Raw genomic sequence first — 576716 nt, forward strand, 5'->3', positions numbered from 1 at the left:
AACGGTCATATCTACCTTAAATGTGTCACAGCCTAGATTAGCACATACCTCGCCATTCCCACTGTCCCATCACATAAATGCACTATGTACACTGAGGTTGTGGTTCCATTGTTCAAATTGTGACAGCCTACTCACTCTTGTGTCCCTTAGATACCTACTGCTGTGGATGAATAGGAGGAGGAGACAAACCCCAGTGTACAGACCCCTTGTGGACTTGACTACACTGGAGGACAGGCACATAATACTGACCTATAGATTGGACAGGGCCACAATCACAGAGCTATGTGCCCAATTGGATCCTGACCTGATATCAGCTATCCGTAATCCCACTGGGATCCCCCCTCTTGTGCAAGTGCTATCAGTGCTCCATTTCCTGGCAACTGGTTCTTTCCAAATGACAGTGGGCTTGGCAGCAGGAATGTCACAGCCAATGTTCTCAATCGTTCTGGCAAGTGTTTTGTCTGCCATGGTGAAACACATGTGCAGCTACATAGCTTTCCCCCAGGTGGAAGATCTGGCCACTGTGAAGGCCGGATTTTATACAATGGGACATATACCCAATATTGCTGGGGCGATTTACTGGACACATATTGCGTTATCCCCCCCCCTGCCAGAATGAACAGGCGTTCCGGAATCGTAAGAGTTTCCACTCACTGAATGTGCAAATGGTGTGCCTGGTGGACCATTACATCTCCCACAGCAATGCTTGGATCAATATCCTGGGTCGGTGCATGATGCCTTTGTTCTGAGGAACAACAGCCTCCCAAATGTGATGGCCCAGCTACAGAGGCACAGGGTGTGGCTAATAGGTGAGCCATGGTCCCCACTTACTGTATGTTAGTGTATGCCTTCAGGTGTCATCCCCATAGTATTGTGTGAGGCTAAATGTTGTCTCTCAGTACTTGCAGGTGACTCTGGCTACCCAAACCTATTGTGGCTGCTGACCCCTGTGAGGAATGCCAGGACAGGGGGTGAGGAACGTTATAATGATGCACATGGGTGAACCAGAAGGATCATCAAGAGGACCTTCGGGCTCCTGAAGGCCAGGTTCAGGTGCCTCCATCTGACAGGAGGATCCCTGTGCTACTCACCCGGAAAGGTCTGCCAGATAGTAGTGGCATGCTGCATGTTGCACAACCTGGCCCTCAGATGGCATGTACCTTTTCTGCAGGAGGAGGAGACTGGAGATGCCCCTGTGGTAGCAGTGGACCCTGTGGACAGTGAGGATGAGGAGGCAGAGGATGAGGACAACCGAACATCAGTTCTACGTCAATACTTCCAATGACACAAAGGTGAGACAGTGCAACTGACCATTCCTTTGTTTGTGTTGATGTATTGTGTGTGGGTGTAGCATGATGGCATTAACTTCCATTGCATCTCAACTTACTGTCACCTATGGCTTCTCATTTTACAGATGTTGGTGAGATAACAGCTGTGTACTGATGTGATGACTACAGACGGCTATAATTTCTATGCTTTCGCAGTGTTCAGATCATTTGCACTAGATGTGACTGTTTCCATAAATGCACATTTTCAACACATAAAATGCTAGTAGTCAAGTTGTGTTCAAGGGTGTTTATTGTAGTGCTATGAAATTGAGGGGAAAGTGCAATGGAATGGGGTGATGATGGAGGAAAGTCCAGGGTATTGTTCCAGTCTGTTTGTAGCACAGGTCCAGTGTCCATGGGGCCATAGAAAGGGGAGCAAAGGCAGTTCAAAGTGGACAAGGTGACAATGGGGGACAAGGTGACAATCAGGAGAGTCTAATTTCCTGGCGATGGTCTTGGCAAGTGTCTCTGGCTTCTGTCTTGGTCGCAGGGAACGTTTTCGGGGTGGTTCACCTTCTGCAAGGGGAGGGGTGCTGGTGGCCTGTGGGTCCTGTGGCAGGGCCTCCTGCCCACTAGCTGCAGCGGACGTAGAGGGCTGGGCGATGGACAGCCTAGTGGTAGGGGCCCGCTGGTGTGTTGTTGCTTTCCTCATGATGTTGGCCATGTCTGCCAGCACCCCTGCTATGGAGATCAAAGTGGTGTTGATGGTCTGCAAGTCCTCCCTGATCCCCTGATACTGTTCCTCCTGCAGCCACCTGTTCTCCTGCACGTTGTCAAGGATCTGGCCCATCGTGTCCTGGGAATGTTGGTAGGCTTCCAGGATCTCGGTGAGTGCCTCCTGGAGAGTCGGTTCCCTGAGCCTGTCCTCCCTCTGGCGCTCAGAGTTCCTCCCAGTGTCCCTGTTACCCTGTGCCTCTGTCCCCTAAATGGTGTGCCCACTGCCACTGACCCCAGGTCCCTGATTGTCTTGGGGGTGAGGTGTGGACTGGGGTCCTTGTACAGGTTGGCACACTGCTGATTGACGTGTCCTGGGGACAGAGGTGTGCGTACGCTGGGTGGATGCTGTGGTGTTGGATACTGATGGGGGAGCTCTGTGGTGGAATGTGAGTGGGCTGGGGTGACCGACTGTCCAGTGGTCCCTGATGTGCCAGGTTGTTGGTCCAGATCCTGAAGTCCAGAGTTACTGTCATCACTGGGGGCATCTTCTGTTGGGGGACTGGATAGTCGTGGCACCTCCTCTTGGCTGGTATTGGGTGGTGCACCTGTGGGGATGTCAGTGAGGTATTATGCATCAAGTCTGTGACATATTGTACAACCCTGGCTTCCCTTCTATCGTTGCTGTTGCCCTGCCACCTTTGTTTGTGTATGGTGATATATTGTGGGATTGTTAGTTTCCCTATGCTGTGCGTGCTTTAGTGATGGGTGTCCATGCAGGGCTTGGAGGGCTGTCCATGCATTGGTATGGCATGCAGGATTTGGCAATGGGGTTAGTCAGATGTGTAGGTGCAGTGTGTGGGATGGAGGTGAGTGATGGGAGTGAGGGTGAGGGGGTGTGATGGCATGCAGGTATCGGAGGTGATAAGTAGTAAATGTTGACTCACCAGTGTCCAGTCCTCCAGCTACTCCAGCGAGTCCCTCAGTATGCAGTAATGCCAAGACTTGCTCCTCCCATGCTGTGAGCTGTGAGGGAGGAGGTGGGGGTCCACCACCAGTCCTTTGAATGGTGAGCTGGTGCCTTGCTGCCACGGAATGTACCTCCCCTTAGGTCGTTCCACCTCTTCCTGATGGCATCCCTTGTTCTTGGGTGCTGTCCCATGGTGTTCACCCTGTCCACGATTCTCCGCCATAGCTCCATCTTCCTGGAAATGGATATTTGCTGTACCTGTGCTCCAAACAGCTGTGGCTCTACCCTGACTATTTCCTCCACCTTGACCCTTAACTCCTCATCAGTGAAACGAGGGTGCCTTTGTGGGGACATGGGTGTTGTGTGGTGTGGTGGGGTGTGTGATGTGAGGTGCGTGAGGGATGTATGGGTGTATGTGGTGTATGTGTCTAGTTGTCTCTGTGCTGTTCGTGTCACTCTCCTGGCAGTAATTGTTGTTTGTAAAGGGTTGTGGGTAATGTGTGTGTGTGTTTTGTGGTGCTGTGGGTGGGTGTGGTGTGTGTATGAGTGTCAGGTGTGTGATTTCGGTTTTGGCCAATGTAGTGTTGTTTTGTATGTGGATGTCCATTCGGAGCGCTGTGGTATGTACCACCAATGGTTTATCGCAATTAAATGTCCTCCATGGTGATTCGCGGGTCATAATGTGGTGGGCGTTGTTTTGTTGGTGTAATGGTATGGGTGTTAGTACCGCCACTTTAGCACTGACTTTTGGTCTGGCGGATTTGTGTATGTGGCAGTATTCTGTTGGATTGGTGTGTGTGTGTCATAATATGGGAAATGAATATTCGCCACCGCGGCAGTATGTTGGTGGCCGTCCCCGTGGTGGTAAGCGGCATTTACCGCCAATGTCATAATAAGGGCCTATATGTCTTCTTAGAAGGATATATCTGTGCAAGATGAAGAGGTTGTATGTCGGAACGCCGCCTGCCGGAACAACGAGTGCCTGAACAACGAGGTTGGAACAACAACCTCGTTGGTACCACTAATGCCTTTACCACGAATGCCTTAACAACGATATTTAATTGTAAAGGCATTCCTGGTAAAGGCATTAGCAATAGGCATCCATTGTTCCTGCATGCGTCACCCAGACCCCCCACCCCCGCCCCAAAACCTAAAACCCCCCGCCCCCCCACCCCGCCCCAAAACTTAAAACCCCACACCCCCCAACCCCCACCCCTGCCCCAAAACCTAAAACCCCCCGACCTCCCACCCCGCATCAAAACCTAAAACCCCGTGACCCCCGCCCCAAAACCTAAAACTCCCCGACCCCCCACCCCAAAACCTAAAACGCCCCGGCCCCCCACCCCGCCCCAAAACCTAAAACCCCCGACCCCCCACTTACCTGAGTCATCGCCTCGTCGTCCACGTCGTACACCTCAGCCGACTCCCTTGTTTGTGCCTTAACCACACATGTTCGTTGTTCAGCACATGCGTGGTTAAGGCACAAAACAGCGAAGTTGTGGTTAAGGAAAGCGTTGTTACGCTTTCGTTAACCAGGACTTCATTGTTTAAGAGTCGGCGTAGAGGGCGTTTCCCGATGAAGATTTTATACCTCATGTAAAATTCACAAGTATAGAGTTCGCAATCCTAAATGGGTGACGTCTTTGAAAAAAAACAAGCGTGATGTCAGGGTTCACAATCCTTAATGAATCACTTCTGAAACAATATTTAAAGTCCAAGGTCTATATCGTTTACCACAGGTGTTGGTCTAGAATACTTCCTTGACTCCTGTTCAGTATTTAATTGCCTTCCAAGAAACAGAGATTGCAAGGATTACAAACTTCTGACAATAGATTTCCAGCTGCACCAACTATGTGTCACGATTGCCTAGCAACTACATTGTGGAACATGAGGAACTTACAATATAAGGGGCGGTGCCATAGCGACATGGCGGTCTTGCCATGGCGCAAAACAGTCCCCCACCCTCGCAGTATTTACAAACTGGCACAATGTCATCATTGCGCAGGTTTGTAAACCCTTGTGGCACAATATACCTGTGACAGGTATAATGTATGCAAGGGAGGTGTTACCAGAAGGGAGGCCCCAAAAAATGACACAGTGAAATCTACAAGATTCTACCGTCATTTTTTAAAGACTGCCCAGGGCAGGCATTAAACTTATGCTAGGCCCTTTTCAATGGGCCTCCCCGAGGTTTGTTCGACTAGCATATACATTTTTTATGCTAGTCCAGCAAAACTCCACAACTGTGTCAAACATTTTAGCGCAGTTGAGCTAACGAGTGCCATGGTGTGTTGTATTATAAATGCAGTGCTACCATCCTGTCGTTAGGGGGGCACAGGGAGATGCAAGGAAACTGGTGCATCGGAGCCGATGCACCACTTCCTTGTAAATGAGGCCTCAGGTATTCTAGTTGGCTGCCACCATTCGCAAGTGTTGTGAGAGTCCTCTGGCTCCATGGTACATGAAGTCCCACTTGTCTTTACTCATGTGTTTAACAATGCAAAGCTTCTTTCCAATCAGCATCCATACTCTGTGCACCCGGCCATCCACTTCTGCTTCTAAATATGCATATGTTCAAGAGGTTTGGATTCCCTGTGCTGGACCAGTATGCAAAGGTAAACTTGTCCTGTGCATCATGACAATATAAGATTGTGAGAAGTTGGAGACTAAGGACCTGATTTATTTGTTGGCGGAAAGGGTATTCTGTTGCAATAGTGACTGAGTGGCCTTTCTGCCAACCTGCAGGTCCGCTCGTCTCATTTAGTGTCGAGTGGACCTTCAGTGTATAGACTGTGGAGGCTACTCTGTCTCCACCACTTATACACACCACCTACAGAGCAATGGAGTAAGAGCTGTTAGAGGTTTTGCCATGTGTCTACCCATTGTATTATGATTGAGTGGACACATGGCCAGTTTTCACTATTCGTCACGACCATGATGAACGCTTTGGGATTTTCTTTGTGAAAATGAAAAAATTGTGATTTTGATACATGGCTCTGTCATGGTGACAGAGCTGTCTGTCAAACTTAAAATGCATTTCCAGGGACCTCAGTGATGACCATTGCTGGACATGCTAGGGATATCCATAGGGGCAGTGGGCATCTCTAAATATGGCAGGTAGAGTACCCTTCACCATTGCAGGAGTAAAGTATTTTGCCATGGAAACATTACTCCTTCCGCCAATAATTATATCAGGCCTTAGGTCTGAAGGTAAAACCTTCAGCCGCAACAACGTGCTTGGTGCATCCAACCTCCGCTTCATTTTGGTCGGACTGAAATTGTGCCTAGGTCCCAGTGTACTGCAAACTGTTTTTATTCCATATTGCTTCACTTTTCCTAGGCGCTTTTGGCCGTGAAACTTTAAAAATACATATCCTAAACTATTTTGATAATCTTTCATTCTTTACTTTAAAATTGTTGGTACTACTTGACCTTAGCACACAATTCTATGGGGATTGCTTGCTGCTAGTGCTATAGGTAGCAGAGGATGAGCAGGGATTCTTCCAAAATTGTGTTTTGACCTAACCAAAGTGGGTTTATTGATTCGTCATGGCACTCCCCTCCCCAAATTAGTAATCACATTTTTGACAAACTTCCTCCACTATTGCTAAGACAATAACAATTGGCATTCTTATTCTCCTAAACACTGCTTGTAAACAGAAACTTGGTTCAAATGCCAAACCTTATCACACTCAAATGTAACCAAATTAGAAAATAAGTCAGTGACTTTGACAAGATTCAACCAATTAAATGTTCCCGGATGGGAATTATTTAGGGCCATATGTACGAACACTTTTTCCCATAGACACAGAATGGGGAAAAACCTTTGCTACATCTGGCCCTTAGTCCTTTATCTCTCACAAATTGCCTTCACTCATTGGTTCCAAATGTACTTTTCCTTCCACACAAGTACAATTCATTTTATTTTTTATTCTTAACTTTTTTGTAAATGTTTGAGTATTATGTATCCTTATCCTTCACTAGCTTCTCTCTTAACTTCCAAGGGAAAGGTTCCAACAATGGAACATGCAAACTCAGCAGCTCAAAAATAAACTTGCCTGTCAAACATTTGGAAGTAGCTCTGTAGATCAAAAAAGAGCCTTGTAGGGCCTTCATCTGATTCAATCCACTTTTGAGAGTCAAATGTATTGATTATTTTATGGTCTTATTGAATATTACCATTTGCCTATTAGAGTGAGGATGGAATAATGTTGTCCTCTTATGACCACTACTACATGTCTTGAGATTCTCTTGAAAAGCCTTGGCAACAATTGTCTGATACTATTATCTCAAGTATGCACTTTGAAAACAAAATGTCAGCTAACACAATAGCAAAGTGAAATGACTAGGAAAAACTGATAATCACCTAATGGCATTGTTAGAAATGGGGTTTCAGGTTGGCTAGGATATGCACCTAAGCCAGGCAGAATCCACCACTCTAGTCAGGGTAAGTAAGTTGCACACCCAAGACAACCAGTGCTCACCCCCTGGTAGCTTGGCGCAGAGCAGTCAGGGTTATCTCCAGAGGTCATGTGGAAAGCATTTAGGCAACACACTCACACCAGTGATACAATGATTTTTTTGTATTGTAAATATAAGACCATAAGTGACATCAAACATGAATACTGTGTATATCATGTAAATACTGAGATGATACATGTTATCCTGACAATACAAGGCAAAACAACATATATCAGAAATATTATGTAGGAAAATATAATCCTTATAATGAGACTCAGTATCCTGATAAGGCAAGGGCCAGGATACTACACATTAGGCAATACTTTGCAGGCAGTAATAAAGTGGAGGGTGAACACTAGGCAGGCAGACCAGCACAATCAGACCTGTGATTCCAAGAGGCGACCTCTCCTTGTAGCTCCACAGTGTCCTTGCAGAATAGAGTCAGGGAGCAGCTGGGGGCAGGGCAACAACCAGAAAAGCAATTTAGTGAGTCTTTTATGCCACCCAGCAGGCAGCAGGGCAACAGCAGAAGACCAGTCAAGGTGAGTCCCTTGTGCAGCGCAGCAGTCCTTCTGAGAGAGATTCAGTCCCAATTCCAAAAGTGCTCTAAAAATCACAGGGTCAGAGCCCCTGTACTTATACTCCAAAATGTCTTTATTCAGGGGTTGGCCTCAAAGGGACCCTTTCAAGTGTAATACAACCCCTTTAAACCTCAGCCCTGGGTCCATACATCAGTAGAGGGTAAACCAGCCCATTCTGTGAGGCAGGGATACAGCCCACACAAAAGCCTCCCTCCCTCTCTCCCAGCCCAGTAAGACTATAAGTATACAAATCAGGGCCGTAGCCACAGGGGGCACCGACAAGGGCTGGATCCCTCTTTATTTCAGTGTGGTGCCCAAAAATGACAGCTTTCCATTTTTTTAACAGCAAGGTAGAGCTGCCTACTTTCAGACCTAATAAATCCTTGGCCTAACAGGCAGGCCTATTCCAGATCTTCTTGCACACAAGGTGTTTAATACTAGCAATTATATATTTGCAGTGGCATTCTATGGCAGTATTGTGGCAGTATTTCACTGTTAGGACATATAAAACGCACTAGTATATGCCCTACCTTAAACATACACTGCACCCTGCCACTGGAGCTACCTAGGGCCTACCTTAGGGGTGCCTGGCATGTAGTAAAAGAAAAGGTTTAGGCCTGGCAAGTGGGTACACTTGCCAAGTCGACTTGGCAGTTTAAAACTGCACACACAGACACTGCAGTGGCATGTCTGAGGCATGGGTACAGGGCTACTAATGTGGGTGGCACAACCAGTGCTGCAGGCACACTAGTAGCATTTGATTTACCGGCACCTCTAGTGCACTTTACTAGAGACTTACCAGTAAATCAAATATTCCAGTCATGGATAAACCAATCAACAGTACAATTTCAATAGGGAGCACTTGCACTTTAGCACTGATTAGCAGTGGTAAAGTGCGCAGAGACAATAAACCAGCAAAAGCAGAGTCCAGTACACCATAAAGCAAGGAGGTCAGAAGGCAAAAAGACAGGGGAGACATGCCAAAAAGCTGCCAGGTCAAACACCCCTATTAGCAAATCATATACTAAAAATCGTGGCCCGCATTTGCAGATCAGCAGTTTTTAACTTTTTAACTTTTTAACTTTTCAAGCTGTGCTGCACAGGTATTTTAGAAACTATTGGGGACTGTGTGCATTTAAGATTGCTGCAGGCAAGGTTTGTGACCCAACCGGCCTCCAAAAGTGAAAAAGAAAATAAGATCAAACTCTGACCTGCTACACCTACCTTTTGGGAACTGCACGGGTGACGAGTATGGAGAGGAAAAAGAAAGCTGCTGGTCGCCACCTCAAACACTATATAGGTGTTTTGGAAGTTAAAGAAGACCGAGTTTATTTAAACTTGTTGCATGCAGTGTTTGTGGATATATAAAGAAATTAACAACCTAGCCCACGAGACTCAACAGGCTCAACGGGCCCATAAGCAGCCAAAACACACCAGCCTGTACTGAGCTGTCACACCTCTTCGGGGATTTTACTTGCAGCGGGCAGGCGCAGAAAGGAACAAGCATTTGCAATGCACTAGGGTCTCGCATTTGTCGGAGTTACAACTGTTCAAAGTTGTAAACTCCCAACCGGATTTTCCCTGCATTAAAAGAAAAAAACAGCGCGATCGCACTGTACAGTTTACTGGCAAAAGTGCAATTAACGAAGCGCTCGACTTCTGCCCAGCGAGATCGCGCTCCGAAAACAGAGAAAAAGTAGTCCACAACCCCAGTAAGCCACGCATGTTTTCTGTACTTGGTCGCTGCGCTCGAGGAGGGCTAACCACGGAAAAGGCATGACGTATGCGTGCCTTCCACTAATAAAAAGAAGCAGATTCTAACAGGCAAGCCAACTTGCCAATGAAAGACACTGACGTGACGTTGACGGGGCTCCGAGCCCTTTTCTAATACCTTAAGCGTCTCGCTAGCAATACGTATGCGCTAGCGCATGCGACGCAGGCTCGACCCTAAAAAGAAAGCTGCCGCCTCAGTGTCTCAGGATAGCAACCAGATACACTGTGTGGTGACAGTGACGTGGTGCATTGCTGGCAAGCAAAAGCAAACAAGGTGCCCCACATCAGTGAGGTCAGATGGTAATGCATAGGATAACATGGTGTGACCAAGTAGGTTTTAGATGCAATCAACATGCTAAAGTCTTATGGGTTTATAACTACCACTTTAGACACAAGACCACTTTTTTACACATTGGCATGTGTAAAATAGTTCAGCTCCCCGTCAGTTCTTGAACTTTAAATTATATCTCCACAAAGCTGTATACACTAGGTGTCATTATTATCCAAAGTATAAAAATACTTATTTCACTCAGCCTGCAGTTAGCACATCCATCCATGCAGCAATTCCTTTAACATACTGCTGTCTTAACAACACACTCTTCTTTTTTCTCTTTCAATCCCGCCTTCAGTTTTGTTACTAATTTCTAGTATTAGTGTAATTCCTAATGCCGGAGGAAGGCCTGGGCCTTCCACCGGTTTGAACAAAAATAATAAGGAGACCTTGGGGAATATCCCCAAGATCACACAATTTGAACAATTTGGCAATACGGGATCAGACCACATAAACAAATTCCACTAACTGTATTGTTACTATTTTCTAGTATCAGTGTAATTCCTTTGAATGAAAATAATAAGGAAGCCTTGGGGAATAGCCCCAAGATCACACAATTTGAACAAGTTGGCAATACGGGATCAGATCACATAAACAAATTCCACTAAATTTGTATTAACCTCTTAAATGCGGGCGTCGGCCACTGGCCGACGCCCACACACCCTCCCTGGTGCGGGTCACGACCAGTGGCCGACACCAGGAAGGGCATTAATAAATCCTCGGGTGCGTCGCACCCGAGGATTTATTTTTTATTTTTTTTCCCCCCCCGGGAGACACGGAAGCTACCGTGTCTCCCCCCGCCCCCCACCCGCCCCTTTGTGACGTCAGCGCGCCGCGAGGCGCGCTGACGTTGCAAAGGTGTTTTCCCCATGAAAGCAGGAAGCAGCCTTGCGGCCGCTTCCTGCTTTCATGGGGAAAACGGCCTTTTTCACGTTCGGGAAGGCCTCGTAAGAAAGGGGAGAGTCTCCCCTTTCTTACGAGGCCTTCCTGAAAGTGTTTCCTGGCCCCCGATCGCAGCACAGCTGCGATCGGGGGCCAGGAAACACTTTCAGGAAGGCCTCGTAAGAAAGGGGAGACACTCCCCTTTCTTACGAGGCCTTCCTGAAAGTGTTTCCTGGCCCCCGGTCGCAGCTGTGCTGCGATCGGGGGCCAGGAAACACTTTCAGGTTTCCTGGCTCCCCCGATCGCAGCACAGCTGCGATCGGGGGGGTCAGGAAACATTTTGAAAAGGCCTCGTAAGAAAGGGGAGACTCTCCCCTTTCTTACGAGGCCTTCTGAAACTGTTTCTGGCCCCCGATCGCAGCTGTGCTGCGATCGGGGGCCAGAAACAGTTTCAGAAGGCCTCGTAAGAAAGGGGAGAGTCTCCCCTTTCTTATGAGGCCTTCTGAAACGGTTTCCTGGCCCCCGATCGCAGCACAGCTGCGATCGGGGGCCAGGAAACCCCACTAGACACCAGGGATTTCACTTTTGGGGGGCAGCCCCCCCCCGGAAAACGGGCCGCCCCCCCGGATAATTTTCCTAAAAAAATAAAAAGGTAGGTGCCCCCTGGGGAGGGGGGGGGGGGGCGATCGCGCCCCCCCCCCCCCCCCCCCCAGGGGATTTTTTTTTTTTTTCAAAAAAAAAAATGAAATGACAGGGGGTCGCCCGTGGGCAGGGTGACCCCCTGTGGGGGGCATTTTTTTTTTTAGATGTTGTAGGGTTTCCCTGGGGGGCATTTTGGCCCCCAAGGAAACCATACAACAACTAAAAAAAAATATATGTATATATCTATATATATATATCTATGTAGATAGATATATCTAGGTACATGGATATATCTATAGATATATCTATGTAGATATATATTTATATATATATATATAGGTAGATCTGTATCAAAGAGATTTATAAAGCGCGCTACTCACCTGTGAGGGTCTCAAGGCGCTGGGGGGGGGGACGGGGGGGAGGGAAAGGGGCTAGGAGGTTCACTGTTCAAAAAGCCAGGTTTTGAGGCCCTTCCTGAAAAGAAGTAGGTTTTGGGTCTTGCGAATGTGGGTTGTGAGTGCGTTCCATGTTTTGGGTGCAATGTAGGAGAAGGATCTGCCCCCGGTGGTGGTGTGTTTGATGCGGGGGTCAGAGGCGAGAGAGAGGTCAGCTGAACGGACGTTTCGTGTGGGGGTGTGGAAGGTGACTCTCGTTGAGGTAGGCAGGGCCTGTGTTGTGGAGTGATTTGTGTGTGAGGATGAGGATCTTGAAGGTGATCCTTTTGTCAATGGGGAGCCAGTGGAGGGATTTGAGGTGTGGAGAGATGTGTTCGTGTCGGTGGAGGTCGAGGATGAGTCGTGCTGCTGAGTTCTGGATGCGTGTAGTTTGCACTTGAGTTTTAGAGTGGTGCCGGTGTAGAGGGCGTTTCTGTAATCAAGCCTGCTGCTGATGAGTGCGTGAGTGACAGTTTTTCTGGTCTCTGTGGGGATCCATTTTAATGTTTTTCAGTATACGGAGTTTGTTGAAGCATGAGGAGGTAAGAGCGTTGATTTGTTGGGTCATAGAGAGGGAGGAGTCTAGGATGATGCTGAGGTTGCGTGCGTAGTTGGCGGGGGTGGGTGCAGGGCCTAGCGTGGTGGGCCACCATGGGGGGTCCCAGGTTTTTTTGGTGAGGGCCAAAGAGGATTATTTCGGTTTTGCTTGAGTTGAGTTTCAGGTGGTTGGCTGTCATATATACATCACTTTTGTCAATATGTGTGTGGTTTCCCTGGGGGGAAAAGGGTCCGACTTGTCTAGTGGCAGTTTTAGTGCCATAAAGAAGCGCAGAAGGTTTATATGCCTACTGCAAAGAGCACATCTGTATTTTATGTAAATAGCTGAGTACATTAGTAAAGTCTATGGAGAGATGAAGGGCACTTTTGCTGGGTGGTAATGAGGGAATCCGAGGAGGAGGGAGTGGGAGCACCAATAATGATTGTTGGACTGGGCGCAGGAGGTGCTAAAGACTGTGACGAATGGTATGTGACAAGGTGTTTTTTGAGTGTCTTGAAAGTACATGCTGATTGAGGGAAGAAGCGCAGGTAAGGTGGCCTCTACTGTTGCACGTATCTCACACACACCATCGATTTTGTGACTGTCTACGTAGGCTAGTGTTTTAGAGCAACAGTTTAGCCAATAGCAGAGATGGCATCTTGATGGATGACTGCTGCCTGCACTCGGGTTATAGAGGACCGCTCTGACATAGGATCAGAGACTGAGACATCAGATACTGAGACAGCATCTGAGGGATAGGACAATGGCGCAGACTCTGGGAGTGATTTTTCAGTCAGAGGAGTCCCATTCGAAAACTCCTCTTCCAGTACATTATGAGGGAGGTGATGAGGACAGTCCTGCTGTCCCTTCGCAAGCTGTTCGTGCAACTGGGTAATAGTGGGTTAGGCCAACCCAGAGAGCAGGTGAATGCGGCGGCAAGCAGAGAGAGAGTGCTCTCTTGGGAGCTCACCAATTTAGTTCAGCCCCAAATTCCACCACCCAAATCATATTGTGGAGACATCAAAATTGTCTATGGCAAAACAAACTGGTTTTGTAAGGCAGGCACCTGTGTTTTTGGTCCTGGATTCGGCGGCCATATAGAGAAACACACTAAACCCAAACATTTCTGGAAACTAGACATTCGGGGGAGTCCACAGAGGTGTGACTTGTGTGGATTCCCCAAAGTTTTCTTACCCAGAATACCCTGCAAAGCTGAAATGTTGAGAAAAAACTCTATTTTTCTCGCATTTCTGTCACACAAACTACAGGAATATGCTGGGATCCACAACATTCCTACCACCCAGTGACTCCTCACCTGTCCTGATAAAAACACTACCCCACTTGAGTGCCTACACCTAGTGCCTGTGTCAGGAATGGATCACCCCAGGGTCAACAGCTGCCTCACGTAAGGACCAACATTGACCGTTGTGTGATCTATTCCTGTCGCAGGCACCAGGCCTAACCACACAAGTGAGGTATCATATTTATCGGGAGACTTGGGGGAACGCTGGGTGGAAGGAAATTTGTGGCTCCCCTCAGATTCCAGAACTTTCTGTCACCGAAATGTGTGGAAAACGTGGTATTTTAGCCACATTTTGAGGTTTGCAAAGGATTCTGGGTAACAGAACCTGGTCCGAGCCCCACAAGTCACCTCATCTTGGATTCTCCTGGGTTTCTAGTTTACAAAAATGTGCTGGTTTGCTAGGTTTCCCCAGGTGCCGGCTGAGCTAGAGGCCAAAATCCACAGGTAGGCACTGTTTTCTATGAAAAAATGTGATGTGTCCACGTTCTGTTTTGGGGCATTTCCTGTCGCGGGCGCTAGGCCTACCCACACAAGTGAGGTATCATATTTATCGGGAGACTTAGGGGAACGCCGGGTGGAAGGAAATTTGTGGCTCCTCTCAGATTCCAGAACTTTCTGTCACCGAAATGTGAGGAAAACTTGTTTTTTTAGCCACTTTTTGAGGTTTGCAAAGGATTGTGGGTAACAGAACCTGGTCCGAGCCCCGCGAGTCACCCCTCCTTGTATTGCCCTAGGTCTCTAGTTTTCAGAAATGCACAGGTTTGGTAGGTTTCCCTAGGTGCCGGCTGAGCTAGAGGCCAAAATCTACAGGTAGGCACTTCTCAAAAAACACCTCTGTTTTCTTCCAAAAATTTTGATGTGTCCACGTTGCGCTTTGGGGCGTTTCCTGTCGCGGGCTCTAGGCCTACCCACACAAGTGAGGTATCATTTTTATCGGGAGACTTGGGGGAACGCCGGGTGGAAGGAAATTTGTGGCTCCTCTCAGATTCCAGAACTTTCTGTCACCGAAATCTGAGGAAAACTTGTTTTTTTAGCCACTTTTTGAGGTTTGCAAAGGATTCTGGGTAACAGAACCTGGTCCGAGCCCCGCGAGTCACCCCTCCTTGGATTGCCCTAGGTCTCTAGTTTTCAGAAATGCACAGGTTTGGTAGGTTTCCCTAGGTGCCGGCTGAGCTACAGGCCAAAATCTACAGGTAGGCACTTCTCAAAAAACACCTCTGTTTTCTTCCAAAAATTTTGATGTGTCCACGTTGCGCTTTGGGGCGTTTCCTGTCGCGGGCGCTAGGCCTACCCACACAAGTGAGGTATCATTTTTATCGGGAGACTTGGGGGAACGCCGGGTGGAAGGAAATTTGTGGCTCCTCTCAGATTCCAGAACTTTCTGTCACCGAAATCTGAGGAAAACTTGTTTTTTTAGCCACTTTTTGAAGTTTGCAAAGGATTCTGGGTAACAGAACCTGGTCCGAGCCCCGCGAGTCACCCCTCCTTGGATTGCCCTAGGTCTCTAGTTTTCAGAAATGCACAGGTTTGGTAGGTTTCCCTAGGTGCCGGCTGAGCTAGAAGCCAAAATCTACAGGTAGGCACTTCTCAAAAAACACCTCTGTTTTCTTCCAAAAATTTTGATGTGTCCACGTTGCGCTTTGGGGCGTTTCCTGTCGCGGGCGCTAGGCCTACCCACACAAGTGAGGTATCATTTTTATCAGGAGACTTGGGGGAACGCCGGGTGGAAGGAAATTTGTGGCTCCTCTCAGATTCCAGAACTTTCTGTCACCGAAATCTGAGGAAAACTTGTTTTTTTAGCCACTTTTTGAGGTTTGCAAAGGATTCTGGGTAACAGAACCTGGTCCGAGCCCCGCAAGTCACCCCTCCTTGGATTGCCCTAGGTCTCTAGTTTTCAGAAATGCACAGGTTTGGTAGGTTTCCCTAGGTGCCGGCTGAGCTAGAGGCCAAAATCTACAGGTAGGCACTTCTCAAAAAACACCTCTGTTTTCTTCCAAAAATTTTGATGTGTCCACGTTGCGCTTTGGGGCGTTTCCTGTCGCGGGCGCTAGGCCTACCCACACAAGTGAGGTATCATTTTTATCGGGAGACTTGGGGGAACGCCGGGTGGAAGGAAATTTGTGGCTCCTCTCAGATTCCAGAACTTTCTGTCACCGAAATCTGAGGAAAACTTGTTTTTTTAGCCACTTTTTGAGGTTTGCAAAGGATTCTGGGTAACAGAACCTGGTCCGAGCCCCGCGAGTCACCCCTCCTTGGATTGCCCTAGGTCTCTAGTTTTCAGAAATGCACAGGTTTGGTAGGTTTCCCTAGGTGCCGGCTGAGCTACAGGCCAAAATCTACAGGTAGGCACTTCTCAAAAAACACCTCTGTTTTCTTCCAAAAATTTTGATGTGTCCACGTTGCGCTTTGGGGCGTTTCCTGTCGCGGGCGCTAGGCCTACCCACACAAGTGAGGTATCATTTTTATCGGGAGACTTGGGGGAACGCCGGGTGGAAGGAAATTTGTGGCTCCTCTCAGATTCCAGAACTTTCTGTCACCGAAATGTGAGGAAAACTTGTTTTTTTAGCCACTTTTTGAGGTTTGCAAAGGATTCTGGGTAACAGAACCTGGTCCGAGCCCCGCAAGTCACCCCTCCTTGGATTCCCCTAGGTCTCTAGTTTTCAGAAATGCACAGGTTTGGTAGGTTTCCCTATGTGCCGGCTGAGCTAGAGGCCAAAATCTACAGGTAGGCACTTTGGAAAAAACAGCTGTGTTTTCTTTAAAAAAAATAGGATGTGTCCATGTTGTGTTTTGGGGCATTTCCTGTCGCGGGCACTAGGCCTACCCACACAAGTGAGGTATCATTTTTATCGGGAGACTTGGGGGAACACAGAATAGCAAAACAAGTGTTATTGCCCCTTATCTTTCTCTACATTTTTTCCTTCCAAATATAAGAGAGTGTGTAAAAAAGACGTCTATTTGAGAAATGCCCTGCAATTCACATGCTAGTATGGGCACCTCGGAATTCAGCGATGTGCAAATAACCACTGCTCCTCAAAACCTTATCTTGATCCCATTTTGGAAATGCAAAGGTTTTCTTGATACCTCTTTTTCACTCTTCATATTTCAGCAAATGAATTGCTGTATACCCAGTATAGAATGAAAACCAACTGCAGGGTGCAGCTTATTTATTGGCTCTGGGTACCTAGGGTTCTTGATGAACCTACAAGCCCTTTATATCCCCGCAACCAGAAGAGTCCAGCAGACAAAACGGTATATTGCTTTCAGAAATCTGACATCGCAGGAAAAAGTTACAGAGTAAAACATAAAGAAAAATGGCTGTTGTTTTCAGCTCAATTTCAATATTTTTTTATTTCAGCTGTTATTTTCTGTAGGAAAACCTTGTAGGATCTACACAAATGACCCCTTGCTGAATTCAGAATTTTGTCTAGTTTTCAGAAATGTTTAGCATTCCGGGATCCAGCATTGGTTTCACACCCATTCCTGTCACTAACTGGAAGGAGGCTGAAAGCACCAAATATAGTAGAAATGGGGTATGTCCCAGTAAAATGCCAAATTTGTGTTGAAAAATTCGGTTTTCTGATTCAAGTCTGCCCGTTCCTGAAAGGTGGGAAGATAGTGATTTCAGCACCAGAAACCCTTGGTTGATGGCATTTTCAGGGAAAAAACCACAAGCCTTCTTCGGCAGCCCTTTTTTCCCATTTTTTTGGAAAAAACAAAATTTTCACTGTATTTTGGCTATTTTCTTGGTCTCCTCCAGGGGAAACCACCAACTCTGGGTACCATTAGAATCCCTAGGATGTTGGAAAAAAAGGACGCAAATTTGGCGTGGTTAGCTTATGTGGACAAAAAGTTATGAAGCCCTAAGCGCGAACTACCCCAAATAGCCAAAAAAGGGCTCAGCACTGGGGGGGGAAAGGCCCAGCAGCTAAGAGGTTAATGAAAAAAAAATCATTGTTTACATCTCGTTGCGATTTGAACAACGAATGGAGCAAATCCTTTTTATGCCATAAATTGTGGAGAACATTTTTGCATCACAACAATGGTCCAACAAGATTGTGAATCCTTAACGAATGTACTATAATTAGGGCACTGTCGAATTCTCCGGATTATCACCCGCAACACGCTGACAGACCACGTGGTACAACGAAAAAAGAAGCCGTCTTGGCTTCATTGAAGCCTCGGCGCCTAAGTAAGTTACTGTAGTAGACAAAGTTGTCCGATCTATAATGTGGATGAACAAGAGAGATCACATGTATTTGTGAGACTCCAGCAGGCTCTCAGTCAGTATGCTCGATGGAAATGCATTTGCTGGTTAAGCAAAACCTCGTGGACCTAGGGTGCTCAAAATTCATGACTAGTGCATTTTAATGCGGTGATGCGGACACCACATAAAAATGTGTTAGTCTAACCCATGTTGCGTAATACGTGACAGGGCTGCTTTAAAAGTATACAATAATACTTATACCACCACTCTACTCAGGGACTTTTGTAAACTTGCCGTGTGTCAGCAGCACTCAAACGGCTGTTTTGACTATGGGAGCTGGCTGCCACAAGGTATCACTGTCTGGCAGCTCACTAAAAAGAATAGAGCTATTCACAACAAGGCAGGGAATTAGCCCTATTCCTGTTAGATTTCTTGTCATCTTGTTTGCGTGACAAAACCGCGGTGGTTGGGAATTCTATTTCAGGACCGGAGGCTTCGTATTATGCTTCTCTTTCTATGCTTTATTTTTACAGCACTCATAAACCACAGAGGGTAACCCAAAAACCCGACCGGGCTGGGTAGAAGATAACCATTACATACAACAAATTATTTATACATCATAAAACATGTATTTCTACAGCAGCCAATCAAAAGAGAGTATCAAAACAAAAACATATCCCAACATTCAAGGTATTACGTCATAACCATAGAGACTGTACATATATATAACCAAACGAGGATAATGAACTTCCTCTTTCTTTGCTGCTGCCGCAGCCAGTTAAGTGCTTTTCCTGTTTATATATTTCTTAGCGTAGTGATATTTACTTAGCGTATCTAGCAAGCGTTCGGCGTTCCTTGGCACCTGCGTTGTGGAGTGGGAGCGGGAGCCTTCTACGAGGCATTGCCCGTAGATCATATCGGTCCTTGGGGACCCGAGTACCGGCCGCACTTGACCCGCGCGCGATTGTTCCAGCTCATTTCTGCTCATTACCTTGCATTTCAAGGTTTTGGCGGTTTTCCAAGCGGAATGATCGCGCGCTAGAGGCATTCTGCCTCTCCTTGGTTCTCCTGTGCAGCGCTTCATCCCCTGAGCCGGATACTCGATATCCTGATATTCTTTCAGGACATTTGTGCTCCCTGACGCCCTGGGACCATCTGGTCGGCCCAGGGTTGAAATAATTAGCATAGGCTCTGCCTAGAGTGCTGCAGGCTGCTCTCTCCACGTTCTACATTTATATTGGTGCCTCATAGCCAGCTGGGGTTTCGCACTCCCCCTGATTGTAGTCTTTGACTACCCCTGATTACAGTTACCCATACTGTCTATTAATATGGCTCACTCATTTTCATATGAGGAGGAGGAATATTTTGGCGACGACTCCCCTTCTTTGGAAGAAAATTTGGTGGGTGTCCTAGACAATAGCGTTCAGCTATCTGTGAATAAGGCTCTGACTAAAGCCTTGGGACCCCTTACGCAGCACTTTGAGAGCTTTGCTCGCCAGAAGGGATGGTTTCCTCCCATTCCCCCTGCCGAAGATCCCCATAGGGATCTTCCCTCTACCTCCAAGGGCAAATCTAAACCTAAGAAATGGGCTCATTCAGAACTTTTTGATAAACTAACTGCCTCCATCCAAAACCAACATGGTTATAGCTCTGCCGAGCTACAGGAGGCTCAGGATTCAGACCAGTCTTCTGATCAATCCTCTTCAGATTCCTCTTCAGACTCAGAATCTGACTCTCCTCGGAGCGGGCTCCCAGGCCCTAGTAAGCGCAAGAGGTCTGACAAGGCTAAGAACCCTGCTCCCAAGACTCCTCAAGTTCTTAACTTCAATCCTGAAGACATTGTCCACCCTCGATCCTCCAGCTGGACCCCTCCCCCTGAGGTAGCGCTTTACATGCAAGAGCACATTAGAGCTAGCTTCGACAAGGAAGTAAGGGCAAGGCTACGAGCGGAATGCCCTAGACCGGATCTGGAGGGTAAGGTCACTGACACGCCGGACATTGACCCCACTATGGTTACCTTCATGAAAAAGTGGGCAAAGGACCCCAAGAAGGGTCTAGACTGAGCATGGAGATCATGTCAAGACAAACTTCTTGACCTCGCGGGCCCGCTAGCAAAGATTTTGGAACTAGCATACATTTCTAAAGAATCGAACACCCGAATTGACCCTGATATTCTTGTGGGTTGGGCCCAACGATCCATTTGCCTCCTGGGTAATGCTAATGTTGCGATCTCGACAGAAAGAAGACGCTCTATCTTGATGCGCATTGATCCCCAGCTCAATGAACTGGCATCCTCTGAAGCAGGTCAGGTAGCCCAAGGTCTCCTCTTCGGTGCTCCTTTCATTAAGGATTTATCTAAATTTGCAGCTACCTTTAATTCCATGGACAAGGCTCAGTTATCTCTAAAAAAGGTTTTCAGAGAGACTCTTTTTTGGAGGGCCGACGTATGGGGGGCCGCTCGTCAGGCCGCTCCTACTATCAAGGTGCGATTCCTTCACCGTGGCCGGGGATACTACAGAGACCAACAAGCGGATGCCACCTTCTACCCCTCACGCCCCGTGGAGGGATAACCCGCTTCCGCAAGAACTTCTATAAAGGACAGCAAGGCTCCTCCCAAGATACCTCCACTTCAGGTGAGACTCGTTCCTTTCTCAGAAGTAATTCTGGGTGGCAGGGTCCAAACATGTCTGTTGGAATGGAAGAAAATAACCAAGGACCCTTGGGTATTAGAGACCATCCAGGGTTTCAAACTGGAGTTTTATCATTCCCCTGTCCAACATTTTTTCCACCCCCTTCTCCATTTTTCCTGTCTCGACCAAGAGGTAATAAATTCAGAGATTCTTTCCCTTCTCAAAAAAGGAGCTATTTGCCTTTCAGATCCCCACCCAAGATGGTTCATCAGCCCCATCTTCCTGGTAGACAAGAAGGGCGGCGTCTCAAGACTGGTTCTAAATCCCAAGGACTTCAATACCTGGATAGTTTACAGGCATTTCAAAATGGAGAGAATCCACCTCCTAAGAGACATTCTACAAGAAGGAGATTGGATGGTTCGCTTGATTTAAAAGACGCATACCTAAGCATTCCTATTTTTCCTCCCCATCGACGTTTTCTTCAGTTTTTTTGGATGAACCAATGCTTCGAGTTTCAGGTTCTCCCCTTTGGCCTTTCATCCGCTCCTTGGTGCTTTACCAAGGTGATGAGACCAGTAGTGGAATCCCTGCGCGGCAGGGGAGTTCGCCTAATTGTCTATCTCGACGATCTGATAATTATGGCCCAGGATCCGACTGTCCTGCAAGACCACTTGTCTTGGACAATCAACCTTCTGCAGAATCTGGGTTTCCTAATCAACCAACCCAAATCTTGCCTCATTCCCTCCCAACAGATGGAGTTCTTGGGATTCCAAATAGACTCCGTGAAAACCCTTTTGATTCTTCCACCCCAGAAGATTTGCAATATAAAGAAAGAGTTGAGGCTTCTTCTATCCAAACAGAGTGTGTCCTTGAGGAGCTTAGCCCAGATTGTAGGTCTTTTATCCTCCTCGATTCAGGCCATTTTCCCGGGTCCCCTTCACTACAGGGCCCTGCAGCGTCTCAAGATTTCTCACCTTCAGAAGGGCCTTTCTTACTCAGACAAGGTTCCTCTGTCGGCGGAAGCTCAATCAGAGATATTGTGGTGGCTGAACCTCATGGAAGCCTGGAATGGCCGGGCAATATTCGGCTCCTTGCCGGATGTGATTCTGGAGTCGGACGCCAGCAGATGGGGCTTGGGAGCTCATTGCGGTTCTCTGACCACGGGAGGTCGTTGGTTGCAGGAGGAACTTCACCTCCACATCAACTGCCTGGAACTACTTGCCGGTTCCTTTGCGATACGAAGTCTGTCGCCCCTGAAGTCGGATTGTTGCATTCTTTTGAGAATGGACAACATATCTGCGGTCAGGTATGTGAACAAACTGGGTGGTACGAGATCTCAGATTCTTGCTCAGATTGCCAAAGAGTTTTGTCAATTCTGTCTTCAGCACTGCATCTCAGTGATTGCGGAACACCTTCCGGGAGTGAACAACACAGTGGCAGACTGGAACTCCAGATTCCTGCGGGACGGCAGCAACTGGAGGCTCCTCCCAGAGGTGTGTCTTCATCTCCACTAGATGTGGGGTCTGTTTTCCATCGACCTTTTTGCCTCGAGACTGAACCGTCATCTTCCGTTATTTTTCAGTTGGAGACCAGATCCGGAAGCAGCGGCCACGGATGCCTTCCTGCAGGACTGGTCTCCCCATCAGGGATATGCGTTACCCCCCTTCAGCATGATCCCTCGAGTCTTGTCCCAGGTTCGCCGACAGAGAGTGGTAATCTCCCTTGTGACTCCCCTTTGGAGAGCTCAGGCCTGGTTCCCTCTAGCTCTGGAGTTGTTGTGCGATTTTCCCCTTCTGATTCCTCTTCATTACAATCTGTTGCTGGACCCTCTCGGGAATCCTCACCCTCTGATTATGTTGGGCCAGTTACAGCTGGTAGCGTGGAAAATGTCCAGAGACAATGGCTTATGCCAGGCATTTTTGAACAAGCTTCAATCTTCTTCCATCAGGCATGGTCATCGGACACACATAAATGTTATGCCTCCGCCTGGAAGCGATGGGTTAATTGGTGTGCGGAACGGGATTCCGATCCCTTTAAGGCGGATGTCAATCTCGTAGTTAATTTTCTAGCTTCCCTGGCAGCTTCAGGTCTAGCTTACAGATCTGTTAATAATTATAGATCTTCTATTTCGGCTGGCCATGTTCCAGGATCAGGTAAACAGATTGGTGAACACTTTGTAGTTTGCAAATTGATGAGAGATATTCGTCTTACTAAACCTCCTCTCCCTCGTTACTCGTCTCTTTGGGATGTTAATATAGTTCTGTTGTTTGTTTCCTTTTGGCCTGACAATAGATTTTTGTCACGTAAACAACTTTCAGCCAAGCTTGCATTACTTCTGTGTCTAATTTCGTGTAAAAGAGTATCTGATATTAGAGCTCTGGATCTACCTGGAAGAATGTTCACTCCGTCTGAAGTCTTCTTTGCTATTTTCAGACGTACTAAGACCGGTAACTCCTCAGTTTCCTATCCTGCGTTTCCTCATAACCCCAAACTTTGTGTAGTTCCGTGCTTGAAAGCTTATGAGGCGTCTACAGAAAAGTTCAGGAGAGACCCTGGAGGCCAACTTTTGATTGCTCTTCAAAAGCCTTTCAACCCTGTCTCGTCAGCTACTTTAGCGAGATGGATTAGATGGATTCTGGTGGAAGCTGGTATTGACGTTTCCATCTTTGGAGCTCATTCTGTTCGCGGAGCTATGGCTTCGAAATCTTTTTCCTTGGGAGTTAGGTTAGAAGATAATATGAGAGCAGCGGACTGGTCTGCTGAGTCGACTTTTAAGACCTTATATTACAAGCCCATTGTAGATATAGCATCAGTGGTGGTAAGTCAGCTTTGAACTAGCATAATACGAAGCCTCCGGTCCTGAAATAGTATTTAAAAAAATTCTAGCTTACGCGTCAAGAATTTTCAGTTCTATTAAGGACACGGAGGCAAGGAATATCCCACCCGGATTACAGGAATAACTATAATTTAAGAGTTGAGTATTTTAATCTTTATATTTATACTCCTGTTCTTGCATTCCCTCCCATTGCATATGTTGACTATGATATTGATGGGTATGATATTTCCGTAGTCTAAGACTGGTTATGTTTCTTTTTCCGAGGTTTTGACCAAAAACAATGAGATGTTGGACACTGGCTGGATTCACGAGACGTTTTCTCCTGGATTCTTGTTTTTTTGTTAACAGCATGGTCTTTGGATTACCTTTGGGATCCTGCCTTTATTGACTTTTCCTATTGACTTTTGGTTCAGCATTCGCAAAGAAAGAGGAAGTTCATTATCCTCGTTTGGTTATATACATGTACAGTCTCTATGGTTATAAAGTAATACCTTGAATGTTGGGATATGTTTTTGTTTTGATACTCTCTTTTGATTGGCTGCTGTAGAAATAAAGCATAGAAAGAGAAGCATAATCCTCGCCTCCGTGTTCTTAATAGAATTGAAAAGTCTTAACAGGTAAGCTAGAAAAAAAATTATTTAACCCGCGACGTGCTGTAATTTGGCAGTGTGCTGCTGATGCTCCGCCTGACAAGGAGAAAGAAGCAAACTTCTTCATTCTCCGCGTTTATTCAATATGCTGCTTCGACGCCTCATCACGGGTAGTACGCGTTATATAAATACAATTAAAATTACATGAGGTACTACACTTATACAGGTGGCAGATGGCAGCTCGGCAGTTGCGCGGGCTGAGCTTTCATCTTTATTTTCATAGTGCAATGAAAGGAAATCGCATTACGTTGGTCACATGAAATGTTAATAACTCAACTTTGGAAAAAAACAATGTTGAGCAAAAGGGTCCGGAATTGAGGCACCGTCTCCTTTACCCTGTCCCATGCCCTCTTAATGACAGTTACGGTAGACCAATGAGACTGCAGCTTTTAGCCCAACCCATTCTCGGCACCCGGAAGTGTATTGAACAAGGCTGCCATAGTGTGAGTCTCAGTTGCTGGAAGCTTATGTTTTGCGTTCCACTAACAGCAGGTCGAGTCGCACAGGAAGGGCGTCAGAGCTCTTCCGGCGCCGCTACACTTGCTGTGTCAGTCTGTTGTAGAGTGGCCTCTTCTCATCTGCAGAGATGCCGCTGGAAAATCTGGAAGAAGAGGGGCTTCCTAAAAACCCAGACCTGCGTATTGCGCAGCTCAAGTTCTTGCTGACTCTGGACGAGCATCGCGGGGATGTGCGGGTTAAGGAAGAGCTGATGGAAGCTGTGAAGAGCAACAGTAAGTGTGTGAAAAGACTAGGTGCTGCCCCCCCCTTAGGGACCGGCCCGGGAGAGAGCCCAGCGCACTCCCCACGTTTACGTAGTGGCAATCACTGGAGCGGGGCCTACACGTCCACGTCCTTTATAAAATCAGAGGCTCTTAAGCACTTTTAGCTCAATGATGTGGGGTGTCCGATAACTATTTACGCCAGGTTTAAGGACACAAGTCCTGGGTAGTGGATGAGTTCCCGTGGTTAAAGCCTTTAGAGCCTCCGGTAAAAATTACTCTACAGACTTTTAGACTCAGTGAAGGCGTTTCACCAAGGTTCAGCTTTCAGCACAGTGGGCAGCAATATGTGCAGGCCGTTTGATGCGATATGCTGAGTCAGTAGGTCAAGTGGTAGAGAGAATATGTGTAATCTGCTCGACCATTCCATACATTGCTGTGCGCTGCCTTGATAAATAGTTTGATATGGGGTGGTTTTTATTTTTAGAGTTGGTTTTTATTTTTAGAGTTGGTTTGTGTTGTTTAAAAGCAAAACACGTACCAACGAGACAGTTCTGAATAAGAATGAGTATGGTCCAAATAAAAAAAATTACCCGTCCCCTCTTTTGTTTGGGGTAGAGGGCAGACGCGATCACTTGTACCCAAAATCAAACAGAAAGCCTGGTGGGAAAAAAACAGAGCAGAAACGAACCGTTTTATGAGCACTGTCTCCACTGTGTACCGAGTTTTTAGACGTCTATGAACAAGTCCATTCCAAATTAGCATCCTAACGTTATACAGAATGAAGATAAGTGTGCAACTGCCTTTGACGCCGAGATCATCATGTTACTTCCAGCTCATATCTTGCAAGCCTTCACACATAGCGCAGTGATTATTTAACTGCTTCAAGTAGCTTCATGCAAACTGTAAGTCATTGATTTAGATCCGTATTCCTTTATCAGTCTGTTGTTCTAAAATTGCAAAGAAGTGTACTTTTGGGAAGTAATAGTCTTGCTAGTACAGATAACTACAATCGCCGTGTTACGTTTTACATTCTGACTTTGTGTTTCTCTTGCCCAGTCAGCGTTAATATATATAATATTTAGAAGAGTGAATGATATGTGATTCCTACACCTTATAATCTTCATTCTTGTATGTAACATTTGCTGTACATTAATTTACATACTTGTGTAATTTATTGTGCCTCTGTGTGAGATGTAAAGCGCTCCGATACCATACACAGGGAAGAGTAGTGCTAAAAACAGTAGATACCAATGAAATCAATATTTGTGTAATAAATCATGCAGGCACATACCTTACTCATAAAGCACATCTCTTACTTAGAGAGTGAACAAAGTAAACCACTTTTCTCCAGTAGTTTCTCTTTAGTACTTGTGTACTGGTAACAATCTGTGTGCCTTTGTTTCCTTCCATTGCATTGATGTCTAGGTGTTAGGCCGCAGATGGCTTCTGCTCCGGGTGGTATGGGAACATAAGGAGGGGTAATGGCATTTTAAAAAAGGCCTTTGTTTTGGGCCAAGCTAAAATAAAAAAATCTGAACCCCCCTCACTGCCTGTACGTTGCTGTTATGAACGTAATGAAGACAGCATGCAGGTGATGCTGGTTATCTTAAGGTGTCTGAAAAATGACCCAGGACAAATTCAACATGTTTCCCTTTGTCGATTGGATCCCAGATCTGGCCCAGAAATAGCACCTGTAACTGGGCTTCTGCACATTCAGCCTACTTTCCAGCACTGCCATCAGGACATTCTTCTGTAAGAAATAATGAATGCAACAAATGAATATTATAGTGGTGGGTGGTAATATTGAGGTAAGGTGATGGTACATTGGTGGTCTTGATTGAGAAGTGAGGTGAAATCTTTGTAATTAGTAACTGGTTAGGATCTGGCATCGTGGCAGTGGAGAAGAACATTTCTTTAATCTCATGAAGGAAACAAACTGTCTCTAAGATTCCTGACTAATGGTGTGGGAGTGATGCAATCATGGGCACAGACAGTGTGGTTGAGCAAGGTTGTATTTTCAAGAAGCTGATCCTTACATAATGCCTCCCAATGAAGTATTGAGATTTTTGTGTCTGAAGGTTGGCTGTAAAGAAGGAAAGATGAAGGTTTATCTGTCATTTGCATGGCAGTGACCAAGAACACACACTAGGACTTGCTGTAAGAATAAGAAAGAGCATATAGGACATAATTGTTGAAAATCAACTGGTAAGTAGGAGGAATGAAAGAGTGATATGTACAAAGAAGTAGAGCAAGATCAATTGACGGAAGAGAAAGCAGAACTTTCCAATGTCATGCTTGCAGTGTCTGTGATAGGATGCAGACTGATGTGCTTGGAAGCGCCTGTCTTCATTTATTTTCCTGACGTTTCAATAGTGAGCTTGGTATCTCCAGTTCCTGTTGCTCTATTGTTAATTGGGAATGGCTGTCATATTCCTCCTTCTTAATGATGTGAGCTCTGGTGAAAACACAGTGAAGCACCAGTTTCAAATGATAGCTAGGACACCCTACACCACAATGTTTAGTGGATTATTAGAGAAAGTAGAGGGACATCAGGGGGACATTATATGTTGTGCCTTTTTAGGTCTTGTCTAGTCTGTAGCGCATGCTGACTTTTGTGTGATATATTATCAGTTTACATTGGGCTTAGAACCTGCCCATAGTTTACGATTGGCTGTCCTTCATTGTCACTCCCATTTGCTTGCTTCGGTTAGCTTGTGTAGATTTTGCTTCCTCTTCCTGCATTTGTCCCTGCCCAGGAGCAGGGATTCACTACTTGTTTCCTTCCACTTGTCACTTTTCAGGCACTAGTTTTTTCTTTCTCCTTAAGCACTCCACAAGAGTCCATATGTTTTCCAGCTGTCCTCCTCGTGTGTTCGTGTTCTCGTTTTTTCTCTCTCCTCTCCTCTTCCCCCCCGTGTTGCCCTTTGCATGGGTGCTTCTCCCCACTTTCCGCTGTGATGTGCTCGCCCTTGTGTGCTTCTAATTCCTGCATTTCCTTCTCACCAATGTGCCTCTCCCCAGGGCTTCACGTTGCACTTTCTTATCTATTTGCTTCTTGCTACACACTGAACTTTTCATTTGTTTCTCTCCCTTGCTCTTCTGTTGCTTCCCCGGCTCTTCTGTTGCTTCCCCACCCGTTGTCCATGGATTCCAACCTCCCTCTGTATTGCTTCCCCCACCAGCTCACACTACTTTTTTTTTTTTCTTTTTAATTTCCAATCCAACTTGGATCTGTAAACAAAAATGAAAAAAAATGCTTGCATTGTTTTGTAGTCCAGCACCTGCTTGGTGCGCATGTCTACAGATGCATTATATGCGTTATCTTTTTTGCCATTCTGCACAGACCGAGAGATGTTTTACAGCATGGCTAAAGCCATTGGCAAAGTAAAAAAAAAAGAGTCAGTATGTCCCAGAGGTGAGAACTATTGGCTTTGTAATGTTTGTTTTAGGGAGTCACATTTTGGCTTCCGGCCAGTGATTTCTTTCTTTTATTTTATGTAGCTGTGACTTGAGCAGGACAGCTTTCGTTATGTTCCAGTAATCATTATGCCTTATCTATATAAGAGAGAGGGGCTGGTGATTTACACTAAGTGGTTTCCCTCGAGCAGCATGTCCGACAGGGCGTCCCATAAAGTTTTCATAGTAAGAATGGAAGGGAGATCAGGAATGGTAAAATCGTGTCTGCCCTCATGGCGGGGGTGGAGCTGAGTGTTGTCTGTGCACAGTAGGGTTGAAGGCAATACGTTTATATGGCCTATGCTGGTCAACCTTATGTAGTTACAGAACATGGTGATAAATTGTACATTTTATAATATAAAGCTTTTGTAATGATGTTTTCGTTAAAACCAGGTCACCAGCTGTTTGGAGGGGGGGGGGGGTGGATTGTTTTAATGTTGAAACTTAACAACGTTGAATTTAGCTGTTTTTATTTGGGTGTTTTTTTTAAATTATTTATAACATACTTTTTATTGGAGTGATTACCTGCTTTATAACAAATGTTAGCAGAGCTTGTGGTGATTATATTTTGGATTCTGTTTTTAATGGAAAATAATCTTGTAGATAATAATGCATCTGCCGCATTTGGATGCATGTTTTAATGCCTTTTAATTAAATCAAACAATACATTTGAACTAGCTGCAGAGTAGACATTTCTTGTGTTTGCACATAGCTCACAGTGATTCCTGTGTGATGAGTTTTTGGGAGCTGTGGCGTTTACTCCGTTTTTTAAATTAAAAGGACGTGGCATGATGTGAGAGAGTGGGATGGAAAATTATTTAAGTTAAAGTACACGCCTTTGTAAATGTGTTTTTTCTGTGTGTGCTATGATTACTAGGATTATAGTAGTGTGTTTCTTTTCCTCCTCAGACATGGCACCATATTATGAGGGACTATGTAAACAGCTTGAGTGGCAAGTGGATACCGACCTGTTAAGTAAAATGAAGAAAGCTAATGAGGATGAGTTGAAACGGCTAGATGACGTATTGGAAGATGCAGAAAAGAATTTGGGTGAAAGTGAAATTCGTGATGCCATGATGGCAAAAGCTGAATATCTCTGTCGAATTGGGGACAAGGTGAGTTGACGTCATCCTCTTTTGTTGCCTGTAAAATATGTTTGGATGGATTTGTAGGAAACCTATTAACGCCAACACAAATATATATATATATATATATATATATATATATATATATATATATATATATATATATATATGTTCGGTGGCATGTGTAGCTGCAGATACACATGCTGTGCACATCCCGCCATCTGGTGTTGGGCTCGGAGTGTTACAAGTTGTTTTTCTTCGAAGAAGTCTTTTCGAGTCACGAGATCGAGGGACTCCTCCCATTTCGGCTCCATTGCGCATGGGCGTCGACTCCATGTTAGATTGTTTTTTTTCCGCCATCGGGTTCGGACGTGTTCCTTTTCGCTCCGTGTTTCGGGTCGGAAAGTTAGTTAGAATCTCGGAAAAATCGCCGGTATTGTTTGCGTTCGGTATCGGGTTAGTTATAACAGATCGACACCGACTTTTGAAGAGCTCCGGTGGCCCTTAGGGGTTTTTTCGATCCCCCCGTCGGGGCCTGGTCGGCCCGGCCACGTGTTTCTTCCAGGCTGATGGAACGGACCCCATTCCGCTTCTGCCCAAAATGTCATAACAAGTATCCATATACAGATCAGCATCTGGTCTGTAACTTGTGTCTGTCTCCAGAGCACAAGGAGGATACCTGTGAAGCCTGTCGAGCGTTTCGTTCGAGGAAGACATTAAAAGACCGAAGAGCAAGAAGACTGCAGATGGCGTCGGCGCCGACAGGACAAGGGCGTTTCGAAGAGGAAGAAGAAAGCTTCTCCATCCATGAATCGGACTCGGACGAGCTCGATCCCGAAGAAACGCTGAAAACCGTGAGTAAGACGTCGAAACATAAAACTCACGAGAAGACAACAAAAGCCCAGGGGACGCCACCGCCAACAGGCCATGGCTTAATCCGAAAAATAGGTGACCGATCATCGGCACCGAAAAAGGGCATGCATGTGGCAAAGTCATCCGACTCCTGTCGAGATACCGCCACACAGCTATCTCGGGCCCGAGACAGCGGCTCCGAACAGATTCGGCACCGAGACAGTGGCACCGAAATGGTTTGGCACCGAGACACCACAACGCCGAAAATAAAGAAGGTTGCCTCGGAGCCCAAAAAGGCGACCGAAAAGATTTAGATTCTGAAACATCCAGCCTCGGAACCGAAAACAGGTTCCTACATAGAGGAACAGGGATTGTCCTCCCAGATGCAAGGACATAAGTTCGGAGAGGAACTTCAATCTGTTGAGCCAGACTACACTCAAAGAAGGCTCCACATTCAAAAAGACACAGGGAAGATAAGCACTCTTCCCCCAATTAAGATGAAAAGAAGACTTGCCTTTCAAGAAAAGGACAAGCAGCCACAGGCAAAGGTGGCAAGACAAACAACTCCACCACCATCAATGCACACATCACCGGTAGCCACTCCACCACTGATGCAATCCCCGACTCATACTGCAATGAGTCAAGATGATCCTGATGCATGGGACCTTTATGATGCTCCTGTATCAGATAACAGCCCAGACTGTTACCCTACAAGGCCGTCGCCACCTGAAGACAGTACATCCTACACGCAGGTGGTCTCAAGGGCAGCTGCGTTTCATAACGTCACCTTGCATTCAGAACCAATTGAGGATGACTTTTTATTTAATACACTCTCCTCCACTCATAGCCAATACCAAAGCTTACCTATGCTCCCGGGAATGCTAAAACATTCAAAACAAATATTTCAGGATCCTGTTAAAGGCAGAGCCATAACTCCAAGGGTGGAAAAAAAGTACAAGCCACCACCAACAGACCCTGTTTATATTACGCAGCAATTAACACCAGATTCTGTGGTTGTTGGGGCAGCTCGCAAGAGAGCAAACTCTCATACCTCGGGAGATGCACCACCTCCAGACAAGGAGAGTCGCAAATTCGATGCTGCGGGTAAAAGAGTTGCAGCACAAGCACCAAACCAATGGCGTATTGCCAATTCACAAGCACTTTTGGCAAGATACGATAGAGCTCATTGGGACGAAATGCAGCATTTCATAGAACACTTACACAAAGAGTTCCAGAAAAGGGCACAACAAGTGGTAGAAGAAGGACAAAGTATCTCCAATAATCAGATACGGTCATCAATGGACACAGCAGATACAGCTGCAAGGACAGTAAATACTGCAATAACAATAAGGAGACACGCATGGTTGCGTACGTCAGGATTCAAGCCGGAAATACAACAAGCCGTGCTGAATATGCCCTTTAATGAACAGCAGTTGTTTGGGCCGGAAGTCGACACTGCTATTGAAAAACTCAAAAAAGATACTGATACCGCAAAAGCCATGGGCGCACTCTACTCCCCACAAAGCAGAGGCACATTTCGCAAGACACCATTTAGGGGAGGGTTTCGAGGTCAACCTACAGAGGCCACAACCTCACAAGCAAGGCCCACTTATCAAAGCCAATACCAGCGGGGAAGTTTTCGGGGGCAATATAGAGGGGCACAATTCCCAAAAAATAGAGGGAAGTTCCAAAGCCCCAAAATCCCTCAAAACAAACAGTGACTTCCAAGTCACACATCCCCAACACATAACACCTGTGGGGGAGAGACTTAGACTATTTTACAAACATTGGGAGGAGATAACAAAAGACACTTGGGTACTGGCAATTATCCAGCATGGTTATTGCATAGAATTTCTCAAATTCCCTCCAAACGTACCACCGAAAACACACAATATGTCAAAAGAACATATAAATCTTCTAGGACTAGAAGTTCAGGCATTACTACTAAAAGAAGCAATAGAATTAGTACCAGAACACCAGAAAGGAACAGGAGTTTACTCTCTGTACTTTCTCATACCCAAAAAAGACAAGACTCTGAGACCTATATTAGATCTCCGAACATTAAATACCTACATCAAATCAGATCACTTTCACATGGTGACATTACAAGACGTAATCCCACTACTCAAACAACAAGACTACATGACAACACTAGACCTAAAGGATGCATATTTCCATATACCGATACATCCTTCACACAGAAAGTACTTAAGGTTTGTATTCCAAGGGATACATTACCAATTCAAGGTGTTGCCATTCGGAATAACAACTGCGCCAAGAGTTTTTACAAAGTGCCTAGCAGTCGTAGCTGCACATATCAGAAGGCAGCAAATACATGTGTTCCCATACCTAGACGATTGGTTAATCAAAACCAACACGCTAAAAAAGTGTTCACAACACACAGAGTATGTCATAGAAACCCTCCACAAACTAGGTTTCACAATCAAATACACAAAGTCACACCTTCTGCCGTGTCAAACACAGCAATACTTAGGGGCGACAATCAACACAGCAAAAGGGATTGCCACTCCAAGTCCACAAAGAGTTCAGGCATTTCACAATGTAATACAGGCCATGTATCCAAATCAAAAAATACAAGTCAAAATGGTGATGAAACTCTTAGGCATGATGTCCTCATGCATAGCCATTGTCCCAAACGCAAGGTTGCACATGCGGCCCTTACAACAGTGCCTAGCATCACAGTGGTCACAGGCACAGGGTCAAATTCTAGATCTGGTGTTGGTAGACCGCCAAACATACACCTCGCTTCAATGGTGGAACAGTATAAATTTAAACCAAGGGCGGCCTTTCCAAGACCCAGTGCCACAATATGTAATAACAACAGATGCCTCCATGATAGGGTGGGGAGCACACCTCAATCAATACAGCATCCAGGGACAATGGGACACTCACCAAAAACAGTTTCACATAAATCACTTAGAACTATTGGCAGTATTTCTAGCGCTGAAAGCATTTCAACCCATAATAAGCTACAAACACATTCTTGTCAAAACAGACAACATGACAACGATGTATTACCTAAAAAAACAGGGAGGCACACACTCCACACAGTTGTGTCTCCTGGCACAGAAAATATGACATTGGGCGATTCACAACCACATTCGCCTAATAGCACAATTTATTCCAGGAATTCAGAACCAGCTAGCAGACAATCTTTCTCGGGATCACCAACAGATCCACGAATGGGAGATTCACCCCCAAATACTGAATACTTACTTCCAGAGTTGGGGAACACCACAAATAGATCTATTTGCAACAAAGGAAAACGCAAAATGCCAAAACTTCGCATCCAGGTACCCACAAGATCAGTCTCGGGGCAATGCGTTATGGATGAGTTGGACAGGGATATTTGCTTACGCTTTTCCCCCTCTCCCACTCCTTCCATATCTAGTATACAAGCTGAGTCAAAACAAACTCAAACTTATACTAATAGCACCAACATGGGCAAGGCAACCTTGGTACACAACACTACTAGACCTCTCAGTAGTGCCTCATGTCAAACTACCAAACATACCAGATCTGTTAACGCAACACAAACAACAGATCAGACACCCAAATCCAGCATCGCTGAATCTAGCAATCTGGCTCCTGAAGTCCTAGAGTTCGGATATTTAGACCTTACACAGGAATGTATGGAGGTCATAAAACAAGCTAGGACATTGCTATGCAAATAAGTGGAAAAGATTTGTTTATTACTGCTATAATAATCAAATTCAACCCTTACAAGCATCTGCCAAAGACATCGTAGGATACTTACTACATTTGCAAAAATCAAAGCTAGGTTTTTCTTCCATTAAAATACATCTTACAGCAATTTCAGCTTACCTGGAAATTACGCACTTAACTTCTCTATTTAGAATACCAGTCATAAATGCATTTATGAAAGGTCTAAAGAGAATTATTCCACCAAGAACACCACCAGTTCCTTCATGGAACCTCAACATTGTCTTAACACGACTCATGGGTCCACCTTTTGAGCCCATGCACTCTTGTGAAATGCAATACTTAACATGGAAAGTTGCATTTTAAATTGCCATCACATCTTTAAGAAGAGTAAGTGAGATTCAAGCATTTACCATACAAGAACCATTTATTCAGATACACAAGCATAAAGTAGTTCTACGAACAAATCCTAAATTTTTACCAAAAGTCATATCACCGTTCCACTTAAATCAAACAGTAGAATTACCAGTGTTCTTCCCACAGCCAGACTCCGTAGCTGAAAGAGCACTACATACATTAGACATCAAAAGAGCGTTAATGTACTATATTGACAGAACAAAACTAATTCGCAAAACAAAACAATTATTTATTGCTTTCCAAAAACCTCATAGAGGAAATCCAATTTCTAAGCAAGGCATTGCTAGATGGATAGTTAAGTGCATTCAAACCTGTTATCTTAAAGCAAAAACAGAACTGCCTATTACACCAAAGGCACACTCAACTAGAAAGAAAGGTGCTACCATGGCCTTTCTAGGAAATATTCCAATAACAGAAATATGTAGGGCAGCTACATGGTCTACGCCTCATACATTTACCAAACACTACTGTGTAGATGTGCTAACAACACAGCAAGCCACAGTAGGCCAAGCAGTACTACGAACATTGTTTCAGACAACTTCAACTCCTACAGGCTGAACCACCGCTTTTGGGGAGATAACTGCTTACTACTCTATGCACAGCATGTGTATCTGCAGCTACACATGCCACCGAACGGAAAATGTCACTTACCCAGTGTACATCTGTTCGTGGCATTAGTCGCTGCAGATTCACATGCGCCCACCCGCCTCCCCGGGAGCCTGTAGCCGTTTAGAAGTTGATCTTGAACATCTGTTAATTTGTAAATATATATATTACTTTAAACTACATTATGTACATACGTATTCACTCCATTGCATGGGCACTATTACTAGGATATACAACTCCTACCTCACCCTCTGTGGGGGAAAACAATCTAACAAGGAGTCGACGCCCATGCGCAATGGAGCCGAAATGGGAGGAGATCTCGTGACTCGAAAAGACTTCTTAGAAGAAAAACAACTTGTAACACTCCGAGCCCAACACCAGATGGCGGGATTTGCACAGCATGTGAATCTGTAGCGACTAATGCCACGAACAGATGTACACTGGGTAAGTGACATTTTCCATATATATATATATATATATATATATATATATATATATATATATATATATATAGAGAGAGAGAGATATCTTACCTACTTGCTGTCACCAGTGGGTAGTTATAGTTAGGATCTAGATTTCTTCGGAAAGCGTTTTTTGTTTTGCCAATAATTTTGGTGCCATTTGACGAATCTTAGTGGGGCATGGGCGGGATACATGTGGGGTATAGGTTGTGCAGACAACCCCCTGTTGTTTAAAAAAAAACATAGAAATTCACTGAGAGAACCAAAGCTTACAGGGACATTATAGTTAGGTTTTAAATTTACACACACAAAACCATAGAAATTCAGCTGCTAGAGTTATTTCAAGTAGCTATAAATTGTACCCTAAGGTAACTATAACTCGCGCCCTCGCCATGCACTGGTAATTACCCCACATATTATGTCAAACATGACATCTTCTGTTGCACCATTGATATTATCATTACAACATTTCCAATGAAATTATTGATGACAAGACTGTGCATGGCGGGGCGCAAGTAATTTTTACCTTAGGGCACGAGTTATAGTTATCTGAAATAACTCTAACATCTGATTTTCTATGGTTTTGTGCAAGTAAATTCAGAATCTAATGATAACACCCCTGTAACCTTTTTTTTCTCAGTGGAAAAAAAATATATATATATATTACAAAACTAGGGTCTGTAGGTATGCACTAAAGTGAGTCAGAATTGCAGCTGGACGAGGAATACGGGCAGTGCAGTTTATCCCGCATTGCTTTGAATGATTATGAGGAAGGCTGTGCTCGTTAGGCCTATAACATGTAGATAATGTATTCATGTGCTGCCTTTGTTCGTTTCTGCTTTAGTTAAATATCATGTCAACGTGTTTTAAACCCTCGGGTGCCAGGGACGAGCTGGTTACGTCCTCGGCCACAGTTGCTGTGTGCATTGGGCGTAACCAGCTTGTCCTGCACTCGGCCCAAGGGAGGGGTGCTATTGGTCCTTCTCCATTCCCTCCCCCCCCCCCGATACGTCTGATTACATAAGTGCGCACTCGTGCACTGACCTTATCACCTTCTGACCGGGGGAAAGGGCAGGTCGGAGAGGCATGAAAGGAAAGGTTTTTCCTTTCCTTTCATGTCTGCAGAAATGCCCACTAGACACCAGGGAGTTTATTTTTTTTAATGAAATGGAAATGAGGGGAGCTTCCCCTTGGGCAAGGGTCGCTCCCCAAGGGGGGCATTTTTTTAATAAGGCCATTTCTGCTCCCCTTGTGAGCAGATCAGCCTATTTCTATTAGGCCCATCTTCCCCCAAGGGCCCAAAACTGCTAGATGCCAGGGGTTGTTTAATTTTATATATATATATATATATATATATGTGTCCAAACCAAGCAGCTCCACTACAGAGCCAGAGGCACGCTTGGATTCCACTTCCTCACACCAGCATGACGAGTTTCGGCGAAGTGCCTTCTTCAGATGGTGGTAATTACAGGACACATGCCCACAAGTGTTTAAATACCTTTTTACTCCTCCTTCAATTCATTCATGATTACTAACAGACTTCATTTCCCATAATGCACCAAGCTGGAAATGCTACCACTCTGATTTTTCTTAATTGTTTTTACACAGTCCCAATCATATTTTCTCTCAGTGGATTGTAATACCAAGAACATTTTGGTTTTGGGCACTTAGCTGTACTGTAGTGGCAAGTGCATTCCCAGCCTCCATCTCTCTCTTACTCAAATTTCAAAACGTGCGTGTGTCCCTTTATCAGTAGTTCTAATAATCCATTTCACCTTGCCACATCTCACCCCTGAGACTCCTCACACAGCCTGGAAACGCCGATTATTGTAATCTGCGCCACTTCATGTAAGTCATGTCCTATCTCTGCAGCAGGCATGTGCTTGAGAAGGGGACAATGGCGGTTCAGGTAGCAAACAGATATATAAATATATATATATATATATATATATATATTTATATATCTGTTTGCTACCTGAATATATATAGGGAGTGACCCCTTAAATCTTTTTTTGAGGTTTGCTAAGGACTCTGGGTAACTGAACCTGGTGAGAGCACCACAAGTTACCCCATCCTGGGTCCCTCTAGTGTCTAGTTTGCAGAAATTTCCAGGTTTTCTAGGTTTTCCTAGGTGCCGGATGAGCTAGAAGCCAAATTCCACAGCTTAGCACTTTCCAAAAAACATGTCAGATTACAGTGGGAAAATGTGATGTGTCCACGTTGCGTTTCCTGTCGCGGGCACTAAGCCTACACACACAAGTGAGGTACCATTTTTATCGGGAGACTTGGGGGGAACACAGAATAGGAGAACAAGTGTTATTGCCCCTTGTCTTTCTTTACATTTTTTCCTTCCAAATGTAAGACAGTGTGTAAAAAACATGTCTATTTGAGAAATGCCCTGTAATTCACATGGTAGTATGGGGATCCTGGAATTCAGTGATGTGCAAATAACCACTGCTTCCCAACAACTTATGCCCATTTTGGAAATACAAAGGTTTCCTTGATACCTATTTTTTACTCTTTATATTTCATCAATTGAATTACTATATACCTGGTATACAATAAAACCCATTGCAAGATGCAGATCATTTATTGGCTCTGGGTACCTAGGGTTCTTGATGAACCTACACGCCCTATATATCCCTGCCGCCAAAAATCTGCCATAGCTGGCTCCTCCTCACTTCTTGAGTTCTGCAGGAAGCTGAAGACCTAGCTCTTCATATAAGCATCTTGGGGACTACATACCTGGCCAGGCTCCTGGCTATCTACTTGGGTGAATACTGCGCTATACAAAAGAACATGACACAATATTAATACACTATTCAGCACTGATTTTAACACTGAGAACGTTCAACTTTCTACTGCTTCTATATTTAACGAACTCTGGGGGTCATTTTGACCCCAGCAGTAAAACCCGCCTTCGCCGCAGCGACGGCAGCCAGAAGACTGTCACCGCGGCTACCAGCCGTCAGCCGGATTATAACCAAAGCCGGATTTCCGCCAGAAGGATGGCAGAAATCCGGATGTGGCCATGCCGGCGGATGGCGGTAACGTGGCACTGCTGCCAGCAGCAGCGCCACGCCAGTAGACCTCCGCAGACCGTATCATGACACATGATACTGCCTGTCGGTGTTCTGCTGGCGGTCAGTGCTGCTGGCAGCAGCGCCCCTTCCTGTCTCCTGCTGGAGGACCCCCTGATAACAGTAAGTCAGGTGCTCCGACAGGGGAGTGGGGTGTTGTAGGGGTGTGTGTGAATGTGTTTGTGGGTGTGTGTTGCGTGTTGTATGTGTGTGCATGTATGGATGTGTGAGTGCGTATATGTTGTGTTGTGTGAATGCATGTGTGCTTGTATGTATGTAAGTGTGTGCTGGATGTGTGTGTGAATGGATGTATGCATGCATGGATGAATGTGGGAATGAGTGTGTGTATGCGTGTGTTCGTGTGTGAATGAAGGTGCGTGTAGGAAGGGGGGTCTGGATGGGAATGGAGTTGGGGGGGTAACGTGGGGAGAGGGGGAGGGGCGGGGAAAACCCCTATCAGTGACAGGGAAGGAATTCCCTGTCACTGATAATGGCTACCACCATGATTTTCGTGACGGTAAGGATGCCACGAAAACCATGGCGGTAGGTGGGGTCGTAATCCGCAGGTGGGCAAGTGACAGCTGCCGGGCTAAAGAGTGAAGTCTCCAGCCTGGCGGTCATTACCGCCGTGGCAGTCGGTGTGGTACATTGGCGGTTTGGCCAAAGCCAAACCGCCAATGTCTTAATATGGAGAAAAGTACTGCCAGGCTGTTGGCAGTACTTTTCCCTATATGAATGCCGTCTGCCGGGGTCATAATGACCCCCTCATTCTGTTTCCTTTGCTTTCGTTTGCCTCCCAATGGTGGAAGCTTCTATTATTCAGCACCAGTTCCAGTACAGGGGGCCATATTTAGTAGCGATCCCTTTTTTATACGACTATCGCACAGTGTCCAGGATTGTTGGTGTTAAGAGATTTCCATTGTAACAAGACATTGCAATGCGATCAGATGCAGTTGGCAGAGGTGATCAAATCAAATCATTTACATTTATAAAGCGCGCTACTCACCCGTGCGGGTCTCAAGGCGCTAGGGGGAAGGGGGGGGTTACTGCTGCTCGAAAAGCCAGGTTTTGAGGAGTCTCCGGAACGCGGAGTGGTCCTGAGGCTGGTGGGGAGGGTGTTCCAGGTCTTGGCTGCCAGGAAGGAGAAGGACCTCCCACCCGCCGTGGAGCGGCGGATGCGAGGGACGGCAGCGAGCGCGAGGCCAGAGGAACGGAGGAGACGGGTGGGGGCGTAGAAGCTGAGGCGACGGTTGAGGTATTCCGGTCCCTTGTTGTGGAGGGCTTTGTGTGCGTGGGTGAGAAGTCTGAAGGTGATCCTTTTGCTGACTGGGAGCCAATGCAGGTGTGTAAGGAAATGCCTCCTTGGCATGGTTACCCCCTGACTTTTTGCCTTTGCTGATGCTATGTTTACAATTGAAAGTGTGCTGAGGCCTGCTAACCAGGCCCCAGCACCAGTGTTCTTTCCCTAACCTGTACTTTTGTATCCACAATTGGCAGACCCTGGCATCCAGATAAGTCCCTTGTAACTGGTACTGCTAGTACCAAGGGCCCTGATGCCAAGGAAGGTCTCTAAGGGCTGCAGCATGTCTTATGCCAGCTTGTGTGTGCTAGTGAGAACAAAACGAGTAAGTCGACATGGCACTCCCCTCAGGGTGCCATGCCATCCTCTCACTGCCTATGCAAGTATAGGTCAGTCACCCCTCTAGCAGGCCTTACAGCCCTAAGGCAGGGTGCACTATACCATAGGTGAGGGTACCAGTGCATGAGCATGGTACCCCTACAGTGTCTAAACAAAACCTTAGACATTGTAAGTGCAGGGTAGCCATAAGAGTATATGGTCTGGGAGTTTGTCAAACACGAACTCCACAGCACCATAATGGCTACACTGAAAACTGGGAAGTTTGGTATCAAACTTCTCAGCACAATAAATGCACACTGATGCCAGTGTACATTTTATTGCAAAATACACCCCAGAGGGCACCTTAGAGGTGCCCCCTGAAACTTAACTGACTATCTGTGTAGGCTGACTGGTTCCAGCAGCCTGCCACACTAGAGACATGTTGCTGGCCCCATGGGGAGAGTGCCTTTGTCACTCTGAGGCCAGTAACAAAGCCTGCACTGGGTGGAGATGCTAACACCTCCCCCAGGCAGGAGCTGTAACACCTGGCGGTGAGCCTCAAAGGCTCACCCCTTTGTCACAGCACCGCAGGACACTCCAGCTAGTGGAGTTGCCCGCCCCCTCCGGCCCCCACTTTTGGCGGCAAGGCCTGAGAAAATAATGAGAATAACAAGGAGGAGTCACTGGCCAGTCAGGACAGCCCCTAAGGTGTCCTGAGCTGAGGTGACTCTAACTTTTAGAAATCCTCCATCTTGCAGATGGAGGATTCCCCCAATAGGATTAGGGATGTGACCCCCTCCCCTTGGGAGGAGGCACAAAGAGGGTGTACTCACCCTCAGGGCTAGTAGCCATTGGCTACTAACCCCCCAGACCTAAACACGCCCTTAAATTTAGTATTTAAGGGCTACCCTGAACCCTAGAAAATTAGATTCCTGCAACAACAAGAAGAAGGACTGCCTAGCTGAAACCCCTGCAGAGGAAGACCAGAAGACAACAACTGCCTTGGCTCCAGAACCTCACCGGCCTGTCTCCTGCCTTCCAAAGAACTCTGCTCCAGCGACGCCTTCCAAAGGGACAAGCATCCTCTGAGGACTGCCCTGCTTCGACGACGACAAGAAACTCCCGAGGACAGCGGACCTGCTCCAAAAAGACTGCAACTTTATCCAAAGGAGCAGCTTTAAAGAACCCTGCAATCTCCCCGCAAGAAGCGTGAGACTTGCAACACTGCACCCGGCGACCCCGACTCGGCTGGTGGAGAACCAACACCTCAGGGAGGACCCCCGGACTACTCTACGACTGTGAGTACCAAAACCTGTCCCCCCTGAGCCCCCACAGCGCCGCCTGCAGAGGGAATCCCGAGGCTTCCCCTGACCGCGACTCTCTGAAACCTAAGTCCCGACGCCTGGAAAAGACCCTGCACCCGCAGCCCCCAGGACCTGAAGGACCGGACTTTCACTGCAGAAGTGACCCCCAGGAGTCCCTCTCCCTTGCCCAAGTGGAGGTTTCCCCGAGGAAGCCCCCCCTTGCCTGCCTGCAGCGCTGAAGAGATCCCTTGATCTCTCATTGACTTCCATTGCGAACCCGACGCTTGTTCTAACACTGCACCCGGCCGCCCCCGCGCCGCTGAGGGTGAAACTTCTGTGTGGGCTTGTGTCCCCCCCGGTGCCCTACAAAACCCCCCTGGTCTGCCCTCCGAAGACGCGGGTACTTACCTGCTGGCAGACTGGAACCGGGGCACCCCCTTCTCTCCATTGGAGCCTATGCGTTTTGGGCACCACTTTGAACTCTGCACCTGACCGGCCCTGAGCTGCTGGTGTGGTAACTTTGGGGTTGCTCTGAACCCCCAACGGTGGGCTACCTTGGACCAAGAACTGAACCCTGTAAGTGTCGTACTTACCTGGTAAAACTAACAAAAACTTACCTCCCCCAGGAACTGTGAAAATTGCACTAAGTGTCCACTTTTAAAATAGCTATTTGTGAATAACTTGAAAAGTATACATGCAATTGAAATGATTCAAAGTTCCTAATGTACTTACCTGCAATACCTTTCAAACAAGATATTACATGTTAAATTTGAACCTGTGGTTCTTAAAATAAACTAAGAAAAGATATTTTTCTATACAAAACCTATTGGCTGGATTTGTCTCTGAGTGTGTGTACCTCATTTATTGTCTATGTGTATGTACAACAAATGCTTAACACTACTCCTTGGATAAGCCTACTGCTCGACCACACTACCACAAAATAGAGCATTAGTATTATCTCTTTTTACCACTATTTTACCTCTAAGGGGAACCCTTGGACTCTGTACATGCTATTCCTTACTTTGAAATAGCACATACAGAGCCAACTTCCTACATTGGTGGATCAGCGGTGGGGTACAAGACTTTGCATTTGCTGGACTACTCAGCCAATACCTGATCACACGACAAATTCCAAAATTGTCATTAGAAATTGATTTTTGCAATTTGAAAAGTTTTCTAAATTCTTTAAAGTCCTGCTAGGGCCTTGTGTTAGTCCCTGTTAGCATTTCTTTTAGAGTTTAAAAGTTTGTAAAAGTTTGAATTAGATTCTAGAACCAGTTTTAGTTTCTTAAAAAGTATTCCAACTTCTAGAACCATAATGTCTAGTGCAGAGATGAATGTGGTGGAACTCGACACCACACCTTACCTCCATCTTAAGATGAGGGAGCTAAGGTCACTCTGTAAAATAAAGAAAATAGTAATGGGCCCCAGACCTTCCAAACTACAGCTCCAGGAGCTGTTGGCAGAGTTTGAAAAGGCCAACCCCTCTGAGGATGGCAACACAGAGGATGAAGATAGTGACTTGGAGGAAAATTCCCCCCTACCAGTCCTACTTAGGGAGAACAGGGCTTCTCAAGCCCTGACTCCACAAATAATAGTCAGAGATGCTGGCTCCCTCACAGGAGGGACCAACAACTCTGAAATCACTGAGGATAACTCCAGTGAAGAGGACATCCAGCTAGCCAGGATGGCCAAAAGATTGGCTTTGGAAAGACAGATCCTAGCCATAGAAAGGGAAAGGCAAGAGATGGGCCTAGGACCCATCAATGGTGGCAGCAACATAAATAGGGTCAGAGATTCTCCTGACATGTTGAAAATCCCTAAAGGGATTGTAACTAAATATGAAGATGGTGATGACATCACCAAATGGTTCACAGCTTTTGAGAGGGCTTGTGTAACCAGAAAAGTGAACAGATCTCACTGGGGTGCTCTCCTTTGGGAAATGTTCACAGGGAAGTGTAGGGATAGACTCCTCACACTCTCTGGAAAAGATGCAGAATCTTATGACCTCATGAAGGGTACCCTGATTGAGGGCTTTGGATTCTCCACTGAGGAGTATAGGATTAGATTCAGAGGGGCTCAAAAATCCTCGAGCCAGACCTGGGTTGACTTTGTAGACTACTCAGTAAAAACACTAGATGGTTGGATTCAAGGCAGTGGTGTAAGTAATTATGATGGGCTGTACAATTTATTTGTGAAAGAACACCTGTTAAGTAATTGTTTCAATGATAAACTGCATCAGCATCTGGTAGACCTAGGACCAATTTCTCCCCAAGAATTGGGAAAGAAGGCGGACCATTGGGTCAAGACAAGGGTGTCCAAAACTTCCACAGGGGGTGACCAAAAGAAAGGGGTCACAAAACCTCCCCAGGGGAAAGGTGGTGAGACAGCCAAAAATAAAAATAGTAAAGAGTCTTCTACAGGCCCCCAAAAACCTGCACAGGAGGGTGGGCCCAGAGCCTCTTCACAAAACAATCCTGGGTACAAGGGTAAAAACTTTGATCCCAAAAAGGCTTGGTGTCGAAACTGTAGTCAGTCTGGACACCAAACTGGAGACAAGGCCTGTCCCAAGAAAAGTTCCACTCCAAACTCCAATCCAGGTAACACTGGAATGGCTAGTCTCCAAGTGGGATCAACAGTGTGCCCAGAGCAAATCAGGGTCCACACTGAAGCTACTCTAGTCTCTGAGGGTGGGGTGGATTTAGCCACACTAGCTGCCTGGCCGCCTAACATGCAAAAATACAGGCAGCAGCTCTTTATTAATGGGACAAGTGTAGAGGGCCTGAGGGATACAGGTGCCAGTGTCACCATGGTGACAGAGAAACTGGTTTCCCCTGGCCAATACCTGACTGGAAAAACCTATACAGTCACCAACGCTGACAATCAGACTAAAGCACATCCCGTGGCAATGGTAACTTTAGAATGGGGAGGGGTCAATGGCCTGAAACAGGTGGTGGTCTCCTCAAACATCCCAGTAGACTGTCTGCTTGGAAATGACCTGGAGTCCTCAGCATGGGCTGAGGTAGAACTAAAAACCCATGCAGCCATGCTGGGTATCCCTGAACTGGTGTGTGTAAAAACAAGAGCACAGTGCAAGGCACAGGGTGAAAAAGTAGAGCTGGAGTCTGGAAGAAAGGCCCAGCCTACCAAGAGAAAAGGAAAGTCAGTTGGGAAACCAACTGCAACACAGTCCGAAAAAGAGAACCTCTCTTCTCAGGAAGAAGTTATGCCCTCTTAGGGAACTGAGCCTTTGGAGCTTGAACCTTATCAGGTTGCGCTCTTAGGCCCAGGGGGACCCTCAAGGGAGGAGCTGTGTAAGGGACAAGAAACCTGTCCCTCTCTTGAAGGCCTTAGGCAGCAAGCTGCTGAAGAGTCCAAGGGCAAGAAAAATGGAACACATAGGGTCTATTGGGAAGATGGACTCCTGTACACTGAGGCCAGAGACCCCAAACCTGGTGCCACTAGGAGAGTGGTAGTGCCTCAGTCGTTCAGAGAGTTTATTCTGACCTTAGCCCATGATATTCCCCTTGCTGGGCATTTGGGACAAACCAAGACGTGGGAGAGGTTAGTCAACCACTTCTACTGGCCCAATATGTCCCACAAGGTTAAGGAGTTTTGCCTCTCCTGCCCCACCTGTCAAGCCAGTGGTAAGACAGGTGGGCATCCAAAGGCCCCCCTCATTCCACTTCCAGTGGTGGGGGTCCCCTTTGAAAGAGTGGGTGTGGACACTAGAACCTCCCACAGCCTCAGGAACTATGTATATCCTAGTAGTAGTGGATCATGCTACTAGGTATCCTGAAGCTGACCCCCTTAGGTCGACTACTGCCCCTGCAGTAGCCAAGGCCCTCATTGGTATCTTTACCAGAGTGGGTTTCCCTAAGGAGGTGGTGTCTGACAGAGGTACCAACTTCATGTCAGCATACCTAAAACACATGTGGAATGAGTGTGGGGTGACTTACAAATTCACTACACCATACCATCCACAAACTAATGGCTTAGTTGAGAGATTCAACAAGACATTAAAAGGCATGATCATGGGGCTCCCAGAAAAGCTCAAAAGGAGATGGGATGTCCTCTTGCCATGTCTGCTTTTCGCTTACAGAGAGGTGCCACAGAAGGGAGTAGGATTCTCACCCTTTGAACTTCTGTTTGGTCACCCTATAAGGGGACCACTTGCTCTTGTTAAAGAAGGCTGGGAGAGACCTCTTCATGAGCCTAAACAGGACATAGTGGACTATGTACTTGGCCTTCGCTCTAGAATGGCAGAGTACATGGAAAAGGCAAGCAAAAACCTTGAGGCCAGCCAAAAGCTCCAGAAGTTTTGGTATGACCAAAAGGCTGCAATGGTTGAGTTCCAACCAGGGCAGAAAGTCTGGGTTCTGGAGCCTGTGGCTCCCAGGGCACTTCAGGACAAATGGAGTGGCCCTTACCCAGTGCTAGAAAGGAAGAGTCAGGTCACCTACCTGGTGGACCTGGGCACAAGCAGGAGCCCCAAGAGGGTGATCCATGTGAACCGCCTTAAGCTCTTCCATGACAGGGCTGATGTAAATCTGTTGATGGTAACAGATGAGGATCAGGAGGCAGAGAGTGAACCTCTCCCTGATCTTCTGTCATCAGACCCAAAAGATGGCTCAGTAGATGGAGTGATCTACTCAGACACCCTCTCTGGCCAACAGCAAGCTGATTGTAGGAGAGTCCTACAACAGTTTCCTGAACTCTTCTCCCTAACCCCTGGTCAGACACACCTGTGTACCCATGATGTGGACACAGGAGACAGCATGCCTGTCAAAAACAAAATTTTTAGACAGTCTGACCATGTTAAGGAAAGCATCAAGGTGGAAGTCCACAAGATGCTGGAATTGGGAGTAATTGAGCGCTCTGACAGCCCCTGGGCTAGCCCAGTGGTCTTAGTCCCCAAACCTCACACCAAAGATGGAAAGAAAGAGATGAGGTTTTGTGTGGACTACAGAGGGCTCAACTCTGTCACCAAGACAGACGCCCATCCAATTCCTAGAGCTGATGAGCTCATAGACAAATTAGGTGCTGCCAAATTCTTAAGTACCTTTGACTTGACAGCAGGGTACTGGCAAATAAAAATGGCACCTGGAGCAAAAGAGAAAACAGCATTCTCCACACCTGATGGGCATTATCAGTTTACTGTTATGCCCTTTGGTTTAAAGAATGCCCCTGCCACCTTCCAAAGGTTGGTGAATCAAGTCCTTGCTGGTTTGGAGTCCTTTAGCACAGCTTATCTTGATGATATTGCTGTCTTTAGCTCCACCTGGCAGGATCACCTGGTCCACCTGAAGAAGGTTTTGAAGGCTCTGCAATCTGCAGGCCTCTCTATCAAGGCATCCAAATGCCAGATAGGGCAGGGAACTGTGGTTTACTTGGGCCACCTTGTAGGTGGAGGCCAAGTTCAGCCACTCCAACCCAAGATCCAGACTATTCTGGACTGGGTAGCTCCAAAAACCCAGACTCAAGTCAGGGCATTCCTTGGCTTGACTGGGTATTACAGGAGGTTTGTGAAGGGATATGGATCCATTGTGACAGCCCTCACTGAACTCACCTCCAAGAAAATGCCCAAGAAAGTGAACTGGACTGTAGAATGCCAACAGGCCTTTGACACCCTGAAACAAGCAATGTGCTCAGCACCAGTTCTAAAAGCTCCAGATTATTCTAAGCAGTTCATTGTGCAGACAGATGCCTCTGAACATGGGATAGGGGCAGTTTTGTCCCAAACAAATGATGATGGCCTTGACCAGCCTGTTGCTTTCATTAGCAGGAGGTTACTCCCCAGGGAGCAGCGTTGGAGTGCCATTGAGAGGGAGGCCTTTGCTGTGGTTTGGTCCCTGAAGAAGCTGAGACCATACCTCTTTGGGACTCACTTCCTAGTTCAAACTGACCACAGACCTCTCAAATGGCTGATGCAAATGAAAGGTGAAAATCCAAAACTGTTGAGGTGGTCCATCTCCCTACAGGGAATGGACTTTATAGTGGAACACAGACCTGGGACTGCCCATGCCAATGCAGATGGCCTTTCCAGGTTCTTCCACTTAGAAAATGAAGACTCTCTTGGGAAAGGTTAGTCTCATCCTCTTTCGTTCGGGGGGGGGTTGTGTAAGGAAATGCCTCCTTGGCATGGTTGCCCCCTGACTTTTTGCCTTTGCTGATGCTATGTTTACAATTGAAAGTGTGCTGAGGCCTGCTAACCAGGCCCCAGCACCAGTGTTCTTTCCCTAACCTGTACTTTTGTATCCACAATTGGCAGACCCTGGCATCCAGATAAGTCCCTTGTAACTGGTACTGCTAGTACCAAGGGCCCTGATGCCAAGGAAGGTCTCTAAGGGCTGCAGCATGTCTTATGCCACCCTGGAGACCTCTCACTCAGCACAGACACACTGCTTGCCAGCTTGTGTGTGCTAGTGAGAACAAAACGAGTAAGTCGACATGGCACTCCCCTCAGGGTGCCATGCCAGCCTCTCACTGCCTATGCAAGTATAGGTCAGTCACCCCTCTAGCAGGCCTTACAGCCCTAAGGCAGGGTGCACTATACCATAGGTGAGGGTACCAGTGCATGAGCATGGTACCCCTACAGTGTCTAAACAAAACCTTAGACATTGTAAGTGCAGGGTAGCCATAAGAGTATATGGTCTGGGAGTTTGTCAAACACGAACTCCACAGCACCATAATGGCTACACTGAAAACTGGGAAGTTTGGTATCAAACTTCTCAGCACAATAAATGCACACTGATGCCAGTGTACATTTTATTGCAAAATACACCCCAGAGGGCACCTTAGAGGTGCCCCCTGAAACTTAACCGACTATCTGTGTAGGCTGACTGGTTCCAGCAGCCTTCCACACTAGAGACATGTTGCTGGCCCCATGGGGAGAGTGCCTTTGTCACTCTGAGGCCAGTAACAAAGCCTGCACTGGGTGGAGATGCTAACACCTCCCCCAGGCAGGAGCTGTAACACCTGGCGGTGAGCCTCAAAGGCTCACCCCTTTGTCACAGCACCGCAGGACACTCCAGCTAGTGGAGTTGCCCGCCCCCTCCGGCCCCCACTTTTGGCGGCAAGGCCGGAGAAAATAATGAGAATAACAAGGAGGAGTCACTGGCCAGTCAGGACAGCCCCTAAGGTGTCCTGAGCTGAGGTGACTCTAACTTTTAGAAATCCTCCATCTTGCAGATGGAGGATTCCCCCAATAGGATTAGGGATGTGACCCCCTCCCCTTGGGAGGAGGCACAAAGAGGGTGTACTCACCCTCAGGGCTAGTAGCCATTGGCTACTAACCCCCCAGACCTAAACACGGCCTTAAATTTAGTATTTAAGGGCTACCCTGAACCCTAGAAAATTAGATTCCTGCAACAACAAGAAGAAGGACTGCCTAGCTGAAACCCCTGCAGAGGAAGACCAGAAGACAACAACTGCCTTGGCTCCAGAACCTCACCGGCCTGTCTCCTGCCTTCCAAAGAACTCTGCTCCAGCGACGCCTTCCAAAGGGACAAGCATCCTCTGAGGACTGCCCTGCTTCGACGACGACAAGAAACTCCCGAGGACAGCGGACCTGCTCCAAAAAGACTGCAACTTTATCCAAAGGAGCAGCTTTAAAGAACCCTGCAATCTCCCCGCAAGAAGCGTGAGACTTGCAACACTGCACCCGGCGACCCCGACTCGGCTGGTGGAGAACCAACACCTCAGGGAGGACCCCCGGACTACTCTACGACTGTGAGTACCAAAACCTGTCCCCCCTGAGCCCCCACAGCGCCGCCTGCAGAGGGAATCCCGAGGCTTCCCCTGACCGCGACTCTCTGAAACCTAAGTCCCGACGCCTGGAAAAGACCCTGCACCCGCAGCCCCCAGGACCTGAAGGACCGGACTTTCACTGCAGAAGTGACCCCCAGGAGTCCCTCTCCCTTGCCCAAGTGGATGTTTCCCCGAGGAAGCCCCCCCTTGCCTGCCTGCAGCGCTGAAGAGATCCCTTGATCTCTCATTGACTTCCATTGCGAACCCGACGCTTGTTCTAACACTGCACCCGGCCGCCCCCGCGCCGCTGAGGGTGAAACTTCTGTGTGGGCTTGTGTCCCCCCCGGTGCCCTACAAAACCCCCCTGGTCTGCCCTCCGAAGACGCGGGTACTTACCTGCTGGCAGACTGGAACCGGGGCACCCCCTTCTCTCCATTGGAGCCTATGCGTTTTGGGCACCACTTTGAACTCTGCACCTGACCGGCCCTGAGCTGCTGGTGTGGTAACTTTGGGGTTGCTCTGAACCCCCAACGGTGGGCTACCTTGGACCAAGAACTGAACCCTGTAAGTGTCGTACTTACCTGGTAAAACTAACAAAAACTTACCTCCCCCATGAACTGTGAAAATTGCACTAAGTGTCCACTTTTAAAATAGCTATTTGTGAATAACTTGAAAAGTATACATGCAATTGAAATGATTCAAAGTTCCTAATGTACTTACCTGCAATACCTTTCAAACAAGATATTACATGTTAAATTTGAACCTGTGGTTCTTAAAATAAACTAAGAAAAGATATTTTTCTATACAAAACCTATTGGCTGGATTTGTCTCTGAGTGTGTGTACCTCATTTATTGCCTGTGTGTATGTACAACAAATGCTTAACACTACTCCTTGGATAAGCCTACTGCTCGACCACACTACCACAAAATAGAGCATTAGTATTATCTCTTTTTACCACTATTTTACCTCTAAGGGGAACCCTTGGACTCTGTACATGCTATTCCTTACTTTGAAATAGCACATACAGAGCCAACTTCCTACAAGGTGTCTCAGGTGTGCGGAGATGTGGCTGTTGCGGGGTACGTCGAGGATGAGGCGGGCCGAGGCGTTTTGAATACGTTGCAGGCGTTTTTGGAGTTTAGCGGTGGTCCCAGCATAGAGGGTGTTGCCGTAGTCCAGGCGGCTGGTGACGAGGGCGTGGGTCACGGTTTTTCTAGTGTCGGCGGGGATCCAGCGGAAGATCTTGCGGAGCATGCAGAGGGTGAGGAAGCAGGCGGAGGACACTGCGTTGACTTGCTTGGTTATGGTGAGAAGAGGGTCCAATATGAAGCCGAGGTTGCGGGCGTGGTCTGAGGGGGTCGGTGCGGTGCCGAGGGCCGTGGGCCACCAGGAGTCGTCCCAAGCGGACGGGGTGTTGCCGAGGATGAGGACTTCCGTTTTGTCAGAGTTCAGCTTTAGGCGGCTGAGCATCATCAAATCTGCGACGTCCTTCATGCCCTCTTGTAGGTTGGTCTTGGCGCTGGCGGGGTCCTTGGTGAGGGAGAGTATAAGTTGGGTGTCGTCGGCGTAGGAGTTGATGATGATGATGTGCTTGCGTACGATGTTGGCGAGGGGGCTCATGTAGACATTGAAGAGTGTTGGGCTGAGCGATGAGCCTTGAGGTACGCCGCAGATGATCTCTGTGGGGTCTGAGCGAAACGGTGGGAGGTAAACTCTTTGAGATCGGTTTGAGAGAAAGGAGGCAATCCAGTCCAGGGCCTGGCCTTGGATCCCGGTGGAGCGGAGGCGGGTTATTAGGGTGCGGTGACAGACGGTGTCGAAGGCAGCCGAGAGGTCGAGGAGGATGAGGGTGACTGTTTCACCGTTGTCCATCAGGGTTCTGATGTCATCTGTGACTGAGATGAGGGCGGTTTCAGTGCTGTGGTTGGTTCGGAATCCGGTTTGTGAAGGGTCGAGCAGGTTGTTGTCTTCCAGGAAGGTGGTAAGCTGTTTGTTGAGTGTCTTCTCTATTACCTTGGCAGGGAAGGGGAGGAGCGAGATGGGGCGGAAGTTTTTCAGATCGCTAGGGTCAGCCGTAGGTTTCTTTAGTAGGGCGTTGACTTCGGCGTGTTTCCAGCTTTCGGGGAAGGTAGCAGAAGAAAAAGAAGAGTTGATGACGGCCTGGAGGTGCGGGGCGATGATGTCGTCGGCTTTATTGAAGATGAAGTGAGGGCAGGGGTCCGATGGGGCGCCGGAGTGGATAGAGTTCATGGTGGTTTTGGTTTCTTCAGTATTGATGTGGGTCCAGTCGTTGAGGGTGATGGCCGGGGGTGTGGGTTCGGTGATGCTTGGTTGGGTCTGGTGTCCGAAGCTGTCGTGGAGGTCGCTGATCTTGCAATGGAAGAAGGTGGCGAGGGAGTTGCACAAGTCTTGTGAGGGCGTGACGGCGTTGGCGTTGGAAAACTCTTTGACGATGCTGAAAAGTTCTCTGCTGTTGTGGCTGTTTTTGTCCAGTCTGTCGGTGAAAAAGTTCCTTTTGGCTGCGCGGATCAGGTGGTGGTGTTCGCGGGTTGCGTTTTTGAGGGCGGTCATGTTGTCAGCGGTGTGGTCCTTGCGCCAGGCCTTCTCGAGGGCGCGACAAGTTTTCTTCGATTCTTTGAGGGTGTCAGAGAACCAGAGAGGTTTTTTGGTGGTGGCCTGTTGATGCGTGCGTCTGAGGGGAGCAAGGTTGTCTGCGCAGTTGGAGATCCAGTTCGAGAGGCTGAGGGCTGCGTCGTTGGGGTCGGTGGTGAGGGTAGGTTGGTTGACGGCGAGTGCGGAGAAGAGTTGCTTTTCGGGGATTTTGTTCCACTGTCGACGAGGGATGGGTTGAGTGCGGAGGTGGCGGGTCTCGCGTCGGAGTGTGAAATGTACACAGCTGTGGTCGGTCCAGTGTAGAGCGGAGGTGTGGCTGAAGAAGACGTGTTTGCTGGCGGAGAAGATAGGGTCAAGCGTGTGTCCGGCGATGTGGGTGGCGATGTTCACCAGTTGCTTGAGGCCGAGGTTGTCGGGCAGGGCGGTGGTGTTGGGGTCGTTGTTTTGTTCCAGATGGAAGTTGAGGTCGCCTAGGAGGATGTAGTCCGGTGAGGCGAGGGCGTGCGGGGAGACGAAGTCGGCGAGGGAGTCGCTGAAAGGGGCGCGCGGTCCGGGGGGGACGGTAGACGAGGGATCCTCTGAGGGTGGTCCTGGGGTCGGTGCGAATCTGGAAATGCAGGTGTTCAGCGGCGAGGGGGGTGTCTTCGGTGGAGGTGGTGACGCTGATGGAGTCTTTGAAGACGATGGCGATACCTCCTACTTGGTTGGTGCGGTCTTTTCTGGAAATCTTGTAGCCTTCGGGGATGGCAGTGGCGATGTCTGGGGCCGAAGAGGCGTTCATCCAGGTCTCCGTGATGAAGGCGACGTCCGGTGCTGTGGAGTCCAGGAGGTCCCAGAGTTTAACGGCGTGCTTGTGGACAGATCGAGCGTTGACAAGGATGCACTTGAGGTGGTTGATGGCGCGTGGGCTTGTGGTCGTGGTAGTTGCGTGGTGGAAGATGCGTTTGCAGGAGTTGCAGGCGAAGGGTCCATGGGTGCGTTTGGGGTGAGCTTGGAAGCAGGTATTGGAGCGCCCTGGGTTGAGGGCGTGGAGGGTGGTGGGGTCGTAGCGGAGCAGCGGGGTTTGGGAGAGCTGGGGACCAGGGGTTGTGGCGCTGGGCGCGGGCCAGGCGCAGACGGGTTGCCTCTGGCGCGCCCGCTGCGCGCAGTCGCGCAGCGGCCGCCATAGGAGTGGGGGAGGGGGTCAGCTGGGGCGAATGGGAGCTGGGGGACGGGGGCGTGCAGGAGGTCGCGGCGGGAAAGCGGGAGGGAGGGGGGGGGACAGGTAGAGTGAGAAGAGCTGGGGGAGGGGGGTTTAAGGGTGGAGGGGTGTGAGTGTTAGGAAGTTTAGGAGATTAGGGAGAGAGATAGGAGTAGGGTTGGGAAGATAGGGGAGGGGGGGTTGTAGAGGTGGGTGAGGGTGAGAGGTAGTGTGAGAGGATAGGAAGATAGGTAACAGAGGGGGTGGCGGGAAGGGGGGAGAGATAGAGAAATAGGTGGAGAGAGAGATAGGTAGATAGGAGGAGTGAGGGAGGCAGATAGCGAACGGGGTAGATAGGGGTGATAGAGAGGGGAAAGTGAGGGAGGGAGATGAGACAGGAGCAGGAGGGCAGGCGCGGGAAGAACAGAAGACGGAGGACGAAGAAAGCAGAAGAACAGAAGACAGAAGAACAGAAGATGAAGAAACGAAGACAGAGGACGAAGAAGCAGAAGACAGAAGATCACAGAAGAAGATACAGAAGACGAAGAACAGAAGGTGGAAGACCACAGAAGAAGATGAAGAAGAGAGGCGACAGGAGAGGCTGAGAAGCACACAGATGAAGAGAGAAGACGGGGAAAAGAAGAGTACAGAAGAAGAGTACAGAAGAGGAGCGAGGAGGAAGAACAGAGAGGAAGAAAAGAAGCAGGAGAGAGGGTGAGTAGCGCGGGGCAGGGCGAGGGCTGGGAGGTGGGGGGTACTTACTGCGAGGTAAGTCTCAGGAACCTGGAGGAGCTGCAGCGGCAGGGGGAGCGACCTACCCTTGGGTCAGGGGTCGCTACCACTGTCGCGCAGCGGCCGCCATAAGAGGGGGGAGGGGTCAGCTGGGGGCGAATGTGAGCTGGGGGCGAATGTGAGCTGGGGGGCGGGGGCGTGCAGGAGGTCGCGGCGGGAAAGCGGGAGGGAGGGGAGGTGATGTATCTCGTTTGGCAAGACGTGTCCTGCCCGACACAAACCCACACGTTTTCAGTTTTCAGGACTCTATTCAGTGCTCCAGAGTGTTCGGAAAATTAACTTCAGTGTGCGTCTGTGTAACAGTGGTTGGATGTCTTATGTAAATGTATGTATGTGAATTGAAACCGCTTTAAAACTACTTTACAGCACTCATCACTATAAATGAGAAGTGTGAAATCCGTGAAATTCTGTGAGCTGACACCAGCACTGATGCTAGCCATGTATACTTATGCGTAAAACCAGCCGAATCAGTAGCCAGTGGCTGAAAGGAGCAAATCTTTTGTTTCTAGTAAAATTATAATATGGTTACATAAAGGGCAGATACCTGAAGACGTGTGTTTCTTGGTTTGTACCGTGTAAAGCTAAAAAGAAACGATGAACATCAACTTTGTTCCTTTTCATTCATGTTTCATTTCCAGTCTCATTCCTCCCTTAATTTTCTCTTTGGTCAGTAATCAAATTACACCGTGAGAAATCGACTTGGTATCTCAGTGTGGTCAATCTTATGGACCCATTAGAACAACAAACATGTTTCACAGTGTTCTCCCCCCCCCCCCCCCCCCCCCCCCCCAAAAAAAGAAACGCACGTTTTGTCAACATTCCATCCTAACTGTTAAACCAAAACCCGATCAAAAGTTTCCAAACAATTTACCTGAAATGAAACTTTAGAGCCAAATTTCTGCCACTACATAATGGAGCAGGTTGGAACATAAACATGCCTTATGAGCAACTTCTTAATCAAGTGTTCTGGTTCAATGTGGAAATATGATTTATCTTTCACAACAAACATGCATTACACACATTTTCAATTTAAATCTGTGGGAAGTGGATTGCCGAATTCAACAATATTCTTGTTCAGTCACCAAAGACCGTATTAGAACTGGAGCTTTTTGAGCTGAAAAAAATCAGCTGTGTGGCTGCATGTTTAAAAAAAGAATCACGTTTTACATTAGTTACACATATGGCTTACGTAGCAGTTTGTGGTTGTACTCTATCATCTGTATTCCTTGTAACTCTGCATTCCTGTACAAATATTTTCCTGCATACGCATTTTGTACTATTTTAGCACTAACCCATCTTTGTTTTCAGGAAGGAGCATTGACTGCATTTCGCAAAACCTATGACAAAACTGTAGCTCTGGGACATCGTCTGGATATTGTTTTCTATCTTCTTCGAATTGGACTGTTTTACATGGATAATGATCTTATAACCAGAAACACAGAAAAGGCAAAAAGGTATATTATAGAACCATTGAATGCTCTTAAAATTCCTTGCTTTTTGGGGCATTTAAATGCATGCTTGGTTGGAGTATGATTGCAGACCTGAAAATTGTGGGTTACACAGAGACGCCCTGTAAAAAAAAAAATGAATTTCATTGTGATAGCTGCCTGTTTTAAACCATAATTAGAAATTGTCCTAAAGATGTTAAGAATGGAGATAACATTGGAGTGCGATTATTATGAGCTATCGGTCCGATCCTACTTAGTACATTCGTAAGAATTATTGCAAAGAAATTAGGAGGAATGAGATATAAACCAAGTCGCTCCTCTTGCAGAGTAAGCAGTAAAAATAAAAAGTGGATTTAGGATTTGGCAAATAGGTTTAACTGTGGTCCATTTTAATTGTATATATATTTTGAGACAGGTGAAGTCTTTCACAAGAGAGGGGATTTCAAGTTCTCATAAATGCCAGATCATCTGCAAGTCAGTTCACAGTGAGACAAGGGAGATGCTTGAAGATCATGGGGCAATGTTATGAAATATGTTGCGCTTGCTTCCGGGAAGCATCATAAACTTAAACATAAACTATGGTGACCTCTTTGCCCCGGTCATAACAATACTGATTTACGTTTCACAGATCCCAGGCCCGTTTTATTTAACTTGATTTTGAGTATATGCGTCTAGGATGCCTTCTGTTCCTTCGCCTGAAGTTTCATTGTCAAGAGGAGGGACGGTTTCTCTTCTAGACAATGTAAAACAATATTTGTGAGCTCTTGTCTAAGGTGGGGTGACAAAGAATTTTTTTTTTTTTTAATCCAAGTTCCTTTCCTGAAGTGTGAGTCTACTTCATTTTAGTGACAAACATTGGAATAACTGAAAGTACGAGCTCAGAAGCTTATTGAATGACTGGAAATGGATGGTTTACAACGGGCTTAACTAAATACATCTCCACAAAGGCATTTGGATTCTTTTTTCCCAATTGTTTTTATGCATTAGTGTGTGGAATCTATTCTTGCAGTACCTTTGTTTCTGTAAATATACACTTTCAGCCATTCTGAATCAAGTAGTCTATAAAAATTAAAATAAATGAATCTAAAAGTTTGGCAAACCTGGCCACATCACCTCATCTGATTTGGAGAAAAAAAACAGATACATTTCTTTCCAACCCAGAGGGGCTGCTCTGATTTCCTCTACCCTTCTGTAGCACAGCAGTACCTCCGCTATCCCTGCAGCTTAGCCTAAATACTTTCCTCTCTTTGCCTCTGGGAAGGCAATGTTTAACGTTCCTGTGCGTCTTTACTCTTGTTCCGTCTGGCGGTGCTGCATCTCCCTTCATGCCCCCGGTAGGTGGCTGACACTTTGTGGTTCTTCATGCCACCACCTTGTTGATATATATATATATTTGTTTAATTTTACCATGAAGTCTGGTTTTTTTTGTTACACCTATTATATACCTTTTTAAAGGGCATAATGTTTTTGACAAATTTCCACATAGGAGCTATGAGTTGCTGTCAGTTTTAAGGCCAATGCTCCTGTTTTCACACTATGAAGATTGCGATGCAAATATGTCTGCATATCCCATGAGACTGGCTCCTCTACATGCAGACATGGCAGTAAAATTGAATCCTGAGACCTAAGTTACATCTGCTTAAGAGCTTTACCAAGCCTCCGGAGGCAGTATAGTAATAATCGGTGCGTAGAGTTGTACTGACACCATCTGGATATTTGTCACTATGGAAAGTGTTCCCGCACCGAGTGATTGCAGATTCACAACAGCTCCATATGAAAAGCCTTTTGAATTTCCAATACTTCAGAGGAGGCTTCTTTTTAAATAAAACTCCTCAGAAAGACAAGTGTAAGGATAATGAATCCTGATATGCAGTGAGTTGTACCAACCCTGTCATGTACCTTGTGTGGCCTGACGGACTGTTGCGAGTCCTTGGGAACCCCTCTCGGCCCAGGCCTCGTAGAATAGACACAGTGACATGCACGGCAAGGGCATCGACTGCTTTGTTGCGCCGTATTGGTGTGCCTGGACCCTTCGCTCCATCGATGTCTGTACTGGATGTCACGGACGAGCGGATGTTCTCAGATGTGAGGCTACGCAGCTTTCTTAGCGATTCGAATTTGACTAAATTGGGAGACTGGTTTGTGGAGGGGTGGTTGGTCTCCCCGGAGGTTGCGCTTGGAGATGGACGTGACATTGCGCTGCATAGGTTGTATGTGTTGCGAGTAGGTGCGATGCTCCGCGCCCGTTTCCCTCACCTGCCCGAGACACCATTGGTATGCCATGCTCTGGAGATGCTATGCTGTGCGCAGTCCCCGCATAAGTTAATTACTAAGTTGTATAACTGTGTTCAGAGTCAGCATGGGGAAACCGTACTGTCTGTTAAGGATAGATGGGAGATAGATATTGGTGAGGACATCTCCAGGGAGGAGTGGAGGAAATGCTGTGCGCACATGAGAGCTTTGTTGCCTAACTATAGGCTGCGTCTTATCCATTTCAAATTCCTGGGTCTGCGCTCAGATGCATGCTGTGAGAGATGCTGCGCCCCTGATGCTGACTTTCTGCACCTTTCGTGGAACTGTCAGGACGTTCATACTTGGTTGGAGGTAATACATATGATTGAGGAGATGACTGGCTTGGACTTACCCTTTACCCCCAAATTAGCGCTCCTTGGATACGTTGAGGGGGTGCCGTCGGCTTATAGGAAACTGGTAGGCCTGCTGCTGCTACTGGCTAAGCGCAGGGTTGCGATGTGCTGAGGCTGCGGCCGTGCTCTCCGCTGATCGGACTGGCTGCGAGACGCCTCATTTTGCCAAGAACAATTAATGATATTTTGGGAGCTGACCCCTGAGGGTTCTCGGCCAAGGGATATATGGACTCCGTTGCGTTCCTTCCTGGAGTCCGATCTGAGAGACTGAGGATACAACTACATTTGGCTACGCCCACTGTCACTTTATTTGTTATAACTATTCCCTAGAGGCAAGGCAGATATGTATAAAAGAATGACTGCATCGCTTTTGTGCGTCTCCTCTCAGCCCGCTCTTTACCCCCCTTTCTTCCCGTTGGACGCTGATATGATTTTCTGCTCATGAACGCCTGTTTGACCTAGAATTGTCTCTGATTTTGTGCTAACTATTGATACCATACTACTGTTGATGATATTTCAACTTTTGATGTTTAGCTGGCATGTGGTTGATAACCCTTATGACATTTATTGGCTGTTTTGAGTTGTATATCGGTTATTAATGTACAGCACTGGACCACGGGATATACTGATCTTGTTCTCTTGTTCACTGAACACTCTGTGTTGTATGTTCATCTTTATAAAATGAATAAACAAATAAATATTTTTAAAAAACCCTGTCATTTTCCTTTGTCCTTAAGAGTGCCACACTATTTTTGTTTTGACTGCAAATTGTGTGGCTCTCTCATCCTGCGGACCCCGTTCAGGTTGCAAATTGTGCTTATTTAATTTACCCTTTTGGTGAGCCCTGAGAAGGAAGGCCCTAAATTGGTCTGACCACCTTGCAGTCTCAAGAGTAGCTCCCCTTGACACCCACTGCTCAAACCCTGGCTGGTGACAGCATACACCTGTCTTCCAATATACTTAATTCAGTAAATTTATAAAGTATAATGTTAACAAACGTTAGAAGCCGGGGCACCTCCGTACCCTTCAAGAACATTAAAAGGAATTTGTGATCTTGAAAGCTTTGTGAACATTGCCCTGCACCTGTTAGTGTACAAATGGCATTTTAAAGATGTAAGAAAGATGCCCGTTGCAGAGGCAACCCACATCCTCCATCTCCTGTTTTTCATTGTTTTGGACCCGTCTTGATTAAATGCACATAGTTTCTCAGTAGATATGAGAGTCCCACAGTTGCATTGAGCATAGTCAGTGGCAATTTGCTATGACATTCCCATTTCCCCTTCATTCATCAATATCATCTATATTGTTATAGTCTTTGTTACAGATGGTCTGTGCGGTAAGTAGTTTCTTAACAGCCCTATGACAGTGTTTCTGCAAATAGTTCTGGTTGCTCATTAAAATGTGTCAGTGCTTCTAGCCAGTTCTTGTAGATTGAGGCATGGCCCCTGCTCCAGCAATTGCTCCAAAGCAGGAGGCTTTTCTTTCCTTAGGGGAGCATGTTTAAATAGTACATAAGCTTTAGGTTAGGATAGGTCTACATCTATCATATCTGAGATAGTAGAGGTAATGGTCTCTCAATACTTTTGAATGGAGAGGCAGGACTAGGCAAGATGTAGGAAATCTGCGTCTTCTGCTGCGCAGTGGGCACATCTTTAGTCAGTACAGCATCCCTTGTCATTAAGCTGCGCAGAATGTAGTGTATGTAATGAAGAAATTAAAAATGAATAATGCACAATCTGCTATTGGGTGACATTGTCTGAATCTGTGGGCAGCAGAATTTTCAATATGCCCCGGTTAGCAGTTCATTCAAATCTATATTCCATGTATCCATTTATCCCTTGCTGTGGGTATAATTATTGGGGTTAGAAGTTGCAGCAAATTACATAATCTAGTGATAAAGAGCCTCGCTGATGTAGCTGTAAATGAACGGGTGAGGATCTGTAATGCTACTGGCATGCTTGAAAATTTAGGGATTGCAGTCTTGCTTGCTGCTCGTAGCCGAGACTATATAAAAGATCTAATGGCCCCATTATATCCTGTTGATTGACAAAGTAACTATTGGGAAAAATATCTCAAAAGGATCTCAGTCCACAGGTGTGTAGGGTACCCAGTACCTTTCTCTCGATAGTAAACAGCAGCTTTGGATGATGTATGAATGGCATATTTGGGAAATACAGCACAAGCATATCGGCTCTGCTGACCAGTTAGCACCATGCCTCCAAGGTTCATGTCACCACATCTACCTCCGCTGGGGCGTGGTGAATTTTGATACATCATGGCTTGCAGGAGCAGAGGGGCTGTTTTTGACTGCCAGATATGGGAGCTATGGTATCTTGTGGTACTAGTGGAATGTGTTATGCCTCCTCACACAAATAATACAACTCAAAATCTGGCGCTGCAAATCCTGCCCGCTCACATGGGAACCTCAGAACACCCCATTTTAACCCAGGGCTCTTACAAGTCTACGCTACAGAGCATAGCTTTATGGACTGTTTTGTTATTGAAAAAATATAAAAGCAAGGGCAAAAAAAAACTTTCCTAGGTTGTTTAGATTCTAGTTCTGGGAGGATGTGGCTTGTTGGTTCAGACTTGACTGTTCCCATTGGAGCAGGATCAAGACTGACTTGCAGATGACTAGGTCTAAACTGAGGTGGCATGATGGGTGAAAATCAGTGGATTGAGATGTGGCCGGAGCGATCACCAGTGGCTGAGATTAATTAAAACATCCCATCCATCACCTTGTTGTTGCATCTTTAAAGCTTAGGCAGCTCTCCAGTGTTTTCAACAGTGCTTCTACCTCCGAGTCTGTCTCATGTGAATCCATTTGCATTTCCTCGTTTGTCGCCGCCATCATCTCTCTATCCACCATCTTGGATCCTTTACAAGCTTCACATGTAAGCTTTATCTGCTTCTGTTTGCTTTCCCCATCCTTGTCGCATTATGCACACTTTTGTTTGTTAGCAGTTCTTCCAATAATGCACACAAGACCCGCTGAATCTTCCGTCCTGTTCAGTCTTCTTATTTTAGTCATGCACCACAGTCTCCCTTTCACTCATTCATGCTGTCCTGATTTCCTCACTGCTATCCCTTGTTATCTGTGTTGCATTCACCGTCCAGATTGAAGTGGCTTCCGAATTTCGGTTTTTCTGACACTGTATCAATAATGTCTCTCTAGTTAGGCCCCGCTTTCTTTCAGCATGAATTGACTAGCGGGGGCAGAAGCAGACCTTCCTACTCCCGAGTGAGCTTGATATTTAGTTAGATCCTGTGTCCTGGGGGCTCAGAGTGTTACACGTTGTGTTTGTTTTGTAGAATACTGGCGAGTCACGAGTTTGAGTGACTCCTCCTCTTGGTGATACTGCGCATGGGCATTGAGTCCTTTGTTAGATTTTTTTTTTTTTCTTTCCTCCGTCTGGTTCAGACATGTTTCCTCATCGGGTTCAGGCATGTTTCCTCTCGCTGTGGTGGATCTCGGTTCGGTATCTCCTGAACCAGTAGTTCCCAACCTTTTGACTCCTGAGGACCCCCAATGAATCATTACTGGAAGCCGGGGACCCCCAGCAATTTGTACAATTTAATTTTCAAACATTAAAACAGTAATTCGCAAAAAATATAACAAGTACACACCAAACAAATACTCAAATTACTAAAGATAAAATTCTTTTATATTGAAAAAATATGCAAAAATCGAAACATTTTACTGGAAAGGTTGACGCTGCATCTCGGCAACTACCTTTTCAATGTTTGGTTTTTATTTAGGAAAGGTGAATCCTCAGGTCAGATTCTACATTTCCGGAGCGATTTGTTTTTATTTTTTAGGTATGCAAGATCTGAGAAAGCTTTTTCACATAAACAAGTGAAGGGGAAAGGAAGTAAACCATAAGGGCCTCTCATCTCTCCCTAGCCTCTCTGTCACATGTATTTTATTTGTTTTATAGCGCCTCTCATACCACTGTAGGGTGTCGGGGCACTGTACAGGGGACTTACAGGGTGTAGGATTCACATGTCATCCAAACTGGTAGGCATTTTCTAAGAGTGCTTGGTCCCGAGAAGTACAAATTTAGGATTCAGAACACAGCACAGTGATTATCAATGACGTTGACAAGAAGAATGTATTTCTACACAAGCAAACCTTTTTTAGCAGCATAAGGAAAATGAAAGACTAGGAAAAAAAAAAACTTTCTAATTTGTGCCATGCTGTTTGCATGCAGCTCTTTAATGGCAGTTCACAGCTCATTGTGCTAGATTAAGATTATGAACTGCACCGTAACAAAAGAATCTCTGACAAAAGCAGTAACCCATGCACATAAAATACTGTTTTTTCCAATATACACGTTCTTTGCAGCAGGCATATTTACCACCTGTGCTATCTTTGAGTCAAAACTGCAACTAGACAAAGCTCCCATCTCTCTTCAGCAGATACATTAATCACTTGAGTTAGTTGACGTTTTAATTGTTGCTGTACAAGGAGCTTTGCAGTGGGTTTAAAACTGCTCAACAAATGAAGTAATAAAAATGAAAACACGCATGCAGATAAGTGCCTTTCTCCTAGCCCAGGCCTGAGGACCCCCTGGGAATGTGTCGCGGACCCCTTTGGGTCCGCGGACCACAGGTTGGGAACCACTGTCCTGAACTTTATTCCAACTTTCTATAAATGTAGCTTGGATTGCATTTTCGACACTTTATAGTCGATCCGATTTCGACCGTCTGGGTCGATTTCACACCCTTTCTAGGGCTTAGTTGGACACATTGTTGTCAGACGATGTTAGCCTGATGAAAGGAACTCCGTTTAGGTTCTGTCCTCGGAGTCACGCCAAATTTCCCTACACTAACCAGCTTTTGGTGTGTAATCTGTGTCTGTCTCCGGAACACAGAGAAGAGACCTGCGACGCTTGTAGATCGTTTCGATCAAAGAAGACTCTCCGGGACCGATATTGGCATTGATTGGAGATGGCATCCAAGTCGACAAAAGACACATCTGACATTTTGGAGAAGATCACGCGCAGGAAGAAGTAGGACAGCGCACATCCGTCTCCATTACAGATTCGGACTCCGATCCAGACTTATGTCAACAGTCAGTACATACCACCGGCACAGTATGTGAGTACATCAGTTTCATCAGACCAAACAAAGACAATTAAAAAGACTCCTGCATTGGTCATCGGTCCTCCACTGCCCCTCAGGCCATGGTCTGAGCCGAAAATACATGCGGATGACCAACCTTTGGGGTCGGCACCGAAACAAAAGACCAAATTGCATTCAGCATCGGCCAAACGGACTGCTATATCTGTTCCAGTATCAAGCCGAAAATTTAACATTTTCACCTCTGAGACGAAAAAAGTTACACTACTTTCAGAGCCAACATTTTCGGTCTGAGTCAAGCATTCTGTGTCGAAGCCCACGGAATACAAAACTGCCAGCAGTAAACATTCTGCAGCTACTGAAGAGTAATCTGCAATACAACCTATATTGGAGGTTATGGACGCTAAGCAGCGCAACCTTCACATACAAAAGGAAACTGGAAGGATCATAGCCTCTCCTCCGGTAACAACTAAAAGAAAGCTTACATTGGGCCTCCACCAAAAAAAGTCTTGAAAGAGAAGGAAAAAAGAAAAGGCTGCACAACAACCTCAGCCTTCACCACCACATTGTCCTCTCCTTCCTTCTACCCCACCACCCTCCTCACCTACACAGTTCTCTCCACAAACGTCATCAGCATCACATCATAGGGATGACCTAAGTGAGGTTCAAGAAGATGTAGTCCCATGAGATCTATATGATCCTGATCCCATTCTCCCTAGTGACTCAGATTTATATCCAGATAGGCCATCTTCCCCTGAAGATGCCACTGCTTACAGTCAAGTGATAGCAAGGGCTGCTGTGTATTACAACTTTCAATTGCATACAGATCGCATTGCAAAGGATTTTCTGTTTAATACTGTGACATCTACACACAAAGGAGTACCAGTGTCTCCCTATTCTTCCAGGCATGCTTAGACATGCTACAGACATTTTTAAGGAACCCGTCAAGGCAAGAATAATTACACCCAGGGTTGATTTAAAAAAAAAAAAAAAAAAAAAAGTACAAACCTGCACCCTCTGATCCAGTTTTTATTAGAAGACAATTACCACCTGACTCTATAGATGTAAGTGTGCAAGAAAACGGACCAATAGTCCGTCTACAGGAGATGCTCCTCCTCCAGACAAATAAAGTGAAAGATTAGACGCAGCAGGTAAACAGACTCATCACATCAATTATTAGGAACTGCTAGCAGTCTTTCTAGCACTCAAAGCATTCTTTACACAAATCTCACACCAGATAGTGTTAGTCTGTACAGACAATATGATAACAATGTATTATCTGAAAAAAACAGGGGGGTGGGGGGCACACTCCTCGCAATTGTCCTTTCTAGCTTAGACAATTTGGAAGTTGGGGATTCACAGTCGCATTCAATTACTGGCAGAATATCTCCCAGGAATGGACAATCAGTTAGCTGACCTATTAAGCAGGATGCACGAATGGGAAATTCATCCACAAGTACTTCACTAATACTTTGAATTGTGTGGAACACTAGAAATAGATGTCTTCACCACCGCAGAAAACACAGAATGCCAAAACATCATGTCCAGATACCCACACTCTCAGTTCAAGGGCAATGCTCCATGGATGAATTGGTCAGTGATATTTGCTTACGCTTTTCCGCCTCTCCCAGTCATGCCATTTCTAAAATGTAAATTGAAACAAACATCACTCACCATGATACTTGTAGCACCCACATGGACAGGTCAGACTTGGTACACACCACTTTTGGCTCTGTCGGTGGTTTCACATCACAAACTTCCAAACAGACCAGATCTTTTGACTCAAAAAAGAGGTAAAATCAGACATCTAACTCCCAAAGCACTCAATCTTGCGATATGGCTCCTGAAGTCATAGAGTTTGGTTACTTACAACTTCCTTCTGAATGTATGGACATTTTTAAAGAAGCACGCAAACCTACAACTAGACCCTGTTATGCTGCTAAATGGAAAGGTTTTGTATACTATTGTCGACCTAAAAATATTGATCCACTTAAACCCTCAGTACAAGACATTGTCTGTTATTTGCTACGTTTTCAAAAGGTAACTCTAGCATGCTTTTTTTTCATTTTTTATTAGACTTCATTTAGCAGCAATAGCTGCTTACCTCCAAAAGAGACAACATGTTTCTCTATTTAGAATTCTTTTATGGAATGCCCTAAACGAGTATTCCACCCAGAGTTCTTCAAGCTCCTCTATGGAACCTTGACATTGTGCTTACCAGACTTATTGGTCCACCACTTGAACCCCTGCACACCTGTGCTTTACAATTCCTTTCATGGAAGGTTGCTTTTTTAGTAGCTATAACTTCTTTAAAAAGAGTTAGTGAAATACAACTGTTCACTTTAGAGGAACCCTTCTTCCAAATACTTGAAGACAAAATAGTACTTAGTAATAGTACTTAGTACAAACTCGAATGTTCTACCTAAAGTAGTTTCACCATTCAATATTAATCAATTAGTGGAGTTTCCAGTCGTCTCTCCGCAGCCAGACTCAGTCACTGAAAGTGATCTTTATACAATAGGGGCCTGATTACAACTTTGGAGGAGGTGTTAATCCGTCCCTAAAGTGACGGATATACCACCAGCCGTATTACGAGTCCATTATATCCTACGGAACTCGTAATACGGCTGGTGGTATATCCGTCACATTTGGGACGGATTAACACCTCCTCCAAAGTTGTAATCAGGCCCTAGATGTTAAAAGAGCTCTTATGTATTACATTGACAGGACAAATAGTTTTAGGAAATCGAAACAACTATTCATAGCTTTTTCAATGCCTCACAACGGTAATCCAATTTCAAAGAATGGATCAGCTATATGGATAGTCAAAAGTATCTTAAAGCTAAAAGACAACTACCACTAACTCATAGAGCACACTCTACCAGGAAAAAAGGTGCCTCTATGGCCTTTTTAGGAAACATTCCAATAGCAGGTACCTGTAAAGCTGCTTCTTGTTCTACGCCACACACATTTACTAAACACTGCTGTGTAGATGTTCTAGCTCATTAACAAGCAAATGTTGTGCAAGCAGTCTTTAGGACATTATTTCAAGCTACTCCAACCCCTGTAGGCTAGCCACTGATTATTTGGAAGGGGACTGCTTTACAGTCTATGCAAAGCATGTGTATCTACAGCTACACATGCCATCGAACGGAAAATGTTACTTACCCAGTAGACATCTGTTTGTGGCATGTAGTGCTGTAGATTCACATGTGCCTCCCCGGAAGCCTGCAGCCGTTGTAGTACAATGTATTGTAAATATGTATATACATTGCATGGACATCTCTTTTATGTACTATCTACTTACACATATATACACTCTTTACTTCACCTGTCAATGCACAGTATCAATGAGAGGAGGAGTCACTCGAACTTGTAACTCAAAAATATTCCTAGAAGAAAAACAACTTGCAACACTCGAGCCCAACATTAGATGACAGACTAATGCAAAGCATGTGAATCTACAGCACTACATGCCACGAACAAATGTCTTTTGGATAAGTAACATTTTCCTTTCTTCAGCATCTAATGTGGTGTACAATCTGGTTTATGTAAAGCACTTGGAATTCTGATTTAAATTTAGATCTCACAGTTTGTATATTCTGAGAGATAAGATGTTAGTTTTGTTAAACATTTGTTAGTTTACAAATACAGAAGCACAATACAAATCTACCAATACTAATAACGTTTCATGTTGCAAATTGAAAAGAAAACTAAAATATGTTTGTCTTAACTTGCATTAATGGCATTTCTGAATTTAGTGTTTCACACTAAAATCCAATGTCCTACATTTTCTTTTTCTCTAGTCTCATAGAAGAAGGTGGAGACTGGGATAGGAGAAACCGGTTAAAAGTTTACCAAGGTCTTTATTGCGTAGCCATTCGAGATTTCAAGCAAGCAGCAGAGCTTTTTCTTGATACAGTTTCAACGTTTACCTCCTATGAACTAATGGATTATAAAACATTTGTCACCTACACTGTGTATGTCAGCATGATTGCTCTAGATAGACCTGACCTCAGAGAAAAGGTAACCACATTACATAATTAATTATTTGTGTAAAAACTAAGTTGAAAAACTGTTGCTTAATTATTCAGTTTGTCTCTTTAAGCCCTAACTAAATACCTCTTTTAGATGAATAGTGGATGGGCTTCAACTTGAGGACATAACATAAGATTTTTTTAACTATTTTTTTTTTTCCATCAGGTTATTAAAGGCGCAGAGATTCTAGAGGTGCTCCATAGTTTACCTACAGTGCGACAGTATCTATTTTCACTGTATGAGTGTCGATATTCTGTCTTCTTTCAGTCATTAGGTAAGTGTTCAATATTGCTTTATTTTTAATCACTACTCTATGCTCCTCCCATTCTATCTTCAGTGTACAAGGGGTGAAATGGAATGGAGGATTATTGTGTTGCACTGTACAGTAGAGAAAATTAATTCTGTAACTGCATTTTAGAGTCAAAGAACAGACCGACACCGCATTCAGACCAAGTTGTAATCTTCACTTTAGAAAAGGGGAAGGGATAAATGTATGCTTTAAATGACAATATTAATGAGAATTATATGATTTGAAGTGTTGGTAGTAAAAATACAAATGAAAGTGACACCAATCAAGCAGTCATGAGTGACATCTGAGAGTAACCCTATAAACATACTGATCTCAGCCCAGGTGATTTAAATAAAACAGCATTTCTCCACTGCAGATTTTAAATTGCAGCTTTTTTCTTACTAAGGTGAGAACATGCTGTCCCTGCCCAGCGAGGATTCCAGCGGGATTAAAATGCACAGGACATTAATGAATGATAATCATGCTATTGAAACCTTCTCAAGGGGACCAAACCTTTCTATATTCATTATGTCTCAAACTGTGCTAAAGCATGTTCAGGTCCTCCTTTTGGAACAGGTAGATTTTTTTTTTTTTAAACATGACCTGCTCTAATTTGCACCTTAGCCCAACAAGCCAAACTCTAATCCATCTTAAAGTGTGCAAATGTAGTTTAAGAGAGATTTTAACTGGAAGCCTGCCCTCGTGCACCAGTAAATCCTTCCTTAACTCCTTGTGGAAAGGTGGGTAACAGCACATGTAGAAGTTTGCCTCTATCAGTTATTGGAAACAAGGATTCACTTGAAATACATTTGTAAAGAATCAGATCTCAGTTGAAACTGTGACTACCTCAGTTTACCAAGAGCAAATAGGAAATCTGTGAGTGAAGGTAGAGCAGAGTGTGGTGTCATTAACAAAAACTGGGCATTCCGCCAGTTTGAATTTGAGCTTATTCATTTATAAAGCGCAAACAAATGTCTAACGCCGTCTCGGCGCTAGCTCAGAGTGCCCAGGCGAAGGTATAAAGACAACAACAAAGAGAAATAAAAAAACAGGACTAAGTAAAATAACCTAAAAAATAAGAACAGCTTTGTAGATATGAGAGATGGGCTGATAAGCCCAAAGGGGAAAGTACAACTAGGGATGCCTAAATAGCGATGTTTTAAGGAGTTTTCTAAAAGAAAACTGGTTGGACTGGCTTCTGAGGTGAACTGGGAGTGAATTCCAGAGGTATAGTTGCAAAAACTTCTACCTGCCCAGGAAGTTTTAAAAATGCTTGGAGTGGTTACTTTTTCGCAGTGGAAGATCTAAGGTTATGCAAGGGAACATGCCATGCGATCCTATTTTTCAGGGGGACTGGGACAGAGGGTTCTGTGCGTGATGCACAGAGATTTAAAAGCGATTCTTTTGTTGATGGGGGAGCCAATGGAGTTCTTCCCTAGCCTTTGAAACCAACTCATGTTTTTTCAGATTCTTTAGTAAACAGTTGCAGTTTTGAAAAACACTAACTCAGTTGTAGCTCCTGGCATGCTAGTTTCAAGTGTCCTTTGAGTACATTTGTATACCAGTCAGAGATGGTGAGTGGAAAAAAAATTAATTCAAGAACTTTTGTAAGAGCCACTTAATGTTAACATTTAGGGGCAGTCTTTAAAACCCGGCTGTTTTTCATACATACAGTAACATCTTGAAAGAGGGCAGATAAAATGTATTGTATACATATTGAATATGGAAGCAAATGTTGAGGTATGTGGCAGTAGAAATATTAGTCTCAAAACTTGGAGTGCCCTGGGGATTGCTTGAATCTCGATCTCCAAGGGGTTCTGTCTTTGTCTCTATTTTATTATTTAACGTGGGATCCTTTTCCTGTAGCTCTGTCAGTCTTCCTTCCCATGGCCTTGCTATTGTATTATCCCTCACATGGTTTCTGTCTCTCAAATGGTGGCTGTTTAAATGTATGTGGCCTTTGAGTCCCTCCTTGTACTAGCGTGGGTTGTCCCACTGGCTACCTGTATACAGTGGTAAAATAGTATATGTAGCACCTTGTGTAGATGTGAAGTAGCACTCGTCCCAAATAGTGGTGTAATGGTTAAACACTAAATATTGTTGGATTAAAACTGAGACAAATTACTATTATATTGAATGAAGTTTTCAAGATTTGCATCAGATAGCAAAACACATCACATTAAGTCCTCCGGATTCCTGGAACAATGGTACCCTCGTTTATACTTTCCTGGAATAATGATCTACATGGGGAAATATGAAAAAGTACGTTTGATCTTTCCATCTTCATATTCTCACCATGCCTACAGTGGTGACAGTTGGGTGGGAAATGTGAGGAGAAAGTACGGTTATTTAAACTGCAGTTTACTTTAAAATTCCCCACTTCCTCCTTTGTATGAAAGATTATAGAGGTTAGTGGTTGAGGGACAGAAGTATGTCCGTAAAAATGAATTGTGTTTTAAAAGGAAAGTGCCACTTACATGACGAACAGTGAGCACTAATTGTTTAATAGGGTTTTCCTAGGGAACATGTCAACTTAGTGTAGTAAGGTCACTGTTTTGGAAGGAAAATATAAAAGCCTAAAATAAAAACTGGACTAAATTGTCTCCTTATGGACTGGTAATAAGGTGGATAAGACTTCCATTGCTTTTGTTTATCCGTTCTCCAGACTAAATTATTAAAAACATTGTTAGCTCGGTATGTTAAGCAAGTCTCCTTTGTACAGCACATGAAAAGGAATGCTTTGAATCCACCAAATGCAGTATTTGCCATAATGGGGTGTTCGAGGAGCCCTCGGACAGTCACAAAAATATCTGCATATTAGGAAAACCTATGCATGTACTGAATATAAATGTTGTCACATTCACTTATGCAGAATCTGAAAGACCACACGAATATTATGTTAATTTGTGGTAGGCCATTCCAAGGGTAAATAAGCTTGAGAGTATATTACAGGCCTTGAGTGTATATACTACATTTTGGTGCACCAACACTAAAAGTCTACCAAATTGTTGTATACTGACTTGGTACACCAATTTGTGGTTTGCCCAAACCTTGTGTGCGAGTCCAACTTGACAGGCAATTTGCAAGTAAGAGCAGAATTATGCTTTATTGATGAATTAGAATTCACAACAGAAAAGGCTTAATTTATAAACGATTAAAAAAACTGACACACTGGTCTTGGCTCATCGTGTGGTTCTGCTTTTCATATTAATTGTCTGGCTTGCCAACTCTGGTCTTTGCTTCAGATTTATACTTTGTTTTGAACGGTGTCCAAATGTGTTCTGCTCTATTCAATTGATAATTTTTTTTCACATTTATAGTGTGCCATTTCATTGCAGTTAAAAACAGAAAGTACACAATGAGTTTTTACTTGCATAGATCACAAAATGGCCAAGGCTATTTTCCATGTCCACAAAGTGCATTTTAAGTATGACTATACCTTATTGCAGCTGTTCATGGAGGGAAATAATGGTTTTAGAATTTCCCAGTTGAAAACATCAGACTATCCATCCATATATGAAAGCCGTTACACTTGCAATTAAAACACACATGCATTTCCCTCCTGTGACCTTATTCCTTATCAAGACATCTGTAATAGAAATCGAGGGATTAATAGCAAGATGAAGCTTGATGGTTGTGGTTCCTAGCCTGTGTTCAGACAGCTGATCTATATACAGGAATAATTATGTTTTGCTAGGGAGTTTAGGTTGAGATAGATTACCTCCCCAAATCTTATATTACAGATTTATTAAGCTGACTCTTTCAATGCCTTTTTTTTCCAATCAAAGGAATTGCAGTGCTTTCATATGAATTTTGATATGCAGATCTTTTTTTTGTATTTTTACTTGCTTCAAAAGTGATCTAGCCTAATTTCTTACACTTACTTGTGCCTCTTTTCAACATATTTGGGAAATTGTATTATGCTCATAACAAGATGAGTGTAAATACTTTATCATATGCAGACATGCAGTGTTAGTCCAAGAGGTTCGATCTGACTCACTTCTAACCACCTGCACCATCATATTAAAAGCAAGACTTAGAATACGTTTCAGACTCTGCCTCTCAAATGATTCCCAACAGACTCTCTAGGTTCACAGATCAACAAATTTGGCACTGTATAAGGAAAGATAGAATATTTTATTTTTAAGACCTGCTAAAGTAGTTTCTATTCAGATGCCTGCTATTTTCATAATTCAATCTAACTAAAGCACTAGAAGAAATCCTGATTTGGACAGCTAGCTGGTTTAAATTGCTCACACAGCCGGTAGTGCTTGGTTTGGTTTAAGCATTTGTAGGTCTGTTGTTCCCAACAAGCTCTCAACCAAAATGAACAAATTTTCTTCAAAGAAAAACAGAATTTTTGCTTTACCCATATGTAAATTTAGATAGTTGACAGTGCAATATTATTTTAGGGCAGTGCAAAAAAATTGGGTTATTACGAGAGAGGGGATAGGTACCCATCTGTAAGGAAATGCCTCCTTGGCATGGTTGCCCCCTGACTTTTTGCCTTTGCTGATGCTATGTTTACAATTGAAAGTGTGCTGAGGCCTGCTAACCAGGCCCCAGCACCAGTGTTCTTTCCCTAAACCTGTACTTTTGTATCCACAATTGGCAGACCCTGGCATCCAGATAAGTCCCTTGTAACTGGTACTTCTAGTACCAAGGGCCCTGATGCCAAGGAAGGTCTCTGAGGGCTGCAGCATGTCTTATGCCACCCTGGAGACCTCTCACTCAGCACAGACACACTGCTTGCCAGCTTGTGTGTGCTAGTGAGGACAAAACGAGTAAGTCGACATGGCACTCCCCTCAGGGTGCCATGCCAGCCTCTCACTGCCTATGCAGTATAGGTAAGACACCCCTCTAGCATGCCTTACAGCCCTAAGGCAGGGTGCACTATACCATAGGTGAGGGTACCAGTGCATGAGCATGGTACCCCTACAGTGTCTAAACAAAACCTTAGACATTGTAAGTGCAGGGTAGCCATAAGAGTATATGGTCTGGGAGTCTGTCAAACACGAACTCCACAGCACCATAATGGCTACACTGAAAACTGGGAAGTTTGGTATCAAACTTCTCAGCACAATAAATGCACACTGATGCCAGTGTACATTTTATTGTAAAATACACCACAGAGGGCACCTTAGAGGTGCCCCCTGAAACTTAACCGACTATCTGTGTAGGCTGACTAGTTTTAGCAGCCTGCCACAAACCGAGACATGTTGCTGGCCCCATGGGGAGAGTGCCTTTGTCACTCTGAGGCCAGTAACAAAGCCTGCACTGGGTGGAGATGCTAACACCTCTCCCAGGCAGGAATTGTCACACCTGGCGGTGAGCCTCAAAGGCTCACCTCCGTTGTGCCAACCCAGCAGGACACTCCAGCTAGTGGAGTTGCCCGCCCCCTCCGGCCAGGCCCCACTTTTGGCGGCAAGGCCGGAGAAAATAATGAGAATAACAAGGAGGAGTCACTGGCCAGTCAGGACAGCCCCTAAGGTGTCCTGAGCTGAGGTGACTCTAACTTTTAGAAATCCTCCATCTTGCAGATGGAGGATTCCCCCAATAGGGTTAGGATTGTGACCCCCTCCCCTTGGGAGGAGGCACAAAGAGGGTGTACCCACCCTCAGGGCTAGTAGCCATTGGCTACTAACCCCCCAGACCTAAACACGCCCTTAAATTTAGTATTTAAGGGCTACCCTGAACCCTAGAAAATTAGATTCCTGCAACTACAAGAAGAAGGACTGCCTAGCTGAAAACCCCTGCAGCGGAAGACCAGAAGACGACAACTGCCTTGGCTCCAGAAACTCACCGGCCTGTCTCCTGCCTTCCAAAGATCCTGCTCCAGCGACGCCTTCCAAAGGGACCAGCGACCTCGACATCCTCTGAGGACTGCCCCTGCTTCGAAAAGACAAGAAACTCCCGAGGACAGCGGACCTGCTCCAAGAAAAGCTGCAACTTTGTTTCCAGCAGCTTTAAAGAACCCTGCAAGCTCCCCGCAAGAAGCGTGAGACTTGCAACACTGCACCCGGCGACCCCGACTCGGCTGGTGGAGAACCGACACCTCAGGAGGGACCCCAGGACTACTCTGATACTGTGAGTACCAAAACCTGTCCCCCCTGAGCCCCCACAGCGCCGCCTGCAGAGGGAATCCCGAGGCTTCCCCTGACCGCGACTCTTTGAACCTAAAGTCCCGACGCCTGGGAGAGACCCTGCACCCGCAGCCCCCAGGACCTGAAGGACCGGACTTTCACTGGAGAAGTGACCCCCAGGAGTCCCCCTCCCTTGCCCAAGTGGAGGTTTCCCCGAGGAATCCCCCCCTTGCCTGCCTGCAGCGCTGAAGAGATCCCGAGATCTCTCATTGACTAACATTGCGAACCCGACGCCTGTTCCTACACTGCACCCGGCCGCCCCCGCGCTGCTGAGGGTGAAATTTCTGTGTGGACTTGTGTCCCCCCCGGTGCCCTACAAAACCCCCCTGGTCTGCCCTCCGAAGACGCGGGTACTTACCTGCAAGCAGACCGGAACCGGGGCACCCCCTTCTCTCCATTCTAGCCTATGTGTTTTGGGCACCACTTTGAACTCTGCACCTGACCGGCCCTGAGCTGCTGGTGTGGTGACTTTGGGGTTGCTCTGAACCCCCAACGGTGGGCTACCTTGGACCAAGAACTAAGCCCTGTAAGTGTCTTACTTACCTGGTTAACCTAACCAATACTTACCTCCCCTAGGAACTGTGAAAATTGCACTAAGTGTCCACTTTTAAAACAGCTATTTGTGAATAACTCGAAAAGTATACATGCAATTTTGATGATTTGAAGTTCCTAAAGTACTTACCTGCAATACCTTTCGAATGAGATATTACATGTAGGATTTGAACCTGTGGTTCTTAAAATAAACTAAGAAAATATATTTTTCTATATAAAAACCTATTGGCTGGATTTGTCTCTGAGTGTGTGTACCTCATTTATTGTCTATGTGTATGTACAACAAATGCTTAACACTACTCCTTGGATAAGCCTACTGCTCGACCACACTACCACAAAATAGAGCATTAGTATTATCTATTTTTACCACTATTTTACCTCTAAGGGGAACCCTTGGACTCTGTGCATGCTATTCCTTACTTTGAAATAGCACATACAGAGCCAACTTCCTACACCATCTCAGATAATAATGCAGCCCTTGTCAGTGTGAACCACAAAAGTCACTAATCCTGAGTTCAGCCCCCTTGCAGCTTTGGCAGACAGATTTTGGGACAATGTTTAAAGCATATATGCAGACTGAAACAGTAATAAAGTCAACATACAAAACAATAGAAATCCCACAGTGAATTAGAATAAGGGAAACTGGCGGGGAGGAGGGGAGTGTGTGTGTGTGTGTGTGTAACTGGCAGGGAGGAAGGGAGTGTGTGTGTGTTTGTGTGTGTGTTAAAGTTGTATATACAAAGAACCAAGAACAAAAAATTGGCAATGCTAGTCAATGGTCACTTTTGAACATGACCTAAGGCTAATTTGACACCGACTGCGAAGGAGCGTAGTTTAGATTCACTAACCAGGTTCGCCCTGGTCAAAGATTTTTCCTTCTCACTTAATCATTTGAAGTCCCAATCAACCACAGGGGTAAACTTCTAAAGCCACTAGGAACTCGGGGGATGAAATTAAAGACTCACTGTGTGACAGGCAGAGACAACAGGAGAGTCACGTCCAGGTCCAGTTGCCATTACTTAGCTGGCCAGTTGCAGGAAAAAGCATCTTGTAGCCTTGGTAGGAAATCAGCCTAATGGTTCTTTAAAGTCCACTTCTTTGTTTTAAGTTCAAAATGGGGAGCAGGTCCAGCCTTTAAGGCTCTTCAAAGGTCTTGGAGATCATTTTCATTCCTCTTCTGATCTCTCCACAGGCCTAGGAGTGTTCTGAAGTGGATGCCCACAAATGCCAATTTTACAGCTGGCATGAGCTGGTGGGTGGCAAGGCCCCATAGGTATGCCCTAACCAATGGAGCAAAGATTCCTGGGGCTGACCATACCCACTTTGGGCATATTTAAAATGGTTCAAGTATTCTGCCACACTAAACTTGGGTTCTTTTGTACCCCCAACAAACTCTGAGGTAGAAGCCTGGTAGAACAAAGCTAAGCTTTCACCAACCAGACACATTGTTTTGACATTCTGTTTCCCTTCTCTGAAGTGCACTCCAGATGTTTTATAGAAACCCAGCCAAACTGTCAAACAGGTTTTTGCACTAATGCCAAAAGAGGGCCAATTTAATTGGAGCCTGTCTGGCTGGGAGACAAAAGAAGGAACTTGGACAAATCTCAGCTTAGCATTGCCTATGACTGGGAAGATCTCTTTGAAATGTGCCCCAAGTATAATGAAAATCTCGAGCAGTCATGTCAGCCAGATCTTGGATATTGACGTATTTCAGCAGGATTTTACATGAGGGGGCGGGGGTGGCAAAAGAAAGGTGCAGGTCTAGGTGTTAGCTGCAACTGCTTTTGACAGGGTAGATCTCTTAAAAATGAATCAAGTCCTTATACTTGTACCCAGTCCACAAGCCATCCTCTCAAGGGCACAACAGGCCAATCCCCTCTGCACCCACTGACTTTTTCCCTGGTCAGGCAGCAAGTTCACACGTCATTCACTCCTTTTGAAATGATAATTACTAGCTGGCAGAAGAGGGAGAGCAGAATGCAGATTTGGCTTCCAAGGACTTCAGGCAGGGCAAAGGTAACTTTCTAAAAGTAATCTTTCTAAAATATGTATTATAAATCCGACTTCACCAGTTAATTGTGCTTGTAATAAATATTTCAAAAAGCCCAAAAAATGAAATTCATAGCTGTTTAGTTGACTGAGATATCATTCATTAACTCCTTCGCTGCTAAGTCTTTTTTTGGCTATTTAGGGTAGTTTGCACTTAGGGCCCCATAATTTTTTGTCGTATAAGCTATCCACAACAAATGTGCGTCCTTTTTTTTTTTTTCCGACATCCTGGGTATTCTAAAGGTACCCAGAGTTTGTGGGTTCCCTTGACTGGGACTGAGAAATTAGCCAAGATATAGCTAAAATTTGGTTTTTTGGGGAAAATTGGGGAAAAGGTGCTGCAGAAGAAAGCATCTGTTTTTACCTTGCAAATGACACCAACAAGGGGTTGGTTGTGCTAAAATCACCATTTTCCAGCTTTCGGGAAGAGGCAGACTAGAATCAGTCTTGGCATTTTATTAAAACATACACAATTTTTCAGATTTTTTTGTGCTTTCAACTTCCTTCCAGTTAGTGATAGTAATGGGTGGATCCCAGAAAACTATACATTTTATAAAGTAGATAAGATTCTGAAATCAGCAACGGATCATTTGTGTAGATCCTTCAAGGTTTTGCTATAGAAAATAACAGTTGAAATAAATATTGTAATTGAGTTGATAAAAACAGCCATTTCGGTCTAAGTTTTCATCTGTAACTTTTTCCAGCTGTGGATTTTGGGCTCTAGCTCAGTCGGCACTTAGGGGAACCTAGCAAACCTGTCTGTTTTTAAAAACTAGATACCTAGGGGAATCCAGGATGGGGCTCTCATCAGGTTCTGTCACCCAGAATCCTTTGCAAACCTAAACATTTGGCTAAAATACACATATTCCTCACATTTCAGTGATGTAAAGTTCTGGAATCTGAGGGGAGCCACAAACCTCCTTCAACCCAGCATTACCCCAAGTCTCCTGATAAAAATGGTACCTCACTTACGTGGGTAGACCTGGTGCCTGCGATAAGAGATGCCCCAAAAAGCAACGGGGACACGTCACATGCCCAAAGCAGAGTTGGCCTAAAACGTATTAAAAAATGCGCTTATCAACTTGCTGTGATATCCCTTCAATCTCTAGGCATTTTTGGCCCTTCCCTGTCAGAGGCACTTGGTCCACCCACACAAGTGAGGTGTCGTTTTACTCTGAAGACTGAGGGGAACACTGAGTGGTAGGAAATGTGTGCAGGCATGGTAATTCCACACAAAAATGTGAGGAAAATGTTTGTTTTTTTTTGTATTTTTTTGTTAGCTAAATATAGAGGTTTGCTGAGGATTCTGGGTAATAAAACTTCGGCGGATCCGTGCAAGCCACGCATCCCTGGACTCACCCCCCCCCCCCCCCCCCCCCCCCCCCCACCCCTGGTGTCTGGTTTTCAAGAGGGGCTGGGTTTGGTAGGTTTTCCTAGATGTCTGTCGAGTCTGGGACCACAAATGCAGGTGCCCCCCCTTACCCCATCCCTTGCAAAACCAGGTCGTTTTTTGACAGATCATTTTGATGTCTCCACAATAGGTTTTGGGCTCTTCCCTGTCACGGGCACTTGGCCCACCCAAACAAGTGAGGTAGCATTTTTATTGGACGACCTGGAGGAAAGCTGGGTGGTTAGAAATTTGTGGTTTCTTTCTAATTCTAGAAGAATATGGCACAGTAATGCAAGGAGAATGTGTGACTTTAGTCACATTTGGAGGTTTGCGATAAGAAAACTTGTTAGGATCCAAGATAGACACAAAACCCTGTATACCCTGGGGTTTTTAGTTTAAGAAAATATCTACAATTGTAGATTTTCCCTAGAGACAATGTACACCTCAGCAGAAAAGGCTGCCCATCCATCTGTTCCTCAAGTACACACACATACTGGTTAGATTTGGCAGGAGGGGTGAGTAAAGGTTCAGAGCGTAAAAATTATTTAACAAGAGATTTCACAAAAATGAAATGCACTGTTAATAATTAAAAGGTTAAAAACTTGAGCCAGTGACTCACAGCTTGTGAGCTGTAAAAGCGCTGCAAGGCAACCTCTTTACAGGCCATTCACACATCTTTCATACGTGACACATGCAAAACCATTCACACCGCCAGCCATGGGCCCAGCACATTACAACACTCACATCAGCAGGCCGCGCCAGTCAAGGGTCCATCACTTTCATACACCCACATGACTGACACATCAATCACATGACTGGCAGTTGATGGAGTGTGTGCAGTGGCGTTTGGCTAGGTGTGTGTGTGTGTGTGTGTGTGTGTGTGTGTGTGTGTGTGTGTGTGTGTGTGTGTGTGTGTGTGTGTGTGTGTGTGTGTGTGTGTGTGTGTGTGTGTGTGTGTGTGTGTGTGTGTGTGTGTGTGTGTGTGTGGCCAGCAGCAAGTCACTACTCGCACAACACCAGCCAAGTGCAAGTCCACACACACTGGTGTGTGTGTGTGTGTGGCCAGCAGCAAGTCACTACTCGCACAACACCAGCCAAGTGCAAGTCCACACACACTGCTAGCTAAGCACCAGTCCACGCACTTCCATCAAATTTTTTAATACAAAAAGGAAAGCACAAAACTATAACTACAAACACAACAGCTCTAACTAAATATATCACACTAATGCCAACTGTGAAATCTGAACAAAAAATATTAAATGATACAGACCAGTCAGTTTACTTTTAAACTCACAGTTTTAACCAAAAACTTTGTTTCATGTGGTACAATTTAAAACATAGGGGCACACCTAGCTCAGGCTTACAAGGTCAATCGGGGCAGTGCATATGACTGTTCTTCCGGATACCTCTTTGGGTACAGACTCTACATTTTTTAGCGGGAACATTTATTTTTTGACCATTGGAGGAATGTAATCGCAAAGTGGCGATCTTTCAATCTAGCCACGTCCTCCACCACTGCTTCTGTAAGAACTCTTGTCTGTTTCACTACAAAAGGCTGCTATCACAGACTCCTGAAACTTAACAAATGTCATCTTTGACTCTGGAGAACAATCCCTGAAAACAACAAAAGCATTGAAGGTTGCTAAATGGAACAGATGAATAGCCAACTTCTTATACCAAACGTACGCCTTACAAACCGCAGTATAAGGTTCCAATCTATGATCTACTCTGTTTACAACACTAATGTGCTTATTGTAGTCTTAAATGCACACAGGTTTGCACACTTCGGCAACCTGTCCGAACGGTCACAAGTGAAGTACTTTCATCATGGATGGTAGTCAGCATGGTGACACCTCTCCTGTCAGAACATTTCACAGCTAGAAGTTCATCACTACGCAAGGCCCCTCTCAAGGTTTTTTTTTTTTGTTGTAAACAAACAAGCTCTTTTGGGTAACCTTTACCATTAGAGCATATTGTGCTACAAACAACGGCGTCCATTGTGAACAATTCCCTATCAGTGTAAAAGGTATCTAAGTATAAATGTGACCTTTGTTAAAAAGTCCTCTACCAGGTTCCTACACAATTTTCTCAGTAACTAGTTAGTGGACAAACTACCGGGGGGGTCAATACTGGAATCTCTACTGGTGTACGCCCTGCAATTATGGACCTACCCAGTACTACTCTCAGACAGCATATACATTTTAATTCCATAACATACCCTCTTGCTAGCAATGTACTGCCTAAAAATCAATCAGCCCTTGAACAGGACCAAAGACTCATCCACAGCTATTTCTTTTCCTGGAACATAGATCTCTGAAACTCTATCTACAAAGTGATGAAGGACATGCCAAACCTTAAAAAGATGGTCACAATCACGGTGATCTTGAGGCAACGCTACAGCATTATAAACAAAATGCAGCATCCGAAGAATAAGAAAATACCGATTACAACTCATGGTTGCAGGAAATATAGCCGTTGCCATCAAGGGACCAGTATACCAATATGAAGGCCCATCAAAAAAGTTAGACCCAAGAACCTCTTCCACTCATCCAGATTTGTCCACCAGGTAGCTCTAGAGTGGGGGTGAAGTCTGGCACTGTTGTCCCTCAAATACTGTTCAACATACAAATTAGTCTGCTCAACAGTTTTGCACAAAAAATATTGTCCATAAATAACTGAAAGAAATTTATAGGCAAAAAGTTTTCAGTATTCACTCTACACCCTGCGACACCAGTACAGGCAGGCAACACCAGCTGCACCATGTTTAGGGCATCCCATGGTTCAGTTCTTCAAAGGGCAGTCCAGAAGCCTCTTTCTGCACTATCGGCTTATCAGTGTCCTCAAAAACAGGTACTTCATCCGCATTGAGAGTGGCTTCATCATCAGATGATTTGTCTCGGACAGAAATTTGCTGTCAGAATCTTGCGCTGCTTCCTCTGTCTCAGATGCAGTCAGTCTCATAATCCTGGTCAGAGGAAGATTCATAAAGCATACCAACAACCTGCTGAGCGATAATCCTGTGGCTAGCCATGATCCTTACTAATCAAAAATAACTTGACAAGTCAACAACAACCAAAATTGTGTAAAATAAGGAATAAACAAAATGTGGCTTTATCACAAAGACCTATATAGTCAAAATGAGAGCACTCAGTTGCCAGAGACAGCAAGACTCACCCGCACCTACTCTGCACAGACACAGCAAGCACCAATGATATCCCACTAAAAAGGAAACAAAATAAAATTACACATAAGACAACACAGTTCACCTCGTGCATAAATCTGAGGAGAGTTTCACACAGAATAAAACATCAGTTAAATATGCTGCTATTTACATAAAAACTCATTAATGCATGGCAGCAATAGTCATTTGGGGTAAACAGTACAAAAAACGTTTTCTTACCAGACACATGCAACTATGCAAACTGCAGTTCTACCACTTCCAAAACCTCAATCAGGACCAACAGCAAAGGAATGAATAGCTTTGAACTAGAACAAAAAAGAGAAATATAACATTATGATCACAAATGCAAATACTGCGCCAGTCCACAAACACCAGACCACCAAACATTTAGAAACTTTCCCTGGTGTCTACTGGCTTTCTGCACCCCTTTGGCTGATCTGCACCCAAAGGGGGGACGGTAGCAGAAAAGGCTGAAAGTAATTCCCCCCCCAAACGGGGATCGATCCCTGTCCAAGGGTCTGCTTCCCAAACAAAACATATACTTTCAATAAAAAATCCCTGGTGCCTAGTAGTTTCTGTCGCCCTTTGGGGGCAGATGGGCCTCACACAAACAGGCCGATCTGCTCCCAAGGGGGGGCAGAAACAGCCAAAGGTAATTCCCCGCTCCCCCCCCCTCCCCACCCACAAAGGAGAGCGACCCTTGCCTAATGGTCAGCCTCCCCCAAAGCAAAACATACATTTTCAGTAAAAAAAAACAAAAAAACTGGTGTCTAGTGGTTTCTGCCCACCTTGGGGTCAGATGGGCCTCACGCAAACAAGCTGATCTGCCCCCAAGCAAGGCAGAAACGGCCAAAAGTAATGGCCCCCAAAGGAGAGCGACCCTTGCTTAAGGGGCCACCCCACAAATAAGCAAAAATAATGGCCATAAAAGAAATACCTTGTTTCTGCCCCCCCCCCCCCCCCTTGGGGACAGATCGGCAAATAAAATGGTCAATCTGCCCCCAATAGGGTCAGAAACGGCCAACATACATTTTCCCCAAAGGAGAGTGACCCTTCCCCAAGGGTCCATCTCCCAAACAAACTAAAATGATGGCCATAATAAAATATCCCTGTTGTATAGTGGTTTCTGCCCCCTTGGGGGCAGATCGATGAAAAAGAATGGCTAATCTGCCCCCAAGGGGGGCAGAAACGACCAACATGCCTGCTCCCCAAAGGGGAGCGACCCATCCCCAAGGGTTCGCTCCCCAACAGTGTCAATAAACAAAAAAAACCTCCCTGGTGTCTAGTGGGCATTCCTGCTGCACGATCGCTTTGTGCTCGTGCAGCAGGAATGCTCAAAGAAACAACATAGGAAAGGAAAACCCTCCCCCACCCCCCTAGCTAGCGCTTACCCTATGGATGGGTGCCTGGATGTAATGGTTACATCCTCGGCACAGGAGCACCGCAGCCGAGGACATAACCATCATATCCAAGGCACCCAAGGGGTTAAATATATATTGTATCCTAATGCTTTGCTATGGAACACCAGCCCTACTATAGTGAAAATAGCTTTTAGGGCTTTTTCACTGTAAGGACATGCATCGCATGAAACGTTTACATGCCCTACTTTTAAATACCATGCACCCTGTGCCTAATGGGCAATGATGCCTACTTCGGGATGACTTATTAATATGTAAAAAGAAGGTTTAAGCCTGTCAAAAGGGGGTATTTTGATAGGTCAAATTTGTAATTTTAAAACTGCATAGCCAGGCTACTTTGGTAGGTCCAGATACAGTGCTGCTGGAGTGTATGGCACAATGAGTGCTGCAGTCCATTGGTAACATTTACTTCACCGGCCCTGGGTACACTTACTACAATATACTAGAGGATTATGAGTAAATTAAATGTGCCAATCAGGTGTTAACCAATTTTACCACATTAAAAAGAGGAGCACAAGCACTGTACCACTGATTAGCAGGGGCAAATTGCACAAAGTTATGCCAGAAAAAATAGGGTCCAGCAGAAAGGTAAACAACTCTGGGATGAACCTGCAGAAAGGGCATATTTCCAACAGACACCCTCTTCTTATAACAGTTATATAAACTTTAAAGAAATGTCTAAAGGCCTACCGCAATTTCTTAGCTGACAACCAACCTGCTTGGTGTCAATTCGGACAAATTTTCCAGGGTATTAATTTTTACCAACTGGGTGAATGATGTTCCTCTCTACTCAATCAGCTGTCAGATTTGCTTAAAACAAACGGGATTATCAATGTTGCAAGAATATTTTGTATATTTACCACCTTAGGAACCTTTGCTAGTATCATATTTCAACGTTACATTATTCATTAACCCTGTTTGTTGGCCATTCAGGACAGTAACTACTATGCTGTGATTCCCTGGTTTTCTTCAAGTTGCATTCCTCCAAATAAGCGACTTTCACCAAGGTGACCTTATGGTATTCCACTTGTCTTCAATTTGCAACAATGTCTACAAGATAGCTGTGACTGTGTCTTCTGTTTATTGCTGGCTTTCCCTGAACATAGTGTTGGGCAGGGTCGGATTGGATTGTAGGGTAATTAGGCAGTGCCTGAAGGGCTGGTCTTACTGATAAGTGAATGGCCCTTTTATGTCTGATTGTGGGCCTGCTTTATGATCTGGTGGGATGGTTTTTACTGTGGTTTTTCTGATATTACCGCAAACTGTCTGCAGCAAGCTGAAATTCATGGAGTCTCCCATATCCAGCTAAACACCTTTACATCGTATTGTCTTTGCCAGTTCGAAGCTGTCCCAGCTAATTCACTAATGGGCCCACTTCTATTTTGGTATGCAGGATATTTCTTGTCCCAGTCCAGCTCTGTTGTTGGAGAGCTATAGTAGCAAAGATTTCCTCAGGATTGCTAACTCGAACAACCCAAGGGCCATAATGTTCATCAGTGGAACGTTTTCACAATAGGAATTAGTCTAATCCATTACATTTGATGCTTCTATTATGTTTGCTAAATAGCTAATTGAAGCCAACGTATGTTTCTGTTTTTATAATTTCAGCTATTGTTGAACAAGAAATGAAGAAGGATTGGTTATTTGCACCTCACTATCGCTATTATGTAAGAGAAATGAGAATTGAAGCATACAGCCAGCTTTTAGAATCTTACAGGTCACTGACACTTGGCTACATGGCGGAAGCATTTGGCGTTGGGGTGGAATTCATAGATCAGTAAGTTTATATTTATATATTGACTGTTCTAGTGCACTGAGTGTACCTGTTCTTCACCCATATTGTAGGTAGTACTATCTTCTAGTTTCATTACTTTCTTATTCTCTTGCACCTGTTTTCTAACTTCTCTGAACAGAGTCAGCAGGACTGCTCACTTCTTGGCCACAAATTCACTTTTGCTGTCTGTACTGGACTTAACTTTTTGTCTGAGTAGATCTAACAGTGGCGGCCCGTCCTTTAGGGCGGAGGGGCCACACCCCCCCACCCCCACCTTTTGCCCCTCATGAAGAGTGTCTGTCAGGCTGAACAAAGGCCAGCCTGACAGACACTCTTCATTTTCAGCTCAGACAGCCAGGAGTGAGCCATGCGCGATTTGCGCAGACTCCTGGCTGCCTGAGCTGAACTTTGCTGGGCTGAGGAGGTCACAGCTCCTATGGGCGTGACCTCCTTAGCTCAGCAAAGGTGCCTCGAGGCCCTCCCCTGGGTGACGAGGATAGCGTCACCCATTGACACTCATCCTGGGCGCTTCAGGTTTAAGCCCTAAAGCGCCCAGGGCGAGTGTCAATCAGTGACACTTCGTCACAGAGTGGGGTGGGGTCAGCAGTCTCACTGACCCCATCCCACTCTGTGACGAGGCTGGGACTGCTGCCTTCCCTCATTGGCTGACCTAAGGGCAGCCAATGAGGGAAGGCAGCAGTCCCAACCCTCCTGGGACCTGGAGGCTGAAGGTAAGTGTGTGTGTGTGTGTGTGTGTGATGTTTTAAACTGAATGTTTTGGTGCGCACGTGCATGTTTGAGTGTTGTTAATGGATGAGTGTGTGTGATGTGCGTGTTTGTGTGTGTGCTTCCCGCCGCCCCCCTCCCTCCTAAAGCTGCCGGCCGCCACTGAGATCTAAATAACTTGTTTGAGATAGGACTGTAATTTAGCCTTTTTGGTAGTACTTTGTTGCAGAATGTGATACTCTGCAAGTTAAAGTATACTAGAAACTGGAGGACTCCTACTTATTCCTTGTTTTACAATTAAGGAATGCCTTTACTTAACTTGCTACCAGAGTAGAGTGTCTTACACCATGAGATCTTCCCTTTCAAAGTGTGTAATACTCCTTGTTAATTTCTTTTTGAAAAATGCCACATCTACGATTTCAGTTCTTTTGCCATTTGTATTTTTCTGGGGCTATAGCTTAGCAAGTGTCCAGGTGATTTATTTCTATTAAAATCTGACTTGTCTTCCTTAAGGTTTTTGTGCACATCCTGTGCAGTGTGCACTATCAGACTCTTTCCATGGGTTTGTGGCTTGTTGTATGGGGGAGAATATTGTGTAAGAGCAAGACTGCAAAACTGTAACCATGTAAAACTTGCATGAAAGATAATACAGTCTATGTTTTAACTTCAATATGGGCCATATAAACCATTGCTTTGTGGAGTTGATTTTAGATGAGTGCTCTCTTCCTAATTACCTTGTGCACAGTACTAAAAGTAAAAAGTTGTGGCAAATGGTTTGCGAAATCATTCAGTTCATAATCCTAAGCAGTATCCTTTGAATATGGAATAATACCTTACCTGGACTATACTAGGGTTCCTCCAAAAAGAGACTGGTACGTCCAAAACCAGCTGCCAGATTAGTTGGAGGACTAGAATGTGGACTTCATTTCTCCCTAATCAACAGTTACTGTTAACCATTAGCACCACGCTACTCCCATATACTTAATGCAGCACCATTCCAGTGATCCACTGTCCAGCAGCCTCTTCTTTTTCATGATCCTGACCTTCACGTGTGCTCCTGTAGGCAAGCGCAGAAGCAAAACGATCCAGTCCAGGTGTTCTCAGAGGAGGAATTCTTCTGTCATTGTGGAAGATGCTGCAGCACCTTTTCATAGAAGAAATATTCATATTTGACCACAAAGACATGCCTGCAGGAGCCTACTGTAGGAAGTTGGCTCTGTATATACTATCTCAAAGTAAGAGATAGTGTGCACAGAGTCCAAGGGTTCCCCTTAGAGGTTGATAGTGGCAATAATAGATAATACTAATGCTCTATCTGTGGTAGTATGGTCGAGCAGTAGGCTTATCAGAGGGTAGTGTTAAGCATTTGTTGTACACACACAGACAATAAATGGGAACACACACTCAGACTTAACTCCAGGCCAATAGGTTTTTATATAGAAAAATATTATTTTCTTAATTTATTTTAGAACCACAAGATTTATAATTCAAGTAAATACATAAATTGTAAGGTATTTGGCATAGGTAAGTATGGAACTTTGAATTAAAACAGTAATGTACACAGTTTTGTCAAAAATGGCAATAAGCTATTTCAAAAGTGGTGTAGGAAGTTGGCTCTGTATGCACTATTTCAAAGTAAGGAATAGTATGCACAGAGTCCAAGGGTTCCCCTTAGAGGTAAGATAGTGGCAAAAAGAGATAATACTAATGCTCTATTTTGTGGTAGTGTGGTCGAGCAGTAGGCTTATCAAAGGAGTAGTGTTAAGCATTTGTTGTACATACACACAGGCAATAAATGAGGAACACACACTCCGAGACAATTCCAGCCAATAGGTTTTTGTATAGAAAAATATATTTCCTTAGTTTATTTTAAGAACCACAGGTTCAAATTCTACATGTAATATCTCATTTGAAAGGTATTGCAGGTAAGTACTTTAGGAACTTTGAATAATTACAGTAGCATATATACTTTTTACATAAAACCCATTTAGCTGTTTTAAAAGTGGACACTTAGTGCAATTTTCACAGTTCCTGGGGGAGGTAAAGTATTGTTAGGTTTTGCAGGTAAGTACACCACCTACGGGGTTAAGATTGGGGTCCAAGGTAGCCCACCGTTGGGGGTTCAGAGCAACCCCAAAGTCACCACACCAGCAGCTCAGGGCCGGTCAGGTGCAGAGTTTAAAGTGGTGCCCAAAATGCATAGGCTTCAATGGAGAGAAGGGGGTGCCCCGGTTCCGGTCTGCCAGCAGGTAAGTACCCGCGTCTTCGGAGGGCAGACCAGGGGGGTTTTGTAGGGCACCGGGGGGACACAAGTCCACACAAAAAGTACACCCTCCGCATCGCGGGGGTGGCCGGGTGCAGTGTGCAAACAAGTGTCCGGTTTCCAATGGGAGCAATGGGAGACCAAGGGGTCTCTTCAGCGGTGCAGGCAGGCAAGGGGGGGGGCTCCTCGGGGTAGCCACCACCTGGGCAGGGGAGAGGGCCTCCTGGGGGTCACTCCTGCACTGGAGTTCCGATCCTTCAGGTGCTGGGGGCTGCAGGTGCAGGGTCTTTTCCAGCCGTCGGGATTTTAGAGTCAGGCAGTCGTGGTCAGGGGGAGCCTCGGGATTCCCTCTGCAGGCGTCGCTGTGGGGGCTCAGGGGGGGACAACTTTGGTTACTCACGGTCTCGGAGTCGCCGGAGGGTCCTCCCTGAGGTGTTGGTTCCCCACCAGTCGATTCGGGGTCGCCGGGTGCAGTGTTGCAAGTCTCACGCGTCTTGCGGGGATTGCAGGGGTCTTTAAATCTGCTCCTCTGAAACAAAGTTGCAGTCTTTTTGGAACAGGGCCGCTGCCCTCGGGAGTTTCTTGTTCCTCTTGAAGCAGGGCAGTCCTCTGAGGATTCAGAGGTCGCTGGTCCTGGGGAAAGCGTCGCTGGAGCAGGTTTCTTTGGAAGGCAGGGGACAGGCCGGTAGGACTGGGGCCAAAGCAGTTGGTGTCTTCTTTCTTCTTCTGCAGGGGTTTTCAGCTCAGCAGTCCTCTTCTTGTAAGTTGCAGGAATCTGAGTTCCTAGGTTCTGGGGAGCCCCTAAATACTGAATTTAGGGGTGTGTTTAGGTCTGGGAGGGCAGTAGCCAATGGCTACTGTCCTTGAGGGTGGGTACACCCTCTTTGTGCCTCCTCCCTGAGGGGAGGGGGGCACATCCCTATTCCTATTGGGGGGAATCCTCCTTCTACAAGATGGAGGATTTCTAAAAGTCAGAGTCACCTCAGCTCAGGACACCTTAGGGGCTGTCCTAACTGGCCAGTGACTCCTCCTTGTTTTTCTCATTATCTCTCCTGGACTTGCCGCCAAAAGTGGGGGCTGGGTCCAGGGGGCGGGCATCTCCACTAGCTGGAGTGCCCTGGGGCATTGTAACACGAAGCTTGAGCCTTTGAAGCTCACTGCTAGGTGTTACAGTTCCTGCAGGGGGGAGGTGTGAAGCACCTCCACCCAGAGCAGGCTATGTTTCTGTCCTCAGAGAGCACAAAGGCTCTCACCGCATGGGGTCAGAAACTCGTCTCTCAGCAGAAGGCTGGCACAGACCAGTCAGTCCTACACTGAACAATTGGGTAAAATACAGGGGACATCTCTAAGATGCCCTGTGTGCATTTTTTAATAAATCCAACACTGGCATCAGTGTGGGTTTATTATTCTGAGAAGTTTGGTACCAAACGTCCCAGTATTCAGTGTAGCCATTATGGAGCTGTGGAGTTCGTTTTTGACAGACTCCCAGACCATATATTCTTATGGCTACCCTGCACTTACAATGTCTAAGGTTTTGCTTAGACACTGTAGGGGCATAGTGATCATGCACCTATGCCCTCACCTATGGTATAGTGCACCCTGCCTTAGGGCTGTAAGGCCTGCTAGAGGGGTGACTTAACTATGCCACAGGCAGTGTGAGGTTGGCATGGCACCCTGAGGGGAGTGCCATGCCGACTTTGTGTGTGCTGGTGGGAAGAAAAAGGCATTCTGCAATGGAAGTGTGCATGTGTTAGGTGAGGGTCCCTTAGAGTGGTACAACTCATGCTGTAGCCCTTAGGGACCTTCCCTGGTCACAGGGCCCTTGGTACCACTGGTACCTTTTACAAGGGACTTATCTGTGTACCGGGGTGTGCCAATTGTTGAAACACTGGTGCTGGGGCCTGGTTAGCAGGGTCCCAGCACACACTCAGTCAAGTCAGCCTCAATATCAGGCAAAAAGTGCGGGGCATCGCAACAAGGAGCCATTTTCCTACACCTACATACAGTTTTTTGTTTTTTTTTGTTCCTTACTGGTGCATATATATTCAGAAGCCCGCTTTATTACATACACCTTAAAGAAAGGAAAGGGCCTGAAAGTGGTGCATGTAGGAATCTCTCTCTACCCTGCAGAATTTGAACAATGCTCCTTTAGGAAGCTTCGCTGTCCCAGAATGACTAGCAGTGTCTGTTAGGGCATTTTAGTTTTCATTTTCTTGCAACGGTGGTACTTCAATACAGCTAACCTAATTTAAGCTTCCTTTCTACTACATAAAACTTTTGTGAAGCAAAATTGTGGCTTCCTTGACTGGCCTAGGACCTTTTTCTCGAAGGAGTAAGCTTGCTTTCCTTTTTTTTTTTTATTCAAACATTTTCTGAGTCAGCTGTCTAATCACCACTAAGGGATTCATTATGTGCAGCTTGAAATATCCGGGATTAACTGTAGCTGAGGATGGAGAAATAAGGTGGGCATTGGATCTTAAATTACTGTGTTTTCAGGTTATTCATCCCTCAGATTCTCAGGGTTCAATCCCTGTTAATTACGTACTGGATTTAACAGACTGCCCAGTATCGGTAATTCGAGGGTCTGAAAAATTACCCAACCTACTACCAAACCAGGCCACTCGTTATGAGGCTGTACATTCATCTTTGATAAGTGCCCTATCAGTAGTGCTATGAAGTCTTGAAAGTATCAACACAGTTGATTTGGTTTGCTTCTGGGCTTATCTACCGTGGATGGTAGTTACGTACTTAAAGAGATCCCACATAGGTTTGTCAGGAAATCCCCAGGAAGATATGCATATTAAATTGTAGTGCTTTAATAGGTCAATATCATAATTGCTTCATGCAGTCCACTTCAAGGAATGCAGAATAAATCGGAGAATCTTTGTTACATTTTTTACAGACCATTAGGACCTTTCCAAGATGCCAAGGCTCATTCATAAATGCAAGGAACCAGAAGATGGCCTTGAAGTCATGATGTGAGAGGCTGAAATTAGAAGTTGAGTGCTTCAGTAATATCTGTAAAGGTTAGGAGGCAGGCCGTACTTTGTTATTGTGACACTTCTGAACTCGAGATTAAATGGAAGTCCATTTGATGAGCATTTTTATATACCACTCTTGAATAACCACACCCAGTTATTCTATTTTGCATATAAAATGTTACAACTGAAGGGAAAGAACAGACGATTACTTTAACACAGGTGCTTTACATGCTGTTGTAGAATTAAGTTCACCGCCTTCACACCTTCACAAGAATGCTCTGGGTACAAAAATGTATGTCTTGATATATGTGGATGCTATAGTTAGTTGTGGCTCTGCAATCTTAAACTGAAAAACGTCTTAATTTAAGCCTTCTTAAAACCTTTGTCCCTGTTGGGGGTTATACAATACAATGCAATGTTTGTCTATTGCAAGAAGGAACCCATCACTTTCCTTTTTCCCCCATTAGACCTATTGTTTGTCATCTGTAACAAATGAAGTTCAGCAGCAAAAGCGTTTAAAAAATCACATTCTTGAATCAGCCCCCGTCGTCAGGCTTGGGGAGTATGCAAGTGAGCATTATAAACTTACCTGTGGGCAAACAGTGGTGTTTATTCAGTAGCACCTCATTGTAAACGGTTTACTATTCCTAGTGTGATGACTGAGATCAGCACCCCACTGCCCCCAGAGGCCGCTATAGTTCATATTTCAACTACACCATGTGTGAGTGAATATCTCTGCAGAGCTCTGGTGTTAATCTCTGCAGATAATATTATTTTGCCTGTTTCATTTACAATTACAATGACAAACATTACCCATCTGAATTTCGGTCTCCTATCACTGGGAGAGATTTCTTTTCGGGGACCTTTGGTACAGGGCATATTGACTACCATGGGTGACCTTAAACATCACTCAGATGATCCCATAAAGGAGTGCCTCCACTCTCTGCACCTTCGTATTACTGTGAATTGCAAGATCTGTCTAACCATCTTTGCTAAAACCTTCAGAGAGGAGTATAGTATTTGTGCTTGGGGAGGTTCTCTAAAGTTACAGCTGCAGTACTTCCCAGACTCAAAGAAACAAATGCAAAGTATTAGATAATGCACCACTCTCACCAATCATCCAGTGTCAAATTTGGTAATATTTGAAGCTGTCTAATGTAATGTGATTCTAGGAACTCTGCTTTTGCCTGTATTGGCCTGTGGATTTAAAACACCTTTGACACAAAGGAGTGTTTCATAGCCATCCTACGATGTTACGATAGACAAGTGTCATGATATTACACCTCATCAGAGAAGTCATAAAGGATAAGACCAGGGCCATACTCACTTAAATTAGCTGCAGTATTTGATACAGCCATGCATCCTGAACTTTGGTTTCAGGAACCTGGCAGGTAGAGTATGTTCGGTGGCATGTGTAGCTGCAGATACACATGTTGTGCATAGTCCGCCGTCTGGTGTTGGGTCGGAGTGTTACAAGTTGTTTTTGTTCGAAGAAGTCTTTTCGAGTCCCGAGACCGAGGGACTCCTCCTCCTTTGTTCCATTGCGCATGGGCGTCGACTCCATGTTAGATTGTTTTTTTTCCGCCATCGGGTTCGGACGTGTTCCTTTTCGCTCCGGGTTTCGGGACGGAAAGATAGTCTTAATTTCTCAGACATCCTTGGGTCGCTGTGAAGCAACATTCTCCAGGATAGAGTTGCATTATAGTTGTGCCATGGGCCAGAGAAGCATGTTCCAGCCACAACTTAAACAAAGTGTTAGAATGTATTGAATCGGACACCGACACAGCTTGGTCCTTTGACATTCTCCTTGTTTTTTGGCGAATCAGAGATTATAGACAACATTCATTGTGTAAATATTACCAAACACAAAAACTACTCCTACTGCGAGCATTAGCCACTGCAGTGCTCTTGACATAGTGGTAACAACTGAGATCCTCCTTCTCAATACTACCTTTTATCATTGTGGAGGTGCCCAACTAAGATCACTGGAGCCTGTTTAGAGAACCTGCCTCTCTCTTATGCGTATGACCTTCACCACCCCTGGGGGCTCAGTAGCTGCAAACATTTCTAGGAGTTGAAGAACATCACAAGAAATCATTAGTTAGAAAAACTCATACAAACCTACAGTGCTTTCAAATTTATCTTAAAACCCTCCACAAATACCACGAGTTTCGATACAACACAAGGACCTCTACATGCTTCAGCAAGAAATCCTACACATGGTATTGATGCGAGCAGTGTAGGAGTTTCCCATATCTCAAACCAGGATTTCTACTCCAGGTTCACCCTAACCATCAAGAAACTCAACCTGGTGACCCATTCTGGACCCCTAGCAGATTCACAAGCAAACATTATTTCTACCCAACCCACAGAAAGTTCTCTAGCTTTTGTGAGAGAAGGAAACTCATGACTTAACTGGCCCTGCAAGATGCATATTTCCAGACTTGCATTCAAACCATAAAAGGCAAATTTCTTTGTTTTTCCTTGGTTAGTCACCACTGTCAATTGAACTTTGTTCCTTTGAGCTCAAGACTGTATTGAGAATGTTCATAAAGTGTTTTTCCTGCGATGGCCCCCCAAAGGCAGGGCCATTAGATTTTTTTTCCCCTTCCTGGACAAGTGACTAATGAAAGGGAAATAGGAGCAATAGCCAAAGGCATCCATTATCCTTTATGTGTAGCTTTTCAACAAATTAAGACACAACGTTACAATGAGACAAATTCAATTCTCGATCCCAACATTCAGTTGCAAATCTAGTGAGCAATCCTAGACACATCTCAGGCTGACACTTTTCTATCCAGGGAATCTCTGTCAGCAGTTCCTTCCAAAATGGAAACACCTGTGTAGTCTGTATGGCAGTAGGTATCGGGTTCCTTGGACGATACAATTAAAACTGAGTTGCAAGTGAAGACTGTTCTGCTTGGCAGCAATTTGTACATGACATCACAATGGGTTTTCCTTGCCGAAAAGCAGCAGTCCAATTAATCATTTCTACCACCTCCTCAATGGAAGCAATCCAGATATGTCACCTCCCCGCACCCCCGACCGTTGCGTGGCTTTACAGTGTTAAAGTAAACCAACATCACATCTGTGAGCTACACCCACAAGCTTGGTAGTGCAAGATCTCTAATAAATCCCAGATGACCCAGAAACTATGCCTGAACGCAGCAGAGATTTGGCAGAACACTTACAAGGAGTACACAGTGAAATAATGGATGACCTTAGCAGGTCAGGGAAGACGGTGGACTACGCACTCTCCGACTGCAGAAAGTATTCCATCGTTGGACTTGTTAGCATGGCTCAACGATAAATGTTGATCCTTCGCCATTGGGTCTTTCAGCCAGAGCTTAGAGGGGAGGCATTTTTGAGCTGGTACAGAATGTTTATTTTTATTTTTCATTGTTACCTTTCAACCCCATGTTATAAGCATAAATTAAGAGGGCACAGTGCACATTGAGTCCACAAGTACTGTTAGACCTATATTGTACACCTTCCTATCATTAAGCTGGTTATATTTGAGATCACCTGGATCTTATGACTTTGCAGGAATATTAAATACTGCATCACAACAAGTTCTCTCATTTTGGCAGCTAGCTACAGTGTGCCTTGCACTTCCTCCCTTAGATATTCCTCCAAGAGTTTCCACACTTCCTCTTGCTGTATTGCGTGCTAAACCAGGGCAAACTACCAGACTACTTTACACCCACAAAACATATGATGGTCAAGGTGCCAGACTCCTGCCTCCCAATTATTTTAATGAAGGTCAATGGCTGATTTTGTCATATAATTTGCCTCCCAATTTAAATGCCATCGGTAAGTCATCCAGCTAGAGATTAATAAAACTGTGGCAAAGGAAAATGAGACTGACATCAGTCTTCTGCGATGTTTCTATATTTTTACATCTACACTGGAGAGCCATCCTACCAGTTTTACAGACTTCTGCAGTCTTATGACGGTGCTCTCAAACAGGCATGCTCCAGAGTCCTGAGTTTATCCGAGTCACGTCCTCTGTGGCTTCTGCAGTCCAGGCATTTCGGATAACCTCATGTTTTTTGAGTAAACATTCCTTATGTCGTTTTTCTTGCAATTTAAAAAGCATAAGTGAGGTTTATTGCAAATCCAGTTATCTCAAGAAACTGACATCAAGGCCCTGCTGTTCGCTTATATTCCTAATACTTTGAATTTCATATCCAGAGCTGTATGAAGAGAGAGATGTGGCAATCATTGATCTTCTGCAAGAGGTGTTTTTTAAACTTGGTCTAAGACAATTGCATTCAGTCTTCAGTCATACTGTATAATGTGCGTGGTAAAGCTGAAGACCTTTTTTTTTTTTTTTTTTTTTTCTTTTTTTTCTTTTTACATTTGGAGTATTTGTATGATTGCTGTTTATGATGATTTGTATAGCTTTGTAGTCAAATAAAACTTTATTTTACTTGGAATCTGACTCTGAAGCAGTGCTGGACTCATTTTGTTGATATGACAAGATTTTAACTTTTTTGTACGAACATTTCTCTTAATACAGCTTCTGTACCTGCATTTACTCTACACCTCCTAAATTCCATACCACCCATGTCATCCTTGATGGTCCACGTCCCTTTGCCTCAAGTTTGCAGTCAGACAGATTGGTCTAGCCAACTCTGCCCATGTGCATCCAATATGCCTGAGGTTCACCTCATCCTTCCTCCGGCCAGCTCAGTGCCTCATTAGAAGCTTTATGCAGTTGAGCACCAGAATCTTGCCTTATAGATTTTAGCTTCCAACATGCACAGGGGTGAAGGAAGGCAAGTGTGAGGGGGAAAAAAAACCTATACAAAAAAATTGGGACTTTTCACTCGGCCTGCATTTGAAAAGCCCATATGAAACTACAGAAACATATGTGAGATAAAGGGAGCGTTAGTCTAGCACCTATTCGAACATACTCCATTAAAATGACATGAGAATAAGACAAAATGAGCTGTTTTTTCCGATTGGCTTTATTGAAAGTTCAGAGAATAGTATAGACATGCCATGACATATTTGGGGGTGAAATAAAGTATTTATGCTAGAAAAACTCACTTATGTCCACTCATGTTGAATAAGTGGATGAAACACACTTCCTTAGTTACTGCACAGTTTGTACATTCCGGCATCTCCGCTGCAGTTGTTGATAAACAGTGAATGAATCAGACCAACATGGAAATTATTTTACAGGTAATTTCAGTAAAAAAAGAAAACTGTTTCATCTGTGCAGCAAACTGAATAATTAAATTTCTGGATTAATTATTTGTTTATGCTATTTTGAGTTACCTTCAAAGAATGAGTCATATAACGAAATTAAGTGAAATAGCGTATGAGATATGTAATTATAGCAAGATGTAGACCTAATTTCCAGTTACAGCCACATTTTAAAATCCATTCTTTCTCTTTTTTCCAAATCAGAGAGCTCTCAAGATTCATTGCAGCTGGAAGGTTACACTGTAAAATAGACAAAGTAAATGAGATCGTAGAAACTAACAGGTATTGCACTGTTGAAGTTCTTTCTCTTGTTTGTCAGTCACATTCTGCTATAGAATCTGTTTTGGGGCAAAGTTTCTCAGTATCTATGACAGATATATTCAAAAGTGTGGTCACGTCTGTTTGGATGTGTGCACAGAACAAGTGAAATGTCATTTTGTGACTAAGGAAGACAAAGCATGAATGTTTGCTACATTTAAAGTGACAATCAGCAATTTAGAAAACTTAAAAACAAAAAAATCTTTGTTTATCTTCTTTGGGCAGTGCAGAGACTGGTGACAATAGTTATTATGTATGGAACTTTTTGAGTTTGCATCAAGATATTCTGCAGTTTTTCCAGTGAACCATTTCTGTTAAGTCCTTTCAATCAGGAAGGTATTTACAGTGTGTTTTGGACATGTGTATTGATTTCCTTCCCATCTCTAGGTCCTTGCCAGCTAAACAGCATTGTTGTTGATTGTTTATAGTATGTTCATTGTCCCTTCTGCTGAAAACTGTGAACTTCGTGCTATTGTGTGAACATGGTTACTATTGATGCTGCTGTTTCTTTTAGTACATTTATTTTTAGTATTAGTACTTGTAACCTTTTTTTTTTTTTCCCCCTTGGCAGACCGGACAGTAAGAACTGGCAGTATCAGGAAACCATCAAAAAAGGCGATCTATTATTAAACAGAGTTCAGAAACTTTCCAGAGTAATTAACATGTAAAAATGTTTTATTTGAGTCCATTTTGAGAGTCATCTATTGATGTGCTATGTAGCTTGAATTGTAATTCAGATGATTTCATCAAGCAATGTGTTTTGGGATTTTACATACAGTTCGTGTAATTACTTCTAAACATAACAAAATAAATGTTTCCTTCCAGTTTTCAAAAGTAATATTTGTCAGTTTTTACCACAAATACCTTCTTCACATTAGTCATTTTTGGAAATAAACTTTTGAAATATGAATATGTTGTACAACAATTAAATTTCTTTAAAGAAAGACATTCAAAGGTAAATTCCAAAACTTTACATACTGTAGAAGCAAATCCAAGAACAGCAACCGTTAAAATGCCTTAAGAAAACCATAGATCCGTCACCATCCTATGACCTTCATTAATTAATATAGGCTCTGAATATCTCTGCTGACGGACCGAATCTCAGAAAACAGTCGCCAGAGAGGAAAACCTTGAAGGTGGCTTGTGAATAAACATATCTATTTCTTTTGCTTCCCTATTTACTTAACAAAGGACACAGGTCGGTCAGTTTTATACAATCACTTCAATCCCCAGACTACAAGGGTAATCGAACAAACCAATAGGAGGAAAGTTTTAAACCAGTCAAAGACCATACCTTTGAGCAAGACCGCAACCTCTGAGGCCCTTCTTGCCATCTTCACATGTAAATGCAGTGATGTGCCCACATAATTCTGTTACTCCTGTTGCTTTCTGAACAAGGTTTTGACCCTGCAGGTTCTGCCCTTTTAGGTCAGTTTTGACAGCGCAGATGTCATCTGACATTAAGTGATCAACCGAACAAGCACTCGTAAGAGAGAGGCTTGGGCTCCACCCCATGTGATTTCCTGGGATACAGCATTTGATTGGACAAAAGGTGTGCACTTCCACTGAAAAAGATTGCATGTATTGCACTTTATGCCTTATGAGAAAACGTATGCTCATTATAGCAGAACTGAATTGATTATGGTTACCAGCCAATGGATCAAGGTCATAATCGTAATCTATGTACTATAGAAATATGACAGTGAGCCTGATCTATTTATTATGAAAAGCCTATTTTAAAGCCAATAGGCATTTGTGTGTATTGTTCCTACACTATTGTAACGTCTTAAGAGAAGTATTTTGTTACATGGTGTTAGAAATAGGGTCTCTAGTTGCCAGACAGTTGACACCCTGTCCAAGTAGGGATCCTCACTCTAGTCAGGGTAAAGGAGATACACATTTCAGATAACTGCTGCTTACCTCCTTGGTAGCTTGGCACAAGCAGTCCGGCCAGTCTCAGAGGCAATGTGTAAAGTTTTTGCACAAACACATCCAGTAACACAGTAAAAACATCACAAACGGACAACACACCAGTTTAGACAAATAGCCAATATTTATCTAAATCAAACAAGACCAAAATGACAAAAATCCAACATATACAAGAAAATATATCAATTTTTAAAGTAAAAAGAGTCTTAATCCATAAGAATGAATGGATGTATTGTTGTAGCACAAAATACTTGGTATGCGTCAGCAATAAAGCTGGAGGGGTGAGTGTGCGTAGGTAAAGCAAGCAATGTGTTGATGCCTTACTCGCAAGTAAGGCTGTGCATCAATTCTTTCTCCGCCGGGTAGGCGATACATCGATTCTTTCATTGCAGGGAAGGGATGCGTCCATTTCCAGACAAGCAGCCTCGGGTCCGTGCAGTGATGTTGAAGTTTTTGACACCCAGCGTTCTAGCATGGAAAATGCGGATGCACAGCATAGATGAATCCGTACTGAGCTGACGATGTGTTGATTTCTGGAGCCACCAGGCAGGTGCTGTGTCAACATAATTTTTTTTCTGCCGCTTGGCTCCAGTGCGTGAATCTTTACTCCATTTCTGCCAGCTGCTCCTTCCGGGGGCCCAGGGACCGAATGTTGCACCACTTGGCAAGTAAGGGGTTCGCAGCAAACTCAGGTGCTGGCAGATGAAGTCTTTGATGTCCCTGAGACTTCTTAAGAGGAGGCAAGCTCTTGGAGAAACGTCACAAGCAAGATACACAGCAAAGTCCAATGTTTGTCTCTCTCAGCCAGAAGTAGCAACTGCAGGCCAACCCAGCAAATCACACACAGCAAAGGGGCAGTACTCCTCCTCACAGCTCTTTCACTCTTCTCCTTGGCAGAAGTTCCTCTTGATCCAGAAGTGTCCTAAATGTATGGGATTTGGGGTTCCCTACTTGTACTCATTTCTGCCTTTGAAGTAGGAAAACTTCAAAGGAAAATCTTTGTAGTGCACAGGACCCTGCCTCTTCCTTGCCCTGCCACAGCCACACACTAGGGGGTTGGAGACTGTATTGTGTTGGGACAGACATAGCCCTTTCAAATGCAGGTGACAGCTCCTCCCTCCCACTCTAGCCCAGGAAGACTCATCAAGGTATATAGGACTGACCGAGACGTGGATTCAGCAGAGAAACAGAATGGTTAAGCAAGAAAATGCACACTTTCTAAAAGTGTAATTTTCAAATAGACATTCCAAAAACCAACTTTACCAAAAGATGTAATTTTAAATTGGGAGTTCAGGGACCCCATATCCAAATCTCTAGCTGCTCCCAAAGGGGAACTGCACTTAAAAGATATTTAAAGGCAATCCAATATTTACCTATGGGAGAGATAGGCCTTGCAATAGTGAAAAAATGGATTTGGCAGTATTTCACTATCAGGACATGTAAAACACACCATTACATATCCTACCTTTTAAATACACTGCACCCTGTCCATCTGGCTACCTGTCCATCTGGCTACCTAGGGCCTACCCTAAGGGTGATAAAAGGGAGGGTTTGGGTCTGGCAAGTGGGTATTCTTGCCAGGTCGATTTGGCAGTGCAAAACTGCAGATACCACAGTGGCAGGTCTAAGGCATGTTTACAGGGCTACTCGTGGGTGGCACAGTCTGTGCTGCAGACCCACTAGTAGCATTTGATTTACAGGCCCTGGGCACCCCTAGTGCACTCAAATTTCCCACTCTGGTATAACCAATCATAATCACAATTTACACAGGGAGCACTTGCACTTTAGCACTGGTCAGCAGTGGTAAAGTGCCCAGAGTACCAAAAACCAGCAAAAGCGAAATCCAGCACACAGTCAAAAATACAGGAAGTAGAGGGAAAAAGGTGAAACCACGCCATGAATGCCAGGTCATGCATATGTACGCATTGATCGAGGAGCCTTGGTCTGTTCAAGTGTCATTCACATTCTCCTTCTGCCCATTACATAAGACAGTGGGTTAGCCTATTACAGCCACTGGCTCTTTTACTCTGTGAGTGATGGTATTTTTTCCTGATCACATGTGCGCATCCACCTTAAAGTAGGTGCACTTCAGTGCCAGAGTTTTTGGGTAGTCCCTTAGTTTTGCAGTTTCTGCTTGTCTTCATCTTTCTTTTTTTTGTGGTGTTTATTTATTTTAAAGAGCACCCAGCAGCTCTAACCTGAACTGTTACCGCCCATTTTATCTGCAGGGCACTACATCATATGTGAGTGCTACTTCTAAACTGGGCATCTAGTTGAAATGGTATTGTCCATAGGTTATCACTGTCTTTTTTTTTTTTTTCTTCTTCTTCTTCTTCAAGATGCCCTCTATATATGAAGGATTAATTCCTTAGTCTGGCATTGGTACAACAATGATACAATGTCACAAAAACATTCCATAAATCGCCCGCAGTGTGATGCTTGCTGAGTGGCCATTTTGGAAATGTATTGTGCAATGGCATTGTGTATATTGTTGTTTTATCATTACAAAGTGGCCAACATGTTGCGTCTGAATATGGCAGCCATGTTGGAACATTAAAATGACGATACACTGTAAAATACCATTGCAAAGCAGCCTCCTACTATGTTAATTCTATTTTTATTGCACATCTGAGTGCCATGCTTAGATGGCAACATGTTTTTTCTACTTTTATGCTTTTAATTTATGTTTGAGTTTTATTGTGGAAGGGCAAGAGCAGGAAGGGTCAGTTTGGTCCATTAATGGATGGATGAGTGCAAGGACTAGTGTATATCTGATCACATATTGCGTGCCTAAACTCATTGCTGACTGAAGAGACTGTTTCAGATCCAGACCTATTGACATTGCCAATGCTTGTTTATTCTTTAGGACTCAATTGTGTTTGAAGCTCCTTTTTAGTTTTAGGAGTTTTCTTTCAGAAAGGATTTTGTTGTTGACGTGGGAGTTTTGTTCATTTCTTTTCACTGATGATTTGCTTTTTTTTTAGGTTTTGCTGCAGACCTCTGTAGTTCTGTTTGATTTCGATGTGCCTCTTGTGGGAGTAAGTAGTCAAAGGAAAGGCATGTAGTCTGTCCACCCACCTTCAGTCATTATCCATAGTAGCACATTGATTGTGCATAACTCTCCTATCAAACTTTGAGGACCAGAGAGGAAATTCTTTGGAGGGCAAGGCAGGAGTCTGCTCAGAAGCACACTACATCCATACTTCAAATTGATAAACTTGCTTGTCAATCTCTTTGAACGAAAGTAAGAGTTCTATTCCCTTTTTCAGGTTTAGCCAGGCAGTGCTTCTTGGTACCAAGACAGTTATTCCAGTAGTCGTCTGAGTAAAGATTCTCAATGCTGAAGCCATCTCTTTCACTGTCCAGTGTCCGATTTTCCATTTGGGCGGGGTCATATTAACAATTACAAGGTTTTTTTTTCTCAAGCTCTCAACTTCTTTGACGGCAAGTCTAATAAAATGACAGACAAATACAGTGTTTTGAGCTCTGCAAACCTTGGCCAACTTTAACTTGTCAATGGTGGTTTTTAGCCCAAAATCTGTGAAACCAGGTTCTATCTCTTCAGAGCCTATTTAGAAGAAAAGTTGAATGTTAGAAGGTGTAGAAAGGAAGTTCTCTGGCTCAGCATCCTTTACGATCAGGGTGACAGATGCAATTATGACATAAGAGAGATCAGAAGGTAGGCAAGCATCTAAACATGCATTGCAACAAAGGTGTCATGAAATAGTGCGGACAAGTCTAAGAATTTTACAAAGGCTGAACATGACCCAGGGGTATCGGAGCACTGTATATGCATTCAACTATACAGATACGAGAGAAATCAATAATAAAATACAAAAAGGCAAACTAGTGATTGAAATCGAAGTGTCAGTTAGAGAAGAAAAGTGTTTAACAGTAGGGCTTTCACCTCTTTCTTAAGATTAGCCTTATCTCAGAGAGTAGAGCTTTCCAAATTTGTGGCGCTGCATCAGTAAATGGGCGGGTGTAGGTTTTCTTTCAGAATTTTGGGGGTTCAGTAACGGAGAGAAGGAGCTTTGAGATGTTCTACTGTCCCCAGACAGCTCTGGCTTCTGGGTGAGGTAGGCTGGTGTATTGTGGTCATGTGCTTAGTAGACTTTTGGCACATGTACCAAAAGCATGGATTCCTTCACCAGGTGTAGCTCAAGTTCAGTTATTTCTGAAAGGTGGAAGGCAAGGTTTTTCACTATGCTTTCAATTAAGAGGCATTGTTCACTAAAGAAATATAGCTGAGATTCTGTACACAAAGGTAATTAGAGTCTTATCTGCTAGGTACTTAGCCTCCTTTTAGGGGATGGGGTGAAATACGGTTTACGTACTCTTTGTTTCATCTCCGTAGTTGCTTTTCCTCGCTATCCTGTGTGTAGTAGCATCAAATTAAAAGATCAGGAGGGGCTAACCACATTCAATGCAGCACAATTTTGGAGGAAAAGGTCCCACCTTAAGCAGCTCTATCCTATTCAGCATGGTGACATTGTGCAGCAGAGCACAGAAATTTCAAGCATTGCAGTGGTTAAAAAAAAAAAAAAATCAGGCATGGGAGATGGACATCCTGGTTACCTGCTAAAATGTGTGGAAACATTGTATTCCCATGTCCACGTGTGGGAGAGTGGAATCCAGGAACAGCACAGCCAGTGTCGCCTTCTGAAAGGGACAGCACCAGGTATTTTCTGATTTAGAAGAAGCACAGAGTTCTGTGGCCCATTAACAAACAAACTTTATCAGCAAGCAACCCTGCAATATGGTGACTTCTCAGACAACACAACACCCTTTTTGGAATAATGTGATTTATCTGTCATCACTAGATCCAGAAACATATGTTTCTGTGTCCCCATCCATTGTAAATATTTGCCTTACCAAAGGTAAATAGTGGACCCCAACCCTTAGGTGTTTACTGTCTAACTGTTCGCACTCGTTTCAGGGTGTAGGGGGGGGGTTACCAAATGCATAATGCTGGTAGAGAATTCTTTACTAGGTCTATCCCTACCTGGACAGTTCACTAATAAAGGCATTGTTAAGGTTGGATGCCCTTGTGGCACACTGTTTGTGTTACGGGATATTAGAGGGCAATCAAGTTTTATGAAGATTCACAAAGAGTCTTTGTAGGACCTAATGTTTCTCAGTGCACACCTGCACAAAAAGTCCTGGATGCAGAGCTCTGAATACGTGCTTTGTTGTAAAACCAAAAAAATAATAATACAGAAGTCTGTTAGTCCACAAATGTAATGCTCAGAGATTTCATGGTGCCGCTGGTTCAGCGTGCATCATCATCAAACCTATTGTAGAGACTTAAAATTTCAGTTTTTCTTGAATCACCCCATCAACACTGGAGATAAGTGGATGGGGAGTGCAGTAACCGCGACACTGGTTGGGGCTACTTAGAAAGATGAGGAAACACCCTTCAATTCAGCTGTGGGTTTATACAATTTCCTAAAGGCAGAACGCGTTGAAGGCGTGCGTAGCAGAAATGGTTACTAGCTAAAACAAACACACTTGTCCTGAAGTAGAGGGCATCAGCTCACAGGTTCTGTTGAGAAAGCCTAAGAAATATCTATGTGGGTGGTCAAATATTCCACATCAATTTTGATTCCACTCCTGCCATACAGAAAGATAAAGTTGATGACTTCAGCAGGACAGGAACTGACTCAGTTCACATCTTCATGATTCAGTTCCCATTCAGCTATTTTAATAAGGGATTTGTTCCACAGGTAGACCTATTCATGCAAAAGAAAAAAACAAATATGGGTATTTCACCTCCAGGCAGCCAGTGCTAGGATCCTTGAGAACCACCTGCCCCAAGATTGCATTGATGCACTTGCCAACTCTAGAGCTGATTAAATCAACTTTAGTGTGGTTGAGTTATACAGCATTTCTCTCTAGACATCAAAATTGATATGATGTAAACAAAAAATGGAAGAGCACCCATATAGGACCAGCTACCTATTTGCAATAAGGAAGACGGGTTCTAAGACTGGATATTTAAGAGTGAGCTCATAAATATACAGAAATCCAAAGTATGATATTTAAACAGTTTTACCATTTATTTTCCAGAGCAACTCAGACCAACACGTGTTTCACGATTTACAAATATAAATGTCCCTTCATCAGGGCCAGAGACATAAAATATTTTTATTACATGAATATAACATATGGTATTAAGAAGCCACATTGACTAACATGACCCAAAAAACAAATTATTAGTGGAGCATAATAGAGCCTGTTTTGGCCTTGGCGGTGATGACAATGCCGGTCACGAGAGGCAAGATGGTGTCCATGTAGAAGGCTGTTGGCCACGATGCCGTGCAGACGCTATGTTGCAGCGGGCACGAACAGTGGAGACCGTGGTCGCGCTGAGCACTTCATTAGCTCGCTCCCACCCACCCCCCTGGGCGGGCGGGCGGGGATATGGCGATCCGGATCTCGATATGCCCTAAATCATCGGTGTGCAGGACGTGCATGGGGCAGCTCTGGAGCGGTGTTGCACAGTGATAATGTACAGTGCAAGGGATATGGCAGCCCCATGGATGCGCAGCTGTAAGGTTGCTAGACGGCAGAATATTAATGCAGACTGCGCTTTGTTATAAGGAGGCGCCCGAGGGGGCAAGGATTGGCTCTGTATGGGCATTGATTGGAATATTCAGAAGCACCCTTAACCTCGTATGGAGTGGAGCAAAGCGCTGGCACAAGATAATCAGAAGGATTGGTGGGCTCTTCGGAGCTTGGCCCTGGTTCTCGGAAGCGGAAATGGCACCAAAAAGTGCTTGGAATATTGGAGATAAAACAGAGGGAGCTTGTCAGATGCGTGTGGCAAAGGATGGCAGTGATGGACACTTGGCAGGTAAGCGGCCTACTGGTGGGCCGACTAAATTAAGTAGCAAAGCTGCTGGCGGGACTGTTAAAGATGTTAAGGATCTGCCTAGGCAGGTTCAGTCTGAGACCAAAGCTAAGGATAGATCACAGCCGGTTATCACTAATGTTTTGACTAATGGAGGGCATGAGAATGACATTGGGAATCCTATGCTCCTCTCGAAGGATACGCCAACATCTATGGGGGAGGATATAGAGAAAATTAAATATAAAGAGGAGCTTTTACGAGCAAAAAGTCGGCCCACTGAGAGTAACCTGGACACTGATACATCACAAGCCTGTTGGGGGTGTGTGGGGGAGAAGATGGACTTAAGTGCCTGAAGAGGCAGACTGAAGTTTCCACCAGGGCACCCACTAATGATAACCTTCAAGTGGAGAGTTATAAACAAGGTACTCAAGATGTCCATGACTGTCGATTAGCCCCCAGAATCCTGCATCAGAAAAGGGAAAGAATTCAATTTAGCAGCCGACGATGCAGTGAAAGATCTGGAATTTGAGACTAGAAAATTTGAAAGGGTTGGAAAGTTTATAGACTGGACTAAGGATGGAGGAGACAAATTCTATTCATTAACCCACGACTCAGAAGCTGTTAGTAGTGGTTATAATCTGAGTGAAGAAGAAGGGAGTATATCACTTGAGGCCGAGAGTTTATCTTCAGTGGCAGGCCCTACAGTGAAGCTACAGCAGCGTCACCGTAAGCACATAAGGCCGAGAACCGGTGGAGTAGATTCTCCAGGACGGAGTGCAGCGATGTTCAAATGGGATTACTCAGGAATTGGATTAACGAGTATGGAGAAAGAGTCTAGGGGCTCTAAGGATGTCTTGCCTCCCAATGCCGGTGTGGGCGAAGGCTGTCTGAGTGAATCAATCAATAATCTGGATAGCACAGATACTAAAATGCTGCAGTTGATAGATGGTACTGTAAGGGAACTGCAAACTGAGACACGGGCAGAGAGCCAGGATGACTACCAAGCAATTGCAGGCCACAGTGCAAAAAGTTGCTAAATCTTGCGCCGAAATTGAAGAAAAGTTAAATACAATGGGGAATAGAACCTCTGTAGTGGAGGTAGAAGTGGTGGTTTTGAAAGAACAGGTGGACACTCAAGGAGGACAATTAACTGATTTCATGTGGAAACTAGAAGATTACGAAAACTGGCAGAGAATAAATAATTTGCGATTTTTGGGCATAGAGGAAGGGTCGGAGGGAAATGATATCAGAGGATTTATGATTAAGCTCCTGCGGAATGCTTTTCCAGGGCTCACAAAATGGGATTGGAAGGCAGAAATTCAAAGAGTTCACAGATTCCCATTGGCTAGGAGAGCGTAATGCCGGCTCAAACACCCCAGAGCCATTTTGGTATTTTTCGGTAATTATTTGTTAAGGCAAGCTGTTTTTTAAAAAGCCCGCCCGGATGCTCCACGGTGTGCCGATATTACTTTCTTTACTCGACCGGATTATTGCCATGTTACTTTGGAGTGAAGATGGAGGTTGCGACAGCTGATTAAGCCTTTTCAGGACAAGGTAGGCTTTTTTGTTGGCTCCAACGCGGCCGAAGACTGTGATCAACGGGTAAATCAAAACTTTTACTTCTGAGATTCAAGCAAAAGAATACTTGATGAACTGAAAATACAGAACTCGCAGGAAACTGATCAGAGACTAAAAGAATCTTAAACTGCAATGAGGGTAGGGGTAAACATAGATGTTTGAAGCGCAGCTGTCCGGGTGTGGCTTCTGGCCGACAATAGGGGATGCCATCATTCAGACCAGCAGTGGTCTGAGTGCCCAAGTTGGTGGGGGGGTGGGGGCGGATCGGGTGTTTGTGGGCTGGTGAGAGGGGGTGGATTGGGGGGGAGTGGAATGGGGGTAGGGAAGGTAGGGTGTGAAGGGGGGAATGGAAGGAGAAATAAAGGAAAAGAAAAGGGAGACTGGAAACTCAAGGCTACATGGGTGAGAGGAGAAGAGTGCAAAGGTTAAAAAATTGAAAAGTAAGCTTAAAAAGAAGGTGAACGTACGACATCTGGTGTATAAGGATGGCAGGCAGAAATTGTAAAATGTGCATAAATGTTAACAAATGTGTATGCCTAAAGGTAATAGGGAGATTGAAGGGATAAATGGCTAGATTGCGAATTGCATCTATTAATGTATGCGGGTTAAATAATCCCCAAAAGAGGCAAAAAATTACTGAAGATTTGAAAACATTACGAGCGGACATATATTGCCTGCAGGAGATGCATATAGAATATGGTAACAGGTCGATTTTCGGCTCTTTAGGTATAAAAGTAGTAATTTGTACTGAACAGAATGTTAAGACCAAGGGGGTTGCGATATTAGATGGTAGTAGTAAATTTAAGGTTACAAGGCAGATCGCAGACAAAAATGGTAGATGGGCGACAGTAGAGTGTCAGCATAGTAAAGTATGCTTTACCCTTTGTTCCATCTATGGTGCTGTGGTGGATGACCCAGCTCTGTTGAATATTCTGTCAGTGGAATTAGCAGAGTGGCCTCCACTTATATTTTATGTGGAGCTTTGAACTTTAACGGCTCTTGGGATGGGTTAATAGATCTGCTAAATACCACCCCCAATAGGTATCATGGCCATAAACCACAAGTGTATAAAGCTCTCTCTAGCTTGCAAAATGAATTCGGGTTGGTGGATGCTTGGGTAAAACTTCGTGAACCTGATCCTGGTTATATGTATTACTCTGCCCTCCACGCGAAGCTGGCCGGATTAGACTACATCTTAACTTCCCCTGAATTATTAATAGGGGCAGGAATGGAAATATACCCACGGTTTATGGCAGATCATAACCCATTAATATTGGAAGTAAATATGTAAGGCTTTAAAAATAATAAGAGAAGGTGGACCTTTGAGAGAGGGCTCCTTAATGATCCAGAATATCATCATCATATGAATATTTGGATAAAGGAATTTCTGGAAATTATTAGGGGGACTGCTCCGGTGGAGATTGTTTGGGACACCTTAAAGGCAGGGATATGAGGGGAAACACTGAGTTTTAGCCTTAGAAGACAGACAGAGGTATACCCAAGCCCTGAAAGTCATTTAATCTTGGTCATTGAAGGGGGAGAGATATGAATACTGCTTTGGAGAAGATCGCTATAAATAAGGCAGGAATCAATAAGATCTCAGCAAAAAAAATGGTGGAAAAATACCTTGCAAAGCGCTCCGAAAGTTCTGAATATAGCGAGAAGACTGGCCGCCTATTGGCAGTACGGGCACGTTATAAGGTGGTTTGTTGGGCTATCAGGGAAATGAAAGATCAACAGGGACAGATTGTAGTAGACCCTGAAGGCATTAGGGAGGTCTTCCGCAGGTACTATGTCGAGCTTCATAAACCTGCTCCTCCCATAGAACAGCGAGCAATGCTTGGGTTCTTAAGTACTATAAAGCTCGGTAAGCTCTCGGAAAAGGAACAGGAGTTATTGGGGGATGAAATTAGTATGGGTGAAGTGGAAGAGGCAATTCAGGGACTCCCCACGGGAAAATCCATCGGTCCAGATGCAATCCCCTTCGAATTTTATAAATCTTTTAGAGCTCTACTGCTACCTGTGATGCTGGAATTGTTCATTCAGGTGCAAAAAGGCAGTAAAGCGCCTCCTTCCTGGGCCTCGGCTAATATATTAGGTTTTTTTTTTGAAGAAGGGGAAGGTGCTGCATAATCCAGCTTCAAATAGGCCAATTACATTGCGGATATAATTCCAGGCTGATGAAGTCAGGTGCGCTGGCGTGGATGGCATCTGGGCTGCGGGACGATGCGATGCATGGTGCCCACAGGTCATGGTGCAGGCAGCGGCTCGGTGACGGCGTCCAGCGGCATCGGTGAGACCAGGGCTGCGGTGTGAAGCGAGGTGGTGGGGTGACCACAGGTCATGGTGCAGGCGGCGGCATTGCTGAAGTGCTCTTGTCGGTAGGCCCAAGCCATCGGTGCGGGACGGGACAGTGCTTCGTGACCCTCACGAGCGGTGTCCACAGGCCACGGTGCAGGCAGGATGCCTGGTGACGACACTGGATTCGATGGTGCTGGTGTCGGTAGACCGGGGCTGCAGTGCAGGACAGGACGGTGCTTCTTGTACCTCACGAGCAGTGTCCACAGGCCACGGTGCAGGCAGCGGCGCCAGTGTCAGTACGAGCGGCGCCTTCGGGCATGCACAGGCTGCGGTGTGAGCAGGTGATGTTGGAGTGTGGGGCCCACATGTCGCGGTGTGAGTAACGGCTCTGTGAAGCCGTCCGATGACGGTGTCGGTGAGACCAGGGTCACGGTGCGAAGCAGGGCAATGCGACTCCGTGCGGCGTCGGCAGGTCATGGTGCAGTCCAGCGGCGTCGCAGTGGTTTCTCCTCTTGAGCAGCACAAAACACACAGTTCCCAGTGCTGCAGGTCAAGGAAACTGAAGTCTTTGGTGTCCCTGAGACTTCCAACAGGAGGCAAGCTCTACTCCAAGCCCTTGGAGAACTTTCTCAAGCAGGACACACAGCAAAGTTCATCCTTTCCACTCTTTTTAGGCACAAAGCAGCAACTGCAGGCCAGTCCAGCAAAGCAACACAGCAAAGGGACAGTACTCCTCCTTCAGCTCTTCTCCTGGGCAGAGGTTCCACTTGATTCCAGAAAGATTCTAAACGTCTGGGGTTTTGGGTGTTCTTCTTATATCCAGTTCTGCCTTTGAAGCTGGCAGACTTCAAAGCAAAGTCTCAAGTGTTTGCAAGATCCTTCCTTGTCCAGGCCAGGCCCCAGGCGCACACCAGGGGGTCGGAGACTGCATTGTGTGAGGGCAGACACAGTCCTTTCAGGTGTGAACGACCACTCCTCCCTTCTAGCTCAGATAGCTCATCAGGATATGCAGGCTACACCTCCACCCCCTTTTGTGTCACTGTCTAGAGAGGTGCAAAACAGCCCAACTGTCAAACTGACCCAGACAGACAATCCACATACATGCAGAGTCAGAGAATGGTATAAGCAAGAAAATGCCTACCTTCTAAAAGTGGCATTTTCAAACAGACAATTTAAAAACCAACTTCACTAAAAGATGTATTTTTAAATTGTGAGTTCAGAGATCCTAAACTCCTTATTTTTATCTGCTCTCAAAGGGAATTTGCGCTTTAAGGATATTTAAGGCAGCCCCCATATTAACCTATGAGAGAGATAGGCCTTACACAGTGAAAACCGAATTTGGCATTATTTCATTGTTAGGACATATAAAACACACAAGTATATGTCCTACCTTAAACATGAACTGCACCCTTCCCATGGGGCTTCCTATGGCCTACCTTAGGTGTGCTTTACATGTAGTAAAAGGGAAGGTTTAGGCCTGGCAAGTGGGTACAAGTTGAATTGGCAGTTTAAAACTGCACACACAGACACTGCAGTGGCAGGTCTGAGCCATGTTTACAGGGTTACTAATGTGGGTGGCACAACCAGTGCTGCAGGCCCACTAGTAGCATTTGATTTACAGGCCCTGGGCACCTCTAGTGCACTTTACTAGGGACTTACCTGTAAATCAAAAATGCCAATCTTGGATAAACCAATCAACAGTACACTTTACACAGAGAGCATATGCACTTTAGCACTGGCTAGCAGTGGTATAGTGCCCAGAGTCCTAAAGCCAACAAAAACAGGTCAGAAAAAATAGGAGGAAGGAGGCAAAAAGACTGGGGATGACCCTGCAAAAAGGGCCATTTCCAACAGGTTCGCTCACGGCAACGGCTTAGCGAAAGTAAAAGTAAGGCATAAAGCACTTTAGTTGTAATGAATAGTACAATTGGTTTTTGATCTTTCTTCCCCAATGTCTGTAATGAATTACCTTTCTTTTCCATACAAAAAAAGGGAATAGAGCCTGTACAAGAGGTATAAAGAAAACGTGATGTCATGTTGACCACATGCATATATGCAGCAACTCCGTGTAAACAAAAAGGATTGCAAAGTTGAAAATTTTAAAAACAAAAGGGTTTACTGTATGCATATAAATATATCTACATTGACAGTGCCCTTGTTTAACTCAAGCTTGTAGGTGCCACATTCAAAACTTTCATAAAAGAACTGATTCCTGTGTTTCAATCTTCATCTCCGTAGTAAACCATATTAATGATTGAACACGTCACTGTAATTCAAATTGGGTTGTGGGGGTTTCTAATAACGGATGAGTGGGAAAAATATATGATTTTTGCCCACAAGCTTATGTAATACAGATTTAAGTGCTACAGATATTGTTGGCAGACAATAATTAACCTTTCCTGACTGGGGCAGTCTGATCTCGCTACCTGAGCGTTATCCAACAACATGTTGTGAGAGTGCTCATGAAATGCATGAGCCCAGATGAGGGCTAGGATGTGCCTGTAAATACAATTTAAAGAAAAGGGTGTCATGGATGGGGAGGAAGCCTGATCCCTGATAAAATACAAAAGAGGTCACTACGTTTTGAGTCTTCAAGCTGGCCTCCATTGCTGTGACAGCCATTGGAGGCCCGTTGCAGCTATTTTGAGGGTAACAGGCATGACTTACACTGCGTCACACGTGATAACATTCCACCCCCCCCAGCCCCACCCCCAACCACTGAGGCGATAGTAGTCCACTATCAAGGTAAGAATGCATACTTATGCTTGATACTTCTATGCAAGCGATGGTGTGGATGCACATAATATTGTGTGTGCCTTTGTATATTTCTTCATTCCAGTTCATTACACGTGTATTCTTTTTCAGTATTTAACATATCCCGATTGATGCATGGAAATGCTGTGCTGTACTCCTTCTGCCGCAGTGTTATCCTTACATCATCCAATTGATGCTGTACTCCAAGAACCATGACAGAATCCTGGTAGTTTTCTTTGTCTAACATGTCTTACCTTTTTGTATATTTCCGGTACTCTGCCATAAACACTGATACATCCACAGAGAGTACTGCGCTCTTTATATATATATATATATATATATATATATATATATATATATATATAAAAAAAAAAAAATTGTGAATGAGTGGCAATACTGAGGAATGTCAGTCCTGAGGGGGGGGTCACAGACCTCCTTGTGGTCCATAAGGCTCATTGAAACATGTCGACTCTAGGAACTAGGGAGCGGAGACAACCTCTACAGTCTATAATATATTCTGTTTTTAACCCCTTCGCTGCCAGGCCTTTTCTCCTCCAGTGCCGAGCCTTTTTTTGGCTATTTGTGGCAGTTCGCTCTTAGGCCCTCCTAACGTTTTGTCCACATAAGCTACCCCCACCAAATTTGTGTCCTTTTTTTTCCAACATCCTGAGGATTCTAGAGGTACCCAGAGTTTGTGGGTTTGCCTGGAGGAGACCAGAAATTAGCCAAAATGTTAGCCAAAATACAGCTAAGATTTCGTTTTTTTCTTATGGGGGAAAAAAGGGCTGCAGAAGAAAGCTTGTGGTTTGTTCCCTGAAAATGGCATCAACAAAGGGCTTGTGCTGCTAAAATTACCATCTTCCCAGCTTTCAGGAACAGGCAGACTTGAATCAGAAAACCACCTTTTTCAACACAATTTTGCCATTTTACTGGGACATACCCCATTTTTACTATTTTCTTGTGCATTCAGCCTCCTTCCAGATAGTGACAGAAATGGGTGTGAAACCAATGCTGGATCCCGGACAGCTAAACGTTTCTGAAAAGTAGTCAAAATTCTGACTTCAGCAAGGGATCATTTGTGTAGCTCCTTCGAGGTCTTCTTACAGAAAGTAACAGCAATTTTTTTTTTAAAAAGTTAAAATTGAGGTTTAAAAAAAAAAAAAAAAAGCGAGCCATTTCTGTCCACGTTTTCTTCTATAACTTTCTCCATCTATGGTAGATTTTTTTTTTAAAGCAATATACCGTTACGTCTGCTGGACTCTTCTGGTTGTTGGGCTATATAGAGCTTGTAGGTTCATCAAGAACCCTAGGTACCCAGGGCCAAGAAAGGAGCTGCACCTTGCAATGGGTTTTCATTGTATACCGGGTATACATCAATTAATTTGGTGAAATATAAAGAGTGAAAAATAGGTATCAAGGAGACATTTGTATTTCCAAAATGGGCACAAAATAGGATGTTGAGAAGCTGTGGCTATTTGCACATCTCTGAATTCTGGGGTACCATACTGAATTACAGGGCATTTTTCAAATAGATGTTTTTTTTTTTTTACACATTGTCTTACATTTGGAAGAAAACAAATGTAGAGAAATACAAGGGGCAATAACACTTGTTCTTATGTTCTGTGCTCCCCAAAGTCTCCTAATAAAAATGGTACCTCACTTGTGTGGGTAGGTCTAGTGCCCGCAACAGGAAATTCCCCAAAACACAACATGGACACATCACATTTTCCCAAAGAAAACTGACCTGTTATTTGCCAAGTGCCTAGCTGTAGATTTTGGCTTCTAGTTCAGCCGGCACCTAGGGAAACCTAGCAAACCAATAGACTTTTGAAAACTAGACACGTAGGGGAATTCAGAATGGGATTACTTGTGTGGGGCTTGCACCAGGTTCTGTTACCCAGATTCCTTAGCAAACCTCAAAATTTGGCAAAAATAAAACACTTTTTCCTCACATTTCAGTGCTGCAAAGTTCTGGAATCTGAGGTGAGCCACAAACTTCCTTCTACCCAGCATTCCCCCACGTCTCCCAATAAAAATGGTACCTCACTTGTGTGGGTAGGCCTAGTGCCTGCGACAGGAAATGCCCCAAAACACTACGTGGACACATCAAAATTATCAATTACAAAACTACCTGTTTTTGCAGGGGGGCATCTGCGTTTTTGGTCCTGGGCTCAGCAGCCATCTAGAGAAACCTATCAAACCCAGAAATGTCTGAAAACTAGATACCCGGGGGGGTGGGGGGCTAGGGAGATGTGACTTGCGTGGATCCCCCAGTGTTTTCTTACCCATATTCCTCAGCAAACCTCAAAATTAGCTTAAAAAAATATATAATAATAATAATTTTCTCACCATTTCTGTATGGGATCACCGCACCGGCACAAATTTGGATTGCAGGCAGAGAAATGTACTGGACTGGTATGCGGTAGGATGTCCGCATACCTCATGATGATTCTACCTTGGTGGCATTTTAACCTATTAATGTCCTGCAGAATTATTTATAGTGTCCTACGTTTAAAGGGGCAATCTTCCTCAATGTACCCATAAATATGGGAAACCTAGAAAATCGTTTTTAAAAAAAAGTGCCAGCTGTAAGAGCATCAACTAATTAAGAACATAATTGTTAATCGCAAATGTCCAGGCTTTGACCTTCTGCATGCACTCCATCCCATTCGTGCAGAAGACAGAAATAATAGGATGTCACACTTTACCCAGGTTTCACAAACACATTGCACAAATACATGACTAATACTCATCCTCAGATGCTGAAAACTATGTGCACATGATCAGCTTTGTGCTTTTTCTATATGAATCATAGAAATAAAGACTAAGAAACATTGATGTGGCTGGACTCTGACCTCAAACCATGCCCAGTGAGTGGCCTTTACCCCATGTACCTACCTACTAGCATTTTCTCCACCTCTAAGTGTTACCTCTTGCAACAGAGCGGATCACCCCAAACACCCTTGCCTTATTTCCCCCTGTTAATACTTAATTAGACTGTATCCCACTGCACACATGCACCCACTGCTTTTATTTTTCATACTTTTCAATTGTAAAATCACTCTGAATTGGCTGTGGAGCAGAACATGGCGATATAGAAAACACCTGCAGTTTAACTTTAATTGAGCCAGTCTTTTCATGCTCCAAGTATACATGCAACAAATGTGGTTATCTCTCACATTGACACTGCTTGTAGGTTTCCCTAAATATGCCATGCTTCATGAACACTGAAGTATGTAAATCAGAATTTGTGTTGCATAGAAAAAACGAAAAAATTGAATCTTAGGTTCTGTTTGTTTATACAAAAACTTTCATGTTTTATTACATTAAGGATGTTCCCCATATATCGGGATGAAACTCACTGGAAGACAGGGTGCTCCCAGTTTTGACTGTTACCTTGATAAATCTGCCAGTTTACTTCCTTGCAGCAGGTAGCCTATTTTTAGGCCTTGGTGTTTCAAATGCAGGTAGGTAGATAACAGCGGATGCAATAAACGTCTCAAATTTAAAATAAATGTAGGGTGGATTGTAATGAGACGGGCTTGTAGTCATTCCTCTACCACTTGAGCTTTCCACATCCTTCCTCACTGCCCCCTCCTACAAATACATTTTGGGAAAATGCAGATACATTAAATCATACATTGTGGAGGAACCATGAAGTGGCTGAGAAATGCTGTAGCTGTGGAGGGACAGTAGGGCCTGAAGATGTGGTCCTTTATACCACTGGCCTCACCATTTCGTCAATTTGTGTGCCTTTGGGAAATCCCTTTTCAAATCCATTTCTCTGTTTCTGTTTTTGGCAAGATTTGGAAGTATTTAGAATCAGTCTATAAGCTCTTGATAAGTGAGTGGTTAAAAATAAAACTGGACTTAACACATGGCAGAATAGTGCTCAGTATCACGGTATACACACCAAAGCACAATATGAAGAAATCAAGTTACAGCCTATTGAGCAGTTAGGGCTGTATTTCCTTTTATAAGACATTGGAGTATTAGTTGGGAGTGGGGGGGCGGGAACCCACCTCAAATTATAATACTAAATACCAGCCGAAGGTCCAGGACCTGTGCGGTACCACTTGAGGGGTTAAGTTTCGTTCCAACAGAGGCCAGCAGAAAGATCCAGCTGGAAATGGTCAAATGCAGGGAGAGAGGCCTGTAAACGCTTGTTGTGTCCCTGTAGCTGAACCAGGTCAGCCAAATCCTCCTTGGAGTCTCTTCTGGGTTCATAGCAAGCAGATCCACTCTTTCTTCAGGATTCAGACAGGAAGACAGTCCTTCTGATCTTCACAGGTCCAGGACTGTGCTGTGGAGATTACTGGGATTGCTATAGGTATTCCCATTGTCATCCTGTGGGTGGAGGTGATTCCTGGCCTCTCCATAACCAATGATGTAAACATTCCCAAGGGTGAACCTAATCATAAGTTGTTATATTGTAGCCCAGTGTGCGCCCTGCCCTATGGGCATGTAGGGTCTACCTTATTGGTATCGCAAGTAGTGTAGTTTAATAGATTTATAAAGCGCATGGCTACCCGAAGGCCTCCCAGCGCTGAAAGAGGATGAAGGCATCACAGTGAGACTTTATGCTGGAAAGAGTAGTCTTCAATTTATCTCGAAAAGAGAGTTCAGAATTGTCCATTCGAAGTGACAGGGGGAGGGAATTCCATAGATTTGCTGCTTTGAATGTGAAGGACCTACCACCCCATCTTTTTTTTTTTTTTTTTTTAAGCCACAGCAGGTGTTAATTAAAGCAGTAGCTGAGGATCTAAGTGATCTGGGGGAGGGAGGGGGGCAGGTGTGGGGGTGTGATCATGCGCTTGATAAAAGAAGGTCCCCTATCATGAAGAGCTCAATGAACCATACACAAAGCTTTAAAATTAATCCTTTGCTGGATAGGAAGCCAACGGAGGGAGGCTAAGGCTGGTTTGGCCGATGCAGTACTAGGGATGGCCATGAGTAGCTGGGCTGCCGCATTCTGCACTATGTGCAGTCTCCTTAATACACAGATGGGAGAACTCAGGAACAGCACCTTCCCATAGTCTAGGCAGGATAATATGAGGGCTTGAATAATAAGTCTTTTGTCAAGAAAGGGGAGAGATTTGAACATTTTTCTAAGCATTCTTAGAATATTGAAGCAAGAAGCCACTATTGTTTTTTTTTTTTTTTGCATGCTGTTCCATTGATAGACGGGAGTCCAGCCATAATCCTAGGCTTTTTATGGTATCCCTTGGGGGAAGAAATTTTTTCAATTCTTCTGGAATTGAGATGGGAGATTTAAGTAGGGAAAAATTGCCAACCAACATTACTTCCGTTTTTTAATCATTTCGCTTGAGCTTACTATCTGACATCCAGTTAGCTATGTCTGTAAGGCAGGAGGATAGCGCTTCTTGATCAGAGTTTACATTGGTGCTAAAAGAATAGACCAGCTGGGTATCATCAGCATTAGATATCACAGAGACCATAGGGTTCCACAATGTTAGCCAAGGGAGACATATAGACGTTAAAAAGAGTGTGTCTTAGAGAGGAGCCCTGAGGAACCCCACAGCTAAAGGAATGGATATCAGGGGAGAAAAAAAAAAAAAAAAAAAAAAAAGACATCCAAAACCTGAAACGACCTACCTTCTAGGAAGGAAGAAAGCCAGTTAAAAATAGTACCTTCAAATCCCACTTGAGTAATTCTTTGAAGAAGGATTTTATGATCGACTGTGTCAAATCCTGCACTTAATTCTAAAAAAATTGCTGCATAGCCACCAGTATCTAGTCGTTTTCTTCTGTCACTGCCAAAAGGGCAGTTTCTGTACTATGTTGAGGTCTGAAACCCATCTGAGTGGGATGTAGGAGCTTATGTTCCTCTAAGAAGCCAGACATTTGTTTGTTAACATGCTTTTCTGCTTTTTTGGATGCTATAGGAAGAAGAAGAGCAATAGGTCTATAACTGCTTAGTAGAGATGCATCCAGCGTAGTTTTTTTTAGTAGAGGTTTAATAATAGCGTGTTTCCAGATTTGGGGTACACTCCCAACTATAAAAGAATCATTGAAAATATTAGTTAAAATCGTCTCTATCACATCCAAACCGTGAACTAAGACGGCTGGAGGAGCAGGATCCAAAGGAGATCCTGATTTTATTCTTAAATAATTTCCAAGTAGATCTCCTGTCATCAGTTGGATGACAGAGAGAGGGTCTGGAGTGATGGTGTTCAGTCTGAGATAACTTTTTAGGCTATTTAGATGAGTCATTAGAAAAGGTTGACTGGATCTCAGAAATGTTATTAAAATAAAAGCAAGCTAAATTATTGCTGTGTACTTTGGAAGCTTCAATAAGACTGGAGGCAACAGGTTCCTAAGCCACTTACTTAAATATATAGAGAAGATTGCCTTAGGAGAATTAGAGGATTGTTTTATTCTAGAAGCATAATAAGCTGCCTGAACAGATTTGATTTCCATATGATATAATATGACAGATTTTCTGTATTGCAATTTGGAAACATCATTGTAGGTTTTCCTCCATTTCAAGTCTTTTACCCTCTTTTTTTTAAAAGACGCAGTTGAGGGGAGAACCAAAGTGGCTTTTTGATTCTCCCATTTTTAACCATCATCTTGGTTGGTAAAATGGTATCTAGGGAACTAGAAATCCATTAATTAAATCTTTCTTCTGAACATGATTCTATTGGAAAAGTCCAGGTATATTTTAGGGTGTCTGACCAATCCCTACAGTTAAGTTTAGACTACTGCCACAAAGTCAGCTTTCTAAAAAGGGTGGTATGTTGATGTAGAGTATGTGAGTGTAATATTAAAGGGAATTTAGAAATTATCAGACTAGACCAAAGGAAGGGGGAGGGAGAGTTGTACAAATAGCGTTTGGAGGTTGCTTAAAATTCAATCAATGGTGTGACCTTTGGCATGAATGGGGGCAGTGATCAACTATCCAAGGTCTAACAATGCCATATCCATCAAAAGTGGTTTGCTAGCTGTATTGTGCATCTCATCCATATGAATGTTAAAATCACCCAGGATAAAAAAAGTTGGGGTGTTTGCCCGCCAAGCCTGCAACCAGTTCCGGAAGAGACTGTAGAAACCTCCCATATGTACCAGGGGGACGGTTTATTAGAATTCCAGAGAATCTACACGTAGCACTGATTGCTAAAGAGAAGAATAAACTCTCACTATCAGGTAAAGCAATAGGCTGGGAAGTACCATTGATAGAATTTTTATAACTGATTGCGGCGACTCCACCTTTAAGGAGAGGTCTATCCAGGCGATGTATTAGATAATCTTGGGGTAGAGCCAAAACCACATCTGGTAAGGATTCCTCAGAAAGCCAAGTTTAAGTTTAAAAAAAAAAAAAAAAAAAGAAGATTGTCTGGGGCACGCTCGCTCAGTAGTGAGTAGAGATCTAATTTGTGTGCGGAAAGAGAACGACAATTGACTAGAAGAAAATTGCCTGTTTGTCTTTCATGAGAGCGGGAGACAATTTAAGCTGAGAGAGCCATTCACTACAGTCACATCTTATAATAGGAGAATCAGGATGAACAGAGTGCTGACAAACTTTACTAAAATGATTGGAATGACTCCTAATGCCTAACAATTCCTTTGAGGAGTAAGTCAATTCACCTGAATTATTTAGGGTAGTTTCCAGCCCCTGGGCCTGTTCGGGCGCAGATGGGCTTGCCTTAGGCACGCCCGACTCATCAGCTTTTAAATGGGGAACTAATTAGGCAAGAAAGAGCAACTAAAACAACTAGAGCACCTCCCAAAATGGCATCTCCACAATGGCACCAAAAGGGGAATAAAAAGGGTGGTCCTAAAAGGCAGCAAGGAGGAGAGAGGCCACAAACTTAATGTCAGCTGAGTAATTTAAAAGAGATATGCCCATTGGATGCCACTGAACACGGGCATCCTGATAGGTAAAATGCGCTTTTTGAAATTTAAAACAACATAAAAGGCTTCACAATATAAAAATAGAGACTGATCGTGATAACCACTATTTAACTGTTTGCCAGTCCACAAGTATTAAAGCTAATAGGGCTCGCAATGTTGTGCAACATTCCCTAAAGAAACCAGCAATGGTCTCACGTTTGCTCAAGTTAGAGCTGTTAACATTGTAAATGCCTAACTAGACTTTTAAATTAAAAATGAAAAGTAAAACAGTTGACATAAGCAAGCCGATTCAAACCACTATGGACATCATAAGCGGGAAGGAGAAACAGAAAAAGAAGTTTGCTTGCGGCAGTTGTCCATGTAACAGGGTCGATGTCCAATGCAGTAACCAAACCGCCCCAAAGGAGGGACAAAGGTAAATCATTTAACAAAGAATCTTTGAAAGGCAAGCCCACAAACGAGTGATAGGCAGGTGGTGGGCATGGTTAAAAGTACAAAGAGAGATTATAACAGGTCAGAGCACTTGCGCACTCCACGTACAAAAAAAAAGATGCGATGACACTGGGGTACGATAAAAACATTTAAAGATGCAAACAAACAAAATATGGGAGGGAGCTTGAAGCCATGTGTTATGCCTTACTATTAAATGCTCATAACTAAAAATGCAGTATGTCAAGGAGTAGAGCAACCATTCCAACAAGCTGATATCAAGATCCTATAGCGCATGTGCCTATTGGCTTTTCCTTCTAGGTTGCATTATTTTCTGTCCACTGGCTTTCCTGCACGTACGCAGATGTTTGCTTCAAGCAGATTTCCAATACACCCTAGAAGTACAATGTTATAAATATAAAGTCAATGTATTGACAGTACAAGAAAAATATTTGTAGCCATCGTTGTTGGCCTACAGTATGACCTACTAGCCCCAGGGTCCAGCAAGAGCCAGAAAGCTGAATGAGGGCAGATTATTTATTTGTTATTCCGTTTGTCAAGAAACCCTTTGTTCTTGGCAGCCTGGAGCAGGCCTGTAAGTTTAGTCATAATTTTTCACAGATATTTCAGGCATGCGAGTAAAATATAACAGTTTACACATCCCATCATGAATGAACTCCAGGACATTACTTTGCCTGATCTTTCATAGCCACGAGGGTGTTTATTAGTATTATCTTGCCAAGGCCAGCCACGGAGTTACCCTCTGGGAGAGGCGGAGAGGGATAATGCCTTCCAGTTTTGAAGCACTCCATGTATCTGCGGCGCATGTGAGGCTGAAATAGTAACAATCATTTTGGGTGCAACAGACCTGCACTGATTAAGTTGAATCAATTTGTGCTTCCTCCCTAACAAGTACTGGAAGTGGTGTTTTGGCTGCACTGGCCATTTGGGATAGCTGCAAAGAAGAGTGATGCTAAAGCATACAAACGGTAAGCAATGGGCGGGCTCCAAGCCCTGTTTGTAAACAATGGCGTCTCGCAAGCACTAGGGCATACTCTCACAGACTCAACCTCAAAAAAAGAATGTTTAGGCCTGGCAAAAGGTTTGTCAGAACAGCAGTTCACATCAGGTGAGCTGAAACCAAAACGCACAACAAACTGCCTGTAAACTATTATCGTAATCAGTCCCAGAGATGATGATTATTCAGCCATAAATGATTTGTACAAAGTAAGTTGATTACTATTGCAGCTGGCTCTTTTTGCAGGGTCATCCCCAATCTTTTTGCCTCCTTCCTCCTAATTTGTCTGACCAGTTTTTGTTGACTTTAGGGCTCTGGGCATTTTACCAGTGCTAAAGTGCATATGCTTGCTCTCTGTGTAAATTGTATTGTTAATTGGTTTATTCCTTATTGGCATTTTTGATTTACTAATAAGTCCCTAGAAAAGTGCACTAGAGGTGCCTAGGGCCTGTAAATCACATGCTACTAGTGGGCCTGCAGCACTGGTGGTGCCACCCACATTACTAGCCTATAAACATGCTCAGACCTGCCACTGCAGTGTCTGTGTGCAGTTGTAAACTGCCAATTCGACCTGGCAAGTGTGCCCACTTGCCAGGCCAAAACCTTCCCTTTTGGTACATGTAAGGCACCCCTGAGGTAGGCCCTAGGTAGCCCCATGGGCGGTGTGCAGTGTATTTAAAAGGTAGGACATGTACTGGTGTGTTTTACATGTCCTAACAGTGAAATACTGCCAAATTTGGCTTTCACTGTTGCAAGGCCTATCTCCCTCATAGGTTAACATGGGGGCTGCCTTTAAATAACCTTAAAGTGCTGATTCTCTTTAAGGACAGATAGAAATATATAGAGTTTGGGGTCTCTGAACTCACAATTTAAAAATACATCTTTTAATGAAGTTGGTTTTTAAGTTGTGAGTTTGAAAATGCTACTTAGAAAAGTAGGCATTTTCTTGCTTAAACCATTCTGTGACTCTGCCTGTTTGTGGATTCCCCGTCTGGGTCAGTTTGACAGTTGGGCTGTTCACACCTCTTCTCTAGACAGTGACACAAAAGGGGGTGTGGGTGTAGCCTGCATATCCTGATGAGCCATCTGAGCTGGAGGGGAGGGAGGAGTGGTTGTTCACACCTGAAAGGACTGTGCCTGCCCTCACACAATGCAGTCTCTGACCCCATGGGGTGCATCTGGGGCCTGACCCGGACAAGAAAGGATCTTGCAAACACTTGAGACTTTGCTTTGAAGTTTGCCAACTTCAAAGGCAGAAAGGGGTATAAGAAGAAGACCCAGACTTTCAGAATCTTTCTGGAATAAAGAGGAACCTCTGCCAAGGAGAAGAGCTGAAGAGCTGGAGGAGTACTGTGCCTTTGCTGTGTTGCTTTGCTAGACTGGCATGCACAGTTGCTGCTTCTGCCTGAAAAGAGTGCAAAGGGTGCTTGAGAAAGTTCACTAAGGGCTTGGAGTAGAGCTTGCCTCCTGTTGGAAGTCTCAGGGACACCAAAGACTTCAGTTGTGTTTTGTGCTGCTCAAAAGGAGAAACCACTGCGCCGCCGCCGCTGGCCTGCACCGTGATCGGCCGCCGCCGCACAGTCGCATTGCCCTGCTTCGCACTGCGACCCTGGTCTCACCAGCACAGTCATTGGACAACTTCACCGAGCCGCTGCTTGCGCCGCGACCTGTGGGCCCGCACTCCGGCATTGCCTGCTCACACCGCAGCCTAGGCATCCCCGACACTGCCACTCTTGCGGACACCGGCACCAATGCCTGCACCGTGGCCTCTGGACACCGCTGGTGAGGTACACAAAGCACCATCCAGTTATACACCGCAGCCCAGGTCCACCAACGCCAGCATCATTAACTCCAGTGTCTTCTTCAGGCATCCTGCCTGCACCATGGCCTGTGGACACCGCTCGAGGGTCACAAAGCACCGTTCAGTCCTGCACCGCTGGATTTGGCCTACCGACGACAGTGCTTCAGCAATGCCGCCGCCGCTGCCTACACCGTGACCTGGTGACACCGCACGTCACACTGCCCCGCTGCACACCGCAGCCCTGGTCTCACGATGCCGCTGACGCCATCACCAAGCCACTGCCTGCACATGACCTGTGGGCACCACACATCGCATCGCACCGCAGCCAAGACGTCATCCACACCAGCGCTCCTAACTTCATCAGCCCAGAGTTTGATCCGCACGCGTGTGACTTCAAGGGTCAGACTACTCCCGCAACGACTCTGGAACAGACACCGCAACACAAGTGATACCACTCTCCGGAAGGATCACATCCCCCTGCAAATTGCAAAGGTACTGTTCTGCGGGTCTTCCTGACACCGTAGCTGGCCCGCAACGCCACAACTGGCCTCAACTGTTGGTTTTGTTGATCACGATGCTGTGATAGCCCCAGGTGGAGCTTTCGACTCCAAGGAACTGTATTTTTTTTTTAGTAAATCTTGCAAAATCCATATCTTTAACACTGTATGTTGGATTTGAATAGTTTTGGTCTTGTTTTGCACATATAAATATTGGCTATTTTTCTAAAACTGGTGTGGTGTCCTTTTGTAGTGTTTTTGTTTATTACAGTGTGTTATGTGCAAATGCTTTATACATGGCTTTGGAGATAAGCCTGACTGCTCATGGCAAGCTACCAAGGGGGTGAGCAGGGGTTATCTGAGCGAGTATCTCGCTAATCCTCACTAGAGTGACAGTCCCTGCTTGGACAGGGTGCAAACCGACTGTCAACTAGAGACCCCATTTCTAACAATTACTTACTTTACTTCCAATTGCAAATGTTACTTCACACTTCTTTGAGAAATATTGAACATATGATGAAAATGGCCAGGCAGTTGACTTAAAGGTAACTGTCACTTTGGTGTTAATCACAAACCAGGTTTACTTTACATGTAGGCAACAGATAAAGTAAGTGTTTTGACCTAGTACAGACTTGGGGCCTCATTACGAGTTTGGCTGTAACAGGACTGCCATGTTGGTAGTGACGGTCGCCAACAGGCTGGCAGAGAATACCGCCATAATATAACTATGGCAGAATTCACAACAGAATACAGCTAAAGTACTGCCGGCACCGCCACTACAGTATGGCCACCATGGACAAGAGTAGCCACCTGAGGCAGCCTGACAGATTAAAAGGTTGTACACAGCCAAGGTTTCTGCAGAGGTTGCACCACGATGGAAACCCAGTAGGAAACCAACTGCATATAAGAAGACATCCACCTTCAGAAAGCCATACTCATCCGGAGCCATCATGGAACCTGAACTACCCATCTTACCGCTGCTCCTACTCGCCCAGAGACACTAGAATCAACGGCAAAGACGACGACAGCAACTGTGAGTACACACACTTACCTGTCACTGTTGTAAATTGACAAAGTTCGTACACTCACAAAACATACCGAACGGGGCGAGGGCGACACATACACGTAACCCGACACGGACACTCACAGACAGCCACATTCACACACACATACAAAGAACACACACTACGACCATACCACACACACGCACCTGTCAAAACCACACATCTAAACCCAGAAACACAGCACTGGCAGTCACACACAACACACTACCACAAAACGTCACTACACCACCACAACCGCAACACCATAAATGCATTGGCACCCACCCACAATAGACACTATCCATTGACAAATCACACATACAACACAACGTACCACCAACAGGGAACAAGCACACACATTCACACAACCGTACACCGCAGCATTCAACATATCTAGCAAACACATATCACAACATATCTGGCATACCATTCACCAAATACGCACACAGTTAAAGTACACAAAGCCACACAATACTGCAGCAAACACACAACACATACACCACTCAACACCATGACAACAAAGTGTTCCCAACATACACATGGCCATCATACAACACCCCCATCACTGGGAGACAAATGCACTGCACACAACCTCACATGTGGCCCAGACAAAACAGGCAGCACAAGCACCACTTACATATAAATACTCACAAACAAACAATGTCAGCCATTAACAATAATGTCCTAGGAAAAGAAAGGCAGGACAAATATGTAACATCAAAACCAACAACTGGTTGGTGCAATTATCTATTAAAAGTGAGAATAAATATGAAAATGTCCACGGCCACAGGCCAGTCCAAATATAAATAGTGCAACATGCACTTGATGCACATCTGTTTCGCCCCGAACTGGACTCATGACTGCCAAGTAACCTCAATAGGTAGGGGCATCAAGGGGGCAGGTAAGCACCTCAGGGATTATCAGGGGTGGAGGTTTGGGCTTAGGCTTGGGAGGGGGGTCCTTTGGGATTGGGTTTGGGAGGAGGATTTTAGGTCTAGGCTTAGGGGAGGGTTGGGTTCTCTTGGGAGGGGTAGACTTATTGGCGGGGAGGGGCATGGGTACTTGCACAGGGAGGGGGGGGGGGGGGGCACAGAAGGCTTTGGAGGTAGAAGGGATGGACCTGAGGAGGGAAACAGTTGGGGGTCTCACAGCAGAGGGGAGCGAGGAGTAGGGAAAAGGTCAAAACATGAAAGTAACACTTTTTTAGACACAGGGACGGTCATCAGAAGGGAGTTTGGTAGTGGAGGGTAAGGGAGTGGTTGTCTGATGTGTCGGTGTGGTTGTCGTGGGTGCGTATGTGTGGGAGGTATGTTTGTGGGTGGTGGGTGTCTGTTGGGTGTGTGAGTGAGGGCATTCAGGTGTATGGGACTGAGGATGGGTGAAGGTCCTGGGGGATACCATGGTGGGTGACTGTTGGGGTGGTGAGTGCAGGTATGGTGGATGTGCTGCATGTAGGAGTGTCAGTGGTTGTGATCTCTGTGAGTGTGGTGACGGGTGGATATCTTAGGGTCTGTTGTGGTGCTGTCTGTGGGTAGGATTGGTGTGGTGGTTGGCTCTGTGAATGTTTGTGTAGTGTCTGCAGGTGTGTCAGGTGTGCTATCAGTGATGCTTGGGGTGTCAGGGCAGGTAGTGACTTGCTATGTGTGCAGGTGTATGTTGGTTGTGTGAATGCAGGTGGTGTGTTTTGTGGTGCTTGTGTTTGTCTGAGCTACCCTTCGATGTTAAGGTGGATGCATGTCTGTCTGTGTGATTTGGCTGGGTCAGGGAAGAGGGGTTTGGGTTTGAGAAGAGGAAGGTGGAGGGGGGCAGGAGACAAAGGCTGACTGACTGGTGTAAGTGTGGAGGTCAAAGCCTGAAAGGATCTCTGTAGGCCAGCCAGTGCACTGTGACTGCCCTCTAGGAACGCATTACTCTGTTGTGTCTGAGTTGCAAGTCCCGGGATGACATTTACGATAGTCGACTGACCCACAGAGATCGACCTCAGGTCAATAGACTCCCTACTGAGGGAAGCAGGGCTGGCAGAGGTGCCTGCGAAAGGAGACACCCACCATCTTGGGTGAGCGGGCATGGCCAACTGGGTGGGGAGCTACAGGGAGGGCGGTGGTAGTAAGGGGGGTGGCAGACTTGGATTGTGCTGTGGTGGTTCAGATAGGTCTACCACCACCAGGGAGTGTCCACTGGAGGTGGATTCGAAAGATGAAGATGTGGATCCTGTCTCCCCTGTGGCACTCCCCACCAGGCCACTGGGTCCCTCGATGTCAGCGGTCTCAGCACTCCGGGTCCCATGACCAGCAGCTTCCCTACTTGGCTGTGCCCAGTCTCCTTCACCTGCTGATGCACAGAAACAGAGAGAGGGTCATTACATTCTTAACATACATTACAATATACACACCAGTAACAACACATCTATGTCAAATAAAACCCCAGGTAGAAACCATTCAGAGCCTACATCATGTCACACCTAAATACTTCCAACATTCCCATATGACCAGTCTCATCCACAACATAAGAAAACCATCCGACATCTACATCACCATCCCATCAATTCAGCAGTAACTCCAAAGCATCATGCACAAGATGAATTGGCTACATCTAAAATCTCTCCCCATACAGACCATCACTGTCTATCATCAAATCATTTTAAGGAAATGCAGTTTACTGACAACACAATAGCATGCCACAAGGTCAAGACTGATTTGTATATGGCTGGGTCCAAACTGGGGTGACCTGGTGAGCAAAAGAACAATGGATTAAACCCAGATCTGTGGCAGGGGTGAGTGGTTGAAAAGTTTCAGCACTTTGTACTTCATCCTTTTTGGTTTGCATTGGACTCACATGCTCCTCTGGTGAACCACAGAGCTGTCCATACAGGGGTAGGAGCTTCTGTGGGCAAAGGCTGGGGCTGTATCACCTGTAGGACGTGGCATGATAGCTCCCGGAGGCAGTACACAGCAGCTCAGGTAGTGGAGGTCTTGCTGGCAGCAGTGTTAGGAGTCAAGCGTGTAATATTGCAAAGATGGCGGTCACGTCCGCCACGTACATGACTGTCAATGCTGGCGGACATCGCCATTGGCCTGAGTCCGCCAAAGGCAGCAATGTCTTCCAATTGCAATTTCCACCACTGTTGTGACTACCTACCACCATGCCGACTTTAGCCAGCAGACTTAGGTCACTTCCACATGTCCAGTACAGTAGATCAGGGGGCTGCCACTTTAGGCACATTTCATGTATGGAAGAGTTTTAAAATCTGTGTGATGAACCATACCCCATATTGTGCAGTATATCTGTAAGTATTGCCTTCATGTTTAGTTGTCTATTTGTGCATCTGTGCAGTAAATGCTGTGTAACTGGAGGAAATGTGGTGATAGCAATGTACACCTACTCTGAAGTCCTGTGTGCTTTGGAAATGTAGATAATGTGCAACAATATGTGTAAGACATGTCAAGTCGTTGGGACTTACAAATATATTCAATAACAGATGAATATCTGTGTAGTTCATTAGTTAGATGAGGGAATGTGCACCACAGAGCAGGTTATCGGATGCATAGCTATGTGCTGTACTGTAGATGTCAGACGTTGTAACCAACCTCGACAGATGTGTGTTGTTTAAATTTACATGTTGTGTGCATGCTGCATGTCACACACTATGTTTACATCTTTTCACATAGTTACCCTGCGATGAGGAGAGGAAGACAACTAGCAGTATATCTTCCACTAGGAGACCTGCACACCATGAAGGAGAGACATTGTATCCAGACATATCGGCTGAATCGTCATACTACCATTGTTCTTTTGGATCAGTTGGAGCCCTATCTGATGCCTGCCATTCACAATTCCTATAGCATACCTCCCATCGTTCAAGTCATGTGTGTGCTACACTTCCTGGACACTGGGTTCTTTCAGAATACAGTGGCCCTAATTGCAGGGATGACTCAGCCCATGTTAAGTCTGGTTTTAAAGGATGTACTGTGTGCATTGTTGAAACACCTGGACAGCTATATCAGTTTTCCCCAATGTGCAAATTGGCCTATGTGAAGGCAGAGTTTTATGCTATGGGACACATTCCACATGTGGTTGGAGCCATATATGGCACCCATGTAGCCTTGGAAGCCATGAGAAATGGACATGGCTGAAACCAGGTACTATTGGTCTTGATTATGTGGAGTGTAACAAACATTGTTAGACTCTCAGGACACTGGGGTGGTAATGTGTTTTCGGTCAAGTTCACTTGTAGGGTAAAGGAGGTTGTCAAATGGTGTCATGTGTCTGGATATGTCTGGCAAATGTGTAAATGTAGGACCATAGCCTCTCCCATCACAATGTTTTCTGTTGTATGTAAACTACCTTGAACCTAGCTGTCAGTGTTTTCCTACTTTGCAGATCAATATGCATGTCACTGTTGAGTGACATAGGTGAATGACAAGCCCACAGGTATGTGACAAATTTAAGTGAAAGGTTCCAGGTCCCGGGACATCAATACCCACCACTGTCTGTGCAATTGGATAAGAATATTTTGAAGCTATGGTAAGGGTGTGTGATAAGGCTTTACCAGGTGATACAAAGGACAATCTGTGTGCCGCCTGCCTTGTTGGTAGACTAACATGACAAGTTTCTGTACCCTGTGGTTTAGCATTGCGTGACACCTTAGCAAGCTTCCTGATGCTACTCTCAGTCATGCTCTATGTGCTGTTTGCATATCTACCAATGATTGTAAGTAGTTGTACTTTACAACTTTTTTTTAGGAATCTGTCCTGTTACTACTCTATTGCAATGACTCTCCTGCTGGAGTCCACATTTAAATGTCCATAACAATGGGTGTACAATACATAGGGACAATTCAGACTAGAGTTGGCATGCATAACTATCGTACATGGATGATTAACGACACATACACAGGACCTGTGTTTAAGTGTGATTTATTGTGGAATTAAAACAACATATGCGACTATTTACATAAAAACACACAAAAAATAGTAATGGGTTCAGTCATGGTGGCTGGAATTATCACAGGGAAAAAGCCAGGAGGGGTTCCATAGCGGTATGAGTACAGCGCCTTGAGACCCTAACGGGTGAGTAGTGCGCTATACAAGTGCTAATTTACATTTACATAGTAGCTGCTACACCATCAGCATATACAAGTACAGTGTCCCTGCACCATAGGGAAATGGAGATTGGTTACAGAATAGTCAACAGGGTGTATATGTGGCACACAACGGGTACAAGTCAGGAGAAGTTTATTTCCTGGCACTAGGTTTAGTGTTGGCATCTGCTCCTGCTGGATTTTTGGGAGGACGTCCACGTTTACGGGGGTGGGTGCAATCTGAGGCATATCCTTCTACTGGCAGGGCCTCCATTCCACTAGCAGCCAAAGATGTAGAAGGACCTGATGTTTCATTGCTAGACGACTGGGCCAGATGTGACCAAAATCTACTCAGTGTGGGATTCGTGTCTCTCAGCACACCTGCAATGGAAGCCAAGTGGGCATTTTGTGCCTGCCACTGCTGTATGACTTCCTGGTGGGTGTACCTCTGCAGCTTTTGGATTTCCCCATACATGGTGATAACTTGGCCCATCATGCCTTGGGAACTTTGGTAGGCTCCTAAGACTTGGGAGATGGTTTCCTGGTCAGTACTGTCTATTTTAGACCCCCATCCTCTGGCCCACAGCATCCCTCCCACACACCCTACCCCCACATGCCTGCGCCCCTGGCACAGTGTGCCCACTTCCAGTGGTGGCAGGTCCATCATTTTCAGGGGTGGCAAGGTGAGACTCAGGTACCTGTACTGTGGGGTACACAATGGATGAAACAGTCCTTGGGACACAGGTTTAGGGGTGGTTGCCGGTGATGTAGATGCAACAGGGCTGGGAGGAGTTGATGTGGGCAGGGTGAGGCTGACAGTTGACTGACCAGGTGTCCCAGATGGGCCAGGTTCATAATCAGTCTCCAGACATCCAAGGGTGTTGTCCTCACAGGGGCCTTCATGCAGAGGGGTAGTGACAGTCTCTAGTATCCTCTCCCTGGTGACAATGGAAAGGTTACCTATGGAAGGAGTGAAAGACAGAGTTCAGGTTAAATTGGGTTATCGTTGCAGTTGAGTGGGATGCAGACAGTGCCTTAACATGATCCCCAGCAATGGCTGACAGCTGCTTCACAAAATAACTTAGCACAACAATCAACTCTGTGACTTGAATTCCTTACTCCATGTATGGGGTTGTTAAGACTAGATAGGTCCTGTTTGTACTGCTGATGGCATCTAATATTGTCTGATTATTGACACGGCTGTACACCTCTGTTACCTAGTGAACTGTCAGGCATGATAGATGGCACAACTAAGACCTGTACAATGCACATTGGAGTCCTTGTAGGCACACAGTATGAGTAAGCCAGTTCCCCACTAGAACAATCAAGCTGTTTAACAGAAAATTAGTTTAGCATGCATGACATGTAATATTTGATGCAGTGTCCAGCTATTGAAAACATTGGGATATTGCATTCTGAGAGTTGTAGTGCTATCCTTTGCCAGTACTTCACATGCCATTTTCAAGGGCTGTGGGGCCAGATGAATTTAGTGGACATGTGGCATGCCAGAGAGGGTAATTAGGTGATTAGGACAGAGTTGTAGTGAGTGAGGTGTTAATTGGGGTGGGTTTAGGTAGTGAGGGAGCATGCAGGACTAGACAATTGGGTGACATGAATGTTGTGGGTACTTACCAGACTCCACTCCTCCAGGTATTCCTGTCAGGCACTCAGGATGCAGGATGTCTAAGACCTTCTCCTCCCAAGCTGGGAAAGTAGGGGGCCCATCGCCAGTCTTTAGTACCGCAAGCTGGTGCCTGAATACCATGGAATGGTCCTTCCTCATGAGGTCGTTCCACCTCTTCCTGATGTCCTCCCTTGTGCATGGAGGACTGCCTACAGAATTCACCCGGTCTACTATCCTTTGCCACAACTCCATCGTCCTAGCAACAGATGTTTGTTGGGCCTGTGCTCCGAACAGGTGTGGCTTTTCCCTGACAATTTCATCCCCCATGACCCTAAACTCATCTGTGAAATGTGGGTGTTTTTTTGGCAACATGGTAGTGGTTGTGAAGATGGTGTGTGTGTTCAAAGTGAAAGGGTGCAGAGTTTGGTAAATGGTGAGGTGTTGGTGATGTGAGTGGGTAACAGGTGTTGTGGATTGTGTATTTAGTAGGTTGTGCAGCGATGTGATGTGTGCATAGTGAAGTGTAAATGGGTGCCTATTCTTGCTCATTAGAACTCTCTGAGATGTTGGTTGTCTGGCTGTGTGTGGCATTTTGATTGCAAAGGATTGTGGGTTGTGTAGGGGTGTGTTATATAGTGCAGTGAGTAGGTGTGTCAGGGTGTGTGTATGTGTGGGATATTCTCACTATCCAAAGTGGTGGTGTGTTCAGTGTGACGTGAGTTGAGACAGCCGTGGTTCGCACCGCCAATGGTTTTTCGCCATGGAAGAATCGCTGATCATAATCTGATAGGAAGATTTTTGTTGTGCAGGAGGTGGGACCACCTCTTTTCCGTCCTCCAGTGTCCTGGTGGTTTCAGTTATGCGGCTGTTTTTTGGCAGATTTCAGAGTGTAACTCTAATACAGCGGTCGGATTACCGTGGGGGTCTCCCAAAAAGACTGCCAAACTTTTAATGAGGCCATTGGTGTCTTTTTCCTTGAGCGTGTGTTTCTTTCACCTGGGGAAGGTTTTCTTAGCCAATATTGTATGACTAACTGATGTTTTGAGCATGAGTAGTTTTTCATGTTCATGAGTTTTTTTTAGCAGTGCATGCTGATAGTCACAATATAAAGGCATAATGCAAGTTTACCGGTTTCCTAGTCACGTGGATGCTTGTCAACTTAGGTATAATTCTGAATGCACATTTAAACGCAGGAATGCGATGCACCTATACTGAGAGTTATGATGGGAATTGGGAATCACTTGTTTCGGGCAAACTTCCATGGAAGTGATCTCTATTGGGATTCGGCAATTAACACAGAAGTCAGTAGCACAGCATGATTCTTTTCTTATCATTCTGCACGACTATTTCCTATTGCTATCCTCTCAGACTTATTTGTTGGCCAGGATGTTTCACTTGGCTTAGTTTTTTACTTTTATAGTTGCCCCCGACAAAGGGCGAGTGCACCCGAAATGCACTGGACCAAATGTACATCATTAAGCAAGTTGCAAGCAGCATTTCAAAAAATAAAAATGACTATTAAAATGGACTGATTATCGCAATAGCCTACAGACAGTTTTTTGTCCGTTTTGGTTTCAGCTCACCTGATGTGAACTGTTGTCCTGACAATTCTTATTTATGGAATGGGCAGGGCTCACTCCAAATGTGTAACCAAAATTAACAAATATTGTGATCATTTGAATTCATTTGTAAATCATTGTTTATTAGAGTGCATCTTAACATTTTGTTTTTCAAAAGGTTTATTTTGCCAGGTCGAAATGACAGTTTTAAAATACATAACCGGGCTGCAGGCTTCAGGACCTGGTCCGTAGTGCTACTTAAGTGGGTGGCACGAGTGCTGCAGCCTATTAGTAGCATCCCATTTACAGGCCTTGCATTCATGAAGTACCATGTACCAGCGACCTATAAGTAAAATAAATGTGACAAATCGAAATATGTCAATTTTACCATGTTTACAAGGAGAACCCAAGCACATGACCAATGGTTAGCAGGAGTAGAATGTGCAGAGTCCTATGGCCAACAAAAAATGGGTTCAGTAAAAGAAGGTAAGAATCAGGGGGCATGCCACTTAAAAATGGTCACTTTCAACACCTACTTCGAGGAACTGTTTCAAAATGAAAAATTAATCTTCTCCCAATTCTTTTGTCCAACACTAGTCTGAAAATATGTGAGGTGTAGACAGATATAACAGTGAAGAGACGCAGGGTATTTAGAAATATGGGGCAGTGAAAAGATGCTAAGACTGTTGACAGGTATAACAGTGAATACACACAAGTGCTGTTGTGAAATGTGCAGGCCTGGTGTGGTGTCAGGGCTGTGGAGAAATGGGGCAGTAAAGACTTGGAGAGGATGCAGAGAGATGTGGCAGTGAAAGATACAGGCAGTGTGGAGAGGAAGTGTTGGAGATGCTGCGTTTGTAGAATGATGGTGAAGAGAGGCTGGGATACAGGCCTCAATATAAAATAAATTACATTACCATACTTCAAAATCTATCTGGGGTTTTGTGTAATAAGGCCTTGACAATTTTTAATGTTTGCATGCTTGACTTCAAGTCCTCACTACAATGTCACACCCACAGCTTTATTGCTTCCATTACAAGTTTACCAGAACACCCCACTTCACGAAAGACACACCAGTCGAGACCTTAGATTTCTTTTTACCAGCACTTGTAATCCAGTGTTATAGCAATTCAGGACTATAGCTATCACAATGCATTAAATAGTGAAATAAAGGCCCAAAACAAGAGCATTGTGTCTTTGGTGGGATGGAGTCACCATAATAATAAGAGCTTGTCCCTTTTGCTTGGTTAATTAAGAAAATGTACATATCAGGTTGTACAAGCCCCCTATTTTCATCTGTGACACCATGGTATTTTGCTCAGATTTAGAAAATAATAAACATATAGCCACCAACCAGTCCAATATGAAGAGGGCCACAAAAGCCAGATGTGGTATTTTCATTCTGGAATTTGTAACAAACATTGAAACCACATGTTCCAATGTGGAAAATGTTGTTAAACAGTCTGTGCGTGCGCACAAACATTTCAAGATTTCCTGTTGTAGGTGGCTGACCACCTTTATCTATGCTTGTAGTATCAGGGTCTGGTGAAATGACCCACACGAAACGCCAGATGATAAAATGAGTAGAAGTTTGTTCTTCAAGTCCTGAGAAAGGAACCCATGGTCACAGCTGCTGCTTAAGCGAGGAGCCAGGAGAAACTGACCCTCACTTAGCAACCAGTTCCAATATTAAAGTAATACACCACACCATTAATAATAATGACACAATATATCAAATACTACACATTATACACAACAATGCTTCAAAATCATAACTAAAGATACTACTGGTGGAAGGGGAAACAACATTTCACACAAATCAAACATACATGTGTTTTAATTAACTATATAGTTGAAATCTTGGCCACCAAAACCAATTTTGACGATTTTATTTAATTTAACACGAGTACTGGAAAAAAACTGCAAAGCTGAGTTCATTGCATTATTGGCTACCTACTTAACTATTATCTGATTCAAACTAGAAACTTTCATTTGTGATTTGGAAACCCTGCAGACAACCAGAGCTAATCACAAAGTAAGTTGCACTTGTGATTGATTTGCACATGTAAACGTACTTATTTGAGTAACTTTGCTACTTTTGGCTGCTCCCATAATCTGAGTGTAAAGTTACTTACACGCCTCCACCCCCTGAAAAAGCAAGAGGAGCCTAACTTACAAGTTTAAGTTATTACCAAAAAGACCACACATGGACAACCACTGATGGTGCAGCAGCCTGCCATAAAAATCAATGGAGTTAGGGACTTGAAACACAGAAGGAAAAACATATTAAAGAAAATCAATTTAAATGTTTACACGTGTAAATAAATATAATTTCATGATAATATAGAAATATAATAGTACATATTTTTAATTTAATTCTAAAATATGTGAATAACCTCTATCAGCATTTGAAAATTAATGTAACACCTTTTATTAAATAATTAAATTACCTTAAATTAATCCTGTCCATCACTTTTAATATTTATTATTGCATAACAATGTTTCACTTTAGGTGAGAACATTTAAATTTATTCTTGAGTTGAAAAACCTTTTAAAAAAAAAAAACCTTTTCCCTATACTTCACCATGCAGAGATCTCCATCCCCAAGATGAAGTATTGGGAGCTTTTCTGTATGCGTTAGCAAGTAGAGAAAAAACCTGATTACACTTCCCATCAGAAATGCTACCATGAATCCTGTACAGATTTGAAACTATCAAAGATTCCTTTTGTGAAAGATTCCTTTTGTGATAAAAATGTACACAAGGACCATTGATCTGCAGCATCATACTGAACTTGATCATATAAAAGGGCATCTCCTGTTTGCTTTTATGCTGAGGAGAGGCAAAGAGACCACGCTAACAGATACCCAAAGCAACATCTTGGATCAGAGGGAAACAATCATTCTTATTTAACCACCTGCGTCAAGGTGTTTCATACACTGTATCACTCAATCATATTAGAATGACTGGAGGTATAAGTCATAGTTCTAGGATCTTGGAGTCATTTGCATTTTCACTTTGCTCTGTGGGTTGGATGGTATTAGATGATGTTCAATTTAAATGGACTCCATTGATAGGTGGGCTTCCTAGCTGGTCCTGCTCCTCTTAATATAAATTATATTGAAAGTATTCCTTTTACAGCTATATGACATTAATTAGAAATCCTGGAATGGGATGAGAGGAAACGGATTGAAACATGTAGATGCCAAATCTAAGGTCCCTCTAAGAGAAATCCAGCATTTGAGTTTGATAAACATTCAGGAGAGTTGTACTGAAAACAGCAATACAACAAAATAGCTGCAAATTAGTATTCTTTTAAATCTACGGTTTACCACTAACAGGAAACATAGTGTGGTATGTTTTTACTATAAACAAATGATTTTATTACTTTTAGTTAGTTAATGGTCCTAAATATGTAGTCTGTTCATCTATATAAGCTGTTTTTGTGGTGGCTGCAGATCCAAATGTCCACATAACTCTTCAATCCATGGGACCTATAGACTGACCATAAAATATTGGTTTCAGTATTTCTCAGCTTGGAAGTGGATCTATAATAAAAAAAATATGTTTTCCTGCTTCCTTGACCTAACTTGAGCACCTAATGAGCATCTAAGCACATACTGGAGTTGATAAACAGTTACTTGTAGTCTTTGCCATGCTTCATAGGAATCAGTGAAGGTATAAATATTAAAATAATCCACCCCCCTACATGTAGGAGCATAGAAAACCATAACTCCACATGTAACGATAATGAAAAGGGTGATAAATCCAGCACTTACGAACTAGAGTTAACACCCCCCACTGCCCATTTAAGGCTGCGTTTTCCTAATTTTTAGGGCCGTTTCATAAAATAAATCCCCACAAAAAACGAATTTGCAGACCTAATATCAAATTGCTGTTTAAAAGATGACGAACAAGGCAGGCTAATAGGCTTTAACATTAAAAGATGAAGAAAAGGACCCTGACATTTTCAAGAATTTAAGTTCATCATTATCCCTAAAAGCTTTGCAAAGGATGTTACCTCTGAATCTATTTTTGAAGGATACGTTCAATTACAGGAAATAAGTCCTCCTTTTAACCGACTATGGAAAAGTAAAAAATTGGGATGTTGGATGGTTTTTTGTGACTTCAATTGAGATTTATATGCTGCAAAACCATGGTTACAAGTAGCCAAATCTTCTTTATAATAAGATCTACAGTCAAATGTAGAAATATTGGGCACACAAACTATAGGCTTGAGTGATTTTTATCAGTATGCTAAATTACTGAATTTTATTCATGCTGTAAGTATAAACTTGAAAGGCAATATTAAAAAAAGTGTAATACAAACTTCAAAAGCCAACACGTGTTTCATAACAATTTGACACTTCATCAGGGTTAAGTGCATTTAAAATTTCTAAATGATTTTGAATGCGAGTAGTGCACTGGAACCAAATAAATATAAAGAAGGTAAGGATTTAAATGAAGAATAACAAAGGGGTGAAGAGTTTATCTTTGGCTTTTGAAGTTTGTAGTGCAGTTTTTGAATATCGTCTCCAGTTCATCTTTTCTCAAATCTGTCCTTAAAGATATTTTATACAATAGAGTTTGAAAAAGGGCTCAAGGCTGTTCAAGTGGATCCACAGGTACAGGATATACCCTCCAATTTTGGGTTTACCGTTAACATATTGTAGTAAAAGACTCCCATATCTCTTCTAAAAGGGAGGACAAAAGATAAATTCAATTAAGAGCGCATCAATTATTGTTAAAAGAGGCTTATCCAAGGAGGATTCATATGGCAGCTTGACCTGCACAACAGTTGGTTTCTAGACAGTAATACCTTGTGAACATATGAACAGATTTTGAAGTGTCTACCGGACAAAAATCAGCTAAGGGAATATTTTTTTGCCAAACTGAAGTAGCTGTTTTACCCCTGTCATATGTATGTGGTCTGCCTGGTAAGACCTTATTAGCCAGTAAATAACAAGGGGTAATTTAGAAGACAATCCAGCAGTGATACAGTGATTATGTAGAAATAGCTTCATCTGTACATGGGACCATAACTAAAAAAAAAAAAAAACTAAAAAAAAAGCTGGTTCGAGAACCTGTGCTTTTGTTTCCTAGAAAGAAACTCACAACTCTACTAGAGAATTTAAAGCACATTAAGGTAGTGTTGTGGGGTCACAAAGAACACTGAAGAACACTGACAAGACTGAATAAAATGCGGAATTGTGATACCACACGAGGTAAAAACGTATGCTTCCTCATAACTACCCTATTAGAATTGAAGACTATGCAGGGTTTAACAGCTGAGAAGGACGGTAGCTCACAAACTGTGCATGTGGAGGTAATTGCTAGCAAATGTAGTTTTCTATCAAAGATGCTGCAATGAAGCCCAGCATATGTATTCAAGCAGATAATTTTGAGAGCACCAATTTAAGCTTCCATGAAGGAGAATTTCAGATTTAAAGGAAAATTTACTGCCAAAAAAAACTACTGGGATTTTGAAGAGCAATGCTTGGAGGGGACCCATTTTGTAGGCAATTATAGCTACAAGGTGGACTTTTACTGAAGTAAACAGAAGCTTAGACAAAGTGAGGTGTATTAAGCGGTGTATGTTAACACCTGTTAGACCTGACAGCCTTCGGGTGGTCACCCCTGACTTTTTGCCTGCCTCCTTCCACTTTTTGACACTGTTTTTGCTGGCTTTAGGACTGGCAACATTGGCTCATACCCAATTGGCATATTTGATCTACTTGTAAGTTACTAGTAAAGTGCACTACATGTGCCCAGGGCCCGTGGATTGAACGTTACTAGTGGGCCTGCAGCACTGGTTGTGCCACCCACATAAGTAGCCCCTTAACTATGTCTCAGGCTTGCTACTCCAAGGCCTGTGTGTGCAGTTTCACTGCCACTTCGACTTGGCATTTAAAAGTACTTGCCAAGCCTTAAACTCCCCTTTTTCTACATAGGTCACCTCTAAGGTAGGCCCTAGGTAACCCAGAGGGCAGGGTGCTGTGTAGGTAAAAGGCAGGACATAAGTGTGTGTTTTATATGACCTGGTAATGGAAAAACTCCTAAAGTCGTTTTCCACTGCTGTGAGGCCTGCTCCTTTCATAGACTAACATTTAGGGCTACCATCAAACTGTTTGAGTAGTAGATTGATTAGAAAGGAGTAAAAAGGTCATATTTAGTATGGTCGGAATGATAATACAAAATACTGCTGATTGGTGAGGTTGGATTTTATATTACTATTTTAGAAATGCTACTTTTAGAAAGTGAGCCTTTCTGGGCTGGTTGACAGCTCTCTTGTGCATTTCACCCAGACAACCACAAACACAGTCACACCTCAGTCACACCTGCACACATCTGCATACTGAATGGGTCTTCCTGGGCTGGAAAGGTGGAGGGCCTGGCACACTTCTAAGGACAGTGGCCTGCTCTCCCACAAAGGACTGCCAAAACCCCTGCTTATAAGAACTAAAGACTCAATATTACAAATGTGATATTTCAACTTGTGATTATCAAATCTTGATAATTTTGAACTTAATTTAATCAGATGAATATCTTATATTTTTCTAAACCTGTGTGGTGTCTTTTTGCGGTGTTCTCACTGGGTTATTGTATGGCTTATTGCACAAATACTTTACACATTGCCTTCTAAGTTAAGCCTGACTGCTCAGGGCCAAATTACCAGAGGGTGGGCACAGGATAATTTGGATTGTGTATGACTTACCCTGACTAGGACTGTGGTCCTTATTTGGACAAGGGTGTATAACTCTGCCAACTAGAGAACCCATTTCTAAAAACATCTTCCTAACATGAAATAAAATTGTGACCGTTCTTCTGACACCACAAGCAGAACAATTTCCAGCCAGCTCTGTGGAAGGTCGTTTAGCTTCCTGAAGGAAGACTGTACATAACTGGAGAAGATGTAGGTGCTCATGCAGTCTGATCTCAGGAGCCATGCTGCCAAATTCAAATTTCCACTCGGCTCTGGCGAAGGTCTTTAGCTTCATTCAGGATGTCTGTACACAACTGAAGATTTAAGTGGCCACACTGTCTAATCTTAGAAACAATGCCTTTAAATTCAAGGATGTCAGATTAGTTTGCAAGCCAGTCTCTTGTGTGCTGGCTTTCCTGATCTTGTGTTTAGTCTCAGAAAGTAAGGTGTGGGATGATGGAGAAATAGCAGATTAAGTTATGTAGCAGTGATCTTTTAGCAGAGGGCTGCTGATCTTCCTGAGCATCGTCATTTCATTTTGAGGGAACTTAGGTCTTAGACATTTTTCAGGTCCGAAGTGGGTTCTGATTCAGTTAAACCCCATAGAATTTGTTATTTCATACTTCCAATATCTGAACCTCCACTCTTAGTAGCACTGATTGTAAGCTTCTGCTAACATGGACTTGAGTGGCAACCACCAGTGCATGCCTGGTGCTGCCCAGCGGTTAAGATGCTCTGTGCTGGATACACATGAACACGTGCTCACGTGTGCAGGTTGAGTGTTTGGGACTACTAACTCGGCCTCATTTCCGAACATAAGTATCATGTGGCACAGGGCAACTTAAATGAACTATGACCTTTGTAACCGTTACCATTCAATTGGTCATCCAAAAAGGAACCGGCTCATTTCCTTTTGATTAGTGTGTGTGAATGTAGTGCTTTAGCACATTCATAGTCTGGACAAGCCTCTGCTGGAGTATAGGGACACTCTAGACTTATACTTCTAGGGACTCTATAGACTGTCTCTAGGGCCAGCAAAACTGCATACCCACTACCTCTGGGGGAGAGTAGTTAACACTTGCTGGGACCATAAACAAGAAGTTTACCCTGGAAACTATGTGGAGCACTTCTGACTGTAGATGCTCCGGGATGAGGTACCCCAGGATGCTGCAAGATGCACAGGTGCCCTGGGGTGGCCAAAAGGCCATGGGACCAGGCGATGGCAGGCAGACAGTGCTGCCTGCCTTATGAGCGGCAGAGTGCTTCTGCCGGAAGATCGCAGGCCAAGGAGGCTGAGGAAGCAGATCTCTGAGCTCTCCCATCAGACAGTTGTTTAAAACAAGCTCTAGAAAAATCTGCTAAAAATGTAGAGGGTTGGACATTCCAAAGACAATCCTAGTGGCTGGCGTCCCCAACAAGAGTAAGATGCAAAATAATCAACACCATTTGGCCCAACATGGCCCTCAATCTCTATTTGTGGCTCTTGATCGTTTAGTACCATGGTCAGTGGTTTATTAAGTCAATGTTGCAGCAGAAAGCAAAGGCTTTGAGTGCACACAAGTATGTCGTGTTCCACATCTACAACAAAATATTTCCCGGTGATGGCCAGTGCCTGGAGAAGCCCGAGGAGGAGACGAGGGGGCCTTGAGGCCCAGCTGGGCCCATCTCTGAACGTACACTCACAAGACTTGCACGCTCACCTGTTGCACTCAGCTCATCAGGCACACGGTCTTTAGACAAAATACTGCTAAAAAGTAGCATCCCAGGAGATGCAGGGGAACCACCACCATCTATTTTGGCTCTGGGGACTGCCAGGAGTGAAGCACGATCTCAAAAGCCCCCTTTAAATTATAAATTGAGTCACCCCAAATTTCCCAGGTCACAGGAAGACTGACTTTAGAATTCAGCTGGTTTTCAAGCCGTACCAGAGCTGGAACATTTGTCCAGAGGTTCTGGCTTAGGTGCTGTGGTTGCTTTGCAACCTTAGACATTGTAAAGACTGTCACTATAATTTTTAAATGGAGAAAATTGCACTTGTATGTCCATTTTTGTGTCAGTTTGAAGCACACAGTATTTCTTTATGTGAAGGAAAGGAGGTGCCATATGGAAAGTGTTTGAACATTGAATCACATTATGGTGAAAGTGGTTATATTCTACATTTGACACCCTCACGAAGCAGTAGGTCTGTGTATTAATGCCCCCTCGTGTTGTGCTAGGCACTTAGAACGGTATCATATTTTAGGGATTATGGCTTGTATGTTTGCATAAAGTTGGAGGTGCCTGCAGCACAGGGAGTCCAAGGTTCACTAAGAGCTGGTTGCAGGGTCCCTTCAAAAGCATCACAATATATATTTCCATCCTTTGTGTGTAGTACTCAGCAGTAGCATGTAATTAACCACTTTTCTTTCTTATAAGAAATAGCACTAATGGATAACAATTTATTTAGGTCTTTTTGTTGTGTTGCTGAGTTATGAGCTGCTAGCCCACAGTACCTCCGGAGTAAGCCTTGGACTGCACCACCTCGCTACTCAGTGTCAAATGTTAAAAAGGGTTAGTTGGGTTCAGCAGTATGGTGGCCCCAGTGAAACTTCTGAGTTTTTACAATTGGGGCCCAGTTCCTCCTGTCTGCCCTGGGTTCCTCTAACCAGAATCTTCACACCTCATCATTATTTGGTGGGGAAACCTTCACCCGAAAAAATGACATCTGCTCTGGAGATCAGAGATACAGGGAGGGAACTGCTATGAAACCAGACCGTGGAATCAACCTTCCCACTCTGCAATAGTACTAGAAATGTGTGACAAACTTTCCACATTTCCTTCTGACTTAAGAGGTGGTACTCGGCAGAGTACCTCAAAAACTCAGGTTGTATTGCGGACAATCTCCAAGAAGTGAGGGTGCATCACATGGAAGGTTTGCGAGAAGGTGCTGGAGAAGCTATGAAACTGCCCTAGTGTCAAATGCCTGAAAGACATGCTGAGAGGGATGTGGAGGATGGAATAATGCTCTTTGAGCAAGGAGACCAGTGCAGTGAGGATACACACAAGATCAGGGGTGTTTTGAAAATTGCACGAGTATGCTGCCGCAAACTAAGTATTTTGGTGCATTCTGCAGGATTTCTGATTTTGTAGGCATCTTCTGTGAATATCTACTTTAAGGCACTGCACTTTTGAATAAGATGGCTGTGGTTTAAGGAGTGGGTTGATGAAATGCTTGATTGCTTTGTATAGGACTTTTGGAAGTTTCTGTGATAACTGAGGTATAATAGCCATTTTGTGTGATGAAACAAAGGCCTTTGCAAGCATCCCAACTCAAGCTTTCTTGCTTGAGTATGGAGCCTTTGGTAACAGAAGTTGTGTGTTTTCCACAAACTGCCTCAATCAATGTTGCATGGATTGCTTAAATGGCTTTGATAGATTATGGATATCAAAGGTGTGAACTTAAATGGCAAAAAGATCTGTGTAAGGAAGAGTAAAGTTAGAGATGAACTTGAATACCAGATGGAGGAGAAAATGAGGTCAGGGGCCAATGTCTGTTGTGTGTAAATATTTTTACTATTGGAGGACTCAGGGATATGATGTTGAGCAATTCCTCCTTTTGAGGTCTTGGAAGGCCCAGTCCACCTCAGAAGATGAATTCTCCTTAACAAAATGATGAGAAAGATAATGACGACAAGAGCTGTAACTTATTTAAAAGAAGCACTGCTGATAAAGTGTTACTGGGGAGCCAAGGTGGTAATCAGGTGAAAGAAGACGGAGGGTTCCTGGCACAAGTCATCAGGAGGATTTGCGGATAAATGCAATGCGCCTAGTATTTGTGTATGATGGGTACATTTAATTTTACACCCTACTGGGGCTAGGGCATCTAGGATGAAGAGATTGGACTGATCCTTTTCTGTCAATAAGAGTGCATCCAGCTTGTGTGTGGGGATAAAATCTGCAACGTCACTGGTATGGTACATTGCAGGATAAACATAGATGGCATGGTTTGCTAATGTGTGAATAGCATTACCTGATGAGATGGTTGTTGGATACATGAACATGCTATGCAAGAATGGGGTCACTGTACACATGAACGTGATGACGAATGAGGGATCCGTTGTGAATCCGCACAGGACATTAAAATACTGGGGCTAAACATCACGGGATTCGATCCTTGGCCCATTACCAACAGACCAAGAGAATCCATTATCTCTTGAAGCAGTTCATCTAGGATGTCTAGATTATGGTTCATTGAAAGTTGAGAAGATTAAGAACTTCCATGATTGTGATTGGTGTGAACTATTATTTAAGAACTCGTTAAAGGATCTTAAGAGTACAAACAAGTATAGTAAAACAGTACGTTTTGTTACAAAATCTCATTAAGTCAGTAGCAGCTGTGATCCACAGCAAAGTTAAAGAGACATGTGCATGTAGCTGTACTTTCGAGGGGATAATACATAGGAAACCCTTTGCAGCATAATAAAAGGTGAGAGGTATCACTTGCGGTATTAAAAAAGCACATACAATTGTGTGTATTGATGAGTATTTCGCCAAAAGAGCTCACCAGCAAACTTTAATTCAGTATATTCTACTAGTGAAAAATCCAATACAAATATATATTTTTTATACAGAAAAAGACAGATGCAACACAAAAACAGCAAAGTAAATTGGTATATGTGAAATTATTTTAGAAGTCACAATACTCTCCCTCGCTTCATGCAGCAACCATACAGGGTTGTCAATATTTAAGAACTATGGTACTCATGTGCTTTTAATTTTCAGTCTAGTGGTTCCTGAGCTGTGCATCAAATGTCCATTACAACATCTGAGCAGGCCGGAAGTAAAATAAAAAAAATCCTGCCTGATTGAAGATGTTGATAGTGAAACACTTATTTTAATATGCAAACTTAATTTTTACCAGTGCTTTTATATATTTGATGTTGAGTGGTATTCCTAAAGTCAAGTGTATGACACTGTTTAACAGTCAAATATGTTCAGAAAATAAAACACAACTTTCTTATAAATAGTATAAATTATTTTATTTACAGAAACTTGTTACAAAAAACAAATAGACTATATATTTATCTTCTTTTAAATATCCAAAGTAATGTTCTATCCCATGACATTTGTTCATGAACTATACAGCAGCCAACACAAAGTCCAGCTGATCAGATGCTCTTGGTTAGGTTTACAAATTTTGCAACTATCTGTTAACTTAAAAGATTGCTTTTAGAATCCGGCTCAAAATGGAGCGAGTAATGTTCATTCCTACATTCACATTGACAATATGTAGTGCTTATTTATATTATCTTTAAAAGTAAAGATGACTTGCACACATGTATAAATTATTCATTTTTCTTAATGACATCTTTAATTATCGGTTTATGGTTTTCTTCAAAACCTGCTTTAACCTCCAAACAGGCCAGAATGTGAGAAAAAAGTGAAAATCCTTGGCAAGAGAACTCTTACAGGAAGACAACTGTGTTGCGAAGCTGCATTTTGAGTACGATATTTATCATTAAGTTTGCAAGAGGTACTTTTTGTTTTATATTTTTGGAATAAAAATAGTTTTAACATTCTTTATTCTTTTTGTATATACACTGTTGAGATTAGCTCTGAGACAATTTACCAAAATGCTGTCCAACAGCAAATGTTTCCAACCATAGGCATTTTCACTGGGGCAGCTTCAATGATAATTTTTGAAGCATAGTAATATTTTGCCAGTAAGAGTCATCGATTCCCCCTCAACCCCTTTTAAAATAAAATATGCCAGATATCCTAATCGGGTGGAAAAAGCAAGCTCCAAAAATACAACTGAACATTCAAGTCATTTTAGGAAAAGCTGTCTAAACAGTCCAGACAAGAAACTATTTATCAGGCACTTTCAGTTTTTCCATTAGTTTTAAAATCAACAACACACGCGCACACACACACACACATACACTAACAAGAGAGAAGCAGTGTATCGTTCAACTAAATATAGTCTTCTGAGAATCTGGCAACTGATATAAGCAATGCCACATAGACCATTTAGTCATTCATTTAGGATTCCACTTCCAAGACACTGAATAGGGAAACTTTCAAAACCAGAAGTATCCCCTTTAATCTGTAAAGGTAGGCATGTTATATTACTATTTGCTTGGCAGTGAACCACTTCAAATTATAAAGGTATTTACTCTATTAATAAATAAATAGCAGATGAGTTCAATTGTACCAAAACGGGATATAAGAAAAAAAGACCTGTGCAAAAATACATATTTAAATATGTACAATCATTTTTAACAAAATATGTATTCTGAAATAGGGATACTTCAATATTTTAATCAACAGAAGTATTTCCAAAATAAAGATATAAAAGTATGCTTTTTGCGCTTTCATCTTTGATCATAATCCAGCAAATTTTCAGGTTTAGAAAACTGCAGGATTTAAAGATTCTGGTCAAGACAGTATAAAACGTATCTTTCATTCTGCATTTAAATCAGTCCAGAAACCAGTAAGTAACATTTTTGCAAGGTAAGCAAGGTTGAAAAGTATTTGTGCTACTATACTTAAGCGTCCTTAATTATTTACAGTACTAAGCTTTCAAAGTAGCAGTTCAACCTAGCCCCATTCCACAAAAATATGTAACCACCACATTTTTACACCATCATTTTTTTTAAATAACATCTTGATTATTTTTCCCTGACATTTGCCCCTTACTCAATGCTTGATCAGTTAGATGATAGTTCAAAACTGGACCTGCAAAATATCCTTCAGAACATGGGAGGGAAAAGCATAATTAAAACCATGAGAAAACTTCACAGGCTTGGTTTTTCCAAAAGAAATTTCACAGTAGAAAGCGAACATAGCTAGGTAGCATGCACATTTCCAAGTGGCATTTCCCTTGGGCTAAAATAAACAACTACATTGAAAGGCATAGAAAGAGGAAGTTTGAGATCCTGTTAAAACAGTTTGAGCAAAGTATCAATAAACATGTTCACAAGCAGTGCAAAGTTGTACTCGTATCAAGCTTTGCTCTTCCTTTTCACATGGCTTAGAAATTATTGCGCTACAAAGCAATTTAAGTCCAGAACCAACAGAAATGTATATATATATACAAACTGTAACAAGGTACATGTTTTTTTTAATGCTAACAGCCCTCTGACTTCTCATTATAAGCATAACTTAATTTTCATAATTTCATATGTAATGGATACAGGATTTCAGATTGACATCACATCAACATAAAAACTTTAATTCCGGAAAGTCCTTTCGGCCTACGGTTTTTAAGTCGTAAAAATCAAATTGCACTTGTGATTGCAGGTGTTTTGTTGACTTTGTCAACATATATTCTCAGGAATGAAAAAGTCCTTTGGTTTACTCAGTAAACCTCAAATTTCACTGAAAGTTAAAGTGTTCATGCGTAATGATGTTTATGAGGAACAATTCAGTGTCATGGTATCTATAAGGGTGTTTTTTGAAACGTTACAAGGGTTTTCTTTAATTTGCCCTAAACTGAACTTAGATGAGCTTTCCATGTATCCTTATTCTGCTGTAAAAACGTTATGCACTCAAATATATATCTTTAGATTTTCTACAGAAACGTGCAGCAGCCTGAGGAAAGTGGTGTAGTCTTTTAGAGAGAAACATGGAGAATTCAAAATCTACTATTAAGCACCTCTCCGATACTGTTAAAGGGCATTTGCTCCTCATGTGTTATTTTCAATCAATCTCTTCCCACACACCAACCTGGTAGCCGGTCAAAGCAGGGAAATTCTACAACTGGAATCAACCCAACCATGGATTAGGGAAGCCGCTGACATAATTCACAGCAAGTAACTTGTTTAAGAATATTTATTACTGAAAAAGAAAAAAAACAGCTCTACTTGGCAAAATATGCTGTCTTTCAAACTTCAAGTACTATTATGCACTAGAATTCCAAAAATACATTTGGTTTGATGTAAAGCAGCATATAGGTTCCTCCACAAATATCCGCCTCCTGTATAACATCTGTCACGAGTCCCACCTGTAACCTTGTACTAGATTACACAAGCTAAGATCAGCAACCAAATTCACCTTCTATAACACACTATAAATGCACGGTTGAAAAACCTTTTTAATTTGTGTTTTGGTTCACCTGGAAGTTTCTTCTGAATGACCCATTATTACATGGTTCAAACGAGCTACTTTTATGCAATTGCTGCTTTAAATCAGTGCTACAGCATAATCGAAGTATAAATGTTCTTCCATCATGCTTCTCAAACTGTGTAGTTCTTCCATATTTTTTAATGATTCCAGCAGTTAAACTGCAGACATCTTTGTGCTTTCGCAAAAGATGTCACACTCCAAGATGCAATTCCCAGCGTCAAAATTGACATATTTACATTTTGAAGTAGAATGAGGTCACAAAAATACTGGGCTGGCAGGGGTTAAGTGGGTAGATTGGGAATAGACAGCCTCCACTGTGGCAAAATATGAGACCATCAACACTTTCAAAATGTAGATTATCTTTGTGCACCATCTGATGACAAAACATTTTTAATCTTCAGGTCTGTTTTTCTTCAGTGTATTGGTATGACACAATTGCAATGTAAGTTAATGAGAGCCTAATAAAATTCTAGAAGCAGATAAATCTCCTTTTACAATTTTCTATATTTTGTCTGATTTGAACTTATATATAATGAGATTCATTTCTAAGAAATGTGTGGTTTATGGGCACCTTTACCAATCAAATTCTAATTTTGGAGAGTTGTGTGGCTGTATATTGGATGGAGTAGAGAGAAATGCGGCCTTATAACCTATTTACTAAGTTGTCGTACCATCATGTTATGGTACCTTGACTTCATAATTTGTGCATAACTTGCAGTGACATGAAATCCATCATTCTACAAAGAACCAATTTTATTGATCTCTGCAAAGCAGCTGAAAAACAAAAATTAACTTGACAGCTTCTTAGCTTAGATAAAGCGCTGGGCAGAAATCAGAACAGTTCTTTCGGATTGTGCTATTTTATTCATCACTGCTACGCTGCAATGAAAATACTGAAGCCATATTGCCACTGTAGGGCTTGTTTCTTGTATTGCATCTACCTGCTTGATACAGACCAGCAGACGACAGTGCAAAACATTTACAGTGATCTATTTCTCCACATTGTTGCCCAGCCAGTCGAACATATGTGCAAGCTGTTTCAATCAAGCACATACAATCTCAACTTCAGAGCAAGCAGGTCAGTTCACCGTTAACACTGATCAGAGTAATTAGGAGTCTGAACTTCACCTTGCCCACTGCTACAGGCATGACTTTAGGAAATTCCTTAAGCCGACAGTCCAGCTGATTGCTACACCTGAGGACCATGAGAAGCTGAAAATACTCAAAGGCATCTTGGAGTCCAGGCTGCCTCTAAGAGGTTTTGATTGTAGTGAAAGCTGTCCAGTTTCTTTCCTCAATGTGGTAAAAACAGCTGTCAGGGGCGTGCTTTCGGCTTTAAAAAAAATAAATAATAATTAATTGAGGAAACAGTTCAACAACTTTATTCTCATTATTCATTGTACAAGACCTTAAAAGCAAAATATATTTACATAATTATGTTACGAAGTGTCGGTACACAGTAGCTAGTTCCCCATCCTCTGGTAACCTATGTAATGTACGGAATAAATAACTGTGTTTTTTTATCTTCAATATTTTGTGAACAAATGATAAGAACATGGCACAAGAACACAAGAATGGACTACTTCTGAGGCAATGAAATCTCCTTCAATCGAATCTCGCCCTGTATTTTAAATGCAGAAAGTCAGTGTAGATGATATACGTCTTATAATCTCTCTCTATAGCTCACAATACAAAACTAGACATGTATGTTAGAGACAGGCCACAAAGCCAATGTGCACTATGGGCATTATTTACATAAGCTCTAGGAAATTACTCCCATACTGAAGACTCAACCTTGGATAGACAGGAACCTTTTCATTATTATGTGCTAGACACAGCCCAGATAACCAAGGCTGCTCGTTTAACAGGTAATGCTTCCCAAATACCATGACCATCAGTTCGAAAGGTCTCAGAAAGGCACCCAGGAGTAATTTCTGGTCTTACACTGCACTGCCCCTACTAGCATTTAATAATTCCAATACTTTCACCAATCCAGGTGAATTAAAAGAGGGCCCCTTGAATGACACCTATCTGAGACAGCCAACCCTCTCAAGATCACAAATAGATGAGATCTGGGCTCTTTACGTGGTAGCATCTCTAACTTGATCTCTTTTCATCTCAACTTGTTGAATGCAACTGTAAGAAGTAAAAACAAACTGCAAGAAGCTTCCCCCAAAAAGAAAGTGCCGGGAACTGTACAGAACATTTTTTAATTTTAGAATTTTATGTACATTCTGATCAGTACTTTTAGCACACCTTTGTTAGGCTTTAAAGCTAGACAAAGAGGTACTGCAATAGCGACTGGATCTAATACGAACTGGAAAGCCTGCAAGGGCTTCACATTAAGAGGAAAACAAAATTGAAAACCGGTTAAAGGGGATGTGACGGTAAGAGGGCCTATAAGCTGTAGCACAGATTCTGAGTCAATGTGTCAATATGCAACTGTACATTAAAGATGTAATTGAAATTGTGAACATTCTTTTAATTTTTGTCAATAAAATTGGTCAATATGTTACTGATTTTTGCAAATGAATAGTGCAACTGTTACATAATTCAAAGTACCCACTGCGCCTAACCCTGCAAAGCTCACCTCCTTGACCATTCCCCTTGGCCACTGGCTCAATTTAAAAGGTTGCTACAGCAGACCGAGGAATGCAGAGGTACTGTCTCTTACCCTGAAGATCATGGATGTCTAATAACCTTGGGGCAAAACTAATCCAGCATTGAAATTCCACTGGAACCCTATGATACATTAGTTTCTCCTCCCTTTTGTAGTGCCACTTGCCAGAAGGGCAAACACTTTAGATGACGTCTGATTGCTTAGATACTGAGGCTGATCAAGAGATATACAATATGACCTTCCATTAGGCGATGATTAGAGCTTATTTCATTCCCCCGGTCTAAAGAGCATTTGGGTTCAGTTTGTGTGACAAATTGAGAGCAATCAAATTTGCTGTGGTGGATATTCTGTTCAAGTTATCATTTCCCTCAAGGTTTAATAGTGGACTTGATTTATCCTACACTACGATCTCCTCTGCACAGGGAATGGCGGCTCCCAACCAAGATTCCTAGAGCCACTTTTGCTGGAATGGGAGTGCGGGTTGAAGAGGAGGGAAGTTTGAACAAACTCTCCGGGGAAGAGAGCATCTTACCAATGGATTTTTTAGGATTTACAGATATAATTACTAAATATGTTTAAAAAAAAAAAAAAAAAAAACCTTGGTGGATAACAGTTATCAAACTAAAATAGCACTTGCTACTGATGAGTGTTAATCTTACATATTTGCTTAGGCAAATTACCATCCTTTCAATAAATTCAGTACTGCAAAATCCAAGGCAATCAAGATTAACATTTCTTTTTTCAGATTCGCACCAATTATATTCGCCTGTTTGAGAATAGCGTTGAAGCATCTTACTGAAGAAACATAATATTACACATTTTGATACTTCTTCAGCCTGTAATTACATATTGAAAAGGAGGTTTTGCTGCTACTACTACAGGAGCAAACAAAAATATACAGTTTGCAGTGGTGCCTAGAACCAAACAGGTCAATACAATTGAGCGCAAGTTAAATTAAAAAACGCTTACAGTACTGTGCATATTTCCTAGCAGGAAAAAGGTTAAGAATGATTAGCACAGAATGATGTGAATCTTCATCAAACTGGGTGACCCACTACATGTCCACTAATATACCGTCAGTGTGTTTTTTTTTGTTTTGTTACACAACCACTGCTTTTCAAAGTCATCCACACAGGATAACTTTTCCCCAAATGTGATAGTTAACGCTTCTCATGACTATTTCCCCATGTTCAGTTCCCTCTTTATATTACAATTAGATGTCTCCCATAAGGCCACGTAAGTTATTATTTATTTATTTTTAAACATTTAACAGCACTCTCAAATGTTTATTGATTTTAGAATGCCATATCTGAAGTAGAAGGTCAAAACAGGAAAAAGTGTATTAGACAGTTCACTTACTACAATAACAAGCGAAGTGGCAAACGTTTGTCCATGACCAGAGGTATGCGTGTGATCAGTCTGTGTCCTTTTACTTTACCCTATAGGAAACATTCTTGTTGGAAATTGCACCATTTGAACCCTCTGTTGCAAAGACTTTGTTTCTTTAAAACAAGCTTGCCATATACCTTTATCCAAAACCACAGAGCAGTATTTTTTTTATTTTTTTTTAATGAACTGCTGACACTGGACGACGTGCACTTCTACGTGCAACCAAGGCTAATATATTTCACTTTATTTTTGCATTCTCATAGAGGCCACCTAGCTACATTACTACATGCTATCAAGTGCACTGTACAGTTAAACAACTAAATATAATGCATTTAGCAGCCAACCTTTAATAAGTTGCTATATTGTGAAAATCTGGGAGTAGGAGCTTAACAGCTGTCTCCGGGTTCATAATATAGTATTCCAGGATCAAATAGGGTTACCCTACAGCTAGCTGCCTGGTGGCCACAAGAAGTTATGTGTGAGAGTGATTGTGTAAAGGATATTATTGTGGCTGTTATTAACGTCTATTTTCATCCTGGAAATACCATGCCACAACTGATATAAGTAGGAAAAAATGAAGTATAATTCTTGATATCAATTCCTTTCAATTTTGTAAAATACGGAGGTGATTTTAGTGACATGACAACAGGGCATAGTTGAAGTCAATGAGCAAGTGTGGTCATTTTTGATTGAAGAGACAGACATGGGTCTAGGTACTCTTCCTGAGGAATTAGTTCAGTCTTTTTGTTAAATGGTCTCATTAAGGAAAAACAGCTGTAGACCAAACTAAGGACAAAACTGTTATTAGCTCAAATATTAATTACACTTTTGTTAGGGATGAAAGCTCGGCTAGAATGCAACTACTTTCCCCAAAACACTGACTTCGGTAGTTCTGTATGAGAATCTTTGGGGGTTACTGGCCTAGGGTTTCTTTAATGGATAACGTTTGATGACTTAATCAAGGAGGACTTGGAATTATGCCTTTGAATAGTGGGCATACTCAATCCTAGAGAATACAGCCTGAAATTCAAAGAGCTCTTGGATTCATTATTATAGAAACATCTTCTCAGAAGCTAAGGAAGGGTGATGGTAAGTGCTAGATGTGTGGTGCCCTCTCATAGGTAATGGGGAATCTCTGATGTCAATAATTACAAGAAAAAAAGTAGTGAAGATTGTTAAAGTGGTTTATTATATCATCATCCAAAGGGGCTGCATTAGTCACTCAAATGACCACTCTTATGACCCCCGGTAAGAAGTGGTTGGCCATGTGGTCCTCTTTTATGCAAGGGATTTGCTAAACTTGCTTTACATCACTTTGTAAACGAGAGGATGTGTCTGGAGGAGTACATTTCAGATGGAAAGAATGCAATAAAGAAACAAAATCCTTAACTTTTTGTGGTATTCTGGATCTACTCATTGCATTCAATAACATGAACTGTGGCCCTTTGTGGGCATCAAGTGAAAATATGGGGTACAACGTAAATGCAGCTAAAATTGGTCCAGTCATTTTACTTTGACAACTGGGCTATGGTTAGTCTGGACAACTGTAGTCTCTTCTGAAAAAGGAGCTACACCTCTGGTGCTTCATTTATTATTACAGACCTGTCAAGGAAATAGGAATGCCTACAAATTCAACCGAAGTGGGGGATGAGGGAGGGAGGGCTAGTGGAAATCATGGCTTTAAGCTGCACTGATCATACGATCTTATCAGAACATACTTCAAATTATCCCTTGCGTGCTCCTGTTACCTATCACATTACTGCAGAACAAGAAATATTATGATAAATCAAAGGGCAATGCTTTGATTCTAAAAAGTCTTGTAATCTCAGTAAGCAGAGTTTTCAAATGGTTTCAGAGCACATATATTTAGATATCTGCATGCAATTGAGAATTACGAGGAAGCTAAAACACTGTCCACAAACATGATGGCCTCAGCGTTCTTAAGTCATATCACGATTTAGCTATGGCACCATTAATCAAGGTTCATCTCCATACATGCAAACCTTTATACACCATACGCTATTTTCACACATTATTGGGAGACTTTTAATGTAACTGGTGAATAGGTTTGCAAAGTGATAGCATTAATTACAGAATGTGGGTTAAAAGTTTTTGAGTTCAAAAATCCCTCAAATCAATCTAATACGTTTGCCAATCACATGAATTTGTGCACTGCCACATCCTACTGGTTTAATCTTATGAATCATGTTAGCTAGAGATTAAATGCACTTTCATTTTAATCTATTTTCTGGTTGGGTGAAGCCAAGAGGGCATGACAAAAGGTAAAATGAATATGCTGCTTTTAGTTTTTCAAAAACATCAAATGGAATCCGTAGTTCTTATTTCATTAGAGTGTTCTGCAATTACCTTTTGTTGCCCAGCGCTGGATTTCAGAAATACAAACTTGTAGGGAGCTTGGACTTTATTAATTAATTTTACAAACTTATTAACTAATTTCCAAAGCAAACAACACTGACAAATTTGAATAATTGTATTTACATTTATAATTATTGATGTAATGGTATAAAATATGCATGGTTTATAGACTTTTGATAAAACGAGACCAAACACTATTTGGAATTGGAGACATTCCAGCATCCATCCATTCCAAGAGGAAGAGGCTTTCCACTTGTATATAGGGGAACTGAACAAATAATCACCCTTCAATGCACTACATGTTCCTATTACTGAACATGTGTAAAGGGAAGAGGTCATCAAGGGAGGTGCAAATTGTTCCTGGGCCATGAGCGAGGCAAAGAAATATACCAAGGACTCAGGCCGTCGGGACAGTCATGATCTGCACTATACAGCAGGGGAAGAGTTCCTTGTACAATATTACAAATCCTCGCCAAGAAGTACACATGGCATATCAAGTCTGAACCCAAATGTGCATGTTAATTATGAAGGGGGAGGTGTGTGTTATTTGAGGGGAGAGACGAGCAGGAGGAATGTAGAGGCATTTCTAGCCCATCATCATGGTTAAATTAAAACAGAAGAATTGAAGTTAGTGTGTGCTTAAAGAAAAATATTTGCAGCATCTTAAATCCCTCTGATTCATCTTGCAAGGAGGAATACAATCATGTGTCAACTCTACAGCAGGGAATTTCATTGAAATAGCAGAATATGAAGCCTGATTCTGGCCAAATCTTTCGACTGATCTTTGGTATTCAGCTTAGCTGGCCTTGACTTAAATGCGTGTGGAGATGGTGGAATTGGCAATGCACGTCAACTTGATTTTTTAAAATAGTTATTGAAGGCATGCTCAGTTTAGATCAAACTACAAGGTCAAGATGTACATTTGTTAAACAAAAAGATAGCATGAGATGCAAAGACCAACTTTGTTACAGAAGCACACTTAGGTAACCTAGAAAGGCACAAAGTGTCCTATGCCAGGAAAAGCTAGTGGAAGCAGGATTTTGCAACCTAGAATCTTAGATTTCTGAAGGGGGCTAAAGGCAAACAACCTCCAACTAACCTGGTGCACTGCACGTCTCAGAGTCAGACAAGGCAGACAATAAATAACCTGACTACAAATTCCCACCTCAAGGTTCCCTGCATGTCCCAAACATTTTAAACCTCCTCGACAGCAATCTGTGCCCTATAAAAATAGAGAGGTATTACTCAGAAATGTTTCATGGAAGCTTAAAATGTCCACCAATTTGCTTGGACAGCAATGATATTTCAGAATACGATATCATGATAGGTTTTAGCGGTGGCTAAGCAACAGTATGGGGCTCAGAAAAACAAGTGAGAAAATCCCTGTAAGGAAAATAGACAATTCTAAAGTGTCATGGCGCCTTGCTCCTGATATTGGGTCCCACATACCGTTGCCAAAGCAACAGATGTTGAAATTGTTTGAAGTCTCTCCTTGCACACTGAGTTTGGTTTCAAAGCGCTTCCAGATGCAAGGGCAAATGGTGCAAGAGGAATAAGTGTACAGGTGACCGAGAAGTGTGTGTGTACTGTAAGATAGCAGATTCAAGTGACAACAAAAGTTGGGAAAATGCAACACACAAATTTACAATAAAAAGCACTTATTTTAACGGCCCACTAAGAAATATATTTCTGGCTCAGTTCCTCCATCGGGCCTGATGAGGAGACAAGACCAAAATAACACTGCCATTAGTGCTCAAGAGGATCCATTTTGTTCATCACTCCTCTTGCATTTAGTTTTGACACATTATTTGCAAGTGTTTGTTTTCCAGTTGTTCTCAATAGAGCCATTGCAGAGTCCCAAGACACTATGACCCACTGGACGAGGTTGTCAAAGCTATCTTTACGATGGGAAAGTTTACCAGGATCAGCCTTTCAAAAGTTAGCAAATGAATTACTATTTTACACTGAGATAAGAATATTTAGCAAGTGCTAAACCACTTAAACCAAGTACCCGTGGTTTAAGTATTTATGGAGGTTTGATGGCTTCTACAAGCAATAGGAATAAGACCAAGAGAATAAAAAAATCAGCAATTGCAAAAGGAAGCCAGGATTTTACTCAGTGCAGGCACGCCCTTTCATTTGCCATGGTAAAAAATCCAAAACACACATTAGAAATAGAAAATGATGCAGGTGTTTTGTGCCAAGTAGGGATCTGATATATTCAATACAAAATTTCTTTGAAGAAAACGTGGAGGGAACCCTATTTTTCAGGACGGCATTTTGTTAGACATAACTGAAAGGGCTTTTCTGCTGAAGGCCATTAAATCAGTTGTGCTAATGCAGATGTCTTAATTAGAAATTATTAATGAATGGTTATGTATTTTGAATAATGACATGTAGAAAAAAGGATAACGTAGAAAAATAATGTGCACGTTTGAATTTGTGACCTCGGAGATTTGCCACCAGTGTTCACGAAATGTACTAAAATATTATTAAAGCACCTGAAATATTGGCAATGCATTAGATTAATGTAGTATGTCATACTAAAGGATATGAATTATGTTTTTGCTTATTAATTGTAGGCCTTAACTTAGCGAGTGTCTTTGCCTAGTTTTGCCAGGCCTCATGCAGAAGCTGTATTTCTTAGCATTTAATGAAAAATGCTGACAGAGTGAACTGACTTTGAAATGCTCGTTGTTTTAATAAAATGATTTGCAGAGGCTTTCTATGAGAATCGACGGACAGGAGATGATGTCTCTAGCAATGTATCTAATAGTGTGTAATGTGCATGAGATTTATTTTCCCAGGACGCGAACAATGAAGACACTAACTGGAGACGAAGAAGCAAAAATTTTGATAACTGATGAGCTGGATGATGAGAACATCGTAAAGTGAACCAATCAACGACATGTGAACTGTGAAATACTTGAATTCATAGATTTGGTAAAGGGTAGAGTAATAATGTACGATTAATTGAGCAATTAGAAATTGAGGGATGGTTTGGGGAAATTTGATATAACAATGTGACAGAGGGAAAGGTCTTCAGATCTAATGCCGTTATGAACTGCGATATAGAGAAGAAGAGATTCGAGATTCTGTCTTTGGGCTCATACTCTCTGACTGAGATGTTTTTCTGATCAACTGATTACCTGAGGACGAAGACTGATTCTGCTTGCTGACCCATACTGTGGATAGGTAGATATGACAATGACTGAATTGCATTTTCATGCGTTTTCTTTCTAGGTACAAACTGCACTGACTTAATACTTTTCTTTAGGTAGATGTTTTCCAAAACTGTGTTCTAAATTGTTTTGCATGAAGCCCCACATGCTGATGCTAATTGGAGTTAGTTGAGGTTACATAACATGAAGACTGACAAATTACAGGGACAAAGGGTTGAAGGACTATCTTGCTGAACTTGATGGATGACAAAATGTTACTTAATTGGGCTCTCTTAATGTCTTGTGTTGAGACCTTAGAATGTCTTTTGATTCAAGCTTTGATTAGATCAAGTCTTCTGCGACTTGATTAACAAGCGTTAGAAACTGTTTGATTAAAGTTGAAGATTACAATTGATGACTTAGTATTGTTAACGAATAGGGAATAAACGTACTAAACTTATAATAAAGGTGTGGTTATTCATGACTGAAAAGTCATGGTGTGTGAAAATTACTGACTCCGTTGATTGTTGAATTGACTAATGGTTATTGACCATTGATTTCTGATTCTGCGTCAAACTATGGTAAGAACACCCTATACGAATCAAAAGGTTCATCGACCTATACGCGTCCCCTTGTAAGTTTACTTATTAAGGACCGAAGCGCCAACAGTTGCATCATACCTGCTTCTATTAGAAAGCACAGCTAATCTGTAAGAAGATATTTTTTCAATAGGAGGCTCCTGTTATCTACTAGTGTTCCCATATGTTCCTTTTCTTACTGCCCATTATCAGGATAACCAAATCACGTACATAATGCAGGCATATTCAACTTGTCAATGCATCCGTTACCACAAATTCCTAGGTTAGTCCACTTTTGACACAGTAGTAAACTTTGTGTTCCATTATGTAGGCTTAGATACACCTAAAGGTACACTTCTAAAACTTGGCATTTCATTTTGCTATAAGAACCGCTTCAACAATTTCAACATTGTCTCTAAAATACTTTAAAAATATCAGATCCAAATAGAAAACATGTCACTGGCAGTGTGCCTGTGCGCAAAATATTAATTAACTTTGAGCTTAATAACTTCAATGTGCATACTCTATTTCACAAACAGAGCAGGCCCTGCACACATCCGCAAGGTGCTCTTAACTTGGGAAATATCAACTTATAGGTGGAAGCAGACATGTCAGCTTTTGTGGGGTGATCGTGCGTGCAATCTTGGCAACAGAGAACTATAGTTTTGTAATAACCAAGAGAGTGCACGTGCTATGTCAGTAGACATGTTGCAGAAAAGAGAGAAATGTACTAAACACATGAAACAACGACAAACCATGTACAGCCACAGTCTGAAAATAAATGTATCATTCTAGGATTTGGGTTCACTGTGTTTAAAGAAACTTGTGATTCAAATTTTTATACTGATACCAGTGCACATATATGTTCAGACTCTGCTCAGTTAAGTAGAAAACCGGTAATAAAGCACAACACATGCAACTTGATCAGCACCTACCTGATGAAGAAGAGAATTATTCGTCAGTCCTTGCGTCCCTGGGATTGCACTCGCATGTTTTGAGTGGACATTGTTCACAGATGGCAATTTGGCAACCTTATTTGATTTGCTGCTGCTGTTGGAGCTAGGTGAACATTTGTGCTTCTTTCCGATATATTTGTCTAGGGAAGTATGGGATAAACTGCTGTGAGAATTTACAGACTGTTCACTGGACTGATGAACAAAGGGTCCTAACGAAAGAGTGGAATCACTGCTGTTCATCACCACACTCATCCTCTTTATCGATTCAGCAGCGCTTCCTGTAGTAAGCCCCCTCCCTGATTGGTCATGTCTGAGACTAGCAGCATTCGCTTTATTAGTCAAGCAATTGACACCAACACTGTTTGCACTGCTGTGGGACAGAGATGCCATTGAAGAGTGATTGGAGGACCCAGAGTTCATCACACAGTTTTTCCTAAAAGACTCAACGGAATGAGAAGACTGTGCTAGCAGAGGCGAACTGCTTTTACGCTTCTTTCCTGAGCCACCACTGCTACTGGTACAGTTTATGCTACTAGCAGAAGTATCCTTAGGTTTTAAAGATTTGTTGGGTTTTAATTTTTGAGGTTTGCTGGATACTGGTGAAGGTACTGAGGAAAGCACTGAAGGCATAGATGGGGATGAAGACACTTGTCTTGATTGCATACTACAAACAGGACCCACTGTACTTGAAGTAGGATGGGTATTGAGAGAAGTTCCGTAGGACAGTACTTTACTTTCAACAGATGTGCACGGAGGAGTAACTGTCATGGGTGAAGACGCAACTGTGGAGAGTGAAGCAAATCCTGATGCTCTGACACTGTGTTGCAACAAAGGCATTGCATTTGTGCTGCTCCGATGAGGAACATGTGTAGACATAGAGTTATTAGATGCTGGAGGAATTTTCCTGTGGGGAGGGAAAATAAATAGTAGTAAAAAAAAAAGTATTAAGAAAGTTTAACCTCAACTCTTTAAAGAACACAAATTACGTTGGGTAGATCAACAGTGAAGGTTGACTGTAACACCCCCAATTACGTCAGATGATATTCATTAACTATGTGGTAATAAACATCAATGCTTAAATTCCACTTTAAGAAAGAGGTCTCCCCATTCTCCATTGATATCTGCTCTAAATTTTAATACCATTAACAGCCCACCTCACCCTTTTGCATCCTGAAAATATAGCCAAAGATTATTTTAACCTGAATCCAAAGGATGACTACGCCATGGCAACAGGGAAAGGAAGATAACTGCTATGTAATTGATTCCCTTTACATTATTAACAATATGCAAATCTATCTTCATATGGATATCCCAAAACAAATCTAGTGTACTAGACTTACCCCTTGCCACATATGTCTATTCTCAAATTGTGGCAAATACTCACTAAAAACTATGAATTTGGATGCGGTTACAAAATTGATCCTAAATAAAGTTCATGGGTGAACAGGTCTACTGTGTACTGCAGTTTTAAATAAGATGAAAAACCATGAATGATTTTAGCTCTATCAAACAGAAAACATTTGTCTCAGAACTTTCTATTAACATGTCTATGCTTATGAAATGCATAAGGGTTGGAAGACATGGTTGGCCTTGCTAATTCGATTCATTAGGGCAGTTTGGGAAAATGAGAGGGAGGGAGCAACCTTTCTATCAGTGATCATCACACAAGGCACCTCACGGTTAATTTGCTTGATTTGAGATGGTTCAATCAGAGAATCCAGGAAAAACGCCCTCCTGAGTTGCGAGGAAATCCAAGAGTGCTTTAAGGCTCAGAACAAAAAACAAGGCGCTGACCCTGCCACTGTCACAGCATCAAGCTGCCACCTTCCCTTCCCATCTGCAGTGTCTACCAATGCTTGTACCACTAATGCCCCAGGACAGAATGCTGAAACTGCTAACCCACAGACTGCCTCCAGGAGAAAGCACACCAAGATAACCAGCATGCTATTATGGAAAGCACCTTCAAGTCTAAAAAACTGCTCACACATTACAGACAATTAGGTATGTTAATATTTACACAAAACTGCAGTGGGTGGCAAGGAGAGGACCAAATGATGAAGGGGTAGAGACATGGGAAAGGTAAAAGTGCCAGATTTCTCACCATCTTACCAAGAGATATAAGAATACAGACGTTGTTAATAGACAGCACAAGGAAATATAGGAGAAACGAACACTGAACTGAGAGTGGAGGTGGCTGGAAGGGGAACTAGGGGCCTTTAAATATTCATCTGACAAAATAGGAGAAAAATTGCATTCGAGGAAAATACTGTTGCAAAGCAACAACACAGTTGAAGTCTCCCTCCCACCATTTCGCCCCAAGACCAGAAGAAACAAATCTGCAAAGCACTCTACTGAATGGACTTGAAGGCAGAGTGAGAAATTTAAATTGGCTCCTCTGCACAGTTTAAGTATTTCCCAATAGCACTTATTTAATTCTTAATTGTGTCAATTTGAATCTAGTGTAGATGGTAAAACATCTCAAAGACAGAAAGTTACATTTTCTGACCCAATAGTAGTACCTGAAAACTGTACCCGTTATTAAAGTCCCTCGATCTGAGTTTTAGGCTAGAACTGCAGAAGAGGGCCTATAATGAGCAAGATAGACTTGAATGATCGGAGTAGCCTGAGGCAGAAGGGCATTAAAGCTATTAGACAATTTCACTTAATAAAGTTTCAAATTTCTAAAGCAGGGAGAAACAATAAAATAAACACTAGAATGTTATAAAAGATGGTCTGTACCGAATATCATTGGCACTCTATTGTCTTCAAAAGAACACAGACATTTTAATGTCCTAATTATGTTTGTATGCTTTGTCACAGATTGTATGACTATGAGACTGGCCAAAAAGATATTTAGGTCACAGAATGCTAGTCTGTGAAAGAAACAGTTAAGTATACCAAATGAATAGAAGCATGATGATTCTCTACACTCCCTTGTTTGTTTGAAAATCAATTTTCAGGAGGGTCAAGGATCTTGTTACTTGCTGGATCAGCATATAAAAGTGACAGAAATTATAACACCAAGAGCTGAACAAAAAAAGCAGGCATCCAGCAAGTTTCAGAAAAAGCACTGGAAATCTAGAAGCACGATAACTGTATATATCTAAGTAAAAGAAAGCGCAACTATCTGGCCTGAAAATCTTTTTTACCATAAATGCTATGGCAAGATTCCAGTCTGATTTTATTCCAACATTTACATCAATGGATCAATGTACCTCACATAAATTCACTGACTTGTCAACGCAGGGGGCACGGTTTCATATGTCCATAAAGCAAGTGATAATTTGGAGGCTCTGATCTGCAAACACTGTTTGAGGCTTCATCCCCACTTTAATTGACTTGAAAATAACGTCCATCTAATTCTAACTGTAAGAGCGCTCACATGTTAGTTTGGATTTTATATATATACTTTTAGTTATCAAACTCTGCCTGCCTCAGTTTATGAGGAAAATAATTCAGTTTGGAAATACTTACACTGAACACTAGGTTGTATTATGTGACAGAGTCCATTTTGAGGACTTTTACCTTAGATTACAAAATCTTATTTACAGGTCACAAAAAGAATCAAGGTTTCTCTTAACCAAGGTATCCGACATACGGTCTTGTTTGACTACTAAGTGATGCTTAAGATGTAGATAAGCAGCTGTACAATGACAACTCAATTTATATGTGGCACAACTAAGATTCTGGTGCCAGTATTAGGCTTTGGCACAGATAGGTTTATGTAGCAAAGAACATGGCATAGTGTATTTATATAATCCTTTCTCAACTATTTTAATGCAAGATGTTTCAGCAAGCAATGACACTATCGTTTCATAAGCTTCAGAACATGAATCTCATGAAAGAGGCAAAACTTAGCACATTTGTGAACATTGTCAGCAGTTCAGTTTTACAATTTCGATTAAATTATGGCTATTATGTATGTTAAGTTGCAAACATAATGCAAGATAGTGCAGAGTGCACATTATAGCCACTTATTTTATGCAGATGCAGCTATGTTGAACGTTTATGTACAGATCTTGAAATCTTCATAGTAGGAAAATACTTTCTTTGAGTGCTACATTAATCCGTTTAAATTTATTTTTAAATGAAACTCTACTACATCTACCAGACAAAAAAATAAAGGAAAATAATGAACATCCACATACTCAATCATGAATATCTTGTGTTTAACACTGGCCTTGTAAATAAGACAGTCATGTCTACTGAAGTAGTTTATACGAGTTGTCTTCTTTCCCAAGGTGTGACTGGGAACCACACAACTGAAGTGATGTATAAAAACATCTGCGTAACTACTTTTTAAATACTAGGAATTCAATCTTGATGTATCTATGTCCTCATCTTTAAACTAGTATAGATCAGATCCAAGCACATGGAAATCAGGTGTGACCTGCCGTAAAAAGACAGTCTTGCTTGTGTTGCTAAAAAATGCCCCCAATGCTTGCGCATCTCATACAATCCCAGAAACATTTAGGCTAAATCAGCTCTAATCAGAGAGGTGGAGGGTCTCGGCAGACCATCCTTGGGAACCAGTTAGATGTCGATATTACTGAGTATTGCATTTAGCAGAATGAAGACCACTTGAAGCAGAGTAGAGCTACAATAATATTTACTTTGTGTCCTCTGCTGGGGCTTTTCTCGAAGCTGACCAGGTAAAAGGGTTAGGTGCACCTGGCTGCATAAACAAAGCTCAGCTGACTATAAGGAAAAGTTAAGTCAAACTATTTTTTTTATTTTGTTGCTGCAGTATTAATTACAAGTAAATAAGAATTCGTCATGATTCAAGTATTGATGTGAACGTGTAAAAAAGTATGATATATGGTAACAAAGAAATTACATATAACCTTTTTTTGGTATTTTCTTTTCATGACTATCTACATTAATTCCTGAGAATCTGACTTTTAAATTAATAAAACGCCAATGCGTTTCATTCTAGCCAATTATGTATTGCAACAAGTACGATCTTTAGTAACAGAATATAATTACTAAAAGACCACGTGCCTCCCTGACGCTCATTTTTTCCAGTTGTTTACACTTTTTTTCACGATTGCTGATGAACTTTAGCAAAAAGAAATATACTCTATATACTGGTGAATGTGGTTTTAAACCAAGTTTATTTCTTAATAAAAACTTGCACTGGGTATTAAATCTGAAATCCTGCTCTCTACAACAATATGTAGTGCTGACAAAGATGCAAGGTCTGTTTAGATTGAAAGCCTTCAGACTGAAGCTGTTACTTTAAAAATCAGTTTCGCAGGAACGAATTAGATATTCATGAAAAGGTAATAAAAGCCATTTTTAATACAGGGAGTGCAGAATTATTAGGCAAGTTGTATTTTTGAGGATTAATATTATTATTGAACAACCACCATGTTCTCAATGAACCCAAAAAACTCATTAATATCAAAGCTGAATATTTTTGGAAGTAGTTTTTAGTTTGTTTTTAGTTTTAGCTATGTTAGGGGGACATCTGTGTGTGCAGGTGACTATTACTGTGCATAATTATTAGGCAACTTAACAAAAAACAAATATATACCCATTTCAATTATTTATTATTACCAGTGAAACCAATATAACATCTCAACATTCACAAATATACATTTCTGACATTCAAAAACAAAACAAAAACAAATCAGTGACCAATATAGCCACCTTTCTTTGCAAGGACACTCAAAAGCCTGCCATCCATGGATTCTGTCAGTGTTTTGATCTGTTCACCATCAACATTGCGTGCAGCAGCAACCACAGCCTCCCAGACACTGTTCAGAGAGGTGTACTGTTTTCCCTCCTTGTAAATCTCACATTTGATGATGGACCACAGGTTCTCAATGGGGTTCAGATCAGGTGAACAAGGAGGCCATGTCATTAGATTTCCTTCTTTTATACCCTTTCTTGCCAGCCACGCTGTGGAGTACTTGGACGCGTGTGATGGAGCATTGCCCTGCATGAAAATCATGTTTTTCTTGAAGGATGCAGGCTTCTTCCTGTACCACTGCTTGAAGAAGGTGTCTTCCAGGAACTGGCAGTAGGACTGGGAGTTGAGCTTGACTCCATCCTCAACCCGAAAAGGCCCCACAAGCTCATCTTTGATGATACCAGCCCAAACCAGTACTCCACCTCCACCTTGCTGGCGTCTGAGTCGGACTGGAGCTCTCTGCCCTTTACCAATCCAGCCACGGGCCCATCCATCTGGCCCATCAAGACTCACTCTCATTTCATCAGTCCATAAAACCTTAGAAAAATCAGTCTTGAGATATTTCTTGGCCCAGTCTTGACGTTTCAGCTTGTGTGTCTTGTTCAGTGGTGGTCGTCTTTCAGCCTTTCTTACCTTGGCCATGTCTCTGAGTATTGCACACCTTGTGCTTTTGGGCACTCCAGTGATGTTGCAGCTCTGAAATATGGCCAAACTGGTGGCAAGTGGCATCGTGGCAGCTGCACGCTTGACTTTTCTCAGTTCATGGGCAGTTATTTTGCGCCTTGGTTTTTCCACACGCTTCTTGCGACCCTGTTGACTATTTTGAATGAAACGCTTGATTGTTCGATGATCACGCTTCAGAAGCTTTGCAATTTTAAGAGTGCTGCATCCCTCTGCAAGATATCTCACTATTTTTGACTTTTCTGAGCCTGTCAAGTCCTTCTTTTGACCCATTTTGCCAAAGGAAAGGAAGTTGCCTAATAATTAAGCACACCTGATATAGGGTGTTGATGTCATTAGACCACACCACTTCTCATTACAGAGATGCACATCACCTAATATGCTTAATTGGTAGTAGGCTTTCGAGCCTATACAGCTTGGAGTAAGACAACATGCATAAAGAGGATGATGTGGTCAAAATACTCATTTGCCTAATAATTCTGCACTCCCTGTATATACTTGAGTAGCTCATCTTTTTTTTTTAAACATACAAGAAGTGCTACAATACCTCCTAAAATTATATGGGCTTCTCAAATTCAGGTAGTAAGGACAAAACTCGATGAGTATAGAAACGTCTCAGAATTATTGTAAAAATATCTTGTGCACTGTTGCATAATCGTTGTAGAAATAACTTGTGTGCCACCTCAAAATAAATGTGAGAAGTAGGTATTGGGCAGTTCCACCCGTGTCAAGGCTATGCACAAACATAAATCATTTATCCCAAATTCACTAAACTACTAGTAAGAGAACATGTCAACAATACCTCCCACAGAAGATGGGTAATTGATTAAAGGAAAGGAAGGTATTTTTACATTCATAAAATCTGGGAGCTCTCAAAGGTACTTGATGAGCAATGTCGATTAGATTGCAGCACCAATTTCTTTTTAAAGTTAATTTTATTTTCGATAAATGAATTTCGAGGAACACTGGTAGCCATGAATTAGGTCGTAGGTTATGTGCCATCAATTCATTCAAACAGGTATGATGACTTGTACACAAGTAGTCATTGAAAGTTTGAACTAACCCCATTTTAACTGCAAATTTTTTTTAAAAAATGTATGCTGCTGAGACCAAAAAAAAAAAAAAAAAAACTCATACCATAAAAAACGATATTTTAAACAAGTCACCCTATTTTAACTATTGATGGCTGCATAATACGAATAAGGATATTGCATTTACTTTTGATGAATTTTTCTTTTTTTAATAGCAAATCTGCAATGGTTTTTATTAACTCTGTATGAATAAAATCTTGACATGCAAGTATCAAAGGACATGAAACGTGTTATGTAAAAAAAAAAAAAGAATATGCAATATATTTTAATTCTCTATATTAAGCAAACAAATCTAATTTAGAAGAGGTGGTTGCATTTTGCAATAATTGTGGTACATTTACATATGTACACCAAGGGTGCTATTGCTGGTTATGAATTCCCACGCTATCCAAGATCAACAAACATTTTCTGGAGAAAACCACTGCCTGCAAAGCCATTTTTAGCACCATTATGGGTTAATATATTTAGTAGTACACTGTAATGTTTTTTTTAACATTTCAGTAAAATAATTTACTTACAAGCACTTTTAACTCACTTCACAAATTAAGTGTATTTTATTAATATAGATGCTATCCTAGACCTTAAGTTTGCTTTTGCAGCTAGAAGAGACTCCGATTAAAACGCTTCCTAACCTCAGGAGGCTACCTTACTTACAAAGATTTGACATTACATTTCAGGCTGTACTAAGAATAGCAGGTTCTAACACAGTTAGAATAACACGCTTGATGATCTTTAGAGCCAGGAACGTCTTACCATTTACAGGGTCCCGAGGAGGAAAAACTGATATGAGTTAATAACAGTTGTGGCTTAAAACCACAAATTGAAAACAGCCTGCACCCAAGTTCATCCCTTTCCTATCTGATGGGTCAATTAGTACAATAGAAAAATAAAGAAAGTTGCGCCCTTCACTCCACAGCTAGAAAGGAAAATGTTACTTACCCAGTAAGCAGCTGTTTGTGGCATTGTAGAGCTATAGATCCACATGCTTTGCATACTCCTGCCATCTAGTGTTGGGTCTGGATGTGCGCAAGTTGTTTTTCTTCGAAGATGTCTTTCGAGTCACAAGGCAGAGTGATTGCTCTTCTAATGAGCTCCAGACAATAAACATGTTGGATAATGTCCAACACCCACTGGTCTTATGTAATTGATTACAATGTGAGCAGAAAATCCTCCAATCATTCCCTGGCTGGTGTTAAAGGTTCGGGAGGGAAGGGAAGAGGGGGTGGGGGGTTGAGAGGGGAGGGGGGGAGGTCATTGTTTTGCAGTGGTTGTAGCACCATGTGGGAAAGCGCCTTTGCTTCTACCCTTGGCACTGTTGCCCCAATAGGAGCCTCTATAGTAGCCTCGGGGAGGGGAGTGGTGACATGGGGTAGAGGCTTCTGAAGATGTGAGTTTGGAGCCCACTTGGTAGGCGGTGCGGCAAAAGGAGCCACGAGGACTAGGTGTCTTAAGAGCACCCATAGATTTTGCAGTCTCCGTATCCTTTTTCATTTTTTCTAGGACTAAATCAATCTGGGGACAAAACAGAAGTTACTTGTCGAGAGGGATGTTTAATAGGCTTTTTTTTAATTCTGATTTAAAGGCACATATACGGAGCAAAATATGGCGCCACGGTGTTATGCTAATATTGATCCCCCTTAGGAGCAGTATCTGATATGCACAATGGATGGAGGTGTTTGAAATCATTGTGACCTCTGAGACAAGATGTTGCCCTCTCTTCTTGTGCTCCTCAGGGAGTTATTGGAGGAGTTCCTCCATTGTGTCCCAATGGGCACAGTCATATCGTTCCAGCAACCCCACAGAATTAGCAATTCGCCAATGACTGCTGGTCTGCGCTGCAGAAGGTGGAGCATCACTGGCACCCTGGGCATTAGCCCTCTTACAAACATAGGTAACAATTAGTGTTTTGGGCGGAATTTGTCACCTGATGTAAATAGGGTCAGATGGAGAGGGCTTGTAACTTATCGACCCTATGAGTGATGATCCTTGCTCATGCAGGTTCTTTGAAAATATCCTCTGTTTGCCATAGCATACCTTTAAGCATAGGGAGATATTGGTTTGCCCTATGTGTTGTAGCGAGTTTAAAAAAAGAAACCCTTTTCCAGAGGCTCTTTATGTAGTTGGACATCATGGTATGTTGCAGCCCTGCCAATAAGCTCCCGATAAGATGTGGAGTCATCAGGAGGAGGTCTAGCAGAGTATAAATCAGGATCAGTGTCCGCTTGAGGGTCAATGTCGTATGCCGTCCAAGGATCAGGAGACTGAGGTGTGGTACCATATGTCTCATCCAGTCCCAATGCCCAACTATAAATGAGTGAGGGGACTCCTGAGATGCAATATTTAAGGGACCATCCTGAGAGTGTGGTGGAGAGGGTAAAGGTGGTTAAGGGAGGGATGCAGTGGTGGAGAAGGTGGTAAAGGGCTGGTGGCTTTGTCCAACTTCCTCTTTTTTGATAGCACCAGCAATTCAATGGCTTCACTAAAGGGAAGATGGTGCTTGTATGATGGTGGACTAGTGTCCAAACATTTGGTCAGGGTGTACCCCGTTAGAGGCTGTATGTGGATTTGCCTCTGGAGGGCACAGAGCTTCTCCTGCAGTTTATGGAGAATCTGTTTCCACTTGAGTGCCAGGTTTCGATCTTGGAGCTGTTTTTTAAGGCTTCAGAGCCGAGATGGATATGTGTTTTGGTGCTGAAGTGGTCGTTGCCAACGATGGAGCTGGTCAGCTCGACGCAGAAGGGTGCATCAGTGTCGAAGTTGTCAGCTTCAAAGGTTTTGGACCTGAGGGTGGGGCGTATGAATCAATATTTCACTGCATACTATGGCTTCCATCTAACTAACAAAGGCGGCCCTACTTACAGAAACCTGGGCTGTGACTATTTTCTGAGGACACTGGTCAATCATAATACATTAGTTTTTTTGTGTAATAAATTAATGTACTTTTGTAATTATTCATATAGATTCCTTGTTTGTTTTGGGGCTCTCTCACAATTAAAATGCACTCTGCCCTAATGTACGATGATGTGACAAGTGTCAGTTCTAGCACTGATTACTGATATGTATTAATGTGGCTGTTTTTCCCCCTCCATGGCTCTTATTAGGTATAATATCAATATGAGTGTTTGGGTATCATTGTTAACCAATCATGTCACTATGTGAACCCGCTGCAGAGGTCTCTGGCAATTCTTGCTACTCTTCCTCAACATTGTGGTGACCGAAGATGTCTGGAGTCTCTCCGTTGCATTTCCTTTCGATGTGCCTTGTGGTCTCGGAGAAGGCCTCGCAATCCTTCTCCCTTCCAGAGACCAACAAAAGTTGCAGACCTGATGGAGATCGGTCCGGGGATATTTGGCGCAGCAGTTTGGGAAGATACAAAACCATACAAAGATACAAAAAGGCTTCCATTCTATCAGAAGGGCATTCTCTGATGAAGTCTGATGAAAGGCTGATGTGGCAACTATAATAATACTGAGAGAGCAGCCAAATAGCTTTTAACAGTGTCCAGTCAAGTGCTTGCCTGGCGACAGATAAAGCAAACAACAAAACAGCCAACAGTTTGGCTTGTAATAGGTTCATCTGGCAGATGCTGCAAAAACTACAAACCTGTGCCATTGCCTGGTGTACACCACCTTTGTGGAAGGGTGCCTAGCTGCCAAGATAACATCAATAACCTTGGGAGGGAGCCCAAATGGAATCAACTGCTGCTGTTCAATTTACATGCTTAGAGGTGCAGATTGTGCAAGCTCAGGTTAAGACTACAACCTGCTGGACAGAAGATCCTCTCGAAGCGGCAGCTTGAGGGGAAGACAGATGTTCATTTCCAGGAGTTCCAGATGCCACACTCTTTTGGTCAAACCTGGAGCCAGTAAGATGACTTGGGCCCGTTCATTCCTGATCTTTTTCAGAACAAGCCTGCGCAACGCACACCTCCATGTGAGAACGGCATATAGGAACACCTAGCTCTCTCTAGGTAAATATGCTTCTGATAGACAGCTGCCTTGGAAGCTCCAGTGCCCAAAGAAGTTGCGTTCTCCACAGTGGAGAAAATGAGCCAGGGATCTCCCTACTTTAGGAGGGTGCCCTGTACCATTTTCAGGTTTAACTGCCATTCGTGATCTGCTAAGCATCTATGCCCAAGTTAGTCTGCCCTGGCGTTTAGCGATCCTGCCAGGTGGTCCACAACTAGAGAAATTACATCACAATTCAGCCACTTCAAGAGGCCCATAGCTTCTACGTACAGAACCCAAGACCCCACTGCGCCTCGCTTGTTGCTGTACCACATGGCAGCAGTAGTGCAGTTTGTGAGAACTTGAATCAGCCTACCTTTGATGGTTTGTAGGAAGGCCTTCAATGCCAAGTGGATCAACCCCGGGGAGAGGTGCAGATCAGACTGATCCTCTGATCTACACCTCTCCCCGTGACCTCCCCAACCCAGCAGTGACTTATCCGTCATCAATTTTAGCTCTGGGTGGGGGAAATGAAAGGGGTCTGACACTGTCCCTATTGCATTAGAGCAGCGACCACAGCAGATATTTTTTTTTAAGTATCCTTTGAAACCTGGATGGAATCAGACTGTTTTTTCTAGTGTAGTGTCCACTGGCACTTCAGGTCCCACTGAAGATCCCACATGTGCCATCTGGCATTCTTGACCAGTATAATGCAGGAGGCCAACAGCCTCAGGACCCATAGTGTTATCCTCACTGATGTCCAGGACAGAGGTTGAAACATCTGAATTATAGCCTGAATTGCGTAAAGACAGAAAACTGCAATATCCAGGATGGCTCCCATGAACAGGAACGTCTGCAAAGGAGGCAGGTGAAACACCAACACATTGATAGTGAACCCTAATGAGGTCATTAGGGTTGCAGTCGCCTTGGAGTGGTATATGACTTCCTGGGGTAAGCTCGCCTTTAACAGCCAGTCGTCAAGGTTGGGGAAAACTGGAACAGCCAACCTCTGTAGATGACCTGCGACCATCAACATCACCTTTGTGAACACCCGAGGGGCATTGGTGAGGTCAAAGGGAAGAAGTGCAAACTGACACTGCTCTTAACCCACTGTGATTCACAAATACCACCTGTAGGCCTGCAAGATGTTGATATGGAAATAAGCTACCATTCAGTCTCCAGGAATCAGTGCAGACAGAATATAGGCTAGCATGATCCTTTCTTTCGGATTTGTCCTTTTCACAGGAATGAGTTGAGGGTGGACATCTAAATCAGGACAGAGCCCTCTATTCTTCTTCAGCATAAGAAAGTAGAGGGAATAACATCCAGATCCTGCTTCTGAGGCCGGAGCCCTCTCTACGGCCCCTATAACCAATGAGACCGGTCCATCCTACTGTAGGCTCCTTTGTCGCCTGCCATGAAATAGGAGGGAATAGCCCCATCAGGCAATTTGGAGGACCCATCTGACGTATGTAATGGCTTGCCACCCTTGGAGAAATGGGGGATCCTGCCTTCTACAAGGTGTCTGTGTGCCAGAAAATACACACTAAAGGGGTTTTAAATTTGAAGTTGCTGGAAGGGCAGGAGTGAGTGAGCTGTGTTTTGTCCCTGGTGTCCTGAGGGTTGTCTCTGGGAACCACTGCCTCACCTATAAAAGGGCTGAAAAGTCTGCTGTGCCAGTGGTGTTGATTGTATACCAATTCCCTGGCTTATAACCCAAAGGAGCTAAATTGTTGGAAAAACTGTCTGGTGGGCGTGGAGACACCCAAAGAGCAAGATGGGACTCAACTCTCTTAAAGTGCTTGAGAGACAAGTCTGCATTCTCATCAAAGAGGCATGAGCAATCAAATGGCATATCCATTAAGGATTCTTGGACATGCCCTAAGAAGCCCCTAAATATCATCCAGGCGTGGTGTTGAAGCACTGCACATGCTAATTGACCAACCGAAGAAACTAGTTGTGCCCAGGCCAGACCGGGTAACAAATCCTTCCAGAGCTGGTGGGCCTGAATGGTTTGGGATGATAACGCCCCTGGGTAAAATCTGACAACCATGTCTCCTAATGCATGGGTGCAGCTGCCAAGGAGACTGTTGGTATTTACTTAACACTGGTCAAGGCTGGCAGAAGAAAACATGCACTTACCAAAGGTTTCTATACTTTTGGATTTGTGGTCAGATTTAGTCGGAGGAAAGGCTTTGGGGATGACCTTAGTGGTGGACTTCTAAACCACAAAGCTCTATGGTGTTGGATGATACTTCAGGGTCACCTGGAGAGGGTCTTTTGCAACAAGAGACCCGCCTGTTGACCGTAGGACCGGAACACAGTTTTGCCCAAGTGGCCAAGACTGTTTCTTGCAGAAGAGCTTAGGTAGAAGCCTGGCCTGAGGGATCTCTGTTAGAACATTGGTTTAAAGCTACAAAGTGGGAAGTTGCTAAGCAAAGACAGCTGCCGCCACTCTAATCACAACAGCAAGAGATGTGCTCATCTCAGTGGCAGGAATAAGTGGAGAGACAAATTTAGTGTCCACTGGCATCCTGAAATCACTCATACCACTTGTCTTCATCATATTATGGAACAGACTTGTCCCGATCATAACAGTAATTCTGGCTTTGACGGCAGTCTGAGGCAAAAAGTTGATGGAGTGTATGTGTGCAGCCTTGCGATAAAGGTAGCGTGTTGGAATCAGAGCGATTGCCAAAGGGCTGTGCTCTGGTGGGTTTTGAGCACAGCCTCAGTTAAGGTCAAGACTAGTTCAGCTCAGAGTTGGAGACCACTAATCGGTGTGGCTCCTCAAAGGAACATGTGCAGTGTGTGGTTCCGGTACTAACATTGGCATCAAAGCCTCTGTGGTACCTAAGGTGGGTCTGAGATGCACAGAGGGTGAGCCTCAGCTTGCAATTCAGACTGGACGCCTCTATGGATCTTAGGGGCCCAAAGGCGCCAGAGAAAGCCAGAAGCGTGCCTAATTAATCAGCACTGCCTCCGGAGTTATGAAGCAAGAACACGACGAACGCTGAAGCCCTTGTTGTAGGGAATACGTAGAATACTCAAAATGCCCAGCAGGAGTAAAGCAGTTCTTAAGTCTGGCATTGAAGGATTGATCAATGAAAGAGTTATTGATGTGCATCACCAGTCATGACCAAAGGAGGAGTACACATTGTGGAAATGCATTTTCTATCCACTTTAGATCAGTTTTAGGGAATGCCCTTTCAATCTAAACAAACAATATTTCATTGGTATTATTCATGATGTAGCTCCTAACTCTCTTACTACTCTTCTACTTATCAATGATTGTCCTACTCCTGATAGTCCTAATCCACTGGTGTAAACAAGTCATAAGAGTGCAGATTCTACGATTAAAGACTCAAGAGATGCCCAAATGTAGTGGAGTGGATTGTCTATTATTTTAGGCACTTGTTATTTGATAAAGCATTGTTACTGCTAGAGAAAATACTACTGTATGAGACTTACCATGCATTTACCTTTAACTTGCTTTTAGTTTCTTTAACAGGGTGTCATTTAAGCATGGATCATTTTCTTTTGTGTTAGGCTTTGTATTTTAACCATTTTATACTAAGCAGAATATGAACTGTATTTATGCTGGCATAGTTTTGAAAAAACATCAATTCCTGACTGAATACTACTACCCAGGAGTTTATGTTTACATCTATTTGAAGGCTTCTCAGAATTTGGCCATGAAGGGCGCAGTATGATTAACACCACACAAAAAGAAAAACAAAAACACTATAGTCAGAGAGCCTCTGCCGTTAATCTCTTTCCTTTTTTGTAATTTTGGGTGTAGTCAAAGAAAGCCTTTTGCTGGATAGAGCAGAGGCCTGGCCCAAGATGGGAATAGAGCATGGCTCTCAGTAAAGCAGCAGCAAAGTTTTGTAATCAGTACTGAAACACAGAAAGGACTCTGAAGGAGCATCTCTACTGGTGCCAAAAAGTACTGCAATCCTTGTGAACGGGTTTGCTTAGAATAAGCAGACACCTCTGTTTTTTTTGACAGTTTAGACCTCCGTGCTGAGTGCTGACAAAGGTGTTTTACAACAAAAAGGAATATTCTGTTAAACTTTTAAAGAGTGTGCCATGAAGCAAGTGTATTTGTCTTACTGGTACCTATATGCTTTGCGGACTAATGTAAAGGCATCCCTACAATATGGTGGTCTCTGGTGTTTGAGGTATGAGTCTTGGTCTCTGAGGAATTTTGTCAATTAATGATCTTTTGAAGAAAACATAAAAAAACAGTGTGTTCTAAAGCTCGCAGGATTAAATTGACTGGCTTTATACCTAAACATGAGACGTATAGACATATTAAAAGGTGGTACACTGCAAGGGCTGAAAAAGGAGAGCAGCGATATAGTTCCCATACACAGCAGCTTATTGAAAGCCTATTAGACAAAATTGCAGTGAATATAGAAATAATTAAGCATTCTGTTGGCTAGTATTTGAATGGTGCCTGAGAAAATATGAATAGAATTACAGGGCCAGAATGCAGAAATATACATGTAAAAATTTATAGATAGTGCCAAGTTCAAGTGCTTTACTACTTTAGAAAGTCAGTGCAGCACAACCATGTGATACTGCCAGTATGATTTCAAACAAGCAGTGATTTTATTTTACCAATCCCTTGAATGCCATTTTGTTTCTCAAAAATTAAAAATTCATCATTTGGATTTCAAAAGATACGGTTTATAAATTAGGGAAGAAAAACAAGGAGCAAAGAAGAAAATTGAAGGAAAAATCAAATTCAGAAAAGCTTAAAGAGTTCTAGAGACAAGATGCTATGAATACGTTAGATTTGCCAGGTTTACCCTTCTAAAGTACTTTAAAACATTTCCAAGTAATTTGATAAATGTTAGAAATTTGATAAACAGTTCTGGTATATCTACAAGGATTTAACTAAGCCATATTTATACTTACTTCCACATCTGTGAATTCAGATGTTTATCCACCATGAAATTAAGTGCACATCGGATATGGTCCCACCGCTTATCATACACGAAACAACCTCTTCCAATCTGTCGACTCCCAAATGAGCAAACCTATAAAGAAAATGAAAAAACTAATACTTGCTAAAGTGATTTTTATGTTTGTTCCTCAATTCGTGCAAGACTGTAATTTCTCTGAAATTAAACACTTACTTGTAAACATCGTAGAAAGGGAAAATGTTACTTATCAAGTAAGTATCTCTATGTGGCATGCAGTGCTATAACTTCATATGCTTAGAATAATCCTAGCATTCAGTATTGGTCTAGGATGTGTGCAAACAGTTGGTAATGCGCATCATCATCTGCTCCACTGCTAGATTGCTTTCCCGCAAGGTGGGTGAGGATGGAATGTGGAGCACAGCGTAATAGAGAAAGATGTCCATGGTAAAAAAAACTTGTGATGAAGAATAAGAATATCTGTAACAAGCACAAGTATCTGAGGAGGAGGGTGGGCGTACGCGAATCATGCCACAAACAGATGCTTAGTGGCTTAGTAACATTTTCCGTTCGAGGCATCGGTGGTTGTAGATGCACAAGCTTAGCATAGAGACTGTACAGCAGTCCTTCCCTGAAAGCGGTGGCTAACCTGTGGGTGTTAGTTGTTTGAAATTGTGTATGCACAACTGTTTGGCCCACATTGGCTTGTTGACGAGCCAGCACATCTACAGTCATGCTTTGTATATGTATGTGGTATAGACCACGTAGCTGCTTTACACGTCAGCTATAGGTATATTACCCAGAAATGCCATTGATTTTTTTTTTTTTTTATAATTATTTTTACAAGTGGAATGAGTTTTAGGAGGGGTAGGTAGAGTTCTTTGTGCTTAAGAATAGCACACATGTATACATTTAACAATCCAACGTGCAATACCAGTGTTAGAAATGGCTCTGCCTTTGTTTTGGTTTTGAGAAAGCGACAGCTGTTGCGTCTTCCTAAATGTCTTGGTTCTGTCGTTCTGTACATAGGGGCTTGTTTAACATCTAAAGTATGTAAAAGTTTTTCTGCAACAGAATCAGGATGGGGGGGGGAGGCAGGGGGAGGAGAGAATCTGGTAACTCAAAAGATTAAGGTGGAACTGAGACCCCACCTTTGGCAGAAACTTAGGTTCGGTCATTAGTACCACCCTATCTCTATGTAATTGGAAGAAGGGCTCTTCCAAATTAATAACTGAAGCTCACTGACACGTCTTAGTGAAGTAACTAACAGTAATCAAAAAAGAAATCTTCCAGATTAAGAACTGGAGGGGGCAGGAGTGTAAGAGCTGAAAAGAAGGGTCCATTAGTCTTGTTGTACAAGTTACTTACCTTCGGTAACAATATATCTGGTAGAGACATATTCTAGTTGCAGATTCCTTAACTTGGAATTCCCCCAGGCGTCAGTCTGGATCTGGAGATTTTTCTTCGAGCAGTACCTCTGCGCACCGACAGGTGGCGTCGGTCGAATCCGTGGGCATCGTGTTCGCCGTAATGACGCCGCAGTCGTATATAGGTGCCACCTCTGCACGCTGAAGTGTGAGGCCTTTAAGAAATCCCCAATGGGAGATTTAAATAAAGAAGGCTGATCAGGTAACCTCAAGAAAGCAGAGATAGCAGAAAGATATTCCTTAAGGGTGCAGCCCTGCACGGGCAAGGGAAAGAATAAAGAGAAGGACCTGAGAAAGAGGAGCAGAGAGTAGACAGATTTGTCGATGCACCATGCCACAAATTTCTTCCGACAGGCGTATACGGTTTTGGTTGAGGGACGCCTGGCTGCCAAGATAACGTTACAGACTTCGGGTGGCAGGTCAAAAGATGTCAACTGTCGCCGCTTAATCTCCACACAAGAAGGCGGAGGGTGGACAGGTTCAGATGGATGACCCTCCCCTGCTGCTGCAACAGAAGATCCTCCCGAAGAGGCAGTCTGATCAGAGGAAATATGGCCATGCTCAACAGCTCGGGATACCAGACTCTTCATGCCCAGTCCGGAGCCACCAGAATTACTTAGACCCAGTCTTGCCCGATTTTCTTCAGAACTCTGGACAGAAGTGGGATGGGCGGAAAGGCATAGAGGAGGCCTGAATTCCACTTGTGATGAAAAGCGTCACCGAGTGAGTGCCGCCTTGGAAACTCCTACACGCAAAACAGCTCACATTGCACGTTCTCTACGGATGCAAACATGTCTGACCAGGGTTCTCCCCACAGAAGGAAGAGACCTTGCGCCACCTCCGGATGGAGATGCCATTTGTGATTGACCACGCATCGTCGGCTGAGTTAGTCGTCCCTGGCATTAAAGGAGCCCGCTAGGTGTTGAACCACCAGGGATATGCCCTGTTGTTCCAGCCAAGTCCAGAGGCGAAGAGCCTCTTGCCAAAGGGTCCACGACCCCACTCCGCCTTGTTTGATGCAGTACCACATGGCTGTGGTGTTGTCTGTGAACAGCTGCACTGTTTTCCCTTTGAGAGAGGAAAGGAATACCTTTAATGCTAGTCGAATCGCTCGGAGCTCCAGAAGATCGATATGGAGTCCAGTTTCCGCCGGAGACCAGAGGCCTCTGATCTCTGCCTCTCCCATGTGGCCGCCCCATCCTAGAAGTGACCCATCTGTCACTACTGTAGGATCTGGTTGGGGAAAGGAGAGGGATCTGCCTTTGACCCAATACGGATTGTTAACCACCACTGCGGGTCTCTCGCAGTTCCTTCTGCGATCTGGACCTTGTCAGAGAGATTCCCCTGATACTGCGCCCACTGGAACTTCAGGTCCCACTGAAAAGCCTGCATATGCCATCTGGCCTTTTGAACTACCATGTTGCATAAGGCCATGAGGCCCAGCAGCCTCAGAGTCATTCTCACCGAAATCCAGAATAGAGGCTGAAACATCGCTATCATAGAACGAATATCCTAGACTCGGGAGGATACGCCCGAAACTGCCCTGTATCCAGAACAGCTCCGATAAAAGGGAGCGTCTGAGAAGGAGTTAGGTGTGACTTCAGCACATTGATAGTGAACGACAGCAAATGCAAAAGGTTCGTCGCAGTCTGGAGGTGGGAGACAACTGTCTGGGGCGAGATCGCCTTCAACAGCCAATCATCGAGGTAGGGGAAGACTGGGACCCCTAACCTGTGCAGATGAGCTGCCACCACTACCATCACTTTCGTGAACACCCGAAGCACTGGTAAGGCCAAAAGGGAGCACAGTAAACTGAAAGTGCTTGTGACCTACCATGAATTGTAGGTAACGTCTTTGGGCCAGCAAGACAGGAAGGTGGAAGTATGTGTCTTGCAAGTCCAACGCAAACATCCAGTCTCCAGGATCCAAGGCAGATAGAACCTGAGCCAATGTCAACATTTTGTACCTCTTCTTGAGGAAGAGCTTGAGGGACCGAAGATCTAATATAGGATAAAGACCCTTGTCCTTTTTCGGCACCAGAAAGTAGCAGGAATAGCAACCACGACCTACTTCTGGCAACAGAACCCTCTCTATAGCTCCTTTGGCCAAAAGGGCTCAGACTTCCTCGCGGAGAAGCGCCATGTGATCCTCAGATATGTGATTGTATGAAGGTGGCATGGCTGGAGGTGGTGTCCTGAAGGGGAGGGAGTAGCCCCTTTGGAGAATCTGGAGAACCCACCTGTCCGAGGTAATGGATTGCCACTGGGGAAGGTGATGGCGAATCTTGCCACCAACTAGTTTCTGGTGTACCCACGGACTAGGAAGGTTTGGAGGCTGAGGAGAGGGTGTGGGTGGACTGGGCGACCCACTGGCTCCCTGATCCCGTGGGCATGGGACCCCATATCCGCGCAGGGGCGGTACAGCATGCGCAGGTCGATGGCCAGGGGGGAAAAGAACGCTGTTGGGTGCCCCTTCCATAGCCACAAAGGGGCGAACGGCAGACTTCTGGGGTCTAGGAGCAGGTGCAAGGACAAGGGACCGTGCTATGTCTCAGGAATCCTTGAAGTGCTCGAGCTCTGAGTCTACCTGGTCTCCAAAGAGATGTGTGCCATCAAAGGGCATGTCCATCAGAGATTGCTGGACATCCCCTGAGAAGCCAGATGTTCTCAGCCAGGCGTGGCGTCTCAATGCCACTGGCGATGCAACCGATCTGCTGAGAGAGGCGGTCGTATCCAGTCCACAACAAATCATGAACTTTTCTGCAACCCTCCCATCTGTCACGGTTTGGGAAAGGGCAGTCCGGGCCTCCCCCGGAACTCTAGGGAGCACTAGCTCGATCGTATCCCAGAGAGTATGGGAACAGTGGCCCAAAAGGTATGCGGTGTTCCCAGACCGCATCACTAGACTGTTGGAAGAAAACAACTTCTTCCCCAAGTTATCCAGTCTTTTCGATTCCCTATCCGTGGGTGCAGCAGGGAATGCGCCTGATGAAGATGAAGCCTTGATGGCAAGGCTCTCAGGTGTGGGGTGTTTGATGAGGAATTTTGGGTCTGATGGCGCAGGCCGATGGCGGCGGGCAATCGTCCTATTCACAGGAGCCCTTGTGCTGGATCTGGAGTAAGTACCCAAAAGGACATCCGTCAGTGCCTCAAGGGGAATAAGGGGTTCTGATGTGGAAGGCCCCGGCTTAAGCAAGTCAGTTAGGATATTATGCCTAACCTCCATAGAAGGTAACTGTAAGGAAATGCCTCCTTGGCATGGTTGCCCCCTGACTTTTTGCCTTTGCTGATGCTATGTTTACAATTGAAAGTGTGCTGAGGCCTGCTAACCAGGCCCCAGCACCAGTGTTCTTTCCCTAACCTGTACTTTTGTATCCACAATTGGCAGACCCTGGCATCCAGATAAGTCCCTTGTAACTGGTACTTCTAGTACCAAGGGCCCTGATGCCAAGGAAGGTCTCTAAGGGCTGCAGCATGTCTTATGCCACCCTGGAGACCTCTCACTCAGCACAGACACACTGCTTGCCAGCTTGTGTGTGCTAGTGAGGACAAAACGAGTAAGTCGACATGGCACTCCCCTCAGGGTGCCATGCCAGCCTCTCACTGCCTATGCAGTATAGGTAAGACACCCCTCTAGCAGGCCTTACAGCCCTAAGGCAGGGTGCACTATACCATAGGTGAGGGTACCAGTGCATGAGCACTGTACCCCTACAGTGTCTAAGCAAAACCTTAGACATTGTAAGTGCAGGGTAGCCATAAGAGTATATGGTCTGGGAGTCTGTCAAACACGAACTCCACAGCACCATAATGGCTACACTGAAAACTGGGAAGTTTGGTATCAAACTTCTCAGCACAATAAATGCACACTGATGCCAGTGTACATTTTATTGCAAAATACACCCCAGAGGGCACCTTAGAGGTGCCCCCTGAAACTTAACCGACTGTCTGTGTAGGCTGACTAGTTCCAGCAGCCTGCCACACTAGAGACATGTTGCTGGCCCCATGGGGAGAGTGCCTTTGTCACTCTGAGGCCAGTAACAAAGCCTGCACTGGGTGGAGATGCTAACACCTCCCCCAGGCAGGAGCTGTGACACCTGGCGGTGAGCCTCAAAGGCTCACCCCTTTGTCACAGCCCAGCAGGGCACTCCAGCTTAGTGGAGTTGCCCGCCCCCTCCGGCCACGGCCCCCACTTTTGGCGGCAAGGCTGGAGGGAACAAAGAAAGCAACAAGGAGGAGTCACTGGCCAGTCAGGACAGCCCCTAAGGTGTCCTGAGCTGAGGTGACTCTAACTTTTAGAAATCCTCCATCTTGCAGATGGAGGATTCCCCCAATAGGATTAGGGATGTGACCCCCTCCCCTTGGGAGGAGGCACAAAGAGGGTGTACCCACCCTCAGGGCTAGTAGCCATTGGCTACTAACCCCCCAGACCTAAACACGCCCTTAAATTTAGTATTTAAGGGCTACCCTGAACCCTAGAAAATTAGATTCCTGCAACAACAAGAAGAAGGACTGCCCAGCTGAAAACCCCTGCAGAGGAAGACCAGAAGACAACAACTGCCTTGGCTCCAGAAACTCACCGGCCTGTCTCCTGCCTTCCAAAGAACTCTGCTCCAGCGACGCCTTCCAAGGGACCAGCGACCTCTGACTCCTCTGAGGACTGCCCTGCTTCGAAAAAGACAAGAAACTCCCGAGGACAGCGGACCTGCTCCAAAAAGACTGCAACTTTGTTTCAAGGAGCAGCTTTAAAGACCCTGCAATCTCCCCGCAAGAAGCGTGAGACTTGCAACACTGCACCCGGCGACCCCGACTCGGCTGGTGGAGAACCAACACCTCAGGGAGGACCCCCGGACTACTCTACGACTGTGAGTACCAAAACCTGTCCCCCCTGAGCCCCCACAGCGCCGCCTGCAGAGGGAATCCCGAGGCTTCCCCTGACCGCGACTCTCTGAAACCTAAGTCCCGACGCCTGGAAAAGACCCTGCACCCGCAGCCCCCAGGACCTGAAGGACCGGACTTTCACTGGAGAAGTGACCCCCAGGAGTCCCTCTCCCTTGCCCAAGAGGAGGTTTCCCCGAGGAAGCCCCCTCTTGCCTGCCTGCAGCGCTGAAGAGATCCGTTGATCTCTCATAGACTAACATTGCAAACCCGACGCTTGTTTCTACACTGCACCCGGCCGCCCCCGCGCTGCTGAGGGTGAAATTTCTGTGTGGGCTTGTGTCCCCCCCGGTGCCCTACAAAACCCCCCTGGTCTGCCCTCCGAAGACGCGGGTACTTACCTGCAAGCAGACCGGAACCGGGGCACCCCCTTCTCTCCATTCTAGCATATGCGTTTTGGGCACCACTTTGAACTCTGCACCTGACCGGCCCTGAGCTGCTGGTGTGGTGACTTTGGGGTTGCTCTGAACCCCCAACGGTGGGCTACCTTGGACCAAGAACTGAACCCTGTAAGTGCCTTACTTACCTGGTAAAACTAACAAAAACTTACCTCCCCCAGGAACTGTGAAAATTGCACTAAGTGTCCACTTTTAAAGTAGCTATTTGTGAATAACTTGAAAAGTATACATGCAATTGAAATGATTCAAAGTTCCTAATGTACTTACCTGCAATACCTTTCAAACAAGATATTACATGTTAAATTTGAACCTGTGGTTCTTAAAATAAACTAAGAAAATATATTTTTCTATAACAAAACCTATTGGCTGGATTTGTCTCTGAGTGTGTGTACCTCATTTATTGTCTATGTGTATGTACAACAAATGCTTAACACTACTCCTTGGATAAGCCTACTGCTCGACCACACTACCACAAAATAGAGCATTAGTATTATCTCTTTTTACCACTATTTTACCTCTAAGGGGAACCCTTGGACTCTGTGCATGCTATTCCTTACTTTGAAATAGCACATACAGAGCCAACTTCCTACATTGGTGGATCAGCGGTGGGGTACAAGACTTTGCATTTGCTGGACTACTCAGCCAATACCTGATCACACGACAAATTCCAAAATTGTCATTAGAAATTGATTTTTGCAATTTGAAAAGTTTTCTAAATTCTTTAAAGACCTGCTAGGGCCTTGTGTTAGATCCTGTTTAGCATTTCTTTTAGAGTTTAAACGTTTGTAAAAGTTTGAATTAGAACCTAGAACTAGTTGTAGATTCTTAAAAAGTATTCCAACTTTTAGAAGCAAAATGTCTAGCACAGATGTGACTGTGGTGGAACTCGACACCACACCTTACCTCCATCTACAGATGAGAGAGCTAAGGTCACTCTGTAAACTAAAGAAAATAACAATAGGCCCCAAACCTACCAAAATACAGCTCCAGGAGCTTTTGGCAGAGTTTGAAAAGGCCAACCCCTCTGAGGGTGGCAACTCAGAGGATGAAGATAGTGACTTGGAGGGAAATTCCCCCCCTCCAGTCCTACTTAGGGAGAGCAGGGCTACTCAAGCCCTGACTCCACAAATAATAGTCAGAGATGCTGGTTCCCTCACAGGAGGGACCAACAACTCTGAAATCACTGAGGATAACCCCAGTGAAGAGGACATCCAGTTAGCCAGGATGGCCAAAAGATTGGCTTTGGAAAGACAGATCCTAGCCATAGAGAGGGAAAGACAAGAGATGGGCCTAGGACCCATCAATGGTGGCAGCAACATAAATAGGGTCAGAGATTCTCCTGACATGTTGAAAATCCCTAAAGGGATTGTAACTAAATATGAAGATGGTGATGACATCACCAAATGGTTCACAGCTTTTGAGAGGGCTTGTGTAACCAGAAAAGTGAACAGATCTCACTGGGGTGCTCTCCTTTGGGAAATGTTCACATGAAAGTGTAGGGATAGACTCCTCACACTCTCTGGAAAAGATGCAGAATCTTATGACCTCATGAAGGGTACCCTGATTGAGGGCTTTGGATTCTCCACTGAGGAGTATAGGATTAGATTCAGGGGGGCTCAAAAATCCTCGAGCCAGACCTGGGTTGACTTTGTAGACTACTCAGTAAAAACACTAGATGGTTGGATTCAAGGCAGTGGTGTAAGTAATTATGATGGGCTGTACAATTTATTTGTGAAAGAACACCTGTTAAGTAATTGTTTCAATGATAAACTGCATCAGCATCTGGTAGACCTAGGACCAATTTCTCCCCAAGAATTGGGAAAGAAGGCGGACCATTGGGTCAAGACTAGGGTGTTCAAAACTTCCACAGGGGGTGACCAAAAGAAAGGGGTCACAAAACCTCCCCAGGGGAAAGGTGGTGAGACAGCCAAAAATATAAATAGTAAAGAGTCTTCTACAGGCCCCCAAAAACCTGCACAGGAGGGTGGGCCCAGAGCCTCTTCACAAAACAATCCTGGGTACAAGGGTAAAAACTTTGATCCCAAAAAGGCCTGGTGTCGAAACTGTAGTCAGTCTGGACACCAAACTGGAGACAAGGCCTGTCCCAAGAAAAGTTCCACTCCAAACTCCAATCCAGGTAACACTGGAATGGCTAGTCTCCAAGTGGGATCAACAGTGTGCCCAGAGCAAATCAGGGTCCACACTGAAGCTACTCTAGTCTCTGAGGGTGGGGTGGATTTAGCCACACTAGCTGCCTGGCCTCCTAACATGCAAAAGTACAGGCAGCAGCTCTTTATTAATGGGACAAGTGTAGAGGGCCTGAGGGATACAGGTGCCAGTGTCACCATGGTGACAGAGAAACTGGTTTCCCCTGGCCAATACCTGACTGGAAAAACTTATACAGTCACCAATGCTGACAATCAAACTAAAGCACATCCCATGGCAATGGTAACTTTAGAATGGGGAGGGGTCAATGGCCTGAAACAGGTGGTGGTCTCCTCAAACATCCCAGTAGACTGTCTACTTGGAAATGACCTGGAGTCCTCAGCATGGGCTGAGGTAGAACTAAAAACCCATGCAGCCATGCTGGGTATCCCTGAACTGGTGTGTGTAAAAACAAGAGCACAATGCAAGGCACAGGGTGAAAAAGTAGAGTTGGAGTCTGGAAAAATGGCCCAGCCTACCAAGAGAAAAGGAAAGTCAGTTGGGAAACCAACTGCAACACAGTCAGAAAAAGAGAACCTCTCTTCTCAGGAAGAAGTTCTGCCCTCTGAGGGAACTGAGCCTTTGGAGCTTGAACCTTATCAGGTTGAGCTCTTAGGCCCAGGGGGACCCTCAAGGGATGAGCTGTGTAAGGGACAAGAAACCTGTCCCTCTCTTGAAGGCCTTAGGCAGCAAGCTGCTGAAGAGTCCAAGGGCAAGAAAAATGGAACACATAGGGTCTATTGGGAAGATGGACTCCTGTACACTGAGGCCAGAGACCGCAAACCTGGTACCACTAGGAGAGTGGTAGTGCCTCAGTCGTTCAGAGAGTTTATTCTGACCTTAGCCCATGATATTCCCCTTGCTGGGCATTTGGGACAAACCAAGACGTGGGAGAGGTTAGTCAACCACTTCTACTGGCCCAATATGTCCCAGAAGGTTAAGAAGTTTTGCCTCTCCTGCCCCACCTGTCAATCCAGTGGTAAGACAGGTGGGCACCCAAAGGCCCCCCTCATTCCACTTCCAGTGGTGGGGGTCCCCTTTGAAAGAGTGGGTGTGGACATAGTTGGTCCACTGGAACCTCCCACAGCCTCAGGAAATATGTACATCCTAGTAGTAGTGGATCATGCTACCAGGTATCCTGAAGCTATTCCCCTTAGGTCGACTACTGCCCCTGCAGTAGCCAAGGCCCTCATTGGTATCTTTACCAGAGTGGGTTTCCCTAAGGAGGTGGTGTCTGACAGAGGTACCAACTTCATGTCAGCATACCTAAAACACATGTGGAATGAGTGTGGAGTGACTTACAAATTCACTACACCATACCATCCACAAACTAATGGCTTAGTTGAGAGATTCAACAAGACATTAAAAGGCATGATCATGGGGCTCCCAGAAAAACTCAAAAGGAGATGGGATGTTGTAGGAAGTTGGCTCTGTATGTGCTATTTCAAAGTAAGGAATAGCATGCACAGAGTCCAAGGGTTCCCCTTAGAGGTAAAATAGTGGTAAAAATAGATAATACTAATGCTCTATTTTGTGGTAGTGTGGTCGAGCAGTAGGCTTATCCAAGGAGTAGTGTTAAGCATTTGTTGTACATACACATAGACAATAAATGAGGTACACACACTCAGAGACAAATCCAGCCAATAGGTTTTTATATAGAAAAATATCTTTTCTTAGTTTATTTTAAGAACCACAGGTTCAAATTCTACATGTAATATCTCATTCGAAAGGTATTGCAGGTAAGTACTTTAGGAACTTCAAATCATCAAAATTGCATGTATACTTTTCAAGTTATTGACAAATAGCTGTTTTAAAAGTGGACACTTAGTGCAATTTTCACAGTTCCTAGGGGAGGTAAGTTTTGATTAGTTTTACCAGGTAAGTAAGACACTTACAGGGTTCAGTTCTTGGTCCAAGGTAGCCCACCGTTGGGGGTTCAGAGCAACCCCAAAGTCACCACACCAGCAGCTCAGGGCCGGTCAGGTGCAGAGTTCAAAGTGGTGCCCAAAACACATAGGCTAGAATGGAGAGAAGGGGGTGCCCCGGTTCCGGTCTGCTTGCAGGTAAGTACCCGCGTCTTCGGAGGGCAGACCAGGGGGGTTTTGTAGGGCACCGGGGGGGACACAAGCCCACACAGAAATTTCACCCTCAGCAGCGCGGGGGCGGCCGGGTGCAGTGTAGAAACAAGCGTCGGGTTTGTAATGGAAGTCAATGGGAGATCTAGGGATCTCTTCAGCGCTGCAGGCAGGCAAGGGGGGGGTTCCTCGGGGAAACCTCCACTTGGTCAAGGGAGAGGGACTCCTGGGGGTCACTCCTCCAGTGAAAGTCCGGTCCTTCAGGTCCTGGGGGCTGCGGGTGCAGGGTCTCTCCCAGGCGTCGGGACTTTGGATTCAAAGAGTCGCGGTCAGGGGAAGCCTCGGGATTCCCTCTGCAGGCGGCGCTGTGGGGGCTCAGGGGGGACAGGTTTTTGTACTCACAGTCTTAGAGTAGTCCTGGGGTCCCTCCTGAGGTGTTGGATCGCCACCAGCCGAGTCGGGGTCGCCGGGTGCAGTGTTGCAAGTCTCACGCTTCTTGCGGGGAGCTTGCAGGGTTCTTTAAAGCTGCTGGAAACAAAGTTGCAGCTTTTCTTGGAGCAGGTCCGCTGTCCTCGGGAGTTTCTTGTCTTTTCGAAGCAGGGGCAGTCCTCAGAGGATGTCGAGGTCGCTGGTCCCTTTGGAAGGCGTCGCTGGAGCAGGATCTTTGGAAGGCAGGAGACAGGCTGGTGAGTTTCTGGAGCCAAGGCAGTTGTCGTCTTCTGGTCTTCCTCTGCAGGGGTTTTCAGCTAGGCAGTCCTTCTTCTTGTAGTTGCAGGAATCTGATTTTCTAGGGTTCAGGGTAGCCCTTAAATACTAAATTTAAGGGCGTGTTTAGGTCTGGGGGGTTAGTAGCCAATGGCTACTAGCCCTGAGGGTGGGTACACCCTCTTTGTGCCTCCTCCCAAGGGGAGGGGGTCACAATCCTAACCCTATTGGGGGAATCCTCCATCTGCAAGATGGAGGATTTCTAAAAGTTAGAGTCACTTCAGCTCAGGACACCTTAGGGGCTGTCCTGACTGGCCAGTGACTCCTCCTTGTTGCTTTCTTTGTTCCCTCCAGCCTTGCCGCCAAAAGTGGGGGCTGTGGCCGGAGGGGGCGGGCAACTCCACTAAGCTGGAGTGCCCTGCTGGGCTGTGACAAAGGGGTGAGCCTTTGAGGCTCACCGCCAGGTGTTACAGCTCCTGCCTGGGGGAGGTGTTAGCATCTCCACCCAGTGCAGGCTTTGTTACTGGCCTCAGAGTGACAAAGGCACTCTCCCCATGGGGCCAGCAACATGTCTCTAGTGTGGCAGGCTGCTGGAACCAGTCAGCCTACACAGATAGTCGGTTAAGTTTCAGGGGGCACCTCTAAGGTGCCCTCTGTGGTGTATTTTACAATAAAATGTACACTGGCATCAGTGTGCATTTATTGTGCTGAGAAGTTTGATACCAAACTTCCCAGTTTTCAGTGTAGCCATTATGGTGCTGTGGAGTTCGTGTTTGACAGACTCCCAGACCATATACTCTTATGGCTACCCTGCACTTACAATGTCTAAGGTTTTGTTTAGACACTGTAGGGGTACCATGCTCATGCACTGGTACCCTCACCTATGGTATAGTGCACCCTGCCTTAGGGCTGTAAGGCCTGCTAGAGGGGTGGCTTACCTATACTGCATAGGCAGTGAGAGGCTGGCATGGCACCCTGAGGGGAGTGCCATGTCGACTTACTCGTTTTGTCCTCACTAGCACACACAAGCTGGCAAGCAGTGTGTCTGTGCTGAGTGAGAGGTCTCCAGGGTGGCATAAGACATGCTGCAGCCCTTAGAGACCTTCCTTGGCATCAGGGCCCTTGGTACTAGAAGTACCAGTTACAAGGGACTTATCTGGATGCCAGGGTCTGCCAATTGTGGATACAAAAGTACAGGTTAGGGAAAGAACACTGGTGCTGGGGCCTGGTTAGCAGGCCTCAGCACACTTTCAATTGTAAACATAGCATCAGCAAAGGCAAAAAGTCAGGGGGCAACCATGCCAAGGAGGCATTTCCTTACACAACCCCCCCCCAAACGAAAGAGGATGAGACTAACCTTTCCCAAGAGAGTCTTCATTTTCTAAGTGGAAGAACCTGGAAAGGCCATCTGCATTGGCATGGGCAGTCCCAGGTCTGTGTTCCACTATAAAGTCCATTCCCTGTAGGGAGATGGACCACCTCAACAGTTTAGGATTTTCACCTTTCATTTGCATCAGCCATTTGAGAGGTCTGTGGTCAGTTTGAACTAGGAAGTGAGTCCCAAAGAGGTATGGTCTCAGCTTCTTCAGGGACCAAACCACAGCAAAGGCCTCCCTCTCAATGGCACTCCAACGCTGCTCCCTGGGGAGTAACCTCCTGCTAATGAAAGCAACAGGCTGGTCAAGGCCATCATCATTTGTTTGGGACAAAACTGCCCCTATCCCATGTTCAGAGGCATCAGTCTGCACAATGAACTGCTTAGAATAATCTGGAGCTTTGAGAACTGGTGCTGAGCACATTGCCTGTTTCAGGGTGTCAAAGGCCTGTTGGCATTCCACAGTCCAGTTTACTTTCTTGGGCATTTTCTTGGAGGTGAGTTCAGTGAGGGCTGTCACAATGGATCCATATCCCTTCACAAACCTCCTGTAATACCCAGTCAAGCCAAGGAATGCCCTGACTTGAGTCTGGGTTTTTGGAGCTACCCAGTCCAGAATGGTCTGGATCTTGGGTTGGAGTGGCTGAACTTGGCCTCCACCTACAAGGTGGCCCAAGTAAACCACAGTTCCCTGCCCTATCTGGCATTTGGATGCCTTGATAGAGAGGCCTGCAGATTGCAGAGCCTTCAAAACCTTCTTCAGGTGGACCAGGTGATCCTGCCAGGTGGAGCTAAAGACAGCAATATCATCAAGATAAGCTGTGCTAAAGGACTCCAAGCCAGCAAGGACTTGATTCACCAACCTTTGGAAGGTGGCAGGGGCATTCTTTAAACCAAAGGGCATAACAGTAAACTGATAATGCCCATCAGGTGTGGAGAATGCTGTTTTCTCTTTTGCTCCAGGTGCCATTTTTATTTGCCAGTACCCTGCTGTCAAGTCAAAGGTACTTAAGAATTTGGCAGCACCTAATTTGTCTATGAGCTCATCAGCTCTTGGAATTGGATGAGCATCTGTCTTGGTGACAGAATTGAGCCCTCTGTAGTCCACACAAAACCTCATCTCTTTCTTTCCATCTTTGGTGTGAGGTTTGGGGACTAAGACCACTGGGCTAGCCCAGGGGCTGTCAGAGCGCTCAATTACTCCCAATTCCAGCATCTTGTGGACTTCCACCTTGATGCTTTCCTTAACATGGTCAGATTGTCTAAAGATTTTGTTCTTGACAGGCATGCTGTCTCCTGTGTCCACATCATGGGTACACAGGTGTGTCTGACCAGGGGTTAAGGAGAAGAGTTCAGGAAACTGTTGTAGGACTCTCCTACAATCAGCTTGCTGTTGGCCAGAGAGGGTGTCTGAGTAGATCACTCCATCTACTGTGCCATCTTTTGGGTCTGATGACAGAAGATCAGGGAGAGGTTCACTCTCTGCCTCCTGATCCTCATCTGTTACCATCAACAGATTGACATCAGCCCTGTCGTGGAAGAGCTTAAGGCGGTTTACATGGATCACCCTCTTGGGGCTCCTGCTTGTGCCCAGGTCCACCAAGTAGGTGACCTGACTCTTCCTTTCTAGTACTGGGTAAGGGCCACTCCATTTGTCCTGGAGTGCCCTGGGAGCCACAGGCTCCAGAACCCAGACTTTCTGCCCTGGTTGGAACTCAACCAGTGCAGCCTTTTGGTCATACCAAAACTTCTGGAGCTGTTGGCTGGCCTCAAGGTTTTTGGTTGCCTTTTCCATGTACTCTGCCATTCTAGAGCGAAGGCCAAGTACATAGTCCACTATGTCCTGTTTAGGCTCATGGAGAGGTCTCTCCCAGCCTTCTTTAACAAGGGCAAGTGGTCCCCTTACAGGATGACCAAACAGAAGTTCAAAGGGTGAGAACCCTACTCCCTTCTGTGGTACCTCCCTGTAAGCGAAAAGCAGACATGGCAGGAGGACATCCCATCTCCTTTTGAGTTTTTCTGGGAGCCCCATGATCATGCCCTTTAATGTCTTGTTGAATCTCTCAACTAAGCCATTAGTTTGTGGATGGTAAGGGGTAGTGAATTTATAAGTCACTCCACACTCATTCCACATGTGCTTTAGGTATGCTGACATGAAGTTGGTACCTCTGTCAGACACCACCTCCTTAGGGAAACCCACTCTGGTAAAGATACCAATGAGGGCCTTGGCTACTGCAGGGGCAGTAGTCGACCTAAGGGGAATAGCTTCAGGATATCTGGTAGCATGATCCACTACTACCAGGATATACATATTTCCTGAGGCTGTGGGAGGTTCCAGTGGACCAACTATGTCCACACCCACTCTTTCAAAGGGCACCCCCACCACTGGAAGTGGAATGAGGGGGGCCTTTGGATGCCCACCTGTCTTACCACTGGCTTGACAGGTGGGGCAGGAGAGGCAAAACTCCTTAACCATGTTGGACATATTGGGCCAGTAGAAGTGGTTGACTAACCTCTCCCACGTCTTGGTTTGTCCCAAATGTCCAGCAAGGGGAATGTCATGGGCCAATGTTAGGATGAACTCTCTGAACAGCTGAGGCACTACCACTCTCCTAGTGGCACCAGGTTTGGGGTCTCTGGCCTCAGTGTACAGGAGCCCATCTTCCCAATAGACCCTATGTGTTCCATTTTTCTTGCCTTTGGACTCTTCAGCAGCTTGCTGCCTAAGGCCTTCAAGAGAGGGACAGGTTTCTTGTCCCTTACACAGCTCTTCCCTTGAGGGTCCCCCTGGGCCTAAGAGCTCAACCTGATAAGGTTCAAGCTCCAAAGGCTCAGTTCCCTCAGAGGGCAGAACTTCTTCCTGAGAAGAGAGGTTCCCTTTCTTTTGCTGTGTTGCAGTTGGTTTCCCAACTGACTTTCCTGTTCTCTTGGTAGGCTGGGCCATTTTTCCAGACTCCAGCTCTACTTTTTCACCCTGTGCCTTGCATTGTGCTCTTGTTTTCACACACACCAGTTCAGGGATACCCAGCATTGCTGCATGGGTTTTTAGCTCTACCTCAGCCCATGCTGAGGACTCCAGGTCATTTCCAAGCAGACAGTCCACTGGGATATTTGAGGAGACCACCACCTGTTTCAGGCCATTGACCCCTCCCCATTCTAAAGTAACCATTGCCATGGGATGTACTTTTCTCTGATTGTCAGCGTTGGTGACTGTGTAAGTTTTTCCAGTCAGGTATTGGCCAGGGGAAACCAGTTTCTCTGTCACCATGGTGACACTGGCACCTGTATCCCTCAGGCCCTCTATTCTAGTCCCATTAATTAAGAGTTGCTGTCTGTATTTTTGCATGTTAGGCGGCCAGACAGCTAGTGTGGCTAAATCCACCCCACCCTCAGAAACTAGAGTAGCTTCAGTGTGGACCCTGATTTGCTCTGGGCACACTGTTGATCCCACTTGGAGACTAGCCATACCAGTGTTACCTGGATGGGAGTTTGGAGTGGAACCTTTCTTGGGACAGGCCTTGTCTCCAGTTTGGTGTCCATGCTGTTTACAGCTATGACACCAGGCCTTTTTGGGATCAAAGTTTTTACCCTTGTACCCATTGTTTTGTGAAGAGGCTCTGGGCCCACCCTCCTGTGCAGGTTTTTGGGGGCCTGTAGAAGACTCTTTACTATTTTTAGTTTTGGTTGTCTCATCACCCTTCTGCTGGGGAGTCTTTGTGACCCCTTTCTTTTGGTCACCCCCTGTTGAAGTCTTGGACACCCTTGTCTTGACCCAATGGTCCGCCTTCTTTCCCAATTCTTGGGGAGAAATTGGTCCTAGGTCTACCAGATGCTGATGCAGTTTATCATTGAAACAATTACTTAACAGGTGTTCTTTCACAAATAAATTGTACAGCCCATCATAATTACTTACACCACTGCCTTGAATCCAACCATCTAGTGTTTTCACTGAGTAGTCAACAAAGTCAACCCAGGTCTGGCTCGAGGATTTTTGAGCCCCCCTGAACCTAATCCTGTACTCCTCAGTGGAGAATCCAAAGCCCTCAATCAGGGTACCCTTCATGAGGTCATAAGATTCTGCATCTTGTCCAGAGAGTGTGAGGAGTCTATCCCTACACTTTCCTGTGAACATTTCCCAAAGGAGAGCACCCCAGTGAGATCTGTTCACTTTTCTGGTTACACAAGCCCTCTCAAAAGCTGTGAACCATTTGGTGATGTCATCACCATCTTCATATTTAGTTACAATCCCTTTGGGGATTTTCAACATGTCAGGAGAATCTCTGACCCTATTTATGTTGCTGCCACCATTGATGGGTCCTAGGCCCATCTCTTGTCTTTCCCTCTCTATGGCTAGGATCTGTCTTTCCAAAGCCAATATTTTGGCCATCCTGGCTAACTGGATGTCCTCTTCACTGGAGTTATCCTCAGTGATTTCAGAGTTGTTGGTCCCTCCTGTGAGGGAACCAGCATCTCTGACTATTATTTGTGGAGTCAGGGCTTGAGAAGCCCTGCTCTCCCTAAGTAGGACTGGAGGGGGGGAATTTCCCTCCAAGTCACTATCTTCATCCTCTGAGTTGCCATCCTCAGAGGGGTTGGCCTTTTCAAACTCTGCCAAAAGCTCCTGGAGCTGTACTTTGGTAGGTTTGGGGCCCATTGCTATTTTCTTTAGTTTACAGAGTGACCTTAGCTCTCTCATCTGTAGATGGAGGTAAGGTGTGGTGTCGAGTTCCACCACAGTCACATCTGTGCTAGACATTTTGCTTCTAAAAGTTGGAATACTTTTTAAGAATCTAAAACTGGTTCTAGAATCTAATTCAAACTTTTACAAACTTTTATACTCTAAAAGAAATGCTAAACAGGATCTAACACAAGGCCCTAGCAGGTCTTTTAAGAATTTAGAAAACTTTTCAAATTGCAAAAATCAATTTCTAATGACAATTTTGGAATTTGTCGTGTGATCAGGTATTGGCTGAGTAGTCCAGCAAATGCAAAGTCTTGTACCCCACCGCTGATCCACCAATGTAGGAAGTTGGCTCTGTATGTGCTATTTCAAAGTAAGGAATAGCATGCACAGAGTCCAAGGGTTCCCCTTAGAGGTAAAATAGTAGTAAAAATAGATAATACTAATGCTCTATTTTGTGGTAGTGTGGTCGAGCAGTAGGCTTATCCAAGGAGTAGTGTTAAGCATTTGTTGTACATACACATAGACAATAAATGAGGTACACACACTCAGAGACAAATCCAGCCAATAGGTTTTTATATAGAAAAATATCTTTTCTTAGTTTATTTTAAGAACCACAGGTTCAAATTCTACATGTAATATCTCATTCGAAAGGTATTGCAGGTAAGTACTTTAGGAACTTCAAATCATCAAAATTGCATGTATACTTTTCAAGTTATTGACAAATAGCTGTTTTAAAAGTGGACACAGTGCAATTTTCACAGTTCCTAGGGGAGGTAAGTTTTGATTAGTTTTACCAGGTAAGTAAGACACTTACAGGGTTCAGTTCTTGGTCCAAGGTAGCCCACCGTTGGGGGTTCAGAGCAACCCCAAAGTCACCACACCAGCAGCTCAGGGCCGGTCAGGTGCAGAGTTCAAAGTGGTGCCCAAAACACATAGGCTAGAATGGAGAGAAGGGGGTGCCCCGGTTCCGGTCTGCTTGCAGGTAAGTACCCGCGTCTTCGGAGGGCAGACCAGGGGGGTTTTGTAGGGCACCGGGGGGGACACAAGCCCACACAGAAATTTCACCCTCAGCAGCGCAGGGGCGGCCGGGTGCAGTGTAGAAACAAGCGTCGGGTTTGTAATGGAAGTCAATGGGAGATCTAGGGATCTCTTCAGCGCTGCAGGCAGGCAAGGGGGGGGTTCCTCGGGGAAACCTCCACTTGGTCAAGGGAGAGGGACTCCTGGGGGTCACTCCTCCAGTGAAAGTCCGGTCCTTCAGGTCCTGGGGGCTGCGGGTGCAGGGTCTCTCCCAGGCGTCGGGACTTTGGATTCAAAGAGTCGCGGTCAGGGGAAGCCTCGGGATTCCCTCTGCAGGCGGCGCTGTGGGGGCTCAGGGGGGACAGGTTTTTGTACTCACAGTCTTAGAGTAGTCCTGGGGTCCCTCCTGAGGTGTTGGATCGCCACCAGCCGAGTCGGGGTCGCCGGGTGCAGTGTTGCAAGTCTCACGCTTCTTGCGGGGAGCTTGCAGGGTTCTTTAAAGCTGCTGGAAACAAAGTTGCAGCTTTTCTTGGAGCAGGTCCGCTGTCCTCGGGAGTTTCTTGTCTTTTCGAAGCAGGGGCAGTCCTCAGAGGATGTCGAGGTCGCTGGTCCCTTTGGAAGGCGTCGCTGGAGCAGGATCTTTGGAAGGCAGGAGACAGGCTGGTGAGTTTCTGGAGCCAAGGCAGTTGTCGTCTTCTGGTCTTCCTCTGCAGGGGTTTTCAGCTAGGCAGTCCTTCTTCTTGTAGTTGCAGGAATCTGATTTTCTAGGGTTCAGGGTAGCCCTTAAATACTAAATTTAAGGGCGTGTTTAGGTCTGGGGGGTTAGTAGCCAATGGCTACTAGCCCTGAGGGTGGGTACACCCTCTTTGTGCCTCCTCCCAAGGGGAGGGGGTCACAATCCTAACCCTATTGGGGGAATCCTCCATCTGCAAGATGGAGGATTTCTAAAAGTTAGAGTCACTTCAGCTCAGGACATCTTAGGGGCTGTCCTGACTGGCCAGTGACTCCTCCTTGTTGCTTTCTTTGTTCCCTCCAGCCTTGCCGCCAAAAGTGGGGGCTGTGGCCGGAGGGGGGCGGGCAACTCCACTAAGCTGGAGTGCCCTGCTGGGCTGTGACAAAGGGGTGAGCCTTTGAGGCTCACCGCCAGGTGTTACAGCTCCTGCCTGGGGGAGGTGTTAGCATCTCCACCCAGTGCAGGCTTTGTTACTGGCCTCAGAGTGACAAAGGCACTCTCCCCATGGGGCCAGCAACATGTCTCTAGTGTGGCAGGCTGCTGGAACCAGTCAGCCTACACAGATAGTCGGTTAAGTTTCAGGGGGCACCTCTAAGGTGCCCTCTGTGGTGTATTTTACAATAAAATGTACACTGGCATCAGTGTGCATTTATTGTGCTGAGAAGTTTGATACCAAACTTCCCAGTTTTCAGTGTAGCCATTATGGTGCTGTGGAGTTCGTGTTTGACAGACTCCCAGACCATATACTCTTATGGCTACCCTGCACTTACAATGTCTAAGGTTTTGTTTAGACACTGTAGGGGTACCATGCTCATGCACTGGTACCCTCACCTATGGTATAGTGCACCCTGCCTTAGGGCTGTAAGGCCTGCTAGAGGGGTGGCTTACCTATACTGCATAGGCAGTGAGAGGCTGGCATGGCACCCTGAGGGGAGTGCCATGTCGACTTACTCGTTTTGTCCTCACTAGCACACACAAGCTGGCAAGCAGTGTGTCTGTGCTGAGTGAGAGGTCTCCAGGGTGGCATAAGACATGCTGCAGCCCTTAGAGACCTTCCTTGGCATCAGGGCCCTTGGTACTAGAAGTACCAGTTACAAGGGACTTATCTGGATGCCAGGGTCTGCCAATTGTGGATACAAAAGTACAGGTTAGGGAAAGAACACTGGTGCTGGGGCCTGGTTAGCAGGCCTCAGCACACTTTCAATTGTAAACATAGCATCAGCAAAGGCAAAAAGTCAGGGGGCAACCATGCCAAGGAGGCATTTCCTTACAGATGTCCTCTTGCCATGTCTGCTTTTTGCTTACAGAGAGGTGCCACAGAAGGGAGTAGGATTCTCACCCTTTGAACTTCTGTTTGGTCACCCTGTAAGGGGACCACTTGCTCTTGTTAAAGAAGGCTGGGAGAGACCTCTTCATGAGCCTAAACAAGACATAGTGGACTATGTACTTGGCCTTCGCTCTAGAATGGCAGAGTACATGGAAAAGGCAACCAAAAACCTTGAGGCCAGCCAACAGCTCCAGAAGTTTTGGTATGACCAAAAGGCTGCACTGGTTGAGTTCCAACCAGGGCAGAAAGTCTGGGTTCTGGAGCCTGTGGCTCCCAGGGCACTCCAGGACAAATGGAGTGGCCCTTACCCAGTGCTAGAAAGGAAGAGTCAGGTCACCTACCTGGTGGACCTGGGCACAAGCAGGAGCCCCAAGAGGGTGATCCATGTGAACCGCCTTAAGCTCTTCCATGACAGGGCTGATGTGAATCTGTTGATGGTAACAGATGAGGATCAGGAGGCAGAGAGTGAACCTCTCCCTGATCTTCTGTCATCAGACCCAAAAGATGGCTCAGTAGATGGAGTGATCTACTCAGACACCCTCTCTGGCCAACAGCAAGCTGATTGTAGGAGAGTCCTACAACAGTTTCCTGAACTCTTCTCCTTAACCCCTGGTCAGACACACCTGTGTACCCATGATGTGGACACAGGAGACAGCATGCCTGTCAAGAACAAAATTTTTAGACAGTCTGACCATGTTAAGGAAAGCATCAAGGTGGAAGTCCACAAGATGCTGGAATTGGGAGTAATTGAGCGCTCTGACAGCCCCTGGGCTAGCCCAGTGGTCTTAGTCCCCAAACCTCACACCAAAGATGGAAAGAAAGAGATGAGGTTTTGTGTGGACTACAGAGGGCTCAATTCTGTCACCAAGACAGATGCTCATCCAATCCCTAGAGCTGATGAGCTCATAGATAAATTAGGTGCTGCCAAATTCTTAAGTACCTTTGACTTGACAGCAGGGTACTGGCAAATAAAAATGGCACCTGGAGCAAAAGAGAAAACAGCATTCTCCACACCTGATGGGCATTATCAGTTTACTGTTATGCCCTTTGGTTTAAAGAATGCCCCTGCCACCTTCCAAAGGTTGGTGAATCAAGTCCTTGCTGGTTTGGAGTCCTTTAGCACAGCTTATCTTGATGATATTGCTGTCTTTAGCTCCACCTGGCAGGATCACCTGGTCCACCTGAAGAAGGTTTTGAAGGCCCTGCAATCTGCAGGCCTCTCTATCAAGGCATCCAAATGCCAGATAGGGCAGGGAACTGTGGTTTACTTGGGCCACCTTGTAGGTGGAGGCCAAGTTCAGCCACTCCAACCCAAGATCCAGACTATTCTGGACTGGGTAGCTCCAAAAACCCAGACTCAAGTCAAGGCATTCCTTGGCTTGACTGGGTATTACAGGAGGTTTGTGAAGGGATATGGATCCATTGTGACAGCCCTCACTGAACTCACCTCCAAGAAAATGCCCAAGAAAGTGAACTGTTCTGTGGAATGCCAACAGGCCTTTGACACCCTGAAACAAACAATGTGCTCAGCACCAGTTCTAAAAGCTCCAGATTATTCTAAGCAGTTCATTGTGCAGACAGATGCCTCTGAACATGGGATAGGGGCAGTTTTGTCCCAAACAAATGATGATGGCCTTGACCAGCCTGTTGCTTTCATTAGCAGGAGGTTACTCCCCAGGGAGCAGCGTTGGAGTGCCATTGAGAGGGAGGCCTTTGCTGTGGTTTGGTCCCTGAAGAAGCTGAGACCATACCTCTTTGGGACTCACTTCCTAGTTCAAACTGACCACAGACCTCTCAAATGGCTGATGCAAATGAAAGGTGAAAATCCTAAACTGTTGAGGTGGTCCATCTCCCTACAGGGAATGGACTTTATAGTGGAACACAGACCTGGGACTGCCCATGCCAATGCAGATGGCCTTTCCAGGTTCTTCCACTTAGAAAATGAAGACTCTCTTGGGAAAGGTTAGTCTCATCCTCTTTCGTTTGGGGGGGGGGTTGTGTAAGGAAATGCCTCCTTGGCATGGTTGCCCCCTGACTTTTTGCCTTTGCTGATGCTATGTTTACAATTGAAAGTGTGCTGAGGCCTGCTAACCAGGCCCCAGCACCAGTGTTCTTTCCCTAACCTGTACTTTTGTATCCACAATTGGCAGACCCTGGCATCCAGATAAGTCCCTTGTAACTGGTACTTCTAGTACCAAGGGCCCTGATGCCAAGGAAGGTCTCTAAGGGCTGCAGCATGTCTTATGCCACCCTGGAGACCTCTCACTCAGCACAGACACACTGCTTGCCAGCTTGTGTGTGCTAGTGAGGACAAAACGAGTAAGTCGACATGGCACTCCCCTCAGGGTGCCATGCCAGCCTCTCACTGCCTATGCAGTATAGGTAAGACACCCCTCTAGCAGGCCTTACAGCCCTAAGGCAGGGTGCACTATACCATAGGTGAGGGTACCAGTGCATGAGCACTGTACCCCTACAGTGTCTAAGCAAAACCTTAGACATTGTAAGTGCAGGGTAGCCATAAGAGTATATGGTCTGGGAGTCTGTCAAACACGAACTCCACAGCACCATAATGGCTACACTGAAAACTGGGAAGTTTGGTATCAAACTTCTCAGCACAATAAATGCACACTGATGCCAGTGTACATTTTATTGCAAAATACACCCCAGAGGGCACCTTAGAGGTGCCCCCTGAAACTTAACCGACTGTCTGTGTAGGCTGACTAGTTCCAGCAGCCTGCCACACTAGAGACATGTTGCTGGCCCCATGGGGAGAGTGCCTTTGTCACTCTGAGGCCAGTAACAAAGCCTGCACTGGGTGGAGATGCTAACACCTCCCCCAGGCAGGAGCTGTGACACCTGGCGGTGAGCCTCAAAGGCTCACCCCTTTGTCACAGCCCAGCAGGGCACTCCAGCTTAGTGGAGTTGCCCGCCCCCTCCGGCCACGGCCCCCACTTTTGGCGGCAAGGCTGGAGGGAACAAAGAAAGCAACAAGGAGGAGTCACTGGCCAGTCAGGACAGCCCCTAAGGTGTCGTGAGCTGAGGTGACTAACTTTTAGAAATCCTCCATCTTGCAGATGGAGGATTCCCCCAATAGGATTAGGGATGTGACCCACTCCCCTTGGGAGGAGGCACAAAGAGGGTGTACCCACCCTCAGGGCTAGTAGCCATTGGCTACTAACCCCCCAGACCTAAACACGCCCTTAAATTTAGTATTTAAGGGCTACCCTGAACCCTAGAAAATTAGATTCCTGCAACAACAAGAAGAAGGACTGCCCAGCTGAAAACCCCTGCAGAGGAAGACCAGAAGACAACAACTGCCTTGGCTCCAGAAACTCACCGGCCTGTCTCCTGCCTTCCAAAGAACTCTGCTCCAGCGACGCCTTCCAAGGGACCAGCGACCTCTGACTCCTCTGAGGACTGCCTTGCTTCGAAAAAGACAAGAAACTCCCGAGGACAGCGGACCTGCTCCAAAAAGACTGCAACTTTGTTTCAAGGAGCAGCTTTAAAGACCCTGCAATCTCCCTGCAAGAAGCGTGAGACTTGCAACACTGCACCCGGCGACCCCGACTCGGCTGGTGGAGAACCAACACCTCAGGGAGGACCCCCGGACTACTCTACGACTGTGAGTACCAAAACCTGTCCCCCCTGAGCCCCCACAGCGCCGCCTGCAGAGGGAATCCCGAGGCTTCCCCTGACCGCGACTCTCTGAAACCTAAGTCCCGACGCCTGGAAAAGACCCTGCACCCGCAGCCCCCAGGACCTGAAGGACCGGACTTTCACTGGAGAAGTGACCCCCAGGAGTCCCTCTCCCTTGCCCAAGAGGAGGTTTCCCCGAGGAAGCCCCCCCTTGCCTGCCTGCAGCGCTGAAGAGATCCGTTGATCTCTCATAGACTAACATTGCAAACCCGACGCTTGTTTCTACACTGCACCCGGCCGCCCCCGCGCTGCTGAGGGTGAAATTTCTGTGTGGGCTTGTGTCCCCCCCGGTGCCCTACAAAACCCCCCTGGTCTGCCCTCCGAAGACGCGGGTACTTACCTGCAAGCAGACCGGAACCGGGGCACCCCCTTCTCTCCATTCTAGCCTATGCGTTTTGGGCACCACTTTGAACTCTGCACCTGACCGCCCTGAGCTGCTGGTGTGGTGACTTTGGGGTTGCTCTGAACCCCCAACGGTGGGCTACCTTGGACCAAGAACTGAACCCTGTAAGTGCCTTACTTACCTGGTAAAACTAACAAAAACTTACCTCCCCCAGGAACTGTGAAAATTGCACTAAGTGTCCACTTTTAAAGTAGCTATTTGTGAATAACTTGAAAAGTATACATGCAATTGAAATGATTCAAAGTTCCTAATGTACTTACCTGCAATACCTTTCAAACAAGATATTACATGTTAAATTTGAACCTGTGGTTCTTGAAATAAACTAAGAAAAGATATTTTTCTATAACAAAACCTATTGGCTGGATTTGTCTCTGAGTGTGTGTACCTCATTTATTGTCTATGTGTATGTACAACAAATGCTTAACACTACTCCTTGGATAAGCCTACTGCTCGACCACACTACCACAAAATAGAGCATTAGTATTATCTCTTTTTACCACTATTTTACCTCTAAGGGGAACCCTTGGACTCTGTGCATGCTATTCCTTACTTTGAAATAGCACATACAGAGCCAACTTCCTACAGTAACTCATGGTCCAAGACCTCAGCTGCCCTTCGCACCACCATGGAGTATGAGGCGCCCTCCTCTGTAGCCACAGTAGGAGGGGAGCATACCAGTGTCGGGATGTGTCTAGACCACTGGCATCACCCAAATCCTGCACCCAGTCAATTTGGGGGTCAAGCTGGTATTCTAAAGGGTCCAGCATCCCCTTCAAACTCTCCCCATACCCATAAGCATAAGGGTCTGGATCAACCCTGGGCCCAGGAGAGCCCACAGAGAATGGAATCTGCATTGAGCAACGTTGTTCCAACTTCGGGTCGTCGGTTAGGAGAATGGGATTGACATCGATTGTGAGCCCAACCGACGTCAGGAGTGTTGACGTCTGACCAGACGCCTGGGGAGGTCGTTGTGGCACGACCGGTGTTGGACCGATCCAAGATTGGATCAGGAGGAGCCCTCTGGAGCCGATGACTTGAACCCGTGGGGGCCCCCCACCAACTCACCTCTGCCCAAGGGTGCAGAAAGTGGGTCAGTCTGCCCAAAAATGAGGCGCATTGCCTCATAAAAGTCTTTGAGCTGGATAGGGGTGGCTCCAGCTCCCGGGAAGTCGGGGAAGCATGGAGCGGACACAGTTGAAGGCTCCGAGGATGGAGGCCTGGAGTATCGACGCTCTTCCCGCGCCGCATCATCTGAGCGACGGGGTGAAGCCTTCGACTTCTTTTTCTTACGACCTGAACGTCCGGATGACTTCGAGGACGAAGAGTGGTGGTGACTCCGCTGCCGGTCTCGAGAGCTTCCTCTTGAACAAGGCCGTGAGCGCTGCTGAGTCGAGTGTCGGGCGGCCATTAGCTTTAGGGACCGCTCCCTCAAAGCTTTCATGGCCGAACACTCGGAGTACGACTTCAGGTCGTGATCGCACTCCAGGCACCAAAGACACACGAGGTGGATCTGTGCGTAGGCTGGTGCCTATATACGACTGCGACATCATCACAGCTAACACGACGCCAATGACGCCCGTGGAGTTGAACGACGCCACCTGATGGAGCGCAGAGGTACTGCTCAAAGAAAAATCTGCAGATCTAGACCGACGCCTGGGGCAATTCAAAGGTAAGGAATCTGCAACTAGAAGTCTCTATCAGATAGTACAATATTACGGTTACATGTTGAGCAGGTGGTACCTATGGTGGAATTACCATTTTCCAATCCTTCTACAAAGGCTTTGATGGCTAGAATTCTGAAAATAGAAGTGTGTTGTCTGTTTTGGAGATATGCATCTTTTGTTGCTAGATGCAGTCTTACAGACTAAAGGCTAGTCCTGATATATAAATGAATAAAAATCAATATCTTGAGGCTTCGTGGATAAAGGGTCAATGTTTTTGGAGTTGCAATAGTAAACTCATCTTTTCCATTTAGCAGAACAGGAGGCACATGTATTGAGTCTGTGTGCTTCTGTACGAATGCCCATACATAGCTTTGGTATATTTAAATGGACAAACTGAAAGGCTTTAGGAACCAGATCGTAAGGTTGAGGAACCTGGGGTCTGGGTGCCTGATCCCTTCATGAGACTGGATAAAAAGGATTTGCCTGTTCAGCTGTACCTCATGGGGAAGTACTGAGAGTTCTAGGAGTGTGGGGAACCACGGTTAACGTTTTCTGATGTTGGAGCAGGGTAAGAGATGTCTCCCAGAGTTTGTGAACCACAATTAAAGCAGTGTGAGAGGTGGAAAAGCGTAAGCAGATATCTCTGACCAACGTATCCATAGTGTGCATAGTGCGTAGCCCCTGGACAGTGGGTGTGAGAACCTGGAGGGGAAGTTTGGGCATTTGGCATTTTCTGCTGGCTGTGGCAAAAAGGTCGATTTCAGGGTGACCCAAACACCGTTAAGTATGGTAGGAGGACTTGTGCGTGGAGTTCCCACTCGTGGACTTGTTGACGCCTCCTGCGGAGGAAGTCAGCAAAGTTGTTGTCTGCTCCCAGAGAGATACTCCACTAACAGGTGGATGTTGTACCAGAGAGTCCACCTCTAAATGGATTGGGCTAGATGAGGTAGCTGAGGGGATCTGATGACCCCTTGATTTTGGAGATAATACATGGCAGTCATGTTGTCAATTTCCATAAGGGCTACTTTGCCAATCAGATGAGAAGGGAAGGCTTTGAGCGCTAGGTAACCAGCTATCAACTCCAGGTAATTGATATGGAGATGTCTCTGGCTGGGTTTCCGTTGACCATGAGCAATCAGATCTTGTGAATGCGCTCTCAACTCGAGACTGAGGAGTTCATTCGGGTTCTCTACCGTACCGGGTCTAGGAAAGGTCATCTTTTTAGGAGATAGTTGGTGTTCCACTGCAGTGTGTGGCAAGTTTGCCAGCTGACTAACACTAGATTTTCCCATTGACCCTCCGACTGAGTCCATTGTTGCGCTAAGCACTTTTGCAACTGGCACATGTTGAGTATGGCATGAGGGACTATGGCTCTGCATGAAGCCATCATACCAAGGAGACGCATGACTGTCCTCACTTACCTGCTGGAGAGGTTGGATGTGGGATGAGCGTCCAGAAGGCTTGAATCAGTGCAGCACTGGGCTAAGCTATCCCTCATTGTGAGTCTAGTACTGCTCCCAGATATGGTTGTATTTGAAGGGCTTGAAGGTTGTCTGCACTGATGGTGAAGCCTAATTGATGAAGTAGGTTTATTGTGACCCAATTGTGTTGGAAGCACTTTTGATGAGCCAATCCTCTAAGAATGGGACAATGTGCATATTTTGCCTGTGCAGGTGAGCAGTTGCCACTTCAAGACATTTGGTGACAACCCAAGGGTGGTTGTGACCCTGAAAGGGAGCATTTGGGTTTAGAAATGCTGGTTGCTTATTACGAACATGAGGAATCAGTGATGCACCGGGTGAATAGGAATGTGGAAATAGGAGTCCTTAAAGTCTAGTGTGGCCATGAAGTCACCTTGCTCTAGTAACACAATGACATCTTTTAGAGTGACCATTCAAAAATGCTCTGAGAGAATGCAGTTGTTTAGAGATCTGAGGTCAAGATTGGTCTTAAGGACCCACCCTTTTTGGGATTAAAGAAGTAAAGTGAAAATACTATGCCTTACTGGTGAATTGGTAGTGGATATATGGTCCCTTTTTGAAGGGTGCTTAAACTTCCTCCTTGAGTAACAGGTGATGTTCTGAACAGAGTGTGTGTCAGCAAGGTGGAATGTTTGGTGGTGTGGAAGTAAGCAGCAGTATCCCATGCCCACTGGTCGAGGTGATGTTACGTCAGGCAGGAAAGAACCCTTGTAGTCTACCCCCAACAGGTGTTGAGTGGTCGGGAGGGATGGATGGATGGATGGCTCGTCAGCATCTGGGGTGGGGGCAGAGGGTTTGGTGAAACCACCCTTACCTCTACCCTTGGAAATATTGCCCCTATAAATACCCCCATAGTATCCCCTAGGCGAGGTGGTTTGTACCTGGGGACGTTGGTAGGATGTAGAGGTGGATTCTGTTCCTCCATCATAATGGAAGCGGTGAAAGGAGCCGTGTTGTGATGATGTTTTTAATGATCCCGATGCTTTGACCGTCTCATTATCTTTCTTGATTTTCTTAAGTAGTGTACACTTGATGGCCAAAGAGGTGTTCCTCATCAAAAGTAAATGTGAATATGTTTTGCTGCACTTTGGGTTTGAAGCTTGAGATCCTAAGCCAGGCGTGTCGTCTTAGGAGCACAATGGAGTTAATACCTCTTGCTGCTGTGTTGGCTGCATCGGGGGTGCACCGAATGGAGATGTTTGCAATTACTATGCTCTCAGAGGTGATCATCTCATCCCAGTGAGCTCTGTCATGTCAAAAGAGAAGGCCAAAGGAATTGCCAATTCTCTAGTGGTTGACAGACTGCGCAGCCACCCTTTTTTTTTTTAGCTGTGACAACCACTGGAGTCAGGAGGAAGTGGTCCTTTAATGTATGTAGGGTTGGTTGGGGAGGGCTTATATTTCTTATCGACCCTTGGAGTAATGACACAGGCCTTAGCTGGGACTTTAAAGAAGTCAGGTATGTGTCTAAGCATAACTTTAAGCATCTGCAGAAATTGAGACATGTGATGAGGGTTTTGAATTTAAAAAAAAATAAAAAAAAATCCTCTAGTAGCTCTGTGTGGAGCTGAACCTTATGATATGCAGCTATCCTACCTATGATATTGTGGTAGGTGGTGGTGTCATCTTGGGGAGAAGGTTTTGCTGGGTAGAGATTGGGGCCCATATCTGTAGGTGGATCTATATCAAAAGTGTCCCACGGGTGCCAGAATGGAACAGTGGTCTCAGTCTGCCCCCTTCCACCTCAAAAGAATGAACAGGGCCCTTTGGGAATATGGTCCTCGTGAAGTTTAAGGTGGTGCAACAGGTGGAGATGGGCTGGGGTGAACCGGGCTAGTAGTCTTGTCGGCCTTATTCCTGTGCTTTGGTGCTATAGGTATGTCCGAAGCATACTCAAATGTTAATTTTCTTTTAATTGATCGTACATCAGTATACGGTGATCTTCAAGGATATGCCCAGTGTCTTGGTTTATGACCAGGTGTTGTTGTATGGAGTCTATTTCGACCTGCATCCACTGGAGCACAGGCTCCGCAATCTCGGATCCAACCGTGTATTTAGCAAAGGAGTAAGATTTCGGCTCCAATGCAGCTTTTGATGCTTAGGCTTTCAATGCCGAGGTTCTTGGGTCCGTTGTCGTTGATCTCAGCGCAGAGGTGGAGTGATGTTTCGTGCTGACACTCTTAATTCTGACATTTGGCTTGACCCCAATGGTGTGGAAGTCAGTTTGAGAGTATGGGTCTTCTGCTGTTTTTTCAGCACGGAGCCAGAGGGGGTTGTTTCTGATACAGTTTCTCAGTGCCAACCATGGCCCGAGGGCAGTAGTGGCCCAAGTAAAGACTCTGATCAGTCCAGACCCTTTGAAATGGCTTGCTGGTGAGGGGGCACCATACTTACAGCCTGTCTTGATGTGAGGTCCTTCATCTCCAGCTTGGAGCCGAAGTTGTGTTCAGGTGAAAAGGTACCCTTGTCTGCTGCAGACACCTGGGCGTCGGTCTTCTGATCAGAAGAGGTCTGGTGTGGCCTCTGCGCTGCGGAGGGACATCTTGACTCATCGTGCACGTCGATCACGCTGTCGCGTCTTGGACCAGGAAGGACTTGCAGGTCTCGCAGGTGTCATCCAGATGGTCTGGTGAAAGGCACAAGTTAAACACATGGGATAAGTCAGTGTGTGGAAACTTGGTGTGACAGCGAGGGCAGAAATGGACGGACATCTGTTCCATCACCAGAGAGACATGGTGCGGAAGGTATATCGAAGTAGAAGAACTGCCCCAATGTGCGAAGGCCCAAAGAGGCTGCAGTCAAGCAGATTCTCCCAGAGGAGACTGACGTTGACTAATGACTGAAGAAGGATTAATTAATAACTGTAATCACCCACCCCCTAGGAAACAACGATGTTGAGACGGAGAGCACAAGTCTGAACCTCACGGCAGAAGACAACACTAACAATGGAGCCAATGACCATGTGCATTACCAGCAAGAGGAGGAGTCACCATACATTGTGACTTGAAAGACATTTTTGAAGAAAAACAACTTCCACACCTCCAACCCAAACACTAGGTGGTAGGATTATGGTGAGCATGTGCATCTACAGTCACACATGCCCCGAACATCAATTTTCCCTGCACTCAAAACAGGCCTTGCACAACCACAATTTTAAATGCTGAGATTTAATAGTAGGTGCTTGGTATTTGCCTCTAAGTGTTGGCACAAATCCAAAGCCATGTAATCAAAATGTTTTGTATTGTAATAGCAGCACATGCATGATGAGACCTTGGCTATTTTGAATCACCAAGCTTGAGGTTAATACCCATAGAAATTAATTGTTTCCACTTATTTGTAAAATAATTCACACAAATAAGTTCTGTCTATTATTGGATCAGTAAACAATGGGAGATGCTTGTTCCTTCTAACCACTGGAGTGAGTGTTGCTCCAGGGGATTAGACCTGCCAGGAGGGACACTTGATTTTAGATATCGTGGGCACTCTCTTTAACCAGATTCCGTTTGGGTCAATAAAGTATCACTCAGTAAAAAAAAATACAGACCCGGTAGCTAGTGCTGTAAAGGCTCATTGATCACTTCCCCCATATGAATTTTTTTGTTTTTGGTTCACAGCATGCTCGCCAACTGTAATAAAATGGAACTAAATTAATAACCATCTTTACTGAGAGGCGTTCAGTTTTGAGACGCAGAGAAAACAGTTTATCGACCAGGTTTTAATCACTACCTCCAGTTTTTACAGTTGCCTTTTCTTCGAGGGCAGAAACTTTTGAAAGGAAAATTTCTACAATGTTCTCATTATGCATGTCAGCAGCTGCATTCCTTGATATAGTCTGCAATCCAATACAATGTGCCTGCGCTCACTCTTCCTGCCATGCTACTGGCAGGAAGAGTGAGCGCTTTTGGGCACTTGCCTTCCAGTTTGTCGAAATTAAACTGTGACCCCACAGGTGGGACAAATTTAACTTAGCCTGCTCTTTTAAGCTGCACTACCAACACCCCTTCCCCCCCTGTATAAAACGTATCTTGACAATTCCACTCACATCCATATGCATGCTGCCAACGTTGGTTGAACAATTATTTCACATTTCCCACAATTACCTCTGTTGAAATAGTGATGCAAGTTATCCATCTCCAAATACCAAGGCTGGCATGTTCTTTTACCTCATGGGTTAACGTTTGTGAATTTTGGACATTAATAACTAAACAATGTGTTTAATATTTGATCTAATGCTCCAGCAGTTGTTAATTTTCAAATCCCAATCTACGTAGGATTGTGAGATTATTGGGTCACACCACATCAATAAATGATAAACCAAACTACATTGGACAAATTAGATGCCTTTGAGTGCTGCCAGCAGGTTGGATAATGGAATTATAAATGCCAAACATTGTCCAACTGCACCTAGGACCAGGCTGAGCTTTGCAACAGGTTAATCAAATACAAAAGCCTAGGGAATATGCCTAGATAGAACAACTTGCACCACAACAGGTCTTGATCAGCTGTATTAACAATGCAGTGTGCAGAAGTCGAGTAAACATTCTCCCTACTTTACAACAGCTACTCATGTGCCAAATACAAGAGGGAAAAAATACGCTGCTACGTGCCCATCTTTCAATGAAATATTTTTTCAAGGGATTAAACTTCACACCAGACACACCTCTAAACAGGAGAGCATCAGAAGCAAAGATCTTAGCTCTTTCTCTCCTGCTAAAAAAAATAAACAAAATTGATGAGAAGAGAGCCATACAATGAAGTAGGGGTAGGCCCACTACGAACTATAAACACTGCTTAAAACCACCACAAGTGCATTGCTACATTAAGGCTCCAGACCAGAGGGAACAAGGTTGACGGAAACCTCTAGAGGCTTGGCAAAAAAACCAAAAGAAATCTACCAGGAGGGAAAGGCTAAATAGTCTACTCTGGGAAAATGCATTTGAAGTCATTCCACAATTTCATGTCTAAAAAACAAAAATATAAGAAAGGCTGGAACATCATTTTCTGTGAATGTCTCAACAGAGGGAGAAAAGAGCACAAAGGGATCTGCCAGTGTTATGTATTCAGAGATCAGTAGTTGCTCCTGTCTGATTTAAAATGACAGGCAGGATCTATGCTCCTCCAGGTAGTCTTTAACTAATTTCTAATTTTGAGTCCCTTTAAACTTGCACTCAAGTTATTAAGAGAAACAAAAAAAACGAAATGTTAACTTTTCATGGGCACTGTTAGTTTGTATTTGGAGAAATATATTTCTCTCTGCTAAGAAGTTTTTCAAGATTGTGTACTGCTATACTGTAGTGTTTAAGAATCTAGAGAAGATTCAATGTTGTAGAAAAAGGACAAATCACTACTCCCAGGACTTCAGACTGTTGGCCTCAGTTGAGGACAACCCTAAATTCAGTGAAGTTGAAATAAAATGATGTGAAATTCCTCTCCAGCTGCCCAAACCAAACTTTCTCCACCCTGGGCAATGTAGAGAGAGCTTGGGTTTTATTGGGCAAGGAGGGTGAATAGGCATCTATCAATGAGGGAAGTGCCCTTCCTGAAAAATTACTCAAAGTGGAAAACTATGGTTTCTAACATTGTCATTGTTCATAGTTTTTGCCCAGCTTAACCTCATGCCCCAGAAAGACACAAAAAGCAATGATTCTTAAGAAAAAGGTCCATTTAGAGTTAGTTGGGGATCTTAGACGCCCATCCATTAAACATCAACAAACCTCCGTTGCACTTTGAGTGCAGAGCAAGTCTAGTGCCAGTCAATGTGCATGAGGCTATCAGAGCCTCCACATCAAACTAGTGATGCAAGACAAACTATGGCAATGATGCACAGTCCTTCCCTGAGCATGTACTTGCACAGACTCCATGAAATGTTTGCATTCAGGACCAGATCAAAATCTTCCAGCAGCACCTCAAGGTGTTGAGCCCAAGCACCCTTCTATTTTATGCACTTTGAGTTGACCTCAGAGCCAGCGTGGCATATAAGTCAGGATCCCAGACCAAGTTACTACTTGTTTCCCCAGAACAAGTTCCATGTTATGCAAGGAAAGAAAGTCAGCAGTGATTATAGCAGCTTGAATCTGCTTCAGAGCGTGATGTCCCCTACCATGCTTAAATATGAACTTGGAACCAGTGTTCTTTGTGAAATACAGCCTGCTCACATTATGGGAAAATTATCAGTTTGCTATAGCTAACTAATTTATTGTGTTTTTTGGCGAAGCCACATTACTGGCCCACTGAAATTGGTATGCTACCTTACATATACCCAAGCCAGTCAGTAAAGTCTAGGAATAGCAGTTGACCAACAGCTTTTCTTGAAACCAAAAATTACAGCTGTAGTCTGAAATGTTGGTTTAATCTATAAACAATCAGGAAATTTCAACCTTTTCTTTCTTTTGAGGTCTTGAACACCATTAAGGCAACAGTTATTGTGCTTGGCTAGAATCCGCAAATGGCACCTACTTTGTCTCTTGACATAAGATGTTGCAAGATTACAATTGCTCCAGCCTGAAGTGGATAGGCTGGTGTTTAAGGTCCCTCGTAACACACAATGTAACCCTTCTGAAACAACTTCACTGTTTACTAGTGAAACAGTGTATTCAATTTAACAACTGCTACTTAGTCTTTACAGTGCTACATGGAATGGCACACCCCAATGAAAGAATCACACTTCTCTTCAGCAAATAATCCAGTGCGTTGAGATTTTGCAAGTCAAGGTTTGGAGAATGCAGGTTTTTGATGTTAGCAACTACTGAATGAAACTTCCTTTCATTAGCCATGTCAACCCTTAATGAACTAAAAGCTTCAGGAATGCTTTAAAACCTTTAGGAAAGTGTTTGAGTTGCACTTCTAACACACCAACTAGTTTTTCCAACCAATTCTCAGTGATACTGTGGAGCCATGGTATCTTTGTGTGAACATGTGCTTTAGAAGAATGGCTTTGCAGAGCATATTAGAACAATCATAAAAAGCCTATTCTAATACACTGTACACAGTTACTAATATTAACTTGTGCAGAAGTCCTTTCATGCGCAATAACTTTTTGTGCCAAAGTCTCTGCATTAACAACTTAAGCGCAGCCCAGTATATTTTGTGAACCCACACTGTAGTCTTCATCAGAGAACCCAGATACAGTTTATGGAATCTGCCAACAGGACTTCCATGCCAAATCAATAATGCAACTTGGAGGCAAGTGCCTCTTTTTGACATGGTTACATCGCACTTTTTGCCTGGTTACGATTGTGATTTACACTGAAAGTGCACTGAACCTGCTAACCAGGTTCCCAGTGCCAGATCTCTTTCCCAAAACTGTACAATTGTTTCCCCAAATGGAAAATCTGTTAGCACCCTCTGTAAGTCCCTAGTAAATGGTACACCTGGTACCTAGGGCCTGAGGCTCACTAAGGGCTGCAGCACAAATTGTGCCTCCCTAAGAAACCCTCACCAAGCACACGACAGGCTGCCACTGGAGGCTGCATGTCTTGGTGCAGACTATCACACAGCCTGTGTACCATGTCCCCTAACACTGCATGCAATATATGCAAATCACCCCTACACTAGGCCTTACAGTCCAAAGGCAGGGTGCATTTAAGGATAAATCTGCAAGAGCCGATATGCCCGTTATGTCTTTGTCTATTCCCAGACACAGTAAGTGGCCGGGGAAGCCTTTTTAAATCTATGTGGTGGACACTGGTCAATATGTGTTCCCCAGCTACATGATGGCTTCACTGAAGATAGGAATGTTTGGTATCAAACATCTAGTGTTGATAAGCCCACAGTGATTCTAGTGATGGCTTTATCAATAAATGCACCATGAGGGCATCTTAGAAGTGCCCCCTGAAAACGGTTTCTGCCAGCCTGCCACCTGAGATACAGTTCAGGCCCTCTAGGACAGAGCCTCCTGCTCTCAGGAGGCCCAGAACAAAAGCCTGCCTGGGAAGAGGGTGCAAATCCCCCTCCCACAGGATGACCTGCTGATTTGCCTTCTAAGACAGCAAGCCTGAAAGGGCTGCCCTCTTTGAAATGGAAATCTGGCTCTCCTCACAGGAGAGAAGAGAAGAGGTGGGCACCTCCCATCCAGAGCCCACTTGGCACCTGAACAAGTGAAAAATTAGCTAGTCAGGTCACCTCCAGGCTAGTACCACCCCCAAGGTGGGCTACTACCAGGTGGATACGAACTTTCAGACATAGCCATCTTTGTGATGACATACCTAGGAATTCTGGGACAGGGTTCTGCCCACTTCCCATAGGAAGTGTGTTATAGGGGGTGTAGTAACCCCAAAGGTCAGTAGGCTGTTGGCTACCAACCTACACACCCCTAAATTCAGTATTTAGGGGAGCCCCTGGCACCAGAGAAGCAGGCCCTGATGACCTACGAAGACCAACAACACTGAAGAGCCGAAAAAGCAGAAGAGGAGAAAAGAAGCAGCTGTCGTGGTACCAACCTCACCGGCCTGTCTGCATCTCTTGACGAAATCTGTACCAAAGTATAGACTCATCCTGCAGCTGTGACTTCAGAAACCCGGGAGGACTCGCTGCCTTCAAAAAAAGACTCCAGACCTCCTGTGAACAGCAGACCTGTTCTCTAGCAGTCCAAAGACGGGACTCTGAAGCCTCCGGATCCTCCAAAGCTCAACACGGATTCACCACTGCACCTGCCGCCTCAGACCAGAGTTGAAGTGGACCACCAGTGCCAACTAGGTTCCTCAGCCCTCCAGAATCAGAGTCCATTGTGGTTTCACCCATCCTGAACTCCCGGGCGACGCCTGCAGCCTCTGTATGCAGATTCCCTCCACTGCAACTGCTTTGCAAAAGAAGACCTGGCACCTAAGGGCACCTCTGCACCCATCACCCCTGAGCCACGGATAAGACGACCAAAGTGCCCGAGTATCGTGAGGCTTGAGCCCTGCTGTTGGTTCAGCTGACTGGCCTCTTGGCCAGAGCCTGCAGCCTCTTTTCGCAGTGACCGATAGCCATTGAAAAGTATTGGGCACCAGATGCTGTTTTACACCCTGCACCCAGCCGCCCCTTGCCGCTGGTAGTGTACTGCTGGTGCTGCTTTGGACCATGCCCACTACTCACCTTAACTCCTGGAGATTGGTCTTGTAAGTCACTGTACTCTACCCGTTGTTGCAGCACTCAGACATTCCACTGAGTGCCCACTTTTTAAAGTGAAAAGAAATCCTATTTAAAAACTTACTTACCTGAACAATTTTTTTCTAATGCCTAAACTTATATAAATATACTTGCTATTTTTATAAATTGGTGTGGATCTCCCTTTTGAGTCGTGTCTCATTTATTGGCTATTGTGTGTATTTGTGGATGTCTTGCACTCCTCCGTGTTAAGCCTAAGGCTTCTTGACCACACTTCCTCCAAATAGAGACTTTGTGATTGCATAGAAAGCCCCTATCCACTCAATGGAGAACCCACTGGACCCTTTACACAGTATTGACGTACCACAAAGGTCCAGCTTCCTACAATGGTGCTCCAGCGGTTGGGATACAAGGCTTTACATCTACTGTACCACTTGTTTGATAAGTGATTCCACAGAGGAATCCAAAAACTGTCTCTTGTTAAATATTTGTTTACAAATTTCGAATTTTTCCAAATTGTTTTAAAATAGCCATAGGGCCTTGGTTAAGTCCCTTTGCAAAACTGTTTAGAAAGATAGGCCTTTTAGAAAAGTACTAGCAATTTTTGTAAGTCTTTTGAAAAGTTCCCAACTACTGTAAACACAATGTCCAAACACAGCCTTCCCAGGAACTCAACCTGGCACTCTAGCAGCACCTTAAGGCACCCCAACTTAAGGAGCTCTGTAAAGCATGGAAACTTGCCATGGGTACTAAACCCACAAAAGCTTATCGGGCGCTGCTGATGACAGAAAATGACAAGGCCTTGGCAAGGCTCTCTCTTTTGGGAACTGTTCTCTGGTAAATGCAGGGATAGACTCCCGACATTGAATGAGGTAGTTGCCGAGTCTTAGGACCTTATGAAGGACACCCTGATTGAGGGCTTTTGACTCACCACTGAAAAATGTAGGATCAGGGAGACTTGAAAAACCCAGAGTCAGAACCTGGGTAGATTTTCTGTAATTGTGTACAAGAGAAGTTACACCAGTACCTCTTAGATCTAGGTCCACTTTCTCCTCAGTTGGGGAAGAAGGCAAACCACTGGGTCAAAACAAGGGTGATCAAAAACTACCACAGGGGAGGGAAATGGCCATAAGAAAGAGGCCAAAAAGCCCTCCCAAGGGAAAGATGGTGATCAAGCAAAGGGTAAAAACAAAGTCTTCTAAAGGCCCCAAAATCTTCTCAGGAGGGTAGGCCCGTGACTCTTCCCAATCCAAGAGTGTGTACAAAGATAAAAACTGGGATTCCAAAAAGGCTTGGTGTCATGACTGCAAAGCTCTTGGACACCTAACTGGAGACCCTACAGGTCCCCACAAACATAATGCCTCTGGTGCCATCTGCAGTAAATGCAAAGGTATGTCTCGAAACAGGATTCCAATTGGATCCTGACTATGTCAGTGAGTCCACTAAGGCAACTCTAGTTTCAGAGGGTGGATTGGATGTAGCTGCCCTGGCTGTCTGGCCCAGTAATCTGAAGAGATATAGACAACAACCACAAATTAATGGGATTAGAGTTGAAGCCCTGAGAAACGCTGGTGCCATTGTCACCATGATGACTGAGCAACTGGTGTACTTAGATCACTACTTGACTGGTGAGACATGCACAGTCCTCAACGCTGATAATCAGGCTAAGGTACATCCCATGGCGATGGTGAACTTAGAATGAGGGGTTACTGGCCAGAAGAAGGTGGTGGTGGTATCGCCTGCAATCCCTGTACAGTGTCTGCTAGGCAATGATCCGCAGTTCTCAGCATGGGCTGATGTCAAACTAAAGACCCATGCAGCTATGCTGGGTATACATGAATGGGTCTGTGTGAAAATGAGAGCACAGTGCAAAGCCAAGGGTGAGAATGTAGAGTTGGAGTCTGGAATAATGGCCCAACCTACCAAGAGAAATGGCAAGAAGTCTGGGAAACTAGCTCCTAAACAGATACCAGATCAGGACCCCTTTCCTCAGGCAGAAGACCTGTCAGGCCCAGAGGGAACAGAGCCCCAGCAACTTGGGCCTTACATGACAACTTGTGCCTAGAGGGAAGACCTGATGTTTTTGGGCAGTGCGTTGAAGATACTAATGCAGAGTACAACCCAGCAGGAGATAGTCCTCTTTGACACTGCCTGACCTTTTATAAATTTTATTGTTTTTTTTTTTTTACACCCACATACACTACAAAGAGTAGGTCATCCACCCGGAACTTTTTACGGCCAAGGTAGAACATCAACGCTGACATTGCGCCTTCTAAGCAAATAGATCTGATCCCCCTGACAAAGGGCCCAAGACCCCACCCGCCCTGCTTGTTGCAGTACTGCATGGCAGTGGTGTTGTCTGTGAACACCAATACTATCGTTCCCTTGATAGAGGGAAGAAAGGTTTCTATGCCAGCCCGATCGCATGGAGCTCCAGCATGTCGATGGGAAAGCCTGCTTCCGCCAGAGACCAGATTCCTCTAATCTCCACCTCTCCCATATGGCCGCCCCATCCCAGGAGTGATGCATCTGTCACTACTGTCAGATCTGGTTGGGGAAGGGAGGGGGATATGCCTCAGGCCCAATCGCAGTTCGTTCACCACCACTGCAGATCTTTCGCAGTTCCCTCCGAAATCTGGACCATATCTGAAAGATTCTCCTGTTGCTGCGCCCATCAGTATCGTAGCCTGAATATCCTAGACTCGCCACTCGGGAGAATAAACCCAAAACTGCGCTGTGTCCAGAAAAGCTCGGATGAAAGGGAGCATCTTAGAGAGAGTCAGAGGTGTGACTTAGGCACATTTACAGTGAACACCGGGAATACATAAGGTCCACCGTAATCGAAGGTGGGAGACAACAGCCTGGGGCGAGCTCTCCTTCAACAGCCAGTCGTCGAGATAAGGGAAGACAGATACTTCTGATCTCCCCAGATGAGCTGCAACCACTGCCATGACCTTGGTGAACACCCAAAGGGCACTGGTAAGGCCAAATGAGTGCACAGTGAACTGAAAGTGCTCGTGACCTACTGTGACCTGCAAGTAATGTCTGTGGGCAGGCAGGACAGGGATGTGAAAATAAGCGTCACACAAGTCCAATGTTACCATCCAGTCTCCTGAGTCCAGGGCAGACAAAACCTTTGCCAATGTGAGCATTCTGAGCTCTTTCTTGAGGAAGAGATTTAGGGCTCGTAGGTCTAAAATAGGGTGAAGACCCTTGTCTTTTTTTGGGGACCGGAAATTAGCTGGAATAACAACCACAGCCTACTGCAGGCAACAGAACCCTCTCTATGGCTCCAATGGCCAAAAGACTTGCAACCTCCTTGAGGCGAAGGGATAAATGATCCTCCATCATCCAGTCTTAAGGTGGTTGCATGGATAGAGGGGTAGTCTCGAAGCGGAGGTAGCCCCTTCAGTCTGCAAATCTAATCTGTCTGAAGAAATAGATTGCCAGTGGAGCAGGTGATGAATAATCCTGCTGACAACTGGGTGCCCTTGGTGGGGGAAAGGCAGACTAAGACTGTTTAGAGGCTGTTGGGGGTGGATGCTTGGGAGTGTCTGACAGCAGACTGCAGGCCACCTGACCCACGAGGTTGGTGGGTGCCCACGCCCTCAGCCATTCAGAGGCTGGGCAGCATGTGAGGCACAGTGGCTGAACAGGAATTGCAGTGGTTGGTAGCCCCTTCCGTAGCCGCAAAAGGCAGGGATGAGGGGTCACCACAACGTTTACGGATCTGGCCACAGCTTAAGAATCCTTGAAGTGCTCAAGAGTCGAACCTGCCTCGTCTCCAAAGAGACAGGTGCCAACGAAGGGCATGTTCATCAGGGAAGCTTGGACACCACCCAAAAGCCAAGCATTCTCAGACAACTGTGGCGCCTGAGGGCCAGTGTTGTAGAAACCACTTAATCTATCAAGTTGGCCATGTCCAGTCCCGTCAGCAACGGATTATGAAATTCGCTGGGTCTCTGTCAGCAACCGCCTGAGAGAGTACAGCCCAGGCCTCCTCCAAAACCTGTGGCAGCACGTGCACAACCGTATCCCCACTGTGTGTGGGAACAACGCTCCAAAAGGCATGCAATGTTCACAAATTACAATGCAAGGCTGCCGGAAGAAAACATCTTCGCAAATGAATCCAAGCTCTTGGATTCCATATCTGGGGGAGCGGTAGGCAACGTGCCATGGGAATACAGGCTTGGACCACTAAGCTCTGAGGGGTGAGGTGTTGTGTCAGGAAACTTGGGTCCCCAGGTGCAGGGCAATGGTGGCGCGCAATCATTCTATTCACAGAAGCCCCTGTGCTAGGTTTGATCCAGGTACCCAGAAGGACGTCTGTGAGAGCATTATTGAAGGGGAACAGGAGTTCAGAGGTGGATGCGCCTTGTTGTAGCACCTCTGTCAAGAAAGTAGCCTTAATGGCCATGGAGGGTAGCCGCCCTACTCACCACCATAGCATAAGAGGCTCCCACCTCCATAGCCACGGTAGGGGGAGAAAGCACAACAGGATATGGAAATGTATCTAGTCAACTGGCTTCACCCAAGTCCTCAAACCAGTCCATTTTTTCTTCATAGTACTGGCCTTTTAAAAGGTCTAGCGAACCCCTTCCCATTCTTCTCCGAGGCCTAGCCCAGCAGAATAGGGAACAGGATCCGAACAGGGAGTCAAAGCACCTGCTGGCATTGGAGTCAGCATAGGGATGACAACACGGATGGCAGTGCTGGCAGCACCTGCATTGGGACCGGCACCATGGAAGACCGAGGTGGTATGACCACCAGTCTGGAATCAGGACTGTATCCCTGAGACCCCATATGCGCAGAGGCCGAGCTGCCAACGCAGAACCCGATGGGGCCTGAAAGCCCTCCAGCAGGGTCGACCGTCTAATAAGGAGATGCATGGCCTCATAAAATTCTTCGGTTGGGCAGGGGGTCACTCGGGTTCCCAAACATTTGGGGAGGCGCGGAACTAGAGGAGGTACAGAGGAACAAAGCCTAGCATGATGATGCTGCGTCACCGCATCGGCCGACAGACAAGGAGAAGTCGAAGAGCACTTCAACTTCTTACTTTTTTTCCCCTTGTGCCTCGACTTACCCCATCGCCCTAAAGACCATGAGAGTGAGATGACTACGACTTCGGACTCCACGACCAGTCCCAGGACCTGACCGAGAAATCAGCCTTGGGAATGCATGGCCCTGCACTCTGAGCATGACTTCGAGCCATGGTCGTGCTCCAGACACTACAAACACACGAGGTGAGATCAGTCCCAGGCATCGCTCGATGACGGGAACTGCAGGGCTCGAAACCCATCTTCCTAGATGACATCCCTCGACACACCACTGAACAAAAAATTTAAAAAGCCCAGTCAAAAGAGGACTAAGAGGTAGGGTAGCTCTTTTAGGATCAGCGGTGGCTGGCGTGGAAAGAAAAGAACTGACGTGGGCATGTATCGGTGGAACCACGTCGTCATTTATGGTGCATACGATGGACACTGAGTCAATCGATGCCACCTACGGGCACGAGGGGTACTGCTCACGAAAAATTTCCAGCTCAGGTCTGAAGCTTGGGGAGAATTCAAAGGTAAGGAATCAGCAGATACTGATATTCTACTACAATAAGATAAGTACAACAGCAAATTACAAAGTAAATCACAGTCCTCTTCAACAGCAACAGTGGTTGGATTCAAACTGCACTGAAAACCAGGTCAACGCTCCTCAATTAAACTGGTGAGGGTGATATTCAACCAACTTACTTGAAATTGTAACACCACCTATTCCATACAGCACTAATCCGGCTTAAGAACATTTTGAGAACATTCCTCTTGCAGTTCTTACTTTCTTGCAAATCAACCAGCCAAACTTGTTGCCTATAGTCAAGTACTTCTACTATATCGCAAGTATAATCCTGCGAAACTTGCTGTTATAAATGGGGTCCCTACTAGGCAGTGGTTTGCATCCTATTCAAGTAGGGTTCCTCACTCTAACCAGGGTAGGAAGCCACACAACTCAGATAACCCCCTGCTCACCCCCTGGTAGCCTGGCTCAAGCCATCAGGCTTATCTTCGAGACGTGTAAGGTATTTGCACTAGTGGTATTTGTAGGAAGTTGGCTCTGTATGCACTATTTCAAAGTAAGGAATAGTATGCACAGAGTCCAAGGGTTCCCCTTAGAGATAAGATAGTGGCAAAAAGAGATAATTCTAATGCTCTATTTTGTGGTAGTGTGGTCGAGCAGTAGGCTTATCAAAGGAGTAGTGTTAAGCATTTGTTGTACATACACAAGCAATAAATGGGGAACACACACTCAGAGGCAATTCCAGGCCAATAGGTTTTTGTATAGAAAAATATATTTTCTTAGTTTATTTTAAGAACCACAGGTTCAAGATTTACATGTAATACTTCAATTGAAAGGTATTGCAGGTAAGTACTTTAGGAACTTTGAATTAGCAAAATAGCATATACAGTTTTCACATAAATCACATATAGCTATTTTAAAACTAGACAGTGCAATTTTCAACAGTTCCTGGGGGGAGTAAGAGTTTGTTAGTTTTTGCAGGTAAGTAAACCACCTACGGGGTTCAAGTTTGGGTCCAAGGTAGCCCACCGTTGAGGGTTCAGGGCAACCTCAAAGTTACCACACCAGCAGCTCAGGGCCGGTCAGGTGCAGAGGTCAAAGTGGTGCCCAAAACGCATAGGCTTCAATGGAGAAGGGGGTGCCCCGGTTCCAGTCTGCCAGCAGGTAAGTACCTGCGTCTTCGGAGGGCAGACCAGGGGGGCTTTGTAGGGCACCGGGGGTGACAAGTCCACACAGAAAGTACACCCTCAGCGGCGCGGGGGCAGCCGGGTGCAGTGTGCAAACAAACGTCGGGTTTTCAATAGAAAGCAATGGGAGACCAAGGGGTCTCTTCAGCGATGCAGGCAGGCGGGGGGGGGGGGGGCTCCTCGGGTTAGCCACCACCTGGGCAAGGGAGAGGGCCTCCTGGGGGTCACTCCTGCACTGGAGTTCGGATCCTTCAGGTCCTGGGGGCTGCGGGTGCAGAGTCTTTGCCAGGCATCGGATCTTAGAAGCAGGCAGTTGCGGTCAGGGGGAGCCTCGGGATTCCCTCTGCAGGCATCGCTGTGTGGGCTCAGGGGGGGCAACTCTGGCTACTCACGGTCTCGCAGTCGCCGGGGAGTCCTCCCTGAAGTGATTGTTCTCCACAAGTCGAGCCAGGGGCGTCGGGTGCAGAGTGTCAAGTCTCACGCTTCCGGAGGGAAACGCAAGTTGTTTCAAAGTTGCTTCTTTGTTTCAAAGTTGCAGTCTTTGGTGAACAGGGCCGCTGTCCTCGGGAGTTCTTGGTCCTTCTAGAGTAGGGCAGTCCTCTGAGGATTCAGAGGTCGCTGGTCCATGGGGAAAGCGTCGCTGGAGCAGTGTCTTTAGAAGGGGGGGGGAAGGGGGGGGGGGGGGAGACAGGCCGGTAGAGCTGGGGCCAAAGCAGTTGGTGTCTCCGTCTTCTCTGCAGGGTTTTTCAGCTTAGCAGTCCTCTTCTTCTTAGGTTGCAGGAATCTGAGTTCCTAGGTTCTGGGGAGCCCCTAAATACAGAATGTAGGGGTGTGTTTAGGTCTGGGAGGGCAGTAGCCAATGGCTACTAGCCCTGAGGGTGGCTACACCCTCTTTGTGCCTCCTCCCAAGGGGAGGGGCTCACATTCCTATCCCTATTGGGGGAATCCTCCATCTGCAAGAAGGAGGATTTCTAAAAGTCAGAGTCACCTCAGCTCAGGTTGCCTTAGGGGCTGTCCTGACTGGCCAGTGACGACTCCTTGTTTTTCTCATTATCTCCTCCGGCCTTGCCGCCAAAAGTGGGGCCGTGGCCGGAGGGGGCGGGCAACTCCACTAGCTGGAGTGCCCTGTGGTGCAGTAACAAAGGGGGTGAGCCTTTGAGGCTCACCGCCAGGTGTTACGGTTCCTGCAGGGGGAGGTGTGAAGCACCTCCACCCAGTACAGGCTTTGTTACTAGCCACAGAGTGACAAAGGCACTCTCCCCATGTGGCCAGCAACATGTCTGGTGTGTGGCAGGCTGCTAGAACTAGTCAGCCTACACGGATAGTCGGTTTAGGTTTCAGGGGGCACCTCTAAGGTGCCCTCTGGAGTGTATGTTACAATAAAATGTACACTGGCATCAGTGTGCATTTATTGTGCTGAGAAGTTCGATACCAAACTTCACAATTTTCAGTGTAGCCATTATGGTGCTGTGGAGTTCGTGCATGACAGACTCCCAGACCATACTCTTATGGCTACCCTGCACTTAAAATGTCAAAGGTTTTGCTTAGACACTGTAGGGCCATAGTGCTCGTGCACTTATGCCCTCACCTATGGTATAGTGCACCCTGCCTTAGGGCTGTAAGGCCTGCTAGAGGGGTGACTTATCTATACTTCATAGGCAGTGTGAGGTTGGCATGGCACCCTGAGGGCACACAAGCTGGCAAGCAGTGTGTCTGTGCTGAGTGAGGGGTCCCCAGGGTGGCATAAGATATGCTGCAGCACTAGGAGACCTTCCCTGGCATCAGGGCCCTTGGTACCAGGGGTACCAGTTACAAGGGACTTACCTGGATGCCAGGGTGTGCCAATTGTGGAAACAAAAGTACAGGTTAGGGAAAGAACACTGGTGCTGGGGCCTGGTTAGCAGGCCTCAGCACACTTTCAAATCAAAACTTAGCATCAGCAAAGGCAAAAAGTCAGGGGGTAACCATGCCAAGGAGGCATTTCCTTACAGTATTCATGGCAAAATGTCTTCAGTCCAGAAGTGTTTCAACTGTGTGGAGTCAGAGGTCCAGTACTCGTACACATTTCTGTCTTTGAAGTAGGCAAACTTAAAAAAATAAGTCTTTGTAGTGCCCAGGACCCTGCCTATCCCTGTCCTGGCCCCAGACACACTCCAGTGGTTTGGAAAGTGCTTGGTGTGAGGAGAGGCACAGGCCTATTCAGGTGCAAGTGTCCGCTCCTCTCACCACTGTAGCTCAGGAAGACCCATAAGCCTGGTGATGGGCCATTAGGATATGCAGAGCACACCTCATCTCCCTTTATGTGACGTTCTAGAGTGAATTCACAAACAGCCTATCATACTAACCCACAAGTGTATTCAGCAGACAGGCAGAGAGAAGCACAAAATGGTAAAGCAAGAAAATGCACACTTTCTAAAAGTGTCATTTTCAAACTTACAATTCAAAAACCAACTTCACCAAAAGATGTATTTTTATATTGCGAGTACAGAGACCCCAAACTCCATCTCTATTTGCTCTTTAATTACAATTAAAATATATTTTAAGGCAGTCCCCATGTTACCCAATGGGAGTAAAAGGTCTTGCAATAAAGAAAAAGGAAAATAGCAGTATTTCACTATCAGTAAATGTATAACACACCAGTACATGTCCTGTCTTTTAAATACACTGCACCTTGCCCATCGGGCTGCCTTGGGCCTACCTTCATCTGTAATACAGAAGAGATGGTCTTGTCAACTGTCCATCTAGAAGCTGGGTTGATCTAAACTAGGCTCAAATTATTAGGTCCTCAAGATGAGCAAACACAATTTGGGCAAATTATCGATAAGTATGCATGTACATATTTGCAGGAAATCTTTCATCCTTTCTCCTGGTCATGGAACATCCACGAGAGAAAGATCAAAACGTGTTTATATCAAGAAATCATGGCTCAGCTGCCCATTACTAATCCGCAGTTTTTGCATTGAGGTGACAAGACCAGTGAACACTGTGTAACAGACGTGCAACGCAATATACTCAGTGTGTTCCCACTTCCCCATCTGTGATGTAATATTAAGCAGAGTACATGGAACTGCTGTTCGGATCACTAATACAGTTGCAGTGGGTGGTAGGAAGGCTGCGGGTCTAAATTTACAGACAAGGCATGTTTGTCCTACAAAAATGTTTAAAGGTGCAAGCCAACTGACAAAATCTTTAAACTCTACTGCCCCCTCCTGTGAATTTCTATCCACTGTCTCTAGGAGATTTTGGTGGGTATAGAGAATCAGTTCCTGCAGACATCATGGTAGCCCTCACAATATATGGAAAATGCCACTTACCCAGTGTACATCTGTTCGTGGCATTAGTCGCTGCAGATTCACATGCTGTGCACATCCCGCCATCTGGTGTTGGGCTCGGAGTGTTACAAGTTGTTTTTCTTCGAAGAAGTCTTTTCGAGTCACGAGATCGAGGGACTCCTCCCATTTCGACTCCATTGCGCATGGGCGTCGACTCCATCTTAGATTGTTTTCCCCGCAGAGGGTAAGGTAGGAGTTGTGTATGCTAGTAATAGTGCCCATGCAATGGAGTGAATGTGTATGTACATAATGAAGTTTTAAGTAATTTATTTACAAATGTACAAATGTTTAAGATCTACTTCTAAACGGCTACAGGCTCCCGGGAAGGCGGGTGGGCGCATGTGAATCTGCAGCGACTAATGCCACGAACAGATGTACACTGGGTAAGTGACATTTTCCGTTCGATGGCATGTGTAGCTGCAGATACACATGCTGTGCATAGACTAAGAAGCAGTTATCTCCCCAAAAAGCGGTGGTTCAGCCTGTAGGAGTTGAAGTAGTTTGAAATAATGTTCTTAGTAACGCTTGACCTACTGTTGCCTGTTGTGCAGTTAACACATCTACACAGTAGTGCTTGGTAAATGTATGAGGCGTAGACCATGTTGCTGCCTTACATATTTCGTTCATTGGAATATTTCCTAGAAAGGCCATGGTAGCACCTTTCTTTCTGGTTGAGTGTGCCTTTGGTGTAATAGGCAGTTCTCTTTTAGCTTTAAGATAGCAGGTTTGAATGCACTTAACTATCCATCTAGCAATGCCTTGTTTTGAAATAGGATTTCCTGTATGAGGTTTTTGAAAGGCGACAAATAGTTGTTTTGTCTTTCGAATTAGTTTTGTTCTGTCAATGTAGTACATTAGTGCTCTTTTGATGTCTAATGTATGTAGTGCTCTTTCAGCTACCGAATCTGGCTGTGGGAAGAACACTGGTAAATCTACCGTTTGATTCAAGTGGAACGGTGAGATTACTTTTGGTAAAAATTTAGGATTGGTCCGTAGAACAACTTTATTTTTGTGTATTTGAATAAATGGTTCTTGAATGGTAAATGCTTGAATCTCACTCACTCTTCTTAGAGATGTGATGGCAATTAAAAATGCAACTTTCCACGTTAAGTATTGCATTTCACAAGAGTGCATGGGCTCAAAAGGTGGACCCATGAGTCGTGTTAAGACCATGTTGAGGTTCCATGAAGGAACTGGTGGTGTTCTTGGTGGTATAATTCTCTTTAGGCCTTCCATAAATGCTTTTATGACTGGTATCCTAAATAATGAAGTTGAGTGCGTAATTTGCAGGTAAGCTGAAATTGCCGTAAGATGTATTTTAATGGAAGAGAAAGCTAGATTAGATTGTTGCAAATGTAGTAAGTATCCTACTATCTCTTTTGCAGATGCGTGTAAAGGTTGAATTTGATTATTATGGCAGTAATAAACAAATCTTTTCCACTTATTTGCATAACAGTGTCTAGTGGTAGGTTTTCTAGCCTGTTTTATGACCTCCATACATTCCTGTGTGAGGTCTAAGTGCCCGAATTCTAGGATTTCAGGAGCCAAATTGCTAGATTCAGCGATGCTGGATTTGGATGTCTGATCTGTTGTTTGTGTTGTGTTAACAGATCTGGTCTGTTTGGCAGTTTGATATGAGGTACTACTGAAAGGTCTAGTAGTGTTGTGTACCACGGTTGCCTTGCCCATGTTGGTGCTATTAGTATGAGTTTGAGTTTGTTTTGACTCAACTTGTTTACTAGATATGGAAGAAGTGGGAGAGGGGGAAAAGCGTATGCAAATATCCCTGCCCAGTTCATCCATAGTGCATTGCCCTGAGACGGATGTTGTGGGTACCTGGATGGGAAGTTTTGGCATTTTGAGTTTTCTTTTGTTGCAAATAGATCTATTTGTGGCGTTCCCCACATTTTGAAGTAAGTGTTCAGTATTTGGGGGTGAATTTCCCATTCGTGAATCTGTTGGTGATCCCGAGAGAGATTGTCTGCTAACTGATTCTGAATCCCTGGAATAAATTGTGCTATTAGGCGAATGTGGTTGTGAATCACCCAATGCCATATTTTTTGTGTTAGGAGACACAACTGTGTCGAGTGTGTTCCTCCTTGTTTGTTTAGGTAATACATTGTTGTCACGTTGTCTGTTTTGACAAGAGTGTATTTGTGGGTTAATATGGGTTGAAATGCTTTCAGAGCTAGAAACACCGCTAACAGTTCTAAGTGGTTTATATGAAACTGTTTTTGCTGAATGTTCCATTGTCCTTGGATGCTGTGCTGATTGAGGTGTGCTCCCCACCCTGTCATGGATGCATCTGTCGTTATTACGCATTGTGGCACTGGGTCTTGAAAAGGCCGCCCTTGGTTTAAATTTATACTGTTCCACCATTTAAGCGAGATGTATGTTTGGCGGTCTATCAACACCAGATCTAGAAGTTAACCCTGTGCTTGTGACCACTGTGATGCTAGGCACTGTTGTAAGGGCCGCATGTGCAACCTTGCGTTTGGGACAATGGCTATGCATGAGGACATCATGCCTAGGAGTTTCATTACTAATTTGACCTGTATCATCTGGTTTGGATACATGGCTTGTATTACATTTTGGAATGTTTGGACTCTTTGTGGACTTGGAGTGGCAATCCCTTTTACTGTGTTGATTGTTGCTTCTAGGTATTGCTGTGTTTGACACAGTAGAAGGTGTGACTTTGAGTAATTGATTGAGAAACCTAGTTTGTGTAGGGTTTCTATGACGTAATTTGTGTGTTGTGAACACTGTTTTTGCGTGTTGGTTTTGATTAACCAATCGTCTAGGTACGGGAACACATGTATTTGCTGCCTTCTGATATGTGCAGCTACTACTGCTAGACATTTTGTAAAAACTCTTGGTGCAGTTATTCCGAATGGCAACACTTTGAATTGGTAATGTATCCCTTGGAATACAAACCTTAGGTACTTTCAGTGTGAAGGATGTATTGGTATATGGAAATATGCATCCTTTAAATCCAGTGTTGTCATGTAGTCTTGTTGTTTGAGCAGTGGGATTACTTCTTGTAATGTAACCATGTGAAAGTGGTCCGATTTGATGTATGTAATATTCTGAGATCTAGTATAGGTCTTAGAGTTTTGTCTTTTTTGGGTATTAGAAAGTACAGTGAGTAAACTCCTGTGTTTAGTTCTTGTTTTGGTACTAATTCTATTGCGTCTTTTTGGAGCAATGCTTGAACTTCTGATCCTAGAAGCTTTATATGTTGTTTCGACATACTGTGTGTTTTCGGTGGGACTGTTGGAGGGAATTCTTGAAATTCTATGCAATAACCATACTGGATAATTGCTAGTACCCAAGTATCTGTTGTTATCTCCTCCCAATGTTTGTAAAATTGGCTTAATCTTCCCCCCACAGGTGTTATGTGATGTGGATGGGTGACTTGTGAGTCACTGCTTATTTTGAGGACTTTTGGGGTTTTGGAATTTTCCTCTACCTCTTTGGAATTGTCCCCCTCTATATTGCCCCCGAAAACTTCCCCGCTGATATTGGCTTTGGTAAGTGGGCCTTGTTTGTGATGTTGTGGTTTCTGTGGGTTGTCCTCGAAACCCTCCCCTAAAAGGTGTTTCGCGAAAGGTGCCTCTGCTCTGCGGGGAGTAGAGTGCGCCCATGGCTTTAGCCGTATCAGTGTCCTTCTTGAGTTTCTCAATAGCAGTATCGACTTCCGGCCCAAACAACTGCTGTTCATTAAATGGCATATTTAGCACAGCTTGTTGAATTTCTGGCTTGAAACCTGACGTGCGGAGCCATGCGTGCCTTCTTATTGTTATTGCAGTATTTACTGTCCTTGCAGCCGTATCTGCTGCATCCATTGAAGACAGTATCTGATTATTAGAGATACTTTGTCCTTCTTCCACCACTTGTTGTGCTCTTTTTTGGAACTCCTTGGGTAAGTGTTCTATCAAATGTTGCATCTCATCCCAGTGCGCTCTGTCATATCTTGCCAAAGCGCTTGTGAATTAGCAATGCGCCATTGGTTTGCTGCTTGTGCTGCAACCCTTTTGCCTGCAGCATCAAATTTGCGACTCTTTGTCTGGAGGTGGTGCGTCTCCCGAGGTATGAGAGTTTGCTCTCTTACGAGCTGCCCCGACAACTACTGAGTCTGGAGTTAACTGCGGTGTAATATAAACAGGATCTGTTGGCGGTGGCTTGTATTTTTTCTCCACTCTTGGAGTTATGGCTCGGCCTTTAACAGGATCTTGAGAGATTTGTTTTGAATGTTTTAGCATTCCTGGGAGCATAGGTAGTCTTTGGTACTGGCTATGAGTGGAGGTTAGCGTGTTAAACAAGAAGTCATCCTCAATTGGTTCTGAATGCAAGGTGACGTTATGGAAAGCAGCTGCCCTTGCAATCACCTGTGTGTAAGATGTACTGTCCTCAGGAGGGGACGGCCTGGTAGGGTACGAGTCTGGTCTGTTGTCCGATACTGGAGCATCGTAAAGGTCCCATGCATCGGGATCATCTTGACTCATGGCAGTATGAATCGGGGAGTGCATCAGAGGAGGAGTTGCTACTGGTGATGTGTGCACTGACGGTGGTGGAGAAGGTGGTGGAGTTGTTTTCTTTGCCACCTTTGCCTGTGGCTCCTTGTCCTTTTCGTGAAAGGCAAGTTTTCGTTTTATCTTAATTGGAGGAAGAGTGGTTATCTTCCCTGTGTCTTGATGAATGTGGAGCCTCCTTTGATTATAGTCTGGCTCTACAGCTTGAAGTTCCTCTCCAAATCTATGTTTTTTCATTTGGGAGGCCAATCCTTGTTCCTCTGTATAGGAATCTGTTTTCGGCTCCGAGGCTGGATGTTTCGGAACCGAAACTTTTTCAGAGGTCTTTTTAGGCTCCGAAGAAACCTTTGTAATTTTCGGCATGGTGGTGTCTCGATGCCGAATTTGTTCGGTGCCACTGTGACGGTGCCGAAATTTCCCGGAGCCGATGTCGCGGGTCCGAGATTGCTGTGTGGCGGTATCTCGACCGGAGCCGGATGACTTCAACACCAGGGTGCCCTTTTTCGGTGCCTTGGCTCGGTCACCGCTTGTTTGGGTTAAGCCATGGCCTGTTGGCGGTGGCGTCCCCTGGGCTTTTGTTGACTTCTCGTGAGTTATGTTTCGACGTCTTACTCACGGTTTTCGTTTCTTCGGCCTCGAGCTCTTCAGAGTCCGACTCTTGGATAGAGAAAGCTTCCTCTTCTTCCTCAAAACGCTCTTGTTCTGTCGGCGTCGACGCCATCTGCAGTCTTCTGGCTCTTCGGTCTCTTAACGTCTTTCTGGACCGAAACGCTCGACAGGCCTCACAAGTATCTTCCTTGTGCTCTGGGGACAAGCACAAGTTACAGACCAGATGCTGATCCGTATACGGATACTTGTTATGGCATTTTGGACAGAAGCGGAATGGGGTCCGTTCCATCAGCCTTGAATTCACATGTGGCCGGGCCGACCAGGCCCCGACGGGGGATCGAAAAAACCCCGAAGGGCCACCGGAACTCTTCTAAATTCGGTGTCGATCTGTTGTAACTAACCCGATACCGAACGCAAACAATACCGACGTCTTTTCCGAGATTCTAACTAACTTTCCGACCCGAAACACGGAGCGAAAAGGAACACGTCCGAACCCGATGGCGGAAAAAAAACAATCTAAGATGGAGTCGACGCCCATGCGCAATGGAGTCGAAATGGGAGGAGTCCCTCGATCTCGTGACTCGAAAAGACTTCTTCGAAGAAAAACAACTTGTAACACTCCGAGCTCAACACCAGATGGCGGGATGTGCACAGCATGTGTATCTGCAGCTACACATGCCATTGAACATATATATATATATATATATATACACACACACACACACACACACCTGGCCTATCAGGGCATCTGAGCACAATACATAAACATCACAGAAGAGGAAGGCAATTAGATAATTAAAAGAAGAATATATCTATGACAGGATAGTATTGGACCCAGATTAAGGGAATACATCCAGCTGGATTAAGGGTCCTTTATTTGAGACTGGTATGAACCCACTATTACAGGAGAAGCTGATGGAAGAGAAGGATTTTTAAGTTCCCCATTGAAGGTCTTATGAGAGGAATTTGTCTTAATGGCAGGAAGAATGGCATTTCAATTCTAGAAGCATTACCTGAGAAAGCTTGCTTCAGGATTCCAGCTATTAAGCATGCACATCTTTGGGATACACTATGTGTCTTTGTATACATATGGTACATATTTCGTAATTGTGTAAAGATCCTCCAATCGAATGGTCCATTAATGGACACAGTGAGTTTCTCATACGGAATCACTCTGCTATACAGAATTCAATACCTTTGACGGGTTGTTCTGTATTTACCTACGCTCTACAATATATTACAGTGTTTGGGGTAATGTTCTGTATACTCTGTATTATGTATCAAAGAAATGAAAAAAAAAAAAAAAACTTTAGACACTACTCATGATAAAAGTCTGCCATATTAAAATAAAAAAATTAAAAAAATTAAAACCTCTTGTAGGAAGCTGCCTCTTTATATAGTGGACCAAAAAGGTACACTGTGCAAAGAGTCCAAGCAATCCCCAAAGGTACCACAGAGGCGACATCCCAAATGCTCTCTTTTTGGGTAGTGTGGTTGAGCAGTTAGGCATATCAGAGGGTAGTGCTACAGCACGGAAATAGGACTATTTGTTAGATTGCCTTAAGGAACCAGACATGGAAACTGGAGCTCTGTCCTTAACCAAACGCCAAACTTGTGTCCTTTTTTTCCAACATCCTCGGGATTCTAATGGTACCCAGAGTTTGTGGTTTCCCCTGGAGGAGACCAAGAAATTAGCCAAAATACAGTGAAAATTTCGTTTTTTCCCCCAAAAAAAAATGGGAAAAAAGGGCTGCCGAAGAAGGCTTGTGGTTTTTCCCCTGAAAATGCCACCAACAAAGGGTTTCTGGTGCTGAAATCACCATCTTCCCACCTTTTAGGAACGGGCAGACTTGAATCAGAAAACCACATTTTTCAACACAAATTTGGCATTTTACTGGGACATACCCCATTTTTACTATTTTTGGTGCTTTCAGCCTCCTTCCAGTTAGTGACAGGAATGGGTGTGAAACCTATGCTGGATCCCGGAAAGCTAAACATTTCTGAAAACTAGACAAAATTCTGAATTCAGCAAGGGATCATTTGTGTAGATCCTACAAGGTCTTCCTACAGAAAATAACAGCTGAAATAAAAAAATATTGAAATTGAGCTGAAAACAACAGCCATTTTCCTTTATGTTTTACTCTAACTTTTTCCTGCGATGTCAGATTTCTGAAAGCAATATACCGTTTTGTCTGCTGGACTCTTCTGGTTGCTGGGATATAAAGGGCTTGTAGGTTCATCAAGAACCCTAGGTACCCAGAGCCAATAAATGAGCTGTACCCTGCAGTTGGTTTTCATTCTATACTGGGTATACAGCAATTCATTTGCTGAAATATGAAGAGTGAAAATAGGTATCAAGAAAACCTTTGCATTTCCAAAATGGGCTCAAGATAAGGTTTTGAGGAACAGTGGTTATTTGCACATCTCTGAATTCCGGGGTGCCCATACCAGCATGTGAATTGCAGGGCATTTCTCAAATAGACGTCTTTTTTACACACACTCTTATATTTGGAAGGAAAAAATGTAGAGAAAGATAAGGGGCAATAACACTGGTTTTGCTATTCTATGTTCCCCCAAGTCTCCCGATAAAAATGATACCTCACTTGTGTGGGTAGGCCTAGTGCCCGCGACAGGAAATGCCCCAAAACACAACGTGGACACATCCCATTTTTTTGACAGAAAACAGAGCTGTTTTTTGCAAAGTGCCTAGCTGTGGATTTTGGCCTCTAGCTCAGCCGGCACCTAGGGAAACCTACCAACCCTGTGCATTTTTGAAAACTAGAGACCTAGGGGAATCCAAGATGGGGTGACTTGTGGGGCTCTGACCAGGTTCTCTTACCCAGAATCCTTTGTAAACCTCAAATGTGGCTAAAAAAAAACACGTTTTCCTCACATTTCAGTGACAGAAATTTCTGGAATCTGAGAGGAGCCACAAATTTCCTTCCACCCAGCGTTCCCCCCAGTCTCCCGATAAAAAGGATACCTCACTTGTGTGGGTAGGCCTAGCGCCCGCGACAGGAAATGCCCCAAAACACAACGTGGACACATCCCATTTTTTGACAGAAAACAGAGCTGTTTTTTGCAAAGTGCCTACCTGTAGATTTTGGCCTCTAGCTCAGCCGGCACATAGGGAAACCTACCAAACCTGTGCATTTTTTAAAACTAGAGACCTAGGGGAATCCAAGATGGGGTGACTTGTGGGGCTCTGACCAGGTTCTGTTACCCAGAATCCTTTGCAAACCTCAAAACGTGGCCAAAAAAAAAAAAAACACGTTTCCTCACATTTCAGTGACATAAAGTTCTGGAATCTGAGAGGAGCCACAAATTTCCTTCCACCCAGCATTCCCCCAAGTCTCCCGATAAAAACGGTACCTCACTTGTGTGGGTAGGCCTGGTGCCCGCGACAGGAATAGATCACACAACGGTCAATGTTGGTCCTTACATGAGGCAGCTGTTGACCCTGGGGTGATGAATTCCTGACACAGGCACTAGGTGTAGGTACTCAAGTGGGGTAGTGTTTTTATCAGGACAGGTGAGGAGTCACTGGGTGGTGGGAATTTTGTGGATCCCAGCATTCATATATTTTTTTTTTTTCTCTCTCTCTCTCTTTTGAAGGGACAGCAGGACTGTCCTCATCACCTCCCTCATAATGTACTGGAAGAGGAGTTATCAAATGGGACTCCTCCGACTGAAAAATCACTCCCAGAGTCTGCGCCATTGTCCTATCCCTCAGATGCTGTCTCAGGGAGCGACCCCCCCCCCCCCCAAGTGAAATCCCTGGCGTCTAGTGGTGTTTCCTGGCCCCCGATCGCAGCACACCTGCCCCCGGGGGCCAGGAAACACTTTCAGGAAGGCCTCGTAAGAAAGGGGAGAGTCTCCCCTTTCTTACGTGGCCTTCCTGAAAGTGTTGAAGGCCGTTTTCCCCATCGGAGCAGGAAGCGGTCGCAAGGCTGCTTCCTGCTCTGATGGGGAAATCAACTTTGTTATGTCAGCGCGCCTCGCGGCACGCTGACGTCATAAAGGGGCGGGTGGGGGGGAGACACGGAAGCTTCCGTGTCTCCCTGGGATATTAAAAAAATAATACCTCCCTGGTGTCGGCCACAGGTCATGACCCGCACCAGGGAGGTAGTGCGGGCGTCGGCCAGTGGCCGACGCCCGCAGTGAAGGGGTTATGTCTGACGAGCAGGACAGTGACAAAGAACTTAGCCAGCAGAACGCTGTTTGACCCTCACTCTGATCCAAACCGATTATGTGAGAAGAAACCCTAATTGAACACTCGAAGCCACAATGAGAGGAGCTGATACGGGGAGGCAAACGTGGGGGGGATAGTTATATCAGGATGTTGATTGTGTAAGTATTTGTTGTCCACAAAAAACAATAAAAATATCTTTTAAAAAATAAAAAATAAATCAGAGGGTAGTGCTAAGTACATATGGTACACACTTATGCAGTAAATGAGATGCACATTCAGAGAAATCTGATGGTAATTTATAAAAATAACATCTACTTTTATATAAAACATTTGATACCAGGATCACCAGATTCAGGGGAATACTTTTCAAGAGAGGGATTTCTACAGTTTTTATAAGTTGACACTTAGTGCAGTTTTTGGGTGGTGTCATGTTATCCTCTGGGGGAAAACATGTACTGCATTCAGACACTTCACAGCGACTTACGAGACTGTTCTCCAGAAGGTGAGTATGGGGTAGGCTCCAAGGCCACACCAACAGGTCACCACAGGAGGTTCTGGTGCTTCTTGGTGCAGAGATGTGTTACAGCGTCAGATGTACCATTCACTTCAATGGGGAACAGTCCGGTCACAAGGTTGCTGCAGGGGAACCCAGAGGAGGGCTCGACCCTTGAGGTCTTTGGGCACGTGGGGACACCATCAGTCCACTTCTCCTCGGGATATGAATGCAGTGGTGTCCTCTGGCATCGGGTCCGGTGCTGGAGTTCTTCGCGAGGGGGCCTGCAGATACTGCAGGCATGGACTGGGGGGAACCGAGTCCGACCAAGCTAACAAGTGTACTCAGGTCTCACAAGGCTGGGAGATGTCAGGACACCCTTGGTTCTCGTCACCTCAGTCCCGGGTAGACGGGTGCAGAGGTGTTCCTGTCTCCTGGTGACTCGTGGATGAAGGGGGTTTGCAGAAGACACCGTCTCGAAGTCCTCAGTGGGTGAACTCCAGTTGGGCTTTGTTTAAGTAGGACCTGGGGACCACGCTGACACCATTGGCCCACTTCAGCATGGGCTAGGCCGCTCAAGGGCAGTGGTTATGTCCAGCATCAGGTTTTTGGTGGTCCTTGTCCTCACAGATGCAGGGGAGCAGCTCCTCTACTCCAAGGAAGTTCTTCCTGGACATTTGCGAATCACTGGCAGCTCTCCCAATTTCTTGGAGGTTGCACCTACTGGACAGGTCAGCTGCTCCTCAACTGCCGGGTGCAGCAGGCAGGCTGGCAGGGGTGGCTCCAAGTCAGTTGCGCTCCTCTGTTCACAAGTTCAGCAAGCTTCCTGTCCTCTCCTTTTGTGTCAATGGAAGATCTGAGGTCTGGGTACTATGGGGTCCCCTGAATACTCAATTTAGGGGGCGTTAAGGGAGTGAAGAGTAGTAGCTAATGGGCTACTTACCCTTGGGGTCACTGCACCCCCTAGAAGACCACTTCCTGTGGGGAGTGGGCATCACCCTGTCCACACTTCCTAAATTCCACCACACAGAAGATGGTGGAATTTCCTAAGATGTGTCCACTTCAGGCTGGTCACCCTAGGGATGTTCCCAGTCTGGAAATGTGACATGTCTCCTGCTTAGCTAATTTTCCTGCCTGTCCATGTCCCAGATGGGCCCTAGGGAAGGGAGGTTGGCATATTCCTCTGAGGAAGGTCAAATCTGCATCATAAAGACGGTGGACTTCATTGAAGCTCCCTGCCTTGGAAGGCAGGTCACTCTGTGGGGATGGGTGTTCCACACCCCAGCCCAGACAGGCTTTTGTTTCTGACCTTTAGAGAACAGAGGCTCTCATCCTGAGGGCTCAGATTGTCTGTTGGTGGCCGACAGGCCACAAGCGGTTAGCGGGTTCACCAGTAGTTGGTAGGTTTTTAAGGGGGCCCTCTAAGGTGCTCTCTGGATGCATTTATTAATAAATCCATCACTGGAATCAGTTTATTACGAGCAGATATTTAGATGGTAGGTTTCTACTTAGAATAAAGTTTAAGATACAACTTTTTACCAACAAGCATAGATATTTTGATACCTTCCGGACCCCAAACCCTCCCTACTTACTGTGGTTTTGATGGATGGGGTCTAGTGGAGAAATCCAATAAACCATCATGAAACATGCAGTGCTGGATAAGGATAGAAACATATATCCAGTCTACGACGGATTGCACACAAAGCCTTAGAGTTTTTGTAACCTTCAAATTTCATCTCTCAGAAAATTCAAATGACTTGGGGTACCAAATGTGAGAGAATGAAAAAATACTAAAACTAGTGGTAACATTTAAAGGTGAACTTACAGCTGCAGGTCGAGGATGATGACCTGAATAATGACAGTCCAGTTTTTCAGCAAGGTCTTCTTTTTCATCACCTTCCCCATCATCACTAGATAGCCGAGCGGCTGGATCAACTGCAGGCACAACAGGGTGTGGCGATTCATGGACAGATGGCGAGTCGCTGGGAGGGTTTCCGCTGTGCTGCAACAGGTTACCTGTAGGCCTGAAGGATCAAACTTATTTGTATTATTTAAAAAAAAAAACAATCTTGAAATTGTCCCAGGTTGGAGTCTTGTATAAGAAACCTTTCCTTAAGTGAGAAAAGCTACATTACACAGATGTAACTAGAAATAATAATTTATGTCATGTTCCTGGAACTACTACTATGTTCCCAAAAGACGAGGATTTAAATACAATACCTTCAGACATGACCATTAAATGACACCAAACACAAAGGTCAATAACAGGTTCTTCAAACTTTAAACCAACATATCATTACACTTGCTCACAAAGAGGTTTATGTGTGAGAGATATGCGTGGTAGCTTACTGTTTCACAATGATTTGGGTTGAATAACTAGTATAGAGTATTTTCTTAGCTCTCAAACAATCTTTTAGCTTGCTCTTAACAAGGTTAATATTTTGTCAATGCTTTCAGAAAAGATTTACTCGCCCTCCACAATACAGTACTTACTGATTATTGAAACTTAATGCTACAAGTCAAGACATGCAACAGCATTTCTAGTACCTCCACATACTACCTATAACTTCAATACTGTAAACCATAAACTCAAACTTTTAACAGTGAGATAGACTTCAATTCAAAAGTACCTTCTGAGCAAAAAATGTATTATGTTTTGTAGCTTTTCTTTACCTTGGAAGACTGGGGGTGACGGGTTTGGGTTTACAAGGTAATGAATGCTTGGAGTCTGACGAAATAGCTCCATGAGAATTTTGGTGCAGTTCCTGCAAAGTTTTAGAAGGCGAGGGATGTGGTTCCCTGAGAGCCGGCATCTGAGGAGGATGTTCAGAGTTGCGAACCAACTCCCTTTCCCTGGTATTGCTTTTGTGCTCAGCCAACAACACATCAAATCGTTTTCTTCGACCCTGAACAGCCCTCCGGTAACTTAAGGAATGTGTCTGGAAATATATAAAACTAAAATTAGTCTTTTGTTTCTTTTAACTAGTCACATTCTGGCAATTAGAACACAAAATCGGTCAACTTCACTTTGTAGAAAGTAATTTTGAACAAGGCATGTTAAGTGCCTTTGTAGGCCACCCAAACTATCTTTTTCATACAATGCTGCTATTCTGTCAGGCCAACAACATCAACATAACGACAATCCCCAGCTACTGCAAGTAAAAACAAGTGCTGTGAAAGCTAATATCCATCTGAACACAAGCTCAGAAGAAAAAAGGTCAACGGTTTACTAATTTTACACTAGTGTTAAAGGACCATGGAACCAAATGTATTTCACCTTATCATCTAAGTGGGTATAGAAAAGAACAGCTTTAACTATCACAATTATGGGATACAAGTACTCTTGCAAGGGAATCAAGAGAAGAAATAACCTGGAAGTCGATTCACTAAAATGCCAATGATTGTGAAGTGGCATCTCACACCCTTTGACCTTAATGTCATAAAAGTGACCTATGACCTTTGAGACACAGAATGTTATTAGGGAGTGATATAACATGACCTTCAACCTAATGACCTCCCAACTGACATCGAAGAAGTTACACAATAACTGTGGTTAATATAACAACACAGATGAATGTCTATTTTAGAGACCACCATATTAGGGTGCTGAAATGATGCCTGAGGGGCATTACATGTTTTTCCATGTAGCCTGTACTGTGCTCTGCTACCTTTCGGCTAACTTTCTAGCTTTGCATTATAGAAACACCATGTACATACATATATACGTATTACATGAACATTTAGATCACAAACTATCATGATTTAATAGGAGGTCAAAATAAAACAACAAATGCACTGATAGGTCATAGGGAGAGGTACAAAAAATGTTTTAAATAGCTTTGTTCACATGTATTAATTGCCATAGGCCACACATTGAATACAACCTATGCTACTGGCTTAAATTATTTCCTATTGTTAATACTTTTTTAATTTATGATCAATTGCTCTATCCTCATGATGTAAAGAGTGGAAGTGAAGGTTTTATTAAAACACTTTAAGCATCTACAATAATGAAATGAAGCAACAACTTGTTTAAAAATGTCTTATGTCATTTTTTTCATTTAATCAGAAAACAGCAAGTTGCACTGCTTATCTACTTGACAAAAGGGAAATGTCCTGATTCTAGTGGAAGCTGCAGAAAGGAAACTGTGCTCATCAAGGTACTGTTTACCTTCTGTTCTAGCAGTGGCATCTGGTGATCTTTGAAAGTGGTGGGTTATAATATTTGACCTGAATTGTAGCAGTCAAGCAAAGAGATGCCTCTTAATAGGGTTTGGGAGGGGGTCAGGGACAGATTGAGGTTCTCCTCCAGAGAAAATTCTGTAACAAATGGGGTCATCAATTAGTTCATTTTACACTGCTATTTTTACATAAATTTGCAAAAAAAAGAAAAATGATTAATCATTAAATATTCAAGTTCTTACATGGTGCCTGGGCAATAAAACTTGAAGCTCCCCATTAGTTGGCCCCAATATTTTTTTTCATAATGTGCTACAATTGCCCCCATATGTCTAAAATCACCTCTATTGTGGCAGGGCTAATAATCTGTCACAGGTGTTCCCGCAGACAAAAAAACTACATACAGCATGGCAGTGCCAGAATGTTGCTGTTAGTAACGTCCATTTGCCATGGATGACCCTTGCGTAAAAAGTTACCTTTAGTATGTCAGGGCCAGCATTTTGTCATCCACCAGGAGGCAAGGTGGATGCTCGAGGGTCAAGGTGAGTTCAGACACATCCATCCTGCAGGGCATGGTGTCTGTTCTGTGGGGCATAGTGCTCCTCAGGTGGGCGCAGGAGAGCACCCTCTGAACCAAGTAGCGAATGCGTCACAAACATGCACTGAATTTTGATTGCTGCAATGTGTTTATCAATTGTATTGTTATATTGTTAAGTTGGTGGTTGTTTACATAATATATCATTTATAATATGTATGTTATAAATGATTTGCATAAATTGCAGCAATACTAATAAAGTATTGAATATATTGCTGCAGTAGGTACACAATAGGAATATTCTCGGAGGCCTGAAAGCGTTGCCTGCATTGTGTGCGGTAGGTCAGTGGTAGTTTTGTCCACTGGATGTGCTTGAATGTCACACTGCTCAACAGTCACTCATAAAGGGGTCTCAACAAACACTGGGCTTGTTTTTTTCCAATGGGGCAAATATCTGCCACGTCTTTAAAAGAGTCTTTAGGAAGACTGCTAAAAGGCACGTTTCTTTAGAGTCGAGTTTAACATTGTTTCTTTCCACAGGTTACATCCACAGATTTAATGCTATTGCAGAACATCTCCAACTGCTATATTCCTTAAACTCCTGCATGATTAAATAACCTAGAACTAAACTGTCACCTTATCCCTCCCTTATTTATTTTTTAATGCACCTATGCTTCCCTTTTACATGCCTCGTCTGTATGTAAACTACTCTAACTTACAAGTCTAGCTGGTCTTCAGCTTTTTAGAAACCATAATATTATTTAGAGCAAGCATTTGCTTCTCACATAGCCCCCTCTACTGATCACACTTAGTCACTAATAAACCACAAAGAAACACAATTATTTCTTACCTGTGGGAGTAGTTTTGCAACTTGAAGAAATTTTCTGGATTCACATATCATTCCACCATCTTGTAGTAGTAGTTCTTTTTTTGGTTTGATTGTTGCTGGGCATTGACAGTTCACCATTTGGGGCCTTATCCAGCCTCTTGTGAGGTCATACGCCCTTCCCCAGAAGCCTCCCTCGTGGTCGCCATCTGCATACACCCCCCCCCCCCCCCCACCTTCCGTCCCATCTTTTAGGGGATGCCGGTGGGTCGCTTTTGAAGCCAGAAAATTCTTCAAGCTGCAAAACGACCCCTATAGGTAAGAAACGATCTCCTTTTGCAGTGGGAATCTTTTCTGGATTCAAATGCTGTGCATCGATTTTGTAGCTTTTTTATTTTAACCTGTGGAGGTTTTGCTGAACATGGATTTAAATTAGTATCTAGTGTTTTAGCACGTTCTGTCCCACTTGAGCTTCCTTGGCCATTTGAGTCTATATGCAATACTGTTTCATAAATGTATGAACTGATGACCAAGTAGCCACCATGCAAATGTCCTGTTTGGGTCTATTTGCCAGAAATTCAATGGTTGCTCCTTTTTTCCTTGTGGAATGCGCTTTTGGTTTCGTGCTTAGTTGCACTCCTACATTTGCCTGGCATATCTGAATGGTTTGCGAAATCCATTCGGCAACTGTACCTTTTGTCACTGGTTTGCCTAGATTGTTAACCGCAAAGGGAACAAATAATTGTTTTGTTCTTCGATTTGTTTTTTGTCTTTGCTATTGAGTACATGATTGCTCTTCTTGCACCTAGTGTGTGCAATGCTTTTTCCACTTGATTTTTTTTGGTTCTTGGAAAAAAAAACTTGGAATTTGAATACTTTGATGTATATGAAAATGTGAAATGACCTTGGGTTAGGAAATGATCTGTTCTCATAATCAATCTGTCCCTTGTGTATTTGCAGGGATGGTTCTTGAATTGTGAGCACCTGTAGTTCATTTACTCTACAGAGTGATGTCATTGTCACCAGGAAGGCTGTTTTCAGCGTAAGCATCTTTAATGAAGCCCTGTGTAGGTGTTGAAAGGGATTTCTCAGGAGTTGTGTTAAAACAAGATTAAGGTACCACGTAGGTGTTGGCACCTGTTTGGGTGGTGCTATTCCCTTTGCTCCTTCCAGGAAACATTTTACGACTGGTGTACTGAAAAAGCTTCTTCTTGTATGCCCCCTTGTGTATGCCACAACTGCATCTACATGGACCTTTAACAATGCATAAGTGAGCTTGCAGTCTAGGAGATGAGTAAGGTATTTAGGGCTGTAGTGTCTGTAGTATTGTGCTGTAACAACCCAATTTTTGGCACCACTTTGCCTATCTTTCCCTCTTTGCCATATAACATCTTCTAGCTAAGGACTTTATCGCCTCTTAGAACTACCATTTGCCTTTTCTGGCAAGCCTATATGTCCAAACTCCATATCTTCAGGAGTCATGCTGGATGGATCGATCTTCGATGATGACAATCGTCAAAGCTTGTCTTGTTGACGAAGTGTCTTTTGACAATGTTTCAGTCAACTACTTTCTCAGTGTCTCCCCTCCTTTTGTTACTTTTGACCTTAAAACATCTCTACTCCAATTGCCTCTCGAAGTCTTCATCTTTTTTAATACTCAGCCACCTGAGGTATTCCTGTATTAGGCAATTTCTTCAGAGCCACAGCATATTCTGATGTTTTTGACTTTGCGGTTTTAGACATACTACCCCCAAGTAGGTTTTTCAGGGGGTTTTGACGTTACCTATGGTGTCTTCTTTCTCAACTTACGATGTTCGATGTCAATGATTCTCCATATCCCTCTGCCCCTTCGGCGGCATTGTTGTTGCCGCTTGAGAGACCTAGATCTTTCAGAGATGGTGTACATTTCTGACCTTGCATGGCATAGTGCACCTCTCTGTTTCTGCCTCGCCTTCAATGTCTTCACCTTGAACCCAGCACAGGCCTCACAGCCCTCACGTCGGTGGTCGAGCGGCAAGCAAAGACTACACACCCGGACCTGGTCTTTCTGAGCGAATGTGTGATTTCAGTTCTCGCAGAAATAGAAGGGGATGTTATCCACCATGCAAAACAGATGTCCCCTGTCGGGCATTGCCACACCCTCTTGACCATCCCTTTGATGCCAGGATTTCTCAGCTGTACCTTGTTCGGTTGTCCACGGTGGTCTTCTTTCAGGATACCTCGACAAACTTCTTCCAAACTTCACTTTTTTTCAATGAACTGGGGAGCCTTCAGCTATGCATTCAGACCCAATGATGACAAAAAAAAGAACCTAAAGATGGCGACCACGAGGGAGTCCCCCGGGAAGGCCATATGAAAAGAGAAGAAGAAGGAGTAGCAAAAAACCCTGTTGCAGGGCAAAAAAAAAAAAAGACCCTGAATTGTCATGTTATTAAGATGTGCCTCACATCCAGAAAGTGAGGCATCCATAAAGATATTGATGTGTGGAATAGAGTCCTTAAAGAGTCTTCCCTGTAGCAGACTGTTGCTGTACTGCCACTGGAGAGAGCAAGCATTATCCGACATTAACACTGCTTGTGACTATTGTGCCGAGAGGCACACCTGCAGTGGACATTTGTGTAGTCTGGCATGGGGAACTGTCGCAATGAGAGGCCATCACTCTTAGGAGACACATAACCATCCTGACAAATATGACGATTTGGCTGAAAAAGAGGCAGTCGTTGCTACAAAGATAGTACTATTTAAGTGTTACTGTGACCTTTGGAGGTGACTACATTGAGAACAGACCTGAGATTGAATCAGCAGGGATTGAAGGTTACTACTTGTTGGCATTTACAGTAAATCCCAAACTGGGAAGGAAGGACATGACAGCTTGTATGTGTTCTAGACACTGTGCCTGCACTCAGCCAATCACCTATGTAGGGAAAGATGTGTGTGCCCACACTACTGAGGTGGGAGTCTACTACCACTACCTATTTTAAGGACACCCTTTGGATTGTAATAACCTAAAAGGCGAGCACCTTGAACTGGTAGTGCTGTCCACGTACTGTAAAACAAAGCTGAATCGATGGGGATGTGAAAGTAGATGTTCTTTAGATTTAGTTTGATCAAGAAGTCGCCTTGTTGCAGCTGGGGTAAAACATCCTGTAGCACTGTCATGCGAAAATGTTCCAAAACAATGTATTTGCCTGAGGGCAAGTATTAGTCTGAGAGCTCTATCCTTTTTAGGAATTACAGAACACAGAGAGTAAACCCCTTTGCCCTGGCGATGTAAGAGGTCAGCCTTTATGGACCCTTTGAGTAGGAAAGGGTGTACATTCTTCTTGAAGGAGGTAAAGGTGCTTAAGGTGTGTGCACAGAGTGGAATCTTTTGTGGGGTTGAGAGACTATCTAAATAATACCCATGCTGATGATGGCTAGAACCAAACAATCTGAGGTGATTTCTTCCCAATGGGAGAGAAACCCCTGTAACCGCCCCAATATAGCTAATGCGAGATCAGGGGGATATGTGGCAAGTCAAGGCTTGGAAGTAGAGGTCCTTGGGTAAGGGTACCCCAGCCTATTCCCCAGTGGGAGGTTTTACCCCAGTATGTTCCTTTTGTATAGCCTCAACCCCATGCTGATAATATGACTACTGCAGTCATCGGAATTACTGGGGTTGTTACAGGGAAGTGACTTTTGCTGCACCCCTGTACTGCTGCTTATGAAAGGCGCCCCTGGTGGATAGTGTATGAAGGGCCCCATACTCCTGGCAATTTCTGTACTCACTAACTTTTGATCCACTCATGAAACAAAGAGGTGTTCACCATCAAAGGGTAAATTAATGAGGTGGTGGTGTACGTTTGGCTTGAAACTGCAGATATAGAGCCACAAATGTCTTCATAGGATTACAGTGATATTAACTTTTCTGGTTGCTGTTCTGCAGCATCTTATATACAGCAAATGTTGGCACTGTGCCCTGTGATAACGGTCCACAGAATACGCGATCCACTTATGGGTGGGTGACCTCACTGCTACCGTTTTTCCTACACCATCAATTCTCTGGTTCTCTATCTTAAAGTATGCGGACTTCCCCTGTGGCCTGTGCAGCACCCAATTTATGGGCTGTGCGCATCATCAGAGAGCAAGGAGGGACATGACGGTTGCTATAAAAAGTAGGTCTGATGGACGTGGGTTATACTTTTTCTCCACCCTTGGGAGTAACTACCCAGGTCCTGACAGGCTATCCGACGGTGTCTGTAGCAGCCTTAAGGACTAGAAGACATTGCTTTGAGTGTGCAGAATGAGTGTTCCTATGAGGAGGTCTTGTTCCTCAGGGATGGTGTGCAGGACCCAGGTCCTGGAAGGCTCTTTAAAGGTGTCCGTGCTAGACTTAAACATTGGAGAGGGATTGCATAGAGCCTTCCAACTGTGAAAGTGCTTCTACAAAGAATACTGCTCCTTGGGGATGGTGTGTATATATGTATTGTGGTAGGATGCAGATAACTGTATGTAACTGTCTCATCTGGTAGAGACACCACAAGTGGGATTAGCTCTATGTATATATACACACACAGGAGGATCTACATTGTAATCCATCCAGGGTCTTTTGAAGGCTGAGGAGAAAAGTGTGGTTCAGAATCATTGGAGGTGGGGAGGCTGGTATGTGGACTGTGGCTGCATGAATCTTATCAGGATTGTGAAGATCCTGCAAGGGAATCTGAAGGGGGTGATAGCAACAGAGGCAGATCTTGTAGATATGATGGAAGAGAAAGTTGTGCGAGGAGGGTACTGGTGGTCACGTCCCTGAACCTCATTGGTTGTGGTGGAGGCTCTGAAGTTGTGGTCTGGCATGTGTTCCTTCTCATAAGTTAGCCTCTTTTTCTTTGGTGAAGGCCCAGAGGCCTTTCAGTTCTTGGAATTGATTTCCCCCTTTTGAGGATGGATCAAAATGCACTTCTGCCTTTCATCTACCTCTTCTTGCAGTCTATCCAGAATTGGTCTTTAGAATTGTCACAGCCTCAATGGCTTTTTTGGAGGCCATTTTGGAGGGTACTGTTGGCTTCGGAAGGTCATTGGGAGTCAAGGCTCTTGACTGAGTCCTGTTAGCTCAGATGCCATACCCAGGTGCTGACCAAAGCTCAAAGACTGAGGAGACGGAGTGTGGCAGAGTCTTAAGTCTTGGGTAGGAAACTTGTCCCTCCAAGGGGCGATGCTCTGCCTTTGCATGTGGCCTCTTATAAGGCTCAATGTTTCATGCCAGCTGTTCTTCAGGAGAGCGCACCTTCTTCCTCCTCTACTTCTAGCTTGGATGCACTACTAAAGTTGATGATCCCTGGGCTGGGGTGCAGGCAGGCTATGCAATTCTACAACACTCTCCTTTTCTTCCCCAGTGCTGAGTGGGTCCACACTGCTGAGGATATCGGGTGTGACGTCTGTGGATTGCTGCTGCATGGTGATATGCACCCAGCATCGATCCTTTCATTTCCAGTGTGTTTAATTGCAGTGAAAAGAAAGTTAAACAGTAGGTGCACTCTGTGTCCTTGTCTTCTAGAGAAAAACAAAGGTTACACACCCTGTGCAGATCAGTCCAGGGGTATTTTTGCATCACACGGAGGACACTTTTTAAAGGGTGTATGTTCCTTTACCTTTGCTGCCTCTAACTCTCCTGGGGGAAATGGTTTGCCCCAATGGTCTTCGAGGCTTCTGCAAAAGAAAACTGAATACCAACGCAAATAACGTTTTTCTTTCCACAACAGTGGGAATCTTTTTTTTTGTTTTTGTTTTATACACGCAGAACAGCAGCAGCGAACTTGAAGCAAGTTGAGTCAGGTGGCCTAAAAAATATGTGCCTGAACGCAAAGGTAGGGGAAAACAATCTAATAATTGAGTCAGTGCCTATGCATATTGCCAACTAAGTGGAGGGACTCTAAAAGACTTCTTCCAACAAAAAGATCTAGCAACATCCAAACCCAACACTAGATAGCAGTAGTAGGCAGAACAGGTACATCTTAAGTCACAAATGCTATAAACTAAACTATTATTCTAAACTGGTGTCATACAAATGGCAGAAAACAAGAAGGAAGGAGCCTTTACTCCCATCAGGGCGAGTCACCCCTGGGTTCTTAGCACTGGTTATTCCACCTCTCCGGTCAGGGGTTCCACAAGCTGCGGCAAAGGTGAAGCAAGCCATTGTTTTGCAGCTATGACCCCATGAAACCACTGACATCCATGGCTGCCACATTTCTACAATGGCACATTATTTTGTCTGTGCCAGAGATATATTGTAGGCCTAGAAGCCAGTATCTGAAGTAGCCTCAACACTACATTTATAAATTAAGCACTAACAGTAACATTTCTGAAGAGTCTTCAGTTCCTGAAACACAAAGTTTCATTTCTTGGCACCACTGACCTGGTGGATTGACTTCCCCAATGGATTTGTAGTTATAGTGACAAAACAAAAAGACCACAGCCTCTTGCAAACCTGAGGGTCGGCTAGTCTGGCTGTACAAGAGACTTGAAAGGACTGTATACACAATACATTTGTGGTCTGCTATTACCCTGGCCATCTGGTGGCCAGCATGGAAAAGCCTGAACATTGTTCAGTTGTTACCCATGTTTACAAGTTCAACCAGGTACAACTGAAATAAACATAACACTTGTTACGTCTGGCTACAGACAGCTGGGGCAGTGTAGAATGCTTCATGCCATGTTCCCAAACTATAATCGGAATAAGTACAGCGTTAGCTTTGGGTTATCACACTGGCGTTCATGCATTTTTTCCACAATTGGGTATCACTTGGATAAGCTATCCATTAAAGCCTGGATCTCAGACCTTTTTAAATGTGTGGCCATCTCAAAATGGGTTCATTTTGTTCCTTGAGAGACTTGGAAACTTTATAAAAGCACATATAGAAAGAAAACCCAACATCTGCCCCCAAATGAAGGACCCACTCCAACAGATATTAGGGGTACATACTTGGTATGCAGAATGAAAGAGGTGCATTAAAGATGAATTACAATGAATTGAATAAGGATTTTAAACAATTGAAAAATTGGTAAATGTAATGTTTTGCCAGATTTGCTTCTTTGGTTTAACATTTAAACAATCCTAATCTTATGCCTCATTTTCATAAAACTTACTTGTGGAGTACTGTTCTTGATGTCTTAGAATTTCATCATTTAAAGTTACTTTCAAGACATGTAGAATTGTTCCGAGATGCACAAACCTATGACTAAGCTTTGTTCTACAGCAAAATGGAGAAAAAAAAAATCACAGTATCCGGAATACACCTATGTTAAGAAATTTATTATTCACAGATACTCTTGTTACATCTCAGCCAAGGTATATTTTGGAGTCATATCTGCCTACTTGGAGACCAAACAATAGGTTAGTATTTTGCTATACTATTCATGAAATGTTTTGTAGGTTTGGAGGGAATGGCGTTTTGGCTGCAGGGCAAAATTGCTGTATAAGGTTGTAATCTTGTTGCAGAAGAAGTTTGAGTGGTCGTTACACATACTTGGTGATGGACTGATGGCAGCTTTGGATGTAGTTAAGTCTTTGAAAATTGAGAAGGTATTTCCTGCTGTTCGTGCTGGTGTTTTATTTGTTGGACTAGGGTCGCTGCTTGGATTAACTGGTGGTATCTTCGATAGGCAGCTTTGAATGTGTCTTTTTCCACTTTCCATTTGCTGGTTCTCGATATCTGTTCCATTTGTTTTCAGTGATGTTTGATCATTCAGAGGCCCTCCATGTACCAGCTGGCTTGCATTCTAGTTTGTGCTTGAGGCTTCCTTTCATGAGGGCAGTGTGTTGACAGTTGGTGATCCACTTGTTGAAGTTTTCAGTTTTGTGTGCCAGGAGGCCCGTGGGTATAGGTTTGTTCTCGTGGATGGTGGTTGTCCAATCCACCTCTGTTAAGTTGTTCCAGTGTCGGCATGCTAAGCCCTTTATGAGGGTTCTTCTGTGTTGGGGATGCAGACTGTGAAACGGACAATGGCGTGGTATGTCCAAGTGATGGGTGATGGTGTGTTCTTCGTGATGTTGTTCAAGGATGCGAAGATGGAATCTAAGATATGTACAGCAGTGTGAGCAGGCTCTGTGAAGCATTGGACCAGTCCTAGGTTCTGAGGCTGTCAAGCAGGACAGCTTAGTTGGGGTTGGTCCAGTCTTTTACATGGAAAATTAGGTCTCCTAGGAGGATGAAAGTGCAGGAGTTGAGGACTAGTGGGGTGATGAAGTCTGTAATGTCGCTTGCAAAGTTAGCTTGGGGAGAAACAGGACTTAAATGTGCAACTAACTGCTTGGAGCACATTTAATATCTGGAAAGACTAACTTCAGGGCTCACACAAATCTTTTCCTAGTCTATGAGAACTGGTTACACCTAAAACAAGTGGACCAATACTTTGGAAAAGATAATGCAGGAGTTGAGCATATTTACTTTCTTGCAGGCTTCTTGGTTTTAGAGGCCATCACACAGAGTAGGACAGGTGTGCACCAGGTGGCTGTACTACCCTCGCAAAAAAGTGCAGGTTATGCAAGTCACTTCCGGCAAACAGTAGATGATGTAGCATGTGTAGTTCAAAGCAGAGCATTGAATCACTAGTTACTCCAGCTGAACGACGGAGAAGAGAGCCTGTGTTAGGCTGACTGCAAAATAAGTAGGATCCATCGCATATCATTGAGCAGAAGAAACAGACTGGCAAGAGTGAGCAGGCACTCTGAAGATGTATGCCTTATAAAAGGCAAGCATCTACAATACTAACATGGAATGCCTTGAACTGAGCTTATACGCTGATTCCAGCACCTATTGGTGGCAGGGTACCCATAACACTAAGAATGGAGAGGGCCAGGGAATAAGAGTATTTTGAGATACAGTATCTTTGCGGATTGCCTTTGGCTTACAAGGGATAGCCAACACCTAAACGTTTGCCATGCCTGACAGTCTGCCTTCTATTGTACATTTACCTTTGTATACAAGATCCCACAGCTTGGGTTGAAGTACTTCAGTTTTTCTCCCGTCTCAAACAGAAAGTTAAGGGAGAACAGTAGTAGGAGAAGAAAGTTACTTACTTTCAGAAAAAATCTTTCTGGTGGATACTCTATCTACCTGCAGATATCTTACCTTTTGAATAGTCCAGGAGTAAGACTGAATCTGAAAGCTTTTGAATAGCTCTCCACACTGGGAGGGGGTGCTGGTGCAGAAAGCTGCACACTTGTGATGTCAATGGAGCCATCACGTGGCCCTCTTGATGTTTGGAAATCAGTGTTCCATCCATTTTTTGTGTCATCAAGGCAGCCGGGCGAGAATGATATCAGAGGCAGGTGCAATTCGAGATATAGAATGAGAACCTTCATAAGAGAACGCTTACTAACCAAGCATAACACAGGGAGGCAGAAGGGGCAGTTAGAAATCTGCAAGTTGACAGATAATACACCAGAAAGATGCTACTTGCAGATTCCTGAAATTTTGAATATATTCCCTAAGCAGTACCTGAGCAGGAAGTGGGTGACTGGCTGGTTACACCTAAAAGTCCAGAAGGACGGAGTGTGCAAAGTAGTTTCACTTCCACACTTCTGAATACAAGCAGTTAATGCTTTGCAAAAGTGTAAAGTGAAGTCTAGGTTTCAGCTTTGCTAATTTCTGCAACCGGTACACCCCTTGCCAGTGCAGATGTAAAAGACTTGTGCATAGTGGAGTGAGCCCTTGTGCCTTCTGGTAGCTCCTTGTGGGCTAGGGCATAGCAAATTTTGATACACAAGATGATCCACCTTGATAATGACCTTTTGCGTGCAACCTTGCTTTTTATTTTGTCAACATAGCTGTTAAATAGTTGGTCATCCAGTCTATATTCTTCCTTCTGTTTACGTGGACTCTAACTGCTCTCTTGGTGGCAAGGGGTGAATGTTCAAACCTTTGGAGCCGCCTTCTTTGGCTGGACGTTGTCGAACGCTGCTTTGCTGCCCCGCCCACTCTTGAAGAATGCCGATCACTGCTGCAGATGTTGGCTTGCTGGTCCGTTGAGGCCGGAGGAGCCAAGTACTTAGAGGCTAAAGCCAAAGCCAGTATCAGAGCTGGGCCGTGGCTGTGCTGCCACCTATACCGCCTACACCCCCTGGCCTCCTGATTAGTGAACCAGAGTGGAGCCGAGGAGGCGGGACAGAACGAGTGCAGAACATGTGCTGCTCCTGGCAGGAGATGCTGCAGTAGGAGATGTAGTAGAGGCACTGTAGCTGAAGGAAAAGCTATGCACTGAGGTGCCCACCCCCCACCAACGCCCTTGAGGGAGCGTGAGGCCACAGGCAATGGTCCATAAAGGAGATTCTCTGTAGTGGTCGACAAGACGGTGAGAGTAGGCAGTTTAAAGTTAGTGTGGAGGGGCAAATCAGTCGCCTTACGCATGCTGTCGTGCGGTTGAGAGCTGGTAGTGTGTAAGCAGCCGGCTTAAAGGCCGGTGCGGTTTGCGCCCAACTGCTCCCCTTGCTTGCTGTGTGTAGCTCCCCATGAGCGCTTAGGAAGTAACTGCCCAAAAGGACCTTAAACTGCAGATTCTGGCAGCTACCTGCGCAAACCGCTCTCCCCGCATTATATAAAGAAAGAGTGCCAACTGGGAGCTGGCAACGTTCTTTCACGTCTCTCATTAGTCGTTGGATTATGCGCACTTGCAGTGTTATGGTACTTGGTAACATTAAGGAGAGAGAGAAAAAGTTTAAAAATAAAATTAAGACAAACACAAAGCCTGCCAGAAGGAAGGAGTAATCTGCACTAAATAAGGCAGATGATTATAATCAGAACTTCACCGTCTATGAAGTCATGCAAACCCCGTCAAGCATGGCAGCTATTTCTCTGGAAAGGGAGTTCTTGTAGTGAGGGCATCAGGAGGTACTTTAAGCACAAACATGAAAGAGAAGGTGCACTTGGGGTTGCATAAACAGCTACAGGCCTCATAGAACGTGATCTTGACTGCACAGCTCAAATTCCAAGTCCGACGGCCTCTCCCCTCTAAGATCGTGAGGCTGAACGACTCACTCCCCACAGTAGCTAAAAAAGCTCCTTCAGTGGTGAAAAAAGATGACATCAAAAGATCCTCAATCACAGGGGTAGAAGACAGTCGCTGGTCAGTCAAATGAGAATTCTTCATTTATGAATTAATTTGACAATGAAAGTTTGGTCCTACTTGATGAGCTAACAGTCTTCCTGTGCCACCACACAGAAGCTGTAATAGTCACGCCTAGCGATTTTAAGGAACCTCACGATCTCACGAGAAAAAAGAGCTGGTTCCCCCGGGTATCGGGGGCCAACTACCTCACACCCTGGATAACAATGGATAAACTGTCAGAAAACTCTGGGAACTCAGTGGCCTCCCAGTGCGTGGAGTTTCCAGTAGTGAATAACATCCTATTGTCCCACCTAATGAAAGTCATCAAACCCCAGGGTCTTCCTCTTGGGCTAGAAGCTGCGACAGATGTTGGATGTCAAAGTAGGCCACTGAGAACTTATCTTAAGGACTAAAGTGCCTTGAAGAAATTAATGGAAACAACCATCTCTGCTACTGGTACAGCGGCGGAACTACATTCTGACAAACTTGACATCCAAATAATGATACTTCAAAATTTAGCAACTCACACAAAGTACACCGATCAATAACTAAATAAATTCAACTCTTCAATAACTTGTGCGCATTACTACACCCTTGATAATGAAATTACATGCTTTTGCTCACAACTTCTGGAAAAGCTGGCTGACCTTCCTGCAGTGATGGCTTCTCCAATTTCTGACTTAAAAAAAGAGGTGCTCCTTATTCTACTGGCTGCATCAACAGCCAGTTACGTTGCGGATGCCGGAAAAACAGTGGGCACAATGGACAGGGCGGGTTCGGCTCATGCTTTCTTAAAGTCAACAGATTTTCACGACTCTGGTTCCAAAAAGTGCCAGGAAAAGGAAGTGCCAGAGGTATTTGATGATATCTCAATTTTGTGAAAAGAGAGCTTGTTTGCCCGGCCAGTTCCCCTACTCAAATGGCTTCATTAATGGGGGAAAAAAAAAGAAAAAAAGAAAAAGAATAAAAAGCGGCTCAAGAAACTTAACAAAAAGGAAAAAAGTGTCAGTTAGCCAACAAAGTCTGTGAATGTTCTTTAAAATGGACTTTACATCAAGGGAATCTGCTAGAAATGGCCTGCGTCAGTCAAGATTACGGCACCAGCAGACTTTGGGCAAAGGAACATTGGAGTACCTCTCCAGCATATCCTGAATATGTATCAAAAGGCAAAGACGACATTCTGAACAGGAATATAGCATAAAGCTATTTGCGCTATACCAAGCTTGAGCAACATTTCTTCCAAACAGATTGACTACATCTTTTTTTTTTTTTTTTTTTTTTTACGAAGGGGCCAAGTGATGAAAGAAACTTAATAAAAGAAGTTTGTATCCTTGATAACAATGTTCATTTGGTTCACGCCGAAAAGGAGCTCGGCTCAGTGGGAAATAAGGATTGTTGAAAGGTGCTTGGTACATAAATGCTCAGAAGTTTGAAAGTGTACCTAGCATCAAGTACCTAGGAGTTTGGCTTAATGAACGCAGCCTTGCTACCCCGCACATCGAGACTCTAGCAACATCAGCCATAGCACTTACCTTTGCTTTTCAGCAACTACTTTGAAATCTCTCTGGCCCGAACCTGACAGAAATTTACAGTTATTGAGAACAACTAATGCCTACATTGGCATAACGGAGCATTTGTACATCTAAGTTGTATTACAAGCTGGCTTGAGCGTGCTCAAGGCCAATGCTACAGGTGCTTATTTAAGCTACCGGTATGTTCTGAACAAGCACAGATCTGTCTGGAGTTCAACTTGGCTCAACAAAATTATACATTGTTCGCCAGCATCCTACCCATGTGCTCCAAGCTTGCATATGGTAAGCAGGGGGATGTTTAAAAAAAAAAAAACACTCTTGTGGGATCCGCAATCTGACACCTACAAGCTTATCCAGCAGAACCCTCTGTGTACTCAATGTAGTGTTCACTACTGCCTCTATAAACAGAATGCGCTGAGAGGGTACCAGCATGGTTTTGGGCTTGCTGATGGAATAACACAGATCGAACAGCAGTGTTGCCATTTTCTGCAGGTCTGCCCAGGAGAGTTGGCTTTGATATGGCAGTCATCCAGTTAGGAGAATACCAGGATTCCAGTCTTTCTGAGATGGACCATGACCACAGCCATCACCTTTGTGAAGACACGTTGTGCTGAAGTTAGAATGAATGGACGGACTGCAAACTCGTAGTGATAGGTCCCTGCTATAAAGTGAAGATACCTTCTGTACTGGAATGTGGAAGCCAGCATCTTGCAGGCTGACAGGCAATCCAGTCTCCAGGTTCCAGTGCAAGCAGAACCTGAGCTAGGGTCAGCATTCTGAACTTTTTCTTTTTGAGTAACCAGTTCAGAATCTTGAGGTCTAGGACCGGATGTCGACTGTAGCTCTTTTTGGGAACCGGGAAGTACTGGAAGTAGCACCCGACCCAATTTCTGCTCTGGAACGAACTCTACTGTGCCCTTTTGGAGAAACACCTGTTACTGCAGGACTTGTAGGTGGTCTGGTGGTAGTGCTGAAGGAGTGAGGGGCAGGAGGGGTGGTCAGAAGAGCGAAGCAACCTGTTGAAAAGGTAGGACATACCACTTTCCCACAATGTGTAAGACCAATTAGGCTGAAGTAATGGTCCTCCAGGCCTAAGGAAAAGGGAAGACGCATCCTTTAATTGGTTCCTTGTGATCCGACAAGAGGGAATCAGGGCTGTTTCCCTGAGGTGGCTGGGAGGAAGAAAGGGAGGAAGAAGAGGTAGTACTTATGGTCTGCCTTTGCCTAGGCCTCCATATTCTCTGTACAGAGGGCTTGCCTGCTGCTGCGGACACAGAGACTGTTGGTGATTGCCTTGAAAGCAAAAACCCATTGAGAACGTGCAAAATTTCTTAATTTAGGGTTAATCACTCTGTTGAGTGTGTAGGCCAAAGGATCTTGCTGGTACCTTACTTCCCTTGATTCTTTGCCCCTAGGAGGCATGAACTGTCAAAAGGGTGGTCCCTTAGTGTTTCCTGGACATCTTGAGAAAATCCTATATTTCCCAGCCATGAGTAGCAAAACAGATAAATAGATGTTCCTTTAGCACTGGCAACAGAGACTACAGTGTCCAGACCATATTGGATCACTTGTTCTGCTGCTGCTTGTCCAGTCCCTATTCCTGATAAATGGAGCTGCAGATGATCTGGTACATTGGGCAGAACCCTCTGATCCAAGTCCCAGAGGGCAAGTACATAGTAACCTAGGTGGCAGGTGAAGGTCAGCGATTTGAGGGACATGCTGCCCACTGTAAAGGCTTTGCTTACATATTTGCTCCATCTCTTTGGTTCCATTTCTCTTAGGGTAGTGACAGTTTTGAGGCATAAGATACCTGAACTACCAGGATTTCTGGTGAAGGGTAAGACAAAAGAAAGTTGGGCCTCCAGGAGCCAGTATGTAGCGTCTTGCAATCGACCACCATGTGCTTTGGTGGAGGATGTGGGTTCCTCACAAATTGCATGGGTTTTGTGGGGGGCTCATGAAAGGGGACAGAGCTCTGTTGTATGCAATGTATTATGCAGGACCTCTGTAAAGATGTTGGCTTTACACTTGTTAGTAGGGTGCTGGAGGTTTAATATGTCAGTTGCTTTCTTAATCAGAGTGATAAGAGGAAACCTCAGGAGCAAGCAACCCAGTTGGGGAATACAATTACAAATACCGTATCGTACCAATTTGCATCTTTTAATCCTGGAAAATCCAGGTCCAAAGTCACAGAACGTCCATCCCTATTGTCTATGTCCTGGCTGGGGTCCTCAAATGTACCAGTCCCTCCAAAAAAGTATCCCCCTTCTTTGATTAGGTTAAATAGTGTGGAGGAAATTCAGAAGGGGTAGTGTTTCTGGAACAGCCGGTTGCTGTGCCATTGGTGAAGCCGCAGACAAGGGCTGTGGAGCTACTGGCGTCGTTTGTGAAGCAGGTGCAAGGGTTGCAGTGTTGGAGAGCCTCTAGAGGCGCTGGTGAGGTAATGATATTCAGCGCTGAAGGAAGAAGGAAGATCCTGATGGAATAGTGAGCGGAGGTGGCATTGGTTGCGACACCAAACGGGTTTGTAGCACTTGAGCAGTGTTCGGTGTAGTAGCCCAGGTTATTGATGGCAAGCAGAGGAATGGAGTGACAAGAACTGTCGGAACAGCCTCTGACTCAAGAGGCGAGTCAGCGCTCCAGAGAGGAAAATGTTTTAGAACATGTCTTATATTGCATTCAGAAACTTTGCTTGACCAACCCCAAAAATGGAGCACTGCAGGTAATATTAACCAGATTGGAGCCTTGGGGGTTGGAGCAGCAGGTCGTAGTGTGTCTGCGACCAGCACTGGATCTAAGGGAACCAGAGGTGCTGTATCCTCTGTGGTATCCTCCACTTGTACCGGCGCTGATGTGAATTCTTGAGGGGAGGGAAGGTGTCTTGGTGAATTGTGTTTGGAATAGCATTGTTTGGATTTGTTCTGTCTTTTCTGTTTGTGTGCCTTCTTTGATGACGGCAGTGACTCTGGCATCTTTGTTCTCGCTCTCGATTGTAGTCTTCCTCGACGTTTATTACTCACTTGAGCCATAAACATCTTGGCCTCCCTCTCCTTAATGGCCTTGGGATGCATGCAATGAAAAAAACGGCAAGCCTTTACATCTTGCTATGACACCAGACATCAAAGGCAAATTTGGTGTGGGTCTGTAATGGGCATCTATTTATCACAGTGGAACACGTTTCCACGGATTAAACCCTGATCACCTAGAGGGTGACATTATCACAAAAACTGCAACTGAAAATGTTTTGAGACAATTTTTTTTATTGATGAGGATGTCTCTTTCCTGAGGAGATTCAAACACCTGATTTGAGTCCATGATGTGGAAAAAAAGGAATAGAAGTCATTACGCCGACAGGAGTGCTTTTTTGGCTCCAATGAAATGATAAGGACTGTGGTACTGACAGTGAAATGGAGGAAGAGCTCCCTACTGGAGTGGAGAGCTATTATAATGTTTCCAGATTCAGTCTGATACATGGGCTATTCAAAAGTGAGGAATCTGCAAGTAGAAGTATCCATCAGAAAAGACAAAGCCCTTAAAAAGATGTTGAAGGATGCTGAATTGGTAAATTGAAAGTTAAAAGCATGCCAGAGGGTGAATTATGAGGAAAGTTTGAAGACAGCTATTTTGAGAGTTTTATCTAGTGAGAGAGGATTAAAATCAAAGCAAGGAGTGACTTCATAGCGTCTCCCTAGCATACGCAAACAATTTAAATAATTGAAGATTTTATAGCTAACAAGTTATATTTAGGCCAGACTTTTCTGTATAGGAATCCTCACCTGGTTACAGAACCTTTTTAATCAGATCTAGTAAAACACTGACTACATATGAAGTTTAGAATTTTCATATCTGGAGTATACTAAAGCAGTCTGTGGGAATAAGCAGGCCTGTCTTAGTTGAAATAATATAGTTTTCCCTGAAGTGCAGGCATTAATACTGCACGCAGAATAGAAACTCACAAGTAGTATTAGAGACTGAAGCGATCCCTGGTATTAAGAAGCAAAAAATCACTACTGCAGTCCTTTGCAGCTGGGATGAAGAAAGATAGACAAAGAAAATACTAACCTTGAACGTTATGCGGAGGGCCACGGGTCAGGAGCTACGACTATGTAGATGATTGTGGTGCAGATAGTGGTTCTAAGGGTTTGTATTTTATGTGAAAGTGCCTTAGCTGACAATCTGATACAACTCAAGGGCCACCTGAGACATATGTAGGGTGCCACTATCCAATATATGGATAATGTGAAGGGAGGGTCCGGACCAGAGAAATCAATAAAAATGAACTTTCAATGGACTAACGCTTCACAGAGTGCATCTTCCAGCATGGACATAAGTGACTTATTTTCTGACAGAGCTTTTGGGGTTTACGGTTAATAGAAGACATTGGGTGTGTTAACATGCACGGAAACTTAATACACAAGATGTACTGAATATAAGTGTGTGCAATTTTTGTGTGTATCCTACACACACACCCACATTTTTCAAGGCGGTAGAGTGGAAGTTGCAAGGGGATGACTACCGACAACTAAGATTAACAGAAAATTGCCTATGTGATTGTCGATAAATTGTGTTTTAGAAGCAAAATGTTTAAAAAAAAAAACAAAGAAAAACGATCATCTGTCTCCAATGAAAAAGCTGAAATTGGTTACTCGGTAAAAGAAGTTGACACAGTTGAAGTCCCAGGCTGCAAAATGTAGCAAATGAAAAGTAATCAACTGCCTCTCACTAGAACAGTTTTTCTTCCTGCTCACAACTTGCAAAAATATTAATGTTAGAATTGTAGGAAACCTCTCAGTGAGGAAAAGGCCATTGCAGCACATCCTTGTAGACACACATAAGCAGTGACTTTCAAGGTGACTTATTCATCGCCCTTTGTGTAAAGACTCCAAGCTAGACATAAATGAGGCTAAATCAATGCTGATCAGTCTGCAGTAATCAAAGTAGACCACAAAACTGGAGGAATTGGTTTAGGTGTCTTCCTATTACAAAGGTGTAAATCTAAATTGTAGTTAGCACACCAAAAATATTTTATCCCTTCATCACAACATGGTCCATTTTGTTTAAAATGTGAGGCATCGCTGTTCACTTGCCAGAAATTATCATGAAATGCATAGAGGTGGAGCAGCAGTCACAAGAGGGACCAGGCAGATGATAAATGATAAAGAAAGCTCTTGTTCTGCAGTGCATGAGGAACTGACCTGTGGTAAATAATGAATACACCACTTAAAAGTTTATCGTGACATCTTCATCCATAAACTACAACACTGTAGACACGTGTGATCACGTCACCTCTAACACCTGGCTGTTGCTGAGGGTAACTTCTTGAGATCTTACCTGTACAATATTAGTATAGTTATAACTCTTTGAGGACAGCCGACATTTTCTACACCAAAACCCAAGTAGCGCTACCATTCTTGTTTTGATAGGCAAGCCAGTTTTGCTGACTTCAAAAGTATGAGAGATACAAAACAAAAGTAACTCTACCAAACGTCTTTTGAGATAGGCAAGACAGTTTGCGGTCTTCAAAAGTATGGGAGATACACAACAGAACTTTTAAGGACGTATTAGTGTGGCAGCTGGCCCTATTTCTTGACAACCTATGCTCCGAGGCTAACCTGTGTAAAGCGGAGCTGTAAAAGTAAGGTGCTTCTTCACTAATCTCCTCCAAGATTAAATCTGTGATGTTCACAGCTACAAAGTCACCATTTAATGGGTGGCACAACTGAACCACACTAATCTTGGACTGGAGAGTTAAATAATCTTAAAATATTCGGAGTAAGACTTTGGCTGTTTGCTCCATTTGCCTTCTGCTCCTCATTCAACTAGGAAGACAAAGTGTATTTGAAGACTGGTATCAGAAAGGCAATAGAGTTAAATCAACTTCTGAAAAACAAAACACAGAAGACCTGGAGTTTCTTTTTGCGCAGCTAGTAATAACTAATACTGATTGACCAAGGCATTTGGCTAGAGACCGTTTAAAGGAGCCTGACTGGCCATCAATATCATCCCTGGCAAAAGTGTTCAAACCAGCTAAACAATGATGAATGTCATAACCAGAGGCTACGAAGACACGTGCAGAGTCATGGCAGCCCATTCTGCTCTGAAAGCAGACCCCCAAGTCTGCAACCACCTGGAGAAATTTCAGAGCTGTGGAAAGGCTAGTCTGCCCTGCCAATCAACATCAAAAGAGAAGTTGTTCAGGCATAGATACCACTATGTGGTAGGAAACATTTCCTTAATATAATAAGTCGCCTCTATTGATGGGTTCTCTCAAATACATCTAGGAAGTTGAAAACCAGCGTTTCCATTGCATATTTTTTTGATGTGACCCAACATAAACAAACACTGAGCAAACGGGGGGAAATCTAACTGTAATTTTTCTAAATGTGGGTAGACTATCATGTTTCCAGGTTTGGGAGGACTTTAATGGCAATACAGATGCAACCTGATTCCACCAGTGTTACAGTAGGCAAATCTGCTGTCCAGTCCAGGAGCACACTGTTTTTAGACTTTCAGAATAGCAAAAATACAATGCTTGAGTTATGCCACAGAGATATCCTGAAATATAAAGAGTTCCTTGACAGCAGGCAAAAAACTATCCCTTAACCTTTCACTTTTAAAATTGCAATCCACCAGCAAAGATGGCTTCCTCTGAAGTAACAACCTGAGGAAAATGTCAATTACTGCCCAGTTAACACTAAAGAGTGAAGAATTTTTCCACCGTTCTTCAGCCCACCCTCTTAAATGTAACACTCCTGAACATAATACAAAAACTTACAGTGGTGGACCACCAGGTTTAGAGTGCAACTGGGTAATAAACACCCCCAATCCTACAAGGATGTTTATTATAAAAGGTGATTATTTTTCAGATACAACTTTGGAGTAGGCCTATCCTAAGTCTCAGAATAAACTGTATCTGCCATTTACAGTAGCTGAGTTGCAGACCTAATAGCCACTAAGCTTGCCTGAACTCCAACAATTACAACTGCATCTTGGAAATGCTGATAGAAATTTCAGTTAGGTGCACACATAGGAGCCTATGGGACAGCATGAACCCTTTTTAAATAAACCTACTAAAACTATTTTTGAGATTCCACCTTTGAGCATTGTTGGTCATTTATCCTTTTACAATTTCACACCGATTCACTGACGACAAAAGCAGTAACATGGACGTTGTTGCTGGGCAAACTAGCAACAACTCCAAAAAGGGAAATGGGATATTGTTAAGGCAATTGTAAAAGAAAAAAATCTATGAAACTGCAGCATTCTACGAAGCAACATGAGTTTAAAAAAAAAGCATTAAAAACTGAGATAATGCAAAGAGTATTGCAAAGGTTTCATTTTGAAGGAAAAAAGAAAGTACGTGAGTGATCCTTCAGATGTGCATATCCAAGCAAGGACTCCAGAAACTCTACAGGTGAAAAGGGTAAAGGGCTTGAGGTAACAGAATAGGTATTAACACCAAATAAGTGACCCAAATTGATGACAATGTGGCACACAATTCAACACAAAACCTGTAATAGAACCTTCACTTCTAATGTTGAAACCGAACCAATTTAATAATTAGTGGCATCCCGATGGCGGATAAGGCCGATCTAAGCTGATAAGTCAGAGGCTTGGAGCCACCTCAGTTGGACTTAGAAGAGGAGGTTAAACCACTATGAAAGTCTTCTTTCATAGTTAACACTTCATTTTATGAAGGCTGTAAAATGGTTGCACACCAGATCTCTTTGCGTTCAAAGTGATGTAAATCAAACAGAGTGAACTGGTTGACTGCCACTGCAGCTTTTAGGCGTGTCCTAAAGGGGTGTCCATTCATGGACAAGATGGCACACTGTTTTCTGATGTGTAATACCTTACACTGCCAGAGTTGACACACTGGTCCTGAGGTGACTTTAGATAAGGTCATACAGTGATAGCAAGATAAATATGTTTTTGAAAGAAAAGACAACCACAGCGTTTGTGTGTGTGTGTTAAGCATGAATAAAACATGGATATTGTCTTCAAAAAAGTAAATTAAAAAGCAGGAAATAAACAAAAAATTAATAAAACAAACAATCAATTTACAATATAAACTGTGCTTCAACTGATGTGCCAACGGTGGTTTGGAAAACTAAACATCAAAAAAGGCCGATTGAAGCGTAAAGGGTCTGATAAACTGTGGAAATTCTGAAAAATGCCCTAACACATGAATATTTTCCTTTACTCAATCCGATCAATGATAGAAAGTATGCTTTTTGTTGATTATATGTCTTCTACCAGACAGAAATACGCTGTTAAAGATTTAAAATAAGGAAATGTTACCAAAGAGTAGGAAGGCATTACACACATAAATAAAACACTACTCAGTAAATACAATCCAGTGCATAAAAGGTTAAATACCTAGAGACACAAATTTTTCTGAAAGATATAAGAATGACTCCAAAGAAAAGAGGACAGACAACGTGCAGAGAAGCATCTCTTGCTCACAAAAAGAGCAAGACACACCAATTTCATGCAAAGATATTAGACAAAAGGCCCATCAGTAACCCATAAATGTGTACAATGTAGCATGATGTGTGTTACAGTACAAATGATCTGCAGCAAGCAAAGACACAATGTTCTCACCTTTGAATCCGCTTCTTCCCACTTCCAGAAAGAGTTTAACCAGGAATCATGCGGCAACATTGCAGCATTCTCAAAGGCTCGCTCTATGTAGAGGAGCTATTCATACTAAACTAACAACATTATCAACCTATGAAGATTGCAGTTTTAAAAAGATACATTTTAGTGGGGCACCGAAAATAATCGAGGTTCACATTCTGCTTAAAATTTGAAGTAGCCTAAGCTGATGAAAATCAACTTGCATTATCAAATACAAATATATATATATATGTAAGATAAAAATCACAAACCTTGCATGTCAATGACCTAGTGCAGGGCTTCTTTGTTTCTACATCAACAACACCACAGTGTATATCAGGATCAAACTCCCTCTCTGAAAAATGGGCACATAGAGTCTATTAAAGTACGCAAAAAGAAAATGCAAACCTTCATGCGGTTATAAACGAAACTTCATGCGGTTTCAACAATGAAAGCAGTCTACCTACCTCTGAGCTTTTACAAAAATTTTAAATATGTAATGTTGTGAAGGAGAATATGTGAGTTATTGGCACACAACCAGCACACATAGCAGAAAACGTAAGTTAAAACTGCTTATCTGCCTTTGAATTCATCTCAAAGAATGTGTTGGCTGATGCCATTCATAAAATTTAGGAGAATCTATTTAGTTGCCTTACCCTTACTTTGGTTGGCACAGGTCACTGAAAAGCAACTGAAGCGGATATGGATTCTTTGAAGTTTACATTTATACCTCATGAAGGTAGGGCCAACAGATGAAAGATAAGCCAAAATTGCCAAAGAAAATGCCACAATCGCTTAGGCAGCAATTCCAGATAATATATTTAACTAAAAGTAATACTGCATTGTCCGAGACAATCAGGTATTTTGAAAGCTTTATTACATTCATGTCTTCTATTTTCAGCTTGCACCTTGAATTTAAAAGGTAGGTTTTCAGCAGTTCAGAGAAAACTATAAAGAAGCAAATTCTGACAATATGAACATTTGCAATTCTGGACTTATGAACCCAGCTAAACAAAGTCACCCTCCCTCCAAAAAAACATGTTTTCTAAAAAGAGTGTGATCTTCAACTCTGGGGAAATTTGCTCTGACACAAAGGGATCTACAAGCATATCTTTTCGTATCCTTTGGAAATCTATTTCAATTAACTAGCGGAAGGGGTGAACAAATAGCCATTTCAGGACAACTAAAAGGTCTGCAAAGCCATAAAAAAGGAAATTGTGTTCTCAATACATGCTAATTATGTCACATTCAGTGACAGCATAAATATAAAGTTACAGACTCTGAAGATCTGACTTAACAAAAATGAGTTTGATTCTTATCCAACATGCAACACACCTAGAATCTGATTTCACCCTGCCTACATCTGAAATTATCTTTAGTCACTGTTTCGTTTTTCTATGTTTTAACAGTTTACAATTAGATTAACTGGAAGTTGAGAAGGACTAATTAACAATGATAATTTTCACTCTAGCAACAGAGCTAGTCTCCACCCTATAGCTCAATTTGGCTGCTTGTGACTAAGGAAATACTGCCTGCATGCTGATAAACACAACACCAAAAGCTCTCCAAAACATCAGAACATCATTTGCATAGCAGGCCCACCTTGAAGGAGAAAGCCTCCTAACTTCTTCACGCTGGGATCGGAGAATGGTAGAGACATCCTTAGGGGGCTTATTTAAGTAGGAACTGGTGCCATGACAGTCTACTGTGCTTGAGGTCAATGATGAACAGAACAAAGGCCAAAACAGAGCCTTGTAGGTGTAACAAAAGGGATATATTCCAACAATCGGTAGCTGGTCAATATGGTCACGGTCTCAATGAGAGTCATTAGCATGAGCGTGACTGGTTATGTAGGCGTGACCAAAAGTCAAATCACTCTACCATGTGGTTTGGGGCAGAGAGGCTTGTAACACAAATCAAACTTCATGATGTGACGAGCTATACAACAGGCAGCTTTTCAAGACTGTGTTTTACTATTGTGCCAGTCATCTCTTAACTCAAGCCCCCTGGCAGTAAACGCACTTTTGCATGTGTTCACCTCAAGGGGTAGCTGCAGGCAGGAACGTCACCTGGTGGAGTAATCAATGTCTTCACAGTACTTCTGTTAATCTCCAAAATACGTGGAAATTGAAATTCGCAAGAACATAGAAAGCCTGATTTAAAAGACTAGACTTAACTGTGACAGCAATGGATGAATAGGTACTATAAAAACATGGTAGCCCTATTTTAGCAAGCCAATGAAATTATTCAGCAGTCTAAAAACATTAACTTACTACTGTATCAAAAATAAAATCGAAAACAGCATTTAAGTTAAAGAAAAACTGTATTCGAAGTTGGTGAGACCGTCTTCCCAGCATCACCCACAAGATGGCAGTATCAATGAAAAACAACCAAAGCACATGATATAAATACTTCACAAAAATGGCAAACATTTATCGAGATAACAGATAATAATTCTGAAACGGTTAAGAACAGGAGAAAATGCGCTGATAAGGGGAGTGTGGTAAAGGGATGAGAAGTGAATTATAGACCGGAGACCGTACAGAGTAAAAAAAAAAAACAACAACAAAAAAAAAAACGATTTTTAAACATTACAGTGCAGTGCGTATCAGTACAAAAGATTACAGTCTTCTTTTTTTTAGCACATTCCTATAGTACGGATTAAGCACACAGTCTGGAATAAGAATTTATAACACCCACAGTAGCAGAAATTACACTCCACCTACCCACCCAAGGAGGATCTACCGGAGACCAAGTCTTACATATCTTAAGAATTGTGTAGATGCAACCTCACCACGGTTGGTCGTCCCACCTCCAATCAAACAAGGGACAGTTAATCAGTCATCCTCACCCATACTCCCGTCTGTACTGTACTTAACTCTTCCACACCAGTGAACCGATACAGTAATGTCCCCCATGCAATCACATCCGTAAGTGCCTCCCTCCCCTCTCTGTGTCATGCACATATATTGTTCTGCAGCAGCACCCCATTCCATCAAATCTCAGATCCAGCAAGGGATGGAAGGGCACTGGGTGCTCATTCAACCAATGGCCACCCTGCGTTTGGCCAACACCAAGGCCAATTGTGTGAGTTTGTATGGGATATTCCCACCCCGCGGCCTCCTCACCACTCCTAGAAGGCATGTCACAGGCAATACTTCTAGCCCCAATCCAGTTACCTTCTCTACTCCACCAACTACCTCCGTAATGGTACACAATCTTATAGGACCAGGCCAAGAGTAGAAAAGAAGCATCCAACGGGCCACATCTAGGACAACACGCCCCCCCTTGCTGGGTCAATCTTATTGAGACGGTCAAGTGTGATGTATGTTCTGTGCACAAAGTTGAAGTGTAATAGTTTGAAACTGTTCTTACATGACACCGTACGCAACAGCGATAACGCCATTGCCCAATCCACATCCTCCATAGGTTCTCCAAATTCACGCTCCCATGCCCTGCTGGCAACACTCTTAGGGCCCGGTTGAACCACCCGAAAAGCTTTTTAAACAGAGTGAGCAGATGGGTCTTCTAACCCCAATTCAATAATCCAATCAGCACTGATAATGCCTGAGGGGCCAGGGGAAACACACACCAAATCTCCCTAACCACACACTCCATTTTGGCATTTTGCAAGAACTGACCTGAGCCCAATCCGAACGTATCCAGAGCATCTGGGAATGAGAAACTATCCATTGGGGTATAGGTCTCCCACCACGTCACATCCGCCCAGCCTCCAGCCTTCCATTGACATTAAGGTATCCATATCACTGAAGGGGGCTAAGTCCCAAATCTTTAATTCTCTATCAAACGGGGCACGTCGGAGAACTTTGACAACCTACTTCCATATCCAGGCAGTGGTTTTGACCAGATATGGCACGTCTGACTCAGACTGGCCGCCCAACATCAGCAGATTCGCCAGTGTCTCTCCACCGAACAGTCCTACAAACAGTCTCTTCTCCCATTTGTCCAACTCAGTCGTCCACTCCGCAGCATGCTGTAGGTGTGCCGCATAATAATAATATCTAATGTTAGGGATTGCCAATCCTCCCTCTTCCATCTCCCTCTGCAGCATCGACAATGCCAACCTGCTACGCCGCCCACACCAACAAAATCAACAAGCTATCCAGTCGATTAAAGTCGAGCAGACAGCGGGAACAGTGAGTTCTGAACTAGATAAGGACACCTTGGCAAAAACACCATCTTGGCTACAGCCGCCCTCCCCATTACAGAGAGAGGTAGCCTATTTCAAAAGAGTACAGAGCGCTCAAGGCCGGACACCATTCTTTCCATATTATGCTTTTCATGAGCTGCCACAGTGTGAGTTACCCAAATATCAAAAGCTTTCAAGCTTCCATCTCTCTTCGGGTGCACCAGAGAGAGAGAACCCAACGGGAACAGGAGGGACTTCTTCCTATTCACTTAACGACCCAACAACGCCACAAACGCCTCCAACAGCTGCAACAATGCAGGCACAAAAACACTGGGCTCCTGAAGATACACCAACGCATCATCCACATATAAAGAGACAGTGTGTGTGGTCTGCCCCACCCGAATATCCCAAGGTTCCAGCTCCTCTCAGATCCAAATCGCCGATGGCTCCATCGCTAATGCAAAGAGAAGCGGTGAAAGCAGACAGCCCTGCCTGTTCCCCAGCTAATCTCCCACGATTCTGAGAGCTCTCCTCCCACTTGAACACACGCGGAGAGTGCTGTATATAGCAACTTTACCCACGCACAAAACTGTGGGCCAAACCCTATACCCTGCAGCACCGCCAGTAGATAGCCCCATTCCACTGTGTCAAAGGCCTTCTCCAGGTCCAATGACAAGCTCTAGTTCTTCTTCCCCACCCAGTTTCATGCAGCACATGTGCCAAGCGACGTAAATTATAAGTCATGCTACAACCTGGAATAAAACATTGATCATCATGGACCAACCTCCGAATCACTCCTCTAAGCCTAGTGGCCAATATTTTGCAAAGGATTTTCACATCACTATTCAACATAGTAAGCGGGCAATAATAGGAGGGATCGCCTGGATTCCCCCCAGGTTTAAGCATCAAACAGACAATGCCTTGGCGCATGGTTTCCGGCAGTATGCCACGCTGTCGCGCCTTTTCAAACACTGTCAACAATTTCTACAGCAGAAGAGGAAACGCTTGATATAACTCAATCGGGATCCCGTCACCCCCAGCAACCTAGATTTCGTCATTGCCTCCACCGCCTTGCTCACTTCCTCAACTGTTATCGCATTCTCAAGAGCCTCCCTACAATCCGGTTCCAAGTGCAAAAGCTGCAAGAGCTGTAAAAATTCGACCAACTTATCATCAGGGACTACCGCATCAGCACTTGATACTCGCTGCAGATGCTCTACCAATACCTGAAGTATATTCTTGCGCTTGGTAATAGTCTCATCTTTGGCATTCCTAATATACAATAAAGGGGGGGGATGATTCTCTACCTCTCATTTTAGGATCCTTGCCAATAATTTGCCTGATTTGTCCCCCTCCCTATGCAAACACTGTCTATATGCTCCTATATGCTCTAAGTCTTACCTTGCTTAATGTGTCCCAACACTTGTTCACCATCTTGTACAGCCGGAGCTGCTTCCTCTCAGTCTCCTGTGTAGTTGGTGTCTGACACTGCAAAGCCGGCAACTTGTCCTCCCATTCAGAAAGTTCTTGCTCCATTTGTTTATGCACCCCACATGCGATACCAATGCAAGCCCCTCTCACAACCGCCTTCAGTGTCTCCCATTCTGTGCCTCTAGAATCCGTAGTGGACCACTTCAGGTCCAAATAGTCTCCGACAGCCACCGCCACCTTATCACAACACCCAGCATCTTCCCAAAAAAACGAAGGCATCCTCCAACTACGTGTTAGCCCAGTATTATTGGGTCCCCACCGCAATTGCAGCAACACAGGTGTATGATCAGATAGAAACCTACCCAGATGACTAACGTCCAGAATCTGTGAGGAGTTCAGGCCACCCAAGAGAAACCGATCCAGCCAACTATATGTGTTATGCGTCTTAGAATGACAGGTGTACTCCCTGCCCTCCGGATGTAGTACCCTCCATGCATCCCATAGCCCTAAATTGTGCATTACCTCCTTGTCATCAGTGGTTTGGTCCCCAATCTAGGCGGGAGACGATCCTTCTCGCCATCCAAGATACAGTTATAATCGCCTGCCCATATGAGAGGCGCATCCACCCCATCGCCTATAATCTCAGAGTGATCATCCACATAAGGCGCATAAATATTCAGTATAAAAAAGGCTCCTCGTATTAAGTGCCTTGAACAAGCACATATTTCCCCGCAACATCTACCTCACTGTATACATGAGTGAAGGGGACCCCAGTGCTGATCCATATCGTCACACCTCTTGCGTAAGAGAAGAACGAGGAGAACATCTAAACCTGCCATTTCTTTGCTAGCTTTTGAGTTTCCTCCTCAGTCATATGCATTTCCTGGAGACAGGCAATATGAACCTTATGGCGCTTCAAAAAGGAATGCACCCTGTACAGTGTAGTGTACTTTTTTTTAGGCCCCTGACGTTCCACGTCAGTATATTAATCTGTCGACCCATACCAAAACGTTATCACCTTCTGTCCCACTTGCCCTCCATCCCTCTCTTCCGCACCAGAGAGATAAAGCTGGCTGAGAGCCCATTCCATCTCCTGCACAAACACATGCACTGCTATTGTAAACTGCCGACATTTGCAGACCTGACCAACTCCCCATTACCCACTGTGGATAAACAGTAAATCAAACACATCAAACCATACTGTAGATCCATATGTGTGATTGCTTCTAGGACAACAGCCTAATCCCCAACTCCCCAGCTAGTAGGTCCTACCACAACTGTGGAGTAACCACCCCCCATCCCGACCGCAATATTCTTGTATTCGAGTACCTACCAATAGGAATCAGTAAACAGTTTGTACCCCCCCCCCCTCCATTGTACAACATACATGCAAATTCAAAGTCTAATAGTGCCCCCCTCATTTCACCACCCCCTAACATGCACTCCAGGCGTCTCCAGCGGGGGCCCAGGCCCTCCTCCCCATCTATAGAGCACGGCAACAGCCAACCGATACGAGCAAGAAGGTCAAGTATCCACAGGGAACATGTCTGCATCCAGGTCCATCGTTTCCACAGATCCATCAGTCAGACCAGGAGTTATCACAGCCATTGTCCCATCATGCTGAATCTCAACTCTAGTGGCGGCAGCAATGTCCACCACCTGGTCTGCGGTGCCCTCCAGCTGTGTCTCCACGTGAACTCTCCAACCTGGGCTAGCTGCACCCGAAGGACGATGGACCGTCAAACCGGTCCTCTTCGGCCTACCAGGAGCAACTCTGTCCCGCATCTCCAGCAATCTCCCCCCCCCGGATATCACCTTCAGGCATGCCGGGTACAGCAACATGTATCTGACGTTCATGGCACGGAGCTTGACTTTCACCTCCATAAACCCTTTCTAGAGGTCTGAACCTTGTTCGTATAGTCAGAATAAATGGAGATTTTACGGTTTTCAAAGACCGCTCTCTCAGACTCACGAGCTGCCTGCAGGATACAGTCTCTTTCCTTATAATTCAGTAGTCAGGCAATAGCTCTTGTGATGAGGCTGTGCCACCATGGCCCTGTGAGCTTGCGCCACTATGAACACCCTGGACACTCCAACCGGCTGCAACACATCCTTAGTACAACTCTCCACAAAGCCTTCCCCCATGGCTCACGCCACACGTTCCGGGAACCCCAGCAAGCGGACATTTTTCCGGCGGCACCTACTCTCTGCATCCTCCAATCTGGCTTCCAACCTTACGACCGTGGAATTAACCTGTACCATCTGTTTGCACAGAGCCCCCACCTCAGTCTGCAGCTCTACAATGGAACCGTCTGCTACTTTGACCTTCTCAGAGACCTTTCTGATATTCACCCGCAGGAGATTGACCATCACCAGTGTGTCTATCTTCCCCTCAAGGGCCACCCTGGAGCCTTGTATAGCTGCGAGAAGTTCCGCCCGTGAGGGCTCCCCGGTGGTTCCTGGTGCACTCAGAACATCCTCAGGCCCCCAGACCATGTCTGGTGCTGTGGCAGGGGCACAGGCGTGGTGTATTGGTTAATGGTATTTCCCTGCGAAGTCTGCGACTACCGGTGCCGCCCCATACCGCCGCCGGCAGGAATCAATGCGGTAGCAGCACTACGAGTAACCCAGAGGAGGAGCAGACATACCTGAAAAGTGCTACAGCATTCGAAGTAGCATGAGTTGTCGCTAGGCTGCACACGCGCCAGCCACACAGTGATTTTGTAGCAGACAAGCAGACCAGGGGTCAATGGATTTGTTCTCCCCTGGAGTCCTGAGCAGCGAGTCCAATACTTCCTTACCAGACAGGCTCACAACTGGGCCACGAACGCTACATCAGCCAGCCAATTCACCTCCCGAAGGTCCGCAGCCTAACTGTACAGGCAGCACCACAGTCTGTTCAGCAGCTCCAGGCTGCTCCTCCACTGCCCCCACGCAGCAGATCTAATGTCAGTCAACGGGCCCTCACTCCCCACCATCCACCGGAGCCAACAAGCAGGCCGAGCCAGGGCCCTCCTCAGGCGCGCAAGCCCAATCTGGCGCTGGGCTGCACCAACTCGCCGATCGGGCCTACCCACGCAGCGAAGCCACAGGCAGACTGCGCCAGCATGTCTGGAGTCCCTCCACTGCAGGGCCGACCACCCATCCGTTCACACCAGCTCATCCGTGGCACGCCCGACAGGACAGTTGCGTGCTCGCCCACTCCACTCCACTCGCTTGGCCCCAGATCCAGGAGTCAGAACCCCCAAAATAGGCCCTTAGGGTGACGATGAGGTCCGGGGCCCTTCCCCTGCCGTGGTGGTGGTGGGGGTTGGACGGGCATTGAGTGGCCTGTGACCGGAGGCACCCCAGGATCAGGCCGGGATAGCGCAACTCATCTTGCTCGGCCATGCTCCAGACAGTACAGTGTTAATCAAAACAGTGAGGTGTTCACCCAGCCCATCTACTGCAACAATATTTGCAGGCAGGAGGGTTGGTTCTAGCAGAAATGTCTTGTGGCAATGTGCAATCGTAACAAAGTTAGATCATTTATGCTTGCAAACATATTGTAAAAATTAGGATCATCCAATCTGAATTAGTAAAGTCCTGATTTTTTTGCCAGTTGCCCATACTTCCAAGGTATGAGCAAAAACTGCATTTTTGCAAGCATTACAAGTGCTTTGAGGGGTGAAAATACTATGCAACTCCCAAGTCGAATGTTTGTATGATGCTAGATGGACTGTTATAGAATTGCAGTCACTTGACTTAGGAAACACTAATAGTGGACATTCAGCTATTTGTACATAGCAAGACATTTACTTCAATTTGTACAGGAACAGATAGCAGTAGAACAATGGCTGAACTATGTCAGTAGCAACTAGCAGAACCAGTTACCACCGTGGCGGTAAAACCTGCGAAATTCCAACTGTAAAATCCATACAAGTTTAGTTAACAAGGAAAATCAGTATGTCACGAAAGAGGTGCCAACATTAGTGGGTCACTAAATCCACCAGTAGAGAATCAAAAATAATGAAAATTGAGGTGTCTAACAAACCAGAATTCGACGTCTTAACAGGTCAAAGTAAACTATTTAGGGTGAACCGCATTTACTAGGAGACCTATTCAAGAGAATAAAATCTTAAAAGGAATGCTATCAGGGCTCACAGTGTTGTATGAAACGTTTTGCTGAATGAGTTCTTGAAGGCTTCATCTCCAATTCAGACTTTTTTCTTTGAGGGTTGTTGGCAGCCATTCCTCCATTATTGAAAATCAGATATGAGATCTTTATTTACTCCGGGTTTACTTTTTAGGGAATGTGTGAGTTTGCTCCACAGTTTACCCAGCCACTTCAAATGTATCTTGGTGGCATATGGCGACATATCAATGTATAACACACTTTGCTTTAACAGCCACCTCATGACTACAAGGTGGAACAGAAAATGAAAAGTTATGCAATAAATCTATAATACGAGGCAGCCAAAAGATCTGCCCCAAAAACGACTGCATAAAATCAAAGACAACGCACAGAGTGGGTGACAAAGGGCAGCAATGCATGTAAAGAACTTAGGTGTGGAATTTAATAAATATTTAGACTTGTAGAAGACAGCTATCTGGAACAGAATGGTGCATCCTACAATTATTCTTAGGAAACAGCTTGTCAAGGCTTGCAGCTATAGTTGGACTCTTAGAAAATTAATCAGATGGCAGACCAAGGCATGAATGCAGGGTACTGTAGAAGTCAAGTCTGGTTAAGACAGCATACACAAGTGCTTTCCGAAGAGGAAACTGAAGAAACAAGCACGCTAAAAAAGTTCAAGATGAGGGGCCGTGGCTTAAGCCTGAGCGAGATGGCTACCTGAGTCGGCTGCTCCAGGCTACAATCAACATTTTTATGACTAAAACGTGCACTGCTCTTCCGTTGACAATCCCTCGCTGCACATAAGAGCACACAGGACACAATGTGCTAATCACAGATGATCCATGATGCTACGAAGGGGATTCAAAAGAATTCTGTGCAAGAAGACTCCGGAAGGGAATAAAACAAGGCAACGACCAAGTCTTGTGGAACGAACAGTCGGAACCGCAATCTCACAACGTGGTAGGAGGAGTGGTGACCTTCATTCGTTCCAGAATCCTTGTTCCAGCAATCCAAGGACCCTGAGGTGTAACCACCAGTAGGCGCACTACACTTCAGGGTTAAGAAGATGCCACGCATTGTAAACCCCATCAATGTCTCACAAGGCCCTCTCCATCAATGGCAAGTAAGCAATGAGGCACTCAATTAACAGCACTAATCTAGATCAGGGGGCTTAGGGGCATCACAACTCTTCCCAGGACAAATATTTAGGACTCCTTTAAGCCTCCTTATAATACAGGTGAAGTTACCAGTACTATTGGCCCGTAACTTCAGTGTACCGATAACTAAACCTTCAACCCCAACCATCGCAATATTCAGCTGGCGAGTGATTTCATGAGTTAGACACAAAACTAATGTGAGCACACAGGCTCATATTATCCACTCAATGTGAGCCCCGGGCTCCTGTCTTATCTCAGTGCTGGCAGAGTCATGTTCCTTGTAATTCGGTGAAGGCGCTGAACAAAATAGTGACTGCCATCAGCGAACACTCACCAGGTGCCCAAGCACTGAGAAAAGAAAGTAGCAAACGTACAATACATGTAAAAATCCTACACTTGAAGGATCTCACATTACTGGGCCTTTTGTTACTACCCATGAATATACCTGCTCCATGGCGTCAGCATGAGCCCTGAATAAACAATAGTGATAGAGAACTATCAAATAGTGCAACTGGCAATTCACACCCACTGCCCGAGCAAGCCCTTGGCGACACAATGAGCTGCTGTATAAGCAACTGGGCAATCCACACACAGCAACGGTCATGCTCAGGAGATACGGAGTCATACACCGATCCCCAAGACATGTATTAAATTTTTTTTTTTTTTTTTAAAACCTGTCTACTCTTTCAGCAAGCCTACTATAAATATAGCAACTGCTCCCAGTACAGCTAGATAATCCGTGGGGCCCCTAGAAGTCCCCACCAATCTGTCAAAATTTACTACAATAGCTGAACATAGGAGCAAAGATGCTAAAGAGTCCACAGATGGTAAGGACAACAAAGAAACCCGAAAAAACACTAAACCTAAGCTACCATTGCCAGACTCGCTGATTAAATCAAAATCAGACCCAGGGACAAGCTTGGACATGATCATGCAATGACTTGGAGCCCTACACGACCTAGCCCAAGACACAAAATAAAAAGATGCCATGCATCGCAACTTACACAAACTATGCAGTGGCATTAAGAACCTAGCGAGGCTTTTGAAGCAATAACCTGGGTGATAGACAACTTCAAAGTTTGCACTCCCAAAATAATTAAGATGTGATGGATTAGTGGACTGTTTTATTTTTCCCTTTTGAAAATCAGACTAGGAATCAATAACCATGTTGGTAAACATGATTCCAAGTTTGCTGTTATTAAGTTATGAATTTTTTACCTCCTACACAAAATATTAATGTCTTTGTAAAAACCTCTTCACATCCCATGTTTGCTCTTTGTAAAGACTGTTTACCCCGTCCGTTCAAGTCGGTGGTCATTTACCAGGGTGATTTGCCATATCACCATGAGTGCTGTTAGCATGCTGTGCTCAATGAGATTAAACTTCTCTTCAAATCCATGACTGCTGCTTGAACAGTGGCAACCTTTACAAACAACTAACACTCTCACTTGTTTATGCAGATCTGGAGCATTATCCATGGAGTTAGACAGGTCCATCTAGAATGCCTCTACTTTGTGGCCCCGACTGAGCGGTCTTCACCACCTATTATACACTGATGGACAAACGGATGCTATAACTAATCTATGCCCCCACATCAGGTACTCCGATGCTTTTCCTCCATCATGACTGAAAGACGTACTGAGCTAGAAGATTTCCAAATTATGCGCTCTCCTACTGTTATGGCGACCAAAGTGAAATGGCTTGTTTGGTTTCTTAATACGGTTTGCCTCAACATATTTGTGCATTATCTTAACTATGTTAATTATTTTTGCAGGATCGGGTAGATCCTCATTTGGCGTGGGACTGGCCAATTTGTGGCCCTTAACATCCCACTTAGAGTGGGATGTTAAGTGGGAGAGGAGTAGAGAAATATGTCATATTCGCATTTCAGAGAAGGGTGGTTGGCAGGTATAATTCAGGGTATATGTCTCGTAATGTTTGAATTTTTTGTTGGTTTGGCTTGATAGCTCTACCTCACTTACTGTTCTCTCTTATTCCTTTTTCTCGGCTTTTATTCTCGCTTTAGACTACCTAAGAGGCCCACTACATTACTTTTACTCATCCCTCACTAAAGTCGGAAACACAACACTGCTTAAGGTCCAATGGGATACCCCCTCTATTATTCGTATACACACACACACACACACAGCCCCCTACAATTGCTCATGGAACTGTTTTTCTTCCTCATTCTCCCAAGATGTCTTCTGATTGCAGTACAACTTTCCACACCAACACAATGTCTATAACACTTACATTTCTCTCCCTGAACACACAGGGTCTTTACCACCAGGTTAAATGTAGAAAGATTGCAGACTACTGTGAAAAACTGAAGGGGGACGTAATTTTACTGCAGGAGACACACAATGTATTCAAGATGCAAATATCTATAGCCTGTGCATTGCAGAGATTGGCATCTCGCCTGCACCTAATAAAAAGAATGGGGTTCTGACTCCAATATCTAAAAAAATAAAAAAAATAAAAAAAGTCTATGTTAAACACACACAAACACAACCAATATGATAAATGGCATTTTTCCAGAGTTAAGAGAAGAGATCTAGAATTTTATATTGTTAATCTGTATGCACTAAATTGCAGCACAGTGAACATTTGGAAGGAACAACTTGCAGAGCTCCCTGACAGTCTAGGGATAATAATGGGAGGAGACTTCAATCTTCCTATGAACGGCACCATCAACAGAATATCTACTGATAATTTCATGAGTAACTACTTCCAAAAAACAAATGAAAATCTGTTGCAGTAAAAATAACTTGAATGACATAGCGACTGTAGGAAGTTGGCTCTGTATGCACTATTTCAAAGTAAGGAATAGTATGCACAGAGTCCAAGGGTTCCCCTTAGAGGTAAGATAGTGGCAAAAAGAGATAATACTAATGCTCTATTTTGTGGTAGTGTGGTCGAGCAGTAGGCTTATCAAAGGAGTAGTGTTAAGCACACACAGGCAATAAATGAGGAACACACACTCAGAGGCAATTCCAGGCCAATAGGTTTTTGTATAGAAAAATATATTTTCTTAGTTTATTTTAAGAACCACAGGTTCTAATTTTACATGTAATACTTTGAATGAAAGATATTGCAGGTAAGTACTTTAGGAACTTTGAATAATCACAATAGCATATATACTTTTCAAATAAAACACATATAGCTATTTTAAAACTAGACAGTGCAATTTTCACAGTTCCTAGGGGAGGTAAGTAATTGTTAGTTCACAAGTTAGCACAGAAAGTACACCCTCAGCAGCACGGGGCGGCCGGGTGCAGTGTCCAAACACACGTCAGGTTTCCAATGGAAATCAATGGGAGACCAAGGGGTCTCTTCAGCGATGCAGGCAGGCAAGGGGGGGGCTCCTCGGGGTAGCCACCACCTGGGAAAGGGAGAGGGCCTCCTGGGGGTCACTCCTGCACTGGAGTTCCGATCTTTCAGGTCCTGGGGGCTGCGGGTGCAGAGTCTTTACCAGGCATCGGAATCTGGGAGACAGGCAGTCGCGGTCAGGGGGAGCCTCGGGATTCCCTCTGCAGGTGTCGCTGTGGGGGCTCAGGGGGGGGCAACTCTGGCTACTCACGGTCTCGCAGTCGCCGGGGAGTCCTCCCTGAAGTGTTGTTTCTCCACAAGTCGAGCCGGGGGCGTCGGGTGCAGAGTAGCAAGTCTCACGCTTCCGGCGGGAAACGCAAGTGGTTTCAAAGTTGCTGTTTTGTTTCAAAGTTGCAGTCTTTGGTGAACAGAGCCGCTGTCCTCGGGAGTTCTTGGTCTTTCTAGATGCAGGACAGTCCTCTGAGGCTTCAGAGGTCGCTGGTCCATGTGGAAAGCGTCGCTGGAGCAGTGTCTTTAGAAGTGGGGAGACAGGCCGGTAGAGCTGGGGCCAAAGCAGTTGGTGTCTCCGTCTTCTCTGCAGGGTTTTTCAGCTTAGCAGTCCTTTTCTTCTTAGGTTGCAGGAATCTGAGTTCCTAGGTTCTGGGGAGCCCCTAAATACTGAATTTAGGGGTGTGTTTAGGTCTGGGAGGGCAGTAGCCAAAGGCTACTGTCCTTGAGGGTGGGTACACCCTCTTTGTGCCTCCTCCCTGAGGGGAGGGGGGCACATCCCTATTCCTATTGGGGGAATGCTCCTTCTACAAGATGGATGATTTCTAAAAGTCAGAGTCACCTCAGCTCAGGACACCTTAGGGGCTGTCCTGACTGGCCAGTGACGACTCCTTGTTTTTCTCATTATCTCTCCTGGACTTGCCGCCAAAAGTGGGGGCTGGGTCCAGGGGGGGCGGGCATCTTCACTAGCTGGAGTGCCCTGGGGCATTGTAACACGAAGCTTGAGCCTTTGAAGCTCACTGCTAGGTGTTACAGTTCCTGCAGGGGGGAGGTGTGAAGCACCTCCACCCAGAGCAGGCTTTGTTTCTGTCCTCAGAGAGCACAAAGGCTCTCACCGCATGGGGTCAGAAACTCGTCTCTCAGCAGCAGGCTGGCAGAGACCAGTCAGTCCTGCACTGAACAATTGGTTAAAATACAGGGGGCATCTCTAAGATGCCCTCTGTGTGCATTTTTTAATAAATCCAACACTGGCATCAGTGTGGGTTTATTATTCTGAGAAGTTTGATACTAAACTTCCCAGTATTCAGTGTAGCCATTATGGAGCTGTGGAGTTCGTTTGACAGACTCCCGGACCATATACTCTTATGGCTACCCTGCACTTACAATGTCTAAGGTTTTGCTTAGACACTGTAGGGGCATAGTGCTCATGCACATATGCCCTCACCTGTGGTGTAGTGCACCCTGCCTTAGGGCTGTAAGGCCTGCTAGAGGGGTGACTTACCTATGCCACAGGCAGTGTGAGGTTGGCATGGCACCCTGAGGGGAGTGCCATGTCAACTTAGTCATTTTCTCCCCACCAGCACACACAAGCTGGCAAGCAGTGTGTCTGTGCTGAGTGGGGGATCCCTAGGGTGGCATAAGACATGCTGCAGCCCTTAGAGACCTTCCCTGGCATCAGGGCCCTTGGTACCAGGGGTACCAGTTACAAGGGACTTACCTAGGTGCCAGGGTTGTGCCAATTGCGGAAACAATGGTACATTTTAGGTGAAAGAACACTGGTGCTGGGGCCTGGTTAGCAGGGTCCCAGCACACTTCTCATACACTATATAATCTCAGAGGGAGGGCAACCCAATCTACTCATCTTCACTCCACTCCCTCTCTAGGATAGACTATATAATGGTTAATAACTGCCTACTCCAATTAGCACTCTCTTGAAAATAGAACAGACAGTAGTCTCAGATCATGCCTGCGTATCACTAGAACTCACACTGAACGGACCTACCCCCTACTTCATGCCAATAGCACTCAAATGATAACCTACTTGAGGATGCTAAAAGGAGAAGAAATAGCAAACGGTATTGACCACTTCCTCAGAGAACCATTCGGATGAGACATCCCCAATTACAAGATGGGAGTCACTAAAAGAAACACTAAGAGGTATTATGATCCAACAAATGGCACACAAAAATAAAGCAATCTCTAATCAACTCAAACGACTAAAAATGGCGATCCAGGTTCTGGATAAACAGCTCATGCACTCCAGGGTTTCCAATGTCCTTTCTTAACTATGTGCCCTACAATATGAGTATAATCAAATTTTAAGCCATAGAGCAAGGAAATGGGACAATATTGTAAACCCGGATAAACTGTAATAGGAATAGAGCCGGGAAAACCCTGCCGAACTATCTAAAATACACAAAAAATAAGACACTCGTATCCCCTATATGGAATTCCAAGGGGGAGATTACGCCAGCAACTCAAGGTATCCTTCAGTCCTTTAGATACTTTTACTCAAACATATATAAATCCAACAAGCCTGTACCTCTCTCTGTAATCAAGAAATACCCCTGATACCTGTAAACTTCTCTGGGTATCTCTGACAAAGTGATGGGGTCTCTTAATACAGCTTTCCACCAGTACGCTATCTCAGGCTACATTGTATCCTCGGTAGCCGAGCCAGCAATCAGTCATTCCAAAGGGAAAGACCCCCTAAAGGTGAAAAACTACAGACTGATCTACCTTATCAATCTCAACCGTAAACTGTATGCTGAGATTACAGGCTGTAGATTGGAGTCAGTAAGCAGGAATTTGATATCATCAGAAACATACCAACTACAATACCCGCAACTGCATCTATCTAATTACATGGCCTTTGACTTACGTTGGCCTGACCACAAAATCGGTCAAAATTTGAATCAATGAACATCGCAGTAACATTAGATGTCGACGAACCACTACTAAATTGAGCATACATTACATGAACAAACAACATACTCCAAACGACCTGTGGTGGATTATCCTTGAGTCAAGTAACAACCAAAATGTTACCATACAGATGGAAAAATAACAGAGTTGGGTGTTCAAGCTTCAGACATGCATCACGGGCCTCAATGACAAACTTTTGTGGATGAGTTTCTACAAGTGATTTTGTGTTTTGTGCTTGGGATTAGCATTACTGCAACCAGCCTTCTCCTGCACAAGGCTCTAGTTGCAATGATACACCTTAGTGCGAAGACCAGCCTTTGTATCCCCTCTTTTCTCCATTATTTCATGTCCTTCAATTTTTGGGGGGACTATGAGAATCAGTGCTAACGTACACAATTAGCTACACGACAATCTGTACAATCTTGATCATGATGACGGACTTGTCTAAAAGTAATGTTCAATACCACGCAATTTTCAATGGATCAAGTTCTTCGTGACTTTCATGCCAACTTCACACATGTTACCATTTTTCATCATTCTGACTTCCAATGCAACCCCTTGGTTAGAATATGGATACCTCAGGGGTTGGCAACATACACTGGTAGCATCAACAGGACAACTACCTCCCCTCGCTTGATCGGGTATGGACTAGCTGCTCTTCCACCCGGAGGGACCAATCAGGTGACTGTACTGATTGATGATCACACCTTCAGTTCTTCCCGTCTGCTATGCTGTGCCGGGTCTGGACTAGTTCTTTGGTCACACAACTTATCCAATCAGAAGACTTTACCCTTTTGTTCCGCCCCATAACAACTACAATAACAATATTTTACACTTCTAGCAAAATAATCTCTTACAAGAAATTATATATACACAATTGCATTGAAGATCGTTTTCCGACAAATCACAATTCATAAATATAACTTGTTGCTGATCATTTGTGAAAATTACAACCCCTTTCGATGCCTTCCTAGTGTCTGTACCTATCCACTTTAGGGGAGCCTAAACCAGCTAAATCCCAGTTTCACAATTAAATCAACAGCCCATGACCAGAAGTGGTCTGCTTTTCTTTAAATCCCCCAGAAGTACTGCAGACAACCCAAGGGCTTCAGGACATCCTGTGATGGAGGGGGCGTGGGACAGGTGTTTGTTTATGCAGGCAGGACCATGCAAAGCCACAGATTTATAGGCAGGACTTGCACTTCAGGTCTCCGATAACTATACTTTCCCTTGGGTTACCCGTTCAGTTCCAGGTTTACGGCCAGCGAGTAGGTTACCAGCGGGGAGCAATTTGTAAGTAGGAAACCCTGCCCCTAAAATGTATCTTTCAGCATTATTCCTTGGGGGTATTTAACTATGACATGGATGCATATTTTAAAGACCGCTTTAAATCATGGGCGGCATTCCGTTAGGGATACTGACGGGGATGCCATAATAGTTCACAAGAGAACATACATAAAGTTCTGAACGCTAACTACTCGCCACCATGTGACTGTTGTACTGTGGTACATTTAGGGTAAAGTCACGCCAACATCTATACTCTCAGCATACCACGTGTTACATATACACAAGCATCTAAATATCAAATCAGATTGTTCTGTTATTATTACCAAAACTAGTTTTCATGGGTCGGCATAGCCATGCTTTCACTTAAAATAACCATTATTCGGTCACATGAAATAGGGTACAGGGAGGATTAAGTTGTCTTGACAGCAAATAACATAAGAACTGTAACAATATTGTACCAAACTGCTACTTCACTGGCGGGGGCTGTCATTCAGGGGCAATACGGAGTCTCAGCATACTACTTATTATTGTAGATACCTCCACTCTAATTACTAGCGACACAGACTACACAACCATCTAAGTAGGTAAGCTATTACCTGACCACTGAGAAACCTTGGGCGTAATGGACACTAGTTACCCCTAGAAGTGTGACAACCTTTTGCGCCTTCCTTGTTCACCTGACACACATTATGCTAAACTATACCTCTGCTTTTTCCATATTTATTGATTTGACTCATTCGTAATATTTAACCACATGACATCAACTGAAGTTTTGCAGCATTCCAGCCGCACGTATATATAAACTTTTAGAGGCCCCCAAAGATATGTACTGAGATAATTTGCCCAGAAATGGGAATAAGTAACTCCTTGCATAACAAGACATTCCCAGACACTACTTTGCAGAAAATATGGAGATCCTCCTTCTTGGCTAAAATCACACCAGCTTTAGCACTCCCGATTCTGGTCCATTCACAAGTCATTCTGGACATCATCCAGACTCCATAAGATTGTCTCGAGAATTTCTATCAGCTGCTGCCGATGTGAGGAGGAAGAGGGGTACCTAAACCATATGTTCATGTGCAAGATGTCCTGTCCACTATGGAATAGTCACGACATGGAGGAAGCTGGCCTGGTGTGTGGTGACACCTGTGGTATTTACACCTTATACCAGGTCCAGTAACCCCCTATCAGTTAGTAAAAAGGGTCTAGGAAGCCAGGGCCCTCTAGGGGCAGCTGCGGATGAGCAGCCAAGGCTTATTTAGGAGGAGTGTAAAAGCACTTGCAATACCACACTAGTCATACAGTAACTTTTCACAAATACAAGGGACCACACAGTGTTACAAAAATAAAGGTACTTTACTAGACACACTAAACTAGATTACTTATACACAGTCCCCCAACTGGAGATAAGTATACACTATATATACACAATCAGTATTGGGAATTAGCATTTAGGAACATCAAGCACTGGCAAGAAATAGTAGAAAATAGCTGGGGCCCTACGGGAGGGCCAAACCATATACTACAATAGTGGAACACGAAGTTCATGTCCCCCACCCAAGGTTGTGGAGTAGTTAGTAGGGATCTGGGAGAACCCGGAACCCCAAAAGGTACGTACTTAGATGACCCCCAGCGACCAGGACAGCAGAGGGAAATTACCTGGTTTTCCTTTAAGCTAACAAGGGGACTTAGAAAAGGAACTTAGCAAGAACAGGACCAGACTAGAGGAACCCAAAAGTGGATTCTGGAAGAAGAGGACCTGCAAAAGCAAGGGGCAGAGTCCAGTCTACGATCTTCACCCTTCCATGGGTGAAGATCTGTGTCGACGAAGGAAGATGAAGACTAGCTGTGGAGTCCAGGAGCTGCAGTGGAGCCACTAGGGTCCTGCAGAAGATGTCCCACGCTGGTCGTCGGATTGCAGAGAGGTAAGATGTCAGGAAGACCACCAACATACCTTGGCAAATGCAAACCAGGGCAAAGGAGTTGCCGAGCTGAAGAGGACCAGCAAGGCCCTTGGGGCTTGACCCTTGGAGGAGAGTCTGGGCTGACCCTCCGCAGTCGGGAGAGCCAGCAGAAGCAGTCGCAGCCCACACAGGCAACCCACTGGCAGCAGGCACAGTCAGTACACCTGGAGAGGAGTCCCACGTCGCTTCTGCAACTGAGGAGAGACTCTCCTTGCAAAGATAAAGTGCTGAAGGCCGGGGCTACTTGGAGCCTGAAGATCCCTCAGAGCAGGAGTCAACAAGCCTCGGTTGCTGCACGAGTCACGGTGCACAGGTATTCCGTCTTACAAGGAAAAGCAAGGGGTCACCGTCTCCCAAGTTGGACAGAAGGCAGAGGTGACCAAAAGGACCACTCAGAACCACCACCTGTGTTGCAGGATCCACGGAATTCCAGAGGAGAGCAGATCCATGCAGCCAGACGTCGTTGCATTAGGTGCCTGCGGATGCAGGGGAGTGACTCCTTCACTCCAAGGGAGGTTCCTTCTTGCTTCTTGGTGCAGCTGAAGTCTTGCTGACCCCACAAGATGCACATCCATGGAAATGCTAAAGTTGCTGGAAGGAGCCAGTGAAACAATGTTGCAAGGCGGGGTCATCTCAGGAGCTGCAGTCTTGTTCGGTCCCTGAAGGGTCCAGTTGTGGTTCCAGTGGCCAGGAGCAGAAGAGGTCGAGGCAGAGGAGTCCTGCTGGAGTCTTTAAAGCCAAATCTGGGGACCCACCCGCAAGGGAGTCCCTAAATAGGCCCAAAAGGGGGTTTGGTCAATTTGCACAGTGACTATCAGAGGGGGTCACTGATGTTACCTGCCTGACCTGGACATTCAGATGCTCCCAGGGGCCTCTGCACATTTTGTTTCCAAGTTGGCAGAATTTAGTGTCCACCTGGCGGAGCTCTGACTACCACCCCTATGATGGTGATGGACAGGGGAGTGGTAATACTGCACATGGGCATCAAGTTCTTTGATTGTTTTTCCACAGGCAGGAGAGTGAAGTAGTGAAAAATAGAGAGTAGAAAAGAAAAAATGCCCATGCTATGTATTTACATATGCAGATTATTTACATATTATTCAACTGCAACCTCTACAAGCGTTCAAGATGGAGGGAGGGTGGCATGTGAATCTACATCACTACATGCCAAGAACAGATGTCTACTGGTAAGCATCATTTTCTGGTCAATGGCATGTGTGGCTGTAGATACACATGCTGTGCATAGAGTGTAAAGCAGTCTGTCCATAAAGCGGTGGCTAGAGGGCAGGAGTTGCAATTGTTTGAAAGAGTGTCTTGAGTACAGCTTGTACAACATTTGCCTGTTGTGCAAAGACATCTACGCAATGTTTTGTAAATGTGTGTGGTGTAGACCATATCTGCTATGGGTATGTTACCTAAAAATGCCTTAAATGGACCTTTTTTCCTGTTCCTTAGGTGGTAAAGTTAATGGTCGTTTAGCTTTACTACAGCAAGTCTGAATATATTTGACTATCCATCTAGATATAGTTGTTTATGGATATAAGCTCGCTATTCTGTGGTAAGGAGAAAGTCACAAAAAGTTATTTTGTTTTCCTAAACTCTTTTGTTCTAGCTATATAATACATAACAGCCCTTTTAACATCTAGAGTATGTAGAGCTCTTTCAGCTACTGAATCTGGTTGTGGAAAGAAAACTGCTAATTATATTATTTTAGAAATATGCAATTGTGAAGTTACCTTTGGAAGGAATTTTGAATTTGTTTTTAACACAATATTTTCTTTAGAAGAACCTTTCTTTCAAGTTCATAAAGTTAAAGCTTGGAGCCCACTGACACGTCTTAGGGAGGTGATAGCAATAAAAAATAAAATAAAAAAAATACTTTCCATGAAAGGAATTGTAGGAAACAGGCGTGGAGTAGCTCAAACAGTGGAGCCATAAGCCTTGTGAGTACAATGTTAAGATTCCAAGATGGAGCTGGAGGAATTCTTGGTGGAATTATTATTTTTAGTCCTTCCATAAATCCTTTGATAACTGGAATTCTAAACAAAGAAATATGCTGTCTGTTTTGAAGATATGCAGCTATGGCTGCTAAATGTAAACAAATAGATATGTAAGCTAGATTTGCTTTTTATAAGTGAAACAAATATTGTACAATGTCTTGTACTGTTGGTTTGAGAGGGTCAATGTTGACAATAGCAAACAAAATAATTCCATTTTGCTGCATAACATTGTCTAGTTGTAGGTTTATGTGCTTGTTTAATAATATCCATACATTCCTGTGACAACTGTAAATATCCGAAATCTATGACCTCAGAAGCCATATCGCTAAGTGGAGTGATTTGGGATTTGGATGTCTTATTTGACCCGGTCTTTGTGTCAGGAGGTTTGGTCTGTTGGGAAGTTTCTTATGTGGAACTAGTGAGAGTTCCAAAAGTGTTGTGAAGCATGGTTGACGTGCCCGTGTAGGGGCCACTAAGATCATGTTGAGGGAAGATTGTTTTATCTTCTGGACCAGAAAGGGAAGGAATGAACAAAGGGGTAAAGCGTAGCCAAATATCCCTGACCAACTCATCCACAGACCATTTCCCTTGCACTGAGGGTGTGGGTAGGACGGTTTGGCATTTTTTGTTTTGATATGCTGTGAAAAGGTCTATTTGATGGGTTTCCCACTTTTGGAAGTACTGTTGAAGGACTTGTCGGTGGAGTTTCCACTCTAGTGTTTGTTGCTGCATCCTGCTTAGCAGGTCTGCAAAGTGATTGTCTGCCCCTGGGAGATACTGTGCCACTATGTGAATGTGGTGATGAATTGCCCATTTCCATATTGTCTGTACAAGATGAGACAGTTGATGAGACTGGGCCCCCCCTGTTTTTTAAGATAGTACATGGCAGTCATGTTGTCTGTACGTATCAACACTGTCTTGCAATTGTGAAAGGAACACTTTCTTTGCTAAGAATACTGCTTGCAGTTCCAGGTAATTGATGAGAAGAGACAGTTGAGTAGTGTCCCATATACCCTGAACTGCGAGTTTGAGGCGATGAGCTCCCCAACCGGTGTTTGAGGCATCTGTTGTGAGAGTGATCTGAGGCACAGTGTCTAAAAAGGAACGCCCTTTCATGAGGTTTGTGGTGTTCCACCAATGCAGAGAGCGATAAGTCTGGCGGTCCAACAACAGTAGATCTTCCATTTGACCCTGTACCTGAGACCACTGATGAGAGAGACATTGTTGAAGAGGGCACATATGAAGTCTAGCATGAGGTACGAAGGCAATACAAGATGCCATCATCCCTAACAGTTTCATAACAGTTCTTACTGTGTATGTTTGGTTCTGTTTTAATGTAGCAATTAATATTTGAAAAGCCTGAACTCTGGCTGAATTGGGAAATTCTAGTCCTAGATAGGGTTTTATCAAGAGAGGTTGTAGATGATATTTGGTGTAGTTTATGGTGAACTCCAGAGAGTGTAGGAGACGAATTGTAGTTGAGTGTGGCTTTCACACTGTGTGAATGTATTGGCTTTGATGAGCAAATCGTCCAAATAAGGGTAAACATGAATTTGTTTTTTTCTGACATGCTGCAACTACTGCTATGCATTTTGTGAACACTCAGGGAGCGGTTGTGACTCCGAATGTTAATACCTTGAATTGGTAATGTTTTCCTGAATTACAAATCTTAGGTACTTACAGTGTGCAGGATGAATGGGAATGTAAAAGTAAGTGTCCGTCATGAAGTCTCCTGGTTGCAATAGGGGAATTACATCATGAAGAGTGACCATATGAAAGTGTTCTGATAGGATATATTGGTTTACGGGTCTAAGATCTAATATCGGTTTGAGAGACTAGTCTTTTTTAAGTATTAGAAAATACAAGGAGTAGACTCCTGTTCCTTGATATTGTAATGGTACTGGTTCTATAGCTCCTTTGAGAAGCAGCAAATGTTCTTCCTCTTTGAGAAGAGGGAGATGAGGTATATTTGGTGGCATGGAAATGAGCTCCAGACAGTAACCATTTTGGATAATTTGAAGTACCCATTAATCTGTGGCAATTTGAGATTACGGAGGGTAAATAAAAGTTGTAACCTTCCCCCTAGAGAAGTAGTGCAAGTTGGCCTATTGTGTTTTAAGTCATTATTTAGTGGTGGATGAGGAACCTCTAGCTGTAGATGGTTTTCCTCTTTCTTTGTTATGGTTGCCTCTATACGATCCTATAAAGTAACCTCTGGTGCAATGAGAGGTGGACTTTGTTTGCCTGGAAGAATGTTCCTGAAATGATGATCAAAAGCCCCCTGCAAATCCGGTGACACGGAAAGCACCCCTGTGTGTGCTGGCTTGCAGAGCTCCCATAACTTTGGCAGTTTGACTGTCTTTATTTAATTTTTCAAGTGTGGTATCCACTTGTGGCCCAAATAAATGCTCTTTATCAAAAGGCATGCTTAAAACTGCCTGTTGTACCTCTGGTTTAATGCCTGAACATCTGAGCCAATCATGGCGCCTAATGACACTGGATGGTGCTGTATCAGCAGCATCAAGAGCACATCTAATAGAGTTGCTGGAAATTGTTTGTCCCTCATTTACAATTTCTACCCCACTTTTACGATGTTCCTCTGGGAGGTATTGTAAAAGCTCTTCCATGGCATCCCAGGGAGCTCTATCATGCCGGGAAAACAACGCTTGTGCATTCACAATTTGCCAGTGATTGGCTGCTTGAGCTGCCACTCTTTTTCCTGGCAAATCTATTTTTTTTTTACTTTCTTCATCAGGAGGAGGTGTGTCTACTGGTTGATTGGCTATTAGCCCTTTTTCGTGCAGTAGAGGCAACAATAGAGTCTGGAGGAATCTGTTTTTTTATATATTTCCTCTGAGTAACTGAGCATGCCTGGAATGGACTCTCCTTATGAGTTGTGTCAAGGGTGTCAAATAAAAAATCCTCCTATATTGGATCAGTGTACATATGTACATTGTGAAATGCTGCTGCCCTAGCTATAACCTGTGGATATGAGGTGGAATCCTCAGGTGGTGAAGGTCTAGCCGGGTAAAGATCTGGATCATGTGGCATAATAGGAGCCAGATCAAATTAATCCTATGGGTCCTGTTCATCTAATGTATCCCCTAAATCTTGAGCCCCACTAGGTAGTAAACTAGGTGGTGTGAACCCTAAAGGAGGGGAGATGTTGGTGGAGGAGTATGTTGTGGAGAAGTAGGTGGAGAAGTCAGAGTAAGAAAAAGGAGTCTTTTCTTTGGTAGTTTTTTTTTGAGGCGGAGAGGAATCAAGACTCTCTTGAAAAGTTAATTTCCTCTTTAAAAGGGGGCGGAGGTGATGTTATAATCCACCCTGTTCCTTTTTGAATTAGAAGTCGGTGCAGAAGAGTGTCCATAACTTCTAAAATTGGTTCCACCTGTGATGGAGTGGTGGTTATAGACTGTACAGAATCACTAAGTCTCTTCTAATCTTTTCGGTACCAAAGTTTTTTCTAGATGGAAAATTTTCAGTGCTGAAACTGTAGATGGATTTTTTTTCTTTTTCGGTGCCGAAGTGGTCGGAATCAAAGTTGTCGGCACTAAAGCACCATGTATCTTTGGTCTTGTTGGAGCTGAAGTGGAGGCTCTGGAGATCGATGTTGAAGATTTCTCTTTGCCTTTCTTCGTACCAAGCTGGAAGGTGGGGCATCCGAATACGTTTCTCAGCTCTGACCATGGTTGGAAGGCAGTGGAGAACCGGTGACCTCTTTGGATGTTGTTTTAGGTGACGGAAAAGGGGTCTTTTTACTCATAGTTTGTGCTACCTGTAATGGTTGACTCTTGATGTCTGACTGCACATCAGAGTCCGAATCTTGATCGGAGAAGGCACCCTCCTACTCCAACTCTTAATGCGCATGGTTGTTGCTGAAGATGTTTGGTGCGTCATCTGGATGTCGAGACGCCATTTCCATCCAACGAGCTCTTAGATCTCTAAATGTCTTCTTTGATCAAAAAGAAGGGCACATTTCACAGGTCTGCTCGTTGTGGTCGGGAGAAAGACACAAATTGCACACCTGGTGGTGGTCGGTGTGTAGAAATTTTGAGTGGCATTGAGGGCAAAACCGAAATGTACCATGTCCCACTAGGGCTGCACAGGTCAATAGCACATGGAATAGGTAGGCCCGTAGAGGCCCTGAGAGGGCCTCCCTTCACCCAGAAGGGCTGAAAATGCGATTCTGGGTGTAGAAATGGAACCAAGAGATAAAGTATTGAAGAATACATGGTCAAAAACAATACAGGCGATGATATAAAGACAGAAAGAATACAGTTTTAGACTGTATGGAGCCAAGAACTCCGAGCGAGAGGACCACACCTCTGAACCAGACAGTGGAGAGAAACAATCTAACAAAGGACTCGATACCCATGTACAATATTACTGAGAGGAGGAGTCACTCAATCTTGTGACTCAAAAAGCTTCTTCGAAGAAAAACAGGTGGTCCTACTCCGAACCAAACACTAGATGGCAAGATTATGCACAGCATGTGTATCTACAGCTAGCCACGACAAAGGTTCAGTCCTCATATTGGAGGATGAGCCCCAATCATCATCTATTGCTTCTCTTTCCGGACTATGCCAGTTCCAAGCAGCATTCCTGAATAGCATGCACCGTTTTCCCAAGTGCTCTTTTCCATTAGACCTGCAAGCAATCACTGTTCAGAGAAGTCACTGATGGGGAGAAGATTCTAGCTGATAGCGACAGATGCTCACTTAGCCTGTTGACTGGAGCCCCGTTCCATCTAGTTACTGGTAGCTTGGAGTAGTTGCTTCTGGTATTCGGAATTTTTGTAGCACTGGCCATCCTGCATCCTAACCAAGACAAACATACTCTGCAACCCTATCTCAAAAACCAACTCAAGGTACCAATATGTCATTACTTGCATAGGCTGCTTGGTTGGGGAGACTTGGCTGCTTATTTGAAACCTCATAAATAGCTCTCCAAAATCAGATTACCCATTTTTGGTGCGCCGCTCAAGGGAATGGAGTAGCAGAATAGCGTGGAACACCAACAATAGTTTATCAAATGAACACTACCTTGCCGATGGCATGATACAGCACATATGCTCAAAACTCTCCAGATCTACATGAACTCCTGCCATAAGAATGTAGCTTGGCGCTCAGGAAATGATTAGAACAAGCATGATAATCAACCCCTTTGTAATAAGGGTTGGGTAGATGGAGTGAATTTCAAAACTCAAAATCAGAGGCGACAAAACCAAGATACTAGTAACAATGCAGAACAGACTATAGACCAAGTGAACATTAATTGTTCTGCTATTCATGGACTAGACACTGGGCGATGAATTCTTAACTTGTATACCCTGCACTTACCAATTTTTGCAACATCCTCTGACAGCTCCTGAAAGGAGTTGTAAGGAAATGCCTCCTTGGCATGGTTACCTCCTGACTTTTTGCCTTTTGTTGATGCCAGTTATGATTGAAAGTGCTCTGGGACCCTGCTAACCAGGCCCCAGCACCAGTGTTCTTTCCCTAAACTGTACCTTTGTCTCCACAAATGGCACAGCCCTGGCACACAGGTAAGTCCCTTGTAAATGGTACCCCTGCACAATAAACCCACACTGCGATTTATTGAAAAATGCACACAGAGGGCATCTTAGAGATGCCCCCCCTGTACACCAGTCCAAATGCTTGTGTTAGGCTGACCAGTTCCTGCCAGCCTGCCACATCCAGACGGGTTTCTGGCCACATGGGGTGAGTGCCTTTGTCACTCTGTGGCCAGGAACAAAGCCTGTACTGGGTGGAGGTGCTTCTCACCTCCCCTTGCAGGAACTGTAACACCTGGTGGTGAGCCTCAAAGGCTCAAGCCTGGTGTTACAGCGCCCCAGGGCATTCCAGCTAGTGGAGGTGCCCTCCCCTCTCGACACAGTCCCCACTTTTGGCGGCAAGTCCTGAGCAGATAATGAGAAAAACAAGGAGAAGTCACCCACCAGTCAGGACAACCCCTAAGGTGTCCTGAGCTGAGGTGACCCCTGCCTTAAGAAATCCTCCATCTTGTTTTGGAGGATTCACCCCAATAGGATTAAGGATGTGCCCTCCACCCCACAGGGAGGAGGCAAAAATAGGATGTAGCCACCCTCCAGGACAGTAGCCACTGGTTACTGCCTCCCAGACCTAAACACACCTCTAAATTGAGTATTTAGGGGCGGCCCTGAACCCAGGAAATCAGATTCCTGCAACCTGAAGAAAGAAGAAGAACCGCTGACCTGAAAGCCCCACAGAGACAACTGACTTGGCCCAGCCCTACCGGCCTGTATCCAGACTCAAAGAACCTGCACATTGTCACATCCAGCGGGACCAGCGACCTCTGAGGACTCAGAGGACTGACCTGCATCTAAAGTCCCAAGAAACTCCAGAAGACAGCGGCTCTGTCCAAAACTACAACCAAGAAACCATCTTTAAAGAAGACTCCAGCCTCACTCCTGAAGCCTGAGTCTTCACACACTGCACCAGACACCCTCAGCCTGTGTCCAGAGAAACCAACACCGCAGAGGGGACCCCCCCAGGCAACTCCAATGACGTGGACACCCTGAGTCGGCCTCCCTGTACCCCCACAGTGACGCCTGCAGAGAGGATCCAGAGGCTCCCCCTGACCGCGACTGCTGGGTATAAAAGGAACCAGACGCCTGAACAAAGCACTGCACCCATGGGACAGAGAGGAACCAACCATCGGTGCAGGAGGGACCAGCAGGCGGCCCTCATCCTAGCCCAGTCGGTGGCTGGCCCGAGAAGCCCTCTTGTGCCCTGTCTGCATTGCCAGAGTGACCCCCGGGTCCCTCCATTGACTTCAATACAAAACTCGATGCCTTGTTCACACACTGCACTGGGCCGCCCCTGTGCTGCTGAGGGTGTATTTTGAGTGCCTGTTTGGGACCCCACCAGTGCTCTACAAAACTCCCCTGGTCTGCTCCTCAAGGACATAGGTACTTACCTGGTAGCAGACTGGAACCGCAGCACCCCTGTTCTCCATAGGCATTTATGTTATTTGGGCCCTACTTTGACCTCTGCACCTAACCGTCCCTGTGTTGCTGGGTGTTAACTTGAACCCCCAACAGAGGGCTGCCTATGCCAAGGAGACTGAACTTGTAAGTGCTTTACTTACCTGATAAACTAACTTGTACTTATCTCCCCCCAGGAACTGTTGATTTTTGCACTGTGTCCACTTTTAAAATAGCTTATTGCCCTTTTTGCTAAAACTGTGCACATGACTGTTTTAATTCAAAGTTCCATACTTACCTGTGTGCAGTACCTTCCAATTTATGTACTTACCTAAATTCTGATTCTTGTGGTTCTAAAATAAATTAAGAAAATAATATTTTTCTATCTAAAAACCTACTGGACTGGAGTTAAGTGAGTGTGTGTTCTTATTTATTGCCTGTGTGTGTACAACAAATGCTTAACACTACCCTCTGATAAGCCTACTGCTCGACCACACTACCACAAAATAGAGCATTAGAATTATCTAATTGTGCCACTATCAACCTCTAAGGGAACCCTTGGTCTCTGTACACACTATCTCTCACTTTGAGATAGTATGTACAGAGACAACTTCCAAAGGGATGTGTAAATAATCGCACTGTAAGTCCATACGCACCATCCAGTTTCCAAGGTCCAGGACAGACCAGATCTGAGCATCTTGAATTTATCTTTCTTCAGGAAGGTGTTAAAGGGGTGCAGATCTAGAATGGTGGGGGCACCGGGGACCTCTGTCCTTCCACAGCACCAGAAAGTAGCGCAAACTGCAGCCAGATTCTAATTCTGGTGCCGGCTTCCTCTGGCTCCTTTGGCCAATAGAGGCTGCACTTCCTGACAGAACAAGAAGAGATGTTTCTCAGTCAGCCATTCTGGGGACGGTGGGAAGGGCAGAGGGGTTTCACAAACATATGAGCATAATCACCCTGCACAATTTGTAGGACCCACTTGTCTGAAGTAATTTTGGTCCACTAGGCCAGGTGGTGCCTGATCCTGCCGCCAACTGAATGGTTGTGCTGGATGGAGGATATATGGAGGACACATTAAAGTGGCTTGGAGGCTGCAGCAGCCAGAGAGGATTGGAAAGTTTGCTGGCTGTGGTTCCCGTGTCCTCAGTGGGATCTGCAACCCTGGCCATGAAAAGGGTGGGCAAGTCTGCTGGGCAAGTGGTAAGGGCTGGTATTGTGAATGTCTATATGAGCCTTGACCAGGATCATGGAAGGGTTGAAAGGACTGTTGCTGTGGTTAGGAAGCCAGAGAAAGGACCAGGGATCTGGTGGTGGCCTTGCTTTCACGAAACCGCTTGAGCGCTGTGTCAACTATGTCACTAAATAAGTGGGAACCATAGAAGGGCACAATGATCAAGGATGCTTGGACACCAAGCATGCAACCAGGCGTGGTGGTGAAGTGCCATTATAGAGGCCATGCCTATAGAGTCTGTAATGTCCAGTCCACACCTGATGGCGAACTTCACTGAGTAGCGACTGTCCACCGGTGGTTGTTCAGGGTAGATTCAGAAAGCATGAGCAGTAGCTGTGCAAATCCTATCCCAGAGAGCATGGGAATATCGGCCTAAGATGCATTTGGTGTTTACCCATCACAAGGCCAAGCTGGTGAAAGAAAAGGTTATCTTCACAAAGGTGTCCATCCTCTTGGATTTCTTGTTCAGTGAGATGGAAGGGAATGCATTCGGGTTGACCATGGATGTGCAAGCCTGCTCCAGGTTCAGAGGGGAGTGATGATGGGAGTGGAAGGCTGGGGCGGGACAATGGTGACTGGCAATCATGTGGTGCACTGGAGCCTGCATTAAAGTCCTGCAGTAGATAAGGCCTTGACAGCGACTGAAGCGGATGTCGAGCTGCATCGGGATAGTGCTGTCTCAGAGTAGGAAATCGCACTGAGCTCTTCGTCCAGCCGCATCCGAGGGTACATCAGGAGGACCAGGGCCTGAGTAGGTGGTGGCATTGGACCGGATCAGAGAGTGGATTCAGAGAGTCCACCTGGCACAAGGGGGGAACCTGCTGGCAGTAACCCAGCAGGGGCACCTCTCAACTCCATGGCACCAAAGGCCCAAAGGTGATGTGCATGGCGTATAACTCAGGGAAGCACATGGAGCATGGCCTCAAAGCATGTCAATTTAAAAGAAGCCAAAAAAAAAAATCCTTGATTGCTTGTTCTTGTGTTCTCTGGACTTTCTGAACCTCGAGGGAGACATTTTGGAGTGGTACAATGATTGTCCATAGGAATGACTCTGTGTGTGGCCTCTAGGTCTCCCTCGGGAGCTGAAACGACGCAGAGCTTTCTTCTGCTGTGCCACCAGAAGCTTCATCACCCACTGCTGGATAGCCATGGGGTGCAGCAACTTGCAGTCGACACAGGCCTTGGGGTTGTGACCTGACCTCAGGTACCAAAGACAGGGCAAATGGGGAAGAGAGACAGACATCTATCTGCAGCATTCTTCAAAAGGAATAAAACCTGTAGGTTTGTTAGTCAGCACGTTCCTGAAAAATGATGGTCAAAAAATGACCAGGGTAGAGTTCAATATCTGAGCTGCAGGCGCAGAAAGAAATGAATTGATGTCAGTGTGCCATGGTGGTGCCTATATAGGCACCATGCATGTCACATAAGATGCAGCTGATGCTAATCAGACCGATGTCACTTACTCGCACGCAGCTTTACGGCTCAAGATTTCCCAGATCCAGTCTCATGCCCAGAGAATATTCGAACATGAAGAATCAGAGGTTGGAAGTCTCTACCAAAAACAAATCCTCTCTCATCAACTAAACTAATTTTGTCACAGGTTTGACTCTTCAGGAAAAAAATACAAAATAATCAATAAAACCATTAAATTATCTGTTATAGTCATCATGTTGAGAAAAATATTAGAGAGGGGAAATCATTTACAGGTATAATACAATGCATTTGCTACAACTAGTTATCTTATTCCTAAATAACTCATTGAGTCCACTAACTTCTTTCAAGATTCGCCCTCAATCATACTTTCAACAGATGCGAGGTTAGGCACACAGATCTCAAAGGCGACAAACTGCACTGCCTGCAGGTAATGTCAAGTATCTAGTTTATAAATCACTATGCTGTTCATGAAAATACTCAAAAAAATTTCAGACCTCAATTTAACCCTTATAACAATGGAAGGGTCTTCAGACTGCTTGATGAAAGACTTTCCTGCTGTATGTTAGACATGAAACACACAGAGTTTGAGAAGTGCTGGCAAACTCACAACTTTTAGGAATCCAAAGACTGTTTTAATTAGGAATTATTTCCCAGCACTTTGTTGCTATTTTTATTGGTCTTTATTGCTATATAAGACCCAAAAGCGTATGACTGAAAAATATATTGTTGTAGAGTGGGTGAAGTCTTGCAAACCTACTCCTTCTGCCAAAAATAAGCAGTCAGTTTTATCGATCAACATACTTTCAGACATTTACATAGTTGTTAAAGATGTAATACAAGTATCACGTTTTTACCTGACAACCTCTTATGTAAAGATTTCCTGTTATTTGTACTATCTTCTGGTTTCTTTTCCAAAAATGGAGGACTTGAAAGAAGACCTTTTCCATTTGGTATGTGTCCAGGGGAAGGCAAGGGTGGCTTTGGTATTGATGGACAATTAAGGCCAGTCTTTGAGGAACTCACAGTAGTAGAACAAGGTGGACCAGCAGCAGGTTTTATCTGCACACCATCTATCTTTGGATTTAAGTGCATCTTTTCCACTTTAACAGATGATGTCATGCTGTGAAGGGAACAAACAATGTGTTAGCTGATAATGAAATAGAAAATCAGTAATACAACGCTGTAGCAAAAATCAACACTTTATTCTGTTATGTTTTGAACATAAAAGGTTTAAGTCCAGTAAAGGCTCTTTTTGTCTAGCCACTCAATATTTACATAACACTTTAACATCAACATGTTCTTCAATTAGCTGTTCAATCGTGTAAGGAAATGCCTCCTTGGCATGGTTACCCCCTGACTTTTTGCCTTTGCTGATGCTATGTTTACAATTGAAAGTGTGCTGAGGCCTGCTAACCAGGCCCCAGCACCAGTGTTCTTTCCCTAACCTGTACTTTTGTATCCACAATTGGCAGACCCTGGCATCCAGATAAGTCCCTTGTAACTGGTACTTCTAGTACCAAGGGCCCTGATGCCAAGGAAGGTCTCTAAGGGCTGCAGCATGTCTTATGCCACCCTGGAGACCTCTCACTCAGCACAGACACACTGCTTGCCAGCTTGTGTGTGCTAGTGAGAACAAAACGAGTAAGTCGACATGGCACTCCCCTCAGGGTGCCATGCCAGCCTCTCACTGCCTATGCAAGTATAGGTCCAGCCACCCCTCTAGCAGGCCTTACAGCCCTAAGGCAGGGTGCACTATACCATAGGTGAGGGTACCAGTGCATGAGCACTGTGCCCCTACAGTGTCTAAGCAAAACCTTAGACATTGTAAGTGCAGGGTAGCCATAAGAGTATATGGTCTGGGAGTCTGTTTTACACGAACTCCACAGCACCATAGTGGCTACACTGAAAACTGGGAAGTTTGGTATCAAACTTCTCAGCACAATAAATGCACACTGATGCCAGTGTACATTTTATTGTAAAATACACCACAGAGGGCACCTTAGAGGTGCCCCCTGAAACTTAACCGACTATCTGTGTAGGCTGACTGGTCCCAGCAGCCTGCCACACTAGAGACATGTTGTTGGCCCCATGGGGAGAGTGCCTGGTCACTCTGAGGCCAGTAACAAAGCCTGCACTGGGTGGAGATGCTAACACCTCCCCCAGGCAGGAGCTGTAACACCTGGCGGTGAGCCTCAAAGGCTCACCCCTTTGTCACAGCACCGCAGGACACTCCAGCTAGTGGAGTTGCCCGCCCCCTCCCCCCACTTTTGGCGGCAAGGCCGGAGAAAATAATGAGAATAACAAGGAGGAGTCACTGGCCAGTCAGGACAGCCCCTAAGGTGTCCTGAGCTGAGGTGACTAACTTTTAGAAATCCTCCATCTTGCAGATGGAGGATTCCCCCAATAGGGTTAGGATTGTGACCCCCTCCCCTTGGGAGGAGGCACAAAGAGGGTGTACCCACCCTCAGGGCTAGTAACCATTGGCTACTAACCCCCCAGACCTAAGCACGCCCTTAAATTTAGTATTTAAGGGCTCTCCCTAAACCTAGAAATTAGATTCCTGCAACAACAAGAAGGACTGCCTAGCTGAAAACCCCTGCAGAGGAAGACCAGAAGACAACAACTGCCTTGGCTCCAGAAACTCACCGGCCTGTCTCCTGCCTTCCAAAGAACTCTGCTCCAGCGACGCCTTCCAAAGGGACCAGCGACCTCTGAATCCTCTGAGGACTGCCCTGCTTCGACGACGACAAGAAACTCCCGAGGACAGCGGACCTGCTCCAAAAAGACTGCCACTTTATCCAAAGGAGCAGCTTTAAAGAACCCTGCAATCTCCCCGCAAGAAGTGTGAGACTTGCAACACTGCACCCGGCGACCCCGACTCGGCTGGTGGAGAACCAACACCTCAGGGAGGACCCCCGGACTACTCTACGACTGTGAGTACCAAAACCTGTCCCCCCTGAGCCCCCACAGCGCCGCCTGCAGAGGGAATCCCGAGGCTTCCCCTGACCGCGACTCTCTGAAACCTAAGTCCCGACGCCTGGAAAAGACCCCGCAGCCCCCAGGACCTGAAGGACCGGACTTTCACTGCAGAAGTGACCCCCAGGAGTCCCTCTCCCTTGCCCAAGTGGAGGTTTCCCCGAGGAAGCCCCCCCTTGCCTGCCTGCAGCGCTGAAGAGATCCCTTGATCTCTCATTGACTTCCATTGCGAACCCAACGCTTGTTCTAACACTGCACCCGGCCGCCCCCGCGCCGCTGAGGGTGAAATTTCTGTGTGGGCTTGTGTCCCCCCCGGTGCCCTACAAAACCCCCCTGGTCTGCCCTCCGAAGACGCGGGTACTTACCTGCTGGCAGACTGGAACCGGGGCACCCCCTTCTCTCCATTGAAGCCTATGCGTTTTGGGCACCACTTTGAACTCTGCACCTGACCGGCCCTGAGCTGCTGGTGTGGTAACTTTGGGGTTGCTCTGAACCCCCAACGGTGGGCTACCTTGGACCAAGAACTGAACCCTGTAAGTGTCTTACTTACCTGGTAAAACTAACAAAAACTTACCTCCCCCAGGAACTGTGAAAATTGCACTAAGTGTCCACTTTTAAAATAGCTATTTGTGAATAACTTGAAAAGTATACATGCAATTGAAATGATTCAAAGTTCCTAATGTACTTACCTGCAATACCTTTCAAACAAGATATTACATGTTAAATTTGAACCTGTGGTTCTTAAAATAAACTAAGAAAAGATATTTTTCTATACAAAACCTATTGGCTGGATTTGTCTCTGAGTGTGTGTACCTCATTTATTGTCTAGGTGTATGTACTACAAATGCTTAACACTACTCCTTGGATAAGCCTACTGCTCGACCACACTACCACAAAATAGAGCATTAGTATTATCTCTTTTTACCACTATTTTACCTCTAAGGGGAACCCTTGGACTCTGTGCATGCTATTCCTTACTTTGAAATAGCACATACAGAGCCAACTTCCTACATTGGTGGATCAGCGGTGGGGTACAAGACTTTGCATTTGCTGGACTACTCAGCCAATACCTGATCACACGACAAATTCAAAAATTGTCATTAGAAATTGATTTTTGCAATTTGAAAAGTTTTCTAAATTCTTAAAAGTCCTGCTAGGGCCTTGTGTTAGTCCCTGTTAGCATTTCTTTTAGAGTTTAAAAGTTTGGTAAAAGTTTGAATTAGAACCTAGACCTAGTTTTAGATTCTTAAAAAGTATTCCAACTTTTAGAAGCATAATGTCTAGTGCAGAGATGAATGTGGTGGAACTCGACACCACACCTTACCTCCATCTTAAGATGAGGGAGCTAAGGTCACTCTGTAAAATAAAGAAAATAGTAATGGGCCCCAGACCTTCCAAACTACAGCTCCAGGAGCTGTTGGCAGAGTTTGAAAAGGCCAACCCCTCTGAGGATGGCAACACAGAGGATGAAGATAGTGACTTGGAGGAAAATTCCCCCCTACCAGTCCTATTTAGGGAGAACAGGGCCTCTCAAGCCCTGACTCCACAAATAATAGTCAGAGATGCTGGTTCCCTCACAGGAGGAGCCAACAACTCTGAAATCACTGAGGATAACTCCAGTGAAGAGGACATCCAGTTAGCCAGGATGGCCAAAAGATTGACTTTGGAAAGACAGATCCTAGCCATAGAAAGGGAAAGACAAGAGATGGGCCTAGGACCCATCAATGGTGGCAGCAACATAAATAGGGTCAGAGATTCTCCTGACATGTTGAAAATCCCTAAAGGGATTGTAACTAAATATGAAGATGGTGATGACATCACCAAATGGTTCACAGCTTTTGAGAGGGCTTGTGTAACCAGAAAAGTGAACAAATCTCACTGGGGTGCTCTCCTTTGGGAAATGTTCACAGGAAAGTGTAGGGATAGACTCCTCACACTCTCTGGAAAAGATGCAGAATCTTATGACCTCATGAAGGGTACCCTGATTGAGGGCTTTGGATTCTCCACTGAGTATAGGATTAGATTCAGGGGGGCTCAAAAATCCTCGAGCCAGACCTGGGTTGACTTTGTAGACTACTCAGTAAAAACACTAGATGGTTGGATTCAAGGCAGTGGTGTAAGTAATTATGATGGGCTGTACAATTTATTTGTGAAAGAACACCTGTTAAGTAATTGTTTCAATGACAAACTGCATCAGCATCTGGTAGACCTAGGACCAATTTCTCCCCAAGAATTGGGAAAGAAGGCGGACCATTGGGTCAAGACTAGGGTGTCCAAAACTTCCACAGGGGGTGACCAAAAGAAAGGGGTCACAAAACCTCCCCAGGGGAAAGGTGGTGAGACAGCCAAAAATAAAAATAGTAAAGAGTCTCCTACAGGCCCCCAAAAACCTGCACAGGAGGGTGGGCCCAGAGCCTCTTCACAAAACAATCCTGGGTACAAGGGTAAAAACTTTGATCCCAAAAAGGCCTGGTGTCGTAGCTGTAATCAGCCTGGACACCAAACTGGAGACCAGGCCTGTCCCAAGAAAGGTTCCACTCCAAACTCCAATCCAGGTAACACTGGAATGGCTAGTCTCCAAGTGGGATCAACAGTGTGCCCAGAGCAAATCAGGGTCCACACTGAAGCTACTCTAGTCTCTGAGGGTGGGGTGGATTTAGCCACACTAGCTGCCTGGCCGCCTAACATGCAAAAATACAGGCAGCAGCTCTTTATTAATGGGACAAGTGTAGAGGGCCTGAGGGATACAGGTGCCAGTGTCACCATGGTGACAGAGAAACTGGTTTCCCCTGGCCAATACCTGACTGGAAAAACCTATACAGTCACCAACGCTGACAATCAGACTAAAGCACATCCCATGGCAATGGTAACTTTAGAATGGGGAGGGGTCAATGGCCTGAAACAGGTGGTGGTCTCCTCAAACATCCCAGTAGACTGTCTGCTTGGAAATGACCTGGAGTCCTCAGCATGGGCTGAGGTAGAACTAAAAACCCATGCAGCCATGCTGGGTATCCCTGAACTGGTGTGTGTAAAAACAAGAGCACAATGCAAGGCACAGGGTGAAAAAGTAGAGCTGGAGTCTGGAAGAAAGGCCCAGCCTACCAAGAGAAAAGGAAAGTCAGTTGGGAAACCAACTGCAACACAGTCAGAAAAAGAGAACCTCTCTTCTCAGGAAGAAGTTCTTATCAGGTTGAGCTCTTAGGCCCAGGGGGACCCTCAAGGGAGGAGCTGTGTAAGGGACAAGAAACCTGTCCCTCTCTTGAAGGCCTTAGGCAGCAAGCTGCTGAAGAGTCCAAGGGCAAGAAAAATGGAACACATAGGGTCTATTGGGAAGATGGACTCCTGTACACTGAGGCCAGAGACCCCAAACCTGGTGCCACTAGGAGAGTGGTAGTGCCTCAGTCGTTCAGAGAGTTTATTCTGACCTTAGCCCATGATATTCCCCTTGCTGGGCATTTGGGACAAACCAAGACGTGGGAGAGGTTAGTCAACCACTTCTACTGGCCCAATATGTCCCACAAGGTTAAGGAGTTTTGCCTCTCCTGCCCCACCTGTCAAGCCAGTGGTAAGACAGGTGGGCATCCAAAGGCCCCCCTCATTCCACTTCCAGTGGTGGGGGTCCCCTTTGAAAGAGTGGGTGTGGACATAGTTGGTCCACTAGAACCTCCCACAGCCTCAGGAAATATGTATATCCTAGTAGTAGTGGATCATGCTACTAGGTATCCTGAAGCTATCCCCCTTAGGTCGACTACTGCCCCTGCAGTAGCCAAGGCCCTCATTGGTATCTTTACCAGAGTGGGTTTCCCTAAGGAGGTGGTGTCTGACAGAGGTACCAACTTCATGTCAGCATACCTATAACACATGTGGAATGAGTGTGGGGTGACTTACAAATTCACTACACCATACCATCCACAAACTAATGGCTTAGTTGAGATTCAACAAGACATTAAAAGGCATGATCATGGGGCTCCCAGAAAAGCTCAAAAGGAGATGGGATGTCCTCTTGCCATGTCTGCTTTTCGCTTACAGAGAGGTGCCACAGAAGGGAGTAGGATTCTCACCCTTTGAACTTCTGTTTGGTCACCCTGTAAGGGGACCACTTGCTCTTGTTAAAGAAGGCTGGGAGAGACCTCTTCATGAGCCTAAACAGGACATAGTGGACTATGTACTTGGCCTTCGCTCTAGAATGGCAGAGTACATGGAAAAGGAAAGCAAAAACCTTGAGGCCAGCCAACAGCTCCAGAAGTTTTGGTATGACCAAAAGGCTGCAATGGTTGAGTTCCAACCAGGGCAGAAAGTCTGGGTTCTGGAGCCTGTGGCTCCCAGGGCACTTCAGGACAAATGGAGTGGCCCTTACCCAGTGCTAGAAAGGAAGAGTCAGGTCACCTACCTGGTGGACCTGGGCACAAGCAGGAGCCCCAAGAGGGTGATCCATGTGAACCGCCTTAAGCTCTTCCATGACAGGGCTGATGTAAATCTGTTGATGGTAACAGATGAGGATCAGGAGGCAGAGAGAGAACCTCTCCCTGATCTTCTGTCATCAGACCCAAAAGATGGCTCAGTAGATGGAGTGATCTACTCAGACACCCTCTCTGGCCAACAGCAAGCTGATTGTAGGAGAGTCCTACAACAGTTTCCTGAACTCTTCTCCCTAACCCCTGGTCAGACACACCTGTGTACCCATGATGTGGACACAGGAGACAGCATGCCTGTCAAAAACAAAATTTTTTAGACAGTCTGACCATGTTAAGGAAAGCATCAAGGTGGAAGTCCACAAGATGCTGGAATTGGGAGTAATTGAGCGCTCTGACAGCCCCTGGGCTAGCCCAGTGGTCTTAGTCCCCAAACCTCACACCAAAGATGGAAAGAAAGAGATGAGGTTTTGTGTGGACTACAGAGGGCTCAACTCTGTCACCAAGACAGACGCCCATCCAATTCCTAGAGCTGATGAGCTCATAGACAAATTAGGTGCTGCCAAATTCTTAAGTACCTTTGACTTGACAGCAGGGTACTGGCAAATAAAAATGGCACCTGGAGCAAAAGAGAAAACGGCATTCTCCACACCTGATGGGCATTATCAGTTTACTGTTATGCCCTTTGGTTTAAAGAATGCCCCTGCCACCTTCCAAAGGTTGGTGAATCAAGTCCTTGCTGGCTTGGAGTCCTTTAGCACAGCTTATCTTGATGATATTGCTGTCTTTAGCTCCACCTGGCAGGATCACCTGGTCCACCTGAAGAAGGTTTTGAAGGCTCTGCAATCTGCAGGCCTCTCTATCAAGGCATCCAAATGCCAGATAGGGCAGGGAACTGTGGTTTACTTGGGCCACCTTGTAGGTGGAGGCCAAGTTCAGCCACTCCAACCCAAGATCCAGACTATTCTGGACTGGGTAGCTCCAAAAACCCAGACTCAAGTCAGGGCATTCCTTGGCTTGACTGGGTACTACAGGAGGTTTGTGAAGGGATATGGATCCATTGTGACAGCCCTCACTGAACTCACCTCCAAGAAAATGCCCAAGAAAGTGAACTGGACTGTAGAATGCCAACAGGCCTTTGACACCCTGAAACAAGCAATGTGCTCAGCACCAGTTCTAAAAGCTCCAGATTATTCTAAGCAGTTCATTGTGCAGACAGATGCCTCTGAACATGAGATAGGGGCAGTTTTGTCCCAAACAAATGATGATGGCCTTGACCAGCCTGTTGCTTTCATTAGCAGGAGGTTACTCCCCAGGGAGCAGCGTTGGAGTGCCATTGAGAGGGAGGCCTTTGCTGTGGTTTGGTCCCTGAAGAAGCTGAGACCATACCTCTTTGGGACTCACTTCCTAGTTCAAACTGACCACAGACCTATCAAATGGCTGATGCAAATGAAAGGTGAAAATCCAAAACTGTTGAGGTGGTCCATCTCCCTACAGGGAATGGACTTTTTAGTGGAACACAGACCTGGGACTGCCCATGCCAATGCAGATGGCCTTTCCAGGTTCTTCCACTTAGAAAATGAAGACTCTCTTGGGAAAGGTTAGTCTCATCCTCTTTCCTTTAGGGGGGGGTTGTGTAAGGAAATGCCTCCTTGGCATGGTTACCCCCTGACTTTTTGCCTTTGCTGATGCTATGTTTACAATTGAAAGTGTGCTGAGGCCTGCTAACCAGGCCCCAGCACCAGTGTTCTTTCCCTAACCTGTACTTTTGTATCCACAATTGGCAGACCCTGGCATCCAGATAAGTCCCTTGTAACTGGTACTTCTAGTACCAAGGGCCCTGATGCCAAGGAAGGTCTCTAAGGGCTGCAGCATGTCTTATGCCACCCTGGAGACCTCTCACTCAGCACAGACACACTGCTTGCCAGCTTGTGTGTGCTAGTGAGAACAAAACGAGTAAGTCGACATGGCACTCCCCTCAGGGTGCCATGCCAGCCTCTCACTGCCTATGCAAGTATAGGTCAGCCACCCCTCTAGCAGGCCTTACAGCCCTAAGGCAGGGTGCACTATACCATAGGTGAGGGTACCAGTGCATGAGCACTGTGCCCCTACAGTGTCTAAGCAAAACCTTAGACATTGTAAGTGCAGGGTAGCCATAAGAGTATATGGTCTGGGAGTCTGTTTTACACGAACTCCACAGCACCATAGTAGCTACACTGAAAACTGGGAAGTTTGGTATCAAACTTCTCAGCACAATAAATGCACACTGATGCCAGTGTACATTTTATTGTAAAATACACCACAGAGGGCACCTTAGAGGTGCCCCCTGAAACTTAACCGACTATCTGTGTAGGCTGACTGGTCCCAGCAGCCTGCCACACTAGAGACATGTTGCTGGCCCCATGGGGAGAGTGCCTTGTCACTCTGAGGCCAGTAACAAAGCCTGCACTGGGTGGAGATGCTAACACCTCCCCCAGGCAGGAGCTGTAACACCTGGCGGTGAGCCTCAAAGGCTCACCCCTTTGTCACAGCACCGCAGGACACTCCAGCTAGTGGAGTTGCCCGCCCCCTCCGGCCCCGGCCCCCACTTTTGGCGGCAAGGCCGGAGAAAATAATGAGAATAACAAGGAGGAGTCACTGGCCAGTCAGGACAGCCCCTAAGGTGTCCTGAGCTGAGGTGACTAACTTTTAGAAATCCTCCATCTTGCAGATGGAGGATTCCCCCAATAGGGTTAGGATTGTGACCCCCTCCCCTTGGGAGGAGGCACAAAGAGGGTGTACCCACCCTCAGGGCTAGTAGCCATTGGCTACTAACCCCCCAGACCTAAGCACGCCCTTAAATTTAGTATTTAAGGGCTCTCCCTGAACCTAGAAATTAGATTCCTGCAACAACAAGAAGAAGGACTGCCTAGCTGAAAACCCCTGCAGAGGAAGACCAGAAGACAACAACTGCCTTGGCTCCAGAAACTCACCGGCCTGTCTCCTGCCTTCCAAAGAACTCTGCTCCAGCGACGCCTTCCAAAGGGACCAGCGACCTCTGAATCCTCTGAGGACTGCCCTGCTTCGACGACGACAAGAAACTCCCGAGGACAGCGGACCTGCTCCAAAAAGACTGCCACTTTATCCAAAGGAGCAGCTTTAAAGAACCCTGCAATCTCCCCGCAAGAAGCGTGAGACTTGCAACACTGCACCCGGCGACCCCGACTCGGCTGGTGGAGAACCAACACCTCAGGGAGGACCCCCGGACTACTCTACGACTGAGTACCAAAACCTGTCCCCCCTGAGCCCCCACAGCGCCGCCTGCAGAGGGAATCCCGAGGCTTCCCCTGACCGCGACTCTCTGAAACCTAAGTTCCGACGCCTGGAAAAGACCCTGCACCCGCAGCCCCCAGGACCTGAAGGACCGGACTTTCACTGCAGAAGTGACCCCCAGGAATCCCTCTCCCTTGCCCAAGTGGAGGTTTCCCCGAGGAAGCCCCCCCTTGCCTGCCTGCAGCGCTGAAGAGATCCCTTGATCTCTCATTGACTTCCATTGCGAACCCGACGCTTGTTCTAACACTGCACCCGGCCGCCCCCGCGCCGCTGAGGGTGAAATTTCTGTGTGGGCTTGTGTCCCCCCCGGTGCCCTACAAAACCCCCCTGGTCTGCCCTCCGAAGACGCGGGTACTTACCTGCTGGCAGACTGGAACCGGGGCACCCCCTTCTCTCCATTGAAGCCTATGCGTTTTGGGCACCACTTTGAACTCTGCACCTGACCGGCCCTGAGCTGCTGGTGTGGTAACTTTGGGGTTGCTCTGAACCCCCAACGGTGGGCTACCTTGGACCAAGAACTGAACCCTGTAAGTGTCGTACTTACCTGGTAAAACTAACAAAAACTTACCTCCCCCAGGAACTGTGAAAATTGCACTGTGTCCACTTTTAAAATAGCTATTTGTGAATAACTTGAAAAGTATACATGCAATTGAAATGATTCAAAGTTCCTAATGTACTTACCTGCAATACCTTTCAAACAAGATATTACATGTTAAATTTGAACCTGTGGTTCTTAAAATAAACTAAGAAAATATATTTTTCTATACAAAACCTATTGGCTGGATTTGTCTCTGAGTGTGTGTACCTCATTTATTGTCTAGGTGTATGTACAACAAATGCTTAACACTACTCCTTGGATAAGCCTACTGCTCGACCACACTACCACAAAATAGAGCATTAGTATTATCTCTTTTTACCACTATTTTACCTCTAAGGGGAACCCTTGGACTCTGTGCATGCTATTCCTTACTTTGAAATAGCACATACAGAGCCAACTTCCTACAAATCGTTAGTCCAGAACAAACAGTATAGGCACCACACAGTTAAAAAAAAAAAAAAATGTCAATGTCATATTATAAACGCTCCATGCATGGACTGGGGTTTCTTTTGCAATAAAAATAAAGGAAATTAGGTAAGTAACAGATTTAGCACATTAAAACTCTTATAGACTCATGCTGTGCATTATTCTAGTGGATGTGCTCAGAAAGTCACTGTTATTATGAATTCAATTTAGGTCTTGCCTACCAGACAATTTTTTAGCTGGCTGGTAGGCTAAATCTCATTGTGGACCATACCAAAAATTTACAGCAAGCTTTGGTAAAACCCATTTCTTAACACCATTTGCATTTTTGTCATTGCTTTGTATAGGATGGCTTTCCCTTGGTCATTTTTACAAATATTTTTTATTGATTATCAAACATATGAAGTAGTACAGTACATTAGACTGGGGAAAGGCACAGATATACAACATAAGCACAATAAAAGTCAAGATTAAGGCCATATAATGGCAACTACTTTCCTTGGTCATATTGTGTATGTCCTATCTCTTTCTCTTGTTTGACCCTCCCCTTGAGCACAACCTCTTTACCATCCTTCTGATCGCAAGACTTATATCAGTTCCACAGATCACAAATAGGGAACTATTTTCTTCTTTTTGTTTCAGCACTCCATGTGAGGACGTGTTTTCGTGCCCTACCCATCACGTGCCACGTCCCTCTCCAAATAACCGCCCTTTACGCTCCCTCTTAGTTTCTCGGCGTGCTTGTCCTTTATTTTACCCATTTTTCACTGGCTTCTTTGGTATTTTTGGGACATCGAACCCCAGCCTCAAGTCTGTGCTCCTTTTACTCTCAACTGCCTCCAAGAGTGCTTCCTCAGCCCATCACTTTAAATTGTTTTGTGTGGACCCAGCAGCAAATTATACCTGGGCACTGTGCTTGCTTCATTTTGCGGACACCCACACCCGTAGTGACATATGCACACCTGCAAAATGATCCTTCTGCCAACAGAGGTTACATCATTGTACCTTTATTTATTTTTTATTTCAGCCAATCCTGTCCCGCATCACCAAACAAGTAATAAAGCAAATAGGTCTTTCCTTTATAATGTAAGTACCAATGTGTTTGCTTCACCGTTGCTTGTAAAGTATTGTTTAAAAAAAGTAAATAAAAAATTTAAAAAATGTAAATACTGGAGGAAAAACAAACGTCTTATTGTATAGTCAGTGCCCCTGGAATTATACGGCACAGCAGGACAAAATTATGCAGCAGGGTTGACGAAATTAAGCAGCATGAAAAAGCAAGTTCCGCCACCCTATGCCGCACATTTTGTGATAGTATTACTTAATAATTTTGTCGTTACTTCATGTTAACACTGTGGAGGCAAACATGTCACTTCATTAGTCTCAGGTTAACATCCAAATACAGTAACAACTAACTAAAAGATGACCAACCTTCACCATAATTTTAGTAACTTACCCGTTTAAACTAGACTTTTTTTGTTAAAATCTGCAGATTATGTAGAAGGTGATGGATGTGGCAAATGCAGCAAATCCATAGTCCTGTGGAAAATGCTGCAGCTGCAGAATCACAGAATTCCAGTATTCTTTGGAATATTATAACTGCACAGGGAATTTAATGTTTTAAATTTGTATCCACTGCTTGGTTTATTTTTTAAATACTTTTTAGTTAAGAAGCCTCTAACATAATTGAAAAATATAAAGAAAGTGTCAAAATGTAAAGGGAATAAATTCCTTTTCTAAGTCTACACCCAAAAAAAGGTTTGCTACCTCTAGAGGGAGATTTAGGATTCATGTCAAAGTATGCTTCGAGTCGTCCTAAACTGTCAGATTGCTTTCTCTAGACAAAGGCCACAGTCATGGTTATTTACTTTCGTGTTAAAGGAATAGGCTTGCTTTGATTATTAAGTGTAGAGACAGACAGCAAACCTCTTATTTTGCATTTGGAGAACCTAAAGGCTTAACATTTCTAATTTTAAAAACAGTTATGTTTTCATATAGTTCCATAGAGGAGCTAGAGGGGGTTTTCGGAAAAATTGCATTTGGTGCTCCATGTAGACCGGTAGCAGAATATAAGCAGAACACATTTACAGGGTTAGCTGCCTTCTCTGATATTTCTGTAGGGTACAAGATTTGCACTCTTGTTTAATCTACAAATCACCTGAAGGAAGGGTACCAATTTATAAATATGCCTGAAATCTTGTAAATATTTGTCTTTAAGTACAGTAATTATTTTTGGCTGTGCATAAAAACATTTTTCCTTTTAAATGACAAAAAACATTAGTGGGGCATGAATTTATTTGGGTATTGCTCTGTTCTCACTTTTAAGGTGACAACATTCCTTTGACTGCGAAGCCTCAATACTCTCAAAGTCAGGTTTTATATTGTGAATGGTTTCCCCAAATGCAAAAGGCCCCTATCTGCCTTAAATTTTTCTTTTGTATCGACTTTTTTGAAAAACACTATCAATTTCTGACTAGCAGTAGTGGTAACTGTCTTTCACCTTGAATTTCGGGAATGTTTTGCTTCAGATCCATATCTGATGGCTAATAACCATTTGAAGTTGAATGTTTTTAGGGACTCATTCTTTAGGGCCTACGTTTGGTAGTCACTGGCTCATGGTCAAACCACAGTACTAGCTACTAAAAACAAACAATTCAAACTGACACAACATTCTGCCTGCCCACATACCAACAAGACAGCAGGTACACCCTTTTGAAGAGCTTGAGGACATTTCTTCTTTGCCTCCAAGTTGAAGGGAGAAGGGTGGTGGATCCAGCCAGCTGTCTCAGTCTGTTCAGGTTATAGGAATACTGTCTTGCTTGGCTTACCTAGTGATTGTACCCACTGCCTTCAGCCCACTCAAAATACAAATGCAGTGACTTGCCTAATTTACCCCAACATGGTTCGGTTGAAAACAATTTGGACTTCCTTGTGTTACCAATGAATAAACAGGTCTTGTTCTAAGACCCTGTGCCCACAAGGCACTTGTTGGAGCTTGTCCCGAGTACCTCAGCCCTATATGTCCTCTCATATGCTTTGCTTCTGTTCTTGTGCATTTTTGCTTGTGCCCAAGTTCCATCAAACCAGAGCAGACAGACAGACTCTTGATTTTAGCTCCTATTCTTAGTACACCAGAGGTAAAAGACTCCGCGTATCTGCCCATATGCAGATGATTAAGGCAATCTTTTTAACACTACTCTCCACCAGGCAGGAAAAAGGAGATCTAAAATTACAAAACTGTTAGTGACGATCAACTTTTCCTTTTGCAGTGTGGACCTATTATGGACTGAAATGCTTTGCTTTAATTGAAAAGTAGAATATCACCTAAGATGGTAGGCAGAAATAGCAGGATGCATCATACAGGCTTTTTTAGAATTATTATGTGCCCTACTGAGAACTTCTGTCTCTTATGACCATGTTTACAAGTAAAATTTGCAAATGAGTGATCAGATGGCCAAGTGTCTCTTCTGCATAGGTCTGATAAAGGAACATCTCCAAACATTGAAAGTGAAGCAGCTTCTTTTTCCCCTCAGGCATGTTCTAAGTAAAGATGTTAAAGACGTATTAAAAAAAATGTGTCAAATATACACTTATCAATCAATCTTGGTACTATTCTCCAAATAACTGTCTTTCTTGGAAATTATGGAGGCTGGCAAGAAAGGAGGGGATTGTGTCTTTGTTATGGCTTTAATCTTTTTCATGCAACATAAAGTGCTCATTTGACGTCAAGTACTCAAAAATTTTCCTTTACAAAAGGAAATAAAAAAATAAAAAATAAAAAGGTTATGGGGGAATGCTTGCAATTTAAAACCACCGGCAGTAACTCGTGGTAGCACTCCAACTCACCTATCTTTTCAGTATGATGCCACCTCAATTTCGAACCAGACATATGCAAACCAGTCTTGACCCTGCTCGACTAGGAACACTCCAGCCCGCACTGTCAGGCTAGACACTCTCTGAAACAGATCATCTACTAACTATCCTAGTGATGACTTTCAAAAGTCACACACCATAAACAGACTAGCTTTATGAAAGATAGGTTCTACTGCCTCAATGTACGACTCTTGTGCCATGTCACTGAAACGGTAAAGTTGGTTTCCTGCCGGGTTGAAGCTTTGCCACAGGATAGGCATTTGAAAAGCTGTCATGGCTTTTTCATGTTCTGTGCAACACACAATTACATTTGGAGTGATGCTTATTAGCATGATCTTCCTGTTATTTCAAGGCAGCCTGTCCACTAGATTAAAGGGTGAACGTCACACTTTCCTATTAGGCCAAGGCACAAGACATGGATGCTTACTATTTGCCTCCAATATTTCTTCTGGCAACTGAACCATTAATAGAAGCATTAAGGGCGAATGACAGTTTACTGCAAATCAAATTTGCCGGTTACACAGCTGACATTTATACCTTTACTGCCGAGACAGACACTGCAATGCCTTTGTTGCTAAAGATAATGAATATGTGAAGGTTGCAGGATATACATCTAACAAAGACAAACATGAGGTCTGCACCCTGATTTTTACTTGCACGTCAGATGTAATGGGGGAGGCGGACCAATTGGCAATCAGTTTTTTAACTGTTATTTAGGCAGACATTTTAATGTTAGTTAATGAGCCAAATATGACAAAACATGAAATGTCTTTTGGAAGAGTTATCACTGTAACAAATGTGTGTATATATATCTTATATATATTTAGGCAGGGTAATGTGCAGTCAAAATAACGGCGACTCCCACTGCAAATTATCTATTGTGCATGTGTCCTGTTACTGTGTCGAATCATTTCTGTAAGTACCTTGATTTGGCTATCACAAAATTGCTACAGAAATCCACAAAGCCCAAGCTTTCTTAAAAGACAGCCAAGACTGAACACAATTCAACTGGAATTAACAAGGTAATTTTTTATTGCTACCAAGCTGCATTCCTCATCTGTCAAGACAAATTGTGGGTTCATCCCCAAAAGATTAACGACACAGGATAGCTGTCAAGAGAAAATAACCACGTATAACTTTTACACTGTCTCGGCAAAAATCACATATGAATGTACTCATTCTTTCTGAAGTGGATTAATTACAAATCCAGGGTGTTGTGGTTTTTGGAAAAACTAGCATCCCAAGCTGACACTTTGTTAAGGGCAAATTAACTATCCTCAACTATAGTCTGGAAAACCGAACGAGTTGGGATGTTTCCTGCTCAGAGCGTAACTCATATTGCTCAGAACAAATGGTCACAGATTTGGCTTTCACTATTCACATTTGGAATCATACCCACTGTAGCACAGGTATGATTCTTCACCGTTACTAAATGGTGCTGGAATCCAGCCAGATATCCTTTCACATCCATGCCGAGACTGTCAAAGCTGAAGGAGACCAACGGCATAGTCTGATTTTCAATATATACACTCACTAAGCTCACAAATAAAATTAATAAAGTAGAACTCAGCCTTGACCATGTTGTTGTCTACTTGGGTAGCCAAGCATTTGCAAATCTGCCCCAATTGGAGCCACATAATCCTCTATTATTTGGTCTGTTTCTAACAATTGGTTTAAAAACCTTTGCATGAACAGGAATCTGTAAAAAAAAAAAAAAAACACAACACCTCAAGAAATGCCTGGTGGACCTTGTTATTTTCTCTGCATAGTGATGATGACTCCACTTTATCAATCAAAAGCTATTAGCAATCAGCTGTCCTGTGGAACTACGAGGCATTCTTTAACCTCACTTCCCAGTCATGAGTCAATTACTCCTCATAACCCCAAAACCAAAGTTGTGGAGATTCGCATTTATTTGCAAAGCATCTCAGTAGACGTTTGAGCATCAGTTAAGAGATGATTTATCCAATCACAGACTATTGTATTCAACTATATCCATGAGATGTTTAGTCACTGACATTCTAAAGCGACTTTAATGGAAAAGATAAGGTGTGGTGGTACACATTATTAGTTACTCTGATCTGAGGAAATAGTATTTTTCTCTAGAACAGTTACAGAAATTTGGAGCAGAAAGTATGCAGGAGCCGTTACTACAGTAACCTAGTCATAGTGGGATTGCGGTCTTATTTTCTATACCTTAAATCCTAGGTATGGTTAGTGCTGTTCGACTGTGTAAAGACGTTATTATTTCTATATCATTTTCTTTCTTTTGCTTAATTGATTTGGTGTGTGTTTTATTTTCTGATTTAGCAATAAAATAAAAATATTTCCAGTGGTAACAAAACCCGATGACCAAGGAAGAAGCGATCTGGATTGAACAATCAATTAGAGGACCAACCAAACAGGAAATAAAGCTCTAAGGGCCAATCAACTACGACTCAGTGAAGGTGGCTTAGATTTGACTGAAAGGCAATGAACCAGGCATTAGTGACTGAAACCCCACATTACCCTACTTTCACAAATAAAACACCGTTTCCTTTTGAGTACGAAGAATTGCAGGTTTTCAGCTGCTTTTTGCAGAGAAAGGTTAGCAGGCTGAGTGCAGGCATGATAGGATAGCAATTGTATCCTTTCAGTGTCTGTTTTAACAAAGCAACCAAAGCTCAGACTTCTAATTAAATATTCTGTTAGGCAACAAATCTAAGTCACTATTTAAAATTTGTTTTTCGTTGTTTGCGACTTTCTTCGTATGCACAAATGGCTAACAACCAAGTGCGTGTTTTGTCTTTTCTTCGTTATGAAATTGTCTTGCTATATACCAATGCCCTTCTGAAAACTGATTTAACCTAATAATTTAGCATTAACAATTCTTTATTTGTAAGGTTTATGAACAGATGGGCCCCATGACATTCTCCAATACTGGACCTAAACATTCACCTTCATAAAACCCACATCAAGGACACTGAATGGCAGCCAGGAGAACAGCAATGCATTTATGGCCAACGTGTGGAAAGGGGTACATGACTGGATCATCTTTAAACAAAAACGAAAAACCAGGACTTGGTCTTTGGGTTATAATGAAGGACTTCACATAAGCTTAATGAATGAAGTAAGAAGATCACGAGTGGATGGATGGAATAGTTAATCAGGAGGGGAAGAACTATACTGCTTAAACAAGGAACATTACAATTTTAGATGAAAGTAGTCACAGTCTGTCCTGAATTGGAGTACTTTTCTGCGTATCCAAAACGAGCATAGCGCTCATTGTCAAACTACTGGTTACCATAATGTTACATGCTTTGTAAAAGGACATGTGCATTGTACAGATAGGAGAACAAGATATTTAAGAGGCAATTGTTTATCTTTTCATATATGCATTTCCAAACAAGTTATAATTAATGACTGGAAGGGGCAATCTAACGATCCATAGGCAAAATATTTCAGGGCAATGATAATGTATGCATTTAACTTTCTCCGAGCAGGGCAGGAAATCAAAAACTGAACTAAAAGGAAACTGTAAACAAGCAATGAGAACTGTAACAACTTGGAAAGCAGAAGCAAGGAATCATAACAAGAATGTCAAAGGGAGTCAAAAACAGGCAGACTAGTTTGTCCTGGCAAAGCTAAAATATGTAGTATACAATGGTGTTAAAAAAGATACAGCTACCTTTCCATCAACAGTAATGTGATAGTGAACAACGGACATTAATCTAGCCCAGGAATGGTTCACATTCCACCTTTTACACTGTGAGTCACCGTAAACTATAAAACTAGATTGGAGTGAAAGCGGGGAAGAACGGGAGGCGATATGGCAATAATTAACACATTTAAGGAATAGTCCTAAAACCAGTTTCAGCAGGTCAAGCCAATTGGAATTTTATGACAAATATGTATCTGCTTGCACCCCCATCTAAACTTGACACTGGCTGAGATATTAACGGTAGCAATTCAACAGTGCATGCATGCTCTTTTACTGGTCTAACACCTGAAGGCCCTTGATCACTTTACCTGTAGTTGCTTTGAAACTGCCGCCTGATAAATATAAATTTGGCAGTTCATAATACATGTACGCACAAATATGGACACGTGACTTGGATAGTGACCTGCATTGCCTAATCATTTCATAAATATGACAACATATTTTGCAATTACATTCTTCTTTCTGCAAACTCTGATATACCACAGGAAGCTTAAATTGCACTATGAACACAATAGGTGTAGGGAATGCAAACATATACACACACAGACATATATAGCCTGCTTGTGGTCGCCAGTAGGTAGTTATAGTTAGGATCATGTTTCCACAGAAAAAGCGTTTTTGTTGCTTGGCTATATCTTTGGCACCGTTTGACAAATCTTCACGAAATGTTCCAAAAAAGTTGCCACAGTGATTCTTGTTGTGCATGGAAAGTCTTGTGGACAACCTCCACCGTGCACAGTTGAAAGCCGTGGGCAGCGCACTGTTGGGAGGTTATATGGGTTAGCCACAGGGCCGGGCGCAGCACAGGTTTGGTTGTTTATAGGGGTTTTGTTGCAGGCCAGGCCTTGCAGCCCTGCACAGCACGTGGATGGGTGGTTATAAAGGTTGGCTGCAGGCCCTGCAGTCAACCGCCACGCACAGCCATAGACCTTGTGTGGCAGTGGTTGGATTAATGTATAGTAATTGAAATTACTTTACGTAAAAAATAAAAAAAATGAAATTCACTGGAAAAAAAAACTAAGGTTACAGGGACATAGTTAGGCTCACAATACACACATACAAAACTATAGTAATTCAGCAGTTCTATTTACCTGAGCTAACTATAACTTGCCCTCCCATAATGCACTGCTTATGACCTCACATATTACATCGACCGACCCCTTCACACACCCACTCAAACCCCCCCATACAAACTCTCATACATCACAAACACAAAGCTACTCCACATCCTCATTCACAGACCCATAAAACTACTACACACCCACTCACACAACCACTCTCCCATACAGTACTAACTCAGCTATTCACACTCGTACAACCACTCATACACCCACACAGACCCATAGACACACACATCCACTCACTCACCCATGCAACTACTTACATACCTACAAACGGACCCACACAGCCGCTCACATACAGTCTGACACAGCCACTCACTGAAACAGTCACTTACCCAACCATTGACATACCCATACAACCACTCACACACCCACTCACTGAAACAGCTACTCACACATCCACTCACTCTGCCATAATCACTGACACAGCCACTCATTTGTGCATACAGCCACTCATTCACCCACCCAGTCAATGACTCAACAACACACTCACCGATAGTCACTAACAGACTCATTCACTCACACATACAAGCACTCCGACCCACTCACTCACCCGTACAGCTACTCACACACACCCACTCAGCCAACCAAATGCAGCTACTCACATAGCCACTTGCTCACCCATACAGCAAATTACTCAACCACTCACTCACTCACCCATAGACCCACACACACAACCATACAAAAACTTATATTCACTGGATTATGTAATCAGTGATGTCATTTGAGAGGTCATCAGTGATGTCACTGGCCATGTAATGAGAGATGTAATATGTGAGGTCAAAAGAAGTGCATTACGGGGGGACAAGTTACAGTTTGCTCAGGTAACTATAAGTACTCAATTTCTATGGTTTTGTACGTGTGAAATGTGAGCCCAACTACAGCGTCCCTGTAACCTTTCTTTATATGTATATATGGAAAATGTCACTTACCCAGTGTTACATCTGTTCGTGGCATGTTCCGCTGCAGGTTCACATGCTGTGCACTGTTCCCGCCATCTGGTGTTGGGCTCGGAGTGTTACAAGTTGTTTTTCTTCGAAGAAGTCTTTTCGAGTCACGAGATCGAGGGACTCCTCCCATTTCGGCTCCATTGCGCATGGGCGTCGACTCCATCTTAGATTGTTTTCCCCCGCAGAGGGTGAGGTAGGAGTTGTATATGCTAGTAATAGTGCCAATGCAATGGAGTGAATACGTATGTACCTAATGTAGTTTAAAGTAATATATATATTTACAAATATACAGATGTTCAAGATCAACTTCTAAACGGCTACAGGCTCCCGGGGAGGCGGGTGGGCGCATGTGAATCTGCAGGGACTAATACCACGAACAGATGTACACTGGGTAAGTGACATTTTCCGTTCGGTGGCATGTGTAGCTGCAGATACACATGCTGTGCATAGACTAGTAAGCAGTTATCTCCCCAAAAGCGGTGGTTCAGCCTGTAGGAGTTGAAGTTGTCTGAAACAATGTTCGTAGTACTGCTTGGCCTACTGTGGCTTGCTGTGTTGTTAGCACGTCTACACAGTAGTGTTTGGTAAATGTATGAGGCGTAAACCATGTAGCTGCCTTATATATTTCTGTCATTGGAATATTTCCTAGAAAGGCCATGGTAGCACCTTTCTTTCTAGTTGAGAGTGCCTTTGGTGTAATAGGCAGTTCTCTTTTAGCTTTAAGATAACAGGTTTGAATGCACTTAACGATCCATCTAGCAATGCCTTGCTTAGACGTTGGATTTCCTGTATGAGGTTTTTGGAAAGCAATAAATAATTGTTTTGTTTTGCGAATTAGTTTTGTTCTGTCAATGTAGTACATTAACGCTCTTTTGATGTCCAATGTATGTAGTGCTCTTTCAGCTACAGAGTCTGGCTGTGGGAAGAACACTGGTAATTCTGTTTGATTTAAGTGGAACAGTGATATGACTTTTGGTAAAAATTTAGAAATTGTTCGTAGAACTACTTTAAGCTTGTGTATCTGAATAAATGGTTCTTGTATGGTAAATGCTTGAATCTCACTTACTCTTCTTAAAGATGTGATGGCAATTAAAAATGCAACTTTCCATGTTAAGTATTGCATTTCACAAGAGTGCATGGGCTCAAAAGGTGGACCCATGAGTCGTGTTAAGACAATGTTGAGGTTCCATGAAGGAACTGGTGGTGTTCTTGGTGGTATAATTCTTTTTAGACCTTCCATAAATGCTTTTATGACTGGTATTCTAAATAAAGAAGTTGAGTGCGTAATTTGCATGTAAGCTGAAATAGCTGTAAGATGTATTTTAATGGAAGAAAAAGCTAGCTTTGATTTTTGCAAATGTAGTAAGTATCCTACGATGTCTTTGGCAGATGCGTGTAAGGGTTGAATTTAATTATTGTGGCAGTAATAAACAAATCTTTTCCACTTATTTGCATAGCAATGTCTAGTGGTGGGTTTCCTAGCTTGTTTTATGACCTCCATACATTCTTGTGTAAGGTCTAAATGTCCGAACTCTAGGACTTCAGGAGCCAGATTGCTAGATTCAGCGATGCTGGATTTGGGTGTCTGATCTGTTGTTTGTGTTGCGTTAACAGATCTGGTATGTTTGGTAGTTTGACATGAGGCACTACTGAGAGGTCTAGTAGTGTTGTGTACCAAGGTTGCCTTGCCCATGTCGGTGCTATTAGTATGAGTTTGAGTTTGTTTTGACTCAGCTTGTTTACTAGATATGGAAGGAGTGGGAGAGGGCGAAAAGCGTAAGCAAATATCCCTGACCAACTCATCCATAACGCATTGCCCTGAGACTGATCTTGTGGGTACCTGGATGCGAAGTTTTGGCATTTTGCGTTTTCCTTTGTTGCAAATAGATCTATTTGTGGCGTTCCCAAACTCTGGAAGTAAGTATTTAGTATTTGGGGGTGAATCTCCCATTCGTGGATCTGTTGGTGATCCCGAGAAAGATTGTCCGCTAGCTGGTTCTGAATTCCTGGAATAAATTGTGCTATTAGGCGAATGTGGTTGTGAATCGCCCAATGCAATATTTTCTGTGCCAGGAGACACAACTGTGTTGAGTGTGTGCCTCCCTGTTTGTTTAGTGTAGGAAGTTGGCTCTGTATGTGCTATTTCAAAGTAAGGAATAGCATGCACAGAGTCCAAGGGTTCCCCTTAGAGGTAAGATAGTGGCAAAAAGAGATAATACTAATGCTCTATTTTGTGGTAGTGTGGTCGAGCAGTAGGCTTATCAAAGGAGTAGTGTTAAGCATTTGTTGTACATACACACAGGCAATAAATGAGGAACACACACACAGAGACAAATCCAGCCAATAGGTTTTGTTATAGAAAAATATCTTTTCTTAGTTTATTTTAAGAATCACAGGTTCAAATTCTACATGTAATATCTCATTTGAAAGGTATTGCAGGTAAGTACTTTAGGAACTTTAATTACAGTAGCATATATACTTTTTACATAAAACACAAATAGCTGTTTTAAAAGTGGACACAGTGCAATTTTCACAGTTCCTGGGGGAGGTAAAGTATTGTTATTTTTAGCAGGTAAGTAAATCACTTACAGGACTCAGTTTTGGGTCCAAGGTAGCCCACCGTTGGGGGTTCAGAGCAACCCCAAAGTTACCACACCAGCAGCTCAGGGCCGGTCAGGTGCAGAGGTCAAAGAGGTGCCCAAAAACATAGGCTTCAATGGAGAGAAGGGGGTGCCCCGGTTCCAGTCTGCCAGCAGGTAAGTACCCGCGTCTTCGGAGGGCAGACCAGGGGGGTTTTGTAGGGCACTGGGGGGGGGGGACACAAGTCCACACAGAAAGTACACCCTCAGCAGCGCGGGGGCGGCCGGGTGCAGTGTGCAAACAAGCGTCGGGTTCTCTGTAGATTTCAATGGGATACCAAGGGGTCTCTTCAGCGGTGCAGGCAGGCAAAGGGGGGGCTCCTCGGGGTAGCCACCACCTGGGCAAGGGAGAGGGCCTCCTGGGGGTCACTCCTGCACAGAAGTTCCGGTCCTTCAGGTGCTGGGGGCTGCGGGTGCAGGGTCTTTTCCAGCCGTCGGGAAATTAGAGTTCAGGCAGTCGCGGTCAGGGGGAGCCTCGGGATTCCCTCTGCAGGCGTCGCTGTGGGGGCTCAGGGGGGACAACTTTGGTTACTCAAGGTCTCGGAGTCGCCGAAAGGTCCTCCCTGAGGTGTTGGTTCTCCACCAGTCGAGTCGGGGTCGCCGGGTGCAGTGTTGCAAGTCTCACGCTTCTTGCGGGGATTTGCAGGGGTCTTTAAATCTGCTCCTCTGTAACAAAGTTGCAGTTCTTTTGGAGCAGTGCCGCTGTCCTCTGGAGTTTCTTGTCTTTCTTGAAGCAGGGCAGTCCTCTGAAGATTCAGAGGTCGCTGGTCCTTTGGAAAGCGTCGCTGGAGCAGGTTTCTTTGGAAGGCAGGAGACAGGCCGGTAAGACTGGGGCCAAAGCAGTTGGTGTCTTCTGTTCTTCTTCTGCAGGGGTTTTTCAGCTCAGCAGTCCTCTTCTTCTTGTAGTTTCAGGAATCTAAATTCTTAGGTTCAGGGGAGCCCTTAAATACTAAATTTAAGGGAGTGTTTAGGTCTGGGAGGGCAGTAGCCAATGGCTACTGTCCTTGAGGGTGGGTACACCCTCTTTGTGCCTCCTCCCTGAGGGGAGGGGGGCACATCCCTATTCCTATTGGGGGAATCCTCCTTCTACAAGATGGAGGATTTCTAAAAGTCGGAGTCACCTCAGCTCAGGACACCTTAGGGGCTGTCCTGACTGGCCAGTGACTCCTCCTTGTTTTTCTCATTATCTCTCCTGGACTTGCTGCCAAAAGTGGGGGCTGGGTCCAGGGGGGCGGGCATCTCCACTAGCTGGAGTGCCCTGGGGCATTGTAAGAACGAAGCTTGAGCCTTTGAAGCTCACTGCTAGGTGTTACAGTTCCTGCAGGGGGGAGGTGTGAAGCACCTCCACCCAGAGCAGGCTTTGTTTCTGTCCTCAGAGAGCACAAAGGCTCTCACCGCATGGGGTCAGAAACTCGTCTCTCAGCAGCAGGCTGGCAGAGACCAGTCAGTCCTGCACTGAACAATTGGGTAAAATACAGGGGGCATCTCTAAGATGCCCTCTCCTCTGTGTGCATTTTTTAATACATCCAACACTGGCATCAGTGTGGGTTTATTATTCTGAGAAGTTTGATACTAAACTTCCCAGTATTCAGTGTAGTCATTATGGAGCTATGGAGTTCGTTTTTGACAGACTCCCAGACCATATATTCTTATGGCTACCCTGCACTTACAATGTCTAAGGTTTTGCTTAGACACTGTAGGGGCATAGTGCTCATGCACAAATGCCCTCACCTGTGGTATAGTGCACCCTGCCTTAGGGCTGTAAGGCCTGCTAGAGGGGTGACTTACCTATGCCACAGGCAGTGTGAGGTTGGCATGGCACCCTGAGGGGAGTGCCATGTCGACTTAGTCATTTTCTCCCCACCAGCGCGCACAAGCTGGCAAGCAGTGTGTCTGTGCTGAGTGAGGGGTCCCTAGGGTGGCATAAGACATGCTGCAGCCCTTAGAGACCTTCCCTGGCATCAGGGCCCTTGGTACCAGGGGTACCAGTTACAAGGGACTTACCTAGGTGCCAGGGTTGTGCCAATTGTGGAAACAATGGTACATTTTAGGTTAAAGAACACTGGTGCTGGGGCCTGGTTAGCAGAGTCCCAGCACACTTCTCAGTCAAGTCAGCATCAGTATCAGGCAAAAAGTGGGGGGTAACTGCAACAGGGAGCCATTTCTTTACATTTAGGTAATACATCGTTGTCATGTTGTCTGTTTTGACAAGAATGTGTTTGTAGCTTATTATGGGTTGAAATGCTTTTAGCGCTAGAAATACTGCCAATAGTTCTAAGTGATTTATGTGAAACTGTTTTTGGTGAGTGTCCCATTGTCCTTGGATGCTGTATTGATTGAGGTGTGCTCCCCACCCTATCATGGAGGCATCTGTTGTTATTACGTATTGTGGCACTGGGTCTTGGAAAGGCCGCCCTTGGTTTAAATTTATACTGTTCCACCATTGAAGCGAGGTGTATGTTTGGCGGTCTACCAATACCAGATCTAGAATTTGACCCTGTGCCTGTGACCACTGTGATGCTAGGCACTGTTGTAAGGGCCGCATGTGCAACCTTGCGTTTGGGACAATGGCTATGCATGAGGACATCATGCCTAGGAGTTTCATCACCTTTTTGACTTGTATTTTTTGATTTGGATACATGGCCTGTATTACATTTTGAAATGCCTGAACCCTTTGTGGACTTGGAGTGGCAATCCCTTTTGCTGTGTTGCTTGTCGCCCCGAAGTATTGCTGTGTTTGACACGGCAGAAGGTGTGACTTTGTGTAGTTGACTGAGAAACCTAGTTTGTGTAGGGTTTCTATGACATACTTTGTGTGTTGTGAACACCTTTCTACAGTGTTGGTTTTGATTAACCAATCGTCTAGGTACGGGAACACATGTATTTGCTGCCTTCTGATATGTGCAGCTACGACTGCTAGGCACTTTGTAAAAACCCTTGGCGCAGTTGTTATTCCGAATGGCAACACTTTGAATTGGTAATGTATCCCTTGGAATACAAACCTTAAGTACTTTCTGTGTGAAGGATGTATCGGTATATGGAAATATGCATCCTTTAGGTCTAGTGTTGTCATGTAGTCTTGTTGTTTGAGTAGTGGGATTACGTCTTGTAATGTCACCATGTGAAAGTGATCTGATTTGATGTAGGTATTTAATGTTCGGAGATCTAATATAGGTCTCAGAGTCTTGTCTTTTTTGGGTATGAGAAAGTACAGAGAGTAAACTCCTGTTCGTTTCTGGTGTTCTGGTACTAATTCTATTGCTTCTTTTAGTAGTAATGCTTGAACTTCTAGTCCTAGAAGATCTATATGTTGTTTTGACATATTGTGTGTTTTCGGTGGCACGTTTGGAGGGAATTTGAGAAATTCTATGCAATAACCATGCTGGATAATTGCCAGTACCCAAGTGTCTGTTGTTATCTCCTCCCAATGTTTTTAAAATTGTCTTAGTCTCCCCCCACAGGTGTTATGTGTTGGGGGATGTGTGACTTGGAAGTCACTGTTTGTTTTGAGGGGTTTTGGGGCTTTGGAACTTTCCTCTATTTTTTGGGAATTGTGCCCCTCTATATTGCCCCCGAAAACTTCCCCGCTGGTATTGGCTTTGATAAGTGGGCCTTGCTTGTGAGGTTGTGGCCTCTGTAGGTTGACCTCGAAACCCTCCCCTAAATGGTGTTTTGCGAAATGTGCCTCTGCTTTGTGGGGAGTAGAGTGCGCCCATGGCTTTTGCGGTATCAGTATCTTTTTTGAGTTTTTCAATAGCAGTGTCGACTTCCGGCCCAAACAACTGCTGTTCATTAAAGGGCATATTCAGCACGGCTTGTTGTATTTCCGGCTTGAATTCTGACGTATGCAACCATGCGTGTCTCCTTATTGTTATTGCAGTATTTACTGTCCTTGCAGCTGTATCTGCTGCGTCCATTGATGACCGTATCTGATTATTGGAGATACTTTGTCCTTCTTCTACCACTTGTTGTGCCCTTTTCTGGAACTCTTTGGGTAAGTGTTCTATGAAATGCTGCATTTCGTCCCAATGAGCTCTATCGTATCTTGCCAAAAGTGCTTGTGAATTGGCAATACGCCATTGGTTTGCTGCTTGTGCTGCAACTCTTTTACCCGCAGCATCGAATTTGCGACTCTCCTTGTCTGGAGGTGGTGCATCTCCCAAGGTATGAGAGTTTGCTCTCTTGCGAGCTGCCCCAACAACCACAGAATCTGGTGTTAATTGCTGCATAATATAAACAGGGTCTGTTGGTGGTGGCTTGTACTTTATTTCCACCCTTGGAGTTATGGCTCTGCTTTTAACAGGATCCTGAAATATTTGTTTTGAATGTTTTAGCATTCCCGGGAGCATAGGTAAGCTTTGGTATTGGCTATGAGTGGAGGAGAGTGTATTAAATAAAAAGTCATCCTCAATTGGTTCAGAATGCAAGGTGACGTTATGAAACGCAGCTGCCCTTGAGACCACCTGCGTGTAGGATGTACTGTCTTCAGGTGGCGACGGCCTTGTAGGGTAACAGTCTGGGCTGTTATCTGATACAGGAGCATCATAAAGGTCCCATGCATCAGGATCATCTTGACTCATTGCAGTATGAGTCGGGGATTGCATCAGTGGTGGAGTGGCTACCGGCGATGTGTGCATTGATGGTGGTGGAGATGGTGGTGGAATTGTTTGTCTTGCCACCTTTGCCTGTGGCTGCTTGTCCTTTTCTTGAAAGGCAAGTCTTCTTTTCATCTTAATTGTGGGAAGAGTGCTTATCTTCCCTGTGTCTTTTTGAATGTGGAGCCTTCTTTGCGTGTAGTCTGGCTCAACAGATTGAAGTTCCTCTCCGAACTTATGTCCTTGCATTTGGGAGGACAATCCCTGTTCCTCTGTGTAGGAACCGGTTTTCGGTTCCGAGGCTCGATGTTTCGGAATCGAAATCTTTTCGGTCGCCTTTTTGGGCTCCGAAGCAACCTTCTTTATTTTCGGCGTCGTGGTTTCTCGGTGCCGAACCATTTCGGTGCCACTGTCTCTGTGCCAAATCTGTTCGGGCCGGTGTCTCGGACCCGAGATTGCTGTGTGGCGGTATCTCGTCCGGAGTCAGATGACTTCGCCACATGCATGCCCTTTTTCGGTGCCGATGATCGGTCACCTATTTTTCGGGTTAAGCCATGGCCTGTTGGCGGTGGTGTCCCCTGGGCTTTTGTTGTCTTCTCGTGAGTTTTATGTTTCGATGTCTTACTCACGGTTTTCGGCGTTTCTACGGGATCGAGCTCGTCAGTCTGATTCATGGATGGAGAAGCTTTCTTCTTCCTCCTCGAAACGCCCTTGTCCTGTCGGCGCCGACGCCATCTGCAGTCTTCTTGCTCTTCGGTCTCTTAATGTCTTCCTCGACCGAAACGCTCAACAGGCTTCACAAGTATCCTCCTTGTGCTCTGGAGACAGACACAAGTTACAGACCAGATGCTGATCTGTATATGGATACTAGTTATGGCATTTTGGGCAGAAGCGGAATGGGGTCCGTTCCATCAGCCTTGAAGAGACACGTGGCTGGGCCGACCAGGCCCCGACGGGGGGGGGATCGAAAAAACCCCAAAGGGCCACCGGATCTCTTCAAAAGTCGGTGTCGATCTGTTCTAACTAACCCGATACCGAACGCAAACAATACCGACGATTTTTCCGAGATTCTAACTAACTTTCCGACCCGAAACACGGAGCGAAAAGGAACGCGTCCGAACCCGATGGCGGAAAAAAACCAATCTAAGATGGAGTCGAAGCCCATGCGCAATGGAACCGAAATGGGAGGAGTCCCTCGATCTCGTGACTCGAAAGACTTCTTCGAAGAAAAACAACTTGTAACACTCCGAGCCCAACACCAGATGGCGGGATGTGCACAGCATGTGTATCTGCAGCTACACATGCCACCGAACATACACATATATATATATATATTCCAAAACAACGTTCGGTTGAGCACTCCACCAAGAATGGTTATATATATATATATATATATATATATATATGGAAAATGTCACTTACCCAGTGTACATCTGTTCGTGGCATGAGTCGCTGCAGATTCACATGCTGTGCATTATCCTGCCATCTAGTGTTGGGCTCGGAGTGTTACAAGTTGTTTTTCTTCAAAGAAGTCTTTTCGAGCTAGAAACACTGCTAAGAGCTCTAGATCATTTATATGCAGTTGCCTTTGTTGAACGTCCCATTGTCCCTGTATACTGTGCTGGTTGAGGTGTGCTCCCCATCCTATCATGGAAGCATCTGTTGTGATCACGTATTGAGGCACTGGGTCTTGGAATGGCCGCCCTTGCTTTAAATTTATATGATTCCACCATTGAAGCGAGGAGTGTGTTTGGCGGTCTATCAACACTAGATCTTGAAGTTGATCCTGTGCTTGTGTCCATTGTGTTGCTAGACATTGTTGTAAGGAACGCATGTGTAGTCTTGCGTTTGGGACAATGGCTATGCATGAAGACATCATGCCTAGGAGTTTCATTACAAACCTCACTTGATAGTGTTGGTTTGGGTGCATGTTTAGTATTACATTTTGGAAGGCTTGTACCCTTTGTGGACTTGGAGTGGCAATCCGTTTTTGTGTGTTGACTGTTGCTCCTAAGTACTGTTGTATTTGACACGGTTGTAGATGTGATTTTTGGTAGTTTATAGAGAACCCTAGTTTGTGAAGGGTTTGTATGATGTATTTTGTGTGTAGAAGACACTGTTGCTGAGTGCTGGTTTTTATTAACAATCGTCTAAGTAAGGAAATACGTGCATGTGCTGCCTCCTGATGTGAGCAGCTACTACTGCAAGGCATTTTGTGAATACTATTGGGGCTGTTGTTATGCCGAACGGTAACACTTTGAATTGGTAATGCACGCCTTGGATTACAAACCTCAAGTATTTTCTGTGGGAAGGATGTATGGGTATGTGGAAATAAGCATCCTTGAGATCTAATGTTGACATGTAGTCCTGTTTGAGCAAGGGAATCACGTCTTGAAGTGTCACCATGTGAAAGTGATCTGATTTGATGTAGAGATTTAGTGTTCTGAGGTCTAATATGGGTCTCAGTGTTTTGTCCTTTTTGGGGATTAGGAAATACAGAGAGTAAACACCTTTTTCTTTTTGATGGTTGGGTACAAGTTCTATTGCTTGTTTTTGTAACAATGCTTGGACTTCTAGCTGTAACAGATCCAAGTGTTTGGACATGTTGTGTGCTCTTGGAGGCACATCTGGTGGCAAATGTAGGAATTCTATGCAATAACCATGTTGGATAATGGCTAGGACCCACACGTCCGTAGTTATGTGTTCCCAGTTGTGGTAATAATCTGTGAGTCTCCCCCCCACTGGTGTTGTGTGGTGGGGGTTTGTGACGTTGAAGTCACTGTTTAGTTTGTGGGGTTTTTGGGCTCTGGAATTTCCCTCTTGCTTTAGGGAACTGTCCACCCCTATATTGTCCTCGAAAACCTCCTCTCTGATATTGGCCCTGATATGTGGGTCTGACTTGTGAGGTGGAAGGCTCTGTGGTCTGGGCCCAAAACCCCCCTCTAAAGTGTGGCTTCCTAAAAGTGCCTCTGCTCTGTGGGGAGTAGAGCGCGCCCACGGCTATGGCCATGTCAGTGTCAGTGTCTTTCTTCAGTTTGTCTATCGCTGTATCCACCTCCGGCCCAAATAGTTGTTGTTCATTGAATGGCATATTTAGCACTGCTTGCTGAATTTCGGGCTTAAATCCGGAGGTTCGTAGCCATGCGTGTCTCCGAATGGTTACCGCTGTGTTTACTGTTCTGGCCGCCGTGTCTGCTTAGTCCATGGCCGACCTTATTTGGTTGTTGGAGATACTTTGTCCCTCTTCGACAACCTGTTGGGCACGTTTCTGGAACTCTTTGGGAAGGTGTTGAATGAGATGTTGCAATTCATCCCAATGTGCCCTGTCGTATCTTGCTAGAAGAGCCTGAGAATTGGCAATTCGCCATTGATTGGCTGCCTGTGCTGCCACCCTTTTGCCTGCTGCATCGAATTTCCGACTTTCTTTGTCAGGTGGTGGTGCGTCTCCAGAAGTTTGTGAGTTCGCCCTTTTTCGGGCTGCTCCTACTACCACTGAATCTGGAGTTAACTGTTGTGTGATGTACACAGGGTCAGTAGGGGGAGGTTTATATTTCTTCTCCACCCTAGGCGTGATGGCTCTGCCTTTGACTGGGTCTTGAAACACCTGTTTTGCGTGTTCTAACATGCCTGGCAGCATTGGCAAGCTTTGGTATTGGCTGTGCGTAGATGACAGGGTGTTGAACAAGAAGTCATCTTCTATGGGCTCTGCATGCAATGCTACATTATGAAATGCAGCTGCCCTGGAAACCACCTGCATGTAAGCAGTACTGCCTTCAGGTGGTGAAGGTCTTGCCGGGTAGCATTCGGGACTATTGTCAGAGACCGGTGCGTCATACAAATCCCATGCATCCGGGTCATCTTGACTCATCCCTGTGTGCGTTGGTGACTGCATCATTGGGGGTTTTGCTACCGGGGACAGATGTGGCGAATGTATTGGTGATTGTTGTGGCGAAAAATGTGGTGGAGTTTTCTCTTTTGCCACTTTTGCCTTTGGCTGCATTTCCACCTCTTGGAATGCAAGGTTCCGTTTCATTTTGATTGGAGGAAGAGTTCTGATTTTCCCCGTGTCCTTCTGGATATGGAGCCTTCTTTGGGTGTGGTCAGGCTCTCCCATGGCCAGCTCTTGTTCAAATCTGTGGCCTTGTAAGTGTGTGGAAAGGCCTTGTTCCTCTGTATAGGAGCTTTGTTTCGGCTCCGAGGAAGAATGTTTCGGTACCAAAAAAAATTCGACAGTCTTTTTCGGCTCCGAGGAAACCTTTTTGACGTTCGGTGTGCCGAACTCTCGGTGCCGTGTCTGTTCGGAGCCGGTATCTCGGTGCCGAGTCTGTTCAGAGCCGGTATCTCGACCGGAGTCGGATGTCTTCGGCTGCGAATCTCTAATGGCGAATGTCTCCTCTTCTTAGACGTCGGTGTGTCCGGCCGGTGTCGACGCCATCTGGAGTCTTTGAGCTCTAAGATCCCGCAGTGTCTTCTTGGATCGAAATGCCCGACAGGCCTCGCAAGTATCCTCGTTGTGTTCGGGGGACAAACACAGATTACAGACCAAGTGTTGGTCTATATAAGGATACTTTGCGTGGCAGTTGGGGCAGAAGCGGAAGGGGGTCCGGTCCATGAGTGTTGAAGATGGACGCGGTCGGGCCGACCAGGCCCCGCCGAGGCGTGGAAACCCCGAAGGGCTGCCGGAACTTTTGTTTCCTCAGTGTCGATGTGCTAGCACTAACCCGGTACCGAGCGCAAACAATACCGTCGAATTTTCCAATGGATAACTATCTTTTCCGAACCGAAACACAGAGCGTAGAGGAACACGTCCGAACCCGATGGCGGAAAGAAAACAATCTAAGATGGAGTCGACGCCCATGAGCAATGGAGCCGAAAGGGAGGAGTCCCTCGGTCTCGTGACTCGAAAAGACTTCTTTGAAGAAAAACAACTTGTAACACTCCGAGCCAAACACTAGATGGCAGGATAATGCACAGCATGTGTATCTGCAGCTACACATGCCATCGAACATATATATATATAATCTTCACAACTGCACGACAGCAGTGGGGAAGAACAGTGTCCAATATGTATCTAATGAATAACACTCTAATTGATCACATACTCAGCTTAAGGTGGATAAGGTATCGTTAGTTTGTAGGTAAGTCACAGGTGCAAATGGAGCTAGACCAGAAAGGTGAAAACATTACATCACTCTTACTTGCCATGCTGTAGAATTGCCTCCATTCAGCACCAAATATATTAGTCTACCTGGCCTGCAGCTGAGTGCTTCCCTCCGCTTCACTGGAGCGTAGTGGTCAAGGAGAAAAGAGGGACACCCAGCTTTGCCCTATTGCTTCTCCAGTCAACAAGAAGCTGAAATGATAGGGGCCACAACTGCAAGTTGTAATCATATAGCATGCAAAAGCTTACTATGGCTAGTTGCCATCTTCTTTACCTGCACTCAATAACTTGACAGTGCAAACAAGGACATTACTACATTCACCTGTTCACCCCTGAAATGTTTGCAAGAGTTAAAAGGGGGATCTTGTTAGTAAGCCGTCTAGATTGTGCTGCCTGGGACGGTGTTCTTCCTCAACAGCTCCACTTAGCAATCACCACCACATAACATACAGTAGCTATGTCACTGCACTCACTATTTTTAATCTCATTACTGATGCCAGATTAGAGTATCAACCCTTTTCTGAGCTCTTCCGCTCAGTAAACCAGCACTCAGAATTTTCTTCTGTTTCAACATCTGTTTTCCCAAGAGTTTTAACGCTTAACCCAGTATAGTATAAGCAATGACAACTGTGTTTAACTCAAAAAGAATGGTATGAGAATGTTGCTAAGTCTTATGATCCTTTCTCTATAAGGATATTTAAATTGGCTCTAATATGTTGACTGTTAAGATTATGATACTGCAATATTACAACATACATATTTTAATATTTATATTGTTAATTATTTGATATATTTTTAGCGTGCATGTGTAATCGAGTAGTGTACGCATTTGTTTTTCTTTCGTTTACGGGTCTGAGGTGATCGAAGGTAAACAAAATTGTATATTTACAGCTGTGTCACTGGGACTGAAGATTCAGAACTGAGGAACAAGACACCACCAGACTGGCTGTTGCTCAATGTGAGAGGACACAACTCGCCCATGCCTATCCTACAAACAGAACTGTTCAGGACGACAGCAACAAGAGTGCACAGTATGCAAGGGCTTTTTTTTCCCATTGATCGTGGCAGTCTTCAATAAGGGTGACTGCATTGCTAGGCCTTTGGATTCTGCCTCACAAATGCACTCAGCATCCTTGATCTGCCCAGTTAAGTGCTAACTGTATGTCTCGATGCCTCCCTATACACTATTCTTAAAGGACCGAATCAGCACTTCTTGATATAGATGACAAGAAGGACCAACTAACAGGGCTGATTCATCCATTGTACATCACAGTGTGACTGCTATATAGATCAATTGCACAGTCAGTATTAAAAAGAAGTAGTTTGCCCCCTTTCTTCCCAATTAACAACCACAGTACACATTGGAAAGGTTTTCATCTCCACTCCCCTGCACAAATTAAATAGCCTGTCTGGTTCATTTAATATATATGTAAATAACTACATTCTTTCACCATGTGTAATAATTGGGTTTACCTGTTTTACACAGATTACATTCAAATTACATAATAAAGATGGACTGCTATGCTGCCCTATCCATAATGTGTCTTCCTACAAAAATAAGGTATGGATAATCATGAATCGACAAACCCAAGGTACAAAGATGGACGTCTGAGCGCCAATACATGCTCAATCTTGAACTCCTTTTTTATTTAACCATTCATTTAGGGGAACAAGTATATTATAAGGCAACTCTTAAATAAAGAACTATTAGTTGCAGCATTGTTCCCTTAAGTGCCAGTGCAATGGTATGTCAAGTAAGTGTAGCAACGAACTGTACACCGTTGGTAATGCGAGTGTGGGGGGTACATAGTCCGCTGTGGTCGCAACCAAGCATTCCTATATTCAATCAGCATCAGAATTACGTCTCGCAAAAATCATTTATTACTTTATAGGCAAGTGGTGTAAGTAATCGGCCTGCAATTGCTCTCAAAAATACTAGGCATGCTGCTGCAGAGAATATGGAGGGAAATTTATCCAAAAAAACCAGCAGAAATACAGTTAGTTTGACCTGCTAGTCTATGCGCGCACCCTGCTCTATGTGAATAACAGAGTGCATAAATAAGGGGGAGACACGCAGGTATTGGCACAAAATCGTGTAGCAGATCAATCTTTAAGCCCCTGTTATAACAGCAGAGTCCCCCCTTTGGGCCCCGCGAACGACTGCACGCGTTTAACGCAGTAGTTACAAGTTTTGGTAAAAAGATATTCAGAGTTGTGGTGTCAGAATTAGAAGATACAATGATGACTTGCTAGCAAGTATGAACTCTTTAGCTTATTACACTCTCACCGTATCCAGGATCTGCATTCTTTCAGTAATGCTGGGCCGAGACACACACATATTCGAAGGATTCTTCACAGCGACCGACCACAGCCCCTACAGGTTGTTCCAGTGGAGCACCAGCACAACTTGGCTTGATGTTTCAAAAAAATGCCAAGTCTCCCAACATGAGAGTCTTGATTGTAGCCTTCTTGTGGAAGGTATATGTGCATGCTAAATATCCTGCTGGGGAGGCTAGCTGGTACATGTGCATAACTGCTTAAGCACGCTTGCCGAGAAGGACTCTGTCTGAGTGGTATGACCAAAGATAGACATATTTTCTAAGGTTGACTCAGATTGCTGGCCCAGAGTTCGCATTCAATAACTGCTGGCAGTCCTCAAGGAACCGGTGATGCGCTCGCCTTGCCCACTAGAGCCGATTTCAAACCATACTGGCAGTAACTTGTGGCACAGATTAAGGTATGAACTGGCTGCCTGCTGGTCGGGGAGACCAAATTGCAACCTGATCTGGGCAGCAGCTGAAGACTTCAGCAGACAGAAGACCCTTTTGCATGTCTTTTTTGACTAATCTGTTCAACAGGCAACTGTTCCTGCCCAGCTGAATTTCCTTGCCATAGGTCAGTGAAGGAGTGATCTTAGCTCTCATAACTTCCAGCAAAGGGAAGAGGCTTGGCCCCCATTGTGATTTTGATAGGGTCATCCGAGGGGTCAGAGCCTTTGCTTCAACCTGTTTTCACTGCTTCACGAAACAGCCCCTGGCATCAACATGCACCAGGAGGTACTTGTAGCCGCCTAAGACCTACCCTTGTGAGACTGTACATGGCAGGGTCGTCGGCATTCTGCTGGTTGCTTTTCCTAGCAGTACCAATCTTTGGAGGGGTTTGGGGGATTGGGAGGGGTGAGAATTGGTGCCACAGAGAAGCTGTGAGAGGTCTATAATAAACACGCTGAAAAGCATGGGGGCTAGCACACACCCATGTTTCAATCCCTGGGAAGTAGGGATTTCCCAAGGCAGGCTGACACGTTCTCCCAGTCTGATGCGGATCGAGGTATCAGTGTGCAACTGGATTATGGCCTCCAGAAGAGTTGAGGGAAAACCCCATTCCTGTAATTTGGCCCACAAGCACCGTCCCCCTGTCTCCCCCCCCTCCCCCACCTCCCCCCCACAGTACATGGCTAAACACTGTCTTAAAGTCCACAAAACAGCAATGCATCATGGGGTGTGATCTTGTTGCCTTATCCATCAGGATAGATATTGCCATTAGGTTAGTTAGCGTGCCAGACTTTGCCACATACTCTGACTGATACATTGGAATAGCCCCATTCGCTCAACCCACAGCCACAGGTTCTCCAGGAGCAAGATAGCATAGTATCTAGCTTCGGTGTCAAAGAGCGCTATTTACCTGTAGTTGCTCAGGTTGGATCTTGAGCCTCCTTTGTGAATCGGATGGATTATGACACCACGCCATGTTTCGGCTATTGCTGAACACCCCAGGCAATAATCAAAGAGCTTAGGGAGTTGATCAGCCCAAAATGTTGTATCCCGTTTGAAAAGTGCCTGTGGCAAGCTTTTGAGCCCTTGAGCCCCATCTGATCTTCCTCTTTGTAAGAAAAATGCCCAGCAAGAAAGGATGCCCATTCTGGTTCTGTTATACTTCCACAGCCAATTTGCTTTTCACTAGGGCCCAAACGTTCCTGGAGTTGGAGTCTTTACTTGCAGAGAGCAGGTTTGTTCAAAAATGCTCTAAGCGTTTACATTTTTTCCTCAAAAATGACCCACCTGCAGGTTTTCTGTGCCTGCTTTAACGCATAAAGTGGTTCTTTTGATCCTGAGTTTTTTCTGGCTCTCCTCAGAGCCTTATTGCTGGCTTTCTTGAGATTCTGGATCACAGCTGAAGCAACAATTTGTTTTGAAGAGCCATACCGCCGGGTTGGCTGGTGGAATTTTGTGAGGGGTGGGTGATAAGGCACGTCCACTCCATAATTAGAAACTCACTGCCAGCTCCAGCTATATCTAGATACTCAACACATTAGGGACATTACAATGTCACTAATGGAGCCACTCCATCAAAGACGCTTAGGATTCTCAGTGCGTATTCCTCTGCATGGAACTCTCGCCGAAGCATGGTGAGGTAAATTGGGCGCTATAATAATGATCTCTGGGCAGTGATTGCTCCCTGCCCTTGAGGTGATGTGATAATTTTCAATGAAGGGGAACATTTCTGTATTGCACATGGTATGTCGAGAAAGCAGCAAGTTTTCCCATCAGTTCTCATCCAGTTTGGTGGAATATCTTGCAGAAAGCGGCCATTCAGTTCTTTCTAACCCGTGCTATTGAGCTTTGAAGCCAGGTACTCATCCAAAAGGCTGCGCAGACAGCCTCTTGGCTTAGATTGGAATCAATGGTAAAGAATTTCAGACATGATTATGCCAACAATTTCAGTTAAAGCTGGACATGGGATTTGAGGGTAGCTCACTTTCTGTTAAGAGAATGAGTAAAGGAAATCATACCTGCAAGCCCACCAGAAAGTTGAATGGGTGAAGGTGGATACGGAGTCAAGTTTAAAATACTTTGGTTTACCAATGTACACACAATCTTGACCCATCCACATCAAAAATCAAGCTTAGACGACTTCAAATTTCACAAGTCCAGAGGCCTTCAAATCAAAATAGTCTGATTCAGACGACCTATTCAAGGCAAATACTGAAACAAAAGATGTTCTAATGCAGTGCTTAACCTGTGCGATGCCCTTCAAGATGATTCGGATACTGATCATGTCAGCTTTTGGAAGGTATGAAAGACTTACACATCCCATTGCAATTTACCTTTCGGTCCTGCAGCTGCATGACTACATTGAGAGACAAATGCAATGGGTGTTAAACAAGTTTTTTTCAATCAATTAAATAAGAACATAACCGCAACTGTGAACCTCCGACCATACTTAAACCAACAAGAAGAAAATGATTTACCCCAAAACAATGTTCCTTATTGAGACATCCTGAGATTTTGCCACTCAGCCTTTCTGTGAAATTTATTAAAACAAATCCTGAACTGGTCCATGCTCATTTACGCAGAGTCAAGCACTGTTGCTTGTTGGAGTTACAGCCAACAATGCTGTTTGCAGCAGGAGTGAAATCACTACTAAACAATATTTCTTCCACTCAAGCAATCTCTCCTGTTGAAAAATGCGGAGTCTTACTTTAGCCTCACATGTTCATGTCTGCGTGAAATGTGAATCTGAAAGACGTTGAGAGAGAGAGAGAGAGAGAGAGAGAGAGAGAGAGAGAGAGAGAGAGAGAGAGAGAGAGAGAACGAGAACACAAGAGAGTCTTTATCCATCCATCAAGCAAAGTGAACATGTTTTTCACCTTAATCTGAAAGTTATGTCATTTAATTGTAAAGTGGGTTGATGCCCACATGCTTTAGTGGGCAAAGGGAGTGCTTCATTTATGTTTTAATGCTTCTCCATCATCCACTGAATCTGCCAGTAAGATGTTCTGCAAAAATGATAAACCTATTGCACATTATTTGTGGCAGTCAATGGTTTAGTGAAAGCACTATAAAATATCTTCAAAACTAAATAATCCTACATTCTGGTGTCCTCAGAAACACACCAGTCTCCAGAACAAAGGTTCAGGAACATATTCTTTCTCCACATTGCAGAGAAACGTGTGTGGGCACTATCATTATCAAACATTAACACTAAAGAGCAAGTTACTTATCTTTGGTAACAATTTATCTGGTAGAGACAATCTAGTTGCAGATTCCTTATGTTAGGCTTTCTTCCATATGTCAGTCTGGATCCAGAGATTTTTCCTTGAGAGGTACCCCTGTGCACCATTAGGTGCATCGGTCGACTATGCATCCATTGTTGACGTTACAGATGTCGGGCAGAAGGTCAAAAGTTGTCAAATGCCGCCGCTCAATGTCCATGCAAGAAGGCAGAGGCTGGACAGGTTCAGATGGAGAGTCGTCTCCTGCTGTGGCCACAGACAATCTCCCGATTGGGCAGTCTGATTGGAGGATCGATGGCCATGCTCAAGAGCTCAGGATACCAGACTCTTTGTGCCCAGTCCAGAGCCATGGTAGCTACTTGACCCTGGTTATTTTTGATCTTCTTGAGAACTCTAGGCAGAAGTGGTATTGGTGGAGAAGCAAAAAGGAGGCCTGAATGCCACTTGAGACAAAAAGCATCACAGAGCGAGTGCCGCCTTGGAAACTCCAATGTGCAAAACAGCTGACCCCGCGCGTTCTCTGTGGAGGCGAACAGATCTAAACAAGGTTCTCCCCACTGCTGAAAGAGACCTTGCTCCACCTCCGGATGGAGACACCATTCGTGATCGTGCCAGGCATTGCGGGCTGAGTTTGTCTGCTCGGACGTTCAAAGAGCTTGCCAGATGGTGTACCACCAGGGATATGCCATGATGTTCCAGACATGTCCAGAGGCGCAGAGCCTCCTGACAAAGGGTCCACAATATCACCCTACCCCTGCTTTTTGAAGTACTGCATTGTCCGTGAACACCAGCACCACTTTCCCTTTGAGAGAAGGAAGGGAAGCTTTCAATGCTAGCCTGATCGCCCTGCACTCCAAAAGACATATATATATATATATATGTGTGTACAGATGTGGAGCTCAGACTCTGCCGGAGTCTAGACGCCTTTGATCTCTGCCTCTCCAATGTGCCCCCCCCACCCCCCCCCAATCTGTCACTACTGTCTGTTCTGGTTGGGGATGTAAGACTGTTCTGCCTCTGACCCAATCGCGGTTCAAAAGCCACCACTGCAAATCTTGTGCAGTTCTCTCTGAGATCTGGACCATTTTAGAGAGATTTCTCTTGATACTGTGTACACTGGAACTTCAGGTCCCAATGCAGAGACCGCATATGCCATCTGGTATGTGTCACCAGCAGGATGCTAGAGGCCATGAGGCACAGCAGCCTCAGAGTCATTCTCACTGAAATCCAGGATAAAGGCTGAAACATCAATACCAGTCTCAATATCCTGGACTTGTCGCTTGGCAGGATTGGCCGAAACTGCACTGTGTCCAGAACAGCTCTGATGAAAGGGAGCATCTGAGAGGGAGTCAGGTGTGTCTTTTACAGTTTATAATGAACCCAAGCAACTGCAGGAGGTCTGTCGTAGTCTGGGGGTGGGAGATAACAGCCTAGGGCGAGCTCGCCTTTAAACAGCCAGTCGTCGAGGTAGGAGGAAGACAAACCTGCGCAGATAAGCTCCAACCACCACTAACACTGTCATGAACACCAAAGGGGGGCTGGTAAGGCCAAAGGGGAACATGGTAAACTGAAAATGCTTGTGAACCACAAGTAATGTTTGTGGGCAGGCGGGATGGGAATAAGGAAATTTATGTCCTGCAAGTCCAACACTACCATCCAGTCTCCTGGTCAGATAGGACCTGAGCCACAGTGAGCATTTTGAACTTCTCCTTTTTGAGGGAGAGCTTGAGGGACCGGCGGCCCAGGGCAGACTAGGCCCATGTCCTTTTTTGGGCACCAGAAAGTAGCAGGAATAACAAGCACAACCTACTTCTGGCACAGGGACCAACTCTATGGCTCACTTAGCCAAGAGACCCATAACCTCCTCGCAGAGAAGTGTCAGGTGATCAGACTAGGGAAGTTTGGAGGCTGCAGCGGGAGGAATGGTGAACTGGCCCAATCACTGGCCCTCTGATCCACGAGAATGTTGGATCACATGTCCCTTGCCAAGCAGAGCCTGGGCAGCATAAGCAGCATGGTGGCTGGATGGAAAGGGATGTGGTTGGGCGCCCCTTCTGTAGCCATGAAAGGGGCGAAAAGCAGACTGAGTGAGGCGAGGCACAGCGGCGAGGCCAAGGACCGAACCATAGCCCTGGACTCCTTAAAGCGCTTCTGCACCGGGCCTGTTTTGTCTCTGAAGAGACGGGTGCCATCGAAAGTCATCCCCTGAAATGCCAGATATCCTCAACCAAGCGTAGTGCCTCTAGGCTACCGTTGATGCAACCGATCTACCCAGTGAGTCAGTCGTACCCAGCTCACACGTATCATGAACTTAGCAGCATCCCTCCCATCTGCAACAGCTTGGGAGAGAACTGTCTGAGCCTCCTCTGGGACCAGTGGCAGCACTTGCGCAACAGTGTCCCATAAAGTATGAGTGTTACGGCCCAAAAGGCATGCAGTGTTCATTGGCCCGCAATGCGAGACTGGAGAAAGAGAACATTTTCTTCCCAAGCTGATCCAATCTTTTGGAATCCCTATCAAGAGGTGCAGAAGGGAATGCGCCTGGGGATGTAGAGGCCTGGATAACCAAGCTCTCAGTGGTGCGAAGTTGGGTCAAGAAAACTGGGTCATTAGGGGCAGGCCTATGGCGGTGATCCATTGACCTATTAACAAGAGCCCCTGTGCTGGGTTTGGACAAAGTCCCCAGCAGGACATCAGTGAGGGCCTCATTGAAGGGCAAGAGGTTCTGAAGAGGAAGCCCCAGGCTGAAGCACATCAGTCAGGAGATTGGTCCTGATGGCCACAGAAGGCAGCTCGAGGCCCAGGACTTGGCAGCTCTACTCACCACCATTGAATACAACACTCCCTCTTCCATAGCCACGGTAGGTGGAGAAAGCATGTCAGGGAAATTGTCTAGACCACTGGCTTCACCCAGGTCCTGAGCCCAGTACATGGGGTTATCAAGCTGGTATTCTAAATGGTCCAGCAACTCCTCCATACTGTCATTGTACCCCTACCCATTAGAATAAGGGTCAGGATCCAACCTAGGGAGTTAGATCCCTGTCAGAATCAGTGTTGAGTGATGCTGGTCCGGCCCCGTGTCAGAGTCCGCAATAAAAATGGGATAGACGCTGATCATAGGCGGTGTCGGTAGCGACATCTGCACTGTCGTTGGGGAAGGTTGTAGTGGCACGACAGACACCAGTGGGGATCTGGGCCGAGGCCACCCATGCGGACCCAGAGGGGGCCCCTTCTGACTTTGCAGACCCCAAAACCACTCCAAGCAGGGTCAGACTGCCCAAGAATGTGGCGCATGGCCTCAGAGAACTCACGGAGTTGGGCAGGGGTGGCTCCAGCTCCCAGAAACTTAGGGAGGTGCAGAGATTACCCAGTAGTAAGCTCCAAGGATGGAGGCCCAGAGAGATGAGGCTCATTTTCCCACATCATGTCATCCGACTGACAGGGGTGACGTCGATGCATATTTGCTCTTCTTCAACTTCTTGTGCTTACCCAAACATCCTGAAGATTTTGTGTGGGGCAACGAAGAGTGTGGGCTCAGCGAGAGGTCTCGAGTGTTTTCTCTCGACCGAGAGCAACGCGGAGCCAAGCGCCAGGCCGCAAGTAGCTTTAGGGACCGCTCCCTCAAAGCTTTCGAGTTCATGGCCTGGCATTCGGAGACCGATTTCGGGTCGTGGTTGCGCTCCAAACATCTAAGACACACAAGGTGCGGATCTGTTACGGGGATCTTCCGATGACAGGAGCGGCAGGGATTGAAGCTGTTGTGGATCCATTTTAGTTTGTTTCGGTCTATGAGTTTGGCCTAGCTTTGGCTTGCAGGCCCGTGCCCTTTTAACTAGATAAATACGCTCGGTTATATTATTAATTTTTATAAATTTTAGCAGTATTTGCAGTTCTTGCATTTTAAAAGGAAAGTTTTTTTTATTTTTAATAATCATTTGCCATTCCATGAAAGCGACATTAACAGTGATGTACATACTGGATTGTCATCATGTCTGTTTCATGTTAGGAGAAAACAGTGTGTGAACAAGTTAGGCATTTTGTTATGATATTGTCGATACAGGTTTGAGCACACAACGTAACGCTAAGGTACATACCCAAGTCAGGATGTCCGTACGGACACTAATATGGGCCTTATAAAAACAACCTGTGAGACGAAGGTTGCTAGAGGGGGTTCAACCCAGGATATTCCATTTAGACTGCTAGTCACTTTGCAGCAGACCGCAGCCTTTGTCTCTACGAAGCCTGACTAGACGCCGACCTTGTAATGGGGGTTGGCGCGTTGCTCATGGACATGGCTTGGGCAGATTAGGTTATGCCTTGCTGTCTTTAGGACAGAAAAAACGCTTTAGGGAGGAATTTGCATATTCTTGTGTTTTGCAAAATGTTGGGATTGCTCATATTCACATCTCTTACTTTCACAATCCTGATTTTGTCTCGTCATTATCCTAATCATTGCTGCTCATGCATTTTATCGTATATTGCAGTCTTTTCAATAAAGTGTGTGGGTGTGTGTCTGTCTGTGTCACTTCTAACGAGAGAAAAAGATAAGACTTGTTGCACCTCGATTTCCCCGAGAGGATTTCCCACAGAGGATTTCCGAGTTCATGCACTAGGATGCCAGAAATCACCATCACTGTTTGAGTTTGGATGAGGTGCTGCTAGAAAACCGGAAGGGTTAGGCCAACAGTTGCCAACTGATGTAGGAGTGACTCATCCACCTACAATCAGAAGTGCTGCCGCCCCTAATCCAGCAGTCTTGTGGAGATACAAGAGTCCATATGACAAAGCTGGTCTTTCATGATAATATCTCTATGCACCAGAATGTCAAAAAGCTTCCAGTCAAAAAGTGACAGTGGGGTAGCTCTTCTTCAGATCTGCGTGTAGGCTGGCACATAAAAAAAGAACGGACGTCAGAGTGCCAGGGTGGTGCCTATATACGACCCCCAACATCATATCCAGTGACCACAACACCAGCGACGGTTGCGGAGTTGACCGACAACACCAAACGGCACACAAGGGTACTGCACGAGGAAAAATGAAAATGTCACTTACCCAGTGTACATCTGTTCGTGGCATTAGTCGCTGCAGATTCACATGTTTGGCACAGTCCGCTGCCTGGTGTTGGGCTCGGAGTATTACAAGTTGTTTTTCTTCGAAGAAGTCTTTTTGGTCACGGGACCGAAGGACTCCTCCCTCCTCGGCTCCATTGCGCATGGGCGTCGACTCCATCTTAGATTGTTTTCCCCGCAGAGGGTGAGGATGGAGTTGTTTGGTATAAATAGTGCCCATGCAATGGAGTGAATATGTATGTACGTTAAGAGTTTCTAATAATTATTTACAAATGTTCAGATGTTTAAGATTTATGATCTACTTCTAAACGGCTACAGGCTTCCCGGGGAGGTGGGAGGGTACATGTGAATCTGCAGCGACTAATGCCACGAACAGATGTACACTGGGTAAGTGACATTTTCAGTTCGATGGCATATGTTGCTGCAGATACACATGTTTGGCATAGACTATAAAGCAGTTACCTCCCCTAAAAGCGGTGGTTTAGCCTGTAGGAGTTGAAGTAGTTTGGAATAATGTTCTTAGTACAGCTTGGCCCACTGTAGCTTGTTGTGCATTTAGTACGTCTACACAGTAGTGTTTAGTAAACGTATGAGGCGTAGACCAGGTTGCAGCCTTACATATTTCGCTCATAGGAATGTTTCCTAGAAAGGCCATTGTAGCACCTTTCTTTCTGGTTGAGTGTGCCTTTGGTGTAATAGGCAATTCTCTTTTGGCTTTAAGATAGCATGTTTGAATGCATCTGACTATCCATCTAGCAATGCCTTGTTTAGAGATTGGATTTCCTATGTGTGGTTTTTGAAAAGCTATGAACAGTTGTTTTGTTTTCCTGATTAGCTTTGTTCTGTCAATGTAATACATTAGTGCTCTTTTGATGTCTAATGTATGTAGTGCCCTTTCAGCCACAGAGTTTGGTTGTGGGAAGAACACTGGCAATTCTACTGTTTGATTTAAATGGAATGGTGAGATTACTTTTGGCAGAAATTTTGGATTTGTTCTTAGAACTATTTTATTGTTGTGTATTTGAATAAATGGTTCTTGTATGGTAAATGCCTGTATTTCACTTACTCTTCTGAGGGATGTGATTGCAATGAGAAATGCGACCTTCCAGGTTAGATATTGCATTTCACAGGAATGCATGGGTTCGAAAGGTGGACCCATGAGTCTTGTTAAGACGATGTTAAGATTCCATGAAGGAACTGGTGGTGTTCTTGGTGGTATAATTCTTTTTAGCCCTTCCATGAATGCTTTAATAACTGGTATTCTAAATAGAGACGATGAATGAGTAGTTTGTAGGTAAGCAGATATTGCTGCGAGGTGTATTTTTATAGATGAAAAAGCGAGATTTGCTTTTTGCAAATGTAGTAAGTATCCTACTATGTCTTTAGTAGAGGCATGTAATGGTTGTATTTGATTGGCATGGCAGTAGTAAACAAATCTTTTCCACTTAGATGCATAGCAGTGTCTAGTGGAAGGTTTTCTAGCTTGTTTTATGACCTCCATGCATTCTTGTGTGAGGTCTAAGTGTCCGAATTCTAGGATTTCAGGAGCCAAATTGCCAGATTCAATGATGCTGGGTTTGGATGCCTGATCTGTTGTTTGTGTTGTGTTAACAGATCTGGCCTGTTGGGTAGTTTGACATGCGGTACTAGTGAAAGGTCTAGTAGAGTTGTATACCAAGGTTGTCTTGCCCATGTGGGTGCTATCAGTATGAGTTTGAGTTGGTTTTGACTCAACTTGTTTACTAGATATGGAAGGAGAGGGAGAGGGGGAAAAGCGTACGCAAATATCCCTGACCAACTCATCCATAGAGCATTGCCTTGTGATTCGCGGAGTGGGTACCTGGATGCGAAGTTTTGGCATTTTGAGTTTTGTTTTGTTGCGAACAAATCTATCTGGGGTGTTCCCCAAATTTGAAAGTACTTGTTCAGAACTTGGGGGTGAATTTCCCATTCGTGGACTTGTTGGTGGTCTCGCGAAAGGTTGTCTGCTAGTTGGTTTTGTATTCCTGGAATAAATTGTGCTATTAGGCGAATGTTGTTGTGAATCGCCCACTGCCAAATTTTTTGTGTTAGGAGGCACAATTGTGTTGAGTGTGTTCCTCCTTGTTTGTTTAAATAATACATTGTTGTCATGTTGTCTGTTTTGACAAGAATGTATTTGTGTGTTATTATGGGTTGGAAGGCTTTTAACGCTAGAAATACTGCTAACAGTTCTAGGTAATTGATATGAAATTTTGTTTCGTGTATATCCCATTGTCCTTGAATGCTGTGGTGATTGAGGTGTGCTCCCCACCCTGTCATGGAAGCATCTGTTGTTATAACGTATTGAGGCACTGGGTCCTGAAATGTCCGCCCTTTGTTTAAATTTTTGCTGTTCCACCATAGAAGCGAGAGGTATGTTTGGCGGTCTACCAACACCAGATTTTGAAGTTGACCCTGTGCTTGTGACCATTGTGATGCTAGACACTGTTGTAAGGGTCGCATGTGTAGTCTTGCGTTTGGGACAATGGCTATGCATGATGACATCATGCCTAGAAGTTTTAGCACAAATTTTGCTTGTATCTTTTGGTTTGGAAACATAGCACTTATTACCTTGTGGAATGCCTGCACTCTTTGTGGACTTGGAGTGGCAATTCCTTTTGATGTGTTGATGGTTGCTCCTAGATATTGTTGTGTTTGACACGGTTCTAGGTGTGATTTTGTATAGTTGATGGAAAACCCCAGTTTGTGAAGGGTTTGTATGACAAATGTGGTGTCGTTTGCGCATTTTTTTACTGTGTTGGTCTTGATTAGCCAATCGTCTAGGTAAGGGAACACATGTATCTGTTGTCTCCTGATGTGTGCTGCTACTACTGCTAGACATTTTGTGAACACTCTTGGTGCAGTTGTTATTCCGAATGGCAACACCTTGAATTGGTAATGTATTCCTTTGAATACGAACCGTAGGTACTTTCTGTGAGAAGGGTGTATTGGTATATGAAAGTACGCATCCTTTAGGTCTAATGTGGTCATGTAATCTTGCTGTTTGAGCAGTGGAATGATGTCTTGTAGTGTGACCATGTGAAAATGGTCCGATATGATGTAGGTATTTAGTGTCCTGAGATCTAATATTGGTCTTAATGTTTTGTCTTTTTTTGGAATTAGAAAGTACAGGGAGTAAACTCCTGTGTTTTTTTGTTGTACTGGTACTAACTCTATTGCATCCTTTTGCAGTAGTGCTTGAACTTCTAGTCCTAAAAGTTCTAAATGTTGTGGTGACATTTTGCGTGTTTTGGGGGGGATGTTTGGTGGGAAGTTGTGGAATTCTATGCAATAGCCATGTTGGATTATTGCTAATACCCAATTGTCTGTTGTAATCTGTTGCCAAGATTGGTAGAATTGGCTTAGTCTTCCCCCCACTGGTGTTGAGTGAAGGGGTTGCGTGACTTGAAAGTCACTGTTTAGGTGGAGGTGTTTTTGGAGTCTGGAATCTTCCCCTACTCCTTGGGAATTGACCCCCCCGATATCCCCTGAAACCTCCCCTTTGGAAGGAACCCTGATATGGTGTGGTTCTTGTTTGTTGGCTGGTGGTGTCTGTGGGTTGGCCACGAAACCCCCCTCTAAATGGAGTTTTCCTGAAAGAGCCTCTGCTCTGCGGGGAGTAGAGTGCGCCCATGGCCTTGGCCGTGTCTGTGTCCTTTTTAAGTTTTTCAATGGCTGTATCCACTTCAGAGCCAAAAAGTTGTTTCTCGTTGAAGGGCATATTAAGGACAGCCTGCTGGATTTCAGGTTTGAAGCCTGAAGTGCGTAGCCAAGCGTGTCTCCTTATGGTGACAGCAGTGTTGACTGTTCTTGCTGCAGTATCGGCTGCGTCTAGTGAAGAGCGGATTTGATTGTTTGAGATCGTTTGTCCCTCTTCCACTATTTGCTGCGACCTTTTTTGGTATTCCTGGGGAAGATGGTCTACGAGAAGTTGCATCTCGTCCCAGTGTGCGCGGTCATATCTGGCCAGCAGCGCTTGTGAATTTGCGATGCGCCACTGGTTGGCTGCCTGTGATGCTACTCTTTTCCCTGCCGCATCAAATTTTCGGCTTTCTTTGTCCGGAGGTGGGGTGTCGCCAGATGTATGTGAATTTGCTCTCTTGCGAGCTGCCCCTACTACCACGGAGTCAGGTGGTAACTGCGAAGTAATAAACACTGGGTCTGTGGGTGGTGGTTTGTATTTCTTATCCACCCTTGGGGTGATGGCTCTTGATTTTACGGGCTCTTCAAAAATTTGTTTTGCGTGCCGTAACATCCCTGGTAGCATTGGGAGACATTGATATTGGCTGTGTGTAGCCGAGAGGGTGTTAAATAAAAAATCATCCTCTATAGGATCGGAATGCAGTTGGACATTGTGGAATTCTGCTGCCCTAGCCACCAGTTGCGAGTATGAGGTACTGTCCTCTGGCGGTGACGGCTTTGTGGGGTATGACTCGGGATCATTGTCCGGCACTGGGGTGTCATACAGGTCCCAAGCGTCTTGATCCTGATCGTCATGACTTATGGTAGTTTGCGCTGGTGAGTGCATTTGTGGCGGTGTTTGTGCCGGCGATGCCTGTGGTGGAGAGGGCGGAGGCGTGACTTTTTTAACCACTTTGGCTTGTGGTTGTGCGTCATCCTTTGGAAGTCCGATCCTTCTTTTCCTCATGATTGGGGGAAGGGTTGATATCTTCCCTGTGTCGTGCTGGATGTACAGTCTCTTTTGTGTGTAGTCCGATTCTACACTTTGGAGCTCTTGTCCAAATTTGTGCATTTGGCCACTCATTCCTTGTTCCTCTGAGTAGGATGAAGGTGTGGTATTTTTCGGCGCCGAAAGAGAATCTTTTTTCGGTTTCGGCACCGACAGAATTTTTGTTCCTTTCGGCATGGATTCTCGGTGCCGATGTTTTTCGGTGCCGGTATCTTGTTTTTGTCTCTCGGAGCCGCTTTCTCGGCTCCGAGGTTGCTCCATGGCGGTCCCTCGACCGGAGTCGGGTGTCTTCGCTATGGGCGTGCCCTTTTTCGGCGCCTTCGACGGGTCGCCTGTTTTATGGGTCGAGCCATGGCCTGTTGGCAGTGGCGTCCCCTGGGCTTTCGGTTTGTCGATGGATTTACTTTTCGACGTCTTACTCACAGTTTGTTGCTGTTGTTCGACGTCGGAGTCTCCGGATTCTGATTCCGGAACCGAGAATGTTTCCTCTTCCTCGTCGAAACGTTGTTTTGTCGACGTGGACGCCATTTGTTGACGCCTGGCTCTTCGGTCCCGGAGTGTTTTTCTGGACCGGAAGGCTCGGCAGGCTTCACAGGTATCCTCCTTGTGCTCGGGGGACAAGCACAAGTTACAGACCAAGTGCTGATCTGTATAAGGATACTTACTGTGACATTTTGGGCAGAAACGAAACGGGGTCCGTTCCATCGGCTTCGATGTCGCACGCGGTCGGGCCGACCAGGCCCCGATGGGGGATCGAAACTACCCCAAAGTCTTCCGATGATCGGTGTCGATGTACCTAACTATCCCGATACCGAACGGAACAATACCGACGCTTTCTTCCGAGATTCTGACTAACTTTCCGAACCGAAACACGGAGCGAAAAGGAATACGTCCGAACCCGACAGCGGAAAAAAACAATCTAAGATGGAGTCGACGCCCATGCGCAATGGAGCCGAGGAGGGAGGAGTCCTTCGATCCCGTGACCAAAAAGACTTCTTCGAAGAAAAACAACTTGTAATACTCCGAGCCCAACACCAGGCAGCGGACTGTGCCAAACATGTGTATCTGCAGCAACATATGCCATCGAACTATCTGTATCCAGGCGGACGCCTGGGATAAATTCTAAGGTAAGGAATCTTCAACTAGAGGTAGCCATCAGATACAGCATATAAACTTCCTGACCTGATCAAAAGGAAGACCTTGAATGTCAGTCAACTTTGGTGAGTGGACTGACAGACTAGGATAGTCTTTAGGTGGTAAAAGAATCTGCACGGGTCAATTATTAATGCAATAGATGTTTTAGTATTTTGTTGCATGCAAAGATGTTCTTTTTAAGCAGATCCACTGTCTACTCTTCATCCCGATTATTGAAAGCCCTTCTACGCCAGAGTACAAACAGGAACTTGAAACTGGAAACGTGACACTATACAAGACAGTGAGCAGCCTAAACCTTTTCATTACCTTTCTGAACAATCCAACACAAACAAATACATGAGCGAGCAATGCAATACCACTTTTCTTATCTGTTAAAGGTGTCTCAAATCATACCACAATATAACTTAACAAAATCTTCATATTGCAGGATCTGATAATTTAAATTCATATTACAGAAAATACTGAAACTGCTAATATGTGACCTTCGCTTGGGCACTGCATATCCCAATGTCACTTTACAGTTCACAATATATGCAAAAGATCTGCACTTTTGTAATGGCATTTCTATAGCTCACACCTAGCAGGAGATCAACAGCACAGTGAACACAGCCACAATGTGTACAATACTAGGAAGGGGAAATTTATTCATCAGCGACTAAGAAAACTACAAAGTGGGTCAGTTTGAGGAAAAAAAAAAAAAAAAGAACTGTTCATATCTTGATATTTTTCAAATTGGCATAAGATTGCCATCTGTCTTTTAAATACAAGCATAAGTAAAATAGATGGTGGTGTATAAAAGGAAAACTGAATAATAGGTTCCCTTTAAACATGCAAGCTAATTACACCACCAGGTGAGGGTAAGCGTTTTTTGTGCATTTTAGGGTAACATTCGGAAATAATTGCCATTCAAAAATTAACTGAACACCACTTGCGTTCACAATGCTTAGACTTACGTTTTATCTTGGATAAACTTGCTGTGCTGCAAAGGATGCATTGGCCTGTTCCCACTCAACTTCTCTTTGGGCGACTTCAACATCTTGGAGACGGGTGAGGCACTGCTGCCACTGCAGGGGCGCTTGCTGCCGCTACCAATGCTCCCTTTATTCTTCGAAGGTAACGAAGAAAGCAAGGAATAGACCGAAGAGGATGGGGGTGTTAAAGGTTGCTTGATCAACGAGCCGTGTCTTCTTTCTGTGAAATGAGACAATGTACACGTTATTTTTTTTCTTTGAGACAAGTGCATACCTACTGAGAAGCGGAGCAAACTTGGTTCATTTCTGTGGAGAAAGAAGCGAAAGAATGGACAACCCTAAACCAAATCTTATTTTTGCAAAGACACTGTACACACATTTATTTATTTGGAATTTTAAGTACATGCCCACAGCTTTCTTGAGCATCACAAGTACAGCTTTCTGTTAATTCAATACAAGCATACACGTCTAAGGACAATAAAAATAGATTTAGAATGATGCAAAAGGAAAATGTTACTTACCCAGTAAGCATCTGTTTGTGGCATGTAGTGCTGTAGATTCACACACTTAGCATAATCCTGCCATCTAGTGTTGGGCTCAGAAGCATGCAAGTTGTTTTCCTTCAAGAAAAGTTGTTCGAGTCACGAGGTAAAGTGACTCCCCTCCTCTTGCTGGTAATGCACATGGGCATCGACTCCACTGATAAGCCTCTTTTCACGCAAGGCAGGTGAGGATGGAATGTGAAGTACGGCGCAGCATACTAAGATGTCTGTGCTAAATGAATATATGATAACACAGGTGTCCTAGGAGGAGGGTGGGTGCACGTGAATCTACAACACTACATGCCATGAAGAGATGCCTACTGAGTAAATAACATTTTCCGTTCAAGGCATATGTAGCTGTAAATACACATGCTTAGAAAAGATTGAAAAGCAGTCGTCCTCAATACACAGTGGCTCAGGGGAAGAAAGTCTGTTACGTTTTTTTTTTTTTTTAAACGAGCAGAGTAAGCTCTAGGCGGGACAGGTAAAATTGTTTTAGCTTCAGCGTAGCATGTTTGTATGTATTTGACAATCCTAAGTGCAATGACTGGTTTAGAGGTGGCCTTTCATTTGGACGGTTTCGAAAAAGCAACAAAGTTGTTGTCTTTTCTAAATGACTTAATACTATCAATATAATATTTATTAGGGCTTGTTTTACATCTATGGTGTGTAGAGCCCTTTCCACAACTGATTTGGGTTGGGGAAAATACAATTCAATAGATTACGGTGGAAGAGACAACACACATTTGGGAGAAATTTAGGACTGGTATGTAGTGCCACCACTCTATCTTTATGTAGTTGGGAGAAGAGTTATTCTAAAGAATGCCTGAAGCTCACTGACACGTCTGAGTGAAGTAATGTCAACTAGAACAGATACTTTTCAGGATAAAAACTGGAGGAGGCAAGACTGGAGGGGCTCAAATGAAAGACCCATTAATCTTGCGAGTACAATATTGAGATTCCAAGTAGGGGTAGGTGGTGACCTCTGAGGAATGACTCTTAAGACCTTCTAACAACGCTTTCATGACAGGAATCCTAAATTGAGGAAGTTTTAGTTTTGAAAATATGCGACCACTATCAAGAGATGTACCCTTATAGGTGAGAAAGCTAGATGAGTAGTGTGTAAATGGAATAGATAACAGACAATGTCTTGAGCATTGGGTTTTAAAGGATCAGTTTGCTTGGAATGACAGTAGTTGTAAGGAAATGCCTCCTTGGCATGGTTGCCCCCTGACTTTTTGCCTTTGCTGATGCTATATTTACAATTGAAAGTGTGCTGAGGCCTGCTAACCAGGCCCCAGCACCAGTGTTCTTTCCCTAACCTGTACTTTTGTATCCACAATTGGCAGACCCTGGCATCCAGATAAGTCCCTTGTAACTGGTACTTCTAGTACCAAGGGCCCTGATGCCAAGGAAGGTCTCTAAGGGCTGCAGCATGTCTTATGCCACCCTGGAGACCTCTCACTCAGCACAGACACACTGCTTGCCAGCTTGTGTGTGCTGGTGAGGACAAAACGAGTAAGTCGACATGGCACTCCCCTCAGGGTGCCATGCCAGCCTCTCACTGCCTATGCAGTATAGGTAAGCCACCCCTCTAGCAGGCCTTACAGCCCTAAGGCAGGGTGCACTATACCATAGGTGAGGGTACCAGTGCATGAGCATGGTACCCCTACAGTGTCTAAACAAAACCTTAGACATTGTAAGTGCAGGGTAGCCATAAGAGTATATGGTCTGGGAGTCTGTCAAACACGAACTCCACAGCACCATAATGGCTACACTGAAAACTGGGAAGTTTGTTATCAAACTTCTCAGCACAATAAATGCACACTGATGCCAGTGTACATTTTATTGTAAAATACACCACAGAGGGTACCTTAGAGGTGCCCCCTGAAACTTAACCGACTATCTGTGTAGGCTGACTAGTTTTAGCAGCCTGCCACAAACCGAGACATGTTGCTGGCCCCATGGGGAGAGTGCCTTTGTCACTCTGAGGCCAGTAACAAAGCCTGCACTGGGTGGAGATGCTAACACCTCCCCCAGGCAGGAATTGTCACACCTGGCGGTGAGCCTCAAAGGCTCACCTCCTTTGTGCCAACCCAGCAGGACACTCCAGCTAGTGGAGTTGCCCGCCCCCTCCGGCCAGGCCCCACTTTTGGCGGCAAGGCCGGAGAAAATAATGAGAAAAACAAGGAGGAGTCACTGGCCAGTCAGGACAGCCCCTAAGGTGTCCTGAGCTGAGGTGACTCTGACTTTTAGAAATCCTCCATCTTGCCGATGGAGGATTCCCCCAATAGGGTTAGGATTGTGACCCCCTCCCCTTGGGAGGAGGCACAAAGAGGGTGTACCCACCCTCAGGGCTAGTAGCCATTGGCTACTAACCCCCCAGACCTAAACACGCCCTTAAATTTAGTATTTAAGGGCTACCCTGAACCCTAGAAAATTAGATTCCTGTAACTACAAGAAGAAGGACTGCCTAGCTGAAAACCCCTGCAGAGGAAGACCAGAAGACGACAACTGCCTTGGCTCCAGAAACTCACCGGCCTGTCTCCTGCCTTCCAAAGATCCTGCTCCAGCGACGCCTTCCAAAGGGACCAGCGACCTCGACATCCTCTGAGGACTGCCCCTGCTTCGAAAAGACAAGAAACTCCCGAGGACAGCGGACCTGCTCCAAGAAAAGCTGCAACTTTGTTTCCAGCAGCTTTAAAGAACCCTGCAAGCTCCCCGCAAGAAGCGTGAGACTTGCAACACTGCACCCGGCGACCCCGACTCGGCTGGTGGCGATCCAACACCTCAGGAGGGACCCCAGGACTACTCTGATACTGTGAGTACCAAAACCTGTCCCCCCTGAGCCCCCACAGCGCCGCCTGCAGAGGGAATCCCGAGGCTTCCCCTGACCGCGACTCTTTGAACCTAAAGTCCCGACGCCTGGGAGAGACCCTGCACCCGCAGCCCCCAGGACCCGAAGGACCGGACTTTCACTGGAGAAGTGACCCCCAGGAGTCCCTCTCCCTTACCCAAGTGGAGGTTTCCCCGAGGAATCCCCCCCTTGCCTGCCTGCAGCGCTGAAGAGATCCCGAGATCTCTCATAGACTAACATTGCGAACCCGACGCCTGTTCCTACACTGCACCCGGCCGCCCCCGCGCTGCTGAGGGTGAAATTTCTGTGTGGACTTGTGTCCCCCCCGGTGCCCTACAAAACCCCCCTGGTCTGCCCTCCGAAGACACGGGTACTTACCTGCAAACAGACCGGAACCGGGGCACCCCCTTCTCTCCATTCTAGCCTATGTGTTTTGGGCACCACTTTGAACTCTGCACCTGACCGGCCCTGAGCTGCTGGTGTGGTGACTTTGGGGTTGCTCTGAACCCCCAACGGTGGGCTACCTTGGACCAAGAACTAAGCCCTGTAAGTGTCTTACTTACCTGGTTAACCTAACAAATACTTACCTCCCCTAGGAACTGTGAAAATTGCACTAAGTGTCCACTTTTAAAACAGCTATTTGTGAATAACTTGAAAAGTATACATGCAATTTTGATGATTTGAAGTTCCTAAAGTACTTACCTGCAATACCTTTCGAATGAGATATTACATGTAGAATTTGAACCTGTGGTTCTTAAAATAAACTAAGAAAAGATATTTTTCTATATAAAAACCTATTGGCTGGATTTGTCTCTGAGTGTGTGTATCTCATTTATTGTCTATGTGTATGTACAACAAATGCTTAACACTACTCCTTGGATAAGCCTACTGCTCGACCACACTACCACAAAATAGAGCATTAGTATTATCTATTTTTACCACTATTTTACCTCTAAGGGGAACCCTTGGACTCTGTGCATGCTATTCATTACTTTGAAATAGCACATACAGAGCCAACTTCCTACGCCAACTTCCTACAGTAGTGGACAAACATTTTCTAATTTGCAGCATAACAAGCACAAGTAGTTGGTCTGCATGGTTCTTTAAGAATGACCATACCGGGCTGTGGTCGGATCAGATAACCAAACTCTAGGACTTGAGGAGTCAGATGACAAGTTTGAGGGACCTGGGTGCCATGACACTGCATAAGAAGGTCCTGCCTGTTATGCAGTACCTCGTGGGGAACTACTGAGAGTTCTAGGAGTGTGAAGAACCATGGTGCCGTGCCCATGTAGGAGCTACTAGGATATGGGTGAGAGATGTCTGCCAAAGTTTGCAAACCACAAATGGAAGCAGTGGGAGGGGTGGAAAAGTGTAAGCAAATATCCCTGACCAACTCATGCATAGCACGATGCCCTTGGACTGTGGGAATCTGGAGGTGAATTTGGGCATTTTGCGTTTTTTTTTGCTGTGGCACAAAGGTTTATTCCTGGGTGACCCAAACGCTGGAAGTATAGAAGGAGGAATGGCTGATGGAGCTTCCATTTGTGGATTTGCTGACACCTACTGCTAAGATCTGCAAAGTAGTTGCCTGCTACAGGCAGGCACTCCGCTAAAAGGTGAATGTTGTATTGGAGATCCCATTTCCAAATGATCTGGGCTAGGTGAGAGAACTGAGGGTACCCTGGTGTCTCCTTGCTTTTGGAGATAGTACATGGTAGTCATTTTGTCTGTTTTGATCAAGACTACTCTGAGAATGAGGTGGGGAAAGAAGGCTTTTAACACTGGATGAACAGTCAGCATCTCCAGGTGATTGATAAGGAGATGTTCCTTTGCTGAGTGTCCAGCATCCCTGGACAGTGAGAGCCTGTGAATGCACTATCCAGCCTGTGAGGCAGGTGTCCACTGTTACGGTCCTCTACAGGACTGGGTCCAGGAAGGCCGTCTTTTTTAGAAGATTATTGGTGTTTCACCATTGCAGAGAGTGGCAAGTTTGACGGGCAACATTAGATCCTCCATTTGACCTGCCGGTTGAGATCATTGGCACGCTAAGCACTCTTGCAACAGATGCATGTTGAGTCTGGCAAGAGGTACTATGGCTATGCATGAAGCCATCATACCAAGCAGATGTACGACTGTCCTCACTGTTACTTGCTGATGAGGCTGGAACAGATGAATAAGCATCTGAAAGGACTGGATATGGGCAGCAGAGGGGTAGGCTATCCCTCTTTGTGCATAGAGGGTGGCTCCTAGGTAGGGTTGTTTTTGGAGAGGCTGGAGATGGGGTATGACTGCATTGATGGTAAATCCTAGATGATTAAGTTTATTGTGGCTTAAGCGTGTTGGAAGAACTGTTGACAAGTAGCACTTTTGATGAGCCAATACATTAAATACAGAAAAACCTGTATGTTTTGCTTGCGCAGGTGGGATGCTACTACTACAAAACATTTGATGAAAACCCTGGGCATGGCTGTAACCCTGAATGGGAGCACCTTGAATTGCAACTGCTGGTGGATTATTATGAACCTGAGGTATTGGTGATGCACCAGGTGAAGAGGAATGAGAAAATATATGCCCCTTGTAGCGATCCCCAGCCCAACCCACCCCACCTTGCCTAACATCCATGCCCCCCTCACCCCAGAAACTGTTGTGTGGTCGGGGGGATGCAGGGGGCTGGCAAGTAAGGGTTTGGCAGAGGTGGCCCTTTCCTTTACCCCTCATATTCCTACCCCTTTAGGAGCCCCTGTAGTAACCCCTAGGAGAGAGGTGGAGTATGGATGGGGATGTTGGTTAAAAAAAAAAAAATACGGAAGGGCCTGTGGGGATGCAATATGTCCCTACACGATAGGGGGAGCAACGAAAGGCATCACATTGTGATGATGTTTGCAACACTCCAATAGCTTTGCCCCCTCTTAAGGTCTTTTTTATTTTCTTGAGTGGAATGTTTACTTAAGGGCTAAAGAGGTGTAACCCATCAACAAAAAGCGCAAAGATGTTTTGTTGCACTTTGAGTTTGAAGCCTAAAACCCTAAGCAAGCGTACGTGACGTCTGAGGAGTACAGTAGAATTGAGGCCTCTTGCTGCTGTGTCGGCTGCATCAAGGGCGAAGCAAATGGAGTTGCTTGCAATTAAACTCTCTGAGGTGATCTTATATACCCTTTTTTATCTTCTTTAGGGAGATGTTGGAGGAGCCCCTCCATCTTGTCCCAAAGAGCTTTATTGTAGCAGGAGAGCAGACCAAAGGAGTTGACAATTCTTCATTGTTTGGCAGCCTGAGCAACCACCCTCTTCCGCACTGCATCTACATTTTTGCTATGTCTGGTGGTGGCGTCTCACTAGATGTTTCAGAGTTTGATCTTTTTCTTGCTGTAGCCACCAACAGGGTCAGTTAGGGAAGGTTTATAATTTTTAATCAACCTTTTGAGTAAGGAAACATCCCTCAACTGGGCTTTTAAGCATCAGCAGATAGTGTGCCAAGTGTTGGCTAGAGGAGAGGGTCTCAAACAGAAATTCATCCACTAGATGTCCTGTGTGGAGCTGAACTTTATGATCTGCAGCTGCCCTACCTATGACGTTGTGGTAGGCAGTGGTGTTGTCTGGAGGAGACAGCTTTGCTGCGTAAGGATCGAGGTCTGTGTCAGTAGGTGGGGCGATGTCATAGGTATCCCATGGGTCATCCTGAGGCGAACTGGAGCACTAATCTTAATCATCCCCGCCCCCAATACCTCATCCCGAAAATAATGACTAAAACCCTCTGAGGAATATGATGCTGATGCAGGAGGTGAAGCTGATACAGCAGGCGGTTGTGGTGGGATGGTATGCACAGAGCTAGTTGCCTTGACAGCCTTCTTTCTGTGCTTTGGAGTTTTAGGTATGTCCAAAGCCTCCTCAAAACTAAGTTGTCGCTTTGTTGGTCGTGAACCTGCATGAGGGGGTCGTGCCAGGATGCAGCCAGTGCCGGGGTGAATGACAAGATATTTTGGGTGTAAGTATTTCATCCCCAGTGCGTTGCAACACAGGTTTCACTGTTTCGGAATAGAATGTGTGCTTGGCGAAGAACTTGTTTTTTTGTTCCGACACAACCTTTGATGCTGAGGCTTTCAATGCCATGCATTTCGACTCAGACTTTTGATGCTGTGGGTCTTGGGTCGATAGGAGATTTTGATGCCGGGACGGAGTGGTGTTTCGGTGCCGACACTCTGATATTCGATGTCTGTCTTGATTCAATGATGAGGGAGTATGTTTGAGAGCATGTATCTTCTGCTGTTTATTCTGCGCTGAGCCAGTACTGGGCATATCAGACAGCTGCTCAGTGCTTACCATGGCCCGAGGGCAACAACGGCCCAAGTGAAGATTTTGATCGGTCCAGGATTTTTAGAATGGGTTGCAGGTGTTGGAGCCGTGATGGAGAGGGCACTGTACCCTCTGATTGTCCCAGCGTGATGTCCTGACTTTCCAATTCGGAGCCCTTGTCTGCTGCAGACACCTGGGCGCAAGCCTCCTCGTGATGGTCTTTGGCTACAAAAAGGTCTGGTGTGTCATCGCTGTGGTAGAACATCTCAAATCGTCAAGCTAATCAATCCCATAGTATCTTCTTGGACTGAAAGGATTTGCAGGCGGCTTCCTGATGGTCCGGACAGAGGCACAAGTTACACATCTGATGGAGATCAGTGGGTGGGTACTTGGCATGGCATCAAGGGCAGAACCTGAAGGGCGTTCATTCTATTACCAGGTGGACATGGTGTGTAGGGAACATGGAAGATAAATTCTGCCCCGATGAGTGAAGGCCCAACGGGGCTGCGGTCAATTTGAGTTCCCCAAAGTCGTCGTCGATGGAGACTGAAAAGAATCGCAATTGAAAATGTTATGTTAAGTTGCTTATATAGCACATGGCTACCCGAAGGCCTCCCAGCGCTAAAAAACAAGTCTCTGCAACAATGTTTGAGAAACAGGCCCTAGAACAGCCAAGTTTTAAGTGATTTCTAGAAGTTAAGTTCTTGACTGGTTAGCCGAAGGCTGCTGGGAAGGGAATTCCACAATTTAGCTGCGAGATATGCCATTGTGGTACCTCCCCATCTAGATTTTTTTACTCTAGGTATAATAGACAACGCCGCTGATACAGACCCGAGATCTCTGACAGGTATATAAAAAGATGGAAGGGTCTTTAAAAGAGGAGGACCTCTATTGTAGAATGACCTATGGATACAGCACAATGTTTTGAACTCTATGTGTTGTTCCACTGGGAGCCAGTGAAGTGAAGAAAGGACGGATTTAACAGAAGCATGCCTAGGTACCTCTAAGAGAAGACAGGCCGCGGCATTTTGAACCACTTGCAACATCCTTTTAACATACTTGGGGGAACCAAGAAATAATCCATTGCCATAGTCCAATCGAGAAATAATGAGAGCCTGGATGATGAGAATTTTTTGCCAAGAACGGGAGAATTGCATAAACCTTCTGTAGGAAGTTGGCTCTGTATGTGCTATTTCAAAGTAAGGAATAGCATGCACAGAGTCCAAGGGTTCCCCTTAGAGGTAAAATAGTGGTAAAAAGAGATAATACTAATGCTCTATTTTGTGGTAGTGTGGTCGAGCAGTAGGCTTATCCAAGGAGTAGTGTTAAGCATTTGTTGTACATACGCATAGACAATAAATGAGGTACACACACTCAGAGACAAATCCAGCCAATAGGTTTTTGTATAGAAAAATATCTTTTCTTAGTTTATTTTAAGAACCACAGGTTCAAATTCTACATGTAATATCTCATTCGAAAGGTATTGCAGGTAAGTACTTTAGGAACTTTAAATCATAAAAATTGCATGTATACTTTTCAAGTTATTGACAAATAGCTGTTTCAAAAGTGGACACTTAGTGCAATTTTCACAGTTCCTAGGGGAGGTAAGTATTTGTTAGTTTTACCAGGTAAGTAAGACACTTACAGGGCTTAGTTCTTGGTCCAAGGTAGCCCACCGTTGGGGGTTCAGAGCAACCCCAAAGTCACCACACCAGCAGCTCAGGGCCGGTCAGGTGCAGAGTTCAAAGTGGTGCCCAAAACACATAGGCTAGAATGGAGAGAAGGGGGTGCCCCGGTTCCGGTCTGCTTGCAGGTAAGTACCCGCGTCTTCGGAGGGCAGACCAGGGGGGTTTTGTAGGGCACCGGGGGGGACGCAAGTCCACACAGAAATTTCACCCTCAGCGGCGCGGGGGCGGCCGGGTGCAGTGTAGAAACAAGCGTCGGGTTCGCAATGTTAGTCTATGAGAGATCTCGGGATCTCTTCAGCGCTGCAGGCAGGCAAGGGGGGGATTCCTCGGGGAAACCTCCACTTGGGCAAGGGAGAGGGACTCCTGGGGGTCGCTTCTCCAGTGAAAGTCCGGTCCTTCAGGTCCTGGGGGCTGCGGGTGCAGGGTCTCTCCCAGGCGTCGGGACTTTAGGTTCAAAGAGTCGCGGTCAGGGGAAGCCTCGGGATTCCCTCTGCAGGCGGCGCTGTGTGGGCTCAGGGGGGACAGGTTTTGGTACTCACAGTATCAGAGTAGTCCTGGGGTCCCTCCTGAGGTGTCGGATCTCCACCAGCCGAGTCGGGGTCGCCGGGTGCAGTGTTGCAAGTCTCACGCTTCTTGCGGGGAGCTTGCAGGGTTCTTTAAAGCTGCTGGAAACAAAGTTGCAGCCTTTCTTGGAGCAGGTCCGCTGTCCTCGGGAGTTTCTTGTCTTTTCGAAGCAGGGGCAGTCCTCAGAGGATGTCGAGGTCGCTGGTCCCTTTGGAAGGCGTCGCTGGAGCAGGATCTTTGGAAGGCAGGAGACAGGCCGGTGAGTTTCTGGAGCCAAGGCAGTTGTCGTCTTCTGGTCTTCCTCTGCAGGGGTTTTTCAGCTAGGCAGTCCTTCTTCTTGTAGTTGCAGGAATCTAATTTTCTAGGGTTCAGGGTAGCCCTTAAATACTAAATTTAAGGGCGTGTTTAGGTCTGGGGGTTAGTAGCCAATGGCTACTAGCCCTGAGGGTGGGTACACCCTCTTTGTGCCTCCTCCCAAGGGGAGGGGGTCACAATCCTAACCCTATTGATTTCTAAAAGTTAGAGTCACTTCAGCTCAGGACACCTTAGGGGCTGTCCTGACTGGCCAGTGACGACTCCTTGTTGCTTTTTTTGTTCCCTCCAGCCTTGCCGCCAAAAGTGGGGGCCGTGGCCGGAGGGGGCGGGCAACTCCACTAAGCTGGAATGCCCTGCTGGGCTGTGACAAAGGGGTGAGCCTTTGAGGCTCACCGCCAGGTGTCACAGCTCCTGCCTGGGGGAGGTGTTAGCGTCTCCACCCAGTGCAGGCTTTGTTACTGGCCTCAGAGTGACAAAGGCACTCTCCCCATGGGGCCAGCAACATGTCTCTAGTGTGGCAGGCTGCTGGAACCAGTCAGCCTACACAGATAGTTGGTTAAGTTTCAGGGGGCACCTCTAAGGTGCCCTCTGTGGTGTATTTTACAATAAAATGTACACTGGCATCAGTGTGCATTTATTGTGCTGAGAAGTTTGATACCAAACTTCCCAGTTTTCAGTGTAGCCATTATGGTGCTGTGGAGTTCGTGTAAAACAGACTCCCAGACCATATACTCTTATGGCTACCCTGCACTTACAATGTCTAAGGTTTTGTTTAGACACTGTAGGGGCACAGTGCTCATGCACTGGTACCCTCACCTATGGTATAGTGCACCCTGCCTTAGGGCTGTAAGGCCTGCTAGAGGGGTGTCTTACCTATACTGCATAGGCAGTGAGAGGCTGGCATGGCACCCTGAGGGGAGTGCCATGTCGACTTACTCATTTTGTTCTCACTAGCACACACAGGCTTGTAAGCAGTGTGTCTGTGCTGAGTGAGGGGTCTCTAGGGTGGCATAAGACATGCTGCAGCCCTTAGAGACCTTTCTTGGCATCAGGGCCCTTGGTACTAGAAGTACCAGTTACAAGGGACTTCTCTGAATGCCAGGGTGTGCCAATTGTGGATACAATGGTACATTTTAGGTGAAGGAACACTGGTGCTGGGGCCTGGTTAGCAGGGTCCCAGCACACTTCTCAGTCAAGTCAGCATCAGTATCAGGCAAAAAGTGGGGGGTAACTGCAACAGGGAGCCATTTCTTTACACCTTCCTTTAAAGCCTCATTAATCCGAAGCAAGTAGCGAAAATTGTGTTAGCTTGATGTTCCAGAGTAAGTTGGGTATCTAGCCAAACTTCTAAACGTTTGATATAATTCTCAGGAGGAGGCAGCTCCCCCAAGGAACTACTTCTGTTTTGTCTCCATTTAATTGGAGCATGCTTTCAGTCATCCATCTTGACACTGCCTGTAAACAAAGAGACAGTGAGTCCATCAGTACCTGAATTAGTAGAAAATGAAACCACTAATGGGTGTCATCTGCATAAGAAACTAGTGAAAGTCTGAATGGCTCCACTATCTTAGTAAGGGGGGCCATATAGATATTAAATAAAGCAGGACTAAGGGAGGAGCCCTGTTGCACACCACATCTACATTTAATTTAGCTGGAAAGGTAAGAATGGTCAAGGACCTGAAATGATCTCTCCCTCAGAAACTATGAAAGCCAACTTAGGGCACCTCCCTCGATTCCAATCTCCTTCATCCTCTGACATAGTAAATGGTGATCAACTGTATCGAAGGCAGCACTAAGGTCAAGGAGTACAATCGTCGTCATGCACCCCTGATCCATAAGACTCCTGGCCTCTTCCATGACGGCGATCAAGGCGAATTCAGTGCTGTGAAGAGTTCTAAAGCCCATCTGGGCAGGATGAAGGATGTGATTTGTCCTCAAGAAATGTCGAGAATTGAGCATTACTGTATTTGTCTAATATTTTAGAGGGGGATGGCAGCAGCGAGATGGATCTATAATGTTTTAGCACTGTTGAAGCCAGGTTAGGTTTTTTCAACAGGTGCTTGACTATGGCATGTCTCCTCTGGTCAGGAACTGTGCTCCTGGATAATGAGGAATTTACCAGTTCAGTCAGGACAGGGACATGGACTGGCACCACAAGGGCCAATATCGAAGGAAGAGCAGGTCCAGAGGGGATACAGACTTGAGAGTTGAAAGAATGGAGACGACCTGATCCTGTGAGAGGGGAAAATTGCGAGATAGTAGCAGCACAATTGTGGCGATGACCGTAACTTCCAATTGGAGCCTACCATTAGGAAAATTCAAAGATAGACAATTTTTTGCTGAAAAAACATTGCCAGATTGTTACTGTGCTCGAGAGGCTTTAACTAATTCACCAGAGGGTGATTGTAAAATTTCTTTAAGTACTTGAAAAATCTCTTTGGAGGAGTTGGAAGACTGTTCAATTCTAGCAGCATAGCAGGTACTTTGCGCTGATTTGATTTCAGAGTGATAAAATCTAATAGCCTTTCTGTATTCTTCCTTTACTGCAGAGTCTTAGGATTTTCTCCATCTTCTTTCCAGACATCTACATTTCCTTTTGAGAGTTTGTAGATGAGGAGTAAACCACAAGGCGCCAGCTTTCCTGCGACTCCCAGTTTTCATACTGTAGGGGAGTATGGTGTCTAAACAATCGATGATCCATTTATTGAATTAATCTATCTCGATGTCATTCATATGAAGGAGGAAGGGTTTACGACTTTTCAAGGTACTGATCCAATCACTAGCGTTAAGTTTGTGCCGGCGCCTAAAAGGTTGAACTATTGACTGAAACAGTCTGCATATGGTGGGAATGGCTAGATTTAGAGAGATTAAAAAGTGATCTTACCAGGCCAAAGGGGGAGGAGGCATGGAGACTAAGCCTGATAAATTGCTAAAAACTAAGTCAATGGTGTATCCTTTATCATGAGTGGGGCATTTGACCAGTTGACCTAGTTCCAATGCCTCCATGTCAGCAAGAAGGATTTTAGCCGCCAAGTTATCTGTTATCTACAAGAATGTTAAAATCACCTAAAATAGTAAAATTGAATCTTTTACCTATTAATTCAGCAAGCTGATTCAAGAGAGAGTGTAAAAAGTTATCCGAGGGGCCAGGAGGATGGTATACTAAGACTTCAGAGAATATAAATTGGGGATTTAATGACATTGAAAAAAAACATACTTTCACACTTGGTTAGCTGAAGAGGCCGGGAGGTAAGCTTAATTGATTCCTTGTAAATAATAGCAATTCCACCCCCCTTTGAGGTGGCCATCTCTACCCTTGTTATTAGATATCCTTGGGGTAACGCCAGGGTTATATCAGGCAAAGACCCCTCATGTAGCCATGTCTCAGTCAAGAACAAGGCTGTTGGAGTAACATCACTTAGGAGAAGATTAATGTCGAGTTTATGAGCAGACAGCGAACGACAATTTATCATCAGAAAACCGCTGTGTGGATCTGCCTTGGATAATGGGTCCACCATCACTCCAGGCTGGGGGTGGGACCACTGGCAGGAAGAGCAAAATCACTTAGTATTGCTTGGACCTAAACAGCTCTGACATACTTCGGAGGGAGGCGGCCTAAGCGAATGGAGAGCCTCAAAAGAGTAAAAAAAACCTCTCCGAACGTGACTAAAAGGTCTTGCCCCTGGGCCCGTCCTGGCACGGACGGGCTTGCCTTAGGCGCGCCCACTGCGCGACTGGAGCATTGCGCTTCTTATGTAGAGCTGAATGTAGAAAGGGCGGCAACTAGACCGCTAACCTTTCAAAATGCCGGCTGTCAAGTGTGCTCTAAGTAAGGGTAGAAAATGGCGACCACACTGCAAAATGGCAACCAAAGACACCGTCAAAGTCGGAGGAACAGTTGGAAAGGAGGTAAGGGAGGGGGGCAACATAAGTATAGAAACAAAAAGCAAAAAAACAAAACTTGTTCTACTGACCGGGCCACTGAACACAGGCCTGAAGGTCAGCGAGCAAAACTCCCGCAAGGCTCAGGAAAAACATGTTATAATATAAGCCCCTAAAATAGTTCCAAGCATTAAGTATTTTTAAAAACAGATAAAACCCTTAAAAACCAGTAAAAAACAAAATTGTGAGGAACAGCTGTAGGACTAGATTCACCAACCTAGTTGCAGACAAAATACCGATGGTAAGGTATGGAAAGGACAAATTACGACATTTCGATCCAGAGCATAGGCGCACGCGTCCGAACCAGACAGCAGAAGAAAACAATCTAACAATGGAGTCGATGCCCATGCGCACCACTCCACCTCGTGACTCAAAAGACTTTCTTTGAAGAAAAATAACTTGCACAATTCTGAGTCCAACACTAAATGGTGGGATTATGCTAAACATGTGTATCTACAGTCACACACGCCTCGAACAAATAATTACAACCACATAATATGCTCTCCCGCTTTTCAGACAAAAACACAAGTTGTTACTTTCCAGTCTGAGTAGTTTTGCAGCTTTAAGAGGTTTCTAAATTCACATGCTGTGCATTATTCGCTATCTAGTGGTTGGGTTCGGAATTGTCTCTCTCGTTTTCCCATGTGGGTGTCGTCCACTACCATTTGGTGGCATGTCCATCTCCTCTGTGATGTCAGACGACGCCCCGGATGTTCCTGTGCATAGTCACCATCTTCAGATTCCCTTTTCTTCTCGCTCTTATTTTTTGGCAAATTTCCTCCTCCTTCTCGTCTTTACCATCTGGCTGCAACATCTTCAATTTCTGGGCAGGTGGGTGGGTTGCATGTGACTCCAGAAAACCCTTCAAGCTGAAAAACTACTCCTACTAATTAGTAACCATTTTGTTTTGCAGCATGAATCCTTTTCTGGATTCACATGCTGTGCATTAGATTATGTTGTGGGATCTCGCCCCATAGGTTGGTTGGGATGAATGCGGAAGTGTTAGCAAACAGGTGTTGTAGTACCTTTTGTACCACCTGTGCCTCTTTGTTCATCTGAATGTCCATACAATATCGTTCTGCAAAGATGAGTGGTGACACCCATGTCACTGCTGTGCAGATTGCATCTATTGGTACATTTGTCTACGAGCGCTAGTGTTGCACCCTTGTGAATGTGGGGTAGCCTCATTCCCGCCCTAAAATTGTACGTTTTTATTGTTTCGACAATCCACCTTGAAATTGTTTCTTTAGTTACTGGGGAACCCGTGGTTGCTTTGAAAGAATTAGACAAACATCTGTTCTCAATCACAAAACGTATTTGTTTCTAGCAGACAGTCCATACAGAGCCCTCTTTTGATCCAATGTGTCTAGGGCTCCTGCTTTCTGCATCTTCAACTCTTTCAAAAAAAGATGGTAGCTGAATACTTTGACATGGGTTAGCAGTGAGGACTAGCTTGCCTTTGTGTACCTGCAGGTATGGGTCCTGTTGTTGCTTGTGCTTGCAGCTCTCTCACTCTGCGTAATGATGTGATTGCCATTAGAAAAACTGTCTTGAGTGCGAGTGATTTAAGATCAGTCTTGTGCATAGGTTCGAATGGCCTGGTCAATAATTGTGTTAGCAAGATGTTTAAGTTCCACAATAGAGCTGGAACTAATCATATTGGTGCAATCATTGTTGCCCCTTCCAAGAATCTCTGTACCACTGGTGATGTGAAAAAAAACATTCCCCGCAGTCCCCCTGATATAAGCTACTATTGCTGCCAGGTGTACTTATAAAGCTGGGTAGGTTAACCCAGGGTCTAACAGGTGAGTGAGGCAAGTCAATACAGCTTCCTGTTTTGTCCTTGTCTCCATTTTTTTTAATTTGTGCACCAGTGAATATATCCGTTTCCTTGCTTCCTTAAGGATTTCCATTGTCCTGGGCAGCAATTGTAGATGCCTGAATTCTAAGTATTCAGGAGTCAACCTGCTAGACTGAGGGTTGCTGGCTCTGGGTGGTACACACTCCCCTCCTGCACTGTTAGCAGATCCTGATCTGCCTTCATTACGATCATTTGTCGTGCGGCCGCATTTAGAATTGTTCTATGGGGTGCAAGGTGGCTTTTAGGTGTTCCTGTCAGGATGGCATTACCATAGTCAGTTTTTCTGAGGACTATGGATTGTACTGTCTTCCCAAGATAGTCAGGGGAGACTAAATGGTTTGATTTTCTTGAGATGTAGAGTCCTGCTTTGGCTGTATTTCTGAGGTGCTCCTTCATTGAATAGTTTAGGTCTAGTAGGATATCCAGGACTTAATGGAGTTAGACAGTGTGAGGGGGCAGTTTAGTGTGTCCAACTTTTTAAGCCACTCTTGGATGGGTATGGGATTGTTTTAGGAAGAGGAGTAGTAGGTCAGTCTTGCTTGGGTTCAGCTTAAGCTGGTTGGTGTTAAGTCAAGTTTGTATCTTCATTAGATTGGCATTAAGATGTCAGATGTCGCTGGGTGATATTATTCTGTAGTAGAGTTGTGTGTTGTCAACATATAGGTGATACTTGATCCCAGCTTGGTTCAGGATAACTGTGAGGGGTTCTATGAAAAGACTGAATAGGGTTGGAGAGAGGATGGAGCCTTACCTTGTGGCACTGGAATAGGCTTTGAGAGACAACTGTTGATTTTGATTTTTTTGGAAGCAATGTTGAAGATAGGACGTGAACCATCTCAGGACTGTGCCAGTAATACCTGTGTTGTTCTGAAGTGCTTCCAGTAAAGCTGAGTGATGAGCTGTATCAAGTTAGGTTGAGTAAGATTAGGAGGCAGGTGTTGCCTTCATCTAAGGAACTGAGAATGTTGTCCGATACTACGCATAGCAGTTTCTGTGCTACATCCTTTCCTGAATCCTGATTGGAAAATGTCATGGAGGTTGAATTCTTCAATGTGTCGGTTGAGTTGAAGTAGGACATGCTTCTCCAATGTTTTAGCTAGGAAAGGAAGGTTGTGATGGGTCTGAGGATGTTGAGACCATTGGGTTCCATCCCAGGTTTTTTTTTTTTTTCAAGAAATGGGGTGGCTTGACAGAGTTGGAGGAATTTAGGCATGCGGCCTGATGAAAGAGAGCCATTGATTATTTTGGTCCAAAAGGGGAGATGATATGGTTGAGGTTCTGTACTAGGGTAGAAGGGAGGGGAATCGGTGAAGGGGGCTTCAGGTTAGCAATTACTTTGAAAATGTCTCCTTCTGTCACAGGTTTGAAGTCTGTCCATTTAGAACTGTTTTTTTACATGAAGGAGCTTGTTAATTGCTATGTTTTGCTTTTCTGGGTTCTTTTGGTCTTCACTTAGTTCCTTGGGGAACGTTTCTGTGTTGCCCTTTGTGTACGTGCAGCCGTGGTTTGGGATAGACTATTGCCAAGGGTCAGGAATCGTCCGATTTTTACAACTTTGTCTGTGAAGAAGTTAGCTATTTCTACCCAGTGTTCATTGGTGGTTGTTGTTTCCTGTTGGGAGGTAAGAATAGCTTGTTGTTTTATTGTGTTGACAAGCTCCCTTGGTCGGTTCTTCTCATGGTCAAGTTGATTACAAAAGAAAATGACTTTTTCCACGAAAATGTGTTTCTTGTAGAAGAGCTGTTCAGATCTTAGGAATGAGGGGTGCACTAGTGAGGGGTTCTGTCTCCACAACTTTTCAGTCTGTCTAAGTTGTTCTCTTTGGTTATGGTCAAAGTTAAACCAGGGTATGGATTGGATTTTTCTCGATCTCTTAACTTTGAGTGGTGCAACCTGGTCAAGAACATCTATTATTGTTGAGCTACAGTGGGAGGTGAGGTCATCAATTGTATAAAGGAGTGGTTGTGGATCCTGGATTCTAGGTCCATTAGTGGGATATGTTTGATGTTCCTAACCCAGCGCATGGGTTTGTCGGATGGTGCTGGGGAGGATATGTGGTGTACTAACAGTATTTGATGGTGGGCCGACCAGTCGAGAGGCAAGATAGAACAAAGAGACAAGCTCACTTCTAGTAATTATCACATCTAGAGTCATGACTTTATTGTGGGTCTGTTCATTACAGAATTGTTTGAGGTCACTGAATTCCAGTAGGTTATTAACATTAAGGATCGTGGCGTCTTCTGTGTAATTTCAGTGTAGGTTGAAATCACCCAGGAGTACTTCATTTGAGTCAGTTAGTGAGAACTGAGGGGAAGAGTGTGCGATCACCAGGAGGGTGACAGGTGGTGTGTAGTTTAGTGGGAGTTGTGTCTTTGATATCAATTTCTACTCCAAGATATTCAAAGGTCGAGTAGCTCATGGTCCTAAGCTGGGTTTCCACTTTGTGGATGACTGCAAGACCCCCTCCCCCAATTCGCCCTAGTAAATTTATCACTCTACCTATACTATTTGCCAAGTATCAACTGTCCCCCAGCTACTTTCATGTATTTCTTCTTAGGTCAGTCCAATCAGCTCAGACAATGAACATCTAAATGTTACTGCATTACCTACCAACCTTGAACCAATGTGTATATCCAAAAAAAAAAAAAAAAACTTTTATAACTAAAGTGTGTATTAACTAGGTAAATATGTTTTAATTTGATTTACATTTATTTTAATATAAATGCATATTTTGTTTTAATCAGCACAATTTCTTATTAATATGTCTACGTTCTAGACACCAGTTGGGGTAGCAAAATGCCCTATGGAAAAGAAGCAAAGAAACATATCAGAACTGCAATAGCATATTATTAGGAATACATAATTAGGCACCAAAGACAAATTCAGGACATCTATAAAGAAATCATCATGTAATGGGGTGATGTAAAATATGGTGTTTTAGGAGTAGGTTGTTCTTCTACTGTTGAATACAACTAAGCATGCTAATTTGTGATTTAAAGTCTCAGCTATAAAACATATAGATCAAAACATCATTCAAGAATCACTGGTGACTGTGTTTATTAGCATTTTTTTAAATATGCGCAGGGAGACATATGGGTTGGGTTATGAATTCTTTGCACATTCTGTGAAAAAGAGGGTTTCATAGTTGATTTCTTGCTGAACTTAAATATTGTGAATTAAAAAAACGTTTTTCTTTAGAGGTTCTGCTCCCCCAAAGATGTTGATTAGATATTCAAGGACACTCAAGCACAGCGCCCTATAAACAATACAAACAGTTGTACATATGCTGCATGCCCGAAGACAGTCATTTAAAACTGGATAGAATTGAAGCAATATAATCAAATTTATTGGCTTCAGAGATGTCAGGTACTGGGGAGTAAGTAGCACTGCTTGGAGGATTTGCAAGATCAATTTCTGGAAGGATTGTCAGTAGGGCATTTCAATATTCCATCTGTAGATAACCATAGTTTATATAACCATCCTTGCATCTATTTTTGGTAGACAGTTGCTAATGTTGCCTTTGGCTCTCAATTGGTAAGTTTGTGTGTGTACCATAATCAGACATTTTTTAGGATCTACAAAACACTTTAAAACAGAAGCATGATTACAAATCATACCACTAGGCTGCTTATGCGCACCTAGAGGTGTTGTGATTGGACTATAGTATTTCAACTTTTGACAGAAGTTCTCACATCTATACAGGTTACCCGCCTGTAAATGTGATTTATAACATAGCGACCGAAATAACATGGCATTGATGTGTTTATTTCTTAAGCCATTAAGGCCGAAAAATTTTTTTTTTTTTAATTTCATGGTTTTAATAATGTGAAGCACACATATAAATCGCAGAGTAGTGTGCTTTAACAGAATAGCATATAAGAGCCTGTATAAAATTGCATAAAACAATACCAGGAAGCGTCACAAACAAAACGCATGAAAGTCTGAACAAAGCTTGTACATTGAAATGTGATGGCTTGCAAGGATACTGATCCACAAGTCCTTGTAGTGGCAAACTCCTATTGTCAGCTTGTTTAAGAGTTGATTCTGAGGTGTAAGGTAAAAAACCATAACATCTAACTCAAGCATTTCCTCCATCAGTTTTCAGAAGATTTCAAACCTAACCTCTGGGTTAGGAAAGCTAAATGTAGTAGAACATTTTAGTCGGGTAAGTGTAAACATATTTGTGTTTTTTTTAATTTTTATTTTTAAAGAAAAGATACGTAGAGCTAGGTCCATAAGCCCTGCCCAAAAAGCACAATACAAAATAAATAACTGAACCCAACACTGTGTTGCGTAAGGTGAGTATTTTATGTGGGTATATCATCGTGGAGCACTCGAATGGTGATGACATGCTATCACAACATGCTCTTTAGGATTCATTGTAAACCTCAAGACAGGGCTAGAGTAGGTATTACAGTTACGATAGGGACAAATAAATGCATGGCTGAACGCACTAGGAGGGTGATAGATTTAAAGAATGTACCGAATCAGACTCAAAATTATTCAGAGACCGGGAAAATGTTGTACCACAAAAAGATTCTGTAATCAAGCTGCTGTGCTCTTACCCTTCCACACACGCTACCCCTCACTCAACTAGAAGAGGACCCTATTGTGCTTTTGCATGCAATGTGTTTAAGTATCTTGGAAATATTTCCAGCTTTTGGGGGGGGGGGGGATTGGGAGCGAGAGAGAGAGAATGAGAATACACACTTATTTGCAGCAGCTGACTTAAGATTTAATTTGTAAAGAAAAAGTACCCCCAAAACAACTTTGCTACCATGGATATCATTTATTATGGCAAGGTTCAAACACAGTTTTTGCAGTGGCCATGCACAAAAGTGCCCATAATATGTGCAATTCTTACACAATTCAGTTAAAGTCATTATGTAGTCTTTTGAGTTCAAAGCAGACAGATTTTGTGCCTATTTATTTTTTGGGAAGAAAAGTTTCAAACTACCATTGCTGAGAGAAATATTCTCTAATGGGAAATACGGACTTGCTTAAAACGTCAAAAAGACGTCATCGTTTGGGCATTCCTTGAATTTGTGCTTTACAGTTAGGAGTTTGAGTCATTAGCCAAATGGTAGCCACACTCCTGCTTCAACGTTGTCATCACTAGCAACAGCTAGGCCATAAAATCCAAGCAATCTAAACGGAAATATGAAGGGTGAAATGGAACAGTCGCTGGCTATGAACCTTTTCTTGCTTCAGCTTATGGGAATTGCACAACAATGTGACACAGTGCAATGTGTCTGCGCACATCTGACCAGGGAACATGCACAAGATCAATGCACAGACTTAGGTCTGTGACACATGGATATGGATTTCCAGGCATTGAGCAGAACGGAGTTCTACTTTTTCAATATATATTCTAAAACTAAAAGTAAAAAAAAAAGGAAATCCAGTTCTAATTTGTGTTATTTCAATCAATGGACAAGTCACAATCAATAGCAATGCCACCCGTTAAACTAGATATTTTAAAACTAGGGATGCAAAATCGGGGAAAGGAGTAGCTGTGCAAAATTGCACGAAACAAAACAAAAATCATGTATGTGGCGCGGGGGTGGGGTAGAGGATGTTTATATATGCGTAGGCCTCAGCCTAGTCACATTTGTGAACAAAACAATAGCCATGCTACTGGTCCCTAATCTTAAATTGAGAAATAATTTGACAGATTCACTACTTTCTAACCATCCTTTCTATATCTGTCAAACAGTTCAAAGGTGCAAACTAAAGGGGACTCCCAGACTCCTGTAACCCGTGTTCTCTTAATTTTAGACTTACGAGCTTTAGAAAAAAAAACGCATTGTATACAAACATTTTGATGCTGGGCTCACACAGGCAATTTACAGTGCTTCAAGCAAAAAAAAGTTAAGGTATTGCTCAGAGCCTCCCCTTCTATAGGTATCAATACTTAGGGCCATTTGAACGAACACTTTTTCCCCGTAGACAGAGTGAGTAAAAACCTTTGCTACATCTGGCCCTTAGTTTTTTCAGTGGTACAAGATGCTATACAAGTATTTTACTAACAAAATTAATTGATAATTTGTAATGGCATAATTTCGTGTAAAAACTTGACCCGCCATCTACAATGAAACCCGTTTCAATACAAAAAAAATAGAATTATTTAACGTCGCAATTATAACTGGCAGAGGTTAGCTCCCTCGTTATGCCACATTTTGAGAGGATAAGGAGATACATAATGACTGCAAATGTGAACCATTCACCCAGTCAGCGATATTTTTGAGGTGAAGTTGCCTGGAGGCGAAAGCCACTGAACTTCAGACTATCCTCACAGGTGACTAATACGTGCACTAATCGTCGTTTTTGGTGGGACTTTTCCTACATTCAAAGTTCCGTTTGAGACATTTCACTGATTTTTTTCTTTTTATACCAGTTGCTTCTGTCTTCAGGGAAGCAAGATTTTTGTCGGGTTGAATTCTTGGAATTATGCACGAAAAGAATAAAAGCCTGGGACTCGCACGGTGCTACGGCCGTGCCCCTGAAACATCAAAGTGAAAGTCGACAGGTCTTGAAAGACCACACCCACCCCAGAAGAAGTCAAGTGAAAGAATCGTCCATAAACGAGCTCTGAATAATTGTATCCACTTTTCCTTTAAACTCTATCCTTAATACCACTCGGTGCCATTTCGTTACTTGCGTCCAAATGAGGCTTCTTGCTAAATGCCCCGGAGCCGCATTTCCTTTCGACAGCGGACATGCTGTATTTAATTGGGAAATGTCAGCTTTATTAACTGGTACAGCCCATACGGCGCGATGCGTTTTCCGGGTCAAACCACATGAAAAAAGAAGAAAAAAAAACACCTTGGCAGACATGTTCGATCCGCTCGCCACACACAATGTAAACAATCCGCTTTCTTTCGAGTACATTTTGAAAATAAGACGCCGTTTCAAGCTATCGGGCTGGGCTCAGCAGTTCGTTTATGTTGATCCCAACTTTGCTGCCCCCCCTAAATTGAACTTCGCCCAGATTACTCAAGTGACACTTCGGAGTGGTTTGCTAGCAGCTAAACCCTGGTTTAGCCACTCTGATCGACTCGCCACTATCAAACGTCGAGTACTCGATTTTAAACGGTTTAAAAAGAACTCTCCCAGGCCCCTCCCCCGCCCCTGCAGAGTGTAAACAAACGGGGAGAAGCGCAAAGTACAATCCTTTCAGTTTCATGTTGTGTCAGCACAGAACTATACTAACCTTCTGCAGGCTCCATACAGCCCTGGGCTCTCTGCCAACTCCTGCATCTGAAAACTGCACAGGAAGCTTGCGCAGAGCTTTTTGCACTGTACACAAACCGAAAGCCTCGGCTTCAAAGCAGTGTTTTGTTTTTTTACTTCCATTCACAGAGTGCGCTGGTGTCTCGCTCCACACTTGCAACTCAAAGCTTGCATCATCGTTCTGTTCTGCACGGGGATCCGTGCCTGGGCTTATGTAACATTTGCTACTACTGTAAAGTGCACTCGAGTCACAAAGGTCCTGTCAGATAAATAGCTAGGCAGGGAGGTGGAGCCATGGCAGCACTCCCTTGCTTGTTGGAAAAGAAGCACTCAGTTTTTCAGCGGCAGGCTGCCAATGTTTTCAAATGCTCAACTTGAACAGTTCACGGTGTAAAAGTATTTATTCGGGGAGTGACCCAGTTTTGGCAGTTTCGTGCAGCACACACACACACACACACACACACAGAGCACAACACATACCCTGGCCCCCACGCCAATTTAAAAGGAAAACGTGTGAAATGATAGGATTTACAACATCTTCATTCAGTATCTCAGGTCATTTAGATATGCAGATGTTACGTGATCAGGGCGACCATTTTGCCACTCATCAGAGCTGGGTGTGTGTTAAGAGCCAAGAATGTCAGCTGAGAGAAGACCCCGACTCTGCCATTTTCCTTCATCCACGAGCACCAAGATGACATAATCAGCACATTTGTGGCAGTGGGAAAGCGACCACGCTAAAGGCCACACAATATGCATAGATGTCTCTCAGTGACCAACGATATGCCTGAGCGAGCCTACCTGCCAATTACGATGAACGGCTCTGGTCCTTCCCACCAATAAAGGCGGTGAGCCTTAGAATTTTGTATGGAACTGGTAATCTCGGTAGTCTTTGTTGTCTGTTGTATGCACATCGACTTTAATGTTTTGACAAGTCACTGCCTAAATGGAGGACACTCATTTCCAGCCACCTGCCAACCAGCCTCAGCAGGCGGTATTTTGTTGGTACAAGCTCACTAAACTAGCCCTAGCTGGGGGAGTACACTGATACACAAGATTACAGTAGCGTAGCCGTGACGAGACAATCTTTTTGCACCAAGAAGATTTTACAATCAATCAGGGCACAGCCTTTTCACATACCATAACTTCCACAAGAGACAGAAACACATTTCCTTTAACTGGCTTGAGATTCTGGAAAGATTTGGGATTAGAGGTTTCCAAAGATCGCTATCTCACTACCAGTGAAGCGTAAATCACTTAACTCTAGTGTATAGCATTAAGGAAGGCACTGTTATTGAGGTACCAATGTTCAAGTAGTCGATCAAAAAAGAGAAGGTGTGCATAATTTATGATCACATGAGCGTGAAGACGAATGCAGGTGTGTTCAGCAGCTAGCAATTTTCCACGAATAAAGATTCACCACCCTCAAACGTGAAAGTTCAAGATCCAAGAAAAACTATTCTGCAATAGCAGGCTACAATTTTTAAGCCTTTAAAATACACAATTCTGGTTCATCTTGTCAAAATTCCAGACAAATCAGAAAAGTTTCAATGGATGAGAAAAGTCTATGTCCAGTGTTAACATGCCTCCTTATATGCACAATTAAGTCATATCTGTCAATACAGGATAAAAAAACCAACTGATAATACTCCAAGAGATATTATTCCTTTAACTATTACAGCAATAGCAGGCGCACCCTCATAAGCGTTTCTCTAGATGTCGAAGATTAGATGGGCCGTAATTGGAGGTTTTAACCTACTGTTTTAAGGAGCAATTTTAAAGCTGGTCATTTTAACCATGTTGGAGTGACCCTGAAACCCCTTTTGACTAAAGAATAAAAATGTCACGTGAAATTATCAAATTACCAGCATGAAGTGAGATCCGTCTGAGAGGAGAAAGCTTTTAATGCCGTCAGCAGTTACCCTTGAAATTTAAGAGTCTATATAGTTGAAGCTACAATTCAGAATCAAGCCTAATGAATGGGCACGCCATGCATCTGCCAGCCTGCTTTTTGATAATTCCACTAAATGTTAAGAACCTTAAGTTAACGAAGTGCGGAAGTCCAATACCAAGTTTACATTTTTGGACTACCAAAGTAACAGTTCGCAAAAAGATAAAACTCATTTAGATACAAGAGTTTCCCCTCACGTGGTCTGTACACTACAGAACATACAACGAAAGAGACCAAGTGATGTCAGCATCTAAAATGCTCAAAAGTGAAAGGACATAGTACATTAAGTCTCTATATCAGCCACTGCAATTCATTACCTTTTTGCAACACCCAAGATTAAGAACGCTAATAAGCTTTGAGTGACAATATTTGGGAAATTTTGCACTGTACAAGTTTAGGCGATCTCTAAAATGTGCACCTAATTATGTCTAAACTCTGCAGATTGAGTGAAATGTAATTTACACAGGTTCTGTGAAACACATTAATTGCACATAAACACAGTCCCATTAATGCATTTTAACCTCACTATAATTCTAAAACTCTATTTCATGTGTATCATAATGTGAGCCTTAGTAAGGGCCCTGTAGATCTGCAAGATCTTACTCTTAGTAGTAGGAGTCCAAAATAAACAGTCGAAGGACTAATTTATTTTGCTGTAAAATAACACCAGATTAGACAAATCTAATAATTTACTTACCACAATGTTATACCACACTACAGAATTGGAGGTATAATGGAAGATGGGAAAGTACCACTGTCTCTCCTCTTGGAACATATTAGTTGAAAACAGGCTTTCCGCATGAGGATGCTGCTGTGTACTCATCCAGGTACGGAAGGGTCCTTGAGCATGCACTTTAACCACATGTTGCAAAGGATCCGTGCTATACAGGGAGTGCAGAATTATTAGGCAAGTTGTATTTTTGAGGATTAATTTTATTATTGAACAACAACCATGTTCTCAATGAACCCAAAAAACTCATTAATATCAAAGCTGAATATTTTTGGAAGTAGTTTTTAGTTTGTTTTTAGTTTTAGCTATGTTAGGGGGATATCTGTGTGTGCAGATGACTATTACTGTGCATAATTATTAGGCAACTTAACAAAAAAAATATATATACCCATTTCAATTATTTATTATTACCAGTGAAACCAATATAACATCTCAACATTCCAAATATACATTTCTGACATTCAAAAACAAAACAAAAACAAATCAGTGACCAATATAGCCACCTTTCTTTGCAAGGACACTCAAAAGCCTGCCATCCATGGATGCTGTCAGTGTTTTGATCTGTTCACCATCAACATTGCGTGCAGCAGCAACCACAGCCTCCCAGACACTGTTCAGAGAGGTGTACTGTTTTCCCTCCTTGTAAATCTCACATTTGATGATGGACCACAGGTTCTCAATGGGGTTCAGATCAGGTGAACAAGGAGGCCATGTCATTAGATTTCCTTCTTTTATACCCTTTCTTGCCAGCCACGCTGTGGAGTACTTGGACGCGTGTGATGGAGCATTGTCCTGCATGAAAATCATGTTTTTCTTGAAGGATGCAGACTTCTTCCTGTACCACTGCTTGAAGAAGGTGTCTTCCAGGAACTGGCAGTAGGACTGGGAGTTGAGCTTGACTCCATCCTCAACCCGAAAAGGCCCCACAAGCTCATCTTTGATGATACCAGCCCAAACCAGTACTCCACCTCCACCTTGCTGGCGTCTGAGTCGGACTGGAGCTCTCTGCCCTTTACCAATCCAGCCACGGGCCCATCCATCTGGCCCATCAAGACTCACTCTCATTCCATCAGTCCATAAAACCTTAGAAAAATCAGTCTTGAGATATTTCTTGGCCCAGTCTTGACGTTTCAGCTTGTGTGTCTTGTTCAGTGGTGGTCGTCTTTCAGCCTTTCTTACCTTGGCCATGTCTCTGAGTATTGCACACCTTGTGCTTTTGGGCACTCCAGTGATGTTGCAGCTCTGAAATATGGCCAAACTGGTGGCAAGTGGCATCGTGGCAGCTGCACGCTTGACTTTTCTCAGTTCATGGGCAGTTATTTTGCGCCTTGGTTTTTCCACACGCTTCTTGCGACCCTGTTGACTATTTTGAATGAAACGCTTGATTGTTCGATGATCACGCTTCAGAAGCTTTGCAATTTTAAGAGTGCTGCATCCCTCTGCAAGATATCTCACTATTTTTGACTTTTCTGAGCCTGTCAAGTCCTTCTTTTGACCCATTTTGCCAAAGGAAAGGAAGTTGCCTAATAATTATGCACACCTGATATAGGGTGTTGATGTCATTAGACCACACCCCTTCTCATTACAGAGATGCACATCACCTAATATGCTTAATTGGTAGTAGGCTTTCGAGCCTATACAGCTTGGAGTAAGACAACATGCATAAAGAGGATGATGTGGTCAAAATACTCATTTGCCTAATAATTCTGCACTCCCTGTAGCCGACTGAGGAAGAAAGAGAAGATTACAAAAGGGGGAGCCCATGCTGTTCACCATGAGGCCATCATCTCCCCGTGTTGCTTCGGGCTGGTTGTTATATGACCGAAATCCATAAAGTTTCAAATTCCTCAAGAGCCTCAGCAAATTAGTCTGGCAAGGAGTATGATAAGTGACCTATCAAACGTGCCAAGGCCCTGGCTAATTGTGTTTTGGAATGGTCATTGTAAACAGGAAAGGAGAGTGGCGTATAGTGAACTAGAAAGCCAGCAAGTCATCACTGTGCTCATCCTGCTGGGAAATCTTTCCCAAATACCACCTGAAAATATGTATAAAGGGTTCACTAGGCTAAGAAATGTTACCTTGATTTAGTACATACAAGATGCTGAAAATAAGAATATTGAAGTTGAGAGAAGGTTTTGTAAAAGTCTAAAACAGAGTGGCTGGTGGGGTATGAAACAAGCAGGTTGAGACCGAGATCAACCGCCTGAGGTAGGCTGAACAGAAATAGAACGGAGGATGAGGAAAAGTACAAAGTCTAAGGACCATTCCGGAGATGCTGCATATTCTAGCCCTGCTATAGAAAGGATTCAGATACAAATTACCTCAAACAAGCAAGGTGTACGGGAAAGACTAAATGATTCTTGCCAATTATAATGTCCAAAAATTACTTAAGGCAGAAACTCAGACTATGAAATGTGCTGGCAGTGCCTTGGGATGCAGGAACTCCTAAACCGCAAAAAAGCAGTATGATGAAGGGGCCATGTTGCACATCGCAGTCAGTCAGGCAAGGATCAGCCATGCACAAGCACATTTTGAATATTGTAGCTCCTGGGCTGAAATCTTCGAGAACAGCAGTACGCAAAAAACAATAGGGACACTTTTGGTAAGCAGAAAAGTGTGACCATAACATGTATCCCATTCACTTTCGTAAGAGATATGGGGTGACACGTCTCTCGAAGAAAGCCCTAAGAGGAAAGAAAAGAATACATAACGCTCAAAATACGAAATACAGAAGAAGGCCAAAGATGGAATCAAACTGTTTTTTTCTCTTCAGTGTACAACAATTCCCCTCCCTCACATCATTCAGAGCACCATTGAGAAAACGATCACAGAGATATCAATTGTATGAAATATTCAGATCACCTGCAAATTCATAAAGACATAATTTTGCACAAATTATCGTAACTTTTTTTTTTTTGTAATAGAGGCATGCAATGCTCTTCACCTAGCTGGAAATAAATTCTTATTAGGTCAAAGATGAAGCACTAAAGTAAACAAGCATTTGCAAAGCAATAGGTCTCGCATTTTCTTGAGTTAGAGATACTGGCATTGTAAATTCATAACCGGACTTTTCTTGCCACTTAAACTGCTCAACCCTACTTCATAATTTTATTTTTTCCTGCCATAAAATTTCAGTGGCCCTGCTTAAAACTAAAGCACTTCCATGTACCATTCTTCCTCTATCTGCGGCAAAAAACAAAAATGTTGCTATTTAGCAGCGTTTAACTAGGAAAAGCTTAATTAAAGCACGCTAACATGTTTAATGAAGGTAAGTATTCGCATACAAAATACACGATTTCCACTTAAAAACTATAGTCGAATCACGAACACATTGGCCACACGGAAAATAAATATTTTTTGAAAGCTAATGCCTGCATATTAATATAATTGTGTCTTTTAATATTTATGTTTACGTGTTGTTTTACTGGTGTGTCCCATATGGTGTTTGGCTGCAATTTACACTGTTTAGGTATGATTCACTCCACAAAGTTTGATAGCTTCTGATAACTTTGCTGCTGTCTACAGAGCAAGCCAGCCAGTCATTTACACTCTCATCTGGGTGATGCTGCCCTTTCACAAACACATGCTAATGTTTCTGCTCTGTGTTTTTGTTTTTCCATGTTAAACTTTTGTCTCCCCAACAGCCTTTTTTACATTAATTTGCTGTATTTCACAGTGTTACGAGTAAAGAGTAGTTCATGTCATTGTGTTCAAAATATTTTCTACTACATGATAACATCTTGCGGTTTAAACTTCCAGCCTGGCAGCTTGTTTATAGTTTGGAACGGAAGGACATTTGCACGTTAGATTTTGCATTTCTAATACATTATTCTTTATTTTGCCCACAGTAAATCAGTGAGGCAGAAAAATAACCGATGGCCCTTTAACAAAAATTGTTGTGCCCTGCATTGGAACACACCGGCTCAAATTAAGCACTGTCAACATAATAAGTGTGCCTTCTTTAGATCCAGCTATTACTCTACACAGAAGGCAGATTTTTTTTTTTTAATTTTTTTTTTTTTAACAGCGAAGCCATAAGCTTTATGGTTTTAGCTTACAAGACCCATAATTGCCTTGATAGCATACACGAAAAGTATGTTTTTTCTAGGTTCAGCTGTCACTTTACCCTGCATCCTAGTGACTGCTGCATATACTTTTACGAGTACTGAATGCTAAAGCAGGCTAATTTGAAATTGCAAAGAAGCTAATTTTCCGCTGTTTGGTTTGCACTTTAGTTTTGGGTTTGTTATGACTTTCCCCAAGTGTCTCTTTTGGTCATACTAAATGCAGCGCTGTAAGCAAGAGATGGAGCTTGGAATGATTATAAGGCAGTGCAGAGGGTTAATGTGGCTGCTGCAAAGAACATGTTGTAAGCAGATCACAGACTGTATTCAATCTTCAAATATTAAAATAACTCGTGATTAACGTTATTTCTGGAGAGAGAACTCGCTTCTCTGGTGGAAGCTTGTACTAATTATAAGATAACGCAGAAGGTTAATTTGCCTGCTGCGACAAACAAACTAGACAGATCAGAACTAGCAACTAATGTAACAAGCTCACACGAAAGCCAATAGTTACGTAAGTAATTTTGAAAGCCAAACCCATGAAAGAGTGATAGTGATGGGAGTGGAGTTGGTGTGGGTAAAACCCAGATACGTACCAACACGTCGGAAAAGCAGTGCCTGTGCGCTGCTATGCTTAAAATTAAGCCATGAAAAAATTACTTTTTTCCTGATCACTTAACTAGCAAGCTTGCCCAGGCTTCAAAGTGATTTAAGATTTGGAAGCAGGTTTACTGCTTACATACTGAATCTGCTCTTGGCATATGATCAGCTCGGAGAGCTATTCTTATTCCCTGAAAAGTCCAGAAAAAAATAGAAAAACCATAAAATAGATAATTGGGCAGTCTCACAATTTCCAACAGGGCTCTGCGGGAAATGGATACACAACTGCCACTCTCGGGCCATGCCCTGCAGCTCAATTGTTTTGGCAGCATGCTATGCATTTTATCTGCGGTGATCTATAGCATGAGCTTGACACGGAGGAGTCCGAGTGCCTTACAATTGCTCATAGGGCAGTTACTACATAAAGGATATACAGAAATTAAAGCAGCTTGCATACCATAAAAATACAACCATTACAAGGGTAAAAGTTCAGATCCTAGTTACAATGTAATGAGGAATGAAGTTAATTAAGTAGGTATTTCTAAATCAATAGGTGTTTTTTGTCATTCTTCAAAGCATCAAAAGATGGGTTCACACGGATCTCCAGAGGGATGGCGTTCCAAATTACACAAGCCGGATGTTTCTTGAACCTGCAGTACTAGCATTTACGAATCAGTACTGTAAAGAGATCTGCAACCCACAGATAGGGTGAGTATTTGGGGTGCAACAATGTAAGGGGGTGTGTGTGTGAGAGATGCACACTACTCAATGTTCTTTGGGCTTCAATAGGGAGCCAGTTGAGAGTAGAAGTACTTTAGTGCCATGAGCAATGCGCCTGAGTCCTGAGGTCAGTCTTATTGCAACACTGGCTTCCTTGGGACTCGGTTTGTTTTAGGGATTCTAGTGTGTACAGTGCTGACGTAGTTGAGACTTGAGATGACTACAGAATGTACCACATTTCTTCACCTCGATTCTGGAATAAAACGTTAATGTTTCTGGGAAGTCTGAGTTGGTGTGGAGCACCCTTTGTTTTTGTTCAATTTTGTGCACTTGGAGGTTTAGACTCGCTTTACTGACCTTAATCCTGAAAGATTTAGTGAATTACAGGACTCTGAGTTTGCAACTTTGTTTTTACATTTAACTTGTCTAATCAATCTTGGACTGGGGAATTCAGTCTTCATGGGAGGTAAGCCTCAGGTGTTTGAAGTATAGCTAAACTTGTATGCTCTATGCCCCTTTGAGCTGACCTAGGAAGAGGAGGTTTTAACATTTTTTTTTTTTTTTTTTTTTTTTTTTTTTTAAAAGGCAAGGCTTTTAGCCGGGTATCTTCTGCATAATGATGATAGTAGAGACGTGAGTCTTTAACAATGACATCAGTTCCATGTACATGCTGAAAGGAGTTAAAGATAGTGTTGATCCTTGAGGTACCCCCTTAACCTGTGTTAGGTATCAGGTAAACCAACGTCGGACGGGTCAAATTATCCTCATTCTTTCCTTGAGTGATTAGTAGGATGATATGGTTGACCATGTCAAACACTGCAGATAAGTCAATTAGCCTGAAGAGGGAAAGGTCTTGATTATCCAGGAGGTGTAGAGCCAAGCCCACAATCTGTATAATCTCGGTCTCTGAGCTGCAGTCACTGCTGAATTACGACTGAAAATTGTCTAGTGAGTTGTGGTTGATGTATAGTTTGAGTTGCGATGAGATGTAGCTTTTTAGAATTTTCTCTAAAAATGAGAAGTTTGTCAAGGGTCTGAGATTGCTTAGGTCCTTTTTTAAAAAACATTTTTTAATAGCCTAACCTGTCCTGTTTTCAGAGAGTTCAGACCTTCACCTTCCTTCAGTCAGAACGAAGATTATCAGCATGGACAAATATAGCGAGAGGTTACTGCAAATTAAGCTGGAGGGGATCAGGTCTGAAGTGACCATGTGGTTGCGTATTTATTACTATTTTCATGACCTTGCTGTCATTAACTTCTCAGAATTCATTCCTGAAAGTATTGGTCTTAAAAGGGAAGAATTAGGGTTTGGCTTACTACTGAACTTTTTCAGCAATGAAAGAAGTTCCATCTTTTTTATCATCTCAGCAAAGAAAATAGATCTCTTCTCACACGTTTCTTGTGAAGTGTTATTGACAGAATTGGTTGTCTGACTGTTTTGATGCTTGATTATATCAAATAGATTTTTGGGTTGTTTTCTCGCTTGGCATAATTGAATTATAGAAAAAAAGGCTTTAGCCTCAAAACACTTTTCATATCTTTCCCTTTCAATGTAAAGTCTGCTCAGATTCATAGTTCAGGAATTCTGCTCCAAAGATCTGAGCAGCTTTCTACTGCCATAAAGATCACCAAGGTGCCACTGGGTGGATAATTTGGTTTGCTTTTGACTCCTGGGAGCGAGTTCCTTCATTATATTGTCTATGGTTTCAATGTAATGACAAGTCAGGAGAATTACAGTTTGTTCCTTGTACAAGGATGAACAAAAGCTCATCTTGCAGTCAACCTCTTTACTATCTTTTTTTCAAGGCAATATCCCTACCCGACAGAATGTAGACTGTTCATCCAGCCCTTATTCAGCCAGAACTACAGTATTATCTGAAAGTCACACAAAAAATGAAGCTTGCAAAATTACACGCACAATTACAATGCATGGAAAGGTGGTGGTTCTAATTAAGACAGTATAAACATTTTCCACAGTTTTAAAACACTGATGAACAATCAAAATCAGATGAAGCACTGCTTTCAAAGGCTACAGCTGTCTCTCTGGACATCCTGTACCTACCAGTTTTCCCAGTAGAGGTGGAGCTTGGTTATGCATGTTTATGGAGATTTGTGGCATAGTGCGAGTATGTATGCACATACACAGACACACAATCCAACCATTTGTCTATTGCTTTACATGTTACTCTACGAAAGACTGCTACCCTTCACTATGTTATGGTTTTTGATAACCAGTGTAGGAAAAAAAAATTGCATGGCATTTGGATGAAACACAGGAATTAACCATGTCATACACATACTTAGGAGTTACTTTTGGATTATCGAATTAAGTTTAATCTACATTTCCAAGCTTCAAAACAGAGCATTTTTGCATTTATCTGAATTTAAACCTCTGCACACTAAGCTGAGTGACCCATCATTGCTTCTCATCCTCAAGAACGCTGAAGCTAACTTCATACCATGTCTTAGTTACAGTCTAGAAATAATGCCTGGGTCCGAGTCAAAGATACTAGAGACACTTCAAGCGGACATTTACCGAGGTGTATTCAGACTGCAGCCTAATACTTTTCAGGCACAGATTTGATTAGAATCTGGCCTAATAAGACAAGATTTGACACACTGGGGAGCTTTTATTACATTCTGTAAAAAACCTCAACATGTGCTTGAATGCCCCTTGGCTTCCCTCTAACAAGCTAATATTGGAATTGGTAAAAACCGAATCCATAAGAAGATTATCCATCTTCTGCTTTGTGCACTTCAGGGCCTACATCCCTTTGAGCCTCTGCTGCCTCAGAAGTCCCTTTAAACAAGCTGTGAACAAGTCAGTGAGACTTTCTAAGCATTTGGCAAGAAAGCTCACACATGGATGGTTACACATTCGTATGAGCACTCAAACCTAAAGACATACTGGAATAAAATACTTCTTATTCATATTACATCAAATAAATGATCCTTCATGGGAAGCATTTTGGACAACATAAACCTTTCGCCTAAGTTATATAAACAAGAATCTGTAATACATGTTCTGTTTGTCCAAATTTGACTGATGCATGCAGGCACTTTTTGCACAACACTGCTTATAAGATCTTGTAGGGTAGCTTTGATCCAATTCTTAAGTGTGTCGTACCCACAACTAACATGTAATTTTGTCAAATATATGAAATGTATCTGACTATGAGTTATTGCACTGAAGAGTATATATTTATTCACAGGAAAAAATACTAAGGTTACAGGGACGTTATAGCTAGCAAATAAAATAAAAATAAAAAAGCCAAACTGAAAGACACGGAAAAAACCCAAAGGTTATAGGTACGATCTAGTTAGGTTGTGATTTTACATGCACAAAACCATAGACATTCAGCTGATATAGTTATTTGAAGTAACTAGAACACGCCCCCTAAGGTAACTAAGTCATGCCCCCGCCATGCACAGTTTTCTCATCAACAATTTATTAGCAAATGTTAGTGATATTATCAATGAAGATGTCATGAGTGATTTAATATCTGGGGTAATTAGCAGCCCTTGGCGAGGGCGCGATTTATAGTTACATAGATGAATTTCTATGGTTCTGTGTGCACAAATCGAGCTCCTGACTATAACATACCTCTAACTTTGGTTTTTTTCTGTGAATTTCTATTGTATTTTTTAAGTTCTATTTGCTAACTTAAACGTCCCTGTAACCTTTGTTTTTTCTATGAATTTCATTTTTGTTTTTTTAACATTAAGTAATATTTAATTACTTTACATTAATACACCCACCACCGGGCACAGCCTCTGGTCGTGTGCGGCGGCGGTTAACTGCGTGGCCTGTCCTGTGGCCAGGCCATGTGGCCAATCTTCTGTAAGCAACCAGTCCCACACCACGCACCAAGGTGCGGACGTGCGCAGCTGGGTTTGTCGCAGTGCCAAGTGATTTCCCTTGTCCATGCGTAAGAAGATACGAGCGTCTACATACAACAAGACTACAAATACTTGAATCTCCTCCAAACAAGGGCACTTCCTCTTAATTATATGTAGCATGAGCCTCTGTTTGGTGTGCTGATATTGATCTTTATCTGGGACCACCAGGGGCGGAGAGGGGTGAGGGGCAGGGAGGGCTGAATAACCCCGCGGTCCCTGCCTGCTCTCCGCCTCCTGCGGGAGCAGATTGTTCCAGCACACAGGAAGCTTCAAAAAAATGCAGCTACCTGCGTGCGAGAGCAAGCCTTTCATCTGTTTTCTTGCCTGTTTGACAGTGGGTAGGAAAACAGCCGATAAGTCCGCTCCCAGCAAGCGAGAGCAGTTTTCCTTAAAAGAGTCCATGGAGGGGGGGGGGGGGAAAGGGGGGGGGGGGTGTCTGCATGGCCCTCCTCCAATATATTAATAAAGCTCTGTGGAGGGGGTAATTCCCACATGCCCTCCCAGGGGATATACTGTAAACAAGCGCTGGAGACCGCACTTAATTTTTTTTTTTTTTAAAACAACAAAAAAAAAACAATTAATTTGCTGGATTTGCGGATGCTCTGCAAATTGTGGGGAACACTTAAGTCCAAGTCCCAAAATGGCATCTAACACATCCTAGCTGAAGTGTTGGCAGCCCATCAGATCTTAGCAGGAGGTCTCTGGGGACTCACTGAGCCTCCGCGTCTCTAGATATACAAATTTGTTTGTCTTTAGTTACTCTAAAACTACTGAAAGGATTTACACCAGATAACAACAAGCACTGGCATAGCCATTAGGTCTCGCTTTTGGGACCTTATAAGTATTTAGCCATGCAGCACAATAAACCTTTATCAGAAATAAACTGTTTGTGTATTCCTTCATACACTTGGCATTAGACTGTAATGGTTGTCAGAACATTCTCTAGAGGGTACCACATTAAAAATAGCATTTGGAAGAAACAGTGATGACCGTATAGTCAGTCCATAGAGGGCATAACCACATTAAAAGAGAAGGGCAGAGAGCATTGCAGTGTAACCATATATTCAGGCCCTAGAGGGCATAGTGCATTACATATTTTCAGGCCTAGGAGGCCTGCTAGAATATTATTACAAACAAGGCCCTTAGAACACAAACTACTCCTAACTGTAAAGAAAAAGCTCCAACCATGAGAGAGCTTAAAAAGACACTGAATGGTGGGAGAGGATAGGATTTTGTGGTTCCTTCCATCCTAGTCTGGGGACCAGAAGATGAGCTGGACAGAAAGGACACGGTGTGCTGAACGTTTTGGTGGTGGTCCCATTGTCCAAGGAGCACCACAGGCTGAGTTATGGGCAGAAATATGTAGTAAAAGGAATGCCTGCAATGAATTATGGGGCAAGCTTCCAGAGTGCAGTGAATATTGTAGTACTGGCTCTCCCACTGTGCCAGGGAGAGCTGTGTTGAGGGTTTCCCTAGTGTTTTTTCTATAAAAGGCGCCAGTTTGTATATTTTTCAACTGCTCAACTTGGGAAGCATTTAGGAATGGTGCTGCAATTTGAACCGGGGACGCGCGTATTGGTTCGAAGAGGCGGCGGCTGTCACAAGAGCAGGAGCCCTTTAAATTCAACTTTGCGCTCCCGCCCTGCGGGACGCGCGTATTGGTTCGAGGAGGCGGCGGCTGTCACAAGGGCAGGAGCCCTTTAAATTCAACTTTGCGCTCCCGTCCTGCGGGACGCGCGTATTGGTTCGAGGAGGCAGCGGCTGTCACAAGGGCAGGAGCCCATTAAATTCAACTTCACGCTACCGCCCTGCGGGACGCGCGTATTGGTTTGAGGAGGCGGCGGCTGTCACAAGGGCAAGAGCCCTTTAAATTCAACTTCGCGCTCCCGTCCCGCGGAACGTGCGCGGGCTGCACCCGGGCGAAGCCCGGGCCAAGGGCGGGCCCGTCCCGCGCCTGGCAGAGGCTGGGCCACCCCCCTGACATCTTCCCTGCAATTATTGGTTTGGGCTTCTAAGCCTTAAACAGGTACTTTTTACTCTTTTTTGATCTTTTGTAGCAGGGTTTTAACTTTGTCTCTTGATGACTGTAAAACAGCCCTTCAGCACTGTGGGAGGCCTTTTTTTTTTGGGTCACTTCTGCTACAGGATCAAATAACTAGCGAGAATGGGTAAAAGGAAGCAATCCAGTATAAAAGATACTACCTCCCAGAAAGATCACTCAACAATATTAAAATTCATTTCAGGAGCTATGGGGGCAATTGATAAACAAATTACTAATGTTGAGGAAAGGATTTTAACTCAATCTTCAGATCCTCCCCATTTTCCCCCACCAGCAAAATTGACTAATTTCCCGGTAACTGGACCTCAAATTAGAGGTAAGAATGGATGTATCCAAGATATAACCGATTTTATTTCAGATGACGGTGACCATCCACCTTCTCCCAAACGTTTAAGGAAACCCAAATTAGTTAGTAAGGACAAAGCCTCCAGTCAAGAGCCACTTGATAAGATTAGACTAGGTAATCCTGGACCCTTACTCATTGAATCTACTCAATACGCACATATCGTCTGCGAGAATACAAAACTTGATTCATAGGAATGTACAACCCATAGTGAACACGGAAATCAATCCCTCAGAGACTATTAACTCCTTGGAATACCTAGTCAGGCCCCTTTTTGACCAAATGATTGAACGCTTAACACGACTGGAGGAAAACGTGGAGACAATGTTTAATTTAATGAAGGCTTAGTTTGCAAGTGTAACAGCCGTCACCACCTAACATCGTGACGATTCAGATCCAAACAGTAACCCCTTACCAGTGCATAAACAGCCACCACATACGCATCAGCCCATCCAAAGACATGTAGATTTATGCCCTCCAATAGTTAGTATCAGTAGTTCCCCACATCAAAAAGCACGGCTGAACAGAGGGGAAACAGTGACCAGCCTGAAATTCTCCCGGGATTCTTTTTCAACATCAAGAGATATATTAGATCTGCCACCAGCGGCAACTCCCTATGTGATAGTCCTGGCAAATGTCCCCACCCTTTCTGGGGACTACAGGGAATCATGGACAGCGCTGAGGAACAAATCCTTGAACTGGATTGGAACCCGTGTGAAATCTGGCATGACAGAAGTTCTCTTTGAGGATATTAAAATGGTTAGGAGGGTAAAATGGGTGGGAAAGAGGAAGAAGTTATTTAGGGGTGACTGCGTGGTACTCTCTTTTAAATCTTCGAAACCCGCGGCAGATTACGGACTATGGCACTATATTGTTGCCTTTGGGTTTCTTTTATACGCACAACATCGACCAGGTCTATCCCGGTCCTAATTCTGAGAAACAAACAACTAGGCGGGAGAGATATTACTCGATCCCAACCAACAATAGATTTCATGCTCTTTCTTTGGAAGGCGTCGATTGACTACCATTTGATAAGGATGTGGAGAAGTTGTAAATAATTATTCAGTGCTAAGTGACTTTCACCCATAGGCTAGTGTCACGATTCACAGGGACCTTGCCAACAGGAAAAAACTTTCTTGTGCCTGCGAGGTAAAAAGAGCCAAAGTTTCCAAAACTGAGATATTCCTTCAAGGATCACCAACTTATGTCACCATGCTAACATTGTTGACCCATTAGCACATATCCTCGCTCTCTGGCGATTTACAAGTATCACTGGCTCACAATGACTGTCAAGAATAGTCTAACAAATAGAAGTAGGTAATAGCCACTTAAGGGAGTGCATTATATCCAATAATTTTATTTCTTATGTGTCTGAATATAAAATTCAAGATGCTTTGTTCAGTGATCACTACCCTCAAAGCTCAAGCCTTGCACTCCCTCAAGCCATCACCAAACATAAGGAACCAACGGAGAAGGTAGAGAATATAGAATTGGGAACAAGAAATAGTTACACTATCCGCTGGTCACAGCTTGAGCCTACGCAGTTTATGAAACAAACTCTAAAGAGTTTGAAATTTGTCCTTCAGACAACATTTGCCCGCAGGCTTGCATTAACGCTTTCACTGCAATTACTACCGGAATCAAAGACTCCCTCACAGTTAGCTTTGGTAAACCTAGACCTTATGTAGGCAAAATATGGTTTGATAGTGAATGTACTCAAGCCTATAAAAATCTTAAACAGTGCTTACATAGACAAAATCCTGATAAACATGGCATCAGCCTTCGGAGGAAGGAGTATAAAAAAGGCTATAAAAACAAGAAAACAGAACCTAAAAAACGAGGCTTGGCATTCTCTTCATGAAGCAAGCCTTCAGAATGACAACGTTAAATTTTGGAAAATTGTAAACTCTCCTCTTCTGTGCGACGGAACGTTACCATCAATCGAAATAGCAATTACTGAAGAGGATTGGTTTTTTTTTTTTTTCTAGTATATATTCCGCTAAAGATTTGGTCTTGGAACCAAACCCTCCGAGACCAGTTTCCCAATCTATTTTTCCACCATTTAGCCTAATAGAGGTTACAGACGCAATTAACGCTAGTAAAAGCGGGAAAGCGCCAGGCCCAGATGGAGTCCCAATTGACATCTATAAGTCGAACGTTTCACTTTGGGGCCCACTATTAACTCAAGTTTTACGTGCCTGCTGTGCCACAGTCTTTATACCGACCTAGGCCGAGTCCATCATTGTTCCCATCTTTAAAAAGGGAAATCGTCAAAATCCTGCATGCTACCGCCCAATCTCTCTGCTTGATACTCTTGCAAAGATTGCTGGACGAATTGTTATAAACAGGCTACGAGATTGGACGGAAGAAAACAATATCCTTTCGGACTTGCAATATGGCTTTAGAGCCGGGATAGGGACTACGGAGCAGGCTCTGAACTTAGATATTATACTGGGTAAATATATGAGGGCCAAGGCCGGAGCCTTATACCTAGTGTTTGTCGACCTGACTTCAGCATTTGACTGCGTGGTCCATAGTAAATTATGGCCTATCTTATTGGACATGGGGGTAGACTTAACTATTGTTCACTTTATTAGGGAACTATACGCCGGAGCTAAAGCCAAGGTGCGTTATGGGCTTCAGGGTGAATGCACCTCAGCCTTTCCCATTGAACAGGGGGTACGGCAAGGCTGTGTACTAGCGCCACTACTGTTTGATTAATATATTAATAAATTAGAGGGGGTATTATCTGATGCTTGCAGTGACCTCCCACAAGTTGCTTCTCGAAAGATCCCAGCACTCCTGTACGAGGATGACGCCGTTTTGATGGCTCGCACCCCAGTAGCATTGCAGAGGCTACTTACAACCTTTGATAAGTACATGGAAGCCTTAGGTCTCAGAATTAACCATTCTAAAACCTTCTCGATGACATGTGGTAGAAATTCTATAAAGAAACCCCAGAACATGCTAAAAGGTACGAAACTAGATGATACAGGAACCTTTTCATACTTAGGCATTACGTTTGATAATGAAGGGACTTGGTCACAAGCCATAAAATCGAGGAAGCTGTCATTTACTAAAACTATCATGGCTGTAAAAAAAAAATTGAAAAAGGTTGGCAGAGCGACCCCCAAGGATATGATGACATTGTACAATGCAAAATGTGTTTGTTGCACTGTACGGGGCAGGACTCTGGGGATATAGGAACTGCAACATCCTACAGCTAGTTGAAAACAATTTTTTAAAGTTTATTTTAAGCGCTCCAAAATCTACTCCTACACTGGCATGCCATATGGAATTGGGGGTATCATACCTTACAGATTTAATTCGTATCCAACCAATCCTATTATGGCATAAAGTATGGACTTCTGATTCCGCTAGGCTGAACAGGGCCATCATAGAAGATGCATTGGCATTATCTTATCCGCTGAAAATTCCATGGCTAAATTATATAAAGATTTTTTTTATAGAGCTGGGTTATCCGGAGTTCTATTCCATTCCGGCAAAACTGGAAACAATTTCCAGGAAGGAACTGAAAAATATCTGTCTTACTCACCTGGCCGATTTAAGATGGGCCACTGAGGTAAAGAAACCCAGCGTAATGAGGAATTTCATGTTGCAACAAACAGATGGCATGGAACCATATTTGAGTAATGTACTGAATCCAAGGCATCGGTTCGTCCTTACGCGCCTAAGATTGGAGATTTTCCATTGTCTAGTTAGCTTCCCGAGTACTAATGATTGGACTCCTGTCTTGGTAAAATGTCCTTGTGACTTAGTGTCTGATCAAAGTACAACACGCATTCTCTTTTTCTGTAAATCCTATGCAGACTTAAGGAAAGCGTTTGTGATCCCATTTTTAAAATCAATGCATTTTAAACAATGTCGCCCTGCCTTCAATTACCTCCTGTCCCTACCATCAATTATGATTTGCAATGGAATAGCTTTATTTTTATGTGCAGTGATGAATGCTAGACCATATTATCAGCTAATCTAGATAGGGTCTTCTTATTTGTATACATTTTAAATGTATTTTATTAATGATAATAGCTTTTGTTTTAAAACATACTTTTATATCGATTTTATCGGTCATGTTTTTGAACTATGGTTTTTATGATAAATTATTTAATTCCTTGCAACCTAATCTCGCTACACGGTCCTTTTAGGTATGGTCTGACTTACTTGTGTTCTCTTATCATTTTAAATATTGAGTGATGTTTTTAATATGAATTATCTGCTTTTATGATTGTTGTATTCAATCGAATAAAGTATTTTTGATGATGATGATGAACCGGTGCTCATGTAAAGTACTCCAATCTTACGGTCGAGCTTGCGCTATATAAATAAATAAGAATACCCTTCCAGCTTACAGCCTTAGTTGGGTGCAGACAGTGCAAAGAAACAGCGAGATGCCAGAGGAAGAAACATGCTGCCATAAGCGCGAAAAGTTGTGTACCAACACTAAGGCATATGGCTGATCATGCAATAATCCATGTAATAGGGTCAGTCTCCATGGCGGGAACACAACAGCTTTCAAGCGGGACAAACCTAAATCATTTACCTAACAAACCAAAGGAATTTTGAAAGGCAGGCCAAGGAACGAAAGAAAGTGATGAGCGTTGTGAAAGCCCACAGATGTAGATTACAGCAGGTCAAGAGAGCGCATGCACACTGCCTAGGCTCGCCCTTGAAAGGGTCCTTTCTGGATCAACAGCTACCTTTCTTCCTAATTTGATGTAAATGCGTCCAGTGGTTCAGGCTGTAGTCGTGCTCAAAATCCCTATGGATAGTCCACCCCTGCATACTTGGTAAAGTATACAAATTGTGTGTCCGCCTGTATGTTAGTATATTGAAATGTACACATTGACATTAGAGGTACATATACATATACATATGAACTTATACATATTATATACTCATCAACACTGGCAGCTGTTTCTAACACTGTTTTGTTACAAATATAGTTTTATTGGAATGTTTTACTAAGGTACGAGCTGAATATGTTGGCGCATATGTGCTTTCAAATATTTACCTTGTTCATCTATTCTCTGATTTCAGATCTTTTATGTGCCTTAATTTGTATGAAGACTGCTAGCAGTGCAAGGCACCAAGTGAAAACCCTTGGACCACAAAGCAGTGCACCAGTTATGTTCACAGTAAATCTATGGTTTTATTTGGATCAATGTGTGAAAAAATGTAGAGGACATCAAAAGTACATACATGGTCTTCCAGTTGAGTAAATATTACATACTCATCAACACTGGCAGCTGTTTCTAACACTGTTTTGTTCACATAGTAACTAGTTGAAAGAATTCTGGTTCAAATCAATACGTGCCATTATAGCTTCTAAAGTCTTATCAGCGTGGAAAAACATGTTCCAATACACAAACAAGCATGTCTGCTATATCGGACAGGTCCAAGTCCCAATCTAGGGAATCTTAACCACCCTAGAGTTCAAACCCTTGCTCCTATCTTGTATTTTCTGAATCCATAATCAGCTAAATCAACTGATGTGCTGTAAGAATGATAACTGGATGAATGCTAACTGTAATCCAAGATCAGATAAACCCTTCTAAAACTCACAGTAAGAATGTCCAATGCATATACTTGGATTACAATGAAAGAAGCATAAAGGTCTGATAACTAATTTACCGGGAGAAGTTGTAAATTATTATTCAGTGCTAAGTGACTTTCACCCATAGGCTAATGTCACGATTCACAGGGACCTTGCCAACAGGAAAAAACTATCTTGTGCCTGTGAGGTAAAAAGAGCCAAAGTTTCCAAAACTGAGCTATTCCTTCAAGGATCACCAACTTATGTCACCATGCTAACTTTGTTGACCCATTAGCACATATCCTCGCTCTCTGGCGATTTACAAGTATCACTGGCCCACAATGACTGTCAAGAACATCCAATGGGTTAGTTTTCAGTAGCCATGCTCTGGGGGACATTTATTTCTGGAGGGAATGCTTCAGATGTTCATGAGGAGTCAACGTCCACTCACACTTTAAATTCAGTATGATTGTGCTTTTTCTTCCTCTTCAGTCCAAAGCTGGCTTTCTGCTCTGTTAGTTCTATTCTTGCAACTATTGTATTCCAATCTCTGGCAGGTGTTAAAGATACTGTTATGGTGAGTATTCTATTCTTTTTTCATACCTCCACTACTCACAAGATCCATAAAGGTTTTTAAGATCGTAACTATCTAGTGCAGTGGTTCTTAACCTGAGGCCAGTAGCCCGGTGATGCCTACTCAGGGGGTCCAGAGCTGCGTAGAAAATTAAATAACAGATTAATAAAGTGTATGTAAATAAATAGGAAAAATGTAAAACTCAATGTAAAACTAAGTAAATGTGAAGGAAATATGACAAAGGAACTGCTGCAATTGGCAGTTGTACGAAACTGGATTCTTCTTTGGGGTTGGCAACTGGACTGCTTCAAGGAATAACCCCAACTGTTGTCAGGGTGACCACTTGAAGTCACTAAATTAACTTGAGCTCAATCTCTAGTAGCTATGGCAGAGAGTAGACAGGTTTAACTTGGGGTAAAGTATTTATGGAAAACCGAAGCAGTATTAAAGTCGAACTGCCACGCAATAAAAATCCCAAACTCAGTTACAAAAACAGAGTAAAATATAGTAAACAAGTTGACACCAGAATGATAAACATCCAATAAGGGGAACTGGAGATACAATTAATTTTTTGAAAGTTTCAAGTACAATAGTGTTGAAAAGCATACACCGCCGAGGACAGTCATTGGTTGCGGTAGACTGAGACCTGGGCACAAACTAAGGATGACCACGATAGATCCTGGTTTGGATGAACCTAACAGGTTTGTCCTGGTCAAAGATTTTACCTTCTGGCTTAATCTTTTAAGTCCTAACGTACCACAGGGGCTCTGTTATGCTACCTGTATTTTTATAGAGCACTAATAACCAATGAGGGCATCATTTGGGATGCAAGACTGAGAAAGGGTGACCCAATGTCCAGCTCTCATGTATGCCGTGTGTGCTAGTGAGAGCCTGGCAGCATGTAGGTGTCTGGAAGGTTGGTGGAGATTAATGCAACTATTCAGGTAAGTAAGGCAAGTGTTGCAGAGTGCTTTGCAGATGTGGGTGAAGAGTTTGAAATGAGAACACGGACTATCGGGAGTCAGTGAAGTTCTGAGCTGTGGAGTGATATGGGCTCCGTGTGGGAGGTTGAGACAAGTCTGGCTGCAGCATTCTGGACTGTCTGAAGTCTTCTTGTGGGCTTGTTGGCTATTTCTGCGTACAGAGTGTTAACAGAGCCCAGTCTGCTAGTGATCAGAGATTGTGTGATGGTTTTCCTTGGGCTGTCCAGTTGCTATTGAAGATTTTATGCAACATTCTCAAGGTGCTGAAGCAGAAGGAAACAACTATGTTGACTTGGGCGGTCATGTCCAGTTTGTTGTCTATAATGATTCCAAAGTTTGTTGGTGAGCTGGGCATGGGGGCATGTCTGTAGGCCACCAGGTGGAATCCCGTGGTGAGGTGTCTCTCAAAGAAGAGGACTACTTCAGCTTGAAGCAGCTGGACTTCATTCAGGCAGCCACTTCGGTCATGCATGCAGTGAACTTTTTCATAGTCTTGAGAGTTTGGTCAGAGAGGGATAGTACCAGATGCTTATCAGCCAATGTTATGACATTTGTGTTGCAAGTCCTGATGACATCTGCCAGTGGAGTCGTGTAAATGCTGAAGAGAACTGGACTGGGACAATGCTTCTGAGGGGGTGGGGTTAGGGGTTGTAGGTGATGATCTACTAAAGAGCATGTTCCTGAATGCCAGCTACATCAAGTCATCAGATCAGAATGGGATGGGAGATGGTGTTGAAGGCTGCTGATTGGTTTCGGAGGATGAGGGCTGTGGTTTCCCCTCTGTCGAAGATCTTTCAGATGTCATTTGCTGCTATGAGGGCGGTTTCTGTGCTGTGGTTGGATCTGAATCCTGATTGGGCGTGGCGAGAAACCTGTATTTGGTGAGGTGGTAAGAGACGCTTATTGATGGCTTTTTCCAGGACCTTGGTAGGGTAAGGAAAAGGACATATCAGTCAGCAGTTTGCTCGGATCTGCTGATGACTCCTTCAGAAGGGTGTTGACTGCTGCATGTTTCTATGATTCTGGAAAGGTGGCTGTACTCATGGAGGTGTTGAGGATAGGGGTGAGAGCCTGGCTGATGGTGTCACTCTTTTGTAGAGGGCATGATGACAGCAAGGGTCTGATGGGCCCCAGAGTGTTTAGCCTTCATGACTGGTATGATTTCCTCTGTACTGCTAGTCTTCCATGTGGTAATTGTGTTGTTTTCTTTGATCACCTGGAAGCTTCCGTGGAGGTTCAAGGGCTCCGGTTGTGAGGTAAAGTCGCTGTATATGGTTGTGAACTTGCTGGACAAAAACTATGAGCTGCTGTTGAACAGGTCTTGTGATGGCGTAAAGTTGCCAGGAGCTGGTGTGGGTGTGGTGAACTCAGACTTTAGCAAAGACTTCTTTGCTGCTGTTGAAGCTGGCCTTTATCTGTTTGACTAGGGTCTTCCTCATCGTTTCTCAGATTAGCTGGTGGTGCTTCCTTCTGGGTGGCTTTGAAGCCACCTTTTTACACTTCCCCTTGGCTGGTTCTCTATTTCCGTAATTATTGCTTGCAGTGTCGCTTAATCATTGTAAGGTCTTCCGTGTACGAGGTCGCTTGTGTACTTGATTTGGCCGTGTGGCTTTTTTTTGGGGGGGGGGAAGGGGGGCGAGGACATCAGCACAGTTGATGAACCATTTGAAGTTTTTCAATGTTGCGTGCTACTTTGTGGGCTGCAAGGCATGCATAGTGGTGACTTACAAATATTTAAAGGGAATTTTTCTCCTGTCAAAAAGGGTCATTATTACAGGTGGCTGCAAGTATAAAACTTGCAGCTGTCAGCCTACAATCTGTACACCTGAAGCCATGGTTGCACTGCAACTGTCGTGGATGGCACAACAGGTGCTGCAAACCACTAGTGGTATTTAACTTCCAGGCCCTGGGTACACCTTGCACCATGTACTAGGGACTTACAGGCAAATTAAATATACCAGTTAGGAATATGCCAATTTGACCATAATGGGGTGCAGAGGCACTTAGCTACTCGTCAATAGGAGTAAAGTGCATTGAATTCTAAAACCAGCAAAAATATAGGGTCCAGCAAAAGGCAAAAAAAAAAAATCAGGAGATCATGCAGAAAATGTACATTTCATACAGCTGTGTTGTGCAAACATCTGAAGAACTGTGCAATTCTCAATGGTTAGAGTGGCAGACCCTGAAGCAGAGATCTGGCTCAAGACCAGGGTTCAAGTCGCGCTTCGGCAGGTCTTGGGCTCAATTCCCCTTGACCAGATAATTCTCGCCTCGGTGCCTAATCTAATTCATGGGTCCCACTCTGCAACTCTGGGCAATAGCTTGCTTAATCTCCACAACGGCCCCAACAGCACTTGGATGCCTGGCTTCACCCTGGGGGTGCTAAGGAGTGGGCGCCTCACAGGGAAAAGCCAGGAGGGGTTCCATAGCGGTATGAGTACAGCGCCTTGAGGCCCTAACGGGTGAGTAGTGCGCTATACAAGTGCTAAGAAGAAGTAAGAAGAAGAAGTTAGTAGATTCTATGAGTATAAGTGTAGTAGAGACCTTGTGGTGTGAGTGGCCATTTGGGTTTGGCTGGAAAGTGAGAGTTGATTGCCTGTAGCTATAGGAAGAATTGGTTACTTCTAGTTGAGAAGCAAAAGGTACAGATCTGATAGGTCTGCTTGTGCAGTTGACAGCTACAGAGAAGTGTACCCGGAGGGTAGGAGATGGCATGATCAGACGTTGCAGAATTATGGTATTTAAAATATTAGCTAAACTGTGATTGAGTTACAAAGTCGATGGGGTGCAAGAATAGGGCAGAACAATTATTTTTGTGTAGTGTGGGCCCTTCGTATGTGCAATTAAGATAGTTTGAGTGTTTATAGCTCTGGTTCAGAGTATCTCACTCAGTATGTGAAAATACATCCAGTGTGAGATTACAAGTCTAAGGCTCCGAGACGTGCTGCTTGCACCAACTGTTACTGGATAGGTATGGTGTGTCCTGGGAAGAATTCTATTTGGAAGTTCCAGGCTAAATGTTAACAATACTGTTTTTCAAAGATGCCACTATACCAAATGCTAAGGAAATAAGCATCAACAGAGTCAGTTTTGGGGAGGATTTATGTACCTTTTTGACGTCTTAATGTACTCTGAACTTTCACATTAAAAATAATCCATAATGTAGCACTCAACCATGTCGTCACTGGGCAAACTTGACCCCTCTACATTTCACGCTGTTCTTTGCAATTACCTGGTTTGCCTTTAGCCAAATTTCAAATGTTGTCACTTGCGACTTGTGGACAAACACAGCACCTAGAAAATGGCATCCACAGTAGCAGATGGCTATGTCAACATTTCTGCCAAGCTAACCTCTTCAGTGCAGGCGTCGGCCAGTGGCTGACGCCCGCACTACCTCCCTGGTCCGGGTCACAACAAGTGGTCCACACCAGACAGGGGTTTAAAAAAAAATAAAAAATCCTCTGATGCATCGCACCGGAAGATTTTGTTTTAATCAAAAAAAAAAAAAAAAAAAAAAAAAAAAAAGGGAGACAGATGATCTTCTGTGTCTCCTCCCACCCGCCCCTTTGTGCGGTGTGTTGACGTCACTATATTATCCCCACCAGAGCAGGAAGCGGCATTGCGGCCACTTCCTACTCTAGTGGGGAAAACAGGCACAAATGGGCTTTCCCGACATTTGGGAAGGCCTCGTTTGGAAGGGGAGATTCTCCCCTTCCAAACGAGACCTTCCTGAACGGGTTTTCTGGCCCTTGACTAAACACCAGGGATTTCACTTGGGGAGGTCGGCCCCCTAAGAATACACCCCCAAACCTGGGGACATTTTTTTTTTTTTTTTTTAAGGTAGGTATAAAAAATGAAAAATATTAAAAGAAAACAACAACAACAAAAAAACACACAACAAGAAAATTTAATTGACGGGAGGGGCAACCATATTTTTTTTAACAGCTCTATGGTTTCCCTGGGGGGGCATGATGGCCCCCCAAGAAAACCATACAGCTGTTTATGTATATATATTTCACAATCACTTGTCAACGCATGTGTGTTTTCCCTGGGGGCTGCGGTCGGCCCCCAAGAAAACCACACCCACATATAAAAGTGATTATATATATATATATATATATATACACATACATACACACGCCACCAGTTCTCTTGCAGTTGCAGCTTGCGTCTTCAAAGCAAAGCAATGCACATACTTCAACTGACGCGTTTAAACTGTAGCTTTTAGGCACAAATAAAAAAGTCAAGTAACTCTTGTGATTAAGTTTCTGCTAGAAAAGGATCTCACTTTTGTCTAGTGGCAGTTTTGATGCCATAAAGTAGCGCAGAAGGTTTATATGCCTACTGCAAGGATCAAAACTGTATTATATGTAAATAGCTGAGTGGATTACTAAAGCCAGCCATTACCTGTGCTATAATACAAATGAAATGTATGTATGAGGGGGCTATGGAGAGATGGAATGCACTTTTGCTGGGGGGTAGTGAGGGAATCGGAGGAGGTGGTAATGGAGTAGGAGAACCAATTATTGTTGGACTGGGCGCTAGAGACGCTAAAGTCTGTGACAACTGGTATGTGACAAGGTGAAGTAATAGTGTGTCTTTTGTTTTTTTTTTAGTGTCTTGAGATAACATGCTGATTGAGGGAAGAAGCGAAGGTAAGATGACCTCTATTGTTGCAGGTAACACACACACACACACCCCCACCCACCCACCTATTCTGTGACTATCTACATAGGCTAGTGTTTTAGAACGACAGTTTAGCCAGTACCAGAGATGGCATCTCACTGGATGGCTGCTGCTCAAGCCCTCACTCGGATTACAGAGGACAGCTCTGACAAAGGATGAGAGACAGACATCGGATACTGAGACAGCAGCTGAGGGATAGGACCATGGCGCAGACTCTGGGAGTGATTTTTCTGGCAAAGGAGTCCCATTCGATAACTCCTCTTTCCAGTGATTATGAGGGAGGTGATGAGGACAGCCCTGCTTTCCCTTCGCAAGCACAGTCTGTGCAGTGGGACAATAGTGGGTTAGCCTAACTCAGAGCAGGAGCATGCGGTGGCAGAAACAGAGAGAGCGCTCTCTTGGGAGCTCCCCAATTTAGTTCAGCCCCAAATTCCACCACCCAAATTGTATTGTGGAGACATCAAAATTATCTATCACAAAACAACCTGGTTTTGTAAGGCAGGCACCTGCGTTTTTTGGTCCTGGGCTCGGCGACTGTATAGGGAAACCTACCAAACCCACACATTTCTGGAAATGAGACATCCTTGGGAGTCCACAGAGGTGTGACTTGTGTCAATTCCCCAAAGTTTTCTTACCCAGAATACCCTGCAAAGCTGAAATGTTGAATTAAAACTATTTTTCTTGCATTTCTGTCACACAAACTACAGGAATATGCTATGATCCACAAAATTCCTACCACCCAGTGTTTCCCCACCTGTCCTAATATAAACGCTACTCCACTTGAGTGCCTGTACCTAGTGCCTGCGTCAGGAACAGATCACTCCAGTGTCAACAATTACCCACATGTAAGGACAAACACTGACCCTTGTGTGTACTATTCCTTACATGGGCACTGGGCCTACCCACACAAGTGAGGTAACATTTTTATCTGGAGACTTGGGGGAATGCTGGGTGGAAGGAAATTTGTGGCTCCTCTCAGATTCCAGAACTTTGCAGCACCGAAATCTGAGGGAAAAGTGTTTTATTTGCCAAATGTTTAGGTTTCTAAAGGATTCTGGGTAATAGAACCTGGTGAGAAACCCACAAGTCACCCCATAAAGTATTCCCCTAAGCTAGTTTTCAAAAGATGCACAGGTTTGGTAGGTTTCCCTAAGTGGAGGCTGAGCTAAAGGCCAAATATCACAGCTAGGCACTTTCCAAAAAACACGTCAGATTTCAATGTGAAAATTAGATGTGTCCATGTTGCGTTTCCTGTCGCGGGCAGTAGGCCTACCCACACAAGGGAGGTACCATTTTTATTGGGAGACTTGGGGGGAACACAAATAGAAGAACACGTGTTATTGCCTCTTGCCTTTCTCTACACTTTTTCCTTCCAAATGTAAGACAGTGTGTAAAAAAGAAGTCTTTATGAGAAATGCCCAGTAATTCACATGCTAGTATGGGGACCCCGGAATTCAGAGATGTGCAAATAACCATTGCTTCTCAACACTATTTTGTACCCATTTTGGAAATACAAAGGTTTCCTTGATACCTGTTTTTCAGTCTTTATATTTCACCAAATTAAATGCTGCATACCCGGTATACAATGAAAAGCCATTACAAGGTGAAGCTCATTTATTGGCTCTGGATACCTACAGTTCTTGATGAACCTTACACTCCCTAAGTATCCCCACAACTGGAACAGTCCAGCAGACGTAACGGTATATTGCTTTCAAAAATCTGCCATAGGTGGAAAAAGTTATGGAAGAAAATGTGACTGGAAATGGCTTTTTTTTCACCTCAAATTTCAATATATTTTTATTTTAGCTGTTATTTTCTGTAGGAAAACCTTGAAGGATCTACACAAATGATCCCTTGCTGAGTTCAGAATGTTGTCTACTTTTCAGAAATGTTTAGCTGTCTGGGATCTAGCGTTGGTTTCACACCCATTTGTCACTAACTGGAAGGAGGCTGAAAGCACACACACAAAAAAAAGAAGAAAAAAAAAAGGGTATATTCCAGTAAAATGCAAAAATTGTGTTGAATAAAATTGGTTTTCTGATTCAAGTCTCCCTGTTCCTGAAAGCTGGGAATATGGTGATTTTAGCACTGCAAACCCTTTGCTGGTGCCATTTTCGGGGTGGGGGGGGGGGGGGGGGGGGGGAGGGGGAGAACACATGCTTTCTTCAGCTTTTCCCCATTTTTCTAGAAAAACAAAAACAAAATTGAAGCGGTATTTTGGCTAATTTTTTGGCCTCTTCCAGGGGACCCCACAAACTCTGGGTACGTTTAGAATCTCTAGGATGTTGGAAAATAAGGACGCAAATTTGGCGTGGATAGCTTATGTGGACAAAAAGTTATTAAGGCCTAAGCGAGAACTACCCCTAACATCCAAACAAGAGGCTCAGAACGGGGAGGGGGGTATGCAGCAGCTAAGGGGTAAAGAATGACAGTTTGTGCTGTTAAGCGTCATGCTGACATGTCCTCCAACACCCGTTTAGTGTACAGAGCTGTAAAACGGACGCGAGCGGTAATACGAGTTAGTACTACGTTTACGGTAGCCAACTTCAAGTCAATGGCACTACGACGGCAAGGGTGTGCACACTAAACACGCACAAGACTGGGGCTCCCTAACTGCGCACGCGGAATTCGAAATTACACACGGATTAAAAGCACGACACCTGAACTCTCAATTAAGGTTATTTTCCAAAAACTTCTCAGACTCGGCAAAAAAAAAAAATCCTGAAGCTAGGCATCAGCTGATGTCTCTCTGGTCAGGAATAATATGAAAATAAGATACAAATGTAGCCCATTTCGCAAATCTATTTTGATAGTGATTCTGAATTGCGCAAGAAGTAGACACCTGCACACGTTTAACTTAACACAAGGAGAAAGAGCCTCCTTTCGATTCCATCACAATCGTTTCCCCATTCCCGGTCACTTCATTCACGTTTTCTTCAAGAAAGCACGGCCTCGGTCTCCTTCCATTTTGTCTATTTAAGACTATTGAAGTTTCTCCACCCTTTGGGGGAAAAAAGATGTAGCTAGTTCCAGGTTCGCGTGTCCCTCGTGCCCTCGGTGCCAATGTTTGTCCCGCTTGGCCTGAAAGCAGAGCTCGCTTAAGGAACCGGCGGAGACGTGCCCGCGGGCACTGCTCTGACTCACCGGCGCCATGAACGCAAACGCAGCAACGTCTACTCGCCAGAGTCGAGTGATTTCCAAAGTGGTGCGCAAAGGCGGCAAACTTCACACGCGTTAAAGTTAACCCAATGCAGTCCTAATGCACTCTTGTACGGAGCTAGACCAAGTTAATTTATTCACCAGCTATCCACCCTGGCTTGTCGCAGCAATAATCGAGCGTGGAAGGGCGAAAAGAGCCAGGCCGAATGAAATGCTTGAATTCTAAGGGCTAACGACACTGGGGATCGGAGATGATCCCTCAGTTCAGTGCGGAGCCTCTCCATCTCAAGCTGCTGCAGTAACTCGGGCGGCCATGAGTCTGTAGAACCTGCCTGGCAGCTTTCAATTCGAGCAGAGAAGCCGTCTATGGGCCGGGCTGATCCTGCAGAAAGCTGCCCGCGGACCTGCGCCTTGATTGTTTGCACTTCACCCGCCCAACGCTGACCACGGATCACCAACACGATTCGGTGCTAAGGTCCATTTATTTTAAGGATTTGATAAAGTACGAAGCTAGTTCCAAGGAGAACAAGCGTGTACTGCAAAAAACACAGCAAACCAATTAAGTGATAGGGAGAGTGCCAAACCTATATATTGGACATAACTAGACATCAAAAACAAAATAATTCTATTTTAATAACGAGGTACAGTGACAAAATGATGTGTTAATGTTCGGATTAGAGCCAAGAATGCGGCATAAGCAGCCAAGCCCCTGTATCAGATCTACGGCTACCCTGCTCCGATTTGCTTTGGGAAATATATTTCAGACATTATTCAAGAAATCACATTAATATCACATAAAGACAAGGGCCCGAGGATGGCTACCAACAGCTGACTTGATCGCTGCAAAAGTTTAGGAAACTTCACCATGCTTTAAAAAAAAACCCAAAAGCTTGCACACTTGTTCGGAAATAACTTGCAAGTTTTCACTGGCTAACTGTACCTTGCACCCAGGCCTTAAACGACAAGCATCTTCTCTGCTACCGTTCGAATGGGGCATTTCCAAATAAAGAAATTGGCTTGATATGTAAGAACTGTAGTTTTCTCGTCTTTTAGTATTTCAATTTCTGTCCACAAATAGGCGCAGGTCTCACTCAACGTTGTTACATACGTTTCTAACTCAGCCTTCACAGGTAAAATTTCAGTCTCTCAGTAGATCTAAGAGATGACCCACTATTTGAGGAGTTTGGGGGGGGGGGGGGGCAATCCTACAGTGGTTCCCAACCTGTGGTCCGGGGACCCCTGGGGGTCCCCGAAGCCTCTTCAGGGGGTCCGCGATTGCTTAGAAAATTCAATAATATTAATAGATTAGGTCCCCAACTTTCAGTAATGACTCAGTTGGGGGGGTCCCCAGATTCCAATAATGGTTGAGTGGGGGTCCCCGGGCTCCCGTAATGATAAAGTGGGGGTCCACAGAAGCCAAAAGGTTGGGAACCACTGCTCTACATCATCAACTTCTGAACAGCTGCATATGTATATGTTTGTTTAGAACAGTACTCCAGGAATGGAACCAGCTCCAAAACATATGCGGGTGGCCACCTTCAAGCATTTTGCTGGCTTGGGATAAAGTCCACATCCAAGACTGAGAGGGGTATGCCCATTTCACTCAAGGACAGATGCCTCCAAAGCATCGTTACTCTGTTACTCAACTGTGGATGATCAAGGGCAGAGAATGTGGGCAAGTAGTCTGAGTGTATGTTGCCGCTCTGGAAGTCTTGGTACTAGGAAATGCGTAAATGAACCGAAAGCATCTAGAGGCCAACTGTACTCACAGAGAGGAAGAAAGGGGTACCTCCACAGGACGTAGCCCATCAACACAACACTCACCATAGGGCAAGTGGCCAATGCACCTGCTTGGAGGTAGTGCAAATAGGCCAAGAATGTGGCATTGGGCCTTAGCTTCTTTCTCACCTTTCTTCAGCTCTCTCCAATAGAAGTGCACAGAGAACTGAGGAAAGAGGCAAAGTTGGTTACAGAAATTTGGCCGTAATCACAGCCATAGTTGGTTTGAAGGACGATTTTTCAGGCATGAGTGAGGCACCTTCCTCAAAAGGAAAACGTTTCCTGGATACAAAGTAACCAAAATGGCAGGTTCAGTATAGAGTAGACACCACAGAAGTTATGCTGTTTTTTTTGTGGGGACTTTGGAAACCTGTCCCACAAGGTGACTCTTTAGGCATATATAGAGGAAGAATGATTTTTTTGGAGTGCGGATTTGCAGCAGCTCTGTCAAAAGCAATGGAAAATGAATAAGGACGGTCCAACTCAATGTTGTGCCTTATGACTAGGTACTGATTTAAATTCTATTCCATGCCCCACAGGCAGGTAACACTATGCTGTACTGGTAGTAGCCAAGAGTGCTGCAGTGAGCTCAAGATGCATGCTCTAGATGCATAACTGGGTATGTGGTCAGAAGCAGACATCGATAACAGTCCACACACCTACATTTTAGAAAGGCAGGTGCTGTGCTTAGAGCTTTCACTATAAGAATCAGAATCACTTTCTTCAACAATTTTAGTTGGAAAGCACTGAGTTACAAATATGAATATAGTTCAATCTATGGCAACTTGGACATTCGCTGGCAGCATCCAGTGATCGTTTCTTCAATAGGTAAAGTACGGCATCTTTTTAAAAGATGGATTCTTCCCAAGGTAGGGATCAGATGAACCTTGCCTACTACAATGGGGGTGAAAACACTAATCCAATTCAACACTATCCCACTTCTCCAAGGTAAGTTACGGGCAGAGGACCCCAAGAAACAAGAAATGACCTGGTTTGAGGACCTTCAATAGGAAGTGGACGTGCAAGTCACTCAAAGAAGTACGCTAAGAATTGTGAATATTATGAAGGTTATTTCACCACCTTAACATTTGCTTACATCTGCAAGAAACCTTAAATTAAATATCCTAAAGAAAATCCATATTTCCCTGTTGGCAAAATCTCCCCATACAGATAATGTTGACTTCTGCAGCATCCGTAGATTACTTTTACAATACCAATGCAAAGCTCAAAAATTAAAACAAAAGTTAGAAAATGTTTACTGTTAGAATGGTTAGAAGCCAAGTTGCAAGTAATCATGGAGAGAATACAATAAAAAATGAACAGTAGCAAAACCGCGATCTCTCAATCTCAGACTGTAAACTGTTCCTATCACAGGCATATAGGTCAGATAGTAGTAAATTAGTGGATTTACATTCTACATTAAAAGCTATGCCAAAAAGATGCAGCATGTGCAACTGACTTCTACCTCCAAAGGAAAACTACGCATATTGCACACCAAACTGTCTAAATAGTTTTGGTAAGGTTAACTGAGAACCACCAATAAATATGTAAAAGCTCAGGGGGTATCTGCTAGTGTTTGTGTTAACCATCACATTTTGCAATCATTGATACGACCATTTTCCAACAGTGGAAGATCCTTTATAAATATTAGGGTGGTATGATAGCTAGTTAATATCTCACCTAGATCGAAGAGAAGGAAGCAAGAAGTTGATTACCAGAAACATTAATATGCTACCAAAGAAAGTACCCTCTGAAGAATCACTTGGTTTTATTATATCTTTTACATCCACAAAAACAGTTTTAAAGACACTGCTTTTTAGTTTATGATTCCTATGAGAGAGAGAAGAGCAAGAGTGGGCCCTCAGGACTCCAAGACTATTCCAAACATGAGCAACATCGCAGTACACAACCCCAAAAAATATAACAGGAGTGCCAGAAGAGAACATTGACGGAGAGGCCTGGACCAAGTACTCATGCTTGAATTAGGGGAAGGTACTTACCTTGTTTGGGAGGTGGCTTTCGGGTTTGGGCCCCAAGAAGAAACAGAGCTGCAAGATCCAAGGAGCTGCAAGCAATGCAACTATACAGAGGCCTCCTTGACTAGTGATGCGGTATCCATGCTCACCTGTAAGGCTGCACTCTAAAATCAGCTTCCATACTAGTCAGCCGGGCATAGTTAGTGCCCTCTGTGCTTCATGCAGTGCACAATGCGATCAGCAGCATTGGCCCACCAAATTCATAGAACGCAGGGAGTGCTACCTGTACTACAACCATAAGTAGGAACAAAGTGCACATTAACAGGTAGGGAGTAGTCACAAGTGGTGGCCCAGAACCAGATCGCCACCAGCCCCCCCTCCCCCATAGACTTATTAAATTCCATGCCCTCCTGCAAGGGATAATCATGAAGACTAATCGTGAAGTGTTGCACAAGGAACATCATAAAAGGCTGCCCAACAGGAAAAGCCTGGGCTTTCTACACAGTACCTTCCTAAGGTAATTAGTAATTCAGAGAATAATTTGTTACTTTCTAATACAATATGTAGAGTTTTAAGTTGTGTTCGTTTTGAGCCAAGCACTTCCTTTTCAAAGCCTATGAACAGGCTTGAAATCGAGTTACTGACTTCTATTGGTTGAGTTCAGAGCCTCCAACCCCACATCACTTCCTTGAATAGGATGTAGACTACTAAACTTAGTCATCTGGGGGTCAAGCATTAAAGGGGTGGTCTTCATGATGCTCAGTTTTGAGCGCAACAGTAAGAATAAGCGTAAAACAAAAAAAGAAAATCTGTGGTAAAAGGTTCTAGTTGGCACAATCTAGGTCTGACTTCCCTGGAACATGTGAAAAAATTGCTCCAAGTGCTTTTTTGTGACTCAGTTCTAGTGGCCCCATCCATTCTGGTATTCATAGAGACTCAATGGTTAGAAGCATAAGGACGGTCAAAGGTTGCTTGTCTTGAACATACAATCAGAAAGTAGAACATCATTTACTTAAAGGCAAAATCGTTGAGTAATAAAGATATTGTTTAAAGTAATGGTTCGAACGTCAGCATACACAAGTGTCAGCTGGAAAAAGATGTACAAATTACCATAGGGGAGATTTTGAGACAAGCAGCCATGTTTCTACCTAATCTAGGTAATGGCAAATTGTGTACTGTACATTGTTATCTTTTGACTATTTGATGGGCCTGTATTTCCAACTGCAAAGACGTTTCCTTTGCTGTTACACACAAACTAGAAGAGAAAACTGCATGGCTATTTCTCCAGGTAACAATGAGGCAAATAATGTGCGTTTGCAGCTAAAGAAGACAATTGATGTAATTGAATATAAGCATTAGGAAAATCGCAAGAAGCTAAGCACGTTTGATCTCAATTCAGACACATTTTTAATAGATTCAGAGGACTCTCTATTATATTTAGAAATGTTTTTAAAATAGAAATACATTGGTATGGTCACAAGCTCAGGACAGTGGATACCAGAAAAATGGTACTGCCATAGATGGGTACTAGTGGCATATATTGAATATAATTGGAGGTGCGATTAGGGCAGGGTATACTTTACAAACAAAGATTTAGACTTGAGGTGGACAGACTAAAGGGAACTTAAAAGGAAACTGGATGCTTTTGCTGAATGTAACATCAGGTCGGCTGAAAAAGACGAACTAATGATGATGCATGAGCAGTCTGAGGTGATGTTTTGAACTATTCGGGTAACCTGAAGGGTCTCCAGTAATACATCAGCTTTATGTAAAAAGCTCAACCTACAAATTACATTGCTTTCAGAAAAGCTCTGTCGTGAAAGGATGTGGTCAATGTCTAGTCTAAAATAGATTTGATAGGATAAGCAGAGGAGTTTTGATGCCCTTAAGTTGGACACTTGGACAGCTTGTTCCCTGCAGCCATCTGATCAGTCTCAGTTGTTCATTGTCACCACTGATGCAAGAGCTAACTGTTTTGGGGCTGTCCAGAATCGGATAGTTGGTATACCATATCCTGATTGCTAGTACTCCATAGCCTTTGAGCCACAGCTGCTTCACCAAACAAAAGGGCACCAAACGGTAAGAGTTTGAGCCATAGTCTCTATTGGGCAACTGAACACTGATATTTTAATGGGAGAGCCTCACTAGCCTGCAGAGTACACACCTTTCTTGCAAGTCTTGGCTATGTGAATGGGTTAATAAGACTTCTGCATAACTGGCATATTGCAGCAAAATAGCATCCCCAGGTGGTTGTATTGTACAAACCGATTGTTTACCCAGTTTTGTCTGTTGGTAAAAGGGCATGCTGCAGAAGAGAAAAGACGTTGCATAAGGGAATGCAGCTGATGCATGTTTGACAAACAAGGTTTGGAGGATTCAAACACATTTTTGAGGGGTAATTCCGTCTGGGAACAGTTGCTGTTAGAAGCTGTAATTGACCGCTGTGCTTAATTTACTATTTTGACATACTTGCCTTGTTACAAGGTAACAGTGTAGCGCACTACCCAGGATTATAACGTTACCAGGATCAAGCCAAGAGATTCAGTGATGACGTGAATGATCGTATGTAGTCAGCAAGATCTTATGATGTGCCAATACGTCAAGCTGTACAGTCAGTAAATGTTGTTCTCGGACACAGCTACTTCCAATTCAGTTGCTCATTTTGCACCCTCTACATATCGTCTGACCCAATGCTTAATTTGTAAATAAAAAGGCGCCGGTGCTCAAAGCTCTCCTCTTAAACACATGGCTGCTGCAATTAAAAGTGCAGAAACATAATACCGAGGCAGCTCAATCCTGAAGCAACCTCGGGCCTCTGCAGTCCATTTACAGCCACACCCTGTCCCTTCAGGTCACTCGGTCAGCTTCCTGCTTTTCCCCATTTTGATGCTTTTTCGTTTTTCTCTTCCTCCGTCTTTCCCACGTATCTTTTGCTTGCAGCAAAAGCTTGAGAGAGAAAACTAAGCGCCGGCCCTCAGGAATAAAGTGCCGGTGCTCTGCACCGGAAACAACAAGCACAAATTAAGCACTGGTCTGGCCTGGTAAGTGGTTAATGACGTGCACTGAGATAGCAAGAGAGATTTTGTGATGGACAGCACATCTTAAAAGAGGGCAAGTGAAAGATTTAAGGAAACATGGTTACAAGAATTATTATAATAAAAGCTTTGAGTCAGCGTATCACTACTGGTATCATCTTCCCATTGTTCAGTTGGCCATAACTGTTTATATTAGGTCACCACTCATTACAATATATATTAAAATGTAATAAGCTCCAATAAATTAGGTGCTTACTTCTAAAGATACACGCCCCTCAGTGTATTTGTTAAATTACTACTAAAACTCAATGTACAGTAAACATAACTATGTTAAGCAGCTTGTAAATTACTTCACTAGGAACGGTGACTATTTGTGGTATCAAATTTGTCAAAAACACAACTATGCATTAGTTTCAACTGCTTTGACAATTCCAACTAGAATGTCCTGCAACATTTGCAACTAAAGGATTCACTCCCTTTGAAGTTCAGAGTTCTACACCTCTATATTTTTCTTTGGATCATCTGCTTAAGTATTCACAAATAAGCAGAATTGTTGCTCATGAAGTTCACAGTGCATGGTACCTATAATGCTTATCAAAGCACCAAATTTGTACATTTTCTAATTAAACCTCAGACTTTTTTTATCCACTTCGGCACGCGACTCCACCTTTGGAATCATGGAAAGCTATATAAAACATAAATGTCGGATAACCCTACGATAGCCAATTGAAATTTTACAACTTGCATTTGTTCCTTTCAAATACAGACAATTTATGTTAAACATCTGGAGTCCTGCTCCCAAAGCCCCAAAACTAGAAAACATTTGGTGTGCAAATGTTTTGCATCAAAAGGGATCCAAGTAGACCCGCAGAAGAGATTGGTTAAGTTTGGCTATTTCTAGAACAGACCCAAAACTCTGTTCAAAAACATACTACTTAAGTTCACTTAAGAGCATTACCAACTGGTTAAAGTAATTTCTAAAGCTGGTTGTGCTATGCGTCCTCTGTATTGAGTGGTGCTTCATTAAGGCGTTCGTATTTGATCTACTTCTAGTTTTAAAATTGCATTTTTCCACCTACATAATGTTTTCGGGGGTTGACAATGGGTGAATATCCATAAATAATTGCATTCTTAACCATAGAAGTCTGCAGGCAAAGCAAACACAAAGGAATTCTAGGCTTCCCTTTCCACTTCTCTGCAGTCTGAATGACAGCAGAGAGCACAGTCAAATATTTAAAATTATATTATTTAAATAAAAGTTTCATACTAAGCAGTAAAACCAATATAAGTAATGAAGAATGTTGCACTCAGCAGCACATGTAAATTTTGAATTATGTATACAGCACTCAATTAATCTGAAACACTTGTGCGTCAGAAAAGTGATATCGGCCCCAGGAACACAAAGTGAAGTCACTAGATGACGAGAGGGGGTTACATGGAAAAAAGCTTAAAATCATGAACCATACCACAGATGCAATTCGACTGCTTTGTATTCAGATTCAGCATACTTTGGTAAAGCAACTTCCTTTAAATATCAGTGAGGACCAAATAAGCACCATGAAATGCTTGCATAATTTAGTAGAAGTCAGTCCTCGCCTACTAACAATGTGAGATACAATGGGCAATTTAATTGAAGGTGTGATAGTCTATGATGATATCAAATGGAGAGGCAGGCCAGTACATAGCAGCTCTGGATAATATTTAACTGAGCAACCACAAACCAGTTGTGCATTTAATGAATATTCTCTCAAGTGCTGGTTCTATACAAGTCAACCAACGTGTAAGCTTTTTCAAATTACAAATGTATACAATGCTCACAAAATATACTGAAGAAGCCAAGAAACAAAGTCTCAATCGTTGCCCCAGGAAATGCGTGTGGATTGCTCTCAGGCTTTGTTAAATATCAATGCTCTTGGTTATGAAAATCCTGCTTTCTAAGGGCATTAGAGGACAGTGGGCCTAGAGAACTCACTTTTCATTATCTAATTGTGGAATTAAGCAACGTCCTTAATGTTCTATTCATATGCTAAAAAGCAAAAATGTAAACAAGCAATTCCCTTTTTTTTTTTTTAATATACACATCAGCACTAACCTACTAAAACATAGGTATCAGTTACATTCCAGAGTTGAGGATGTCAGACCATCTCTTGCTTGTGTACAAATAACTGTTTGAACACACACAGCAACCTCTATACAATGCACTTCCAGTTGGAAACGGTAATTAGAATAAAGTTTTAATCCTGATTTTAATGATGTTTTAACAGTACACCTGGGTAAAAGAGCAGTGATGCACTTACCATAATGTGATTGAAATGCCTGTGGCTTTATGACTTGATTACAGTGGTTACACATCACCAAATAGAAATCATCATAGGCTGGGCAGAGTCCAAATATTGGCATGTCTGCAAGAGAAGATAACAAAATATTCAAATTAAGGAGACTTGGATTCTTTTTTAATCTATTGCAAAAACAGGTTACAAATATCCAACTACACAAAATGAAAATGTTACAGGAAATTTAAAGGCATAAAATGAATCTTTAACTTTGTGTCGCTGCACAAGAAGTCTTATACGCACTGTTAGAAATGGGGTCTCTAGTTGCACATGTCCAAATAGGGACTCTCACTCTAGTCTGGGTAAGGGAGTCACACAGATAAGATAACCCTGCTGCCCCCGTGGTAGCTTGGCACAGGCAGTCAGGCTTATCTCAGAGGCAAGGTGTGAAGTGTCTGTGTGTATACACACACACACACACAGTGAAAACACCACAAAAGAACTCCACACCAGTTTAGAAAAATAGCCAATATTTATCCGAGTAAAAGAAGACCAAAATAAAACAAATCCAACATACTCAAGTAAATATACAAGCTTTCAAAGATAAAATCTTAGTGTAGAGTTCAGAAACACAATAGCTCCAACTGGGGCCTATCACGGCTTCTTGACGGAGTTGCTTCCAGCAGACGCCACTCTCAAGGGAGTGCGGGCCGGTCACAGTCACACGGGCCCCAGGTACAGTACATTGGAAAACAATGAGGACACAAAGACGCTGCACAGAGTCGGGAGGTGAGGTATCACTGAAGCCAGTGCAGTGTTGTTTCCTTCCTTCTAGTCAGGGGAGGTGAGGCGTTGGTTCCTGACGAATGCAGGGGAGGTGATGCTGAGTCAGTGGTGAGGCGCTGGTTCCTTACGACCCAGCGGGTGGATGAATCTAGGTCAAGACGCGAAGCGGCTGCTTTGCAGTGTCGCAATCACATCACAAGGTGCTGCAGCCGAGTCGGATGTCACGGACGTCGATGGCACAGCACTCGGTACTCACACTGTAGCAGGACTTCAAAGGCGCTAATGTGGCATTGGGCCTGTGTTGCAAGACGCAGTCGTTGCAATCAGCAGGGACCACGGCTCCGATGCAGCACAGAGTCGACAACAGCGCCAGTCCTCAAGTTGCTCTGGATTCGCTTTGCTGGTTTCTTCTTGGTTGCATCACAGCTCACGTCCAAGGGCCCAGGAACTAGATTTGGCAACACTTGTCAAGTCAGGGCCATCAGCAACAGAGCCCAGGTGCTGGCAGGTGAAGTCTTTGATGGCCCTGAGACTTAACAGAACGCAAGCTCAGTTCAAGCCCTTGGAGAACCTTTGAAAGCAGGATGTAGAAAGCAAAGTCCAGTCCTTTCACTCCCAGGACAGAAGCAACAAGCAGCAGGCCAACACAAAAAAGAATCAGGCAGAGTGGCATTCCCTCCCACAGCATCCAGCTCTTATTTCTGGCAGAATGTCCTCAGTCCAGAAGTGTTCTAACTATGTGGAGTCAGAGGTCCAGTACTTATACCTATGGCTGTCTTTGAAATAGGCAAACTTCCAAGAGAAGTATTTTTCATGCACAAGATCCTGCCTTTCCCTGTCCTGGTCCCAGGCCCACTCCAGGAGGTTGGAGACTGCTTTGTGTGAGGACAGGCACAGCTCTATGGAGGTTCAAGTGACGGCTCCTTTCACGACTCTAGCTCGGGAAGACCCATCAGGAAATGCAGGGCACATCTCAGCTCCCATTGTGGGACTGTCTAGATTGAATTCACAAACAGCCCAGCTGCCATTCTGACCCACACAAGTATTCCATACACAGGGAAGAGGCACGGAATGGTTAAGCAAGAAAACAGCCACTTTCTCAATGTGGCATTCTCAAACCTACAACTCAAAAAACAACTTCACCAAAAGATGCGTTTTTTAATTGTGAGTCCAGAGACCCCAAACTCCATATCTCTATCTGCTCCCAATGCAGAACTGCACTTAAAAGATATTTTAAGGCAATCCCCATGTTACCCTATGGGAGAGACAGGTCTTGCAATAGTGAAAACCACATTTAGCAGTATTTCACTATCAGGACATGTAAAACACACCAGTACATGTCCCACCTTTTAGATGCACTGCACCATAACCATGGGGATGCCTTGGGCCTACCTACGGGGTGACTTGCATTTAGTAAAAGGGAAGGTTCAGGCCTTGCAAGTGGGTACAATTGCCATATTGAAATGGCAGTTTAAAACTACCCACACAGACACTGCAGTGCCAGGCCTGAGACATGTTTACAGGGCAACTCAAATGGGTGGCACAATCAGTGCTGCAGGCCCACTAGCAGCATGTGACTTACAGGCCCTAGGCACACAGTGTACTTTAGTAGGCACTTGCTAGTAAATCAAATATGCCAATCATGGATTAACCAATCACCAATACAATTTAGACAGGAACCATTTGCACTTTAGCACTGGTCAGCAGTGGTGAAGTGCCCAGAGTCCTAAAGCCAGCAAAACCAAAATTCAGGGCAGGATCAAAAACAGGAGGTCAGAGGCAAAATGTTTGTGGATAACCCTGCAAAAAGGGTCATTTCCAACATACACTGTAAATGAAATTGTGACAACTGCGCAAATGAAAAAAGGAAGTGGCAATAGAAAATTGTAGCACTAGACCCCCATAAGAAAAACATGTATGGAGTCCAACACAGAAGCTTCTCAGCATAATAAATACTACTTCTGTTATTTTAGATGTGCATTACTTGGAAAATAGCAGACTAATTGTGTTTGGAATTGTGCTGAGTATCCAATATCTGAGAAAGGCTTGTAACTAAATGGGCACAATGGAGAACACAAATACAGTAAATAACAGAAACTGCAATCACAGACAAAAATTTAATCTAGTGTGTCATTTTTTTTTTTTTCTCTGGTTCAAAATACTTCAGAATCAGCTTCTTCGTAATTGAAGTCTGCAACTTAAGATACATGTCATACAGATGAAAACATACTCTAGCCTACTGATGGCTGTTGTCGCTGGGGAGAACAAGTCTTGCCTGAGAAGGCCTCTGAAAAGCATTACGTTGGGTTGTTTTCAAAACTTCATCTAGTTTCAAAGTCTCACATAATGCTTCAGTTGTCTGCCAGAAGCCTCATGTTATCTATAGTTTACAGATTACACATATATTTCTTTTCACTGAAAATATCAAAGGTTACTGGGACTTTATAGTTAGGTTCCGAATTTACTCATACAAAACCACAGAAGTTCAGCAGTTCTCACGCCCCAACCATGCACAGTTTTCATATCAATTATTTTATTGCAAATGAGGCAGTGATAATATCAAAGATGCCATAGAAGAAGTCATCAATGATATATGTGTAGTAATTAGCTGTTCATGGCAAAAGCACGAGTTATGGTTACCCTAGGGCACGAGTTTTAGTTACTTGAAATAACCATAACTGCTGAATTTCTATGGTTTTGTATGACTTAATTCAGAACCTAACTATAATGTTTCTGAAACCTTTGTATTTTTTTTTTTTTTTTTTGAAAAGGTAATTTTCGTTACTATACGTTAATCCAACTACCGCCACGCATGACCAAAGGCCGAGCGCAGAAGGGGTTGGCTGCAGGGCCAGGCCCTGAAACCGAGCCCTTATAGCCACCCAACCCCCACACGGCCTTTGGGGGTTTGCCACAGGACCTGTCCCGTTCAGTGGACCCGTCAGTGAATAAGTGGGCGCATTAGTCTCTGAGGGCTTTGTATGAGTGAATGAACTAGCGTACGAAAGAGCCTGAATGTTTAAAAAAAAACACACACTTTGGGCTATTCTTTAATGTTAGAAAATATTCTTGAATATCCTGCATGGTGAAGAAACATTATTTTAACCCATAACTGGACCCTAAAACACCCTTATATCACACCCCAGCGTTCAGGGTACCTCCACTATTTCTATTTCGTCCCTGGGGACCCTCTCCCCTAAAATAAGATGGGGGCTGCAACTTTCTAGTCAGGTTGTTGCCAGCCAATTACTGCGCGCAAATTTGCGATTTATTCACAGCTAGAGATATACAAATTTGGATTTTCTTTAATTTCTCCTAAACTAGTGAACGGATTTACACCAAATAACCAAAAGCACAATCTGCATATTGAAAGCTAGATTTCTGCCAAACTTGGTGTCATTCCGTCCAATGGTTCGGGCTGGGACCTACGGGAACTAACATGGGAAACAGAACTTTTTTGACCACCCACCTTTTTCTTGGGCCTCAATTGACAGATCCCAAAACATTTCCGTGCCCAATAAGACTCACCTGCACACTTTTTTGGCAGGGAATTTCGTGAAGATTCGTCAACAATTGCCAAAGATCTAGGCAAGTCAAAATATTAAAATATAGGTGGGGGATTCCCACGGCACCCTGTGCCACAGGGACCAGTATCCGCTTGGGGCATTAGAGAAGATATAGTTATCTCAAGTAACTATAACTCGTGCCCTCGCCATGCACTGCTAATTACCCAACAAACTACAGCTACAGCACTTATGGCATATATCACTTAATCATATCAATGTAATTTTTGCAGTAAAAAACTTTTTGCGAAAAAACTGTATTCTTTAAAACACACTGGCAGCTCTCCTTGATGGGAAGATGAGGGCTCTGGGCAATACAATAACAATTACAAAGCCTCGTAGTAGCAGATTTCCAAGCCTTCTCCCACAACACTCTTAAAAACTCAGCATTAAAAATTGACATTGACTCACTTCTGATTAATTCTTCTCCTTTCTTTTGCGTCACAGTCTCCTTACCTTCCATTCTCTGCATACCTTCTATTTCTAAGTTTATCCTCCTTTCATTCCGATTTGTCTTAATCTCTTATTTTAAGTCTGCAAATGGTTCTCATTGTAGTTATCACAACCTCCCTTTTTTTATTTAAAAAATAAAATAAAAATACTCCAGGCAGCCTAACAAAAATTAACAATACCTACCCTGTGCCAGTCTACTTATCTCACAAACCATTCTCCTGAAACCACATAACCTCTACTAACTGATATTATTTGTTTTCATAAAATACAAATTAACTCGAGTAAATGCATGGAATTTATATTGGACACTTGACTAATCTCAATAACCAGGGGCACCACTGTATTAACCACCAATTTTGGTATATGATTACAGTGCTACTTGTCGTAAAGCACTGCAATGCCCTAGCAGAGATAGTAGGCGCTATAAAAATGCAATTCCAGTATATACTGTTTCTTAAGAAGTGTTCAGTGCTGTTTCGTGGATTTTTCTATTCAGACTCTACCATGATGGCTATCTCGGATCCATAGGCTGGAAGCCCTTTTGATGACACCTCATCAAGCTAAGCATGAACCAAATTCCTACTGATCTTACACTCGATTCTCAAAGGCTTAATCAGCCTTTCATCAGATCAAAGACAATAAATTGAGTACCATCAACATCCATTATTCAAGCACCAGCAAACTATTTCCTTAGTGCAGCAAGTTCACTAAATTGTTATTAACACCAACCTCCATTTCATATATGGTACTGAGAGAGCGTAGCTTATATAATTTATATTAACATGAAATGTTTATGAATTAATGTGTGTCAATGCCGCATAGAAACTGTAATAATAATTTTGCTTAAACGCACACCTGAAATGTGACCACGGGGAGTGGCCGCCAATGTATACGTGGACTAATAATGATGACTAAAAAGTTTATATATATTATATTGAATAAGTTTATACTAATTATTAATAATTGCGTTATTGAATTTGTGCAGAAATCCTTGTGGGCCTTAAGTTAGCATGAGCCGAAGCTTAGCTGCTTCGCTCTCATATTAAATGTATTTTCCTATCTTGCAGTGTGCTGACTCACAAAAGGACATGACCTTTATTTTTCTTCAAACTACAAGACGAATGTAACCATGCTAGATCCGTTCCCATGAATTTTTCCATTGCTTGTAGGATGATATTAAAACAAAATGAAACAGTGTAGATTAATGTAAGGTACAAGGTAACTCAAACCGGTGAAGACAATGAAGCTACTGACCAAAAGATGTGCAAAGAATTACAGAAAGATGAAATCATACCAGATGTGCCACCTCTGAAGACATCGAATAGGGAACCAATCAAAGACTTGTAAAATAATAATGGGTGAAAGTTAGGTGACATAATGTGTTTCCTGATAGGTTAAAGATAGTGGGGTATAACAAATGTCCAATAGAATTTTGGGGGAATGTACGGCCGAAAAAGGGATAAAAACCCATGACACGGGGAGCCATTTAGGTGGGTTAGGGAATGCTATTGATTTTATCCAGAAACTTTGTCACTCTGTTTGGTGACTTGTTGGTTTACTTAAAACCATCCTCGCCCTTAGATTTGTCCATATTACACTTTACCTCCTTATGAGGGAAGTGCCCATTTTTGCCCCAGAGCGGAGTCCTTGACTGATGTCCTGAGGACGAAGACTGAACCTGTGCGCTGACCTAAACTTTGGAGGGTAATTATGACAATGCAATTGTGATTTGTCCGTTTGCTTTTCCTTTCTAGGTACCAACTGCTTACTTTTGACAGAGACATAGTTAGATGTTTTCCAAATTGGTGTTCTAAATCGTTTGCATGAAGCCCAACATGCTAATGCTAATCAGTGGTTCGGGAAGGTGCTCACTAAACTGACGCAAATAGACAAACGACCGAAACTATGCTTTGTTGAACTGATGCGTTACTGACACTTTGCTAAACTGATCTATGTTTACGCTGTGTTATGTTCTGATGTTTGTGATTCTTGCCTTAATGAAATCTTATCAAAGTTGCCATATCGTGACTATGCTATTATGTTTCTTGGTTTTGAGATTAATGCATCTGCTCTTAGATTTGTAATCAATAGGGAATAAAACTTATAAAATTCTACTAAACTGGTGTGGTTATTCATGGCTGCAAGGTCATGGTAGAGCTTTGAATTGATTAATGACTTTGAAATGTATTGTTATGATAAATATTGATGACATTATTGACGTATTGATTAGCTATCTCGTCCTAAGGTGTCTCTCAACTGGGTCAAAATATTAATTGGCCTAAAATGAGTCCTGATGTGTAATAAATTATCATAGAGGGACGCGTTAACAGTACCTATGGACCAACATAGAAAATGCAATCATCCTGTCATCTATCATGCTCAGACTGCTCTGCAACTAGTTTTTCATTTGTTGAGCCTCCACTTCATTGCATTGCATCATATTTACCGCTGCTTCGATACTATATTATTTTTATTTACTTTTGCACCTTTAAGAGAACCCTTCAGGAACTTTCTTCCATTGTGTCATTTTAATCAGCCAGTCCCAGTACATCAAAATACAATGGGCTTTTTCTGTTTAGTAATAGTAGTTGCTTCTAAAATTCATTAGAATAAAAAGGAGACTAAAGGGGAATAGGAAGAAAAGGTTGAGTCAATAGAACGGCTGCAAGCTTGTGGTTTTACTGCAGCCCACTACTACTCTCAAAACAGAAGAATATACCACAAATAAAACTTAAACCTAGCTGGCAGATGCCCCAAAAAGCATGAAGGGCCTGCTCTTCATGTGGCAGAAAGAGCTTAATTCAAAGGGGAACAGAGAAAAAAAAACTGACCCCCCTTCCCCCCACCACTTGGTACTGAATCTCCTAGACATTGCTATGTATGATATTTCCATGTGACTCAATGACAGCAGAGAATCCTTTTCTAATTAAGGAGAGAATTTGTGACAAGGTTGTGTAACCAGTATTGGGATGACAAGGTGTTCTCAGAACAGTCACTTTTCTGGGCACATTATATTTCCATTGCTTCTTAGGAAGGGAAAACGCTAGGGAAGCTTATGAATTTTAGATTTACAAAGGTAAACAGCAAAACAAGTTTTCAATGTGCAGTTAACTTAATAAACTGATGAAGTTTGCACAATATAGCAAGCAAAGGATTTATGTAGAATAAAGCAGGCAGCAACAGCTCCAGAGTCAGTAAATTAAGTTTATGAGTCCCTGTAAAATGAGAAAGATAAGTCAAACAAACGGGTAAATAACTTGAGGACACTGCGTACAAGCTGCATTGGCAAGGAATGAGGCTCCACCCTGCTGGTAATGCAGCTTTCCAGAGCAAAGGAAAGGAGCACATACATCATAAAACTGTCCCGCAACACATAATTTGAGTTAAAGATCACTTATGGACTAGATGGCCTAAAAACAATGGGTTACGCATTTCCAAAGTAGTAGAAAGGTTCCAAGCAGCCCGTACTAGGACCTTTAATTATAGACAAAGACAAATATACATATAGGGGACTGCAAATCAAGTCTTGAAGCCCATGGACTGAAAAGCTGAAACAATTCTTAATGTCACACTGTTTACTACTTCCCATTTGCTCAGAACGAGACGTAAAACTCCCACACAATGGCTGTGTATGTCTGACAATTGGAGCTGACCAAATCAGACGTAGGGACCTATTGTTTCTTGTAATTGCGGGTACTGTCATATGATGAACAGACACTGCCAGTGGCTAGTTCATCATGTCTGGATTTTATGTTGCTGTGTGTACCCGATCTCTGCTGTAAATGCGGATTCTTTCGTGAAGACCGCCACATCAGGGGTGCTTTCACACTGTCTCTAGTAGGAAACACACTAACACTATGACGGGAGTGGATTGTTTCTGAAAAAGACATGTGTTTATCATACTCACCTGCAATTACAGAAACACTGTTTGATAAACTGTTTTTTCCGACTACTTTTGACATGCTCTCTCAGAATAAGAATGGCTTTTTTTTGGCAATATGTTTATACAACTCAGGCGGACTTCTGCATTTGTTGGCAAAAACAGCATTTCTTGAGCGGACTCTATAACTGCTTCCTGTACAAAATCGGGTAGCAGAGTGATAATTTCCACTACAAATAAAAAAACTGAGTGGATTCTCTTGTTGCTTCTTGTACCAGATACACCCAACTGCTACAAATTACTATGGTTGGTAATTCATCAGTCCGTTTATCCAATGAAACAGACCAAATTTCTGTTATTTAAATGGTAGAAGGTACAAAAACAAAGAGAAGTCTTATGACATGAGGCACGCACCTTCAATATTTCTATGCAGGCACTGCAGCAACTGCAAGCTTATACTGCAGAATAGACCACAGTAATACAGAAGCTAGCCCAAGCCTGTGCGCACTGCGACATGGGCTAGCAGAAAATGTGCAGCTGCTCGAACAACAACAAAGGCACACCACCAATTGATGGGCAAGATCTTTTCTCGTTACAAACACATCAATGGTATAACAGTCCATAACAGTTCAAAGTGGTTTAAGCTTTTGCACAGTCGGATTCAGTTCCAACTGTATCTTTACCAGACGTGGTTAAATGTAATCCATCAATATAATAAGAGCCCTTAAAGAGACGAAGTCTTGTCACAAGTGAACTAGAAGAACAAGTTACTTACCTTCGGTAACGAGGTATCTGGTAGGGACTCTATCTAGCTGCAGATTCCTTACCTTAGAATTCCCTGGCGTCAGCTTCGAATCCGGATTTTTTTGTGAGCAGTACCCTGCGCGTGCGCCGTCGGACGGCGTCGTTCGGATCCGTGTGCGTCGCCTATGACGTCACGGTTGTCTATATAGACGCCGTCTCGGCGCGCGTACGTCAGTTCTTTTCCACAACTTCCCGCGCCAGAAGCACAGTCATGGAAGAACCAACCAATACACTTTTAACCTCTCTGACTGTTTGGAGAAAAACACTATCATGTCTGTAAGAAAGGCAAAAAGTTGCCCAAATGAAAAATATATATATATATACATATACATACATATATACATACACACACACACACACACACACATATATAAACACATATGTACATGAGAAAAAATTCCCCGGAACGGGGAGGCTTGGGTGGGTGTAAGGAATCTGCAGCTAGATAGAGTCTCTACCAGATACCTCGTTACCGAAGGTAAGTAACTTGTTCATCTGATAGAGACTTCTAGCTGCAGCTTCCTTACCTTAGAATAGATACCAAAGCTATAACCCATGGTGGTGGGTCTGAAGGAGATTTTAATTTTTTATTTTTTATATAAGGAAGTCCTGTAAGACAGAACGGGCAAAATGCCCCTCTCTCCTCACCTGACTGCCCAGGCAGTAGTGCTTCGCAAACGTGTGTAAGGAAGCCCACGTTGCGGCCTGACATATGTCCACCACCGGTACGCCACTTGCCAACGCAGTGGTAGCAGCTTTCCCCCTAGTGGAATGAGCTCTCAAGCCCTCGGGAGGCTGCTTCTTCGCCAAAGCGTAGCATATTTTTATACAGAGAACGACCCAGCGCGAAATGGATCGCTTCTGTACTGCCCGACCCTTCTTTGCACCAATGTACCCCACAAAGAGTTGGTCGTCCACCCGGAACTCTTTAGTGCGGTCAAGGTAGAACGATAACGCTCTTTTTGGGTCCAGTCGATGGAGACGCTCCTCTTCCTTAGAGGGATGCGGTGGTGCAAAGAAGGTGGGCAGGGTGATATTTTGACCCAGATGGAAAGGGGTCACCACCTTGGGGAGGAAAGAGGCACGAGTTCTCAACACCACCGTGTCAGGATATATCATGAGATGAGGAGGTTTATACGATAAAGCCTGCAGCTCACTTACTCTCCTGGCAGATGTAATTGCCACCAAAAAGGCTGTCTTAATAGTGAGCAGCCGGAGAGGACAGTTATGCAAAGGCTCGAAAGGAGCACACATAAGGAAGGTAAGAACCAGATTAAGATCCCACTGGGGCATAACGAAAGGCACAGGCGGAAACAGATGTACGAGCCGTTTCAAAAACCTCTGTACTATAGGTGATTTAAACAGAGATGGTTGATCAGGCAACTGAAGAAAAGCCAATAAGGCTGCAAGATAGCCCTTGAGAGTCCCCAAGGAGGAACCCTGCTGGGCAAGAGACAAAATAACACAAGGATGTTAGACAGAGAAGAAGAAAGAGGATCAATAGACCTCTCTGAACAATAAGAAACAAAACGTTTCCAACGGCAGGCGTAGATCGACTTAGTAGAGGGACGCCTGGCTGCCAGAATGAAATCACAGACCTCGGGAGGGAGGTCATAAACCATCAACTGTCGCCGCTCAATCTCCACGCATGAAGGCGCAGAGTTGACAGGTTCGGGTGGAGAACCTTCCCCTGCTGCTGCGACAGAAGATCCTCACGAAGAGGCAGCCTGATTGGAGGACCAATGCTCATTTTGAGAAGCTCTGGATACCAAACTCTCCGTGCCCAATCCGGAGCCACAAGGATTACTTGGGCACGGTCGTTCTTGATTTTCTTGAGAACTCTGGGCAGAAGTGGTATAGGCGGAAAGGCGTACAGGAGGCCCGAACTCCACTCGCGACGAAAAGCGTCGCCTAGCAATAGCCCCCTTGGAAACTCCAACGCGCAAAACTGCTGACATTGCGCGTTCTCTGCGGAGGCGAACAGATCTAACCAAGGCTCTCCCCACTGCTGAAAGAGTCCTTGCGCCACCTCCGTATGGAGACACCATTCGTGATCCTCTAAGCATTTTTGGCTGAGTTTGTCTGCTCTGGCGTTCAGAGAACTTGCCAGGTTTTGAACCACAAGGGTCATGCCCTGCTGTTCCAGCCATGTCCAGAGACGTAAAGCCTCTTGACAAAGGGTCCACGACCCCACACCGCCCTGCTTGTTGCAGTACCACATTGCGGTAGTGTTGTCTGTGAACATCTGCACCACCTTCCCTTTCACAACAGGAAGAAATGCTTTTAATGCTAGCCGGATCGCCCGAAGCTCCAACAAATTGATGTGGAGCCCGGATTCCGCCGGAGACCAGTGACCTCTGATCTCCACCTCCCCCAGATGGCCGCCCCATCCCAGAAGTGACGCATCTGTCACTACCGTTAGAGCTGGTTGGGGAAGGGAGAGGGGTCTGCCCTTGACCCACTCTCAGTTCACTAATCACCACTGCAGATCTTCCGCAGTCCTCTCCGAGATCTGAACTACGTCGGTAAGATTTCCCTGATGCTGTGCCCATTGGAACTTCAGGTCCCACTGCAGAGCCCTCATGCGCCATCTGGCATGCTTGACCAACAGGATGCAGGAAGCCATGAGTCCCAGCAGCCTCAGAGTCTGTCTCACCGAGATCCAGGATAGAGGCCGAAACATCGGAATCATAACCTGAATATCCTGAACCCGCTGATCGGGAGGATAAGCCAGATACTGCACTGGGTCCAGAACAGCTCCGATAAAAGAGAGCTTCTGAGAGGGAGTCAGGTGTGACTTCGGCACATTTATAGTGAACCCCAGCGAATGCAAGAGATCCGCCATCGCCTGGAGGTGGGTGACGAGAGCCTGGGGCGTAGGAGCCTTCAACAGCCAATCGTCCAGGTAGGGGAAGACTGAAATCCCTGACCTGCGCAAATGAGCTGCCACCACCGCCATCACCTTTGTGAACACCCGAGGGGCACTGGGGAGACCAAAAGGAAGCACGGTAAACTGAAAGTGCTTGTGGCCCACCTTGAACCACAGGTAACGCCTGTGGCTTGGCAGGATGGGAATATGGAAATACGCATCCTGCAAATCCAACGCTACCATCCAGTCTCCTTGGTCTAGGGCAGACAAAACCTGAGCAAGAGTGAGCATCTTGAATTTCTCCTTCTTGAGGAAGAGATTGACGTCCCTTAAATCCAAAATAGAGCGAAGGCCTTTTTTCTTTTTGGGAATCAGAAAGTAGCGGGAATAACAACCACTGCCTACTTCTGATATCGGGACTCTTTCTATGGCTCCCTTTGCCAAAAGAGCCGAAACTTCCTCGCGGAGCAAAGCTAAATGGTCCTCCATCAGCCATTCCTTTGTCGGAGGGATAGAAGGAGGGAAAGACTGGAAGGGAAGGGAGTAGCCCTTCCGTATGATCTGCAGGACCCACTTGTCCGTGGTGATGGAAAGCCAGTGAGGGAGATGAAAACGAATCCTCCCTCCAACTGGACGGACGTGATCCCGCAGAACCACACTAGGAGGGCTTGGGTGCAGTGGAGGGGGGCTGTGTGGTGGCCTGAGGACGGTGGCTAATTTGTGGCTGGCGTGGCACCACACCCCTCCCGAAGCCTGGGAAGGGACGAAAAACAGACTGCTGTCTTGCCAGCGTTGAAAAGCCCAAGGATCTGGCCGTGGCTCGAGAATCCTTGAACCTCTCAAGCGCGGAGTCTGCCTTTTCGCCAAAAAGGCGAGAGCCATCAAAGGGCATGTCCATCAAGCTGGACTGAACATCCCCTGAAAAACTAGTGGAACGTAGCCAGGCGTGGCGACGAAGTGCCACTGACGATGTAATCGCTCTGCCCAGCGAGTCGGTCGTATCCAAGCCACACCGGATTATAAACTTGGCTGCATCTCTCCCATCCTTTACAGCCTGGGTGAGAGTGTCCCGCACACCCTCCGGGACCTGGGGCAGCACTTGCGCCACCTTATCCCATAAAGTATGGGAATAACGGCCCAATAGGCAAGAGGTGTTTACAGACCTCAATGCCAGGCTGGAGGAAGAAAACATCTTCTTCCCAAGCTGATCCAGCCTCTTGGGATTCCCGATCCGGGGGAGCGGAAGGGAAGGCACCACGTGAAGTAGAGGCTTGGACAACCAAGCTCTCAGGACTGGGGTGTTGTGTTAGGAAACTAGGGTCGCTGGGAGCGGGTCTATGGCGGCGGCCGACCGTCCTATTCACAGGAGCCCCTATGCTGGGTTTGGACCACGTACCCAGAAGGACGTCTGTAAGAGCCTCATTGAAGGGCAACAACGGTTCCGATGTTGACACCCCCGGCTGAAGCACTTCTGTCAGGATATTTGTCCTGACTTGCACCGTAGGCAAATCTAGGTCCAAGACCTCAGCTGCCCTACGCACCACCATAGCGAAAGAAGCACCCTCCTCCGTAGCCACATTAGGAGGAGAGAGCATACCAGTGTCTGGAGATGTGTCTGGAGATGTGTCCAGTCCACTGGCCTCCCCTAGATCCACATACCAGTCCTGTTGCAAACCTGATTCTAAAGGGTCCTCAGACCCCTCCCATTCCTCTCCTGCGTCTGGCTGTTCCAAATAATGCTCAGACAATGATCTGGAACGAAACGGCTCCGTCGGAGTCGACGTCGTACGACGTCGCTCCGGATCATCCGGAATAAGGATGGGGCTGCCACCAGTGGGCGCCGGTGGCGGAATCGTCGACGTCTGACCCGGCGCCGAAGGAGGTCGACTGTGTGAAACGTCGAATCCGAAGGGGCCCCTGCTGACCCCGCGGGGCCCGAAGACCCACCCGAGGGTACAGCCCGCTCAAAAACGAGACGCATGGCCTCGTAAAATTCTTTAATTTGAGCGTGGGTCGATCCGGTCCCCGGAAAGGGGGGAAGACGCAGAGTCGACCCTGGCAACGGCTCCGCAGAACCGTGCTCGGAACGTCGACGTTCCCTAGACGCCTCGACGGTCGACGGGCGTGGCGAAGACGAAGTCCGCTTGGACTTCTTCTTCTTGTGCCTCTTACCTTCCGATGACCTCGAGTGCGAGGAAGAGGACCTGGGGCTCCGGGAGCGGTGCCGCGACCTCCTCCTACTGCGGGACCGTGATCTCCGCGGAGTCGCACCGACCGAAGACGAATGTCGGGCCGCAAGAAGCTTAAGGGATCTCTCCCTCAAGGCCTTCGGCGCCATGGCCCGACAATCGGAGCACGAGGTGGAATCGTGGTCCTTGTCCAAGCACCAACGACAAACTCGGTGCGGATCCGTCACCGACATGGTGCGATGACACGCACCACACGGCTTGAATCCTGTCTTTCTCGAAGACATGACTCCAAACAGTCAAAAAAGCGTCGACAAACCGTCGAAGCAGGGTAGCTCTTTTCGAAACTGCGCTTAACCGGCGCGGAAGGAAAAGAACTGACGTACGCGCGCAGAGACGGCGTCTATATAGACAACCGTGACGTCATAGACGACTCCAACGACGCTGACGCACGCGGAGCTGGTCGACGCACGTGGATCCGAACGACGACGTCCGACGGCGCGCGCAGGGTACTGCTCACAAAAAATAAACCAATGAAATAAAGTCAATGTTGATTTAAAAAGGGCAATCAATCTACGTAGGATGCACATAATCGGGTGGCAGAACTCAACATGGTTTTGGAGGAACAAATAGTCTAAGGAGACAAAGTAACAAGAAGAAGAGGGATAAAGGTGTTGATCTTCTTAACCACATAACATGCATTGCCTTAGTGGATCCCTAAAGGATCTACTGAATAACTGAATGCAAGATACAGAGACACTCAGAAAGGCTCTAGAACTGGAAAAATGTGCTGCATCTGGGCAATGCTCTTTGTCAGACTATAGCTGACCTTGCCTTTCAACCACTGCATCTTATTCTGCCACCTGAAAGGCTGTTTGAGCATTGATTGTACAGAAATTTAATGGCAGACTTCATTTCAACTGATCTCACTTAAGGGAATCTCAAACCCCACCAGACATTTTCTGCAAACTGAAAGAAGACTACCACACAGAACAGCTTTTTTTTCTTTTTTTTTTTAAATAAACATACTACACTGGACTCTAACACAACATCGAAAACTATGAGACACGATCTAAACTCAGGTTAATGTCATCTTAAAGATGATAGTGCCCAGCAGAAGACTGACAACTGCCTCTTGCATGTTCCTTTCCGTCGGCCTATAGATTTGAACCCCTTATTACATTCCATGATCAAACACTAGGGGCTTGCTTTCAGTTCATACATATAAGTTTTGAATGCAAACCTATTCTCCATGCCAGACAAATGCATTAAACATGTCTGCTTCCCACCACCCGATGTTAAGGAGTCCTCACCCCAACCCCACCAGTATAAATTCCATAAGAAGCCCTAGAGCCAGCAATCAATTTTCTAGCTTGACTACAGCAACTGCATCTAACCATACATCTCTGAACAATCCAATGTACCCACAACTTTGCTACTTGGCTTAGCTTCAGCCCAAAAGGTTCAACCACACCACTCAGGTTACTAAAATGTTATACCACCTTTCAGACCAAAGAAGAAAAAAACCTTAAGAGCCTTGTGCCAGACTTATGGAGTGCTCCACGTGCCTTCCAAATGAGTCAGACAGTGCCCACTTGACCAGCCAAACAAACGTTTAAGATAGGTCATCAATACCAGCTCACCAAAGTGCAATGGACACAGATGCCTACACTTGATATTCAGAATATTGAACATTTGATAACCAGAGAACGTGACAGCTATATGGCATGTATAATGTATGCCCTTTTCTAAAGTCTCCAATATTTAAGAGCTCAAAACCAAAACAGAAGAAGAACTTTTCTAAAGCTTTTTGTAAGATGCTCCTGCTAAAAAGTAGGCCAGGGTATTTGAATACTAGCGTTAATGAAGTGTAAAACATGGAGGATCAGGGGAAATAAATAAACGGGGGACACTTGTACCACCATTCACACTCACTGGACATGCGGTTCACTAACTACTCATTTTATAATAAACTTGGGAGCTGCAGGACATTTCATAGATTAAGTTTATTTTTGCACACTATATTTCGTCTGTGAGAAAGTAGAACCAGCGCTGAAAGCAGATTTATCTTTCAGATTATGGACCACAACCGTTAACTGCATTGGAAGTTCGATCAACTGGAGATCATCATTACAATGTCATCAACCATATCACTTTAACATCCTTCAGGATGTCTTGGTTCATTACTTATTTTTTTAAATAATTTGGACAGATTATTCAGTTTTATTAATTTGTGTGCAGGTAACAGTGCATTACATTTCATATAGCCCTTGCTCAAGGACTATAATGTTAGTGTATATCTAATGCATGCACCTTTGCAGGATTGGCATTCATACTGCCAGGCTGATGCATTTCAAGGAAACTGAAGACATAGTTAGAGATAACCAAACAGGTATTTTGCCGCTGCTGGCCCTTTAGCTTTTCGTTAAGAGTTTTTACACACTGAAACGGTAACGCTGTTCTTAGCATTTATGCACAATTAATCCCGTCCACCCCCACTGCCCCACCACCCAAAAAAAAATGTTTAGTGTCCAGTTGTTGCTAATTTATGAATGGTATTTCCAAACCCAATGAATCTATTGGCTGGCAGGCTTTTGGCATTGTTGATGCCTGTTTTGTTAAGGTTTCTGTAAAGGCTTATTGTTGAAGGAGCTGATGGCACCTCAAAAACTTGTCAAAATAAAAATAATTTTGGCCTTAAAAAAGGCACACACAGACATAATAGGCCCTAGCACTGATGAGCCATCTGCACACACAGGATTTCTCTTTATGAAAGGGCACAATGCCACCACTCACAGTGAAGCTAGCGAAAGGCTGATGAGGGAGGACCCATGTTTTAATATAGCGAGTGGAAGAAAATAGGAATGGCAACAACAGACCAAACAAAGAGGAATGGCTGAAGGCCCATAAAAGTAAGTATCATATACTTTTAGTAAAAGCAAATTGATGACATTAACAAAAATACAATAAAAAAAAATAATACCACTCTTCCTCATTAACCTACTGCTCTGTTCCTGATTTATTTACAGAAGAGCCTTAGGGGCACAATCCTATTTCTGTGGCAAATATAAATATCTGCCTGGTAAGGTACAGTCACTAGGAGTATCAGGCGATATTGTTTAGATTTCTGTGGTACCGTAATACTTTTTAAAAAAAGTTTAGATAGGACAAGTCTGGAGTCATAGGGTGGTATTTTGAATAAGTCTAGCACTACAGCTAAATACAAGTATAATAGGTTTATGTCAGCAAGTGGTGTACACAACACTGGAGTAATTCAGTTGTGCGTAAGGAGGTGGAATGGCCCCATGCACAGCAACAGACTCTACAAAGAACTAAGTAATATCAATAACATAGGCTATGCAAATGCATAAAATTTACTTATTTTGGCATGTGACAAATTCCATTTACAAACGTAGGGATCAAAATGTCTCAAAGAATAAATACTAAGTAGGAAGTCGGATGTTCCCAAAGAACAATCATTGTGTTTTCGGCTAGGTTTCCAGCTCAAAAAAAGAAAAGCATTTCTCAGATATTAAAGCCCAGGTGTTCAACAGTCAAGGTTGTCAACATTCTTCATGGACATAGGTTCCCCTAAAGTCAATCATTAGACCATTTAAACATGCATGAGCTGCATGCTCTCATATTTCCTGCAGGACGTTTAGAACACAGACACCATATCCATAGTTATCAATTTTGTAAACAACTCTCACCATCCCATACCAAATCAACCAATTTGACAAGTTTGAGCTTTAACTTGAAATGCAACATTCAACCAATGCAACACCAAGGGAGCACAGCTCAGAAAATAGCATTTTCTCCATTCCACAAGCTTGGATTTGCATTAAGAAAATGTTATTGAGGGGGGGAAAACAATTACTTTCAATGTTCTTGAAACTCTGTATTTGCCCACTTGTAAGGTACTAATGCAACAAACTGAAGGACAAACAAGAACCTCTTGACAGGAAAGAGATACAGACAAATGTCCAGAATGTACTCTAATGTTTACTGGTCGCAACTCTTCCAGAATCACATGAAAATAGTTTTTTTTTTTTTATCAGTACTTGGTGTATCACTGATCAGCAGAAGGGCAACTATTTAACATTTCTGCTAAAAAAAAAAAATATACTAGGTTTATTCTCTGTCCAGTATTTACCTACAGCACACAACTGTACCAGCAGCAAGATAATTGGACAAACATTTTCTCAAAGAAGCATGAAGGCACTAAAGTTCGTCGGTACCACATGTAGGTAAAAGGATTATTTGTGATTTTGCACCTTTCCTAGGGTGTAAATCATGTGACAGTATATTCACAAAAAAGCACTTCCGACATAGTACACCTCATACTAACAATTAAGAGAACACACTGTACAAATTGCCTAACACATCCAACATAGCACAGACAGACAATATGTATGTCTACAACAGCACAGATCACTGTCACGAACCCTACACCAGGATTAGCAATTTCTATCAGCAGAGTTGATTGTACCCAACTGGCAAAGCCCCAAGGTGTTAACCCTCAACACATCAATAGATGAAACAGACGCAAGACAAGGATATGAATAAAACGTATACGATTAACCATTGTCTAGGCTGAATAAGGTCAGCATTAATACCCATGGCGACCATGTGAAAATCAATGACGTTTATAAGTACCAGGCTTTACCAATCGGAGAAAAAAAGCATATTATGCAAATGATCATAACAGAACTTGGATGCCACCGAATCTGCAAACCAATGTTTATAACCTTGCGTCACATCTCACATGCACATCTCTATTAATTGCTCAAGAAATGGAAATTATAAAATTGAATTCACTCTGTGTTCACCCATTTGTTAAAAAATATATTTGGTGTCCAGTTAATTAAGAGAAACCTATGTGTTACAGTGCACTGAGATAGCTTAGAACTTTCCTTGCCAGTTTTTTTCTAATGAGCAGGATCAACTCAAAGCAGGAATTGGGTTTGTATGCCTGAGAACCCCAAATTCTAAGCAAGCGCGCTTTAAAAAAAAAAATTTTTTGTGAACATAAGGATCAACAAATTCACTGTGTGTCACGTTTGGCAAAGCTGGATACCGATTTTTTGTGGATGCTGTGCAGTCCCTTTCTTGGTAAAATGCAAAATTAGAGAGACGATTCATCAGCTCTGCCAAATTTTATTCTGTCTTGCTCAAGTGTGAAATGTACTGGAAAGACATTTCCAGGATGATGGGTACTTTGAGTTAGAAAGCCTATCCTGAAAAACGTCTGCCTCTCCTGGAGTACAATGATGAAGCAATCAATGGCTAGCTGACAGGAGATTAAGGGGGAGATCTAATATTGTATAATCACCAACATCTCAAATAGAGAAAGTCTAGCTACTAAAGCTACTTTGGAAAAAAAATTATACACACAGTTATATTCAGTAATAATAAATAAACCAAAAAGAAGAAATTGCCCAAAAAAACAAAAACAAAAATCAATGGCGAACAGCTCAGATACACTTACAAGCTACTGTTCCCAATCATTTTCACTACTGAAGTAACTGTGCTGTCCGTAATCTGATGTTCACAAGTTACAAGACTTACAAATCTCTATCATTACAAAACAAAAATCACCAGTCATCTATTCTATGGGAGAGTATCTCTTCCATCCAATGAGACTGAGGACAAGCACTGTTCTATCACTATGAAAATTGGGGAAACTTCTGTTCACAATGCAACAATTGAGATCTTTTTCTGAAGAAAAATAACTTATGTTATCCAAGTGGAGGGAATATGAATACAGATCTGCCCAGCATACCACACTAATGGCCCATATTGTAGTGCTGATGCTTGCTAACTGTTCACAATTACCAATAAAAGTACAACATCACAGTGGATTGGGGTAAGTTAATGAAAACCTCTAATTATATCCCTCAACCTCAATGCATTAGGGACAGAGTTAAAGGATCCATGAGCAGAAGAAACAGTTTTTTTTTTTTTACCAATGAAGAGAGTCAAGATTGGGGTTGAAATTCATATGAAAAAAATAAATAAGGCTAAAAAGATAAAAAGGGGCAAACAAAAGACCTCACAGAAACAAGTTAAGTGCACGCTATAGATCACATAATAGGAACAATTCTCTCATATCACAACAGAATCTTTACTAAACTGCCCTTTAGCATTGTGAAAACTGCACTACAAAAGGAAATAATTCCCAGCTCTTTAAGAAGCTTTTATTGTGCTCAAGCCTGCCTAGATAATTGTTGATCCACAATAGACAGTCAACCGTGACCATAAACAATAGTCCAACTTTGTAACAGGCAGATTTGAATGGTTCACTTAAGATTATGAAGCAAGGGGCGAACAACAGGGGGAACTCTGTCACGTAAGCTCCCGTCATGCTCCGTGACCGCAACGGAGACCTGCATCGAGCGGCAATGGCGGTGGAGCGAAGCGCTCAGGAGAGCGCTCCGCACTGACACGAGCGGCTGAACGGCAATGGTGATGCCCACCCCCCCAGCCCTCGGAGACGTGGGTTGATTATTTCCCCGTAACGGCAGGAAAATAATTTCACTGAGCTTTTGCGAGCATGAGATATCCGTTTTTTTTAGGAACCCCATCTCCTGGACAAGCAGCCCTCGGATCACCTTTCAAGTAAGGCGTGGCGAACGGTAGAGAGGGGAGAAGAGAGGAGTGATGAGAGATGAAGAGAGGGGAGAGGAGAGTGATGAGAACTTTAACTTCATCTACCAAATAGTAAGTGGAGGGTTCGATTGGAGTCTCGGAGTATTGAGCAGCACTGTGTGCCTTAGGTGGACGGGGTTGCAGCGCAGGAACTTGTGAAAGACTGGTGTGAGGAGGAGACGACTACAGAGGTGTACCTGACACTGACTAAGGAGGGATAAAAAAAGAAGAAGAAAAAAAAAAAAATTGTATGGGAATCAGTGTGAACAGCGGTCCCTGGCAGAAGAGAGGGGGTAAGGGGCCCAGTGTGTGTGGTAGGATTAGGTGGGGCAGTATCATACCACGAACTGTCTGGATCGACGGGAGCTTGACAGAAGCATTTAGGTGGTTGTGGCTGTCTTTTCCTGGGGGTTCCTTGTTACTCCCGTTATTTCTGGAGTCTGTCGTCATATATGCTCCCCCCCTGCTTTTTTAAGGCTCCCAAAACTACCTGCTCGGCTACAACCCTCTGGAAATTTTATCACCCTCTATCTCAACCTCCACACCTCCCCCCCCCCCAAACACTCCCAGCTCGTCTCGTTTGGCCTTATCATTAACAGAGGGGCAACCCCCTCCAAGTTTGCCATGGAACGTATGACGCGAGACAGAGGATTCAAAACACGGATAGCACCAAAGAATCCGAAAGGAGCAAAAACGAAAACTCCGATTGCGGCCCCTTGCAGGCATAGGCATAGGCACAGTTCTCAGCAGCTAGACTGATTAGGCTCCTTTAGCCTCTGTGGTGATCCAGGACTCTATACCGTCTTTACTGGGTCTCCCTGGCATGCTCAACAGTTCTGCACAGTCAGCGGTGTGGTCCGCGGAGCTGCATTCCCAAGACGATTCAATAGTAGTAACTCCCCCTCCACCACCAAACTTAGTAGGACCAGATGCTCTCCCTCCTCCTCCTCATTTAATGGTATCACCCAAACTCCAGGAGAAATCCATCGCAAAACCTTCCTATCTGCTTTTTTCAAATACTACCAGCAATGTGAAACAGCCATCTAAAGTGGTCGAGGGAGACACATTGAAAGAGGGAGGTCATGAGAAAATAACTCCGTTAGGAGAAGGATTTGCAAAAAAATATCGTTACACTTCCCACCAGTGTTCCTGCTAGGGTATTAAGTGGCTCAATGGTGCTCAATTCAACCTCATAGAGTCCATTAGCCAATACTATGGTCTCGCCATCCAGTTCCTTACAAAATCCCTGCAGTTTGGAAAACACTGCACCCGCTATAAATATTACTGCAACAATGGAGGAGGTGATGGGACAGATCTTAATGGAACTTCGAGCCATTAAAGTCTCTCAGGAAGAAACTCGAAGGGAGACTAAAGAACAGCTGATTCAACTTAATACTCACTTAACTCTTCTTTCGACTAGAGTATCACAGGTGGAACAGAGGGTCTCGGATTTAGAGAATACCAAAAACCAAGTGGAGTCAACAACATCTCAGGTTCAATCCGATTTGGAAAATCTCCAAATGAAGTTGGATGAGATGGAAAATAGATCACGGCGCTCTAATCTTAGATTTATCGGGGTCCCGAAGGAGACGGAAGCAGGCTCATCAGTAACTAAAGGTGGTGTCTGGACTTATTTGTAAAAGCATTCTCCCGGACTGGGCAAAATCGGAAGGGGATCTATCATGAGGGCCCACAGAGTACCCTTTGTGCGACCTACCAATTCAAAGTATCCATGCACTATTCTGCTTAATTTCTGTGACTTTAGAATTAAGGTACAAATCCTTTCTCAAGCCAGGAAAGTACGTGACGGCTCGAACGCTACCTTCTGGGTGTTCTCAGACCGGTCAGTGGCAGCAGCCCACCGGCGTCGAGAGTTTGTGGGACTAATTGACGGTTTCAAAAGATTGGGGGCTCCGGCGGATATAGTCCAACTGGCAAATTTAAAAGTACTCTATAAGGGTCAAGCAAATGTTTTCCAAAAAATTCAGGAAGTAAGAAACTTTCTGGAGCAAATAGAAAAGCAAGAAAAGCAAATAACTGTCCTTTGAGGGAAGAAGCATTAGTCAGCTAGACTATATCAAGAGGACCACTACATTCCTAGTGTATTAGTGTATTATTCACTGCTAGTTAGGCTGTCATTTAGATGCCTAGCTATTACATGTTGTGCATGTACATTTTCAAGGTCCAGTATAAGTTTTTGTCTACTTCCCCTCAGAAAACTTAGGGCATCAGGATAATAGACCTTGAAAAAAGGAATAGGAGTCTGGAAATGCGTAGAAAGGAGGTGGAGGCAAAGGGCGGGTGTTTGGGGCGGAGCGGGGGGGAGTGATCAAGTTAATGCCTCTTAAGGTATTTAATGAGTAGGAGAGATTAGTTTGGATCTATGGGGCCAGTGTCGTCTCTCCGCCTTGCCGCTCTTTGGAGGTTATGGCGTAAGGGGTGCCACGTCAATGCACTCTACTGCTGGGGTTTTTGGGTGTGGGGTGATAATGCATACGAGGGGTCCATGACGGGTTGGATCTGCCGGGGCTGGGGAGGATGAGGGGGAGATCTATAGAGGGGAGAGGGAGGGTAGGACGGAGCTAGAACAAAAATTGCAGGTGGCAGCTATTCAATTTAAGCATTTACCTTAAGACAAGACAGGAGAGGTTCTATCAAACTAATAGTTCAAGGGCGACGGGGTATGGCAGGCAAGATCTACATCTTGTGTAAGGATGGGACCTAATTTATGAGTAGCCTCCTTAACTTAAATGGGGCAAACAATAATACAAAATTTTGTGCCGTGATTAGCTGGCTGGAAACGGCTCAGGTTCAAGTGTTTCTCTTACAGGAGACTCACTTAAAGCTTAATTCCAAGATACCTAGACTTCCGCCTCACATTGTCAATTCCTTTAATGCTTCAGCGGAAGTCGCAGGACGGGGTGTGGCAATTTTGTTTTCGAATAAATTTGTAGGGAAAATCAATAGAGGTGTCCGCGACTCACAGGCAAGATGGATAATAGTCTCTACAACGATAGCCAATAAAGAGTGCCATTTTGGAAGTTATTATGGCCCGATATAAAGCCGATGCAGACATTATATAAACATCTTTCCCCTCTTCAAGGGTATTTCATAATAGGAGGAGACTTTAACATTATGTTAAATACTATATGGGATTCATCACGTAAGAACAAAGCAAAGAAGAATCCTAAAAGTTGGCAATTTCTTGTAAAACGAATTCAAGAAATAGCCCTGTTAGATGTGTGGCGGGCTGATCATCTTGATGTTAAACAGTATACGTGCTATTCCAAAAGGTATAATACGGCGTCAATAATTGATTTTATTCTAGTCTCTTATACTAAAATGGCATTGAACAGGAATTCTTGCAAATTCTTTTTCAGATCATTCCGTTCCTTGGGTCGAATTTGACGATTTCAAAGACTCGGTTAATCAGCACCACCGTTCACAATGGCGTCTGGACAGATCTCTCTTAGCAGAGGAAGACTGGGTCACCAACCTCAAAGTGCTAGTAACAGAATTTTTGAAGATAAATAAAGGATCTGCCCCGGTTTTTCATTTTTGGGGGGGCCACTAAGGCCTTCATACGAGGGGAGGCTATTTCTTTTAAAGCTCATTTAGGAAAACAGCTCGTGAGATAAGTTCCAAGTTGCAACAGGAACTAGAGCAAAAGCAACTATCTCCTAGTCTTGAGTCAACAGCAGGTTTAGCAAGGGCCCAGGCTAATCTAAAATAATTTATTTAGATCTAAGGAAATACTTAATAGCCATACAACTTATCAACGTCAATACGAAGAAAGTGAGCATGCCGGAAGATTTCTAGCCTGGTCAATTAAAAAGCGTGCTAGGAGTAGTCTGATCAAAGCCATCTTTGATGAAGACCAGGCTAGGATGGTTACACACTCAGAACAGATCGAAAAAGTATTCTTTTCACATTATGATAAATTATACGCAGTCATCACAAGTGAATGAGTTACAAATCCATCAGTATCTTGATACAGTTTCTCTACCAAGGCTCGAGGTCATGGCACAGAATTTATTACTGTCCCCTATTACTGCCGGAAGTTATTAAAGCAATAAGGGATGCTTCCAACTGTAAAACTCCAGGGAAGATGGCCTTCCGGCAGAAGTTTATAAAATTTTAGAAGATCAATTAGTTGATATATTAACTAAGTTATTTAATGTAATACTGGAGGGAGCAGAGATTCCTTCTGAATTCTCATGTGCAAGGGTGGTTAGTTTTATTAAGAAAGACAAAACACTGGAATATCCTGGCTCATATCGTCCAATCAGCTTGTTGAATCAGCTCGTGTAACGCAGGTGGCCCAAATATTGATACACGAGGATCAGTGTGGATTTCTACCAGGTAGGCTACTATCCACCAATACGAATTTCCTAATACAGGCCATAGATTATCTGTCGTATAGCTTCCATCGGTCAGCTATTATGATGCTCGATGCAGAAAATGTGTTTTATCTGGTTCATTGGCAAGTGTTAGTTTCGGTACTTGCAAAGTTTGGCTTCCAGAGGAAATGTATTCAGATTATACGGACTCTGTACAAAGGGGCTCAAGCTAATATTTTAGTTAATGCACGGGTAACAGGATCAGTACAACTTACACGAGGCACAAGACAGGGCTGTCCCCTCTCTCCAGTTTTGTTTGCACTGTTTATTGAGCCTTTAGCCGCAGCGATTCCACAAGATTCAAGTATCAAACCTCCTCTGCCAACAGCGCCCAAAGTAAAACTTTTTGCGGACGATAGGATATTGTATCTCAGGGCAGAACAACAGAATATCGATAGAGCATTTGCAAAGATTAGGTCATTCTCTGAGTTAGGGGGCTATAAAATTAATCCATCTAGATCAGAGGCCTTGCCTTACAATGCTGAGCCTTCGGTTTTGCCGCAGGGTGTTCGTGTTTCATCTTCAGCGTCCCATCCTATTAGATATCTCGGTATATATGTATCTCCGAGTTCAGCAGATTTGTTTCAACTGAATTATATGAAAGTATTGAAAAAAAATTCAAGGGCTGCTACGCAAATGGCAAGAGTCTTCTATGACTATTATAGGAAGGGCCGCTTTAGTTAAAATGTTGATTCTTCCTCTACTAGTATTTGTTTTTTCAAGTGTCATTTTGCGAGTCCCAAATTTTTTTGGTGTGAATCTGGATGTAGCAATTAGACACTTCATCTGTAATCGTAAGAAACCACGACTCCAACTGGCTAAGTTGTCATTGGCAGTGGAAGATGGAGGATTAGCTCTCCCTAATTTTGCAGTTTACTATGAAGCAGCGATATTTGATTGGGTGTCGAGAGTAGGGCCAAAGTCAGAATGCAATTTCTATCTCAATCAGATGATGCTAGAAAGTAATGTACATCTTTTGCGTTTTTTGAAATTCCCTCGCCTACCAAAAAGGGTTGGGTATAAATTACCGGTTATGATTCAAGTAATAATATTACAGTTAAAGCATAAATACCAAATTGATGAGGATTTTTCCATTCCAACAACAAAGATTTGGGTGTTTAGGAGTGGAAATAAGTCAAGGCAATATTCTGCAATGGGAAGCACTGGGCTTTACGACTTTGGGGGATTTTTTCCTACCGGATCATTTTAAAACATGGACACAGTGCATAGTAGGAGTAAGCGTTACTCCAGACAATTTAAAATTTTCATATTGTCAAATTCAACACTTACTACGTCTAGCACCTAGAACCTCGAGCTGTATGAATAAACCCATTGCCCAGGCCTTTTATGATAATCAGGCATTGAAGAGTGGTATAACTTACTTCAGGATGCAGGGGCAACTAAGTTAACTACCCAACTTTTGGCTCGGATAGCTAACATGACAGGATGCAAGATTGAAATGCAGCAGTGGAGAAAACACAACGAGGTACAAAGCTCTTAGAGGGGCCAATTTCAAAAGGATTCTTTTATTTTCTAAGTGGCTGCTGTACTATACCCCTGCTGTAGTAAGAGACATGCATCCTGAGTCATCAGGCTCCTGTCCACGCTGCCAAAACTCTAAGGGAGATTAGATTCATATGTGTTTTTCTTGTATATTTTTGTGAAGATACTGGGAGCAGATTTTTCAGAGGATAAGCTCTTGGATAGATTATGTGATCACCACCAATCCTGTGGTGGCGATTTGGGGTATTACGCAGACCACAAATCTTACTATCACATCCAGACAATTGATTTTCGCAGGCTCGGTGATAGCTCTATCGCTTATCCTACAAGCATGGAAATCACCCATCCCTCTGACTTATGCATTACGGGAGGCAAAAATGGAGTCTATAAGGCTTAGAGAAAAACTGTACGCCAAGCGAATAGGAGCCATGCGAAGATATCATCGGATCTGGGCTCAAATGAGCAATTTGGAGGAAGATTAGATGGAGGGAAGTGGAAGTAGAGGAAGCAGACTTATTTAGTCAATCTTAGGGTGAGCAAATTGGATGATATTTAAGTTTGATGGTTTGATGCGCTAAGTAAAAATGACTTAACATCAATGTATACAGCAATGAATTAAGTTGAAGCTATATATATGTAATAATAATATATATAAGTGTTACCTGCTTTATAAAAATTTAAAAAAAGATTATGAAGCCAGGGGCATTAACATATCTACCTTCAAAGTAAAAGAAAACTAAGATTTAAGAAAGCGAGTTCACATACATTATTTAGATTTTCTAAAGCATGTAATAGATATGCTGTTTGCCAGAAAAGACTTTTAGATCAGGCACTAAACAACAAGGGTTGTAAGGGAAAACAAGTAAAGGAGTTCATGATATGAAATAGAAGGGATGAAAAAGAGAGGTCAAGCTTACTTATGCATTATTAACTTATAAAGCGCTGTTCAAGTAAGTTTTGATACGTTATGTGCAATATTCTTCATTACCTTGGAAGACATTAAAATGTGATAACATTGACATTATCACTTTTGTAAGGTGAATACATCAGTATAAAAGATAAACATAGAAGATATGCTTATAATTGGAGTCAACATAGCTTTAGTCAAGAAAGGAATCTCAGCCTGCATAGTAATCCTTTAGAGAGCTAGACAAGTAAACCTGTTAGGCCATTTAACTGTCATTTAATAAATAGTATTTGTTTCTCTCAGTATACTAGGAGCTGGGAACAAATGGAAAATGGTGATTTTTATTAGGTTTTAAAGGGGGTGCTGAAATTACCAATTGAACCAGAAAATATATTTAATGTGATTGCTTTCTATTAAAAGCACTAAAATCAAAAAAATGAGTTACAAACGTGTGTGGCATTTTCTCATAATAATAAGTGTAGAGAAATTCTGAGAACTGTAGTGTAGATGGTGCACCCGTTTTGTCATGTGTTTCTGCAAGTGACGCTTGGGAAATTGGAAAGTGGATCAGACTCCAGGGTTGCACCTTGTGCTGGTCATTACCACTTTGACCTATTTAGTATATTAAACTAAAGTAATCAAGTGGATTGCAGCCGACTATAAGACCAATGTGACTAAATAAAACCAAGGATGAGAACAGCAAAGCAATCAAGTAACTACTTGCTGAGGTAAACATCGCTATACTCAATAGGGGGAACTGATTCAGGAGATGTCAACACTTATCAATGATATCTCTACAGTACAGATGGAAAGAATATAGATTCTCCTACAGCATTCAATTCCTCAAGATGATGTGAAGAGAAGTATAAGCAGGAGACTAAAGAAGGTGAAGACTGAATGTAGAACACTTCTCACATGAAGACATGGAAGTAGCTGATACTTAATTCTATACTCCAGCTACTTCTAATCTAAAAAACAGAACGCTGTGAGCTAGGAATTTAACCAGATGTCGCATCACACACGTAAAGGAGCACTTGAGTTTTTATCCAAATTAAACAGCCACTATAGCCATCCAATTCCCTATGTGGGATACTGACCTTGTAAACGTCTCTTTTCAATATTCAACTAGTCATTCCTTTCCCTAATTTTTTTTCCTTGCTTTTTTTATTTTATTTTATTTTTTTACTAAGGTTGCTACCTGATACAAAGCACACAGGTGAGATTAAACAATTAGTGTTGAATGATTCACAAATCAAATAGGGCATCCTGGACATTGCTACTACTGAAATGATCATGAGAGTGAGCATCTCCAAACGACATCCTTCCTAATTCATGACCATAAAGGCTGTTGAACATGCACCCTGTGTGTGTGTGTGTGTGTGTGTGTAACATCGGCAACAAAAAAAAGCAACCGTGCAACAAACCAACCCTTAGCTTTGCATGGTTTATCATGTTTATGGACACACTTATCAGCTCTTATATGAAACTTAAATAATGGTCAAACCTTGCACTTAAACTTGGGCTTCAATCGTCATCTATAAAATTGCATTATCTGAACACTACAGAGTCCATAGTAACATTTGAGAATGAGTGGGGGTACGGTGCAGATTGTGGAAACAGTTACCATGTTTATGTTTAAGCATAGTCATCAAAGCAATGCATTTGGAATAGGTACTGCAAGATGAATTTGACAAAAGCAGAGTTAATCTGTTTTTTTGTTTGTTTGTTTTTTATGTAGATCAGGCAATAGTCTAGACAGTAACAGATATAAAAGTCATGGTCCTGTTCGACTCTAAGTAAGGCAAATTGGCTTATAAACACCAGCGAGCAACTGGGCAGCTTTAATTTGGTCGAGGAACAATATATGCAGCATGAAGATACTTCTACTAACTAGAAAAACAGTACCAGTAGAAGTTTTATTTAAAACATTAATGAAAAAAAACTTTTTTCTAAGGTTAACACTGCAGGTGACTAAATTGAAAGAACCCATCCACAATATGTGATGGCTTTAGAAGGAGGCTTACTGAACAAGGAAAGTCACAAACAGCTGAACCCCACAGTGCAACTGCACCAACTGATTCCCCTAGAGCTCCACATTCTTCATGTAACACCCAGGAACATTCTACCCTTAAAGCTATCCAACATAAGAATACAACACATCTTCCGCAGATAGAAATAAACTATTTTTATAACTAAATTATTCTAATACAAGAAATTCTCCCAAGTTGTCTTATGTGAATAAATTTAATACAAGAAATATTAAAATTGACACTTTGAGAATGACGTTACAATAACCATTTTGATATGATAGTGCAACGTGATGCCGATAACTACCTTACAGAGTCAGTGAGCCATGTCGGACTTACTCTTTTCCTTTCTGGCTAAAGCACGACAGTTTTCTCACCTGAAGAATTTGTATTATCACTTCTTTTGGATCCTGCACTGCAAGAGACTAGTCTCCTAATGTTTCACTTCTCGCCACCCTCAAGAACGACATTATAGCTGAGAATTTCCTCAACTTTTTTAGCATGCCAGGGGTGTGGAATTTATTAAAATATCTACTTGTCCAGGGGACAGGTTGCTTCTCAAATCTACTTGTCCTGTAAAAAGATATACTTGTCCCTCTGGTGCCATGTAGTGTGGCGACAAATTATGGCAGCAATCTCATTATGTAAGAGCTTTGATAATAGCCTCTCTGATTATGCCAGGGCTATTACCATAGTAGGGCTTGAATACTTGCAGTTTCAATCCCTACTGTAGCAATTTCCTTATTTTGCCACCTTTCTGCAGATCTGCATACTGGGGCTGGAGGAAGCAGTAAGCAATAGTTCCAGGGCTGGAATGCCTTTGAGTCTGCAAACCTACTAACTTGCATGTTTTAAAGATTTTCACCAGCTTCTCTCTAATATTTTCCCATAATAAGAAAGGTTGGAAATTTACTCCTGACAATGGCAGAATTAGAACTTCTTCCAGGGCTGGGAAGAAAGTGGCTGGAGGGAAAATGAACTTGCAAATGCTCAATAGATTTTCACATGAGCAAATCTACACAAATACTGTTGACAAATATTTTATTGGGGTACGATTTCCTGGTATACTTCTCTTGAAAGCAACTAATTCAAAGACATATACCATGGGTGCACTTTTGTGACTTTCTTTAAGAATTTGGGGCCACATGTAGGTAGGTTCAGAGTCGCAAATCTGAATGTAGGATGGTGTCCCTGACACCATCTGCGATTCGCAAGGGGGTCGCAAGTGCCCACCTCATGAATAATCATGAGGTGGGTTGCAATTTGCGACCCCCTTCCAAATGGCGGCCCTCACAGGGATGGTGGCCTGCTGGAGACAGCAGACCGCCATGTCTGTGACTGCTTTTCAATCAATTATTATTATTTTTTTTTTTTTTTTTTTAAATGCAGCCCGTTTTCCTTAAAGGAAAACGAGATGCATTACAAAAATTAAATGTTTTAGTTTCATTTTTTCAGAGCAGCTGGTGGTCCACAGGACCACTGCCTGCTCTGAAAAATTGTTTACAGTGACATTCACCAAGGGGAAGGGGTCCCGTGGGGACCCCTTCACTTTTGCGAATGGGTGCAAACTGCGATTGGTTTGCACCCGCGGTCACAAAACAATCCTACATTGCACTGAGAGTCGCAATTAGGAAGGGAACACCCCTTCCTGATTGCGAGTCGCAAACCTGTTTTGCGATTCGGTAACCAGGTTACCGAATCGCAAAACTGGGTTTGTGCATCGCAATGCGCTTTTTGCACGTCACAAACAGCGAAATTCCCTGTTTGTGACATGCAAAAAGCTACCTACATGTGGGTCTTGGTCCCTAATTAGGTCTGGTGTTAACAAAGACATTTTGTTTTTATTAAACTTCTATTTCTCTCTCTATCGGCTGGCTTTACTGTGAGTGATCGCATTCTGCTCTTCCACAAGGAGCATATTGGCACACAAAGTAGTTTTGTTCAGTGTCAGGAACTACAGCGCCAATCAGTGACATAACAAAACTGGAGGGTGCCCCTTTGCAAAGAACATGGAGGAGCCCCCTCTTCCGACTCACTCAGGGCAGGTGCTGTGCTGAAGGGGTCCCCTGGAGGAAGGCTGCGGGGCCTTTGTTATGCCACCGATGGCAACGTGTGCTTTTAGAGTTCAAAAACTTTTTGGGGGGGGTTTTGCCGGTGTTTGTTACAATGTTGAGGGCCTGGTAGCTCCCACAACAATAAAGTGTTACAAAAGCCATGTCAAAACAAGACACGCATTGATGAAACTATAAGACTTATAAAAATATGTCAGATCAGTTGACTTTTTTCAGTGTTTGTTTATTTTCATGCTTCCCATAATCGTGTTGAAAACGGTTACACTGATTTTCCATTATAAATATTTTTGGGAAATACTACACATTTTACAAAAGGACACTTCAAAGAAATAGCACCTAAAATTTCATGGTACCAAAATTTTCCCTACTTGCATTTTTTCTGAACATTTTATTTTAAAAGCAAAGACTCTTCTCTCTTGCTTACAAGCTTCTGCAAACATTTGCATCTAATCAGAGAGCATTCTGGGAGCATTATACTTAGCCTCATAGCCTAAACTTTTCAAACGTGTGTACACGTTTTTTTTTTGTACTGGAACCAACGTCAGTAGTGAAAACATTTATTTACAGCACTCACCCTAATAATGAAGGCTTTCAAATAATGAACCATAAATACAAGTTTGAACAGCATTATCTTTAGGAAACACATTACCTCAACTGCAGAGAGTTCCACTCTCTGTAAACTGGCAAACAAAGGGTTTGTGCTGCAGAGGGTTGGGCCTACTTGTCCCAAGGACAAAGTAAACATGAAAAAACTTGTTGCCCTTGACCCCAAACAAGATGTCCGGGCGATAGGAATTCCACATCCCTGCATGCAAAAATGTAGAATCTCCTTCCCTTACCATGGTTCCCAATTTCACACACACATACTGTCCCTTCTCAAACTTGTGGGGATTTCCCCTCAATTTACTATTATATATATAGCAATACTCTTATTGCTTTTCTCACACTCTTCTGCGTTGTAATCCTTGTCCATTCCACCTCTCATCCATACAGGCAAGCTATTGTTGCAAGTTTCCTCCCTCTAAGAAGCATAAAATGAGATTCTCTTGTTGCTGAATGTGGGGTGGATCTATAGTACCACAACATGCTCCTCAATTCATCCTACCATTGTAATCTGTCCTTAGTAGACACCTGCAAACACTGCCTAGTACTCTACTGAATCTCTCCACTAAACTGTTTTCCCTGGGATGATACAAAGCAGTTTTATCATGACGTATGTTGAAAGATTGCAGAAATTCACCCATCTTCTCTAAAATAAATTGTGGACCATTGCCCATGACAATTTCCTCTGGGGTATCCTCTCTTGCAAACACCTTCCTACAAAATCCAATCAATGCATCATATTTTACTTCATTGACAATCAGGACACTTTGAGAAATAGTCAACCATGACTATGGCATACTTGCCTTACAATTCATGCTGACCGAAAGGACAACACACATCCAATCCAAGTTTCTTCCATGCACCATCAGGGAGGGGTTTTTATGGGCACGATTTGTGACTCTTTAACCACAAAATATCTATCACTATTCATGCATGCACTGTAATCTCGCACATACCATTCTACGTCCCTCTCCATTTCAGGCCACCAGAAATCCATGCATGCCTTTCACTTCTTGGCAGTTATTCCCCTGTGACCCATGTGACAGTGTAACAGCATCAATTGATTCCCCTAGAGCCCCACAGTCTACATGGAACTCCCAAGTACATTTTACCCTTAAACCAATCCAACATAAGAATCAAACATAAATGTTGGGAGATAATTTAATTTTTACATGAAGATAAAACATGTGGTGGTCTAATTTAAGATTTTAAGTCCTGACTGTACGTCTTCAATTGACATAAGACAAACATGTTGCCTCTGTTTTTGAAAAAACAGCAATGACACAGTAAATGAGGTTGTGCTGTTTCGTACAATGCTGAATTGTATGACTACACTAAGTAACGGCTTGAACTTGAAATGATGTTCTATGGTCTTACTTTTAGTCAAATTAATTTATTTATATATTAACAGCCACTGTGAGTGGATACATTTGTATAATTTCGAAAGGACTAACATGGTGGTGTTCTTTATGTCAAGAGCAGCCATCTAATTGGAAAGTTGTACAAGTGGTATCTGTGAACACAACCATATCACAACACAGGTGTAACAAAATATGAATACCCTGAACTGGTACCACGACAAACATCGAAGACAACTTTTAACAAGTAAAACACTAAGCCCCAATGCTTGCCTTTCAAGGAAAACCAGAAACCTGCAGAAGAAACTGCCTGAAAAAAAAAACATGAAGAGCTTGACTGTTAGGCATTACTGTTTCATTCTCACAACCGACAGGTATACACTCACCTTCCCTGCTGAGTCTCATGGCTTCTCGACTCTTCCCATGCTCCTTGAAAGTTTCCTCAAGATCTGTCACTGCATAGCAAAAAATGCATTATTAGTTTTATAGCTGGTCCATTGTTTTGCTGCAACGGGCAAAGATTAGACAAATAAAAGGTTTCTGAGTGAATGCTAAGCCATAACATTCAAAGTGGTAGGCTTCGACAGGAAAATCTGAGGGTTGATGACATGGCACAATGCACTCATAATGCTAAAATGATCAAACTCGGGGATACAGTGCATGCTGTGGAGCTGTAATGGCCTAATCTATGGATTGGATTAGACAGCACAAAGTAAACTGGCTGATCTTCGGATGTATGCTGCATGCAGATGGTTCTGAAGAACATCTCAATTGGGATTGTGCACACACACAAAAAGGCTTAATGGGTGGCTCCTTCGATTGGCTATGTGGGAGCAATCAATGTCACTGAAAAACATTCTGACAGACTATTTGTGGTACTTCATGTATAACTCTGATTACCTCAACTTAGAATGGTTTCCAAGAGGCAGACTTGGAGCGTGCCAGGCCTCTCTGATAGTGTGGACTAAGGGTATCGGTCAAGTGGGTAGAAAGTGATGGGAGCTCCTGGCTGAAGAAGTTTAGAGAGTAAACATCAGTGTAGTGGAGAGCACCTAGACGATCAATGTTAGAGAACGATAATAAACGAGTGGGGGGGGGGTGAGGGGGGGGGGGCACGTGTTCTGATCTATGGTCCAAAGTGGAAGTGTCAAACTGCAGACCCCGGAAAGTCCATAATAAAACAGATCTACAGGGCAACCTGTATATGTCAAGAGCCTAGGAATGGAGAGAGGTTCACTGGATAGCAATGACAGCCTGGTGGAAGCTGATTCAAAGATATGGGACTCTAATGACTCACTGGCTTGCAGGGGTATTGGGGGTTCTGATGGTTTGCTGGGGTATTGGGGGTTCTGATGGTTTGCTGGGGTATTGGGGGTTCTGGTGGTTCACTCTAAAACTGGAGCCTTTAATGGCTTACTCAAGAGTGGGGCGCTGTGGTTAATCAATGGAACTTTGCGGCGAGTCGTAGGTCACGGGAGAGAAGGGGTCGCAGGTAGATCACTAGAGAGCAAGAAGTTGATATTAACCAGTATCGTAATGTGCTCTGCCTGCTCACTGGGGAAAAGGGAGGTGTGCTCAACAAATAGAAAACAGTCTGAAGGCTGGAAGAGGGGTAATGGGTTCTGATGGTTCACTGGAAAGTAAAGGGTCGTAATGCTAGTTTAATACTGAGTAGAGCACTATAACTGCTCAGTAGAATGCTGGTCAGAGTAGGCGGTTCTCTGGAAAGCAGTGGCTCAGAGTTCTGTAGAATTCCCTTCACTCACGCCCCCTCCCTCTCCAATGCTCACCGTGCAGTCCGTGCAGGGGCAGCTTGGCGTGCTGCAGCCAGTGGTTCCATGGCTGACCCAGCATGGCTTCGGGACTGGGCAGAGCTGCTCTGGTCGCCATTGCGGCGACAGCGGCGCTGTTCCTGTCCCCGCCTCCTCCCTGCTGCTGCCGGGCAGCCGCCGCTCTGCCGCCGCCGCCACCGCGCTGCTCCGCTCTGACGTCATCGGCCGCCCGCTCCGACATTCTCTCCGCTGGCAGGGAACAGAAAGTCATCGGGATGACGTCAGGGGGTGTGGGGCTCCGCGCGCCGCTCTGCCGGGAATAAACGCTAGCATACAGCACAGCGCCGGCGTTCTGTCACATTGTGCTACCGCTTAGAATGTTCCCACTGCCCAACTATTCTGCGCAAGCGCCGACTAACGCGCCTGCGTACATACAGACACAAAAATCTCCAACTACGTCACAGAGTACTTCAATCAACAAAGAAGTAGGACAACGCGGCAACGTACCATGTGAACGTAACTTCAGGACTTTTCGGCCCATCGTTATTTTATCCATGAGGAGTACACAACATTTCGGCGTTCTTAACAACTCAGGATCAGACAAAGCGTAGCGCTACTTTTATAATATTCAAAACAAACTATTACATTTTGTAGAATGAGGGAGTTAAAACTACATGCAGCTTCTTAAAAAATGATAAACACAAATAAAAAACAATCGAAATTCCTAAAAACAAAAAAACCACAGGGGTACATACTAAGATAGCTGTGGAGTATCTGTATTTTCAGTTACATTATTATAACATTATACTACTCTTTGCAACATGGCCTCCTATTTTCTTCATATTCGGCATAGTGTCCGAGCTTTCCGTGCCCCTTTCTATACTTACTGCTTTCCTCGTAGTCGCTCCCTGCACTGGAATCCTATTCGTAGGTGCGCGTCACAGCAAGAAAGGTTGCGTCACAAGAGGAGTGTGCGTCACATCTGGAAAGGCTTCATTCACAGTCCCATGTGAGGCATGGGTGAAATAGCGGAAGTTTAGTGTTTCGTAGCCTCACACTTAACTATATAATGTGGTAGCATGTAGATATACAAATGAACTACATAAATTATATTATTCCTTGCCTAACCCAGCACCAGAGATATGTAAATACATGTTTAACGCCTGGCATTTAATCATTCGCGCAGGCACTAAATAGTAGACGAGTAAACTTCCGCTACCAGATGCTCGTCTGGAATAAGGATATACTTTCAATTCAATCGGTGAACAGAGATGGACCACCGAGTCAATAATTTATGACAATCAGCCGCAAGTTAGCATTGTATAACCACGCATCTAAATGGACTGGTGAGAGGCACGCGCTCCAGGTTTGTTATTTAAAAAGTTAGTGGGTAGCTGGATGAAGTACATCCTGGTTAGAATAACCACCGGGGCAAATCCAATACGATGAACAAATCTGTTAATCCACAGCAGTCGACCCGCGACAGAGGAGCGCACCAGCCAGTTCAAGAGTCGCCAAGCAACTGAGCTAAAGTTGCTTGAGCTCTATAGAATTCGCAGAAACGTTCCACATGTCAAAGAACACATTATTTAAAGATACAGTAAACGGGCGGCCCCTCCACGAGAGCGGGTGAGCGTCGCCCCGCTACACAAATGCCCCAGAACTGAAAAGTAAAATGGTAATAAAGCTAATTTATTACCATTTTATTTTTCAGCTCCCTCCCCCTGAACCGAGTATCAGGACAGGGCGGGGCAATTACTGCTGAGTGGCAGCAGGGAGCTCTGCATTTTAGTTTAAAGTGTGCATGCCTGTTTGGCCGGCCTTTTTGCGACGGCCAGCCTGACATGCGCACCTTAAACTTATCTAACCCAGCTGTTTTAAGACAGCTAAGTTAGCGAAAGCCCAGGCCTCCAGTGCTCTTAAGAGCGCTGAAAGAGGTTCCGCCCTCCAATCCTGACGCTTCTGCCATGCTGTTTAACAGCATGAGAGCCTCACCAAGATTGGTTAGTGCAGTTTCCTAGGTCCTGCGTTGGAGCTTTCTGGAGGGATGGGCGACGAAAGAAGAGGAAAACACCGTCAGGTAAGTGCCATTTAATTAAAAAAAAAAAAATTATTGTACCCCCCCTCCCACTGTAAATACAAGCCAGCCGCCACCAAGTGAAGTATTAATACACATAACTAGTGTTAATGCGTCCCTTTATGTCAATTTATGCACATTAGGACTCGTTTTAGGCCAATGAATCTTTTGACCCAGTGGTGAGACACCGTAGGACGAGATAACTGATCAATATGTCAAGCAATATATCAATGATGTCACGAATATTTATCACCACAATACACTTTACTTTGGATAAAGACATTGATCAAACTGTCGACGCAACCATGACCTTTCAGCCATGAATAACCACGCCTTTTGATAGAATTTTATGAATTTTGTTCCCTATTGATTATAATCTACTAGCAGAAGTGTCAATCTCAAAACCAAGAAGCATAAGAGCATAGTCACAACATGGCAACTGTGATAAGATTTCATTAATGCAAGAATCACAAACATAAGAACATAACACGGTGTAAACATAGATCAGAATACAAAGAATATTACGTAAGTCTCAGTTCAGCATAGCGTAACGTCAGTCTTTGTCTATTTGTGTCAGTCAGAGTGATCACCTATCCTAACCACTAATTAGCATCAGCATGTTGGGCTTCATGCAAAATAATTTAGAACACCAATTTAGAAAACATCTAACTATGGCCTCTAACTAAAAATGAGCAGTTGGTACCTAGAAAGGAAAAGCAAACAGACAAATTACAATTGCATTGTCATAATTACCCTCCAAGGATTAAGTCAGCACACAGGATCAGTCTTTGTCTTTAGGACATCAGTCGAATCGCCATCAGTCTAACTTCGTCTAGAGGACAGGTGTAAGGAAATGCCTCCTTGGCATGGTTGCCCCCTGACTTTTTGCCTTTGCTGATGCTATGTTTACAATTGAAAGTGTGCTGAGGACTGCTAACCAGGCCCCAGCACCAGTGTTCTTTCCCTAACCTGTACTGTTGTATCCACAATTGGCAGACCCTGGCATCCAGATAAGTCCCTTGTAACTGGTACTTCTAGTACCAAGGGCCCTGATGCCAAGGAAGGTCTCTAAGGGCTGCAGCATGTCTTATGCCACCCTGGAGACCTCTCACTCAGCACAGACACACTGCTTACCAGCTTGTGTGTGCTAGTGAGAACAAAACGAGTAAGTCGACATGGCACTCCCCTCAGGGTGCCATGCCAGCCTCTCACTGCCTATGCAGTATAGGTAAGACACCCCTCTAGCAGGCCTTACAGCCCTAAGGCAGGGTGCACTATACCATAGGTGAGGGTACCAGTGCATGAGCAGGGTACCCCTACAGTGTCTAAACAAAACCTTAGACATTGTAAGTGCAGGGTAGCCATAAGAGTATATGGTCTGGGAGTCTGTCAAACACGAACTCCACAGCACCATAATGGCTACACTGAAAACTGGGAAGTTTGGTATCAAACTTCTCAGCACAATAAATGCACACTGATGCCAGTGTACATTTTATTGTAAAATACACCACAGAGGGCACCTTAGAGGTGCCCCCTGAAACTTAACCGACTATCTGTGTAGGCTGACTAGTTTTAGCAGCCTGCCACAAACCGAGACATGTTGCTGGCCCCATGGGGAGAGTGCCTTTGTCACTCTGAGGCCAGTAACAAAGCCTGCACTGGGTGGAGATGCTAACACCTCTCCCAGGCAGGAATTGTCACACCTGGCGGTGAGCCTCAAAGGCTCACCTCCTTTGTGCCAAACCAGCAGGACACTCCAGCTAGTGGAGTTGCCCGCCCCCTCCGGCCAGGCCCCACTTTTGGCGGCAAGGCCGGAGAAAATAATGAGAATAACAAGGAGGAGTCACTGGCCAGTCAGGACAGCCCCTAAGGTGTCCTGAGCTGAGGTGACTCTAACTTTTAGAAATCCTCCATCTTGCAGATGGAGGATTCCCCCAATAGGGTTAGGATTGTGACCCCCTCCCCTTGGGAGGAGGCACAAAGAGGGTGTACCCACCCTCAGGGCTAGTAGCCATTGGCTACTAACCCCCCAGACCTAAACACGCCCTTAAATTTAGTATTTAAGGGCTACCCTGAACCCTAGAAGATTAGATTCCTGCAACTACCAGAAGAAGGACTGCCTAGCTGAAAACCCCTGCAGCGGAAGACCAGAAGACGACAACTGCCTTGGCTCCAGAAACTCACCGGCCTGTCTCCTGCCTTCCAAAGATCCTGCTCCAGCGACGCCTTCCGAAGGGACCAGCGACCTCGACATCCTCTGAGGACTGCCCCTGCTTCGAAAAGACAAGAAACTCCCGAGGACAGCGGACCTGCTCCAAGAAAAGCTGCAACTTTGTTTCCAGCAGCTTTAAAGAACCCTGCAAGCTCCCCGCAAGAAGCGTGAGACTTGCAACACTGCACCCGGCGACCCCGACTCGGCTGGTGGCGATCCAACACCTCAGGAGGGACCCCAGGACTACTCTGATACTGTGAGTACCAAAACCTGTCCCCCCTGAGCCCCCACAGCGCCGCCTGCAGAGGGAATCCCGAGGCTTCCCCTGACCGCGACTCTTTGAACCTAAAGTCCCGACGCCTGGGAGAGACCCTGCACCCGCAGCCCCCAGGACCTGAAGGACCGGACTTTCACTGGAGAAGTGACCCCCAGGAGTCCCTCTCCCTTGCCCAAGTGGAGGTTTCCCCGAGGAACCCCCCCCTTGCCTGCCTGCAGCGCTGAAGAGATCCCGAGATCTCTCATAGACTAACATTGCGAACCCGACGCCTGTTCCTACACTGCACCCGGCCGCCCCCGCGCTGCTGAGGGTGAAATTTCTGTGTGGACTTGTGTCCCCCCCGGTGCCCTACAAAACCCCCCTGGTCTGCCCTCCGAAGACGCGGGTACTTACCTGCAAGCAGACCGGAACCGGGGCACCCCCTTCTCTCCATTCTAGCCTATGTGTTTTGGGCACCACTTTGAACTCTGCACCTGACCGGCCCTGAGCTGCTGGTGTGGTGACTTTGGGGTTGCTCTGAACCCCCAACGGTGGGCTACCTTGGACCAAGAACTGAGCCCTGTAAGTGTCTTACTTACCTGGTTAACCTAACAAATACTTACCTCCCCTAGGAACTGTGAAAATTGCACTAAGGGTCCACTTTTAAAACAGCTATTTGTGAATAACTTGAAAAGTATACATGCAATTTTGATGATTTGAAGTTCCTAAAGTACTTACCTGCAATACCTTTCGAATGAGATATTACATGTAGAATTTGAACCTGTGGTTCTTAAAATAAACTAAGAAAATATATTTTTCTATATAAAAACCTATTGGCTGGATTTGTCTCTGAGTGTGTGTACCTCATTTATTGTCTATGTGTATGTACAACAAATGCTTAACACTACTCCTTGGATAAGCCTACTGCTCGACCACACTACCACAAAATAGAGCATTAGTATTATCTATTTTTACCACTATTTTACCTCTAAGGGGAACCCTTGGACTCTGTGCATGCTATTCCTTACTTTGAAATAGCACATACAGAGCCAACTTCCTACATTGGTGGATCAGCGGTGGGGTACAAGACTTTGCATTTGCTGGACTACTCAGCCAATACCTGATCACACGACAAATTCCAAAATTGTCATTAGAAATTGATTTTTGCAATTTAAAAAGTTTTCTAAATTCTTAAAAGTCCTGCTAGGGCCTTGTGTGTTAAGTCCCTGTTTAGCATTTCTTTTAGAGTTTAAAAGTTTGTAAAAGTTTGAATTAGATTCTAGAACCAGTTGTAGATTCTTAAAAAGTATTCCAACTTTTAGAAGCAAAATGTCTAGCACAGATGTGACTGTGGTGGAACTCGACACCACACCTTACCTCCATCTTAAGATGAGGGAGCTAAGGTCACTCTGTAAAATAAAGAAAATAACAATGGGCCCCAAACCTACCAAAATACAGCTCCAGGAGCTTTTGGCAGAGTTTAAAAAGGCCAACCCCTCTGAGGGTGGCAACTCAGAGGAAGAGGATAGTGACTTGGAGGACAATTCCCCCCTACCAGTCCTATCTAAGGAGAACAGGGTCCCTCAAACCCTGACTCCAAAAATAATAGTCAGAGATGCTGGTTCCCTCACAGGAGAGACCAACACCTCTGAAATCACTGAGGATAGCCCCAGTGAAGAGGACATCCAGTTAGCCAGGATGGCCAAAAGGTTGGCTTTGGAAAGACAGATCCTAGCCATAGAGAGGGAAAGACAAGAGATGGGCCTAGGACCCATCAATGGTGGCAGCAACATAAATAGGGTCAGAGATTCTCCTGACATATTGAAAATCCCTAAAGGGATTGTAACTAAATATGAAGATGGTGATGACATCACCAAATGGTTCACAGCTTTTGAGAGGGCTTGTGTAACCAGAAAAGTGAACAGATCTCACTGGGGTGCTCTCCTTTGGGAAATGTTCACAGGAAAGTGTAGGGATAGACTCCTCACACTCTCTGGACCAGATGCAGAATCTTATGACCTCATGAAGGGTACCCTGATTGAGGGCTTTGGATTCTCCACTGAGGAGTACAGGATTAGGTTCAGGGGGGCTCAAAAATCCTCGAGCCAGACCTGGGTTGACTTTGTTGACTACTCAGTGAAAACACTAGATGGTTGGATTCAAGGCAGTGGTGTAAGTAATTATGATGGGCTGTACAATTTATTTGTGAAAGAACACCTGTTAAGTAATTGTTTCAATGATAAACTGCATCAGCATCTGGTAGACCTAGGACCAATTTCTCCCCAAGAATTGGGAAAGAAGGCGGACCATTGGGTCAAGACAAGGGTGTCCAAGACTTCAACAGGGGGTGACCAAAAGAAAGGGGTCACAAAGACTCCCCAGAGGAAGGGTGATGAGACAACCAAAACTAAAAATAGTAAAGAGTCTTCTACAGGCCCCCAAAAACCTGCACAGGAGGGTGGGCCCAGAGCCTCTTCACAAAACAATGGGTACAAGGGTAAAAACCTTGATCCCAAAAAGGCCTGGTGTCATAGCTGTAAACAGCATGGACACCAAACTGGAGACAAGGCCTGTCCCAAGAAAGGTTCCACTCCAAACTCCCATCCAGGTAACACTGGTATGGCTAGTCTCCAAGTGGGATCAACAGTGTGCCCAGAGCAAATCAGGGTCCACACTGAAGCTACTCTAGTTTCTGAGGGTGGGGTGGATTTAGCCACACTAGCTGTCTGGCCGCCTAACATGCAAAAATACAGACAGCAACTCTTAATTAATGGGACTAGAATAGAGGGCCTGAGGGATACAGGTGCCAGTGTCACCATGGTGACAGAGAAACTGGTTTCCCCTGGCCAATACCTGACTGGAAAAACTTACACAGTCACCAACGCTGACAATCAGAGAAAAGTACATCCCATGGCAATGGTTACTTTAGAATGGGGAGGGGTCAATGGCCTGAAACAGGTGGTGGTCTCCTCAAATATCCCAGTGGACTGTCTGCTTGGAAATGACCTGGAGTCCTCAGCATGGGCTGAGGTAGAACTAAAAACCCATGCAGCAATGCTGGGTATCCCTGAACTGGTGTGTGTGAAAACAAGAGCACAGTGCAAGGCACTGGGTGAACAAGTAGAGCTGGAGTCTGGAAGAATGGCCCAGCCTACCAAGAGAACAGGAAAGTCAGTTGGGAAACCAACTGCAACACAGCAAAAGAAAGGGAACCTCTCTTCTCAGGAAGAAGTTCTGCCCTCTGAGGGAACTGAGCCTTTGGAGCTTGAACCTTATCAGGTTGAGCTCTTAGGCCCAGGGGGACCCTCAAGGGAGGAGCTGTGTAAGGGACAAGAAACCTGTCCCTCTCTTGAAGGCCTTAGGCAGCAAGCTGCTGAAGAGTCCAAAGGCAAGAAAAATGGAACGCATAGGGTCTATTGGGAAGATGGACTCCTGTACACTGAGGCCAGAGACCCCAAACCTGGTGCCACTAGGAGAGTGGTAGTGCCTCAGTTGTTCAGGAAGTTCATCCTAACATTGGCCCATGACATTCCCCTTGCTGGACATTTGGGACAAACCAAGACGTGGGAGAGGTTAGTCAACCACTTCTACTGGCCCAATATGTCCAACATGGTTAAGGAGTTTTGCCTCTCCTGCCCCACCTGTCAAGCCAGTGGTAAGACAGGTGGGCATCCAAAGGCCCCCCTCATTCCACTTCCAGTGGTGGGGGTGCCCTTTGAAAGAGTGGGTGTGGACATAGTTGGTCCACTAGAACCTCCCACAGCCTCAGGAAATATGTATATCCTGGTAGTAGTGGATCATGCTACCAGGTATCCTGAAGCTATTCCCCTTAGGTCGACTACTGCCCCTGCAGTAGCCAAGGCCCTCATTGGTATCTTTACCAGAGTGGGTTTCCCTAAGGAGGTGGTGTCTGACAGAGGTACCAACTTCATGTCAGCATACCTGAAACATATGTGGAATGAGTGTGGAGTGACTTATAAATTCACTACACCTTACCATCCACAAACTAATGGCTTAGTTGAGAGATTCAACAAGACATTAAAGGGCATGATCATGGGGCTCCCAGAAAAACTCAAAAGGAGATGGGATGTCCTCTTGCCATGCCTGCTTTTCGCTTACAGAGAGGTGCCACAGAAGGGAGTAGGATTCTCACCCTTTGAACTTCTGTTTGGTCATCCTGTAAGGGGACCACTTGCCCTTGTTAAAGAAGGCTGGGAGAGACCTCTCCATGAGCCTAAACAGGACATAGTGGACTATGTACTTGGCCTTCGCTCTAGAATGGCAGAGTACATGGAAAAGGCAACCAAAAACCTTGAGGCCAGCCAACAGCTCCAGAAGTTTTGGTATGACCAAAAGGCTGCACTGGTTGAGTTCCAACCAGGGCAGAAAGTCTGGGTTCTGGAGCCTGTGGCTCCCAGGGCACTCCAGGACAAATGGAGTGGCCCTTACCCAGTGCTAGAAAGGAAGAGTCAGGTCACCTACCTGGTGGACCTGGGCACAAGCAGGAGCCCCAAGAGGGTGATCCATGTGAACCGCCTTAAGCTCTTCCATGACAGGGCTGATGTCAATCTGTTGATGGTAACAGATGAGGATCAGGAGGCAGAGAGTGAACCTCTCCCTGATCTTCTGTCATCAGACCCAAAAGATGGCACAGTAGATGGAGTGATCTACTCAGACACCCTCTCTGGCCAACAGCAAGCTGATTGTAGGAGAGTCCTACAACAGTTTCCTGAACTCTTCTCCTTAACCCCTGGTCAGACACACCTGTGTACCCATGATGTGGACACAGGAGACAGCATGCCTGTCAAAAACAAAATCTTTAGACAGTCTGACCATGTTAAGGAAAGCATCAAGGTGGAAGTCCACAAGATGCTGGAATTGGGAGTCATTGAACGCTCTGACAGCCCCTGGGCTAGCCCAGTGGTCTTAGTCCCCAAACCTCACACCAAAGATGGAAAGAAAGAGATGAGGTTTTGTGTGGACTACAGAGGGCTCAATTCTGTCACCAAGACAGATGCTCATCCAACTCCAAGAGCTGATGAGCTCATAGATAAATTAGGTGCTGCCAAATTCTTAAGTACCTTTGACTTGACAGCAGGGTACTGGCAAATAAAAATGGCACCTGGAGCAAAAGAGAAAACAGCATTCTCCACACCTGATGGGCATTATCAGTTTACTGTTATGCCCTTTGGTTTAAAGAATGCCCCTGCCACCTTCCAAAGGTTGGTGAATCAAGTCCTTGCTGGCTTGGAGTCCTTTAGCACAGCTTATCTTGATGATATTGCTGTCTTTAGCTCCACCTGGCAGGATCACCTGGTCCACCTGAAGAAGGTTTTGAAGGCTCTGCAATCTGCAGGCCTCTCTATCAAGGCATCCAAATGCCAGATAGGGCAGGGAACTGTGGTTTACTTGGGCCACCTTGTAGGTGGAGGCCAAGTTCAGCCACTCCAACCCAAGATACAGACTATTCTGGACTGGGTAGCTCCAAAAACCCAGACTCAAGTCAGGGCATTCCTTGGCTTGACTGGGTATTACAGGAGGTTTGTGAAGGGATATGGATCCATTGTGACAGCCCTCACTGAACTCACCTCCAAGAAAATGCCCAAGAAAGTGAACTGGACTGTGGAATGCCAACAGGCCTTTGACACCCTGAAACAGGCAATGTGCTCAGCACCAGTTCTAAAAGCTCCAGATTATTCTAAGCAGTTCATTGTGCAGACTGATGCCTCTGAACATGGGATAGGGGCAGTTTTGTCCCAAACAAATGATGATGGCCTTGACCAGCCTGTTGCTTTCATTAGCAGGAGGTTACTCCCCAGGGAGCAGCGTTGGAGTGCCATTGAGAGGGAGGCCTTTGCTGTGGTTTGGTCCCTGAAGAAGCTGAGACCATACCTCTTTGGGACTCACTTCCTAGTTCAAACTGACCACAGACCTCTCAAATGGCTGATGCAAATGAAAGGTGAAAATCCTAAACTGTTGAGGTGGTCCATCTCCCTACAGGGAATGGACTTTATAGTGGAACACAGACCTGGGACTGCCCATGCCAATGCAGATGGCCTTTCCAGGTTCTTCCACTTAGAAAATGAAGACTCTCTTGGGAAAGGTTAGTCTCATCCTCTTTCGTTTGGGGGGGGGTTGTGTAAGGAAATGCCTCCTTGGCATGGTTGCCCCCTGACTTTTTGCCTTTGCTGATGCTATGTTTACAATTGAAAGTGTGCTGAGGACTGCTAACCAGGCCCCAGCACCAGTGTTCTTTCCCTAACCTGTACTGTTGTATCCACAATTGGCAGACCCTGGCATCCAGATAAGTCCCTTGTAACTGGTACTTCTAGTACCAAGGGCCCTGATGCCAAGGAAGGTCTCTAAGGGCTGCAGCATGTCTTATGCCACCCTGGAGACCTCTCACTCAGCACAGACACACTGCTTACCAGCTTGTGTGTGCTAGTGAGAACAAAACGAGTAAGTCGACATGGCACTCCCCTCAGGGTGCCATGCCAGCCTCTCACTGCCTATGCAGTATAGGTAAGACACCCCTCTAGCAGGCCTTACAGCCCTAAGGCAGGGTGCACTATACCATAGGTGAGGGTACCAGTGCATGAGCAGGGTACCCCTACAGTGTCTAAACAAAACCTTAGACATTGTAAGTGCAGGGTAGCCATAAGAGTATATGGTCTGGGAGTCTGTCAAACACGAACTCCACAGCACCATAATGGCTACACTGAAAACTGGGAAGTTTGGTATCAAACTTCTCAGCACAATAAATGCACACTGATGCCAGTGTACATTTTATTGTAAAATACACCACAGAGGGCACCTTAGAGGTGCCCCCTGAAACTTAACCGACTATCTGTGTAGGCTGACTAGTTTTAGCAGCCTGCCACAAACCGAGACATGTTGCTGGCCCCATGGGGAGAGTGCCTTTGTCACTCTGAGGCCAGTAACAAAGCCTGCACTGGGTGGAGATGCTAACACCTCTCCCAGGCAGGAATTGTCACACCTGGCGGTGAGCCTCAAAGGCTCACCTCCTTTGTGCCAAACCAGCAGGACACTCCAGCTAGTGGAGTTGCCCGCCCCCTCCGGCCAGGCCCCACTTTTGGCGGCAAGGCCGGAGAAAATAATGAGAATAACAAGGAGGAGTCACTGGCCAGTCAGGACAGCCCCTAAGGTGTCCTGAGCTGAGGTGACTCTAACTTTTAGAAATCCTCCATCTTGCAGATGGAGGATTCCCCCAATAGGGTTAGGATTGTGACCCCCTCCCCTTGGGAGGAGGCACAAAGAGGGTGTACCCACCCTCAGGGCTAGTAGCCATTGGCTACTAACCCCCCAGACCTAAACACGCCCTTAAATTTAGTATTTAAGGGCTACCCTGAACCCTAGAAGATTAGATTCCTGCAACTACCAGAAGAAGGACTGCCTAGCTGAAAACCCCTGCAGCGGAAGACCAGAAGACGACAACTGCCTTGGCTCCAGAAACTCACCGGCCTGTCTCCTGCCTTCCAAAGATCCTGCTCCAGCGACGCCTTCCGAAGGGACCAGCGACCTCGACATCCTCTGAGGACTGCCCCTGCTTCGAAAAGACAAGAAACTCCCGAGGACAGCGGACCTGCTCCAAGAAAAGCTGCAACTTTGTTTCCAGCAGCTTTAAAGAACCCTGCAAGCTCCCCGCAAGAAGCGTGAGACTTGCAACACTGCACCCGGCGACCCCGACTCGGCTGGTGGCGATCCAACACCTCAGGAGGGACCCCAGGACTACTCTGATACTGTGAGTACCAAAACCTGTCCCCCCTGAGCCCCCACAGCGCCGCCTGCAGAGGGAATCCCGAGGCTTCCCCTGACCGCGACTCTTTGAACCTAAAGTCCCGACGCCTGGGAGAGACCCTGCACCCGCAGCCCCCAGGACCTGAAGGACCGGACTTTCACTGGAGAAGTGACCCCCAGGAGTCCCTCTCCCTTGCCCAAGTGGAGGTTTCCCCGAGGAACCCCCCCCTTGCCTGCCTGCAGCGCTGAAGAGATCCCGAGATCTCTCATAGACTAACATTGCGAACCCGACGCCTGTTCCTACACTGCACCCGGCCGCCCCCGCGCTGCTGAGGGTGAAATTTCTGTGTGGACTTGTGTCCCCCCCGGTGCCCTACAAAACCCCCCTGGTCTGCCCTCCGAAGACGCGGGTACTTACCTGCAAGCAGACCGGAACCGGGGCACCCCCTTCTCTCCATTCTAGCCTATGTGTTTTGGGCACCACTTTGAACTCTGCACCTGACCGGCCCTGAGCTGCTGGTGTGGTGACTTTGGGGTTGCTCTGAACCCCCAACGGTGGGCTACCTTGGACCAAGAACTGAGCCCTGTAAGTGTCTTACTTACCTGGTTAACCTAACAAATACTTACCTCCCCTAGGAACTGTGAAAATTGCACTAAGGGTCCACTTTTAAAACAGCTATTTGTGAATAACTTGAAAAGTATACATGCAATTTTGATGATTTGAAGTTCCTAAAGTACTTACCTGCAATACCTTTCGAATGAGATATTACATGTAGAATTTGAACCTGTGGTTCTTAAAATAAACTAAGAAAATATATTTTTCTATATAAAAACCTATTGGCTGGATTTGTCTCTGAGTGTGTGTACCTCATTTATTGTCTATGTGTATGTACAACAAATGCTTAACACTACTCCTTGGATAAGCCTACTGCTCGACCACACTACCACAAAATAGAGCATTAGTATTATCTATTTTTACCACTATTTTACCTCTAAGGGGAACCCTTGGACTCTGTGCATGCTATTCCTTACTTTGAAATAGCACATACAGAGCCAACTTCCTACAACAGGGGACACTTCCCTCATAAGGAGGAGAAGCATAAAAAGGGCAGTCTATGGGGGAGGATAGTTTATTAAGTCTCAAAGTCACCAAACAGAGTGACAAAGTTTCTGGATAAAATCGACAGCATTCCCTACCTAGTTCCCCACGTCCCTCTGTGACATGAGTTTTTATCACTTTTCGTAATACCTTCCCCCAAAATTCTATTGGATATCCACTATACCCCACTATCTTTAACCTATCAAATCACCCCACGATAATTTATAACACTTTGATTGGTCTTCATAATTGACGTCTTCGAAGGTGGCACATCCGGGGTTACTTCACCGTTTTGGCACGTTTCTCGGGTCATGAGTTCCTTTTGTCCATGGTCAAATGTCCTTGTACATTCTTTCATTTACTTTTGTTTCAAAATCTGTATAAAACTCATACTAAGGCAGCTAGCATGCGGATGGGAACAGGATGGAATTTGTTACATAAAACGAAGGAAAAGAACAAATGCAGGGTCATGGCCCTTTACGAGTCAGCACACTGAAAAACAGAAAATATGCTTTAATATGAAAGCTACACAGCTAAATCTTCAATTTACGCTAACTTAAGGCCTAAGAGATTTTTCTATACAATGCAATATCATAAATGTTAATATAAACCACAGCATGAACAGTTTTATTTATCATTGTTAGCTTCACATATACAATTGTGACCACACATGTTATAGTCGAATTTTCAGATGCATATTTAAGCATTACTCTAATTATTATCGTTTTCTATGCAGCATTATTGATCATTGATATAAGCATTTCACGTGTAGCATATATAATATTTAAACTACGCCCTCTCAGTCCCTCCTCTGTTGACGCTCGTCATCACATAAGCCTTTCCCTTTGTCCTTTCACTTTTAATTTTTCACCTTGCGCATAATACGCATTTCAACATCTTGCCCTTTATGTGAACTTTCCCAGATTTCATTGAACATTTTCTCTCTTTCACTTTCTTCGTTTCTCCTGGTTCTTTTAGTCCGATTTCTCTTTATTTTGTCATTAATTTTGCATGCCCCCCATAATCCTAATAGACAGACCAAAACAATTAATAGACCCATCAATAGTTTTGCAAGTACCCAATTCCAAATGCTGGTAAACCAGTTCCCGACTCTGGCAATTCCCTTTCCAAATTTCTCCAAAACACCAAGTTCTTTCAAATCCTTCAAATCTGTACTATCTCTAGTAAGGTTAGTAAGCATACTTCTAATCTTTGTGCTGTTATCCGGAATGAATGAGCAACAATGACGCTCGTTGAGCATCTTGCAGACCCCTCCACTCTTAGCTAAAAGAATGTCTAAAGCAAGCCGATTTTGAAGAGTCATAGCTCTTTTTCAGCACGTTCAGTATCCAGGTCCATTTACTCTGAAACAAAAACACATGCCTGCACTCACTCGTTCCCACAAACAGGTTGTCCTGCTCAGATTTTGGCCTATATATACAAAGCCTACCTACATGTAATGCATCTATAGCTAATTTTCCTTGTGTCTTGATTGCAGTGTAAGCATAATCATTTGCCTATGTGCGTTTTTCTAACCCTTTTTCTAATCTTTCTTTCAATGCTTTGCGTCTATCATCAGTGTGATCTAAAAAGCTTTTCTCAACAGGTGATAATAAGCAAGTCAAATTATTGCGATGTGCATAAGCAGTTCCGAATGTAAGCGTCGACTCAAAGAATCCTCCAACTATTTTTATATCATGTTCCTTAGCTAACTTGTTTAAAAATTCAATCACAGGCACAAAAGAAAACACAACATCCAAGTTTGAATAAAAGTATTGCACATGCTCTTGATTATAGAATCTTGTTAGTAGCAAGCTGCAACTAATCCCGTAAGTAAGAGGGAGGCTATGGTATGTAACTCCCTCCTGCACAGATGAAGGAATCTTAGTGCATACATAACAATCTTTCGTATCCATGGTTTGCACATACTCATTTAGTAAGCGATAGAAGACATTAGTAGAAAGTTCCCCTTTTGCATTAGTTCCCTCATGCATGTGTCTTGCATCCTGCTCAAATCTTTCCCACGGTGTTAGTGTGGTAGTTTCAGGTTTTGAAGTAGCATTAATAGTTTCTTTTTCTATCCATGGCATTCCCACAATCACTCCCATAATTATTACTGCACACACAACACCTATTATAAGTCCTAGCCAACCACACACTTTATTTTTCTTACTACTACTTCTATTGTACGTCATGTTTGTATAGAATCAGATAGTAGATCAACAATCAACTTGAGGATGATTTGGAATATTCTCTTGCTTTCTGCGTGTATTTACAGTGTCTTCACTCACTCCAGGACCCTTTTGTCAAATCAGGTTAGCAGCTTGTCGTAATCAGGTCTTAAAAGTCAATCCGGTTCTAGTGTCACTTTCGGTAATTTATAAAGTCTTTTTTTCAGTTTTCAAATTTTCAGATTCTAACCAAGCTTTCCTCAGATTCGTTCAGGTACCGTAGTATTGGCCTGGTACTTCTCGATCAAAACAGAATTCTAGGAATTCTTGTTGCCATTCAGATGTTGTAGCATACGCACATTCAGGACCTGTATATCTTCTGTTTGCAACTCTTTTTCTTTTCAGCCTTCGTTCACCCTGTTGTTCTCCTTCACTTAGATCTTCCACTCGGGATGTATCGTTCTCTTCTATTATTGTGTCTTTTGATACGTCTCTTATCTTGAGGAGTGGTCTGCCTGGCCAGTTATCACCTTTATGCGTCTTCTCTTGATGTGTGTTTTCGGGACGCTGGACAGCACCCTCCTCTTGTGATATGGCGTTTTCACTTGATGGACCTGCAGTTGGGTCGGGAGACTCTGGTACGCTCTGATTTCTCTCTACAATTTCTCCTTCTTCTTCTTCTGGGTCTGTGCCGGGTTCGAGTTCTAACCCATATTTGTCTACTTCTGGGAGTACTTCTCCTTGATTTAGTTCTCCTGCCGCCTCTACTGAGATAGGCACTCTGTCACCTCTCTCGAACTCGTTGGCTGCTTGAGGGACAAGGCTGTTCTCAGTGGGCTCTCCGGTAGTCTCAGTTCCTTCTTGACTGTTTTCTGGCCCTGAGATTTCTCTTCCTGAAGCTGTTGTGCCGGAAACTTCAAGTTCCTCTTCTGCAGGACACGTTACCCTTTTCATGTGACTGGCATGTATCCAGTTTGGAATTCCGGCACACTTTACAGCAGTAGTAGTTGTCAAGATTACTTGATATGGCCCTTTCCAACGTGGTTCTAGACACGATTTTCTCACGTGCTTCTTGACAACCACCCAGTCACCAGCTTGTAGAGAGTGGCCTGGATCGCCAATCGGTGGCAATGTTTTAGCTTCCACCTGGTGAGAGAAAGAGCGAATCACATCAGCCAAACCCTTGCAGTAATCCATTACCATATCATCTGTAATATTCACTAGAGCATTTGCAGGTACTGCTGGTAATGTCATAGCTCTACCCATGAGGATTTCATGGGGGGATAGTCCCGTTTTCTTGTCTGGGGTGTTTCTCATTGACATCAGCACTAGAGGCAAGGCATCTGGCCATTTCATGTTAGTAGCTGCGCACATTTTTGCCATTCTCGATTTCAAAGTACCGTTCATTTGTTCTACTAGTCCTGATTCTTCGGGCGGTAGCTGCAATGCAGCTTTTGTTCGATGTTAAGTGCAGCACACAGGAGTTTAATCACCTCATTGTCGAAATGTCTACCCTTATCTGACTCTATAGAGACCAGAAACCCGAACCTTAGTACCAGTTCCCTAAGTAGTAATTTTGCAACTGTAAGACTGTCATTTCTACGTGTGGGATATGCCTCAATCCAGTGACTGAAAACACACACAATCACCAACACGTACTTCAATCCTCCACAAACAGGCATTTCAATGAAGTCCATTTGCATCTTGTTGAATGGACCGCCAGCTCTCCCAATGTGGCTCAAAGTTACCACGGTTCCTTTCCCGGCATTCATCTGTTGACAGATGATGCACCTGTGACAGGTAATTTCTGCGGCATGTCTGAATTTTGGGTTAAACCAATCGATTTTGAATGACCTGATCATTGCATCTCTTCCAAGGTGAGCCAGTCCATGGTAAAGTCTGGCGAACTGAGATAGAAGACTGTTTGGCAAGACTAGTTTCCCTTCCTCTGAGACCCACAAATCATCAGCCCTTTGTACACATTGCATTCTTTGCCAAGAGCGTTTCTCCTCTTTGCTCGCACGGCTCTGTAATGTTTTTAACTCATCTAATGTGTCGACTACCCGCAATGCAAGGTTCAGACATGTGTCATTTTCAGTTTGTGGTAATAATTCCCATTGCTCCTTGAACGATATACAGTTCAATGCGCAAAATCTTGCGACTTGATCTGCATAGCCGTTTCCCATGGACACAAAGTATTGTGATCTAATATGAGCACTGCATTTCACCACGGCAATTTCAAGAGGTAACTGAATTGCATGTAACAAATCCTTTATTTGCTCACCATTTTTCACAGGAGAACCAGATGAGGTCATAAAACCTCTCTGTGACCAAAGTTGGCCAAAATCATGTACAATTCCGAATCCGTATCTGCTGTCAGTATAGATAGTGACTCTCAAATTTACAGCTGCGTGGCATGCCTTAGTAAGGGCAATTAATTCTGCCACTTGAGTGGAAAACACTCGCTCGAGCCAGGAGGCTTCAACGATACCAGCTATGGTACATACCGCATAGCCAGCTCTCAGTGTTCCAGCAGAATCTTTTAGACAGGACCCATCGACAAACATGATACAGTCTTTTTCTTTCAATTGTGTGTCCTGAATGTCTGGGCGAGGTTTGGTACATAACTCGGTTACCTCAAGACAGTCATGTTCGAATTCTTCCTCATTTTTTATTTCAGTATTTTCAACAGGAAGTAAAGTTGCCAGGTTCAATACATTACAATGTTTGAGAGTGACATTTGGTGACCCCAGTATGATCGTCTCATACCTAGTGAGACGAGCATTTGTCAAGTGTTGAGTTTTAGTTCGAGTCAACAGAATTTCAACTGAATGTGGAACCATTACTGTTAGTGGGTATCCCATGACTATGCCTTCACATTGTGTAAGGCTCTGACCAACTGCTGCGACTGCACGCAAACAACCCGGTAAGGCTGCTGCGACAGGGTCCAAGGTAGCTGAAAAATATGCTACAGGGCGATTTGCATCTCCATGGACCTGTGTTAAGACAGACAAAGAACAAGCATCACGTTCATGACAAAACAACAGAAAAGGTTTCTCATAGTCAGGCATTCCCAATGCTGGTGCCCTGCACATGCATTCTCTTAACTCCATAAATGACTCAAGTTCTTCCTTAGACAAGGTTATAGTATATGGCTCATCCTTGAGTTCTTTGCCTGTCAGCTTTATCAATGGTTTTGAAATGATCGAGAAGTTGGGTATCCACTGGCGACAGTAGCCCACCATTCCCAAAAACATCCTGACATCCCTTTTTGTCGTTGGGGGGTTCATTTGTAAGATAGCTGTTATTCTTTCCTTTGATGTTCTCCTGGAACCTCTTTCAATCAAATGCCCTAAGTATTTCACCTCCTTCTGACAGTATTGTAGCTTTCTGGGTGACACCTTATGTCCATTCTTTCCCAGATGATTCAGTAATGCAATGGTATCGTATTTACAACTGTCTCTAGTTTTGGACGCAATTAGCAAGTCGTCAATGTACTGCACAAGAGTTGAATTAAAAGGCATCACCAGTGGCTCCAAATCCTTCTTCAATATCTGATTGAAGATGGACGGTGACTCAGAAAACCCTTGAGGAATTCTGCACCAACTGTACACCTTATCCAGGAATTTGAAACTGAACAAAAATTGGCTGTCCTCATGAAGAGGTATCGAAAAGAAGGCTTGGGATAGGTCTACCACAGTAAACCATTCAGCATCGCAGGGGACCTGGAACATTATTACTGCTGGATTGGGCACCACAGGGCAACATTATATCACAATTTCATTTATTTTTCTCAAATCCTGTACAATTCGAACTTTCCCGCAGGGCTTCTTTAAACCCATTATGGGAGAGTTACATGGACTGCTCAAAACTTCTTTCAGAACTCCCTGCCTGAGAAAGTCTGCAATTATTTGTGACACTTCGATGAGAACGTCTTGGGTCATGTGGTACTGTGGCCCTTGAGGGAACACTGCATTTGGCTTTATCTGGACTTTAACTGGTTCCACCCCTTTTATTAGTCCTACTTCCTTCCCAGTCAGATCCCATACTTTTTCTGTTACCGTTCCCTGTAATTCGACAGGTAAATCAATCAAGGTATGCATCGGGAATAGAGTAATCAAAGGGTAGTCTTCATTTGTTCCTGTTTCTTCCTCTAAAAACTGACCTTCGTCTCCTTCATCGTCACTATTTGTCTGCACTTCAATTCCGTCATTGGAACAGGTAATTGAACATTTTGTCTTACACAGTAAGTCCCTTCCCAGCAGGGATACTGGACTCGAATCACAGACTACAAACCTATGTAGCCCCTGGAAGATGCCGATCTCAACCTGCACTGGATCTGTAATTGGGTTAGTCAGATACTGATTTGCTACTCCAACCACTCTTATGGTACGCCCTGAAAGAGGCAATCTTGGAACTTCCGCACTTCTAACTGTGGAGCGTGTGGCTCCTGTGTCAACCAGGAACGAAACCTTGTAACCCATCACCTTTCCTTCTACATATGGGCCTCTCTGATCCACCTCTAAGGATGCTGCAAGCCTGCACTCCTCACTATCTGAGCTATCATCTGACCAATCCTCATTCATGCCATTTTCACCTCGTAATGGGAACTGTTGTACAGTATTATTTTTATTCATTACCTGGCCTGTGACCTGTTGAGGAAGCATCACCTGTTGCTGTCCCATCGGAGCCATTGGTAATTGCATTTGCTGTCTAGGTACATAGGAATCTGCTGCTGTGCTGGTTGCATTTGTACTGACTGAAAACGCGGCATTTGCATCTGCTGCATGGGCTGTACCCCTTGCATTTGTACCAGATTGTTCTGCAAATTCGGGTTTTGATGTCTCATTTTCGGGCCCCGTACATTTTGTAATGTACCGACATTAGCACTTTGCTGAACAGCACCATCCTGTACCATATTCGGGCACTCCCTTTTCCAGTGCCCCACACCCCCGCACGCGTGACATGGTGACATCTTTTTCGCCCCTTGCACGTCATTTTGAATTACAACCGTATTCAAGTCTGGACCGCGATTCACAAACCCTCGACCTCCACCCCTCGGTTGGGTCTGAAACACACCGTTCATTTGCGGTTGCTGCTGTATCATTTGTTGAACTCCATTTCCCTGTATTCCTGCCTGTGCAGCCCTTATCTGTATCACCATCACTTTCTCTATCAGCTTCTTTTGTTTCAGTTCAATCTCATCACTACAGTATTTCGCATACTGTAACACCTCATCAATCGGCTTTGCTTGCCAACAAATCAAATGATTCTTAATCATCTGGCTAACTTCTGGTCTCAGTCCTTCGACGAACCTAAATACAAGATGATTCATGTCCTTCGGTTCAATTGTCTCAGTACCACTATAGTGTTTGAATGCCTTTAGCAGTCTTTCGTAGTAAGCATGTATTTATTCTTTAACCTCTTGAGAGGTCCGGTCGATTTTCTGCCAATCAGTCACTTTTGGCGACACCTTTTGTTTCAAAAACTCAATCACCTTATGATAATACTTCATCACCTCTTCAGAGGGTGCCCCGGTCACCTTATCTCTTGCCGGCTCCTTCGTCGGCCAATCTACCCCTCTCTTGCACTCGAGCCACAAATCAGGCGGAACAATGATCTCAAACAAGGTATTCAAGTCTTCCCAGAGACACTTCGCAAGTTTCACAAACCTATCTGTTTGCTGATACCACTCGATCGGTTTCTCTCTCAATCTGGGATAATCGTTAGTAAAAGATAGAATGTCTCCTCTGGTCCATGGCACATGAACTAGGACACCACTAGCTGTCTCTCTCATAGGTAATATTTTTACTGATTCCAGATCGGGTGAGGCCTTGGCTTAATTAGACCCTGGACTGTCACCTTTTCCCTTGTCTCTTTTCTTTGCCCATCTGCCTTCCAATTTCTCCAGTGCACCCCAAATTTGTGCACTTTGCAACAATTCTTTCAAATGTGCCTTCATTCCCGCAGACCTCATGTGCTCAAAATCTTTAGAGTCAAAATCTAATCAATAACTTCTTTTCAAATGTTTAGTGTTTCCGATATCAACATTGTATTTATCTGCTAGGTTCGCTAATCTCTGATGCACCTTGCCTACTTCCTTGGTAATTTTGGGACATAGGAATCTTAATTCTGCTTCCGTGTATGACTCTAATTTGTTTACTCCCATTGTACCTTCCACTAACTCAGCAGCTTCTGCCCCTAGTCTTACAAAGTTCAGATATTCGTCTTGTTTTTCTTTTTCTGGTTCGACTGTAACCACTGCAGTCTTTTGTGAAGTATAAGTCTTTTCTAACCATTCATTTAGCTGTTGGACCGTAAAACCCTGTAACAAAATGTTCCCTGCATGCATCATTGGGGAATGTGAGGTGTTCGTACTCATTGTCTGTGGAGTTAAAACTCCTAACCCTGCTTGACGCATTGCTTCGATAGGTGCTCCCACTGGACTAAGGTCCATTAAAGACCTCGGTTGTTCAATTGCTTGCTCTCCTGAGGCCATTACCTGGGGGGTTCCCATAGACCCTCCACTTACCACGTCTTGAGTCATCACTCCCTGATCACATATGCCTGTTTTACCCTGTGCATACAATGGCACTGGTGGAACAACAGTAATTGGTAACGATATGGCAGCAGGTGTCTGACCCGGTCCCAGACTCCGTGGAGCAGTGACTCCATAGGTCTGCTCCAAGGTACTCGGAATTGGTACTAATGGTGGACCAGCTGCTGGGTTGTACCCTGGTATCAGTTGTGGTTGTGGTTGTGATAATAATTTCGGAGTTGACTCAATCTGTATTAACTTTGGTTTCGTGTATATCGGGTCTGGCGGTACTATCAGATTTGTAGTAGTCTCAAGTACTGGAACGTCTGGGTAGATTCTCTGTATCTGCGGTGGAGGTTGCAACTGTATCAGTATGTCTGGTGCAGTGGGTAAACTGCCACCATTCTGTATCGAAGCCGTATCACTAGTCTGTACCATATCAGCAACTCCCTTTTCCTGCGTCTGGTTCCCAGGATCCATGCTGCATAAGGTGGCGGGCCATCATGTAATAACCTGTCCATAAATTCCTCATCGTCTGAATCATCTTCTTCCTCCCAAGGTCTTTTATTCTCTTTAGATTTGTTCGAGTCTTTATCTGTTTTACAGGAGGCTTTCTTTCCCTGTGTCTCTTCTCCCTGTGCTATCGCTGGGAACAATTTGAATCCGTCTACAATCCCCAGTCTCCACATTTTGTTCTCGTTATCCCACCTAGCCTCTGCATAAGATTTTTCTGCCCTTCTCAATCTCCTCTGAAACCTTTCTTGTCTATGTTTAAGAGCCATCAAGTCCCAAATCGCTAATGCCTCATACTGAGCTGGTCTCGGAGGTGGTTTCTGTGTACTTCGGATTGAATGTCCCATGTTCTGGGATCGCTAGACATCCCTCTTTCTCTGTTAATTTGCGCCACTGTTTCATCCATAAACAAGGCGCAACACCTTTCTCTTCCATGACTATATAAGCTGGAGTACCCTCGGGTGGTGTAGGCTCCCCATCAGTTGCTACAACATATACGTCTCCTTTCAGAGCGCTCTTGAATGCTTTAACAAAATTCATTTTTGCGATTCTCTCTTAGTTTTGTATTTAATCAGAAGTGACTTAGTTCCCAGGACACTCTTCACCCACCTTCCTCAGCCTATTGCCTCTCACGGATGGCAGCCAATCCGTGCGCGACCCCTCTCAACAACTGACCTATCTCAGCGCGGCACCACTGACGTCACACTCACATACACACTGCAGCTGACAAAGTCTTGCGGCTCGTCCGCTCCTCACTGAACCCACACAAACTAATGCAAATTATTGCGAGCACCTTAAATGACAACACAAATCTGCCGGTTTACTACAGGAAGGGTAACACATTCGCTTCAGAACTTTACAGAGATTTCACTTGAAGTCTCGGCCGCTACTCTCTCCTTATCAGTTCCCGCATACGCAAGCAGAATTCGACCCGCAAATTCTACTCTCGACTTGTCAATGGCTCCCCCTAGTGCACATTAGAATTTGCCAAATCTCCATCGAAGGTTTCACACATAAATTATGATTCAAACTTGACTTGTCAACCACGCCCGATTGACCTATTAAACCGCACAGATCACAACATAAATCCAAGTGTTTCCCACACTTGTCTACATACTCTGGAGTCTTAGACCTCAACAGGTCCGTACATAACAACCAACCAGTTGGATAATTTTGAGCATTAAGCGCCACACTCACATGAAGTACGCCGACTTCCCTACTCTCATACTGCGGAGTACGCCCACTCCTCCTAAAACAACATTTACTTGGCCTAAATACACACAAATTTCACAATCACCTGCAAAAAGGCATAAGCTAAGCAAGTGCAAAAACCCTAAACCACATACATTGTGGCGCCGAGAACATTCCCAACTCACTTAGGCAGGCTCCGAGATCCCGGGAAAGTCATGGTGAACTTAGAAACCCATCATACCTCCAATTTGCATTATCACAGAAAAACAAATTAAACAATGACTCTCCGTCCTAGGGCCCCCAAGGGCCAAACCGTCGCTCTGCTACCAGAACTGTTAACGCATCCCTTTATGTCAATTTATGCACATTAGGGCTCGTTTTAGGCAAATTAATCTTTTGACCCAGTGGTGAGACACCATAGGACGAGATAACTGATCAATATGTCAAGCAATATATCAATGATGTCACCAATATTTATCACCACAATACACTTTACTTTGGTTAAAGACATTGATCAAACTGTCGACGCAACCATGACCTTTCAGCCATGAATAACCACAGCTTTTGATAGAATTTTATGAATTTTATTCCCTATTGATTACAATCTACTAGCAGAAGTGTCAATCTCAAAACCAAGAAGCATAAGAGCATAGTCACAACATGGCAACTGTGATAAGATTTCATTAATGCAAGAATCACAAACATAAGAACATAACACGGTGTAAACATAGATCAGAATACAAAGAATATTACGTAAGTCTCAGTTCAGCATAGCGCAACGTCAGTCTTTGTCTATTTGTGTCAGTCAGAGTGATCACCTATCCTAACCACTAATTAGCATCAGCATGTTGGGCGTCATGCAAAATAATTTAGAACACCAATTTAGAAAACATCTAACTATGGCCTCTAACTAAAAATGAGCAGCTGGTACCTAGAAAGGAAAAGCAAACAGACAAATTACAATTGCATTGTCATAATTACCCTCCAAGGATTAAGTCAGCACACAGGATCAGTCTTCGTCTTCAGGACATCAGTCGAATCGCCATCAGTCTAACTTTGTCTAGAGGACAGGGGACACTTCCCTCATAAGGAGGAGAAGCATAAAAAGGGCAGTCTATGGGTGAGGATAGTTTATTAAGTCTCAAAGTCACCAAACAGAGTGACAAAGTTTCTGGATAAAATCAACAGCATTCCCTACCTAGTTCCCCACGTCCCTCTGTGACATGAGTTTTTATCCCTTTTCGTAATACCTTCCCCCAAAATTCTATTGGATATCCACTATACCCCACTATCTTTAACCTATCAAATTATACATTAGGTAATCCCAATTGTCACCCCACGATAATTTATAACACTTTGATTGGTCATCATAATTGACATCTTCGAAGGTGGCACATCCGGGGTTACTTCACCGTTTTGGCACGTTTCTCGGGTCATGAGTTCCTTTTGTCCATGGTCAAATGTCCTTGTAAATTCTTTCATTTACTTTTGTTTCAAAATCTGTATAAAACTCATACTAAGGCAGCTAGCATGCGGATGGGAACAGGATGGAATTTGTTACATAAAACGAAGGAAAGAACAAATGCAGGGTCATGGCCCTTTACGAGTCAGCACACTGAAAAACAGAAAATATGTTTTAATATGAAAGCTACACAGCTAAATCTTCAACTTACGCTAACTTAAGGCCTAAGAGATTTTTCTATACAATGCAATATCATAAATGTTAATATAAACCATAGCATGAACAGTTTTATTTATCATTGTTAGCTTCACATATATAATTGTGACCACACACGTTGTAGTCGAATTTTCAGATGCATATTTAAGCATTACTCTAATTATTATCGTTTTCTATGCAGCATTATTGATCATTGATATAAGCATTTCACATGTAGCATATGTAATATTTAAACTACGCCCTCTCACTAGTAATCACCAGTAATACTATTTAAGTCTGGCCAGCCCCGTTTGATAAATCTAAAAACTTTCTTCAAGACTGAATCAGGAGGAGTGCAGACAACAAATCATCCTCTGAAATTGATCCACTGCATTCAGAGCAGTGGTGACTTGCTTGTATTTACAGTGATGGTGAGGTGGTTACAATAATATATATTTTTTTAAAATGGCAATTATCTGACAGCTTCTTCCTCTCCAGTCGTCATCGGTCTCTCTTGGAAGATCCAACGCAGGAAACTGAACTAACTAATCCTGACGCTGCTCTCGTGCTGTTAAACAGCATGAGAGAAGTGTCAGGATTGGAGGGAGCGGCTCCCATCAGCGTTTTTAAGAGCGCTAGAGGTCTGGGCTTTCTCTAACACAGCTGTCTTAAGAGAGCTGGGTTAGAGAAGATTACAGTGTGCAAGTCAGGCTGGCCGTCACAAGACCGCCCGCCAAAGGCACATATGCACTTTAAACTAATGTGCAGAGCTCCCTGCTGCCACTCAGCAGCAATTGCCCACCCCATCCTGACACTTGGTTCGGGACGGGGTGCTGAAAAATAAAATGGTAATAAATAAACTTTATTACCATTTTATTTTTCAGTTCTGGGGGCATTTTTTTTTGTTTAGGGGGACGGAGCTCTTCTGCTCTCGTGGAGGGTCCACACCTGATTCAGAGATAGTATCAACAGCAGCTAGCACACAGCGGTCATCATCTTTTTGGATCACACTGTTCTGTGGTAGATAGATGGAAGCATAACAGGCAATCAGCATGGACATTTCTATCTCTTTGTATGCACTTATCAATCTCTTGTAGTTTGGATAAACGCCTCACCAAATGGCTGATTTGCCCAAATGTGGTCCCACAAGCATAAGTTTTGAATTTATGTACTGTCCACACGTAAGACACAGCCTCACACTCATTAGTACTATAAGTGGCTGGTGCTTCATTGAGTGTTCTAGAAGCAAAAGCAACAATGATCTCTTTAGCAGACAAAAAATGCTTAAAAACTGCTTCAATGTCTTTCAACGGGCATGTACTGCTATAGAACAATTTCCATCAGGAACATATGACTCTAATCTGGAGAATTTACAACAAGTTTGCTACCTTTTTAAAGTAAAGATCTTAAGGGTTGCACAGTCAGAGCATACCCAGGGGCAAATGTATCATAGTACTCGCAAGGCCCTAAAAACAAGCACATCAAATCTTTATCCATGAGACAAGGTGCTTTTTTTATTGCTTTCAGATTACAACATTTAACTTAATGTCTGCCCGAAATGATGTGACCTAAATAGTTAACCTGTTGAACCAGAGATTGCATTTCTCTGGCCTCAAGGTCATGCTTGTCTCATCTAAAATGCAAAAAACAACACTTAAATACCATTAAATGTTTCTCTCCATCTTTTGTAAAAATGAAGATATCATCCTGAAAGGCTTGAACATTTTCTAACCACCAAACAAAATACCCTTCATTTTCTGAAAGACTTTGGCTGCTGATGCCAGTCCAAAAGGTAACCTTAATTTCTTATAAGCACCATCGGGCATGACAACAGTAGTAAGCCCTTGGGAATGTTCACTATCAGGAATCTGGTGTTAAGCTGAATGAAGGTCATTTTTAGGAAAATGTTTAACCTCATCAATTTTGACAATCATTTCCTGGATGCTTATTTGTTTTCCCTTTGAACCACCGTAGTTCACTATGGAGTGCTTGGTTCCCCACATTCTTTTAGCTTGTAGGCTCTATGTGAGTTGCGAAGATACTGCATGAAGTGTTGCAACTCCACACTGCTGTGCCATTCTACTTTTGGTCACGTTGTATATATGACTCAAGAATTTGGCATCAAGTTTCAGCTCTGGGGTGGAGAACCACTGTGGAACTGCACTAGGCCGGATTTAATTATCCATGCATCAAGGCATCTTACAATGAAGCCTAACTTACCACCACCTACTTGCGTTGATGGGCTGAGGACGTACAGCCATTAAAGGAAGTAACTTTTTCAACTCACCCTTGCCGTTGGAAGAAAAGGAAATTTATTTTATGTTCATTCTGTACAAGCAGCAGTTCAGCTCACCGATTAGCCATTGGGACCTAAAGAACGAGGCATTCAGAGGAGCTGAGAATGCAACACCATCTTCTACAGTTATATACATAATTCACAATGTCATGCCGACACATGACCTTGCTTGTTGCCTTATGGTTTACGAAAACCCACACACAATAGAAAGGAATGCGTAATTATTCAAAGAATTAGAAACAAGTCAACATCTACAATGATATACTCCCACTGATTAAGAAGGATGCAACTGATCAAATATATGCCACAGGTTGTGAAGCAACACATTTAATGAGGATGTACTGTTTACTGAAACTGCTGTTTAAAAGTAACTATATGTAAATTTCTTCTGAACAGTAATTTGTACACATTGCTCTGGAGGTGGCTGCTATCATTGTTCAGTGCCGGCATAGTATGCACACCACAGAGCCTACTCACAAAGGTGAACTTACATCTAACTAAATTGACATGTGTGCATTTACTTTTACACTTCATAGTAAATTTATTGCTTTTGCCTATTCACCCTTTAAGAGTGTCCATTTACTACAAAGTGTACACTTTCTTTTCTCCACCTCCTGAAACCAATGGGTTGAGTCTACTTTACAAGTGTACTGCAAGTAACTTTTCACAAGTAGGTGGAGACCTCTGCCACCAGGCCTGAGATCTCCCTATGCTTAAGTATAGATGGAAGTTTAAAAGTTTATCAAAGTTAAACAAAGATAGTAAAAATATTAAATTTTTCTTTTGGAGAATATACATCATATAAAAGAACAGAATGTCATAACATCTACAAAGCAACTAATCCACAGAAAAGGGGGTTATAGAGATAAAAGTATAACAAAAACAATCATAGTAGTCAAAATTAAAGGAGTGTTGTGAAAAAAACACCAAAAGAGATACCTGTTGTCTTGGCCAGCCAGCTTCTCACCCACCCAGAGCCTGACTGGGACCTAGATCTTTCTCACTCTCCTTCTACGAACTTAATTATCTAGCAGAGACATTTCCAAGCAACATATATTTAGACATTCACACCACCACACCCAGAGACATGGTGCAGCACTTCCAAACCAAAATTGTGCCAGAACAAGTCTGGCCAGGGAGACAGAGAAAAAAGTATTATTGCACAGCATTTTGAGGAATAGAGGCTGAATGCCCCAACATGATTAATTTCAGGCCCCCCACTACAGACATGTGCGAAATGTTCCTTTTCTAAAAAAAAAAAGCTCAGTAGTTGAGTAGGACTGAACAGGTAGCAAAGACATGAACTGCATTGTTCCCTTCCACCCCATGTCAGAAACAAGCAGAGCTTCATTACCCATAAGTGCAGTGCTTAATTTGTAAATAAAAAGGTGCCGGTGCCCAAAGCCCTCCTCTTAAACACATGGTTGCTGCAATTAAATGTGTGAACATGGAATACGGAGGCGGCATAATCCTGAAGCTATCTCGGGCCTCTTCAATCCATATAAAGCCACTCCCTGCCCCTTCAGTTCCCTCTTACAGCTTTCTCCTTTCTCCCTTTGTGACACTTTTACATGTTTCCCTTCATCTGTCTTTCCCATATGTGTCTTTTGCTCGCAGCAAATGCTTGAGGCAGAAGAATAAGCCCTGGCCCTCAAAAATAAGTGTCGGTGCTCAGCACTGGAAACAACAAGCACAAATTAAGCACTGCATAAGTGGTGGAAAGTATAGTAAAAATCATTGATGCATTTAATGGGGTGGACTTTAGTTCGTGAAATGTGTAGGACGCTCTGTGCAAGAAAATTACTGAGCCTCAAATCCTCTGCCGCTACTACTGAGTCCAAGTGCCTTATCTATTTACCTGCCTTTAGCTGAAAGAGGTCAGCCTAATAGTCTAGTTCAGCAGACAAAATTAACCATTAGGCCAGACTGATGTGCTCCTTCTCGGAGCTCTCATTAAATAATGTAAGATAGTCGTTTGGGAGAAACCAATGTCATCTTTATTGGGGCTAGTTATGAAATGTCAAATTTGCAAGTACCAAAAAAAAAAAAACAATACAGGGAAGGGAAAACCTCTGCTGCTGTCTCAAAAGAAAGAAAACATCCCACTCAAACATTTGTCCCAGAGCATAAAGTTTAGGCGCCTCCCAGCTCTCCGGAAAGCTATGATGGATACAAAGAGGTAAGTTAGGGTTGAATCCCAAATACATGTATCGATTAAAAAGAGTGGCAACTGGAAATACTTTTTTTAAAGGAACTCCAAATTAGATGGAACACCTTTAGAGTCTTAAACTGGTGCCTTTTAAAGTAGACTGTGTCAATCATGCCAGTTCTTGGGGCAATTGAATCCCACAGAGACAGGTAATCTACAAACATGCAACCCTGCAACAATGTACCCCTGCCTATAACCAGGCGAAGTTGAGACAAGAATGAAGCAAGATAATAAAACTGCAAAACAGGGAGGAAGACCCACCCTTATCCTTGGGCAGTTGCAGGAGCTGTATATTGCAGCAAGGTTTGTTATAACTCCAGATGAACTTCTGCCAACATGCCTCGATTTTATTAACGAGAGTCATGGAAAGAAAAAGAGGGATACATAGAAAAAGTTACAAATACTTGGGGAGAATAATCATTTTAATAGGAGTGCACCTGCCAATCAGGCTAAGATGCAAGCAATTCCACTCATTGAAGACACTAACTGACTGTTGGTATAGTTTCCCGTAATTGTATTTGATTATATCCTCCAATCGTACCGTCAGTTCTACTATCAGATAGGTGGCCGAATGTACCAATGTCTTAAAGTGGGCGAGAGAGATAACATTAGACAGAACCTGTGTTTTGTTGAGATTAAGTTTATATCCTGAGATGTCACCAAATGCAAGTGTGTCCGCCTCTACTGCCCTAAACCCCTGAACAAGAGTGGGAATTAGGACTGCCACATCATCTGCATAGGCTAGGACCTGAACCTCACATTGGTGTATGCGCAATGGATGAATATCCTCAACCATTTCAAGAGCTTGAATATATGGCTCGATATATAATGCAAACAGCTGAGGGGATACAGGACAGCCCTGATTGGTCCCTCAAGAGATGTCAATAGGGTCTGAAAGAGATTCCAGGCAGTGGATCCTAGCTTACAGGCCAGTATAGAGTTAACTGACTCTAGATATAAAACACGGGCTAAGTCCTGCTGACTCAATGACCACCCATAGCAATGGCCAGGAGACCCGGTCAAAGGCCTTCTCTGCCTCTAACATGATCATTCCGATTGAGCCCCCATTCACAAGGACAGCTTCCAGAGCTGTAATGACCATCTTGACATGTGACGTTGTGTAGTGTCCAGGAATAAATTGAGGCTGATTTGAATCTACCAGCCCCGAGATCACTGTCAATAGCCTGCTAGCCAGAGCACAAGTGTAGATTTTTTAGTCAATGTTAATTAAAGAGATTGCTTGGTACGAGCCTCAGAGGGTAGGATCCTCCCTTTTTTGAGAAGGATGACATTGTTGGTCTCTTCCCAAGATCCCGGAACCTGACCAATCACACTGAAAGAATTAAAAAGATCCTGGAGGACTGGGGCCAGAGTATGCAATAAGGCTACGTAGAATTCTAAAGGAACTTGATCAGGACCGGAGGCCTTGCCATTAGCTAAGGAGCTGATAGCAGTTTGTACCTTGGACAATTTTATGGGCTCTTCTAATCTAGCCTGATGAGTGTGATTCAGCTTATGATACACAATGCCCCCCTATGAATTGGTGCAAAGTGTCTGTGGAAGCAAAGCATTTCTCTCAATAGAGATTCTGATAGAACTGCCAGAATACCTCTCTGATGCCCGTAGGGTCCGCCACATGTTCCCCTTTTTCATTCCTAATCTGCTGAATGGTATTCATACTAGTGCTATTCTTAACTCTAAAGGACAGTAGCTGGCCCATCTTTTTGCTGTGTTCAAAGCTTATCAGCTGCCTGGCTTGGCAGTTTTTATTTGCTTGATCGAATATATTCTGCATCCGCCATGCACAGTTTTCTCATCAATAACTTTACAGCAAATGTCGCAGTGATATTATCAATGATGTCATGACTGATCTAAAAAATGGGGTAATTAGCAGTGCATGGCCAGGGCGTGAGTTATAGTTACGATTAAAAATTGGGCCTCTAGTCGGCAGAGGTATGCACTCTGTCCAAGTAGAGACACCTATCCTAGTTAGGCTCAGTCACAATACAACCTAAATCATCCTGAGCTCACACTCCGGTAGCTTGGCACAGAGCAGTCAGGCTTAACTTTGAAGGCAATGTGTAAAGTATTTGTGCAATAACTCAATACAGCAAATCAGTGAAAACACCACAAAAAGTACTTCATACATGTTTGGAAAATAGATATTTATCTGAATAAAATAAGACCAAAGCAACAAAAATCCAATATGCAAAAGTCAAGATATCACTTTTTAAAGGTTTAAATGAGTCTCCATCCTTAAGAATCAGTGGTTGTATCCTTTTAACACACAGTAACTGGGATGCATAAAAAATAACAACGCAGAGGGGCCACAGAGGAGGAGATGCTTCGAAAAGTAAAGCGATGCATCGATTTTTCTGACGCAGCAAGGGCAATGCGTTTTTTCTTTCCATACTGCAAGGCTATGCGTTGGTTTGCAGGAGCACAGCCTTGGTTCCTCACTGAGATGCAGGGATATTTTGACGCAAAGGGATGATGCGTGGAAAACACAGAACACCTTGAGCAGAGGCAGCAGGCGCACTGTCAGTTGGCAGGCGATTATGTGATTTTTCAGCCACGAGGCAAATGCTGCGTCGATCTGGCAGGTGTTGTATTGAATTTTGCAGGCGTTGCATCGATTTTGTGACATGCTGGATTTTCTTCTCTTTGGTGAAGTGTTTGACAACCCTGAGATCCTCAGAAAAGGATGCAAGCTCAATTCAAGCCCTTGGAGAGCACGTGTGGAGGGAGGCAGAGTCCTTCCAGCAGAGTCACGGGTCAGCAGGCAGCAGGGCAACAAGCAGGACAGCAGTCCTTCCATCAAAGCAGTCAAGGTGAGTCCTTTGGGCAGCCAGGCAGTCCCTCTGACAGAGTCCAGGTGTAGGTCCAGGAGTGTCTGAATTGGTGGGGTCACAGACCCAGTATATATCCCCCAAAGTACATTTGAAGTGGAGGAAACTTCAATGAATGATTTTGAAGTGCACAAGTTCCCCTTTCAACCCAGCCCTGTCAGAAAGGAGCCCTGTGGGGGGTTATCAGACATCTGTGTGAGGGCAAGCCACCAGCCTCTGAAGTGTAAGAGAGAGCCCCTCTACCCTTCCTGCCCAGGGACACCCATCTGTATGCAGATGCAACTGAGTGTCCTGTGTTTATGGCTGTCTGGGTGGAATGCACAATGGGAGCTGACAACCAGCACAGACCAGACGTGGATTGGAAACAGGCTGTAAGGTACAGTTGGCAGTGAGGGCAGTGAAAGGCCTACTTTGTAAAAGTGGCATTTCTAAAATAGTAATGTAAAATCAAACTTCACTGGTAAGTAGGATTTCTCACTACGATTCCAACCATACCAAATATGGCAAGTCTATTCTTCTCAGATCAGAAATTACCACTTAAAAGCATTTGAGGGAATTTCTAATGGTGGCCTATGAGAGGAGCAGGCTTCACAGTAGTAAAAATGACTTTGAATGTTTTTCACTACCAGGACATGTAAAACTTTTAACTATATGCCCTGCCTTTTACTTACAAATCACTCTGTCACATGGGTTACCTATGGCCTACCTTTGGGGTGACATAGGGGTGACATATGGAAGATAAGGGGAATTTTAGGCTCAGCACATAGTTTTAAATGCCAAGTCGATGTGGCAGGGAAACTACACACACAGGCCTAGCAATAGCAGACCTGAGACATGGTTAAGGGGCTACTTATGTGGGCGGCACAATCAGTGCTGCAGGCCCACTAGTAGCATTTAATTTACAGGCCCTGGGTACATCTAGTTCACTTTACTAGGGACTTACAGGTAAATTAAAATTGCCAATTAGGTATGAGCCAATGTTATCATGTTAAGAGGAGAGAGCACAAGCACTTTAGCACTGGTCAGCAGCCCTTAAACCAGCACAAATTAGGTCAGAAAAATGGAGGGAGGCAGGCAAAAGGTTTGGGGTGGCCCTTCAGAGAGGGCCATTTTCCAACAGTTACCTTAAGGCACGAGTTATAGTTTCTTGAGATAAGCATAACTGTATCTGCTGGATTTCTATGGTTTTGATTGTGTAAATGCTGAACCTAACTATGAAGTCCCTGTAACCTTTCTTTTGTTAGTGAATTTATATGTTTTTTCAATTATATTTCCTAACTATGACGTCATGTAACCTTTGTGGTTTTTCAGTGAATTTCTATGGTTTTTAATGGTATTTCCTAGCTATAACGTCTCTGTAATCTTTGTTTTTTCAGCGAATTTCTAGGATTTTTTAAAAGTAAAGTAATATTTAATTACCATACGTTAATCCAACCTGTGCAGAGCACAGCCTTTGGCAGTGAAAGGAAAGGGTTCTGCCCACAGCCATTGCCTGCAGCCAACCTCCCACATGCAGTCAACCCAATGCCACGCACTGCCTTTGGTTGAGGTTGGCGCCTGGGACTAGCCAGCCAACCCAGGAAGGTGGCACGCAGCCTCCCTCCCCAGGCAGTTTTTGGCCCCAAGGACCCCATCCCCAGGACCTACTACTGGATGTATGGGGGGAGCACACAGCTGCCTTCTCTGGGCTGGTTTCAGCCCCGGGACCCAGCCATATTATAAATGAGGAGGGTGGCACACTGTAGCTCTCTGTGCTGATTTTGGCCTTAGGGACTCCATTCCCTGGGGCCTGGCTAATTACTGAAGGGGGAGAGGGCCATGCACCCCCGGCCAGTTTCAGCCCCAGGGACCTCATCCCTGGGGCACAGCCACTAAAGGGTGGGTGCCCTAGAGCCCATCTAGGGCACTCACTTCATTGCTGGGGGCTACGGGGACAGCCTCAATGCCCCACATCCCAGCCTGCTCCCCACCTCCAGTGGGAGCTCACATTGCTACTACCTGCAGGGAGCAGCTAAGAATGCTGCTTATGTGAGCGGGAGTAATATTTTCATTTATTTCACTGCCTGCTTCAGTACAGGCAGGGAACCAGATGAAAAGTCTGATTCCAGCAGACAGGAGCATTTTTTTTTATACTCCAGTGCGCTGGGAGCTGACTTATTGCTTGCTCTCGCTTTGTGGGAGCTTTGAAATTCCTCCCGCCAAGCGAGAGCAAACATAGGTTTTCCTGCCCGCACCAATGCAGGCAGTGAAACTGCTGTGTCTCGGGTGGGCACCCCGGGTCATAGCTTGAGCCAGCCCTGGGGGATGGTTTCCCCAGGGTCATTAATGGGACCATCAGGCGAAGAAGGTGGCGGATGCCAGAGAGTGCTTGCACATCTGCAAAGCGTATGTCAATAGTGAAATCCGAGGGAAGTCATAAAATTTAAACAATATGGTGCTGGGTGCCAGGCTAGCCCTAACACCTGCCACCACAGGTGTCGGAGGGCCACACACTAAAGAGTGGGTGGTTGCCTAAATATTGAAAGAAGAGTGGCCAGGGCACACCAATAGCATGAATCCTGATCCTGATAATGTTCAAGAATAAATAGAAAGTTTGTTCTTGGAAGATGATGTGTAGATATTTATTATAAGTGCGGGTAGAAAGTAGAAGTCTCAATCAAAAGACTGCGTTGTACAAAATGACCATGTGTCCAGAGCAGCCAGATGGTGATAAATGGTCAAAGTCACAATAGGATGTTCGAATGTAACAATAAGTCCATACAGCAAAACAGCCAACACGTGTTTCGTCTTCAAGACTTTGTCAAGGCTGTGACAAAAGGTTCCATGGGACCAAAATCAGTCCGGGAGGGGGACCATGTGTGCCTCCCTAGCCCAAAAGGACTTGTGAAATTCCCCCAGTACCTGGCCCACCCAGGGGGCCAAAAAAGCTAGCACATGTAACAGTGTTTGCTTTTTAAAAAAATGTTCCAGTGGATATGCCATCAAAAAGCGTTTTTAGTCCCCCGGTGGGACCTGTGGAAGCTCACCACCAGGCCTAGGGGGTCAGGGTATTCCTACCCTGCCCCTTTTAAAAAAAAGTTTTTGTTGGGAAGCAGCTGAGTCTGAGTCCTAAGATGGCTGCCACCACTTCCTCATTGAAGTGGTGCAAACCAAACAGATCATTTTAAGATCTATCCGATTTGCTGACCTTCTGCATCTCTCTCTCTATATATATAAATAAATATTTAAACACTCTGAGACAACTGATCAGATTTGCACCAAATCACAAAAAGCACTCTTTGTGGACCAAGATCTAGCTTTCTGCCAAATTTGGTGTAATTCAGTTCAGCGGTTCAGACTGTAGACGTGTTCAAAATCCCTATGGGAAACTACATGGAGAAAATGTGTTTTGGGACCCCCCACCTTTTTTTACTCCCCCCCCCCCACTTGACAAATCACCCTAAATCTTTCAGCACAGCAGCTGAAGTGAGAGGCAAACAAGTTTTGAATTTTTTTTGAAGATTTGTTAAACGGCGCCAAAGTTATTAGCAAAACAAAAAACGATTTTCCTTTGGCAACTAGGTCCTAACTATAACTACCAACTGGCTATTATAAGTGCAAAGTAAATTATACTCACTGAGCGCAACAAGTTCTCCTTTGTGAATCTGTTACTTTTTCCACAAACAGATATGTTGGCCCAGTTTTATTCCAAGACAGCTTATTTCATTATAACATTATTACAACATGTGTGCAATGCATACGTGAGGGCATAGGCAGTGCAGGGCCCCCTCTGGCCCCCGGCGCTGGCTTTCCACCAGCCCTTCCATAGCAGGGTTACGCCTCCTTCTCATCTACCCAAAAAGACCGTGTGATGAAATGGGAAGAGAGGAAGAAGTACTTTTCCAAACACATTTTTACATTTGAGGAGGATAAAATAACACCAGAGAAAAAAACACAGAAAGTACTTTTGCAGTGTTTGGGACCTGGAGGTTTAATGATTTATAATCAGGTTGAAAAAATGGACAAAGGCAACTAGACCACAGAGCTGTGTTTACTAAAGCTCTTAAGGGCTTTGCCAGTTTTTTCTTGCCAACTGTGTTTTTGTGGCAATTGATCATTATATATTTTCATAGAAAAAATGAGAAGGGGAATAATTTGCTGCTCTCCTCTTTGAAAAAGTTAGCACTCACATGTAGCTTTGGTTCATTATATGATGACTTAATGAGGGATTATATCATCATGAGCAATCCAAGATTTCAACACAGCTGTGGGTTAATGGAGAATCACCATTGAAAACTTTGTGGTAGGTGTCAGAAAGGTGGAGTTCATAGAATGGTGTGCCAAGGTAGACCTCACAGGGGATGAGGAAGTTTTTGCTAAATTCAGAGTAACAATTTGGTCCTCATTAGAGATGTAGAAAGGCAACCCATTGTGATAACAGGAACAGGGATCGGGGTATAGTCCCAAAGAGACGATGAGAAATCAAAAGCAGTCCAGAACATATATAATGAAATGGTGATGAACATAACCAGTGTTACAGGTGTGGGAGTTCAAAATATCACACCTCTAATAGTAAATGTCCTGCGCAACACTGGAAGTGCTCAGGATGTGGTGTCATGGGACACTCATAAAGTGTGTCAAAATAGCCCTTATGTGAGGTAGCTTTGGGGGTGTCAGTATAAGAATTGTAACTTATTCTGGCTCCTTCTACACTGCTCTTAATAAGGATATGTGGAGGAACAAATTTGTCACCAGATTGGGAGAGGGTCTAGAGGAGTCAGATATAAGGCCAGAGAGCATTACAGGTGAACCCATCAAGATGCTGGGTTTCAGAAGGCTGCTGTTTGAGTTTGAAAGTAGGAAGGCTGAGGGAAAAGCATACATTGCTGAGAAAAGTATAATGTTGCTTGGGTGGATAGACCCACAAAAACTAGACTTAAATCGCAATAGCCAGAATCTGTGTTATTGATTGTTGATGGGGAGAATACAGGTAATAAGATATTAAAAGTCCTTCCTACAGTATTTTCTGGGAAATTGACTAAGTAAAAGGATTTACACATAGGATTGTTTTAAAGGATGGCATTAGACCTTGTGTATATATAGTAAGGCATGTACCCACGACAATTAGCGATAAAGGGGGTCATTACAAACCTGGCGGTCAGTGTTAAAGCGGCGTTAAACCCGCCAACAGGCCAGCAGTAAAAAAAATGGAATTACGACTGTGGCGGAAACCCCCAACATAGACAGCCACTTTAACACTCCGACCGCCACGGCGGTACAAACAAACACCGCAGCAAAAACCGCCAACAGACAGGCGGAGGACAATGTACCGCCCACACTATTACAACCCACCAATCTGCCACCATTTCCGGGGTGGATTCACCGCGAACAAAAACACGGCGGAAACAGGACTTCGAAGGGAAAACGCTCACCTCTACACACCCCACGAGGAATCAGGACGCCATGGAACCGGAGCTCCAGATTCTGCCAGCCTTTATCTTCCTGCTCCTCTACCAGGAGCACGAACGCCGGCGGCGAAGACAATGGTGAGTACTGCACCTACGACACACGGGAGGGGGAGGGAAAAAACAGTGACACACACACGCAACATGCAACACCCCCACCCCCACCCTCACCCTCACCCACTACAACACACACGCTAATACATATTGACACATAACAGTTACACCCCCCAATCCTCCTGGAAGAATGCAAGGACAAAAGGAAATGAGTTGAATAATTGTGATATATTAAATTACCTACAACAAAAATATTTACAAATATATACCTTTATACTAAATACAATTATATACACCAAGAACACAAGTCCAAGGGATTCCACCATCATAGTCCCTGGATCACTGGGCCCAAAAGGCATGGTCGAGGCCCACACTCAATACCCGAACAAGGCGGAGAGAACACGCAGGGGCATCAATTGGAAATAAAACAGGCACCTCAGGGGGAAGGGATGGGGTGGCACCTCAGCCGGTTGAGTGCACAACGCCAGATCCACGAGGGGGCTCCATGCCCAATGCTGCATCCTGGGGAGTGCAAAGCCACAGTCTCACAAGTCTCTACAGAGGGTAGTTTGCCCACTGTTCAATCCTGGGGAGTGCAAAGCCACAGTCTCACAAGTCTCTACAGTGGGTGGTTTGCCCACTCTTCAATCATGGGGAGTGCAAAGCCACAGTCTCACAAGTCTCTACAGTGGGTGGGCTGCCCACTGTTCAATCCTGGGGAGTGCAAAGCCACAGTCTCTCAAGTGGATAACATTCTCCACTGGTTCTGGAGGGGCCTTTGTGCCCAGAGTGCTTCATCCTGCCAAGGATAGAGGTAGTGTATGCTCTTCTCCACTGGTTCTGGAGGGGGCTTTGGGGCCCAGAGTGCTTCATCCTGCCAAGGACAGAGGTAGTGGATGTAAATCTCCACTGGTTCTGGAGGGGGGTTTGTGCCCAGAGTGCTTCATCCTGCCAAGAACAGAGGTAGTGGATGTAAATCCCCACTGGTTCTGGAGGGGGCTTTGTGCCCAGAGTGCTTCATCCTGCCAAGGACAGAGGTTGTGGATGCTCTCCTCCACTGGTTCTGGAGGGGGCTTTGTGCCCAGAGTGCTTCATCCTGCTCGTGGCGGCCTCAGTCGCGTCAGAGCTTATGGCGCTCATTGGCCTGCGGTGCTGGTGGTGGCGGTGTCCTGTTCAGCAGTGCTTGTGGCGGTCTTGTCCTGTTCAGCGGTGCTGGTGGCGGTGGTGTCCTTGGCAGCAGTGCTTGTGGCGGCGGTGTCCCTGGCACCAGTGCTTGTGGCGGCGGTGTCCTTGGCAGCAGTTCAGCTGGTGGCGGTCCTCTCCTTGCCTGCGGGGCTGCTGGCGGCGGTGTCCTTGGCAGCGGTTCAGCTGGTGGCGGTCTTGTCATGGCCTGCGGGGCTGCTGGATGTCGCCTCCTGGGCAGCGGGGCTGCTGCTGGCGGTCCTGTCTGTGGCAGCGGGGCTGCTGCTGGCGGTCCTGTCTGTGGCAGCGGAGCTGCTGCTGGAGGTCCTGTCTGTGGCAGTGGGGCTGCTGGCGGTCACCTCCTGGGCAGCGGGGCTGCTACTGGCGGTCTTCTCCTGGGCAGTGTGGCTGCTGCTGGTGGTCCTGTCTGTGGCAGCGGGGCTGCTGGCGGTCACCTCCTGGGCAGCGGGACTGTTGCTGGTGGTCTTCTCGTGGGCAGTGTGGCTGCTGCTGGCGGTCCTGTCTGTGGCAGCGGGGCTGCTGGCGGTCGCCCCCTGGGCAGCAGGGCTGCTGCTAGCAGTCTTCTCCTGGGCAGTGTGGCTGCTGGTGCTCGCCTCCTGGGCAGCGGGGCTGCTGCTGACGGTCTTCTCCTGGGCAGTGTGGCTGCTGCTGGTGGTCTTCTCCTGGGCAGTGTGGCTGCTGCTGGCGGTCCTGTCTGTGCCAGCGGGGCTGCTGGCGGTCTTGTCCTCCACCGTGCTGATCTTCCCAGACTTTCCGGTTTTACTGTGCCCCTTCCCCACCTTGGATGGTGTCGCAGCTGTCTCCACACTCCCAACTGGACCCCTGGGAGCGGCTTTGGTGGCCGATTCCTTTCCCCTCTCCCGCCGGGCACTGGGCAACTTTTGATGCTTGACAGGTGGGGGACTGTCCGTGCTTTGGCTCCTTGCCACACTGGCTGCCCTGCTGGCTGGCGCACTCCAGAAGCCGGTTACTACTGGCACCACTGGTCCCGCTGATGTGGCTGAGGTGCCAGGTTGGGACCTGGAGAGTCGGGCCCTAGGAGACTGAAGGGGTGGGGGAGGTGAGGGAAAGAGGTCAAGGTTGGACAGGAAAAGTTTCTTAGGAAAACTGGGACGGGTAGATGGAGGGGGTTTGGGAGTGGAGGAAGAGGTAGTGGTTGTAGGAGATGTACGTTTGGTGACTTTGGGTGACGGTGCATGGGTTGGATGCTGTCGTGAGGTGGATGGCTGTTGGGTGGGTGTGTGGCTGCGTTTGTGTACCTTGGGAGGTGGCCTCACAGACACACTGGGAGAGGACACAGGGGATGTGTGAATGGTAGTGGGGGTAGTGACTGCATGTGAGCGGGGTGTGGTGGTGTGTGTGCTGGTGATGGACATAGTGGCTGAGGATGTAGTGCATGCAGGTGTGAGTGGAGACGAGACAGAGAGGGAGGAGGGGGACACAGTGGAGGCAGTGGATGTTGGTGTGTCTGCCTGTGTGTGATGCTTGCGTGAGTGCCTGTGGGATGTGTGGTGCTTATGTTTGCCAGAGCTTCCCTTGTGTGTTGAGGTGTGTGCATGCTGGTCTGATGGTGTGCTTGGGATAGGCTGAGGTACAGGGGTGTGGGTCTGGGTGGAGGAAGTTGGAGAGGGGAGGCTAGAAACAGGGACAATGGCTGCCATCAGTGCTGAGGCCAGAGCCTGAAAAGCTCGCTGAAGGGCTGCCTGACCAGAGTGAATGCCCTCCAGGAATGCATTGGTTTGTTGCAACTGCCTCTCTACACCCTGGATGGCATTCAAAATGGTAGACTGCCCAACAGTGAGGGACCTGAGGAGGTCAATGGCCTCCTCACTGAGGGCAGCAGGAGTGACTGGGCAGGGCCTGAGGTGCCTGGGGCGAAGGTGATGCCCACCCTCCTGGGTGAGGGGGCACGGGGCAAAAGCTGAGGGGCTGCTGGGAGGGCGGTGCTGGTAGGGGGAGATGGTGGCTGTACCTGTAGATGCGGGGGGCACAGATGGTGCCGCCACCGCAAGGGAGCTCCCATCAGAGGAGGAGTCGGTCTCGCTGGTGTCAGCTCCTGTCCCCGCCATGGAGCACCCCTCGCCCTCCGTCCCAGTGGTGAATTTGGAGTCTCCAAAGGGCCATGTGGGATGCAGCTCTCTCCTGCTGCGGTGCCACTGCTCCTCTGCCTGATGATGCTAATGCACACAAGAACAGGGAGACCACAAAAAGAGGGGGAGGACAGAAGAAAGACATGTTGAGTGCATGCAATACCACTACCGTTGGCGGACACGACAGACACAGAAGCCCCCTGCACTATGCCGCGCACTTGGGGTCCTCTATTCAATCCCTGGGACATGGCTTACAAGGCTATGGTCGATTTCTGCACACATGGATGTCACAGGAGCCTGACTAGGTGTAGTTGGCACTGTACACAGGTGGGGTGGGGTGCCACAGGGCCTGCCTGAAGAAGGGAACTTAACTACCAAACTCGCCCTGGCCTAAGGGAACCCACAGCCCACCTCCCCCACCCAGACACCTACAATGCGCGCTGAATCAGCAGAATGAGAGTGTACTCACCCCCTTGAGGCTGCTGTGATGCCCTCAAGCGCCCATCCAACGCCGAGTACGCCACCGCCAGGAACCTGAACATCAGGGGGGTCATGGTGGGACGGGCACCCCTCGCACGTTGGGAGGCCATCCCCAGCTGGGCCTCCGCCGTCTTCTTGCTCCAGCGGCGAATGTCCTCCCATCTTTTCCAGCAGTGGGTGCTCCTCTGTGGTAGACCCCCAGGGTCTGGACTTCCTTGGCGATGGCACGCCAGATGTCCTTCTTCGGGTGGGCGCTGACCTTCAGGAATTGTCCAGGGGAAAAAAAGTAGTAATTACCAACTGCACCGTTACAGTCATTGGACCGCATCCCTACCCTTGCCATGACGCACATGCACTCACCGTCGTTTCATGCACGCCTCATTCTCAACCCCCCCCCCCATCTTTCATCCACCCCACTCCACCTGTTTGTCTGGAGGACCGTAGAGTAGCGGGTACTGGGGTAAGACCCCATCCACGAGTTTCTCCAACTCTTCTGCTGAAGGCAGGGGCCCTTTCCTCAGACACACAAGCCATTGTCTCTTCCAGACTGAGGTCACAGCAGCACTTGCAGTGTAGGTCCTCTCCTGTCGAAGATCAGGTATCGAGTGATTGAAAAGAGAGAAAATGGCGGTCACGTCTGCGGCGGTGCGTACCGTCACCGCCGGTGTACATCGTCATTGGCTCCTGGGACCCATAGGGTCCAATGTTAACCAATGCAGAATTGCGCCATGGTCTTCGACCGCCTACCGCGACGGTGTACAACGCCAGCGCAGTTACCTCATATCCCCTTGTCCCACCTTACAGGTCAGGCAGCCGTCATTTCAAGGGCCCACATGGCTTTATTTTTTACTGCGTCACACATACCTAGGCCTTGCCGCAACACTATTACAGGCAAAATTCGATTTCTGAATAATTTCAGAGTAAGCTGTGTTTACGTACCTCAGAGTTGGTTGACTCTCTGCTCGCTGTTCTCCTCCATAGGCACTGTCCTCTGGGGCATGTGAGGAGATGGCGGCATCCTCCGGTGTACAGACCGCTGGTGGACCTGTCGACAATGGAGGAAAGACATGTGATCATCACCTACAGGCTTGATCGTGCCACAATCCAGGAACTGTGTGCCCAGTTGGAGCCAGACCTGATGTCAGCTATCCGCCATCCCACAGGAATCCCCCCTCAAGTGCAGGTGCTGTCAGTACTCCATTTCCTAGCAAGTGGGTCTTTTCAAACAACAGTGGCCATAGCATCAGGGATGTCCTAGCCTATGTTTTCCAACGTGTTGTCCAGAGGGTTGTCTGCACTGCTGAAACACATGCGGAGCTACATCGTTTTCCCTCAGGTGGAGGATTTGCCTACAGTGAAAGGTGATGTCCATGCCCTGGGACATATCCCCAACATCAAAGGTGCCATTGATGGGACACATGTGACCTTGGTCCCCACCGCAGGAGTGAACAGGTGTACAGAAACCAGAAGAGTTACCATTCCATGAATGCAGATGGTGTGTTTGGCAGACCAGTTCATCTCCCATGTCAATGCAAAATTTCCTGGCTCAGTGCATGACACTTACATCCTGCGGAATAGCAGCATCCCTTATGTGATGGGGCAACTCCAGAGGCACCGGGTGTGGCTATTAGGTAAGCACATGGATCCAAATCAGTGGGAATAGTTGTCTGGGTCTGTGGATGTCCCTATGAGTTAGTATGTGTCTAACAGTTGTCCCTTGACATTTGCAGGTGACTCTGGTTACCCCATCCTATCATGGCTACTGACCCCAGTGAGGAATCCCAGGACAAGGGCAGAGGAACGCTACAATGAGGCCCATGGGTGAACTAGGAGGATTATAGAGCGGACCTTCGGCCTCCTGAAGGCCAGGTTCCGGTGCCTCCATATGACAGGTGGTTCCCTATTCTACTCACCAAAGAACTTATGCCAGATAATCGTGGCCTGCTGTATGCTTCACAACTTGGCTTTGCGACGACAGTTGCCTTTTCTGCAGGAGGATGGTCCAGATGGAGGTGTTGTGGCAGCTGTGGAGCTTATGGACAGTCAAGACGAGGAAGCAGAAGAAGAGGACATCGACAACAGGAACACGGTGATCCTGCAATACTTCCAGTGAGACACAGGTAAGAAGACAAACCTGCCTGCTACATCTAATTTAAATTTACTACCTCTCTACTGTCTGTCATTTTCACCCAGTGTATGGTCACTGAGTTGTCACTTTCCCTTACGATTTCACAGATGTGGGTCCCACTGTGTGACATCTGCTTTGTTTCCTCATGGACTAGAGCTGTGTGACATAGGTATGTTGACATTACATTTGAAAGAGCATTTTGGCACTGTAATTGTTAATACACTATTTCGAAATCACAGACAGACTCCAGATTGTTTTGTGCTGTAAGGGTGTTTATTTAAGTGCTCAATATTGGAGGGAGTTGTAAAATGGTGAGGGGTGATGGTGGAGGAATGTCCATGGCAAAGTCCAGTCTATTAGTCTCACAGGTGCATTGTCCAAAGGGGCATAGGAAGTGGAGCTGGGGCAGGTTAAGTACAGACAGGGTGACAAGGTGGGACAAATGGATGACAATCAGGGTGGTCTCATTTCTTGGCGGGGGTCTCTGTCTTTGTCCTGGATCTCAGGGACCGTTTGCGGTGTGGTTCTCCCTCTGCAGGGGGTGGGGTGCTTTTGTGGTGGTCCTGTGGTGTGCCTTCTGTCCACTAGCGCCGGCGGAGGTGGTGGGCAGTTCATCGTCCAGGCTAGTGTCAGGGGCCCCTTGTTGTGCCACAGTGTCCCTCCTGGTGTTGACAAGTTCCTTCAGCACCCCTACAATGGTGCCCAGGGTGGAATTGATGGATTTGAGTTCCTCCCTGAAGCCCAAATACTGTTCCTCCTGCAGCCGCTGGGTCTCCTGAAACTTGGCCAGTACCGTCTCCTGGGAATGGTGGTAGGCTCCCATGATGTTGGAGAGGGTCTCATGGAGAGTGAGTTCCCTGGGCCTGTCCTCCCCCTGTCGCACAGCAGCCCTCCCAGTTCCCCTGTGTTCCTGTGCCTCTGTCCCCTGAACCGTGTGCCCACTGCCCCCAGGTCTTTGTTGTTGTTGGGTTGGTGGGTTACCCTGGGTTCCCTGTAGTGGTGGACACACTGCTGATTGACGTGTCCCGGGGATAGAGGTATGGGCCCGCTGGGTGGGTGCTGTGCTGGTGTTTCCAGAGGGGGGAAGCCCTGTAGTGGCTTGTGCCAGTGTGAGGGGAACCTACTGTCCCGAGGTCCCAGATGGGCCGGGCTGGTCGTCTAGATCCAGTTGGACAGAGCTGCTGTCATCACTGTGGGCCTCTTCTGTGGGTGGAGTGGACATGTCTGGACCCTCCTATCCGGTGACGTTGGGTAGGGGTCCTGCAGGGGGTTAAAGGCATGATTATTGCATCTGTGTGTGCCATGGTGTGCAATTGGTGGGTGACCGTGTACCCCAGTGCTTGCATTCTTGTGTGGGACCTTGTGTGATGATTGTTTAGGGGGGGTGTATGGGTATGTGCAGTGGCCATGCTTTGGTGATGGGTGTCCATGCTTTGGTGTTGCATGCAGGGCTTCGGTTTGGGATGGGTGGGTTGTGATATTGGGACATGTGTGAGGAGTAGGAGTGATGGGGGTGAGGGCGAGGGTGGGGGTATGTGATGGCATGCAGGTAGGGTGGGGGATATAGTAGTAAAGATTTGACTTACCAGAGTCCATTCCTTCAGCTACTGCTGCGAGGCCCTCAGGATGCAGAATAGCCGAGACCTGCTCCTCCCATGTTGTTAGTTGTGGGGGAGGAGGTGGGGGTCTGCCACCAGTCCTCTGTACCGCAATGTGGTGTCTTGAGATCCCCAAAACGCACCTTCCCCCTTAGGTCGTTCCAACTCTTCCTTGCGGTGCCATGGGGTGGGTGATGTGTGAGGTGGTGTGTGTTGTGATGTGTGGGGTGATATTTAGTGGTGTGTTGTGTGAGGTGCGTGGATGTTATGTGGGTGATGGTGTTGAGTGCCTGTGGATGCTCGTTTGTAGATGGTGGTGTCTTTCTCGGCCTTCTGTCGCACTTGTTGTCGTAGGGGTTTGTGGGTAATGTGGGTGTGTGTTTTATATTGTATTGGGTGTGTTGGAGTGGTGTATGTATATGTATCAGGTGTGTGTATTTCGAATTGTCCAATGTGGATGTGTTTTGTAAATGTGTGTGTATTTTGAGCGCGGCGGTGTGTACCGCCAATGGAATACCGCGGTTGAAAGACCGCCGTGTGGATTCGTGGGTCGTGATAGTGTGGGCGTATTCCTGTTGGCGTGACGGTGGAGGATTTCTTATCGCCAGTTTATCACTGACCTTTGGTGTGGCGGACTTGTGTGGGTGTCTAGATTTTGGCAGATTCCGGCCTTTGGGTCATAATGGCCGTGGCGGAATTCCGCAGCCGCGGCGGTGTGTTGGCGGTCTTCTGCACGGCGGTAAGCGGCTTTTACCGCCAATGTTGTAATGACCCCCAAAGTCACAAAGGAATTGATGAAGTTTCAAAGTGAGGGGATAATTGCATCAGTTGAGTCATGCAAATAGGCATTGCCATTGGTAGTAGCACAACATGTTAACGGTATGGTGCTTTTATGGGTCAAGTCAGAGACCTCAACAAAATATTATTGTTGACAGGTTTTCTCTGCCTAAAGTAAATACATTGTAAACCATGACTGCACAAGTAAGTTGGTTCTCCACCGTTGACGTAACCGCAGTATATCATCAAGTCCCTTTGCATCCTAGGAGCAGGAAGTTGACTGCCTTTATTTCTCCCATTGCGTATTTTCCAGTTATGAGGCACCTTTGGTCTGGTATCGGAAGCAGCCATGTTTCAAAGACTAAAGTTTGATCTTTTAAAAAGAATAGAGTATGTCATATTGTTCAAGAATGACATACTGGTGATAGAGAGAATGAAAATCTTGCTTGAAAAACTGGCTGAAGGAGGTCTTAGCAATTGTGGAAGAAAAAGGATTGACCATTGGGCACAGCAAATTCAAATTTTCAAGAATTGGTGTGACATATTTATGGCACGAAGTTGGCAAAGATGGCATCAGACCTAAAAAAAATAAACAGAGGCAATTAACAACACACTACCACCAAAAAGTTAACAGGACGGTAGAGCCTTTTTGGCTCTTGTAAATAACTTTGCAGAAAATATATATGTTATCATGCTATTGCTAAATGACAAGTCTAAGTTTGAATGGGCATCAGAACGTCGGATGTGTTTTGTGAACAGAAGAAGAACATGTGCAGTGCACCTCTTCGTGGTTTCAGTCCTCAAGGGAAGAATATAACAGTCACGGATGTAAGTGGTAAGGGGTTAGGAGCAGTACACACAAGTTGTTAAGAATTGAGAAGAAGTGGTTATCACCTTTAATTAATGACTGTGAATGAATATACCAAGTGTGAATGGCTCATGAAAAGGAAAAAGGACAAGGGATGAAATGCTCACTGAAAAGGTAAGGATGAGTTGACTGAGAAGAAAGGCTTGTTGTTGAGGGGTGGCCATGTGATTCTCACAAATAATTTGAGGAAAAGTATCCTTGACATTTGTCATGAAGGCCATTTAGGTATACTAAAAATTAAGGGTAGACTGCAGAGTTTGCATTAGTGGCCTGGCATAGATAAAGACATGGAACTAAATACATGACAAGAAAAGTAGTCCACTGTCGGAGCAATGAGGAAACACTTGGTGCGCCAATCCAGGTCACAGGATAGGTCCATGACCTCACTCATGTCACAAGCCGGCTTAGGCTTTTTCACAGAAGATGAATGTGAGGGTAGGGCCAAAATTTAAAAAAAACGGGATTTCAGATTATTACAGTCAGGCACTTAGGCAAGGGAACACAACTGCACACTATGGCCTCGACTACTAGTTTGGTGATTAATACTACCAAAGTTACACCTAAGATAAATAGAGATGCCACAGGGTTCGCTAAATAACATGTGCTAAATGGCTCTGATTATGACCTTGATTATTAGGTTGGTGGTAAATACCACTAAACTTGCACATAGGGTATAACAATACCATAGGTTTTGGTGATTCTGAGTTTTTACAGTGGACAGTGGAACCATTAACTAGTGCCTGTCTTAAAAACCAAATGTGTGCTATTTAGCTCATGTGTTAAATACCAAATTTGTTATTTAGCGCATGTACTAAATAGCTCACCCAGTAAATAGCACAACCACAAAACATTAAAATGTGGCTGTTTTCAGGCATTGGCCATTCTTAGAGTGTGGAAATGAATTCCTAGAGAACAGAAACAGTCAGAACACTGTACAGAAGTATGTAGACATTCATTTTGTGTTGACAAAGCACCTTGAAACAAGACAAACAAAATCCATTGCCATCCTCTGATATCACTCAGTAATGCAGAGTAGAAATATGCCAAAAACTCCCATCATGAGTCCAGGCAGAGAAAAGTAATACAAGTTAATGGATCCTGAGAGGGAGGTCCCTAGCCAAAGAGGTGATAAGACACCATGGCCCTTATTATGACTGTAGGTGCTATTTGGCACACCTGATAAATAACAATAGAACAGAGTACGTTGTTTATTGTTCCAATAAATAGCACCTATTATGAGTTTGTTGGGAATAAAATGCAGATTTTGGTTTTCAACGCACCAAACTCTGCATGGTACAGGTAAGTACCATAACCCTTCTCCTGTTAAAGTTTGGCAATTTTGTTTGCGTCTCCCCACTATATCTTGTGGTGTGAATCCGCATGGCCATGAATAGCCACGGCCCGTTGCCTTTTCCCAGCTCACCCTGTTCCATGCAGTGTGGCAAGTTCCCATACCTGGGACAGGCTGCCACTAAGCACAGAAACATTTGAGCTATACAACTTGGCAACATGTACTTTTGGTGTAGGTAATTGAACTGTAATAACTTAAATCTGGAGTTACGAGAGACATGCTTGGTGTATCTCTTAGTCACTGTCCACTGGTTGTCTATTATGTCAGATTGGAGGCACTGCGCCCGCTTGACCCTAACATCATCACAAAGCCTTGCCAGCTCCTCCAGCAAGGTGGCATTGATTACTGGGATAGTTCTATGCCAATTCCCATGCGTCTACAGGCATTGTAGCACAGCATTCGGTAGTAGCTCTGCCTGACCCCCCAGACAGTGGTGTCCATGATCCACATACCATGAATTGCCCCAGTCCAAATCCAGCGTTTTCAAGCAATTGCTCAAATGTGCCTAGCGTGCCCTGCATGGAAATGTCTCCCACTTGGTTAATACCAGCCAGCGACCAAGGGCAGATATCAAAAGTCATAGTGATCTCCTTGAGTCCCGAAGTGCCCAGAGTGGGAGTGATGCTGAATAAGGATACAGGGTGCCTTTTGGCTGCGGATATCAAACCCAACAGGTTTTTGAAACATTGTAGATACTGGGCAGACAATCTTCTGCAGGGACGTCCACCAAGAGCCATTCCGTAATATCATCATGCTCTATGGCAAGTGAAAGTGCCTTGACTTCCAGGCTTCCAGAGGCTTGTAGCCACTTCATGGGATACTGCAGCTGGGCATCCGTGTAATAACACTCATAGTTAGGTGACCCCAGACACCTGCTTTTGAGTGTGAGCTCGTTTCGATAGTGCCACTCTTTTACACCTACTACCCCAGATAAGGTCAGATAAAAGCATGGTCAACCCCAAAAGGAAAGAGTGCGTCACCAAAACTGGAATTGCAGAGAATAGATACAGCAATTGCAGGAAGATAGGCATTTTGGCTAAGACTATCCTACCTGCTGTAGGATAATGTAGGACCAGGGGAGTCAACAAGCAGGAGGATATGCGTGTCCTTATTGCTGAGGTTCAGTTTGTTTCTGGGGGAGGGTGGAAGATACTATCCTTTGGAGAAGTAAAGAACTGAAATGCGGACATGAGCCTGCGGCTAGGGTGAGCTTACCGTCAGACCCAGAAGCCGCCTGTTCAAAGAGGAGGAAATCTGATTTCCCTAAAATTAGGGTTGACACTGACCCCCTGACCTGCTTTGGGCCAGGAGTACACTCGGCTCCACCAGCCTGCCTCTGTTCCCCTGACCCTGTTGTTGTTGCAAAAGAAGTTTGAGGCCCTCCACCACCCGCCTGTGCCTCATCCCTGGTGCCTAGTGGTAGGCGTGTCTAGTGTGCTTGTACCGTGTATTTCATTTCTATAATTCGTATTTCGTTTCTTGTAATTGGTTTTTCGTTTTAAACACTGTTTTTATCTTAAAGTGTGCCCATTTTCTGCTCCGCTTTGTATTTTGCACTCTAAAATTGTGCCCGTTTTGTTTTTCCGGCTCTCGCCGGTTACTCTGACCCAGCCGCTGCGTCCCCTGCCGTCCGCCCCCCTCGCGCCCCCATTGGACACTCCCTCCCACCTCCCAGCTGCTCCTCCCTCCCACCTCCCCTTCTTAATGGCGGCCGCGCCCAAGCCCGTCTGCGCCAGTCCGTGTCTGGACCGCGCCCAGCACCCGCTCCCCTGGTCCACACTCCTATGGCCACCCCAAGCGCCACTACTCCTCCACAGAGCTCCTTGCTCTCAAACCCGGCCGGCGCCCCACCTGCGCCCAGGCCAACCCCAAACACCCACACGGACCTTTCACATGCCACTCATGACACTTCTCCTGCACTCACACCAACACCAACAACACCGACAAGCACCACAACAACACCAAACCCCCCAATCACCTCAACTGCATCCTCCTTAACACCCACTCCGTCCACAAGCACGCCATCGATCTTTGGGTCCTGCTCACCACAAACTCTCCCGAAATCGCCTTCCTCACTGAAACATGGATGAACTCCTCATCAGAACTCGACATCGCCATAGCTATCCCAGAAGGTTACAAAATCACCAGTGGAGACCGCACCAACAAACCAGGAGGAGGTATCGCCATAATACACAGAAACTCCATCAAGATTTCCACCAACACCAATGAGACTCTAGACAACGCAGAACACCTACACTTTCAGGTACACATCAACGCCAACACCACCCTAATGGGAACCCTCATCTACAGACCACCAGGACCTCGCCCCCTTTTCTGTGACACCATTGCCGACACTCCCACGCCCTCACCTCCACAGACTACATACTCCTTGCTGACTTAACTTTCACCTGGAAAGCACCCATGACTGCAACTCCACAGCCCTGCTGGACAACCTCACAAACCTCGGCCTCAAGCAACTGGTCACCTCACCCACCCACTCCGCCGGACACACGCTAGACGCCATCTTCACCTCCAGCAGCCACATCACCTTCACTCACACCACCGAACTCCACTAGACTGACCACCACTGCGTCCCCTTCTCCTTCCTGAAACCCACCACCAACAACCTCCCACCCCCTACCGTAAGTGGAACAAGGGGCCAGATGTAGCAAAGGGTTTTTCCCATTCTGTGTCAATGAGAAAATGTGTTCGTACATATGGCCCAAGATCTCCAAAGAGCACCTGATCTCCAACCTTGCACAAGCTTTACCTCCCAGGGCCAACGACCCCAACAACGCCGCCCACAACCTCACACGATGGCTAGAAACTTGCACAGACTCCCTCGCCCGTTTCAAAACAAACAACAACACCCGCACCATCAAGACTGCCCCCTGGTTCACCACAGAACTTCAGTCTTCCAAACGAGAATGCCGAAAAATTAAGAAAACCAGGCGCCAAGAACCCTAATGAGCAACTTCTCCGCCCTCAAAACAACCATGCGCAAGCACCACCAACTCATCCGTTCCACCAAACGGTCCTTCTACAAAGAACGCATAGACAGCAACACACACAACAGCAAGGAACTTTTTGCCATCATGAAAGAACTCACCAAACCCAAATCCTGCCCCATCGACCCTTCACACTCCCAAGACCTCTGCAACTCCCTCTCCAACTACTTCCACTACAAAATCGCAGACATACACAACAGCTTCACATCGTCAGCACCCACCATCACCACCACTGATACAACCAACACCACAACACCCTACCGCACCAACCTACTGAACACCTGGACCCCCACCAACGACAAAGAAATAGGCAAAACCATGAGCTCCATCCACTCAGGCTCCCCAACAGACCCTTGCCCCCCACCACATCTTCAACAAAGCCAGCTGTCAGGAATAAGGCTGTGCGCGGTCCAGGACCCGCCCTGAGCTCTGCTTTGCATCTTTGCGGTGCATCATACGCTCCGCTTGTCATCCCGCTTACTCCAGAAGTGGTCATCACCGTCACCTGCCCTGTGGTAAAGCTCATGTAGCTGCAGGGTCAGGACATTGGCGGACAAGATGCACTTATCAATGCCATTCTATGAATGGACTACAACTCCCAAGTTTTTAGAGGCAGCGACCATCTTGGGGTGTGGCAGGCCTATAAAGCCCAGCCACACCCAAGCACATTGCTCACTATTTTGAAGACTTCGGTGTAGTCGGACCTCGTGGGGAGTTCCACTGAAAAAAGCGGATTTCCTGCATGGCAGAGTGGCAGCATGTCAGAGTATCCTTGTTTCCATGGTGAATTCAAAAACGAGTAGGTCGTACTCATATCGGTAAGGTCTTGATGAGTCAAATCTTGAAGGTGGTTGTTTACTTCCAAAAGTAAAGCGCCCCTTAGCAAAACAAGCAAAATGCTTTAGACCGAAAGTAAAGCACTCATGTTACGACGATCAAAGCGCTTCAGGCCAAAAGAGTAAAGCGTCCTTGGCACGACAATCAAAGCGCTTCAGGCCACATGGGTAAAGCGCCCCTTAGCACAACGAGCAAAGCGCTTCAGGCTAAATGAGTAAAGCGCCCTTGGCACGACAATCAAAACTCTTCAGGCTAAATGAGTAAAGTGCCCTTGGCACGATAATCAAAGCGCTTCAGGCCACACGAGGAAAGCACACTTGGCACAACAATCAAAGCGCTTCAGGCCACACGAGGAAAGCTCCCTTGGCATGGCAATCAAAGCGCTTCAGGCCACACGAGTAAAGCGCCCTTGGCACGACAATCAAATCGCTTCAGGCAAAACAAGTAGAAGTGCCCTTGGCATAATGAGTAAAGCGTTTCATTCTTGACGATCAAAGCACTTCAGGTTCAATTAGTAAAACTTTTCAGGCCTCATTTGCAAATGTGAAAGCGCTTGAGAAAAGCAAGCTGTAGTTTCATTGGGGGTTATTACAACTTTGGAGGAGGTGTTAATCCGTCCCAAAAGTGACGGTAAAGTGACGGATATACCACCAGCCGTATTACGAGTTCCATAGGATATAATGGACTCGTAATACGGCTGGTGGTATATCCGTCACTTTACCGTCACTTTTGGGACGGATTAACCCCTCCTCCAAAGTTGTAATAACCCCCATTGTTTTTTGGGGGGAAGTACAATATGTGAGATACATATTTAAATCTTTGTGCATTTCTAGGCTGAGATCAAACGTTTATGTTATGAAAGATTGCAGTTCGTTCTTTTTCCATGGTTCAAAGAAGGGGCTACGCCCAGTTCACAAAGGGTCTCAATCCGATATCACTGAGACGCCTTTGTTCCAGAGTCTATTGGTGAGTTTATACTGTTATGAAAGAATATATGCATATTTGTCCTAACCATTTTCTTTTCCGATCTCTCTCCCTGCAGTTCCCTACCCTAATTCCCTCCCCCCGCCTGGCTTCATCAATACTCTGCGCTCTGATAGCTTTCTGAGTTGGTGACCCCGGGAGGTGGCCTTTTGGTCAGCAGCGTGCAGATCCTGAGGAAAGGGCACTGTGACACCAGCCAAATCATCGCTCCCCAGCACTGGGCCGTCTTCAACAGTTCCTTCAACACCGCAACCTTCCCAGATATTTGGAAACACGCCGAAGTCAACACTCTTCTCAAAAAACCCAAAGCAGACCCTGAAGACCTCACAAACTACCGACCCATCTCTCTTCTCCCCTTCCCCGCAAAGGTCATGGAGAAGATAGTAAACATACAACTGTCTTGCTTCCTAGAAGACAACAACATACTCAACGTCTCCCAGTCTGGATTCCGCAAAAACCACAGCACTGAGACCACCCTCATCGCCTGTACAGACGACATCAGGACCAGATTGGACTAGGGCAAAACCGTCGCCCTCATCCTCCTAGACCTCTATGCAGCCTTTGACACTATATGCCACCAAACCCTCCACACATGCCTTTTGGACGCCGGCATTCGCCACAAAGCCCTGGACTGTCTCACCTCCTTCCTCTCCGAAAGAACCCGAATAATTTGCCTCCCTCCTTTCCGGTCTACAGTCACCAAGACCATCTGTGGGGTCCCCCAAGGATCCTCCCTCAGCCCCACCCTTTTCAACATCTACATGGCTCCTCTTGACAACATCCTCCGCCCCACAGCCTCACCATCATTTCATACGCTGACGACACCCAGCTCATCATTCCCTCACTAGGAACCCAGCTACCGCCAAGAATAACCTACACGCCGGACTCCTCGACATCGCCAACTGGATGACAGCAAGCCACCTCAAATTGAACTCAGAAAAAACAGAGATTATCATCTTCGGTCCCAACAAAACAGCGTGGAACGACTCTTGGTGGCCCACCACCCTTGGACCACCCCCAACATCCACTACCCACGCACGCAATCTTGGCATCATACTGCACTCATCTCTCTCCACGACTCAGCAAATCAACGCCATATCACCCTCCTGCTTCAACACCCGTCGCAAGCCACGCAAGACTTTTAAATGGATTCCTTTACAAACAAAAAGAACAGTCACCCACGCCCTCTTAAGCAGCAGACTGGAATACGGCAATGTCCTCTACACAGGGACCACAGCCAAGCTTCAGAGAAAACTCCAGCGAATCCAGAACGCAGCCGCACGTCTCACCCTCAACCTCCCTCATCACGAACACATCTCTACCCACCCCAGATCCCTACACTGGCTGCCCATCAACAAAAGGATAATTTTCAAAATCCTTGTCCACGCTCACAAAGCCCTCCATGACACTGGACCGGCCTACCTCAATGAACGAATCAACTTCCACAAACCAACCCGACAGCTCCGCTCTGCCGACCTCGCCCTCGCTTCAGTCCTCCGCATCTAACGCACCACCTCCGGCGGCAGATCCTTCTCCCATCTCGCCGCCAAAACCTGGAACTCCCTCCCCACCAACCTACGCAAGACCCAGGACCTCCTAACCTTCAGAAAGAACCTCAAAACATGGCTTTTTGAGCAGTAACACCCCTCCCCCCGAGTGCCTTGAGACCCTACCGGGTGAGTAGTGTGCTTATTTGATTGATTGATTGATTGATTGATAATGGCAGTGCATGCCAGAAAGATAGAGACCTTTTTGATGTTCCCTCCCCAAGTTTCTCTGCACTAGGCCTTTGTTATCATGGTATATGTGCACTCACCAGTATTTAAAAGTGTCTACCACCCATTGGAGCCTGCTGGTGGGAACAATAGTCCCATTCCCTGATAATTGCTTTTGGACATTATAAAGGCATGACTTGGCCCAATGTACTTTGAGCCCACAACGTTCCCTGAAGCTATCCAGTATCCTTAGGAGGAAGTTGCCATGGTTGCACAAATGCAGAAGTGCGTCATCTGCATACAGTGACATCACATGCCATGAGCCCCCATGGGGAGACACCCCAAGCTTGCACCCACTGATGTACTAGACATAACAATGGGCCTCATTAAGACTCTGGCGGCCGGCGGTAAGCTGGTGGGAACTCCACCAACAGGCTTGCGGTGTTCTGCCAGCTATTACGGCTGTGACGCAATAGCCACTGCCATACCACCGGCAAGCACCGCTGCCCTGGGGATTATGACTCCCCGACTGGCAGCCTGGGCACAGCGGTAAACACTGCCATGGAAAGGCTGGCAGTAAGGGGTACTTGGGGTGCCCCTGGGGGCCCCTGCACTGCCCATGCACTGGACATGGGCAGTGCAGGGGCCCCCAGGCATAGCCCCGTCACGCATTTCACTGCCCGAATTTCGGGCAGTGAAATGCGCAATGGGTGCTACTGCACCCGCTGCACATCAGCATTGCTGCCGGCTCTATTACGAGCAATGTTGATGTGACTTTTCCACTGGGCCAGCGGGCAGTAACACTGTTACGTCCGCTGGCCCAGCGGAAAAGTCGTAATAGGGAGCCAGAAATACTTTCAGCACTGGTGGTATTCTGGCTCCCGCAACCTCGGCGGTCCTTTGAAAAGACTGCTGAGGTTGTAATGAGGACCAATGCCTCAAATTCCAGGGCGAAAATGATAGGTGACAGCGGACATCCCTGTCTCAGGCCATGGGCTATTTCAAATTTCTCTGAAATGACCTGCCCAATGCACACTCTGGGCAGTGGTTTTGTGTACAGCAACTTAACCCAGAGTAAGAACTCCTGCCCCAGCCCCAGTTTCTCAAGCACTGAATGAAGGTAGGACCCATAGAGCATATCAAATGCTTCCTCAATGTCTATGCACACCACTTCATCTTCGCCCATAGTACCCGCCATGCCCATTACTGCAAAGTCTGTGCATGTTCAGAAAAGTGTTACTTGTTGGGACAAATGTGTTTTGATCCAAATGTATTAATGTTGGCAACAATGGCAACAACCTGTTGGCCAAGATGCAACTCAATAGTTTATTGTCCATATTTAGCCGGGATAAAGGGGAGGCGACACATCCATTGGGTTTCTCCTTTGTTTCGGAAGTACTACAATGAGGCCTTCTTTTATGGAGCACAGGAGTTCCCACTTATCCAGAGCCTCCTGATACAAAAAAGCTGCTTAATCTCCAGCAGGGTCCTGTATGTGCCATAGAACTCTATTGGAAGTCTGTCTAGCCCAGGCGTCTTGTTGCTCTCCATTTGTAAAATTGCTACACACGCCTCATCTGTTAGGAATGGCTTGTCTAGCTCCTGACGCTGGAGCTGATCTATTGCAGGGGTGAGAATCTTACAAACATATTCGTGAATCTGGCTGACCCACACAGAAAGTGCAATACTAGTCCGTAAAGGTCTCACAAATAACATCTTGCAAGTTTACTACCACTAAGTCCTGACCACAAATCATTACAATTTTAGGCTTTGCGAACTCCGACCTGGGTACCAGCAACTTCGAGCACCAAGTCTCCATCAAAGAAACTAGTGTACCGCATTTAGAAGCACCTAACAACAGAATAAGAAAGTCACACAACACAAAAGAAATACAGAACCAATTTATAAACATAGATTATATTTGTATGAATTTTGAGACACCAAGATGAGCAAAATCCACGATAGCAGCCCCCGTCAGCGCCTTGAGACCCTCACAGGTGAGTAGTGCGCTTTACAAATTCTCTGACTCACTGATTGATTGATAGTGTTCAAGAGATATAGGGGGTCATTACAACATTGGCAGTAAAAGCCGCTTACCGCCGTGCAGAAGACCGCCAACACACCGCCGCCGCGGAATTCCGCCACGGCCATTATGACCCACAGCTCGGAATCCGCCAAAATTCAGACACCCACACAAGTCCGCCACACCAAAGGTCAGTGATAAACTGGCGATAACAAAACCGACACGGTCATGCCAACAGGAATACGCCCATACTATCACGACCCACGAATCCACGCGGCGGTCTTTCAACCGCGGTATTCCATTGGCGGTACACACCGCCGCGCTCAAAATACACACACATTTACAAAACACATCCACATTGGACAATTCGAAATACACACACCTGATACACATACACACACCACTCCCACACATCCAATACAATATAAAACACACACCCACATCACCCACAAACCCTAACGTCAACAATTGCGACAGAAGGCCAGAGAGAGACACCACCAGAAAGAACAATAGCATTCACAGGCACCCTACACCATCACTCACACAACATCCAAGCACCTCACACAACACACCTCCAAATATCACCCCACACATCACAACACACACCACCCCATACATCACCCACACCACCCCATGTCCCCGCAAAGACACCCCAGGTTCTCTGAGAAGGAGCTCAGGGTCATGGTGGAGAAAATCATCCGGGTAGAGCCACAGCTATTCAGATCACAGGTGCAGCACACCACCATAGCTAGGAAGATGGAGCTATGGCGAAGAATCGTGGACAGGGTCAACGCAGTGGGACAGCACCCAAGAACACAGGATGACATCAGGAAGAGGTGGAACGACCTACGGGGGAAGGTGAGTTCCGTGGTCTCAAGACACCACCTTGCGGTTCAGAAGACTGGCGGCGGACCCCCACCTCCTCCCCCAGAACTCACTACATGGGAGGAGCAGGTCTTGGCTATACTGCATCCTGAGGGCCTCGCAGGAGTAGCTGGAGGAATGGACTCTGGTAAGGCAAATCTTTCACTACTTCATCCCCCACCCACCTGCATGCTATCACATACCCCCACCCTCGCCCTCATCCCCATCACTCCAACTCCTCACGTATGTCCCAATATCACAAACCACACATCCCAAGCCCAATCCCTGCATGTAGCACCAAAGCATGGACACCCATCACCAAAGCATGTCCACTGCACATACCCATACACCCCCCTAAACCATTATCACACAAGGTCCTACACAGGAATGCAAGCACTGGGGTACAGGGTCACCCACCCACTGCACACCATGGCACACAGAGATGCAATAATCATGCCTTTACACCCCTGCAGGACCCCTACCCAACGTCACCGGACAGGAGGGTCCCGACATGTCCACTCCACCTACAGAAGAGGCCCACAGTGATGACAGCAGCTCTGTCCAACTGGATCTGAATGACCAGCCCGGCCCATCTGGGACCTCGGGACAGTCGGTTCCCCTCACACTGGCACAGGCCACTACAGAGCTTCCCCCTATGGAAACACCAGCACAGCACCCACCCAGCGGGCCCATACCTCTGTCCCCAGGACAAGTCAATCAGCAGTGTGTCCACCACTACAGGGAACCCAGGCTAACCCACCACCCCAACAACACCAGGTAACTGGGGGCAGTGGCAGTGGGCACACGGTTCAGGGGACAGAGGCCCAGGAACACAGGGGAACTGGGAGTGCTGCTGTGCGACAGGGGGAGGACAGGCCTAGGGAACCCACTCTTCACAAGGCCCTCTCCAACATCATGGGAGCCTACCACCATTCCCAGGAGACGATAGCAACGGTACTGGCCAATTTTCAGGAGACCCAGCGGCTGCAGGAGGAACAATATCTGGGCCTCAGGGAGGAACTAAAATCCATCAATTCCACCCTGGGCACCATTGTAGGGGTGCTAATGGAACTCGTCAACACCAGGAGGGACACTGTGGCACAACAAGGGGCCCCTGACACTAGCCTGGACGATGAACTGCCCACCACCTCCGCCGGCGCTAGTGGACAGGAGGCACTGCCACAGGACCACGACACCAGCACCCCACCCCCTGCAGATGGAGAACCACCCCGCAAACGGTCCCTGAGATCCAGGACAAAGACAGAGAACAATGCCAAGGCCCCCGCCAAGAAATGAGACCACCCTGATTGTCATCCTTCTGTCCCACTTTGTCACCCTATCCATACTTAAACTGCCCCAGCTCCACTTCCTATGCCCCTTTGGACAATGCACCTGTGAGACTAATAGACTGGACTCTGCTATGGACATTCCTCCACCATCACCCCTGACCATTTTACAACCCCCTCCACTATTTAGCACTTAAATAAACACCCTTAAATCACAAAACAATCTGGAGTCAGTCTGTGCTTTCACAAACGTGTATTTGCAATAACTGAGGGAAATAGCAATGTCCATTGTATTGTCAACATACCTATGTCACACAGCTCTAGTCCATGCGGAAACAAAGCAGATGTCACACAGTGGGACCCACATCTGTGAAATCGTAAGGGAAAGTGACAACTCAGTGACCATACACTGGGTGAAAATGACAGACAGATGAGAGGTAGTAGAATTAAATCAGATGTAGCAGGCAGTGTTGTCTTCTTACCTGTGTCTCACTGGAAGTATTGGTGGATCACCGTGTTCCTGTTGTCTATGTCCTCTTCTTCTGCTTCCTCGTCTTCACTGTCCACAGGCTCCACAGCTGCCACAACACCTCCATCTGGACCATCCTCCTGCAGAAAAGGCACCTGCCATCGCAAAGCCAAGTTGTGAAGCATACAGCAGGCCACGATGATCTGGCATACCTTCTTTGGTGAGTAGAATAGGGAACCACCTGTCATATGGAGGCACCGGAACCTGGCCTTCAGGAAGCCGAAGGTCCTCTCTATAATCCTCCCAATTTCGCCCATGGGCCTCATTGTAGCGTTCCTCTGCCCTTGTCCTGGGATTCCTCACAGGGGTCAGTCGCCATGACAGGTTGGGGTAACCAGAGTCACCTGCAAATGGCGAGGGACAACTGTTAGACACACACTAACGCATAGGGACATACCCAGACACCTATTCACACTGTATAGGGTCCATGTCCTCACCTAATAGCCACACACAGTGCCTCTGGTGTTGCCCCATCACATAAGGGATGCTGCATTTTCTCAAAATGTAAGTGTCATGCACTGAGCCAGGAAATTTGGCGTTCACATGGGAGATGTACTGGTCTGCCAAACACACCATCTGCACATTCATCGAATGGTAACTATTCCGGTTTCTGTACACCTGTTCACTCCTGCGGGGGGACCAAGGCCACATGTGTCCCATCAGTGGCACCTATGATGTTGGGGAAATGTCCCAGGGCATAGAAATCACCTTTCACTGTAGGCAAATCCTCCACCTGAGGGAAAATGATGTAGCTCCGCATGTGTTTCAGCAGGGCAGACAACACTCTGGACAACACGTTGGAAAACATAGGCTGGGACATCCCTTATGCAATGGCCACTGTAGTTTGAAAAGACCCACTTGCTAGGAAATGTAGTACTGACATCACCTGCACTTGAGGGGGGATTCCTGTGGGATGGCGGATAGCTGACATCAGGTCTGGCTCCAACTGGGCACACAGTTCCTGGATTGTTGCACGATCGAGTCTGTAGGTGATGATCACATGTCACTCCTCCATTGTTGACAGGTCCACCAGTGTTCTATACACCGGAGAATGCCGCCATCTCCTCACATGCCCCAGCGGACGGTGCCTATGGAGGAGAACAGCGAGCAGAGAGTCAACCAACTCCTCCGGTACGTAAACACAGCATACTCAGAAATATTAGCAAATCGACATTTGCCTGTATGAGTGTTTAGGCAAGGCCTACATATGTGGGACGCAGTCCAAAATAATGCCATGTGGGCCCATGAAATGGCAGCTGCCTGACCTGTAAAGTGGGACAATGGGATATGAGGTAACTGCGCTGGCGTTGTACACCGTCGCGTTAGGCGGTCGAAGACCGCGGCGCAATCCTGCATTGGTTAACATTGGGCCCTATGGGTCCCAGGAGCCAATGACGATGTACGCCGGCGGTGACGGTACGCACCGCCGTGGACGTGACTGCCATTTTCTCTCTGTTCAATCACTTGATACCTGATCTTCGACAGGAGAGGACCTACACTGCAAGTGCTGCTGTGACCTCAGTCTGGAAGAGACAATGGCTAGTGTGTCTGGGGAAAGGGCCCCTGCCTTCAGCACGGAGGAGTTGGAGAAACTCGTGGATGGGGTCCTCCCCCAGTACACGCTACTCTACGGTCCTCCAGACAAACAGGTAAGTACACTGTGAGCATGCTGTATGGGGAATGCCTGTGTGGAGTGGTGTGGATGAAAGATGGGGGGGTGAGAATGAGGCGTGCATGAAATGACGGTGAGTGCATGTGCGTCATGGCAAGGGTAGGGATGCGGTCCAATGACTGTGACGGTGCAGAAGGTAATTGTAAGGAAATGCCTCCTTGGCATGGTTACCCCCTGACTTTTTGCCTTTGCTGATGCCAAGTTATGATTTGAAAGTGTGCTGAGGCGTGCTAACCAGGCCCCAGCACCAGTGTTCTTTCCCTAACACTGTACCTTTGTTTCCACAATTGGCACACCCTGGCATCCAGGTAAGTCCCTTGTAACTGGTACCCATGGTACCAAGGGCCCTGATGCCAGGGAAGGTCTCTAAGGGCTGCAGCATGTCTTATGCCACCCTGGGGACCCCTCACTCAGCACAGAAACACTGCTTGCCAGCTTGTGTGTGCTGGTGGGGAGAAAATGACTAAGTCGACATGGCACTCCCCTCAGGGTGCCATGCCAACCTCACACTGCCTATGGCATAGATAAGTCACTCCTCTAGCAGGCCTTACAGCCCTAGGGCAGGGTGCACTATACCATAGGTGAGGGCATAGGTGCATGAGCACTATGCCCCTACAGTGTCCAAGCAAAACCTTAGACATTGTAAGTGCAGGGTAGCCATAGGAGTAAATGGTCTGGGAGTCTGTCATACACGAACTCCACAGCTCCATAATGGCTACACTGAATACTGGGAAGTTTGATATCAAACTTTTCAGCACAATAAATGCACACTGATGCCAGTGTACATTTTATTGTGAAATACACCCTAGAGGGCATCTTAGAGATGCCCCCTGAAAACATACCTGACTACCAGTGTGGGCTGACTAGTTTTGCCAGCCTGCCACACACCAGACATGTTGCTGGCCACATGGGGAGGGTGCCTTTATCACTCTGTGGCTAGTAACAAAGCCTGTACTGGGTGGAGGTGCTTCTCACCTCCCCCTGCAGGAACTGTAACACCTGGCGGTGAGCCTCAAAGGCTCACCGCCTTTGTTACAGAGCCACAGGGCATTCCAGCTAGTGGAGATGCCCGCCCTCTCCAGCCACGGCCCCACTTTTGGCGGCAAGGCCGGAGGAGATAATGAGAAAAACAAGGAGGAGTCACTGGCCAGTCAGGACAACCCCTAAGGTGTCCTGAGCTGAGGTGACTCCGACTTTTAGAAATCCTCCATCTTGCAGATGGAGGATTCCCCCAATAGGATTAGGGATGTGCCCCCCTCCCCTCAGGGAGGAGGCACAAAGAGGGTGTAGCCACCCTCAGGGATAGTAGCCATTGGCTACTAACCCCCCAGTCCTAAACACACCCCTAAATTTAGTATTTAGGGGCTCCCAGAACCTAGAAAGATAGATTCCTGCATCCTGAAGATGAAGAAGGGCTGCTGACCTGATAGCCCTGCAGAGAAGACAGAGACACCAACTGCTTTGGCCCCAGCCCTACCGGCCTGTCTCCCCACTTCAAGAAAAACTGCAACAGCGACGCGTTCCCCAGGGTCCAGTGATCTCTGAAGCCTCAGAGGACTACCCTCCATCTAAAAGGACCAAGAACTCCTGAGGACAGCGGCTCTGCTCCAAAGAAGAAACAACTTTGCAACAAAGAAACAACTTTTAAAGGACTGCACGTTTCCCGCCGGAAGCTTGAGACTTTCCACTCTGCACCCAACGCCCCGGCTCGACCTGCGGAGAAACAACACTACAGGGAGGACTCCCCGGCGACTGTGACCCTGTGAGTAGCCGGAGTTGACCCCCCTGAGCTCTCCCAGCGACGCCTGCAGAGGGAATCCAGAGGCTCCCCCTGACCTCGACTGCCTGCTTCTAAGAACCCGATGCCTGGTAAAGACACTGCACCCGCAGCCCCCAGGATCTGAAGGATCCGACCTCCAGTGCAGAAGCGACCCCCAGGTGGCCCTCTCCCTTGCCCAGGTGTTTGCTACCCCAAGGAGCCCCCCCCCCCTTGCCTGCCTGCTTTGCTGAAGAGACCCCCAGGTCTCCCATTGAACTCCATTGCAAACCCGACGCCTGTTTGCACTCTGCACCCGGCCGCCCCCGTGCCGCTGAGGGTGCACTTTTTGTGCTGACTTGTGTCCCCCCCGGTGCCCTACAAAACCCCCCTGGTCTGCCCTCCGAAGTCGCGGGTACTTACCTGCTGGCAGACTGGAACCGGGGCACACCCTTCTCCATTGAAGCCTATGCGTTTTGGGCACCACTTTGACCTCTGCACCTGACCGGCACTGAGCTGCTGGTGTGGTAACTTTGGGGTTGCCCTGAACCCCCCAACGGTGGGCTACCTTGGACCCATCTTTGAACCCTGTAGGTGGTTTCCTTACCTGCAAAACAAACACTTACCTCCCCCAGGAACTGTTGAAATTTGCACTGTGTCTAGTTTTAAAATAGCTTATTGCCATTTTTGCCAAAACTGTACATGCTATTTTGCTGAGTCAAAGTTCCTATGATACCTAAGTGAAGTACCTTTCATTTGAAGTATTGATTGTAAATTTGAACCTCTGGTTCTTAAAATAAACTAAGAAAAGATACGGAGTCTGAATTTACCAGTGGGACGGAGGGCGAGGGGAGCTCCACGACGGGGACAGGAGCTGACACCAGCGATACGGACTCCTCCTCTGATGGGAGCTCCCTTGCAGTGGCATCTGTGCCCCCCGCATCTACAGGTACAGCCGCCACCCCCCTACCAGCACCGCCCTCCCAGCAGCCCCTCAGCTTTTTCCCCGTGCCCCCTCACCCAGGAGGGTGGGCATCACCTTCACCCCAGGCACCTCAGGCCCTGCCCCAGTCACTCCTGCTGCCCTCAGTGAGGAGGCCATTGACCTCCTCAGGTCCCTCACTGTTGGGCAGTCTACCATTTTGAATGCCATCCAGGGTGTAGAGAGGCAGTTGCAACAAACCAATGCATACCTGGAGGGCATTCATTCTGGTCAGGCAGCCCAACAGCGAGCTTTTCAGACTCTGGCCTCAGCACTGATGGCAGCCATTGTCCCTGTCTCTAGCCTCCCCCCTCCATCTTCCTCCACTCAGACTTAAACCCCTGTACCTCAGCCTATCCCAAGCACACCATCAGACCAGCATGCACAGGCATTCACGCAAGCATCACACACATGCAGACACACCAGCATCCACTGCCTCCACTGTGTCCCCCTCCTCCTCGTCTCCCTCTTCCCTCCCTGTCTCGTCTCCACTCACACCTGCATGCACTACATCCTCAGCCACTACGTCCATCACCAGCACACCCACCACCACACCCCGCTCATGTGCAGTCACCACCCACACTACCATTCACACATCCCCTGTGTCCTCTCCCAGTGTGCCTGTGAGGCCACCTCCCAAGGTACACAAACGTAGCCCACACCCACCCAACAGCCATCCACCTCACGACAGCCTCCAGCCCATGCACCTTCACCCAAAGTCACCAAACGTACACCTCCTACAACCACTAACTCTTCCTCCACTCCCAAAGCCCCTCCATCTACCCGTCCCAGTGTTCCAAAGAAACTTTTCCTGTCCAACCTTGACCTCTTTCCCTGACCTCCCCCACCCCTTCAGTCTCCTAGGACCCGACTCTCCAGGTCCCAACCTAGCACCTCAGCCACAACATCTGCGGGACCAGTGGTGCCAGTAGTAACTGGCTTCTGGAGTGCGCCAGGCAGCAAGGCAGCCAGTGTGGCAAGGAGCCAAAGCACGGACAGTCCCCCACCTGTCAAGCATAAAAAGTTGGTCAGTGCCCGGCGGGAGAGGGGAAAGAAATCAGCCACCAAAGCTGCTCCCAGGGGTATAGTTGGGGGTGTGGAGACAGCTGCGCCACCATCCAAGGAGGGGAAGGGGCACAGTAAAACCGGCAAGTCTGGGAAGATCTGCACGGCGGACAAGACCGCCACCAGCCCCGCTGCCCAGGACACCGCCGCCAGCAGCACCGCTGCCCAGGACACCGCCGCCACCAGCCCCGCTGCCCAAGACACTGCTGCCACCAGCCCCGCTGCCCAGGACACCGCCGCCACCAGCCCCGCTGCCCAGGACACCGCCGCTGCCCAGGACACCGCCTCCAGCAGCACCACAGGCCAGTGAGCGCCAATGATTCCTACGCTACTGAGGCCGCCATGGGCAGGATGAAGCTCTCTAGGCACAAAGCCCCTTCCAGAACCAGTGGAGAAAGGCATCCACTACCTCAGTTCTTGGCAGGATGAAGCACTCTGGGCACAAAGCCCCCTCCAGAAACCAGTGGAGAATGTTATCCACTTGAGAGACTGTGGCTTTGCACTCCCCAGGATTGAACAGTGGGCCACCCACCCACTGTAGAGACTTGAGAGACTGTGGCTTTGCACTCCCCAGGATATAGCAGTGGGCAACCCACCTACTGTAGAGACTTGAGAGACTGTGGCTTTGCACTCCCCAGGATTGAACAGTGGGCAAACCACCCACTGTAGAGACTTGAGAGTCTGTGGCTTTGCACTCCCCAGGATATAGCAGTGGGCAACCCACCCACTGTAGAGACTTGTGTATCTGGGGAAAGGGCCCCTGCCTTCAGCATGGAGGAGTTGGAGAAACTAGTGGATGGGGTCCTCCCCCAGTACACTGTACTCTACAGTCCTCCAGACAAACAGGTGAGTACACTGTGAGCATGCTGTATGGGCAATGGCTGTTTGGAGTGGTGTGGATGAAAGATGGGGGGGAGAATGAGGCGTGCATGAAACAACGGTGAGTGCATGTGCGTCATGGCAAGGGTAGGGATGCGGGCCAATGACTATGACGGTGCGGATGGTTATATCGTCTCCTTTTCCCCTGTACTATTCCTGTAGGTCAGCGCCCACCAGAAGAAGGATATTTGGCGTGCCATCGCCAAGGAGGTCCAGACCCTGGGGGTCTACCACAGACGGAGCACCCACTGCCGGAAAAGATGGGAGAACATTCGCCGCTGGAGCAAGAAGACGGCAGAGGCCCAGCTGGGCATGGCCTCCCAACGTGGGAGGGGTGCCCGTCGCACCATGATCCTCTTGATGTTCCGGATCCTGGCGGTTGCGTACTCGGAGTTGGATGGGCGCTTGAGGGCATCACAGCAGCCACAAGGGGGTGAGTACACTCTCGTTCAGCTGATTCAGCGCTCATTGTAGGTGTCTGGGTGGGGGAGGTGGGCTGTGGGTTCCCCTAGGCCAGGGCGAGTTTAGTAGGCAAGGTCCCTTCTGAAGGCAGGCCCTGTGCCACCCCACCTGTGTACAGAGCCAACTACACCTAGTCAGGCTCTTGTGACATCCATGTGTGCAGCAATTGGGCATAGCCTTGTAACCCATGTCCCTGTGATTGATTGGGGAACTCCAAAGACACGGCGTAGTGCAGGGTGCTTCTTTGTCTGTAGTGTCCGCCAACGGTAGCGGTATTGCATGCACTCAACATGTCTTTCTTCTGTCTTTTCCCCCCTTTTTGTGGTCTCCCTGTTCTTTTGTGCATTAGCATCATCAGGCGGAGGAGCAGTGGCACCGGAGCAGGAAGGAGCTGCATCCCACATGGCCCTGGAGGGCGACACAACGGAGTCTGAATTCACCAGTGGGACGGAGGGCGAGGGGAGCTCCACGGCGGGGCCAGGAGTTGAGACCAGCGATACGGACTCCTCCTCTGATGGGAGCTCCCTTGCGGTGGCGGGCCGCATCTACAGGTAGAGCCGCCACCCCACTACCAGCACTGCCCTCCCAGCAGCCCCACAGCGTTTGCCCCGTGGCCACTCACCCAGGAGGGTGGGCATCTCCTTCGCCCCAGGCACCGCAGGCCCTGCCCCTGTCACCCCTGCTGCCCTCAGTGAGGAGGCCATTGACCTCCTCAGGTCCCTCACTGTTGGACAGTCTACCATTTTGAATGCCATCCAGGGTGTAGAGAGGCAGTTGCAACAAACCAATGCATACCTGGAGGGCATTCATTCTGGTCAGGCAGCCCAACAGCGAGCTTTTCAGACCCTGGCCTCAGCACTGATAGCAGCCATTGTCCCTGTCTCTAGCCTCCCCTCTCCAACTTCCTCCACCCAGACCCAAACCCCTGTACCTCAGCCTATCCCAAGCACACCATCAGACCAGCATGCACACACGTCAACACACAAGGAAAGCTCTGGCAAACATAAGTACCACACATCCCACAGGAACTCACGCAAGCATCATACACATGCAGACATACCAACATCCACTGCCTCCACTGTGTCCCCCTCCTCCTCGTCTCTCTCCTCCCTCCCTGTCTCATCTCCACTCACACCTGCATGCACTACATCATCAGCCACTACCTCCATCAGATACACACCCACCACTACACCCCGCTCACGTGCAGTCACCACCCCCACTACCATTCACACATCCCCTCTCCCAGTGTGTCTGTGAGCCCACCTCCCAAGGTACACAAACGCAGCCACACACCCACCCAACAGCCATCCACCTCACGACAGCCTCCAGCCCATTCACCTTCACCCAAAGTCAGCAAACGTACACCTCCTACAACCACAGCCTCTTCTTCCAATCCCAACCCCCTCCATCTACCCATCCCAGTGCACCCAAAAAACATTTCCTGTCCAACCTTGACCTCTTTCCCTCACCTCCCCACCCCTTCAGTCTCCTAGGGCCTGCCTCTCCAGGTCCCAATCCAGCGCCTCAGCCACAACATCTGCGGGAACAGTGGTGCCAGTAGTAACCAGCTTCTGGAGTGCGCCAGGCAGCAGGGCAGCCAGTGTGGCAAGGAGCCAGAGCATGGACAGTCCTCCACCTCAAAAGCATAAAAAGTTGGCCAGTGCCCGGCGGGAGAGAGGGAAAAAATCTGCCACCATAGCCACTCCCAGGGGTACAGTTGGGAGTGTGGAGACAGCTGCGCCACCATCCAAGGTGGGGAAGGGGCACAGTAAAACCGGCAAGTCTGGGAAAACCTGCACGGCGGACAAGACCGCAACAAGCACTGCTGCCAAGGACACCGCCGCCAACAGCACCACTGCCAAGGACACTGCCGCCACCAGCACCGCTGCCAAGGACACTGCCGCCACCAGCACCGCTGCCAAATATACTCCCACCACCAGCACTGCTGAACAGGACACCGCCGCCACCAGCACCGCTGCCAAGGACACCGCCGCCACCAGCACCGCTAAACAGGACACCGCCGCCACCGCTGAACAGGACACCGCCGCCACCAGCACCGCTGCCAAGGACACTGCCGCCACCAGCACCGCTGAACAGGACACCGCCGCAACAAGCACCGCAGGCCAGTGAGCGCCAAAGATTCCGACGCTACTGAGGCCGCCACAAGCAGGATGAAGCACTCTGGGCACAAAGCCCCCTCCAGAACCAGTGGAGAGATCCATCCACTACCTCAGTCCTTGGCAGGATGAAGCACTCTGGGCACAAAGCCCCCTCCAGAACCAGTGGAGACTGTTATTCACTTGAGAGACTGTGGCTTTGCACTCCCCTGGATAAAGCAGTGGGCAAACCACCCACTGGGGAGACTTGAGAGACTGTGGCCTTGCGCTCCCCAGGATAAAGCAGTGGGCCACCCACCCACCGGAGAGACTTGAGAGACTGTGGCTTTGCACTCCCCAGGATGCAGCAGTGGGCAACCCACCAACTGGAGAGACTGTGGCTTTGCACTCCCCTGGATAAAGCAGTGGGCAAACCACCCACTGGAGAGACTTGAGAGACTGTGGCTTTGCACTCCCCTGGATAAAGCAGTGGGCAAACCACCCACTGGAGAGACTTGAGAGACTGTGGCTTTGCACTCCCCAGGATAAAGCAGTGGGCAAACCACCCACTGGAGAGACTTGAGAGACTGTGGCTTTGCACTCCCCAAGATAAAGCAGTGGGCAAACCACCCACTGGAGAGACTTGAGAGACTGTGGCTTTGCACTCCCCAGGATCCAGCAGTGGGCAAACCACTGACTGGAGAGACTTGAGAGACTGTGGCTTTGCACTCCCCTGGATAAAGCAGTGGGCAAACCACCCACTGGAGAGACTTGAGAGACTGTGGCTTTGCACTCCCCAGGATAAAGCAGTGGGCAACCCACCCACTGGAGAGACTTGAGAGACTGTGGCTTTGTACTCCCCAGAATAAAGCAGTGGGCATGGAGCCCCCTTGTGGATCTGGCATTGTGCACTCGTCCGGCTGAGGTGCCCCTCTTCCCTTCCCCCTGAGGTGCCTGTTTTATTTCTATCTGATGCCCCAGCAGTGTTCTCTCCGTCTTGTTCGGGTATTGAGTGTGGGCCTCGCCCATGCATTTTGGGCCCAGTGGTCCACGGACTATGATGGTGGAATCCCCTGGACTTGTATTCTTGGTGTATATATTTGTTTATAGTGTGAATATCTTTATATATGTATATATTTTTGATTCATGTATTTGAATATATTACAATCATTCGACTCATTTCCTTTTGTCCTTGCATTCTTCAAGGGGGGGTTGGGGGTGTAACTGTAATGTATCATGATGTATTAGTGTGTGTGGTGTTGTGGGTGAGGGTGGGGGTATTGCATGTTGCGTGTGTGTGTCACTCTCTTTTCCCTCCCCCCTCCCCTGTGTTGTAGGTGCAGTACTCACTGCGGTCTTCGCCGCTGTCTTTGTTGTTCCTGGTAGAGAAGCAGGAAGATAAAGGCTGGCAGTATCTGGAGCTCGGGTTTCATGGCGTCCTGATTCCTTGTGGGGTGTGTAGAGGTGAGCGTTTTCCCTTCTAAGTCCTGTTTCCGCCGTCTTTTTGTTCACGGTGAATCCGCCCCGGAAAAGGTGGCGGATTGGACTGTTGTAATTCTGTGGGCGGTACATTGTCCTCCGCCTGTCTGTTGGCGGTTACCGCTGCGGTGTTTGTTTGTACCTCCTTGGCGGTCGGAGTGTTAAAGTGGCTGTCTATGTTGGCAGTTTCCGCCACGGTCGTAATTCCAATTTTTTTTCCGTCGGCCTATTGGAGGTTTTACCGCCGCTTTAACACCGACCGCCAGGGTTGTAATGACCACCATAGATTTTTTACGAAAATGTAAATCTCAGCTTTTTAGCCCAAATTACAAACACACTTTGGTAATTGTAAACTTTGTAAACTTTTGAAAAGTTTGGAAGAGTTGTATTTGGCTACTCGACCTCAGTCTGGGTGACCAATTCCGACTGATGGAAGGTCAGGGAGGCCAATAAGGAATATCTGGACAGTTACCTGGTCACCAAAGCAGTCTCAGGTCCAGTTCCACAGTTTACATCAGAACTGCTGTTGACTTTAATGGAGTGGTGCTGATGATGCTGAAGATGCTGAAAGGTGATCTGGATGCTGTGTGGTCAATGGGGGTTCCTTGCAGTTATTCCTCAGTCCAGGGGTAAGGTGGGGCAGCTTCGCCAAAGGGTTTGATGTCTGTTGAAGTCCTCTTTAGGCCCGTCAAAGTCCAGCAACGGCTGAGCTAATGATCTACAGCCACAGCGGATCCTGTGGTTTACTTTAATGAGGGCTAGTGTCTGTTTTTAGTGACCAGTCTGCACTGTGGTGACTCTCCTGGGTCTGACAGACACAGGTGCAACTTTTGAGTCCTGAGGTGAGGTCTTCTTAGCTGCTTGTTGGCGGTGTGTAGTGATACCTCTTGGGTAGCTACTGACTACTGACTCCAAGCCGAATGACCCTTGGAGTTCACCTTGTCAGCCTGGAGCTCTGGAGCAACATTTCGAGGAGCCACGCATAACAGGCACAGTCCTCTCCACTAGCCCTAGGAGCAGCAGGTGCAGTCAAGCAGTTGGTGCAGCCTCTTATGCCATGTCCAGCGGTCAGCAGGGCAGTCCTTCAGTCCTTTTTCCAGTCCAGATGTGATCTGAGTTTCAGAGTTGCCAGGAGTGCCATATCTATTCACCGAAAGTGCCCTTGGGGAATGATGCTGTTACTAGCCAACGAGCTACCAGGATCCCTCCTGCCTGGTGATGACTTCCGGCTATGTGTGGCATCTAGCAATCCCAGAGTGCACTATTCTGCCCATGACCAAGCTGTCTGAACCCATCCTCGGCTGCTAGGAGCTTGGTACCTTAACCAGGTGTGGCAACCTATGGGCTACATGCCCATTGAAAAACTGGTTTGGCAACTGATTTCCCCTCTCTGTCCCCACCCCAAACCCATCTACCTGAACAAAGGGGTTGCCCTTCTCGAGTGTGATCACCATTTGCCCACCAAAGGCGGCTTCTCTTTTGAAGCACCCCTTTTAGGCCAACACCCTGTATGATTTCCTCCACCTCCCTGTGTGGCTGGCCTGTATTGTTCCTGAGCCTGGAAATTGTTCACTCGACTAACAAAGAGGACAGAAGGCTGTCTGGTGGCCAGCAAATGTGAAAGGCCACCAGATTAACTGGGCAACAGAGTGTCAACTTTTCAAATGTTGCTTTGTCTTAAAAGTGACATTAAATTCAACTTGGGTATTACGTTGGATTTGATGCCACAATTAATTTGATATATTGAAGTACCCACTTTTGTAGTCCCATTCAGAAGTTAGTAAGACTAAGGTGACAGCCTGTAACTCTGTACTAGCCAATGGGACTACTAGCTTTTCCACAGTAAAATTACAATTTGAAAGTTTTCCCTGTTAGTACATATCAAAGTAAATACCCACTTAATAATATACTGCTCCCTGCCTCAGGGTTCCTTAGACCTTCCTTAGAGGAGACAAACCACTGTAGAGGGATTGACCCCAGGGAGATGTTTGGTCAAGTGGTCCAACATTAGGTCCCTCATACCATTGAAAATCCCCACCCATGGACTCGGAATGCCTGGGTCATGTAGTAACAGTGGTGACAAAGCATTAAAGAATTCTGTCTGCTGCACATTTGGGGTATAAACAGCAACAACGCAGAGGGGCTGGCTTTCTAGCATAGCCTTGGCCAACAAATATCTACCCTCAGGATGTACCAGCATGTGCAGTGCAGTGAATGCAACCCCCTTATCAACTCACATCAGCAACCACATGCATATGCTGAATACTTAGCGCCTGATTTGGAACTTGGTGGATGGGTTACTCCCTCACAACAGTAACATATAGCCTGTCCGCCAAATCTAAATTCCATAGGCTATAACAGGATTTAGATTTTGGTGGACAGGATATCTGTCACTGTTTTGACAGAGTAACCCATCTGCCAAGTTCTAAAATGGGCCCTTAGTCTCATAAACCTGCCCCCTCGAATCCCTTGATGACCTTCTGCAGTTCAACCCCGGTGAGGTGCATTTCTTGCAGATAGGCAAAATGAATATGCTGCCTTTTTAGATAAACTCAAATCCCATGTCTCCCCAGGGAGTCCCCAGTCCCGGGACATTCTAAGTTAGGAAATTATAGTGCCCTGTCATGTTTCAGCTAATGTCTTAAACATGCATGTTTGCAGGTAGAGGACCTGTTGGTCGCACACATCCCAGCCAGGATCTGTACAGGGACCAACATACCCAGCACAATTCCGCTTCAAAGGGTGTACACAGGGTCAACCACATTTTAAACAACAAGCCCTACTCCTTCCCTCAGGTGGAGGCCCCAAACTGGTGTTTTTTAAACAGGTAGGTGTCTAGTACACAGCACAACCAACTTGTCCTTCCAGTCACCATCGCCATGATGGAGTCAGGGGAGCAGTACAGTTTTCAAGACAGTCCATAATGGGCCAGTACCATGCCCCGCACCACAGTTAGTTATGCCATCCCCAACAGACTCTGATGCATGTGTTCATTCTAATGTCTTAACCTTGGACAAACTTCCAAGCCCCTGTTCCCCCCCAGGTGAGGTCCACCTGCACCCCTTCACATGATATCAGCTGTCTGTATTCAGCATGCCAGGATCTTCAACAGAGCTTCATGAGCCCTATCGCCCCAAAGTCAGGAACCTGGCAGGACTAATAGCCTGTTGCAAAATATCTGTTGCCACATGTGCTCTGGTCTCTGCAGCTTCCTTCTGTGTGTGGAGCCAGGCCTCAATGCTCTTACAGGAACCAGGCATAACAGTAGTTGCTAGCCCCTGAGGCTGCCACACTTCATGAGGTCGTACTTGTTGCAATTGGTCAATGCGATCCATCTCCACTGACCCTTGCAGCAGCGGTGCCTTTGGATGCAGGCAGGAGCAGCTCAGCTGGCTCACAACCCTGATGGTCCCTCTCTTGCAGTCCTTCCAGTCCCACCGCAGGCTGCAGTTTGGCTCCAGTCCCACTCCGCTGCCCAGGCCAGCATTGCCAGTCACACGTGCCTTCCTCTGCAGCACTGCTCCAGGCAATCAGAGATGTCGCCACCGGGTCTCGATGTCCCCACAGCAGCCGGGCTCACCATCTGGGCAGCCAGCAGGTGGATAGGTGAAAATATACAGGATAAGTGAACATGCCTGGTAGGTTGCACTGGAGATCAGTGTGGTGTCCCCCCCCCAAGTTGCCATCATGGTCACGCCAATAGAAGCCATTGTGACCAGTGTTTTTGGTGGTCCATTAAGAGATAAGAGAGATATTGTTCTAGGGTTTGATTAACTCTCTCTGTCTGACTGTCCTTGTAAGGGTGGTAACTGTTGAAACGAAATGCAATATGCCCAACTGAGTTGTTAATTCGTTCCAAAATTTAAAAATAAACTGGAATCCTCTAACTGAAGTGATGACCTCAGGCAAAGCATGAAGACGAGCAATCTCCTTGAGAAAGACCTGGAATTATTCAAAGCACATTTTATATAGCAGAAAAAGGAGCAGTGTTGGTTGGATAATCAACCAGGACTTTAGGGCCCACTGGTAGCATTTAATTTACAGGTCCGGGTAGTGCACTTTACTAGGGACTTAAAAATAAATTAAATATGCCAGTTGGGAAAATGTCAGTGTTGCTATGTTGTAGGGAAAGACCACAAGCACTTTTGCACTGGTCAGAAGTGGTAAAGTATGCAGAATCCTACGGCCAGCAAAAGCAAAGTCAGCAAAAACAGGAGGTCTGAAGGCAAATACTTAGGTGAAACCAAGTTTAACAAACCACATTTGCAGTTACACATTATATTATTGTGGCATTTTTATTGATATATCAATGTCACAGAATGTCTACAGAGAGACTATAAACTCCTCAGGGTAATAATATCTTCTCGTCTTCTTGTCTACTTGTCAAGAAAGTATAGATTGCACCTACCACATTTAGATATTACAAGCAATATGAGTAAGCTTTGTTTACAGCCCCGGTGGGAGGGGCGTGCTCTACAGCTGCCAGCAGCCCTTGCAGCCTGGAAGCCACCCCTCTCAAGTTTCATGCCCAGAGGCGCTTTTTAGTAGGACATTCATCCGCTATGTGGGACACTTTGTTTACAGCCCTGTGGAGGTGGGGACACTACTGCTACCAGCAGTCCTTGTATCTGGGAAGCCACTCCTCTCAGGATTCTGTCCCAGAGGCGCTCTTTAAGAGGACATTTACCCGCTGTGCAGGAAACTTTGTTTACAGCCCTCGGGAGGGGGCTGCGCACTACAGCTGGCATCAGCCCTTGCGGCCGGGAAGCTACTCCTCTCAAGATTCACACCTGGAGGAGCTCTTTAGGAGGACATTAAACAACTGCGCGGATGCTGCCTGGTTGAGGACTAGGCAAAGACTGGCCCGTCTTAGCCTGTCATAGACCGGGAGAGGCAGGGCTGGAGCTACCATCTGGCAAAGTTTTATTCACTCGGTAAGTGCCTGGTGTAAGGTTGTTAATTTCTTTGTGTGCATTCCTTGTGCCCCCACCCCTGGGGACATTTTGTCAATACGGGTAAAAGGAAGACAATTACTGGCTCTACTTTGGCCCGGCAAACCCACCCACAGTCCTCAATTGACAACGTCTTAGACCTGGTAGACCTGGTATTCAACAAAATCAAATTAGCAGAGTGTTGGACTTTTTTGCTTATGCAGGGTCATCCCCAATCTTTTTGCCTCCTGCCTCCTATCTTTTCTGACCTGTTGATGTTGGCTTTTGAACTCTGAGCACTTTACCACTGCTAACCAGTGCTAAAGTGCATATGCTCTCTGTGTAAACTGTATGGTTGATTGGTTTATCCATGATTGGCATATTTGATTTACTAGTAAGTCCCTAGTAAGGTGCACTAGAGGTGCCAGGTCCTGTAAATCAAATGCTACTAGTGGGCCTGCACCACTTGTTGTGCCACCCACATAAGTAGCTCTGTAATCATGTCTCAGACCTGCCACTGCAGTGTCTGTGTGTGCAGTTTTAACTATAAATTAGACTTGGCAAGTATACCCACTTGCCAGGCCTAAACCTTCCCTTTTCTTACATGTAAGACACCCCTAAGGTAGGCCCTAGGTAGCCCCAAGGGTAGGGTGCAGTGTATGGTAAAGGTAGGACATATAGTAATGTGTTTTATATGTCCTGACAGTGAAATATTGATAATTTCGTTTTTCACTGTTGCAAGGCCTGTGCCTCTCATAGGTTAACATGGGGGCTATCTTTAAATCTGATTAAAGTGTAGATTCCCTTTGGGAGCAGATGGACATGTGGAGTTTGGGGTCTCTGAGCTCACAGTTAAAAAAATACATCTTTTAGTAAAGTTGATTTTGAGATTGTGCGTTTGAAAATGCCACTTTTAGAAAGTGAGCGTTTTCTTGCTTATACCATTTCTGTGACTATGCCTGTTTGTGGATTCCCTGTCTGGGTCAGTTTGACAGTTGGGCTGGTTGCACCTCACACTAGACAGTGACACAAAAGGAGCTGGGGCGTAGTCTGCATTTCCCAATGAGCCATCTGTGCTAGGAGGGAGGGAAGGAGTGGTCACTTACACCTGAAAGGGCTGTGCCTGTCCTCACATAATGCAGTCTCCGACCCCCTGGTGAGTGTCTGGGGCCTGGCCTGGGCAAGGCAGGATTTCACATTCCAAAGCGACTTTACTTTGAAGTAGGCCTACTTCAAAGGAGAAACTGGGTTTAAGAAGGGCACCCAAAACCACAGACTTTAGAAACATTTCTGGAACCAAGAGGAACCTCTGCCTGGAGAAGAGCTGAATAGCTGAGGAAGAAGAGCTGCCCTGCCTGTGACTGTGCTTTGTGGAACTATCCTGCAGTTTCTGCTTCTGCCAGAGTAAGATGGCAAAGACTGGACTTTGTGTGCCTTCCATCTTGAGAAGAAATCTCCAAGGGCTTGATCTAGAGCTTGCCTCCTGTTGTTTGAAGTCTCAGGGACAACAAAGACTTCTCTCTGCCAGCACATGGAGTCTCTGGAGAGACTCCTACTCTGCCCTGTGGTGCCCATCCAGTTCCTGGGACCCTGAAAGGAGAAGCTGGCAGCCTAAAGACATGAAAATCCACGCACAGAGCACCGTGCGGGGAAAAGATTGACACGGATCCGATCTGCGGCTGAAAAAAAGATGTGCCGCCGGCTCAGCAGCTGAGAAACGACGCTCGCAGGAAACGCGACCGAAGAATCGACGCACGGAGCAGGAGAAACAGCGCGCAGCATTGCTGACGGAGGTTGGGAGATCACGACCTGCGCTGCAGGATTTTCGGATCATCGTGCGGCTGGATTTTCGACTTACGTACCGCCATGCGGAGTTATTTTTGACGCACACCCGCCTGTGCGGGGTTATTTTTGACGCGCACCAGGTACATTTTCACTCTAGCAGCGCCAGTGTGTGTTTAAAACTACTTAAAGACTCTTTTTGCATTTTTATTGATAACTTGACTTGTGTATGGTGGATTTTTGTCGTTTTGGTCTTGTTTTGTTTACATAAATATTTCCTATTTTTCTAAACTGGTGTTGTGTCATTTTGTAGTGTTTTCATTAAGTTACTGTGTGTGTTGGTACAAATACTTTACACCTAGCACTCTGAAGTTAAGCCTACTGCTCTGCCAAGCTACCAAGGGAGTAAGCAGGGGTTAGCTGAGGGTGATTCTCTTTTACCCTGACTAGAGTGAGGGTCCTTGCTTGAACAGGGGGTATCCTGACTGTCAACCAAAGACCCCATTTCTAACACAAAGCAATGACTTTCTCTGGTGGAGGAGGACTTCAAAATTAAGGGGGTCATTATGAACACGGCGGGAATCCCCACTGTGTTCATGCTGGAGGTCTTATCCCAGACCGCCAGCCCCCTTGAGACCCCGCTGGCCGAATAATAAACATTCTGCTGGTGTTTCCGCCAGCCGGCCCAGCACTCTGCTGGGCTGGGACATTGCCAACGACTCCACATGGATCCATCTTCAATGCCGATGTGGGGCGGGTGTAGTAGCACCCATTGCGCAGATCACTGCCCGTAAATCGGGCAGTGACCTGCGTGACGGGGCACTGCATGGGGGCCCCTGAACTGCCCATGCCAAGTGCATGGGCAGTGCTGGGTCCCCCAGGGGGGCCCCGAAGTTCCCCTTCCGCCAGCCTTTCCCTGGGTGGTGAACTCGCCAGGGAATGGCTGGCGGAACAAGGGTTCTTTATCCTCAGGGCAGCGCTGCCTGTCAGCGGTAGCCTGGCGGTGGTGGAAGGCCGCCTGTTTCGGTCCCCACTGTCTTCATTATGTGGCGGTAGAGACCCCCAAGTTCATAATAAAGGCCTATGGCCAAGATCTGACCGCGGGGCGGCCGCCAATGCGGCCGCACCCCCGCCACGGTCATTATGAGATCCCCGCTGGGTCGGCGGGCGGAAACCTGGTTTCCGCCTGCTGGCCCAGCTGGGATCTCGGCCGCAACATAGGAGCCGGCTCCAAATGGAGCCGGCGGTGTTGCAGCCGTGCGAAGGGTGCAGTTGCACCCATCGCGAAAAGCTGCATGGGGCCATGTCAGGGGGCCCCTGCACTGCCCATGCCCCCCGCCCATGCCCCTCAGGGGCCCCGCAACTCCCCGTACCGCCAGCCTTTTCCTGGTGGTTTGGCTGGCGGTAGGGAGACTCGTAATCCCCTGGGCAGCGCTGCTAGCAGCGCTGCCCTGGCGGATTGCTACTGCCGGGGCTATTGTGGCGGGAAACCACCGGCCCCAGCGGTGCGACCGCAGCGCTTTCGCCGCTGTCGTAATGACCAGGGAAGCACCGCCAGCCTGTTGGCGGTGCTTCCATCATTTCAGCCCTGGCGGTCTTGTACCGCCAAGGTTGTAATGACCCCCTATGTCTCTCACTAAGGAATTAAGCCCAGCTTCTCCATGTAATTCTGGTTCTTTTGGCAGTGCAACTTTAGACAATTCTGTATTGGTGCCTTTTAGCCAAACCTGCACCTCAGAGCTGGTAGAGTTGTTGCTAGCAATCTTGTGGTTGAGGAAGGTCTGAATGTTACTGATTGTTCATCAATTCCAATGTGCTCTCCCCGGACTCTGGCCCAGTAGTGAAAAAGAAAAAGAGGGCCTGAGATCTAAATCAAACCGATCCATGCAGATCTTAAAGATTGATAATTCAATTAATCCTTCATCATTGCTTCACCCAATGTTGACTCCTGGGCCCGTTGAGGAATTGGCTTAATGATCTATTGGACTCCACGCTGCAACATATCCATTGTTGGCTAGCTTCAACAGAATCTGGCCTGGGTGACTTACTATCTGTGGCAGAGAAGGGCCCTGCACAATTACAGTCTTCGATGACCCAGACAAAGTAATCGGATCGGCCTTCTTTCATGTTAGTTGTTTCTGGTCCTAGTCATTCCCCTGGCGCAATTGCCCAGAGTTTGTCTTCCAGCACATTAGTTGGCAGTCGTGGTGATGGTCCAGTTAATCAGGCGGCTGCAACCACTGTAAATTCCCAGCCACAGGAGCTAACTTTTCAGTTAGTTAATGATAATATGTCACAGTCTGTTAGCCAACAATGACAAAGATGTTTAGAGTGCCCTCAGTTATAGCTCCCTGTTTTTGATCTGCCCCAGCCTCATGTCCCTATGTTGCCTTTTTAGAAAATGTGCCAAGGCTTCAAGGCAATACCATTGAAACAACCACAGCTCTAAAAAACAAAGCAGTTTTTTGGTTAAATACAAATATATGCTATAAGTGATATTTTTTTTAAGAGATTTTGTTTGTGGGACAGGTTGGAGGCATAGGTCCCTTGGCGAGGCAAGCTCTTCGCGACTTTGTGGTTATCAATTTCCGTGATCCTGATGTCGCCAGGGAAGTGCTCGCGTTAGCCAGAGCTGGCATGGTGAGATCTAAGCAGATCAGAATATTACCCCTTGGCTTATTTTATAAACGTTTAGCTCCTACTTACGTTGCCGATACTATTGAAACTTGAAATCCCCAGTGTTAGAAATGGGGTCTCTAGTTGGCAGTCGGTTTGCACCCTGTCCAAGTAGGGACCCTTATTCTTGTCAGGATAAGGGAGATACCCGCTCAGATAAACCCTGCTCACCCCCCTTGGTAGCTTGGCACGAGCAGTCAGGCTTATCTCAGAACCAATGTGTAAAGCATTTGCACATAACACACAGTAATAAGTGAAAACACTACAAAAGGACACCACACCAGTTTTATAAGATTAGCCAATATTTATCGGTGCAAAACAAGACCAAAACAATAAAAATCCAACATGCAGTGTTAAAGATATGACTTTTGCAAGATTTACTCAAAAATACAGTTCCTTGAAGTCGAAACTCCAGGCCAGCTGCAGCGTTGCGGGAGAGCTACGGTGTCAGGAAGACCTGCAAAACAGTACCTTTGGAATTGCAGGGCATCGTGATCCTTGTGGTGAGATCTGGAGAGCAGCGTCGCAGTGTCGGTTCCGGAGTCAGTGCGGGAGTCGTCGGGCCCTTGAACTCACACGCATATGGATCAAACTATGGGCTGATGAAGTTGGGGCTGCGGTGCGAAGCGGGACGATGCGACGTGCAGTGCCCACAGGTCATGGTGCAGGCAGCAGCTCAGTGACGGCGTCCACCGGTGTCGGTGAGACAAGGGCTGCGGTGTGAAGCGGGTGGTGCGATGTGCGGTGTCACCAGGTCACGGTGCAGGCAGTGGCGTCATTGTTGCTGAAGTCCTGTCGTCTGTTGGCCCATGTCAGCCGTGCGGGACAGGACGGTGCTTCGTGACCCTCACGAGCTGTGTCCACAGGCCACGGTGCAAGCAGGATGCCTGGTGACGACACTGGAGTCGATGATGCTGGTGTCGGTGGACCGTGGCTCCGGTGTGGGACGGGACCGTGCTTCGTGTACCTCACAAGCAGTGTCCACAGGCCACGGTACAGGCAGCAGCGCCGGTGTCAGCAGGAGCTGTGGCGTTGGCAATGTTGGAGTGCGGGACTCACAGGTCGCGGTGCGAGCAGCGGTTCATTGAAGTCGTCCGATGATGGCGTCGGTGAGACCAGGGTCGCTGTGCGAAGTGGGGCAATCCGACTCTGTGCGGCATTAGCAGGTTACGGTGCAGGATAGCAGCGTCATTTGCGGCGTCTCAGTGGTTTCTCCTCTTGAGCAGCACAAAACACACAGTTCCCAGTGATGCAGGTTGAGGAAACTGAAGTCTTTGGTGTCCCTGAGACTTCCAACAGGAGGCAAGGTCTACTCCAAGCCCTTGGAGAACTTTCTCAAACAGGACACACAGCAAAGTTCACCCTTTGCACTCTTTTCAGGCAGAAGCAGCAACTGCAGGCCAGTCCAGCAAAGCAACACAGCAAAGGGATAATACTCCTCCTCCAGCTCTTCAGCTCTTATCCTTGGCAGAGGTTCCTCTTGATTCCAGAAAGATTCTAAAAGTCTTGGGTTTTCAGTCTTCTTCTTATACCCTGTTCTGCCTTTGAAGTTGGCAAATTTCAAAGCAAAGTCTGAAGTGTTTGCAAGATCCTTCCTTGTAAAGGCCAGGCCCCAGACACACACCAGGGGGTTGGAGGAGACTGCATTGTGTGAGGCCAGGCACAGTCCTTTCAGGTGTGAACAACCACTCCTCCTTCCCCTCTAGGTCAGATGGCTCATCGGGATATGCAGGCTACACCCGCCCCCTTTTGTGTCAATGTCCGGAGAAGAGGTGTGAACAGCCCAACTGTCAAACGGACCCAGATGTGGAATCCAGACAGGCAGAGTCACAGGATGGTTTAAGCAATAAAATGCCTACTTTCTAAAAGTACAATAAACAGACAATTTAAAAACCAACTTCAATCAAAGATGTATTTTTACATTGTGAGTTCAGAGAACCTAAACTCCACATTTGTATCTGCTCTCAAGGGGAATCCACGCTTTAAGGATATTTAAAGGCAGCCCCCATGTTAAACTATGAGAGGGTTAGGCCTTGCACAGTGAAAACCGAATTTGGCAGTATTTCACTGTTAGGACATATAAAACACACTAGTATATGTCCTACCTTAAACATACACTGCACCCTGCTCCCTGCTACCAAAGGCCTACCTTTGGGGTGCCTGACATGCAGTAAAAGGGAAGGATTAGGCCTGGCATGTGGGTACACTTGCCAAGTCGAATTGGCAGTTTAAAGCTGCACCCACAGACACTGCAGTGGCAAGTCTGAGCCATGGTTACAGGGCTACTAATGTGGGTGGCACAACCAGTGCTGCAGGCCCATTAGTAGCATTTGATTTACTGGCCCTGGGCACTTCTAGTGCACTTTACTAGGGACTTACCAGTAAATCAGATATACCAATCATAGATAAACCAATCAACAGATCAATAGGGAGCACTTGCACTTTAGCACTGATTAGCAGTGGTAAAGTGCGCAGAGGCAATAAACCAGCAAAAACAGACCTGCAAAAATAGAAGGAAGAAGGCAAAAAGTTTGGGGATAACCCTGCAAAAAGGGCCATTTCCAACACTCAGCATGCCCCTGTAATGGCTATAGGTAATTGTCCTCCATTTACTTCCCTCTCACTCAGTAATAGATATTCAGCTTTGTCAGGGCTCAAAGATATTGATTGACATTGACATACAATTCTTACTAATGGGTTTAGCGGACCTGTCTGCAGGGGTGTGCGGGTGCTGGGGAGGAGCACTATCCATGTGTTGCCTTAGATTAGTTTCCCCTTACCAGCCCCTTGTGCAATAGTGCACCAGACCCTATATTTTTCGGTTATAAATTCACCTGGCGAGGCTGCAGTTTAGTCTGTTCACACACAACCCTTAGCAAGATGTCGAACCTGAAGCTGGTTTGGCATCAAAGTTAGATATTGAGGAATGGCGGTTGTTTATATCTAATTTTGATATTGTTTTTATGCAAGAAACCTGGGCTGTGTCTGAATTGGTTCTTGATGGGTTTATTAGTGTTAGACATTTTGCTACTTCCTCAACCTCAGGTCGTGCCAGAGGGGTTTGGTGGCCTGGTTTAAGGTTAATATTGGGTGCAACATTCTTCCGGTATTAACGGATATGAGGGGGGTACAAGTGTTGGAGGTTTGTTGGGGTGGTAAGTTCAGAGTTTTTATGGTAAACTATTACAATAATTATTTTGCATCTAAAAATACGTCTATTTTTCTTGGTCTCTCTGCAGTAATTAGTTCCCTAGCTGATAGAGCTCAAACTAAAGATTGGTAATTTAATCTCCTACTGGCACGGGATTTTAATGCTAAATTGGGGGTTACGCCTCTACGAGTAGCTTCTCCTTTTGATCCCGCTAGCCATGAAGCAAATCAGGATGATATGGATTTGAAGGGGCGGCATTTATATGCACTTTTATTGACACATGACTTAGCTAGTCCTGTTTTTAGATCAGCTGGCATAGTGCTTACTACGTTTATTGGGCTGGGCTGTACGTTGATCATCGATTATGTGGTCGCCTCTCGGACTCTTCTAGCATTGATTTGTGGGGCTGAAGTAATACCATCTGTCTATAGTGACCACAACCCCCTAGCTTTACTTGTTGAAGTTCCTTCCCAGGCTGGGAAGAGTGTGATCGACCATAGACAGATACTAAGGATAAGGGCAGGAGGGGGTCTGGTGTTCTGCCAACTTAACGCTCATAATGACCCAGGTCCAAAATGATTGTTCTGACTTGATAAGGTGTTTGGCAGAATGTGGTGATGCCGCTGTGCATTATCAGGCTTTGTCAAGCTTTTGTCTCATATTAAGGCTATGCTGTGTAGACCTATAAATAAAGTTCAGTCAGTTGATAGTTCATGGTTTGACGACGGGTGTAGGAAGGCAAATGACACCTTACATCAGCCTCTTAGGCAAACTCCTAGGGATCCAGCTCTCATATCTGCCTGTAGAAAGGCATATACCCTGGCCTTGAAGAAGCGGAAGGTTGAAATCAAAGAAGAGCAGTGGGAAGCAATTGTGACTGCCTGCCAAACAAAAGGATACTCGGGCCTTATGGCAGGTGGTTCGGGCAGGCCTAGCTAATGGCAATTCACTGGATATTGTTACGTCACACATTACCCCTGAAGCTTGGGTTGACCATTTTTCCATCATCTAGTGGTCATACATTGTAAGTGTTGAAGTCCTTCAGATGAGACTGCCTCTAAATTTTAGCCCCCCCTTTTCGGTAATAGAGGTTTAAAAGGCTATTTGTGACAGCCTTCCCAATAAGGCCCCAGCGCCGGATGGGTTCCCGCTGGATCTGTTTATAAAGGAACCATAGTTTTTGTCCCCACTTTTAACTAACATTTTTTATTTTGTGTGTAGGGTAGGGCCCCCAATGTCTTGGCGAACATCTGTTGTGGTACCAGTTTTAAAAAAGGGTAACATCCTGGAACCTACGTGTTACCGCCCAATTTCCTTGTTAGAGTCTTCCTCTAAAATAATAGGTTGGGTCGTGTTGGAGCACTTGATTTGTTGGGTGCAAGAAAATAAAATTCTTTCTCAGGTCCAATTTGGCTTTAGGAAGGGCTTGGGCACAATAGAACAGGGACTTAATCTTCACCTCCTTATGGCTAATTTCAAATTTTTTAAGGATGCCCCAATCCATTTGGCATGCATGGATTTGTCAAGCACGTTTGACTGTGTTAACAGGCAGAAGTAGTGGGAAATTTTACTGTCAATGGGTCTTGATGTTGGGTTGGTTAACCTTTTGAGACTTTTACACCAGGACCTTAGGACAAAAGTTAGGTATGGATCAAATGGTGAGTCAATTTAATTGTTTAGAGTCAATCGTGGCGTGCGCCATGTGTGTGTTCTCGCCCTCATTTTATTTCTCTTGTACATTAATGGCCTAGAGAGAACCTTGGCTTCCGTAGGAGCTGATGTACCACGTATCTGTGGCAGCGCTTTTCCCACTTTACTACATGCGGACGATGCAGTCCTGCTGGCGAGAACGGCCAATGGGCTCAAGCAGTTGGTAGTCAGCTTCGATGAATTCATAAAAGGTCTGGACCTTGAAACTAATTGTATAAAAACTTTTGCAATGGTTTGTGGACGTAAGAATATTAGGACCCATTGAGTGCACATAAAAGGGCATGTACTGGCTAAAGTAAGTTCTTTTCAATATCTGGGGCTAGAGTTTGATGAGGTTTGTAGTTGGCCTCCCTATTTAAAAGGAAGGGTCTCCTGTTTTTTTAGTACAGTGGGAATTACCTTCTTCCTAGCTGCTAATATAGAGAGAAAGCCGGTTGCCCCTACACCAGAAGTCTACAAGAGGAAGTGCCTACCTATGGTATGGGATTGTGGGGTTTTAAAGAGGTTGGGAGTATCGATGTGGAAGAAAAACTATTTTGCTGCCGGTTGCTAGGTGTTCTGCCATCCACACTGCACTTTTCTATACACCAGGAGTTGGGTTAGAGTATTTGCAGGATAGTATCAATGTCACCCCATTGGAGCTCTGGTGTGCGATTTGGGCCAGTGAGGAGGCTGTTCTTAACCAGTTGGTTATTAGGGACTGCCACGCTAGTGATTCTGCCTGTTTGATCCCATGGCTGAGATACATCAAGGTTACCATGACAGCCCTGGGCTGCCTTCATTTGTTTGATAATCTGCATTTAGGCCTTCATTATGAACACGGCGGGAAAGACCGCACCGCCAGCGGTGGCGATAACTACCGCCAATAGTCAGGCGGTCTGGGCTGCCAAATAATGAAGCACATGAAAAACAGGCAGCCTGAAAAACACCCACCGCCAGCATAGGAGTGTTGACAACGACGGAAGAGGCCACCCACAGTCCGACGGAAAGGCCCTACCGGCCCAACAAATACTAAAGCACTAGACCGCTGTCAGTTCCGGGGCATGAACCACTGCCATGCAAAGCCTGGCGGAAACGAACCAAATAAAAGGAAACACTCATCGAAGGCTCACACAACACACCGAAGCAGACATGGAGAGAGAGTTGGAAATCATTCCAGTGCTGCTCCTTGCCATATACCTCCACGACCGAGACCGCCGAAGACGATGACGGTAAGTACTGCAATCTACTAAACAAGGGAAGAAAGGGCACAGTTACATACCCACCCACTCCACCCACCCCGCAAAGCACCCTCAACCCCTCACAACATCACAAGCCATACACACCTGAGCAAGAGGTACTTACCTGACACAAGCCCAACACAACCTGCCCAAAGTACCCACATGTGCACAACCCCCCCCAATGAAACGAGGAACCACGGATCCAGAGTGTGCCAACACTAACACTGGCCACACAAACTTTAATAAAGCTCCAGGAGCAACAGATTGTCCACATTAGGCCAATGGCCAGTCCATAGCAAAAAGGCAGATGGGCCCAAATGGCCCGAACTTGACTCCCACATGTGCACATGGTACTGCACCATAAAGGGGCATCAATGGGGCAGCCAGGCGCCTCAGGGAACAGGGGCAGGGGATGGCAGGGTCGGGACTCACATCTGGGATGGGGGAGCTTGGGCTTACATTTGGGAGGTGGAGGGGGTTTGGGTTTGGCCTTGGAAGGTGGGGGAGCAGGCTTGGACTGGGGGGCGGCAGATGTACCTGGGCCGGCATGGGGCCTCTTGCTCACAGGGGAAGGTGCACGGGAATGGGAAGGGCGGACAGGGGCGGGCTTGGATGTGGGAGGAGTGGACAGGGCAAGGAGGTGTGCACGTTTAGGGACGAGACAGGGTGGGCCAGTGCATTTAAAAATGTCTACACAGGATAGGAAAAGTTTCTTAGGGGCAGTCGGGGTGGACCTGGAGGAAGGTGTGCGAGTGGAGGTAGAGGGAGTGGTTGTTACAGGTGTAGGTGTGTGTGTGACGCAGATACAGGTGACTGTACAGTATGCTGAGGTGTGGTGGATGTGTGTTGGGTGGGTGTCTGGGAATGTCTGAGTGTAATGCGAGGAGGGGGGTGGACACAGTGGGACAAGACAGGCTGCCAGTGTAAATGGATGTTGTTTGTTTGTCTGCAAGTTTAGCGAGTGTGCTTCAAGTGGTACTCAGAGTTGTTGGGGTGAGTGCAGGTGTGATCTCTGGGGTTTATGACTGGATATCTGATGTTGTGGTGACTGTAAGAATGGGGCCAGAAACTGTGAATGAAGGTGTAGTGCCTGTGAGTGTGCATGTAGAGGTGACAGACAGGGAGGCGGAAGAGCTGGACACAGTGGGGGAAGTGGATGGTGTTGTGCCTTTGTATGTTGGCTGTGTGTATGCCTGTGGTGGGAAGTGTGGTGCATGTGTTTCTCTGTGTGCTTCTTGTTTGTTGAGGTGTGAGCATGGCTGTCTGAACGTGTGCTTGGGATGGGTGAAGGGAGTGGGGTGTTGGAAGGGGTAGAGGTGGTTGGAGGGGGGATGGAAAGACCAGAGACCCTGGCCGCCATCAAAGAGGAGGACAGAGCCTGAAATTACAGCACCCTCAGACATCCATCAAGGAGGCATTCAATGGTCTTGGTACTCACCCCTTGTGTCTGCTGTGCAGCCTTCAAGCGCCCATCCAAGTCTGGATATGCCACTGCCAGAATGCGGCACATTAGGGGGGTCAGGGCCCGACGGGCACCCCTTCCTTGTTGGGAGGACTTCCCCAGCTCGGCCTAGCAGGTCTCCCTTGACCAGCGCCGCAGGTCCTCCCACCGCTTCCTAAGGTGGGTGCTCTGCCGTTTGTAGACCCCCAGGGTCCGCACCTCCCTGGTGTTGGCATGCCAGAGTCCCCCTCTTCTGAGTGGGCACTGACCTGTAGTAGACACACAGGAAAGAAACACTGAGGTCAGAATAAGCACATGTGATACCCCTGGCCATACATCCCCTACAGAAAAGACACTTAGAACAACATTACAGCACCTCACTCACGCAGATTCTCATGCATTAAACGGTTGTGCAGTTACAAATCGTGCACACATGTTTACAGGCATCCACCACCATCACACACATCCATGCACCCCAATCTGCCTACTCACCTGCACCTCTGGTCGACCATATAGCTTGGCATACAGGGGTAGGACCCCGTCCACTAGCTTGTCCAGCTCCTCCGTGGTGAAGCCCGGGGCCGTTTCCCCTGTGACTCGTGCCATTTCCAGGACCAGAGTCAGGACACAGCAGCACACTCAGTGGAGTACTTGCATGCACAGAATACGGGAGTCAAGGGAAGCTGGGCTGACGAAATAGCGTACGTTCCACAGCGGTGTGCACTGTCACCGCCGGCGGTGATCATAATAGGCCCATATTCCCCACTGACAACCATGTTAACCAATGAATGGGTGCACGGCGGTGAACACTGCCTTACACCACTATGACAACCGCTAGCGGTATGAGGTTACTTCCATTGCAACATATCTGGATGACAGGGGGCTGACATTTTGCAAACTACTACACAGTTATTATTTGGTCATTGGCCCCATGCTGGCCCTATGGACCCCAGCACGCAAACGCATGGCCATAAGACAATTTACTCACCACAACAGTCCAGGTGTATCAGTTAGAACATGTCACTACAGTTTCACATCCTACAATGCTTATGTGTCACCTACTTGTCTGACAGCAGTGTTATATACACAACATGTTGTGCAAATGGATTTGTGTACATCACATGTGTTCTCCACTCCTCCTAGGTACAGACCCATGTGGCGAGGGAGGGCCCCATCTGTGTACAGACCACTTGTTTATTTGGAGACCATGGTGGAACGTCCATCATTATCAATTACAGACTCACTCGTGCTACTATTCATGAACTTTGTACATTACTCGATCCAGCACTGAGACCGGCTAATTGGGATCAGCATGCCATCCCTACTGAAGTGCAAGTGCTCTCTGTACTCCATTTCCTGGCCACGGGCTCATTTCAGGTGACTGTGGTCATAGGTGCAGGGTTTTCACAGCCAATGTTTTGCCTCATCCTGTCCAGATTCCTGGATGCATTTGTACTACACCTGCAGTCATTTTTGAGGTTTCCTCAAAGTGCTGAACTACCTGCCATCAACTCAGACTTTTATGCCTTTCCCAATATTCCCCATGTGATAGGTGCCATTGATGGCACACACATAGCTCTCATCCCCCAAGATTAAGAGAACTGGTGTACAGAAACAGGAAGAACTTTCACTCTATGAACATTCAACTGGTGTGTACTGCAGACCAGTACGTCTCATAAGCGAATGCCATGTTCCCTGGGTCAGTCCATGATCCATTTGTGCCGAGGAGCAGCAGTGTGCCACTGAGGGTAGTTAGTTACAGTCATGTTTTTCCCACTTTTGCAGGTTATTCTGGCTACCGCAATATGCATTGACTCCTGAAACCTGTGAGTAGTCCTAGAAAAGATGCTGATGCCCATGGACGTACTAGGAGGGTGATTGAGCACACTATAGGTCTCCTGAAGGCTAGATTCCATTGCCTCCATATCTCTGGGGGTTCCCTGTGCTATGGTCCTGAGAAGGTGTGTAGAATATTGGTGGCCTGCTGCATGCTGCACAATGTGACTGTGAGGAAATCTATCCCCCTGGAGGAGGAGGGTACTGTATATACAGACCAGCTTCCTCTGAGAGGGGATGAGAGTGATGGTGATGATGAAGATAGGGAAGATGTACACTCCAGGAACCAACTGATCCAACTATACTTCCAGTGACTAAGAGGTACTGTTTGCTGATGATGTTGTCTGTACTGCATACTGTCGGTCTAACATTCTCTATGGGGGTGTTGGGTCTGTAGACATTTACACTGTAACAAGGTATTCAAGTGCCATGTGACATGATGAACGACAAGTTAGACATTTCTGTTTCCTCCACACCATGTTGTGTGTGGGGTGCCATTCCTGCAATAAAGGTCGGATTATTGGATTTCAATGGCAAATGCATTCACAATTCAGTTTGATTCAACATAATGACAGGGGACATTGACATTGGTGTACATGTGTTTTAATAGGTGTGAGGGATGGCACGGTGCTCTTTACAGTGATGGCAGTGGGCTGATGGTGGATGTCCATACTGGCTACATGGTCTCAGCGTTTGGTGGCTGTGGTAATGTGCCCATCTGTACCTTGCAGGTTGTTGAGTTGCTATTGGTCGGTGTGGATGGTGGTTCAGTGACACACTTGGGAGACAGTTCATGTCAGAGTCACTTCTTTGACAGTGTCTTGGTCTTGGCAGGTGTACCAGTTCCATATCTGGGCTTGAGGGACCGTTTGAGTGCCTGTTGTTGGACTGTAAGAGTAGGGGTGCTGGTTTCCTGTGTGTCCTTAGATAGTTGCACCAGTTCAGTTGCTGCTGCTGATGTTGATGGCTGGTCTGTATCGTGGTCTGTGATAGGGGCTTCCTGGTTTGTGGGGGTCTCAGGCTGGGTTGGGAAGTGGTGCAGCAGCGCCCTGCTATGGCGGCCATGGTGGCTTTGTGCTGGTTCCACTGCTCCATGGCCTCTTGGTGGTGTGCTATCTGCAGCCTTTGATTCTGCTCCAGGGTGGCCACGATCTGGCCCATCCTGTCCTGGGTAAGGTGGTATGCTCCCAGGGCCTCAGAGATCACCTTCTGGGCTGCAGCATCCATTTGGCCTCCCCCTGGGCCACTGATGCCCTCCCACTGGGCCTAGCCCCCTGTGCCTAGCCCCCTGTGCCTTTGTCCCCTGCACAGGTATGGCGGTACCATTTATACTGGGGCCATCGTCATCCTGCCTGTTGGTAGGTGGTGACTGTGGCCTCTGTCCTTGTGTTCCACCAGTCTGTGGCCGGGATACACTGGTGTGGGGTCGTTTGGCCAGAGCTGATGTTGGTGGCCGGGTGGTAGGGGTGTCAGTGGTGCCTGGTGGGGCTGCTGGATGGTGACAGTCCATGGCTGGGTGATGGGCCAGGGTATTCCTCACTGCCCATACTACCCTCACATGTGTCCTGAGTGGTGCCTCTGTCTCCATGTGGGGCGCTGGCACTCCTTGTCCTTTCCGTCAGGGTGGCATGGGTGGTGGTGCCTGTAGGGGGGAATGGACATGTATGTTACATTTACAGAATCGGTTAGGGTGCACCGGGCAGGACTATTTTGTGCAGGTTTTCCAATGTTGGGACATGCAGGGAGCTATTGTGGGGATGCCATTGCGTTTCGCATGGAATGTGGTGGTGCATTGTGGTGGTGTAGTCCCATTGAGATTCCTTGCAGGGGTAGGTGACTGTGCACAGGGAGAGGGATGTGGGCCTGTTGGTGGGTTTGGGGGCATGCAGGGTGCCTGGATGTAGTGATTGTGGCCTGGGTGGGGTAGTGATACTGGTGGTAATTGGAAGGGTGTGGAGGTGCATGCATTACAGGTGTGTTGGATATGGGTTAATTGCAGATGACTTACCCAAGTCCATTCCTCCAGTGAGTCCAGTGAGGCCTTCAGGGTGCAGGATGGCCAGTACCTTTTCCTCCCAGTCAGTGTAGTCGGGGGTGTTGGTGGGGGTCCCCCCCCCAGTCTTCTGGACTGCAATGTTGTGCCTCGATGCCATGGACCTCACCTTCCCGCACAGGTCGTTCCATCTCTTGCGGATGTCGTCCCTTGTGCGTGGATGGTTTCCTACTGCGTTGAACTTGTTGACTATTGTCTGCCATTACTCCATCTTCCTGTCGATGAGTGTGTGCTGGACCTGTGCCCTGAATATTTGTGACTCGACCTTGAGTATCTCATGCACCATTGTTCATAGCTCCCTTTCTGTGAAGCGTGGGTGCTTAGGGGGTGCCATGGTGGGTGTTGTGGGTGGTGTGTTGTGTGGATATTGTTAAGGGTACTGTTGTGTGGTTGGGTGTGTGAGCTGTTGCATTCAGCATCTGCTTGTAGTGTTGTCAGTCTGGCTTCTCCTATTAGCGGTGCAAAGGATTGTGGGGTGTGTCTGTGCGTGTTTTTTAGTGTTGTGGATGTATGTCAGATGTGTGGGTTTCAAACTTGCCAATGTGTGCATTTCTTGCTGTTGGGACCCACTGCTGGCTGTGGCAGCCTGTACCGCCATTGGTCATTCGGCATCTACTGACCGCCACAGTGATTTGTGCATCATTATTTAGAGGGCAGGGGATTTGTGTGCTCGGCTGTGGCGGGGTGGGAAGTGCAGCTTTTTTGCCTACAAGGCCATGGCGGTGGCTGGTGGTAACAGAAATGTAGGCAGTTTCGGTTTTTTACATCTATTTCTGTTCACTGCCAATGGCGGTATTCTGTTCACCGTCGCCACGGCGGGCGATGGTGTTTACCGCCATGTTCATAATGACTCCCTTAATCTCTAATAAAGATAAAGCCTGGGTTCGAGATTGCTTTTTCAAACATAGACAGGCAGCTTGGAGGCTAAGGAAGTAATGAAGCTGACAGAGAGTATTTTATGGTGCAAATGGCAATGGGGCCTGCGCCTTACCTGTTGTATGTCCGCAATGTGTACAAACAAATGTTATTGACCTGTTTCAGGTTGATGACAGCTGGATGCTGTCTTTTCCTCAAGGGCAGTTCTCTTCTGGAGATATTTGTGTCTGCCCTTGTGATGAACAATCCCCACAAGCATTGTTGCAATTTTTCTCTATAAATTTTATACGTTTATTACAAAATGGTATTTGGTACCCCTACTATGAAAAAGGATGTTTTTCCAATTGCAGGCTAGGATTGCTTTTTCTCTAACAGTCGAATGACTATGATGTTTGGTGCTCTGTTGGTTGTGTTTTTAAAAGGTGCTGTGGATTGGCGCAAGATGTTGCTGTTTTAGCTGTCCTTGCAATTTGATGATTTGTTCTGGATAATTGGGATTTGTTCCAGGACTTTTAAATTAATGTTTTATTTGTATATACGCTTGGTTTTTAATGTAATGTTTTGTGTTTTGATTCTTTTATGATCTATATTTATAATAAGATTGAATAAAGAGTTATTGATGATGATGATGATGATGATGATGATGAATAAGCATTGATTCCATGAGCATATCTAGCAGTAGTTAATTTGTATTTTCTATTACAGAAGATTGATTTAGACCCTTAATTACAATGAGTATGCTGGAATCAATGATTATTAATACAAAACGATAAATGGAATTAGGTACAATCCACTTTTATGGTAACAAACATCTTGACCTTAAATTAAATAATGCACCTGAAAGTATTTGCTTCGTGTCTTCTATTGTATAACGAAGTGTAATGATTTAAATAGATTGACTTAAAGATCGCTGTTGCTAAATTTTCTGTGATCAAATTCTAGGTACGTATTTTTCAACAATACTGACGACAGTCAAATATTTATACCTTTGTGACAGAGAACTTAATTTCCCCTATTTTTGTTTTCATTGTAGTGTTGGAAAGAAGATTATTGGTAAGGGCAGGTAAGAATCTACACCTAGCAAAAGACCACTTACCCCCACTAGGTCCAGTTAGGTCTCAATAGATGAACCCCAGCTCACCCTCTGTTAGCTTGGCAATCAGCAACAAGGCTTAACTTAGGAGACAAAGGTGGTCATTTTAACATTGGCAGTAATAATCGCCTACTGCCGCAGTGATGGCCTCCACCATACCATTGTGGCGGTGACCATCCGTCCATTGCCAGATAATGAGCACTGCCTGACTTCCGCCACAATAAGGGCGGAAGTCTGACAGTGTTCATACTGGCAGACGGTGGTGACCTGGCGCTGCTACCACCTACACCGCCCCTTCAGTAGAACGCCGCCAGCTGCATTTTGAGCTGCAATACAGCCTGGCGGTGTTCTGCTGGCAGGGCGCTCTGGCGGTAGCAGTGTCCCTTCCCTTTCCCTTCTGGACGACATCCTCGCCCAAGGTAAGTCGGGCGTCTGACAGCAGAGGGAGGTGGAAGGGCGGGAGGTGTTGTGTGTGTGTGTCTGAGTGTGTGAGTGCGTGTGTGAATGCGTCTGTGTGTTGTGTTGTAATGCGTGAGTGAATGCGTGTATGAATGGTGAAGTGAGTGTGTGTCTGCATGTCAGTGTGTCTGTGTGCCAGAATGTGTGTGAGTATGTCTGGACAAATGCATATGTGAATGCGTGTATGCCAGTGAATGAGTGTATGCCAGTGCACGTGAATGGGTGTCTGCGTGGTGTGTGTGGATGAATGTGTGTGTGTATGCGGGGAGAGGAGTGGGGGGTGAGGGGTGCTGTGACTGTAGTGGGGGTGAGGGGAGGGGAGTTGATGTGTGCATGTATGTGCATTTATGGGGTGTGGGGGGTATTCGAATCAGAGGGGTTTGAGGGGGGTGTTTGGATGGAGGGGGTGTCAGGTGAGTGTTGGGGGAGAAGGAGGAACTGCCTACCGGTGACAGGGAAGGAATTCCCTGTCACTGGTAGGGCCTACTGCCATGGTTTTTGTGGCATTGCTAACGCCACAGAAACCATGGCGATAGGCTGGCTAATAATGCCGCTGGTGGTACTATGTGGGCCGCCGGGTAGGAGATTGACATCTCCGGCCTGGTGGCTCATACTGCCATGGTGGTATGAGTGGTGAAGTGGCGGGTTGGCTGCAGCCAACCTTCCGTACTCATAATGTGGCGGTATGTACCGCCAGCCTGTTGGCGGTAATACCGCCACATTAACCCTGGCGGTCAAAAGACCGCCAGGGTTAAAATGAGGGCCAAAGTGTGTAAAGTATTCAAGTATCACAAAACAGTAATTAAATAAAACACAGGAAAGAGTTTAAAAATCCAAACACAATTTATTAAGTTAGGAATTTTTTTTATCTTTAATTTGACACCAAAACAAATAAAATTGTATAAGGTGAACCGGAGATATGAATTTTTAAAAAGAATTATGGGGTCATGGCCATGGCGGACGGCGTTAATATGGAGAAAAGTACTGCCAACAGGCTAGCGGTACTTTTCTCCATAGTAAGACATTGGCGTTTTTGGCTAAAGCCAAACCGCCAATATACCACACCGACGACCACGGGGGTAATGACCACAAGGCTGGACACTTCACTCTCCAGCCTGGCGGCCATCACTTGCCCGCCTGCGGGATTATGACCCCGCCTACTGCCATGGTTTTCGTGGCAACCTTACCCCCATAAAAACTATGGCGGTAGGCACTATCAGGGACAGGGAATCCCGTCCCTGTCACTGATAGGGGTCTTCCCCGCACTTCCCCTCCCCAGATTTCCCCCACCCACCCTCCGCCCCAGAACCCCCATTACATACACGCACCTTCATGCACACACAAACACACACATACACACATTTATTCCCACATTCATCCACGCATGCATACATCTATTCACACATACATCCACACACACTTACATACATACAAGCACACACGCATTCACATGACACAACATACACACACTAACACATCCATACATGCACACACATACAACATGCATCACACACCCGCATACACGCATGCACACACATTCACACACACCCCCACTCAACATTCTCAACCCCTCTCCCCTGTCGGAGCACCCGACTTACTTGTTTTCAGGGTGTCCTCTGGTAGGAGACGGGACGGGGCGCTTCTGCCAGCAGCAGTGTCCACATGCAGAACACCGCCAGGCTGTATCGTGTGTCATGATACGGTCGGTGGCGGTCTACTGGCGTGGCGCTGCTGCTGGCAGCAGCGCCACCTTACCACCATCCGCCGGCATGGCCACAGCTGGAGTTCTGCCATCCTTCTGGCGGAAATCCAGCTGTGGTCATAAGCCGGCTGACAGCAGGTAGCCGCAGCGATGGTCTTTTGGCGGCTGTCGCCGCGGCAGTAGGCATTTTTTAACACCGGGGTCAAAATTAGGGGTTAGTATTTTTTTTGCGCATAGAAACGAACAGTGCCAATTTGGTCATCTGGTCACACCTCGACCAGAGCAAAGTCAAAATTTAAGGCTGACCGCGATGAAGCCCTTGCGCCTACAGCAAGTGGGGGGCTATGGTCAAAAGTTTACCTACAGACCTAGTCGTTTTCTTGAAGATTTTCTTCAGTGGGACGAAGTCGCCAGTCCGATCTGACCTCTCTGGAGCCCTTCTTTTGATACGCGTTGCAGGAGGCCTCGGTGGAGATTTCTACGTTTAGACTTAGATGATTTTTCGAGACAAAAATCCTCTTCCGTGCCAAACCTGAATCTTGATCCGACACCCCTGGAGCCCTCTTCGGATATGCAGTGTGGGAAGTCCTGGTTAACTTTCAACGTTCACTTTTTTGGAGATTTTCTTCAGCTGGATGAACCTGATAGTTAGGCAGGGTCATGGTTGAGGCAAGCTAGCTTGACTCACCTCGGCGGGTTGGTCCCTCTATGGAGCTTTTTCCAAAAATTACACCAATCTTCTCCAAATTCCTGGATCTTCTTACAGAAGGTCTTTGAAGGTCATTTAGGACTCTACAGCTCACCCCAAGGTTCCAGAAGCTCTGAGTTGCTCCTTGAGGGTACAGACTCCAACTCCCAGAATGCATCTGGCTCACTCTCCAAAATGGCCACTGGACAGTGGTCAGCTGGTCAGTTTCTTCAGGATTTGATGCAGGGGACTCTGGCTAGCTATTTTTCACCTGTAGCAAACAGGGAGTCCCTTCTTGAACCAGATGAAGCCAGGCAAAGTCCTTCTAGCGGTGAAGCCCAAGTGTGCAGCTGGTGCAGTCCTTCAGAGTGCAGTGTCCAGGTGCAGGTCAGGGGTCCAGCAGGGCAGTCCTTCTTCTTATGATGTTCTTCCTTGTAGGGATCTGAGTTGTGGGTGCAGCTCTGCCTTATTTATCCTTGCTCCTGGGTGGGAAGCAGGGGGGTCCTTGCTACCTAATCACAGACAGGCTTCTTCCCCCTTTGATGGCTACTTCCTGGGAAGTGTGGCAAAACCCAATCCGAGGAAGCAACATTACTCAAAAATCCAATGTGGCTGAAAGTGATTTTTGGAGATTAGATCTGGCCCAGCCCACCCACTGGTGTGAGAAAAAATCCTAAACACACCCATGTACTACCCTCTCCTAATCTAATCAAGAGGGCCTCTAATAGTCTGGGGTTGCAGGAAGTGAGGGAGGTGCTGAGCTGCTCCAAACTTCCTTCCCTGCCTTTGAAGACCAGTTTGGCTACCCCCATCCTGTTTCCCCATCTGCTGAGGCAGATCTCCTCCCCAAGGCACATCCTTTGGCCACTTCATACCTCATCAAGGCTGCCTGGCCATGCTGCCAGAGGCTGGCCAATCAGAGAAGGGCAGTACAGAGCTAAAGTTGGCAACTTCCAGGTAGAGTTTTAAAACTCCTTACCTGAACTAGTTATATTAAATCCAACAATTGTAAGCTGTGCAATTTATTTTAACAAATATGCAAAAGTATCTGACACTTAAGGGCACTGTGTTAATTAAAATAAAGTATCCCCATTTTAGCCTATGGAGGCCATTCACTACAGTGAGGGAAACACAGATTTGGCTATTTTACCTCACCAGGTCTTATAAAACAATGTTTATAATGTCCCTGCTTATAGGTACATGGCACCCAACCTTAGGGGCACATAGGGCACACGTTAGGGGTGACCTATATGTAAAAATAAGATAGTTTCAGACCTTGGAAGTGCTTTTAATTCCAAAGTCGAATATGCATATAACTTGAGTTTAAATGCAGCCACCAAGACGGGGCTGTCTTTAAAATGACACTGGGCACCTCAGCAGTGCTACCTATGCTGGGGGTCCCTAAACCTACATGCCCTATCATAAACTAGGGACATATAGGTAGGTTGATGCTGGCAATTATAATTAGCCTAATTTGCATATCCAGTTTACACAGAGCACTGGCCCTGGGACTGGTAAGCAGTACCCAGAGCACATCCAAGAGTCAGTAACCACCAGTATCTGTTCAAAAAGTTTGGGGTGACCAGGACAAAAAGGTAGACTCTCCTACACTGCCCCCCAGATGAAAGGTGATGGGTACTAACCTACACCCTTGTAGTCCTCATCAGCTAAGTGGAAAAATCTGGAAAGGACTACTGCGTTGGCGTAGGCACTCGCAGGTCTATGTTCCACTGTGAAGTCCATCCCCTGTAGGGAAATGGATCACCTTAACAGTTTTGGGTTCTCCCCCCTCATTTGCATCAAGCATCTGAGAGGTCTGTGGTCAGTTTGAACATGGAAGTGAGTGCCAAACAGGTATGGCCTCAACTTCTTCTGGGACCAGACCACAGCAACAACCTCCCTCTCAATGGCACTCCATCTTTTCTCTCTGGGGAGTAGTTGCCTGCTGATGAAGGCAACTGGCTGATCCTGGCCCTCTTTATTAACTTGTGCTCACACTGCCCCAATCCTTTCTTCTGAAGCATCTGTTTGCACTATAAACAATTTTCTATAGTCAGTGTCCAGTAACACTAGTGCTGAACACATTTCAGAATGTCAAAAGCTTTTTGACTCTCGGGGGTCCTTATGACTTTCTTAGGCTGTTTCTTTGAGGTGGGTTCTATCAGAGGGGCCACTATGGTCCCATAATTTTGAACAAACCTCCTGCAGTCAGGCCACGAAAGGCCCTGATCTTAGTCTGGGTTTTAGGAGCCTCCCAATCCAGGATAGTCTGGATCTTGGGCTGGAGAGGCTGTACATGGCCTCCACCAACAAGGTGGCCCCGGTACACCACTGAACTCTGCCCTATCTGGCACCTGCTTGCCTTAATAGTCAGGCCGGCTTGAAGCAGGGACTGAAGCACTTCCTTCAGGTGGACCAGGTGGTCCTCCCAGGTGGAACTGAATACAGCTATATCATCCAAAGAAGCTTCACTGAAAGATTCCAACCCAAATAGGACTCTGTTCACCAACAGTTAGAAGGTGCCAGGAACATTTTTCAGGCCCAAGGGCATAACTTTGAACTGAAAGTGGCCCTCTGGTGTGGAAAATGCTGACATCTTCTTAGCTCCTGGATTTAAGGCAATCTGCCAGAATCCTCAGGTCAGGTCAAATGTACTCAGAAACTTGGCAGCCCCCAACCTATCAATGAGATCAGCAGCTCTAGGTATAAGATGAGCATCAGTGTTGGTGACTGCATTTAGATCTCTATAGTCTACACAGAATCTTAATTCCTTTTTCCCACCTTGGGGATTGGGCCTGGGGACCAGTACCACTGGACTGGCCCAAAGACTATAAGAAGGCTCAATTATCTTGCGGCCGAACATCTTAGCCACCTCAGCTTTGATGTTAGTCAGACAGCCTGTACAGCTTGTTCTTGACAGGTAAGCTGTCATCAGTGCCAATATCATGGACAGACCAATTGGTGACTCCAGGGGTGTAACAGAACAGGCCAGCAAACTGCTCCAAAACCTTTCTACAGTCTTTTTGCTGTCAACCTGGGAGAGAGTACCACTCCCTCCACTGACCCATCTTGTGCATTTGTGGAAAGGAGATCAGGCAGAGGTTCACTCCCCTCCTCCTTCCCTTTACCAGTGACCAAAAGCATGGTCATGCCTGCCCTGTCCTGGTGGTGTTTCAGTCCATTGACATGCAGGATCCTATGAGGATTCCTGGGGGTGCCAAGGTCCACCAGGTAGGTGACCTCACCCTTCTTCTCTAAAATTGGATAGGATCCAGCCCATTTGACCTGAAGTGCCGTAGGAGCCAAAGGCTCTAAAACACACACCAGCTGACCTGGGTGATACTCAAGCATAGTAGCCTTCTGGTCATGCCAGAGCTTTATGAGCTCTTGGCTGGCCTCCAGGTTGCTGCTTGCCTTCTTCATGTAGTCAGCTATGCGCAGGCCCAGCACATAGTCTAGCACATTCTGCTTGGACTCTTTGAGAGGTTTTTCACAAGACTCTCTCACCAAGCACAATAGGCCTGTTACAGGGTGCCCAAACAGTAACTCAAAGGGGCTGAATCCAACCCCTTTTTTGGCACATCTCTGTATGCAAACAGCAGGCATGGGAGGAGAACATCCCATCTCCTCCTGAGTTTGTCAGACAAACCCATGATCATGCCCTTCAGGGTCTTGTTAAACCTTTCCACCAGACCATTGGTCTGGGGATGATAGTGGGTGGTGAACATATATGTAACACCACACTCACCCCAAATTGCTTTTAGATAGGCTGACAAAATTTGTGCCCCTATCTGAGACCAACTCCTTTATGAATCCTACTCTGATGAACACACCAAGTAGGGCCCTAGACACTGTGGGAGCAGTGACTGCTCACAGGGGTACTGCTGCATGGTACCTGGTGGCATGGTCCACAACCACCAAAATGTACCTGTTGCCTGAGGCAGTTGTTGGGTCTAGGAGACCAACAATGCCAATCCCCACCCTCTCAAAGGGAGTCCCAACCACTGGCTGTGGTATCAAGGGAGCCTTTGGCTTGCCCCCTGCCTTGCCACTGGCCTGGCAGGTGACAAAGGAGCTGCAAAACTCCTTGACTTTCACTGACATTTGGGGGTAATGGAAATGGATGACCAGCCTGTTCTAGGTCTTTGTCTGCCCCAAATGTCTAGCTAAGGCTCAATGTTAGAAGGAATTCTCTATACTTCTGGGGGATCACATCTCTCATGGTTGCCTCTTGGTTTGGGGTCCCTTGCCTCCATGTAGAGAACTCCACCCTCCCAATAAACCTTGTGGCCCCCGCTGGTATCCCCTTGCTCTTGCTGGCAGCAGTCTACCTCAGGCCCTCAAGAGTGGGACACTCTCTTTGTCCCTGGCACAATTCTTCTATGGTGGGCCCACCTTCACCTTATAGTTCTGCTAAGTAAGACAGAGCTGGCCGGGGAAGGGGCCCTCCCTCAGAGGTCAGATCCTCCCCCTTAGGTTTGGATTCTGCCTAACTCTCTGTACTTGGTGGGGCTAGCAAGCCAGATACAGTGCCCTTTCTCTTCTTCTTGGAAGCTTGGTCAGTTGTTCCAGGGTCCAAGTGTCCAGCACTTCCCTGTTATGCTGCCTGTGACCTGGTCACAGCACACGCCCATTCAGGGAGGTCTATTATCTGTGCCTGTACCTTCTTTCCACCTCTGACCATTCAGATGCTTACAGATCATTTCCCAGCAGACATTCTACTGGGAGGGCAGGAGCTACTGCTACCTTCCTAGGGCCAGTCACATCTCCCCATTCCAGGCTCACCATGGGCATGGGATGGCGTTTGGTTCTGCTATCTGCATAAGTTACTTGGTGGAAGACATCAGGTAAGACTTGCTCTGGAGAAGCCAGCTTTACTGTGACCACTGTCACACTGGCTCCTGTATCTCTCATGGCTTCCACCTCAGTCCAACTGACTTAAGGCCTCTGCCTATTCTTCTCCATGCTGGCAGATAAGGTGGCCAGAGTTGCAATGTTCACCCCACCCACGGACACTAAGGTGTCCTCTGTGTACCCTGATCCCAGCCCTGGGCCAACTTCCACCCCAATACCTACACTAGCAATTCCATGGGACTGCCTACCAGTGGGGCTTCTTGGAGCAGATAGCATCCCCTCTTTTGTGTTCAGGTTGATGACACTCAAAACATTTGCTGGCCTTAGCAAGCTCCTCAAACTTTCCTGCCTTACCAGGGTCATAATGCTTCCCCTGGTACCCCTTCCCCTTAGAAGTGGCACAGCTTGGGGCTCCCCAACCCTGAGAAGGTTTTGTGGGCTCTAGTGAGGACTCTTTAGACCTTTTATTATCCTTCCCTTGGTTCTTTCATGTCCTCCATTTTTCTGGTCACCCCCTAGGGGTTTCTGGTTAACCCTAGTTCTTAACCGGTCATCTGCTGCCTCACCCAGCTCCCTGGGGTTGGTCAACTTAAAGTCAACTAGATACTGGCGGAGCTTCTCTTGGGCACAATTAGAAGGTGCTCCCTCATAATCAAATTGTAAAGCCCCTCAAAGGTACTTACCTTATTCCCTGTATCTAGCCCTCTAGTGCCTTAACTAAGATTCCACAAAATCAGCCCATGACTGGGTAGCTATTTTCTGGGTATCCCTAAACTTAAGCCTATACCGTTCTGGGGTCAGACCAAACTTTCTAGTTAAGCACCTCTTCATACTAGGATATGAATCTTCCTTGTCGCCACTTAAGTTCAGAAGCCTATCCCTCCCAGGGCTGGAGACCAACTCCCATTAAAGTGAACCCCAGTATTGAGGCTTAACTCTCCTCATCTGGAGGGCCCTCTCAAAGCCCCAGCCATTTGTCTATATCATCCCCCTCTACATAGGCAGGAACCACCCCCTTGGGTAGTCTGGGACAAAAACCCCCACCCATGGACATCTCAGCTTCTCTTTCGCTGCTACTATCTCTTTTCTCTTCCTTTGCCCACTTTTTCTTTTCCAGGGCCAGCTTCTCTGCCATCAAACCTATAGATATGCTAGATGGGCCTCCAGCTCTCTTTCCCTAAGGGAAGGTTCTCTCCTTCTGAAGGGATGCCCTTCCCACAACTAGCTTTGGGTATTACCCTGGTAACTGTGTGCAGTGAGGACCGGTCTTCCTCATTCTCACCAAGGCTAAGATGCCCTCCCCTGAGTGGTTGGAGCTAGCATCCTCTCCTTTTTCTACCTCCCTTGGAGCTTCCTCCGTACCTATATATTGGGCTTCAGCCCAGGCTGTCAAGGATTTAATCAAAACATTTTTCCTGAGGTTAGTGGCTGCAGGCAACCCCTTCTCAGTACACAACCCCCTAACCTGGACTACTGTCATTGTGGGTAGGCTAGCCAGATCAAACTCCATGGTTACCTAGAAAATTGGAATCAAGAATTTAGAAAAATCACAAAAATGCAATAATTGAAAGGAATCCAAATTAAAAATCAAAACAATTTTTTGCACCAGGACAATTTAAAGGATTTTTAATTTGCTTTACTTAAAACTGTAGTGTGATACTGAACACAGGTACTGGATCCCACCACTGCACAACAAAAATGTTGGAAAGTGGATTATTGGTAAGGGTAGGTTAAGTACCTACATCTTGCAATAGGCCACTAACCCCCACTAGGTCCAGTTAGGTTTCAATAAATTAACCCCAGCTCAACCCTTGGTAGCTTGGCAATGAGCAACAAGGCTTAACCTAGGAGACAAAGGCCCTCATTATGACAATGATGGTCCCACTTACCACCACGCTGATGGAAATACGTTCACCATATTATGACACACACACACCAATCCGGCACTATTCAGCCACACACACAAAATAGCCACACCAAAGGTCAGTGATAAACTGGTGAAATCCAAACCCACACCGTTACGCCAACAGAACAATGACCACCACATTATGACCCATGAATCACCACAGCGGACATTCAAGAGCGGTAACCAATTGGCGGTACATACCGCTGCGCTCAAAATGGACACACACAAACAAAACACCACCACAATGGACAATTCAAATAACACACACCTAACACCAATACACACACCACACCCACACACCCACACCACTATAAAACACACACCCACATTACCCACAATCCTTTACCATTACAAACAATTGCCAGCATAGAGACATCCAGACCACAGACACTACCAGAGCCACACACTAAACAAACCTATACACCACTCACGCACCCCTCATCACACACCCAAACACTTTACCCAACACACCCTCACCTACACACCTCACACAACACCCATGGCACCACAAAGAAAACCCCGCTTCACAGAGGAGGAGCTAAGAGTCATGGTGGAGGAAATTATCAGGGTAGAGCCACAGGTATTTGGAGAACAGGTTCAGCAGATATCGATAGCTAGGAAAATGGACCTGTGGCGGAGAATTGTGGACAGGGTCAACACTGTGAGACAGCACCCAAGAACTAGGGATGACATCAGGAAGAGGTGGAACGACCTTCGGCGGAAGGTACGTTCCATTGCAGCAAGACACCCGATCGCTGTACATAGTACTGGCGGTGGACCCCCACCTCTTCCCCCACAACTCACAGCATGGGAGGAGCAAGTCTTGGCAATCCTGCATCCTGAGGGTTGGCCGGAGTATGAGGAGGACTGGACTCTGGTAAGTCAACTACTACTTCCCCCTACCTGCATGCCATCACATACCCTCACCCTCACTCCCATCACTCCACTACCTCCAACACACCCCACCATCACATCTCACCTACCCCAATGCCAAGCCCTGCATGCTCTACCAATGCATGGACACCACTCACAGCCTTGCATGGACACTTATCGCTAGAGCATGCACACCTTAGAGAACTAACAATCCCACCATACACCAACAAACACAAGTGAAAGCTGCCAGGGCAAATACAACCAAAGAAAGCAAGCCACGGATGCACAATATGTCAGACACAGAAACCATAACACATTATTTACATCCCCACAGTTATCCCCACCAATGTCAGTGGTGAGGAGGTGCCAGCAATATCCAGTCCCCCAACTGAAGAGGCCCAAAGTGAAGACAGCAACTCGGGTCTTCAGGATCTGGACGACCAACCTGGTGCATCAGGGAACTCTGGACAGCTGGTTACCCAGGCCCAGTCACACACCACCACAGAGCCTCCCCCATCAGGAAACACCACTATAGCATCCACCCAACGAACCCTCATCTCTGTCCCCAGGACACGTCAATCAGCAGTGTGTCCACCTCTACAGGGACCCCAGGCCACAACTCATACCCAAGACAATCAGGGACCTGGGGTCAGTGGCAGTGGGCACACGGTTCAGGGGACAGAGGCACAGGCCAACAGGGAAACTGGGAGGAGTGCTGTGCACCAGGGAGAGGACAAGCCCAGGGAACCAACTCTCCAGGAGGCACTTGCAGAGATCCTGGGAGCCTATCAACATTACCAGGACATGATGGGCCAGATCCTAGACAAGGTGCAGGAGAAGAGGCGGCTGCAGGAGGGACAGTACCAGGGGATCAGGGAGGACTTGCAGGCCATCAACAACACTCTGATCTCCATAGCAGGGGTGCTGGCAGACATGGCCAACATTATGAGGGAGGCAATCACACAGCAGCGGGCCCCTGCCACTAGCCAGACATCTGAACAGCCTTGCACCTCCACTGCCGCAAGTGGCCAGGAGGCCCGCCTCACAGGCCCCCAGCACCCCTCTCCCCTGCCGAAGGAGAACCACCCCGCAAATGTTCCCTGTGATCCAGACAGAAGCCAGAGACACTTGCCAAGACCCCCGCCAGAAAATGAGACCCTCCTGATTGTCACCCTTGTGTCCCACTCTGTCACCCTGTCCACCTTGAACTGCCATTGCTCCCCTTCCTATGTCCCCTTGGACTATGCACCTGTGCTACATACAGACTGGAACAATACCCTGGACTTTCTTCCATCATCCCCTTGCACTTGCCCCTCTATATTTTAGCACTCCCTTGAAAAAAGAAGTCTGTAGTATGTCATATTTTCAATTATGTATTCATTGAAACAGGTGAAAACATTGCAATTCAACTGTACTGAACATGAGCATAGATTAATGACCTGTAGTTGGCTGGTTGTGAGGTCACCAACATCTGCAAAATGAATTGCCAGAGGGAACAGTAAGTAAACATAGAAGTGGGAAATATCAGTATGCCAGTGCCACATACATTCAAACAAATGTTATTGAAATGTGAAGTAGCACTGTCCTACCTGTGTGTCATTGGCAGTATTGTCTGATCCCTGATGTTCTGTTGTCCTCATCCTCATCCTCTGCCTCCTCATCCTCACTGTCCACAGGATCCACTGCTGGCACACGGGCATCTCCAGCCTCCTCCTCCTTCAGAAAAGGCACATGGCGTCTCAGGGCCAGGTTGTGCAACATGCAGCATGCCACTACTATCTGGTAGACCTTCTTGGTTAAGTAACACAGGCACCCACCTGTTAGATGGAGGCACCGGAATCTGGCCTTCAGGAGGCCAAAGGTTCTTTTAATTATCCTTCTGGTTCGCCCATGTGCCTCATTATAACGTTCTTCTGCCCTTGTCCTGGCATTCCTCACATGGGTCAGCAGCCATGATAGGTTTGGGTAACCAGAGTCAACTGCAAATACTGAGGGACAACATTTAGCCACACACTAATCTATATGGCCAACACCATAGGCTTACACCAACATATACTGGGTGGGAAACAGGGCTCACCTATTAGCCACATCCTGTGTCTCTGTAGTTGGCCCATCACATTTGGGATGCTACTATTCCTTAGGACAAAGGCATCATGCACCGACCCAGGATACTTAGCATTTACTTGGGAGAGGTACTGGTCCGCTAGGCACACCATCTGTACATTCCTAGAATGGAGACTCTTCCGATTTCCGAACACCTGTTCATTCTGATGGGGGGACGAATGCAATAAGTGTTCCATCCATCGCCCCAATTATGTTGGGGATATGTCCCATTGCATAGAAATTGGCTTTCACTGTGGCCAAATCTTCAACCTGGGGAAATACAATGTAGCTGCACATGTGTTTAATCAGGGCAGATAACACTCTTGTCAGCACTACAGAGAACATTGGCTGTGAACATTGCTGCCAATCCCACTGTCACTTGGAAATACCCAGTTGCCAGGAAATGGAGAACTGATAGCACTTGCACAAGAGGGGGGATCCCAGTGGGCTGACAGATAGCAGATATCAGGTCAGGCTGCGATTGGGCACACAGCTCTGTGATTGTGGCCCTGTCCAGTCTATAGGTGAGGATAATGTGCCTGTCCTCCAGTGTTGCCAAGTCCACCAGGGATCTGTAAATGGGGGTATGTCTCCTTCTCCTATTCATCTGCAGCGGTAGCAATCTATGGGCCAAAAGAGTGAGGACCTGGTCACAAACTGAACAATGGAGCTATAGCAGAACTTTGCATGCTGTTAACTTGTAATGGGAAGTGTGATTTGCCCATTATGTCCTAATTTCACCAGTGACACAGCTATTTTTGAGGGCCTGCTCCCCCCCAAAAATGGCATTTGCCTGTCCTGTGTGGAGGGACAGGTGGAAGTGAGGTAATTACGCTGACGTTGTACGCCGTTGCAGGAGGCGGTCGGGAACTGCTGTGCAATTCCTCATTGGTTGACATTGGGCACTGTGGGGTAGTGTGGCCAATGGTGATGTACACCGGCGGTGACGGTATGCACCACCACGGACGTGACCGCCATTTTCTAACTGATCCCTCACCTGCTACCTGATCTTCAACAGGAGAGGTCCTACACTGCATGTGCTGCTATGACCTGTGTCTGGAACCGACCAAGGCCCGTATGACTGGGGAAAGGGCCCCAGCCTTCACTTCGGAGGAGTTGGAGAGACTGGTGGATGGGGTCCTACCCCAGTACGGACTGCTGTATGGGCCTCCAGACCAACAGGTGAGTACACTGTGGGCACGATGCATGTGGCATGAATGCATGGAGTGGTGTGTGTGAAGGCCTCTTGTAAGGGTGGTGGGTGGATGCTCTCTGGGTGGTGTATAGGTTGTGTGCTTGGCCATGTGCGTATAAATGGCGATGTGAAGGGGAATGGTGGGCCATAATTGTAACAGGCAGGACTGTTTGTCTAAATATATTTTCCTGTGTGTATTGCCTCTGCAGGTCAGCGCCCATCAAAAGAAGGGTATATGGCGTGCCATCGCCAAGGAGGTGTGGACCCTGGGGGTCTATGGCAGGTGGAGCATCCACTGTCGCAAACAGTGGGAGGACCTGAGACGCTGGGCACGGAAGACATCGGAGGCCCAGCTGGGGATGGCCTCCTAACGAGGAAGGGGTGCCCGTCGAACCCTGACCCCCCTGATGGCCTGCATACAGGCAGTGGCCTATCCTGAGCTGGATGGGCGCTTGACGGCATCACAGCATCTACAAGGGGGTGAGTACAATGCCCATCATTACAACTTACGGCTGGTGGGGTGGTATGCGGGTGGTGGATGTGTGTCAGTGGGTGCCCCTAGGCCAGGCCTGACATTGCAGCGTAGGTCCCTGGTGGCTAGGGTTCAGAAGGGCAATTCTTGCCACCTAGCTCGTAGGCATCCACTACTGGTCAGGGCTGCGTGGGTCCCAGGTGTGCTGCAGTTGGCGGTGTGTGCCTCTCCTTATGCCTTGGCTGCTAAATATTTCTCTGGTAGTGTTATGGCTTATTGCGTAGGCCTGTTCCCTGTGTGTGAGGGTGCTGTATAGGCCAACGGTGATGTTGGTGCAGCCATTCACCAAGTGTATCCTTTGTCTCTTCCCCCTTTTTTGTTTTGTCATCCTGTCTTTATGTGCATCAGCATCATCTGGCAGAGGAGCAGAGGCACCGGCAACGGAGGGAGCTGCATCCCACAGGACTCAGGATGCAGAGTTGAGCGAGACTGAGGGCACCAGTGGGACAGAGGGTAAAGGGAGCACCACGGCGGAGACTAGAGGGGACAGTTCTGACACAGATACCTCCTCCGATGGAAGCTCCCTGGTGGTGGTGGACACTTCTGTGACCACCCCAGCTACAGGTACCACCGCCACCCCCGTACCATCACCGCCCTCCCAGCAGCCCTCAGTGAGTTGCCTGTGCCCGCTCACCCAGGAGGGTGGGCATCTCTTTCGTCCCAGGCATCTCAGGCCCTGCCCCAGTTAGCCCTGCTGCCCTGAGTGAGGAGGGTACTGACCTCCTGAGATCCATCTCTGTAGGGCAGTCAACCATTGTGAATGCCATCCAGGTGCTAGCAGCCCAGATGCAACAGACTAATGCATTTGTGGAGGGCATTCACACTGGATTAAAGGCCCAACAGAGATCAATCCAGGCTCTGGCCTCCTCTCTGATGGCAGCCATTGTCCCTGTTTCTACCCTACCCCTCTAACTTCCTCTTCCCAGTCCCATTCTCCTCAACCCCAACCCATCCCATGCACACAGGCAGATGAGCATGCACACAAGACAACACACAGGAGTAGAACAGGCAAACACAAGTACCACACTTCATCCCACAGGCACTCACACAAACACCATCCAGATGCAGACGCACCAACATCCACTATTTCCACTCTCTCCCCCTCCTCCTTCTCCACCACCTCCCACCCAGTTACGTCTACACTCACACCTGCATGCACTACATCATCATCCACTACCTCCATCATCATGACACAAAGCAGAGCACATACCTCAATGGCAGACACCTCCACAACAGCCATGCACACGTCCCCTGTGTCCTCCCCCACTGTGTCTGTCCACACCCCCAAGGTACACAAACGCAAGCACTCAGACACCCAACAGCCATCCACCTCACAACAGCATACAGCCCATGCACCTGCAACCAAAAGCAGCAGACACCTCCAACAACCACTCCCTCTTCCTCCACTCCCATTCCTTCTCCATCGTCCTGCCCCAATGTCCCTAAAAAACTGTTCCTATCCACCACTGACTTCTTCCCTACCCCTCCCCCATCATGCATGTATGGGCAGGGTAGGAAGAACCAAGCCAATCACCTCAGCCACCCAGTCGACGGGCCCAGTCGTCACCACACCCACTCGTGGTGGAAAAGGATCCAGGCCACATGTCCTGAAGGTGAAGGAGCCTGCACCAGGCAGCCTCAAGGGAAAGGAGCCTGCCCCAGCTGCCAGAAAGAGCAAGGAGCCTGCCCCAGCAGGCACGAAGAGAAAGGAGCCGGCCCCAGCTGCCAGAAAGAGAAAAGAGCCTTCCCCAGCAGGCAACAAGGGAAAGGAGCCTGCCCCAGCTGCCAGGAAGACCAAGGAGCCTGTACCAGCAGGCAAGAAGGGAAATGAGCCTGTCCTAGCTGCCAGGAAGAGGAAGGAGCCTGCACCAACAGGCAGGAAGACCAAGGGTCTGGGGCAGGAACTGTGATGGAGCCTCCACCACCAACCATGGTTGTGCAGCCATCTAAGGCTGCAGGGGATGGGCAGGAGCCTCCCCCACCAGCAGCACCACCACCTCCACTGAGCTGCCATCCGAGGTTGCAGGGGATGGGCAGGAGCTTCCCCCACCCCAGCAACACCAACACCTCCACTAAGCAGCCGTCCGAGGTTGCAGGGGATGGGCAGGAGCCTCCCCCCACCAGCAGCACCACCACCACTGAGCAGCCGTCACCACCGGCGGACGGTATGTAATCCTGCCTCCATGGACTGCTGTGCGGCCTGCCCCCTGCAAATCCTGTGGGTATGATACCCACCTGAGAGACTGTGGCCTTGCACTCCCCAGGATCAAGAGCACAGGGCACGATGCCCCCTCCAGAACCAGTGGGTAAGACACCCACATGCCCAACACTTCCCAGGATCAAGAGCACAGGGCAAGAGGCCCCCTCCAGAACACGTGGGTAAGACACCCACATGCCCAACACTCCCCAGCATCAAGAGCACAGGGCACAAGGCCCCTCCAGAACCAGTGGGTAAGACACACATGCCCAACACTCCCCAGGATCAAGAGCACAGGGCATGAGGCCCCCTCCAAAACCTGTGGGCAAGTCACCCACTCCAGAGACTGTGGCCCATCACTCCCCAGGACCAAGCACAGGGCATGTTGCCCCCTCCAGAACCAGGGGGGTATTCACCCACTTGAGAGACTGTGGCCTTGCACTCACCAGGACCAGGCACCGGGCATGTTGCCCCCTCCAGAACCAGTGGGCAAGTCACCCACTCGAGAGACTGTGGCCTTGCACTCCCCAGGACGAGGCACAGGACATGTTGCACCCTCCAGAACCGGTGGGCAAGTCACCCACTCGAGAGACTGTGGCCTTGCACTCCCCAGACCAAGCAAAGGGTATTTTGCCCCCTCCAGAACCAGTAGGATATGCACCCACTCGAGAGACTGTGTCCTTGCACTCCCCAGGACCAAGCAGAGGGCATGTTGCCCCCTCCAGAGCAAGTGGGCAAGTCACCCACTTGAGATACTGTGGCCTTGCACTCCCCAGGACCAGGCACAGGGCATGTTGCCCCCTCCAGGAACCAGTGGCCTTGTTCCATCTCCTGGCTAAGGTGCCCTCGTCCCCCTGAGGTGCCTGCCTATTTACCAACTGATGCCCCTGCAGTGTTCTCTTTGTATTGATGCAGGTGACATGTGTGGCCTTGGACTTTGACCTGCGGCCATGTGGCCTACGAACATTGTGGACTGGGCTGTGTCCCTTTTTGTGTACATATGTATATATCTATTATCTTGCCTATCTCATTTTTCATGGTGTGTTGATCTTATTACATTCACTTTTTTAAAATCATTTTATCCTTGCATTATTCATCCGAGTTACGGGGTCAAATTGTTTTTGTAATGCAGCTGATTGTTTGTGTGGTGTTGGGTGTGTGTGTGTGTGTGTGTGTGTGTGTGTGTGGTGCGTGTGTGTGTCACTCTCTTTTTCCTCCCCACATCCCTTGTTTGCTAGGCAGGTGTACTCACGCCGGCGTTGGTGTTCGAGCAGAACGTAGAAGATCATGGGGAAGACATGCAGTTCCAGCTCCATGGTTCTTCCCTGTGTCTCTGATGGTGAGTCCTTATACTTCTGTGCAGTGTTTACACCAGGATTTTGATGTTGTTGGTACCGCCCTGGAAAAGGTGACGGTTTGCAGGGTCATAATATGGTGGGCGGAACTTTGACTTCTGCCTGGCTGTAGGCGGCTACCGCCGTGGTGGCTGTTGTTTCTGCCCTGGCGGTCGGTGTGGTCATTAGCTGTCTTTCGGAGATCTTTCCGCCATGGTCATAATTTGGCAGTAGTTACCGCCAGCCTGTTGGCGGTATTACTGCCACTTCATCACCAACCGCCAGGGTTGTAATGAGAGCCAAAGTGTGTAAAACATTCAAGTATCACAAAACAGTAATTAAATAAAACACAGGAAAGAGTTTAAAAAGCCAAAACCAGTTTATAACAATAGGAAGTATTTTTATCTTTAATTTGACACCAAAACAAATAAAATCTGATGAGGGGAACTGGAGATATGCATTTTTAAAGAATTAGGGCCTGATTATGACCTTGGTGGGGGAGATTACTCTGTCCCAAATGTAACGGCTATCCCGTCCGCCACATCAGAAGTTCCATAAGATATAATGGAACTTGTAATACGGCGGCGGGATATACATCACACTTGGGACAGAGTAATCTCTTCCGCCAAGGTCGTAATCAGGCCCCTAGTATTTTTTAGCTCATTGAAACAAATAGCACCAATCTGGCCATCTGGTCGCACCTTGACCGGGCCAAAGTCAAAGTTTAAGGCCGACCGCAATGCAGACCTGCTCGGCTGCAGGGCTCAGTCAAAAGTTTACCTTTGGACTTAGTCGTTTTCTTGAAGATTTTCTTCAGCAGGATGAAGTTGCCAGTCCTATCCGACCTCCCTGGAGCCCTTCTTCAGATACGCGTCGCAGGAGACCTTGGTGAAGATTTCCACATTTGGACTTTTCGAGATGAACATCCTAGTCCAGGCCAAACCTGAATCTTTATCTGACGTTCCTGGAGCCCTCTTCGGATACGCTGTGCAGGAAGTCCCGGTCAACTTTCTATGTTCAGACTTAGGGGGTCATTCTGACCCTGGCGGTCATGGACCGCTAGGGCCAACGACCGCGGAAGCACCGCCAACAGGCTGGCGGTGCTTCCATGGGCATTCTGACCGCGGCGGTACAGCCGCGGTCAGAAACGGGAAACCGGCGGTGTCCCGACGGTTTCCCGCTGCCCCAGGGAATCCTCCACGCCGCCATGGGGATTCCGACCCCCTTCCCGCCAGCCTGGTTCTGGCGGTTTTCACCGCCAGCTCTGGCGGGAACAGGTGTCGTGGGGCCCCTGGGGGCCCCTGCAGTGCTCATGCCATTGGCATGGGCACTGCAGGGGCTCCCTAACAGGGCCCCACATAGATTTTCAGTGTCTGCGTGGCAGACACTGAAAATCGCGACGGGTGCAACTGCACCCGTCGCACCCCTTCCACTCCGCCGGCTCCATTCGGAGCCGGCATCCTCGTGGAAGGGGGTTTCCCGCTGGGCGGGCGGCCTTCTGGCGGTCGCCCGCCAGCCCAGCGGGAAACTCAGAATGACCGCCGCGGTCATTTGACCGCGGTGCGGTCATTCGGCGGCTCCCGCCGGGTGTGCGGTTACCGCCGCCGGTGGGAGTCGGAATGACCCCCTTAGTCACTTTTTTGGAGATTTTCTTCAGCGGGAGGAACCTGCAAGTCAGTCCGGGTCATGGTTGAGGCAAGCCGGCTAGACTCACTGCGGCGGGTTGGTCCCACCATGGAGCTTTTACCAAAAAGTACACCAATCTGCTCCAAATTTCTGGATCTTCTTACAGAAGGTCTTTGTATGCCCTTTAGGAGTCCACAGCTCACCTCAAGGTTCGAGAAGCTCTGAGTTCCTCCTTGAGGGTGCGGACTCCAACTCCCAGAATGCAGCTGGCTCAAACTACAAAATGGCCACTGGACAGTGGTCAGCTGGTCAGTTTCTTCAGGATTTGATGCAGGGGACTCTAGTTAGCTATTTTTTACCTGTAGCAAACTGAGTTCCTACTTGAACCAGTTGAAGCCAGGCAAAGTTCTTCTTGTGGTGAAGTCCAAGTGTGCAGTTGGTGCAGTCCTTCAGAGTGCAGTGTCCATGTGCAGCTCAGGGGTCCAGCAGGGCAGCCCTTTTTCTTCTGATGTTCTTCCTTGTAGGGATGTTAGGTGTTGGTGCAGTTCTGCTAGGTAGAAAGCAGGGGGGTCATTCGTATGCAATCACAGGCAGGCTCATTCCCCCTTTGATGACCACTTCCTGGGAGGTGTGGCAAAATCAATCCCAGGGAGCAACATTCCTCAAAAAATCAACATGGCTGAAAGTGATATTTGAAGGTTAGATCTGGCCAAGCCCAACCACTGGTGTGGCTAAAAATCCTAAACACACCCCTCTCCTGCCATCTCCTAATCCAATCAAGAGGGCACCTAATTGTCTGGGGTTGCAGGATGTGAGGGAGGTGATGAGCTGCTCCAAATGTTCTTCCCTGCCTTTGAAGACCAGTTTGGCTGCTCTTCCGCCCATCCTGTTTCCCCATCTGCTGAGGCAGATCTCTTCCCCCAGGCACATCTTTTGTATTCAGCCCAGGTCACTTCACACCTCATCAAGGCAGCCTGGCTAGGCTGCCAGAGGCTGACCATTCAGAGATTGGCACTACAGACCTGAAGTTGGCAACTTTCAGGTAGAGTTTAAAAATGATTTACCTGAACTAGTTATATCAAATCCAACAATTGCAAGTTGAGGGATTTATTATAACAATTTGATACCAAACTCATGGTATCTGACACTTAAGGAGACTTTGTTAATTAAAATAAGTCTCCCCATTTTAGCCTATGGAGGCCATTCACTACAGTGAGGGAAACACAAATTTGGCTATTTTACCTCACCAGGGCTTATAAAACATTTTTATAAGGTCCCTGCTTATATTTACATGGCACCCAACCCTCGGGGCACCTAGGGCACATCCTAGGGGTGACTTATATGTAACAAAATAAGATAGTTTAAGGCTTTGGAAGTGCTTTTAATTCCAAAGTCGAATTTGCATATAGCTTTAGTTTAAAATCAGCCAGCAAGGCAGGCCTGCCTTTAAAATGACACTGGGCACCTCATCAGTGGACCTATGGGTGCACTACCTATGCTGGGGTCCCTAAATCTACATGCCCTACCATATACTATGGACTTATAGGGAGGTTGATACTGCCAATTATAATTAGCCTAATTTGCATAGCCACTTTACACAGAGCACTGGCCCTGGGACTGGTAAGCAGTACCTAGGGCACAGCCAAGAGGCAGTAACCACCAGTATCTGTTCAAAAAGTTTGGGGGTGACCAGGGCACAAAGGAGGACTTTCCTACATGTAGAATCTCAATATAGACTGTTGATTTTAAAACTATGTACACATAGCAGACAAAGAGGAACAGAACATATTGGCAGCTTGCTTTAAGTACAACTTGTTTGAAAAACTGAAATGAATGAATGTTTGTAAAAGAATACACATAACTAAAGAAATCCAGCAAGCACTTCTAGACTTGATAGATCAATCAAGGCTGTGGATCGAAGGCTCTTTTAATTACTGTTGGAGTGCAGTTAACAATAGTTGTTGATAGTGCCATCCCACTACTGATTCATTACTATCTAAGCAACCAAGATTGCAATTAGGTACTCCACATAGAAATCATGCTGGCTAAAATGGAACCAAGACGATTCAGGCAATACATCTTAGTCTCGGTGCAGTGGAAATTATAACTGTGCATGTTTCTGTCCGACACAATTATGGCATACAAACATTTTATACGCAAATTAAATTCACCTGTTGGTGACTAGCTGAGTCAAATAAAAATGTGAAAAACTGTACTGACTGGATCTGCCTACTGGTCTGCGAAACACGAGCTTTTGTGTGCTAGCAAGGACCCATCTCTACATCGACATCACATCATGCATGTCAATTCACCGAAATGCCAGGTGTAGCAGAAGTGACATCACATGCCCTTTGACTTTCTCTTTCACTCACACAAATGCTTACACATACACACTCTCACAAACACACACTCACCCGCAAGCACACACACAACTTACATTTAATATGCATTTTTTTATACTTACCTCAGCTGCCATAATATACATATTTAAAAAAACAAAGGTTACAGGGAAGTTATAGTTAGGTTCACATTTGAAATGTACAAAACCAGAGAAATTCACCTGTTATTGTAAGAGTTATCTCAAGCACCTATAACTTGTGCCCTAAGGTAACAAACTATAACTCACGCCCCGCCACGCACAGTTTTTTCATCCAATTTTACTGCAAATATTACATTGATATTAAAGATGTTATGAGTGCTGTAATTGTGGGGTAATTAGCAGCAGCCAGGCCCTGCATCCAACCCCTATAACCACCCAAACCAGAGCAGCGCACGGTCTTTCGCCATGCACAGCAGGTGTTGGCCGCTGGGCATGCCCTGTGGCCAGCCCATTTGGCCAACCCCTGTACAAGCCAAACCCTGCCAGGCCCCCCCTCCCATGGCCAATCTTGGCCCAGGGGACCCCAATCCCCACGACCCGGCCTAAACATTTTAATTTTTTGGGGGGCTGAACAGAAAGCCCCACTCCCCATGACGATCTTCGCCCCGGGTAGACCATCCCCATTGCCCAGCCTAATGTTAAATTTTTTTGGGGAGGGGGGCCGATGTTGGCCCTGGTGACCCCATCCCACAGGACCCACCCAAAACATTTTTTTATTTTTAGGGCCCCATTGCTCTCCTCCCCAGGCTGATCTCGGCCCTAGGGACCCCATTCCCCTGAGGCTCGGCCTTCTAAAATGTATTTTTTGGGGGAGAGGTAGGCCTTGCGGTCCCCCTCCCCAGACTGATCTCAGCCCGTGGACCCTATCCTCTGGGGCCCAGTCTATATATATATATATATATATACATATATATATATATATATATATATATTTAGGGTAGGGGGGCATGCAGCTCCCTCTCTGTGAGAGCAATTGTTTCCTCTGTCTCCCTGCCTACATCTACGAGGGCAGGGAGACAGTGGAAACCTCCGCTTCGATGAAGGGACAGCTGTTTGAAAGCAATTCCTTCAGTGGAACGGACTGCTTGCTATGACTTGGAGGAAGGTTCAAAGCTGCTGCCAAGTCATAGCAAACAGCTATGTCCTGGGAGTGGGCACCCCGGGTCAAAGCAGGAGCTGGCGCCGGGGGGTGGTGGTCCCCAGGGCCATAAGTGGCTCCTGAAGAGGGCTGCATGCCCCCCTGCCAACATAGAATAGCCCCAGGGAGGTGGTGGTCCCTGGGGCTGCTGGGGGTCCAAAACAGACTCCCCTTCTATTTGTTTTTTTAATATTTGCCTCAGGGAGGTTTTGATCCCCAGGGCTGCGGGGCGATGTGTTCCAATTTTGTGAATGCCCCAAAGAGGTGGTGGTCCTCACGGTGGGGAGCCAGCTGGGACTGTGGGGGCCTTCAGGTCCTCACCATGCACTGCTAATTACCCCATCAGAGCACTCATGAAAACTGCTATAACATCATTATTTTAAATAGAAATGAAGCATTATCACTCAAATTATTGAAGAACAAACTGTGCATGGCGGGGACGCAAGTTATAGTTACCTTAGGGCACATATTATAGTTGCTTGTAAGAACTCTAACTATAACTCCTGAATTTCTGTAGTTTTGTATGGGTAAATTCAGAACCTAACTTTAATGACCCTGTAAACTTTGTTTATATATATGTATACACACTATTAGTGTAATAAAAAAATTGACAATACAAAGAGTGCAGCCCCAACTCACGTCCATATGGACAAGCTGCCTATATGCCAGGGGTCGCAGACGTCCATGCATCACATTATGGGCAAAAAGTAAAACAACAGGCTTCTTGTTGTCAAACACCTAGGAACACCATTGTCTGAACGATGAAAGTCTGCCTCCCTATGAGATTCTGCAATATTTTTAGGAAATGATGACCGGAAGTGCTATAGGCCCTGACAATAAACAACTAACAGGCCCTAATACCTCATAGGTGTTGTGGGCAGAATACCTCTCTGAATTATTTAAGTAAGGGATAGTGAACGATGAGTGGCATTGACTCCCTCCATTATCCAACTCGAGCAGAATTATGACTACCCCTGATCCTTCAATCCAGTGGACCATAAATATAGAATCGGGCATACCGGTTTCTTAACAAAAGCACTTGAGTGCAGCTTGGCACTGTGAAACAATGTTTCAACATATATTGAATTGCATCTAAATAGGACACTGAGGAGGAAGTCTCAATACATCTGTCCTTATAGACTTTCATTGGATTTAAGAAACATTCGATATGTGTCATCATGGAAGAGATTGTGAGCTGAGAACCCCCTACTTGACAGTATCATCAGGCTCCATGTGTCATGCGCCGCAAGCGTCTGCTGCGGACCCTTTAGGACGAAGCACTTAGGGGGCCATTTCAACCCTGGCGGTACAGGACCGCCAGGGCTGAAATGACGGAAGCACCACCAACAGGCTGGCGGTGCTCCCCTGGTCATTACGACCGCCGCAGTCGCACCGCCGGGGCTGGCGGTTTCCCGCCACAATGGCCCCGGCGGTAGTAATCCGCCAGCTGCCCATCGTCACATTCTCCAGTCTCTACTCCCCTGTGTTTGGCCTCATGTCGTGTCTCCGAGTGCTCGGCCTCTTAGGGCAGGTTGGTTTTTAGTTGGAGGCATGGGTCTTTCTGCTCCTATTCCACGTCCCATGGACTCCTGCAAAAAGGAAATACAGACAAATGGCATTATTTTAAAAGCGGCAACCTAAGGATTGGTAGCTTTTACTATTGAGCATGAACAAACAACATTTCCTTACCTGATTAGGATTCAGTCACTAGCTCTGCTTGTTCTTCTCCTCCATTGAAATCCTGCAAAACAGATAACACAATAGCACTATTTCTAAGCAGCTCTCCACATGTTGATATATCCTGAATTGTTCTAAAGACAAGAAAGTACTAATCTGAATGTATCCTGTTTTAAGGATTGGTGAATTTAACCACAGTTTTTTGTTGCAATTCTTCACCTAAAAAGAAAAGAACAGACATTTGTTATAGTTTTTTCAGAAGTATGGTATAGATTTAAGTAAGGCCTCATAGCAAGATATTGTTAATGCATTTACATTCTTACTGATTACAAATGACTCTTAGCTATTCTAATAGCAATTACCATTAGAATTTCAGGACGAAGGAAGCTGGGTAGTCTAAGGCACTTGTTGTCCTGTGAATTAATTTTGATGATCTAATCTCATAAATCTTACAAATAGGTAGGTGTTAGTGCAAACCATTATGGCCCTCATTACGACCCTGGCGGACGGTGCAATGATGGCGGTAAGACCGCAAACAGGCCGGCGGTTATTACCGCCCCATTTTGACATTGGCTGTTTGGCATATGCCAAACCGTCAATGTACTGCACCGTCTGTCACGGTGGTAACGACCACCAGGCTGGAGACAACGGTCTCCAGCCCGGCGGTCGTCACTAGTCCGCCGGCGGTATCAGGACCCCGCATACCGCCATGGATTTCGTGGGGTTTTGAACCGCCACGAAATCCATTGCGGTAGGCACTATCAATGCCAGGGAATTTGTTCCCTGGCACTGATTGGGGTCTCCCCCACTCCCCTGAGTCCACCCCATCACCCACGACCCCCCTACCACCCTCCCAAAGGTAGTCGTCCCCCTCCCCACCCCCGTATACCCCCCAAACATACCCCCCACAACCCCCTTCACGCATGCTCACACCACTCACACACATACACGCGCACATACATGCACACATGCACACATACATACACGTAACATTTCCCCTACACACATTACACCTCCTGCATACATACATGCACTCACACACCCCCTCTACACACCCACACGCACACACCCATGCGCGCACACACCACACAACACCACCCCACCCCCTCCCCTAATGGATGATCACCTTACCTGTTTCTGTGATCCTCCGGGAGGGAACGGGATCCATGGGGGCTGCTCCGCTGCCAGCACCCCATCACCAGAACACTGCCACGCCGAATACTGAGATGTAATTCGGTGGGCGGTGTTCGGATGACGTGGCAGTGATGGTGGAGCAGCCTCCGCAACACCGACGACCGCCAGTGTGGCTGCTGGCGGCTCTCTGTCCAAAAAAGGGCGGAGGGTCGCTAGCAGTCATAATATGGTTTGCGGAAGACCACCAACACTGGCGGTCTTTGGCCCAGCGGAACCTCGGCGGCCTTTGAAAAAGACCGCCGAGGTTGAAATGAGGGCCAATGTATCTAAATATGTCTGTACTTATTACCTGTGGAATTAATTATCTTGACTCTATTCCAGAAGTGTGCATAACCTATTCAGCAAACAGGACCAGCACCTAAAGAAAGGGAGAAGGGACATTAGGTAATTCTAGTTTGTATCCTTAGATATGGAAAAAGGTTTGTTTGAGTATTGAGTTCTAAGGTTGTTTATTTTTTACAGATAGCCTGGAAGATACCCAACATCACACTAGGAACGTCTAGCCCTGGTCAAAGCTTTGTCCCTTCATCCTGGTGGATCAGGCATGACTTCTTTTGGAGTCTGTTGGGTTCATAAGGAAGCTGGGAACCATCATTGTGTCCATTTCACTCCTGTGGGAAGGTAACCCTGACAGTACGATGAGCCCACATTGAAATTCCTGCCTCAGTGAAATGGAGACACAGGAGGTTACATTGGCTGATTTAGCCCATAATATTGGTAATTTGCAGAAAGAAAATTAGTCAACAATGCAAAGACTAGGTGCCTTACGAGGTGGGGCTACTGCTACACCCGATGTTTCTAGAGTGGGCTCATTGGATGGGGCTTTTTCACAGTATGGAGGGTTGGAACTAGTCATAGTACAAGAGCACCAGTAATTCAAGTCACCACACTACCCACCTGCTATTCCTTTGGCTACACCTGAGCGTTTTTCCGAGGATCCTTCAAAGTTCGTCACATTCATCAATCAATGTCAGCTACATTTTATCTGCAAACCGGCTTGCTTCTCTAATGATTCATCTAAAGTGGTCTTTGTTTTGTCCTATTTGGGGAATACAACAGTCTTGGGGTCCATTCCCATTGTAGAAAGAGACAACCCTTTACTATATAATAATCCAGCATTTCAGACTGAACGGGAATAATTGTTTGATTGTCCCACATTTGTCCATCAGTAGATACAGAGTCTTTGACCTTAAAACAAGGTAGTAAAGATCTGTTAAACTATATTACTACATTCAATCAATTAGTTGCATAATCAGGGTAGCCAGAGAATAAAAGAAGATCTTTGTTTTATAAAGTGTTGCATGATGAGTTGAAAGATATGTTGACTCAAGTAGTGGACCCTCCAGATAACTGTAGTGAACTTATAGACCTGGTTGTGAAACTTGATCATCGTTTGGCTGAGCGTAGGTGAGACAAAGATCGAACGGAGACTAAAATTGTGTTATTCAAAGAAAAAAGACATGACCCTGACAAAACTAATGACCCACAACCCATGCAGATTGCCAGTCTAATAGGACCCTTAAGTGAGGAAGAAAGGCAGAGAAGTAAGACATTAAAACTTTTTCTATATTGTGGCGAAAATGGTCATATCCTGCATGACTGTCGTAAGAAGTCTAAAAGAAGAAGTGAGGCAGGAAACTAGAATACCCGGAACTAGATGAGACAGAGGTTTCAGGTGAACAGACCAGTTTAGCTTCAAAAGCCTTAGCACAAACATACTGTATCCAGCACTATTGTGATCTCAATGTAACAGCCCAATTGTCTTGGATTGGTGTTTCAATTCCTTTTCAGCTATTAGTGGACCTAGGAGCTACAGTGAATTTTATGGATCACACTCTTGCTTCATTATATTGTCGTGTATACTCTCATTATTCTAATGAGACTACTGGATTTGAGCAGCAGAATCACCTGCAGGGTGGGGGACTGAGTCTAACCCACTACAGGTGACACATGTCAGCCTAATCCGGGTTTTGCTCCAGCTAACTAGCAGTGCCTCATCTCTACCCTAGAGTAGGGATGATTGGGCAGCCGAGCGCATGACACAATGGACTCCTCAGGGAAATCGTGGTCACTCAGATCGCATCTGTTTCTCTGTTACATCGGTCTCACATATACAAGGACAGTCAGAGGCAGTATATGTTTCAATAAGGTTTTAATGAAGCAACTGCATCTTAGATAATAAAGCATGTACTGCAATAACCAGTATGATGAAGCAGGACAGAATTAAAATTGTGATAAGGAGAGGTAAGCATAAAAATAATGCTACCATATGGTCACTAGAATCATTAGACTAATTCCTACCTAGGCTATATTAGAGCACAGCATTTTAAGCTCTAGTTCTGCCCTTCAGGTTCCCCTGGGAAGACATCATCCCTCGTCCCTGAGCAAGAGGCCTGAAGTCTGCATAAGCAGCTGTAGCGTATCTTTCAGCAATCAGCATACAGTCGTGGTCATCTGGCTGGAATCTCCCTCTAACGTGTATGGGACGAAGAAGTGTTTTTATAATAAAACAGATGATGTTCTAAGAAAAAATCCCTAAGTAAGGATGTGTATGTTTCTATGAATACAGGGGCAAAGCGTTACCACGTTTACCGGCAACCTATCTTACTGCAGCCTTGAAAAAAGTACAGAGTGAAAAAAATGTCTTGTTTAAGAACGCAGTGCTGATCTAGGCCAAGAACAACTAGACAGAGAGAAATAAAGTAAGACCGCAAATGTGGCTATTGCTAAAATAATAAATGAAGCTGAATAAAATATATCTAGGTTAAAGTGCGCAGGCTTAGTGTGCTAAAATAACATGCATGGAGCTATAACTAAGATGGCTAAACAACAATACGGTATGCCTTGTGAGCAGAAAGATCAACCTGATGAAGTGACAACCATTGATGGTAGTGCTCTTAAATCAGGTCTGATAACATATACTACTAGCACTTTGGGGCTTAGTATTCAGGGAACTCATGTAGAAAAGATAACATTTGACCCAATACAGGCTCCACAATATCAAGCTATTTTAGATAAGACCCTGGTTGGAGACCCATAATCCCGCCATAGATTGGAAGAAGCATGAGATTACCTTTCGTTACATCTATTGCAGGGAGCATTGCTTTTGAGGAACCTCTTGGTTAGATGTAGAAAAGATTGTAGCATCAGCAGTCCAGGCAGAAAAAGTGCAGATCCCTTCTTGCTACTACGATTTAGCAGATGTTTTTGATAAAATAAAGGCCACTGCCTTCCCTCCACATCGTGCTTTTGATTGTCAAATTGATTTGATCCCTGGTACACGTATACTGTGCAGTAGAAAATATGCACTCAGTGAACAAGAAAACATTCATTTGAGAGAATATCTAGACAAAATGTTAAAGATAGTCTTTATCAGGTGCTCAGGAGTTAACCAAGTTAGATTTGAAAGCGGTCTATCATCTGGTAAGGATGAGAGAAGGAGATGATTGGAAAACTGCATTTTGTACTCATTTTGGATTGTATGAATATCTTGTAATGTTGTTTGGATTATGTAATGCCCCTGCTGCCTTTCAGTTTTGTTTTTATCAATGAGGTATTGAGGGACTTCTTGGATGTGTGTGGTAGCTTATTTGGATGATATCCTGATTAACAACTCTATGAATGAACATGTTAAATATGTCAGAGCAGTATTGCAACAACTACAAGATTATAGACTTTTTGTTAAATTTGAGAAATGTCAGTTTCATGCTTCTGAAGTCACCTTTTAGGGGTATGTTTTCCCTTCACAAGGGGTTAGTATAAACCCACAAAAGGTTGATGCCCTTATACACTGAAAATCACCCAAAACTGTAACAAGAAGTACAAAGCTTCCTTGGGTTCGCCAATTTTTACAGGCGATTTATAAATCATTTTTCCACCTTGGTATCTCTCATAACTGAACAGCTAAAGAAGGGAGTAGTATTTCATTGGACTGAGGCAGCAGAACAGGCCTTCCAGCATTTAAAGGAAATGTTCATGAAAGCCCCCATTTTACAACATCCTGACACTACTCTACACTACATAGTGGAGGCTGATGCGTCTCAGGTGGCGGTTAGTGGGATCTTATCCCAGAGAAATAAGGAGAAGGGAGAACTTCATCCTGTAGCTTACTACTCCAACACATTAGGTCCAGCAGAAGTACATTATTCCATTGGTAATAAAGAGTTACTAGCAGGAGTGGCTCCTCCGCTAGAGCGTCTCCCCCCTGCCCTCACCGGCAGCAGCAACTGCAAAAACTATTGTAAGAGGGTTGGGGCCTTGGGGCTGTGACGAGCACGTGCGCATATATGTTTGGCCAGCCGCCTTAGGCCGGTCAAACACACATGCGCACTGGGATCTCTCCTGCTGGGTTGGAGACAGCAGGCAGAGACTTTCACTCTGCCTCGGAGCGCCCTGGCTGTCCGCTCCGTCCAATCCTAAAGCTGCTTTCATGCTGCCAGTAGCATGAAAGCAGCTTTAGGATTGGACGCAGGGCAGGCTGGGAGCCTGTGCCTGCAGTCTAGGATGTAGGAGCGGATCGGCGCAGCACAACAATAAAGATACGTTTTTAAACAATAATTATATTTTATTTTTTTCCTCCCCCCCCATCCACGTGCTGTGCTGCCCCGCAGCCCATTTTGCCTCCTGTGAGCCGCCACTGGTTACTACCCATAAAAAAGGCCTTTGAGGAATGACATAATTATCTGATGGGTGCCATGCACGCTGTCACTGTCATTACTGATCATATAAATCTTTAATTTCTTAAGTCAGCTAAGGCATTATCCATGAGACAGTTGCGCTGGACCCAGTTTTTCACAACCTATGATTGTATTTTCAATTCGAAAGCAAGCCAACAGCATGGAAAAACAGGTGCACTGTCTCACTTAGGTCAAGAAATGGAAGAACAAGAATCTGACAGCCCTTCCATTATACCCTCTGATCATATTTTATGGGCTGTGATATCTGAGAACTCTTTTCTGGCAGATGTAGCTCTTGCACAGAATAGTGTAGAAGCTCAAGAGCTCCTACAAAAGCAAGAGAACAAGGTTATAAACAAAATGCATTATGTTCAGGATAGCTGGTTAGTTCCCAGTTCAGTGTTATAGCAACAAACAATACATTGGTGTCATAATCATATTCTAGCAGGGCACCAGGGAGAAAAGAAGAACCTAAAGCTGGTTATGCATTATTTCTGGTGGCCCACATTAGGTACCAAACAGTTTGTACAAAGGTGTGTTATTTGTGCTGAAAACAAAAATCCATATCAGGCATGAGCTGGTTGCCACATTCTTTACCCACTGCTCCATACCCTTGGCACACATTCTCTCTATATGTTATAGTGGCATTACCAAAGACTGACCACAAATATACTGTGGTTATGGTTGTAGTGGACATGTACTCTAAAATGGCTCACTTTACACCATTGTTAAGATTACCTACATCTAAGGTACTTGCAGACATCTTTTTGCAGTCAATGGTACGTTTACATGGTTGGTTCTCCATCATTGTGTCTGATCGGGGCCCTCAATTTGTTTCAAAATTTTGGAGGGCCTTATGTGACATGTTGCAGATTGATGTCCATTTGTCTACTGGCTACCACCCACAGTCAGATGGTCAATGGAGAGGGTAAACTAATGTTTGAAACAATATATTAGATGCCAGGTCTTGAGTGACACCACAGACTGGGATAAAATCCTCTGGGCTGCAGAATCTGCCTACAATATGCACAACACAGCTCTAACAAGGTAACTTAATTCAATGCAACTATGGTGTACACCCTTGTTTTCTTTTGTTGCCTTCTGCATCTAGTACTGATGTTCCTGCTGTTTAGGACTTTATGGATCAAATACAAAATATACAACAAACGGTACAAGAACATTTGGATCAAGCAAAGTTATCACATAAACAGAATGCGGATGAACACTGAAGGGCAAGTCCTGTTTATCAAGTAGGCGATCAAGTATGGTTGGCAACAAAATATCTAAAGCTGAAGGGACCGTGTAAATTCAACCTCGATTCATTGGCCTTTATCCGATCCTTAAAAGGTTTAATGAGGTCGCAATAAAACTAGACTTGCCTCAGCAGTTAAGAGTACACCCCATTTTTCATGTGAAACCTGTTGCTCCAGGTACTGTTCTCCCTAAAAAAAAACTGTGGTGTTGATAGACAATGAACCTGAATTGGAAGTGGACACAATTCTGGATTCAAAATGAGTGTGACACAGATTATATTACCTAATTCATTGGAAGGGGTATGGTCTTGAGGATTGTACTTGGGAACCTGCATGTTATGTGCACTCCCCACATCTTTTGCACCTCTTTCATCAGACGTACCCTGACAAGCCCCAATCTGTGGGAGGTGCCGTGAGGTGAGTGTACTGCTGGGCACCACAATCTTATGCTGTGGGCCCCTTAAGACGAAGCGCATAGCCTTTTTAGGTTGTGCGCTGCGTCTTGGCGACTAATCACCGTCAGTTTCCCCCTCTCCTACTCACCTGTGTTTTGCCTTGCGTCACGTCTGCGACCACGCAGCTTCTTATGGCCGGTTGTTTTTTTTGTCTGAGGCGTAGGTCTTCCTGCTCCTGTTCCTCGTTCCTTGGACTCATGCAAAAAGGAAATACAGACAAATGACATTATTCCAAAAGCGGCAACCTAAGGATTGGTAACTTTTACTATTGTGCATTAGATTACAAGTTTTCCTTACTAGACTAGGATTCATTCGCTAGTTCTGCTTGTTCTTTGCCTCTATTGAAAACCTGCATTTACAGAGTTACTGATTATAAATTACACTTAGCTAGTCTAATAGCATTTACCATTAGAATTGCAGGACGAAGGAAGCTGAGTAGTCTAAGGAAATTGTTGTCCTGTAAATTAATTTTGATCATCTAATCTCATAAATCTTACATTTCGGTAGGTGTTAGTGCTAACCATTATATATCTACATATATCTGTACTTATTCGCTGTGGAAGTAATTATCTTGACTCTATTCCAGAAGTGTGCACAATCTATTCAGCAAACAGGAACCAGCAACCTAAAGAAAGGGAGAATGTACATTAGGTAATTCTAGTTTGTATACTTACATATGGAAAAAGGTTTGTTTGAATATTGAGTACTATGGTTGTTTATTTTTTACAGATAGCCTGGACGATATCCAACATCACATTGGTAAGGTTTGGTCCTTGTCAAGGCTTGTCCCTTCATCCTGGTGGATTAGGTGTGAGCTCTTTTGGAGTCCGTTTGGTTGATAGGAAAGCTGGGAACCACCATCGTGTCAATTTCACTCCTGCAGAAAGGTAACCCTGATACCAAGTGGGCCTTTCACTGCACTATCAGATATGGAGAATCAATTTCCCTTTTATACTCTCAGGACTGTTCAGACAGACAATGATGTGTTATGATTACATTTCCTTTTATAATTTACATTTAGCTGTTTATTGTAGAGGTATATCTAGGAAATCCAAGATTGCACATCAATGCTATGTGACATAAATAGATCTTCCAGTTATATGCAGGTTTGGGAGGGTGCCAAAAACCAAATACACCGAGTAGGTTCATTACATATTGAAACTTGGATTTGTAGCCCACCGTATTAGTTAATTACATTTTCTCAGTAATAAACAGTTAACATAAACCAATATTTTGAATTATAAATTTTTCCTTTTAACCACCTGGTATAAAATTCCTTCTTTCTCACTGTAGTAGCACAGATGCCAAGAAGTGGTTTGTACTTTTCCTCAGACATTTTCAAAGTAATAGCTAGAGGGTAGGCAATTTTGTACTGAATATGGTGATTCTCCTCTTGTCAGTGGCATAACAAAACTTGCGCCTACCCCCCCTGCAAATTACATGGAGTGCACCCGCCTCTGGACTCAGTCAGGAGCTCTCATGTCAGAGCACTGTGATGAGGGTGCCCCCTGGAACTCGGCCACTTCCTCTTGTTTTATAATTTCAGCATGCAAGAGATTAGCTGAAAGGTCAATAGAGAGCTAAGTAGGCCTACTCCCCAACAAACTTTTTGTTTAATTCACAAAAGAAAAGGGTCCTAAAGAGATCCATTACCGTTTGTGAATGGGTTATCGCCCCAACTTAAAGGTTAGTTGAATGTAAATTTTTTGTCACCAGATTTCGGTTGTTTTTTTACACATGATACTGATTTGGTAGTTGCAAAACGTTGATACATATGATACTAAGTCAGTATTTGGAAGAGATGCCTGCATTACACCCCTTCCAAATACTGAATTAGTATTCATTTCGGATCTCATTTTAGGAGTCGGAAATATTTTCTAACTTTTGAAAAAGTATTTGTACATAGCAAAAATAACTTTAATAGCCACAAAGGCTGGTTCAGAGCACTTGGGTCCTTAAAATGCTTCCTACATATGGTTCTTAGAACTGTTGAATGCATAATTAGGATTGGCTGGAAGATACCCTCCAGAGCTTTCAAGTGTCCCAGTTCCATGTGTGAGCGGAACACTTAGGTGATCATTATGAACATGGCGGGAAACACTGCTCCGCTGGCGGAAACTACTGCCAACAGGCTGGCGGTCCGGCCCGCCAAATAATGAAGCAATTGAGAAACAAGTAGCGGACTAGCCTTACACCACCAGCAGTGGAGTAGCGAGGAGGACGGAGGAGGCCGCCCACAGGCCGACAGAAAGGCCCTACCCGCCCACCAAATAATGAAGCAAAAGAGCGCCTTCAGTTCTGCAGCGGATTTGCGTGGTGGAAACAAACTATATAAAAGGAAACACTCACCGTAGGCACACACAACACGCTGAAGCAGACATGGAGAGAGAGTTGCAAATAATGCCAGTGCTGCTCCTTGCAATATACCTCCACTACCGTGACTGCCAACGAAGACGACGACTGTAAGTACTGCAACCTAGTACACATAGGAAGAGAGGGCACAGTTGCACACCCACCCCCACCCCACCTATCCTGCAACACACTCCCAACCCCTCCCACCATCCCACACCATACACACCAGAATAAGATGTAACATAGACCTGCACCAAAGTACACACATGCACACCACCCCCCCAATGAAACAATGAACAACGTCATCATATTGTGCCAACAGCTCCACTGGGCACTCAAACTTCAATAAAACATAAACAAAAGTAATGTCCGAATAAGGCCACTGGCCAGTCCATACTGAAAACCCTGAAGGGCCCAAATAGGCCGGACTTGACTCCCACATGTGCACAGGGTACTTCACTGTAAAGGGACATCAATGGGGCAGCCAGGCACCTCAGGGAACAGGGGCGGGGGTAACGGGGTGGGGACTAAGGTCTGGAAGCAGGGGGCTTGGGATTACGCTTGGGAGGTGGAGGGGGTTTGGGTTTAGCCTTGGAAGGTGGGGGAGCGGGCTTGGATCCAACACCTTCCCCTGTGAGCAAGAGGCCCCGTGCTGGCCCAGGTACATCTGCCACAGGTCCAGTAGCTGCTGCAGATGTGGATGGCAGGTCTGTGTCCTGGGCAGTGGTAGGGGCTTCCATGTGAGTGGAGGTCTCAGGCTGGCTAGGGCAGTGGTGCTGCAGCACCCCTGCAATGGTGGCCATGGTGGCATTGAGCTGCTTCCATTGCTCCATGGTCTCTTGGTGTTGTGCTATCTGCAGCCTTTGATTCTGCTCCAGGGTGGCCAGGATCTGTCCCATCCTGTCTTGGGTATGGTGGTATGCACCCAGGACCTCAGATATCACCTCCTGGGCTGCAGCATTCATCCTTTGGCCTCACCCCTGGGCCACTGATGACCTCCCACTGGCCCTCGCTCCCTGTGCCTGTGTCCCTTGCACAAGTCTGACAGTCCCATTTGCACTGGGGCCATCATCATCCTGCCTGTTAGTTGGAGGAGTATCTGGACTCTGTACATGTGGTCTGCCGGTCTGTGGCCTGGAGACACTGGTGTGGGGTTGTTTGGTCAGAGCTGATAGTGGTGGCTGGGTGGTAGGGGTGTCAGCGGTATCCTGGGTGGGGCTGCTGGAGGGTGACAGTCCAGGACTGTGTGACGGGCCAGGATGTTCCTCACTGTCCATATATCCCTCTCCAGTCTCCTGAGTGGGGCCTCTTCCTCCATGTGGGCCGCTGGCACTCCTTGGCATTTCCATCCGGGTGTCATGGGTGGTGGTGCCTCTGGGGGGGAATGGACATGTATGTTATGTAGTGATTCGAAAATGGATGCACAGCTCTGCCCTATTTTGTGCTGTTTATTCCCCTGTCAAACCATGCAGGGACCTTTTGTGGGATTATCCTTTCATTTTGCGTGGGGTGTGGAGGTGCATTGTGGGTGCAGTAGTGCCATTGTGAATCTTTGCAGGGGTAGGTGACTGTGCACAGGGGGAGGGATGTTGGCCTGTTAGTGGGTTTCTAGGCATGCAGAGTGACTGGATGTGGATGTTGTGGCCTGGGTGGGGATGTGGTCCTGGTGGTAGTTGGAGGAGTGGGGTGCTACATGCATTACAGGTGTGGTGGATATGAAGTAACTGTAGTTGACTTACCCGAGTCCAGTCCTCCAGTGAGTCCAGTGAGGCCCTCCGGGTGCAGGATAGCCAGTACCTTCTCCTCCCAGTTGGTGTAGTCGGGGGTGTAGGTGGGGATCCCCCCCCAGTCTTCTGTACTGCAATGTTGTGCCAGGAACCATAGACCTCACCTTCCCCCGCAGGTCATTCTATCTCTTGCAGATGTCGTCCCTTGTGCGTGGATGGTTTCCACCTGCGTTGACCTTGGTGACAATCATCTGCCATAACTCAATTTTCCTGGCAATAGTTGTCTGCTGCACCTGTGCCCCGAAAAGTTGTGGCTCGAGCTTCAGTATTTCGTCCACCCTGGTCCCTAGATCCCTATCTGTGAAGTATGGGTGCTTAGGGGGTGCCATGGTGTGTGTTATGGGTGTGGTGTTATGGGTGTATTGGTGAGGGTGCTTTGTGTATATGTGTGTGTGACTTTTGTTATGTTGTGTTCACTGTATGCGTGTAGTGTTGTCAGTCTCATTTGTGCTATTGGCATTGCAAAGGATTGTTGGCGTGTGTATGTGAGTGTTTTATAGTGTTGTGGATGTGTGTCAGGTGTGTGGGTTTCAAATTTGCCAATGTGTGCATTTCTTGTTGTTGGGTCCCATTGCTGTCTGTGGCGGTCCGTACCGCCAATGATCGTTCGACATCCACTATCCGCCACAGTGATTTGTGCTTCATTATTTGGTGGGCGGATGATTTGTCTGCTTGGCAGTGGCGGGGTGAGGTGTACAGCCTTTACCCCATCATGGGCCCTGGTGGTGGCTGGAGGTTGCAGGATTTTTGGAGGTTTTTGATTTTGGCATCATTATACGGCGGTGTGCTGTTCACCGCCACTGGCGATCTTCTGTTCACTGTCACCACAGCGGTCGGTGGTGATTGCCGCCATGTTCATAAGGAGGGCCTTAGTCGAGTTTTGTTTCTTTGCATTCTGGGTTTTGTAGTTCAGTTTTTGACTTTTTAAAATATAAAGGAAACACTCGGACTGGATGAAGCACTCACGGATGGACCTCCGAACTTGAGAGCTCTGCCCCCTTATTAAAGATTTGGCCAGTATTGGCTTGGTCTTTAATAGATTAACTTGAAAAATATAAACAACAACTTTGTTGCACCACATGCACTTTATCTCTGTCTGCCCCCGCCCGCGATTTCGGTGATTTGTAACAATTTAACAGGGACTTAAAATAGTGAATTAAACTCCATATACCATTTAAAGAAGAAACACAGTCATACAAAAATATGTCGGTTTTACTGGATAATGTTCTATTTTAGCTTATGTATTAAATGCAACATGGGAGAATTTTTTTTTAAAGTGGTAAACTGCAGTTATGTCCATCCCAGATCTTTTTATATGCATGCTGCCACAGCTAAGGCACCTGACTGCTCTGTGCTCCAGCACTGGCCTCACTCCACAGCTGTTTGTGTACGTGCAGAGGCGTAGTGAACAGTTGGCCTCTTGGAGGCTAACATTAAACTCTTGCTCATAAAGCGAGTGCAGCAGGTGCTGAAAGCTGTATGTGACATGTCTGCCTTTCACACTTAACCGTTTTCTAGGTGCGATTAACAGACGATTTCTTATAATTTTATTTTTCGAGTGAAGCTAACGCCCTTATTGCTTTCCCCAAGGTTTTCAGATCTTCTTCTATGTACATTATCTTGTTGGGAAGGAGAGTTTTGATAGCATATTTCTTTCATGAGTTTAATGTGTAAAAATTAAATGTGCAATGAGACAGTCATTTTTTAGATGTAAAATAGTCCCTCAAGAATTCACACAGAGTTACAAAACCACAAACAGAGAATGAAAGAATGCGGAAAGGGAAATAATACTGTGGGCTGATTCTCAATGTGGTTGACAATTACTTACAACAATGGCTGCAAATTCCTTAGTCAAAGGAGCCAATGACTGAAGGAGCCTGAACTAAAGCCATTTAGATTAGGTAGAGAGTATATTATGTTCACCTTGAATGGCACAAGCATCATTTCATGTCAAACCTAACTAGGTTTACCAGGTGACAGCACGTTACCCAGACAGCATTTTCCAGTGCTAGAAATACATTTAACAAGTATAATTTAGAACAGGAAGTCGAAGGCAATATGTGTTTTTTAAACTTTGGTTCTGATTTTTTATCACTTAAAAACAGTACTCATAATCATGCAAATAGCTCAGTTTAGTGTTGTACCACAGAGGGTCGGCGTACTCCAGTCAGATAAGGTGATTAACAACAAATCATTTTCAGGAGGAAGAAAGACAACAGCGAGACGAGGACACCGTTCCGCACACTGTTTCTACTATTTCCACCCCTCAACCCTCCCTCATGACTGTACAATCCCCACCCTCCTCCCACACATGAACTACTGGGAGCCCCTCAGTGCTTAATTTGTTAAAAAATAAGTGCTGGAGCCCTCATCAGGAGATCACTGCAGCTTGCTCCACCTATTACCCCTGCCCGCGCTATCAATCACAATACCTATACAACTACTAATAATCACACACCTATATTTCTGACAATTCAGACTGTTCTCAGGCCCCCATTGCTATAAAAATGGCTTGGGTAGCAGGTATTAGTGTTTTTAAACGTATATTGAATAATAAACAACTGTTGTTCTGCTTATCTCTAAATCACACAAGCAGCCCCACCATGTGGCAGCTGTCATGAGTGCCGGTGTTGACAATTAAGTGCAGGTGCCAAGCACTGGAAACCACCAGCTCAAAGTAAGCACTGGCTTCCCTCCTCCAATGAACTATCCCTTGGGCCATGCACTGACTCCTCATGTGCATCCAGGGGATCAGTCAAACAATTAACCACCTCCTCCCAGAGTCCCAGGTCTCATTCTGCATTGTCATCCACCCTAACCTCAGAGTCGATGTTCTTCAGCAACTGCCCATTCGTGTAAATCAGCTCTCCAGGATTGATACCTTTAAGCAGCTATGTAGAGCCACTGTATGGCTATTCTTTTCTTAGCAAAAAGTAGTACTAGGATTGCAAATCTAGTCCGAATTTTGCACCCTATCTTAGGTCATGATACCTGTCCTAAAAGGCATTGTTTCATTGTCACTCAAAGTTTCAGGGATATCACCCCGTTGAGCATATCTATCACCTCTGTTAATTAATTGCACAAATTACTACAAACCCAAGTCATTTGTGGTGAAGGTACAGGTCACACACTGCATTGCAGACATGCCTCAGAGCGTGCAGTGAAAATTCAGTGCAATCTCTGGGGTGTAAGGTAGGTGCGATGTAGATAATAAAGGTAGGACAGCTTAAATCTGGCGTTGCTGGCTACATCTTGCAACAAGGCACAGGTCCTGGTCCACTCACTATCCATGACAGACTCTGGCAGATCTGCATCCCATAAACTATGCAGACTATGCAGTTTAAAACACCTTACAATTGCCAGGAAATACCTCTGCTAGACTCTGCGTCCAGTATCAACTCCAACGTCACCAGCTTAGTCGGGAAATCAGTCCACTGTCTAGGCACTATCTAGGATAGCCGTGCATACTGCAGGAACTGTCCAGGCCTAAGCAGGAATTCCTGATGAGCTTCCTCAAAAGTGAGAAACATACCACCACCTGAGTACAAGTCACCCATGTCCAGACATATGCCCTCTACCCATCTTCCGACACCGATAGTGTATGTCATCTATCGGAAAGATAAGGCCACATATTCAGGCATCTAGCATAGGGCAGTGATCACAAAACGTGTTTAATCACCATCTCCCATGCTTTCAAAACATGTCTTACTATGAAGGGACACTCCCCTGGCCCTTGGGAACCACTCATAAGAAGTTGTGGGAGCTCAGTCCCCTCCACAGTGCCTCTTAGCAGTCTCTTTTTCCCAATTCGTCCGTCATCATACCACATACAATACATTGTAGACAAGGAAGTCCCAGACCACCCATATCCCTGTCCAATTCCAAGGTTGCATGGCAAATCCTAGTTCTCTTACCCACCCAGACCAATGAGATCAGAAGGCTGTTTAATTACAAAAAAGTTGACCAGGGTAGTCTGAGCATAGAGCTCTGCGAAACATAGACACACCATGGCAAAAGCACCATTTTGCTGTGTGCAATCCTACCCATAACTGATATGATATTGGCAGTGTTCCAAAACGTTAATGATGTCCTCAGGCACTGTAGGACTATGTCCCTGTTATAGGAGCATTGATCCTCCGAGATACACCTGTAACAAAAGCATCACCGATAAGTGAGGTTGCGGCAGATACACAAGAGATTGTCAGCAGTGCTTTGAATGGGCAAGTAGTGTTTGGTACTGAGTACCTGCACTTCTTTAATTTGGAAGAGATAGAACCGGCACTTCTCAGCACTGCTGCAATACATTTTATGGGAGGGTGCTGGCACTTCTCCGCAGCAAACAGTTACTCTAGTTAGTGAGTACTTGCAGTTCTATGTCTCCGTTTAATGAACTGATCTAGGCATACATTGAGACAATTTGCATTGTATCCTACTCTTATTCTTCAGTTTAGCAGTTCAGTCTGCAAATATACAGCTAACAGGTCCATCCCTAGAGCTAAAAGCAGGGGAAAGAGAAAACATCCCTGTTTAGTGCCTCTCGTTATATCCATTTCCTCGGACCCCAACCTACCATACATATCCGAGCAACAGACCTAGCGTATAACAATCTTACCAATCCAATGACTTGGGGTCTGAATATCATTTGTGTCGGAACTGCCCAAAGGTGTTCTTAATAATTGGTATTGGGTGATTTCTCATTGTCCAGCCCCACTAGCGGACCATGTGCATGAAATTGGAGACCCTGCTTAAATTCATGTGAGCTCTCCTAACTGGCCTAAAACCACATCAATCATCACTGATCAAAGGGGTCACCACCTTTGTGTAGTCGAGTAGCCAGCACCTTTCAAAGAGCCTTTGCAACAACATTCATCATGAATAGGGGTCTGTAGGAGACCAGGGCCCTGGAATCCTTGCCAAGTTTTGATACCATCATTATTATTGCTTCTCTTAACGATGGCAGCAGCACTCCAATTCTTTTGGTCTCATTCACTGTGGCCGATCATCTAGGCTCCAGTTGGGCTACGTAGGTTTGGTAGAACTCTGATGGCAGGCTAGCGGTGCTCAGTGCTTTGCATCTCAACGTATCCTTAATAGCCTATCAGTTCCTCGCACTGTAACTCTGATTCCAGCTTCTTATACTGTGTGTGAGTAGGCGTAGGCAGTGTCACTTAATCCGGGAGCATTGTGGGCTGCAGCATAGGTTCCTCATATAGGGCCACATGTACGAAAGTTTTGCAAATTGGTCGCAGCGCTATGAAATGGTATGTACCAATGCCATTTCGGAGTCCCAAATAGCGATGCGACCCATTACCGACTCACAAAAATTGCGACTTGAAATTGCTACTCGCAATTAAGAAATCGCAAATTGCGAGACGCAAACCGAATGCACAAGGCAGTCGCAAATTGCGAGTAGTCGCAAAAAGCTGTTTTGCACACCCAGATTAGCACTGATTCCAAACAGGGGGTAACCAGAACCAAAGTTGAAAAGCAGACCCAGAAGGCATTTGGGTCCCTCAAAATGGCTGCACTATACATGATTGCATGGAGGAGGAGAGTCCAGGCTGCCCAGCAGAGGAGGAGAAGGCAGAGACAGGAGAGGATATACTGAACCAGGCAGACCCTATTTCAACAAACTGAGGATGAGATTTATGATAAATACAGACTGAGCAGCGCAGTTATCTCGGAGATTATTGAACTGCTGAAACCTCAGCTAGAACGCTAGACAATGCGCGGCTGCTCTATCCCCACACATGTGCAAGTGCTCTGCTCACTGCACCACTTGGCCTCGGGTAGCTATCAGTGAGTGATTGCTGTTGCTGGTGGGGTGTCCCAAAGTGCCCTGTCATGATTCTTTAGACGGGTCTTAGATGCCATACTCACACACATGTGCCTTCCCAGGAATGAGGCAGAAATATACATATACCTTCATACATATACATATAACTTCCCAGGAATAAGGCAAAAATTAACAGCACCAAGTTGGACTGCTACAGAATTGCCAACTTCTCCCATGTAATAGGGTGTGTGGACGGGACACATATACCAATTTACCCACCAGCAAATCTGGAATATGTGTTCCGCAATAGGAAATGTACCCACTCACTAAACATCCAGGTGATATGTGATGCTTATAATGTCATTACTGACATAGTGGCTACATTTCCAGGGAGTACACATGATGCATACATATTCAGGCACAGTGGGATACACCGACGCCTAGAACATGGGGAGTTTGGCGAAGGATATTTATTAGGTACTGTGTAGTACACTCCGATGTCTTAAATACATGTCCCTGCATAACCATGTGAAGCCATGCTCATATCTGCTCTTTTGTCACACAGGTGACAGTGCATATGCTCTGAGGCCATGGTTACTCACCCCATACCTAACACCTGCCAATCTGATTGAGAGGCGCTACAACGTTGGACATCGGCGAACCAGAAACTGTCATTTAGAGGACCTTTGGCTTGTTGAAGTCATGTTTCTGATGCCTGCACAAAAGTGGAGGGGCACTCCAGTATGCCCCAGAGACTGCATGCAAGATCGTGGTGACATGTGCCACCCTCCACAACATCCCCACCAGACGTGGGCTACATCTCACCCTTAACGACACAGATTCAGAAGATGAGGAGCAAGAGCTACCACACCGACAGGCTGGGGATGGTAGCATCGCATTGGAGGGCAGACAGAGACGGGACCACATTGCAACTCACTACTTTGGCAGGTACGTGGCAACCGTGACAACACTCACAAATGTAAGACACACATGTTGTGCAGTACAAAAACAAATCCCTTTAATGTCAGGAGTGTAATAATGAACTGTTGACGTCTAAACAGCAAGAAAAAAGTAAAATGTAATGCCTGACACATTTACATCATGTGCCTCAGGCAAATCCCAGATTAGCAAAATCACACCCTCCTGCGACTACGGCCACCATGGCCCGATCCTGGTTGGTCCCCTGATCCTTGGCAGGCACTGCTAATCCGCAGGATGCGTGCATCTGAGGCAAAATTACTGATCACACTGGAGATGCCCTCAATATTCTGAGGGGTATCGCCAATGTTGCATGGGTGGTCTCTATTAGGTCCACTGAATGACTGATGCGCCTTAGTCTTCTTGCTACATCACTGGCAAAATGCCCAAGTTCCACCTGTAGCTTTACAGTGCGCCTTGACAGGCAGGTAGTAGTGGTTGCAAGGCGGCCAATCGACTGACTCAGCCGGTCCAAACGGGCAGCAGTGTTGCACTCTCTGCGCCTTGCATGGGCCCTATCTGCCACCATTTCCCTGACCAGGTCATTGATGGAGGTGGTGAGGTTTGCCATGTTGTTGTTCATGGTAGTGAATTGTGTGCCAAAATTGCCAGAACCCTGTGAGAGGGTCTGTTGCAGTCTGTGCAGGTTCCTGTTCATTACCTGCATATGTTTATTTTGCAGGCGGTGACTGCTCAGTAAGGATGCCTCCAGTCCTAGAAATTGTTCACCTGTGACATCCTCCTCACCTGCTGACTGTGTTTGACGTTGCCATCTCCGCCCAGACCCAGCTGACCTATGTGGCCGACTCACACTCATCTGTGGCCCCAGAGTTAGGTTGCCTGTCTCAGTGTCAATATCTGTCTCCTCGGTGGTCTCACGTGCATGGTGGACAAGTGGTGTGGTCATGCACTCCCCTGCTGTTACACTGGCTGCCTCGTCTGCTGTGATGGTGGCAGATTCTTCTCCCTTGACAGTAGGGTCATTGGTGGGTATGTGGGAGACCTGTGGGACACAGGGGATACACTGTCAGTGCCTCTCATATGTGTGGTGTATCACAATAAATATTCATCAGTTGGACTACTGTACTACATTGCCCATAATGCATTGTTCTGTAGGTTGCAATATAGGCATGGAGCAAATCTGGAGGGTGCATGCTTTTGTGTACTATGGTTGTGTGCATGGTGCATTGAGTGGTGTGAATAAGTGATTTTTGCTACTTACTTTTGGATGTTACCGGTGCAGAACTGTCCAGGTCTCCAATTCCTAACACAGCCTCCGGCTCCAGAGTGGTCTCCACTATGCTCTCAATGGCTGTACGAGGTGGTACTGTTGATGGTCCTCCTCCAGTTCCGTGCACCTCCCTC

General features: G+C 45.3%; 2 protein-coding genes across 2 annotated transcripts; one reads left to right on the forward strand and one right to left on the reverse strand.

Moving 5' to 3' along the window:
• Window positions 1-24709: 24709 nt before the first annotated feature.
• Window positions 24710-96185, forward strand: PSMD6 (proteasome 26S subunit, non-ATPase 6). Its single transcript, XM_069206512.1, has 8 exons — window positions 24710-24951; window positions 29308-29513; window positions 55149-55294; window positions 66822-67041; window positions 67219-67327; window positions 83684-83852; window positions 95238-95315; window positions 95923-96185. The coding sequence occupies exons 1-8, from the start codon at window positions 24807-24809 to the stop codon at window positions 96017-96019; spliced, it is 1170 nt and encodes a 389-aa protein (XP_069062613.1). The 5' UTR covers window positions 24710-24806; the 3' UTR covers window positions 96020-96185.
• A 47212-nt stretch (window positions 96186-143397) lies between these two features.
• ATXN7 (ataxin 7) lies at window positions 143398-439389 on the reverse strand. Its single transcript, XM_069206513.1, has 11 exons — window positions 439010-439389; window positions 437606-437674; window positions 403185-403289; window positions 341462-341699; window positions 290655-290920; window positions 258089-258171; window positions 233717-233982; window positions 232869-233067; window positions 173921-174042; window positions 157560-158484; window positions 143398-147833 (listed from the first exon to the last, which is right to left on the reverse strand). The coding sequence occupies exons 1-11, from the start codon at window positions 439260-439262 to the stop codon at window positions 147816-147818; spliced, it is 2544 nt and encodes an 847-aa protein (XP_069062614.1). The 5' UTR covers window positions 439263-439389; the 3' UTR covers window positions 143398-147815.
• Window positions 439390-576716: the final 137327 nt, after the last annotated feature.

The sequence above is a fragment of the Pleurodeles waltl genome, chromosome 9, assembly GCF_031143425.1.
Source record: "Pleurodeles waltl isolate 20211129_DDA chromosome 9, aPleWal1.hap1.20221129, whole genome shotgun sequence".
Lineage (NCBI taxonomy): Eukaryota > Metazoa > Chordata > Amphibia > Caudata > Salamandridae > Pleurodeles > Pleurodeles waltl.

Coding starts and splice junctions, on each gene's coding strand:
- ATXN7 (XM_069206513.1), bottom strand. CDS start 439,262: ATGACTTTCTGTTCCCTGCCAGCGGAGAGAATGTCGGAGCGGGCGGCC. Junction 290,921..341,461: donor AAGTTTATCCAAGATAAAAC/GTAAGTCTAAGC, acceptor TTCCCTTCACAG/CATGACATCATCTGTTAAAG. Junction 174,043..232,868: donor ATCATCCTCGACCTGCAGCT/GTAAGTTCACCT, acceptor TTTTCTTTATAG/GTTTGCTCATTTGGGAGTCG.
- PSMD6 (XM_069206512.1), top strand. CDS start 24,807: ATGCCGCTGGAAAATCTGGAAGAAGAGGGGCTTCCTAAAAACCCAGAC. Junction 67,328..83,683: donor TGTCTTCTTTCAGTCATTAG/GTAAGTGTTCAA, acceptor TTATAATTTCAG/CTATTGTTGAACAAGAAATG. Junction 83,853..95,237: donor GGGGTGGAATTCATAGATCA/GTAAGTTTATAT, acceptor TTTCCAAATCAG/AGAGCTCTCAAGATTCATTG.